Source organism: Lissotriton helveticus, chromosome 12 (genome assembly GCF_964261635.1).
Source record: "Lissotriton helveticus chromosome 12, aLisHel1.1, whole genome shotgun sequence".
NCBI classification, from domain to species: Eukaryota; Metazoa; Chordata; class Amphibia; order Caudata; family Salamandridae; genus Lissotriton; species Lissotriton helveticus.
The window spans coordinates 804,189,758-804,725,876 of record NC_136073.1 but is presented as its reverse complement, the minus strand read 5'-3'; the positions used below and the strand labels follow the sequence as shown (position 1 = coordinate 804,725,876).

Below are 536,119 nucleotides of genomic sequence, written 5' to 3'. Positions count from 1 at the left end.
ATGTCGTGCACATCAAGCTATGAATAACTTGATGCACTCCCTTCTCTTGGAACAGTCATTGCCGCAGTTTGTTGCTCCTTGAGATCTGCAGACCTCTGTCTTCCTTGGGTTTCTGAGATCCAATGAGCATCTGTAGTTTGTCGGGCTCGCTCAGTAGACACTCTGCTGGGAGCAGCTGTTGCACTCTATAAAACCCCATCATGCAATGGCAGCTGCAGGGCATCGGGACTCTCATCCTCCCATGACTCAGCAAAAAATAAATTTACAAAACTTTAGAAAGGTGATAAGAACCTGGCTGTATCTAACGTGGTTATTTCTGCTGTTAGTGTAGCGCCTCTCTGAGTTTTTCTATAGCGCCAAATGTCGTCGCATGTAACTCACAAATATAGGTCATACAACCAGGCATGGCACGTGCTCTTGCCTCAGAGGCATCTCTCTTCCACACTGATCTGGCTATCTTATATAGATTCACATGCTTGAAAGATTCCCTGCGGTTTACATTTACTGCTCCCGGTGGGGCGTTAGGAACTCTGCACCTAGATAAGATTACTGGTTCATGCCCTGCTTGTTAGTCAAGTTGTGCCGACACAGTCTTTTTTAGAACATCACAGTCTTTGTCCTTTCCAGCTAAAAATATGCCCTGTCCTGGACTATGGGGCAGTGGTGTAGCAAGGGGGGCCCCGGGCGGCATGAATTTTGAGGGCTGTGGCCTCCCCCCCACTCTTACCTGCAGCAAACGCATGGAAAGCCAGCACACCCCCCTGCTCTTACATGCGGCTGCTGCGGGGCAGCAAACACATGGACCGCCAGCACACACCCCTGCAGCTGCCACGGGGCAGCAAACGCATGGACCACCAGCACACACCCCTGCTCTTACATGCAGCTGCCGCGGGGCAGCAAACGCATGGACCGCAGGCACACACCCCTGCAGCTGCCACGGGGCAGCAAACGCATGGACCGCCAGCACACCCCCCTGCTCTTACATGCGGCTGCTGCGGGGCAGCAAACACATGGACCGCCAGCACCCCCCGCTCTTAAATGCGGCTGCCACGGGGCAGCAAACGCATGGACCACCAGCACACACCCCTGCTCTTACATGCGGCTGCTGCGGGGCAGCAAACACATGGACCGCCAGCACCCCCCGCTCTTAAATGCGGCTGCCACGGGGCAGCAAACGCATGGACCACCAGCACACACCCCTGCTCTTACATGCGGCTGCTGCGGGGCAGCAAACACATGGACCGCCAGCACCCCCCGCTCTTAAATGCGGCTGCCACGGGGCAGCAAACGCATGGATCGCCAGCACACCCCCCTGCTCTTACATGCGGCTGCTGCGGGGCAGCAAACACATGGACCGCCAGCACCCCCCGCTCTTAAATGCGGCTGCCACGGGGCAGCAAACGCATGGACCACCAGCACACACCCCTGCTCTTACATGCAGCTGCCGCGGGGCAGCAAACGCATGGACCGCAGGCACACACCCCTGCAGCTGCCACGGGGCAGCAAACGCATGGACCGCCAGCACACCCCCCTGCTCTTACATGCGGCTGCTGCGGGGCAGCAAACACATGGACCGCCAGCACCCCCCGCTCTTAAATGCGGCTGCCAAGGGGCAGCAACCGCATGGACCACCAGCACACACCCCTGCTCTTACATGCAGCTGCCGCGGGGCAGCAAACGCATGGACCGCAGGCACACACCCCTGCAGCTGCCACGGGGCAGCAAACGCATGGACAGCCAGCACACACCCCTGCTCTTAGATGCGGCTGCCGCGGGGCGGCAAACGCATGGACCGCCAGCACACACCCCTGCAGCTGCCACGGGGCAGCAAACGCATGGACCGCCAGCACACCCCCCTGCTCTTACATGCGGCTGCTGCGGGGCAGCAAACACATAGCCCGCCAGCACCCCCTGCTCTTAAATGCGGCTGCCACGGGGCAGAAAACGCATGGACCGCCAGCACACACCCCTGCTCTTACATACGGCTGCCGCGGGGCAGCAAACACATGGACCGCCAGCACCCCCCTGCTCTTACATGCGGCTGCTGCGGGGCAGCAAACACATAGACCGCCAGCACCCCCCTGCTCTTAAATGCGGCTGCCACGGGGCAGAAAACGCATGGACCGCCAGCACACACCCCTGCTCTTACATACGGCTGCGGCGGGGCGGCAAACGCATGGACCACCAGCACACACCCCTGCTCTTACATGCAGCTGCCGCGGGGCAGCAAACGCATGGACCGCAGGCACACACCCCTGCAGCTGCCACGGGGCAGCAAACGCATGGACAGCCAGCACACACCCCTGCTCTTAGATGCGGCTGCCGCGGGGCGGCAAACGCATGGACCGCCAGCACACACCCCTGCAGCTGCCACGGGGCAGCAAACGCATGGACCGCCAGCACACCCCCCTGCTCTTACATGCGGCTGCTGCGGGGCAGCAAACACATAGCCCGCCAGCACCCCCTGCTCTTAAATGCGGCTGCCACGGGGCAGAAAACGCATGGACCGCCAGCACACACCCCTGCTCTTACATACGGCTGCCGCGGGGCAGCAAACACATGGACCGCCAGCACCCCCCTGCTCTTACATGCGGCTGCTGCGGGGCAGCAAACACATAGACCGCCAGCACCCCCCGCTCTTAAATGCGGCTGCCACGGGGCAGCAAACGCATGGACCACCAGCACACACCCCTGCTCCTACATGCAGCTGCCGCGGGGCGGCAAACGCATGGACCGCAGGCACACACCCCTGCAGCTGCCACGGGGCAGCAAACGCATGGACCGCCAGCACACCCCCCTGCTCTTACATGCGGCTGCTGCGGGGCAGCAAACACATAGCCCGCCAGCACCCCCTGCTCTTAAATGCGGCTGCCACGGGGCAGAAAATGCATGGACCGCCAGCACACACCCCTGCTCTTACATACGGCTGCCGCGGGGCGGCAAACGCATGGACCGCCAGCACACCCCCCTGCTCTTACATGCGGCTGCTGCGGGGCAGCAAACACATGGACCGCCAGCACCCCCCGCTCTTAAATGCGGCTGCCACGGGGCAGCAAACGCATGGACCACCAGCACACACCCCTGCTCTTACATGCAGCTGCCGCGGGGCGGCAAACGCATGGACCGCAGGCACACACCCCTGCAGCTGCCACGGGGCGGCAAACGCATGGACCGCAGGCACACACCCCTGCAGCTGCCACGGGGCAGCAAACGCATGGACCGCCAGCACACCCCCCTGCTCTTACATGCGGCTGCTGCGGGGCAGCAAACACATGGACTGCCAGCACCCCCCGCTCTTAAATGCGGCTGCCACGGGGCAGCAAACGCATGGACCACCAGCACACACCCCTGCTCTTACATGCAGCTGCCGCGGGGCAGCAAACGCATGGACCGCAGGCACACACCCCTGCAGCTGCCACGGGGCAGCAAACGCATGGACCGCCAGCACACCCCCCTGCTCTTACATGCGGCTGCTGTGGGGCAGCAAACACATGGACCCCCAGCACACACCCCTGCTCTTAAATGCGGCTGCCACGGGGCAGCAAACGCATGGACCGCCAGCACACACCCCTGCTCTTAGATGCGGCTGCCGCGGGGCGGCAAACGCATGGACCGCCAGCACACACCCCTGCAGCTGCCACGGGGCAGCAAACGCATGGACTGCCAGCACACCCCCCTGCTCTTACATGCGGCTGCTGCGGGGCAGCAAACACATAGCCCGCCAGCACCCCCCTGCTCTTAAATGCGGCTGCCACGGGGCAGAAAACGCATGGACCGCCAGCACACACCCCTGCTCTTACATACGGCTGCCACGGGGCAGCAAACACATGGACCGCCAGCACCCCCCTGCTCTTACATGCGGCTGCTGCGGGGCAGCAAACACATAGACCACCAGCACCCCCCTGCTCTTAAATGCGGCTGCCACGGGGCAGAAAACGCATGGACCGCCAGCACACACCCCTGCTCTTACATACGGCTGCGGCGGGGCGGCAAACGCATGGATCGCCAGCACACCCCCCTGCTCTTACATGCGGCTGCTGCGGGGCAGCAAACACATGGACCGCCAGCACCCCCGCTCTTAAATGCGGCTGCCACGGGGCAGCAAACGCATGGACCACCAGCACACACCCCTGCTCCTACATGCAGCTGCCGCGGGGCGGCAAACGCATGGACCGCAGGCACACACCACTGCAGCTGCCACGGGGCAGCAAACGCATGGACCGCCAGCACACCCCCCTGCTCTTACATGCGGCTGCTGCGGGGCAGCAAACACATAGCCCGCCAGCACCCCCCTGCTCTTAAATGCGGCTGCCACGGGGCAGAAAACGCATGGACCGCCAGCACACACCCCTGCTCTTACATACGGCTGCCGCGGGGCGGCAAACGCATGGATCGCCAGCACACCCCCCTGCTCTTACATGCGGCTGCTGCGGGGCAGCAAACACATGGACCGCCAGCACCCCCCGCTCTTAAATGCGGCTGCCACGGGGCAGCAAACGCATGGACCACCAGCACACACCCCTGCTCTTACATGCAGCTGCCGCGGGGCGGCAAACGCATGGACCGCAGGCACACACCCCTGCAGCTGCCACGGGCAGCAAAGGCATGGACCGCCAGCACACCCCCCTGCTCTTACATGCGGCTGCTGCGGGGCAGCAAACACATGGACCCCCAGCACACACCCCTGCTCTTAAATGCGGCTGCCACGGGGCAGCAAACGCATGGACCGCCAGCACACACCCCTGCTCTTAGATGCGGCTGCCGCGGGGCGGCAAACGCATGGACCGCCAGCACACACCCCTGCAGCTGCCACGGGGCAGCAAACGCATGGAATTGCCAGCACACCCCCCTGCTCTTACATGCGGCTGCTGCAGGCCAGCAAACACATGGACCGCCAGCACACACCCCTGCTCTTACATGCGGTTGCTGCGGGGCAGCAAACACATGGACCGCCAGCACACCCCCCTGCTCTTACATGCGGCTGCTGTGGGGCAGCAAACACATGGACCCCCAGCACACACCCCTGCTCTTAAATGCGGCTGGCATGGGGCAGCAAACGCATGGACCGCCAGCACACACCCCTGCTCTTACATGCGGCTGCCGCGGGGCGGCAAACGCATGGACCGCCAGCACACACCCCTGCAGCTGCCACGGGGCAGCAAACGCATCGACTGCCAGCACACACCCCTGCTCTTACATGCGGCTGCTGCGGGCCAGCAAACACATGGACTGCCAGCACACACCCCTGCTCTTACATGCGGTTGCTGCGGGGCAGCAAACACATGGACCGCCAGCACACCCCCCTGCTCTTACATGCGGCTGCCGCTGGGCTGCAAACGCATTGACTGCCAGCACACCCCCCTGCTCTTAAATGCGGCTGCCGCAGGCGGCAAATGCATGGACCGCCAGCACCCCCCTTGCTCTTACATGCGGCTGCCGCAGGGCGGCAAATGCAGGGACTGCCAGCACCCCCTGCTCTTACCTGCGGCTGCCGCGGGGCAGCAAACGCATGGACCGCCAGCACACACCCCCCCCCTGCTCTTAAGTGCGGCTGTCGCAGGGCGGCAAACGCAGGGACCGCCACGGCCGGCCAAAGGTCTAGCTACGCCACTGCTCTGGTGGTGCTGGTCTCCTGATGGGTTAGGTACCATACAGGCAGTGCTTAATTTGAGCCTGTGCTTTCCGGTGGTGAGCATCAGCACTTAATTGGTTTCCGGTGCTCGGCACCGGCACCTAATTGTCAACACCACACTTAGGGCAATCTGCCACAAGGTGGTGCTACTCATGTAATTTAGAGATGAGCAGTATAACAGTTGTTTAGGAAAAGAATATACATTACAAAATTGCTAATACCTACCTCCTCAGCCAGTCCTTTAGCTTTGGGGACCTGGAATAACTGAACTGTTGCATTTACATGCGAGAGAGATGGTAAGTAGTTGTTTTGGCAGCGATGACGAGGGCGATGGGTGGTGCAAGCTGCAGTGGCCCTGGCACTTAATATTTTACAAATTAAGCACTGCATACAGGTACATCAACCTTCCTTTGCCTCACTAGGCCACAGAATCGAAGCATTCCCCGTGATAGTACTGTCTGCACTGGGTTACCATAATAAAAGTAGAGACAAAGAAAGGGCGCAAGGAATGAACAGCTAAGGCTGTGGGAGGAACCTATCACGAGGATGCGTCACCCACCCCTGAGCATCCGCCGGCAGAGAGCAGGGAGTGAGTGTCAGCATTCCAGAGCGGATGTCTCACCTCCTCATCAGCAAGCTCCCAGAGAGATAACCCCAAGGCGCTCAGCATCTAATTAGAGCCTGAAACTGTCACAAGACGAAGCAGTGTGGTACAGGATGGGACAGGCTCATCCAGGAAGCCATAGAACGGCGCAGAGATGCACATTGTGCCAAGGAGGCCTGGGGGTGCTGAGGCACCCTGGTAGCCTAGGGTGGAGCTGCCTTGCTCAAGACAGGCCAGCAAGGCACAGGGACACATAGGATGACATAGGAAGGAGAGTACTATACACAAAAGGGTTAAAGAGGAGTGTTTAAATGCCTAGTTGTGCATCATTCCCAAAATATCAACTCAAAACACAAAAAGATGTACAAGGTCTGGGGAACCAATCATATTAGATCATTTTGAAGTGGGCTATCTCTGTAGCCGATGCAGAATCTTTTGTTAAGGTCGAGAACACGCACCCACCCTTAGGTGGTACACTTCATAGCATAGCATCAAAGGATTCCTCCTCACACCATACACCACATTTTCTGGTATGGACTATAACTGGTGGGTAGAATGTGCACTTGGAGTGTTTTTTCTAATGTCCTGGGTGAGCTATGTTTGGATGCCTGCAAAGTGTTGAGTAGGGGGAATAAATCTAAGTCTTGGTGACACAGCTGGACTAGGAACCGAAACCAGCCCTGGCAAACAGCTCGTCCGGCCTCCCGGGTTTTGCTAGTGGGAAGCACCACTCCCGTCTCACCGCTGTCGCTTTTGTTTCAGGGGGTTGTTATTGCAGCTATGCTGCAAAACCAGCCACTGGTAACAAAACCGGCCACTAAAGGTCCAAAACCAGCCCCCACTCTGGCGGCCCACCAGGGAAACGCCCTGTGCCTGCTACGGCCAGTCCGGCCCTGCTTGGTGAACTGGACAAATAGCTTTATTATGTATCCCAAGTTTTAGATCAAAACTAAGAGAGGAGTGAAACTTCAACGCGATCATGGTGAGAGGTCAACATGTTTCTGCCTAATACGTGACCCTACATGGAGGTTCTGGGCATTCTTCAGGACCAATTACTTTAATAGTTACTCTGCGAGGAAGTGTGTATAAAATACATAAGAAGAAGTACAAACAGTGACCCGCAGTGATTGTGGTAATTGTCCACTATGGTCACCCACAATAGTCGGGTGTCAGGCCCCAACTCTAACCTCCTCTGAGAAACCGAATGAGGGCAGCTGCAGCCCGCTCTTATTTCTTTGCAGTGCGTCAAGCCGAAGGGACCTTCGTTTTGAATAGGAAGGAGAGAGTCATAGTGGCCCTTAATAGTATGGCCCTAGGTGACCCAAAAATACCCACTTTGGAAGGGTGGGGGAGGTGCAGTCTTGTCCAGAGTGCTGTAGTGTGGCTTAGTGTGTACATTGGCATTGCAACGTACTTAAGAATAGAATACTCTTGCAAAGGTGGCCCAGACTGACTCAGCATGGCGCAGAGCGACTCCATGATGTCCCACATTTATTTATTGATAAAGTTTTATATAGCGTGAAGATGATCCCGAGAGATATCAGAGCGCTTCACAGTTGTGGGGAAAGGAAGGTAACAGTTGCAGTACATGTGTCAAATAGGAAGACAGACAAAATCACATATCAAAATAGAATTCACAGGACAAGAACGGTTACACGTACACGGGATCAGCAGAATAATAAGAACATAACTGGTACATATCGATATGTAATAGCATCCAGCGCAAGGGCTTAAATGTGTAAGTCCAATGCATTAGAGCAGACGATCCAACAGCCTATTGAGGTAAGAACTTGTTCATAAGGAATCTTTTTACTTCCAATTTGAAGGCATCCTTGGAGGAGATGCTATGAATTTCCGGTGGGAGGGAGTTCCAGATCTTTGGAGCTAAGACGAAGAAGGCTCGGTGTCATGTTCTCTTTTTGCGAAAGATCTGAGGCTTCAGGAGGAGATAGCACTCCTAGAGGGTCTAGCCCCTCCAGATAGTTCCAGTTTTTGCGCTAGATAACTTGGGGTTTTGAAATGACTGGGTAGTCGAAGATCTGTCAGTCCATGCCTTGTTTGCACACATCATTCAGTACACAGATTGACACGTGGTCACATAGCATTGCACAGATGGCTCCAGCATGGCTGAAAGTGGTGGCCAAGGTCTTACACAGGGGAGGATATAGACGTAGGATGATGAGGAATGGCACACGGCGGCGATGACCGCACGTTATTCTGAAGGTATTGATTACAAATCAGTTATATCCCAGGAAGCAGCAGAGTGACCCTCCCATCAGCCACCGAACATATAAAATACGCCTGTTTGGCTAACATCCTGCAACCGCAAGGACAGCCGCTAACGAACAGGTACAGGGAGGGACCGCATTTCGCAACCTGTTGGCAGTGCTTAATTTGTAAAAAAAAAAAAAATGTACCAAGGCTCTTGTCAGGAGGCCACCACAGGTTGCAACATGCAGTGCCCTGCCATGCTGCCAATGACAGTAACAACACAACTACTAACCATCACACTCCTACAAGTGGGACAGTTCGGACTATTTCATACCTCCAAAGCCATAAGAGCAGCATTTAATACTCTGTTTATATGTATATTGAATTAATAATTAACTGTTGTTGTGGTAATCTCTAAATTAGCCAGACAGCGCCACCCAGTGGCAGAATGTCAAGCCCCGGTGTTGAAAATTAAGTGCCAGTGCCAAGCACCGGAAACCACCAGCTCAAATTAAGCACTGTTGGACTCATAATAACCCATGAACATTTTCTTCAGGTTCCATGCAACATGCTATTGCTGCAGCGCCCTGTGAAGGCTCTAAGGCGACAAAACTACTCAAATAAAAATGTAATGAGAATACGAATAATAGAGGCTGCGGCAGTGGAAGTTCCACTCACACAGAACTAGTAATCTGACTGATGCCCGATGGAGCTACCTGTTTAGCTATTGGGGTGATGGGCTGTGGATTCCCTCCTCGGACGTCACCTACCCAGTCAGTCCTGTAACTCGATGTAACTCATGTAAAGCGCTCTGATACCTCCAGGTCTAGTAGCACTGTATAAAACTTTTCAAAATAAAATAAAAACAAGTGCAGACCAAGCTTCCTCCACACAGACATGCACTCCACAGGAAGCTGTATAGTAAATGTTCTGACTGTCTGAGCATTTACAGGTAAAATGATCGTGCAAGCTTCCCTTACACACCAAAGGCGTACAGAACACAGGCACCAGCAAAGGGGCTCTATACACAGAACTCGCCCTGCAAGGACACTTGGAATGAAAAATAAAATAAATCCCCAAAAAGGTACAGCATGGGCTGAAGCTTGGCAAAAGTTGTTTCCAACCCACATGACAGGTAAAACTGCAGCAAAAACCTCCTCACATTCATACAACTGCTTCCGCAAATACAGCAGGAACGGGAACTTCCCTGAATGAATGGCTTTTGTACAGAAAAGCCATGTGCGACGTAAGCTTTCTCACAAACACAACAAGCATTTTTAAATTCAATTGGTCTGGCTTTAACCCCTTGCGTGCTCCCGTCGGCCAACGCACTACCTTGCTAGTGCTGACGTCGGCCAATGGCCGACGCAGCCCGCCCATTTTGCGGAAGTGCCGCACTGCCGCGAAATCGTGGCCGCGGCAAAGGGGTTAAGAGAAAGGGAGAGGGAGAGTGTATGTGTGTTTCCTGAATGCATGGTCCAATGACAGAGTGGACGCATGACAATCCATTCAATGCACACTCCCAGCAGTCAATAAAGTTGCACACTCACTCACAAGCCAGAGACACTGGCTTTGCCAATTCATCATTATATGATGCATATACCCCCTGACAGCTTCCTGAAATCTGTTCAACATTTTGCTTTCTACAAAAGTAAATCCAGGATGTGACAAATGCAGCAAAGCCCTTCTGGATGAGTCAGCCAACTTTGTTTAAATGCTTGGATAAATACCATTGTTAAGCTTGTGGCCAAAATGATGTTTACATTGCTTTCACTTAGCAAAAATCACTGATCTACTAACCATGGTGGCCCCATAATATTGACAACTGTAATAAACATGATATGGAAAATAAACTGTCCCCAAGCGGTTAAATTCTAGATCCCTGCCTCTTTAATGTTCCACCCAGTAGAGGGGAACATGAAAGTACTGGGTGTCGGTTTAGCAAGGAGAACGTGCATCTTAAAAGTGAACACTCAGCTCAATTTATATATGTTTTAGGCTACAGACCTAACGGCATCAGTGATGGTTGTCGTTGTCATTGTATTTATGGTTGAACTGGCGGCAGCACTTTGACACGTAGTCAGGCAATTTAGTGAACGTCAGTGGGTGGTTGCTAAGTTACAAAGTCTACAGCATGAGTAACGCGACTTCAAGACCAATCTCCAAACATCAAAAGAGCGATGGATGACAACAAAATGGCGATATGCTGGGACGCTGGTCATGTTGGAGTGTAACTGTTATTAAGGGATTCTACTACAACAGAATCGAATGTGTGCTGCCATCTTGGATTGGGAAATGTTAGGAAGGCAACAGCACAATATATCCTGCTGATGAAAAATGACTCTGTGTAGAACTAAGAAGCCCCCCCATTGCCATGAGGCAGAGTGGGTCTCCATAAGAAGCACTATACCAACATTAGTACAACCCAAAGTCTCATAAATGCAGTACTTCTGTTAGCCATATTGGGGGTCCAAGTATCTCCAAAAACAGAATATGTGACACCGTCGGGCCAGACTCACCATTGAAATCTGACAAAAACAGTAAAGAACATATTACACTATAAAAATAAAAAAACATTGATTTGGGTAAAGGTATGCATGTATATGCTACAAATGTAATATGCAATGAATGTACTATGAAGAATTAATATAGGGGCAGATGTACCATCACCATCATTTGCAATTCCCAAATAGCGATTTTTTAGAAATCGCTATTTGAGAATTTCAATTTGGGATGTATGTAGAAAATCGCTATTTTTTAGCGATTTCTTAAAATTCCTTAATTGCGATTAGCAAATTGCTAATCGCAATTAAGGAATAATTTCCCATTCATTTCTATGGGCCAGGAGGCCCATAGTAAGGAATGGGAATTTATTCTCAATTTGCGATTCGCAATTTGCTAATCGCAAATTGAGAATAATTTCAAGGGTGCAAGGGTGTCTTAAGGACACCCTGCTGCACCCCTGAAATTTGCATGTGTGCGCACATGAGCGCCAAATGGCACCTTTACAAATGCCAAAAAGTACATTTGTTAAAGAAATCGCAAATTACCACCAACTACAAGTTGGTGGTAATTTGCGATTTCTTAATGTGGATTTGCAAAAAAAATGCTTGATGCGTAGCATTTAAGGAATCACAAAATTGTGATTCCTTATTTTGCGATTTTGCTCATACATACCAAAACACCGTTTGCGATTCGCAAACGCTGGAATTCTAGTGCTTTGCAATCCAAGGCATAAGAATACATCCAAGCAGCCATTAGCATAAGGCAGTGAGTAGTACTCCTCTTGGGCTGAGCCAAAGCCCACTCTATGTAATTGTAATTGTAAATTGCATTTATATAGTGCTTACTACCCCTGATGAGGTGTCTAAATGCTTTTTCGGCAAGTAGCACACTACTCCAGAACCCAAAGAAGTTTAGTGGTGAATTAGTATAGGGAAATATAGGAATAATTTGAGCGATGGGCATGTGAGTTTGTTATTCAGATTGAAAAAGTATAGTGGAGGGATAGAAGAGGGTAGGGTTTGCATTTCTATAGCACTCGCTACCCCTGATGAGGTGTTGAATAACTTTTCGGCAAGTGTCAAAGTATTTGTATGAATAGGTTGCCAAATAGCAGGAGCTGTCTGTATCCAAACTTTAAAAAAGGGACAATAGAGGCATCTGTACCGAAAGGTTGATGTCACACACAGAACCGTATACAGCTGTTAGCCACTGTGCAATGCTATAGTAGAGAGGTGGGCGTCCTTTGAACTATATATGAAAATTGGTCCTTATATTTGCCCTAACTTACCATTAAACTTCCTGTCTACCAAAATGTATGTTACCACTTAAGATCTAGCCTTTTCATTTTCTTTAAGGGACACTGTATATTTTTATTGTTACATATTTGTGTAAGCTCAGTTACTCTTTATGGAGTTGTGATTTTATAGCTTGTATCCTACTGTTCCTGACATTTTTTTTAAGTAATCATCAATTACTGTGTTGGGAGCACTGAACGATACATACACAAGACAGGTAAGGTAGAGAGTGAACTAAAGCAGTCCTTGTACAGATCTGGCCCTAAATGGCAAAGGTTTGGATCAGCAAATTGTTTGCAACATCCATTGTACAGGTCTGTGTGTAATATAATGGGCCAAGGTTTTAATCAGCAAAAGTGCTCGGACATCCATTTATAGATCTGTGAGTAAACAAAAGGGCAGGGGTTTGAATCAGCAAGTGAGCTAAGGCATCCTTTTGTACAGATATGTGTGTGAACTAAGAATCAAAGGTTTGAGTAAGCAAATGAGCTAAGGCATATGATAATCAAAGCAAGGCCTGGGGGGCTTGTGGTCTCCTGGCCTTCACATGCGCCCCCTGATGAACAGCAGCACTCAGCTGCTGTTTACTTGACAAAGCACTAACATTCAGAAAGATGGTAAATAAACGGGCAAATATTCATTTACAGGCCAACTGAAGTAAAAAAAAAAAAACCAAAGATGTCCTGCACTACTTAAGGAACACCTTCATTTTTAAAGGACTCTTGCAACAAAGGTGTAAAAGCATGATATAGTCTCTTCAAAATCCCCAAAAGTGTATTTCATTAGCACACAGAAGCGTATTGCTTTAGTGCAGCAAAATATTTCAGTGCATTGAGAAGTATCTTTTTTATTAAGTGATAGTTTTCAAAAATGAATGTAGAAGCATTCATGCCTCCTCCAACCCTGACAACAATGCCAATAGTGAACCAAGAGGCAAGTCAGTTGTCGCATGGACCCCTCTGGTGGCCTGGGTTGTTATTATACATGGGTAAAATCATAGTTTATTACATCAAACACAAGAAAATGTTTTTTTACAGTGCACATCTTGAACTTGTGTATTTCAAGATGCTCTTATATGTGATAAAAGAAGGAGGGAAAATGAAATAAAACAATTGCCTATGATTACACACTTTGGTCAGGTGGGGAAGCCAGGTTTGGTCCTAGGTTTGATTCTAGGTTTTCTGGTTTGACATTGTTATTGAATGGAAATGAAAAAGAATTGCACAAAGTTGCTTCCTTTGTACACTTGACTTTCCCAAGCTAGCAATAGCAAGCTGAGAAGGCCTACCCCGTGGTGGAGTAAAGCACTAGTGATTCAGATACAGTATAACACTTTAGTGTAAAACCTATAACTTTTCCAGAGACTTGGGGCTTCATTTAGAGGGTGCATCATGTACATACTTCACTTCCCCTACACCCACCGTGCATAAAGCCCTTTCAACACCCCACTCCCACACTGCTGGCATCAGTGTAGCCCTTGGCACACCACAGGCCTTCTTTTTGGTCTTTTTGGTATGTTTGCGAGTACCCATGATCTTAGGCATCTATTGTATAGATCTGTGTGTAAACTAAAAGTCAAAGATTGTAATCAGGTAATGGGCCAGGATATCCACTGTACAGATCTGATTGTAAACTAAAGGTCAGACGTCAGTGGTGACTGGTATGGAACGGGGTTGGCGGGGGGGAGGCAGTTGAAACCAAAAAAATATATATATTTTTTTCTCAAAACAAATTTTATTTGGTATTTCCTGTAACACGTGGGCGTGAGCCCTACATATATCTGTTAGAAAGCTTTATTTAACAGAGACACCGTCATTTCACATTTCATGCAAAGCCTGCAAACATGTAGGAAAATCAACAACGAAAAATAAAAAAATTTAAACCACTTACCTCTTCCGCTGTCTCTCCACCGTCGTCTCTCTGCTTCTGTTCCTCACTCCGGCTCCCTCAAGCCAATCACGAAGCTGCTGTCACCATGACAGCAGAGTGGTGATTGGACTGAGCACCGTGGTTCGGTGCTCAGTCGGGGACTATGAGCACGTGCATGTTCCCCACCAGGCTGTGTATTCTAGCACGGTAGGGAACATGCAAAGTGCGCATGACTGTTTGGCCAGCTAAAGACGGCGGCCACTGTCATGCGCATTTAGATTGTGCCCACCACTCCCTCCCCCACCCCCAGTCAGAGGTTTGTATCACAGTAGGCCTACTTATCCTTCCATCCTGAAATTGATTTATGAGTACTACTAAGGTGGTTAATAGGGAACTTTAATTATAATTTCCTAGAGACAACACAAATCATAAAGTGTGCTTTATAAGGGTAGCTGTTATTATGACATGAGCAGCTGCATTGCACGCTGCATAAGTCCTACAGGGCAAGAAGCGGAAGTAGCTCTGTTAGCTTCCTTCACACATGGAACAGCGGCAGCACAAGCAGAATCTCTGCAAGCTTCCCTCAGGTACAGAGAAGAGGTAGAGCACAGGCATCATTGATGTACGCTTCCCTTACACAGGCAGACCAGGTAAACTATGTGCAGCAGCAGAGGAGACTTTACTTACACTGTAGTGTAGTTCCTATTATCCCAATAGGCTCTGCGCATTGGAATAATACCTTCAATAGTATAGGCCTAGACCAGACGTTAACTAGGTCTTCCATTGTCGATATTAGACTTAAAGTTTTGGGTTTGCCAGCTAGCTCAGAGTTCACTAGAAACTTTCCCGAATAGGCAAGGAGGAGTTGAACCTCCCTGGATAGACAAGAAGGGATTTAGTTTCTGACAACCATAGAACATGACAACTTTGCTCTCCCCTAATCAAGAGTGTATCTCTAGAGTCGTGTGAAAACAAAAGACAACTTATTTTACTCAGTCAGTACGTGCATTCTTAGTTTCACCAGATTGTAGAGAAAAGGAAGAGACTGGCGTGTTCAATAAAAGATGTTATTTATTGATCAGTCTCTTTTCTCGTACAAGAGAAATGAATCGATATTATCGCAATACTTATGGTTAAGTAAAGTGCATACAATAAAAGCAGAAGTATAAAATAATACTGTAAAACATTTATATGGTTTCTAAGCCATATGGTGGTTTAAAATGGATAAAATAGATACATACATATAAACATTTGACTAATCGTACTCAACTGGTGCTTCTAACTAAGCCTACCCCAGTGTACCTGACCTAAGCCTAATACGTGGGCGGGAATAGAAAGTTAGCAGTTTAAGTTAAGTTTGTTTTGCCAAGTGACTGACTCAAGAATTCTCTGCAAGGGGTTATTCAGTTCTGTACCTTGAATCTAGGATGGTTGAGGGATGGTATCTCTCGTCTTTGGTCTCGATATTCCAGGCTGCCTGCAAGGGCTGCTTGGAAGCGCCGGAGCTGGATTTCTCGGCAGGAGAAAGCAGCGTCTCGTTCTCAGCGCGTCAGGAAGGCGGGGCTGCGCCAGCGGGGTCCGCTCTGTGTTGGGCTTCGGCAAGTCTGGCTGCTCCGATCTCGTCACCACCGCGTGTGTTTGCTTAAGGCAATATCGGTGAGATTGACGTAAGGATGGACATAGATACGTCAATAAGGATGTCATACGCACATTCTTTTACTGAAGTTCTCGGTGAAATCAAAACAATGGCCGCAGGGATTTTCCCAGGTTGTCATAGGTTTGATTTGTTTTGAGAACTCCGTATGCCTTATCAGGGGCTGGAGGAATATTGCTTGCCTAATTAGATGGCAAGCGTTATGACCTAATCAGATAACGCGTTCCTGTGCCGTGGTGTGGCTTAATCAGATAACGGTTTCTGCATCATGGGATGGCTGCTAGTTAACTTGTTAACCAGAACAGGGTCAGGAATAGGGGGATCGATACAGAACCTATAGGAATACATCACACCCACTCCACGCTAACTATGGCCATATTTACGAATCTAGGCATAGTAAAACATACTGTAGAGTATCTTGTATACCTTACCACCCCAAAATACATATAATGCATTTCGAAATTATGTAATATAACAAAAACAGTCACATGTATTATATGCACTCAAGCTGTAGAATAATGCTAAAGTAATCACGCATATGTATACATTATTACTAATTTGTATATGAGAATTACACATGAAATGGCTCTTAATACAGAAAAAAAAGTTCGAGACCACTTCATCACAGAATAAAAATAATTATGAACATACCAGCGGGCAGCTAATGTCTATAAAGTTTCTAAAAAATAGAAATTTAGTTCTCTAAGAATAGTTCTTACTTTAAGCAGAAGATAAGTGTCCCGAAAAAATCGTAAAAATAGTTTGGGGCTGCTGAAAAAAATTGCTGTCCGTGAACTGGAGGGGAAATTGTTCATGCTATTTTGTTATTAAAGTTGAAGGCCAAATTCACTAGCTTGCTCAAAAGTCGTTATTTCTGCTCTCGTGAGAACATCATATCATTGAGACTGTCGAAAAAGCTGTCAACAGCTTCCTGTGAAAGTTCCACTAACTCGGGAAAGGATGTAACCATGCATTCGTGTGCATGATTGTCTCCATTGACGTTTTGATTAGTATTGCTGACAGAAGGTCGTACCTGATCAATGCTGCTTTCATCTTGAACTTCACTACCCCTCAATCGTAGTGGTGAAGTTTCCACGAATGCCGTCATCAGGATTGGCAGCCGTTGAGGGCAGCACAATGCATGAGTCGTTACCGGACCCAACAATGTTTCTGCATCCATTGGCGCATCTGATTGTAGCGTCAGACAGGTGTCCAACATGCATTCTTCTCCGCACAGCAAGCACCTTAATACAGGTAAAACACATCGATGCCACATCGGTTGAAATGAAAGAAACCAAGTCATGTTTAGGTCTCTAAGCCGGGAAAGTCCCAGGATTTTTGATATCCGGTCCCGGTATCCAATGGCTTGGATTGTTTCTTCCCTTGTCGCAGGTGTTTTGTCTGTGACATGGTTTGCCATAACGAAATATAAGGACCAAGAATAGGATTCCTGCAATTAGTCCCAAAATGAGGGGAAGTCCGCCAAAAATCGAATGGACGAAGTCTGGAAAAATACCCAGTATGGCTTTGAATGGTGTTAATGCCATCGAAAATACTGTCTTAAATACATTTGAGACTCCACTGGTATCAGAAATATTTAAGATTTCATTCAGGATTTCTGCGAAATGTATGGGGGAATTAGTTGATAGCAATGAGTGAATCTCTGCAGTCGTCCTTGCGACTAGGAGATCATATGTTTCTTTTGATGACGTGAGCCTGGTCGGCGTCTGAAGAAGCACTGTTTTCATTCTGCTTAAAGTATCAATTCGAATAGAAGTAATTTTCAAGTTAGGCCATGCCCTTGCCTCTCTGTCTGGAAAGGAGCTGGGGAACAATAAGCGTCCACAGCACATGACCTTCGCAGTCGTAGTTATGAGATAAGGAATCCCGGGCAGAAGACTACAACATCTGCGATCCACAATTAGAATGTAACTCCCGTTATAGAGTCTTTTAAAGAATGGTTCTATCTCTGTTGCAGGTGCGCCTAGCTGGTGACATGAAAGGTTATTTGAGTTCCCTTCACAGGCTCCATGCAAACTAATTCCATTACACAGAAGTGTACCGCTTAGTGACATCGCACAATTATTGCCACTAAGGAACACTTTCTGTCCTTTATTACTGACACATGCATGTGAAGAGGGCAAGTTCCATGTTGTCTTAATGTACCCTTTTCCCAATTTTTCGTACATGCCAGCCTGTATATATTTTTGGCAGTATTGAAACCTGAAGGTAGATATTGGAATATTAATTATCCCATGTATTATCCATTCACTGACAGGTCGTTCTGACATTGTCACTGGTAATCTCTCGAGTTTCTCAATGCTCAGGATTGTATAATCAGCACCCTTCTGTGCCATACTGATTTGTTTATCAGTAAGGTTAAAGATATTGAATAGGGACGTTGTGTTTATTAAACGCCAAGGCACATAGCCTGAACGCAGATTTTGTAACGTCCAGCCAAGCTGTACAATAGAACGCAATTGAGACTGACCGTGTTGTAATAACAGTAAGTCTTGCGATATTATGTCGATTGCTGAAGACACAATGCTGTCCAATGAAAAGATTCTGGAGGACAGAGTCATTAACCCACTGTCCACTACAGAAAGTGATTTTTCCAAATTAATACGGTCAATTTCCCGTATACTTTCTGCTGTCTCAATTTGAGTTACCTTCCAGGCCTCGTTATAAGCTGCATATACAGAGGCTGCTATGAAGCGTTTCTGACGCTGTTTGCGCGGTCCCATAATGAAATCACGCAAGTCAGCACCATCAGTAAGTAAAGTTAGGTGTTGCTTAATTTCTGTCAGTGTGGAAGTTTGTAGCCATTGGAGGCAGAGTTTGCCCACACTGTAGGTGGTAATGATCCCTGGGTGTTGTCTTTGGGAATATCTAGGGTCTGGCCTGGTCAATGTGAACCCCTGTATTTTGTTCAGGAATCTGTCTTGACAGTTATTAGTATCTGTGGGCCAGATCAACCATTGTTTCCAATCAGGATGTGTTCTGTTTTGGTTTAATACATAGTTTACGTCTATCTCTTCATCTGTAGAGCTATTGCTGTTCATAGTTGGCTTTGGAATAGACGGTTTATTTAAGTCTTTGATTTTGGCTAGGCCAAGACAGGTAGTTTGTTGAACAGTGTCATTCAAAAATATAATTTGTTCTGGGATCATGCAGGCTCTAAACAATGATTCTATACCTTGTACTTGCCATTCTTTTGTACCCCAAACACTTTTTACTTCAACATTTTTGTCCCAATAATCAAAACCAAATGTATTCATTTGTTCAAAAAACGAGTCCGAATATATCAATTTCGTGTTTGTAAGCATGGTTTTTGTTCCTGTCTTATTTGACAATTTGAAATAAAATGTTTCAGCATTACTTGTGTTGAACCCTGAAAAATATGATTATTTGTCATAAAAGGTTCTTGAGCTTCCTTTTGGAGGGGTTGCACAATGATTATAATTTAAAACATTTCTAGGTTGTGTCGATTTATGTAGAAAATGGTTACCATAGTGGTTGTAACAGTACATGCTATCATAATTAGACGAACCCTGCAAATAATCATGTTTGGTAAATTTAGCAGACATCACTAGGTCAGACATCATATCATTTATACTTTCAAAGTCCCAATCATCAGAAAATGAGCTTGGTTTTACAAAGTCACTCAACGAGATCTTGATTTGGTGTGGATATTTCAGGATTTCAACCGGACCATAAATTTCATAGTCAGTGTTGTCCCATGCTACCCCACCCGGTATAGGATTGGCTGTGAAGTTGACTGAAGAAAGTTCTCTTTTCTCGACGTGTGAAGACGTGTGTGGCTTGAGGATCAAGTTGATTTTCTGGCTTGCTGTGTCCATTTTAGCATATTCTCCCTCAATGAAGCGTCCCAAGCATAGTACCATGATGAGCCAAAGTATGAGGATAAATGCACCAAAGGCCACCCAAAATTCAATCCATGGAGAAATCAGATAGGTTTCTTTCAGTTGTTTCAAAAGTTCCTTAGCTTTATCTTTAAAGGTTTTTGTTGATGGCTGTGTTTTTGATTCACTGAGGTCTTCAGAGGAATCATTGAAGTTTATGAAGTAGCCGGATGCCGTTCTGTCAATTGTTCCAATTGCTTCAGGATTTCTGTTTCTTGCAGCTTCAGCATATTCATTTGTTACTTCATTGTAGGTTGGTGTGTCTCTACTAAATGTTTTTATTTGGGTTTTTAGAGGTCTAAGTTCCAATGCATTGTTGCATAGTCCTTGTTGTTGTTCTGTAGGCGTTTCAAATGTGATTAGCCTCTTAGTTAGGACCTCTGTATTTGTAGCAAACCTTGGTGTTCTACTACTTATCGGGAGTCCACTTGGCCTACTGTTTGTTATCGGCCACATGATTGTGGTTTTACCAGGTCGATGGATACAACTCGGTTCTCCTTTTTACCAGCAAGCGGCGGTAGTACAACTGATCTTGTCCCGTTGATAGACAAGACAGGAACTGCTTTTCTGTAAGAAGGCCCAAATTCCTTCTTTACCGCGATCTTTTCTCTGACTAGATCCCCGACTTTTGGAATCCAGACAGGTCTTGCTGGGACAGGTGGTGTTTCTTCAGTGCTTGTTGGCTGCTGTTTCAACTTTATGTTGCTCAGGTCTTTTCTTGTTTCGTTTAAGTCCTGTAAAATAGCCAAACGATCTTTGATATCAAAGCTTTTTTCTTTCACCACTGAAGTCTGACTGTCAAGATCTAAGACCATCATCCTAGTCCCAAACAACAATTCGTACGGACTGAATCCCTTCAGAGAATTTCTTGGCAGGTTGTTTAGACTACGTTGGACACTTATTAGATGTTTGACCCACCCAGCTCCCGAACCTAATACCTTCGCTGTTATAGATTGCTTTATGTCACGGTTTTTTCTTTCTACAATTCCGTTACCCTCGGGATGAAATGGACAAGAATACCGCAATGCAATGCCCATGCTGGTCATGGCCTCCTTATAAGCTCTAGAGCTAAAAGCAGGACCCTGGTCAGAATGCAGCATGCCAATTGCGTATGTGCCGATAAAGACTCGCAAATCTTTTATAACAGTTCTGGCGTCAGCCGATCGCTGGGGCCACATCCATATGAATCTCGTGCATGAATCCACTGCAACCAAGATATATTTATAGTTACCATCCCTTTGTAAGGGACCACAGTGGTCCAGGTAAACACAGGCTAATGGTTTATCCGAGATTAGAAGGGGCGTCTGCGCTGGTCGTCTCACTGTTGATACTTTCATTTTTTGACATATTTCACATTCTAGAACATAGTTCCGTGTTTGTCTTCTCATTTGTGGCCACCAGTATCTCTGTTTTAATAACGATACTGTGGCTGAGACGCCAGCATGTACAGAGGCAAGCCCTTCGTGTGCCGCTATGATTAGTCCTAACCTATGTTCCATGTTTGGAATTGCCCTATCCCCCACTCCAGGGATTCGAGCAAACGGAACATTGTTTGCATCAGTTATGTATGAGTACTTCACTGGAAAGCCTTTCGGGAGTGTTTCTATCGAATCTTTTTCTGTAGCGCTGACAGCTTGTAATATATCGCTGTCTATTTTTGTTTTTGACCGTGTGATGGCAGCTACGGAAGCCGTTTGCACAGCTGCCTTCGCGGCCTCATCAGCCAATGAATTCCCTGCAACGTGAACGCCATCACGTTGATGACTCAGTGTATGTATCACGTGAGTCTTTGGTAGTTCTTTCTGTAAAAGAACTACTTGTTCCCAGAGCATTTTATGCTTTATTGTGCATCCTTTTGCATCCTTAAAACCATTCTGAAGCCAGATCTGCAAGTATTCATTGTAAGACTGAACGCAATAATACGAATCGCACACTATGAGTGTGGGGAATTCTCGATCGGTATTTTCAAGCGCCATCTTGAATGCCAGTAGTTCAGCTCGCTGAGCTGTACAATCTCCTAGAGATTGTGTTTTAGTGATCGCTGGTTTAAATTTCCCTTCGTGCCAGCGACCTTTAACAATCGCGCACGCAGCACTGTAAGCTTGTTTACCCCCCACTGCGGGTTGTGCTGATCCGTCTGTATATATTATACAGCCGTAATGTTCTAGAGGCAGAATTTCGGTCGGCGGAGGACATTCGAATTCGTATTGGAGAAATTCTTGTGTTTTTAAGTTGGGATCAAATTCATATACCACGTCTGTTGCAGCAAGAGAATTAGCCCACTGTATCCACCTTGGATGTAGTGCTTTAGCATTCGGAATGCTTGCCTTTGTTACCGCCTCTAGGGCTGGTATCGGTGTCACGATTATTATTCGTTTACCTTGTGCCAGGGCTCGTTCTTTTGCTATAGCTGTCTGTGTTGCAGTGAGAATTTTTTTCGTTGGGCTAAATTTCATTTCAGCTTTAGTGTATAAGTGTGATTTGAATGCAATTGGTACCTTTTCTCCCTCATTAGAGGTCAGGTATGTGAATCCGCATCTTCCTGGGATGACTCGAATCACAAGATTGCGTGTGTTATCACGTGTTTCTAATTTTGTTTTAATTAACATGTCTGTTTGTAAGGATCTCAGAATTTCTGTGTGTATTTGAGTCCAATTGGTTCTTTTAAAATCCGGTTTTATTAGATCATAAAGGGGTTTGACCCTTTTTGCGTAATTTGCAATGTATGTTCTTCCGAAATTTAGGAAGCCTAGAATTGACTGTAGGTTTTTTAGTGTTCTATGTGCTTGGAGTACGGCACATTTCTCTAGGAAATTGTCAGCCAGGCTTTTGCCTTCACTTGATAATTCATATCCTAAGAACAGGACTGTTAGATGGGCAATTCTAGATTTTTTAAAGTTGAATTTGTAACCCTCTGCTGCGAACCCAAGTATTATGGTGTTCACTCTCTTCAAGTGAGTATCCAAGTCATCATCTGTTAGGTATATGTCGTCGACATAAGATAATGCTTCGTCATCAAAGGTTTGTAGTAACTCTGTTACCCTCGCTGAGAATAATCCTGGGCTGTTCTTGTACCCCTGGGGTAACCGACAGAATTGTTTTTGAGCGCCATTTATTGAGAACGCAGACAAGTATCTGCTCTCTGGTGCTATATTCTGACAAAAGAATCCATTAGAGATGTCTAATGTTGTTTTGTATTTTTTGCGCACTATGTTATTCATTAGCGCTGCACTATGCGAGTTTTGCACTGCAAAAGTTTTGCAACATGAGTTAAGGTGTCTGTAATCCAAAACTAGACAATATGAGTTGTCTGGTTTGGAGACAGGAAACAAAGGGTTGTTCATTTGTGAGGTGCAAGTTTCAATCACCCCCTGGTATTCAAGTTGATCTAGGATGCGTGGAGAAGCGTGGCTCAGTGGTTAGAGGCGGCAGACCCGGAAGCTGAGATCGACTGTGGACCAGGGTTCGATTCCCCGCCTCGGCGGGTCTCGGGCTCAAAATTCCACGGACTCAACAATTCTCGCTCTGGTGCCTACTCAACTCACGGGGTCACACTCTGCGACTCTGGGCAATAGCTTGCTTAATCTCCACTACGGCCCCTCGCGGCGGGATGCCTGGCTTTCACCTTGTGGACACCCTGCTGGGGTTTCTCACAGGGGAATACCAGGACGGGTTCCCTAAGCAAGCGCCGGGACGCTCACGGGCAGCTGTGCGCTTTACAAATCCAGCAAATTTAGGATCTCTTTTACCTGTTTTTTAGCTTCTTGCTTAATTGGGTACTGTCTCTGTGCAGTAGGTTGTGATTTTAACTGGATTTTGTGAGGAGGAGAGTCCTCATCCCATCCTACATGATTTTTATATAAAGCAGGAGCTTGAGCTACTGCCCATTTTCTAGCAAGTGTGTATTTTTTATGAATTGGAATATTATTTGAGAAGGCAGGCATAATTATTTCTTCGCCATGTGGGCACTCACTGACAAACTCTGGTGGCCAGTCTTTTTCAGCTAGAAGGATGTCATAGCCCTTGGAGAGATTATCCCAAAATAGGCCCCTTATTTTTCTAGTCTTATCCCCTTCTATACGTAAAGTTATTTCATATATTTTGTGAGGTTTGCTAACTCTGGTGTCTGCAGTTTCCACTTGAAGGTATTCATTCGTGTCCACTGTCTCCAGATGAATCATAAGGACTTTGCGAGCTATGCTCACTTCTGCTGCGCTGTCTAGCATTGTCTGAGCCCATTCTCCGTTTTTCAGTTGTGTCCTCAGTATTCTCGGCATTGTTGATTACTTTAATACTGGCTACCTTCTTTTTTGGAAATTGTAATTTCTTATTTAGATGAGCAGGTTCCTTGTCTTTGGACTTGACGTGCTCTTCCCTGTGTTCTGATCGTCCTCTTCTTTCCGATTTCTGCGAGGAAGTCTGAAAAGATTGAGAGGGACGTGTATCAATTTCTTGATATCTATCAGGCTTCTTTATATTATCCCTATTTCTAAGATTGTATTTTTTCCCAGAGGGCTCACTTTGGGGAGACCTGCGTCCTTGGTTCGGAGATCTTTCTCTCCGCCGAGGAGACCTTCCTCTGGACTGGAATTTCTTTTCTTTAGGATTGGATTGTTTGTTTCCAACCCAGCTCTTTTTTTGTGTTGTTAAATTATTTAAAAAAAATACCTTTTCAGGACTTTCAATCAGTTGTGGTTTTACTGGTATTCCACCTAAACTATCTCTACCTAGTTCCTCATAGGATTTTTCTATAATTCTGGCAATTTCAGCTGGTTGGTCTGCTATATCTGTCTCTTTTAACCTTTGGCGGATCGCCACGTTTGCTGCTTCTCCCTTTATGTTGGCTAATAGTATTGCCGAGACCTGCTTGAAGTCTTTTAGTAATTTCATACTGAGAGTTAAAGCGGGTTCTGGACCGTATTCATCTTGAATTTGTTTTAGCACATCTGGTATTACCGAGATGGATGGAACACCATGCGTTTTTGTGTAAATGGAAGCAAAGACTGTACCCCAAGTGTCACAGTCCTCCACGTGTGGTGCGATTCCCATTGGAAGACAGATAGTCAGAATCCTGTGTTTTTCTAACGGGGTGGTGTCTGGAAACACCGCCTCTATTTGGGTGATTTTTTGTGCTAACCAGAATGGTATTTGTTCCCGTTTAGCTGGTACTTTACCTAGGCAGGACTGTATGTTCTGTGGTGTAATTTTATTTGTGTTCCCCTGATGAGGGGTCAGCTGCGGAATTTTAATTGCTGGTTGGATTGTTGAAGTCCGCATTACATATTGGACTAATTGTCTATGTACTTTTATTAATTGTTTTAGTTGTATTAAAAGATCTGCTGCAGACATTCCTTCGATGTCTGGATGTGGTGTGTATCCGGCTAGGACCGGCCACGTTGCTCCTGGTCTACCTAATGGACCGAGCCTGGTGATGTGATTATTATGTTTTAGGGCGCCATTAAACAAGAGCAGGTGCTCTTGGAATTTAAGTGGTACTTCCACCGCCTCGAAAGGAGTGTACTCATTAGGAGGTTCCTCTGTTTTGTAATAGTGGAAGTGCTTTGTTACAGCGTTTGCTGCTGGAAAGTGTATCCATGAATAGAACACCTCTGTCTGCCGATATTCGTGTGCCTCTATTACGAATATGACTGTGCCACCTCTAGGTGTCAGTCCATTTTCTATAAGTTTTAAAGTTACAGATTTTCTTATGTTGACCGGGATGAGTATTATATCCGGGTCTGCTTCTTGCATAGTATTATCAGCTGCTACGAGTTCAGCTGCTATTCTAACTGTCTCTCTTTCTTCTTCACTGTCTACCATTTTACCGACAGGAAGGTTTTACCGTTTGTTTGCAGATCAGGTTTCCTATGGAAACAAAGATTAGATGCACAATATTTTGGAACAGTGTATCCTTCAACGTTGATTGAACCAAGAACCATACATAGGAGTTTCCTCCTGCGAGGTTTGGCGGATATTACCTTTCACCCACTCCAGACGTCTTTGGAGTATTATGGGAAAAAAAGGGGTCTGAGTGAAAAAGCACGACTGAGTTACTCTAATGTCTTGCGTTAGTTTTATCGCCTTTCCAAACGTTTGGGCGCCATGTAGTGTAGTTCCTATTATCCCAATAGGCTCTGCGCATTGGAATAATACCTTCAATAGTATAGGCCTAGACCAGACGTTAACTAGGTCTTCTATTGTCGATATTAGACTTAAAGTTTTGGGTTTGCCAGCTAGCTCAGAGTTCACTAGAAACTTTCTCGAATAGGCAAGGAGGAGTTGAACCTCCCTGGATAGACAAGAAGGGATTTAGTTTCTGACAACCATAGAACATGACAACTTTGCTCTCCCCTAATCAAGAGTGTATCTCTAGAGTCGTGTGAAAACAAAAGACAACTTATTTTACTCAGTCAGTACGTGCATTCTTAGTTTCACCAGATTGTAGAGAAAAGGAAGAGACGGGCGTGTTCAATAAAAGATGTTATTTATTGATCAGTCTCTTTTCTCGTACAAGAGAAATGAATCGATATTATCGCAATACTTATGGTTAAGTAAAGTGCATACAATAAAAGCAGAAGTATAAAATAATACTGTAAAAACATTTATATGGTTTCTAAGCCATATGGTGGTTTAAAATGGATAAAATAGATACATACATATAAACATTTGACTAATCGTACTCAACTGGTGCTTCTAACTACGCCTACCCCAGTGTACCTGACCTAAGCCTAATACGTGGGCGGGAATAGAAAGTTAGCAGTTTAAGTTAAGTTTGTTTTGCCAAGTGACTGACTCAAGAATTCTCTGCAAGGGGTTATTCAGTTCTGTACCTTGAATCTAGGATGGTTGAGGGATGGTATCTCTCGTCTTTGGTCTCGATATTCCAGGCTGCCTGCAAGGGCTGCTTGGAAGCGCCGGAGCTGGATTTCTCGGCAGGAGAAAGCAGCGTCTCGTTCTCAGCGCGTCAGGAAGGTGGGGCTGCGCCAGCGGGGTCCGCTCTGTGTTGGGCTTCGGCAAGTCTGGCTGCTCCGATCTCGTCACCACCGCGTGTGTTTGCTTAAGGCAATATCGGTAATATTTATACCTGTAAGGTGCCGAGATTGACGTAAGGATGGACATAGATACGTCAATAAGGATGTCATACGAACTGGTCGTTAGCACATTCTTTTACTGAAGTTCTCGGTGAAATCAAAACAATGGCCGCAGGGATTTTCCCAGGTTGTCATAGGTTTGATTTGTTTTGAGAACTCCGTATGCCTTATCAGGGGCTGGAGGAATATTGCTTGCCTAATTAGATGGCAAGCGTTATGACCTAATCAGATAACGCGTTCCTGTGCCGTGGTGTGGCTTAATCAGATAACGGTTTCTGCATCATGGGATGGCTGCTAGTTAACTTGTTAACTAGAACAGGGTCAGGAATAGGGGGATCGATACAGAACCTATAGGAATACATCACAACACAAATGGTACAGCACACACAGGAGCAGATACAACACTGACAACAGCAGACACAGAAAAAGTGCATCGCAAAGACCAGTTGTGCAGGCTCCCTCACAGAAGAGATGCAGCGACAACAAACACACTGGCAGTATACGAATATTAATGCCGCTAACAAAGCCAGTGCAAAGGTGGAGACCAGCCCCTCTTTTTGTTGTTCTACAAAGCCTTGTTGGGCCTATTGTTCAGGGTCTTCCAACATTCTTGTATTTCTCTGATGATGTAAGTTGTCCCATACAGGGTCAGACTGGCCGTAGCAGGCATCAAGCATTTTCCCGGGAGGCTGGAAGGATGGGGGCCGGGTTTGCAGCGGTGCAGCAATATCGGCCCGCAGTAACAAAAGCAGCAGTGCTTTACACTTGCACCGCCCCCACCCTGGGGTGGGGGGGGGTCGGGGTTCTGGTCTTACAAAATTGCCAGGGCTGCTTTGGGTTCCCAGTCTTACTTCCTTGTGAAGCTGCGGGGTTGCACATCTTACGAGCCCACACTGACACCCCCAGCTGCTCAGCTTCCTGGCCTCTGTTCTCACGCTGACAAATCCCTTACCCAGCAGTGGCTCCATACGGACCACGGCGAGATGTATTACTCCTGCCAGAGAGGGTTCGGATGGGGTCCGCAGCCAATGAAGCTTAACACCCCCAAGCTTCACAGAATGGAGAGATCTCCACCCCACAGGGGCTCGAGAGGTTGCAGGGGGCCAAGCGAACTGAACAGACAGAGAGAGAGAGAAAGAGAGAGAGGGAGGGCAGAGGGAGCAAGCAAAAGAAAGAGAAAGAGAGAGTGAGAGATAGAGATAGAGGAGATAAGGAAGGAAAGAGGGAGACAGCACAGGAGAGCCAAAGAAGCAGGCAGATATGAGAGAAAGGGGATGAAGAGGAAAGAGAATGTGAGAGGAAGGGAGGAGGGAAAGAGGGAGACGGAAGAGAGTGGGGCCGAGAGAGAAAGACAGAAACACAGAAAGGCTAAGAAAGAAACAGAAGGAGAGGGAGAGAGAGAGAAGGATATAGGGAGAACAAGGAGGAAAAAGAGAGATGGAGAGAGATGAAGAGAAAGAGAAAAAATAGAGTGTGTGTGTGGGTGTCTGTCTGTCTTATAAAATACGGGTAGTGAGACAAATTTGCCCGCCAGTCTCAATGTCAGCCTTCGAGGCTACATAGAACTGGCCGGAGGGTAAGGACCCAAGGCCCACACAATCTGTAAACATTACTGCATCTAAGGACCACCAAACCCTTCCCGTGAGCCCATCTACATTAGGATTAAGGTCGTAAACCCTCTCCAATCTGCCACTTTCTCTCCAAGGGAACCACTAGTATCATCCCGTCTACTCATATCTCTGCAAATTTGAACAATCCGCTCCACCCTACATCCCCTTTTCTTCCTGAGAAGGATGCCAACCCTCTCCAGTCTGTGCTTCTGACCACCAGGTCATCTGTGTGTCCTTTACCCAGTGAATGAATGAATGAATGAATTACTTTTTATGTAGCGCAAACAAATACCCAAAGGCGTCAAGGCGCTGAAAACAGTCCCACTATCTGATAGGAGCAGGGAGTCTTCACAGATCAATTTTTACAAGGCAAAAAGCCAGGTCTTCAAGGCCTTTCAAGAGGGAATATATGATTATATATCTGAGATAAATGGAGGAAGAGTATTCCAAAGCTTAGCCGCTGCAACTGAAAACTCCCTTCCTCCCCATCGTGACCTCTTGGATCTGTGAACAACAAGCCGGTGTTTGGTAGCCGCTCGCAGTTGTTTAGTGGGGGCATATTGTTGAAAGATTTGCCTAATTCCCTCAGGTCCTGAATTATGTAATGCCCTGTGCACAATGCACAGTGCACAGTGCTTTAAACAGAAGTCTTCCTTCTGCTGGGAGCCAGTGTAATTTCTTCATGGCAGCCGATATTGAGTGATATTTAGGAATATCTATCAATCTTACTGTCGCATTCTGTACCAGTTGTAATTTGTTTTGGAAGCTTTATTTATATCTAAGTAAAGGGCATTACAATAATCCATCTTGGATAGTATCAATGCTACTGCAGCTTTTTTCCGTGTGGCAAATGAAAGGCACGGAAATATCTTTCTAAGAGTTCTTATGACCCACAAGCAAGATCACAATCTTATTAACCTGAAGATTAAAGGATAAATTGATGTCAACTATGACACCAAGATTCCTTGCTGAGTCAACTGGGCAGGGACATGATCTCAGCATTTCAGGCCACCAAGAATGTGTCCATGGAGGGGAACAACCTTTACAACGCAACTTTTACAACGCACTACCATTACAACGAAACTTTTACAATGTAACATCCATTACAACGCATGCATTTACAACGCCACCATTACAACGCATGACACTACAACGCACACCACTACAACGCATGTCATTATAACACAGTCATTACAACGCATACCATTACAACGCATAGCATTACAACACATAGTACCCTTACACTATCCAACACTTACCCTACTGTTCCACCCCCTGGAGTTAGAATAGTCATTTTAACCCCTTAACTATCCAACACTTACCCTACTGTTGCACCCCCTGGAGTTAGAATAGTAATTTTTACCCCTACACTATCCAATACTTACCTTATTTGCAATGTAATGTTATGCATTGTAATGGTATGCGTTGTAAAGTTAGTATGCGATGTAATGGAATGCGTTGTAATGGATGTTGCGTTGTAAAAAATGTGTTGTAAAGGTAGGCGTTGTAAAAGTATGCGTTGTAACGTCATGCATCCGTCCATGGGGGGTGCTGATTTCCAAACATGAGGACCTCCGTTTTGTCCCCGTTTAATTGAAGATAATTGTTTTCCATCCATAACGCCACTGGTTTCATGCAATTATTAAAATTGGCAGCCGAGGCCTCTATGTCTTTGGTAATAGACACAATCAATTGTGTGTCATCTGCATAAGATATTACCTCCAATCCAAAGGATCCGAACAGTTTAGCCAATGGGGAGACATATATATTAAAGAGGGTAGGGCTCAAAGAGGACCGCTGCGGAACTCCACAAGCATTAAGGATGGGATCTGAATAAAATTGGTCCATCTTGACTTTTTGTGTTATGTTAGTAAAGAAAGAAGCTAGCAACTTCAGAGCAGAGTCTGTTACCCACAATTCCTGAGGCCGGCCAATCAGCTTATTTAGAGAGATGTCCCAAATGCTGCAGACAAATCCAATAAAATAAGCAACACTGTTTTCCCGCAACTACCAAGGTGTGAATATTCTTTACTGCAGTTATTAAAGCAGTTTCCGTCCCATGGAAGCTTCTAAATCCATACCGAGAGGGGTCCAGCAGCTTCCGTTGCTCCAGATACATACTGATTTGTGCATTCAGATGTTTCTCCAAGATCTTAGCTGGAACCAGAAGTAAGGAACTCGGGCGATATTTTTTAAATTCTGTAGAATCAAAAGTTGTCTTTTTAGGTTTCGCGTATTATCATTCGCTTGCGAATGTAATAGGCGAAAATTCAAGGGCTTGATCGACTAGTGAAACCACTGGCGTTTCTTCCCAGTGCATGTGAGGTCACGTGACCACAAAAGCGGGTCACGTGACCACACAAGCACGAGCATCTCCCTAATCCGCCTGCCCCCACCAGGCTTGCATTCCCGCCCCCCCCCACCAGGCTCTCCCGCCGCCATCCGGCTTCCCTCCGGCCATTTGCCGCACTCCTTGTTTTCCCTTCTTTTTTTCCAGAGTTTTATACAGCGCGAGCTTGACCCGAATCGGGTATCTGAGCGCTTTACATAGCCCCACTTGCATTACACAAGGACACAATATTTACTAAGCTAACTGTAGAAAAGTGAATGTTTTCTCTCAAACGTCCAATTTGCCAAAATACTGAAGCGCCTGCTTTGCATACCGAGCTATATAAATGAGTGATGTGCACATACACATAGTGCATGCGCTCTGTGGGTTACCATGGCCTCAGCGGGTAGGTAGTGAGCGGTAACAGCGCCAAGACACCTTTGTAGGAATCCCGTGCTTTAAAAAATTCATAACATAACATAAACACCAACCGCTTGTTATGTTTGATTTTTATTGAGCCGCAAGTCAAGGGCGACAACTAGTTCCATTTGCAACCGACCCATTTGGACGGACCTTACACATTGTTTAAGGTTGTTTACCCGAACTCACTGCGAAGACAGGTCGACCCTCTTTCTCTCGCGTTATAGCTCCTACTTTGAGAATCTGAGCGCTTCCGAACAGATTACACCAAAATGTCAGATGGGATTCTGTGTTCGCTGTATCATGGCTGACGAGGAGGCGCTGCTCTCTATGTCCAGTCCAATGGGTGCCCGTCTGTGCTTACAGGAGCTACACCCAGGTTCGCGGGAATTATGCGACAAGGACCAGGCAATTTATGTGGCACGGTTGACTGCATTATGCGGCAAGAAAAGGCAACATAAAAGACGTAATGATGACAATATTACTTCATTATTTTGTCATGTCTGTATGTGCTAACACCAGTTATGCAAGGTTTCACCACATTAGTACCAGTTTAACACCGGCATGCAGCAAAAAGCAACTGTAAAGCCAGTCAACCTTTGCCAAGGGCCACGTTTTAGTAATTTTTAATCCGTTTGAGCCAGATTTGTGTTGATGTTGTTGTAAAAACCAGAAGATTATGCAGAAGATGATAAAGTATGTGGCAATTACAGTAAATCTATAATTATGCGGAAAAATCTGCGCCCACAGAACAGAATAATTCCAGTGCCCCTGTCTGCATTCCCCTTGAATGCCGTCGCACGGACAGGCACAGGTGACGTCCAGCTGCAGGGGCAGTATTTCGTTTCTTTTCTGGCACTTGACATTTTTGTCGCATAGTGAGGGGAGGCCTGCGATGAAGTAACTGTGACAGAGTCGCACAAAGCTGGGATTAGGCCAGGTCTCCGTGCTTCGACCCCCCTCCCCCTGTTTCTGGATCCTCCCCCATTGCGAAAATCAATGTTGTTATGTTCCTTGGAACATTATTAACAATCGCTAGCAGTGCTTGATTTAGGCAGAACGTTTTTAGAATTATGATCATATGGGTAACTATTTTATCGAACTCGAAAGTACGGAAGCCACGGGCAACACTGGCGGGATTCAAGCAGGCGACCTGTAGACCACGCGCATCTCTGAGCAGCCAGCGCTGAACCCGCTGAGCACACTTCCCGCCTTCATTCAATTATTACTTATCGATATAAGTAATTCGCTAGACTGAGATAAAATGCATATAGTTGTATTTAGAGTAATATTTAAGATGGGAAAGTCATATATAAACAGAGAAATAAAGCGATGGGAAATAAGTCTAGCCTCCAGGCTCTGTCCTTTGCCCCTCTGGGGCGCTCACCATAACCCCCAAGGCAGTTGCCTTAGATGTCTGAATGGAGATTCACAGAGCGCAAGCGGCAAACCCAGGTGACCAGGCCTACCAAACAATGCATATTTCCCTGTACATTTAAATTAAGTGAAGTGTGGGCTTCAGATGGCGAGAGCGCCATCTCGAAGACGAATGATCACAAAATGTTTCACGATATTAAACACATATTTTGGGACCGTCCTATCCAATTCGGACAGCAGGATTGTCAGTGGTTTGGACATTTTGAAAATGGCCAGGCGTTCCTCTGTCGGACCTGGAGACTTCGCTAGGGCGAATATTGTGTTTGCAGCGCCCCTTTCCTGCTCAGAGAGACAAATATCTGGTACGAACAATTCCACTAAGGGCCCACATAGCGCCCACCAAAAAGAGATCTATGTGTCATGTTTTTCAGCGCTTTAAGACTGGGTGTTTTTGTTGTTCAACTAAATGGTAGTCATTTTAGTGACATCAGACGGACTAAAAGCGAAGGCGGGCTGACGCACCAATTGCTCTAAAAATACTTGCATTCTACACTTCAAGACAAGTCAAACTTTATTCATGTTTTTTTTTTTCAGTTTGAAAGCTTTATTAAAGAAAAACAAGTATTACAAGAAGGTGACATCAGCAAAATAGGAGAAAAGGAGTATATGATGGGATAAATTTAAACAGAAGCAGCCAATATCACAATAAAAACAAAGCATTTTGAGTTATGTGGGGGGGAGGGGGGAGGGGAGGGGGGGAGGGAGAGGAAACATGTTATTATCATTGAGGATGGATAAAGAAAAACGATAAAAATACAATGGATATCAATAAAAAAGTACAGTAGAAAACATCATATTTAGCAATTACTGGAATGAAGAACAAGTAATATTGGAAACCAATATAAAGCTAAATCACAATAGTAAAAGTGAAAATATCATAAAAAACATCATAAAAACCATAGGCAAGAGTATATGCGTTCAGGGGGGTTTGAAATTATCCGAAGAAAGTGGAGAGTAAGTCTTTTTGGCAGAATGATCTAAGTATAGAGTAAGAGGTAGCCAGTAAAGTTCAACATTGCGGGAGGGTTTGCAAGAGGAAGCAAAGGCAACATCAAGTCTGTGTGATTGACATACAAAATTCCACCAGCAATTTAGGGACAATTTGTTCAAGGATTTCCAATTAGAGACAATATGCTGTAATGCAAGAGCGAGCATAAGATCAAAAAGACCGTGGGAATGTGTTGGGAGATCTAAATCTTCTGAAAGGCTACCAAGAAATACAAAGGAGGCAGAAAAGTGAATAGAAATGTTGAAAATACGAGAAAGGCGAGAGAATATCTGAGACCAAAAAATACGAGTTGAAGGACAGAAAAAGAAGAGGTGTAAAAGATCTGCAGAAGGGGCATTACAGGTCCAACAATTAGATGCAGCAGTAGATTGAAAGCGAGAAATAGAAAGAGGAGAAAGGTATAGTCTGTGGTAAAAGAAAAAGAGGGATTGAGTAAGAGAGGCAGTACGGGAAACCTTCAAGGATCTGGCCCAGACTTTGTCCCAGAGAGAAGTCGACCATGAAGAGTGTAAGTCTGTTTCCCAGGACAATTCCAATTTCGATTTGGGACGATCTGGATTGGGGGCTGAGAAGTACCGGTAAATGAGGGAAGCTTTAGGAATAGTAGAAAGGACGGCGAGTAAAGATGAAGATGAAGCTGCGAGTCCGTCAGAAGGAAGAGAATAATATCGATCCAGAATAGTTTCCATGAGGATAAGGAATTTCTTTGCAAAAGTAGGAGGGCAGTGGAATTGAGAGCGAAGTTTAGGAAAGGAGCAAGGGGATGAACCATCAAAAAGATGATATACCCAAATGATACCTTTTGCTCTCCATGAGGGCCAAGCAATAGGTCTGTTATTTATTAATATAAGTGAGTTGTACCATATAGGCGATAGAAGGAAGGATTCCTGTGTCATCGAGGCAGGGGAGACTAAAGGTCGGAGAAGAGAGGAAGTATGTTTGAATAGAAGAGGGTTAAGGCATGGGGCTTTGGAAGTAAAGTGAATTACTTCTTGTAAAGAATATGGAAGCAATAACTCCTGTTCCACAGAAAGCCAGAGGGGAGAAAAAGGGGAGGGTTCCTGAGATAACCAGCGGGAGGCCTGTCGAAGTGAGAAGGATGTATGGTAAAGGCGAAAGTCTGGAAAGTTGGTTCCACCATTAAGTTTAGATTTACGTAGGTGTAAAAGAGATATGCGGGCTTTTTTCTGTTTCCAAAGAAATTTGGACAACACAGAGTCAATGCGACGGAAATAAGAGAATGGGATGCGAATGGGAAGCATGGATAATAAGTAGATTAAAATGGGGGCAATCATCATCCTGATGGAGTCAAGACGGCCCCACCAGGAGAGAAATAGTGGGTTCCATGAAGTGAGTAAGGAGTCAATTCTGGATATAACTGCATTCATATTGAGTTAAACAGAGGAAGAAATAGAGGTAGAGAAAAGAACACCCAGATATTTAATTTTTGTAGAATTCCAAGCAAAGCCAGTGGCTGTGAAGAAGTGGGGAAGGCAAAATTTAGTTAAGGGAAGGATCTCTGTTTTGTCAGAATTTATTTTGTAACCCGAGACCAAAGAAAAGTTCTCAAATTCATTTAATAAAGAAGGGACAGAGGTGGTCGGATCTGAAATAAATAAAAGAATATCATCTGCATATGCAGACAGTTTAAGATGTTGTGTACCATATGGGAAACCCGAGATGGATGGATTATTACGTATGGAAGTAAGGAAGGGTTCAAGTGCCAAAATAAATAAAAGAGGTGATAAAGGACAGCCCTGACGGACTCCACGTTGGAGTATGAATGGGGGAGTGAGTTGACCATTAACAAGAACAGAGGCTTTGGGCATAGAATAAATCAAGGAAACAAAAGATATAAATTTAGGATTAAAGCCATGCCATTTTAGGGAAGCCATGAGAAAGGACCAGTCAACCCGATCAAAGGCTTTCTCAGCGTCTACTGAAATGGCCGCAAGGGGGATTGATAGGGAAGGGGCTTTACTTAAGACATTAAGGAAGAGCCTAGAGTTATCCGATGTTAAGCGGCCCTTAACGAAGCCACATTGTTCTTTCCCTATGAGATGTGGGAGGAGTGGGTCAAGGCGAAGCGCTAGTAATTTTGCAAAAATGTTATAGTCCACATTGACTAGGGATATAGGTCGATAGTTTTTACAGAACTTAGGGTCTCTACCATCTTTAGGGATAAGGCATATGGTAGCGTCCTGGAATGAACCTTGGGCTGATCCAGTAGAACAAAAAGACTGAAAGAGAGATAGAAGTTTAGGTAAGAGGAGGTCTGAAAAGTGTAAATAAAATTCAACTGGAAAGCCGTCGGGTCCTGGAGTCTTGCCTTTAGTAAGGGAGGATAGGGCAGAAGAAAGCTCCGAAAGAGTGAGATCAGAATCGACCTTTGAAAAATTAAGGTGAGAGGTATCTGGTTGAGGTAAATTATCAAAATAAGATTGAATTAGTTCTGGAGTGGGAGGATTTTCCGGAGTGTATAAAGTCTTATAAAAGGAATGAAATTGGTCTAAAATTTCCGCGTCGGTATGAAGAAGAGTATTAGAGGGAGAATAAATTGAGTCAATGTTAGTTCGTTCTTTACGGGACTTTAAATAGTTGGCTAATAATTTGCCTGATTTATTGCGACCTCCGTAGTAACGGGCACTGCTCCGAAGGAGAAAAGAGGAAGCAGAGTCTGTAGTGAGCTTATTAAAAGCAATCTTAGCCTTAAGTAATTCAGGAGACATAATCTTAGTAGAAGAAGTATAGAATTGATGTTCCAGAGATTTAATATGTGCAAGGGTAATGTTACGTTTTTGAAGGATTTTTTTCTTTTTTCTAGAGACAAAATCAATAATGAAACCTCGGGCCGTGGCCTTGAAAGAGTCCCAAAGAACATGAGGGGGGGTATCAGGAGTATAGTTGAGATGAAAAAATTCAGAGGCAAAAGAACGAAAAGAGGAAGAAAAAAGAGGATCAGTAAGAAGAGAAGGGTTAAAACGCCAGCGAGAAGATTTAGGAGTAGGAGGAAGGAGATCAAAAACAGTAACAATAGGGGCATGATCAGAAATAACTATAGGTTCAATTGAGGAGGAAATAAGGTGTTGAGAGAGAGATGAAGAGAGAAAAATGTAGTCCAAACGAGAGAAAGAGGCATGAGGAGGAGAGAAAAAGGAGAAATCCATAACATCTGGGTGTGTGAGTCTCCATGAGTCCACAAGATGAGTTTGAGTGATAGTGTCAAGGAATTGTTTATGTGGTTTGTGAGGGGAAAAACGAACTGAGGATCTACGGTCTAAAAATGGGTCAACGATCTGATTACAGTCTCCACCTAATAGGAAAGAGTCATGTTTATATTGGATACATTTTGCTGTAATGGAGGGCCAAAAAGAGGAGTCAAAACATGTAGGGCCATAAACATTGAATACGGTAATTGGGATATTGTTAATTCGTAGTTTAGCTAAAACCCATCGCCCCTCATCATCCTTTTCTTCTAGAATTACTTTACATTGAAGGCGTTTATGAATCAAAATGGCTACCCCATTCTTTTTGTGAGAAGCGGGAGAAAATAAAACAGTTCCAACCCATAATCGCTTCAGTTTCAAAGATTCAATATCTGAGAGATGAGTTTCTTGAATAAGAACAATATCAGGGTTGTATGAGGAGAGGTGGGAGAGTACTCTTTGCCTTTTGATAGGGTGATTAAATCCTTTCACATTCCATGAAACAACTTTGAAAGTGAAAACTTAGTAAACTGATCAAAAGCGAAATATGCAAAAACATACTGTATATATAGTAATTCGAACTGTAAAGAGATAATAACCATAAAGTTCGTCAAAAAGGTAGAAGGAAGAGCAGGTAGAGAATGAAGGAGAAAAGAAAAAAGGGAGAGGGAAAGGGGAAGGAACAGGGAAAGATGATCAGCAGGGAAGGAAGAAGGAAGAAAAGAGAGAAAGCATAGGAGACAGTACAAATCCAAAAGGATGACTGTATTGAACATACCTGGAAGGGGAAATGTACACAAAGGGAAGGTGGGGAGGTGGTGATGCGTTACAAGACGGACGGACCAGGATCAGGAGCAGGACCACATCGAAACCGCACAAAAGGAACATGGGATGGGACAAAATGGTGAAAGGAGTATCCGAAACATATCCGTCTGGGGAAAAAAGGAAAAATTGTCAACATATAGAACATGTGACATAAAGGTATAGGTTCAAAGGTGAGAAAAAGAAAGGAGAGATATATAGAGGACGCAAGAGAAAGATATCAAAGAAAAGCTATGCAAAGTGAGAATGTGGGAAATGGAGAGAAGAAAAATGGAGAAGTACATGAAGTCAAAGACAAACTAGTAGAAGAACAATCATAAAAACAGTAAAAGTTCTATTTCAGCCACTGTTTGAAGCAGAAGAGGAGGCATCCATCCCGTCTTCACTCTGAAGAAGAAGAAAGTTTCTTAATTCTCCAGGTTCCTGAAATGACCAAGTCTTGTTCCGATAGGTAACTCTGAAAGTACAAGGGTGAAACAAGCCATATCTTGCTCCCAAGGAGCGCAGAGAAGGACGCATAGCTAGAAATTCTTTACGTCTGGATGCAGTGGCGTTAGAAAGATCCTGAGATAAATACACTCGTTGACCTTGCCAATTGACTTGTTTCTTATTCCTCGCAGCTGAGAGAATCAAGAGGAGATCCGTGTATTTCAAAAAGAGGATGATAACTCCACGAGGTTTTGAGGAAGAATCCGTTCTGGCACCTAGTCTATGAGCTCTTTGAATACTAATGGAGGTAGAAGGTGGGAGGTCCAGAAGTTTTGGCAGGAAAGTGGTGAAGAAAGACACCGGATTGTCCCCCTCAAGATTTTCCGGCAAATTGTAAATACGGAGGTTGTTCCTCCTATTTCGATTTTCCAAATCTTCTGTGTGTTTTTGAAGTGAGAGGACAGTTTTTTCTAAGGTGTCTATACGTTGGGTGTTGGACTGAATGTCAGGGAATTGCTGTTCAACAGTAGAAAGTCGGGCATCCATGTTTTCCCACTTATCCTTTAAAAGCTGCATGTCTGTACTTGTTTTTTCAATAAATGGACGCAGTGCTCGCAGCTCCTCCAGAATTTGATCAGTAGGAGAAGTTGAAGGATTGTCTTCTGGTGTAGGAGAATGTTGCTTGAGGCGTTTGCCCGCTGGAGCAGGTGGGGAAGATTTACTGGTATTGGTATGAGCCAAAGATGATTTGTGAGAGGTCATTTTTGTAGTAGAATTGGCTTTATGTGTACCAGATGAAGAAGAAGCCCCCGATGTGCTCACCGATGGTATAAAGACAAATTGCGGTTTACGTAAGCTGACCATAGAAATGAGTGATCATACCGTTAAATAAGCTCAATTCCCAGAGAGGCAACCAAAGGTGTGCTGGAATGTTCCGGAAATATCTCCGAAGAAAGGGTGAAGCACCAAGGTGACTTATGTGAAAGAGCTTCCGGGAAATAGAGCGAAATATTCAGTGAGCACAAAAGAGAGGGTGACTAAAATGGTAGCATGCGGAAGGGGATCCTGAAAGAGCTGAGGCGCAGGAAATATGAACAGAAAGTTCTCAGAGAAAAATTGTCAGTATAGCGCCATGAGGGAGGACATGTAGGAGAAAAAGTATTGTAGAACTTTGACCATGTCAGCTCATGAAAAAGCAGTCGTCAGGGGTGAAGCATCGTGAAAAGTGCGTATTTGCCGTGTGCTCCAAGGTAGAATACGAGGAGAGAAAAACGCAGCAAAAGAGTCTTTTAAATAATAGATACTGCTCACCCCTGAGATGGAAACAGCGTCGCGAAGGTCGTTGGTGTCTGGTGACACTTCGTGTGGCGGTAAAGCCTGACAGCTGAGGCTCCGAGACTCGGGAGAGTCTCAAAATGGCGGCTCCGTGAGGGGCTGGGAGAACATCGCAGAGAAGAGCGAAAACGGCACCAGAAGCGTTGGAAAGCCGCTCCGCTGACTCCGCTAACGTTCCGCAAGAGAAATCCAGCGACTGGGTTCAGGAGCAGTCCCGGTTACATCGGGAAATCACGCCGTGAGGAATCGATGCGGCGGAGCTCCGTACCTAGCCGGCCATCTTGCGCGGCATCCAAGCCACGCCCCCCTTTATTCATGTTTTGACACCGTCTTTCGAACAAAACTCATCCAAAGTCACATAACAGAACACAGAATGTCGGAAACCCGTCATAAAATATAAACGCCGGGAAATAAATCATGTGTTTGGTCTGTTAGGGCCCCTGCCATTGCTGCACAGAGCTGAGAAATGGGCCCGTTTGTCATGTTTCTAAAGATTCTGCTGACGTTGCTGCTTTAAGAAGAGGGGTGTCCAGTTTTGAGGGTGGCCCCAGTTACCTAGCTAAAAGCCAGGGAACTGGAAGCTGCGTTTAATGGGAGGTTCGAGTCTGTGGCACGCTAGGGCAGAGGGGACTTTGCGGTGGCAAGAGGGTAGTGCTGAGCACGAAGGCTTGATGTTGAAGAAGACGAGGAAGAGCTGGTCGTGGAAGGCACGGCTTGCTTCAGGCCGCTATACTCCCGGGCCTCAGATGCCCCCCACTCCAGGGTTCACACTGAGGCAGGAGCATGCCAGGCAGGCAGCGGGGCATGTGCCCACATTCAGAGTGAGCTCTTCGAATACCCGCACAAGAACGGTCTCGGTAGCTCACAACATCTGGGGTAGTGGTAGCAGTGCCACCTGAGCACAGTGCCTACAGGTCTATTACTTCAGGTTCAGTGCCAACTAGCACCTTGGCCTCTCTGCCGAGAAGAGAACAAAAAGTGATGGGTAAAATGTCAGCATCGCTGTGTGCACGTTTTCACTGTTAAAGAAAGTGGAATCACTCGTGGATTCCTGTAATACTGTTTGGTGGATGTCTATTGTCCTGACGAAGGCCAAATGACTCGGAGTGGCATTATTGCAGCCGCAACATGTAGACTGCACCCACGGACTTGGAGGCCATTGTGATTCTCAGATGTTCATCCTTGGGCGACAACTATAAAAACCCACCGACCTGGTTACACCCTAGATCATTGTACCCCCTTTTTTGTCCATTAAACAATATCAAAGAACTCCCAGTCCAACCGAAATCGAGGCTCGGCCTTTCGGGATTCTGCACAGGACCGGAGGCAGGATGGGGTTTAACATTCGGGCCATACCATGCAATAACGCAACGCTGTACCCCCAGTTACTGCGGGCCATACCATCCATGCAATAACGCAAGGCCGAGTAACTCCAGTCACTGCGGGCCATCCATGCAATAACGCAAGGCCGAGTAACTTCAGTCACTGCGGGCCATACCATGCAATGACGCAAAGCTGTACCTCCAGTCACTGCGGGCCATACCATCCATGCAATAACGCAAGGCCGAGTAACTTCAGTCACTGCGGGCCATACCATGCAATAACGCAAAGCTGTACCTCCAGTCACTGCGGGCCATACCATCCATGCAATAACGCAAGGCCGAGTAACTTCAGTCACTACGGGCCATACCATGCAATAACGCAACACTGTACCCCCAGTCACTGCGGGCCATACCATGCAATAACGCAACGCTGTACCTCCAGTCACTGCGGGCCATACCATGCAATAACGCAATGCTGTACCCCCAGTCACTGCGGACCATACCATCCATGCAATAAAGCAAGGCCGAGTAACTCCAGTCACTGCGGGCCATGCCAATAACGCAAGGCCGATTAAGTACAGTCACGGCGGGCCATACCATGATGCAATAACGCAAGGCTGCACCTTCAGTCACTGCAGCCACCCGCGTGCCAATAACACTCACGTGTCTTCACAATTCACCAAGCCCTTGCGTTATTGGCGTGCGCTTGGCCCGCAGTGACTGAACTTACTCGCCCTTGCGTTATTTTATATTTATATATTGTTATTGACAATGCCAATAACGATATATAAATAAAAAATGTCATTTACAAAACCAATTGCTCCAACTTTCCAAATGCGAAACCTATTGGCAACGCCAGTGCTTGTTTTAATAGAGGCTTGATGACTGCTCTTTTCCAGTCTCGCGGATAACATCCAGAAGTGATGGCCAAGTTGAGCGTCGCTGTAAAATGAGGGACAATCATTTCCCTACCTAACCTCATTACCTTTGGGGAGCAGGGTTCCAACGGGGAACCTGATCTAATCCCTTCTAAAAGCTGGTCGGTCTGTTCGTTAGAAAGAGGGAGAAAGGCAGATAGAGATAGAGTTCCCTTTCCATTTTAGAAGAACTGAGAAATGGAAAATTAATATTATAATCAAAGTTAAGAAGCTTGGAATTAAGATTCCCCAGGGAGGAATACATTTTAACAATCTTAGAATGGAAATAGTTAGCTATTCCATCTCAAAAGACCTGTGAGCTCTCGTGCTGAATGGACATAGGAGGATTTGATAGTGAGCTAGTTAGACTATAAAGGTATCTAGGAGATTTAAAGGATGATGTCATCTGAGTAAAAAATTACGATTTTTCTGATTTAATATCTAGTTTATATTCCAACAGCCTGGCTGTATACGTTATTTTCTCCAATGGGTCCTAATGTTTACGCCAAATGCGTTCTTGGCGGCGACAGGATTGCTTAAGTAACTTTTCTGAAAACCAGGGGGATGTAGGCTTTTTCCTTCCTATGTACACTTCCTTAAGAGGAGAAAGAGAGTCAACTGCTGCCCCAATCCAGTTTGAGTATTCTATGGCTGCCAGGTTAGGGTCACTATATTCTGTCCACAGGTGTTCCTTAAGGGCTTGAGGGAAGGCTTTGTCGTTGATGTTTTTAAAGATCCTTTTAAGCCTCTTACTATTGCCCCTTATTGCAACCTCTTTAGTTACCAGGATTACCAAGGCAAAATGTATTGCGTGATGGTCTAACCAGGAAAGTGGGAGGGGTTTCCCTACCCTAATACGAAGATCATTGATAAAAATGCAGTCACGGATATGTCCTGCGTCATGAGTGGCAACATCCACTAATTGCGTGTAACCACAACTCAACCTTGTTACTTTAAAGTGGATACGGGCTGTGAGACCCATTCACTTTGTACATTTCTGGCTCATGAAGCCCCCTAGCCCCTCCAGTGCACAGCTTCCTGTGTATAAGGGCGCTCAGTCCAAACCACTACCCACTGTTTGTAGAAAGGCAGTGACTGGTATTTCAATGTCGGTGTCACAATACCGCGTCCTCGCCCATAGCCCTATGTAAGAGGCCTCTGGACGCAAGTTATGCAAGCAGCATAGAGGATTTACAGAGTTGGTCCTGAAGACAGGCAGCAAACAGCCATCATGACTTGTAACTAACTGTAGGCAGCCGTACAGACCCTGCATATGCTCTGTGTCTTTGGAGAAGACACAAGGCGTCGAGCTCAGACACAAAAGGTGTGCAAGTTATACCACTAGTGGCCCCTCCACCCACTATGAAAGGTTCAATATACGCCCGCCCCTTCCTGCACGTAGATAGCCCAGGGCCAGTCTCCAGGGCAGTGCAGGGAGGACCAGGGCCGTCTTAACAGCATTATTTGCCCTCGGGCAAAGCAATGCACTGGGCCCTGCCTACACAACCACTCACTGGAATAAAAAGGTTGAACTGAAAATTAGCGGTAATTTCTGGTCTGCATGGGGACCCTATGCTTGTGGGGCCCCCGGGCAACTGCCCAGCGTGCCCATGCATTAAGAGGGCACTGGGGAGGACGGATTTTTAAGTTCTGATTCTACTGAACAAGGTTAGGAGCTGGGTGTCCAGCAAGGAGAGCAGGCCTTGGTTCATTTTACCCGCTACGAAGGGCCTGTGAAAAGCTAGCTTTCTGTTTGCCAGAGTGTGGAGAGCCGACGGCGTTGCAGCACGTGCAATGTAATTCATTTTATTTATTTATATAGTTACTTATCTCCCTTCGGCCATATGCCAGATTTTACTACCCTCCAACCTGCCTCTTCCCCGCCCTGCCCCACCGCCCCGCACCACTCCCTCCACAGGCTGCTACTGGGTACCCGAACGAACGCTGGAGCTATATGCCCTTTACACAGGTGTGGCTTTCCTTCATATGCGGTACACACAAAATTAAATCACCTCAACACTTTTCCCAATCAGATGTTACTTTTAGCCAGCTTGATTCTGTTCATCTCATCCCCATACGGAAAATGAAATGCTGTGCGTATCCCTCTAGCAGAGAACTATCTCACTTACATCCTATGCATAGAGCTCTGAAGCACGCCCATTAATCACATCCATCAATCAATCAAGTAGTATTTGTAAAGCGCTACTTATCACCCTAGGGGGTATACAGGCACTGTGCTCTGGGTCTCAGTCGAAAAGCCAGGTCTTGAGTTCCTTCCTGAAGAGGTAGATGAAGGGTCAGGTGCGCAGGTGTAGAGATAGGGTGTTCCATGCTTTGGCCGCGAGGTGAGAGAACGAGCATCCTCCGGTACGGCTGTGGCGGAAGCGTGTCGTCAGTGCGAGGGCGAGTTGTGCGGAGTGCAGGTTTCTGGTGAGTCGGTGGAAAGTCAGGCAGTGGCTCATGTAGTGTGGTCTGATGTTGCGGAGGGCTTTGCATTAGTGGGTCAGGAGCTTGAACTGGCATCGCTTGTGGATGAGGTGCCTATGGAGGTCTTTGAGGTGTTGGGTGATGTGTGTTCTCTTGGGCAGGTTGAGGATCAGTCTGGCTGCTGCGTTCTGTATTGTCTGGAGTCTTTGAATGAGTTCCGAGTTTGTGCCTGCGTAGAGTGCGTTGCCGTAGTCAAGTCCACAGGTGATGAAGGCTTGTGTCACCGTTTTCCTGGTGCTAGTGGGGAGTAATCTGAAGATTTTTGCGTTATGCGTTACCTTGGTGTAATAGAGAGGGGTGAATGTCCCAGAAGTTGCCTGTCCTTGGTAGATGGGAAGAATCAGGGTGCTCAGATGTCCTTAGGAATGGGACACCCCTTACCCATTAGAACATAGGGGCAGATGTATCAAGCCTTTTGCGACTCGCAAAGGCCGAAATTCGCAGAATTTCGGCCTTTGCGAATCGCAAAAGGTCTATTTGCATGTTTTGGCATGCATCAAAAATTCGCAAAATAAGAAATAGCAAAAATTTGCGATTCCTTATTTTGCCATAGCATTTAAGGAATCGCAATTTTGCGATTCCTTAAATGCTATGTATGTAGCATTTTTTAAATAGCGATTTTTGTTTAAGAATTAGCAAATTACCACCAACTTGTAGTTGATGGTAATTTGCGAAGTCTTTAAAAAATGCACAATTAGGCATTTTTGATGGTGGCATGTGACGCACACACATGCCCATAGGGCATGTATGTGCGCCATATGCACACACATGTACATTTCAGGGGTGCAGCAGGGTGTCTTTGAGACACCCCTGCACCCTTGAAATAATTCTCAGATTGCGATTCGCAAATTGCGAATTCGCAATTTGAGAATTACTTCACAATCATTCCTATGGGCCTCCTGGCCCATAGGAATGCATGGGAAATTATTCCTTATTTGCGAATTCGCAAAATGCGAATTCGCAAATAAGGAAGATTAAGGAATCGGAAAAAAATAGCGATTTTTTTCATACATTCCATTTTGCGATTTCTAAATAGCGATTCCTTAAAAATTGCCTTTTAGGAATCGCAAAATGGAATCTTGATACATCTGCCCCTATGTCCATAGAGTCGAAGGTCATTCTAAAATGCTTTGGGATTAGACAATGTAGACCAGCTTTCATTGCTTTGCAATTCTTAGTTAATGTACATATTATATGGAGGATAACAATGTTTTTAAAACACGTAATTAATCTCGGGAAAAGGATGGTAATTCAAGTCTAAGGGTCACATGGTAGCAAAAGGTACTGTTGTAGCACTGATGAATTTAAGCACTTTATGACCCCAGTTTTTTATTGCAATTTCTTTTAACATTTTATCTAATTTTTAATGATGTTTTACTCAGTGTATAATTAATGGAATAAGCTATGCATAATTATGACTTTCTTTGTTTGTTTTCAACTATACATATGTTTTTACACGTGCCTTTATGATTGTAGGAAATAGCAATCAAATAAAGCTGTACTTCACTTGAGTACCTGTATCATATGTTCTTTTTTTAGTTCAGATTCTTTCATGAATTCAGTAGTCTTGGGTTTGAGCAGAGTAATTTTTATTGTTATATAGTTGTGCGAGCTTCCAAGAACTGAGCCCAAATGTGTAGCCAACAGCCAACATGTGTTTCGCCCCTCCACAGTGTGCAGGCCTGGGGCTTTTTCAAGGCATTGGTTCGGCAATGCAACGGAGACATTCAAAAAGAAGTCTACAAGGACTCACAACCATCTGTATAGAAGTCACGGTAATAGATGTGGTCGGCGGCCAAAGTAGCGAGGCGCTACCTGTCTGCGTGTGTAATCTGAGAACTACCAGTTACCCCCAAAACGTTAAACCAATGCGTTTAAAGCTTAGTTATTGAGAATGTAATCTGTGACCTGTCTTTTACAAAATCAATCTGCAGCTGTTTTTTTGTTGTTGTTTTTGTATTACAGTTTTTATATAGCACAAACTTGACCCAAAGGTATTAGAGCGCTTTACATGAGGACCAGTTACATTACACAAGGACGCCCTCATTTTTTGGTGGGCATGGGGAGATTAGGTGATTTGGCCAGAATCACAGGCTGTTGAACCGGCTGTTGAACCGACGCCGAGACTCCAACCTGTTTCCCCAGCTCCAAAGTCGGGAGCTCTGGCCGTTAAGCCATATCCTCTCCTCAACCCTTTGAGCTCTCTTAGGGCCAAATGTAGGTCGACCAATACCGGTTGGTAACGGCCGCAATTACCGAATTTCGTCCGTTACCGATGGTAAATACCGAATTTTACCGATTCGGTATTTACTAATCGGTAATTGCTATGTAGGAAAAAAAATCGGTACAAATACCGAATCGGTAAGATTCGCTAATTACCGATTTGGTAATTACCGAATCAGTATTTGCCATTGATTCCTATGGGCCTTGAAGCCCATAGGAATCAATAGCAAATACAGATTCGGTAATTACCGAATCGGTAAAAATACCGAATTTCCAAGGGGGACAGGGTGTCACTTTGGCACCCTGTTGCACCCCTGTTTCTGGCTTGTGTGCCATGTGACACACATACATGCCCTTAGGGCATGTATGTGTACCACATGGCACCGGTGTACATGCACATATGTGCATGTACACAGAAATTCGTAATTTACCACCCAATAGTTTTGGGTGGTAAATAACGAATTTCTAAGGGCCTGTGGCACTGTAAACTGTGCCACCTACATATTGAATTACAGAATCGGTAAACTTACTGATTTGGTATTTTACCGAATCTGTAAATTTACCGATTCGGTAAATATACCGATTCTGTCATTTTCTAGCCCCCTACATTACAAAACCCAAATACCGGTCGGTAACGGCCGAAACCGGCCGTTACCGACCGGTATTTGGTCTCCTACATCTGGCCCTCGGTATTTTACCAAATCGGTAATTTAAGGATTCGGTAAAATACCGAATTCTTAACATACCGATTCGGTAAATTACCGAATCCAGGATGTAGAGAGCACTCAAGTTGGTGCATTCCTCAGTTAAGGATTCGTTATTTACCACCAACTACAAGTTGGTGGTAAATAATGAAAACCTTTGAAAAAGCATTTTTTTTTGCTTTTCCAACAGTGCGATGTGGCAGACATACATGCCCTTAGGGCATGTATGTGTGCCACATGTGCACCCATACACAATTGAGGGGTGCAACAGGGTGTCAAAGTGACACCCTGCCACCCTTCAATGTTTCCCCCTTTTACCGATTTGGTAATTGGCATTCATTCCTATGGGCCTCCAGGCCCATAGGAATGAATGGCAATTACCGAATCGGTATTTACAGATTCGGTAATTACCGAAACTTACCGATTTGGTAATTTTCAAAGAAAAATTACCTACATACCATTTACCTATTCCTAAATACCGAATCGGTATGATTCGGTATTTAAGAGTAGGTAAATTGAGATTTCTCAGCACTGCTGCAATACATTTAATGGGGGAGAACCGGCACTTCTCAGCACTGCTGCAATACATTTAATGGGGGAGAACCGGCACTTCTCAGCACTGCTGCAATACATTTCATGGGAGAGAAGTGGCACTTCTCAGCACTGCTGCAATACATTTAATGGGGGAGAACCGGCACTTCTCAGCAGTACTGTAATACATTTAATGGGAGAGAACCGGCACTTCTCAGCGCTGATGCAATACATTTAATGGGGGAGAACCGGCACTTCTCAGCACTGCTGCAATACATGTAATGGGAGAGTACTAGCACTTCTCAGCACTGCTGCAATTCATTTAATGGGAGAGAACCGGCACTTCTCAGCACTGCTGCAATACATGTAATGGGAGAGTACTAGCACTTCTCAGCACTGCTGCAATTCATTTAATGGGAGAGAACCGGCACTTCTCAGCGCTGATGCAATACATTTAATGGGGGAGAACCGGCACTTCTCAGCACTGCTGCAATACATGTAATGGGAGAGTACTAGCACTTCTCAGCACTGCTGCAATTCATTTAATGGGAGAGTATACCTACATCTGGCCCTTATGCTGAACAGCAGTTTATTTTCAATGGGCCCGGAGTATGTGCAGTGACTTGGTCCAGGACGCCCAGAGGCCTACCAACCAGGAGGTGTAACCCGCCTGCCCCATGCCAGGCCCCAGAGGCCATGATGGGGTCAGCCGCGGTCCGGCGCTGCCAGGCCCTCTCTGAGGCTGCTCCAATGAACCAGGCCGGCTCCAGGACGGGGGGGATCCGTGGGCCGGGCCGGCCGGGCTGCAATGGAAGTTGCTGGCTCACACGGGCCCCCCGCCATGAAATGTCCTCGCGTTAATGAAGTGCCGGCCCCCCGCCGAGAGGTAATGAAAAGTGCTCGAGTGCGGCCTGCTCTGGGCTAGCGGCTCGCAGGCTCCGGTGGGCTTCGGCTCTAGATACCTCTTTCATTCCCCTTTTAATGACTCGCCGGCGCGAGTAGCTTGATTTTAGCAGGGAGGAGAGATGGAGATGGAGGGGGAGGGAGTGGGGGGGGGGGGGGGGCTCAAAGGAAGCCGTGCTCGGCGATCAGCGCCAAAGCCGTGTAATTTGTTATTACATCGGTCGGATCCGAGCGAGCGATCGATCGATTCTGGGCAGCGAGATGGAAGGGGGGGAGGGGCCGGGAAGAAGATGCAGCTGGGGATGGAGAGAGTGGTACCCAGCCCGGGAGGGGGGTGGGGGATGCTCTGACGTTGATGTGATGGGTACAGTGCTGACAGCATCTCTTGTTCTCGCTAATCACAGGGTAGGTGACACTCCAGGGCATGTTTAATGAAAACAAGCCCTGATATAATGAGCCGTTTACTGATCGCTGACGGGGAACACTGTGTGCCCCGCGGAGGGCTGGAGAGGCGGGGGAGGGGCACGGGGGGACGTGTGCAGGATCAGAGACAGACGGACAGACGGACAGAGGCGCTGGAGCAGGGGGACACTAAACTCAGACATATACAGAGAGGAGGCGGGGCACTGAAGATCAGAGACAGACAGACGGACAGAGAGGTGCTGGAGCAGGTGAACACTGGACTCAGAGAGAGAGGGGGCGGGGCACTGAAGATCAGAGACAGACAGACGGACGGACAGAGAGGTGCTGGAGCAGGGGAACACTGGACTCAGAGAGAGAGGGGGCGGGGCTCTGAAGATCAGAGACAGACAGACGGACGGACAGAGAGGTGCTGGAGCAGGTGAACACTAGACTCAGACATATAGAGAGGGGGCGGGGCTCTGAAGATCAGAAACAGACGGACGGACAGAGAGGGGCTGGAGCAGGTGAACACTAGACTCAGACATATAGAGAGGGGGCGGGGCTCTGAAGATCAGAAACAGACGGACGGACAGAGAGAGGCGGGAGCAGGTGAACACTAGACTCAGACATGTAGAGAGAGGGGGCGGGGCACTGAAGAGCAGAGACGGACAGACGGACAGAGAGGCGCTGGAGCAGGAGAACACTAGATTCAGACATGTAGAGAGAGGGGCGGGGCTCTGAAGATCAGAGACAGACGGACGGACAGAGAGGGGCGGGAGCAGGTGAACACTAGACTCAGACATGTAGAGAGAGGGGGCGGGGCACTGAAGAGCAGAGACGGACAGACGGACAGAGAGGCGCTGGAGCAGGTGAACACTAGACTCAGACATATAGAGAGAGGGGGCGGGGCACTGAAGATCAGAGACAGACAGACGGACGGACAGAGAGGCGCTGAAACAGGTGAACACTAGACTCAGACATATAGAGAGAGGGGGCGGGGCTCTGAAGATCAGAGACAGACGGACGGACAGAGAGGGGCGGGAGCAGGTGAACACTAGACTCAGACATATAGAGAGAGGGGGCGGGGCACTGAAGATCAGAGACAGACAGACGGACGGACAGAGAGGCGCTGAAACAGGTGAACACTAGACTCAGACATATAGAGAGAGGGGGCGGGGCACTGGAGATCAGAGACGGACAGACTGACAGACGGACAGAGAGGGGCTGGAGCAGGTGAACACTAGACTCAGACATATAGAGAGGGGGCGGGGCACTGAAGATCAGAGACAGACAGACGGACGGACAGAGAGGCGCTGGAGCAGGTGAACACTAGACTCAGACATGTAGAGAGAGGGGGCGGGGCACTGAAGATCAGAGACAGACAGACGGACGGACAGACAGGTGCTGGAGCAGGTGAACACTAGACTCAGACATGTAGAGAGAGGGGGCGGGGCACTGAAGATCAGAGACAGACGGACGGACAGAGAGGGGCGGGAGCAGGAGAACACTGGACTCAGAGAGAGAGGGGGCGGGGCACTGAAGATCAGAGACAGACAGACGGACAGAGAGGCGCTGGAGCAGGTGAACACTAGACTCAGACATATAGGGAGAGGGGGCGGGGCACTGAAGATCAGAGACAGACAGACGGACAGAGAGGCGCTGGAGCAGGTGAACACTAGACTCAGACATATAGAGAGAGGGGGCGGGGCACTGAAGATCAGAGACAGACGGACAGAGAGGGGCGGGAGCAGGAGAACACTGGACTCAGAGAGAGAGAGGGGCGGGGCTCTGAAGATCAGAGACGGACAGACGGACAGAGAGGCGCTGGAGCAGGTGAACACAGGGCTCAGACATATGGAGAGAGGAGGGTGGGGCACTGTGGGCGCGACATGCTCAGCCTGGCACGTGTGCCTCAGGGCCCTCCTCCTTGTGATGAGAGGGAGTGTCAATGGTTGCCTCAGACTTGTGCTCTTCAGTTTTAAGCCCCGAAGTGCCTACGGCCGAGTGTCAATCAATAAATGTAAATGTAAATGTACATGGATTTGTATAGCGCAAATCACCACTGGTTTCTGAGCGCTTGCTTAGGGAACCCGTCCTGGTATTCCCCTGTGAGATATCCCGGCAGGGTATCCGCAAGGTGAAAGCCAGGCATCCCGCCGCGAGGGGCAGTTGTGGAGATTAAGCAATCTATTGCCCAGAGTCGCAGAGTGTGAACCCATGAATCGATTAGGCACCGGAGCGAGAATTGTCGAGTCCATGGACATTTTAGGACTCAAGACCCCGCCGAGCCGGGAATTGAACCCTGGTCCCGGGCTGACCTCTGCTTCCAGGTCTGCCTCCTCTAACCAGTGAGCCACACTTCTCCACTCCAATAACACCTCATGGGGTGGGATCAGCCGTCTCATTGACCCATCCTACTCTGTGACGAGTGAGGGACTGCTGCCTCCCCTCATTGGCTGAAGGAAGGTAGCAGTCCCATCCCTCCTGGGACCTACGAGGCTACCCTCTCGGAGAACTGCAGTGAAGGTAATTATGCTGCATAATGCGGCACATTTTGTAATAGTATTACTTCATTATTTCATTATTTTTAAACTCAGTACCACTGTCTGGGCATTGGTTGCACCTCATCAGTACCAGTTTAACACCCTAATATAGCAATAAGCAACAGAAAGGTGACCAGTCAACCTTTGCAGAGGGCCTTCCACTGCGCGGCAGCATGTGCCACTGTATTTTTAGTAACTTTTCAACCGTTTAGGCTAGAAACTATTATTTTTGTTCATTAAAAGCTGCAGATTATGCGACAGATAATGGATTATGTGGCAAACCTATAATTATGCGAACATTGCCGAGGCCACACATTCGCATAATTCCAGTGAGCCTGACTAAAACTGTTACTTTCAGTGGCTTTGATCATTCTAAAATGGTATATTTTAACTGACATTTTTACCTAACTGTAACATTCCTTTAATCTTCGATATTTCATTGACTATAAGATATAAGTAGGTACAAGTGCCTGGAGAGACAAATAGAGGGAAACATAGACGGGCGGCTGAGCTGGTGCATATATGTATAGAAGACGCAGAGACATATACACACAGAGAAATGTACAAATGGCTAACAAAGGACTAACATACTTGGAGAGAGACAGACAGACATACACAGCAAGGCAGAGAGCAGGTAAATATATAAAGTAAGTATAGAGACACACGGACACATGAATACTAAAGGAACTCACACAGAGACATACAGACGTATATGAGGGAAGCAGTAGTATAGATGTATATGTACTGAAGATAGAGACTTATAGATAGATACATAACTCACAAGCAGAGACCAGTAGAGACACAGACAGATGGTCACACAGCGAGGTAATGGAGAATGTACATCTACACATATTCATATTGATGTATAGAGACAGGTGCACACATGACTTAGAGTTACAAAGATAAGCAGAGGGATACACTGAAAGACAGTACAACTGCTACACATATAATAAACATACAGAAAAGGCCGGAGTGTAAAATTCCGCTCCACTAGCAGAGTTTGCTGACTTTTTCCCACTCGGCGTAGCAGAGTTTTTTCTCGATCACACTCGGCAACGTTACGTTGGCGAGCGTAAGTGAGGAAAATCTTACTGAAGACCACGTCCAGGTGAGATTTCTCAACATGGTCGGCTGCAGGTGGTCACTACCGCTCGCGTTGAGAAATCTTCCGTTCGCGTTGAGGAAGCTGCCACTTGAGTAGAACATGGTGCCATTCGCACTGATTTTCTAGCGCGGAACAAACATTCAGCACCTAAAATCAGTGCGAATGGGGTGACCTAACACACTATGCCACTTGCGGAACTTCACGTAGCGTGGCAGAGTTTTTGGTCACTTCCTCCAGGCCTAATACAGACACAGGAGGGTACATAACCAACAGACAGGGGCTTGCAAAGGGATGGGCTGTAAGGATGTGTTGGAGATTGCCAAATATAAAGACAAAACACCTCTCTTCTCACAGGTGTCTTTCCCTCAACTCTGAAAACTGGTAAAGCCCACACCCTCCTCAATAGCTTTCTTTTCCTTAGGAAAATTCTTGGGAGGACAATGTCAAGCCTGCATCAAGAGGCAGTCACAGCAATGCCCTGTTCCAACCTTACATCGGTCTACCTTATTTCTCTCCAGTGACAACAAACATAGACTTAGGGATAAACGGAAATAGAGGGGCTGATGCGCATATACTGCAGAGACCGAGAAAGGAGCATCGGACGTAGAGAGAATGAAAAACAGGTAAATACACAGAGTTATTTAAACAAATGGGGGATGGGTCGATAAATCAATAGATGAAAGGGGTTGAGAAGGACAAGTGATGGATGGATAGAAGGCGGGATTGATGGTGAATTGATATTGCAGAGACATACATCAGATGATTATAGACTTATTGAGACCCAGAGAGCGATGGGTAGATATAGATTTAGAGAGAGAATGCGCATGATATAAGAAGTCAGGCGGACACAGACTGTTTTCAGCAGCCCTAATCCAATGTGGATTCAATAGCCAGAATTGAGGATTTCCATAACAGCGCTGAATGAAGGCACATGAGTCGCACTGACGGTGATTACAAGAAAACCGACTCCCGAAGGGTGTGGGCTTCTCCTTTTACAGACACCTTTGGCCCCTGCTGTTCCTGAACTTCTCCAGGTGTCCAATACCTTCCATGCATGTAACCCCCTCGCAGTCCCTTCCTCTCTCATGCCTACATTCAGGAAACTGTGTAAAAGTGGACGATTTTACCTTTATCGCAGGACAAAATGGAGTCTTCCCAGTCCAATCCATCATCGTTCTTTAGCTCACTTCGCCACCTCAGTTCAGACAAAGCTAAATGCAAATCAGTCTTGATCCTGTGCCTCATGGGAACAGTCCAGCCCGAACTGCCAAGCCATGTCTTCCCTGGACTGTAAACAAGCATCCTGGGACCTGTTTCGGGCTAACAGCCATCATCAGCCAGGCTAGCTTGAATCCAATGGCAAAGTGGGCAAGGGACCTATGTCTGGGCATATCCTGCCAACTTAGGGAAAACAAAGCAAACACAAGGAGATGATGGACGGAACGCTGAAACTTTTCAGACACTCACCCCCAGTCACAGATCTGGGTTGAATCCATCATCCTTCTTTAGCTCACTTCACCACCCCAGTTCAGACACAGCCATATGCAAATCAGTCTTGACCCTGTGCCTCATGGGAACAGTTCAGCCTGAACTGCCAAGCCATGTCTTCCCTGGTCTGGAAACAAACATCCTGGGACCGTTTTCGGGCTAAAAGCCCTCATCAGCCAGGCTAGTTTGAATCCCATGGCAAAGTGAGCAAGGGACCCACGTCTGGGCATACCCTGCCAACTTAGGGCGAACAAAGCAAACACAAGGAGATGATGGACAGAACGCTGAAACTTTTCAGACACTCACCCCCAGTCACAGATCTAGGTTGAATCCATCATTGTTCTTTAGCTCACTTCGCCACCCCAGTTCAGGCACAGCTATATGCAAATCAGTCTTGACCCTGTGCCTCATGGGAACAGTTCAGCCCGAGCTGCCAAGCCATGTCTTCCCTGGACCGGAAACAAGTATCCTGGGACCGGTTTATCCACCAGGGAGAGGTGACTTAATTATGCTTGCCTGGCTCTAGTTTGGGGCAAATACCCTCACTTGAGATCGTATGCCCAAAGTAAGTGACAGTGACCTCTCGGAACCTTCAGTTGTTCGGCTCCAAAGTAAGACCACTGTCCTTCAATCGTTTTAATACTTCTCTCAAAATACTATTGTGATCTTCATTATTCTATAATGTTAAACAGAAAAAAACAGAACTTTGGACACACGCTCCAAAACCACCTTCACACTCTAAGAACATGTGGCTGCTGATGCAAGTCCAAAGGGCATCCTAACAAACCTGTATGCCCCAGTGCTGTGACGGAAGACGGCAGATGTTGTGAGTCCTCACCAAAACAAAATATATTGAAAGGCCAAAAGATAAATCCATAATTCTGAATAACTTGGTCTCCCTCAACATTATTAATGTTTTGGAAATACTTACTGGTGGTTGACAGTCTACAAAAGTCAACACACACCCTAATACATTTGCCTACATCGGGTATCGAGCGGGTATCGACTCTCAGACCCTCGGCGTACGCTGAGGGTCTGAGAGTCGATACCCTATCACAGGTTCGGCACCTTGGACTTTATGTTTCATGCACTGATCTCAAGCACTTGGGCTGGGATTACATTCCGGGGAACCTCGACGTTTGGAATACGAATAGAGGCTGGCCCAATTTCGAAAGTGGTGCTTAATCTCTCCACGTGAGATACAAGACTATTCCAGGATCTACAGGCGGATATACGTTACCCTTACTTTTGAGAACGCACGTCTGGCCTATACAGATTACCATGCGGAACCGTATCGCACTTTGAATCCTTTTTTTCTTCGGAGTTTCAAGTTTATTACTTATCGCCCTGACGAAGTTCCAAAAGGCAAAGAGTGGAACGAAACGCGTTGGCTGTGCCTATGATGTTTGAAAGAATTTCAAAATAAAGAAGAATTTATACAAAAAAATAATTCCTGATACTGACTTTTCTTAGAGTGCACCTTCTATTCTGTCTCGATATTCTCATTAATCACGCATCCTACGGCAGCGGATGTCAGAAGTGTTTGCACCATTGTTAACTAGGAACTAAATGAATCGTTGTGCATGACCTGGTTTGCTGCTCTGGTCCTTCTGTCTAACATGCAAAGAGTGCATGACTCTTTGATCGACCCTAAACGGCTGGCCAAACATCATGAGCACTTACAACTTACCCACCACTCCTCCCCCTGCAGTGATCTGGCATCACGGAGCCCAGCTTCGCCCGCTTATAACAATGCCCACTGCAGTAGAAAAAATAAAATGATAATACTGCTGCGTTATTATAATTTTATAGTTCCTTCTTGAACTGCTCGGAGAGCAGTGGGGCGATGCTGCCGCCGATTCCAACAGTACATTAATACAGGTACCAAAATGCCCTTTCAGTCTCCACACTGATATCTGATAAACATCTCTTGGTTCACCCTACACATTCACAACAGCTAGTTAATCCTAGCTTTCATAGATGTTTCTCTCCTCAGTGCCCAAATTATTTAACAGTACTCCTTATATCTTGGCAGGAGAGAATGTACCCAACCAATGGCAATGAGCTAGGGCTCGAAACAAGTTTCTATTGCTTTAATGGAAGACGAGAGCTTCAGAGAAGAACAAAGGGGGTTGAGACATGATTGTCACTGCCATATGTAGAACAATGAATAGAAGGATGCTACCTCTGAACCTAAATAGAATCCCTGAACATGAAGAATTCTTGCATCCTTTGAGTTCAAATGACGTAGGATAGTAAAAGCAGCAATAGTGATTTTGCTCTCATATAAGAAGCTGGCTCGTATATGATGTCCACTGGATTCAAGCAAGCCGGGCTGAAGACGGCTGTAATGCCAGAAACCGGTCCTCGGAAGCTTGTTTCCGGTCCAGGGAAGGCATGGCTTGGCAGTTCGGGCTGGACTGTTCCCATGAGGCACAGGGTCAGACTGATAGTGGAGAAGCGTGGCTCAGTGGTTAGAGGCGGCAGACCTGGCAGCTGAGATCGGCCGTGGACCAGGGTTCGATTCCCCGCCTCGGCGGGTCTCGGGCTCAAAAATTCCACGGACTCGATAATTCTCGTTCCGGTGCCTACTCGACTCACGGGGTCACACTCTGCGACTCTGGGCAATAGCTTGCTTAATCTCCACTACGGCCCCTCGCGGCGGGATGCCTGGCTTTCACCTTGTGGACACCCTGCCGGGGTATCTCACAGGGGAATACCAGGACGGGTTCCCTAAGCAAGCGCTTAGATACCGTGTCGGTGATTTGCGCTATATAAATTCATGTACAAAAATACATGTACATTTGCATATTGCCATGTCTGAACTGGGGTGGCAGAGTGGGCTAAAGAACGGTGATGGATTAAACCCAGATCTTTTGACTGGGTGTGAGTGTTTGATTGGTTCAGATGCTCCGTCCATCACCACCCCCCTTTGTACCGCTTTTGGCCGCCATAAGTGTGGCAGGGTATGCTCAGACGTGAGTCCCTTGCTCACTTTGCCACTGGATTCAAGGAAGCCGGGCTGAAGAAGGCTGGAATGCCAGAAACCGGTCCTCGGAAGCTTGTTTCCGGTCCAGGGAAGGCATGGCTTGGCAGTTTGGGCTGGACTGTTCCCATGAGGCACAGGGTCAGACTGATTTGCATATAGCCATGTCTGAACTGGGGTGGCAGAGTGGGCTAAAGAACGGTGATGGATTAAACCCAGATCTTTTGACTGGGTGTGAGTGTTTGATTGGTTCAGATGCTCCGTCCATCACCACCCCCTTTTGTACCACTTATGTAAGTGGGCACCCTACACCAGTCCAGACAAGCCTTATGGTGATTTAAGAGGTCTTAGACAACCTCAGAACGCTCTCTAAGAGGTAGCTGTGGAGAGTAGCCTTCAGGCTTAGTCGAGAAGGAGTGTAAAGCAGCTTGTTTTACCAGAATGAAATCTTACATGTATAGATTAAGTGAAAAAAAACCACACAAGGTATTTATAAAAATATGTATTTATTATATAATACTCTCTAATACATACAAATATCTCCTACCTAGAGATATGAACAATGCACCCAATACTTTCCAAAGAAATCAAGTAAATAGCACGAAATACACAGAGGAACCCCGGGGGGGGGGACCAAACCATATACTAAGAAAGTGGTATAAGAAACACGACTCGGGTCAAGAAAATGTCAAAAGTATGTAGAAGTGCTGTGTACCCAAGGAACCACCCATGGCGAGTGACTAGGAACCCCATGGAAAGCGTGTGCAGTGTGGAAACACGACCGCGTGCTCCGTACAAGTCTACATGTAAGTCGCGGTTGGAATTTTAAAGATTTAGGACCCTTCCCAGTGGACCCTGAAGAAACCCTGTGGAAGACCGAAGGTTGGAGGGCAACCCCGCCCGTGGATACCCTAGTACCCCCATTACTTACACCAGGGAAGCCCGTGCATTGGTGTGATGTGGTGTTGGAAACCGCCGTCGAACCCAGAGGAGGATTTCAGGAACGTGCTGCTCCTGAAGAAGGAGAAAGTGTCCAGTGCAATCCGAAGGTGGATTCTAGTTGAGACGTTCCGGAAAGCAGAGGGGACATAGTCTATGTCACTCTGGATTGACCAGGAGATCTGCAAGATGAATGCCCACCAATGTCGGGAGTTGCAGAAGAGTTGGCGATGACCTTGACTCTGCAGCTGTGAGGACCCGGCGATGCTGAGGAAGACCAAAAGTCATGCATGAGCTGTTCCACATCTGATGTCGAGTACTGAGGGGTCGGTGTCTGGCGGGAGCACCAACAAGCCTTGGCAAATGCAACCAATGCAAAAGTAAAAGAAGGTGCAATGTGGGGATCAGCAAGGTCCAGGGGACTCACCACAAGCAGGGGAGTCAGGCCAGGCCTCGTGCAATCAGGGGAACACAAAAGAAGCAGATATGACCCTCAACAGGACCCACAGGCCGGAGGCACTGAAGTCGCAAGAGGACCTCGAGCAGCTCACCAAAAGATGCAGGCGACGGTGCAAACGATGCGATGTGGAGAAAGACTTTGGTCACTGGAAGTTCTTGAGGTTAGGGCTACTTGGAGCCCAAAGATCTTGGTGGAAGGAAACCAACAAGCCTTTGCAACTGCAAGCCGATACAGTGCACAGGGGTTCGCTTCCTGTGGCTTTCACGAGGGATACTGGCCTCAAACTTGGTGAGAGGGCAGGGCAGGCCTTGAGAGCTGTGGAGAACTATGACCTGTGTTGCAGAACTTTTTGGAGTCCGGAAGAACTCAGGCTCAGCAGACCGGTCTCCTTAGTTGTGGTGCCTGAAAGTGCAAGGATGTGACTCCTTCACTTCAAGGGAGATTCCTTCAGGTGTCTTTTATTCCCACAGGCCTTGGAAGGTTCCTGTATGGTGCACAGGCACAGACGATGTGGCAGACTGGAAGGGAGATGAAGTCGAGCCCAAACGAAGTCCAGAGTGCCCAGACGGTAGAAGTAGAAGTAGTGTCTGACTTGAATCTTGTCCCACGAAGAATCTAGGGATCAACACCCAGGTAAGCCCTTTAGTACCCTAAGGAAAGGGTTGGGATGAATTAGGGGGCCCTTCCAGGAGAGGGTCTGGACAAGAGGGAGGTTACTCCCATGTCCTTTGTCCAGTTTAACACCAGAGCGGGAGCCAACAGCTCCCAGAGCTGGTTTGAACTGGACTATGCACAGGGACACCAAATGTGCCCCTCAAGCAGACTTAGTGGCGCTGGCAAGCGCACCCACCCGGTCCCAATACACTAAATCCTGTCTCGGAGGTGGTCACACCTCCGTGACAGGATGCCTATTGTTCTGCCTTCCCCTGCTCGAGCTTGGCTCAGCAGCAGGAGGGAAGAATCATGTCTCTGGTCAGCAGCAAACATTTTGTTCTGTCCTGGTCTAGAAGGCTGGCACCGGGAAGACTGAGAGCTAAATTGGGGCTCTTACAGTGCATGAAATCATACCCCCACACCGTTTACGGTGTGGGGGTATGATTCCAACATGTTTGATACCAAAGATGATAGGATTCATTTCAGCCAATTTCGAAATGGTCTTCGGGTAATTATGTGGTGCCCCTCTATATAGTATATAGCTGTTTCACTTACAACCCGGGAGAATGGGCTCCGAGGGCTGTAGGGGTGTCCTACTCATGCAGGGGGCACCCTCACACTTAGGAAACCTATATCTTCAGTAAGTGGTGCTAGCATTTTGAATGGTCTCCCATGGGTAGCATAATGCCTGCTTCAGCCCATGGGCTCTGGGGCACCTAAGCCCTGGGTACCTTAGTACCATATACTAGGGACTGATAAGGGTACCGCAGTATCCAATCTGGGATGTACCTAAGTACTAACCACAACAATTTAAGGGAGAAAGCAGACAGACTGGGGTCCTGATCAGCAGGATCCCAGTCAGACTTGTCAAAAAAAAACAGCTTAGCACCAGGCAAAAAGTGGTGGTAACCATGCAGAAGGATCCTACACCTCATATGCCAAGATGTTCTACAATCGGTGGTCACCGTTGCTGATATGCATTTTAGTCTCAAAATGCCATACAAAAATCAAAGATGAAAATTAGAGCTGATGATTACCTCATCCTGTTTTCCCAGAAGGGTGTACCAGTAGTAGGCTACTACTAACAGGAAACAGCAATAGCAACGCATGCCTTTACAACGTGGTCATTACAACGACCGCGATGTTAAACGTGAACCATTACATCTCAAGTCCTTTCAACGACTTGCTGTAGGGGGCGGAAGGTGTTCGATTAAGAAACCAACACCTTTCCTGCTATTGCACAAACTGGAGTAGGAATGGTAAATTATACTATTCCTAAGTCCAGCACGCCCCCTACAGCAAGTTGTTGAAATGACTTGCGAAGTAATAGTAACGACGCGGTCGTTGTAACGACCGCCTTGTAAAGGGATGCGATGTAACGCATGCATAGTAAACGTATATATTCCTAATAACATCCACAGTGTCACTACCCTAATTAAAGTACTCCCACCAGGTTGCAACTACCACAGCGCTTGATGCACACCAACCCTTCAACCAAGGTCGTGCTAACATGCAACGCCATGTGACATCAATCCAGGGAATCTAAAAAATAGCAATTTCGTTCAGCACCACTTTTCTTCTGCACTTATACGATGAATAACTTCATCCACAACCAGGACGTCCGTGCAACGACTGCCGCTACCAAATAACCGTGCGTGAGATAAATGCAGGAAGTACAAGTACAACGCTTTGTGACACCAGGCGTTCCAATAATGAGTTCCCACACCACGTCGTCCTGCTTCAAAGAATCAGGGGACTCCACATGGGGTCTTGAGCAAAGCGCGGCGCGCGGTAGGTGAGCGGTGCTTCCTACTTTACTATCCTTTTTTCCCACAATTCGCCACTGTTAACAAGATGAGTAAAGAACAGTTCAGGCAGTCCTTTGAGGATATCGACCAATTTCTAGTGTTGTCGAGAGACTTCCAAAAGGGGTTGATGACGTTCACGCCGTCCGCCTTCGCCGTCACACAGGCTACCCCTCAACAGTGTTGAGTACTTCCTCCAACAAAACTTGTGCAGACTTGAGTGTTGCTATAAGTAGGGGGCCAGAAAGGTAAAAGCGTGACAGCAGCCACCATTGTTACCCCCAGAATACTTGCATCTGTGCACCTCAAATATCATAGTAGACGACATCCGAAAATGTTCTTCTAATTTGATTAATTTTGTGATATTATTCTTAAATCAACCCAATTGTTGAAATGATATACATCAAATGATTGTTTGTTTATAGTTGTTTATTGAGAGACATTTAGACAGTGGAGCACATGTGTTCACTTTCACTATGTTTTTAACTTTTGCCATGAAACAGTACAGCCAGGCTGCATCCTAGATTTTTAGACAATTTGTATTAATAAAAGTATTTTTAACATCATTTTCATGTGATCACTTAGCCTTTTTCCAGCACCATGTTGCAATTATTCACATAATGCACATTAACACAATAATTGCAGAGGGATTTGTTATTTACAACTATAGTAGTGTACAGGCACACACATAACAAAAAAGACAGACCAAAACAGATTACGACCAAGTAACTTTTTCTATTTTTCTATTTTTTTTTGTATTGCTATTTTAATTCAGGCTGCATTAATGAATCCTCATTCTTGCAGACAGACACTTCCTGTTCAATGTCTTTTCCAGAGGAAGTTGATGAATCAGTGATTTCTAAACCTACCCATCTAAGACCTTCATATTCTCGCTACAACAAGCAGGTCAGAATTCAGTGAATTTATTATACACGGTGCTGTGCAGAGCTCTAGGAAGAAATGCTAATAGAGCTAAACAGAACACAATTCATAAAGAAATATTGACGTGTGTGGCATGCTCTTTTTTGCAGCATCAGTGGAATCCTGCTACTGGTCACACCGCAGGGCACTCTTACTTAGAAAGTTATTTCAAAATCTGCACAGAAGGGTTGGGAAGCAGGGCTGGAGTTGGTGGCAAAACAGAGCACAAATAATTCATTCACTGATGGTGCTAATATATTATAATGTATGCACATGAATATTTACTACATGTGCCCAACCGCCACAGGGGCGTTTCAGATAATGAATGCCTCTGCCTTACTTGCTGTTCTAATATCCAGAAGATGTTCTTGGCAACGCGAATCGCTAAGAATGCGCCCGTGTGCTAGGACACTGCGATCGCAATGATCATGATGAAACTCAGAAGAGTTTATACTCAAATCTTGCAATATTTGCTATTACACAAAAAAAAGCCAATTTCAAAAGTGGTCAAGAGCGATAAAAATTCTGAAAAATAAAAAATGTATATCCTTTATACATCGCCCTTTTAGTCGTGAGCCAGGCTCCTATTTTTTCTGTGACCCCATGCTCTATTTAACGCCTTAACCATGGCGGTTTTTTCGCCGCGGTGCGGGCGTTCTAAAGAGCGGGCAGGGCTGCCTCGGCCGTTGGACGTGCGCAGCACCAGCGAGGTAGCGCTTGCGACGTCCAACGGCCGACGGCAGCACGCAACGGGTTAATGACTATCTGTATTCAAAGAAAATTTGTTGTGCCTCTTCTAATTTTGGTCATTGTTTCCGCATATGTTTTTATCAGATGTTAGTGGTACATTCATACTTATAATTGAAGTAAAACTGTGCTAAGGGCAAGTAGCCAGAGGTGGAATCCTCTCTATGTGGTATCCGTTCTAGCGTAGGAAAAATACATCCTCGTCGCCAATGGAATAGGAGAATGGTCACAAGGAAGAGTTTAATCCAACAGGTTTATTTAAGATCCAAGCAAACACCTCAGCCTTCACTCTTGCCTACTCTCCAAGCCGCGTGTAACTTGTCTCGCATTCAAACCACAACATTCCAGCACCATGGAGATGAGGAGCATTGGAGATAAATTCCAATGCTACCACATTCCACTCATAGAAACCATGACTGAGGCAAATATGAATAGCTCTATGCAATACACCGGATAGAGAGGATATCACACCAGAGCCTTGAATATATTTTCCATTGTAGTGTTGGTCAGTTATGCTGGAGGTAGACAGCATAGGACATTCAGTACCAGTGGCGGCTCCTCCGCTAAGGCGGAAGAGGGTTGCCCCATTGCCTTTATGCAGCAAAAGAAAGGAAAAACTAAATGATAATAACGTAATGTTATCATTTTAATTTGTCCTCCTGCTGCGGCAGCTGGTGTGAGGGGGCGGGCGAGGCTGAAGAGCAGGGGAGGAGGGCACAACCCTCCCAAGTGCACAATGACTGTTTGGTCTGCCCTCTCGGGCCACTCAAAACTGTCATGCGCACTTCCTCTGTTCTCCATACAGGCTGCCTTACAACCTTTATAGAGAACATGCCCACCCCTCCAGCCCCTAGCTAAGTACTGTGTCACAGTGCTCAGACCAATCACAACACTACATTGCAGTGTTCCTCAAAGAAGGAAGAGGAAGCAGGAGAGGAGCATGGCAGCTGGCCAGTCGGCCGGCCAGAAGGTGTTTTTTTGTTTGTTTGTTTTTATGCGGTGGGATGTAGCAGCCGCGACTGTTCAGTACTGAGCTGTAGCTTCACACACTACAAACATGGCATTTGTAGAGTTGGGTTAAGGAGCTCCGATGTTTGGAAAAGCCCAACCAGCTTAACATTGCTAACCCTCGCTGTTGTACAGGGTTTACATTTTATCTTGCTTATGCAGTTCAATGACTTAAATGGCTGACACAAAAACACTGCTCTGGAAAGTATTTGCCTGACGTTTTCTCAATACACGGGATGGGTTAACTTACAAAAGATCCAATAGTCACTGGCAAGACAGAATAAAATGGCTGACCATCAGCCTGAGAAAACAAGTGCATGAGGTCCTCAGCATTTACCATTGTTATTTACTATTATCCCATGCTCTTTAAATTATAAAGATTTTCAACATTTATTGGATTAAGACCATAGAAGATGGATCAGAATGGGCCAGTTCCACATTTGTTTGGAATTCGAACTGTCCCTTGAAGGGTTAAAGAGCAAAGGGTTAGGTTCATCTCAAGGTCACCCTGTAATGAGTTCCTGTGACCTGAAGAATACCCTTTGTGCTTCCAAGATTCACCATGGGCCGACACATGTTGTTCCATAAACGATTACCACAAAAGATGTCGGGAACCTAATGTAGCTCCATATAAGTAGGCCTCGTATACTATTAATCTTCCACAGATGTGACATCTGCAGGGGATGTGCACCATGCTAGGGAAACTGGTCTCTCATGGTGTTCCGCCACACCCAGAGAAGGAATAAACGGAAGTATGCAGGGGACCTATGCTATGCTGCTGCCGCCCTAAGGGTGATGCGGCCATCTGCATAAACCCACTGTCACCCTTCTTGCTTCAGCCGCAAGAAACCTAAGATCATGGAAAAAAAATGTGAATTCAACAATCTCAGAAGAATGAAAGGATGAGTTAGCCGTGATTGAATGCAAACATGTGACCTGCAGATCACAGAAAATGCGAGGAGGGGGCATTTTACTCTCTGATCCATCTTGCAGGCAGGCCTACCTCCCTCAGCAGACCAAATCACTTCAAAGCTGTTGATTTGATCAATTTAAAATGAGAAGAAAATAGAAGACTTTTTAGATGTTTCCTGAACTGTACCAGCAGGGACACACACATTGCTCTTGGGATTTCTAACAGTTTTTGTTCCCCGGCACAGACCCTGCATTGACACAGAAAGTTCCAATGTTTTGGTTTAAATGTCCCAGGATGTCCTCTTCAGACACTACCTCTCTCCAAACACAGACCCCCATTGCATACAGATGATGTACTTCAGAGCCCTCCATACTTTATAAATATGAAAATAGCAAGATTTTACTAACATCTGACTTGAAAAAGTTTATGAAACATCGCTTTTCAGCTGCTTCCCTTTTAAGCAAACACTCCTTCATCCATTTAGAGCTTTTTGTTACTATAAGTTTGAGAATTATTGGGCTGTCCAAGTCATTCATCACCAGGCGTATACAACTGGGTGATACCCACCAAGGACTGTAAATCCAAGGCCCAACCCTCGCCAGAGGTACCTCCCCATTTACCGTCCTGAGAGCGCTTCCCCACAAGCAACAGAGGCACCCAGTCTGAGATGGGAACCATGGAACCTTTAGGAACGTCAACCCGGGACAACCGAAAGCGCTGTCATGCGTACCAATGGCAGATTGTGCGCTGTATTAATGGTAACAACTACTAAGACAACAAGGAGGTGTAATAATGCAGTGGTGTAAATAGTAAATAGAGAATCAGCTGCAGAAACCATAGCCTTTTATGGTTACTGCTTCCTTATGCCTACTTTTGAGGACTGGATGATTCGGCGACGCCACAGCCCACTAAGTACCGACAGCAGCTCCCGGTCCTCCAGCCTATGAAGGGGTTTCCTCTGTGGCCAGTCTAGCCCAGTGCTTAATTTGAGCCTGTGGTTTTCGGTTCTCGGCACCCGCACTTAATTGTCAACATTGGCACTTATGACAGTCTGTCACAAGGTGGCGCCATCTGTTTAATTTAAAGATGAGTTTGTTTATCAATGAAACGTACATTAAAATGACTTCTACTGCTGTCAAAGTCATTCTCATAGCTTTGGGGACCTGGAATAGTCTGAACTGTCATACCTATAGGAGTGTGATGGTTTCCAGTTGTGTTGGTAATGTTATTGGCAGTTGCAATGGGTGGACAAGCTGTAGTGGCCTCCTGAAGAGGGCTCTGGCACTTATTGTTTTGAGAAATTAAGCACTGGCACCCTTGGCCCCTGAGGATCATGCAATGTCACCTCTGAATGCGCCCGGTGCTCTCTACAAACAACAGCATCTGGAGACAGATGCCTCTAAAGCATTCCAACTAGGGTGACCAACCGTCCGAAAACGTCACGGACCGTCCGTAATTTGGATCGGACGTCCATTGTCCGTGATGATCTCTTATACGGACGCCTTTTGTCCGTCATTTTGGGCATTACAGGGAGCAGCACTGTTCCCCTGCAAGAAGCCTAAGCTCACTGATGGGGCGCCTCATACTCTTTCTCCGAGCACAAGTAGCCCCACCCCGCCCATTGTCACTCTGTCTGCGGTTGATTGTCACATACAGAATGACAATGGTCCAGTCCGAGCTGTTAAAGCCTGTGGTGAGCCTCCCCCTGCCTCGGTCTAGGGCAGGGTATTCTGTTTTAATAGTACATAAAGAACAGTGCTGCCCCTCACCAGATAGAAGAAATGTACAGAATACAGCTCATGGAAAGAAGCCAGCGAAAGAAGTTAAAAAGAAGGGGTTTTAGTTCTTTCACAGTCTCTTCATTTTGGAACTGAAGCATTTTCAATGTTATATACAACAAAGCCATAGTTGCTTCTATTTTATTTTATGCAACTAACAACCATTGACAAAGGCAATAGTTCTGGCTTGTTGTAGGTGTAATCTATTATATATCTGGATGCAATAACAGAAGTAGCAGAATACAAGTCTAGCGGCACACTATGCTAAGCGCATACTTTTAGGTTATGTGTTTTAAGCTACACCCTTAATTACATCGGTCACGCCCTTTGGAGAGACCCCCAAGTTTTTTCAACCCACTAAATCCCTGGAAACAACACCATGTCACAGTCACCTCATGTCCTGGCACTGTGCAACATGCATGACTCTCATCACTTCCAAGTTTTCAGATTGCCTATGTGCAGGGGCATAGTGAACCCTACCCCACTCCACCCTTTGCTGTAGGAACTACAGATGGGGTGAACTTCCTGATGGGCCACTTCTGTCTGCAACTCTGTAGACAAAGGCTCAGCTCATATTAATGTGAAAGGCGGGTGAGTATGTGAAGGAATGGGTGAATGGCTAGATGAATTATTGAAAGGATGAGTGAAAGGGTAAATAGATGGATAATGAGAGAAAGGATGGATGAGAGAACGGGTAAATGGATGTATGGGGGAATGGTGGATGGATGGGTAAAAGGGTGGATGGATGAGTGAAAGGATGGATGGATGAGTGAAAGGGTGGATGGTGGGTGAGTAAATGGGTGGGTGAATGAGTGGAATGATGGATGGATTGATGGATAAGTGAAAGGGTGAATGGATGGACAAATGAGTGAAAGGGTGGATGAAAGGATGGATGAGTGAGTGAAAGGGAAGGTAGATGGGCAAAAGGATGGATGGATGGATGGATGGATGTGTGAAAGGGTGGATGGATGGATGAGAGAAAGGATGATGAGTGATAGGGTCAATGGATGGATTCATGAGTGTATGAGTGGATGGATACGTGGGTGGATGGTTGGGTGAAGGGATGGCTAAGTGAAAGGGGGATGGAGAGAGAAAGGGAGGATGGATGGATGAGTGAAGTATGGATGGATGAATGACAGGATGGTTGGACAAATGGGTGTATGGATGAGTGAAAAGAAGGATGTAAGGATGGATGAGTGAAATAATGTATAGATGAGTGAAAGGGGGTGAAGAGCTGGAAGAAAGGATGGATGGATGAGTGAAATGGTGAATGGATGGACGAATGAGTTACTGGGTGAATGGATGGATGGATGAGCAAGTGAAAGGATAAATGGTTGGATTGATAAGTGAATGGATAGATGGGTGGAAGTGTGGATGGATGAGTGAAAGGATGGATGGATGATGGATTGATGAGTGAAAGGGTGGATGGAATGATGGATGAGTGAAATGATGGATGGAAGGATAGATGATGGATAGGCTTGGAAATGGTTGAATAGGTTTGGATATGGATGGCCACATAGATGGAAGGACAGAATGAATGGTGAAAGACAGAATGATGGATGAAAGAATGAATGAATGCCACACCCCTGGATGACTCAACCCGCCACTCCAAACTGACACATGACGTCATGCAGCAAGCGCGGAACTCGGGCTTGAAATGCTCCTTCTGCCTGCCAAAGAGCAGAAACTAAATCCTTGTATGGCGCCGTAACTTACGCTTTGTCCTGAATTTTGACCTTCTGTCCTGAATTTTGACCCTGAATTTTGACCCTTTGTCCTGATTTCTTACACTCACCATCCTGAATTTGCACCCATGCCAGTTGGTCACCCTAGTCTGAAGTTTCTGTATAGTTCACTGAATGCTGCCTGCGGCCATCTTGTATCATTCTCTGTTTGAGAGTGCAGGATGGCCCCTCTGCGCCTCCGTAGCCCTGCCGCTTCGACTGAACACTGCATTCCGTTTCCAGGCTGCTTCGGGGACGTCCTTTTCCCAGGCCATCCCCAGCTGGAGTTCACTCCTAATTAACTTTGCGGTTTGCTCCAAAAAAGCCACAAGCCTGGGGACAGTTTAAGGGGCCAAGAACAAGGAAAGAGGCATGGGACAAAACACGGCAGCTGCGTCTCCCCGAGGCAGGGCCCCAGCGCGTCAGAGCAGACAAGAAATCTCAAAGTCTGGAGAGTTTATGACCCTCTAGCACAGGGAGGTAGAATCAGCCGCCCCCCCCCCCCCCCCCAAGCCCCATTTATTCTTTTACCGTAAAGCAGTTAAGAGCCGGGCAGCGTCTTAAGGCCTCATCTGAGACGTGTGGGGGACGGGCTCAAAAATGCAATTTAGCGTCGGAAATCATTCCTGTTTTAAATGTTTCCTTCAGTTGTGTTAGTCCACGTAAGTATGTCTGCACTAATGAACGGAACAAGCATCATAATTCCCACCAATAGGCTTCTAAGCGCTGAGGCTTAAGACAAGATGGCGTCACCGCTCTGATCGCAGAACGACAAACCACTTTCAACCCAGGCCACAGGGTAACTCAACAACACCCTTTAAAGCAAGTACTCTATAATAGTGGGCCTAATACCCTTCTGGCAATACACGTCTACGCCTCGTGAGAATTATGAAGCGCAATATAAATGTATTTACAATTCAATGTAAAACAGTCAAGTCCTAATAAACGAAGTGGGGGGGACGCTGACGTCACGACAGGAAGTGACGTCACGAAAGGTGGCTTGCACCATCAGACTCATTGCCTCCCCTCGCTCACCCCTTAGATGCGATTGCATCAGAGAAGTCAGCGCGTGAGCAGCGTTCTGAATAAGCTCCGATCTCGCCCCAGAGAGGCCAAAGAGTGAATGCGTGGCTCCATTTGCTCCAGTGATCGAGCTCCTGGTAAAATAAGTGGGGGAACGCCGTCCACCCGCGTGGTACCCCGACTCGAGCCCTGAAAACAGTGCATGTTTAAGATCGCTCCGGAGAATACATTAAGCGTATTCTCACAATGTCATAACACATTATTTCGGAGAAGAGATTAGTCCAGCTGTCAAGCTGAGAAATGGCAGATATGTTTCATTGTTTTACTTTTGAAGTGTACACATCCTGTACCTAACCACTAGGAGAAAACTTGTCCCTGGCGAAATTTAAATTATGCCAGCCCAATTCACGTAATTTCAAGAATTTAGTGTTACGCTTGATACATAAAATTCCACAAAATTATAACATTACGCAACGTCGTTTAATGAATAACATGCCGTTCGCAGCAAAAGTTTACCACAAGAGCTCAGGAATAACGCAAGTAGCCAGAACACAATCAGCTCTTGCTCGCACCACTTGTATTTTCTGTGCTAGTTTTTTAATCGCAAAACGCGTCTTCATGTCAATAATTGACACATCGATGCATTGGGTGCTAAAATATAGAGCTAAATGACGGATTCGCATTTTGTGTAGCTATGTGTAATTTTGCTTAATTTTCCCAAAATTTCCTGCCAATTTGCAAAAGCAAATTACACAGATTTTGCACACCCCTACTCAAAAATCAATGCAAGAAATAACTTGTCTGTGAGCAAAGGGGGCACCACAGTTTTACCAGTGCATACACACACTCTCTCAGAGTGGGCATGGTTTATGATCATCAGTGGACCTTATTTGGTAATTTACTAAAAAGGTCTTTGAAGACAGGACCAGTGAACAGAGAAAAACTTTGCATCTTTCAGTTATGTGTTTATTTACTTTATTTTCCAGAGTTTTATATAGCGCCAACTTGACCCAAATCGGGTATCAGAGCACTTTACATAGCACCAGTTGCATTACATGAGGACACATTCATTTTTTAAGGTGCGGGGAGATTAAGTGACTTGCCCAAAATCACAGGATGTTCAGCGTCATTGCCGAGACTCGAACCCAGTTCCCCAGATTCTAGGTCAATTGCCCTAGCCGTTTAGGCCAACTCCTCTCCCAAGTGGTTCAGTGGTTAATCCATAGACTTTATTTGTGACCTTTTAACAAGCTTGCACAGGTAAGAATGAGTGATGCCCTCAGCTACTGGTGAGGTGTGTTTTGTCTTGTCCATACATGCAGGATTGTTTGTACGTATGTGCATACGTTTCGCTGGTAGAAGAGGCCTTCTACTCTTTAAACCTCCTAAACCATTGTAATGCGTTATAAAAGTTGCCAAAGCTATCAAAAAGTTGCCAGAGTTATAATGGTTGTAGCTTGAATATATCCCGGCGATAGGACCTCAAGGCCAAAGCAGCCAGAGTCTAAGATAGTCAGTCATGAATGAGAAGCCTTCTTTTCTGTATTCTTTTGCAGCTGGGAATTTATATTCAGCATATTGTTATGTACCATCTACTATTGTGGCAGGCTTGAAAACATTGTCTCGCTCACCAAATTTGGAAAAAGCATGTTTATCCCAAAACCAAATCATCACAAAGCGCTTTGTTCAGTTCTCCAAGGTCCAGGAATGGCATTAGCGGCTATGCTGAACACGGACACCAATGGTTAGCCCCACTTGGTGAACGGTGTGAAGTCACTACACATGGAATTGCCTTTAATGATCTGAACGTAAGTCTTAGCTTTGGGTGTCCATTGTTTTCTCTCCTATTCCAATTCGGCGTTTCGGTGAAAGGGGCATCAAAGTTTGAGTGCCCATGTCCAAAAGACCAGCTCTGAGAGAGACCGAGAGAGGGTTCAAAAGAGAGAGCCCCGGTGTTGTGTGAATATAGAACGTCTATTGTCTTCGCAGTCAACAATCACAACCATCCCTTCGCCACCAATGATAAAAGCGACTTTATGACTTTGGTGCTAATATTATTACCAGAACACTGATCACAATAATACATGGTCAGTTCTCTTAGTCCGATTCATGGCCCGTCATGGAAAGATATTCCCTATCCTTCTACCGCTTCTAGAGGTGCACACATCACCAATTTCACTTGGGTTCTAGAGCAACAGGTTGATCGTATTTTGAAACGCTGTCAGCGCCATTATTTTGACGTGGTCAATGAAGTTGCTCGTCGTCAAGAATCAGAAATTTATTCTGAAACGTCTGATATGGACACGACTTGAGCTAGGAAGGAAGCATCCGCAGAACACAAGTCAGGAAGCACCCGTAGAAGACAAGTCAATATGTCTTGAATTTCTCACTGCGGTCAGATGCGGCATCTGTAATGCGCTGCCTCCGGGCTGAACCTGTAATGCGCTGCCTCCGTGGTTAAGTCCTGCGCTCCGGAGAACTTGATTTACGTCAGCACCCACAAAGTGATTAAGTTTGGTACGCACCAGAGCATACCATCAGGTAGGGTTAGAAAACCTGAAAGACAGGTTCTGAACCTGTTTCTACAGCTCTAGCAGCATTCCCTGATGGTGGGGCTCTGGCCAAAGGCAGAGGTGTAAATGAACTCTCTTTCTGAGAAGGTGTGCCACCAAGGAAAGTGCAAGCATGGGAGGGATTGAGATAACCCTTAACTAATACTGTTTGTCATCCAAAATGAACCTGTGGCATTTATTGGCTGTGCTTCACATATGTGGAGATAACTAGAATGAGGTCACGTGGGTCTGTGGAAATTGGGAAGGCGTTCTCGATGGCGCAATAAATGCTAGTTCATGTTTCTATTGTTTTGAATACCTATGATCGGATATATTTTGAGAATTCTGAGACTCAAAATTGGCCTCCAACCCTTCAATGTCTTCTTCCAGGCAAAGTATCTGAAAAACACCACTTGTTTCTTCTGCTTTCAGGGATCTTTTTTAATGTTCTATTCTCTATCAGCTGCTTTAACTCATGCTGGAAAATGTTTGAATGGAAAGCTGATTGTCTGGTGATCAAAATGTAACTAGGTTGACAAATTGTTGACAAATTTTCAGCTTTTTCATCTCTCAGTACTCCCCGTGCTCGCCCGCTTTCCCTTTTTATTCGTCCCCGGCCCGCTGTTTCTCTGTAATTAGGAGTGCTTGTCCTGAAGAAGGCCACAGACAGGAGGTATGATTGTGCATAACGTCTCTGCAAAAACCTAGACCTTTTGAGTTGATTGCTCCTATAAGTCTCCTTTGAAAGGCTATACTTGGCCTGGCAGCTGTATTACTCCTTTCCAGGTCAACAGGGCCCAGGGTAAAGCTGCAGAGAGATTTCTAAATCAAAATCCATAGAGGGGAGGAAGGAAGGGTTTAGGACCAACCTTTCTGAGAATGCTTCAAATTTCTTTGTACGATAAGGATTTTTTTCCCACACGTCAGTGATCTTTTCATCAATTGCACTATACTTGATTGTATTAATGACCACTGCCAGCCATGCTGTAGTAATATTCCTATTTTATTCTTGTGCATGCACAGAATAATATCTGCTCAGTGGATGAATCATCCGATCGAGGGGGCTCTCAGTAGTTACCAATTTTCTCGCTCGCGAGCAGGAAGGAAGCTCTGTGGGGCGCATTTAGCTCCATCACGCGAGTCCCTCCGCCATTTCTTGCCCCTGTGCTTCCTGCTTGCACGAACACCCCGCAAGTGTCAGCGGTGTGCCTCAGAAGATCCGCAGGCTGTGACGACACTACGCTCAGGATGGCTCTGTAGGACATTCGAAGCATCTGAGATTACACCTACCGCCACCCAAAAGCTATTTATATTGAAGTCATCTTTGGGACCCAATTATTTTCCTGAACTCTGTATGCAGGTGGCATCCAGCGCTGAGTCATGAAGTTCGGCGCCTTAGAAGATTTCCAGGCTAACTACTGACTATGTAAATTACAGCAATTCATGCATTCCAACTAAGAGGCAGCCCAATGAATCTTGTGTGCATGTCTTGAGAATCTGGCATGGATCCAAACCTTGTGGAATGCAACTGGACACAGCTGAGTCAGGCCCAACTTGGAGATTTAGAGGCCTACCTCGATACACCCGCCACTGGCAGACGACACGCGTCCTGAGGAGTCTCCTCCCCTAACCTGTCACACTCAGTTTTTCACTCACTTGCTGCTATGTGCAACTGACTGCAGCTGAGGTTCCAAACCGCAGACGCTGAAACATAGCGCTCTACCCAGACTACCTGCTGACAGACTTTTACTGCAGATTGGTGAAGCAGGGTGGAAGCTAAGTAAAACAAGCATTGGCAAAGCGAGATCTATTTGCTTCGTAATTGTTTTCTGTTTTACATGTTGCACATCATTGCGAGCTGCTGTGCCACATGCCTTAAAGTAAAAAAAAAAAACTACAAAGCACTATGACGTGGGCAGTGGCGGCTCATCCGCTAAGGTGGAGGAGCATCACCCCACTGCTCACGCATCAGTGTAAAAAAAAAATCATAATAACAGAAGTTATTTCTGTTAGCATTTTTTTTTCGTCTAGGTTGGGCAGGGCTCTGCTCCCGTGACCGTGACGTCCGGGAGGAGGACTAGTTGCTTCACACTCCAAAGTGCTCATGAATGCTTGGACGGCCCTCTCGGGCTGCCCCAAGCAGTCATGCGCACTTTGAATGTTCCTCACCAGGCTGCATTATACAGCCTGGTGAGAAACATGCAAACCCTCCCAGGGCCCATCTGAGCACCGAGCTACAGCGCTCCGACCAATCGCAACGCTGCATTGCAGTGTTGTGATTGGTCAGGGAAGGGATCCTTGTTCCGGAGAGATGAGAGACGACACAACGGAAAAGAGGCGGCTGTGGACTTGGCGAGAATGTAATACGTTTTTTTATTTTGTAATGCCCCCCCCCCCACGTGACCCCCCTCCCTTCTTACCCCGCCACTCCACTTTCCTTCCCTGCCACCCACTACTGGACGTGGGCAACATAGAGTTCAGAGGAGGGTGGGGAACAAATAATGGACAGTAACGGGAGGGTGAGCAAACAGCGGGAGGGCGGAGGGCGGAGGGCGGAGGTGAAGAAACAACGGAGCGCGAGAGCAGGGCGGGGTGGGGAACAAACAGTGGACAGTGGGAGGACAGCAGGGGTGAGGAACAAACAATGGGCAGCAAGAGCGATGGGGAAGAAAGTATGACAGCGTGAGGAGGGGGAAAGCAACGTGAGGGAGAGAGAAGTAACAGCGGGAGGAGTGGGGGGTAAAACAGACTGCAGACACATGCACTCTATAAGAGTGCATGTAAAAAAAAGTAAAAAAAGAGTTGCTGTGGAAGCCTGCAACCAGTGGAAGGACACTGGAGTTAGACAGGAAGCAGTACATCTGAATCCATCTGAATCTAGATTCAGGGGGAAACTTAAAACCTATCTCTTTATCTGCTAGACTTGCACTGCTATTGGCCGCCTGATTCTGTCGCTTCCACTTGTCACAGCGCGGGGACATGCCGGTGCGCGTAACCAGGCGCTCTATAAATCTCCCTATTATTATTATTATTATTGCATGGTCCATACTCCACGGCAGGGACACATACAAAGCCCAAGGAGGAAGCCGAGGAGGAGGCGCTGACCAATAAGAAGCAAGGAAATGAGAGTGTTTACAAGAGATCGCAAGCAGTGCGCTGTGCAGGCAAAACCTAAAAAAAGCAGTAAATTTCACCTGTCAGAACTGGTGTTTATTCAATGCTTCAAACCAGCCCGATGAGTCTAAATTGACTGTTGGCATGCCTGAGACCACACCTTAAAATGTCACCCTTAAGGTGCTGCACAAGGCAGATCTTATGCAGAATGCTGACAACACATGCAGTTCAATTGTGGACACCCTATCTCTCTAATATAGGTATGCAAATAACAGTGAGGGGAAAAGAAATGAAGATAGGCGGAAAATCTCTAATCAAAACATATAAATGTAATATGATTAAATGAATACATTAAAATGTAATTTTAACAATACACTTGGGTTTTTATATTTGTTTCATATTTGTTTTTATGGGTGAGAATCAGACAGAATAAATGTAACACTGAAACTGATCCAGGCACCCCACCCCACTCAGGTAATATAAATGTTATGGCGGTGAAGTCTGTCAAATGGATTGTCATCGCCTTAGAGGTAATTGCGTCTACCCATATTGTTTAACTCAAGAGAAACACGCCCCTGATTCTTGCTTCACATATAGATATCCTCTGGGAAGTCAAAAGAAGATGCAAAACATGTTTTTGAAAATGGAGGATCCTGAATGAGCCGGAAAACAAGACCCTCGTTGGCGATGCCATCCAAAACTGTTCATTAAAGCAGCTAGACTGACTTTTATGCAACAACTGTCTCTAATCCAAAACATCCAGCATGGAACCTTTTTATTACTGTTAACAATCTTATCCATCAGGAGACCAAAAAGAGTCTTTTTGCCCTTCTCAGTTCCTCTGCAACAATCTTGGCAGCTTCTTCAAAGAAAACATAGAAAATGCTTATCTTGTGTCGTGTAGTTCCGACTAATCCGTAGAATCTGCGCATTGTTTGGACAACATAAACTAAGGGGTTGGTGTCTAGACTGGTTCCAGACACCCCGCAGGATATGTTGGCCTATAGATCAGCTAGCTCACAGTGCCACTGCAATCCCCCCTAACTTACCAGGGAGCAAACAGTTTCTGGCAACCACTGAACATGACAACCCTGATCACCCAGGGATCATGGAAACAGTGCAGAATCTTTCGCTCAGTCATTCGTGCTTACTTTCTCTCGGCGAAGTATACAGAATACACAGTGGGAGATTTTCAATAATATTTATTGAACCAACGTTATTCTTGCATAAAATACTTGAGCTGCAACGATTAGGAGACAGAGGCAAATAAAGGAGATTTCAAGCACCAAAAGAGTGAACAGTAGATACATTTCTACCGTGGTGCTGAAGCAATGAATATATGCAGCATATATGCAATATGGTAATCTAACATACTCCTACGATGCAGACCCTAGTCTGAGTAAACCTAGAGTGTGTATGGATATACAGCCAAGAATCCCCCCTAGGGACGATCCAACCCCATTAGCTGTTGGAAGAGAGTGTAGGACCCCGTCTTGGCCTCAAGTTGGACACCCCTCATGGAATGAGACTGGTGCGTGGTGATTTCTCAGCAGGCGGGTGCCTTCGGTGTCAGCAGAAGTGCCTCCTCTAGCTATCGATCGGGATGCCTGTTTATAAAAAAAAGAAGCCTTTGTGATATGCTAGATTAGTGATGTTATGGATATGTAGATAGCGATGTCGCCCCGTGGATGAAGATAGGCCTACTTTTAAGCCTAGTGTGTAGAGAGGCCTAGTACATGATGTTCAGGGCATCGTGACAATGTTGTGTGAAGCTGGATGTGTAAACAAAGTAGTTTCAGAGAAACACATCCAACATTGTTGTGCATGCAACCGTGTGAAAAAGTTCACAGCTGACATGCTATTTCCTAGGACAATGTAAGGAATAAGCTGCCTCGCTACATGGGCCTTACTCGGGAATATAGCTCTTGATTTCCCTGTGCTCAATTCAGTTGAACCTCAGACTCTTGCCCACAGAGATGTTCTCTCTACCAAAGTTACTACTTTCAAGGACTTTTCTCAGTTACCTGAATCTAAAGTCACAGCTAGTTAGATGACATCTACATTTGGCTCCTCTCTAGACCCTTTCACCCCTCATGTACGCAGCTGGCTTCTTGCAAGACTGCATGCATCCTCACCAACGTCTGCAGTCTCTCGTTCCCGAGGCTATGATTACACCCCTTCTCAAGAAACCAGCTACAGATCCATCCCTTCCAACCAGATATGCGGCAATATCTGTGCTGCCCCTCCAAGCAAAGATCTTCAAAAGAGCAGCTAGCATCCAACTCTTTATATGACTAGAACACGACTCTTTCCTCGATCATACGCAGTCTGGTTCCATACCACTCAATCTGCCCTGCTTGCCATAAATGATCATTTAGGAACATTTTAGAGTGGTGTGGCTCTGCGGCCTCGCTCCTTCTAGAGCTCTCTGAAGTCTTTGACACAATTTCCCACCCAATACTTCTCTCTAGGCTGCCATTTGCAAGCAATCTTGGAATGTTCCTTGCTGACAAAACTCAAGTCCTGACATGTCCACCCTTTCCATAGCCTCTATTTTCTATCTGTTGTGCTGCACCTCAGGAGCCAATCCTCAGGTCTACATTGTTGCCTATGACACACAAATTGTTCTGTCCATAATTGAATATCATGAAGCCACACGTCCAATTATCAGCAATGTATGTCAAATTGTCATGGGAAGCATCACTCACGTCTAATTCCGAATACTCCTTATGTCACACACACACACACAGACACGCAGCATCCGCCAATCTGTCATTGACGCGACATTTGAGGAGGTGGAGACAAGAATTTCATTGATGGTCACACTGTAAACCCTTCCATTTATAAATGGTCAGGGATCGCTTCAAAAGGTGTTAAAAAGCCAGCAGATGGGAGGAGGAGCTACGCGGGCATCCAGGATGGTCGCGTGAGCACAGAGCTCCCCGGACCTGTGCCACCTCTCACATTTATCCTGGCAACATCCTGATCTCGTCAACGGGCTTTTGTTCGCATATCCTCGCTGATCATCGAACACTTTGAAATTTCGAAATCGGCCTTCGGGGTCCACTTTTACGCTGTTTCTACATTCTGAGGCCCACCCCGAGGCAGACCGGGGGTTCGGTTTTGGAACAGGCCGGGGACCAGTTGATCAACAACGGCTGCAAGGGTCCCCGCCGGGTTGACCCCTCCTGACTTTCAGTTTCGATTCCCCGGCTCCACTGGTAGGGGTGCTGCCTCTCACTGTCTTCGACTGGCCCGTTGCTCTCTCTCCTGTGTGGGGTTCCCTGGCTGCCTGCTCACGGCTTGATCTACATTTGTTCGCAAAGTCTGGACTTGGTCTTATTGATTGTTTGGACGCTTGCTCCCGGCCATTTTCACCAGGTCGCAGGGACCCCTCCGGGGTCCCTTTTCCAAGATGGCTACCGGACAGCCTCTCGAAAAGCGGAAGACTAAGGCGCCTCTACGTGGCGGCCAACATCAGACCAACACCATGGACCACTATGCACATGCCAAGGGTTCGCCCGGCGCTGTGAGCCGTGTTTCAGACACTTCTATGACCCTCTTTCCGGAGACTTCGGACCCGTCATTGAAAGACATTATGGGAGCCATTGCCGCCATGCAGGCCTCTATGGGGCAACAATATGAGGCCTTGGCGACTAAGATCAACACAGTGGCCATCGATATCACGCTGATTAGAGCGGATCTTTCGAAAACCAACGAGAGAGTGGAATCGTTGGGCTTGAAGACCTCCAGTTTGGTCACTGATGTCTCGGACGCCCAAGCGGATATTGGTAATCTTCGTTCCTCACATGACCAAATGGCTCGCCGTCTTGAGGACTATGAAAATAGGGCCCACCGCAACAATGTACGCCTTATTGGTGTTCCGGAGGATTCCGAGACTGAAGGGGTTGATCTCCTGGTTGAAGACTTGATTTCCAACCATCTGGCTCCTGCGGGACTTAGTAAATTCTTTGCGGTGGAAAGGGCTCATCGTGTTCCCGGCGGGAAGGCTAAGCTGGGTGCACTTCCGAGACCCATCATCGCCAGGCTGTTCCACTTTCGAGATCGGGACGCTGTGCTGCAGGCTTCGCGAGACAAAGGACCGGTGAAATTTGAGAATGCCTCTATTTCTTTTTATCCTGACTATTCGGCACTTGTTCAGAAGCAGAGACATGGATTTCAGGGGGTCAAGAGGCGACTGCGAGACTTGGGTTTGAAATATTCCTTATTGTTCCCGACCAGGCTGAGGATTGAGTATCGGGAACGTACATTCTTTTTTGACCGCCCTGATCATGTCAGTGACTGGCTTGATACACTCCCTGAGGGACAGGATCGCTCCGGACACCCTGGCGGCGCCGACGGGGGTGTGGCCGAGTGAGGACTTCGCCGGTGGATCCCGACATCTGGACTTTTGTCTGCTGTATCAGCTGAGTTTGTCCTTGGGACTTCTTAGACCTTGATCTGCCCGGGGGTCGCGGGGGATAAACGGGGACTCTTCCTCCTCCTGGGGTCTTAGCGTAGTCTAGTTTAGTTATGGGGCGACAGGCACACTGCAAGTTGGGGTGGCTTTTTAGTCTTACGCAGGGGTGCAGAGTGGGGGGAGTACCATGGGTGAGTTTGGGGGTGGGGGGGGGTGTTTGTGTGTTTTTGTTTCTTCACGAGGCATCGTATTGATTGTGGTGTTCTATGTGGGTCCTGCTCCTTTCATGCATTGGGGATGGGGGGCGGTGAGTTGAGACTTTTATCCTGGAACGTCAATGGCTTGGGAGACAGGATTAAGCGGGGTATTGTTTTGAGATACCTTAGGCAACATTCCCCCGATATTGTCCTCTTGCAGGAGACCCATTTAATAGGAAACGCTTGTCAGGCTCTCAATCGACGTGGTTACCGCCTAGTGGCCCACGCGGGGTTTACTTCTGGGTCTAGGGGGGCTGGCATCCTTCTTCGGTCCTCCCTCCCTTTTGCAGTTGATGAGGTCAAGCTTGATGACAGGGGGCGCTACGCTGTGCTCACTGGTAGATGGGAGGGGAAGACCTTGTCCGTACTTTCGGTTTATGTTCCCCCGGGCCTGCAGACCTTAACCGTCGCTGACTTGTGTGGTGTCCTTTTGGGTTTACCTGAAGGGCTTCTGATCCTGGGTGTGGACTTTAATTCTGTTGTCTCTGGCGCTTCTGACCGACATCCACCCAGAGACCTGCCTAGGGCGCACAGGTGGCTGAGCGACTTGTTAGAGACTTTTGGGCTTGTTGATGCTTGGAGGCTGCTACACCCTACACAGTTGCAATACACTTTCCACTCTGGGGCCCATGGCAGTTTGTCCAGACTGGACTACTTTTTATTGCCCGCAATTCAGTCTACCTCTATCAGGGAAATTCGTCTGCTCCCTAGGGGAATCTCGGACCATTCCCCATTATGGCTCCGTTACGAGGTTGGTGTGGGAGTCGAGGGTAGAGTGGCTCCGATTAACCCTTGGTACTTTCATAATCCCCTGACCCGTTCCAGCCTTGTTAAAGCCATTGAGAACTATTTTGACGAAAACGTGGGGTCTGTCTCCTCGTCTGTTTCGTTGTGGGAAGCGTTTAAAACTGTGATACGTGGGCAGTCCTTATCCCTGATTGCCGCTGCGAAAAAGACTGCTATTGTGGAGGTTGTGCGGGTGGAATCTGAGATTGTTGCTTTGGAGGATGATCTCAGTCTTGGTGTATCTAGCGCAAAGCTGCACTCCCTTGCTCTGAAACAGGCGGACTACAAGGCTCTTGTTACGGATGCAGCGAAAGTGATGTACAGGGAGCAGCAGGGACGATTGTATGACGTGGGTGACAAAGCGGGCAAGTTGTTGGCGTGGTTGGATAAGAAGGAGAGAGTGAATCGAGTGGTCCCAGTGGTTGAGAGGCTTGATGGTGAGTGTGTCACAGACCCCGTTGAGATCGTTCAGTGCTTCGCGGATCACTTTGAGACTGTGTACACCTCAGTCTGTGATCGAGACGAGGAAGACTCTCGTTTACTGTTGCGGGACATTGCTCTGCCTCGCCTTTCTGACTCAGATAGGGATCTCTTAGACGCCTCGCTGACGGTGGATGAAATCGCAGTGGCGATCCGATCACTCCGCTCGGGTAAGGCGATGGGCCCCAATGGTTTGCCTATTGAGTTATATAAGCTGCGGCCCGACAAAATGGCGCCCCATTTACGGAACATGTTTCTCGAGGCCCTGGAGTCGGGCTCCCTCCCCTTGGACCAGCGACTTGCCACCATTTTTGTTATTCCTAAAGAGGGTAAGCCTCGAGACCGCTGTACCTCCTACAGGCCTATCTCTTTGCTCAACGCCGAACCCAAGATATTGGCAAAAACTCTGGCTAATCGATTGGTCACTGTGATCGGAGACCTTATCCATCCGGATCAGTCCGGTTTTATCCCGCACCGCAACACTGCTTTAAACCTGCGCAGACTCCACAGGGTTCTCGCGGGAGTTGGGACGCTTACGAAACCGGTCATTTTAGCCTCTCTCGACGCTACCATGGCCTTCGACACGATCGAATGGCCCTACCTGTGGGCGGCCCTCTCGAAATTCGGGTTTGGGCCAGGCTTTATAGCCTGGGTGAAGCTTCTTTATGAGAATTCCCTAGCCCAGGTAGTGGTTAACGGACGAGTTTCTTGCGTCTTTGAGCTTGGACGGGGTACCCGGCAGGGCTGTCCGTTGTCTCCATTGCTCTTTGCTCTCGCTCTTGAACCGCTGGAGGAATGGCTCCGTTGGGAACCGTCCATGCGGGGCATTCGATGGTCCCCCGACTTCGAGGATCGAGTCTCCCTGTATGCAGACGATATCCTCCTATATCTTACCTCGCCGCGGAAATCCCTCAACGTGTTTTTTGATGTGCTTGCTTCCTTCGGCAAGAACTCCGGTCTCGTTATCAATTGGGCTAAATCCTACGTCTACGCTTTGGCAGGAGATCTTCCTCCGTTGCCGCGTAGATTTCCAATTCAGGTGGCGAAGACCGGTTTTAAGTACTTGGGGATTTATATTTTCCTGGATCCCGTTACGCGCTATGAACTTAATCTGTTGCCCCCCCTTCAGCGGCTTAAACTTGATGTGGCTCGCTGGCGTAAGTTGCCACTGTCGCCCCTCGGCAGAGCGGCGCTCTTTAAAATGATGTCTTTGCCCCGTTTCTTATACGCGCTACAGAACTCCTTCGACCCGATTGCTTCCAGCTACTTTCGTGCAGTGGAAAATCTGCAGAGGCAACTTATCTGGGACGGGCGCGCCCGTATCGCCCTATCCAAGCTCACACGTCCATGGTATGACGGCGGCATAGCCCTCCTAGACATCAGACGTTATTACTGGGCGTCCCAACTCAGCGCAATTAACCACGCGACTTACGCTCCGGGCCCGGCTCCGGCGTTTTCCATGGATAGGCTTATCCTTCCGGGAGGGTCCTTTAGTAGAGCACTGTACTCCGGTGGTCACCGCGGAGCGCTGACCGGTCCCACTAAGATTGCTGTGAGAGTGTGGCGTGATGCGACTGCGGCCCTGGGCTGGACTGGTAGATTCACTCGGGCCACTCCCCTGTATGACTCGGAATGCTTGGGTTCTCTGTGGCAGACGAAGGGCTTTGACAAATGGGATATGATTGGTATTAGTAAAGTGGGTGACTTGTGGTCGAAGGGGACGGTCAAGTCCTTCGATGCGCTGCGTCTGGAGTATGACCTGGGTGGAACTGAATTTTTTCGATACGCTCAGGTCCGCCATGCTTTGTTGTCGGTGTTCCCAGTGGGCACTGATATCCCTGAGTCCTCCCCTTTGGAAGACCGCATTCTGGATGGACATGTACCCGACAGTACGATCTCCTTAATTTACAAAAAGCTTATTAATAACAGAGCGGATTTACTGATTCGCCTTAGAGACGCATGGTGCTCTGACGGCCTGGAATTAGACGACGAGGACTGGCAATCGGCTTTGTCCTCGCCCAAAGAGGTCGCTATTCCTGCCCGTTTGCGGTTTGTCCAATTGAAGATACTGCACAGAGTGTATGTCACTGGGCCTTGTTTGGTTCGGATGGGGTTTTCCGTGGATGGGTTATGCAAGCGTGGCTGTGGTATGACTGGCACCTTTCTCCACATATTGTGGGAATGCCCGGAGATGGTACGATTCTGGGCCCGAGTGCATGATGTCATGAGGAGTGTTACGGGTGTGTCTCTGCTGCCCGAAGCCAGGCGTTGTCTGCTTAATGTTTGGGAGCCTAATGATTACAATTCTGCACAAATTACGTGGGCGGCCCTTGGTAACATGGTCGCTAAAAGGGACATTGCCCAGCTTTGGGGTTCACATAGGCCACCTACCCTGTCCACATGGAAAGAAAACATGGATTGGTGCATGTTTCGAGAGAAGACTGTGTACCTTTCCCGGGGATGTCCCAAGAAATGGGGTCGTATCTGGTCCCAATGGAACGCATATCGGGGTAATATATGTACTCCCCCTCACGATTTGTCTACCGATGTGTCTTTATCCCCCTAATTGGCGTTCACTTGTTATCACCGATGCATTTGTTGCTTGTCTCCTCGCCTGCCCCTACCCCTCTCTTAACCGACTGTCATATGTTGATTTTGTTTTGAGCACCGCCCACATGGATCCATGATGATGCACTGTATATTTTCTGCCTTGTGAAGTTTTGTTGTTATTGTATGTTTGTTACTTTTCAATAAAAAAAAATAAAAAAAAAAAGCCAGCAGATAAGACGAGGCAGTGGGCGCCCTCAGCTCCATTGTACTATTGGGAAGAATGCAGGATTATTGTATGACATTTAAAGATTTTAGATGGTAAACCCACCTTGGTAAGATATTGAGTTTAGAAGAGCGGTACCTTTAGCACTTCAAAGACACGCAACCAGCGCCAGCCTAAGAATCTTCGCCACTGTGATCATTGGACGTGAAGAAGTTAATTCCATACTACCTGAAAGAAAGAAGTTAATCATTCAACTAAGTAGGTTATCAAAGTGCACAAAAGTATAAATGTACAAATGTAAGCCAAGCAAGATTTATAAGCAAATAGTGAAGCGTGCTTGAGAAGAATGCATGCAGAATCTTGAATTGCAAAAAAACAGCTATATGGTGAAAATGCAAGCGGGTGCAAGGTCAAGACATTATTAAGGATAGATTCCCAAGAGCGATATAAGGACAGTATTAATGACTTAAAGTAATGCCACCTTATTGAGATAACGGGGAAAGAAGGAAAAAAACAACGAAGTTTGGAGCGTGACTATAAATTGTTATTTGTTAATTGAGTCAGAAAATAAGTATTCATCACTGTTTTTTTCATAGGTGCAACCCAAGAGTGCCCACTATCACCAGATGTAGCTGGTCTACCAAGACTGGGAAAGAAAGAAGATTACTATTGTGTGAAGAAACAGTTTTGAGCCCTCTCTCATCATCCTGTTCCCCTTTCCCCTTATGTGCAGAACCTGTAGGAATAGAATACGCCAAGAGTGAGGTGGCACTGATGTATCTCAGTGGATGAATCAGAACTGTCTGACATTGCACAGAGAGAAAACTGAATTTCTTTATTCAGCAAACAGTCACTGGTTGGGTCGACCTCTTAGTGGTCAGAGGATGTCAAGGATTTCCCAGGCTATCCTCCAGTTCTGCCAAGAAGATGCGTATTCTGTTTGATGGCTGCTTTCATTTTCTTTGCATATTCAATGGATCTCGGCGACCTGTTTTCTTACCTGCTTCACTTTTTAAAAGTCTTCCCTCTCCTTCTACTTTCCTCCTGTCAGACAGTAGTCCAGGCTCTTACCTCCTCCAAAGCTGATTAGAAGAACCCTGTATATTTGAGAATTCCACAATATCTCACTCAGAGTCTACAGGTGGACCAAAATGGTTTCAGCTCAAGTGTTTCCATGCATGTGTTGGGCACAACTTATGTGAAGAATCTTTACTGGCCTTCAGTGGTTAATTTGTAAAAAAAAAAAAAAAAATAAGAGCCGGGGCTCTCGTCAGGAGGCAACTTGCACCAGCCCATTTCTCCTGTTAGTGCCACCTAAAAAAGAGCCATGAAAGTGGGGAGAGGATGTGGCGTAATTGGCCAGAGGTGCTGACTTCGGAGCTGGGGAACCTAGTTCGAGTCTGGTGTCGGCTCAACATCCTGTGGTGAATCTGGGCAAATTACATAATCTCCCCGTAAATGAATTTGGCCTTAACTGGTGCTCATGATAAGCGCCGGTGTTGATGATTAGGTGCCGGTGCAGAGCACCGCAAACCACCGGCTCAAATTAAGCACTGCTGGCCTTCAGTATGGAAAATGATCACTTTCTAAGTCTAATGTTTCACTCATAAGGCATTTATCGATTGGGCCCAGTCTACCATTGGGAGAAAGTTAACACACCATGGATCTTCGTGCCTGTAATGCTCCACTACACAGTATCCCCTAGTCGTAACATTAATCAATGAAAACTAGGAGATATGTCCTTCTCTTTTCTATCAAATAAATTGTGGAACTCTAGTCTCGTTTTTGGGAAATTGAAAACCACATTTTTTTTTCAAACGCTCCTCAAAACTTGGCTATTACAAAGCCCCTATCTTGAGTTTCTCTCCCTTTTTATTGGCTAAGAATAGCTAGCATAAAAAGGGTCAGGATGCTGTATGGGTAATAGTCATGCTCAATAAATCTACTTTCATTCATTAATGTATTACCTGATACCCTTTCGGGTGAGTAGTCACGCTTTACAAGCCACTCGATTGATTGACTGATTGAACTGTCCATATCTTATTTTTTGACCTGTGATGCTTTTGAGACCTATGTTTTGACATCTACTAACCCCCGCCTATCCAACCTCTAAGGCATCCCAAACTACTGTCTTGAACATTCTGTTTTTTAATCCTAAATCACGAAAATTCAGAGACACCATTCTATACTCCACCTCATGCTCCACTTCCTGTCCCAAACATGACTCCCTAAGTCATGTCATTTTGAGGCTCTTGCCTGTAGGCAGTTTTTGTTGTCTAAAGACCTGCTGTGTACAATACAAAAACTTGCAGGGGTTTTCGGACAGCGCTTTGCTTATTATTGTCTGGCTTTCTTCTGAAGCTCATTTGCTTTCTCCTTATTCAATATATTTGCTTCCTCTTCCTGTGGTTGTCCCTCCCATTGAGTATAGCGTCTTTAGCATCCTTCTTATTGGATGTTTTTAGGTTTCGTCCTGGCGTTGCAACTGCATAGCAGTTGCTCCGCCCAGGCGAAATCTAATCTTATCTCTATACTGGGGACTTGACACCGCCCCTTTTTCCATTGGCTAGCTCCATAAATGGAGGCTAGCCATTGGAAGAGATTGGCCGTCAATCACGTTTTCCAGAGAAAACGCGATTCGGGGGCGTTTCTGGGTCTTTTTTTAAGCCCCGCCCCTTGTTGCCGTGTGTCCCGGGCCGCGCTGTGATTGGCTGCAGGCCCGGGACACCCCAGTGACGTCATTTCCCGGGCCGCGCTGTGATTGGCTGCCGGCCCGGGACACCCCGTGACGTCAGCCAATCACAGCACGGCCCGGGACCTGACTTGTTCGAAGTGCCTTTAGCTGGAGTGGTTTGCGAGATTCAATGCACCCGCCCGATAGACGACTCCTCACGAATCTCGCCTAAGCACCCAAAAATGGCCTACTTAATCAATGGAATACAAGGTTTGTGCATAATGTGGGATATTTAGCTCCTCGTTCTCACCTGTGGTACAGGCTGTACAAAAAAACTCCTCCTCCCTCGCTGACTCCTGTTTCCATCCCAGGTTCGGCCCCATTCGTCTCTTCGTTGCCTTGGGTGGCCCAAATTCTTGCCCTAATAACACCTCGCTCTTCTCAACAGTTGACCACTTCATATTTCGTTATATAGCGCAAACTCGAACCGAATATATGCGAGTTTTATATAGCGCGAGCTCGGCCCGAAGGTTCCGGAGCGCTTTACATTAGTACCAGTGGCATTACAGACGGACACATTCGTTTTTTTAGGCACCGGGAGATTAAGTGATTTGCCCAAATTCACAGGATGCTTGACCCTTTCGCCAAGACTCGAACTTGGTTCCTCAGCTTTAAGGTCTGCCGCTCTGGCCTTTACGCCAGACCCTCTACTTACCGTTGCCCTGAATATTGCCCCCTTCCTCTTGGTTCTTCCTGGAGTCAGGATGTGGTGTTACAGCCGACAGTTGGGCGCTGCTGGGGTGGGCGCTTGTTGCAGGCCCCGCTCGGCGGCTCTGCTTTAAAAAAACGCCCGGGGGTGGCGTGCGAGTATGGGGGCAGCTTCGATGGTGATCTTTGCATGGGGGCACAGGCACCGTGCCTCCCTGGGGACCCCTATAACGATCACTGCTCTGCACCCCGGGATTGTCATGTAGCTACTACATATCTTTATACCGTGTTAAGTTGGCATAGGCTCATTAGAGGTTTAAACGCCATTTTTCCTTTTTGCAACTTCTGCACACGACACTTAATTGTTGATTTAGCTTTCACCCTAGTAGTTCGTTGTGGTTTACATGAGAATAATATGTTATTACTCTGATATCAGCTTTGCTTAATAAACTATGTCTGTACAGAGAGTGCTGAAGTTTCAGGAACAACACGATACAGATTTGTTATGAGGTCTGATCTTCACGGCTTCATAGGCATAACATAAGTGCAGCTTCTGCCAACTTTGGGCTTGAGGCTGGTTTTATATTGCTTTGCGAGAGGCACAATAAACACACTTGATGCGGTTCACATGAAGAGAGAGCTGGTGTATGCTGATGTGATTCCTTCATGCTAGGACACTAAGGTATGGGCCCGCCCTAATACAACCCAAAGAGACCTTCTTAGCTAATAATATAATATGTGTGTTAGGGAGGGTGAGATATAAGTGTTGTTAACTCTTATTCATTTACAGCATGTTATCATGCTGTCACCGTTCGCTGTTTATGTACTAGTAACTATGCTGGTAACTTTGCTATTGATAATATGTTCACTTGTATTATCTAAGATACTGCGCCTGAGAAGACGGCATTAGTAAATAAACATTTCAAATGCACATGTGTTCTTCTTTACTCCATGTTCTGGTTTGTAATGATAGTATAACGAAAGAGTGTTCATGAGTTCCACGTATCCTGAGGTACTGTAAGTTCATGTTCTGGTTTGTCTAAACATTGGGAGTTTGTTATGACCAATGAGACACTGTAGCTAGCTCGGTAAGGGGTTTGTTGGGTACTTAGGTGAGTTTTGGGTCACCCTAATTCTCCGAGGTTCCAATCCTCTGTGCACAGTTCTGTGTGAGAACAGAAACCCTGCGACATGGCGCCCAACGTTTTCGGTGGTGTTATATCATGACACTCGAGTAGTATATTGTTCAAACCTTAACCCCTTCACATCCGTTTCCGGAAAACGGGGTGTCGGTGAAACCTACCTATTTTATGGTAATAGGTCTTTTTCAAGCTTGATTCTATCTAAAACGGTTTCTTTGAATTACTACCCAGTTGTGCTACAAAGTATTCTTTGTTTTTCCGTAAATTCCAGTGTTATCATGGCGGCGGCGGTGGCAATTGCGCAACATAGTCGAGTAGCGGTGCGCACACATCTACAGACGTACCAAGTCCCGGTGGATGGGATGGCTGTGATTTTAGTGGTGTGTGCTGATCCGGCGTTCCCTTTTGAATTGTTTTACTCTTGGGTTACGTTTCCGGCTGTGGACGCAACTTCTGGTTTGTTCCACTCCTACACGGCCTCCCCTGTACCGGCTGAGTATACACCGTACAGGGCACTGGAAATACCTATTGATCATTGGCAGCATCGAGTTTGGTTTGATGGCGCCCTCCCCCACTCTTTATCCGCTGCGAGGTTAGGTCCACTCTCAATTCCAGGTACAAACTGGCCTGCGTTGGGTGGTTTTACCCCGCACCCGAATCACGGGGCTTGTACCCTTGCAGAAATTCACAGGCTACATGTAGTCTCAATTACCGTGATTCGTGCATTGGTTCAATACATAGGTCGTCATCTCCCGGGTGGTCCCCCGGGGGGTCCGGCCGTTCAAACGGAACGTGGTGGTTTACGGCTCAATCCAGTTATGGTAAATTCGGTTTTTGGTCAACGCCCTGATAATAAAGATGATTTTCCTTTTTGGCTGGCCGAAAAATTTGACCAACTGGAAGCCGTGTTTCCCAATTCTACTCCTGCTGATAAACATAGAATGTTGACGATTACTTTACCTAAGGATATCACTCCCGAGCTCGTTGACTGTGAAAGTTGGGGTAAGACTTTTGCGGCTGTTTATGCGAGGTGTTTCGGCACCCCATCTATGGCTGTACTGCCTACGATCATAAAACGTGTTCAGGATGATCACGGTCCAGAGGCAGCGGTTGAATTGGGTATGCGCCTGTGTGGTTCTTTTGAGATTGTAAGTGATCTCATACTCTCCAACATCAAGGGAGATGCTGTGAACTTCCAGGTTTTTAATGCACTGGCAGCGTTACCCGATGCCGAAAAGCCCCGCCAGTTGGCGAAGATTGTGGTGGCCGCTTATAAAACTATCGGTCGCACAAGTAAGGGTTTGAAGTACTTCGCGGTTAAGGAGAAGAAACAACCACAAGTGCTATCTGCTGCGGCAGATGTACAACCAAAGTCCAAAAAACAGAATTGGCCTCAGAAACAGGGAAAGCAACAGCAGCAAACTCAGGAATCATATCCTGCGTCACAGGTCCCTGCGCCGGCTGAGAAAGTTTATGACTTGCGCGATCGCGCGATGATTAAATCACCTGATCGATTTCAGGTTTCTGATCAACGCTCTCCTCGTTCCTTTCAGGACTCATCGGCCCCGAAGACCGGTGGAGGAGGAGGCGGACGGGGACGTGGTGGCCAACAAGGACGTGGCCAGCCCCGCCAGACAGAAGGCGCATGGAAGCAGGAAGATTCTACGCCAAAGAGACCGCAGTTTGCGAAAAAGAAAGTCGCGGCCTTAACAGCGCATCGATATGCCACAGATAGTGAGAACGCGGCTTCGGAATCTGACGTGGGCTCTGACCTTGCTGGACAGCGCGGCGGAGATAACCATAGTCAGAGAGGCGCTGCGTCCACTACTGAGGGTGACAGCGACTGATGTGTACGTTGTAATAGAAACAGCGGATACGAGACTTGCTCCCCCTGAAAGACTTTATGAAATTGTCCTGTTAATTGAAGGTGACATACAACGTACCGTTAAAGGTGTATTTTGGGAAAATCTGTCTTCTACGTATGATATTTTGCTTTCGGAGGCTGACTGGCCCCCACCTTTTGTGCTCGCAGCGCCGCGAGGGGAGGAGGTAATCCTCCCCAGTTTCGCGAACACTGTCTCGAAAGAGCATGCGCAACATTTTGCAGAAGAGTGGGCTCGGGCTCTCGCGCCGGCTCGGTACCGTAACCAATGTGGTTGGGATAAATTGTCGCCTTGCCACGAAATTCCGTTGCGGTCTCAGCCACAGCCTCAAGCTCAATATCCCATTCGGTGTGAAGCAAAATCTTCCGTCGCGGAAATCCTTGAACAATTGGAATATCAGGGAGTTATTGAAACGTGTGTGTCACCGATGAATAATCCCCTTTTTACTGTGAACAAACCTGACGGATCATATGGTTTGGTTTTGGATTACCGGCATTTAAACTCGCATTGCCGTAACTGTGCAGTACAGAATACTCACGGCTCTGCCCTAGTGGATAGTCTCGTGCGAAAGCGTTTCAAGACAACGCTTGACATATCCAACGGTTTTTATGCCCACAGATTGGACAGCTTTAGCTCCCAATGGACCAGTTTTACGAGCGCTGGAGTCCAAAAACAATTCCGGCGTCTTCCGATGGGCTATAAGAATAGTCCTGGTATATTTACCGCTCGCATTGTCTCTATTCTGGAGGCACTCGACCCAGATGCTTGTTCGTATGTGGATGATATATATCTCACAGACGACGATATTTGGGAGCATCTGTGTCGTGTAAATTCTGTTATTTGTAACTTCGCTGACATGGGTTACAAATTTAACTTTGCAAAATCGCACATTGCTGAACACACAGTGTTGTTTTTGGGCTATGAGCTCAACAATGAAGGTAGAGGTTTAGCTCCTCACTTCTTAGAGAAGTGCGCACAGTTGCGCGCTCCGACAACACTGAAAAAATTACAGTCCTTGCTGGGTTTCTTAAATTTCGGGAGAACATACATTCCGGAATATGCCCAGCGTATCAAGCCATTGTATGCTTTGATACAACCAACTTTTTCGAAATCATGCTGGCTGCCTGAGCATTCAGCCATTTTGCAATCCTTGCAGGCTGATTTGCTCGCTTCTAAGTTCTTACTGACTCGTGATAACCATACCAACCTGGTGATAAGAATAATACCAGGGACAGTGGGTTTCACGTACCTCACTTTTAATGAAGGAGACACAGTACCTATTGCTTACAAGTCACACTTGTACACTTCGGCTGAGATGCGGTTTCCCACTGTGGAAAAGGTTTTAACAGCTGTACAGATGGCTATTCTTAAGGAACGGGCTCTGTCACAAGGGAAACGCATGTTGGTTGTAACACCCTGTCCTCACTTGGAGGCAGTCACGAAAGCCAGTGTACCAAATTCAAAAGCTTTGCACCCTCGGTGGATTCAGTGGGCTGCGTCCTTGACGTCCACGGATGTCACGTTTATTTTTGACGCCTCGTTGCGGTCGCAGGAGTACTTGCAGTATGAGTTTGTTCACCCTGCTCCTCTAGCTATGCGACCTTTGGAGGACTTCCATTGCATCATTTACACTGATGGTTCGGCGCAGGTTGCGCATGGCTCTAAACATGCCTACGTTTCCGCTTGCGCCATTGTGGTCGGTGCTATGTTGTACGATGAGTTCATATCCAGGGAGGTGCACACATTGCCGCTTGGAGATTGCACCGCACAATTGGCAGAGCTTCGTGCTCTTTTACTAGCATTGGAGTACGCGGATCCTAGTGTTACTACTCTTATTGTGAGTGATTCTTTTTACTGTGTCCAGTCTTACAATGAAAACTTGTTCCTTTGGATTCAGAATGACTTTCGTGATTCCAAGGGTAGCACAATAAAACATAAATTGATCTGGGTTCGAGTGGCGGAACTTAAGGATAAGTTACCGCTCGTTTATGTAATTCATACTCTTGGCCATCAGCGTCTTGGGGTTCACGCTGTCGGTAACTCGCTTGTAGATGAAGCGGCGAAATCAGCAGTATCTACATACTTAGTTGCAGCAGTTACTAGGTCCAAAACTAAGATTGATAGCGACATCTTAGCAGCGGTTGCTGCCTGTGAGAAGGGAGGTAAACATCCTTCGGGATTCCCTTCGAAGTACAAATACCACTTAAGTCCCGATAAGGTTCCTTTTGTGACAATTCCAGAAGTTGGTGAACGTCTGATTCCCAACTCGGATCGCAGGGCTCACTTAATTACAGCGGCGCATGAAGGTGTGGCGTCTGCGCATGCGGGCGTCTCGGCCACTGTAACTCAATTACAACAACGTTTCTGGTGGCGGGGACTGTACAAACAGATGCGTGATTATGTCCTTCTTTGTGACATATGCCAGCAGATTAAACCTTCAACTGCTACGCGTCCGCCACAGACACAGTTGTACATTTCTAATAAACCACTGGGTTGTGTTTATTTAGATCACTGCGGTCCTTTTTCCTCTGATACTGCGTATAAGTACATCTTAGTAGCAGTTGACTCATGCACACGCTTTGTGTGGGTATGGCCCCATCGCAGCGCTGATTCACGGACTGTCATTAGAGATTTGCGTGTCTTTATAGGGATTTTTAGGTCTCGTGACCTATCAATGCGCATGCGCATTGAGAGAAGCGAGACTATAGGGCTTTAAACAAAGTTTAACTAACTGCGGCGATTTGGTGCTGTGCCCGTGGCTTTTAGGTCAATGCGCAAGCGCGTTGACCTAAAATGCGCGTGCACATCACCAAATCGCCATCTGTTCCCAAAGCCACACTCCTCCCACACCTTTGAAGTGAAGCTTAGCTTCACTTCAAAGGCCCCGGCTGCTTCACACCCTCATGCCGCTCTCCCCGCTCCGCCCCCTCCCCTGCCCGCCGTGTGCATTTCTCCTCCCCCCCCCTCCCCACAGCAATGCCCTCCGTCTTGTTTCCTTTCTTGTTTTTCTTTCAGGTGAGATATCTTTTCCATCATTTGCGATAATACAGTTCTCATATGCATTTTTTAATTATTAGCAGCATATACACAGGCGCCCCTTCGGCGCTTTTGCTCTCAACCCTACTATCCTGTCAGCCGCATCTCTATAAGTTACTCGAAGCATGGCCTGACATGTGCACAGCTTATTCCGGCACCACCATCCTGCCAGACGCTTCTGCTTTGTTCGCCCACCGCATGGCCCTATTTGTGCACATTTTACTTTCGTGCATACCCTTACCCGCAGCCTCTCCTTCCCCACTTCTGCCTTTTCGGGTCTCGCGCTCACCGCAGACCCCTTCACATGGCTCACACCCACCTTTTTTTCAGGTTACCATGCCATTCCCCACCTATCCCCCAGTCATTTCCGGGTAGGACGCGTGCACCCAGTGGACTCTCGGCCTTGGCCCGCTTATTCTGCCAGCCGCTTCTGCTTTGGTCGCCCACCGCATGGCCCCATTTGTGCACATTCACTTTCGTGCACACCCTTACCCGCAGCCTCTCCTTCCCGACTTCTGCCTTTTCGGGTCTCACACTCACCGCAGACCCCTTCACATGGCTCACACCCACATTTTTTTCAGGTTACCTCACTCACCCTCAACCCCTCACCCTCACTCACCCTCAACCCCTCACCCTCACTCACCCTCAACCCCTCACCCTCAACCCCTCACCCACCCTCACCCACCCTCAACCCCTCACCCTCACTCACCCTCAACCCCTCACCCTCACTCACCCTCACCCCTCACCCTCACTCACCCTCACTCACCCTCACTCACCCTCAACCCCTCACCCTCACTCACCCTCACCCTCACTCACCCTCACTCACCCTCAACCCCTCACCCTCACTCACCCTCAACCCCTCACCCTCACTCACCCTCAACCCCTCACCCTCCCTCAACCCCTCACCCTCACTCACCCTCAACCCCTCACCCTCACTCACCCTCACTCACCCTCACTCACCCTCAACCCCTCACCCTCACTCACCCTCAACCCCTCACCCTCACTCACCCTCAACCCCTCACCCACCCTCAACCCCTCACCCTCACTCACCCTCACTCACCCTCACCCTCACTCACCCTCACCCTCACTCACCCTCACTCACCCTCACTCACCCTCACCCCCCCTCACCCCCTCACCCTCACTCACCCTCACTCACCCTCAACCCCTCACCCTCACTCACCCTCAACCCCTCACCCTCACTCACCCTCACTCACCCTCACCCTCACTCACCCTCACCCTCACTCACCCTCAACCCCTCACCCTCACTCACCCTCACTCACCCTCAACCCCTCACCCTCACCCTCACTCACCCTCAACCCTCACCCTCACTCACCCTCAACCCCTCACTCACCCTCACTCACCCTCACTCACCCTCAACCCCTCACCCTCACTCACCCTCAACCCCTCACCCCTCACCCTCACCCCCTCACCCTCACTCACCCTCACTCACCCTCACTCACCCTCACTCACCCTCACCCACCCTCACTCACCCTCACTCACCCTCAACCCCTCACCCTCACTCACCCTCACTCACCCTCACTCACCCTCAACCCCTCACCCTCACCCACCCTCAACCCCTCACCCTCAACCCCTCACTCACCCTCACTCTCACTCACCCTCACTCACCCTCAACCCCTCACCCTCAACCCCTCACTCACCCTCACTCTCACTCACCCTCACTCACCCTCAACCCCTCACTCTCACTCACCCTCACTCACCATCAACCCCTCACCCTCACTCTCACTCACCCTCACTCACCCTCAACCCCTCACCCTCACTCACCCTCAACCCCTCAACCCCTCACTCACCCTCACTCTCACTCACCCTCACTCACCCTCAACCCCTCACCCTCACTCACCCTCAACCCCTCACCCTCACTCACCCTCACTCACCCTCACTCACCCTCACCCTCACTCACCCTCAACCCCTCCCCCTCACCCACCCTCAACCCCTCACCCTCAACCCCTCACCCTCAACCCCTCACCCTCACTCACCCTCACTCACCCTCACCCTCACTCACCCTCAACTCCTCACCCTCACTCACCCTCACTCACCCTCAACCCCTCACTCACCCTCACCCACCCTCACTCACACTCACCCTCACCCTCACTCACCCTCAACCTCACTCACCCTCAACCCCTCACCCTCACTCACCCTCAACCCCTCACCCTCACTCACCCTCAACCCCTCACCCTCACTCACCCTCAAACCCTCAACCCCTCACCCTCCCTCACCCTCAACCCCTCACCCTCACTCACCCTCAACCACCCACAGCCTCCCACCCTCACTCACCCTCAACCCCTCACCCTCACTCACCCTCAACCCCTCACCCTCACTCACCCTCACTCACCCTCAACCCCTCACCCTCACCCTCACTCACCCTCAACCCCTCACCCACCCTCAACCCCTCACCCTCACTCACCCTCAACCCCTCACCCTCACTCACCCTCAACCCCTCACCCTCACTCACCCTCAACCCCCTCACCCTCACCACCCTCAACCCCTCAACCCCTCACCCTCACTCACTCACCCTCACTCACCCTCACTCACCCTCACTCACACCACCTCACCCACCCTCACTCACCCTCAACCCCTCACCCTCACTCACCCTCACCCCCTCACCCTCACCCTCACACCCTCACCCTCACTCACCCTCAACCCCTCACCCTCACTCACCCTCAACCCCTCACCCTCAACCCCTCACCCTCAACCCCTCACTCACCCTCACTCACCCTCACCCCTCACCCTCAACCCCTCACTCACCCTCACTCACCCTCAACCCCTCACCCTCACTCACCCTCAACCCCTCACTCACCCTCACTCACCCTCACTCACCCTCAACCCCTCACCCTCACTCACCCTCAACCCCTCACCCCCTCACCCTCACCCTCACTCACCCTCACTCACCCTCACTCACCCTCACTCACCCTCACTCACCCTCACTCACCCTCACTCACCCTCACCCACCCTCACTCACCCTCACCCTCACTCACCCTCACCCTCACTCACCCTCAACCCCTCACCCTCACTCACCCTCACTCACCCTCAACCCCTCACCCTCACCCACCCTCAACCCCTCACCCTCAACCCCTCACTCACCCTCACTCTCACTCACCCTCACTCACCCTCAACCCCTCACCCTCAACCCCTCACTCACCCTCACTCTCACTCACCCTCACTCACCCTCAACCCCTCACTCTCACTCACCCTCACTCACCATCAACCCCTCACCCTCACTCTCACTCACCCTCACTCACCCTCAACCCCTCACCCTCACTCACCCTCAACCCCTCAACCCCTCACTCACCCTCACTCTCACTCACCCTCACTCACCCTCAACCCCTCACCCTCACTCACCCTCAACCCCTCACCCTCACTCACCCTCACTCACCCTCAACCCCTCACCCTCACTCACCCTCACCCTCACTCACCCTCAACCCCTCCCCCTCACCCACCCTCAACCCCTCACCCTCAACCCCTCACCCTCAACCCCTCACCCACCCTCACTCACCCTCACTCACCCTCAACTCCTCACCCTCACTCACCCTCACCCTCACTCACCCTCAACCCCTCACTCACCCTCACTCACCCTCACTCACCCTCAAACCCTCACTCACCCTCACTCACCCTCACCCTCACTCACCCTCACCCTCACTCACCCTCAAACCCTCACCCTCAACCCCTCACCCTCACCCACCCTCAACCCCTCACCCTCAACCCCTCACCCTCACTCACCCTCACCCTCACTCACCCTCAACCCCTCACCCTCACTCACCCTCAACCCCTCACCCTCACCCTCACAACACATATTGTGTTACAATAGGTGTCACATTTGCGAAAGATAAAACTATTGGCATTGTAAATAACAAAGCTATTAATTTCGCTATTTTCAAAACAAGCACATAAATAAAAAATTTGTCCTTTACAATACCAATAGCTCAAACTTTCCTAATGCGAGACCTATTGCATTGCTGTGCTTCTCTCCCCTGCTGCACTCTCCTGCTCTCTAGAGATGTGGCCTAACGACCAGAGCTGCCATCTAAGTGACGTAAATACAAAACATGTTGCATTCCAAATGCTATAGGTGTCACATTCGCGAAAGTTATAACTATTGGCATTGTAAATGACAAAGCCATCAATTTAGCAATTTTAAAAGCCAACAAATAAATAAAATATGTAATTTACAAGACCAATAACTCCAACTTTTCTAATGCGAGACCTATTGCATTTCCAATGCTTGTTGCCTGTGGTACCTTCCATTCGGATCAGGGTCCGGCTTTCGCCTCTAAGGCGTATAAGGATGCCATGACTTCGTTGGGGGTCCAAGTCAAGTTTTCGTCTCCCTACAGACCTGAGGGTAACAGTGTAGTGGAACGAATGAACCATGATTTAAAGCAATCATTGACAGCTCGAGTTATAGGCACTGGCAGAAACTGGCTGACCCACCTCAATGGCGTGCAGCGTGCGCTTAATAATCTCCCTAGAAGGTCTCTGGGTGGGCGGACCCCATGCGAAATGCTCTTTGGCATCAAGATGTACGTCCCTGACCTTGACGGTCTAGACTGTGTGGTTCGCGCCACTTCCTTTGACGCAGATGAACATTGCAATGTTTTACAGAATCTACAAAAGACCAGAGACAGTCTTGCAAAGGAACATTTGCCCTCCACATCGGATGATGCGTTGCAGATCCCGGTAGTCGGCTGGCTACCCCAAGTTGGAGAACTGGTTCGCGAGAAGATCGATAACAAGAAAGAATTTGGTCCTTCCTATCGAGCTCCGGTTCCAGTCCTTGGAGTGAAGGGCACCAGAACAGTCATTTTACCACCACTTCCTGGTCGTAAGGAAAACAGGTTTATTTCAATTGACAATGTCAAGATACACAGAGTGGCCGATTCTTCTTAGCATGACACCGGCTGTTTCATGTCCTTCCATTGTGAGAAATTCAGTTATGCCCACTGCTTCTAATATTGAGCCTGATGTGGCCCTCGAGTTACCTGCTGTTTCCAGTCCTTTGTTAAATACTTTACCCGGAACTAACAATGATGAGATAGACTATACCTACCCCACTGATTTGTCCATGCCTGACCTGCAAGCACGTTTGGCAACAGAATCCAGATTTTCATTTGACTCTGTTTCCCTTGCCTCGAAGAAACCCTCTCGTATTGCAGTTTATGCCAGCTTGTTTAAAAAACATTTTTTGATTCCCCCTTGGACATACATTTGGCTGGTCCTTTTTTCAGTTTACCTCTTTATGTCAATTGGTTTTGTGTTTTATTTTTTTCGACTCATCAATGGACACTATGTCGAGGAAAGAACGTGCATTACACATCTAAATGGAACTTTGGCCCCACTTTCCTCGTCTCATTCTACACACAGATTGAAAAGAGACTTGACTTTGGTTAACATCACAGCATGGCCAGTCCTTGATGGAATTGTGTGGGATGCGGTTCGATTTCAAATTCATGGCCCAACGGAAGTCGTTAAAGTTCCTAATGTACTTAGAGTGAATATGGGGGATGTAGTGAAACAAAACATTCGTTCTGATGACTGGGATGTTAATACAGTAGAAAGTTTGTTTTCTGATTTGCAATACTATGCGGCCTTTGATGCTGAGGATTTATATTTAGAATCTGCTAATTATGGAGATTTATTTTGCTACCAACATTATGGCAACCACTTCTTACACAAAACATCATCCCGAAGGGATACTGTTAATTTTACACAGTGGGAACATTGCCCAGCGCCTGCTCTAGGCAGTTCAGGAACTTTTCTGAAAAAGTATACTTATTTCACTGACTTTAACCAGTCCAATCCCGAGTCCTTTTATTTTAAATTTATAAAAATGCCAATGTCCAAGGTTAGACTTACCGATACTAAATTGTTGTATTCGAAGACCTTCCTTGATCAATTAGTTATTGGAGGCTACGATGTATGGAAGGAAACAATAGACCTTAAATCAGTCTGGGGTTCAAGAGCCTGGCAGGTACAAGGCATAGAGGCTTTGCACCATGCATGTCTCATCCCGAATCATATGTTGTTTTTAAACGAAACCATTTCCCAGACCACATGCTTTGGATTGGCTACTTCTAAAAAATTAAACACCCCTACTGTCCCGGATTTGGAGGAATATGATGGTTGGAGTAATTTTACTCAGTTGTCCATTAGAGAATTACAGGCCCTACTCCTTAATTCTTCCTTTAACATTTCCAGTTTGGATCCAAAAGGTTGGCTGCTTTGGCACCGTGGTGCTGATTCTTGTCAGCATCGATTTTTAGGTTTATCTGACGGGTTTAAATCTGTTAGGTCTGATCCCCGTTTTGACTTAGTCCACACTGTCACAACTTATTCTGTAGGCAAATTGTGTCAAACTTGGCTGAAACATTCTACTTTACCTGCAGTTAAAAGTCACCTTTCTAAACTGAATGCAGACGTGGATTTAAATGATTTCATTAAAGGTCCGGCTAGTGGCAGGTCAAAAAGGTGGATATATGCAGTTTACAATGAAATTTGGAAAACATCACAGATTGAGGCTGCTACACGCCTTAGGGCCATTGATCAGGCGAATTTGGAAAAAGTGCTTGCAGTTGTTGACAATAGTATTAACGTGCTTTCCTCCCGTATTTACACTTTAGATAATATTGTGTCCTCCGTTGTGGATATTGTGCATGATGAAGTGTCAGTAGTGTACCATGGTCAAAATCAGTTACGGTCAATCATGCAATTTGCATGGACCCTTCAGACTCTGAAAAATAATAAGGTTCCCTGGACGTACATGAACGTTTCTTCACTCTTTGCCCCGTTTAATTTGACTGACAAACAACGCTTGCTTTCAATGCGTGATGCTACCTTTAGTATGTTACATATTGAAAGGTTAGAATCTTTGCCTTTTTCCGTGGCAGAGGCCACTGCTGCAACGTGGCTTATCCACGGTTTAATAACGCTGCCTTTTGCTTTATATAAATTTTCAAATTGTATGAAATATGTACCAATTGGTCGTTATGAACCCTTGGGTAGTGGTTTCCTTCATGAAGTCTGGTCCCTTCCATACACATACAGGTGTTTCAAAGATGGTCAAGAAGTTTATCTAAATGGGGAGGAGTGTACTGAGACACCAGATCATTCATTGATGTGTAGACACATACAATTACACGGTTCATGCAACCAACACCGACCGAATTTGGCTTGTGTTTTGCAAGGCACACCGGTTCCTGCTATCATCCCCACATTTACCTTATTAGGTAATGGTAGTTATTTACTTTTAAATAATGAAGAGTGTTGCGGGTTAATAAAGGGTGTACCTTATATTGTAACAGTAAGTGAACGTGTTATTTGCTGTAGGAATGTTCTGTATCCACCCACACATGAACATAGGGAGTCCTCCATCTGGCCACAGATACCAACCTTGAGAGCAGAATTCAGCGGCATGGCAAGAATAAGGGCTCTTTTGTCCCAGAAGGAGGTGGCCTTGAGTTCGGCTCGTGAAACTTTCGTTCTTCACGTAGCGAACACCCGTACGGAGGTTCAGGCCCTTTTAAATACTGATTTGCCTTTACATTTCGGCGAGATGATTCGTACTATCTTTAACGCGTCCTCCACAAAGGGCCTGGCACATTTTTTTTAAAACTGTTAGCAGTGGTCTTGTGACTTCCTTTGAAACAATTTTTGGAGTCATCCCTGCTTTCTTTCATTCTATTTTTTCATCTTTGTTTGGTGGATTCCCAGTTTTACTTGCATTAGCAGCGGGCGCTCTAGTGGTTTTCTGTATCTTTAAATATGGATGTCCTTCCTGTACAAGGCACCGCCCGGCAGCTGCTGACGCTGTTCCGCAATCGCATGCTTGAATATTATGGCACGCTGCCGTTAGCGATTTTGAGCACGGCATATGGATTATCTTTTCGATTCTCCTACTTCACCTGTGTCCAGCCTGTATTTCACTGCCTGGCCTGTGATTTCGATTGGGCCATTGATTTGTGTCTCTGCGGACCGGTTTCTCCTGACGTCGACTTTAATCAGCTGATGAGTCCTATCATTACTCACGAGTTGGTTTGTCCTGGCGAGAGGATTATGGCCTTAGCAGTTATGCATGGACTAATTGGTCCCTGGAATGTACTGGCGGCAGCACAGGATTTCTTGGAACTGAGCTTTCTTGAAAACTCACCGAGCTGTCCTCTGATGGTGATAGAGGATCCGGTGCTGGGAGAACACGTATGTTCTTTTCCTCTTTTAAATTGGATGGCTGAACTGTTTTCGGATGAAGACGGTGATTTCCTGTTGGAAGCTGTTGCTGCTTATTTTGCATACACAGTTATGTCCTAGACACTTCCGTGTATTGACATGCTGAAGTGCTAGCATGTCATTGACACTTATTGACTTATCTGTCGCAGTTTTTTTATTCCCTTGCCTATTGGCTTGAGCCACTATTGTTTTTTTTTGTTTGGCTATTTTTTAGCATTAAATTTTATTACACATTTTGCAATTTTTTAATGTTTAGTTTGAGAACCATGCTCATATAATGTTGCACTCTGCTCTCATGTGATGGCACTTCTGTTATCTTATTTAGTCCGTTCCCGGATCATGGGGGGGTGTCATGTAGCTACTACATATCTTTATACCGTGTTAAGTTGGCATAGGCTCATTAGAGGTTTAAACGCCATTTTTCCTTTTTGCAACTTCTGCACACGACACTTAATTATTGATTTAGCTTTCACCCTAGTAGTTCGTTGTGGTTTACATGAGAATAATATGTTATTACTCTGATATCAGCTTTGCTTAATAAACTATGTCTGTACAGAGAGTGCTGAAGTTTCAGGAACAACACGATACAGATTTGTTATGAGGTCTGATCTTCACGGCTTCATAGACATAACATAAGTGCAGCTTCTGCCAACTTTGGGCTTGAGGCTGGTTTTATATTGCTTTGCGAGAGGCACAATAATCACACTTGATGCGGTTCACATGAAGAGAGAGCTGGTGTATGCTGATGTGATTCCTTCATGCTAGGACACTAAGGTATGGGCCCGCCCTAATACAACCCAAAGAGACCTTCTTAGCTAATAATATAATATGTGTGTTAGGGAGGGTGAGATATAAGTGTTGTTAACTCTTATTCATTTACAGCATGTTATCATGCTGTCACCGTTCGCTGTTTATGTACTAGTAACTATGCTGGTAACTTTGCTATTGATAATATGTTCACTTGTATTATCTAAGATACTGCGCCTGAGAAGACGGCATTAGTAAATAAACATTTCAAATGCACATGTGTTCTTCTTTACTCCATGTTCTGGTTTGTAATGATAGTATAACGAAAGAGTGTTCATGAGTTCCACGTATCCTGAGGTACTGTAAGTTCATGTTCTGGTTTGTCTAAACATTGGGAGTTTGTTATGACCAATGAGACACTGTAGCTAGCTCGGTAAGGGGTTTGTTGGGTACTTAGGTGAGTTTTGGGTCACCCTAATTCTCCGAGGTTCCAATCCTCTGTGCACAGTTCTGTGTGAGAACAGAAACCCTGCGACAGGATCATGCAGCCCCGAGTGGTGCACGGAATCGTGCACGGGATGTGACGGGCAGGTGCAGTCAATCCCACGTCGGTTGGATCCACCCGAGTCCGCTGGGTCATCTGCAGGTCTTTAACTTTACCCTTCGTTTCCCCCCAGGGCTCCGAGGAGCAAGGAAGAGCCAGGGAGCATACAGGCAGAAGAGCACCGTGTCCGCCAGAAGCTCCCGGTAAGTGCGGGCGTCTTAGCAGCTTCAGGGGCATTTTGTTTTCAGAGCCCACGAGGCTCTTCCAAAGCGGGGGCATTTCTTTCAAGTCCCCCATGAGGGACTCCCACGACCGGATGCATTCGTCTTCAGAGCCACGGAGGCTCGTGGGGGCATATTTGTGCTAGAGCCCATCTCTCTCTCGATCTATCTTCCCTATCCTTCTCTCTTTCCATTGATCCTCTCTCTCACACTATACTAAACTGTCTCTTTTTCTCTCTCCCTGTCTCCTTATCTCTCTCCTCTCTCTACCAATCTCGTCTTTCTTATTTCTTCTCTTTGTGTAGCTTAGTCTGAATTTTTTTTAAATAGCTCTCTTCTGTCTTTCACTGTTGCTCCTCGGTTTCTCTCTCGCATGCAGCTGCAACCTTCCGTTAGGCCTCGTGATCTTACTGGTCACCCCCACAGTCCTATATAGGGTGACCACCTCACTCCAGGTCATAACGGAAACTACATCCCGTTTTCCGTGTGCCTCTGTTGCCTGCTGCTTGTGCTCCAGTTTTGCGTCTGCCTCTGTTTATGTTTATGTTTATGTTTATGATATTTATAGAGTGCGTACAATTACCCATGGGCGTCTCGGCGCTAAAAATGCATTGTTGTCTCACCCTGATCGAGAAAGAAAGAGGTGTGGCTTACTGATTGAATAACCACGTTTTCAGTTTTTTTCTGAACTGAAGCAGGGAAGGGCATGTTTTTATGTGATTTGGAAGGGTATTCCAAAGTCTAGGGGCCGCAATTGAGAAGCGGCGATCACCCCAGGAAGCTGTTCGACTACGTTGAACCACTAGTTACCTGTGCTCCTGTTTTGCGTCTGCCTCTGTTGCCTGTGCTCCTGTTTTGCGTCTGCCTCTGTTGCCTGTGCTCCTGTTTTGCGTCTGCCTCTGTTGCCTGTGCTCCTGTTTTGCGTCTGCCTCTGTTGCCTGCTGCTTGTGCTCCGGTTTTGCGCCTGCCTCTGTTGCCTGCTGCTTGTGCTCCGGTTTTGCGCCTGCCTCTGTTGCCTGCTGCTTGTGCTCCGGTTTTGCGCCTGCCTCTGTTGCCTGCTGCTTGTGCTCCGGTTTTGCGCCTGCCTCTGTTGCCTGCTGCTTGTGCTCCGGTTTTGCGCCTGCCTCTGTTGCCTGCTGCTTGTGCTCCGGTTTTGCGCCTGCCTCTGTTGCCTGCTGCTTGTGCTCCGGTTTTGCGCCTGCCTCTGTTGCCTGCTGCTTGTGCTCCGGTTTTGCGCCTGCCTCTGTTGCCTGCTGCTTGTGCTCCGGTTTTGCGCCTGCCTCTGTTGCCTGCTGCTTGTGCTCCGGTTTTGCGCCTGCCTCTGTTGCCCGCTGCTTGTGCTCCGGTTTTGCGTCTGCCTCTGTTGCCCGCTGCTTGTGCTCCGGTTTTGCGTCTGCCTCTGTTGCCTGCTGCTTGTGCTCCGGTTTTGCGTCTGCCTCTGTTGCCTGCTGCTTGTGCTCCGGTTTTGCGTCTGCCTCGGTTGCCTGCTGTGAGAGATGCACTATTTACCATTGTGAAGCCTTTAGTGGTTAATGCAATCGCTGCAGATATCTGTGTATGCAACCATATAGCTACAGAGTTTATTTCTGGTTGGTGCAGGGGGAATAGTTACTTGTGTGTTTTTAGTGGTACGAGGTCCCAGCCTGTGATAGAAAGAACCTTGAATATGTATGTCATTAAGTTAAGCATTACACACACTATAAGATAGGCTGCCACAAAGTGCACAAAAAGATTTATGTTTAAGATAAAAAGTGTTTCCAAAATATAGATAGGAGTAATGTGAAGACTGTACCTAGTGGAATTTTTTTTCTAACTGTCCATTAAAAGCACACTCTTCACAGCTCATCAGGTCACCTTTCAATACCTCCCCAAAAAATAGTTTTCAAGTGACTCCATCAATTAAAGCCAGTACTGGCTTTCAAGCATCCTTTACATTGGCAGACTTGTGCTTGCTCTCCTGCCCTGCTATTGGCATTGTAAATGACAATGCCATTTATTTGTGTTTAAAAAAAAAAACATAAATAAAAATAATGTCCTGAGCAATGCCACTAGCTCTAACTTTTGCAAAGGCGAAACCGTTGCATTGTAAATGCTTGTTTCTTTAGTGCTCCATGTGAGTGCATTTATTTTCTTGCTTACTCCCCCCGCTCTGCCTCATCCTCTCATCCCTGCCCCTATGTACCCCAGTTGCTGTCCCCACTTGTCCATTGCCTCTCCATGACCAAGCAAGTCAACGCCGTCTCTCCCGACATGAGAAAAACCGTCACCCAGGCCCTCATCACCAGCAGACTCGACTACGGGAACGCCCTCTACTCAGTAACAACAACCAAGCTCCTGAGACGACTACAACGAATCCAGAACGCCTCGACACGACTGATCCTCGACGTCCCCGACGCAGCCACATCACACCCCACCTGAGAGGCCTACACTGGCTCACGGTCAACAAGAGAATCACCTTCAAACTCATCACCCACGCACACAAAGTGCTACACAACACCGGACCAACATACCTCAACAACCGACTCAGCTTCCACACCCCCACCCGCAACCTCCGCTCTGCCACCCTCGCCCTCGCCACAGTTCCTCGTATCCGGAAAACCACTGACGGCGGCAGATCCTTCTCCTACCTCGCCTCCAAGACCTGGAACGCTCTCCCTACCAGCCTACGACAGACCCAAGACCTGCTGGCCTTCAGAAGACTCCTCAAGACCTGGCTCTTTGAACAGTAACAGCCCCCCCCCTCCCAGCGCCTTGAGACCCTCACGGGTATGTAGCGCGCTTTAGAAATTGATTGATTGATTGATTGATTGATTGATTGCCTCCCTCATTCCACACAACTTTTTTTTAAAAACCTACCCAGCTACTTATTTTCTACCTGTCCTTCGTAAATCACCACAACCCTACAGAATTCAGTTGCTTAACCATCCCTCGTTGCTGCTCAACACTGCTGTAACAGCCACCAGGCCCCCGCGGTGACGACGTGCTCCGGAATAGCGCCTAATGCACGTTGTCTTTTGGCTCACACAATAACTCTGTGTGTGCATGCGTCATTGTTGCAGCGCAACGCGCTGAGGCCTAGTGCCCAAACAAGGGGCCCTATTACAACCATGTTTTTTTTCTTCATTATTTTTCCTTCTTCTTGACACTTGGCTGCTCTAGTTGCTAGTGGACTGATGATTTCTCCAGAAATGCCCATTTTTTCAAATTTAGCGCTCTAAGATTGCAGTTCGCTTTCTTGTAACAGTCGGTAAATGAAATACAAAATGGCCGGCACAGTAGCATGACGCATATGCGCACCTACGAGGGGACGCACGTACGCAAATACATCTTCCTGGAGCTTCAGTGGCGTCATGACTCATAAGTGCACAAACGTCCACGTCATCACACAGGAGACTTATATTTCAGCTTTTTTTCAGTCAATGCTGGCCAGCATTCACAAAAATGGTTTGTTTTCGTTTCGATGCTCCTCGGCATCAGACAAAGCACTGGCAAAGCCAAACAGCCAGCTAACACCTTTCAAAGTGGAGACCTAATGGGCAATGCTCATTAATGGTTTGCGTGATGGTCCTTGTTTTAACTCCATCAGAATAAAACATTGAAAATCCTAGTTAAAATCAGCGTGTTTTCCCCATGCCTTTTGTTGTATCCTATGTCGCCCTGCCTCGGGCTGTGGAATGTGGAATCTGGAATCATGCATTGCATGCAGTTGGTTCCAGATCCCGACCATTCCGACTAGGCGGTTGCTGAGGCAGGAGGTTGTGTACTTCCTTCAAACTTTAATAAATCCTGCTGTTCCTTACTCACCTGGTCTCCGGAGTCCAATCCATCTACAATATTTTGGTGACGATCCTGCGAACCCCTTCTTCCGCTGTCAGCCCTCTGTCATCGCGTCTTCTCCACGACAGACGCTGAACTCGAGACTGCATTTAAAAGCTTCTTCAGCGACTCCGCGGCTCATCCCCGAACTCCACTACTGCTGTCCGGATGGTGCCGTGAGTCCGCACTCTTTTCTTTTTATTTTATTTAAAAGAAATAAATTAACCCAGTCATCGGCCCGTAACTGCCTTTCACGAGCACTTGTTGCTAGGCACCACGAGACATCGCGCGCACTCCTACGCGCGCTGCTGCTCCCTGTTCACGCGCGCATCTGTGTGTCCTCATCACGTCACTACGTCTTCAACCAGCACGCACGGCGGCCATTTTCTACAATTTTCAATTTTGCCAACCACGACGAATACTTCTTATGCCAACCACGACGCAATTCTCGTTTCAGGACCATTTCTACTGCTTTTCCCACTGTGGAAGTTAAAAGATACGACGCAAGCTACTTTGACTATCAGCCATTGTTTATTTCTAGGAAGTTTAAAAAACATTTAGTGTAAAAAAAATAAAAAAAAATGTTTTTTTTGTTTTTGTTTTTTTTTTATTTTATTATTTCCCTCTCCTTCCTATTTTCAAGCTTGCCACAAAATTGTACTTTTACAAGGAAATATTACATTATAATCTGTTTATTTACATACATTGACCTGCCAACTTATCCTGCCTCAGCCTAATTCCGCATTTATTATTTTACAATTACTTATTACTATGGCCACGACAGCAAATTCCACCATTGCACCACCTCCCCCATTCCTGGCCAAGGGAGATACACCTATCTTAGAGTGGGAAGAATGGATAGGTGTTTTTGAAAATTACCTGGAAGCTATTGATGGCCTTAGATTTCCCTTATCGCGGAAGAAAGCAATCTTACTAAACTCTCTAGGGAAAGGAGGTCAACATGCTTTCAAGTTTCTACCTGAATTACGTGGTGCAGATGGTGAGCTGGTTGATAATCCGTATATCGAAGCGAAAATGAGACTTGAGAAGTATTTCGGCAAAAAGGTCAATATCGTCATGCAGAGACATAAGTTCTACACTATGCCTCAAAAAGACAAAGAATCTGTTGACCAAATGGTTACACGACTGAGGGAACTTTCATTGAAGTGTGATTTTGGCACCATGACCGATCAGATGATCAGGGATCAATTAATTGTCCAATGCAAGAACAAAAGGATGCAACAAAAACTTTGGGCTGCGAAAAATCCAAGCTTAATGGAGGCCATAGCAATTGCAAAAGTGATGGAAGAATCCGACAAATGCATGGAAGAAATGCACAGTTTAGAGGTGAAGAAGGACGATTCCATCTACGTCGTGAACAAAGTGGACAAGAGTTCTACTTCCACGGAAGTCAAGTCTAAAAACTTAATTTCAAGTGATGTTAAACCCAAACTGTCGAACTTTAAACAGAGAAACAGAAATAGTGTTTCGTTTGGGAAAAGTAAATTTATGGGTTGTTTTCGCTGCGGCAGCATGGCTCACGCAGCTGATTTTGCAGGTTGTTTCGCTAGGGACAAAACCTGTATGAAATGTGGTAAGAAGGGCCATATTAGCAAGGCCTGCAGGTCACCTTCGATCAATAAGGTTGCCTTCGTTGATGATGACTATGTTCCTAATGAAATGTCCTTATGCATTGAAGGTTGTGATGATGTGGGAACATGCCTGTGCGTTGGTCTTCAGAGACCAAAAGCTCTTTTTCTTGTAAATGGAATTGCCATAACGTTACTTGTTGATCCAGGATCAATGTACTCTATATTTCCCATGTCTTTATTTAAGAAACACTGGCCCGATTTGACACTTCATGTAAGTGACATCATTCCGAAAGGGTACAGTGGACAAATGATCAACATAATGGGTGTTATGGATGCTTCATTTGAATTTAAAGGCAGATGCTCTTCTGGTAAAGTATACATTTCAGATGACGGTCCAGCAATTTTAGGCTGGATACAACAGTATGATTTACACATTATTTTAGACCCACGGTCAGAGGAAAGTGTTTTGGTCATTGATAAATTTCACAGTATTAATGTCATCCTAAATAAGTTTGCCGACGTTTTTCGTACAGATTTAGGCAAATTGGATGGTTACATGCATGTAATAAAACTTAAGAAAGATGCTTCTCCTGTAAGACACGCTCTCAGGAGAATTCCTATTGCCATTCGTAAAGAAGTGAAGGATATGTTAGATGACATGCAAAAGCAGGATATTATAGAGCCTGTAGAAGTTTCAGAGTGGCTTTCGCCTGTTGTTATCATAAAGAAAAAGGATGGAAAACTGCGCTTTTGTGTGGACCTTAGGTCCCTCAACCAGAATATCGTAGTAGATAAGTTCCCGCTCCCTAACATCTCTGAGATGGTACTTTTAATGGACAAGGCGAAATTCTTTAGCAAGCTAGATCTCCGCTCAGCATACCACCAAGTAGTTCTACATCCTAAGTCCAGAGAACTTACTGCTTTTGTCACTGTTGAGGGAATTTTCCAATTTAAAAGATTACCTTTTGGGCTGGCCTCTGCGGCCAGCGTGTTTCAGCGCATGATGCATTCCTTGTTTGGAAGCTTAAAACAAGTTCATTATTTTCAAGATGATGTTTTGATAACAGGCATTAGTGAATCTGAACACAATGATAATTTAGCCAAAGTGTTACATATATTTTCGGATACTGGCCTCACCCTTAGAAAAGATAAGTGCCAATTCATGTTAACAGAAGTAGATTATCTAGGATATACTATATCACATTCAGGTGTCAAACCCAAAGAAGACTTATTAAAAGCCATCAGGTGTGCTCCTATTCCCTCAAACAAGGAACAATTGAAATCATTTCTGGGGCTAGTGGAGTATTATTCCAAGTTTGTACATAATTTTTCTCACAAAACTGAGGCATTGAGACAACTTCTCAAGAAAGGTGTGCAATTTGACTGGGGTCCACGACAATCTGATTCGTTTGAAACTATCAAACTTGAGATTATCAATGCAGGTATTCTCTCCACATTTGAACCGGGCAGAGATACCTTCGTGACTGTTGATGCCAGTGCATATGGCATTGGTGCTATTCTGTCCCAGAAGAAAAGTGACACAGAGAAAACGGTAGCTTTCGCTTCACGCACCCGTACGGGTTCGGAACGCAACTATGCGGTCATAGAACGTGAGGCGTTAGCTGCTGTTTGGGGCGTGTCGCACTTTCGCACATACATATGGGGCACGCACTTTTCACTAAGAACAGATCACAAGCCTCTCCTCAAAATACTTTCACCTGGGGGTGCCAGTAAAGGTTCCCCTCGCCTCATGAGATTTGCGGCAAAGTTACAAGAGTATGATTTTTCATTACAACACATTTCTGGTTGGAAGAATGTTCAAGCCGATTGCTTGTCTCGCCTGTTGATTGTGAAGAATGCTATGATTTTGATGATGAGACTGTGTGCTTAGTTGCTGGTTTTGATGATGCTTGTTCAAATTGTTTTAATTCCATCTCTAGAGAGGAGTGGCATCGGGCTGTTTTAGCTGATTCAGATTTTGCAGAGCTGATTATTGCCATTCGCCTGGGGTGGAAACGTGAAGGTGACGTTAAACCTTCTTTACGTAGTTTTGTGAAGGTACAGGAAGAACTCAGTGTGGGTAGTTCTGATGATTTTATCTTGCGAGGTGAACGGTTTGTACCTCCCAATCCCCTTAAGAAGAGATTATTTACTCTGGCCCATGAAGGTCACCTTGGTCAGAGCATGACTAGTAAACGTCTCAAAACTAACTTCTGGTGGCCAGGTCTAGATGATGATGTAAGACGATGGGTTGAGGACTGCTTAGTGTGCAAAGAGAGTGAAAAGAGATTAAAAGTACATTCACGTCCCTTAGGGTCGATTTCCAGCTGTGGAGATCTACCTTGGAGCAAAGTTTGCTTGGACTTTATTGGTCCCATGGACTACTTGTCTGCTGATTGTCGTTTTGCGACTGTTTTAGTGGATGTGTGTTCACGATGGTTGTGTATTGAATTCATGAAAAACATAACCACTGAAAATGTGATTGGGTATCTTAAGTCTGTTTTTATGAAAGAAAGTTTTCCTTGTATATTGTTGACAGACAACGGTACACAATTGACCTCTTCCTCCATGCAGACGTTCCTATCCAACCACGGCATTAGGCACATGCATACCTCTTTATACAATCCACAGGGGAACGGCATTGTGGAGCGCATGAACAGACTAATCAAAGGCGTCATTCAACTGGCTATACAAAGTCAACGTAATGTCCGTAATGCTGTGGAGGAGGCTGTTTGGTCCTATAATACCACTGTTCATAGTGTTACTAATAGAGTTCCCTTTGAAAGCATGCGAGGTAGAGTCCCCAAGACTAAGATGGTCCCTCAGTGGTTATTAGAGCTTAAGCCTCAAAGAATTGAAAGTCCTAGTACCAACTCCATGAATGACGGATGTAACTTCAAAGGGAAGGTTGGTAGAGTCGATGTCGGTGACTACGTCAAAATAAAGTTGGGTAGGAAAGAGTCCGGGGTGAACAAGTTTTCAGATCCTCTTAAAGTCAAGGAGGTGCATAAGTGGCATGTTGTTCTCGAGAATGGCCAGAATTGGAACTTCAAAAGGATTGCTTTGTTTGCAAAAGGGAATAGTGATGTTACTAAAGATGTATCTAGTTGTAAGGTTGCCGATGCTAAGCCTGATCCTGAGAGTGCTTCTTGTCCCAATAGTTCCGGAACCACTAGCAATCCCAAAATCATCCCTGGTAGGCTTGGGCGAGTAAATGAGCGAGTAAATGTGCCTGTACAAGAAGATTCTCGTTCCTTAAGACAGCGTAGTACTCCCAAGAAATACGATGACTTTGTGATTTATTAATCATATCTCATATTTCTCTTTGCTTATCTTGATTGTTCTTCTTAATTGATTTTACGCACGTTATCCTAGAAGTACAATAATTTTGTAATGTATTAATTACACTTCTTTCCTGTCATTGTTTGCTTTTCTTAAATTGGTTATATGCACACATTATCAGTATGCTTTTGTTCTACAATGTGCTCCTGTTTTCAGTTATGAAGTTTTATTTACTCTTCCCTCACCTTCTTACCTTGTGATCACATGATCTGTCTTTGTTCAATAAGAAAAGAAGATATGTTGTATCCTATGTCGCCCTGCCTCGGGCTGTGGAATGTGGAATCTGGAATCATGCATTGCATGCAGTTGGTTCCAGATCCCGACCATTCCGACTAGGCGGTTGCTGAGGCAGGAGGTTGTGTACTTCCTTCAAACTTCAATAAATCCTGCTGTTCCTTACTCACCTGGTCTCCGGAGTCCAATCCATCTACAATACCTTTATTTATAGCTTTCTTTTTTTTTTTTTTTTTTACTTTTCTCAGTGTTGATGTCCATTTTGTAACCTAATCTCGAAAAGAGACATTTTTGCCTGACACTTCTTTTATAAAATATCTCGATGACAAGCTACATACATGGGATGTCACAACACCTCCTTGCGATTTCTGGTTTGAGAAATCACCGGATGTCAGACCTTCCTGGCACACCACTTACCGAGCCATGTACAGGCTTGGAGAGTTTACTCACACACACTCCATCCCCCACAGGCCCTCGGGGCAAAATATTGCTCAATTTGTGTACAACAGGAAGAGGCTGCGTAGAGAGCAGCGGAAAGAAATTACCAATTTTCCCATGCAAGGAATTTCTTAACGAACTCTTGTGGAACTGCCAAGAATATTTGTAAAAAAATGTGAAACTCTTTCTGTTTTGCAGTCACCTCACATGACTGCTTTATTTATCGACTGCAGCCAAAATGGGTGATGATGCAAAGAATTCGAAGTCTCTGTTTCTTTTTCCATTTCGCTCAAGGTTTTGTTTGTGTTTGGTGAACCTGGCAGTGAAGCTAGAGTAAGAGGAGGGCCTTCTTTTACAGTACAGAACAGGAATCGTACTATTAGGAATGTACTGGATTCCAGAGATAGTACAGAGAATCTTTCTGCCCATGAACTGTAGGGTCCAAGAAGTGTATTTGGCCATCAGCTGTTATTGCTTTTGTTATTGGTTCCCATGGTTGGTTTTGTAGTAGGATGTATGACGGTATGACGTGGGCTATTACCACGCGTACCGTTACAACGCGTGTTTTACAACGCAAGTTGTTACCACGACTTGCGCTGTAGGGTGCGGATTTAGGAATAGTTTAATTTACTATTCCAACACCAGTACCCGTGGATAGTAGGGAAGGTGTTGGAATAGTAAATTAACTATTCCTTGTCCTTGAGCGCCCTCAAGCGCAAGTCGTGGTTACGACTTGCGTTGTAAGAGACGCGTCCTAATGGTAGCGCGGGGTAACACCCGCGTCGTAAAGGATGTTCCCCTTTGTAGTATTATCTGCATTAGTCCTCTCTCCGTGATAACACCTAAAATATCTCTGACATTACGACTTCCTACCTCTTCATTCCCCTGTCTGACGTAGGGGGTGGTGGTTACCAGTTACTGGCAGAGAAAGGGAGTGGAGGGGCAGGTATGACAAAATAAAAATAAAAACACTTATCTCCGCGTCGTGTCTCCTCAGTTGTCTCTCCTGTGTCGTTCCTCCTCCTCTCTCCGCCGGAACCAGGAAGCACACAGGCTCCCTCCACTGGGCCAATCACAACCCTGAAATGCAGCTTTGTGATTGGTCTGAGCACTGTGGTGCGGCGCTCAGACGGGCAATGGGAGGGGGGACATGTTCCCCACCAGGCTGTGTAATGTAGCCTGGTGGGGAACATGCAAATTGCGCAGGACTTCATCGCTGACCCGAGAGTGCCGGTCAAGCGGTCCTGCACACTATGGAGTGCAGCAACCACTCCTCCTTCAGGACATCACAGGAGTCCCAGCCCTGCACAACCTGGCCCGAAAAAAAAAGATAGTAACAGAAATAACTTCTGTTATTATCTTTTTTTTTTAAACTGCACCACGAGCAGTGATGCGACGCTCCTCCGCCTTAGTGGAGGAGCCGCCACTGGTGGTTAGCCTGTCTTCAGTATTGCAGAACCGCCATTGGCCCCATTGTTGAGATTTCATGACACCATATGAAGGACGGCTTGAGATGCTGATGGACCATATATATCACAAATGCTGCTTCAGTAGAGAACAACCTATGATGTCATTCACTTGGAAAGTCACTGAAAAAGTCACCAAGAGGGATCCAACAAGACATAAGGCTCTTATACCTGTCTCTTTTAGTACAGCAAAGACACCGCATTATGGGATACTTATGGACATATGGGGTACCAGTCAACATTTGTGACCTGTATTATGAGTTAGGCAGACGTGCTTGGGTTCTTATCCTTTTACGGACTGGATGCTGGCGGACCAGCCATCTTGTTTAGGATTGTTGAAGTGCCACCATTTTGGGTAGTACCGCTATGATAAAGTAACGTGTCAACCTTGGAGATTTGTCATGAGAGTGCAAAGTAGTGTACCATGATGTGCTGGAAATGTACCCTACTTCGGTGTACATTTTCAATACCAACCACAGTGAAAGCAATTTCCCCACATTGGCGGCTGGGCACATGCTGAGCTTTGGCTGAGCGGAGGTTAAAAGAACGTGGGGTTGCTCCTAGGGAAATACCCACATCACATTTGGCAGTGAAAAGTTGTTGCAGGTGCACAGGCTCACCAGCCGCAGTCACAGCCGTGTTGGCAGCTCAGCTGCATTTACAGTGAGGACGTCTCGGCACTCCTTGGCCGCTTTGGATTGGTGTCTGTTAACCTTCAGGGTCCTCGTGGATTCCATGGGCCGGCCATGGCGGTCTCGTTGCTGGCGGATGTCCAGGCAGCATTCCTTGCAGCACAGCAGTGCCATGCTGAGTTGCAGGTTTGGTCCCAGGCCTACAATACTGGGCTGCAGGCGGCCATGTGGGCAGCAGGCAGGGTTATGCAGATCTTGCGGAGGTCATGTTCTTCGCACATCTGATGTTGAGCTCCAGTGTATTATCTTTGTCCCACGAAACTGGCCACTATCCCAATGCCAAGTACATTGAAAGTTGATGTGAATGTTTGAATGGCGGCCTACCAAGTGTGTGTCAACTTTGGAGTCTCTACCCTACCCCGAGAAGTGTTAATGTGTATTTGTGGGCTGGGCCGCTCTTGCAGTAAGAATATGTGTTGTGACTCTCTACTGGCACAGTGCCAGTGCTGTACCCCTCTCCCTGTGCCACTGGAACCAAGCTATGCCTGGCTGATGACCACTTATAAGGGCAAAATTGATCTTGGGTGATTGTTTTCTGGTTCAGGGAAGACCTGACCTGGCAGTTTGGGCTGTATTTGTATTATTGGAGCAGGGTCAGGACTGATTTTGTATATTTTTGGCTCCAAACTGAGGTGGCATGGTGGGCGGACTGGGATGTAGCTGTGGGTAATTACCAATTGCTGAGATTAATTTGAACATACAACCTATCACTTTTTAGTATACTTTCAGTTTGACGCACTAAGTGTGATGGGTATGCCATGACGCAGGTCCTGTGCCCACTGTGCCAATGCAACCAAACTATTCTGACTGATGAACCCACATAAGGGTGAAACTGATCTTTGGTTGCTTGCATTCTGGTTCAGGGAGGACCTGGCCTGGCAATTCTTACAGGACTGTTCCAGCTGGACTCGGGTCAACACTGATTTGCATATGGCTGGGTTCAAACTGAAGTGACACGGTGAGCAAAATTACAATGGACTGGGATGCGGCCCTGAGTAATTAATTACCAGTGGCTGAGATTAATTCAATCAAATCATCCATCACATTTTTGTATAGTTCATTGTGAACACACTATGCAGCATGAACAAGCATTCATCTGTAAGGTTCCAAGCAGTACCCCGGGAGCCTTTTATCTCGTTGCTCAGTGGCGTTTGGATTTCAATAAGAGAGGGATGTGAAAGCACATATGAGAAATATATGAGTGTAGAAAACCTCGTTTTTTAAAGACATGGGTCATCCAAAAAAAACAGAATAAATGCTCCTAGTATTGCAGCTTAAATCAACGAAATCCATTCTAGCTCCGATAAAATTGAACAGCAGGGCCAGGCGCATAATAAGGGAGGTCGTGCGCCGTGATAACGCCCCACCTGTTCGGCCCAGGCCGAACGAGAGGCTCAAGCTTTCAGCCATTTACAGGTTGAAAACAGAAAAGGCCTCTGAGGTTTAATGAATACATCCATTTTCAGCTCTCTGTTGCCCTGCTCTCAGATGCACTGGTAGAGGCAGGCGTTTGATATGGAGACGGTAAAAGCCTGTGGCACATCAAACATGGCCGCCGAAGTTAGATCTCTGCAGGTAGGACTTCAAGCCCTGGTAGCTTTAAAAAGCCGGTTGTAGCTTCTTGCCTCTGATGACTTTCCCTCATCTGCATATATTAGGGAGAACAGCGCGACTGGCTTACTGGAAGGGTCCGCCTGTATCCATTTGTGTAGGGAGGGAGATGGCGGAGGGGGGGTATCCAGTACAGGATAACAGCGGGGGACCGCCTTTATATAGTATAGAATCAAGTAAAGAACTTAAATGTAAAGCAGGGATTCTAACTTCCGTACATAAAAGTGAGTGAAGCTTATCAGCATGCTACCTGCTGAAAAGCACTTCGACACCTCCTCAGGGGTAGTAAGTGCTATATAAATGCAAACCCTTCCCTCTTCTATCCCTCCACTATCCTTTTTCGTTGCAAATAACAAACTCACATGTCCACCGCTCAAATTAATTTCATATCTGCCTATACTAATTCATCACTAATCCTGTTTGGTTGCAGAGTAGCGTGCTACTCGCCGAGAAATCGCTTTGACACCTCGTCAGGGGTAGTAAGTGTTATATAAATGCAATTACAATTACAATGAGGGCTGTAACACAGGCTGTGAAGCATGTACAGCACCAGCCCAACATGATGGAGCCTTCTAAACGCAACTCCAACACGCCCTACTCAATATGAGCCCTAGGCTCTGCCAAGGCACCTCTTCCCCGTGCATGGCCTGTTGTCTAGTTGCTGGGCCATTCAGCTAATGTGGCTCTTCTGTGGTAGAATGGATCAGAGAATCAACATGACACACTCCGCTGTTGGGTTCTAGGCACCTACATCAACCTATCTCACTAAGATATGGTGGCCTTGGTGCTCACAACACTGTTCACTTGCCCAGTTGGTTCTAGGTGCCTACACGGACTACTCCTGGGCACTTCAACGCAACTCACACTGCCTTTTGAGCTGGGACACCTACCCCAGTATAGATAGATCCATGTTCTATTAGGTACTGAATGTGCATTTCAATGAGACCACGCTGGTGTGGGTTTCAAGCACCTGCTTCGACATAACTTATTCTGTTCCTAGGCCAAGGGCAACAAACTGCACAATCTTGAGGCACATTTAGCAACACGGTCTACGTTGAGCTGCAGCGCCAGCGCAACACGGCATACGTCACTATTGTTACTGGGGCGCCAATACGATATAGTGGATGGGGCACCAAGAACATAGAACTCACAACCCATCAAAGCTCACAAATTCACTTAACAGGACAAAATGTATAATCGCCCTACTGGAAGCACATCACCACAAACTTGTCTCTTCCGCCAGAGCGGACTTCCTCATACCTCCCTTCCTTCCATTTCTGGTCTCTGGTCCCTTGCCCCAACTCTCCTGAGTTCGTTCCTTGCCCCCCTCCAACCATGGGTCTTGCCCCCGGTCCCATCAAGGCCTGGCTACGTTCAAGGTCGGCTTTAGAGCTAATGGCGCCAGGTATGACAACCTTTTTTGGCACACACCCTCCCCATGACCTCCTCCTTGGATTCCCTCACTACCACCCTGGAAAAGTGCCTCTCATCTCTCCATAGCCCCTCTCTCAAATACATGTAATTTGTTGAACCTTTTGCGTGCTCGTGACGGAACCGTTACGTCACGAGCCTCGGGTGGGCTGTGCTGGTGACCGAACGGTTCCGTCACGGCCCGCTCGCCACGTCTGCACGGCGCGAGTTCCACACCTGTGCTGAGCGTTCTAAAGAGCGGGCGGGGCCGTGACGGAACCGTTCCGTCACAAGCACAGCTCACCCGAGGGCTGTGACGGAGCGGTTCCATCATGAGTACGGGAGCGCCGCGCGGCCCCGCCTCCCCCATAGCGCTGCGGCAGAATAGCCGCCGCAGCTAAGGGATTAAAAGCGCTGGTAAAGACTGGCCTTACTGATCACCTCATCTATCCACATATAATACAGATCTGTTCTTTGCAGCAGGCACATTAACCCTCTGCGCTACTTTATGACGAGTTGGAGCTGCCACTAGATAAAACTCTGATGTCTCTCTCTAGCAGGAACATCAATCACAAGAGTTATCATGACATTTGTATTGCTGCCTGAAAACTGAACGCACAAGGAACTCTGGAGCAGGGACCTTTAAATGGTATGTTATTGCTACACTAAACGCCCCACCCCCCTGAGGTTAGTGTCCAACTCCAGGTCAGCGCCCAGTGCGGCTGCACCGGTCGCACCGCCCTAGGAGCTAGCCCCGTCTAGGCTGCCTTGAGGCCAGCGCTCTACTGAACAATGGGCTTTCTGCCCCTGGACCAGACGTGTCCGCCTGCCTGCCTTTGTGTTCCCTGCCTCCGCCCCTCCCTGCTGACATCTCCGAATCTAACCTCTCTAGTCTGATAAATAATTGTGCCAGGCAGCAGAGGGGGTGGACTCGGGTACCACAGCTAGACCCACCTCCCAGGCTGCCGCCCCCCCTCGCCCGCCTGCATTAGTTTGACTTGGATTATAAACAGGGAGGGGGCAGGGATCTTGCCTCCCAGGATGGGGCTTTGAGGGACACGGAGGCGATGATGGATGGAGAACGGGAGTGAGGTGTGATGGGGTGCAGAAAGGGCTGAGTGGGGGTGGTGAGAACTGATGGAAGGGGCGGAAGTGTAGATGGGCTAATTCATCAGGGCAATTTCCGGGAAATAGCCCAAAAGCTCCTACAATATACGGTATGGTTTTAAATACCCCATGCGTGTATGCGGGTAATACCTGCCGAACTTGCAGTGCTGATACTTTGTATTAAAGGGGCGGGGCCTGGATGGGGCGGAGGAAGCACTGGATGATGGACAGCAGCAGAGAACGGAGATGAAGAAATCCAAAGTGAGGGGGGGGGCGGACAAGGGTGACTGGCGGGGGGGCATGGGTGCAGGTAGAGACAGAGGTAGGTACGAGCAGGAGCGGTCGGTGGGATGCTGCCTCGGAGTGGTCCAGGGTGTGGGGACGCGCCATTGGGTGCCCGCGCTGGTTGAAAGATACGGGGACGGAGACTTCGAGTACTGAGAGGTGAGATCGGAGGACCAGGGCTGGGAGGGGCGGCGATGGGCGGGCCGGGGGAGCGGCCCAGGGCGGCCATTGGCTCCGCGCTCCGGAGGCGGGGCCGGGGGAGGGGAGGGGGCTGAATTACGAGCCTTGGCATGCAGCAGTTTGTTTTTCTCCCCCTTTGAGCCAACACTATTCCGTCCAGTCTATGCTGCCCCCCTATCGGATTATTGAGCAGAGGCAGGGGCCCCCGCGATCCGACACCCCCTGCTGGCGCGGCTCCTACCCCAGGGATTGGGAGCGGGATTCGGGGTACCAGGTAAGGGGCTCTCCTTCTTCTGTTCTCCGTGGCTGCGAAGTACCACGGTCTGCTGTTCCCTTTAATCCCCGGGCGGGACCTGGTCTGTGGCCACGAACTGCAAGGCGCCCCGTTAACTTTTTTTGACGTCCCCCTGGGGCGGGGGCCTCTAAGGTGGTTAATGGCCCGGTATGTGTGTTGCTGAGGCTTTGTTTTGCACGCACAGGGTTCGCACCCGGAGTTTTGTGGTGACATTGGCTGACCAGGGACGAGTAACTGGTTCGGTCAGTTGTCCGGTCAGCAGGGGTGGGTGTGTCTGTAATTTGACCTGGGGTGCAGCAGGTTCGGGGTGCGCCCCGTCCTCGTCGTACCGTGCCGCGGAGAGGTCGGGGTGCTGTTTGTATTGTGTGATTTAACTTTAGGCTTCACTCCTTTTGCAGAAAAGCTTCTGGCAACTTATCTGTCTGGGGTCGAGTGTGTGGGTTACGTGCCTGGCGCATAAGCGCCTCACAGGGCCAGCGGATCACTGCACTGCGCGCATTACTGATCGTGTGATAATATAGCGCTACGATGCTGTCTTTTAGACTTCGCAGCGCTGAGGGTGCCTGAGCTCTGCACAGGCGCGGGGATCCCGAGGGCTCCATGCAGGGTCGGACGTGGCTTGGGGTGGGGGCCCGGACACCCAGGGGCTGCAGGGCAGCGGTCCGCAGGGCTCCAGGCCCCCGTGGTGCCCCCCCTCAAGGCTCGGCGGGGCAGGGCACCCCGGGCTCCAGTCTTGCGGGGCTCTCTGTGGAACTGCGTAGTTGCTGCGCCAGACTCCGCAGCCAGGGTCTGCACAGCATTGGTCTGGGCTGTCTGTGCACCGCTGGGCGCAGCTGGCTGGCTGCATGCTGCCCCGGGCTGCCAGTAGCCCTCTGGGTTCGCAGAGGCGGCAAGGTTGGACTCCCGGGCCTCCTGCAGGGGGCGCACATGGAGCCAGGGGGTACCCTGCAGGGGTCTGTGCCCAGAGCCAGGGGTTCGCGGCTGGAGAGTTTCTGACTCAAAGACTCCTGCAGGGGGCTCAGGTCCTGCGCAGGACTCTGCTGACTCTACAAGGGGCTCTGGGGCCTCCCCGGACTGTCCTCCCCCCGACCTGTCCGGACCCTGGATGCTTCCCAGACTCCCGACTTCAGAGAGGGGGGGCGGCCTCCAGAGGGTTCCATATCCAAGACAAAAATAGACCGAGGCGAGTTGTGCTGTCGAGTCTGTGCAGACACTGCAGGGCTGAGAGATTTCATTGCCCCGGTGGGGAAAGATTGTGCAGGAGAAAGTGTCAAGCCCTCCATTGTGCGCCTCGGTGGATCGAATAGAGGTGTCTGGGCCAGAGCTTTGAAATTGTCAGACCCCCCCCCGCCCCCCCCCCTTACTGTGCATCAGTAGGGCACACAGAGGTGTCTGGACCAGGGCTTTGGAATTTTCAGACCCCCCCTACTGTGCATCAATGGGGCATACATTTTTTGTGTCCTCCATTTATTGACGCTTTTGTAACCTGCACACACGTCACTTTTCCTCCTGTAATGCACCGTTTGCTACCTCTTGTATTTTGTTGGCTCACGATTGTCACTTTTGCCTCATGTAATGTAACGTTTGCTTTTGTAATTTGTTCACTTGTAATGTTCTCTTGTATCAGTTCTGTTCCTATTGTGAAGCGCTCTGACGCCTTCGGGTAAAGTCCGCGCTATATAAAAATGCATAAATAAATAAGTAAATAAGAATCTGAGCCAGCGCTTTGTAATACGCAGACCTCACTTACTGTGCATCTTTGGGGCACTTAGAAAACAGGTCTTTGGAATTGTCCGACCCCCACTCACTGTGCATCTTTGGGGCACACAGAGGTGTCTGCGCCAGGGCTTTGGAATAGTCAGACCCCGGCCCATTACTGTGCATCGGTGGACCGTACAGAGCTGGTCGAGGGAGGCATTTGAAGGTGTCAGCCCTCCCCTTCTGTGCATCGGTGGCACACGTAGAATTGTCCGCTGTCGGTCTTTGGAAGCGACAGACTCCCACATACCGTTCACCAGCCAGCCGAGCACACTAAGATGTCTGAATCAGAGCTTCCAAAGGCACGGGCTCTTTCAGACACACTCACTGGGGGTCTCTATGACCCCCAAGGGGCCGGCCGTGCTCACTGGCTCCAGAGTCCAAGAGAGGCTTCTTAGTCCAAATAAAGGCCTAAGAAGCCCTCACGCGGACTTCCACAGCTACCCCCGCCCTCAAGGGGCATAGCTTCAAAGGTAGGGGGGGGCAGACCCCCCTAATAAATGTATTCTGTTGTAAATAGTTGGATCCAGGTTCTATCAGTCGGTATGGTGACATGTCTGTCGGATTTCACTGTTTTTGCATGCACACCTGTAAGCCCCTCCCATGTCCTGCTTATCATATAATGTATGTTATCAAGATATGTCAGCGCAATTGATGGGAAATCTGAAGCCCCCCCCCCCACATCTTGCTGACCAAGCTCCGCCCCCACCACCCTCACGCAGCCACACCTTCTTGCACACATCCTGCAGCTTGCCTTCATCCCAAGCTTATCTTTGCTCCCCCCTTCCAGCCAGATCGTGACCCCCGGCTCCTTATACACAGACTTCTGCTTTTCAACTCAAATTTCAGCAGGCACTCCTTTCATCAGCAGACTGTCGTAACTCCTGCGTGCAGACGGTGCCGCTCGCTTCCTGCTGAGGGCTCCCGCCACTTCCTCTCACCACTGTTTGCATGTATACCTACTCTGTTCCTCTCGCCCCGCCCCCTTCCTTTGATATCGAATGTAGTGCCTCGTGACAGCTTATGTCCTTGTCCAGCCACCCCCCCCCATACCTGCAGTGGTTCCTTCCACCTGCAGACTGAACACACTCACTCAGCTCTCCTCTGACTGCTACTTGCATTCACTCCAACGCCTCCCTCTCAGGCCACGCCCCCTTCCTTTATTATAGCCAGTAACTCCTCACCATTCACACCCAGACCGGCCCCCTCTGGCACGTTATGCCCCATTCCACAGTCACTGCTCACTCCCTGACTGCCCACTCCTATAACACACAGAGGACCCCTCACACTCCGCTGTCCCCTGTCCATCCTTCCGCCTACAGCCGGCCGCCTCTTGAGGCCTCCTCACAACCCTTATCCCTCACACCATCACCACTCAGAGTATTACACCTCAAGCCCTTCAGAGGCTGTATACACTCTGACTTTCCATCAATTGTCCCCGGCCTTGGCCTTCATAGTAGAAAGCAGTTCATCCCCTCAATCTAAGTCGAAGGAGATATTGCAAACATGGCGTCTCCACGCCACTCCGGAGAAACCTCTAGTGGAGACACCAAGTAAGGAAATAACTGCTCAGCAATCCTCGACCTGCTAAGGCCAGTAAAATATGATAAAAGGGATGCTAAGACAATTTAAAAATTAGGTACAACAGCTGCAGCAGCTCAGGTCAGGCCCCAGTGCACACACATACCCCACCGCAGGGATTCCACATTGGTGGGTATCTGAGACTTCACAACTGCTCCCAACATACAATCCAATCAATAACTGGGCAATGCTTTCACCAAATTCTTCACATGGCACATACCACAATTGGAGAAGAGATCCGGCCATACACACACCAAACACATACTCTATACTATTGGTGCCTAACCTGATGGTACTCTCCCAAAGAAAACAGACTCCGGGCTCCTCGATGCCTGGGCGCAAAGGCACCTGGACTCGACAGGGCTACAAGACCAAACTAATAGAAACACAGCTCTAGGCCAATGAATGTTAACATAGCATGAACTATTGAATTGCTATAGTGAACCTCCAAGCAAATCTCCTCTCCTTGGAGAAATGTAGGGAGCAGTGGGACTCTTCCTTGTCCTCTCAGCGGCTTATTACACAGCGGAACTCGCAGACTGAGTAGGAATTAGGCTGGACTGTCCCTCTTTACCTCTCAGCAGCCCATGTCACGATGGACCTCGTGGACAGCTTAAGCATTAGAAAAAACTGTCCAGATTCAGCTTGAAATGGATCCGCACCTCTCTATTGAAATCCAGTTGGTCCCAATCAGATCGGTGGATTCTTCAATGCCTGCCATGGAGCAGTGAAATGGTCCGGAAGTGGCGTTATTTCTGGGAAGGGCCCCCGGGGGCTCGGAGGTCCCGGTAACAGAAGTGACATCACTTCTGGGGCAGTACAACTGTCACTTTTTGCTTGAGACCCAAGGTATCCCACTGTACTACTCCAAGGACAGCAGCTGAGCGGTCCTCTCTCTCATTCATGCTGTGTAATGCATGAGTGCAGCCTCTGCAGATTGTACCACAATAGCACCAACAGCACTTTCAAGCACCACCCCATGGCATTCAAAACCACTTCCAGTCGAAAAGTGAGTTAAAAAGCCATTTAAGCATCACCACAAGCTGGAGCGCCTACTCTACTGGAGAGCTTCCTCTGCAGGAATGGAGCCAAGGCGGACATGTTACTTTTGAAAGGAGTTGAGCTTTGAATGGCCTTTGAACTGTAGAAGGCTTCCTTCCAGAAGGCAAGGCGCGTTGAAGCTTCTTTTCCATCATTTTCACCACAGGTCAAATCTGCAGTCGGATATGTCAGCCTGTACCAACTCTTACTGTAATCGCTCATCCTTCTCCTTGAAACCAAGCACTGAGCAGAGCAGAGATCTGGTGAATGCTTAGCTGGGGTACTGAAATATTGCTTCCAGAGAAACTCAGTGGCCAGGTGAGAAGGTGACCGGATAAGAGGGACAAAATGTGCCTGAATGTATTAAAATGTGAATTACCAGAAGCTAGGATTGAAAGTGACCACTAGATTCAGGGGTCAAGATAAAAGGCCTCTGCGCTGTACACAAAACTACCTCGAACAAGGACTGAGGCCTTGCAGAAATGGGAGGCCAACTGGGATCAGGAAGACGGTGCTCCACAACCATCCACACGATGCGCTGTAGGTGGAAAAAGAACTGGGGGGTGGTCAGTGGCCATCAAGGGCGCCCCATCTCTGGATTACCCTGATTCCAATCCCATGGGCAGGACCTACTTATTAGAAGCTTTTTGTGAAATACAAGGAAATGGACTCGTCCACTTTGGCTTTCGACTGAACATCATGAAGTCTTATGAGGCCAGGGCGAGATGGGAGAACTCTGGCTAGGGGTTGTCGCCTCAAATGGAATGGACTTGGGATGTCCCCAGAGCCTCTATCTGATTAACCCATCTCAAATAGTCAACAGGTGAAAAGCAGCACTCTAGAAATCGTCCTACCCCCATCTCGATTCTCCATACACAGATTGAGATATTGTGGCCCTTTGTACAGTGACTTCCAACCTCTTTCCCACTCAGATTGTGAGCTTTCCTTTCTTCCATGCAGAGACATTGAGGTGTTGGCACAAACACTGCCCCTGCATTTCCTTCATGGAGACTGCCACCTCAGGCTTTCCCATCTCTCTCCTGTCACTCAGCCTAACCTTTGTGATTACTTCCAAACAGACTGTCACCGTCCCGTCTTTCCACCCTTTGGCCCAACCGTGTACCGTCGCCTGGTAGCTCAATCCGTCCACAGACTGCCCCGTCTGCTCATCTCACCCAGACTACCACCACTTACTACACCAGTGCAGACCAGCAGCTCTTCTCATGTCACAGGCTGACTGCAGACCCCATCCGTACACCGTCACCTCTCCACTGTCACCATTCGCTCACCACACACCACTCACTGTCACCACCTACCCCGAAGACATTCACCTATGGTCAGGGCCACTGGAATTAAGTGATTGTGCAGCCGGGATGTTTTTAGCATAATTATGGATTTGCCACATAATTCATCTCCTGCATAATCTGCAGATTTAAACAAAAAAATTGTTGATTCTAGCTCAAACGGTTCAAAAGTTACTAAAAATGCAGACGCGTGTTGACGGGCAATGGAAGGCCCTTTGCAAAGCTTGGCTGGTCACCTTTCTATTGCTTATTGCTAAATTGGGGTGCTAAACTGGTACTAAAGCGGTGCAACCAATGTCCAAACAGTGTAAAAGTGACTAAACAATGAAACAATACTATAGCAAAATGTGCTGCATCACACCACATAATTTGCCTTTTCTTGCCACATATTTTACTCAACCCTGCTGCATAGGGGGGCCCTCGCCTGTAGCTTAATTCCAGGGGCCCTGCCTATGGTGCTTCACCGTCTACCATTTACTGTTACTCCTTCCATATAGGCTGCTACCTCTGTTGTCACGCACAGACATCACCATTCACGCTTCCAACCAGAGTGTCACGCATGCGTCACACACGTACCACCGGCTGTTGAGCCTTTCACACACAGCTGTCACCTGTGGTCATCACACCCAGTCTAACCACTTCCAGGAAGTCTCCCATCTTCACTGCTTCTTTTATGGTTATAGCCTTGTTATAATCACTTTTTAAATCGCCCCGATGTGGAGCTTTGATAGGGCGGTGTGAGGAGCACACAGTGTCTGCGGGGCTGAGCTAGGACAGCTGAGAGGCAGCAACAGAGGAAAGGGGTGTCGGTAAAACATACAGAGGGGTTGATTGGTGGAAAGGTGAGGGGAAGGGGGAGACATCCTGGGGGAAAGTAAAGAGGAACTAGAAAGACAGAGAACACGCACCGACTGGCAAAAGAGACATGTTGAAAACTGAAAAGAGGCGGCAGGTAGGAAGCAGGATGACGAGTAGGGAGGGAAGAGGGCTGGAGACGAAATGGAGAGAAACGATGCCGAAGAGGGGAGAAAGGAAACCGAGAGAGAGAAGGGCAGGTGAAGGAAAGAAGAGAGATTTGATAAAACAGGTGTTAGAAGTCAGTCCGGGGCTCGGCTGAGGAGTGAGAAGACGCCTCAGTATTTCGGAAAAGGTGGAAGACTGCAAAAGGGGTGCACCGAGGAAGAGAGGGGAAGGGGCAGTGGCGGGAGGGCTCTGCCTGATCAGCCATTGTTCTCCGAGGAGAGACTAAGTGTTGAGGAGAGAGAGAGCGCCAGAGGAGTGGGAGAGGGAGAGAGAGCCGAAAGAATGAGAAAGATATGGAGAGAGAGAGGGAGAGAGAGCGCAGGAGGAGTGAGAGAGCGCTGCCTCTGCACCCTCGCAGAGATCACCCGCAGAAGCACAAGCACACATTATGCAATGTGCTCCTCGGAGCGCTGACTCCCCGGCCCCCGTACCTGCAGGGCACGGGCTGGCGAGCTTTGGTTTGATGCCCCCCTCCACCCAAAGGTGGGCTCAATACACGCCCCCCGCCCGGCTGGCGTGTTTAGGGTGGCACATCCTGCTGAATCACAATTCAGCGCATGTTGTGGCGACAGCGTCACAAAGAAAGAGACCCTTCAAGGAATCCAAAGGCCGGGAATGACGGGGCGAAGGGGAAAGTGCTTTGGTGCCCCGGGTTCAAACTCCCCACGGAGTGCGTGATTCGCACGGGTGGCGCTAATGATCGGGGGGTGCTCTTGCATTACAGAGCCTTAGGCCCCCACTAGCGGCTACATGGGGGCTCTGCTCCCGGCTCAGTGTCTAGCTCACAGCATTGATTTTGGAGTAAATATGTGTCTCTTAATGTCACGTCACTCTCCGTGTCACGTGCACTGACACTTCCACTCGTGCTCTGGGGTGGGCTGTGAGGATCGAGCAGCACGAAAGGATGGTGTAGGCTGGTGATTGAGACTGTCTAACACTCCCCGCATTAGTAGGGGTTGGTGTTAGGGTTCGAGGGTAATGACGTTGGGGTTCTTAGCTTAGGCAACATTTGTGGGGGACGATTTATGGGTTCAGGGAGCATCGATGGGATTTCTGCTATTTGTATAAAGGTGTTGCCATTAAAGTGTATTCTTCAGTCTGGGGTGATTGTATTGTATTGTATTGTAATTCCATTTATATAGCACTTGTTACCTCTGATTGGGTGTTGATGCACTTTTTTGGCGAGTAGCACGCTACTCTAGAACCCATAAAGGATTAGTGGTGAATTAGTCTAGTGAAATATGAAAGTAATTTGAGTGGTGGATATCAGTCAGTCAGTCAGTGCCCAGCGGTTCGAAGACACTGATGTGCGTTGCGATGAAGCAAGTTAATAAGGGGTTTTTACAGTAAGCATTCATGGCTTGTGCTTTAGGGCCACTGGAATTATGTGGCAGGGGAGCATCAAAGTAAGCAGCAGGGTAGACTAAATTATGCAGCTATAAAAGGCAAATTATGCGACATAATGCGTTTTTGATAGCATCACTTCATTATTTTATCTTTTTTTGCACATGGTATATCTATCTGGGCAGAGATTTCACTCTATTAGTACCAGTTTAACTAGCACATACATACACGAGCAACTGAAAGATGGCTAGTTAACCTCTTTAAAGGGCCTTCAACTGCACATGAACGTATGTCGCAATATTTTTGGTAACTTTTTTTTATCCATTTGAGCTAGAAACAATTTTTTTTGTTAAAATCTGCAGATTTTGTGGCAAATTTTGTGGCAAATTGGTAAATATGTGGAAATAAATCCCTGACTGCTGAATCACATAATTTCCACAGCCCTGGATAAATGTTGGTCCGCATGATAACCAGCATTGAGCTCAACGCTGGAGAGGGTACCACTTAGCGTTCACCGGAGTTGATATTTGGTTTCATGTGTTGCTACTGCGTTGGCGCCATGAGTTGGAGGGAATCTTTGGTTTTGCTTCAATGTCTGTTGGTGTTGACTTCAGACTTTGGGTCTCCATTCAATGGCTCTGATATTATACTTTGAGCTTCACTTTTGGCCTTTCGCTCCAGGGCGGAAGACACTTTCTCTGAGTGCTTGGTGGGCATTCATAGTTTTTGTTGCTGATATAAAGGGTAGCGGTCTGCATCAAAACACATTGAAGTCAGGAGGTGATCGAAACGTGTTGATGATAGAATTTACATTCAACATTAGAGGGCTCATATCCTGCAGGGTTTCCACACAATTTTGTAAGTGTTAATGTAGGTGCTTACTCACTACTTTGGGGGGCACTGGCGTTCATGGAGGATACCATGCATTCACTGGTATGGCTGTTGACCAGGGGTGTGCTCCATATTGGGGGGCACTGACTTTAGTATTAATGCTTTAAAGGTGTTGTCCTCCACCCTGGTATACTGGGACCGGTATACTGATATGTGATCTGCATGTACAAGCTTTGTTGTTAGGCAGGGCATAGTTTTGAGTGAGTTTATTGGTAGGGTTTGTAGTATTCATAATGTATTCTGTATTTGTGTACAAAAGATGAGAGTCAGGTGAAAAACACAGTCGTATCCAAATGCTTTTGTTGAAGTATGCAGTAAGTCGGTTTTTGCTTGAATTTTCTTTTATTTATTTTCTTAAGTCTCAAAAACAGACAGACACATGCGGCCAACACGTTTCGCCCAACACATGGGCTTCTTCAGGGCAGTGAGATTCTACTAGCAATAGTTGTATATTAGATGAATTCTCTATTTGCACAGAGTTTTAAGTTGTATGTTCCACACTAATTGCGACACCTTGCATACATCTAAACACAATAGATGTCACCCCTGTGTACCTATGGCTTCTCTAAACTTTCTGTTTTTAGATTTGCAAATAGGTTTATCCCCAAGCAGTAGATTTGCACTAAATTTGAGGCTCCCTTAGTGTAGTCAACTACGATCTGGCTTAACACACATTGTGCAATTCAGTCTGGAGGGGTTGGAGGGGGAAGTTAAGTGTTGGATAGGGGCCAAAAGCGATGCTTTCCCATTTTTAGCTGGCTTTGTATATTTTTCATGCCAATTGCAGCCAAAACCAGTGAATGACTTTACATCAATCCCAACATGAATGTAAAACTTTACTCAAAGTGTAGTGTTGTTGCTGTGGTGTTAATCCGTTCAGTAGTTTGAGAGATTAATGTTTCAAAAAAGTGCCATTTAGGCTTCAAAAGGTGAACCATTTTGTATATTTTGTGCGTTGAAAAGCTATTTGTCGATTTGCTTATAACTTTGGCAGTGTTTGACATATGTGCATGAAATTTGGCTGGGGGCACCTTGGTGTTTCTATTGGTATTTTCTAGTGTGTACAGATCCTTAAACGGGTGGCAAACAAGTACTCATTTACTAACACGTTTTGGCACTGTGTGATGAAATTGCACACATTTGGTGAGAAGCTTGAAAGATAATTTTTCTATTGGTATGCAGTGTATTGTGCCAATCCATGGGGATGGGGGCAAAGTTAAAAGGGCGGCTTCAATAAAATGATCATTTGCTTATGACTTTGATGTGTAAGGAATTTTCATCAAATGTGGCAGGCGGGTAACTAGTTACACCCAGTACGTGTATTTCAGGTTTCGCAAAGATCTAATAATGGCGGGCAAAGTTAAAAGGAGTGTGTCAAACTTTTTCTAATTTACTAATCAATTTGGCACCATTTGATCTATCAACATGGAGTCTGGCAGAGACCTAGCACATTTATCTTAAGATTGGTATTTGAAGTTTGTTCAGATCCACCGGGGGATCCAGTTAAACAGGGAGGCGGGCAAAAAAAGTGCCAATTTGCTGATGAAATTGGCACAGTGTTACAAATCTGCACAGAATTTGGCAAGCGCTTGTAAGGATTGCTTTTTTATTGGTATATTAAGTTTATTGCCAATCAGGCGGTTAGAAAGGGACACCCAGTGCAGGTATATCAGTTTTTGTATAGATCCCGTATGTGAGGGCATCAAAACATTGTTTATATACTTCACCATCTGAATTTGGCTATGATTTGGCATGTTTTACCTACTCTTGGTTTCTCAATTTCATGCAGGTCCACTGGGCAGGTTTCAAAATGAGGTGGGGGAGGGGTGAAAGAACTGTTCATTTTCTAATAAATTTAGCACTGTTTGATCAATCTAAATACAATTTGGGAAATGTTTATACGGTTTAGCCTTCTATCGGTTGTATCACATTTTGAGAAGATCTGTCAAAGAGGGGCAAAGATAAATGTGGCAGTGAAGGTTTCATTCCCTTTTATAGCATTAGCGCTGTTTGTTAAATCGCAAATAAATGTAACCGCTAGTATTGAAGCGCAGAGCAAGGCCAGATAAGTCCGGTGACCAACAGTCGCTATGCGCAGCCAAAGCGAGATAGGCACAGGCCTGGTCAAAGGCTGTGCACAATGGGCACATGGTGGGTGAATGCGGTACATACAAAAACATACATGAAATTCACTGACCAGAAAACACAGTTAAAGTTTAGTTATGGTTCATCAAACACAAAACCATCAAAGCCCTGAATGTTGCCCATTATGCTGTGCAACACACAATAACACGTGCCCTGCAATGCTCAGCCGGCCTTGGTCGATGGCAGGTTAAAAAGTCAGCCCACTATGAACCAAAACATGGTGGTTGATGTGCCAAGCACACCATAATTGGTGAATTTCAGGACTTTTATTAGTTTTGTTTGTTGAAACACATATTATTCAGCCTTTATTAAACGCTTAGATACCCCAAGGCATACCAGCTCTAGCGGCCGAACAGGAGGAGGACTGAGAAGATTATAGGGTGGGATGTTAAAATAACCATGTTTTACGAAAGGGGAGATGGCGAGGTTCCGCGTGAAGGTGTGGGGGCAGGGAGTTCCAGAGTCTAGCTACATTGTAAGAGAAGGATCTTCCTCCACTTCTTACCATCTTAATTTTGGGAATGACTGAGAGGTGAAGATTAGCTGAGCGAAGGCATCTCCTGGGACGGTAATGGAGATATTGATTACTGGGCTCTTCCCTGTAGGGTCTTGTGGGCTATACACCGAGGTTTCAATTTTACTCTTTCCAGGATTGACAAGCAGTGTACGGTCTTCAGGGCCAGCTTAGCTGACTGAGTTTTAGGAATCCTGAGCAACCGCCGCACAGCGCAGTTCCGCGGGACTTGGAGTTTCCTTATCGTTGCTTTAGGTGCTCCTAGGTAAAGAGAATTGCCAAAGTCCAAACGAGAGAGGACCAAAGCCTGTACCAGGATTCTCCTAGCCCCGATAGGAAGGAGAGGAAGAACTTTCCGAAGCAGTCTGAGAGTGCCGAAGCAGGCTCCTGCCAGTTTCACTGCTTGGTGGTCACATTTAAAGGATTTGTCCAGCCAGACGCCCGGGCTTTTGATCTTAGTGTTAGGGATTGGGGCAGGGCCAAGTCAAATTGGCCATGTCTGTTTAAGATCCATGCTAGTAACGTTGCCCAAGTGCATTAGTTCAGTTTTTCCTGCATTGAGCCAGAGACAGGAGTGTTCCATCCAGGGAGCCACTTTCTAGAGAGGGGAGGTTCCGAGGACCGTTGAGGGCAATTACCAACTGAATTTCGTCAGCATACGTGACTAATTTAATCCCATGAGGCAAAATATTATCAGCAGTGGTCTCATGTACACATTGAATAATGTGGGGCTCAGAGACGAGCCCTGGGGGACTCCACAGCTGAGCGATAGGCTCCTAGAAGTGGACTCCCCTGGGAAGACCTGGAATGTTCTACCATCTAAGACTGGAGCCAGGTAATAACACCACCTGAAACACCTACCCTCCTGAGTCTGTGTAGGAGAATGTAAAAATTGACAGTGTCAAATGCCGAACTTAGGTCAAGGAGGATAATAGCCACTGCTCCTACCTGATCAACGATTTTATATAGGGGCTGAAACGCGGTATAGCTGCTATGTAACCTAATGGAATAAAAGAAAGTTTAAGCACTTACTCCGTGGTCCGTGCTCCATTTTTCAGCAAAAGAATCCCCAGCGGCGGGTGGAGCTTACCGCATTATTAGATATGCTTAAATGACTGGGAGGTGGGTGTATTAGTCAAGTTTACTAAAGGGCTAATTTAGAGTTAGGTGGAAAGGGTACTTTGTTGTAAGGGTGACGGAGTACCCTCTTCCCTAAACTGAAGTTCCGCCCGCCTCATTTAGAATCGGGTGATCCTTCCTTCTGTTGGCGACAGAGACTACTCGGTCTCCCCCTCCAACAAAGTACCAGCTATCAGAGGTTTTCCCATCTGTCCCCCCAGCCCTTTTTAGAGTGGACAGACAAACCTGACAGTAACGGACAGTGAAAACTGCAAAATGACCACCACACCATGGGACAAATGATTGTATTTTATTTATTTTTTTAATAAAGAAATGTTGAAAGTTTGATGGACGGTTCCATCATGTTGACGGAGCCGACCGTCAAACTTTTAATGCAACGTTACATCGGTTCCTGGAAATGCAAGAGATGTCAGCTTTGGCAGCAAAGGTACACATGCCTTGGTGGGAGTAAAGTACTCCACCATGGCGACGGTACATACTATGCCAGCCAAAGTCTAAATCAGGTCCTAAGTTTTCCACATCTAAGTTGTGGGGTTTTATATATATGTATGTATATGTGTATATATGTATGTATATGTGTATATGTGTGTGTATATATATATATATATATATATATATATAACCATATGGCTCCCTTTTCTCTCCCGATAGGCGCTGCTCTTATGGCCGCGTTACTCCTGTGGTTGAGCCCAACCACTTCAATATCCAAAACAACGATTCCTCTTACCGAGGAAACTTGGAGTCGCAAAAACAGATCGCTGAACACGCCAGGGTATTCTTATTCTTTTATTCTTTTATTCTTAATGCCAGGGGCATTTCAAAGCAAAACAAAGAACCAACGCGTTTCGACAGCCTCCGCTGTCTTGGTCACGGTTAGTTTGTGAGAAGTATGTTCACAACTCATAACACTCAATAAAGTTTTCCACATACAGTTCCTCCCCCACACGGGGTGTATCCCAAACTTGAATGGTCAATATAGGACACTCCCACTTTGTCACGAGGATTCTGGGTGACGTAGTTTAGGAAGTTTATATATCGTCAACATAATAATGGATTGCCTTTCTTCCAACATTTTACAAAGACATTTTGCCCTGCTTTTGGGTCATCAGCGGGACGTTACCCACATTGTTTTTATGTCAATTCATGTTTTCACATCAGTGCACTCCCGCCCTCCAGTGGGCTAAAATAAAGAAGTAAACAAAACATAAATACAATATATATATATATATATATATATATATATATATATATATATATATATATATATATATATATATATATATATATATTCAAAAGTACCTGGTGTAGTTTCTTAGAGAAAATACCAGAGTCGAAGCCCAGTTTCCTTATTCAGTGCTCAGGTTTATTTAGCGAAAATAAACAGCCCCAACGCGTTTCGAGGTAATCCTACCTCTTGATCACGGGATCAAGAGGTAGGATTACCTCGAAACGCGTTGGGGCTGTTTATTTTCGCTAAATAAACCTGAGCACTGAATAAGGAAACTGGGCTTCGACTCTGGTATTTTCTCTAAGAAACTACACCAGGTACTTTTGAATTTCTATGGTTTGGCGACCCGGTCGAACGCCCGCCGTGCAAGCGGCAGAAGCACGCCACTTTTCAAGGAATATATATATATATATATATATATATAATTTTTTTTCCAGGGGTGAGGGGTTTGCAATAAACCATCTGTGAAATGGAAACCTGAGTGCTTGCCGTTTTTGACTCAACCGAGTCGATTGTGTTGGAATATATATATATATATTATATATATTAATGTGACCAAGGCCTCCTGTAGGCCGAAACGTTATGCTGTCTGTTGCAGGATTAAAAATTACTCACAGAGAAATCTGGGTCTCCTGTTTCTTGGCGGTATTGCGGCTGGAGTTGAGTCCGTTTTGCTGTTCGTGGAAACCTGTGTTTATATATATATATATATATATATCTATATATATATATATATATATCTATATATATATATATAAACATTCAATCAAAATGCCCTGAAGCATCGGGATGGCACGCGACAGCGCTCTGCCATGCGGCTATCCAATGCAGCTTGCCTTCCTGCTTCATTTTCAAATCATTGCTGCCAACGCGTTTCAGGGTATTCACCCCTTCTTCCTGGGCTTAAAAAAGACATCTGAAGCTCGCAGTATCTATTTCCGGTTTCTTTTTATTAGTATTGTAGCCCCTAGTGGGCGTGTGCTCAGTGTGATATTTCATTAGCTGCACGATGGGACATGAAGTCCTACTGCGAGTATTACTGCACCTTTAAGTAAGGTCAAATGTTCATTTTAAATTAAAAATCAAATTATTTCCTATATATATATTTTTTTTAAATAATTGGGCGGGACATAATGTTACTGAACAGCAACCGAGAAAGGACAAGAAGGCGATGATTAGGTTGAGAGCCTTTTTCAGGGAGTTAATATTTGAATCCAGGTACCAAATTTAGGGGAGTTAGCTTTATGATTTGTGTTCCTCTTTTGAATACCCTTTGCTTTGGTTCACAGACACTGGCCTATAAAGTTTGTGTAGTGTCGAAGTTCCTTGGCAATAACGTGGGGATCCATGCAGCAGGTTCAATAGCTTTGACTTGGTTGGCGCTTGGGTTTTGAAGGCTTCGAATTTGTGCCATGTTGAGGTTTACGGGCAAGGACATGAGGGATTGCACCCCCTCCCCCCCCCCCCCCCCCCGCGGAGAGCTTGCGTCTTTGAGAGTAGGATTCACAGACCAATGAGGACTATGCAAACAGCAGCTGTTGTTGGCAACTTTTTTTTTCATAGTAATGAAAAATGGTGGAAGCCTGTGCCATTTGTCCAGGTTGGCAGGGCGTGTTATTAACATTAGAAAGGCTGTCACCGGCAGGCTATAGATGTCACAAGAGAGGGAGCGGTGTCCGTCTTTCACTAAACCGTGACGCCGTGGCCTAGCAACCCTTTGTGACAAAGAGTGGCGACGACGCAATGCTGTAGTATTCAGTATCACAGGTACTTTAGGTACCTATGCAAACTCGCAGAATAAAGGATGCTTCAGAACAATGACTATTATGTACTTTAAAATGGGATGTGCTGTGTTTTAATGTAATATTGGCCACAATCAATTTGCATTCATCTGAAAATTGCAACAATTTCTATTTTTCCTCCAAAAAAAGTCACTGCATTGTTATCTCATGTACAATTAAACATCATTATATGCAGAACCTCAGGCCTTGCCTCAAAACTCAGTTAAAAAAAAAGTGTGACATTTATTTCGTGAAACGTGAATAAGTCTTCAAAAGAAACATGCAGTAGTTCCACAGAGTTGTTATGTTGTCGGTCATTTTTCAGGTCTTGCTTACAATCCACTCTTAGCTATCTGTTTGTGAAAAGACCTATTATTTGCCATACCAAATACATACGATGGGCTTAGAGATAGGCCTTTGTGTATCATTAGTTGGCTTTCCACTCAATCTTGATGGCTTCTTATTTGATGGTTTTGCTCCTTCTTGTTTACCACTCTCCTGCAGCATAGCTTCGTTACCTCCTTTTCATTGGATGACTTGTATCCTGCCACGGGTCGCACCAGGGAACTACTTTTTAGGTCGAGCCTGGGCAGTGCATGCGCTGCTCTGAAGGGCATGCTGTATTTGAGTATGGAGGTGAAGCCCCGCTCACTCTCTGACCATATTTTTCATTGGCTTGTGCCATTGTCCTTCCTAAATGTTGGTTTCTGATTCGTTAATAGGCTTGTTAGTCCCTCTTTATTAACGCCTTGTCTTCATTTGAAACCTCCCATGAGGACTGGCACTTTTACTTCGTTTGCTACATGGTAGGTCTTATTTAGTCCGTCAGCACTATTTTCTTTAATAAGTTTCACCTACTGCAGGCACGACATGCTTTCCTGCAACATTCAGCGTGCCATGCATGCGTTCACTTTCCAAGCAGCCCAGGTCACTGGAAGCCGCTTCTTTGAAGTGAAATAGATCTCGCATTTACAAGAGTTTGAGAAATAGGTACTGTAAATTACAATGCCTTTTATTTATGTGTGGTTTTTAAAACATATACATAAAACCCTCGCAAATGCAAGACCTATTGCATTGCAAATGCTTGTTTCTTTTTGTATTAACACTCCATGGAGTGCATGTGTATGTCTTGCTCTCTCTAATGTGTTGCTCCGCCCCCCCACAGACATCCACGAGCTATCCATGATCCTCCTCACTCTTCTCCCACTATCTCCGTAAAAACACAGCATCAAGTATATTTTTTCTGGAGTTAGACATAAAAGCAGACTTTTTGGGGGAGTTTAGTTGTATCTCCTACAGTCCACATGTTGCAAGTGAGCCCAGGCACACAAATGCATCATCAATGGCGGGGTGCTGCACTCACCTCAGCTGATGATGTCCCTTCTCCCAGATTCCCATAAAACTGCTTCCCGGGCCGCCGCAAAGTTATGTGGAAAGTAAATTAGCTCTCAGTAAGCATTTTCCTCGAATTTCTGAGAATTCCTTATTCACAGCCTCACACAGCTGTCATGTTGATTTAATTTACTGCAACTTTTAAATTTCATTCCTAGACGGAAGGCTACCATTATGCATTATTCCTTTAATGCCAACTCCACGCAGCCACTTAAAAGTCATACACGATAAAGAAAACTTTGGAAAATACATCATGCCATGTATTTATATTGAAAATATTGAATCCATTGTTCTGTATTTTTTTCTCTTTTTAGTTTCAGTTGCAAACAATGCTGGCAAAGATAGTAGCGTGACACTCGCATTATAAAGGCAAGCCCAGTGACTTTATCAATGTATTTTGTATATAGTACTGCAAAGGCCTTCACTTAAGCAGCCTCGTGGTACTTCACATAAAAACTTCATGAGACTCATATTAACTGTAACTACTCCATAAACAACAAACGTGTAGCGACACACAACAAACTGCATTCGCTGAAAATATACAAAAGGCCCACCATACGTCAAAACTCGTGCATGCGTTGTAACGTATGCGTGTGCATACATAAGTTGGCCATCCTTTCAAACTAGCTGCTGTGTGCTGAAATTTGTTACTACACATGTTGTCACACATGCTTATTAATGTGGATGCATGCTGCTGATTTAGGCTTTTATTATTTAGAATGCTAAAATAAAAAAGCATTGGTAAATCCCAATACATCAGCGCACGGATGTTAAAGGTGATATCTGCTGGATAGGCCAATAATGCGAGCACATACGTTTCAGATAATCAACATAAAAGAAGGAGCTGCAGGGCCGGCTCCTCCACGTGAACTGATTGTAAACACGTGTGTTGAACGTGCTGCACATGCTAAACCGTTTTCAAATGTAAATTCTATTCTATGGCTTGTATCCCTTCAAAGACGATTTGTACATGTGGTCTCTGTTTCACATTTACTATGAAGTTTAAAAAAACCTATGTGATGGTATGGCTGCATTTACATTCCAAGACATAACTTATTAGATACATGCATAGACGCCAGTAATGTGAAACTGAACGAGAGCTTTGATCTGCCACATTAAATGAAAGCTCAGAGCATCAACTACCCGGGGTATGGTCGGGGTGACGTGGAATATGGAGGAAAGTGCATCTGATAGAACACGAGGGGCTGAGGGTGCAGCGGAGTGGAAGCTCAGACCTTTAATATATTAAATAGAATACATTCTTTGCTTTTTTTGTGGAGGGGGAGTTTTAAATAGCGAGAACTCGAACCCAAGGTATCAGAGCGCTTTACATGAGCACCAGTTGTATTACAGACACATTCATTTTATTAGGCACAGGGGGATTAAGTGATTTGCCCAGAATCACAGGATATTGAGCGTCCCTGCACAGACTCGGACCTTGTTCCCCAGCTTCGAGGTCGACCGCTCTAGCCGTTAGGCCACATCAGGGTTGGACTGGGATTCAATATCGGCCCGAGCTCGCTAAAAAATGCACGGATTTGTTTACACTAGTGACTGAATACAAGTGAGGCCACTCTGCTCAGGCCCCCTGCGGCACTAGGTATCCATCGCTAGGTATGCGTACATTAATGGGCGGGCCCTGTGAGAGAAAGAAAGTGACACCTCTGCCTGTTGCTAAACGTGAGGCAATGAGCGCCCATCTGCCCCCAGAAAGGCCACTCAGACACCCACTGGGCCGCTGGCTGTATACAAACAACTGCGACACCGCCCAAATCTCCCCCCCAGACTGCTCCAAAAAGCAGCCCACAGATGGAACTCGGCACCGGCCCCTCGGGCATTGCCCGAGTGCCCGCGTTACCAATCCGACGCTGGGCCACATCCTCTGCAGCTCGTATTATACACCTTCCTAGCACACGCATACACCTTGAGCTAAAGCAAGCTTGTTACAGATCGCCCTATAATCCTACTTGCATATAGCATCCGCTTATTTAATAAACTTCACATTTTGAGATTTTCAGACGTTTCTCTTCGGAAGAGCACAATCTTTTTCGAAGTACGTCATTCCTTGGTGGCCTGTTTCTCTTCCATTACCTGCGCCAGAGGTAGACGCCAGCGTCTGCAAGCGTGCCACAGCTGGAAGCCGTGCCACCTTCTTGCCCTGAGAACAGCTGGGGAGGCCGCCGCGCCCAGTGCCCCGGGGGCACGGCTCAGCGTCAATGGTCGGCAGCGAGGCCCGCCCCTGCTCACGCGAGCAGAGCCGCAGGCCCAGGCGCGCGGCAGAGCAACAGGAAACGCCTTTCCTTCCGGACTAGACTAACACGAGCTGCCCGGAGGCGGGGGCCTGCACTGTGTCCCCTGCTGCCATGCCTCGGGGTGTAGTGTCGCACAAGAAGGACTGCAGTCTGCAGCCAGCCTCCCCCAAACTCCTGCTCGCCCTGACCCCACTAGGGTCGCATCAACCTTCAAGCAAGCGCCTCGAAATCCAAGCAGCCTCGAGGCTGTGGAGGCCAAACCCCCGCTGCACGGGGCCTGGTAATGCTGCCCCAGGCTTGGCACGCGCCGAACTTCACGAACCTCCCACCTCGCGCCGGGCATTCATTCCTCGGTGACCTCATATCCGGCCCCCCTGAGGGTTTTCACTTATCCACATCCTCAGAGGCTGCGGTCATAAACCCAATATCCACTGGAACATAAACTTTTGGAAAGTTACCCCCGGGCGGCCGCTGTGATTTAAACTGAAGCCTTGGTTTGTTCCAGATACAGGGGGTGCCAAAGTGGGATTTAAGTAGTCTAGCAGCATGGGCTTTGCGGGCCTGCAGTTCTACGAGAGCTGCTGCTTACCTGTCCACCTAAGTGACATCAGAGGTCCTTAGAGGCAGCATGCAGCCCGGAAGCTTTTCTTGGACCTGTTCATGTTTTCTGGCCTCTATAATATTACAGATCTAGTGGGCAGGAAAGCCCATAAACACAATCTTTTTCTTGGACATGTCGTGCTTGCTAACCGCCATGGCATCACTGGGTCCTAAGGCGGAGGAAGCAACCCGTCATCGGGAGCCTTCTCTCCGGCATGTCGTGCTTGCCAGCTTCCATGCATCTCTGGTTCCTAAAGGTGGAGAAAGCAAAAAAATATAAAAATAAATAAATAAGATTTCTCTCAGGCCCCACATGCTTGTCAGCTTCCATGCATCTCTGGCTCCTAAAGGCGGAGGAAGCAATCCGTCATCAGGAGCCTTCTCCGGCATGTTGTGCTTGCCAGCTTCCATGCATCTCTGGTTCCTAAAGGCGGAGGACACAATCTTTCATCAGGAGCCTTCTCTCCGGCATGTTGTGCTTGCAAGTTTCCATGCATCTCTGGTTCTTAAAGGCGGAGGAAGCAATCCGTCATGTGGAGCCTACTCTCCGGCATGTCATGCTTGCCAGCTTCCATGCATCTCTGGTTCCTAAAGGCGGAGGAAGCAATCCGTCATCTGGAGCCTTCTCTGCGGCATGTCATGCTTGCCAGCTTCCATACATCTCTGGTTCCTAAAGGCGGAGGACACAATCTTTCATCAGGAGCCTTCTCCGGCATGTTGTGCTTGCCAGCTTCCATGCATCTCTGGTTCCTAAAGCGGAGGACACAATCTTTCATCAGGAGCCTTCTCTCCGGCATGTTGTGCTTGCAAGTTTCCATGCATCTCTGGTTCTTAAAGGCGGAGGAAGCAATCCGTCATGTGGAGCCTTCTCTCCGGCATGTCATGCTTGCCAGCTTCCATGCATCTCTGGTTCCTAAAGGCGGAGGAAGCAATCCGTCATCTGGAGCCTTCTCTGCGGCATGTCATGCTTGCCAGCTTCCATACATCTCTGGTTCCTAAAGGCGGAGGACACAATCTTTCATCAGGAGCCTTCTCTCCGGCATGTTGTGCTTGTAAGCTTCCATGCATCTCTGGTTCTTAAAGGCGGAGGAAGCAATCCGTCATCCGGAGCCTTCTCCGGCATATTGTGCTTGCCAGCTTCCATGCATCTCTGGTTCCTAAAGGCGGAGGAAGCAATCCGTCATCCGGAGCCTTCTCCGGCATATTGTGCTTGCCAGCTTCCATGCATCTCTGGTTCCTAAAGGCGGAGGAAGCAATCCGTCATCAGGAGCCTTCTCTCCGACATGTTGTGCTTGCCAGCTTCCATGCATCTCTGGTTCCTAAAGGCGGAGGAAGCAATCCGTCATCAGGAGCCTTCTCTCCGACATGTTGTGCTTGCCAGCTTCCATGCATCTCTGGTTCCTAAAGGCGGAGGAAGCAATCCGTCATCAGGAGCCTTCTCCGGCATGTTGTGCTTGCCAGCTTCCATGCATCTCTGGTTCCTAAAGGCGGAGGAAGCAATCCGTCATCAGGAGCATCTCTCAGGCATGCTGTGCTTGGCAGCCTCCATTCTCTCAGGCATGTACGTAGTGGCAGGGTCGGATCGGTAACGCGGGCACTCGCGAAATGGCCGAAGGGCTGATAGCCGAGTTCTAGCAGCGGGCTGCTTTTTTGGGCAGCCTGGAGGCTGTGTGTGCTGTTAGGATGCTGCCAGCGGCCCAGTGGGTGCCTGAGTGGTCTTTAGAGGCAGATGGGTGGAGGTATCACTCCCTTTCTCTCGCTGGGCCGGCCCATTAATGTATGCTGATTGAGCGGGGGCAGGGGGCCTGAGCAGAAGTGGTCTCACTTGCATTCATATGTGGCTCAGCAGTGTGAACTAATCTGTGCCTTTTTTTAATCTAAGTGAAGTTAATAAAACATGCCCCCACCCCATTTCTTTTCATAAAACTTAGCTGAAGCAGTGTTTTGAGGAAAGGCAATACGCAAATGTGGGCCACTTTATTTTGGTGTGCCCAGGCCGATTTTTGATCCCATTCTAACCCTGTGTGGTGGCGTACATGCCAGCTTCTGTGGCATAACAAGACACTTCCGTTATGCAAGCAGTGTACATGAACACCTAAATGGTATTGCATGTTCTTTGAGAGGTTGAAGCAGTCTGTCAGGTGGAGACTTATTCTGGCATGCAGTCTTCATGCCAGCTTCCACGTATGACCTATTCTAAGAGACAGTTGCATCCGTCTATCAGCTGAAGACTTCTCTCCATCATGCAATCTACATACCATCATCCGTGGTTTTGCAGGTTCTTAGAGAGATGGTAGAAGTATGTTAAGTGGGGCCTTCTCTCAGGCACACTGTGCACATTACATGCAGCTTCCATGAATAACCTATTCTAAGAGACCGTGAGATCAGTCTATCAGCTGAAGACTTCCCTCCATCATGCAATCTACATACCATCATCCATGGTATCACAGGTTCTTAGAGCGATGGTAGAAGTAAGTTAAGTGGGGCCTTCTCTCAGGCACACTGTGCACATTACATGCAGCTTCCATGAATAACCTATTCTAAGAGACCGTGAGATCAGTCTATCAGCTGAAGACTTCCCTCCATCATGCAATCTACATACCATCATCCATGGTATCACAGGTTCTTAGAGCGATGGTAGAAGTAAGTTAAGTGGGGCCTTCTCTCAGGCACACTGTGCACATTACATGCAGCTTCCATGAATAACCTATTCTAAGAGACTGTGAGATCAGTCTATCAGCTGAAGACTTCCCTCCATCATGCAATCTACATACCATCATCCATGGTATCACAGGTTCTTAGAGCGATGGTAGAAGTAAGTTAAGTGGGGCCTTCTCTCAGGCATGCAGTGTATATTGAGGCCTACGTGGTATCACCGGTTCTTAGATACTGTGGAATCAGTCCAGACAGGTTGAGACTTCGCGTGCGCGCAGGCCCACATGAAATCACAGGCACTCTTGCCAGAAAGTTGGTCTGGTTTTTAATGTTCTTCTGCAGAACCCCTTCTCCTAGTTTCTTTCTCTGTTTCCCTCATTATCCGGGCTGATACACCGCACTTACATGCCAATAGGGGCTGGCGAGAGCTATTCATTTACATTACGTATTGTTATGTTTTCCTGAAAACATCTGCTCTCACAGATTGCCAAATATTGCTAAAGCAGAAGGAAAGTGCTCACAAGCAGATGACTTCAACAACATTGGCCGGAGTATATTCTATATGTAAATGACACGCCTGAGAATTGAGCGCTCTGCGAAGAGGGAAAATCTCATCCTAACCTTATCCCTTCACTGGTTACATCACACTGGTCCCTCCCCAGGCGCCTGTTTAATAGCCAGACAGTGGACACTGGCCGTGAGGAGGGTAACGCCTCTGTGCGCATGCGTGGAGACAGTACACGTGTAATACTGTGTATACCGGACGGACGCACCCGAACTACAATGGTAAACTGCAGTGTGTGACAGGCAGGTCTAGGGTCACAGATGATTAGTTAAGGTGATGCAGAACATTTTGTGGTTAAATTCAAGGGCAGGTGTTTTAAATTTGTAATCATAGTGTTACTTTAACCTTAATATAGGGCAACATGCATTCTCTTTTCAGTTTGCCATTCAAAAAAGTAAACGTTTGAAAGGCCCTAGACTATTTTCCCTACATATAAAAAAATGACACAAATTTGCTGTTACAATGTTGCATTAGTTTCTGGTATTCTTCTCAGATACACAATGTTTTTTGCAACAACAATGAGAGTCCAATCAATGGGGACAATCTATGAAAACAGCAGGAAAGTACCGGAGCCTCCACAGTGAATGTACTTTTCCCTCCTTTTATTTTCACAAACATATCTATGGTGGAGGATTTTCTCAGCAGAAATAGGACCCCCTGTGCAAATGCACCACTTTCCTTTATCTCTTTTTAAAAAATGTTATTTTATTTTTCCACTAAGAAAATATGTTTTCCCATGGAGAAAGCCCCTTGCCTGCACATATGTGAGACAGTACCGATATGAGCGAGTACAGAGATCCTGATGATGGCCCCGGGAAATTATGTAACGGACCGAAACAATGACCGACTTCACTGATTGGACAACTGATATGAACTCTTACAGTATCATCTATTATTGCAAAACCTATAGTTGTCCAACAGTATAATTTTTATTTTTGTTTAACGGTTGTGTATGTAAATGAGATGTGTGTCTCTGATAGGCAATGTCAGTTGCTAGTCCTTTCTTGAGTTTCAAAAATCAATACATATGTGAGTTGATATTTTTGCCACAAACTTTCTTTAGCACATCAATATTTTTATTGACCTGTGCTTAGTGATTGTTATGAAGTAACTGGTTTGGTAAGAGTCTCCAGTAGCAGTGTTTTTCTTCTTGCACTCCACGTGTTTACAGGTTTACTTTCTTCCCGTTCCGTATTTATTCTTTCCACACCAATGTTGTGTGCCAGTACAAATATCATTGGCATCTGCATAGCACACAGTGGCTGAGGTTTTCAGTAGCCTGGAGTCTGATGTAGTTTGTGAAGTTAGTTGTGCCATCAGTCCTGTGAATTCAAAAAGAACAATTGATGGACAGAATGCAGAACAATGTCACACATTCACCCCAATACAGAGATCTGGGCCTAAATCCATCGTTTTTTTTTGTTCCCCATGCCATTCCAGTTTGAACCCAGCCATATGCAAATCAGTCTTGACCCTGCTCCCTATGGGAACAGTCCAGCCCGAACTGCCAAGCCAGGTCCTCCCTGGACAGGAAACAAGCATCCTAGGACTGTGAATTGTCATGCTCCATTGTAAGGGTAGCATCTCAGCTTCAATTTGCTGTGGGTAAACTTTGTCCGTGTTTGATCTGCGATACAGGAAGTTTGCACCGAATCAGTTCGAGATTTCATAGGTTAGTGGAATGCCCGGCAGAAGAATATGTATATGGGAATGTGTTATAGTGAGTGCTTTTACGTACCGTATTTGTTCATTAATGGAATATTTAGGCAGCAATGGGTGTATGTTAGTTTTGTCTAAATGTGCCCTTTGGTATGATGATGCTTTGTGAGTTCTGGGGGCGAGATATGTTGTGAACACAGTGTTAGCCAACTGGAATTATGCAGCAGGAGTGGGGCCAAATTATGCGGCATGTTTGATTCCAACTTTGTAGAGGGCCTTCCACTGCGCAGCAACACGCGACGCTGCATTTATAGTAATGTTTGACACTTTTGAGCTAGGAAGCATTAAAAAAAAAAATCTGCTGATTATGTGGCAAATGGATTATGTGGCAAATGTGGCACATCTATAATTATGCAAAAATTGACACAGCCGCACAATCGCATAATTCCAGTGGCCCTGACTATATGGTACGGGCATCTGTGATGTACTGGATGCAAATCCTAGTTCTGGCCAAGCCCTATTGCAGCACCGTCCCCTCACGACGAAGGCTCCTATCTTACCCACAAGACACCAGTTCTCCAGTCCTTGTACAATAGCAGACACTTAGTAAGCAATTAAATTTAAATTTAGATCCACAGCCAGCATCAACTCCCACAAGTGTTAAGAGAAATAATTAAGGAAGGAAGAAAAAAACCTTGCCAACCGCAAGGCCGCAACGTGTCTCAGCAGAGCCGGCGTCAGATGCCAGCGGTGGTTGTTTGCTCACCGCAAATTAATGCAGTTCTTTGTCTTGAAGAAAATGGGAGATTCTTTTGTTGAACAGGAGTGTGGGCGTAAGCGATGGCATGTTTAGCTATTCGTCCTTATGGGATAGGGGCTACATTATTAATTAAGAGTATCCCAGTACCCTGCTGCGTTGAGGCGAGGCTGTTACCATACTGCATTTTCCTGAGATTTCAGAGGGAACCTGAGATTTAACAAAAGAAACTGTATTTATGGACCCCCACCACACTGTTTTTATCGTTGATTACCGCTTGGCTGGCACTTAACATGCCATTCTTCCGGTAGCCCCAATGTTTCTGAGGGTTCCAACATGGACCAGAGTCTAATAAATTTTGCAAAGATGTGTGATCACTTGGGCAAGTATGTCAATCTTAATGAGTTGTGAGTTTTTGGTGGGCGAGACCAGAGGGCTGTACCAATTTACCTACATATGTCTTGGTACCGACAGACGAGCAAATGTATATGCGGCTGATGGTATTAAGTACAGTTGAATGCCTTAATAGAGCATTGGTTTCATATTCATGATATATGGGGACCTAGGTCAACATCGCCACATTTCCGATGCTCTTAGGATCTCATTACAAGTGCTGAATTACAAGTGTCACGTTCAGTACTCATACCCCACCTCCCAAATTACCAATACTGGAGGCATTGGTAATTCCAGGAGAGGTGGAATTCATATGTGTAACCAGATCATATCTGTATTAACGTGCCAGTACTTCATTTGTAAAAAAAATAAGTGCCAGGGTCCTCGTCAGGAGGCCACTGCAGCTTGCACCAGAGTCGCTTGGGTGTGAGTTATTAGTAATTTTTAATGTATATTGAACTAATAATTACCTGTTGTCCAGCTCATCTCTAAATTAGCCACACAGCGCCACCATGTGGCACATTGTCATTAACACTGGTGTTGACAATTAAGTGCCGGTGCTGAGCACCTGAAACCACCGGCTCAAATTTAGCCCTGAGAATACAACATGCGATTTTCCCTGAAATGTTTCAACCCCTACACAAGTTTCAAAGTTACAAAAATGTCAGGGTGAAACGCAACAGATCTCAGGGTGTCAAAAGGGAACGTAACAGACCATCCAGATTGGATCTGTAACTTCGATCAGCTACTGACCCGTCATAATAACCAGGACACTGGGAATAAGCTCCTTTTCTTGATAATAAAAGAATAGTGCTCTCTTTTACTCCACAATTGTCCTGGATTTACATTGGGGTTTAGGGTGACGAGAGTTCACATGGCCTTGGTGGGGTCGGGTGTGGGAGACGGGCAGCTGACAATCCCTCGCCCTATTTCATCCAAAACTCCGCTATCCTGACCTTTGAGGGGATTGTCTCCTGGAGGGCGGGATTCAGTGTGTGTAGCAGCAGCCGCCAACGCAGGATCCATCCCATTCACTCTGAATCCTAGCAAGCCACTCTGAGTTCATAATTTTTGTGAAGCTCTATTAGTAATTATTTGAGATTTAAAAAAAAATATAGGAAAGTAAAGCGGGTATATAGTCTTGCACTACGTCATTACAACCTAACTCCTCGTCGCAATCAGTTTTATAATACCAAGCGCTGAAAACTTCTATGTACAGCTCATACAAACAAGCATTGATGAAGCCAGTGGGATTCACCTATGTGAGATCTATTGGCGTTGTCAATTTTTGGGGGGCTAAAAGTGTAGAAAAAAAGTGTTATGACTTGGTTCAATGCAAGCCCTGCCATGGTGGCTTTTTTTCGCTGTACAGCATGGCTAAAAGAAACATTGACAAAGCCAATAGTTCTTGCATAGCCAACTCCTAGTGGCTTTGCCAAGGCTTGTTTTCCCTGGCCAGATGGGCGGGAAGCAGCAAAGCAGGAAGGGGGAGGGACAAGCAAGAATACTGGAGGGGGCAAAGTGGGTTGGGGAGCAAAAACGTGATGGCAGCAAGCACAAACAAGGGGGCAGTGCATGCAACAAGGGAGGCGTGGGGATTAAAGTACAAGGAACGTGGGAGGAGGGCTGCAGGGCAAGCAGCTATGGGACAACAGGGCGACAACAACAGGGAAAGAAACAACAGGGCAAGCAATAACAATACAGAGCCAGAGGGAAGTAGGGGTGAGATGGCCTACACTCTGATGGACTGCTACAACAAAAATACAAAAATAAAAATACCTCAAAGTGCTCGAGCAGTAAAAGGATACTAGGCGCCAAAAGGAATAAGTACTTGGGCCATGCTCCAGTGGAGGGACAAACACATGAAGAAGTGAAGCTGGCACGGGCTGACCAACAAGAAGCAAGGAAATGAGTGACAATGAAACCAACCAGTGCTAAGCAATGGGAAGGCTCCAAGCCCCCTGTAAGCTAACAGACGTGTTACAAGTGGCAATGTCTCAGGTGGGACCCTAAAACATCATTGACAGAGGAATATGATTGTAAAGGGCTTGTAAATATGAGTCCCTTTTTACTAACCTGAGTGCTGCGCAATATATCCTACTATGTTTCCAACTCTGTAGCATGCAACCAGTACGCAGAGCACTCCAGCACATCGTCAGAGGTGGTAAGGACTAAAGAAATACACATACCATGCCATGCCTTAAAGGGCTGGATATGTTGGCCATTGTTATTATTGATGAGTTTTATCTTAAGCCCTTACATCCCCCTTTGCCATCAATTTTCCTCAGTGCGTGAGAGCTTGACAGTAATTTTTACAACCAGTGTTGTCATTTGATCACCACCCCACTCTCATGTTCAGTGGAGACTGACAAAGTTTTTGTTTGTTATCCTTAACTCTGCCACCACCCATGGAGTTTGTCCAAAGCTAAGGCCTATCACATAAATCTACAGTGCATTGGCCCCATGATGCCTAGTCTGCACTACATAAAACTTTGCACATAAATGTAGGGCACGCCAGCTTCCAGGCTCTTCCTGTATGTGTTTGCTGCAGTTTGCAGCTCTCTGATCCCAGGGCTCACACGGTTGGACCTTGTGATGTCTGATCCTTGAGCACTGGACAAACGGATCTATTGTACCGCACAAAGGGCCTCTGTTTACCCCGGGAACACCACCACCAACTCCTCTCGAGGAGGCTTGGGTTCAACCGGTAGCTGCCCCGCGCTTTTTAGGAGGCGGTGTATTCCGGTTAGTAAATGCGCAACCATGTTAATTTGTGTCAGCTATTCGTTCTACTGCAAGACTTGGCCAAACCCGACCCTAGCTGTAGAGCATGGCACAAAAAGAGACCTATTTCCTAGAATCCCAACTTGAACCGCGCAATGCCATTCAATGACAAAAGTGTGGTTGTCTGTTATTTGAACTTTCTAGTGCAAGATGGTGTGGGGATAGTTTGTGAACATTCCAGCACAGTGACGCCGACACACCGAACTCGCCTGCAGCGGGGCTGTCCATTATAGATCCATAAGGGCCTTATCCACGGCAGATTTTCAAGATAACCTCTGTCGATGTAAGTTTCTTTTCCGTGCCTTATTTGTAAAAGAGTGCCGGTGCCCAAAGCTCAGCTCCACATAGGGTGACTTATTAATATTTAAAAGGAAGGCTTTCTCCTGTCAAAAAGGGTTTTTACCAAGTCAATCTGTAGTCACGCTCCAGTGGTAGGCCTGAAGCAATGTTTGCACTGCCACTAGCGTGGATGGCACAGCAGGTGCTGGAGTCCGCTAGCGACATTTACCTTTCAAGCCCTTGGGTACATTTTGTACCAGGTACTAGTTAGGACTATGCCAATCTAACCATGTTTAAAGCAGGACCACAGGCATTTTTCTGTTGGTTAGTTGTGTAAAGTGAACAGAGTACTAACGCCAGCAAAAATATAAGGTCAAGCAAAAGTGACAAATCTGGGGTCGCCACACAGAAAAAGGCTTACTTCCAACACAATCTGGTAAAGGTTTTCTTCTAGTGTACTTGGGGCTGGACTGGCTGCAGCGGGCATTGGGCGTTTTCCCGGTGTGCTGGAAGGGTGCGGGCTCGTTTTGCAGCAGAGCTGCAAAATCATCCCCCTGTAACAAAAGCAATAGTGGTGCAGCAGTGCTTGGCACTAACACCCCCTCCACCCCTCCCCACCGGGGCCAGTCGAGCGGAATTGCCAGTGCTGGTTTTGGTTCTCAGTCTGGTCGTGAGTGTACAGATGGATGATTGGGTTTGTTTGCTATAAGTAAATACAGGATTTGTAAAGCGTGGCAAATCACCCATGAGGGCTTCAAGGTGCTGCTTTGTGGGCACGGGGAGATTAAGTTATTTGCCGAGAATTACATGATGCTGAGCCGACGCCGAGTCTCGAACCTGACTCCCCCAGATCTAAAATCGGCAGCTCTGGGCGTTACGCCACACCCTATCTGTGCACCGGCCCATATTCTCCACAGAAGGTCTGCGGCAGCCTGTCGTCTAAGCTCGTAGTCTTGTCTCTGCCCCCTTCAGTTCCACCACCAACCCCACGCCCAGGGCCGGACTGGCCATAGCGGACACTGGGCAATCCCCCGGTGCGCCGCACGGGTGGGGGCCGGTTTTGGTCTCCTGGGGGCCGTTTTTCTTACAGGGCCATCTTTACAGCATAGCTGCAAAATCGGCCCTCTCCCAAAATCGGTCAAAAACCGGCCCCGGCAAAGAGCTCGGCGGCACCTCCAACCCCCCCAAGAGGGGAGGAGGACAGGCCGAGCACTTTGCCAGGGCCGGTTGTGGTTCCCAGTCCGGCCCTGCCCACGCCTCGAAGCTGCAAGCCGTACCGCCCGGATGAGAAAGCGCGGGAGAGCTGGGGAGTCCGCCAGCTGGAGCGGACGTGACTTTAAACCAATGAAATGCAACATCCAAGAGATCAGGGTATAAATTTACCACTTGCTGTATAATTACAGTGCAGGCAGATTTGCTTTTAAAGTTTACGAGGCGAGCAATATAAAATAAATGATTATCAGCAATGCAGCTGTAAACTAGATAAATACATGCTTTGGGGACGGTGACCTTTTCTGGACTACTTCCATAAAACATGCCCAAAGCACCGAGTTGGGGATGCGTTCCAAGCATGCTCTTTTAACACCCGCTCCTGGAGAAAAAAAAGACAATTTCAAATTATTCAGAAGTAAACCTACCCATTTGTTCATTTGAGGACCAGCTTAAGCCCTTTTTGTGATCTTTGGCAGATGTGTTCCCTTCAATCCAAGCTTGAACCCCAAAGTCTTTCGATCATAAAAGCGAGGATGTCCATCCCTTGAACTTTCTGGCCGCAGGCGGTGTGAGGATGGAGTGCAAACTCTCCATCCCAGCGGTGCGGCGACATCGAATTTACCTGCAGCTAAGTTGTCCAGCATTGGTTCAGAAGGGCGCTATGCTGACAGATATTTCAAGGTATCCACTATATATATGATTGTCCTTTAGATTTGTTTCATAGGAATGTGTTTAACATGGATATCATTAAATTCTGGCTTTGATCCACTTCTCCCAGTTTTATCTTGGACGCCGACCACCTTCAGTTTCCCGCTTGCGCCACCGCCCTATCATTTCTCTTTACGTGGCCTAGAAACAACCCTAGGCTGTCAATGTGATGACCTCAAACTCTCTTTGTCAGTTCCATCTTGTGGACTAACTTTGTATATACTTTTTCCAGACCCTTTCAGATACTGTGGCCTCATTCCAAATTTCTGCCACTCGAAATAGTTATGAATATAATTATTTTTATTACTGTAATTGCTATTGTTGATACTATTAGCTGCAGTGATGGATGCTGGTATTCACAACTTTAATTCCTCAGGCAGTGCTGAGAAACTAAAATGCTGATCCAGTGCTCCTTGGCAGGTGGTGGTCCAAAGTTCTCCCTGATGGCAGGTGAAGATCTAACCTACCTGTGATCAGAAGCATTTTAACAGGCCAAGGCTTGGAGTCTGCGCTTGGCATACACAATCACTCCATACTGGTCAGGATTCCAAATCTCAGGAAGGTGCAATAAATGGGCCAAGATCAAAAGGAGAATCAGAGCAAATGCTATTTGTTTCTGGCATGTTAACGAATCAGGCGTAGCCTCCCGCCTCTCTTCTGAATACGTGTAGGCCTAGTACCGCGACACTTCCAAAAAAACTGTTGCCAAATCCGCCCGCTACACAAAGCCTCCCCCCTCTGGCGGCTGCTGCATGGAGAGAGCTTCTAGCTGGAAAACAAATCGAAGAGGCCATTGAAAGCCGGTGATTGACACAAACACAGGGTAAAAGAGCAGCAGGCGCGCAAGCGCCGGGCGCGAGCCGTAATAATGGTGATACCGAGGATAATAATGATAATACAAGAAACATAAAAACAGGGGTTTCTGCCATGAACAATGGCAGCCTTTTTTCCCCGGCCCGTCTGATGCCTCTGGTTTGCCCAGCAGGGTCTCTGAGAGTGGAGCCAGTTTCCATTAAGCGTATTCCGAGACACGCTGGAAGAGAGCTGAGAGGTCTTCTGATGGCCAGGACTGTGAAGATGCATTTTAAGCAGCCAGAATTCAATAAGGGAACACTTTTTATCCCATTGAACCCAAAGCAGAGCCGTGACGTCGGGTGCGGCAGCGATCTCCTTCGGGCTGAGCGGTCCTCAGGAGACAATAAGGGAATACCGTGGTGTGGTGGGAGCCAGGGACCTCTTTTTATGGATGGGTCAACAGACATAGCTGCCCACCAGGGAATTCCCATGAGGTAATGCACACAATTTTCTTATAGACACCTATATCGTATTTATAGGCGGAGACTCCGTGCTTCCCTGGATCTTTGCACAAGCCTGTAGATGGGACTTTTCTCTTATCCTGTGGATTCAAGATCGACCCGGCTGCATTTTTGAATTGCAGTGTTCTGAAGGTGCATGGTCTGATGAATTTTGTAGAGACATCCAATACTGAGGCATGTAACAGGATCAAACTTGCCGTAGAGAGTCCACCAAACTGGGTAGGGTACAGTTAGTTCCATGTGGCAACAGAAAATTGGGACGACTTTGATCCATTCGTACTGGCAGTAAATAGAAAATAAAAGGAGAGAGCAAAACATCAAGGCTAACCTATGACATTTAATTATCTAAATCAAGCAATGTTTAACAAGGCATGAAATCCTTTCATAATCATAGATGATTCTTTTATTTTAGTTTTTTATTTGATGTTCTGCAAATTGGCATGCATCATACTTGGTTATACTGAAGATCTGTAGAAATCTTTAGTCCTGAAGAAGGCTGAGGCAACCACCATATCGAGCGAAATGCATTGATTGTATTTTAATCCTCAATCAGCCAAATTCAAATGAAGTATTGCTTCGCGATTGTATCGTGATAATATTGGTGATGTACAGTTTTGCTAAAAGACTTCTTGGTGTGTTTTTTTTTGGTTCTTCCACCAATGTTTTGTTATTTGAAATGTTTTTGTATGTCCATATTTTTTAATGTCTTGTTTTTTTAAAAATAAATGTATATGTTGAGTAAATGTGAGAAATCGATTTTTTGCACAATTTTGTTGAATGTGTGTATGTTGTGTTTTAAGTATTTAGACATAGCGTTTGGGGGCTATTGTGTTTTGGGATGCTAATTGTTATTGCTGTGACTCAGCAATTTATTCTTCAGAGCTGAATAACCTCCCTTTTAGAACATAAGAGTCTGTTTAATATAGTGACATTTACCCACCATTTCAGAGATTGAAGGCACTATGTAAAAAAGCAAAAACAATCGGGTTACAAGAGAGTTATCATTATAACATTGTTATTGATCAATTTATCCCGGAAATGTCGGATTGTTGGATTCAAAGATACTTTGTGGATTAAAAATCTCTGCCACTGATGTTGCTGCTAGGAAGCAAGTGGCAACAGTAAATGTGCATAGAATGTTTTTGGATTTTGGCAAAATGTCATTACTGCAGTCAGAAAGATTTCAAGACCTAAAGACGTGTCACTTGGATAGCAGGACTAAAATCCCTGAGTCTTACTAAGTGTGACTAATGTTTTTTTGCCACACCAGGCCGCCGTTCTCTGATCATATCCGGGGACAGAGTAGTAAGTGTTGTCTGCTAATTTAACGCCTACTGAGAAACACTAGTGCGTCTCCTGGCTTAAGGTAGCCAATGGGCAGCCAGTAAGAGACTGTAAGGGTGCCTGTGACATTTTCAGGTATGAAAATGATCATTTTCACTTTTTTTTTGTCTCTATAGGTACATTTACATCTGTGAACTGTAGTAAGTCTCTTGGAGAGGTCAACAGTAAACATAATGCTGCTTTCTACTGAAATCGCATTGGAATTCATTACTAGAGTAGTCGTGGTTTTGTAGTGAAAACCTATCAACAAAACTACTGTAGGGAGAGTAAGGGATGTTGTTTCACCAAATTACGCTGGAAGTATGCGGCAGGGGAGGGTCACATTTGGCCGCAGGGTTGAGTAAATTGTACTGCAAGAAAAGGCAAATTATGCGGCATACTTTATGACAGTATTACTTTATTATTTTGTCATTTTTACACTCGTTAACACTGTCTGAGCATTCACTGCACCTCAGTAGTACCAGTTTAACACACAAGTACTGCAATAAGCTACAGAAAGGTGACCAGTCAGCCTTTGCCTTGGAGCTTTCAGTGCATGGCAGCACGTGTCGCTACATTTTTACTAACCTTTGAACCCTTAGAACTAGAAACAAAAATGTCTTTTGTTAAAATCTGCAGATTTTGCGACAGATGAGGGATTATGGGGCATATGTAGGTAATCTCCATTTTGCGATTCTGAAATAGCAATTTTTAAGGAATCGCTATTTGAGAATCGCAAAATGGAATGTAGGTAATAATTCGCAATTTTTTTGCAATTACCTAATATTCCTTAATTGCGATTAGCAAATTGCGAATCACAATTAAGGAATGAGTGTCCCATTCATTCCTATGGGCCAAGAGGCCCATAGGAATGAAGGGGGATACATTCTCAAATTGCGATTTTCTATGAGAAAATTGCAATTTGAGAATCGCAATTCCAAGGGTGCCAGGGTGTCCAAAGGACACCTGTTGCACCCCTGGAATGTGCCTGTAAGTACATGTGGCGCACAGACATGCCCTAAGGGCATGTCTGTGCGCCACATGGCACTTTGAATTTTTTTTAAAAATGCATTTTTAAAGGAAATCGCAAAATACCATCTACTTGGAGTAGGTGGTATTTTGCGATTCCTTAAGCCTGAATCGCATTTTTTAATTGACTCCTTCATAGCATTTAAGGAATCGCAAAATTGCGATTCCTTAAATGTTTGAGCAAAATAAGGAATCGCAATTTTTGAGATTCCTTATTTTGCTAATATGCACCTACATATCAAAACGCCGTTTGTGATTCGCAAACGCTGAAATTAGCAGAATTTCGGCATTTGCGAATCGCAAACGGCTACCTACATATGCCCCTTAGTGGCATATGTGGCCAATCTACAGTTATGCGACACTCACCCCGGCCGCACAATTGCATAATTCAAGAGACCCTGAATATAATGGCCTCGCATCTATCTGGAATTTTTAAAACTATTCAAACTCCTTAAGAAGGGGTCAGCAAAGAGCATAAGAACAGAATTCTAGGATGAAGGAATATTGCGGATTAAGTAGATTGCTCTTTTCTCCTGGACCTCTTTGGACTCAGCTGCCACCCCTGCAGGCCTGCCAGAAGAGGAACAGGCTGGGCCGCTTTGGCCCAGTCCAGCCTTTGACGCGAGAGTCCGCCAGGAACATTCCGGCGCGCACGGACCACGTGTCTGGAGCCTATAAGCGGCTCAGATTAGTGGAGTTATCGGCCTCCTGGGGTGAGCAGTGTCTGAAGGGAGAGAGCATTTCTAAGAAAACAAGTTCCATTTTTGGAACTTATTCTTGAGCTCCGCGCTAGGATATTTTGCAGATTTTTGTTATTTCTCCCTCCCCGCTTCTCTCGGTGTGGTCTGTCCTGCTTTACGCAGGCCCATCGCGCCTCCAAAATGGCGCACGCCCAATGCAAGCGAGCCTCCTGACAGTGCTGGCCAAGAAGTGCTTTCAGACCTGTTCTTTCTCAGAGTGCAGGGGGATCTCTTTGGCATTCAACAGCAGTTTGTTTTGTAATGGGAACCTTTGTATAGACGCGAGGATAAACAACATTTGCCTTTTTTTGCTGCAGTTTTATATAGCATGAACTTGACCCGTAGGTATCGGAGCGCTTTACATAGCACCAGTTGCATTGAAGACAGACACATTCATTTTTGTTAGGCCCAGGGAGATTAAGTGATTTGCCCAGAATCACAGGATGTTGAGCGTCCCTGCCGAGACCCAAATCTGGTTTCTCCGCTTCGAGGTTGGCAGCTCCAGCCATTAGGCTACATCCTCTTCGCACTGGTTTAAGATTTCCCAGTCTTTTCCAGTCTTAATCCACAAAGGAAAATAAAATTAATGTTCCATTAAAACCAAGTTGGTCTTGTGTTCCCCGCCTCAGACAATGAGGAAATCCTAAATTGTGTGTTTCTGAGGTTAAATAATTAAACTGTCAGAAATAGACTAGCACGTGGGTTTTTAATGCTAAAATAGCACATGGCTGGAACCGATGAAGGTGGCCTGGACCAGCCTGGTTGGTTACGCTACTAGTAATGACGTGCCTTCCCATTTTCAAAATTTCTTTAAGGGTGTGGGATCTGATTATAGTCTGACATAAGTACTGTGTCCGAAATACTGATTAGGAAAACATTGAGGTTGAAGCTGTCAAAGGCTCTTCTAGGATATGCCTCTTAAATGAGCACTACTTGTGACCCAATAGTTGACCCTTCACCTTCTCCCCGGTTTATGTCCACAGGGCCACCCCCCACCCCTCTTATTGCCCCACAAATACATGCGCATAGGTAGATACATGCATACTGTCCTCAACACTGGTTTTGTCAATTTAGGACAATATTTCACTGCCTACAACATGGAGAAACGTGGCCTAATCGTTAGAGCAGTCGACCTCGAAGCTAGTGACCCGGGTTTGAGTCTCGGCAGGGACGCACAACATCCTGTGATTCTGGGCAAATCACTTAATCTCCCCGTGTCTAACAAAATGAATGTGTCCGTCCGTAATGCAACCAGTGCTCATACAAAGCGCTCTAATTCCTTCGGGTTGAGTTTGCGCTATATGAAACTAAAAAAATAAAAATTCTTATTACTATATACAGCATGGTACCAGGTTACCCAAATCACTGTTGAATGTGACACAGTCTTGTTGAAATCTGCTCTACAATATATAAAATACTACTTTTGTCAACCCTGGACAAGATCTCGCTACCTACAACATACAGAGTTATTTTTTAACTGACCTGGTGACAAGCTGAATGAATTCCAAAAGTGTCTCAACAGGCTCTTATTTTGTATATTTATTTATTTGAGAAGTTTTATATAGTGCAAAGTGACCCTTGCAGGTATCAGGGCACTTTGGGGATAGGATGTAGCCTAACGGTTAGGGCGGTCGACTTTAAATCTGGGGAACCAGGTACGAATCTCTGCAACGACGATCAACATCCTGTGATTCTGGGCAAATCACTTAATCTCCCCGTGCCTAACAAAAATGAATGTGTCCTCATGTAACGCAACGGGTGCTCATGCAAAGCGCTCTGATACCTGATTTCGGGTCAAGTTTGCACTATATAAAACTTCGAAAAACAAACAAATAAAAAACTTTACAAGTGAACAAATGCAAAACAAACAAATAAAAAACTTTACAAGTGAACAAATGCAAAACATAAAAAAACAATAAACCTAGTCTATAGACAATAAGTCAAGGGAACATCATAGAGAGTGTGCTGACAAACTCAGCGAGACAGTATCGTAAAACCAGAACGATATACCCTAAAGCAGCATCACAGATGGGGGGATGGCACCTTAAATGTTGCTATGACGTATATCAGTATATAGACAAAGGCATGCCAAGTGGGCATTAATATAAGTGAGGTAGTCTGGAGCTGAACAGGATCAGGCAGCCTCCTACATCATCTTTAATATTAATTCTGTTGACGCCATCAAAGCGATCGCTGCCTGCAACGTACAGAATCGTTCTTGAACCAGCAGGCAACAGATCCCGACAGAAGTGGTGGCGCTTGGCGGGAGATGCTCGTTCCTTCCCCTGGGCTCGAGAGTGCCACCTCAGGCGGTAACATGACATCTGTCGCATGCCTTGCGCAGGAGCCCTCGCATTAAGCGGAGGCGCTCCCGCATCACTTTCAGGGAGGTAATTGTATAATATGTCTCCCTCGCTCCTTGCATGTATAATGGGGTGAGGAGCAGATGGCGCAGGGTTCTGTAAAGTAGAGCGACTGTAAAAATCAGCCGCATATGGCATGTGTTGGTAATGTCTCCCTGGTACAATTCCCCCCTCTGGGAGGTGGGGCTCTTCGTTGTACTCCATCTAAGAACATATTACGCATATTTTATCAAAAGTATTCCTCCTATAAGATATACATTAATATTAATGACCGGAAAACAGTATATAATGTGTGTGTGTGTGTATATATATATATATATAATATACAAAGGACTATCAAAATTGCAACAATTACATTCCAATCTCCGCTCACGGGCTTTAGGGACGAGTGTTTAAGTTGTCTCGATTTCATGGTACAAAGTACACGGCATCTCATCTCTAGCAGTTTTGCATTCACAGATGGTCGACAATGTTTAATTCATGAATGGAGAAAATGATAGCAAATAAGAAGCGAACGGCGCGTGTTCTGCTGATGATGGCCAAGGATGGTGCGAGAGTCCTCCTCGTCTCCAATCCTTATCCACAGCTCAGGCGCATCACTGCGGCTCAAGTTTTGGATATTATTTTGCTTTACCAGCAGAACAGATTGGAAGATTTTAGATTTGGCCCAGTCATGTGCTAATTCTGTTTTTCGTAGAGCGCTTTTGTTGGCGGGCCTCCATAATATTCTTACCAGTAGTAGCGGCTGCTATCAATACAAAGTGGTGGGGTAGCGCGGGGGGTAAAAAATAATATAAAAAGATTTACCTGCTGTTGCCGGCTGACTTTGTGCACCTCCACTCCCAGAAGTCCATGGGCCAGCACAGGCTTCCAGACTCCCCACCCAATCCAGACGCTGCTTTCATGCTATTACCCAGCATGAGAGCAGCACCAGGATTGGTCTGAGCGGCCTAGTTATGCGCTCACTAATGGACTGAGAGCCTGTGCCTAATCTAAACCCGGCTGTGCAACACTGCTGGGTAGGAGAAATATAAGTGTGCATGTCGGTTTGGCCATCCTAAGGCAGCTGGCCAAACTGACATGCGTACTTACAGTACCCACTACCATTTCCCCATCCAGTACCCTTCCACTGTCAATCGAGGATTGCCTGGCCCTGCCCCAGACTCAGATCAGCTCCCCCAGTAAAAAATAAAATGATAATAACACTGATTTATTTTATTTTACATCTGCTGGCGCAGTGGGGTGACGCTCCTCCGCAATTACGGACGAGCTGCCGCTGGTCCTTACGCAGATCTACGAACTCCACCCCATCTTCGCAAGAGTGGCTCAGAGCCCCAATATTTTTTACCCCAAGGAGTTTCCCCGGGGTACCCTGCAACGTTATATTTTGTGTGAATCTTGTGGCAGCTGCCGTATAGACGGAATCTTCTATCAGTGCCCTGGAGAGTATAAACTGTGCATCATGGGCCTGGACCCGCAAAGAAAGAATATCTACTGCCATTTACCCTACACCAGAGGGGTAGCATTACATTTGTCTCTGTCACCCGTCCTCCTAAGACTGGCTCATAGACTGCACCCGCATGTTCTAGTATTCCTAAGCTGTTGGTTGGGTCTATAGGCCCCAAGCCAAGTTTACCCGATATGGGTCTTCTAGTTCCTTGTCCAAGATCAGCCATAGAGGGAAGGTTTGTTTCTGTATCTCCTTTTATCTTGACCACAACAGATAGGGCAGATTTTGTGTCTGTGCCCTAGTGCACAAAGTAGGGAGAGGATACAGATTCAATGTCCATTCTCCTGGGCTTGGCCTTCATAGAGGACCGACGTCTAGCCTGTATCTTTTGCTCTAAAAGCCCTTCTTGCAGTTTCGCCTCCGGCGCCTTCCTAGGCGTTGCTACCTGGTCTTCCAGTAGATTTCCTTTAATGGGGGAAGGAGGGCCCTTTCTGTTACGTATGGGATGGTACCAAAACTCCTATTTTTAAAATAAATGAGCTATCCTCTGGGTCTTTGCATCATAATCCAAGGGTGCCCATGGAATGTTGGTCATCTTTCAATAAATGCACTGGTGGCTGCCAAGATGGTTGAAGGTAGGCGATGCCAGGAGGGCGGACTGGCCGTAGCGGGCACCCGGCATTTCCCTGGTGGACCGGAGTGGGTAGGGACCAGTTTTGTGCCAGTGGGGGCTGCTTTTGTCAGTGGGGGCCGGTTTTGCAGTAGTGCTGTAATATCGCCCCCCCCCACCCTCACCCCAGGCCCGGTCACGCAGCAACCTGCCAGAGCTGGTTGCTGTTCCCAGTCCGGCCCTGGATGCCAGAAAGGCAAAGTGGCTAGGAGAGGAAAGCCTTGAAGGAGGGTTGCTTGGAGTATTCCAACAGAAACGTCTTGAAAAATTGGGAACAGTCTTTAAGTAAAAGCCTGGTACGCTAAAATGTAGCTACTTGCTAAGTGGAACTTTGATTAAGTACAAAGCGTAGAGAATGGTTAAATAAATGGACAAACAATATGCCACAAGACCAGTGGTAAAAGGTTCCAGAGCTTTGGGCCCAGGGGTGGAAGGTCCCTGATCAGACCGGCCTTTGTAACAAGGGGCACAGTTAAGGCCCTTATCCTTCACATTAAGCTGATATTCTGTACTGTCATCATCAAAGGGTAATATAAAAAAAGGGATTTACATTAAAGGTGTGCAAGAGTCCTGATGAGACATGTGAAAGCGGGAGTCACATTGCACCAGAGTCACAGAATATCTTCACTGGTGTGCTAGGGTTTAAATGTTTTATTTTAAAAGGAAACTAGAATCTCCACACTGAGGGTCACAACATTAGCCTTCATAGGGACACCCGTGGCCCAGCGTTTCGCGTCACGAAAGCGATACAGCTGCAGCATTTCATGAAAAGTGGGCGCTCGGGTGACGTGGTCCCATTCTGCGCAGAGCAGCAACAAAGTTACTTTCTTGAATAGGCAGGGTTTAGGTACAGTGCTTAATTTGAGCCAGTGGTTTCCGGTGTTCTGCACAGGCACTTAATTGTCAGCACCAGCTCTAGTGACAGTCCACCACATGGTGGTTCTGTCCGTCCAATGTTTAGATGATCATAACCTTGTTTAATAAGTCAATATTATTAAAAAAATATATCTGCTGCTCATGCCATTATTATCTCTTAGGGTGACCTGAAATAGTCTGAATTGTCACACTTGTAGAAGTGTGATCACTGGTAATTGTGTTTGCACTGTCATTGGCAGTGCTGAACAGGGCAATGAGTGGTGCGGGCTGCAGTGGCCTCCTGTCCAGGGCCCTGGCACGTAAGCTCTGGAAGGGCAGAATCACCAATGCCATGACATTTCGCGCTTAGGGCTTGCCAGACGTACACCATTTCACACTGCTTAACGGTCTGCAAATATCTCAGCGTTTTTATACTAAGGTGGCTCCCGGCCGACCGCAGTTCCATAGGAAGTGCACGGATTGGTGCATGCGTGTTGCTTATGAAGTGGACTGCATGCTTGGCTGGATTTTCTAGGACCACAGTGAATGGGGAGGGTTCTTCTAGGCAAGGAAGCCCATAGGCCCTTCTCCCGCTGAATCATCCATCGGGAACCCAGAGAGGCCTCCGGAAGGTGCCCTTGGCGTATGCTTGCAGGCACCGCAAACATCTCCTCCATGAAGAGAATGCAGTCGGAATTAAATACACCGTGCACATACATGCCAACATTTTAAGACAGACGTGGGAGATTTAAAATAAAAAATCGGGAGAATGAAAATTCCCCATTGACTTATATTGTAAAAAAAAAAAAAAAAAGAAGAAATTTCAGGCTGGAGACGTAAAATAAAGCCATTTTTGGCTTGGAAAATCGGTAGTCTCCTTCCTGAATCGGGTCTATTGGCATGTATGCATGCATTCGGAAACAGTGAACCAAGCAGTGCGCACAAGAAGAATTTAGTGAAGCAGAAATCTAAAAATGGCCGCAAAACTCAACCAGTGTTCTACAGAATAAATAACGCGGTCGGAGTCATTTGGACAACACTGCACTTAAGCAAATCGTAAAAACACAGTCAGAGGTGTCTCTGCTTAGACGACAAGATTTTATTTCGTCCGCGCAATCACCGAGGTGGTAATAAGCCCAGGCCCGGCGTGGGGGACAAAGGGTAAATCATGAGAAGGACACGTGCGCCTTGGCCGGCTTGCGCGCGGGGGGGTGTCTGATTGTTGCCGTCGCGCGCCTCGGAGTAGGTGGTCCTCGTGCGTCCTCGCCGGGACGGGGAACGCCGTGAGCCAATCACAGTGTGCGCTCTTGGCACGCGGGCCCCGCGCCTCGCGCCCGGGGAGAAAGCGCGGGATTAAAAGCCTTCATTAAGTGCGCAGGAAGAAAAGCCATCGCGCCAGCGGGCGCCGGCCTTCGAGGGCCGCGCTGATGATGGAGCAGGGCCTCCGAGGATAATGGCGGGATGATGGGGCCGCAGCTGGGGACGGGATGTCATTATCGCAGCCGTGAGCCCGGGCCTCGCCGCTGAGCCCGGGATATGCGCGCGCGCGTATCTCGGCGCGCGCGGCACCGCAGCCCGGCCCTGCTGATGCTGCAACCTTCAAACCCAGGACGTTCTTTGGGATGGAAGAAATACACCTCGTGCGTCCACAAAAGAACGGCGTCCTGCTCCGTGAAACGAACGCAGACTCACCGCAAGGAATTAGGGATTGAGAAATCGGGACGACTAGCCAGTCCCCCAATTCTCTCACTCAAGGGCAGCTGTGAAGAAAGGTTAAAAGATGTCTGTTCATGGACCTGTTCACATACAATGTGAGGACAGTGTGCAGCGCTGGCAGAGGAGGCCACTGCACACTGTTGGAAAGGCCGTGGCTGATGGACCAGGGATCATGTTAAGGGAGAGGATGTGGCCTTATGGCTAGAGCGGTCAACCTTGAAGCTGGTGGAACCGGGTTCGAGTCTCGGCAGGGACACTCAACTTCCTGTGATTCTGGGCAAATCACTTAACCCGTTTAGAGCGTCGAACGTTCAGCGCCCAGTGCTGAACGTTCGAATAACGGGTGGGGCCGCGTCGGCCAACGGACGTGCGCATCACTACCAAGGTAGTGCACGCGACGACCGTTGGCCGACGGCAGCGCTTAAGGGGTTAATATCTCCCCGTGCCTAACAAAAATAAATGTGTCCATCTGTAACGCAACTGGTGCTCATGTCATGGAAAGCGCTCTGATACCGGATATCTTCAGGTCGAGTTTGTGCAATATAAAACTCTTTTTTTAAAAAGTCTCTCCCAAGACCCTGACTCGGAAGAGCATGGCTGGGTGCTGGCACTGGCGGTCCAGGGGTTATCTCTCACCCAGGCCCTTAGAAGCAGGGTCTGTGAGATGGTCCAGTGGGTGACTTTCCTCATCTTGGATCAGTAGTGCAGGGAAGTTGGAGGCGGCCGTAGCCATGGACGGTGTCCATCAGTCACAGGGGAGGCCCAACGAAAGACAGACCCTGTGGAAGGGGGTAGGGCTGGTGTTGCAGGATCATTGACAGGTCTAAGACCCTTACCTCCGGACAGTGTGGAAGAACAGAGTGGTGGCCAAGTGGGTGTCCTTTCTCACTTTTTATTAGGAAGCCAGATGTACTGTGTTCTGTTCCCTTCATCTCCGGACTGAAAGGTTACGATTCCATTGTGATTCTGTTTTTTATGAACTAGTCTTGTTCCTTTCGGCCTGTTGATCTCTGATTATTGCTCACAGTCAGGCCTGATAGCGGTTATTTTCGGCTAGTGAAAATACATATATCTGGCAGCGGGGTCCAGGAAACGGCCATCACATTGAGGGAGCTATCAATGCCGCCTCAGGGAGTTAATGTTTGCTTTCAAAACCCCACCAGTCATGGCTAAAAGTCCAGAGCATTATTCTCCTGATGGACCTGAAGGGGGAAGAGTTGGTCTCTGCGTTTGGTACAGTGCTTAATTTGGGCCGGTGGTTTCTGTTGCCCATCAACACCAGCACTTTTCATGAGCACCAGTTAAGGACACATTCATTTGTGGTAGGCACAGGGAGAATAAGTGATTTAAAGACTCAAACCTGGTTCCCCAGCTTTAAAGTCGGCGGCTCTGGCCATTACTCCACACCCTCTCCCCAAATTCATGGTTAGTAGTTGGTTCTAGTTTAAGCGGCACTAACTGGAGAAATGGGACAGTGCAAGCTGCCTCCCGACGAGCGCCCCGGCACTTATTTTTCCCCAAATTAGCCACTGGTGGGGTGGATATAAACTGCAGTGGTCTTGGTGACCCGTGGCTACCGATGGCACATTCTCTTTGACCTCCTCTATGTGCTCTTGTCATCGCTCCAATTTTACATTTTCCGATGATAATGTCTTGCCATTTTTTTTCGGGGTTGGGCATTAGTGGTCCATATTATGTGGTACAATCTGTTACTCTAATTCTACTGTGTTTGACATTAGCAGAGCTGGAGAGGGTACATCTGGGTCGAACTTTTTGAAGGCGCAGAACTGTTCTCCAGCTAGCTGGTGTTGGAGTTTTGTATTAAGAAACATGCCCCTTTATAGTGCTTTACTACAATTTGTATGACACAACGTGTATTTGTAAATAGGGGCGTAACACGCCCCCCCCCCCCCCCCCTGCGGGGAGGTCCCAAAGCTCCAGGGGGCCCCCTCAGCACAGCATTCTGGCTTCAGAGCTCCTGACTGAGTCTGGATGGGGCCCCTCCACGTACTTTGCAGGGAGGCCCCCTCAAGGTTTGTTACGCCAGTGTTTGTAAAGTGCATGTTCATCCATGGGCATCTTGGCGCTGAATAACAAATGTTTACTGTTATCCAACTTAATGGTACTCATTTTATCGACCTCAGAAGGATGAAAGGCTGAATGGACTTGTCGGGATTTGAACCTGTGACCATGAGGTCGGTCACAGGCGCCCCTACAGTGGACACATCAGTCCACTAAGCCACCAGACCTGGCAGACCCATGATCCGCTGGCAGAAAGTGGGAGCAATACTGGATTCGTTTGCCGGCTTTGTGTAGTCTCGTGCAATTTCAAGTTTCTGATCTTTTAATCAAAGGTGATGGGTCCTGTCCTTCACAATATGATTACTATGGTAAAAGGGAGCCACATATCTTATCAGAAAGATCTAATCCTTCATTTCTATGTAGGGGAGGAGGCTATATTGCGGCCTGTTCTGCATCTACTCTGTGGTGGATGTGAAAAGCATGGTACTGCATAGAAATTAGAATATACATGGGCGGTGTATACAAGAAGGAGAAATCTGGCTGTGTCGAACCAGAGTGCACACCGTAACATGGAAGCCTTTTACGTCCGCTGTGGGTATAAACATTGTATGAGGCCTGCATTGTATCATTGGATTTAAGGAATGCTTCCAATGTATATTTTGTTCCTGGGCGACCTTTTCAAGTGGCGCGGTTAGCTGGGTGTTGGCTGTAGGTAGGCCCTCATCGGGGTTGTTGTAAATGTGGTGCGGAGAACTGGTAGATACACACACAAGGTGTTTCAGAAAATTGTAATAATTAATGTACATGTGAATATCTAACCAATTTTTTCCAGTGGCCTGTGTGAATTACAACGCATCTACCACAGCTTCAGCACTTCTACCTACTGCAAACACAAAGGTGCAGAGTAGTCTGTTAGCCCTAAATAGAGATATGTGTAGTACACTTGTAAAGCGCACAGCTGCCCCAGCAACGGGGCGTCCCGGCGCTGTATAACTCTGGGGAACCCGTCCTGGCTTTCCCTGTGGGATGGTCCCTTGCTGGGAGTCCCCAAGGTGGAGCCAGGCATCCCCGGAATTGGTGGGGCCGTTGTGGAGATTAGGCAAGCTAATGCCCAGAGTTGCCGAGTGGAACCCCTGATTAGAGTAAGCACCGAAGCGAGAATTATCGAGTCCGCTGACCAAGGTCCACAACCCTGCCGCGTCGGGAATTGAACCCTGGTCCCGGGCTGACTTCTGCTCTCAGGCCTGCTGCCTCTAACCAGTGAGCCACACTACTCCACCAATGCGCATGTCTGTCCAGGAGGTTACAGCACATGGAGTGTTGGCTGCAGATATAAAGATGCACATGAGGATGTAGAAATGTGCATCTTAGAACAGGCTAACAGGAGCGGCCCGGGGAAAATAGGCAGACAGGGGTAGGGACGGGGGACGACAGAGACAAACCGAAAAAGAATAAAACAAAATTACTTGCTTCCCATGCTGCCCTCCAGCATCGCGTCGCCCTCTTGTTGTCCTCTTCCCTGCAGACAGGCAGAGGCTCTCAGCCTGCCCTGCGGCCAATCCTGAAGCTGCACTCATGCGAGAGCAGTTTCAGGATTGGCCTGAGCACCGATTGGGAGTCTGTGTCTGCTCTCTCTCTGATAAGGGCGGGCGCGCTCTGCCGCCATAATGGAGGAGCCGCCACTGCAGGCTAGATAAATGTATGTGTGTTGTACTTTTGTTTTGTACAAAGCTTTACATCTCAACATCTGAATGTTTTTGTTGTGCAAAGGAGCCTGCAAACTGTATGCAGCATACTGTACAAAAACCTCTACGTGTGTTCAGTACAAATGCAGATGCCAGGAGCGGTAGACTTTAAGGCCGGGGAACCAGGTTTGAGTCTTTGCGAAAGGCTCAAAACATCCTGTGATTCTGGGCAAATCACTTAATCTCCCTGTGCCTAACAAAATGAATGTGTCCGTCTGTAATGCAACTGGTGCTCATGTAAAGCGCTCTGATACCTTTGGGTTGAGTTTGCACTATATAAAACAGCCCTTATAGGACTTGCACATAATCATGGGTTGTACACCCTGACCCTTCCATGAGTATGCGGGAAGCTCCCAATGGGCTCCTCCAGTTTGGAAGAAAAAAAAGAAAACTGATTTTCTTGGAGATCCGGGAATCCTCGAATCCCAGAGAGGCCTGGAGACCTAGCACTGGTATGTAGAAGCACAGTAGGTAATCTTGCACTGGATTTGCGCATCTTGTTTTGGATCCATTGCTCCAGATATTTTTTTTTATATATATATAGGGAACCACTATTGTGCAGGCCATGCACAGGGGCTTGGTTGTCAGAGGATGGTTTGGCGCAGCCAGGCCCCATACTCAACCCCTGCTGCGCCCTGCCTTTGGCTATGTGCATCTGGGGATGAGCGCAGAAGGTGAATTGGGCACAGGGACTTTCCAGAGACCTGGGATTGTGGTCAACCCCCTTATGTGCACAGCCTTCAACAGTGCCCAGCGTGGGCTGGCCACCCGTGGTGGCTGGGGCACAGTGAAATCTTAGCTATAGGATATGATAAAAAAAAAGTGGTGTGGTGTGAAGCACAGCTGCTTTTGTTACTGGGGCCAGATATTGCAGACTGCCGCAAAACCGTCCCTAGTAACAAAACTGGCCCCCACCGCTACAAAACTGGCCTCCACCCTTCCAGCCTCCCGGGGAAATGCCCGAAGCCCGCTACGGCCAGTCCAGCCCTACTCTCCTCCCAAATCATACATCACACCATTAGAAAGAAGTGTGAGGACTCAGGGGCCACCGTAAATGCTGCCAAGCTGCAGGGTGCTGTGGCGGCAGCCTGGCCGAGGCGAGGCTTCACTAGGAGAGCAGAGCACCCTCACACTACTGCCCATCCGAGAGGAGATGGCTGCTGGCCGCGGCGGCGGGGTCAGAATCTTTATTCCCCGACAGTGACTCACAGACCTCGCTGATGAAAATTACCGCCCACACACTTAATCACTGTCACTGCCCGTTCTCTGCCACTCTCGCCTCGCTCGCCGGCTACAAATTAGAAATTATTTACGAGGAAATAGGCCAATTGATTAATCAATACTGTCCCTCGGGCTCCGGTGGACAGCGCATAGCCGATAACTTCCGGGAGTGGGCAGGAGGAAGGTTCAGTCACGCACAAGGGGAGAAGAAGGCTTGTGTATTCGGAGGCCTCGGCCTGCTAACCAGTGGCGGCACACCTGTGGACATGAAGCCGGGCAGAGTGCTTAATTTGTGCTGCAGAGACTACAAACGTACGCTAGGCCTGAACCAGAGGCTGCAGGATATGTTCAGGATGCACAGTGCCAGCCAGGACTGGCGACACTGTCCTAGATGAACCCATGGGACACTATGAAGGGCAGACTTGGGCCACCCGATGCGACACTGCAGTGGTGCATGTATAGGTAGTTTTAAGGAGATTTAAACATTTCCCACTCAGCTCTCAAGCTGTAAGAGCGGAGCTCATGAAAGAAGACAGAATCATACCTTTTCCCTAACTGGTGGGAAGTTCATAGTACAAAAAAAACTGCTAGTCTTTTTGGGGTTTATTTTGGGGGCTTCCTCTATTAGCGGCTTAGTTTTAAAATACGTTTAACGCACATTGCTGCTTTGAGTAGTGCATAGAACGTTCTACAGACCAGCGCCTGTGTTACTGTCTTTTGAGCCAAGGCCAATGAGGTGGGGGTGATGTCATTTCCATTATCAGCCATTGGCTTGTACCCTTAAACTGAATCTCACGACGGAGCTCAGCTTAATCTTGGAAATGCCTGCTGAGGAGCTAACCAACTTGAATAAACACAGTGTTTCAGTGGACTACCTTGGTGAATGTATGATTTATTCAGCATTCCATCCATCATTTGTTTGCATAGCACTTTTCACTGTAAGTGGGATGGGTATGCACAGACGTGGGTCCCTTGCTCACTGTGCCACTGGATTCAAGCTAGCCTAGCTGATGAAGGGTAATACCCAGAAATCGGTCCCAGGATGCTTGTTTCCGGTCCAGGGAGGACCTGGCTTGGCAGTTCGGTCTGAACTGTTCCCATGAGGCACAGGGTCAAGACTGATTTGCATATGGCTGGGTCTAAACTGGGGTGACAAGGTGGGCAAATGAAAAATGGATTTAACCCAGATCTCGTGACTGGGGGTGAATGTATGATTTATTCAGCATTCCGTCCATCATTTGTTTGCGTAGTAACTTGTAATGCTGGTACTAGCCTTAATATCAGAATTCATACTCTTAGATTAAGTAAAAGGGGGTACAAAGGAAACGTTCTCATACCTGCCGAGGAATGTGAGTTTAGAACTGCAGGAATTAGTAGATTTTTTTCATTTTGTGACGAAACCTGATCTGCCAGGTAAACCGTCATAAGACTGAGTTCTTGTGTGCAGGCATTCCCCATGGTTTGCTCTCTACGTCCATTAGACGTTTAGAGGCAACCTTGTTGTGACGCTTCGGATTTAAAGGTTGGATGTGTTTTTATGTGTCCAACTTGAGCAGTTACATTGCCATGGCCTTGAGATAAGTTCTGTGGAAGAGAACGGGCAGAGATACTGAATTATTCTGCTGGAAGTCAGAGACTAACCTGTGGGTGAAGTAGGTGAGAGACACTAAATTCCTAACGCCAGGCCACTAACCTTGGAAGAAATCCATGAAGCCATCAACACTAAAATTATTGTAATAATTAGGAATACATTGGATAATGACAAAAAGAACTGCCATGTATCCTATTGCCATGTGACTCCTACCAAATGGCATTCAGAATAGGAAAAGCCAGCATTGGCAAAACCAATAGGTCTGGCTTTAAAATGTCAATGCATGTAAACACAGGCATTAACAAATGCTTTTTACGTTCTGTTGCATGTAGAAATGCAGCATATTACATTAGGGCTTGCCCTGTTGGCCATGCAAATGGCACTGGGAAAGTAACGAAAACGAATTGGTTTCTGTTTGGAAGGTATGTAGGAGATAAAGAATTTAATGTGACACTGTGATGATAGAGTGTGTTTTTCAGATGCAAGATAGTCCCTCGTGGATTTTAATGGAAGCACTTTCTGGAAGGTGGAATGATACACAAGATAGCACGCGGCGAGAGAGTCGTACATCTCTGAGTGGAGCCAAAATACATTTATTTCTAAATGATAAGGATTGGTAACAGTAGGACTGGCGGTCAGCTGCTCTATCAAGCCAAACCTCAGGGGTGGGAATGGTTCAGTGACTTGGGGGGGATACAAAAAGGACCAGGCTGCTTGTGGGACTGGCTTCCCACTACACTGATCATGCTCCAAGACTCATTAAAGATTCTGGACCCCTTCAGTGTTTTCATTTTGTGACCTAAGAGTAATGGAGCACCAAGTGCCCCATCTTCAGGACTCCCGGGTTTCTAGTAGAGGGTCACGATCTATAGACCCAGCTCGTATTCGTGAATCGTGCTTGTAAGACTGGTTCATGTGAATGAAGTGTCTTGTGAATCAGTGTTGTGAAGAACTATGTGTGTCAGGGGATCTGGAGGAAGTACATCCAGGACAACACTGGCTGTTAGACCGTGTTGCATCAGACCGCCTCGCCCACAGGGGATTTCTGCCTTACTCTAACCTGAGTCTGAATAGGCAGTACCTGGTGTTCTTCTGTGCTGCCAACAGATTCACCCTGAGGGAATACAATGGTGAAAATGTTTGAAAGGACGTTATGTTTCAGCTCTTGTTCCTAGAACAGACAGGACCATCCGCTCTAAGTGTCTTCTGGTGTGTTTTTGTCTCCTTCCAAGTGGGAACATGAACCAAGTTTCCGGAGAAGCGTGCTACTCACCTAAAAGCGCTTCAACACCTCATCAGGGGTAGCAGACGCTATATAAATGCAAATCTTTTCCCTCTGCAATCCCTCAACCATCCTTCTCAATCCGAATAACAGACTAACATATCCACGGTTTAAATTGATTTCATATTTCACTATACTAATTCACCACTAATCCTTTATGGATTCCGGAGTAGCATGCTACTCGGCGAAAAAGCACTTTGACGCCTCGTCAGGGGTAATAAGCAATATATAAATGCAATTACAATTACAATGGTAAAATGTCTAACTCTTCTAGGCTGAAACACAATCCTCTGTTTGAGAGGCCGCGGTAAGGAAAAACCCAGGTGCAGCACTAGGTGTATGGTGGTAAGAATAGCCCGGTGGGGCAGCTTGCCAAATTCCATCCCTTTCACAACTTAAGTGGCATAGATAACAATAAAGCCCAAGGGAAGGCTTTGGGAACCTTGCAGGGGATGGCTGCTGACCCCAACCAGTCTGCATCACTAGCTGGTGGTATACTGGACTTTAATACAATGGAACCCCCTACATGAATCTTTAAGTCATTGTTTATAAAGTATTCTGAGTAGTAGCAGCATGATTTTAAACAAATGTATCTTTAAATAGGACTCAAGGTTATTTTTCCAAGATGTCAGATGAATGCCCACTGAAGATTAACAAGAACAGAGGTCTTAAAAGGGGCAAAACGATATAAAAGGCAAGTAAAACATGTATTAGACGACTCTTTCCTAGTTTCTTATAGTTTGGAGGCATATTTTAAGTTTTTATCCTCTCCAGCTTTAAACAAACAGTAGCACAACCAATAGGGTTAATATGCCAACGCATGCAAAGACTGGCATGGAAAAATTTGAATCTGTGCATTTGTTAGCAACGAGAAAAGCCAACAGAGGGAGAGACAGGGAAATGATAAAATAGTCCCTCCTGCATTGCTATACATGCACTCATTAGACGGTACAAGGATACATCCAAACAGCCAATAGCATTTGGTGGGAGGGATATTCTCCTGAGAGGTGAGCTAAGGTGTGATTGACAAAGGCTTATGCCAATATGTGAAAGGGGTTGGTCAAACAAAAAAGCCAGTGGTGGACCGAAAGTACACTGTATGTGTCCTGGAAACAGTAGATCTGTTTAGACTGGTGCATTGTCAACCCCAGATGTACAAAGATACACGTGCAGTGATTCCACTGGAACAAAGGAGTTGTGGGTTTTGATTGGCAGGCCAGATTATGGTATTTTCTATGTTGCTTAGCTGCATAAAGCATGCACAACTCGGATACAAGCAACCAAGGCCTGTTTTATTTTAACTGAATATGAAAAATGTCATACTGCTTTAAAAGGTTTTGCTGTGAAGTGATAATTGCACATGAAAATGAATAGGAACTGTGTATTGAATCCAATTAAGAGACTCACAATGAAGTGACTGAAAGATCACATTATTGTGTATTGTTTATTACTGATTGCGGTGATGCTCTTGGGAATCCTGTTACAGCGGAGTTGAGTTTAAGGTGAAGACGCTATGGCCAACGTTTACCAGGAAACTTGATAACTTTGGGATGGCTCTTGGTATTTGCTGAGTGAATTCCCTGATTCTCTGGACTATCACCTTGGCAGCTGGTATTTGACTATGAGGAGACAAGTCGACTCCTGTCTACTGATCTGGTTGGTTTCTGGAGGACACCTAGAAGGGGCGAGGACTATTGTAACTTCAAAGGATATACCTTTCTCTCACTATCTGAGAATGTATCTCCCCTAGAATGCTGTCCATTAGAAGAGATGCATAGCTTTTATCAGAGAGGAGAAAAAAGATGCATCCTTTCTGCACCACATACTGTAGTGTGGGCCTGTGTGGATGACCCAGGTAGTCTGACTTTTGCATTGACAAAAGAAATGGTCCTTTTTCAGCAATTAAGCTTACTTTATTGGCCAATACCTCTCCTCGTAGGGTTGCCTTAGAGATCAAGTCGTTGAGGCCAGCCACGGAGCCTCTCGACCTCGCAGGCGCCCAGGTGTGGCAAGAGTGTGGTAGTAGGCTGACCCGACAACCTATGGTCTTTGCTACTCACACTGATGCATTTGTATCAGAAGGCTACACATACAGTGGTAAGAATGCACATTGACCAGGTCTCACTCCGCATAGGATGCAAACTGGCCTCTTGTGCAGGTTTCTAAAGACCGCGTGCAGACTTTGGAGACCAGATGTGGTGCATAAGGCTGCCACTCCCTCCAAGGGAGTGGCAGCAGGGCCACATCCATGCCTCATGTTCAGTACATGCACTTTGTATAAATTTGCATGCACTGAATCTGAATGTAAACAACGAATAAAGAAAGTGGTGATGCTGAGCATCTCAAAACCAAGGGGATGATGGACGGAGTGTTGAACATTGCAAGCTCTCACCCCAGTCCACTGATCTGGGTTTAATCCATCATCATCCTTTAGCTCACTCCGCCACACCAGTTCAGACATGGCTATATGCAAATCAGTATGACCCTGTGCCTCATGGGAACAGTCCAGCCCGAACTGCCAAGCCATGTCTTCCCTGGACCAGAAACAAGCATCCTGGAACCGGTTTCGGGCTCACAGCCCTCATCAGCCAGGCTATCTTGAATCCAGTGGCAAAGTGAGCAAGGGACCCACGTCTCGGCATGCCCTGCCAACTTGGGGCGAACAAAGCAAAACCAAAGGGGATGATGGACGGAGTGTTGAACATTGCAAGCACTCACCCCCAGTCAACCGATCTGGGTTTAATCCATCATCGTTCTTTAGCTCACTCCGCCACCCCAGTTCAGACATGCCTATATGCTGAGCATCTGCCATTGATGCGGCCATCTTGAAGCACACTGCATAATGTGGCCAATTTAGCAGGCTCCAAATTAGGTGAGGCCTCTAAAGTTGTCAGCACTGTGGGGATTGTAAACTGCTTGGGTCCAAGTATCCAGCAGAGCCAGACTTTTCTAATGCCAACATAGCGAGCATTTGTGCTGGGCTTCCAGGGCCATAGAATTGACCATTTTGAATGGGATTTAAATCTAGCACAAGGCATGGAACAGGGTATTTTTGTAGTTGACGGGGACTTGAAAGTAGTAGTTCTCCAGCACACAGAAGTAAATGCAACTGTACTCTCTCCCTCCTTGACCTAGAGTATTGACAGGCCAGAGAGGCGTCCCTCCTGGCACAAAGGGCCCTGTTTGATCCAGGCAAAGCCGAGCAGATTTCTTTCCTTCTGTGACCTTCAGTTTGCCTAAGAAGAACTCTTGCTGCCAGCATTCAAGGCTTCGCTGGTTGAAAAAAGCCCAGTGCTCAATCTGCCACATAAACTTCCCTACAGAGGTACATCAGACAAAGCTACTGTCAGCCTTTGCTGGAGAATGTCTCCCCACACACAGAGCGGCTCTCCAGCTGTTCTCTATGGCTATCTTCCTCCTTCTCTTGTCAGGGACGTCAACCGATACTGAGGAGATAAAGAACCCTAGGGAACTAATGATGGGAAATCACGTATCCTTAAAAGAATCTAACTCGCGATAGTGCCATTGAAACATAATGAAATAAATGACCACGCTGAAATACAGCACTAGATCGGAGGAAAAAATATCTGTTGTTATAAAACGTTCAAAAAAGGAAATCCTTAAAACCACTGCACTAAATTGATATCCAATTTTTTTTCTGTGAAATACTGTGAAAATAGACACATCAACAAGATAATGGGGATGGAAATCTGATTCCTCTATTTACACTTCCCATCCTCTCGTACGTAAAAATGCAGCCATTTGTCTAAAAAAATTGCATAAATATTATAACGTGTGTGTGTGTATATGTATATATATATGTATATATATATATATATATATATATATATATATATATATATATATCTCCCAGGAAACAAAACAGGGTCCTGCTGAGATCCTTTCTCCCAAGCCAGGTGGCGCAAAAATATCGGCGGACCACAAAAGCCGATTCAATATTCAATTGCAAGGTTGCTTCAAAGCAAAGAGTTGCGCACTCAGGATTCCGTATTACCAGATGGTTTTTATTGTTTACAGTTTCACACGCTACGCGTTTCGACACTAAGTGTCTTGATCACACGTGAATTATCCCGGAAGTGATGACAGATATAAGCATACAAAAAGTAAAGTAAACATAGAGGAGGTAACAAAGTAAATTCACCATAGTGGTGCGTAAACATGGGTGCCATTTTGTAGTGGTGTACTACTAAGACAGGAAACCAAACACTTCTCCCCCAAAGCCGATTAATTCAAAGGCCATGGAATATTCACACGGTTATATACATAATTGTACATATGTCCATCTTCCTAAGTAGGAAACGAATTCTGTGAGAGTTTGTATATGCATCATAGGCATTGGTGCCTTATTAATACTACATGTAGATATACATAAAAATCATACCTGCAGTATATCAGTGGAATCACTTTCATTCGGTCTAGTGCCCAAATTTAACCACACACCTGTACAACCTGGCCCTCAGTAAGTTCATTCTTCTCCTCGTATTCTAAACATATGCTGTAGCCAGCCATTTTGTCCCAGGATTAGAGTGCACATCTACTAATTCATATCTTGCATACAAGTGAAAGTGTCTTTCATTCCAGTGAAGAAATATTGAGGTCTAGGGACCGTGAAGTGAAGGTGACGGAACCAACTTCTCGCCTCAATTCTATCCTACAAAAACAAATAAACATACAATTAAAATCTCTTCATAAAATCTTGCTTGTAAAAGAGGTTACAATGTAAAGTTTCATAACACATGAGAGCATATTCTATACTGGGCCAAACTCTGTCATAATTACCACCTTTAGTCATCATACAGGTGTGTACTAAGTTCCTCATCGAGGTTGTGTCCCCCGGGGAACTTTGTCTCGAGTTCCATGATCCATTTTGACTCCTTCTTTCTCAGGGCCAGCTCACGATTCCCACCCCTTTTTCCCATGTTAACTTGTTCCACCACAAAGTAACGTAACAAGGAATTGTTGGATTTATGGAACTTTTGAAAGTGTCGTGCAATGGGGTATTTGACATCTTCATGAGTGATAGCTCTGAGATGTTCTTGCACCCGTTTCTTAGCCAGACAAGTGGTGCTCCCTACATACCAAAGTTTGCATGGACACTCGAGAACGTACACTACAAAATTAGTGTTACAGGTCAAGAACTGTTTAATGACCCTAGGTTCCTTTCTCCCAGGTACATCAACAGTCTTGACCATGGTGCTAGCCCCACAGGCTTTGCAATGGCCACATGGGTAAAAGCCCTTGAGGCCTTGCACCTGAGTTCTCTTTTCTGTGATATCAGCTTTAACCAGAATATCCCGTAGATTTCTCCCTCTTCTATATGTAATTTGGGGTCTATCATCTAGAAGAGGACCAACACTATTATCTACTTTCAAAATATTCCAGTTATCAACCAATATTTTCTGTACCTTTTTAGATTTACTGTTAAAGGTAGTTATGACACGGGTCTTGTTGTTGCTGTCATCACTCTTGTCTCTGGGTTTTAGGGTTTCTGTTCTATTTACCAGGGCGATTTTTTGAACCGCTTTTTCTAGGACCTCTTCTGGATAGCCCCTATTCCAGAATCTATCCAGCATGGTCTCTTGTTCCTTTGCAAAGCCCTCATCGCTGCTGCAGTTTCTCCTCGCCCTCAGAAGCTCACCGTAGGGAATATTCCATTTAAGGGTTATATGGGTGAGCACTGAGGGCGTGAAGTAAACTGTTGCCAGCCGTGTCTTTTCTGTGGAGTCTGGAGATGAGTTTACCTTCGATCACACTGATTTCTGTGTCAAGAAACTCAACTGTCTTAGAGCTGATGTTATATGTCAACTTGATATTGTATTCATTGATGTTGAGTTTCTCTATAAATCGAACTGCCTCTTCCTCTGTCCCTATCCAAATAAGAAAAAGATCATCAATATATCTGATCCATGTGGTTACCTTTGTCAAATCTTCGGAAAAGTTGGGGTTGCTACCTATTTCCTCCTCCCACTTACCCAGGAAGAGGTTCGCAAAACTAGGAGCAAAAGCCGAACCCATAGCCACTCCACGTATCTGCTTATACATGACACCATCAAACATAAAGATATTGTTACGTAAGCATATCTTCATCATTTCGATGAGCATGCAGGTATGTTCCATAAAGCAGCTGTCTCGGTTCTTAAGATAGTGGAGACTGGCTTCCATGCCCTGCACATGATCAATGATCGTGTACAGGGCACTGACATCCATGGTGATCAGAAAGGACCCCTCCAAGCACACTAAGTTGGTGACCCTAGTCAGAAAATCGGTGGTATCCCTGATGTGCGAGGGTAACCTACATACGTATTCTCTTAAAAAGTGATCAACATACTGTGATAGACATTCATTGACACTGCCTATCGATGATATAATGGGCCTACCTGGAGGGACCCTAGCATCTTTGTGTACTTTAGGCAGCAGGTAAAAAATGGGTAACTTCGGATAATCTTTTTTGAGAAAGCAAAACTCTTGCCAGGACAAAAGACCCTCATTTTGCCAATCCTGTAATTTTTCCCAGGTTTCTAGTATGCTATCATTATAGTTCATCATAGTACATTTAGAGTAGAAATTAGAGGTATTGAGCTGTCTTAGAGCTTCAGTCACATATAGATCTTTGCCCCACAGAACAATATTACCACCCTTATCCGATGGTCTGAGTATAATGTTATTATCTTCTGCAAGTTCGGTTAGAAATTTTCTTTGCTCACCCGAGAGGTTTCTGTTTGTTGTACACCATAGTTCTTTACTGTGTTTTAATCTCGCAAGCTCTTTAGTGACAACCTCATGAAATGTATCTATGGTGTCGTGGGGCATGATGGGACAGAACACAGATTTAGGTTTGAAGGGAGTGCAAGCTGCCCTATCAGTTCTCATTTCCTCATTATTGATATCCCCTTCTATGTTCAGGTTGATGGGAAATGTTTCTGAATTTGAATTTGAATTTTAAAAGTTCTCATTATTGTACATATCAAAGAGTTCCTCTACATCATCGGCAATATCATTATTTCTTGCTTGCTTAAAGAAATGCCATTTTTTCAATTTGATCTTTCTAATAAATTTGAAAATATCCACCCTGGTATTTGCATAGTTGAAACATTCAGTAGGGCAGAAGCTAAGGCCAAAGCAAAGAGTTTCTTTCTCTTTAAAAGTTAGAGTACGTGACGATAAGTTTATAACAGTTTTGTTTACCGTTTCTGCATCCATGGTTATTTTCTGTTTTTGTAACCCTTTCCTTTGTTTCCCACGGGTTTGTTGCTCTTTTCTTCTCCTCTGCTGGAGCTTGAGTCGTCTCTTTGCTGATCTCCCCTGCCTTTTCCTCTGCCCCTTGGTCTGCCCCGTGTTGATATATATATATATATATATATATGTATGTATGTATGTATGTATATATATATATTTTATAAAAATGTATATACAGCCACTTGAATTAAATCTTCCCGACTTTCCATATATATGTTAAAAACTATATGTATGTACGGGCCACCAGTTTGTCTAGATAGAGTATCCCAAAGCACCCTTGTTTTAGTTTGTGTTTATGTACAGAAAAGAATGTCATGTGGTTTCCTTTGTGTTTGCTTGCTATTTCACCCTGTGAGGGAATGATACGCTCTACCTGGTAGGATGTTGTCCCTCAGGTGATTGCGACAGGATATTGCTGCGACGAGCCCTATGTATTTGCTACTGCACCATGTGCATAGGTGTGCTAGGGTAGCTATATGGAGTGGCTGGTCGATAACTTTTGCTACCCCGCTTTTCCCCACACCTGAACACCGCTCTCAATAATATCTTCAGACCACAACTTGTTGTTTGGGTAGAGATATCATATCTCTGGCAATATTTATTATGTAAAACATTGAACTAAAATTGTAAAAGTACACATCACTCCTATTTAGAAGGTTGGAACAGAATTATTTTTCCACATACACAGTCCACTAGACATCAACTCACCTAGCACCCCAGTACTTTAGTACTGCAGCAACACAAAAAGTTTTTGAATTCATGGTTTGCCCTTCAACCCAGTCGTCTAGTACCTCGGACCTTTCCAGGCCATCGAAGTGCCTCGCCAAGAGCAGAAAAGGTCCAATCGCTTTTATGAGAGTCCTCGTCCTTGTGTAGAAGGCCTGCTCACCCTAGAGCAACTCCACTTGGGGTACCCCCAACATCTGGTAAAGAGCTAGTCTGGGCAACTGGGCCATGTCTTGGTAACCAGGCGCATATCATATTCTCCAACTACTGCATCCTCCAACCACCTCACCTGGCCACCTTCTTTTAGTGCAAATGTACATGCGTGAATGGTGGGTAAAGGCCCGCTAACGCAACCTACACCACGCACCCTGGCCCTGGCGGCCCGTCAAGCTGTCCGCTCTCCTCATTCTGGAGAAGAGATTTGGGAATGTTTCAGGTGTTCCTAGGGTAGAGTATTGCTGTGTAGTACTCTTGTTGTCATAGGGTTTGGGGAATGTTAGTATACATAGTCTTGTGACCTGAGTGTGGTTGACATAGAGTGTTTAATTTTACAGTGTGTAGCAGAGAGAGAAGAGTGAGTGAGTGAGTGAGTGAGGGTTAGGCACTGGTCTGGGTGAAGGAATGGCCAAAAATACCATACTGTTTTACCCTTTAATGTACAAAAATATTTACTTCTAATAGTCAAAATGTGGGCAGTTTATAGTACAATACAAAAAAAATGAAAACTGCAATTTATTTTATTTATAGAGTTTTATGTAGCGCAAACTTGACCAAAAGGCATCAGAGCGTGTCACAGTTTCAATACAGTGGTAATTATGTGGTTTACATTTTTTTTTTTATAAAAGTTTTATTTATTTTTTGTTATTCGTACAAGAGTGAAAGAGAAAGCAAGAAGACAAGAAGGAACAAAAGAAGGAGAAGAACCACAGAACAGGCGACATACCGCCACATTTCCCCACACAGGGGGTGCCAACAATCTTGCCATAGAGCCTCCAGACAGATACTATACATTGCCGCCCCCATCCCTAGGCATCTCCGATAGCTGGCTCCGATGCAGTGAGTGCGGCAAGTCCGTAGTGATTGTCCTGTAAGCACGAGAGGCATCTCCAATCCAAAGCCTATCTCAGGTAGGAGTGCCACTCAGGTCTCCTCTATATTGAAGGTATGCCGCAACAAGAAAAAACAACAACCCCCCCCAACCCCCCCCAATCCCCCCCCCCCCCCCACACCCTGGTGGTGGCGGCCATCATTCACACAGCGCAACTCTCACACGGAATGGTTAAACTTGAAATAGGTGTAACGCACGAAGTGCTGGGGGACAAACTGCAGAAGGCAGACCTCGGGACAAGAATCTCACCAAGGGTCCCCAGGTAAACATAAAGTTCTTGAAGTTCCCCAGGAAAATATCAGACAGTCTCTCCATACTTAAGAGTCGCCACAATCGCTCGTGCCACAACGAAAAGGCCGGTGCAGATGGTTGTTTCCAGGCGGCTGCCAATGTCAGTTTGGCCGCTCCCAGACACAGCCACACCATGCGCTTATCAGCCCTAGTCTGATGCTCCAATTGGGGATCTCTAAGCCCCAGCAGGACATAATCCATTGAATCCGGGATCGGATAGCCCAGTATATCTTTAATATGGGACAGGATCTCGGACCAAAAGGGACGAATGACGGGACAGTCCCACCATATGTGGCGAAAGTCCCCCAACATACCACAGCCCCGCCAACATCTATCTGAGGTAGCCGGAAAGATCCGATGCAGCTTAGAGGGGTATAAGTACCAGTCAAACATTAATTTGAAGTGAGCTTCTCGGAGATCCGTGGAGTGGTTATGTGTCGTCACATCCCGCCAGAGGGTCTTCCATTCTCCATCAGAAATGTCCCTACCTAAGGTAGCCTCCCAGTGGGCCATATAACGAGGACGGGGGGAAACCGCCGTTTCGAGTAACATTCCATATAAGAAGGAAATTGCCCCCTTCATCGTAGATGTGCGGAGAAGAAAAGTTTCAAATTTCGTCAGTGGTCTAGTTGCGGCGTCCCCGACCGCCGTCGACGTTGCCCAGTGTAAGAGCTGGAGGTGACGGAAGCGTTCAGTGGGTGGCACCCCATAATCTCGCATACAGTTATGAAAGGTAAGAGGCGCCTTCCCATGAAACAGGTGGGTAAGAGCTCGGCAACCGCCCTCCCTCCAAACCTCAAAGGGTCCGCCGGACAACGCCGGGGGGAAAGCCGGGTTAAAATGAATAGGGGTAAAGGGGGAAGGGAAGGTGGTCCATCTATCGTCCCCTCTAAGGGTATCCCATACCTTCAACACCGTGCTGGTAGGAGTGCTGATGTACGCATTCCTGGGACGGTCGGCCTTTGGTTTCCAGGCCAGATCCCAAATGGACCTGCCGGCCACACAACGATCCATATGGAGCCAATGCTTCTCCGAAAGCTGTTGTGACCACTCAACTAGGACTCTCAACTGCGCCGCTTTGTAGTACAAGTTCATATCCGGGAACCCCACACCCCCTTCCGCACGTGGACGGCGAAGCACCGCGTACGAGAGTCGTGCCCTACCTCCCTGCCATACAAATTTCAACATCAGAGTCTTTAGCCGACGAAAATAGTCCAATTCCACTGGAATGGGGAGCGCCTGGAAGAGGTACAGAAGCTTCGGGAGGAGGACCATCTTGAGGGCATGAATCCTACCCAGCCAGGAAATGAATTTCGGTTTCCACCTCTCAAGTTCAGTGCGGATCACAGTCAACATGGGCAAAAAGTTAGCTGAGAATAAGGCGCCCAAAGTGGGCGTCAGGCGCACTCCCAGATACAACAGCGAGGAGGACGACCATGGTAAGGGGGTAAGTGCCTGTAATCGACGCACCCCTTCAGGCGGGAGAGTCAAGTTCAGAATATACGATTTGGAAAGGTTGACTTTGAAACCGGCCACCTTTTCAAAGTCAGAGAGCACCGTATGAACATAGGGTAGCGACACTTCCGGGTCCTGAAGTGAGAGCAGCACGTCGTCCGCAAATAGTGATATCTTGTGCTGTTCCCCGGCGAAGGGGATGCCCAGGATACGTTCGTGTTCCCTGATCGCAAGCGCCAAGGGTTCAATACTGAGAGCGAAGAGGAGTGGGGAGAGAGGGCATCCCTGACATGTTCCACGCGAGTGATGGAATCGCCCAGATCGGTGGCCATTAACCAACACTCTCGACATAGGGTTGCTATAATTAGCCTCAAGCATTTGCAGAAAGCGGGATGAAAACCCAAATGCCGCCAGGGTACGATGTAAGAAGCCCCAGTCGACGCGGTCAAAGGCTTTCTCCGCGTCGAGGCCTATTAAAACTGCAGGGATACGAAACCTAGTAGCCTTTTCAATCAGGTGGACCACACGTCTCAAGTTGTCATGAGTTTGCCGTCCTTTGATAAAGCCGGACTGGTCCGGCTGTACCAAAGCCGGCATCAAGTCCTGCAACCTCCCAGCGAGTATAGAAGAATACAGTTTAGCGTCCAGATTGAGGAGCGCTATCGGCCGGTAAGAGGCGCAATCCGCAAGATCCTTTCCCGGTTTGGGAAGAACCGTGATCAACGCTTCGGCCATAGAGTCAGACGTTTTGCCCTCCGACGCCATGGCATTAAAGAGGGAGACCAGGTAATCACAAAGTTCCGACGCAAACGTCTTATAAAACAGGGCAGTGTAACCGTCTGGGCCCGGGGACTTGTGCAGCTTCAGCGCTTTAATGGCGGCCAGGACCTCTTCCCTAGTGATTGGGGAGCCCAACAAGTCGTTCCATTCCGGGGAAACCTGCGGTATCGGGAGGTCATTCAGGAACGTAGATTGAGCTTCCGGGTCAAGGGCATCACTGGCATAAAGATCAGCGTAAAAGCGGCCAAACAGATCCGCCTTGGCAGCATCTCCATGTTGTATAGAGCCCGCGTGGTCCCGGATACCCCCAATGTAGTCCCTCTCGCATTTATCGTGGAGTTGCCGTGCCAAGTGCCTCCCAACCTTGTTCCCCTGGGAGTAGGAGACGCGGCGTAGGCGGAGGAGAGTGAACTCAGCCCTGTTATTATAGTGGGCCCTCAATTTCCCCCTCACTGCCGTCAACGGTCGGAGAGTCACCCTGGATGGATTGGCTTTGTGTGCTTGTTCCAAGAGGGCCAGCTCCGCCTCCAGTGCCTCCCTCTCCGCCCTCCGCAGTTTGTTGAGGTTGGCGTTAAGGGCGAGGCAGGTGCCCCTCAAGGAGGCCTTGCAAGCGTCCCAGGTTACATATACCGAGGTGTCAGAGGGCGGATTAAGCGCCATGAAGTCCCCAATAGCCTTCCGCAGCGCTTTACAAGACACCTCGTCCCTGGTAAGTGCCGCCGGGAAGTACCACTTCCGCCAACCGTCCCCGCCAACATGCCATTGTAGGCCAAGAACCACCAAGCTATGATCGGATAAAGAGATGGAGAAGATATCAGAGAAGCGGGCATCCCCCCTAAGCGCCTGGCTAACAAAGATATGATCTATACGGGAGTAAGACTGGTGTACAGATGAAAAGAACGTATAATCCCTAGATTGCGGGTGTAGGAAGCGCCAGCCGTCCACCAGGCCCAAGGTCTCTACTTGTCTCCTTGATTCAGCCAAGAACACCCCCGAATCCGCCCGACGCGCACCTGAGCTGTCCATGCCCTTGTCCCAAACCATGTTAAAATCCCCCAAGATGAACAAACGCCCCTCCACAAATCCCCCCACTCTGTCCAACAGCTCCTGCAAAAAACCATTTTGACCAGCATTAGGGGCATACACAACCACAAAAGTACATTGTCGACCATACAAGGATCCCTTCACCATGAGCCATCGGCCCTCCTTATCCCCACTCACCCCCAGAGGCTGAAAGTGAAGGGACGCTCTGAACATTAGGGCCACTCCTCTATGTTTAGTGGATGCAGACGCTCTATAAATGAGGGGAAACTGTCGGTGCCTAAGCCTATGTTCATCTTTCCTGGCCAGATGGGTCTCCTGGAGGGCCACTACATCCAGATGGTGATCCGACAGGTACTTCCAGAGTTTTAGACGTTTTTGCGGGGAGTTGAGACCCTTCACATTCCAGGTGCCTACACTAACTGGCATAACTATGGAGGGATTCTTTGCTCTGAAAGCCAGGCAACAAGGACCCCGCCCCCACCTCGACCAGTGTCACCCCAGCACCACACACATCCAGGCTAGGCCCAACTCCAATCGTTCCCCGCCAGTCCTCCCCCATCCCCTCCACCTCACTGGAGCAGCATGATCGGATCTCCCACATTTAGGCACACCAGGCGACCCGTCATCCAACCTACACAGATGATGAGCCACAAGACATCCCACTACCAGCAACCAGGCCCGCATCCAGCCCCGGGAGACAGCATCCCACCCATCCAAGGACACCAGAATGCCCCACCTCAAACAGTCAGTAACGATGAGGGAATACCCAAGTACACACGCGGCAGAAAATGCCCCAGGGAGAGGCCCCCCGCGATAAACATCAGTGGAAGACACCGGAAGTGCAGACCACACCACGCATACACAACTATCAGACGCCACCACCACCCCAACCCCCCCCCTCCCCAACCCCAACAGCCCCCCCTCAGCCCTCACCCTTCGGAGCCCCCCTCCCCCAACCCCCCGTAGCAAACAGAACAACAATAGAAAAAAACAAAAGGCACTGAACCTGAACAATGTCTCCATCAGTTCCAGAAGATGACAGAGTCCCTCCGGATTGGAGTAGGGAGAGGGTACTAGCTCGAGAACCCCCAGGGCCATGGTCCGGGGTGTCTTCTCCAAAAGTACAAACGCACCCCCAAGACCTTAAGGCCAGATCCCCTCCGGCGCCGATCCGCTACAGGTCATGGTCACGCTGCCCCCGAGCTTTGTTGAGAATCAGTCAGCGTGGCGGAGGCCACCGAAGCCACCGCATCTCCACGCTCCAATAAGCTAGTAGCACTGTCTGGTCGCCGCCGATTCGGCGATGCTCCTACTCTGTGCCAGGAGGACGACCGACGCCGCCTCCGCGAGGAAGGGTCGTTGGCCTCTTGCGTGGAAGGGACGTCATCCAGATCCAACAATTCCTTAGCTGCCTGGAGAGAGCGGATTTGTACCAGTCGATTCTGCCATCGGAATATGATGCGGAAGGGGTGCCCCCATGAGTACGAGATGTTGTGGTCCCGAAGATAGGTAGTCACTGGGCGGAAGTCCCTCCGTTTCTGCAACGTCGATGCCGCAAGATCTTGGTAAAGCTGTGGGCTGTGGCCCCTGAATTGCAAGGAGGAGATGGCTCTCGCTTTCCGCAGGATGCGTTCCTTCACCTGGAAGTCGTGCACACACACTAGGATGTCCGGAGGCGGCCCCCCTCCTCTCCTGGGTAACCCCACTCTATGGACCCTGTCCATTTTAATTTCCAGCACATCGTCTTCGGCCAAAATTTGTAGGAACAGGGCCTGCACGTAGCCGCGTAGATCCCCAGCTTCACCGTCCCAAGGGACCGCACGAATCCGGATATTGTTCCTCCTGGACCGGTTTTCCAAATCCTCCGTGTGGGCCTGCAGATCCAGATTCTGCTCAGTGAGGCGGATGATATCTTGCTGAAGTTGGTGCACATCGTTTGAAACAGTCAGATCATGATCTTCCAGCGTCGCCACTCGTTCGCCAATCCCGTCCACATCTCGCCGCACCTCACGGAGGTCCGACGCCAATTGGACTTGGAGGTCCGAGATCTCCTCCTTGATGGCGGCGAACAACTCAGTCATAAATGCCTTGGTGGCAGGCGCCTCGTCGTCAGAATGCCGAGACGACCCACTCGCTCCAGGAGAGGCCGGCTGTTGTGAAGATTTAGAGGTGCCATCCTTCCCATCCTTCCCCAGCTTCCCCTTGCGCAGCGCAGCGGACATCTTCAGGTCTCCTAGGCAGGCGTGGGGCCAAAGCAAAGCCCCTCACCCCGGGAATCAGAGGCTGGCACCACTATGGGATCTCTGGGGCAGCACGGGGCCCGTTCAGCCCGTCCGCTCTCGCTCGGGCGCGATGCAGGTAGCAGCCACCCCTTCAAAATGGCGCCGAAGCAGCCTCCCTCCAGACGGCGCCTCGTGAGCAGCAAGGGAAGAGCCCACGGGCCCCGCAGGTCAGGAATGTGCAGCGCCACCCACTGCCACCGCGAAGTCAAGGCAAGTGGCCCGGCGTCGTCCGTCGCCAATCAGTGCACCCCAGTGGCTTGGTGCTGACCCCCCCGCAGCCAGCCTCCACCTGGCCCACTCTCGACGTGCAGTTCCCAGGGTCAATCAGTACCTCCCCCAGGCCCCACTATGCAGGGCGAGACCAGCCGCTCCGAGCAGGGAAGGCAGTAGATGTGCAGTCGTCAGTCGCCACGTGGCTACACCCCCACCGCACCAGCGGCACCGCGTCAGTCCACAGAGGAGGCCCGGGGCATGCACCACTTTAGTCACAGTCACTAGATCGCTATTGCAGCAGGCCAACACGTCCCCCTGTCGGGCCCCGTCAGCAGGCCGGGCTCCACTCTGCTCTTCTCTCGTCCAGGGTGGGGGGTCACTCCCCAGGGCGCGGCCTCCCAGAACCCTCGCAGTGCTCAGTCCGCGCCGCTCTGCAGGCGCTCCTCCGACCTCCCGGCTGGGCACAGTGGCGCAGTTGCGCCGCCCCTCACTGAGGACTCCGGGCCTCTCCGCTTCACGGGTCTCCACTCATCGGCACCCCCTGGGCTCACCGGAGATCGCGGCCGCCCTTTACTGCCTCCGGCAACACACCGCAGCTCCGGAGGCCGCTGCAAGATCACACAGGGCGGGGCGGGGCTCAGAAAGATTCTCCTCCTCCGCGGTAGGCTCCGCGACACGCCGGGTCGGCCTCCGCTAATCCAGGCCGGGGATCCACAGGCCGCAGATCTCCGCCGGATCTGCAGCCACTCTGGGTGCCCCTTCTCCTCACCGACGGCACCGTGCTCTTCCGCGGTGTATCGGCGACCCCCGCCACCGACTAGGGGCCAAGCTGGACACTGGGTGCCGTGCTATTAGTAGCTTTGCGGGATCGGCGCCGGAGAGGTAGGAGAAAGCGTCCTACTCCGACGCCATCTTGGCCACGCCCCCCTGTGGTTTACATATTACATATTGGGGTAGCAAGATGACAGTACGTATCCTAAACATATGAAGGTATTAGGAACAGTAGCTGATACATTTTTGAGGTAGAAACAGCTTCTAGATACACATATTGTTTTAACAGCGCATCGCAGTGGTACATATTAGAACCTCAATCTTATTCCAAGACGAAAGACTGTTTCCAAGTATCGCAATGGTCCGGGGACGCACGCATACTATGATACCAAGTAAAAAGCTATTGCGTAACAATATCAGGCCTACGTAAGGCCTCAACCGTCCTGGCTATACAACACAAGCTGGAAGTCTTCCGAAGCATCTGTGCTTAATTTGTGCTGGGGTTGACTCCGCCCACTATTTTTGAAGGCCTTCATCTTGGTTTATTTTGTTGTCAGACTTTGACCCAGAGCAAGACAGGGAAAGGTAGAAATGGGAAAAAGAAGGAAGGAAGCGGGAATTCAAGACGAGGCCGCCTCAGTATTGGCACCCCTTCATTCTGCATGGTTGGGGAGCAAATTATGCCCTGCAAAGCATGCTTGCCTATTTACTTGGTTGTTTTGAAAATGTGAATGTTGAAGCATTGCACAAAGGTTGTTAATAAAAAATAAAAAATCATATGGGAGACACAGTGTTGTCACGTGATGGAATTGAGTGTAATGTGTACCGATCTGTTCAGATGACAATCAAGATATGTTCAGGAAATGTCAAAAGTCCCTCAAGGTCCCACCCAGTGAAGTCACCTAGTCCCGCCTCCCTGACAATCACCATTGACGGACATTCTAGAATGTTCTTTGTTTGATGTCAGCTGAGGTCTTGACGTGTATTGTCCTCAATGAACTGGCCAATCCGGGGGGAAATACTAGTGAGAAGTTTCGAAATTTCCCTGAACTGCTTCTTATAAATCTAAATAAGCGAATGTGACTTCCAATTTGCATGCATATAAATATATTTGTCTCTGCGGGCTTTGCTCAAATTAAATTAGACTCTGATTACGAAATAGACCGGGTTTCTGATTCTGCTTGCTCGACAATGGACTATGCATGTTTAAGCATCGACAATAGGTCAGACCGGGTAACACGGATCTGTGTTCCTTTTCCAATATGTTTTTATTATCTCGTGGGTGGTGGGAGGTTCTGAGGCAAAGACGCGCACAATGGATGCCGCCCCGACCTCTCGTAGTTTTCCCGCCGCCTCGAAGGCCCATGGGCAGGGAGTCGAGCCGCTGATTGGCAGTAGCCGCGGAAAGACATTTCTCTAATCAGGCAAATTGGCCCAGTACGGCGCTGGTTATTGTATCACTTTGAGAGCCCTCCATCGCTCGGCAAAATTGCAGGGAAAAGTGCTGTGATGAATATGTATTTCCAGAACGCCCTCGGGCAGGGATTTAGAACAGAGTTTATCTCAGCGGGCGCGGAATGTACCATTCTGAAGGCTCCATTGGTCAAGCAGGCGCGGAATGTACCATTCGGAAGGCTCCATTGGTCAATCGCTGGCCCCAATCTTTCTGTTCAAAATCTTACAACCCTTTCTAAATTGAATCCTAAGAACATAACTTGCTGAAAGGCTACACGAGAAAAGGGAGAGATTAAATATCGGCCCCAATGTTTTTATTTTTTTCCAGCTTTTTCCCCCCTAAAACTAAATAAACATTTGTCCGTGAATGCAAAATGGCTTTAACATCTCAAAGGTGGCTCAAAATAGACCGAGTGTAACAAAGCCTCAGGGGGTTGCACCCTGAAGTATGTGAAGCATGCAACAGGTATGCTTCAGGAGTTGTCACATGTATGTGGAGTATGTGACCGGTATGCCCAGATGTGAGTCCCGTGCACGCTGTGCCTCTGGAATCAAGCTGTACCTGGCTGATGAGCCCTGAAAAGGGTGAAACCACTCCTGGGTTGCTTGTGTTCTGGTTCAAGGAGGTCTAGGTCTGGCACTTTGTGCCTGACTGTTCCCATGGCAGTGGGGTCAAGACTGATTTGCATATGGCTGACTCCAAACTCAGGTGGTGTAGTGTTCCGGGTATTCCCAGACATGTGTCCCGTGCAGTCTCTCTGTGCCACTGGAACCAAGCTGTACCCGGCTGATGGGCACTAATAGGAATGAAACCAGGCCTGCGTTGCCTATGCTCCGGTCCAGGGAGGACCTGGCTCAGCAGTTCGGAGTTGTCTGTTCCCACTGGAGATGGGTCAAGACTGATTTGCATATGGCTAGGTCAAAACTGAGGTGGCATGGTGGGCGAAAAACGATGTATTGGGGTACGGTCCCAAGTGTTTGCGATCAGCTGAGATTAATTCAAGCTTTCCATCCGTCACCTTGTTTTTGTTGTCCCAATGCCTCCGGGGATGGCATCAGTTCAGGCTTGCGATACCTGGTTTGCTGTTTGATAAGTCCCTTTCTCTCCAGGTCTCACATTCTCACTACCCCTTTTCAGTGAACAGCAGACCTTTACTCAACTGCTCTGTTTTTGTGCCACTTTTAGACCTTGTCATATTTTTTTGTTCCATCCGACAGGCATTGGCTTAGCACCCAGGTGTGTTCCAGATGGCCCTGGTGCTCCATAAACCCTTTCACCCACTGATGGAAGGTTGGGCACCTATGTATGCCCAAACTGGGATAAGTGTGATGATAGTTGTTCACATGCCCTATAAAAGAAGTGTAGCTCTGTGCAAATCTCACACTGGACCAGTGCTTGAAATGGAAAAATAGAGGTGCAGGTACTCTGTACCAGAGTACCTGCTTGTTTCTGAGAAGTGCCGGTACTCTCCAATTAAAAGTATTACAATTCTCTTGAAAAGTGCTGGTATTCTCCCCCTGAAAATAAAAAAGTGCAGGTACTCGGTACCGGCCCATTTAAAGCACTGCGTTGGGCGGTCCCTTGGGCCATGACAAAGGGGACCATAAAGATCATTAGTAGCACTTAACCTGATTGGTGGTCATTGCAGGCACCGTCTCCGGGTGGGTAACTTCTTTCTCAAAGAGCGAGTATCTCATGGTCGCCATGGGTTCCTTGTGTTTCACATCTGGGACCTACCGTTTCAGTGACCACAGGAGTCACCGGGGCCACTGTTACTGTTGAATCCATGTATGGCTGCTGTGGGATATTATTTGGGATCTCATTTGAAACCATAGTATCAGTATGCTTCTATGCTAACGATGCACATATTTGTCTCTTTCTAGGTTACCTTGGGGACGTACCAAAAGAAACTCAATGACCGCATCGTGTCAAATCCGAAGAATGACTGAGGCATTTCAGAGCCACCAGAGAGTGGGCCAAGGTACGGTTGAGCTCCACAAAATTTTGATACTTAGTTGGTGTGCCCAAGCTCACAGCCTTTGAGTACTTTCAGATCAGAACCTCAACATGGAATGTCACATGTATGCAGCGGTTTTTATTAATCATGCATAATAAATGTATGTTTATTCTTACATGTAGACCTTGGTTAAAACTGGGCCCTGTTTTGTCCAGGAGTTCCAAAGGATGAACAGTTTTTTCAACTATATATGATGCAACCACTGGCATTTGTCTGGCCTTGCCTATGTAGAGCTTTCTGACTGGTGGGATGTTGGAGTTAATGCAGTATGCAGATGCATGTGAGTGTCTCACTGTCTCTGTGCACTTTTCGACCACACTGTGCTATGGTTGTATGTACCTCACACTGGCCACTGTGGTAATCCAGCCTTGAAAATCACTTTCAATTTTAGAGTGGAAACCTATAATCTATAGAGTTCACTTGATCAATCAGAATTGTCTGAGGTCAATAGCAGTGACATAAGTTAATATACATGCATTTCTTCTCTCTACTTTTCCTTAAAGGTTATCCCTGTTGTAACCTATGTAAACGTGTAAATGGTTTGTTTACAGTTCGGTAACAGGATGCTCTGAGGTCAGGGGCAATATTACTTTGATTTCCACGCCATTTTACCCAGCATATTTCACAAATGGTCAATTGAATGCCTGATCCTAGGAGGATTGAAGAAATGTAGCTCTGGGAGTCTTTTAATGAGCCTTTAAAAAGTTAGTTCTCTTATGGTATGTGGAAGTCTGGGGAAACTACCCATTTTGTGGCATAAATATGGATGTTTATAACATAAGGACTTTTAAAACAAGGAACATGCCCGTTTACAGACCTCCATTGATAACAAAGATTGGCAAACTGTAGAATTCAAGCTTGCATTTTGAGCACCAACTAAAATATTGGAAAATAAACTAAAAAAAAGGTTCAGGAAAAAGAAAAGACATGCTGCAGGTGGGCATCAGAGTTTGAGATTATACGGTCCAAGAGCCTGTTGTTGTGTGACGCGTAGGCTTTGAATCACAAAATAATTTTGTATATTTGTCCCTTAGAGCAGTATCAGCATTGGAGACGTAGTTTCAGTACTCCAACAGTGTAGAGAAAAGTTGGTCGAATAAACTCCAGAGATGAACAGATTCAAATCTAATGAATGCGCCTGATCAGTTAAAGTGCTTTCTAAACAAAATATCATATTTATTAGCAGTACACTAGTAGAATAGCCCACACGAATTTGCTGTGCTTGACGCCTCTGTTTTACAGTAATAGCACTCGCGTTCCGTATAGTTGTTGTCGATCAAAGATCCCGATTTAATCACATTTCATGATTCCCATGTCAGATTAATTTGTATTCAATGCAATGAAATGAGATTAATTTACATAGAAAGTGGTTATCCTGAAAACGTGACCTGGAACTACCCCTCCCGAATCTACTCCAGTGGCCCGCCCCCCAATGCACACCCATTATACTTGACAACCTTGTCTTAAAAATATCAGCAACTCTGATGATGGACCAAATGCATAGTGGCCACAGAACGTATATTACAAAATTAGATTGCGCATGAATTTCTAAATTGGAGTATACCATTTATCCGCTAACCAGGTGTGCTAGCTCTGAACAGAAACATCTGCACAAGCGACAATGTAAATTGATGAAGCGGTCCATTCATGAACTATGTCTGACGTGTGGTGTGGGGACTGGTCCATTTCCAGTCTGTATCATGAGTGTGAGGGTGCCTGGCTGGGAGTAAGAGGGAGGCATCTGTGGTATGTTAATCTTAAAAACTTAAATAGTGCACTTTTTAATGTAAATTAAACAACTAATGTACCAAATGAATTTGTTAGAAACAATATGAAACTAGTTCAAGTTTCTTTCCCTTTAGAATTTAAACAGCGGCACTTACTTTTAGCAATATAGTCTATGATCTATCCTGGAGTGTAAGGAAGAGGCTCGATGGGGCTATAGTGGGTAGAGGTCAGTGGGATTGTACTAGGTGGGTGGGTCAGTGAGATTGTACTGGGTAGGCTTCTTCCCCCTACTGTTCTAAAATGAAGTAGTATTGGACATCCTATAACATCTCGATGCGCACTTAGGACTTTATTCAAGACACTTTGCAAAATATCTAAAATGTCTATTCCTAATTGTAGGACTGGTGTGCAATATACTCCGGGCCATTGGAATGATGCGATTGTGCAACCGCTGAGATTTTCGCTCAATTATTGATTTGCCACATAATCTATCAGCTGCTGCATGGTCTAAAGATTTTAACAAAAAAAATGTTTCTCGTTCAAACGGTTCAAAAGTTATTAAAAATGCAGCTAAATGTATAACCTCGTGCTTGAAGACCCTTTACATAACTGGACTGGTCACCTTTCTGTTGCTTATTGCTATATTTGGGGGTTAAACTGGTCCTTAAGAGGTGCAACCAATGCCCAGAGAGTGTTACCAAGTTTAAAAATGACAAAATAATGAAGTAATACTATTACAAAACGTGACGCATTATGCCGCATAATTTGGCCTTTCTTGCTGCATTATTTACTCAAACCTGGCTCATAATTTGGCCCTAGCTTTAGACCTTCATCAGTGATTGGTCCTTCCTGTTTTCACAAGCCAGCTTTGTGATCTGAGGGCAGTGTTCTGCTGCTGGATTGGTTATTTTGATTCTCGTATTGAACAGGGGGATCCAGGCCAGGACAGGCCGTTGCGGACACCGGGCAATCCCCCGGTGCGCCGCATGGGTGGGGGCCGTTTTTGTTACAGTGCCTTCTGCAAAATTGGCCCTGTAACAAAATAGGCCGAAATCCGGCCCTGGCAAAGGTTTTGGTTTTGGTTCCCAGTCCAGCCCTGTGGGGATCAGATGCCAATGTGGCAATGTGTCACCAATCCAACATGGCACCCGGTCACCGCTTCGTGCCACGGGGCGGAAGTCAGACCCGCACACCTCTTTCTTCTCTCTTTAAACCCTGGAAGCAGCCTGGGCCCCGAGTAACGCTGGCCTAATGGACGCAGCAGAATTCCTGGACGTCCTGCCATTGTTAGCGGCTTCCCTTCCCGCCCCTAGCCCCGGTGCAGGGGGGTCTACAGTGCACATATGGAAACGAGTGTGTGCCCTGCACCGCGGTAACCGGGCACTTCCTTATCGGCATCCACAGCGCACCGAGGGCGCTGTCCCAGGCCTCTAAGCGCCTTAAGCTCACTCCAAGCGGATAAGCACAGCCAGAATTCCTGGAAGTCCTGCTCGCAGCTCCGGCTAACCCCTCTGAGGGCCGTGAGTTTATAATGCATGCTGTTCATTTTCCAAAAAAGCTGCATCGTCCTGGTGCAAGGTCAACTGCGCTTGTACATAAATGCATTTTATGTTAATTAAGAATGTGAAAAAGTGAGAGAGGACGGGGGATGAACACAGGCGCAAAGAAAATACTAAACACAAGTGCCAGAAAGTTGCTCACTGCAGAGAGGTTTCCAGTCATGGGCAAAGCTTTTCAGGGGGGCCCTGATCGAGCCAGCTCTGTTCAGCAGACTCTTGCCCTGATGACCTTGAATAATTCTTAAACATATTGCTTTAAATACTGTTTTCCTTTAATTTACTTTTCATGTGGTTGATGTGTGAGATTATATGACAACCATTGTGTAAAGAAATGTTTGGTTAATGTGTCATGCCCTATTCATAAGAGTGTTTTTCAGACCAAAACAGGGCCTGACATATGAGAAATGGGAGGGTGTAACAGAGATTATTTGCAGTGACATTAGTGAGCTGCTGCTGTGTTACAAAATTTGAAACACACCTCACTCTTCCTGAATATTAGATGTAAAGACATTTAGAATTTGCACCATTGTGCCTCTGCACTGTCAGTGACCTGGCCAAAGAGGGCATGAAAGAGCTGAAATTGGATCATACATTCAAAGCTGTTCTGAACAGGGGTCCTCAAAATACATTAGGACAGGGTCCCCGAAAATCTCTATGGTGCCCCTGGTTCACTGTAAGTGCAGGAGTAGCCACACTTTACAATGTAGAGTAGTGACTAAAGGTTCAGGCACTGGGGCTGCAGGGCTCTTGAATGCATGTGCTGGAGAGTTGATAATGCAGAAGAGTTAAGCTTCGGACACAGGATGTTGAGACACCTGATTCTTTTCTCACTTAGGTCACCTGTGCAGCCTCTGAAGGAGACTGAGCACTGCAGGCACAGGGGAGGCACTGGCGCAGGTGCTGCAGGATTATTGCTGCAGGCGCGGGTGTCTGCTGCAGTCACACAATAGATCCTGCTCTGAGTCAGGAAGTTTAGTGAATGCAGACGCATGATTCTGTTCTCACTTAGGTCACCAATGCAGGCCTTATGGAGAGTGAGTACTGCAGGCACAGAGGCGGCACTGGTGCAGGCGCTGCAGGAATATTGCTGCAGGTGTAGATCAGATCCTGCTGTGAGTCAGGAAGATTACTGGTGCATGAAAATATAGAGGCGGACAGTATTTAAAAAAAAACTCATCACCTACCTAGTAGGTGACATGCTTCATCATAGGTTTCCACCCTGGTCGCCGAATGCTTCCAGGTCGCCGAATGCTGCGATGCCTGATTACTGCGGAGCGGTTTTTGTGGGGAATGTTATTGTGATTGCGTCTGTGTCATTTACGGAACTGGAGAGAAGGCGGTAGGTTCGGATGAGGCACTTTGATGAAGGTTTGACTACAGGGCCCACCCCCTCACAGTTTCCCAAGGAGCAACAGGCTACCTCGAATTAAGACAGGATACAAGGAGTACTGTCCTCACTAACAGCACCGTTCTGTAAGTATTCACTGCATAACACCCCGCACTTGCATGGTATAGTACACATGCAAGTTGAACATATATGGTCCTGAAGAAAGCCAACCTGACCCTGAGAGGCAAACTAGATGGCTGAAACATGTCAACCGCACCGAGGTTGAATAGGAGCAATTCAATATCCCACATGTATCCATCACACTTTAAATTTTAATCGAGAATCCTGAAAATAAAATCATAACTTGTGAATAGGAGCCTCGAGCTAATTTTATCTTCCACCTTACGCCAACACAATCACAGTAACACTTCCCCTTCAAAACCAGCTCTGTTGTTATCAGTCTTCGCAGCACACCCTGGAATCATTTGGCGACCAGGGTGGAACCCTATTGTGAAGCATGTCACCTGCTAGGTACGCGAGTGAGGGTTTTTAAAAAACACTGTTTTTCCAAATCAATGATCATTGGAACATCATCCAGAATAAAGGTTATCGTAAAACGAAACAAAATATAGGAAGACTCGTTCTATTGTTATAAATATTTAGTGGTTGGGAAGGCGATCAAATCTATACTTCTCCCTCTTGCTTTGTTTCGTAGAGGTGGCACATCAATGTCTGGTGTACATAGAAAGCAGAGGGGGAGGGGGAGGGAGTTAAACGGGATCCCAAAAGTTGTATTTGCATTCAGATGCATAAGGATTTGAAAAAAGAGTGCATATCGGAATTCAGGCTTTCTCCTACAAGCAGAAACTGCTAGGCAGTCATACCAAACTTCAGTACTACGTGCTATCTTTTAGCCCCTTTAGGCCAGAGGTTTGGAGTCGGGTAAGGACCCTGGTGGCAGATCAGCTCAGCCCCTTGACTCTGCACAATAGCTCACTTAATGTCCCCGACGGCCCCCAGCACCGTGAAACCTTTAACCCCTTGACCGCGGCGCAAAGTCCGCTGCGGTGCTGGCTAAATAATGAGTGGGTGGGGTTCGGACGGCCCCGGTCGTCCTCCGCACACGCCCACTGTGACATCGAACGGCCAGGGGCCGTCCGACACATGCAAGGGGTTAAGGGGGTGATATGTTTGTGCTTTCCAAATAGGAATTATTATTATTATTATATTATTATAGTAAAGGTGGCCAGTTAAGTGGAAGCAGACATGGCAGTGCGACTGGTGCAGCTGCACTGGGCTCTGACCGGTGAAGGGGTGCGCTGACCTCATGGGAGGGCACTGTGTTTAGCAATAACTTATGATTGGAGAGATGAGGGGCACTTGTGCCTGGTGGTAGTGAGAGAATCCAAGAAAGACGTCATAGGATGTGGAGGCGCAAAAATGATTGCCTCACTGGGCGCCACCAGTGCTAAAGCCGGCCCTGGAAGCTGATGTGTTGATGTATCACTGTCCCCTGTTTTTAATCTTTGCATCTTAATAAGCACAGGGCAACAGGTCATGGTTTTCAGCTATGGATTAAGCCTTATGCAGACTGCAGCATGTGTGTTTCGTAATATTCACAGTGTATACATACAAGACCCATGACCTCAAGAAGCGTTGTATGTTAGCAAGCATCAGTATACGGCCTGAGCATACGGAGAAACAATTCTCTTTTTGACAGCAGATGGGAAGGGGAATAATTTACTCCTCTCATTGGTTTGCGCCAGCTTCCTTTGTTGCGTGGTGTGTTTCCACTGATCACATGTGACCTTACAAAATTGTTTTTTCTGGACATAGTCCACTACTGGCTCTATAAGAGCTTATGAAGCATAATATGTCACTAGCAATATTCTGTCGTCTCTCTCTCAACCCATTATTGGTGCACCAGCAAAAGGGTTTCACATTGGAGGGCGATGGTTGCGTTACATTGGCTATGTCTGTCTGATCCAATTCACAGCTCGGCTCTGGTGGGGGTGGGTTCTGATAAAATTGCTTTGTTTAGTCCATCTAACACCATTCGCAGCACTAGCACCGGGGAGAAGCGAGAGGTGTAATAACATTGTCGGGCTGATGAACTGCATTGGCTCAATCTATCCGATTGAGTTTGCGGCTCTGCTTTGGCCGGGCCTCGAGTGGACCACTGTGATGATATTGGTTGGCTTAATTTTTCTGACCCAGTGCATTGCGCTGCTGTTGAAAACCTCATATCCGCTTTCTGAAGGCATTGCATGGCTCGGTGTATCTGACGGCAGTCCCAGGACCATATACGGCGGGCACAATGGGCCGTCTAGGATGGAAGTAAATTGGCTTGGTCCATCTGTTTAATTTCACTTCACTGCAGTGACGGGGAGTCCATGGTAGTGCTGTCACTGTATGTTGATAACGCATTGGCCCAGTTGGCCGGCTGCCTCGAGCGGACATTCTGTGATGGTAGTCTGTCGACTCAGTTTTTAAAGTTTATTGCTGAGATTGTTGCTGAATTGATTTTGGGCCCTTGCTGCTCGCTCTGTAATATCCAGTAATAAAACGAAATTCCCTGGCAGGACAACATACACACACCTCCCAAGAGCTCTAAAAAATGTAGAACTTAACCCACAGATGGGGCAGGGCACATTGAGGGACTACCTTTGGTAAACAACTGGAGGGGACTCACAGATGTAAATAACTTGCAGAGAAACTCTGATACAGGCCCTGACAGATCTAGTAAATAGACAAAGACCCATACCACAATCACAATCCGATGCTGGCCCGCCCGTACGACTAACTCAAATACAGACCTGCAAGACCCTCAAATCACCCGCCCGCCCATGCAGGTAAGAGCGGTGGGGCCGGGTAAGGGGAGGGTTTCGACTGACAATGAGGGAAATGTAATTATTTATCACATTTTTCCTCGTCTTCGTCCATCGAAATCCCCAACACCCCTCCCCTACTCAGCCCCATCCCACCACTCTTACCTGCACGGGCCGCGGCTGCCACAAATGGCTGGTTACATATACGGATGGGATTTACAAAAGGGCACAAACCCCATTATGAAACGCACAAGCTGATGCAAGCTCTGTCTGGATTCATAAATGACCGAGCTCACAAGAGCAAATAAGAACTCAGGCCATGCTTGAACTCAAAATACAACTCTCTGATGCGAGTTCTGTTGGGACATGTACCGAAGGGTCTACAAAACTCAGGCATGCCCTGACCGCACTCAGACAGACATAGGCATCAACAAGGCTAGCTCCTAGAAGCAGGCCGTAACATCCGCAACAGAAGTTGCAGACATATGCAGGCCTGAAAGAATTTACGGACAGAAGCAGGCACTGACCAAATGTGCGCAGGCCCAGACAAACGTCACAGGCAGAAACAGGCCCAGCAAACACAGACAGATGCTGGTCAGCCCGAAATGCTAAGCCGGGTCCTCTCTGAATCGGAACACAAGCAAACCAAGACCAGTAGAGCAAGGTTCCAGTGGCAAAGTAAGAATGGGACCGATGTCTGGGCATACTGTTGGGCTTATGACATCACCATGAAAAAGACAAAAAAGTGATGGATGGAATGCTTAACCTAACATGGTTCTCAGACAGAAGCAGGCCAAGCAAACAAGTTACCTGCCTTTGCTAGCGCCCTGCTAGTGGATACGATCTCTGACCACAGATTTCTCACCAGGTGAATATCCGCATATGTCCGATTGGATCCAGAAACTCAAAAAGCAGCGCTCCTGCGTGCTGGTAGGTGGCAGTGTGTGGTGCAGCGCCGACATTATTTCGCTCCAGAAGTGACAAACGGAGCTGCATAAAAGCAACACATATGCACTCTGATGTCAGTTTCGTTCATACGCCTATCCGCACCCTTAGACACAGAACACAACAGCAGATGAAACAACCAGTGTGCAGATTCCTAAATTGGGATCTTTTTAGATGGAAAATAAGACAATTCCACATAACAAAGGAGGTGGGAGGGCAGTGAGGAATCTGTGAGGTACTAAAGGTAACTAATTTGTTCTTCTGATGGATACTTTTAACCACTGATTCCTCACCTTGTGAATAGATACCAAAGCTGTACCTTCCAAGGTAGTGGGTTAGTGGAATGACTCAGATTGAAAAATCCTATTGGACTGAATAGGCGAAATGCCCTTCCCATTGGATCTAGCTGTCACGGCAAGAGTGTTTTGTGACATTGTAAACTGAAGCCCACGTAGCAGTCTCACAGATGTCATAGACAGGTGCTCCGACTGCTACCATAGTGGTATCAATCAGCCTTCGCTTTGGTGTAATGAGCCTTAAGGCCTTTTGGAGGTTGATTCTTAGCCAGTGCATAGCAGATCTAAATACAGAGAACTATCCATCGGGAAATGGTCTGCTTCTGCATCACGGTGCTCTTCTTTCCACCAGAGAAACCCACAAAGAACTGATCAACCACGCAATGTTCTTTGGCACAATCAATATAAAAGTTTCGAGGGATGAAGTGGCACCAGGAGTGTCGGAAGAGAAATGGTTTGTCTGACATGAAAAGCATCCCCACTTTTGGTAGGAATGCTGCACGAGACACAGGCACCCGTTTGTCTGGAAAAAAGGTGGTACAAGGAGGCTGGTTCAAGAGGGTCTGATGCTCACTCACGCGGCGTGCCAATGTTATCACAAGCAGAAAGGCAGTTTTCAAGTTGAGGAGGCACAAAGGACAACTGTGCATTGGTTCAAAAGGGGTACACATGAGGAAAGTACGGAGTAAATTTACGTCCCACTGTGGCATCACAAAGGGCTTTCATAGAAACATATCTTGCAAACCTTTAACACCTTAGCCGCGGTAGGATTTACCGCGGTGCGCTGAGTTTTTTATAACCCCGTGTTACATGACGAGCTCAGCTCGTCATGAGTGTACGAGAGGTGTACCTCATGACGAGCTGAGCTCGTCATGAGCGTCGAACGGGTTAAGAAAACTCAATTGGTGGCGCTGATATGCGGCCATGTTGGTCACTTCCAGAGCGGAACGACAACAGCTTGGAACTGTACAGCCACACCTATCGGCAGACAGGCACACTGATTTAAAGTTTCTGCATCCAGTCTGGTGCCTGGGGATGCTCACGAGATAGGGAATTTGGGGATAGAAGTATCCATCAGAAAAGAACCGTAGACCTCCTGTGTATATCCTGGAAGAAATCAGACTGGAGCCGACCCTGAAAAAATGTACACACACAATCAGGCCCAGATAAAATTTGCAGACAGCTGCAGGTTCTGACAGGATTCATTGACAGGGGCAGGTCTGGAAAGATTTTACACACACATCAGGAGACACATAAAACCAGCTGACAGCTGCAGGACGTGACAGGATTCACAGACAGAAACAGCCCTCAGAGGGTACACAGATCCAGGCAGAATTTACAGACAGACCTGGCCTGTGCCAGAAAGGCAGGCACAGGAGAGGAACTGAACGGACGAGACAAGTGGCCCTCTTAGAAGGAGATTACATATTCACTGAGAAGGACTAAAAATAGATGTTAAGTCCAACTTGACACCGAAGCACACCCTGAAGATTAGGGTGGGATGAGGGACCCAGCACAGCTTGCGCCTTCCTTCTTCGCTCAGTGAAGTCTTGCAGATTTCATGCTCACCATACCGTGGCCATGTCAGAGTCCTGCGGGCGTTGTGTCTTAGCAAAGTTGTAAATAAGCTGTCACGGTCATGACACGGCGGGAGCCTCTCTCTCTCGCCTCTTGGCTCCCTCTCACTCTCTCTCTCTCTCTCTCTCTATATATATATATATCTCCCTCTCTCCCTCTCTCTCCTCCTCTGAGATCTCCAAGTGAAATATCTCATTCCACATGAAGGCAGGTTTGCCTTGTGCTACACCTCAGTAAATTTCAAAAAAAGGGAAGCACATATTCTATTCTTGGCACGTCTAGAGCGCATGGCTACCCAGCGGGCCTCCCCGCACCGTAGGCATAGTTCTCGGGTGGGACCCCGCTCTTCCATGGTTAGTCCTATACAGGGTCAGATTGGTAAGGCGGGCACTGGGCGATGGGCCGGTATCCAAGATCCAGCTGTGGCCCGCTTTTTTTGGCCAGCGTGGTGGCCGATATGGGCTGTGTCTGTGCTGTTCAGATGCCACCAGCGGCCCAGTGGGGTCTGAGCGGCCTTTCCAGAGGCAGATGGGCGTCCATCACCTCCCTTTCACCAATGGGGCGAAGGTGTCATTCCCACTCTCTCTCTCTCTCCCTCTCTCTCTCACTGGGCCGGCCCATTAATGTTCGCAGATTGAGCAGGGGCAGGAGGCCTGAGCAGAAGTGGCCTCACTTATATTCAGGTGTGGTTCACTAGTGTGAACTAATCCGTTCACAAGAGTCCTGGCAACATTTGCATTTTTTTTTTATCTCAGTGAAGTTAAGAAAACATACCTCTTTATCCCCTTCGCTGCGGCCGTCGGCCAATGGGTGTTCTATTGCGCTGTGGGCGCAATAGAACGACCGCAGCGTTGTGGATTTTGCGCCGTGCTAAACAGGTTATAAAAACCCCCTCCTTGTTTTATAACACTTAAAACATTCAAGCAGTGTTTTGAAAAACGAAGTAACCTGCATGTGGGGGCCCCTTTTTTTACGGTGCCTGTGCCAATTTTTTATCCCAATCCAACCCTAGTCTTAGAGTACTTCAATGTGTTCAGGAGCCTAACAAAACACTGACGCGTGCCCTGCTTCAGTACCTCCCTTAGGGTTGGGATGGGCCACAGTTATCAAAGCAGAGCCAGGAAAGCAGGACTCGGGTACAATGTCACGGCTGCGAGAACGTGTGAGGAGCTGCGGTTCAGGAGATGCGTTGTCCGTGCTGAGTGGACTACTCCGTAATAAAGTCGCGGGGCGTTACAGCTGTGGACTGGGGTGCTTTGGGAGAGCAGTGTGTCGTTCTCAATACCATATCACATTTAGTATTTTCTTGTCATAATTCTAACGCTATTAAAATAATGTAACATTTATACCAGCGCTATATAAAACTCCTAAATAAATAATTAAATTGGGCCATAGGGCATTGGAAGGACTAAAACACAAAAGGGAAGAAAAAATACATCAACATTGCCTACCTCCAGGGGAGGTCTGGCCTGTCATGTAGATCTGATTGTGTGGTTGTAAGCAGTAGGGACAACAGTAGGAATGGTGGGCCCTAAATGTCACTTTCTCTAACCTTTCCGATTCATCTCAAAAACTCTAATAGATGCTAAAAACCTACCGAAAGAACCTTCAAAAAAAAAAATGATTTCAATGCCTATCTGCGCTGTTGGGGTTCGCTTACGTCCCTAAGGGTACCATGGAAACTAATCCCAATGTCCAAGCTTCAGACCGAAACAAGAACAGCTTTTCAAGAGTGTTCAGCTGAATGGTGGAATAATTGCCATAATGGTGTCCTGAACCAAGATGAATTGCGGTGATTAACCTGCGCGCTTTACACTAGTGCAGCTGGAAGTGAACTATAATGTTAGATTATCGAAGTCTGATAAATAAGGGCAGGAGGTGGCCAATGGTCATTACACCGAGCGGGGGTATTATATTTTCTGAAAAGACAGAATTGAAACAATCTGTTCTTAGACTCCCTCGTGTACGAGAGAAAAGAAAATGAACGGCTGCACGTGCAGCTCATTTACTGTTAGCGTCTGCACCCCAGTAACCAGTGCTTAATTTGAGCCAGTGGTTTCCGGTGCCCGGCACAGGCACTTAATTGTCAACACTGCACTTATGACACACTGTCACATGGTGGCGTTGGTCTTCTGGTTTAGAGATGAGTAGAACAGCGGTTGTTTATGAATACAATATACAGCGAAGATTACTAATACCTGCCTCCCCAGCCATTCCTTCAGCTTTCGGGACCTGGAATAATCTGAACTGTTACACTTACAGGCTAGAGAGATGGTTAGTAGTTGTTATGGTACCGTCTTTAGCAGTGACGAAAGTGGGGTGCAACCTGCAGTGGCCTCCTGGTCAGGGCCCTGGTACTTATTATTTTACAAATTAAGCACTGCCAGTAACCAGTACCTAGCAGTAGTTCATAGTCAGCAGAGCGCACTATAGGAACACTACACCATTTGCTTATCTACACAGTTCTGCATAGCTTTAGACTTCAGTTTTAAGACGAACTCTTAAAGTGACAGCAACAAATTTGCAGAGACCCCGAGAGTTCATTGCTGCCAGCGCAGTCACCTGCCTACGTCCTGACCTTTACAAATCCTGCATGAGGCGGGAGCAGATCTCAGGTGTAATGTGTGAACATGCGCTCAGATACCAGTTCTAACGAGGCCCGGCCTTGTGTCCTGTGAACTTGGTTGATTCTTCTGTTATTTATCTCTGATATTTTGTACAGCGCCAAAATGCTATTAAGCAGGGGTCCCCAACCTTTTCTGTACCGAGAGCTACCTATGTTCAAGGAAATGCATTGAGAGATAGTAATATTATTAGTGTTGTATTATTTCCATTTTTAATAGATATAATAACTAAACCAAGCAAAAGCTTTCTAATGTAATAAGCTGGGCTGCAGACAGATGAGCTACTGGTTGTAGACCACGCCATAAAGCTTTGCAACGCTATGAATCGTGGTATTTATTTAATGCCGGTGTACGCTGCATAGATGTTTTGAAGCATAATTTTTCTTATAGACTCATGCAGAGAATATCTCTGCCATCTCATGGCTTAATGGAACATCTGGCAAAAGAGGATGTCCAAGTACACACCAATTATTCAAGTTTCGCAAACGTTACTCAGTTTAGTCTTTTTAGTGTGCAGCCCAGATCGTGATCTGCCCTGTTACCACGTGTAGACATTCAACCAAATCTGGAGTGGAATCTCACTCCAGTGCCGGACGCACAGCTGAATCAGTGACTTCTGACAAAACATTCCACACATTTATCCACGTTTAGTACTGGTTTATTCCTTGTTTTCCAACTTCTTTATACATTTTGCTGATATCAGTTCATCATGTCACGTGAGGGACCAAGCATATTTTTAACATCTAATACATCAGATATGCCTATCCAGGCCTTTTTCTGAAGCAAGAATATATACGCAAATCATCCTTAGTAATAACAGTTCTTCCCAATGCATTTCGGCATTTTTTTTGCCCTTCGTCAGGGGTTTCACTAAAAATATAACAACATCGACATTTAGGTTGTGTTGCTTGCAAATATTGTGTTTTGATAACAAAAGAAATGAGAGGGACCCCTTTAACCAACCAGGGGATTAGGGTGCTTCTAGTAGGTAAAAAGAAGAAATCCCTTGGTGGAAAAATTAATTTGGGAGCTAGGTTTTTGTTTCTATTACCAACAGAAAATTAAGCCCATGTGTTAGAACATATACACAACTAAAATAAAACCATAACAAATGTTATATTTTATATACAGAAATTACTGGAGTTTTATTACAACACAAAGTAACACAAGTAAAAATAGACATGGACCTGTCTATACCATAAAACGGATTCATATAAAAAAAAAATCACATACATTTAATGAAAACCTATTTCATCTTATGGACAATACTATTCCAAAATAGTAATGCAAAATTGCTCCTGCTATAAAGGGAAACAATATGGCCCAGACTCCAGATTCCAATGTACAATTTACAGAGAGACAAAGACAGACAGTATCATTAGTCATTCAAAAACACATCAGTTTTTACAAATTCTTTCGGCTCATCCTAGATCCCTTCTAATATTTTTATCTCTGTAGCAGAACCTGTCCACGCAGATTATGTTAAAAAGTTGCGTCGATGCGTTTCGATGGTTCTATTCAATACTCCATCTTTATCAAGGCCCAAAATATGTCTCTCCCATTGATGGCACTGGCTGGTTGCCGTTACGACCTTCCCCTTCCGCCGGGTCCGGGTGGTGATCCGCTTGCATATTGTCAGACCCCCCTCTTCTTTTGATAGGATTTGTACCCTGGTCATAGCTACCAAGTGCGGCACTGCCCTGCCAAGTTTCTACGGTCCATGTGTGATCTGCTGCTCCAGATTTTTTTCTTTGCTATCTGCTTGTTGTGAAACTACAAATCTCAAAACAAAATCAAACAAGATGTTGACCCGGAAGCTGAGAATGCCAAGCGACGAGCTTCACGAGGCGCGCCCTTAGGACACGTCCCCTCCGGGCCCCGCCCCCAGTGGTAGCAGGGGGGCGGCTGGGCGGCCAATGGCGGACAGCCGCCTCCCCCCCCTTTACATTTGTCGATCACCTCCGGGTCGCGGGTGACGCACATCCGGTGTTTGCGGGGGGCGGAGACCTCGGGCCATTGTAAGGTCAAGATCCCCTGACCGAGGTCTCTGTTCCCGTCGCCACTACTGGACTGTGTGGGCCCCGCTGCTGACCCTTGGACTTCAGGCCAAAGCTTCCTTTAAACTCCCGCGTCTCCCGTTGGATTGTCGAGGGAGAGCGGCACCGGAGAGGGGGTTTTGTTGGAGGACTTCGGTTATCGAGGGAGTGCAGCGGCCAGCTGGTTTCGGTGTCGGGTGCGGAGCGTGGAGAGAAGGGTGCCGTGCATGTGGCCAGGTAAGGAGTCGGGTGCCTCGGGGGGCCTCGCGGGCAGCCGTGGTTCACGGGAGGGGGGGTGTGCTCGCTAATTTGGTTCCCTGCTCCTCTCGCGGGGTTGCGGCTGCACGTGGGGTTTCACTCGGGGTGCGGGCTCCTGCCGGGCGGTGTGGGCGGTTGCTCGGGGGAGACCGGGTACAGGGTGCGCGGGCGTTGAGGCTCCAGGCGCGCAGGTCGCTCATCGGCGTGGCTGGTAGGGTCGAGGATAGTCAGGGAACGCCAGCAGCGCAGACTTCGAGCGCAGACTATATAGGTGAGATGGCCCCCAAGAAAGGAGGGCATAAGAGGAAAGACTCTGACCCGGAGCTGGCGCAAATAGTGAAATGATTGTTGCGCAAACTGAGCAAGGACACCCCGGACAGTGAGACGGGGAGCGAAGACGAGCAGCCCGAGCCGGTAGTAGAGAGGCCACGCAGGGAAGGGGTTGCGCCTAGAGCGGCATTCCCCCCGCTAAGGAAGAAGGGAAGAATCGTACCTAAGAATAAAAGGGCAGAGAAGGGCAAGAAGCGTAGCCAGACGCATATATTGGAGGAGCAGGACGTGGGATCAGTAGGTCCCGTCCACAGCTCCCCCCCTATTGTTCCCGAGGTAGTGGTGGCCCCCGCCCCAATAACAGGGGTACCACAGTCCATTGTTCCTCCCGACCCGGTAGGGGCACTGTTGTCTGAAATCAGGGAGACATTACATACACTAGCCCCGGGTGGGGGCACTCCGGTCCCGCCCCCGCCGCAGCCGGTGGCCACAGGGGCAGGAGTGCAAGACCCCGTAGAAAATCTGCTGGCATCAGTGGCTACCCTGGTAGGGCAATTGTCGTCCTCAAATAAGGGGGGAGAACGAGTGAGTGCAGGGGCGATAGCGCCATGGGCCCCACAGCAGGCAGTAGATCAGGGGGCGCTGCAGACCATCCAGAAGCAGCTCGCGCAGGTGGCAGAATTGCGCAAGGCGACTCCAAGTGGAGCGAGTGGATCCTTATCCCAGGCAGCCACGCAGGCAGCTGGACCCTTAGGAGGTAAGCTAGGTACCGAGGTTGGGGGGGCCAGCGAAGTTGGGGGATTTCTGGGAGGAATCCAGGGGAATGTGAAACTACAAATCTCAAAACAAAATCAAACAAGATGTTGACCCGGAAGCTGAGAATAACAAAATGGGCCTCTTGGCAGGCGCGCTCCTTCCTTGAAAGCGAGGACCCGGTAGACCCTCTTCCAGGATCCTTTTCTTGACGTGCCACGCCGCTCTTCCATCCTCCAAGTGACAAACGCACCTGCCTGCACAGGAACCCTCTCTTCAGCCCAGGCAGGAAGCGCTGACAGGAGCCCAGGGCGCGCGCGGACCTCCCCGCCACCGCGAGGCTCGCGCGTGAGTGATGTTCATTACCAGCCCATCTCGCGCCGGCCCCCGGGGGCCTCGCGAGAGCGCGAGCCGCGCCTGACAGCTCCGCGCGCCTCTTCAGAGGAAGGTCGTTTGCTTCAGATGAGTTTGTCATGGCAGTTTATGTTTCCTATCGGAAGGAACGCTTTCCCTCTTCTTGTTATTAATATGTTTTTTTTTCTTCTCCCGCTCGTCTAGTCTTTGTTCTGCGCCTGTGTGTGTGGCGGTACCGAGTTTATGGAAAGCGAAAAAATGGCGGCTGGGGGGCTTTAAAGCGCTATACTAAAATCCTACACCACCTTGATGTTTTGCAAAATGTCCCATAAATGAATAACATACACCCAATGTTTGCAGGGGAGGCGGAAATATTCATGCAAATAAATGCTGCCACTTGGGATGTGGTACAAAAGGGGGTGGTGATGGACGGAGCATCTGAACCAATCAAACACTCACACCCAGTCAAAAGATCTGGGTTTGATCCTTTTGTACCACTTTGGCCGCCATAAGTGTGGCAGGGTATGCTCAGACGTGAGTCCCTTGTTCACTTTGCCACTGGATTCAAGCAAGCCGGGCTGAAGACGGCTGTAATGCCAGAAACCGGTCCTCGGAAGCTTGTTTCCGGTCCAGGGAAGGCATGGATTGGCAGTTCGGGCTGGACTGTTCCCATGAGGCACAGGGTCAGACTGATTTGCATATAGCCATGTCTGAACTGGGGTGGCAGAGTGGGCTAAAGAACGGTGATGGATCAAACCCAGATCTTTTGACTGGGTGTGAGTGTTTGATTGGTTCAGATGCTCCGTCCATCACCACTCCCTTTTGTACCGCTTTGGCCGCCATAAGTGTGGCAGGGTATGCTCAGACGTGAGTCCCTTGCTCACTTTGCCTCTGGATTCAAGCAAGTCGGGCTGAAGACTGCTGTAATGCCAGAAACCGGTCCTCGAAAGCTTGTTTCTGGTCCAGGGAAGGCTTGGCTTGGCAGTTCGGGCTGGACTGTTCCCATGAGGCACAGGGTCAGACTGATTTGCATATAGCCATGTCTGAACCCGGGTGGCAGAGTGGGCTAAAGAACGGTGATGGATCAAACCCAGATCTTTTGACTGGGTGTGAGTGTTTGATTGGTTCAGATGCTCCGTCCATCACCACCCCCTTTTGTACCGCTTTTAGCCGCCATAAGTGTGGCAGGGTATGCTCAGACGTTAGTCCCTTGCTCACTTTGCCACTGGATTCAAGCAAGCCGGGCTGAAGACGGCTGTAATACCAGAAACCGGTCCTCGAAACTTGTTTCCGGTCCAGGGAATGCATGGCTTGGCAGTTCGGGCTGGACTGTTCCCATGAGGCACAGGGTCAGACTGATTTGCATATGGCCATGTCTGAACTTGGGTGGCAGAGTGGGCTAAAGAATGGTGATGGATTAAACCCAGATCTGTTGACTGGGTGTGAGTGTTTGATTGGTTCAGATGCTCCGTCCATCACCACCCCCTTTTGTACCGCCACTTGGGATGTGTCTGTCCTACCTTCTCCCAGGTATGTGTACAAGACAAGTCCAGTTGAGGCCTGCAACTGGGCCTTTATCGGGGACACTCAGCCCTTGTGCAGTGTCGCTGCACACAATGCAAGAGCACACCACCCCTCCCCTGGTGGGTGTCTTTGGTGATGGTGTTTAACCACTGAGAATGGGTTTGTAAATATGAAGCTGTTTTAACTTGGTCCCCCCCCCAAATGTATGCTTCAGTGCTGACACGGTACTGCACAAAGTCAAGAGGAACCAAAGTTCCACCCAAACAGCAATGAACAGGAAGAGAGGAAAGTCAGGTTTGGTGAGGTCAGCATTTTTTCGCAGCAATTTTAGTTCCCAACGCAAAGATTAACAGAGGGCAAGGTTCAACTGCAAACAATGTTTTGCAAACTGTATTGGGGATTTGGGGCAAACATTTTATTACACCTTTTTGAAACAGAGACAGTCCGCGGTTTCAAAAGGAAACTCTATGGTAAATAAAAAAATGTTTCGGAATGCTCAGCAAGAGTGGCTTCATCAGGGCAATGTGCTCCGGCTTTTAAACCCCGCTCATCACCACAGCATTGCTTCAGTGCGGACGCAGCCCCTTCTACGGCATTTCCTGAAAAGGACGCCATAATGCCCATTGCTATTAAGCTACCTTCCCCAGACTATGGACATTGATATTAAGTTAAAAGACACAGCAGTTTTTTTAGTTAAGTGTCCCTAAAAGAATGCCTCTCCTCCGAAAGCAAGTCTAACTACAAAGTAAAAAATTGAAAAACTAGGACCGGTGAGGTTGCTCAAGTAACTACTGTCAGTCTTTTAGGAAGGCACTGAATAATCATGAAGAGGGGAGAAAACTGAAAGTGGCTTATATGTGAGTAATCATGCTGGTAATAGTTCGAGACTGCTACATTAGTCGTCTGTCACTTAAACACTGCATAGGGCTGGCCTTTGGGCAGGTCCAGTTATAGGCTATGATTCTAAAATAGAACTATAAACAACTGTCCAACAAAAGGTGCCAAGGAGGTTGAGGCATGCCAATACTAAATTACGTGTATGAATGGTTCATGCGCTCGAAGTACATCATGGTACCAACGTTCGGTTCAAGTGTATAAAACAGTCCTGCATTTACCGGGTCAGACAACTAAAAATACCACAGTGGCCTCTAAGTCATAGAGCCAATCCGATAACTGTTGCTTTGAACGCCTGCTGGTCCATCTCAGAGTTAAATTAGTCCACATCTCTATACTTAAGGCTACCAGTTTTATGCTTTTTGATTTTGGACATTTGCATTTATTTGACTCCATTTCTATTTTATACATATCTTATTGAGATGTATAACTTTTTACGTAGAGTTCTGTGAAAAAAATGGAGTAGCAACTAATATATTTCCACATTTATTCACCGATTAAAAACGAGCACTCAACGTGGACGCCAGTAACGTTTTACTGCTAATACACCGTTTTTAACGTAACATCTGAAAAGATTGCCAACAACATTGTAGTAGAAACATAGGGGAACGTTGCGATATTGCATTTCCTATTTTTCTTTGACACTCCCTGGGCTTTCACTCTAACCAATTATTGGCCTGGCTAACACTATTGGTGACATTGAGAGCACGCAACAGAACAATTATTTAAAGATTTATTTCCAGGTTTAAAATAAAAAGATAGGTAACCTGATTAATTTCTGTGTTTAAACAAATCTAGATAAAGGAAGGCTTGGAGCCTTATCGCTGTATTGTGAAGTTTTCAAAAAGCTGGTTTTCCATGTCCAATTAGTAGGCCACGGCACCTTTTACCAAATTAGTCGGTCAATTTTGGAACTGAACATTATTGCCCTACCGATCCTGAAAAAAGTAAAATGTGGCTTTTATTTATAAATCGTCATCATAATCTTTATTTCAGCTAAAAGCCATAAAAGAACTAATAAACATACATACAGAATAAAAACAGATAACATTTAAGTTGGGCAATTGGCATCGAAGTGCGGATGATGACAATTATAAATGGCCTGTGTGGGAGACACATAAAATCCTACACACATTAACTTTATCCAAATACCTTTTATTGCAAAGCAGTGCTTGTTTAAATTATTTATATCAAACTTTGTATGTGCATACATCCAAAAGTACATATATAGATTACTATATATACACATACATACATACAAAGTTGGATTCAGACGTGTGTGTATGGGTGCGCCATTGCTGTGAAAATAAATTTGGCCCAATAACGTGTTATTTAGAACAACTATAATAATAAACAAACATTTACATATTTATTACTAGAGTCCAAAGGTCAAAGTCAAATTTGACTTTATTACTACAGAACAGCTTAGATGATATGAGAAAAGCACTTTTTAGTGCCTCACAGCTTGCGTGTAACAATTGCTTTACACCTGAAAACAGCTCTCCTAACAGTCATGAGGTCTAGAACTACTGTACAACTTTAACCCCTTTCATCCTGGTTTCTTTTAAAAATCCCTTTTGTTAAAACAAGTTCACTTGACAAATATCAAGGCATGAACCATATATGTTGAGGGAGTGGAGGGGCACTGCGACTCACTCAAGACATCGCCTCCCATACCTCATGGCCTCTCCCCACTCTAAACAAAAGCATTAAATAGCATACCACACCGTGCACATCTGCACATATACTATACATATATGACAAGTGTGTGCGCCAATGTGCTAACAAGTTAAGAGGGAGAGCCAAGTGAAGGGATGTGGCCATGGCCGAGCCGTGAAAATATTCCAGAAGTAAATTAAACAAAAAATATGTAGAAACATGGTAACATGTCTTCAAAATTTGTGTTTTTTTTTTTTATATAGCGCGAACTAGACCTGCGACATTGGGTATCAGAGCGCTTTACGTGAGCACCAGTTTCGTTACAGATGGACACATTCATTTTTGTTAGGCACGGGGAGATTAAGTGATTTGCACAGATTCACAGGATGCTGAGCGTCGTTGCTGAGACTCGAACCTGGCTTCGAAGTCGACCGCTCTAGCCATAAGGCTACATCCTCTCCCCAATTTTAACATGTGAAAGTGTTTCACCTCAGTACATCTGGTTATATTCCGGCATTGAGAAGCAGTTATTAAAAGTAAAAGTTTTTTTTAATCAACTGAGAAATGTTGCGGCCCATGGACTGATGACAATGCTAATAGTGAACTAAGAAGCAAGTAAGTTGTCATGTGTACCCTTTATGTTGCCTAGACTCATACTATAGATGGAGAAACCATATAGTATATTAAATCAAGCCCAAAAGGTGTATGTACAGCGCACATCCCGAACTCAACGAGTTTCGAGGTACTCTCCTATGTGATGATGAAAAAGGATGCTGGGTGAAAGAAATTATTTGCCTAGGATCATACGATTTGGTCGGGATTGATCCACGGTTTTGCAGTTTCACACTGTGCAATTCAGCCACTAGGTTAATATTCCTTCCTCAAATCAAGGGTTAAAGGGTGGTCTTTTCTTGTCAGGTTAGAACATGGGTCAGTGGAAGAATCCACATTTTCTTGGACAGTTTTACATAGTGTGAACCTTGCTCAAGAACAAAAAAGCACTTTACAACAGAAACAGACTACCTAACACAGTTTTTTAAAAACATGTAACCAAGAGATTTGCCCACTTATGAGCATGGTGCCCTATGTTCCAGTATTGGCAGCTCTAGCCACTGGGTACATCCACTTCTGTGGACATTCAGCTCATGTCGGGCATTGAGTTTCTACGAAGAACTCAAGGTGGGTTTATATATACGCCGCTGTGCAACACGGCTCCAGAATACTGCCAAAGTCAATAGCTCTTGTAGACCTACTTTCTTTGTGATTGCTTGTTTATCGCCATCCTCTAAACCATCCTTTTGATTGGGCCTGTAGTCTTCCACTGCTCATATTAAGGAACTGCCTTTTTAGGTCTCGCCTGTCGATGCGCATGCGCATCGAGCAAGCGAGACTATAGGGGCTCATCCAGACTTTATCTAACTTGCAAGGAATCGTGGCGATTCCTTGCAGTGCCCGTGACTTTTAAGCTCAATGCGCATGTGCATTGAGCTTAAAAGCGCGTGCACATGCCCCCAGCCGCCTGCCTTGCCTACTCTCTCTCACAGCCTCCCCCAGCTCCGCCCCCTCACTACTTGATTGCACGGCCGCTAGGCCGTGCCTCCCCTACTCTCCTCCCCCCTCCTCCTCTCCTCCCCTGCCTGCCTGCCGCTAGGCCGTGCCTCCCCTACTCTCCTCCCCCCTCCTCCTCCTACTGCCGTGTCGCACCTCTCCCCTCTCCGCCCCCTCCCCTGCCAGCCGTGTTACGGTGAAAGGCTTTTTTTTTTACTTAGCAAAGAGAAAGAATTCATGCACTGGGATTTTTGGGGGCGCACTTGTACAACTACCTGAAAAGCGAGCAGTGAAAACACGTTAACTCCGCGTGCTTTTGGAGCAGTATGAAAACTTAACTCGAAATACATTCTAAATGCCAGCAGTAGCCTTGCAACCCTAACCCCTCCCGCAAACATAGAGCTAGCAAGGAATCTACAATGGCAGAGTAAAAAGGGCCCAACCCGACCCGACTCAGCCGCTAGAAATAATAAAGAGCGAACATGAGATACATTGTGGAGCTGTAATACTGCAAGGACGTGAATGACCGCACGTAAACCCGGCGGCCATTTTGAATCTACAGCTACGTCAATTTCCTAGGGAAGCCGCCCGCAAGCCCCTCCCCTGCCCCAGTCACAAGCCCTGCACGCCTACTCCTCGTGTATCGGTTGCTGTTGTCGGCGATCTTCATGAGCCTTTCAGCCAATCGCACAGCAGTTCACGCCTGCTTCTCGTGAGCCAGCAGGGCCTTTTTGGCTTCCCATTGGCTGCGATACTCACACCGTCTCCCAGTGCACGGACCTAGTCGTCTCTCATTGGTTGTCTTCACTCTCACTGCTGTAGCATTTACGAATCACGCATGCCCCTCGTGCACAGTTTACCAGCTCCCCGACTTCACCATGTATTGTAAACAGCAAAACTTGGCACAGACTGTACGTCCTTTGACTCCAAAAAATATTAATACGCAACCCAGCCTGTTAAAACTGGTTTGTTGAAATAAATGTGTTGATGATACTTAAGAGGCAACTCTGTTTTCGACCCATTTCTTAAGGTATTTTCCAGGACATACATAAACTACTCACCCAAATAAAATGTCAAGCTGTGTTTACATGGGAAGCTTTTTATTTTGCTCTAGGCTAACTTCAAAGTGTCAGCGTTTATAGGAAAGAGGAATGCAGTATACTTGCTCCAAAGAGCCTGCTTGTGCCTTTAAAAAAAAAAAAAAAACCTCACTCACCCTCAACCCCTCACCCTCACTCACCCTCACTCACCCTCACCCACCCTCAACCCCTCACCCTCAACCCCTCACCCTCAACCCCTCACCCTCACCCTCACTCACTCACCCTCACTCACCCTCACTCACTCACCCTCACTCACCCTCACTCACCCTCACTCACCCTCACTCACCCTCACTCACCCTCACTCACCCTCACTCACCCTCACTCACCCTCACTCACACTCCCTCACCCTCACTCACCCTCACTCACCCTCACTCACCCTCACTCACCCTCACTCACCCTCACTCACCCTCACTCACCCTCACTCACCCTCACTCACCCTCAACCCCTCACCCTCACACAGTGCAATAGGTCTCGGAGCATTTGAGTTAGAGCTTTTAGAAATGTTTATGGCTTTTTTTTTTTTAATTCTTTAGCATTGGCTACAGGAAACAAAAATGCTTAAGATTTACAAAAAAACCCATAAACAATTCTAAAAGCACTAACTCTAATGCTGCGAGACCTATTGCATTTCCAATGCTTGTTCTTTTGTTTAGCATTCCATAAGGGTGCATGTGTTTTCCAGCTCTCGCTCTCGTGTCCTGCTTCCCCCATCAAGCACCTGTCCCCGCACTCTGTGTTGCTCCTTACCGCTCCCAGCTTGTTTGGAAAAGCAGAGTAACAGGTATATTTTTGTCTTGCAGTCTACATGTTGCACGAAAGCACAGACCCAGGAACACAAATGTTGTTATGAGGGCCTCTTAGGCCTAACATTCAGGTTGACTGCTGTACTCCGCTCGAGTGTGAGGTAGTTGTACTTAGTAAGACTGAAAAAGAGATGTTTCTTCTCCTGGGGCCCATACATCTGCTCCCTGGGCTACTGCAGAGGATCAAATGGCTGTTGCATTTGTTTAATTTCTGAGTCTTGTCAAAGTAAAATGGGGTTTGGGAACCATTTTCATTAAAATTTGGACCCTTTGGTATTCTTTTTAATTCTATTCAGTTACCTAAGTGAAATAAAAATCAGATATAAACTTTGCCGCTTATAAATATTGAATTAAATTTACAGTCTTAAGATACCTTATTTTTTTTTATTTTACAACCATGCTTCATAAACATTCTTGGCAAAGCCAGTAGTCTGCAACTCGTGTCATACAATAGAGACCTACTGTCTTTGCAATGGTTGTTTTAATTGTATGCACCAGTGGTCTCTGGGGGAGCAATCGCCGCAAAAACTTCAATCTCCGAGAAAGAAAGAGCTAGCTACCTCTGGAATTAAGCCCAGAAATCGGATGTGAAAATTGTTCTCACCCAGCCTCTTGTTTTGGTTATTTCATTCAACTCCGTTTATTAGGAGAAATGCAAGGCCTTCAGAGACAGGATTCATTAATTACACTTCATTTCTTTATGATTTGAAAGGTGTACTTCTACGTAAATTGGCAGAAATAACATTTCTTTTCTAAATAGTGCACAGAAATCACACAAACTGAGGGCTTTCAAAATTTTGGAAGAATGATGACACTGTTACACAATGTATTGTTAACCAAGTTAACTAATTATTTCCCCACCCATAGCAAATAAAGTCTGTTATCAAAAATGTAACAAAAGGGATACTTTTTTGATCTGTTGCGATTAACTTTTGTTTCTCAGGCAAAGTATCAAAATTCTTTCCCTTTGCATAATCTGAAGACTTGAAGGAACATACTGAAGTTATTTTCAATTAAGTGTGCATGGCTCTCATAAAAGAAACCCAACAGGAGGTTCATATCGCCTCGGGCTATCTCTTGTTTAAATTCCCTTCACATCCCCCTTACTTACGTACTATCCTGATTCTTATGACGGTGGAAGAAACTAGATCAGCTGTCATTTATAAAGGACGCTAATGTATATGATGCTGAGCTCAGTGACTGGAGAGGGACTATGGGATAAAACATCCTAATGGAAAATCATTTAGCAGTGTGAGCTTACAATGCCCCAATTCAAATCACTGTGGTGTTCTGACTTACAGAAGAAATTCTCCACCAATTACTGTTGTTAGAAATTGGGTTTCTGGTCAGCAGAGTCCAAGCAGGAACCACAATCCTAGTCAGAGTAAGTCAGAACCACACTGTAAATTAACATGTGTTCACCTTCTGGTAGCTTGGCGCAGAGCAGTCAGGCTTAATTTAAGAGGCAATGTGTAAAGTATTTGTGGAACACATGAAACAGTGAAAACACCACAAAAGGACTCCACACAAGTTTAGAAAAATAGAGAATAATTTAGTAAACAGGACCAAAATGACAAAAAAACAATCAGTAGTAGCCAAGATATGAATTTTTAAAGATGAAATGCAAAAATATCGCTTAGAAACAGTCAGCACCTAGAGAGTTAATTGGTCGCGCTGGACCTGGGCAAAGTCAAAAGTTTAGGCCAACCGCGATGGACCGCGGGGGCTGGATACAGCACCCATGCAGGGCCTGCTGAGCAAAAGTGCCTTGATACTGGTAGTAAACAAGTAGATGTGTCGGTGGTCTCCACACAGTTGGGGAGGTGCACTGGCTATCTCCATGCAACGGCAGTGATGCTTTGGGTCCATGAGCAATGCTCCATTTCCGAAGAGTGGCGGTTCTGAATGTAATGCGCCAGGTTTCGCCACGTTGTAGACGAGATGCGTCAATCTTCTCCATGCAGTGGTGGCAATGCAATGTTTCCAATGTGGCAGTCCCGAAGGCGATGTGGCAGTCCCAAGGGTGATGCGTCGACTTGGTTCCCGCAACAGCGGGGATGTGTCGGTTCCGATCGGTGCAGCAAGGCCGATGCGTCGGTTCTGGTGGATGCAGAACTTGATACTCCCTTCCAAGGGCCCAGGACTGGATTGGCATCACTTGGCAGAGCAGGACTCACAGCAGACAGAGCCCAGGTGCTGTTTGCAGGTTGAAGGGAAGAGTATTTCATATCCATGAGACTTCAGAAACAGGAGAAAAGCCAACATACCCTTGGAGATGCTTTGGATCTGGGATGTAGAGATGCAGGTCCAGTCCTTCTCACTCTAGCTTATTTACTGTATTCTTCCACGAGTGCTCGCTTTCTGAAAATAGGTCTTTAAATCTGTTTCTTAACTTGCCACATTTGCTGTGCCTTCAAATACAGGGGTCAAACGTGAAGCTCTGTCTTCTGAGGGAGCTTGGTGTTTACTTTTATTTTCTGACTTCAAAGTGAGAAGATTTATGTGACAATCTTGCTGTGACAGCAAAACTTTGTTCTACCACACAACATTTAAATGTCTGTAAATGAACAGTGCAGATATTTCAGAATATATCAGAATTAGGAGAGCACAAATGAAGACTTTTTTTGTAATTCTGAAGTGTGGTGGAGACTAATATTTTAATACGATCAAAACAAATCAGTACACTAGGTGATGGCATTTCTACACATCGCTTATGCATTGTATACGTCTATCATTAAGACTGTAAATCTCTGCAAATGTCTTTTCAGTTGAAAATGTGTTGTCTGCAACTGCAGTGTGCTGCCACACCATGCCACCCCACTCTACGACATGTCATTCCACTCTATCACACACCTTTCTACTCTACGACACACCACTCCACTCTACTTATGTCACTCCACTCTACGCTCCTCCACTCTAGAACACTATACCACATGCCACTCTACTATCCGATTCGGCACTCCACGTCACAGCCCTCTACTCTGAACCTATAATTTACGCCCTTCCACTCTACATCTACATCCCTCCACTCTACCACATGTCACTCCACTCTGACACGCCACTTCACTATACTCTACGACATGCCCCTCCACTCTACAATACTCCACTCACTCTATGACCCAACGCTCTGCGACATTATGGTCTGCTACACTCCACTCTATGCAACCCCCTCTACATCACTCCATGCCACTTTACTCCACTCTGCGACATACTACTACTCCCTACTCCACTAAGCCAATCCACTCTGCGACACTCCACTCTACCACATGCCCCTTTACTCTACACCGCTCCACTCTTACACTCTACAACACACCACTCTACGACATGTCACTCCACTTTGCTCCTCACTGCACCACTCCACTTAGTGACACAACCCTCTGTGACACTCCGCTCTATGACACTCCAATCCTCGACACGCCACTCTGCAACACTCCACTCTGTGCCCATCCACTCTGGCACACTCTATGACACACCATTCTACGGCACGCTACTCCATGCTACACCACTCCAGTCTGACACAACCCTCTACTCTACACTCCTCCATGACACTCTAGTCTACGCCACTCTACAACACTCTACTCTGATACTTTACTCCACTCCACAACACGTTACTCCACTGTATGCCACTCTATGACACTCAATTCTACGTCAGTCAACTCTGCAACACTCTACTCCACTCTATGCCTCTCCACTCTACAACACTCTACACCACTCTCCGCAACTCCCTCTATGCCACTCCACACCACTTTACTCCACTCGACTCAATGACACACTGCTCCACTCCTCTTCACCACTCTACGCCATTCCACTCTGCGCCACGCAGTGACACTCCACTCGATGACATGCACTCTGTCACTTCACTCTTCGTTAATCTACTCTACTCTGTGTAACTTCCTGTACTCCACTCTACAAACTCTACTCCACTCTACGCCCCTCCACTCTACTCCACTCTACTGTACGCCACTCCACTCCACCCCTCCACTGTACTACCTCCATGATACTCCATGACATTCCTCTCCGTGACACTCTATGCCGATCCACGACACCCCACTCTACTCCGACATCCTACACCACTCTATGCCACTCCACCCTGTGACACTCTACTGCATTTTATATCACGCCACCCCACAACAATCTACTACACTATGCCACAACACTACTCCACTGTAGGCAACTACCTCTATGCCACTCCACGCTACTTTAGTCAACTCTGGGCCACTTCACACTACTTTACGACACTCACATCCACCATACGCCACTCCACTCTATGATACTCTATGCCACTCTACTTCAGTCTACGCCCCTCTACTCAACTCTAGTGCTTCTACTCACTCCATGACACTCTACTCTGCTCCACTGTATGCCACTCAACAACACTCCACTCTCCTCTACAGCACTTACTGTTAGCCATGTCAAACAGCACAGCTGCAAAACCGGCCCCAGTAACAATACATGCCCCTCTGCTTCAAAACCGACCTCCACCCCTCCAGCCTCCCGGGGAAAAGCCCGATGCGGCCAGTCCGGCCCTGAGTATTATATTGCGCTGGAACACATTCGAGGAAGCACAAATTGGAATTTCATGACGCTTTAAAACTTAGTTGATATATTGCACTTCAAAAAAATCAAGAATAAATTACATGAAAATTAAACCTTAAAGCCTAACTTATACCAAGTGGGTCCTCTGCTTGTTTGGGGTGAACGCCAGCAGTGAGGTCTAAAGCGGTGTGCCTGGTTGATGGAGCCAGTTTACATGTGTGAGAAATTGTGAGCTATGACATGCTGGGGTCTTCCATTGTTCAGTGCTCTCCTGTCCTACTGCTCCTGCTCTCTGTCTGCACTGCAGTGGGGGTCCGGGTTGTTCTGTTCTTGGGCGCTGAAGCGTTGTCACTGGAAATAGGAGGATGTATGACGTTACAACGCATGCTTTTACATCGCATGCTTTTACAACGCAGTTTTTACAACGCATACTTTTACAACGCATAATGCTTTTAGGCGCTGGATAGTGAATAGTTTAATTTACTATTCCAACTCCAGTCCCCGTGGATAGTAGGGAAGGTTATTGGATAGTAAATTAACCTATTCCCTATCCTAGAGCGCCCCCCAGAGCAATGCGTTGTAATAGTTTGCGTTGTAAAAGTTGCGTTGTAAAGGTATGTCGTTGTAAAAGTTTCGTTGTAAAGGCTATATACCGAAATAGGAAACCCAACAAGTTAACACAGAGAGCCGAGCCACGAAACTGGCTTGACTCTAAGAGGCCATGCAGGGGCCAAGCCATGGACATGCTTGGCTTCTAAATTGTGCAACAAACATGTGCAAAAAATGAGTATTTTCAAAATTAGAAAGAGCGTATTTCTTCAACATGCGAATTTGGTCCACATTGCTACATCAGATTATATCACTGAATTGAGAGGCATTTTTTTTAAGTGATGATTTTTAAACATGAATGTAGAAACGTTTATTCCACCACCGCCCTGACAACTATGCCATTAGTGAACTAAGAAGCAAATTGGTTGTCACGCGCACCCTATATGTGTCCTTAATTCTTATTATTCCTAGATCAACGTGATAGTCTAATAAATCAAACAAAATAAAGATTTTTCTACGGCGCACATCCCAAACTCACAAATTACAAGGTGCGTTCATTTGTGATAATGACGAAAAAGGTGGCACAGTGAAATGAAATATTGGTCAAGGATCACACAGTTTGGTCGGAAGTCACGTCAAAGCTCAGCTCCATTTGAGCACAAGGGTTCACACCTCGAGCTAAGCCAGGCATCTGGCTAAAGCTCGACTCCAGCCTTCAGTGGCTTGTCCACCTCGAGTTGTCACTACCAAAGTTCTCAGTCTGTCAACCTCATACTCAAGAACTTCTGGCTCAGCCGCATTCACTTAAGTTTGTCAGTGAGTTTGTGATTCTAGAGAAATAAGTTGTTATACAGTCTTGGATAATCCCAGAGACGCGTTATAACATCTGGAGGTGAGCGAGTCACTGACCGCTTAAGGCAGATGTCTGGCTGTGCACAACTCGAGGTTCTCTTGGACCTTTGAATCAAAAAGCTACCCATTTGCCTCAGGGCCTGATTTAGATTTCGGCAGCCGGGTTACTTCATCACAACGTTGATGGACATCTCGTTCGCCAAAATATAAATCCCATAGGATATTATGGGATCTATATTTCAGCAGACGGGATATCGGTCACCGTCGTGACGGAGTAACCCGTCCGCCGAAATCTAAATCCGGCTCTTAATGTGGCATCTGCCGGGCACTTTCACCTGGGAGGAGTGGGAAGGGATTTTTAGATTGGCTGATCGTATGGAAATAGACACTTTGGACTGGTGTAAAGGTGTTCGGAAAGGGACGCCATGCTAGTGATTTTTCAAGCTGGATTACGTTCGTCTGAGCACTTTCGCAGCACTTACATGTCTTTACAAACAGCCAGTCCATGTCGAACATCTGACCGACGCCGCACCACAATCAAATAAAGTTAAATACGAGCTCTTTTTGGTTGACTTCAGCTGAGCTCTTCACCTCAATGGTTACTCAGTGAAGACATGTGACCAGGGGATCTCTAAGGCCCACTGATTTGCTAATTCGTCTAATTGCCTTCACTGAGGAGTTGGGCCTCTCCTGAAGTAATTCTTTTAAGTTCAGGAAGCCATGAATGTTTGCAACATAAAAACTGTCTGCCCTGCCTTAATTTGAGAAGGACTTCCTGAGTCTGCTTGATTCAAGGTGTGGCAGTTGCATTTGATTTAGCTCAAGAAAAGAATCCCAATGGTCCGTCCTTTGGAGATATATTGTGGAAGGGAGGAGATGTGCACTTAGTAGTTGAATTGCACAGTGTGTTATCGAGGGACGGGAGTTTGATTCTGTCTTCTCCTCCAGACCAAACTGAGTGACCTTAGGCTATTAGGTTAATTCTCAGAGGCTTGTTTTCCTTGGCAATCACATTTGATAATACTTCAATCCAAGATGTTCGCTTTACAAAACTTCGGCTGCTACCGGACGGGGGTGGTGATGGAAAAAAAGAAGAAAAAAAACACCCAAGAATGGCCGGCAGCCGCCTCTCCTCTGTCCTCTTTCTTCTTCCTGTTGGCCCCGACAGCAGGAAGCACCCGGGCTTCCTGGCTCCCCTGAGCCAATCGCAATGCTGCAATGCATGTTGTGATTGGTCTGAGCGCCGTGGTTCGGTCCTCAGACTGGGAATGGGAGGCTGTCCCTTACAGGCCGGTGGGGAACAAGCAAAGTGCGCATGACTGCTCGCCAGTCCGCACTGTGAGTTCTTGGGCCTTTCTAACTTCCTATTTTGAAACTAACACTTTACACGGCACTTGATGTAGTGATGTAATCGGATATAGTAAAGTGAAAAGAATCCATGTGTTAAAGAGACTCGCTTTTTAAATTTTCAAGTCCTTAGCATATTTTTACGGAATATTTCCCTAGCTGCTAAGATTCCCAGGTCCATGGGTGATTAGGTGCCTCGGTCCGAGTTTCTTCTTTGCTTTCTGGGACTATGGGAAACTCGGCGGGTCTCACTTTATCGCACGATTTCACTCCGGCTTACGCTCAGGCCGATGTTGCTTTGTTTCATAAGGAAAATACTGTTCATATATTCATGCTTCAGTTTTCCAAATGGGTCAGTTGCTGGAAAGTGAAAAGAGTTTTGTGTAAAATCCCTGTATTTTTCTTTCAGTCTGGAAACTCACAGTTCACCTTTCACTTATTATGATTTAGGGAATTGTTAGCTCTAAAATAACTTTCTAAATGATTTCATATATTTGTTGCTTTGAGCTTATATTTAAAAGGAAAACGTTTCAGGGTTTTGCAGATTTGTGCCTTGAGACATAAAAGTACTACTATTCCAGTAAAATATTGGCGAAGTGGCCACCCTAGGGACAAGTCGTTGTGTCTACGTATAACTCCTCTCTCCTTTTATACCTTCTCTGAGAAATGGTACTCAAAAATACAGTTTATTTCTTGTATTCCAGCAGTTTGCTACTGTGAAGTGCTGCTACTCAGTAGAGCTTATTCATATATTTGTGGTCTTCAGACACGCGCATGAAGTTGCAAAGGTAGCAGTCGTGTTTTCTCAGATTTGTAATGTGGCTAATTCGGGTGCATTTGAATTGAACCGAAGGGTTCCTCGACTTCACTCGCAGTGCAGAGCCGGGGAAAGTCCGCGCGGGGCAGGGATAGAGAGGGAGGGAGGGCGCGGCGCGCGGCGGGGGCGCGCACGTGACTCTGCACATTCACTTCTCTCACGCAGATCGCGGAAATGGAAATGGAAATGGAACCGGAGCGGAGAAACGAAACTAGGAGTGCAGAGCGAGCGAGTACTTAACAGGGGCGGGCCGGAGCCGGGAGCATTGGAGACCCGGGAGCAGCGGCGAGCACAGCACGGAGCAAAGCACGAACCAAAGGGAGTCACTCCGACCGCACCGGGAGCCGCGAACCTGCCCATCGGGGTATCCCACGCTCGGGGCGGCGGCCCCTGCAGCTCAGCAGCAAAGAACCCTCACTCGGAGGCCGGCTCCATCCAGGCAGCAGAGAGCCCTCACCCCGAGGAGGTCGGCACTACAGCCAAGGTACCTTCACCCTCCAGCAGCAGAGAACTATCACCCTCCAGCACTGCAGCCAAGGTACCTTCACCCTCCAGCGCTGCAGCCAAGGTACCTCCACCCTGAGGAGGTCAGCACTGCCGCCAAGGTACCTTCACCCTCCAGTGCTGCAGCAGACTACCTTCACCCTGAGGAGGTCTGTACCTTCACCCTGAGGAGGTCAGCACTACAGCCAAGGTACCTTCACCCTCCAGTGCTGCAGCAGACTACATTCACCCTGAGGAGGAAAGCACCTTCACCCTGAGGAGGTCTGTACCTTCACCCTGAGGAGGTAAGCACCTTCACCCTGAGGAGGTCTGTACCTTCACCCTGAGGAGGTCTGTACCTTCACCCTGAGGAGGTCTGTACCTTCACCCTGAGGAGGTCCAGCTCAGCAGAGTACCCTCACTCGAAGCCCTTCTTCATCCAAGCAGCAGACTATACCCTGAAGGCGGTCCCAGCACTGCAGCCAGAGTACCTTCACCTGCAGCCCGAAGGAGAATCCCTTCCACGTGAGGTCATCCCTAGCCGTACCTTCACCCTGACGGACGATCCAGCTTTGCAGCCTGAACACCTTGACTCTGAAGCATCTCCGGCTCCGCTGCCAGAAGAGAAGGCCTTCACCGGCACCGTAGCAGCAGCCTCGGCGGTGCACAACTCCCTGGCAGAGACGAGGGATGGCCGCCGCGGCAGACGGCTACGAGGCAAACCTGGGCATGATTGCCTGTTTCCGCCCCCGTTTGAAACAGTTGATTGTGGTGGGGCCTGTCCTAGATTATTTGTACTTTTTGGGTAAGGAAGAAAAGGACCTCATAAAGACCACAGAACAGAATATAAGTAATATTGAGGCGGCAGACCTACTGCTCAAGACAATCGAGAAAGTGCCAGAGCCACAGAGCTGGTTCCCAGCGTTTGTGACTGCTTTGAGGAGATCAAAGTGCACCAGGGCCCTCCAGTACGTGGGTGATAGTAGCCTCCCGTCTCCTTCATTGGAGGCACAGAACGACGCCTTGGAGAACCTTCTGACCCTCGTGTGCCCCGAAATCATAGACAAGGTGACAATGGAACAAGTTGAAGGCTGCCTCCAGGAGGGCCTCTGCAACCAAGACGACTATGAACAAATACGGGCAAAAAATACACAACATGGGGCGAGGGAATGTGCAAGGGAACTGCTTAGCAGAATAGTGCTGAAGCGTAACTGGTTTTCTCAATTTTTGGAGATTTTACGTAATACTGGCCTGGGCGACCTTGCTGAGGAGCTATCTGGATACACGGATGATGCTGAGGAAGGGAACGGAAAAAAGCACACCAACAATTTGAAGATAGAACCTACTGAAACGAAAACTGATGGCAACACATCGTTGCTGGGATCTTTAGAAGGCTCTGGGGTACTTTCAGAAGGTGACGCCAGTTTGGTAGCAGCAAGTGAAAGCACTCTGAGTGGAAGTCTTGAACAAAACGAGGATCTTCAAAGCGACTCGGATCAAGAGGAAGGAGCAGATAACAAGAGTTGTGCCTCGCCTGAACCCACCATCACCCTCCGCAGTTATCAAATGGAGGTTGCTCGGCCTGCCTTGCAAGGGGAGAATGTTATCATTTGTCTTCCTACAGGTAGTGGAAAAACCAGAGTGGCCGTGTACATAACCAAAGAGCATCTGGGCAAAAGAAAAGGGACTCACATTCCTGGAAAAGTGATTGTACTTGTAAATAAGGTACCTCTGGTGGAACAGCATTACCGCAAAGAGTTCTATCCATACCTGAAGAAGTGGTACAGTGTTATTAAATTAAGTGGTGACTCGCAACTCAAGATCTCATTTCCTGAAGTTGTTCGAAAACATGACATAATTATATGCACAGCACAGATCCTTGAGAATTCGTTAAGCAAGGCAGGCACGGGTGAAGATGGTGTCGAGTTGTCTGACTTCTCCTTAATTATCATTGATGAATGTCACCACACCCAGAAGGAAGGGGTCTACAATAACATCATGATACGATACATCAAACATAAGATGAAAAATAAGAAACTAAGCAAAGAAAACTGTGCACCAGCGCCCCTTCCTCAAATCCTGGGTCTCACAGCTTCACCAGGAGTTGGAGGTGCAAACTCAGTGCAGAGAGCTCAACAACATATTCTGAAAATCTGTGCAAACCTCGATGCCAACAGGATTATGACTGTGCAAGAGCATTCGGACCAACTGAAAGCTCAAGTAAAGGAACCTTATAAAAAGGTTGAGATTCCAGACGAAACTCGAGAAAATCCGTTTCGAGATAAAATCATTGCAATGATGACGAAGATCCAGCAATATTCCGGCCTCGCTCCAACGTCAGAGTTTGGAACTCAATCCTACGAGCAGTGGGCAGTGCAAAAGGAGAAGACCGCGGCCAAAGAGAAGAACCGCAAAGAGCGGGTCTGTGCTGAACACTTGAAGAAATACAATGATGCCCTCCTAATTAATGATAACATACGAATGGTTGATGCTTACAACCATCTCAAAAAATTTTATGACGAAGAGAAGAAAAAGAAAATGGAGCTGTGTGAGGAAGATGATGCCTCGGTTGAAAACATAGATGAAACGGATACATTTCTAATTGAATTATTTGGTGGGAGCGAGAAAGAGCTGGTGACTGTAGCTGCAAAACCTGAATACGAAAATGAAAAGCTCACAAAATTGAGGCGAATAATTATGGAGGAATTTACAAAGAATGAAGAAGCCAGGGGGATTATCTTCACGAAGACTCGGCAGAGTACTTTCGCCTTGTTACAATGGATCACTGAAAATAAAAAGTTTGGAGAAGTAGGAGTGAAGGCAGACTACATTATTGGAGCAGGAAGCACTAGCGAATTTAAACCCATGACTCAAAATGAGCAAAAAGAAGTAATCCACAAATTCAGCGTTGGCAAAGTAAATCTCCTGGTTGCTACTAACGTGGCTGAAGAAGGTCTGGATATTAAAGAGTGTAATATTGTTATCCGCTATGAAACTGTGACCAACGAAATCGCCATGGTGCAGGCCCGGGGTCGAGCCCGAGCTGATGACAGCATCTATGTTCTGGTGGCCTCCAGTAGATCTGGTGTTCAAGACCGGGAATACGTCAATGAATATCGTGAAAAAATGATGTACACAGCCATTCAAAATGTTCAAAAAATGTCCCCAGAAGAGTACAAACGCAAGATCCAAGAGTTTCAGGTGCAATCAGTCATGGAAAAAAAAATGAAGACTAAGAAAAAGAACTGCAAAAAATACCAAGAAAATCCTTCGCTGGTGTCTTTTCATTGCAGAAAGTGTAATGTATTGGTGTGTACGGGACAAGAAATCCAGGTGATTGAAAACATGCATCATGTTATCACCAATCCGGAGTTCAAAAATAAGTACGTTAAACGAGAGAATAAAACACTGCAAGAAAAGTTGGCTGACTATCAAACAAATGGCGAAATCATCTGTAAAGAATGTTCACAGCAGTGGGGAACCATGATGGTCCACCACGGCCTGGATCTGCCTTGTCTAAAAATTGGAAACTGTGTGGTAGACTTTAAGGATAATAAAAACTCCAGACAAATTTATAAAAAGTGGGGTGAGCTGCAAATCAAGTTTCCACAATTTGACATTGGAGAAATGGACTTTGATGATGACGATGATTAATTTTTAAAGACTATAAAAGGAAGGCCTTACCTATGACCATTATACATGTAACAATTTGATATCCAGTGTCTAAATTGCAAAATTAGGGCAAGGAATCATTCCTAATGTATCTGATCAAGAGGGTTGTAAGGTAAAGTATTTAATTTCAGGGATCCATTTAATGTTTAATAGGGTACAGCAGGAGCATATATATTTAGTTCAGGGTTGTGTCCTTCAGAGCACTCTAATAATAGAGAAGGAAAATGTATTAATTTCCATATTTGATCAGCTAATAAAAAGTATTACTTATGTTTTCAGTCATTTTGTGTTCGTATACAGAAGGTGAGAGAATGTCAAGCTGTGAGTGACTGTAAATGTATTTATTGCACGCATTTGCCTCTAAAGGAGTGTAATAAATGTCAGTTTTTAGTGGAGAAGAGGTAGAAGAATATTATACAAAATTTTTAAGTATCGCCATTTATAGTCTTTTCTATCCCTCGCCGGATTTCTTTGACACTCCTCACCTACTCACTTAAACTATCAAAATGATTTTGGTTAATATCATTTAACTGTTACCTGCTTTGAAGCCTAATACACTTGTCTCTTTGTTGGGTGTCCTTACTAGCCACAAAAAACTTGCTGGCCTTCTAAAGCATATTGCACACACTTTCTCAATGAACTACTTCATAATTGTAATCTATTCTCATAACAGTATTTTACATATGTATTTTGTGGAGGAGGGTGTGTGACATGCAAAATAGACATTGTATTGTGGCAGCATCATGTTTATTTAAATGCTAAAAATGTTTACTGTGATGTGGTAATGACTACAGGGCCATTCAACCACATAATATTTACATCTTTGCTTTGTAAAGTGTTACCTGTCTCAGCTTTGTGATTTCTTAGCACAGGAAATACATATGGCTTCTATTGTCACTGCCCCTTCTCCCAGTGAATTCATTATTTCCTTCACAGGTAGTTATCACTGCCCCCACTACTGGTGATCATTATCTCCCCCCGCCCCAACAACCACCACTGGATGTTCATCATTTTCCTTCTGCACCGTTGTCACTGCAAATTCCTTTTCTTTCCAACCCTTCATTTTGGCCATCTTTGTCTCCCCCCCCCCCCCCGTAGTAACCAGTGCCTTCCACCAATATCAGCAGTCCTCTCACTGTGAGCCCTATTGCCTCGACTGCTGCAGGTACTAATTGGCCAACCCACTGCGGGCATCAGTACCACACCTGGTGGCCAACGCAAGCCTCACTGTGATCCTTGTTGCCCTAGACCAGGCCTCTCTAATGAGTAGCTCTCCAGCTCCCTGTAAGTAGCTCTCCTGTGTGCAGTCCAGCCTACTAAATTGGAAGCTTTTGCTTGAGTGAATTAATATACGTATGCCAAAATTGAGGGTATTTACTCGAGACACATGTTTATTTTCAGAGCTCATAAGCCAATATTTGGAGAAAAATGGCTGAATTCCCAAAATATATATAAAGCTGATATTTGAGCTATACATCATGTGGCATTGGAGATATTTTTTTAAATGGTAATAATACCTTGGTACCAGAGGCTTTTCAGCTATGGTTGTTGTGCATTGCCCATCTAGAGACATTCCATATTGACAAAGCCTTTTTAACATTAGTTTGGGCAACGACACCTGATACACTGAAGTGGTCACTTCTTGTAATCTCGCATATAGCAGCCACTGATGTAATCTTGTCTAGTACGGTCACTATTATAACTCTAGTAATATTAGTAGCTCTTGATGAGTTTCTTTGAACATAAGTAGCTCTTATTACAGAAAAGCTTGACGACCCCTGCCCTACACCATGTGATCATTACTGTCAAAAAAACAGCAGTCTTTGCTTGCCAAGCCTCACAGTGACCATCACTGGCCCTTCTCCCGCAGCGGTCATTAGAGCCCTTCCCCACTCGGATCATCACTGCCCATAGAACTGCATTTGTTACGTCTGCGGCCACTGGATGTTTATCAATGTCAGTGGGATTCTGGAAAAAAGAATTCCCAAATTAATAAAGCTCCTTGAACAATTAAGTGATCTTTGCCTTTAACCAGGCTGGTCAGTAGGCCAGGTCAAGTCGCTGACATCCTATCCGTCTTCTATATGTTCCCCAAACTAATGTTTCTCCCTCATCATCTTGATGCCTGGTGATATTTTGTCTGGCTTCTTCAGTGCGTCTAAAACTTGGGCCCTGGGCAGTGGTCCTCACAATACGACTAATCATTCAAAACGTGTTTATTCAAGCTCAGACACTGTATCCAATTTGGGACGTGAGATTTTTGTTTTAGTGTACATGCCCTAAGAAACCATTGACTCTGGTCACCTCAAAGAAATTTGCTGTCTCTTTCCTCCCCAAAAACATTTACTGTGTCCCACTGTGTCTGGGTCCCCCTCTGATTTTCTCCTATGGTCTCTCGCATGGTCAGATGACATCTGACATCCACACTCGTTGTTTACGTGTAAAGTATGAATAAAAGAAACTGAGATTTGGAAGCATGTGTGCATGAAAGTGGGTTTGGGGCCAAGAGTGGCCGAGGCCACACATGCTCTGAGCACCAATATAACTTTGCGCATGCTTTGCAAAACGTTCTGATTTTTCATCCTATAAGGAGGACCAGATGGGTGCAGTAGTACTGTGTGGCAGTTTGTTGATTACTTTTATCTTGTCGTCTCACTCCTGCCACTGCCACCCTTACTTATAGGCCCTCTCACCACTTCCTGCCATTCCTTCTTGTACGTTAAAGCTGCAGAATTCCAGTTTTCCCTCTATTAAAGGTGAACTCCAGCAGTTTTCAAAACCCAAAATGAACATCAGGTTCTTAAAAATCCTCAATTTCCGTTAGTAAGCTCTGCATTTCACCCTAATCCTTTATTAGTGTTGGCAGGCGAGGGAGGCTGCTTGATTCCACTGGACCTAAGATGCCTTGGGACCGGTGTATATTCTCCTGAGACTGCGGGAACCACATTGATCCCCTACCTGAGCAGCGAGGAGAACTCAACCCCAATTTGTTTATCTACCCACCTAATTTTACCTGCTGTAATCTGACCTTTCTATGTAACAATTGGCTTATAAGTAGCCAATAGGTGATACATGTGGCACTGTAGAGCATAAACAGTAGGCTAAGTGTCTCCTTGGGGCCACATCTGGACACTTTCAATTAAACTAAAGCCACATTTGCAACCGCACTCAGCATCAACAGTGCCAGAGTTGGGACCAAACGCAGCTCTGGCAAATTTTGTCAGGTAATCCTTCATACGGCACATAGCGAGCAGGCGTAGCGAGCGAGTGTGACCACTGCAAGGGGAGACTTGGGTGGGTTCTCGCCCCAAGAAACGTTTGGGGGGGGGGGAATTGAATATCGTACTTTTGCAATGCATTTTCTATTAAAGAACCTTTCCAGTCTTTGAACAGATGGATTGAGATTGGAGACATTGCTCAATGAATGAATAGTTAGATGGTTGAGGAGTGAGAAGATGAATTACTTCAAGAATGGATGACAATGATTAACGATATTTAGCTACATAGATCAAAAGGTCATAAAGCACTGACCAGGGCCATGTGCTTTGGTTTTCATTGTAGATTCTGCATTATAATATTTGTATTCATTTTTTTTTATTGGAGAAGTTTTATATAGCACGAACATAACCTGTCAGGGTATCAGAGCGCTGTACAAACAACAGACCAAGTCATACATATAAACAACAGACACAGTCATACATATAGAGTAAAAAAGCAATCCGGAATAAGCAAGCAACAGAACAAATGCAATGTAACAATCGATTGGGTAGAGTCAGGGCCAAGAGGTGTCTGCATGAAAAAAGTCCAGCTGAGTTCATCAGGTTTTTTTATTGAAGTAATTTGTCCATCTTGAGCCTTTTCACTTCTTTTTTGAATATCACCTCCCCCAAACGCTACCACCACCAATCTATGTTAAACATGCATCGACCACATATCTTCAACATACTGTGGTGATTAAAAGTCTAAAAAAAAAACACAGCATTACGTTTTGATGTAACATGGGAGAGAGAAAGAGATAACCATGTAGTTGTTGAACTACACAATGTGCAACCAGGAACACCTGTATTCAACTTAACCACATTGTGTGATACTAGGCCATTCATTTTTCTCACAGTGACTCCTTTCCCCTCCTCATCACATGAGAGCACCTTTAAATATATCAGTTTATTGTGTGCACTGATCAAAAATAAGACAATAATGTTACCCTATCTGTAGGAATTCCCTTGGCCACGCATAGTGGGAGAAACAACAACTGACTTTACTCTTGATGCACTGAGAGCAACAAAACCTGCCCCACCAGCAGAAAACCCGCCCCCCAACTTCAAAGCCTAACATTAAAATGCTGCTCCTGGGCCAGTCTGGGCGTGGGTATCAAACGGCATATTTGATGATGAACACTACCAGGACCATGCACTCCTGCAGACGGCCTAGAAATAGAAGTAGGACTGCCTTAAACAGACATGGCTTCCAAGGAAGAACGCAACAAGATGAGAACCAGTGCGGGCGACGCTACAGAAAAAAATAACCACGCAAGCGAGGAACCTTAAGATTGAGGAGCCTATAATGACACAGACTAGAAGGGGAAACGCTGGGAAAAGGAGTCCCAGAAACTCAGAACACTCGATCAGGTCACACCATGAGAGTGAAGTAGGTGGGGCCAACCACGCGGAAATAAGCAATGAACTTCCACTGGCAAACCTATAACAACTTTTTTTTTTTAGAGCACATTTAAAGAAACTGAAAAGGTTCCACAAACAACACTGGCCTTACAGATGCTAAGTCAGTGGCAAATCAGAAGTCAGGCCTTCTCAGGCTACCCTCCCAGAATATGAAATGGCACCCCCACAAATATCAGAACTGGTCCAATCCTCCTGCAATTCAGCAGTCTGAAGACTCGCCTCTTCAAGAGACGCTCTGCCTCCCTACATGTAGTAAGAACTTATCTAGCTACCTCCTCTCTATAAGTTTACTGTGAATTGTACCCAAGGACCTTGCCCGTTCTTGAGCACTCCATTGCTTACTAGGTAGAACTCTACAAACCTGCTGCTATAGAATCCGCAAATGCAGAGAAGCTCAGCGATAAACACAGCAGCACGAATTCATGCTCATAGTCACTATGAGCTTTGGAGAGGGTAATAGGTCGTTCAGCTGAAATCCACAAACAACAATGGATGGAATGCTTGAATAAATCACAGCCACAGAGAGTTACTCTGTGTCCCACACTAATCCAGTCTTGCTTTATTTACTGCTCATTTTACAGTGGGACCAACCATGGCCAAGTCATGCTTGGTCATGCGCCAGAGGAAGTGATAGAACACAACTTGTTAGGTGTGGTCCCACTCGTGAGGATTTTCATTTGATACCTGCAAAATCCATAAAAGTGACATACAACACTGCCATGATTCTGGGCAAATAGCAAGTAATAATACCCGAAATTCCATTGCAGTGAACCCACTTGAATCAACCAGAACCCCAACACAGATTTAGCAAGATGCCCCTCGCCCTACTCCATGGACCAATGCCGGATGAAAGACTTTTTTGGTAAATTCATTTCTTCAGAAGGACACTTTGCAGCTAAGAACATCTAAGTGGGCCAGTCTTGGGTAAATGTGCGCTTCAAAAAAACCTTGCACTGTATTTTAATAATACATATTACCTAAAAAGGCCAAAGTAATAGCTTCACCTCTTGTTGGATGTGTTTTTGGCTTAGCAAGAGATGCCGGTTTGAAGTCTGATAGCAACCTTGTGTGGAAAAAGTACACGGCTAGCCTCTCTTTGTTCGAATACAGAAGAAAATGTCACCAGAATCGCATACGAAGCAAAAACCTGTTTACTTTTCCTTAACTCCTTAGTTCTGACTAGGTATTACCTCAAAGCCTACTTAAAATGGATGTCTGGAAAGATTGCGGAATGGGGTCTTAGAGAGATTAGAGAAAACGCGGGTAAAGGGACTGCCTGGTTTAAATGGAAATCTGATATTACATTTCGAGGGAAATAAAAATGAGTATGCAAAACCACCTTATGTCTGTGGGATAATCTATAAGACTGCTCTATCATTACCCTCTTAGCAGATATGAAAGCAGACCAATTCCTAATTTCCAAGAACAATTGAATATATGGGAGAGAAGACATCAATATAGTCGCCGCCGCATTCAATTTCCTCTCAGATACAACATAATAAGAGTAGATGGAAAGCTTTATACAGATCACTCTTCAAAAATATTATCTCAGCTATAACACCTGACAAATTCAAATGGAGGAAATAATATTGCAGACCTAAACTTGCAAGATGGATAAGATATGGTAAAAGAGTCACCTCTAAACATCTCAGTGGGACATGTCTTTTTTGGATGCACCAAATGTAGATTTTTATTTCCAATTAAAGGGTGTCACCTTGAAGAAGCCTTTTTGTTTCTTTTAATATCTAAATACACTCAGAAGGCACATTAAAGAGTCCAAACTGCAGAACTTCATATACCAGACTGCCAAGTTCACCTGTTTCACGTTGGAATAGTTAATATTGCCTTGGAATTTCTACAGGAGATCCTGTCTGCATACCAACCCACAGGGGTTGGTGTGATATTTGAAGAGGTTTGTGGAACCACAATTGCCAGAACCAAATGGAGATATCTGAATCTGCTTTGTGTATGTTTTTATGTAGAGACTGAGTCACAAAAGTATTGGGTGAACTACAGAAGAAATAAACATAGTGTTGTCTCGCACCATCCTACAGAGACCCGGGATCTGGGAACCTTGAGATAAGTCTGGGAATGCTTTGGTTTCTGAAGCTTCAAACAGTCCGGTTTCTGTAATTTCTCAAGTCTCGGTCATGGATTTAAGCATTTCTGTGGATAGGCCATGGTGCATCTTTTCCAAATAGGCCTGCTTTGAGTGCCTGCTTTCATGTTTGCCTGCTTGGGAGATGGACACAGACATGGCTTCCATCAGCGTCTCTTGCCACAGTCACAGAGCCTCTCTTGCCTATGGACGTGTCTTGGTTCCCTCTGCTTTATGTTCTAATGCTTGGCTGCTGGGAGACATGGCTTCATGTGAATCAATACCCATTTCCTTTGACTCAAGGTGAGGAAAGCCTTTAAAGTAATTTCTAAGCTCCATCATGTTTATATAGCTGATGACTGTTTACTGCCCGCCAGAACCTCTTCTCAACCTTGTATCGATACATCTTTCATTTGTACACATTTCTTTTAAACGGCACGTGCTTAAAGACATTCTGTCGCAACGTCCAGCTTCCTAGAGAATTGTGCATTCTCTGCATGATGCTAATCTTGTCTTCCTAGTCTGCTAATGCTCAGAGGCCATAGTACAGTGACCCCTTTTACCGGTACAGAAGGTAGGCAGATCTAAAACTGCACAAACGTATTGGCTTAGGTGGCCTAGATGTAGTGGCGTAGCGTGGGCGAAGGGGCACAGGGGCAGTTGCCCGGGCGCAACTTTCTTAAGATGCACAAAAGTTAGAAGAAATAAAATTTATACTGCTATTTTTTTTTCTTTTCTAATTTTGCGCCAGAAAGTGCCAATGGTCCACGGGTTAGGGGGCACAATACTTACCTTGCCCCAGGTGCTGGCAAACCGCGCTACGCCGCTGCCTAGATGAGCAGCCATTCAGAATGTATTCAGTTTCTTGGTCCCTTCCTGCCCACATGACAAGCTTGGATTGCCTCAGTGGTGAAATGGAGTCTCCAGTGTACAATGGGCTTTTCTGGCAGGGTGGCACTACCAGATGTAGCAGCTTGAAAAGGCCAGTGTGTGGGCTGGTATTTTTATTCCTTTAGTGGCCCAGAGACCAAAGAGACCCACCACAGATGTCTGTGACCGAGTGCTGGCATGAGCATGGCGATGGTTCCTCAAATACGAGGCCGGATTTGGATGACAGCTACTGCCAACAGTTGATAGCATGACACATATAACTTGAAGCAAAGCATTGCAGCATAAGATACCCTACCTAAAATAAGAAGCTGAAGTTAAGCACAACACAATAATCCCAAAACTAACTGGAGAGGCTCTTTATAAGGAATTTTATGAGCACAGAAAAGGCAGGTTTGGGTGCAAAAAAAAGATTTTCAATTAAATTCCATTCCGCGACTAGGTGGCAGCGATACCCACAAATTGACAATGGGGAAAAAACTGTCTGGTAGAATATGTTTGCCACGGTGTGAGGGCCTTTACCTAGAGACAATGTTTAGGCTGCAAGACTGTCCCGCCTTAAATGGGTCACGTATATTGGTATATACATTGCTATGATTTTGTTTTCTTTAGATTATTGAAGTGGCTGTATTTTGGATTTTCTTACATTAGACTATTTATACCTGAAGACTAAAGTGATAGGCAGTAATTGAGACAGTCCTTGAGACAGATTCAACTACTACATTTTCGTCTGGTTCTGGAATCAATTGCAGAATATTTATAGATAACATAGAACTGAAAATTGCATGTGAACATTTAGTTTTTACTGGAATGTTCTCGTTGCTTAGTGAAATTGATGGTGGGTTTTTTTCCAACCAACTTGCAAGTTTTAAATTGGACACTCCAGTTTAGTAAATAAAAGGCAATTATTACAATTGAGCAAACAGCCAATGTAACTTTTTTTATGTTACCCTTAGGAATGGAAACCGAGTTGAGATATGAAACAGAAAACATCATTACCCCTTTATAAGAAATAAAAGCCCTGATTTAGCATTGAGCGGTCAGTGTAGTTTCCAGTGGGATGGCCTAGGACATTTTCTTCACCATCTTGACGGCCTTCCGCCTGCCAAATCTAGAGATTACCACCGGCCCAGCAGTTGTCTATGTACATTGAAGAAAACAGTTGTCACAGCAGTTCATTTCAGCGTATTAAGAGTTTGGTGGACCACTGCAATCTGTGACTCAGGTTATTTGAGGTATTCAATCAATGGAATACTTCAGCGGCCGCCGGCATGGCTTGCGTAGAGGGAGGGAGTGCAGGGGTCGCAGGTGGTGTCGCTGGCGGGGGTGAAATAAAGAAAATATAAAAACTTACCTTGAGGCTGGTCCCGCGTTGCTGCTCCTGCTTTCCTGTCTCCGACTACAGGAAAAGGAAACAGGCAGCCAGGCTCCCACCCCTAAGCCAATTACAACGCTGCACTGCAGTGTTGTGATTGGTCTGAGCGCTGTGACGAGGCGCTCAGCCAGGGGCTGTGGGTGTGGGCATGTTCTTGCATGCATGGAGAACAGGGAAGTGCGCATGACTAGTTTGGGTGGCCCGAGAGGACCGACCAAACAGTCCTTGCGCACTTAGGAGTGGGCAAACCACTCATTTCCTGCCCTGCTGCATGAGCAGAACAACCCCACTCGCCAGCCAAGCAGCAGGACATGTCAGGAAGAATAAAATGATAATAACTTAGTTATTATCTTTTTATGTTTCTCTTCTTCACTCTGCTGAAAAGCAGTAGGGCGACGCTCCTCCGCCATAGCAGAGGAGCCGCCCCTGGAATACTTAGAAGGTTGAGGTGCACCTTCACGTCAGGAGTCTGCTGATTTAGCTCTTCCTTAATCTTGAAGGGTCCTGGTGGGATCTGTCAAGCCAGAAGTTGGGTTAATTGGAATTCTTTATTGAATCACATTGGAAATAACAAGTTCTTTAACCATCCTTCTGAACTGAAGTTGTTCTCAGTGGCTCTGATCTTTGCTGGTAGGGAAGTTCACAGTTTTCTAAAATAATAGTTAATGGAGTGCCAACAATGTTTTTCTTTCTGTAAGTAGGATTTATTAAGTACCTGGGTTGTGAGTATTTTTGGTGGTTTGTGTGTTTTTTCCTGCATGAATTAATTTTGTGCTTTTGGCACTTAAATCTCTTTACTGTGACGCACTGTAGGCTGAAAGAGGGGCTTCTTGCAATTGGGAGCCAGTGTGGAACCTTTTGAAAGGGGGTGATATGAGTTTGTATATTTATATTTGGAACTGGTTTTCCTGCACCGTTTTATATTCTTTTTACCCTTCTGATAGTTGAGAGTGGAATGCTGTGGGTTAGTCTATTAATATAATAATGTTTCGAGATAAGTGATGTTGCTTCTTCCTTTTGAGGAGATCCAAGACGTGGAAAGATGCATCGTAGTGGTTTCCTTGTGTACAAAGTGGATGGACGCAGCCTGTCCACACGAGTGGTCATGGAAAGTGTTGAGTCAAAGAAGATTCCAAGATTTCTCATATCTTTAGATATTTGTGGCATTGATCAAGTGGCCAGAAAGATAGACAATGATCATTCGTCCATTCGCGGCAGGTTAGTCTTAGGAGCATTACGCTTCAGGAGATTTTACGTCGCCGATTGATCTATGGTTATGAGGTAGGTGGTAGGTTTTAATGTTCTGATGTCCTTAGGGTTTCCAAGAGTATTCTCTCTCTTTTTCATAGCTGCAGCAGAAGAGTTTGACTCCGTAGATAAGATTTTCTTTTAGTTTTGTCGATAGTTTGAAAAATAGAAGTTGAGTCTTGTGAAACTCTTGTTTTATGCAATAAGGATTTGGAGAAAAAGGGTGTGTTAATCAGGTAGAATATTCTGTGTATTTGCCAGGTTGGTTGGTGCGCTGTTTGTCACTGTAATTAATATAATACAGTTAATTTTGAAATGATATGTGCTTGGCAGGCAGCTAATGTCTGTAAGTGACATTTTAATCTTGAAAATCTCTCAGAGATTCTTCAGACTTGCAGATCTGCAATGAAGACGACTCGCCGCTACTTGGTTTCTCTATCAAGCAGAGTAATTCCCTCTAGATCTTGGAAATTAATTCTTTGTGTCTAGTTGTCAAAGGCCCAAGTTATTTAAAAAAAAGTGTGTGTGTGTGTATATGGGGTGAATAAGAATGGACACTAACATTGAAGAAAGTGACGTTGCCTTAACCCTATCACACCTCTCACTTTAGTGGGTTTATTTGGGTTTTTTGTTGTCTGCTCTAGTCTTTCTGTTCACTCACTACGATAGGAATATGGTTCTTTTGCTCAAATATGTTTTTGATATTTCTGTCCTTTATGTGATAGGTTTTGGCATTGACACCCAGCAAATGTGTTGTAAATAAAGTGCAGGCAGGCTCTCACTGCTGAGATCTGCTAGTGACCTGCAGGTCACGGATTTAAATTCCAGCATGGGCGGCTCAGCATGTTATCCGTTAAGGGTCAATAGCATTGGAGGACGTTAATTGCAGCCGCAATTGTCCTATGTAAACCAGTGTTGAAAAAAAGTGTTCTATAGAAATAAATTCTGTTATAAATAATTGTAGTTTTTACTCAGATAGGAATGTAATGCTTTTGTTAACGGCTGGTATTTTGGTCACGCTCATGGAAAGCCAGAGCGCATCCCTCGACCCAGTGAGGAGACATTCTCATTTCTTGATGCCTGAGTGAAAGGTGATTGGTTAAGAGCTCCAAGTCATCTCCTCGCGTGCTTTTTTAAGATATTAAAGTAGATGCAGCTTGTTAGGGATTAGGGATTGTTAAAAAACCTTCCTAATTGAAACGGTAACCGATTGCACATGCAGCTTACACAAGCAGGAGCTGGGGTGCTGGAGCACAAGGTGACAGGCACACTGCTTGACCAACAATAAACAGGAGTGTTTAGCTTACACAATCAAGAGCTGAGGTGCTGGAGAACAAAGCGACAGAACCACTGCTGGACCAACAAGAAACAAGAATGTTTCCCATTGTCGCTTGCCGTTGGCTAAAGGGTATGTCACTCGTTGTCTGAAGGACAAGGTCCACTCGTGTCCATTCCACGCTTGCATTGACAGCAATCAATGTACTGAGTGAATCAAAGCCATCTTCTTTCTATAAGTGTCAAAGAAAAATAGCAATAACAAAGGCAGCTTTGTGTTCGTAAGTGAAGTGTCAGAAATGAGATGAGACTAATGTACTGGAAAGAAGTAAAAGGGATCCCAGACAGGTATAAGGGCGTGAAAATGTTATAAGAATTGCAACAGCCCTTACAGACACACACCCTGATATTGCCCACCACCCTCTTGAAGGAGATTTGTAACATTTCCTCACATTTTGACATCATAAGGGATACCAACAAACAGAAAGCATGCTCCTATGATGTAATGGCAATGTCCCTGAAGTGACTGTCAGGCAGAAGTAAAGTGAGGCCAACTTCCTCCTTATGGCTATGATGTGCTACATAAATGATACATAAAGAGTAGCCACTCACTCGACAACCCATGCCGCTCCAAGGGTACGGAGAGAGCTATGTAAATACCAGCGCCATATAATACTGCTTAGCACAGTAATATTTTTTTATTTTATTTTACAAAGTTTTATATAGAGCGAACAAGGGATTTCAGAGCCCTTTACAAAATGATGAAGGTAGAGTACTACTCCAATGGAATGTATATGTTTAAGCAGTACCATGTTTATTTTTTTCCTCTTTTCATTTTTGTGACATATGCGTGCAATAAAAACAAAAAAAGCACTTACACAGCTTGGCAAAATTGACGTGTTGGTTTTGCCAGTGCTTGTTTAAATTTGCAACCCACCCAGGCCAGTCGAAACAGTCCCATACAGGCAGCAACACATGAATTATGCTTTGTTAAATAACCATCTTTAGCCTCTTTTTAAAGTAAACATAGAGAAAATAGACCATTTGCACTTTCAAACAGCGGCATATTACAACCCCAGGGAAGGGATAAGAGATGGCGGGGCGAACAGGATGACTATTGTCGTTGCCGAATGAGGAGAAAGGAATCACTCCAGCAGGTCCTTCTGTGCCAGATACACGAAGAACTAAAATTAAAAATTGAATAAAATTGTAGAAAAGCTGGGGCATCAGATGTTTAAGGAGTAGGTTTGCTCTGCCAGAGCACCACTTAGAGGCCCTGGCAGCAGTAATGGCAGCGTTATTATGTGAAGCCTGGAATTTACATGCAGGTGTGCTGAAAAGACTCAGTGCCTGACTGATAATAAGGGGATATCAGTTTAAAATTGAGACGTGGGAGCAGCGGGCGCCAAAATGGTTTCTTTTCCATCTGGAGAGAGGCAAATTTGTCTCTTTTTTAGAACAAAAATTGAGGAAATTGATGTGCATCAGACAAGATAGTCCTGAATTGCTTCTATAAAGATTTGATATATTTTTTTTTTTAAATGCTTCGTCTATTTTTGCACAGTGATTCTTTTTAAAAACTTCAAAAATGCTCAAGAGTGAAAGAAAATAAGGGGAGAAGATGTAGCCTAATGGCTAGGGCGGTCGATCTGAAATCTGGGGAACTGGGTTCGAGTCTCAACAATGACGCTCAACATCCTGTGATTCTGGGCAAATCACTTAATCTCCCTGTGCCTAACAAAAATTAATTTGCCCTTGTGTAACACAGCTGGTGCTCATGTAAAGCGCTCTGATACCTTCGGGTCAAGTTTGCGCTTTATAAAGCTACAAAAAATAAATAAAGGTGTGCCGTTTCTTGAAAAAGATTAGGGTAGGAGCTGCTGTACCACCATAGGGTCCTTACTGTTAGGGTGCAGGGGAGTGAACGGAGAGGCTGCTGCACAACAACAGAGTGCACGTCTGATCTTCTGTGAAGGACTGATCCACCCTAAAATGACCCTTGCCACTATATATATATATATATATATATATATATATATATGCACAAGTCCTCTACCTCCGTTTCACCGGGACCTTTTTACTGCGGTGCAAGCCAGGGGCGGAGGTCGCCCTGTAATCAATTTCTCTCACCAAACACAGCGGCCGCTGTGTCGATGCACTCCGAGCCAGCTCCTCTCAGACAAATTAACAACGAGATAGCGTGAATATTCAGACGTGGTTTATTCCTTCATTTTAGGTCCAGCATGGAAACATAGAACAAAAAACCCAACGCGTTTCGGCGATTTAGTCTCGCCTTGCTCACGGGTAACTGGTAAACAAAAATTGAAGCTTTTAAATAAAGTTGTAAAGTGCACATGTGATAGGTGAAATAAAATAGACAAAGGACTGGTGGCTTGTGAACGTGGCGGCCATCTTAGGCTAGTCTTTGCACTATTGGTAGTAAGGGTGAATAGGTAAACGTTCTCATTACATAAGAGTATGTGATATATATATACAATCAGGTTGTTAATAATTCCACCCCCAATTCACCATATAATTTTCAAAGTCAAGTGACTTGCAGCAAAGACTCCATAGTTATGGCATGTTCGAATCCTACCAATTATGGTACATATCTGACATATCATGTCTGAATATTATTGTCATATTCAATCATCATGGGCGGTCCATATAACTACATGGCGTCTAGTAGCCCTGTTTGGTTGACACATTTGGACCACGTGGCCCCCACATTTCATTGCATATCAACATTTAAAATTTAAACTTAATTTTTATCACATGCAAGTTTGTAATTCGTCAAGTGACTAGTCCATATATCCAATTGTCATGATGGCTATTTTTGGGCCCCACATATCGTATTCCATACATATCGATACAAAGAATTTCTCTAATTCTCTCTTCAGGTGGCATATCTTCTTAACCTGTATAGTAGCAGGAAAAATAAGAAAAGAAACATGGCCTGTCAGGTATGGTTGTTATATACATGCGACAAATTCGCGATTAGCCACTACCATAGCATCTAACACCCCATCCTCTGCCTCGCTAATACTAGTGTGATTAAAACCAAAAAACAGTAATTTCTCGCAGGAAAAAGGCATCAAAGTAATTGCTCCAGTTCAATCATTTCAACATATCCAAAAACAGCATTTTCAAAACAGCATTACAGAATTCCCAAAACAGATCCAGCATATCTTTGGCTTAATGAGTCTCATTGGGAATTTAAGTGTAAGGATTCAGACTTTATAGAATAAGATTATTATGTAAATATGTCTAGAGAAATTTGGTGGTGTCTTATTACTCTCCCAGATGCCAAGCCATTTCTTCCTCGGAGTTAAGGCCTCTCGGAATCAGGGTATCGAGATTTATAATGTACCTGTTCTCTAGCTGCCGTAGTTTCCGAATCTTGTCCCCCCCTCTTTTCATTTGTGGTAGCTTGTCCACCACAAAGAATTTAAGGAGATTGCGGTTCCCTCCGTGTAGTTCCTCGAAATGTCGAGCTACAGGTGAATTTTGTTCCTTGTTTTGTATTGCCCTCATATGTTGCAAGACTCATCTTCGCAGGGAACATGGTGCTCCCCACATATTTCTTAGGGCAGGGACATGTTAGTACATATACACAATACTCCGATAGGCATGTCAGGTGTTTTTCTATTGTTTTGTCTTTCTCTTCTACCGGGAAGTGTACCTTCTTAACATTTGTGCTAAACTTGCACGCTTTACACTTCATACAGGTGAAGAAACCTTGAATTTTAGAAGTTGGTGACCTGACCATGCTGACCTCATTTCGGCTTACCTTACTCCTCAATGTTTCTGCTCTACGGTAGGTAGTGCTTGGCCTCTCTTTAAGAATATCATCGAGGGTGGGTTCTGTTCTCAGTACTTTCCAATGTTTTTGTAGACTTTTCTGTACCCTCCATGACTTGGAATGGAAGGTAGAGATAAATCTTATAGTCTCCTTATTTTCTTCTACACTTTTCTCTTTAGGAGTGAGTAGGGATTGATGACTGATCTTACTTACTTTCTCAAATGCGCAATCAACGACGCTTTGTTTGTAACCTCTCTCCATAAAGCGCGCTTTCATGCACTCACTCTCTTTTGCAAAATCTGAATCCATACTACAATTCCTCCGAGCCCGGAGGAATTCTCCAAACGGGATACTTTCAATCAATGTTTTGGGGTGGCTACTTTCTGCGTGGAGCAGAGTATTCCCAGCAGTTTCCTTGCGGAATAGTTTCATGGAAAGTTTCCCTGCTGAGGCCTCTACAGAGAGATCAAGGAAGACTGCCTTCGAATCACTAATCTTGCCTTCCAGGTTTAAGTTGAGGTCATTCCTATTGAGTTCCCTAATGAAGAGTTCTGCCACGTTGCTTGGACCTTCCCAGATGATAAATAAATCATCTATGTATCGCAACCATATTTTCACATGGCTGCGATACAACATGTTGGTTCTGGCCACCTGCTGCTCCCAGCTCGCCATGAATAGATTGGCAAAGCTGGGAGCAAAACAGGTTCCCATCGCGGTCCCTTGGCGTTGGCGATAGTACACATCATTGAACACAAAATAATTGTGTTCCAGGCAGAACTGCATCATTGTGATGATCATTTCAGTGTGTTCGAGATAAGAGATGGATCTTCTTCTCTGAACTTTTGAACTGGAGCAATTACTTTGATGCCTTTTTCCTGCGAGAAATTACTGTTTTTTGGTTTTAATCACACTAGTATTAGCGAGGCAGAGGATGGGGTGTTAGATGCTATGGTAGTGGCTAATCGCGAATTTGTCGCATGTATATAACAACCATACCTGACAGGCCATGTTTCTTTTCTTATTTTTCCTGCTACTATACAGGTTAAGAAGATATGCCACCTGAAGAGAGAATTAGAGAAATTCTTTGTATCGATATGTATGGAATACGATATGTGGGGCCCAAAAATAGCCATCATGACAATTGGATATATGGACTAGTCACTTGACGAATTACAAACTTGCATGTGATAAAAATTAAGTTTAAATTTTAAATGTTGATATGCAATGAAATGTGGGGGCCACGTGGTCCAAATGTGTCAACCAAACAGGGCTACTAGACGCCATGTAGTTATATGGACCGCCCATGATGATTGAATATGACAATAATATTCAGACAGGATATGTCAGATATGTACCATAATTGGTAGGATTCGAACATGCCATAACTATGGAGTCTTTGCTGCAAGTCACTTGACTTTGAAAATTATATGGTGAATTGGGGGTGGAATTATTAACAACCTGATTGTATATATATATCACATACTCTTATGTAATGAGAACGTTTACCTATTCACCCTTACTACCAATAGTGCAAAGACTAGCCTAAGATGGCCGCCACGTTCACAAGCCACCAGTCCTTTGTCTATTTTATTTCACCTATCACATGTGCACTTTACAACTTTATTTAAAAGCTTCAATTTTTGTTTACCAGTTACCCGTGAGCAAGGCGAGACTAAATCGCCGAAACGCGTTGGGTTTTTTGTTCTATGTTTCCATGCTGGACCTAAAATGAAGGAATAAACCACGTCTGAATATTCACGCTATCTCGTTGTTAATTTGTCTGAGAGGAGCTGGCTCGGAGTGCATCGACACAGCGGCCGCTGTGTTTGGTGAGAGAAATATATATGTATATATATATATATATATATATATATATATATATATATATATATATATATATATATATATATATATATATATATATATATATATATATATTTATTTTATTTTTTTTTGCTACTATTTCCTTTGCTCAAAGAAAATCAGCACTTGCTGGGGCGTTTAAAGAACTCTATTTCTCGTAAATTGCGCAGATTAGAGTCTCGCTATATCATAGACCTGCAAACCAAATTCCCGAAGGATTAAATAGTGGGGAGAAACTGGCTTCACATTTAGGCTCATGATCTGTCAATTCATGTATTTTGTCTGGCTGATACACAGCATGATGAGATGAAGTTTTTGTAATTAGTTTCCTAATTCTGTATAAATATTATTGGTGTCTCCCATAATAGTGCATTAACTAAATGTTGAAAATCAGGGACCCTAGCCGATCCACTGCAAGATCATAGTACACCCCGGTGTCATATTTTTGTTCAGGCCGATACACGGCTGCGAGTAGGAATGTAATATGCTCGGATATGAATTTTGGGCAAATCTATAATAATTGTATTAATTCTGTGTGATTTTTATAAACAGATGTAACACTGTGGTTAAATATAATGTAAATTAAATTAATTGAGTCACATTATATAAAGTGTATGTACATAAGACATTACAAAATGGGGCTCATGTTGGCGCAATTGTGCTTGTCCCTTTTCGATTGTTATGCACAAATGGAATGGTTTTTATACATGGTCTCTTCTGGTGTGTCAGTAACACCAAAGATGGCAGATTGCCGAAACGCGTTTGTTGCTGGATAAATAAAGTTCTTCAAACGCCCCAGCGAGTGCTGATTTTCTTTGAGCAAAGGAAATAGGAGCGAAAATAAATTGCGGAATCCACGGCCGCACACACGCACCCACCCGAGAGTGCTTCATATGGAGGTGGAGTTCAAGCGATAATAAATATAACTATATCTATCTATATATATATATATTCACTGAAAAAACCATAGGTTATACACCATATATAGTTAGGAATTAGCATTTAAAAAACCTTATTTTACTCACACAAAACCATTGAAATTCCATATATAGTTAGTTGCACTAACTATATATCGCGCACCCGCAATCCACTGCTGATCATGTCACATATTACATCATTCATGACATGGTCAGTGACATCACTGATGACATCACTGATGACATCTCAAATGACATCACTGATGAGATCACTGATGACATCATCCAGTGACTGTGTGTTTCTGTAAAGTTTAAATATGTTTTACATATTGAAGAATGAGTAGATGTATAAGTGTCTGGACGAAGGATTTAGTAGGTGCATGACTGAATGTATGAGTGAGTGATTAAATGTGTCTCACTGAGTGCATGGGTTAGTGACTAAACTGTCTTAATTTGTGCATCATTATGTCTGTTGTTCTGTAAACTGCTGCATGTGTTGATCAGTAGCTATATGATTAACTATATGGGTTATTGATTGATTGTCCAAGTATTTGTATAGGAGACTGAGTGTGTGTGTGGCTGGCTGGGAGGTGTGTGACTCTGTGCAGATCAATGTGTACTTGTATCAATGATTGTATAAGAAAGTAAGTATGTGTTAGTATATGTTTGAAAATGTAAGGTGCTCTATGTTTAACTGTATAGACAAGAAAATGGAAGTGTGATTGATTCTTTACAGGACTGACTAGGTGTGTGAGTAACTCCGTGGATGAGTGGCAGAGTGTAAGTGTCTGTATAGGTGTATGAGTGCATATGATAGTGTTGTAAAGATGAGTGATTGTATGTATGAATGATTGTATGGGTGAATGAGTGAATGTGTGTGTAGACGTAGGAATCAGTGAGTACGTATGTAGTAACTAGTATTGGTGTGTCAATGGTTTCAAAAATTATACTCTGTATTTAACACTGGGTGAAACAGAGGTTATATTAAAACGTGAGGAGATGCATTGTATTGTCACATGAATGATATCATCAGTGATGTGGTCATTGATGTCAAATGAGATATCATCAGTGATCTCATCAGTGATGTCATTTGAGATGTCATCAGTGATGTCATCAGTGATGTCACTGACCATGTCATGAATGATGTAATATGTGACATGATCAGCAGTGGATTGCGGGTGCGCGATATATAGTTAGTGCAACTAACTATATATGGAATTTCAATGGTTTTGTGTGAGTAAAATAAGGTTTTTTAAATGCTAATTCCTAACTATATATGGTGTATAACCTATGGTTTTTTCAGTGAATTTTCAAGGTTTTGTAAATGCTAATTCCTAACTATATATGGTCTATAACCTATGGTTTTTTCAGTGAATTTCAATGGTTTTTTAATAGCAAATATCATAAGCTGTCGAATGTCAAGTACGTGGTAAGTAAAAACATTTTCGTGTTTATGCACACTGATCTGCTTTGAATGCTGCCCCCCACCCCTCATTTCTATTAGGAGTACTCTCTCTTTGCAGATAGTGAAGGGTAGTTAACGCAGCCCTTTGCCCCCTTTGTAATCCGTCGTGCCTGCTTCTCTCTCCATTTGATTGATTGTTCTCTTTGGTTCATTCTCTATTTACAAACAAGCACAGAGTCGCAATACTCTGTTTAGTCTTTGCAGATAGCGAAAAATCATGTAAAAAAACAAAAGGAATCGAGCAAAATCAGTAGGCCACTAATGGGATCTCTTTTTGACCTCGCTAAAATAGAAACATTAGGAACAACCTGTTGAAAATAGCAATGCGTATGTACATAAGCGGCGTTCATTTGTGTTCACAGTACCCCTTGTTGATTGTTTGAATCGAGCATTGAATTGTTCGAAGTTAATTCTCTTAAGGATCATCTCTGCCTGCAAACGAGGAAGAATAGGAATATTCTCTCTCCCTTTGCAGATAGTGAAGGGTAGGTAACGCAAGCCTTTAACACGTCGTACCTATTTCATTCCTCATTGATTGATTGATTGTCCGAACATTGACTGTTTGGGAATTAGTTCTTTTTGGAGGTATTCCCTGTTTGCAAATAAACGTAGGAAAATCTTTGCAAGTAGTGAAAGGGTACGTAATGCGGACCTTTCTCCCCCGTTGTAATCTGTCATGCCTATCTACTCCCCACTGATTGATGCACCTGTTTCACCCGGACCATTTACTAGAGATACGTCATCTGGCCCGACCAGAGAGCACCCCTAGTGAAAAGGACATATGCAATAATAACGAAGTGATCACTGTATCCTGTTAACAGAAACTTTAGCATGAAACAACCTGGAAAGAAAAGAATAGGAAAACGAAAATCAGTAGGCCACTGATGAACATGAACTTTTATTAAACAACGAACAAAGAAACGATAACATAACATAATGATAAAACCTATTAATGTCCTAGAAACAAGAAAACGTTAAAATATGCCAGTGGTGAGAGACCAGAAAAACAGTAAGAGAAACCAAATCACCCCTCGCTGTCCCACCGCCTGCCACGCCAAAAAAATCGATAGACTAGGGAAAATGCAAGTCAGTAGAACATCCGCCCCCACTCTGGAAACTTCCAAGGTGGGGCAGGGTTCCGGCTACGCCCAGCCGGGAGCAGCCCATATAAGGCAGGTCCTGCTGCCACGCCTCGGCCAGGAGATCCTAACGTAGGGTGTAGCCGGAGGAGAGGCCGAGGCCAGCGGGACCCGGCCAGGGGATTGCCTTTACAACGCTGAACAGTTGCAGGGGGGGGGGAATGTCTCCTCGACCCTCCCCTCTCTCTCCCAGTCCGGCCGCGGTGGCCCTTGAGAGTTGCAGGTAGTCCCGCCACATGCTCTTCCGGTCCGGCCACCAACGGTCGGGGGGCCGAGGCCGACGGGATCCGGCTGCAGCCGATAAACCAAGAAACCCGTTCATGGGGCCAGAGCCAGGGGCGTCCGGCCGACATCTACCGGAAGCCCGGCCCGAAGACGGACGGGACACTTCTTCTTTCTTGAATAATGGCTGCGACAACACTGGGGGGGGATGTCTTGCACATGCCTCCGACCCCCCCCCTCGTCCTCATCGCCTGGTCCGGCCATAACAAATCTCAAGCGAGATGCCGTGGGGTGCACTGGGAGGGAGAGACGGTGCGAACAGGCCTCTCCCGCCTCCCCAGGTGGAGGCTTCCCAGCTGCACCCTCAGCGCTCCAGGCGCCCGGAAAAGGGTTCTTCCACTGTGGCCATGCTGCAACGTCTCGCCCGGCAGGGTGGAGCCCGTCCGCTCATGTGACCCCGCGATCGCCGGTAGCTGCCGAACTCTCAAAATGGTGGTCGACCTGGCAAGAGCGGGCCCAGCATAAAGAAATGGCCCGGTCACTGGTTGACTCCACCACCGTAGTCCTCCACGACCTTGAAGATTCTAGAGGAGCCGCGGGAGTCTCCGACCCCCGATGGGGAATGACTGCCATGATCGCCCGTAGAGTGACGAAACTGTATCCGCGGGACGTCGGCGCTCCCATGCTGGCGCCAGCCTCACTTTGAATTACTAGAATCCTGCAGACCTCACTTCCGGTGAAAGCACAGTGTGACCCGGTAGGAAAAATTATTGCACCCCCTCCCCTTTTTGACTGATAGTTCAAACCACCGATCCTTTCCTTTGCCCTTTTAACGGAACTTTGGACTGCCTCCCCCTCTTTTACATTTTCTAGAGAAAACAAAACATTAACCACTACATTAGCATAGCAGTTGACACCAGAACTGTTTTCAAATTGAAAACCAACAACATCTTCAACAGAATCCTTTTTGTTTCTGCTGTGACCCTGCTACAGCACAGGCATTGTCCCCAGCAGTAATTCTGCAATGCCGGTAAGAATAGCTGTGGTGCCTACTGGACTCACTCACCCCCGCGGCGCCCCACGCCGTTATTTGCTGGGCGGCAACTTACTAGACATCACCTTCGTGCCATCTAGATTTCAGCGCGTTCTGCTGCCTTGGAACTATTCGCCCAACAGACCGCTACTGACAAGAATATTTCATTATTGGTGCTGTCAATTTCAATAAATCTATTGGATAATTCAAAAGAAATTGCCACGGTCTCTTCGTTGTTTAAATGTTTTTACTGTTTTTGTTTTGTTGTATATATTTATATGTTATTAAAGTTTTATATTCCTACTACTTTGTTGGAGTGCTATATATTTTTAATGTGACACATAATTGTAAAAACTTTCATGTACAAAGAGTCATTCCTGGAATCTTCCGCTTCAGGCTCGGTCCCCTCCCCAATCACAATACAGGATGGTTTTCAGATAGTAGGAATGTAAATGTAAATGTGTTTCGATTTATATAGCGCACTAATCACCCAGGGGTCTCAAGGCGCTTGCTTAGGGAACCCGTCCTGGTATTCCCCTGTGAGATACCCTGGCAGGATATTCACAAGGTGAAAGCCAGGCATCCCGCCGCGAGGGGCCATAGTGGAGATTAAGCAAGCTATTGCCCAGAGTCGCAGAGTGTGACCCCGTGAGTCAAGTAGGCACCGGAGCGAGAATTGTCGAGTCCTTGGAATTTTTGTGTCCGAGACCCGGGAATCGAACCCTGGTCCACGGCTGATCTCAGCTTCCGGGTCTGCCGCCTCTAACCACTGAGCCACGCTTCTCACACACGCGTGTGGTGTGACGGATCTCATCGGGTGTGGGCCTTGATCTACTATAACTCCTTTGAAGAGGGGTGATTCTTTACAGCTGGGGCCATAAACTACATCTGCAGGGCTAGCTGATAGCCTGGACAATCGGACACAGAGGAAGAGGAGTGTCAGAGGGTGCGGTAGTGAATAGGGCGAAAGGGAGGTGTCGGGCGGGCACAGAGTGTGATTCTCAGGGAAGAGCAGCGCAGATGGGGGGAGGTTTATTGCCCATGCATAAGACAGAGAGCGGTGGTGACCAGTGCCTGGGGAAGATGCTTGCGTGGGTGAGGAGCCATGCTACGAATCGACAGCGTGCAGAGAGTGGGTCTGGTCAAGACATCTAAAATGGCTGCCGTGCACGACAAAAGTGTGGCATTTCAAAAAAGGCAAGATGGCGCAGACAATGTTTTTCAACACTTCCTCATTTCCTTCGAATCGAACGTTAACAGACGTTGGGGCATATTACCAAAGTTAAGCGATATTTATCGCTAACGATGCTTACCAACGAATTTTTTACCACTAAGCATCGTCAGAAATTATCGAAGATAAACCTTGCTATTATCAAGGTTTATCGCAAATGCGATAATAAATGGCCGCAATGCATGAATATCGCTAAAAACTCAGCGATATTCATGCATTACCGAGCTAATGCTCTTAGCCATGTTATCCACCTCCCATTGGATAACATGGCTAAGAACTGCTCAGGGCAGGTGTTACTTTTTGGAGATATTCGCGCTTAGCGCGAATATCTCCAAAAGTTGGTAATAGGAGATAGATATCTTGCATGTTGTAATGCAAGTTATTGTGGTATATGGAACTCATACCATAATCTCTCAGGAAAGCAGAAACTGATCCTTTTGGGACCGCCTAAAAAGGCCTAGGGGGTGAGGAGTACTCTACTTTGCCCCCTTTTCACGTTCCGAACTATTTTATTTTACTCTCTTCTGTAATTACACAAAATAGCAGCGATAAGATGCATCGGAGACACACAGTGAGAGAAAGGAGGCCGGAGATGAAGAAGAGATGTCAAATACACATTGGAGATAATATAGTGGCAGAAGGGAAGTAAATATGAGTAAACTTACCATGTAACATAAAAATGTTGCACTCTATACTATAAGTCTCATTTTATACTACAATCACTTCGCTACAACCTCATAAATTAAAAATAAAAATGAATAATGTCTCAAACAATTTTTGATTTCTAAATATAAATTTATTCTTCAGAATTTTCTAAATTTGAAAGAACTAGTAACATGTCCTCATCAGCAATGTCCTCATGAAAAGTCTCCAATGATGATTCTTGTAACTCTATGGTCTCCAAACACTCGATAAATTCGCCATCAAGAGATTGATCAAAAAAATCATTCAAGTCATCTCCTCCTTGTGACAATATTTCATTATTGGTGCTGTCAATTTCAATCAATGTAGTGGAATCATTCAAGTCATCTCCTCGTGACAATATTTCATTATTGGTGCTCTCAATTTCAATCAATGTAGTGGAATCATTCAAGTCATCTCCTCCTTGTGACAATATTTCATTATTGGTGCTGTCCATTTCAATCAATCTAATGGAATCATACAAGTCATCTCCTCCTTGTGACAATATTTCATTATTGGTGCTCTCAATTTCAATCAATGTAGTGGAATCATTCAAGTCATCTCCTTGTGACAATATTTCATTCTTGGTGCTGTCCATTTCAATCAATCTAATGGAATCATACAAGTCATGTCCTCCTTGTGACAATATTTCATTATTGGTGCTCTCAATTTCAATCAATGTAGTGGACAATTCAAAAGAAATTGCCACGGTCTCTTCATTGTGAGCCATTTTATTTTGAAATTGCTTGCTGTAAATTGCAGAAAAAAATAATCACTTTCATTTATCGTTTTTAGTAATACATAATATAAAACTAACTTTATCAAGTATTTAGTATAACAGAAGGACTGCAAATAAATAACAGAAAACATTTTTCAAATTATCTTCAAGTGTACAACATAGTTCCCCTTACAAATTAACAACTCACCTTTTTAAAAGTAGGAGAAGTGTTAGTACTGTGTAAATCAAACCCCAGAAATTCACCACCAAAAAATTCCTCACAAATGTACCTCAGACAGTAGTATCACAAAATGGCTGTGGTTTCCTCTCATTTGAAATATATACATAACCAATTAACTTTCATCACACACAAATACAAAACCAAAGTAACATTTTAATTGGTTCTAAATTTCAACACTTTCAAATGTGTTTTCCCCATGCAATTTTCCATAGGACATTTACATACGTCTACAGCCTGAATGGTTGAACGGAATTACACCAAACTTGGCAAAATGGTACATCAAACCTAAGAGGTCAGGAAGGATCTACTATGCCCCCTTATGGTCATTTCCCCCTTCGCTTTGGCCTCCTCTTGTCTCTCAATCCTACCGAGAGACAAGATGGCGGCCGCTACGGACTGTTTGGAATGTTGACAGACGCCGGAGAACCAATCAGCTTCGCAAAGCTCCGTAACGCGAAAAGTACGCGAAGCGGAGCGCTGTTACAGATATATATCTTTTTTTGAACGTTAATTTCTCAAAATCCACTGGAGCACATATATTGAGACCTAGCAAAGGCACATCGGGCTACCAGTCCCTAATATTTTGCCAAGTTTCGTGCAAATCCATTCAGCCGTTCGATTATTATTATTATTTTTTTTTTTGCCCCGCGGGGCCCTTTTAAAACCTCCACATCAAACGTAGGGGGTCAGCGAGGATCTACTATTCCCCCTTATGGTCATTTGCCCCTTCGCTTTGGCCTCCTCTTGTCTCTCGATCCTACCGAGAGACAAGATGGCGGCCGCTACGGACTGTTTGGAATGTTGACAGACGCCGGAGAACCAATCAGCTTCGCTTCACAAAGCTCCGTTGCGCGAAAAGTACGCGTCCTGGAGCGCTGCCCGGTCCGCTGTTACAGATATATATCTTTTTTTAAACGTTAATTTCTCAAAATCCACTGTAGCACATATATTGAGACCTACAAAAGGCACATCGGGCTACCAGTCCCTACAATTTTGCCAAGTTTCGTGCAAATCCATTCACCCGTTCGGGCTAAAAGTGAGGCCAACCGCCCTATGGAAAACTCAATGTTAAAAACACGTTTTGGGACCCCCCTTTTTTCTCAGCCCCCCCTTGACGAACCCCCCCCAAATTTTCAAGGGCTGCTCAGAAACAAAATGTGCCATTTTCCTGAAAATTTCAGCCAATTCCGTCCACAAACGCCAAAGTTATTAGACATAGAATTTTCAAAAAACCCATAGAGAAAAAATCCTAACTATATATACCTACTGGCGACCGCCAGTAGGTAATATCTATCTATATATTTATATATATATATGTATTTATATATACATTATACATTACACATAATATTTACCTTTAATACTTCCCATAATACTTTCATTTAATTGTATTTTTTTTTACTATGAGTATGCCTTTACCTTTTATGAATTTATAACGAAATTCTTGGTAAAGGCATACTAATTTAAAAAAAAAAAATCACTGTAAAAACAGGAGTTGTAAAGACGTTGCTGTTCAGCCTTCGTTGTAAAGGCATCTCGTTGTTCAGCCTTCGTTGTAAAGGCATCTCGCTGTTCAGCCTTCGTTGTAAAGGCATCTCGCTGTTCAGCCTTCGTTGTAAAGGCATCTCGTTGTTCAGCCTTCGTTGTAAAGGCATCTCGCTGTTCAGCCTTCGTTGTAAAGGCATCTCGTTGTTGAGCCTTCGTTGTAAATGGGGTTTCCCTCTTGAGAGTGTTAGATGGCTGCTCCACATGAACAAAACATATCAATGTATTTGGGTCTGAGGTTTATATTAATCTGTCACAGTTGTGAAGCCTCTAAAGCCAGTAAACTTCAGGTGTTGTGACTTACAACTTTAATGGCACTCAATTTTTTGGCTGAGGCGGCCTTACTCAATTCCAACTCCATATTTCCAGGCAATAACAGAAGTCAGCAGTCAGCCTCTCCCTCACAAGACCAGTTAAAACTGTGTAAATTGAGAATTGGCGCAAGCCACTCCTTCAGGGCGGTTTATTATGATTATATTGCGTGTTGATCTGCTGATAATTGTGTACATGTCATGAGAGCGGGGAGGAGATAAAGTATCGATTAAGATCACAAGACTATATGAGTAAAACACCTCTTCCTTCTCAAGTCAGGTTCACCCAGGCTGAAAAGAGCAAAAGAGAGGGCTTTTTATCAGTATCTGGGTGGAAGACAACTATTTTGCCATAAAGGTCCGAAATACCCTGTGGAAACTGACCCTTTAGCAATGTGTCAAGGTTTAGATCACATATAACACACACCTCTCACAATGTCTGGGTCCACTGCGCTGTTAAATATAGATGTATTTGCTGAACTGGGTTAATTTACAGCCATGTGTCTAATTTGTTTCTGCAGGGCCAGATGTGTGTCTTATCCTCATGCTATCCATGTGAGATAGATGCACATACAGTGCTTCTAAAAAGGAATCGGACTCATGATTAGTGGGTGAGCTGAAAACCTGAGATTTAGTCCTTCAGGACCACTGATTTGGAGAATTACCCTCTATAATCTACAGATGTTGGGACCAGTCTAATCTATAGATGTTGGAACCTCTGTACAAAAAGCATATTGAGCGGGCTCAGTTGCTACATCCTTTTCTGGAGAAGAGACGCGATGCATTATAAATGCCGTAGGAACTCTGTATTCATGAGCGACCCTACAACGGCTACCAGCAACTGGTGCCCTAGACGAACAGCGCCATTTTTATACTTTAAAAAAAAAATTGTTCCCTCAATTTGGAACCCTACGTAATTTAGCATTGAGTTTTGAGCCCTGTTGAAATTGCTGTGCAAGGCAGCCACCCAGTTCGCCTAAATAGAAACTGCCCTACTGACAGTGAACCTCTTCAGGCTTTTAAAAGAGTCAGAAGAGCGACAGATTCATCTTATTTCATTTGCGAAACTCGTGACTATTAAAGACTAACTGCCAGATTCATCAAAGACCCGTTTTGCGAGTCTTTAATAGCGATTCATAAGGAATCGCTATTAAGGACTTGCAAAACGGGATTCATGTAGGAATTGCTAAATAAATTACGATTCCTACACATTCCTTATTTGCGATTAGCAATTTGCTAATCGCAAATAAGGATGAGATTTCAAGGGTGCAGGGGTGTCCAAAGGACACCCTGTAGCACCCCTGAAATGTGAATTTACACTGATGTTGTGCACACACATGTCCAAAGGACATGTGTGTGTGTAACATGCAACTTAGAAAAATGCATTAAAATGCATTTTTCGAAGTTTTCGCTATTTACCACGAGGTTTGACTTCGTGGTAAATAGCGGTCCTAAATTGGGAATTCGCTATTTTTAAATGTTTCATGAATAGCATTTAAGGAATCTCTAATAGAGATTCCTTAAATGCTAATCCTCGCATATTTGCAAATTCTTTATTAGCGATTTTTGCATTTGGGATTATGAATCCCAAATGCAAAAATTGCACTCGCAAAGGGCCAGATTCTCAGAATCTGGCCCTTTTGCGAGCGCATTTCGCTTGATGAATCTGGCTGTTAGGCCCAGATGCATCAAGCTAGAATCCGCTCGCAAAGGGCCAGATTCTCAGAATCTGCCCCTTTTTGACCGGTATTTTTGCATTTGGAATGCATCATCCCAAATGCAAAAATCGCAAATTAAGAAATCGCAAAATTGCGATTACTTGCATTTAAGGAATCTCAAATTGAGATTCCTTAAATGCAAGGCATTAAAGTTTAAAAAATAGCGATTTCGCTAATAGGGCTCGCAAATTACCATGAAGTTGAACTTCATGGTAATTTGCAAAAACTTTGAAAAATGCACTAAAGAGCACTTTTCAAAGTTTCATGTTGCGCGCACACATGCCCTAAGGGCATGTGTGTGCGCAACATATGTGCACGGATCAATTTCAGGGGTGCAACAGGGTGTCCTTTGGACACCCCTGCGCCCTTGAAATCGCATTCTCAATTTGCGATTCGCTGATTGCGATTCGCAAATTGAGAATGTCTTCCCATTCATTCCTATGGGCCTCTAAGCCCATAGGAATGAATGGGGAGGTATTCCTTAATTGTGACTCGCAATTTGCGAGTCGCCATTAAGGAATTTTAAGAAATCGCTATTTTTTGTGTGATTTCTTCATGCATTGCATGTTGCTATTCCTTAATAGCGAATCGTTATTTTTCGCCTGCCTACTTCCCCGCTCCTGAAAGAAAAATAAAGTTCCTAAAAGACCTAAAGGAAAAAAGACACAAGGAAAGACAAGTAAATAAAAAATTAAGATAAAATAAAAATGTCACTTCCTTTTCCTTCGCATCAGCAATGTATTACTTATATTTCAAAAACCCCACTCAGGACACAAAAGGTTTTGTACAGCTCAGACCAGCCTCCAAACCTAAACTTCCAGAGTATCATTATATGTTATAGGCCTGGGCGGAGTTCCAAGTGACCAAAAGGCTGCAGAGTGCGTTAGGTCGTGCCGTTTGCACTGATTTTTAGCGCCGGGTGTTTGTCCCGCGCAGTAAAATCAACCTCTACGGTATCATGTGCCGCGCAAGTGGGCGCTGCTTCTTTCTACCGCTCGAGTACATGTTCTACTCGTGCTGCTGCCTCAACGCGAACTGAAGGTTTCCCAACGCGAGCGGTAGCAACCATGCGCGACCACCCGCGTTGAGAAGTCTCTCCGGGAGGTGCTCTGTAGTAAGATTTCCCTCGCTCGCCATCTTAACATTGGCGAGCATGAGCGTGCTACGCGGAGCGGAAAAAACACTGCAAGGGGGCGGAATTTTACACCCAGGCCTAGTATGTCACTCATTTCAACCTCTTGGACTCATTCGAACATGCAAGCAGCCGGTGACAAAAGCCAAGAGACTAGAAATGTATCCTCACAGAGCTATCCTACCGGGGAGAAACGAAGAATGGAGCTTTCTCGGCTTTGCACAAATATGTCTAATGCCAAATTGATTGACGTTTCTCGCAAGAATCTTCTCTTGTACTGAAATCTTGCTCATCCTGTTGTTGGTTCCTTTCAGCCGCGGCCGGTAGTAGGTGTAACTGCAGGGCGGTGACGTGGGGAGGGGGAGGAGCAGGGTGGGGGGTAGTAATGTATGGATTACGGACTTTAACAGGTAAGTAAGCCTAAATAAATAAAACGAATTTCATTGTGTGCACTGCATCACCAAATGCGATACAGTGCGCGCGACAAAATTTGTTTTATTTATTTATGTGTTTACTTACCTGTTAAAGTCCGTAATCCATACATTACTACCCCCCACCCTGCCCCTCCCCCTCCCCACGTCACCGCCCTGCAGTTACACCTACTACCGGCCGTGGCTGGTTCCTTTGTGTTTTTATGAGCTACTGTGTTCTATTAGTCTTGTGATACAAGTTTACCTCTTGAGAACTAATGGAGGCAAGACATAACTAGAATAAAATTCACAACTTTAAAATGTTTCCCTTGGGCATAGGGCATTAACACTGCCATAGTGCCCGAGACTCAGCCGGGCCAAAATGGCGGACAGTGCGTCTCGAGAGAGAGCCACGAGCCCTTCCCTCTCCGACTTCTCTGAGCTGTGAAGGAGGCCTCGGCTCGGCAGCGAGGTGCCCTCTATTTATACCAGCAGGAAACGCTTTCTGAAACGGTGCTAAAATATTCATAACTTCTTACTGCCCCGGCAAAACGTTCGATTTCTCAGAGGGGAAGACTCTTTACGCAGCTGTGCTGAATGTATGTTTCCCTCACAACTCGGCCGACAAGCACAACACATTGAAATGGAGCCCTGTGTCAATTCCATGGTTCTGCTGTGTGCCCAGAGAGGAAGATATTGGGGTTTATAGGGTGTAATTAATGCTCCCTGTTTTCCTTTTTTACGGATTTTTACAGATAAATACAGACCGAAAACTATTTGTTTTGTGTCTGCATTTATTTTTAAAAGTGGATAAATAGAGAAAATTGTGCTGCTTTTAAGTGACTCTGTGCTGTCTTCCACGAGTTATAGCCCAATAGCTGAGCAGATGGACAGCATGGGGAATTTAAAAAATAGGATGAGATGTCTTTAATAATGGCATTTGGGGTATAATGCTAGTATTTACCAGTGGATGTATTGTTATGTAATATTTGGCAGCTTAAATAGCTAAAACACGACAGACATCAAAGTATGAGTGTGCGTTCTATCAGTTAAATAAATATGGAAATGTACAGTTTTACAGCTTCATTTGTATGCAAAACACAAAATAAATATGGATAAATACAGATAAAATGGCTCAAAAATAAATATGGATGATACAGACGGAAATGTAAAAAAAAAAAAAAATACCATAAAACCGCGAGCCATAGGTGTAATGTTCGGACTGCTGACATCCAGCCGCCCGATAGGTTGCCTGTCGGACCTACATCCCACAGGGAAGAGGTTAATGGTTTCTCCTGTCAGGAAACCTGTGTCCTTTGAGGGTTGCAACTGCCACCCCTGGCTTGTCCCTTGCTTCCGGGGGCATTGCTCTTGCGAACCCTGACCTCAGAGGTCACAGAAGCAGCACCAATCACAAGGGAGTTGGACTCTCAGAGTAGAATTTTTCTTTTTTTTTTAAATGTACATTTGCTTAATTTCTTTCTCGTTTTTATAAAAAAAAATATATTTTAAAAAAACCCATAAAAGAATAAGAAGGTGTAGCTGAATGTGGGACAGAAAACAGTTGAAATGTGTTACAGTGTCAATTTGTCATCCAGCAAATAGGCCCTTCACGGCCTTGCAAACCCCAAACTCCACTAAATTAAACTGTGTATAATATGTTTCTCCTGCAGACTGGGGATTTTGATGTTTTCTCCACTCCTCTCTAGCAGAAAAGGTAGGGATTAGAAGGCCGTGTATCTTCAGTAGGCTGGAACCTAGCGGCTGCCCTTGTGGGCCTGTGAGCTGTGCTGCCAAAAGTTTAAGAATGCATCATTTTTCACCCTGCATACTGTTCCATCATTGGAGACATTCCCAGTTAGTGCTTTCTTTTGATTTTCCTTTTACTCTAATGCTCAATTATGTTGCCTCCTTTAGCTCTACTCAACTGCCAAGCATTCACGTTGCTTATTTGTGATGTTTTCGTATTTTCAGTCTGCTCAGGTGTGAGGATTGAATGCCTTCTATGCGAGGTCATTGACATTCAGTGGCAATGAAAAATCAAATTGTGCAGTGTGACAAGAAAAGGCAAATTAGACATAAAGTGTGCAGTATGTGGTAGGGTTATTACTCAGTTTTTTCAAATTTAATATAGGTTAAGCAATATTTTATTGCAATTGCAATTACATAGCGCTTTGTTTACCTGACGAGGAGTCGAAGCACATTAGTGGATGGATAGTGTGCTACACAGTGAGGGGAGTACTTGGTTGAAACAGTGGTCAATTGCCGTGCGCCTTACGTGAGAAGTGTTTTTCTGTTCCATGGCTGTGTGACCAGAGCGGGGTTCTCTCTCAGTGGTGTGTGGAATTCAGTGTTCAAGGTGTGGTGATGTCACTTCCTGTGACGTCACGGTGTCAGAGGCCTCATGATGTCACTTCCGCTACCACGGGCTTTTTAAATGAATCGACGTCCATGGCTGCCGATGCTTGGATTTGCCATTTTGCCCCAATATATGAAATGGACGCAGTGCAATCTCTGTAATCAAGTAAACTTCTCCGTCTCGTGTGCTGCCAGAATGGATTCACTTTAAAAATAAATGCTATTTGATGATATAATGTTATGCTAATGTAAGCATTTCTCCATAGAAACACTCTTGATTGTGGGTTTTGTCTTAGCAGTGGTAACTGATTGTGGGGAGCCTTTCTCAAGTACCGCTCTGACAACCAGACCGCAGATACTTATGAAATGTGTGCAAAGATAAACATGCATTCATTTCTGATACTAATCATGCCAACCTGGCTGGGGAATGACCAGGATGATGGTAGAAAATGGTGTGTGGGGCATCCTGGTAAACCTATGGCGATCACCCACTGCCTAGCTCATGGCTGCTGTCACGCAGCTTTATTTTAACAAGCATTTACAATGCAATGGGTCTCGCAGTTACACAAGTTAAAGCTATTCGCATTGTAAAGGACAATGCCTTTTATTTATGTTTTTAGAACGAAAACAAATATAAAAGGCATTGTTATTTGCAATGTGAATAGCTCAAACTTGCGTAAATGCGATCTAAAAAAAAGTAGAATCTGTCCCCAGGAGGAACGTCGGACTATTCTGTCTCCTGCCTTCCCATTAGTTTTATTGTAGGACAATCTTGTCTCCACAACTGGAATTTGCATCTCAACAAAGAGGAAAATAATTTGTTTAACGTGATGAGGGCCAGTGAAGGTAAGGCAGACAGAAGCACCAAGGAACCCGATCGATCTGCCTTTGTGTGCTCCTAAAAGTCACGCCCTAATTACATAAGACACACCCCTTTGAAAGACACCCCTCCCCTCCACAGTTTTTTCATCCCTCTTAAAGCCCTAGGTAGAGGACAAACGAAGGTAGTTTGTTTTTGGAAGACGAGGATGCTCCATTTACAGACTCCCTACCCTGGGTTATTTGCCCACAGGTTTTCAGGAGGTAAAAACCTGACAAGAATCGTGCTGGCATACATACATACATAATTACAACACGGACTGATAAGTTGTACTGTTAGCAAGGTGACCGCCAAGTTATTACACATTGACCACGAATGGTAAAGTTTGGAAATGGACCATGACTCTGGCTAATGAGCCCATCTGCAGATTCTGAACTTCAGTCAGCGAGGGTCACTTTGGCCAGCTGACCGAAACCTGATGAACTCCGCGCCAGTTTTGCTGGGTGAAACGATGCCTTCCAGGAAGACTTTTGGTCATGAGTTGTTGTGATGGTAGGATGGACCATGTGGCCAAACCCCAGATCTGAGAGACCCACACAAGTGGGCCTTTGTTCACAGCTCACCACGCACTGACGCATGTAGTGGAGTCCATGACCCGAGACAAGAAATGCTGATTCATCTTTGAATTTTGTGCTGGAATAAATAGTCTTTTTTTTTTTAAGAGACCGGCCCCGGTTAATGAACAGTCCATTATTACTATTATCAAGGGGACCAAACAGAAGCTAGCCCCATTGAGGATGGTGCACAATCAAGGCCACGCAGAAAGATTCAGGTGTGTTGAAGAGAATGGCATGCTGAACCTCCTGAGAAGTGTGGACAAACATTGTCCTAGTTCAAAGATGGCTTATAATCATGTGACCATCTCACATGATGTTGCTGAACATCTGATTCTGAACAGTCATGTGCGGCTGCTCTAAGGCAAACAACAAATGCTCTCTTCTTCGTCCATCCTTCTCCCGCTCCACCTCCTCTCTGCTTTCTATCTTTCCCTCTCTTTTAGTACATACAACTTAATGATGATTTTAACGCTTTGTCATATTCCCTGGCTCAGGCTAACTCTGTACCTCCATTTGCTGCTGGTTCTCAGGATCTCTATTACTGTTTTTTAAGTTTTGTCGTCACTCCTCTATATTGCCATCTCTTTTTTGCAGCTGTTGTCATCTGTCTTTCTATCCTCATTCTTACTTGCTGTCCCTCTTTCCTTCAAGCCTTTAATCTTTTCTTTCTCTGTCATTTTCTATTGAGGCCCCTCGCCATCTTGCTTTTATGTCATTATCGTTTCTTGGTCTGTTCTGTCCTTCTTACGTCATTCTTAATTTTTCCATCAGACTCGATTCTTTGCCTTTCTCGCTGCACGTGGGTCAATTCTACCTTCACCTCTCCAGTGCTTAATTTGTGTGGGTGTCTGCAGGTCCTGGGCCCGGCACTAATTTTTGAGAGCAAGACTTATTTTTCAATATCAGACATTGACCAAAGCAAGAGAGAAAAAAACAGGAAAAGGGAGATGGAAAGCAGAGGATAAAGGTGAAAAAAACAGTGGTAAAGTGAGACTGCAGGGATGAAAGAATGAAATGAAGATGGAGGAAGTGAAGGGAGGGAGAGAGAAAAAGGCATGAGGCGGAGACTAGGCAGACGTTGTATTTGGCAACCCCAGCATTCAATAGCAGGAGGATTCAAAGAAAGACTATGGACCCCCTGCGCTTTTATATTATACATTTAGGGCCATATGTAGGTAATCTACATTTACCGATTCTAAAATACTGAATTTTACAGATTCGGTATTGCAGAATTGGTAAATGGTATGTAGGAAACAATTCGGTATATATTACCGAATTGGTACGATTTGGTATTTAAGAAACGGTATTTACCGATTCGGTAATTCCCATTCATTCCTATGGGCCTGGAGGCCCATAGGAATGAATGGGAAGCCATTCACTATTACCGATTCAGTAAATACCGAATCGGTAATAGAGGGCACATATTCAAGGGTGGCAGGGTGTCACATTGACACCCTGTTGCACCCCTGAATCGTGCATGTCTGCCACATGGCACTTTTTAAAAAAACACGAAATTGCTTTTTTAAAGGTTTTCGATATTTACCACCGACTTGTAGTTTGTGGTAAATAACGAATCCTGAATGCAAGAAGGCACTCACTTGAGTGCCTCCTACATAGCTTTTTGGATTCGGTAATTACCGATTCCTTAAAATAAGGAATCTGTATTTTACCGATTCCTTAAGGAATCGGTAATTACCGAATCCTTAAACCTGCCTCCTACATCTCAAACCCTAAATACCGGTCGGTAACGGCCGAAATTCGGTAATTTCGGCCGTTACCGACCGGTATTGGGCTACCTACATCTTGCCCTTAGTTATTTATTTATGTATTAATTCATACACAAATTATTAACTACTGCTCCTATTTGCCTCTTTCCTTTCATTACTGTCTGATCTCTGACTCACGGTCTGTTCAGTTCTCGCCTGTTGTCAGTCTTTTCTCTCATCACAATCTTTGCCTGTTTCGTTCGTCTCTATATCTTTCTATACTTGTCTGTCCTTTTATCCCCATCATAGTTCTTTCCGCGGTCTCGGTCTCTCCTTATATCGCCACCACCACCTTTTCCCTGGGGAGGGCCAATTGTGCTTTAGGAAGGGGATTTATTCACCCTTTGTCCTCATTTCGGTTCTGCCCGCTTTATAAAAATCGCACCCTTTATGGAAGGACGCCGCGCCCGTCTCTAAATCTTGGTCAGTCTCAGGTGTGCTTCCAATTGACTTCTGCTATGGGAGAGGCACCACTTTCTGGAACTTAGGTGGTTAAATCTAAGCAGAGATGGCCCTTCTCCAGAGATGTTCCTTTGAGAAAAATATTCCCAAATACACCAGAAAATGTATCCTGGGAGAGCAGGACTTCAATTCTGCTTCAGTTCTTTTGTCAGAAATAGTCTTTAATAGCCCGTGGCCCAGCCCTTTCGTGGCAAGCGCAAGCCATGTGGATACCTAATAGTCCCACGCCTGAGTACGCACGCGGCGTTTTCTCGGATGCGTATTATTTAAAGAAATACTGCCACTTTAAGTAGGAGGAGGATCTCACCACTATTGATGCTTAAGGCAACAGTGTATTGAAAACTTTGTGATGCATTGACCGCCTTTGTAGGTTGGTAGTTAACGAAGACCTTTTAATTTTACTAGAGACACTATACCTTCATGTTTGTGCTTTCAGCATGCCTTCTTCATTCTTGATGTGTTATGTGTCATTAAGATTTTTCTTCCACACATTCCTACATGCAGCATGAAGCTGAGGGTGAGCCCAATTCAGCCATTGGCTAACTTCACTGTGAGTGCCGTAGATTAGATTTTTCACACGGTGCACAACAACAAAAGAGTTCCCTTAAGTGCCCGGGACTACAATAGAAATGGGTATGTTTTTGAGACCAATAAATGTTTGCTTTTAGCCCTTTTCTTTTAAGATTGAAGGCCCAGCAGCTCCCCAACAATAACATTTTCCAAAAACATGACAAAACAAAAAGAGCATTGAGCAAAGCAAAAAAAAAAACAAGGCCTACGCTAGAACTTTTGGCTTTGCCAATGCCTGTTTATAGTGCTGGTGCATGCACTGCAGTCATGGATGTAAGGTTTTCAAAGAAGAATGTTCTACTGGCGGTTTAGAAGTCTGAATATCAATGAAGGGGTAGTTAAATCTGGCAAGCATTGGCGAGAGGATGTGGCCTAATGGCTAGATCGGTCGGCCTCGAAGCTGGGGAACCGGGTTTGAGTCTCGGCAGGGATGCACAACATCTTGTGATTCTGAGCAAATCACGTAATCCCCCTGTGCCTAACAAAAATTAATTTGTCCATCTGCAACGCAACTGGTGCTCATTTAAAGCGCTCTGATACCTTCGGGTCAAGTTTGCACTATATAAAACTCCCCCCTGCCTGCTGCCGCGGAAGAAGCAAACAAAAACGATTGCTTTCTGTATACAACGCAACTGTCAGAAAAACAATTTAATGTATGATGATTCAGACTACTTTTGAGAGGCAAAATAGACCCTGGTGCACTGGAAAGCAAGCATGCTATAGAAAGTGGAATGATACACAAATCATCCAAAAGCTTGAGGTGAGAGGGACTCCACTGGGTGGAGCCAAATCCATCTCTTGTTAAAGCATTAGTAATGGTAGGTAAGACGGACAACTGCGCTGCCAGGCCTAGCTATACATTCCAGGTCAAATACCTTTACCACTCAAATGTGTAAAGTTTATGCAAAATTTAGAAACAGGCTGTTGGTTTATTGGCAAGGATCTTTTTCTTGGTAAAAAGATGACACGAAAAACTAGATTTCCAGACAAAAAATTATCATTCCGCTTTTGACCTCTGTTTACAGAAAAGGAAAATAGTTTATTCAGGTTATAAAGTAAGAAACAACTCTTGGCCAGTTCTTGAAGTATCTAAAAGTTCCTAGTCATCTGCAGAACAGCTTTGTACCAATTCGCATGGGCGGCTCCTCCGCAATGCGTAGGCGCGTCACCCCGCTGGCTCACAGCCAGCACCTGAAAAATAAAGCAATTTAATTTCATTGCGTTTAAGGCCGGCGTCTCAGCTGGCCAAACACACATGTGCACTTAGGTTTCTCCAATCCAGCTGCATTGAACAATAAGGCTGAAGTTGAGAATAAGGTCAAGAAATACAAGATGAAGTGTTTGTGTAGTTGACATTACTTTGGGTACGCTGTTTATTTGAATAGTTTCCTATAGGTCGAAACATATTGCCATGCGACAACTTCAAGCACTTACAGACATGGTAAGATGTACGTAATAAAAGGGGCTGAGGAGAAGCAAATGCAAGGTTGTGGCCTACTTGTGATAGTCAAGTGTGTTGACGGCAATGGGAAGCCTTTAATTCGGTTATAAGGGGTCAGGCTGTATCATTAAGGAACAATAAGAAAAGGAGAAGGCCGATAAGATGGAGCTGATATCCTTAACCGTAAATGTCAAAAACGAGATTGCTTTAGGGCAATATTTGTAACTTTAACAAGAAGAATAACAGGCCTTAGCAATCAATGTGTGGCATAACCACGTCTTGGCTCCCGACAGAGGTTGTGCGAGATGGGAAATAAAGCAGGGAAATTGCTAAGATGTCTTGGGATTAAGAAGCAGTGTAAAGACCAGGTGCTTGAATTGATAGATCTTGGAAGAAATAAAATCCAATTAAATATTTTTATGGCGGAATCCTTTATTCATACCATCGCTATCAATACAAGGTACGGAAATGGCTGACAGTGACAGAAATACAGGTATTTCTGAAGGACCTCAAAATGCCCACACAGCCAGTGAAGATGGTGAAGGCCTTGAAACTGACCAAAAAGCAATGAAATAACTGAAGGGATTGGAGTCTTCAAGGTGTGTAAGGCACCTGGACCAAATGGCTTCTTTAAGATGAAGTTGCTAAGCTATATATATTACCTTCAAACCACCCTCCAATGGTCCTCTTCCTTCTCTTTTGTTGATGATATCATATCGAATCCCAAGGCATCTTTGACCCCTCCCAGTCTGGGTTTAGACCCAATCACTCTACAGAGACTACCCTCATTGAGGTTACGGACCATATTAAAATGGCTCTGGATAATAACAAAGCAGTGCTGCTGGTCCTATTGTATCTGACAGCAGCCTTCAACACGGTCTCTCATCAGAAATTGATTTTCCAACTGAGAGAGGCCGGTCTGCAGGGACAGGCACTTAATTGGCTCGTCATCTTTTTAGACCAGCGTACCCAGACTATCAATCTGGGTCCCTACCGTTCCCAAACCTTGAAGCTGGCCAAGGGGGTGCCCCAGGGCTCTTGCTTGAGCCCTACCTTGTTTAATATCTATGTGGCCCCCTGGTCTAGATTAGAAGGGAGTACGGCTTTACTCCGTTTTCCTACGCTGATGATACACAACTACTTCTGTCCTTTGATAAGGACACAGAGTTAATTGATCAGCACTTTGCAAAGGGTATGCTAGCCATATCAGCATGGATGATGGAACATTTTCTCCAGCTGAACGCAGCCAAGACCGAAATCCTGCTGTTTGGCGTGGTTCAAGCTTCGTGGTCTCCAAGTGGTGGCCTGCTGTGTTAGGCTCCGCCCCTTCTCCTACTGTGGCGAAAAATCTAGGGGTCCGTTTGGATGTTACGCTTTCAATGAGGAGTCAAATCATGACTACTGCAGGGACTTGCTACCATACTCTGAGGCTATTACGCAGAGTGTTAAAGTAGTTGCCTCTGTCTGTTCGTAGAACATTGATTCAGGCTTTGATCATTGGACGCCTGGACTACTGTAATGCTCTACTAGCATCTGCTGATGAATCCCTTCTCAGCAGGTTACAGATTGTACAGAATGTTGCAGCACGCTTAGCTCTCAAAAAGCTGCCTCACCTCATCGGGCCACTGTTAAAACTACTCCGCTGGCTCCCTATCCGTCAGAGAATTAAATTCAAGCTCTGCTGTCTAGCCCATAAAGCGCTTTATGGTATGAGGCCTAGCTACCTGGCGGACAAGTTGAAAGTCTACTGCCCAAACCGTTTACTTGGATCTGAAGGTAAAGGGCTGCTAGTGGTCCCCCGTTTCAGGAAAATATGAACAGGCAGCAAAACGGTCGCCTACCTTGCCCCGAAATACTGGAACACCTGGCAGGAGGATTCGCGCAAATGCCTCGGTTTTCTTCGCTTCAGAAAACTCCTGAAGACGGAATTATTCTGGTTCTGATCTTTGTATCTCCGGTACTCTCTTTACGATATCGCGGAGATACCCCTACGGGGGTGGTTACAGCGCTTTATAAATCCCTTACATACATACATACATACTTTAAGTGGACTGAACGTCAGTCATTTTGCATTTTATTGCCCGCATGTCTGAAAATCTGGTTAGAGCTTGGAGAAAAGAAGGGTTTTTTGTAGTGAATTTGTCCAAGCACGCTGCTTCATAAAGATTGACAAGGGTTTGTATATTCTTATTCTTTCGTTGAAGAAGCTAAGGCAACTGATGGCGGATGAGCTAAAGGACCTGGGAGAAGTGTCGGGTATGTAAAGCTGAAGCAAATCTCACTTCAGTTTTTGTGTATTCTGTAGCTTTGGTAGAATCCTTCTGGTAATGCCAAATCCAGACTGGGGTTTAATGCCATCACATCAATCCCATGTCCTAGGATGATGAGTATGAATTTAGTTACCTTTCTTAGTCCGCATAAACAAAACAAGATATTACTTGTGACCTGGCTTATGCATTAAGAAGATCCCAGTAAATCCTGTAGAAAAACGGGGTGGGGGGTGAGAAGCTAAATTAGGGTAACCCTCAGCCTCCCTTGAATGTTGTAATCAGTACACAAAAGAGTGAAAGCCTCACACTGATGAACTCCTAACATTTTAAGAGCTCATATTAACCAATCTCATTATATATCAACGTAGAAATGGATCTGCACCCAAGTGAATCGGTGCGACCCTTGCATCACATGGATATATTTGTAGAATCCTCACCCAATAGTACCACCAGTGGCATTCTTCATCATCGGATCCTCACCCACTGCATCTAGTGTGAGTTGGTGGGCACAACGTGGTTTGTAAGTGGAACGCCTACAAAAACCTAAGTGCACGTTAAAAAAGCCTTCAGGATCCTAATTCCTGTTTATTAATAAGTCCTTTAACTGAGATAAAAACAGCGGGATGTACTATGAGCCCACTCCCTCACACTGGGGATTCGATGATGAAGTATTTTTCACTGTGAGGATCTTACTAATATATCCATGTGATGCAAGGGTCGCACCGATTCACCTGGGAGCAGATCCCTTTACACTTTGGTCTATATTGAGACCAGCTAATTTGAAATCTTAAAATGTTAGGGGTGCATCACCAGTAAATCATGAACAGAGCATCTCAACCAAGGTTTATTAAGCTGTCCGAGTTTGCCGGCATCTCCATGTTGTTTGTGGTGAGTCAAATGTAGCGCATCCGGTTGCCGAAATCAACATAACAAATGTATAGGGCAAAAAATTGCTTTAAGAACCATCCACTTTTATGCAATTTGAGTTCCTTCTGCTTGGTTTTCATAGAAAATCCCTAATCTCCAATAATGTACAGTAAGAGGAGAATACAGATACTAAAAAGCGACAGGGAGGCGATGGAGGCTCTCTCCTGTTAAACAAGAAGTGGCTGGAGGGAAAAAAAATAACCTATCTTGACTGTGCTACTATGGCCGGACACAAACAGAAACAAGTTCAGGGTAAGGTCTTTGGCTCTTGCCACCTTTTTAGGTCTCGCGACCTATCGATGCGCGCATGCGCATCGAGCAGAGCGAGAATTCAAGCGGCGAAAACATCATGAAGCCACCAGCTTTTTGCTGGCGTTTTCATGGCCTTTTCATGCAGTTCATGTGAACCACGTGTTCAAACATGAACGCGCATCAGCCTCCCTCCATTTGCCCCACAGCACATCAAAGGGCTTCGCCCAGCGTGCGCTCTGCGGCTTCTACTCCCCTAATTAGTCATTTTTGCCGCTCCCCTGCCCGCCGTCTCGCATTTCTCCTCCCCCTCCCCTTCTCTGCCTTCCTTTCCCGGCGCACGCATTTTTTTTTTTACCAAGAGCACACTTTTAGCTCATTGGCAACATTTTTCCCTCAGTTTAACTACCCGATTTGGCCCTCGCACTTTCCACGCACCCAGCAGGAGTGGGGCTCTGTTTCCAATCTTTCCCAGGGACGTCGTATTTGCCATTATTCCCAATCCGTGTGGGTATGAACGCCTCTTTCTCCTGCTTACTTTTTATGTGTGCAGCACCAGTTTCCCGTCAGATGTCATGCTGTTTCACCGTCGCGCGCGTGGGGTCCCCTGGCAGCCGGAAGCTGCAGGCAAAGCCACGCTCCGCTTTAGCGCTTCAGCCCACTCTGCCCCGGCTGCCCCTACTCGCACGGCTTGTCGGACTGCTGGGAAAAGTTTCTGAAGTACAATGTGTACTCTAAATCTAATAAGAATCAATTGTGTTTAGGCTATGCCCAAAAAATCGACACTGCACCCGTGCACAAATATGAATTCAAGAACAAGCATTGGCATAGCCAATAGGTCTCGCTTGTGGGACCTTATAAGTATTTTGTTTTGCAGCACAATATCCTTGTAACTAAATACTTATAAGGTCCTACAAGCGAGACCTATTGGCTATGCCAATGCTTGTTTTTTTCCTCTCTGTGGTAAGCATAGATGACCCATGGTATCTAAGAAAGTAGGCAGATCTAACAATATCTACAAGATGTCCTCGTCCACAAGACTCCTGTGATTAACCAAATATCATAGAGTGGCTTGTACTGTACAAGGGTCAGAAAACTAATGTGTATGTTTTCTAACAAACTGTTGTGCCCTAAGGGGCCGATTACGAGTCAGACTTGTGGTGGAGGCGGTCTCTCAATCGCACAATTACGATTTGGGCATTCGGGCCACTATTGCGCACCGCAGCTGGCAGAGAACCACTTTTCCCTGGCGGTGTTGGTGCAGAGTAGAGGCATCAATATGCTTAGCGGGACCGCCGCAGTCCTGCCAAGCATGTTAGGCGTTTCCTCTCCGCCAGGGTTTTCCTGGCAATTCCTCCTCCATGAAAACCCTGTCAGAGTGGAAACAAAGGGGGCCCTACTAAGCCCCATTTGCCTCTGCACCTTGTGGATGCACACAGTCTATGCCGTGCAAGAACAGTTATTTGGTGTTCCCATTGCGGTCCTCATTTTTTGGGGCACTGCCATAGGAACACCAAAAACTAGCCCGCCAGGCAGGAGGAAATCTGGCTGGTGGTCTGACCACAGCACTGGCAGTGTAGTGTCGGGGTGGGCGCGGCGCTGCACTGCCCCGGGAGACCGCGTGCACACAATAATAACTGAGCTCTAAACTTCTGGATTAGGCTTTTTTTTATTATTGAGTGTTGCGAATTTGTTTTTTTGAGGAAAGAAGGACATGACCACCTTCGGCAGATGTACAGTCGCTGAATAAAACATTACCCATTTATATACCATCACCTTTGAATGCGTCAAACTTGTGAATGTTAAAACTAATCTAAGGAAAAACATAGAATTCGTACAAGGCTTTTTAAAGAAATATAATCACTTAAAAATAGAAATAGGTGCATTAGGGATTAAATGATGTAAATCTCAACTTCCCTGTGACAAACACCTTTATTAAAAGAGTGTTACTATTTCTCACAACTCAATTTATGCATCAAAGTGACGCAATTACTCCTTAGGTGTTTATGATAGCAAAAATAGATATCAAAGGCTATTTAAAGTAGTCTAAATGGATATTGAATGAAAGCTAGCCTTTTATAGCCTAACACTTCACTCTCCGTCTTCCTCCACAAATTCTGCTACAATCCGACTGGTTCTTTGACTGTAACACCTGAAATGTGGAACAGTTAACTGCAGGGTTTTCAAAATACAAAAAAAATGCCAAGGCCTGCTAAATAGCGGCAATGATCTTTCCATCACTACGACTTGCACCTATCCATTGACCATATAACCGCAAAATATGACCCTGCAGCCACCTCCTGCCAGGTCTGCCCACGATTGGTCAATCTGTGCGTTGAAATAAAGTGATCTGGTCTCTGAGTCACAACTTTTAGCTTCAAAATGGTCACCGTAGTCTCCTCACAAACCGAACACCAAACTACTCTCTGGGTCAAATGTTTGTTGATTATGGAAATACTTAGTGACTTCTGAGGCAACTAAGGAGTTGGTTGGATAAAAACAGCAAATACCACTGATGGTCGCCTCAGATGTAATTAGTTATCAGATCCTTTGGTGCTCATATCCAGTAGCTCTACCATCACTGCGGTTATCTGGACTCCTCCGACAGAGGCCACCCCTATCTTATGCTTCTCTTCGGGCCTAGACTTTATTTTTTTTGTTCAAATAGCATTAAACATAGCTTTGAATCTGTGCCAGAGGTACCTTCTCTTCCCGTGGACTCTACAGTGTGCATTTAGTCTGAACTTTACAGTCTGCATTCAGTGGTACCTCCTCCATTGATTTAAATCTATCTTAGAGCTCTTAAGTTTCCCAGTTCCATGTGTGAAGAGCTCCTCTACTCTAGGTTTTTTGCTTTGCAATCTGGGACTGATTTGTACATCTATTTGTCTCAAAGTCTGGAATTTCTATCCTAGGATGTGAAGGAGACAATTGAACTGGATAAGATACTCACCCATGGACCTATAAAAGTTGACAGCTTTGATATTTTAGGATAATGTTTGAATCCCCTGATTGGAATCTGTGTCCAAAGTTTTGCCAAGAATTTACCTGTATCTGCGGTATTATCTGTTTTTCTGAATTTGACCCTATCTCAAATGTATCTTCTGACTACCAGGATTTTAATGCGTCTAGTTTATACATCGACTCCCCGTATTTTTAAGTTTGTACCTACGGTCTCATCTAAAGTTTTGATGGGTTCTCTGAATCCAGATCTCCCTGTCTAGATTTTAGCAGTGCATTGAGTATCATCATGACTCCCTAAACTTTAGACTGTGTTCAGGTCCTACTCACTAGATAGAGCGAACAGGTCTGTACGGTACACAGCCTCGCTCCCTGGATATTACTCTGTGTCAATGGTATTGTGACGTTTCTCGGATTTAAATATTTGGCCAGGTTAGATGCTTTCTAGATCAGAGGTATATTCTTACCCGTGGAGGTTGATACATATTCAGGCGACCATCTAACATGCTGGATTTTAATCAGACCCCGAATATCGTCGGACTCAGTGGAGTTTAATTGTATTAGAGCTGTATTATGCTGAGGAAGAGTCACTTGTAAGTCAGAAAACCTTGACACGTGACTAAATATGGACCAATCTCTGCAATGTATTTGAAGGATCTGTGATAACTACTTCTGCCAAATAGACAATACGAACGTGGCTGGGTTAGAGTCTGCGCATTACCATCAAAATGACAAGTCCATCAGATAATTCCATAGGTTTCTCAAAGGAAAAAGGGGAAATTGCCACCCTCGTTTCCAAATATTCCTGTGGACAATAGTTCACAGGAAAATAATACAAACATAAGTCTTAATCCTGAGCAAACAAATGTCACTGGTAACAGAAAAAGTTCATAAGACAATATTTGTCCAAATCCAAATCCAATGTTGCTTAGGCCTTGAGAGTTCCATGAAATTGACATAAGAAAGATCACTGATTACTGCCCCATAGAATGCATGTCTAAGTGACTCAGCCCAGTGAACCAACACTGCTAACAACCAATGGGATTCAATGGGATTTGACCGAGCTGTAGAGATTCAGCCTCTTGCATCCTGGTTTTGTTGAAATTCCTTGGTGTAAAACAAAGGCAAATAAAAAAACGCCTTGGCATAAACTATATATGCAAGCGCACACGGTGTAAAACATCAGGAGGCAGCATCACGCCCACTACGAGATTTGCCACTCGTGAGTGATGGCCACTCCTACACCCAACAAGGGTAATAAATGGCATATTATACTCTACACATCTGATATATATGTATACAATTACATTATTGTGACACTGTACCTGAAGTGCTAGTACTGTTATAGTAATGGGGCATGGCTCTTCTGCATGCAGAAAGTAAATAGCTGTGCCAGAGGTGTGGCCTAACGATTAGAGCTGTGCCCACGATGCTGGGGAACCTTACCGGTTAGAGCGGTCGCCCTCGATGCTGGGGAACCTTAACGGTTAGAGCGGTCGACCTCGATGCTGGGGAACCTTAACGGTTAGATCGGTCGACCTCGAAGCTGGGGAACCTTTACAGTTAGAGCGGTCGACCTCGAAGCTGGGGAACCTTAACGGTTAGAGCGATCACCCTCGAAGCCTGGGAACCGGGTTCGAGTCTCTGCATGGATGCTCAACATCCTGCAATTCTGGGCAAATCACGTAATCTCTCCGTACCTAACAAAATGAATGTGTCCGTCTGTAACGCAACTGGTGCTCATGTATTGCGCTCTGATACCTTCAGGTCGAGTTCGCGCTAAACTCTTAAAAAAAATATATATATATATGTTGGAGGCCCCGCAGCTTTGCTGCTAACACTTTAAGTGGATCCACTTGGTTAGCACATGGGGGACGTGAGGTGAAGGAGCGCTGGGCTCTGGGGGGCGTTGATAAGCTGCCACGTTGTGAGCAGTTCTTAGCCTTGGCGGCTTAAAGAACCCTCCGCTCACAGATGGGAAGTTACTACTCTGCGGGGCCATCATCTGTTAGTGATCCCAGCTCTTGGGGGATATCCAGGTCTGATTCCCCTGACTGAGGTCTGGCTGGGGGCGGAGACTTGGCGATGGAGAGGGGGGTTTGCAGGAAGAGAAGCCTTGCGGTGGGGAGTCCAAGGCTTGTTGGGAAAGAAGTGCTTGTGGTGGGGTGAGGGGCAGGAAGAGGTGGGTTATGGGGAAAGGACCCCTGCTGTGGGGAGTAGGGAAAATGTGCAGAAAGGACAGGCTGATTTTTCTTTTAACTTTAAAGAAGGGGCTTGCATTACTTTTTTCAACTAATTGCTTTTGTGTTAAAATAAATGGCATGGATTGTTTATTATGCATGAAAAGTGGTGGTTGTAAGTTTTTGTTTCTTCCCTGGGACTTGGCCCGTTCAGAGGTACAAAGGCTGCTCCCGTTTTCTAATACAAAACCCACACTACACTCTTTTAACATGTGGTTTGTGAATTTAATGGTAATGTAATATGCATATTTTGCAGTTTTTGTGCTTTGCAAAGTATAAAAAGCACTTTTAAAAAATATAATATAATTTACCCATGTTCTAAACCATGGGTACTCGCAAATATTTGCCATGGGGCCTCAAAGTATGGTCTGTGGTGTGTCCGCGGGCCGCACTGATGCCAGTAGGGTGGCATTTAGGGGTCTGAGTGGGTCAGGGATTGTGTAAGGAGGTCTAAAACATTTTAAATAAACAGGCAAGCAAATTTTTGCAGGCTAATAAATGCTTGCCTGTATATTAAAAACAAATCTGAATATTAGTTTTCAGCAACTTAATAGTAGCTTGTGCTGCTGTTCACCACTGGGGGGTGGGAGGGGATTCGGCGGCCTCAAGTGACTGCCCCCAGGCCATACTTGACATGTCACTGTTCTAAACTAACAGGAAACCGCTAGAAGACAGCTCCCTACCCATTCAAAAGGAAGAACCATGGGGCGCCCTCTGTTGGATTGTTTTAGACCTGCAGATCCGGATTGTACTCGCTTTACCATCCTTCAAAAAGCATTGGCAAAGCCAATACGTTTTGCCTGTGTGAGACTTATTGGCTTTGTTGGAGTAGAGTGGAATTGTGCGCCGCTGAGTGGCATGTAGTGGAGTGACATTGTGTGGTGTACAGTGGCATTGTTTGGATTGGAGAGATTGTGTGGTGTTGAATGGCATTGTGTGACAAAAAAGTGTCACTGTGTGGAGTTGCATTGTGTGTCATGGAGTGGCATGGTGTGGCGTGGTATTGTGTGGCAAGGATTGGAATGCTACTGTGAGGCGTGGAGAGCAGTGGAGCGACATTGTGTGCTTGGGAGTGAAATTGTGTGGAGCGGAGTGACATTGAGTGGAATGGGATTGAGTGTCATGGAGTGGCATTGAGTGTCACGGAGTGGGATTGTGTGGCGGGGAGTTGTATTCTGTGGTTTGGATTGGAGAGTCTCTGTAAGGCATGGGGAGCAGTAGAGTGATGTACAGATTGGAGTGAAATTGTGTGGAGTGGAATGACATTGAGTGGAAAGGCATTGCGCGGAGTGGCACTGTGTGGTGCGAAGTAGCATGCCGCAAAAGCCACCCTCACTTTTGCTAACATCAGTCTGTTCTTCGCTGTAGGATTCCGTTCTGTTCTACACTCCTCCTGTTCACTGTGACATGCCGTCAGTGGTGGTTAACACAGATCAAGAGTGGTGAGGCGGGTGGAGGGGGTGCAGAGAGGGTGACAGGGTATGTGCGCCGGGGAAGCACGCAAATTGGTTTAATAATTATTATTTTTTTTAAGACTTACCTGGTGCTGCTGGTTGCCTTGCACTCCTCTGCTTCCAGTTCCTGGTCCCAGCAGTCCCTGGGACAGCATCACGGACTCCCCATCCAATCCCCGCGCTGGTCTCAAGCATGTAAGCAGCTTGGGGGTTGGCTTGAGTGGGCTGGATTAACACTCGCTCAGGCACAGGAAATCTGTGCTGTTTCTCCAACCCGGCTGTGCAAAACAGCTGGGTTGGAGAAACCTAAGTGTGAACGTCAGTTTGGCCACCCTAAGACAGCCCGACAAACTGACATGTGCACCTACCACGCTTCCTCCCCCCCTCCCATGGCCCGGCCCCACCCCCCTCAGCACAGACGAGCTCAGCCAGCAGCTGAGAAATCAAACAATAATAAAATATCATTTTATTTTTCGGCTGCTGGCTCTGAGCCAGTGGGGCGACGCTCCTACGCCTTTACGGATGAGCCGCTGCTGCTTCCAGTGCTTCCTTTCCACGGAGTCTTTCCTTCCGCGTTGAAACGTTTTTGTGCCATACAGGCATCTTCCTCTCTCTCCTCCACTACCAACGCAATCCCCTGTAGCCTTTCCTCAAGAGTTTTCAACCTAGAGTCAAGGACCCGTCGGTAGTTGCTGATGTTTTTAGAGGCCCTCAGACTCCTCTCTTTCATTTGTTCAAAGCAAGAGCTAGAACACTGAATTCAATGTGCTTCTTTTATTTTGTTTTGCAGTGGCATGGAAGTGCCACTAGAGGTTACATTTTGTATTAAAGGGTGGATGCATTCTTGGCCTATCTAAATGAAGTGTCTAGCTCCTCAGCCAGTCTGATATCTTGTTGCAGAAAACAGGGTCATGTACAGTGTCGGCTCCTCAGCTATGGTCGAGGAACGCCACCTCCCCTGCCGGCCGCCTCAAAACGGCAGCAAAGAAAAATAAAACGATAATAAACACGTTTTATCATTGTTTTACTTTTGTTTTCCTGCCGATTCTTTGGGGCGGGGGATGACAGGCTGCAGGAGGAGTGTTCTGCACTATTGTCAGTGCGCATGACGGTTTGGCCGGCTGTCTCAGGCCGGCCAAACCGTCTGCGCACTGAAGCTGTCTCCATCCCGAGCTGCATTGCCGGGTTGCAGAGAGCAGGCACAGTCTCTCAGTCTCACTGGTAGCACTATTTCAGAGTGCTCAGCGAATCCTGATGCCGGGCTCATGACATGAGAGCAGCGTCAGGATTGGCCGCAGTGGAGTCTGGGAGCCTGTCCCTGTGGAGGAGAGGAGGGTGAGGATGAGTGAGGCAGCGGGGAGTTGGCATGGCTGGGGTTCTTAATTTCATGCAGTCTTTCTTCTCATGCCTGTGTGACCTTGTGGTAACCTGGAAATGAAAACTCTCCTCTTTAAAAAAAATATTCACTGCCATTCTGGAGTGAAGGGGGCTGGCAGATTTTCGCCTTCTTGAATTCTGAATCCAAAAACGCAGTCGAAGAAAGCCTGCTTTCCATAATTTTGTTGTTCTGCTTCTGAAACCCCCTGACATGTTTACTAGTGCCATGAAGCCTTCGGGTGAACGTAGCGCTGTACAAATACATTTTAAAAGCTTGTATTTGTACTTTCAGTACAGTCCATGCTGCAGTTCCATGCTTGTCTGACATCTGAATCTTGGATAACCAGTCGCGGACTGTCTTACAGACCTCACAGCAGCTCTTCGAGGTGATCCTCATGAGAAGTAGTCCTTGGAGGTCTTTGGTGATAACATCAAACCGTTGAAGGCTTTTAATGAGTCATGTCACTGCATAGGAATACGTTTCAGGAGCATCACATGGGACTATGGGATGCCGGCAAGCAAGGTCCTGACACTGTTAAGGTGAGGCAGGAGTGGTGATTGGATGGCACTACTGAAGCTGATTCCTAGGAGGAAATGCTTCACTATGCATGGTTTATGCCAGGGGGCTTGGTTAGGATGAGCTGAATATAGAGCAAAGGCAGAAGCTAAGGGACCTGCTGTTGTCAATGAGTTGTGTTAAGTTACAACAGCCACTCCTCCTGCCAGCAGTCACAAAAAAAACAACGATAATAAACTTGTGTTTATTATTGGGGGTTTTTTCTCCGTAGGTTTGTGTCTAGGGGGCGGGGCCATGGGGATGACAGGCAGAGGGGAAGTGGTAGATGCACTGTTGTCAGTGCGCATGACAGTTTGGCCGGCTGTCTCAGGATGGCCAAACTGTCATGCGTACTGAAGCTGTCTCCAACCCGAGTGACGTTGCAGGGTTGGAGACAGCAGGCACAGGCTCCCAGTCTACCTCGGAGTGCAAATTCAGAGTGCTCCAGCCAATCCTGACACGGCTCTCAGCATGAGAGCAGTATCATGATTGGCCACAGGTGACTCTGGGAGCCTGTGCGTGCAGTGCATGGAGCCAGAGAGGAGCGTCTGAGGGGCAGGTAAGTTCTTTTTTGGGGGTTTTGGTGGTCCGCCGTCCCCTGTTTTCTCACTTCCCTCACCTCACCACTTTGTAAGGACACCGGCCGCTACTGTTAAGTTACTTGTATTCATGGAGTCCAGCCACTCTTGGGCTCAGAGTTTCTCAATGGCATTTTTCAACGAACAAATGCTTCGTTTTCATTGAGTTGTGTCTCGTAAATCTTGGTTTGGGAGGTGGCAACGCATGTCTTTATTCTATTGTTGTCTCTCTGCTGTAGGTTACCCTTTGGAAGAGCTGGTAACAAACGAGTATTGTGTATGCTGATTTTTTGTTCTTCAATAAGATTCCAGCGACTCCTTGTATAAGGTGAAGATCATTCATAAATGGAAGGCGTTTTGTAGTGCGGTGAAGGTTACACGGATAGCCAGAGACCTGGAGGTCTCCGTTACAAAAATTTGGGAGTTGCTTGTAGGCATAAATTGAAGCATTGTAGAATAGCACTGTTGTCGTGTTTTCATTGTACTTGGGTACGCAGCAGTTTATTTTCATCCATGGTGTCGAAGGACACAGAAATCAAGCAGGGCGAGAAGATAGGAGTCATCACGTCCGTGACCTTGAGACCACCATGCCACCATTCCTTACTAAGTGCAGAAAAACGCCAGCGGCTATACCAATGATTTCCATCTGTATATATGTATTCCTTCTCGGCATGTCTCCAGTCGCGGCTGGCACAGGTAAGTGTGGTGGGGCGGGTGGGGGTCTGGTAAGTTGACATACGACGGGATACGTAAAATTAAATAAATACAAACATAAAACCATTTAGCTTGCGCTCGCCACGTTGCCAAATTTGGCGATGCAGAGAGCGCAAGGTAAGTGGTTTTGGTTTTTATTTATTTAATTTTACTTATCCCGTTGTATGTCAACTTACCCGACCCCCCTGCCCCGCCCCCACCACCTCCCTGCCCCATCACTTTTACCTGTGCCGACCGCCACTGCATGTCTCTAGTTGCCACTATAGTTGGGCTAAAGGTGATACACAAAAGCAGAAATAACCTGCATTCTGTTATCGCGGGGAGTCGGTGGCCCACACAGCGTGCAGACAGAGCGCGTGGGGCTAAGCCCCAACACTGGAGATTGCTGAAAGTTTTTTTTTATCAGGTTATGTTCCAAGTGGGACTTAAAGCTGCTCCTGTTATTGGGATTTTAATCAGTCCGATCATTGGTGAAGGCCCCTCCGGTTTCTTAGACTAAAAAGCTCCTAGGAGGAGCGAAGAACAGCTGGAATATTTAAAGCTTGGCGCCATTTTGCATGTTGCACTGTACAAAGATAAATATAAAATGTTTCAACTGAATACTTCATAACTGAGTGGTCTCAGTAGTAGTCGAATGTTTGTGTTTTTGTTAACTCCAGCTCCCCTTTCTCCCCTGGTGGCGTCGTAACCAGTGGCGGCTTCTCCGCTAAGGCGGCGGATCGTCACCCCACTGCTTCTGAGAATTGCAACAAAGGAAAAATAAAATGATAATAGCAATGTTATTAGCATTTTATTTTTCTCTTCCGTGCCAGGGTGGGTGGGGCGGGGCAGGGCTCTAGTCACAGAGCAGGAGAAGGAGTGATATATGCACCTTAAGTGTGCTTGACGGTTTGGCCGCCCGTCTTGGGCCGGCCAAACAGTCATGCGCACTTAGCATGTTCTCCACCGTGCTGTAATGCACAGCCAGGGTGGATATCATACACAGGCTCACAGTCCCCATCTAAGCGCCGAACCAGTGCGCTTAGACCAATCACAACACTGTTGTTATGGTGACAGCAGCGTTGTCATTGGCTTAGGGGAGCCTGGGTGCTTCCTGCTTCCGGGAGTGAGTAAGAGCATAGGTAAGTGATTTTTATTTTTCATGCCCTCCGCCCCGCTACCGCCACTGCTCCTAACTCTTTTGCGCTCACCACTGTCTCTCTGTCTTACAGCCTGGAGGAAATGACAATCAGCCCCACCCATCCATCTGCAGACAACTTTGCCGACCTGAAGACATCTCCTTCCACTTGCCTCTACGCTCCAGCTTCCTGCCTGGACATCGACCCACCGTCTGCCGGAAGGCTTGGAAACCACCCTGTAATGTAACTGAAAGGCCACTCTCCACCACTCCTGAGCCCCTCATCTGCCTAAAAACCCCTGCACTATCTGCCTGGAGACCCCTCACCATATGCCTGGTTACTCTCTAGCCACTTATTTTTATACACCCCAACCCTGCACCCCGCTACAAGCCTGGTGACATCTGCCCTACGCGTGGAGGTGCAGAAGATCTCCCATTGGCTGCCTGGTAACCAATCTGCAATCTCTGTGGAATACTAAACTCTACCTCTCTGGAAACTCTACCAGCTGCCTGGATGCCTTCCTGCTGCCTGGGTGGAGACACTGCTGGTGCTTTCATGGAGACCAACTAGCTACCGACTAAACATCACTCCCTAGCTGCCTAGTTAGCCGACTACCTGTCTCGAGGCTGGCGGAGTACCTGTGTGGATAGCCGGCTGCTTCCTGCCTGAAGCTTCTCTCATCACATCCAGGCTCACAACCCCGGTGTAAGACAGAGGTAAGAAAAAGACATCCTCTCATGACTCTCTTTTTGTCGTGTAGCTTTAAGTACTGAAAAAGGGGGGAGGGATCCCAGGACATGATTGGTTCATTGGCTGGCTGTGTGCGTAGCCCAGCACTGGAACTGCCATTCGACTACAGCTCAGGTGTGGAGGAGATTGGCAGAGCTGTGGGTTGGTCCAGGTAATGGAAATACAAAACTGCTCTAGTTGACGGCTCATATTCACTGGCTCACCCATCATGGCATTATTTTGTAGTTATTTTGATACAAAAATTCTAGAATAGTGCATGAGTCCTAAAGAAAATTAAATCTATACATCTGCTTCCATTATTCCATATTATTTACAAACAGTTCATGGTTTGCCTTGGATGGAGTTGCAGAAGGACCACTTTAACATTGTCTATTCAATTTCCCACAATCAAATTGCTTGCGTAAGACAACACAATCCCCACTCAGTAAATGTAAATGTGTTGGATTTGTAAAGCGCACGGCTGCCCGTAAGCGTCCCGGCGCTGGAGACCGCTGGGGAACCCGTCCTGGCTTTCCCTGTGAGATGGTCCCTTCTGGGTATCTCCAAGGTGAAACCAGGCATCCCCGGCATCTGTGGGGGGCCGTTGTAGAGATGAGGCAAGCTTAATGCCCAGAGTTGCCGAGTGCGATCCCTGGTTAGAGTAGGCACCGAGGCGAGAATTGTCGAGTCCGCTGACGCTGGTCCACGACCCTGCTGCGTCGGGAATTGAACCCTGGTCCCGGGCCGTTCTCTGCTTCCGGGTCTGCCGCCTCTAACCAGTGAGCCACACCACTCCAGTGAAAAACAAACCTACATGCAAGGGCGTAGCTTGGCCAGTAAGATAGGGGGGGGGGGGGGCGGTTGAGGGGGTCCGCTTCAGATTTTCCAACCATCACTCTGGGCTATACTGTTTAAATACATTTTACAACAAGAAGGGTGGATGAGAGGTGCCTAATGGGCAGTGGAAAGGGAGAGGAATGCTGTCTGGTAGGAGTACTAATAGAGACAACACAATGTTTTGTAAAATAACCAATATGTTTGAGGACTAATGCATAAATGGTTAGCGCAATGTCTGGATACATTGCCTCCTATAAGTAAAGAAAATATAATTCCACTTGGGTTCTGTAAAGTACTCTGCATCATGTACAGTATTTTTGGGATTGTGTAAAACACGTAGAAAATTAATATGTTTTGAAAACACACTGCAGCCTGTTAACCATTTAACAGCAGGCCATACACCTAGATGTTGGTAAACCGTTCAGCACTTGACGCCTGCCCCATTTTCCCAATTCTACAAAGGTCTGTTCTTCCCAAACTCGGTTGCCATTTCCCATTTGGGTTTGTTGACCCCATCTTGTCAAAACTATACTCTCCCAATGCTTGCATATTGTTTACAGGAAGTGTCTGACCCAGCCCTTCACAGTGTGTGCAGACGTTTTAATAACTATTGATCCGTTTGAGCTTTAGTCCATTTTCTGTTTCTTGCAACTTCATTTTTTTTTTGGTCTTCGCAAATGATAAAACAGCTCCCAAAACAGTTAAAATATCTATTAAAATTATGAAGTTTAAGGTTGTCACATGTCCTTGCGAAGGAGTGAAGTTGTCGCAATAGCAGACGTGGTGTAGGTACAACTGTTTTAGTCCTTTCCGTTGAAATGGTGTTTATTTATGGGACGCTCCGTTTAGGTGCTGGAGGGTTAATCCTAAGTAATCCAACATGTGTAAATCAACCAGCCCGGCAGCTGGCTGCCTAAAGCACAAAGACTTCCTTCAGAGCCCGGGCAGGTGATGCCCACACTCACTCTCTGCAGGAATGCACGGGCTAATCTCTGCTAATTCATTTAGAAAACAGTTGGTTCTATTAATGCTGTAAAATGACCTCTGATGCCAGGATAGTGAGGAGGCTACGTTCTGCCTCCCTTTCACTTGCCCATACTCCCCGCATCCACCGAAGCAGAAGTGGAGGACGCTCCTTCTCCCACATCGCAGCAAAGACCCGGAAAAGCCTCCCCCACGCACCTCCGGACCACCACCTCACTTCCGGAATTCCGAATGGCCCTCAAGACCTGGCTGTTCGACTGATCCCTCAGATTGCCTGCCAGTGTAGTGGTGAGCTGCAACCAGTCTCCAAACTTTCCCCAACTGCATAAATACTTTGATCCACCCAGAAACAGGTACTCCTTGTTTTGGCCAAGCAGATGTAGAAGCAGTTTGCTGCTTGAGACCCACATCCCATTCAAGGTGAATTGAAGATTTCAGTGACCAATCAAAGTATTGTTTGGAAATGTGCGCGAATGCTGCAAAGGCTTAAGTCCCTTGATTGGTCCTAAGGAATCGTAAGACCCATAAACAGCAAAAGAAATAAATTACCTGTTTTTAATCAAAAAACTACTATTAGTCCTAATAGTCCTAACAAAATGGCTTTTATATCCACGTTTGTCATATGGTACAAATCTGACCAGAGGGTGAAAAACGAAATAGGACTATAAAAAACACTTTCTGCAGTTGCGCAGTTACTATTGTTAAAAGTGGGTCATGATCAGTGATACTAAAGTTATGCATTATCCGGCCGCGGTGTTTTCGCATAATTGTAGATTTGTCACATTTGCCATATAATCCATCTGCTGCTGCATAATCTGCAGATGGTTGAAAAATTATTAAAAATGCAGCAACACATGTTGCTGCACAGAGGAAGGCCCTTTAAAAAGGTTGCATTGGTCACCTTTCTGTTGCTTATTGCTATATTTGGGTGTTAAACTGGCACTAATGAGGTGCAGCCAATGCCTACCTAGACAGTGTCAACAAGTGTAAAGAATACAAGAAATAACTTTATATGGCTCATTTAGATTGTGCTTTTTTACGTCCCGTCCTACTGCATAAGCACCGTGATTCTTTTATAAAGAGGGTTTGATCTATGTGTAAAGTTTACAATCACTTGATGTTTGCACTGCTGTTCTTTATTATATCAAGCGAGCCCATGCTGCTAACCGTTGGTTCACCTCTGAGCTTAAGGAGAAGAAACTGGCCGCACGTAGAGCAGAGCGTGCATGGAGAAGAGACTATTGTCCTGTCAAAAAAATCACTTATCTCTCTGTGCTCAAAGCATATAAGCAAGGCATCCTCGACGCCAAAACCCTGTTTTATTCTAACAGGATACTGGCTGCAGAATCCCAAACTAAAGAGATCTTTGCTACGGTACACGAGCTTGCCTCATCTAATAGAGTCACGGCCTCGATCCCCCCTTCCCAATCGCTCTGCGACTCACTCAACGATTTTTTCGTTGACAAGGTCGCAAAGATCAAGGCCAACATCCCCCTCCCTTCCCCTACCTTCACTAATCCCTCCCCACCTGCTGCCACTTCCAAACTTACTTCCATTCCCCCCCTCACCGAGGTCACGCTTCTTCCCCTGCTTCACAAGATAAAGTCAGGCTCCCCCCTAGACTTTGCCCCGGCTCATATTTTGAGAGAAATTTTCCTAAACTGTCTTACCCCTCCCCTCACTCTCCTGAATGATTCACTCAGCAATGGTGTGGTCCCCACCGCCCACAAATTCGCGGCTGTTAATCCCATCCTTAAAAAGCCCGGTGCCGACCCTTCATCCCCCTCTAATTACCGCCCTATCTCCCTTCTGCCCTACTTGGGCAAGGTTCTAGAAACCCATGTTACCAGCACCCTGAGCACCTACGTGGAAGCTAATCACTGCCTCTCCCCTCGGCAGGCGGGTTTTCGCCCCCTCCATTCTACGGAGAAGGTGGTGACCTCAGTGATGGACTGCCTACGCGAGGGCATTGATACCAACCTTCCGCAGGCCCTCATTCTTTTAGACCTGTCCGCCGCTTTTGACACGGTGGACCACTCCATCCTCCTTACCCGTGTCAGGGCGGCGGGCATAGAGGGCCTGGCCCTCGCCTGGCTTGAGTCCTTCCTGAGTGATAGGGCTCAGGCGGTCCATCTAGCTGGTTTCACTGCTGCCCCTCGTGGGGTCGTATGTGGAGTCCCCCAAGGTTCCTCACTTTCTCCCCTTTTGTTTAATTTATACATCTACCCCCTTATTTTTTTGTTACAGCAGCTGGAGGTCACGGTGTTTAACTACGCCGATGACCTCCAGCTTATCTTTAACCTCTCCCATTCTTCCTCCTCATCCCTGAACGTCCAATCTGTCATGTTGTTCATTCAGGATTGGATGAACTGCAACCACCTCAAACTCAATCCGGACAAAACGGAACTAGTCCTGACCGGAGGTGGTTGCAGTCCCTGGTCATCTTCCCACTGGCCTCCCTCACTTGGTGTCCCTCCGATCCCGGTCCCTAAGGTCAAAACCCTTGGTATTTTTCTGAATTCCTCACTTTCTGTTCACTACCAGGTCAACTCAGTTGTTTCTTCCAGTTTTTTTTCCCTTAGAACCATTAGGAAGATCTCTCGCTTCTTCTCTCTACCCGCTCTAAAGATTATAGTGATGGCTATGGTGCTTTCGCGCCTTGATTACGGCAACATCATCTACAACGGCGCCCCAGCCTATGCCATTCGCCGTCTGCAGCTAGTGCAGAACCAGGCTGCCCGCCTGATTCATGGCCTGCCTAAATTCCATCGCGTCACTCCTTTATTGCAGGCTCTGCACTGGCTGCCGGTGAAAGAACGAGCCTTGTTTAAGCTTGGCTGTACCACCTTTCAGGCCAGAATGGGCACCGCTCCGGAGTTCATCTGCTCCGCCATCATGCCCTACACGCCGGGCAGAGAGCTTCGTTCCTCTCATCAGGCCTTGTTAACTATCCCTCGTTTCAGAAAGAAAAAGGCAGGCGGAACAAAATTCGCAGTTCTCGCTCCTGCGTTCTGGAACTCCCTCCCGACGGAACTCCGTGGGACACCCTCCTACACTGAGTTCCGGAAAGGTCTAAAAACCTTGCTCTTTTCTCGAGCTTATAACGCTTAGTCTTCCCTCTGCTCTTGTTGGCCTTCCTATTATTCAAAAGCGCCATGAAACCGCGTGGTAAAAGTGCGCTATAGAAATATTTTTAAATTCAAAATTCAAATTCAAATTGCTGCTCTAAAATTGAAAAGAACCTATGCACTTTAATGACAATTTTTTTAATGATGCTTTTTAAGTGTTATTTATATTTTTAAAGATGTAAATGTTTTTATTCTTTGCTTTTAGGGTCAGACTATGATCGAATAAAGATGACTTTGACCTTGACAAAAATAATGAAGTAATGCTATCATAAATTGTGCCCCATTTCACGGCATAATTTGCATTTTTTGCCCCCCATAATTCACATAACACTGCCACAGAATTAGTCTCTTCCCTGTGGCATAATTCCAGTGGCCCTGGTCTTGATGCTTATCCCACCCTCCACAGTAATCAATACAATATTACATTCTGCATTTCAGCATATATGGTTTATGCTAGGGTGGAAGTGCTTTTATGGTACAGTGAGGCGAGATCACACTGGAGAGGCCTCGTCACTATTAGCAAAGTTATTTTTTCTGTACGAAGTATTTCTAACATTCTGTCTGGGAGGCAGTATTGCATTTTTGTCTCATGTCAGTGTTGTTCTACTGAGATAATGATATAGCATTTGCAGTGATGCAATAACTGTGTTAATGTGCATTTATTAAACCACACTTACTTTCACTCAGATGCTGTCAAGTTGTCTGCGTTATATATATTTAGAGAGAGTGAAGGAGTCTGAGATAGAGGATTCATAAGGTAACCGTATAATATGGTCAATTACTGCCCTTAAGTGGATCTGATGAAATGTTAAGCCGCAAGAGTGAACACAGAGTGGTTTGTAAATGTCACAAAAACCAATGTAGGGCCATATTACATGTAACCAGTTGTGTAGTTTTTCCAAATAAATGTTTATTTTAAATGCCGCTGAAGGAAGCACCGGGTCGGTGGGATCAAATGTTTAACTTTACGGTTTGTGAAAAAACATTGTTCATGAACTATAGAAAAATGGCAAGGCACTATGAATTTGTGATTCTGTGGCTGCAAGATTTACCACATAATTATGGATTTACTACAACCATAATTTACAACCGATTACACAATGGCGTTGTTTGTGGCTCAAACAGATGAAAATAATACTTCTTGATAACGTGCTGAATAATTTCCCCCTTTGCCGCATAATTCAGATAACCTTACGGAATAACCGTGGTAGTTGAAAATCCTCGTCGCCATTGTGGTAATTTAAATGCAGGGTAGCCAGTAGTACGGTGAAACACAATAAGATTTATTCTCGAGGTATTAGTCTCAGGTTACAGGTAGAAGGTGGTAAGAAGGTTTCTGGAAAGCCCCACCGGGAGCAGCATCCTTGCTGCTGAGCCCACGCACTCAAACTGCATTCACTCAACCAGGCACTCATCAGCATTCTAATTACATCACAGTCACTCTGGCTGAGCAGCAGGGGACATAGCACTAAGGGGAGAATGCATGGCATAGAAATGAAGACACCACAATAACATAAAGGCCCTGATAATGGTACAGCTCTGCAGAGTGGCTTCTGGGCTGTTGTTTTGATGATGAATTACTTTCGTGCCTTTCGAATCTGCACAAAACTTTCCACAAAAAGTTCGTCTACTTTGGGTTCTTAATGTCCAGTTTTGTGCTGGTCCATAAAGCGGGTCACAAAATAGTGTTGGTGGGGGTATTGTCAAGCTAGGCCAAAAAAGGTACTTTCTAATTTTAATTGCCTTAGAACTCTCTGCTCTCCGATACATACAATAATACTAGTGGGAAAATAGAAATGTACTTAAGTACCTGCTTTGGTTTGGTATCAATCTGCTCAGATTTCGAGAGACCCACAGTTAACCCAAACAAATGTTTTTAGTGGATATGAAAGGTGTAAATTCTAGAGATATCTGGACCGTTAATTTGCTGAATTCTGTGAATCCAGTATCCCAATCTGGGAAAAAAATTAAAGGGTACATAAGTGTTCAGGGTGAGCATGCCCAAAGCTCAGTGCACATTGCACACACAGACCACCTCACTCCACAGTCATTACAGCAGGGGTCTCTAGCCTTTTTCTGTAATTAGATCTGCTTTTGTTCAATAAGAATCACCCTGAGCTACTAGTAATAGGGCTGTACCTGTGACCACATCACACAGGATTACCTTAGTGGTTTCCCTATGTAAGATTACCAGCAGTGATCACCTCAGTGCATCAGGATGGTTGCCCGAAGTAATGCAAAAAAGGCTTTGTCAATTTGGAATCCTTTACATGGTTAATACATAACAGCCAAAGCTGCAATGCCCCCGCCATCAAGGTAATACTATTAGTAATACAGCTGCCCATCACCGCATGATTTATCGCTCAAATATCAAAATACATTTTGGCAATTCAACAATTTTTCTCCAAACATCAGCTTGTGAGTTCTGAAAATCCACGTATTTTCATCTCAAGTGCACACATTTTATTCTCGGTATACATATTATTACTTCAACCAAGCAGAAGTTTCAAATCTAGCGCCATGGGATGTATACAGTAGAGATGCCTATAGATATCTGGAGAGCTACCCGTAGCTCACGAGCTCCTCGTTGGAGGAGTCTGCGTTACAGAAACGACCTTGAGTTCTGAAGTTGTCGCCTATAAATATTTTTTAGGTGTGCTTCACTAACTATTACTTTAGGAACAGCAAGACAGCAGTGCCCAGAATGCATTCCCAGGACTGAAAATGGTCTGTAATGACCTGCACAGGCTTTCTGGCATCAGACATCCCTGCTTTGCTAGGTTTTCAAAATAGGCTGTGTGTAGTGCCACATTAAGGGTATCATTCTATGTTTGGGCCTACTTATACCCATGGCAATCTTTTGTGTACATAAAATATGAAGATATATAAATTCTGCAACAATGCACTGTATCCACTGAACGCGGGCTTCACGCCAATCTGCCAGCACCTCCCTGCAGTTATCACTCCATATTTTTTAAACGTGTTACACTGATTTCTTTTACCTGTTATAAATCTGCCACGTAATCCTATGTTTTTGCCATCATTCGCCGCTTGAGTTAATTGTTAATGCGTCTTTTCGTGTGAGAAATAGAAATAAGGATCACGTCAAAACGATCCGCGCCATCCGCCTCATTGTCGCCTATTTCGCAACAGCACGTAGACTGCCACACACGTCACAAGCACGCCACGTACGCGCTAGAGCAACTTAAATGTGGCCAATCACCAGAGGTGTAGCTTGTTCTGTAAGATTAGGGGGAGTGGGGGTATGAGCGTCAGATTTTCCACCACTCAGGCTGGCATATAATGTCAAAATACCTTGTACGACAAACGAGGCGCAGGAGAGGGGCTTAAGTGGTAGCGGAAAGGGAGAGAATTGTGGATTGGTAGGAGAACTAAGTGAGATAAAATACAATAATTTGTAAAATAACCAATATTTTTTAGGACTTTCAGAACACAGAGGAGAGAGTGCGTGTGCGTTTTTGTCAATATGTGTACTCAAATATCCGAGGTGAAATCCGACAGACACATCACCATAGCCGATTGAAAGCACATGTACCCAACTATTCATCAGAAAATACATTTATTAGGGCATTGTAACACCCCAGAGCTACACCCCTGCCAATCAGGGGATTGAATGGACTGGGCATGGGGCCAACGCACCGCTGGTGTACCGCTGTGAAGAGGTGGGGAGGGTTGCTTTTATTGATATGTTTGAGAATATAATTACATTTTGTTGATGGTTTGTTGCCTTTTGACGCCGAATCAATGTTCTTTTATGGGAACATGTTGTTTGTTAGGCAGGTATAGTTGTTTTGGGTTTCTAGCGAGTAGAGCTTTGGAAATACGACGAGCAGGGCAGGACTGGCCATAGCGGGCATCAGGCATTTCCCCCAGTGGGTCGGAGGGGTAAGGAACGGTTTTGTGCCCGTGGGGGCCGGTTTCTTACTGGGTCCCGGTTTTGCCGCCGTTCTGCACTATCGGCCCCCTGTAACAAAAGTGGGAGCGGTGCTTTTTACTAGCACACCCAAGCACCCCACCCACCCACGTGTATACGCTATCTGATGCGGGGCTGGTTGCTGTTCCCAGACCGGCCCTCACGATGATACAGCGGTCAAATGTTTGTCGGCGCTTGTCTACGCTTGTCAGTCTACTGGCTCTTGCATGAGGCCGAGGGCAGATGTTTAAGAGGATGATGATGGTGTGAGATGCAGGTTTGCGAGTTCTATGTGACGTGTATCACCAAGCTCCTCTTTTCCCCTTCAACAGAGAACAGCATGTGTTTGTCAGCTGCAACTGGGAGCTCTGATGGAGAAAACAGCCCCTCTTTTATAATGTTAGTAGGGTGCCTCCTTGACCCAACCCCAGAAATGTCAATTCACCAAAATGCCTGGGGTAGCAAAAGTGACATCACACTCCACTGAAACTTTCCTTTCACTCACACATGCATGTTTGCACATACGAGCACGTTCACATACTTGCTCTCACATAACACACTCTAACTCGCAAGCACACACAATATACATTTAAATACATGTTTTACTAACCTCAGCTGCCAGGGAGAGTCTGTATCCTATTCTTTACTACACTAATAGTGAATAATAAACTATTGTTCACTATTAGTGTAATAAAGAAATTGACAGAAAGCCAGGAAAGTGGAGCCGAACTGACGTCCACAAGGAGGAGCTGCGGTTGAGTTCCCGGCACTGATTTTGCCACCTCTGAGGTCAGGGGTCTCAAGGGGAAAGCCAGGAGTCGCTGCTGCAACCCCTGGCAACTCCTAAATGACATCCATGCTCCACCCGATGCTATGGAAAGCCCAATTCCTGGAGCAACTCGCTTCATAGCTGCACCTAGGGCTGGCTCTAGGGCAGTGCGACCAGTGCCACCACACCGGGTCCTGACTTCAAGAAGTGCTGAGTTTGCAAGTTTATTTTGATTTTAACAGCACCTGCTGCCACGTTCCTTGACTCCAGCAATTTCCAAGTAATAAAATGAATGTCAAGATTACTCTGGTGATTACTGTTCTTCCTAGAGAGAGATGGGAGTTTTGTCTAGTTGAGGTTTTGCCTGATCATAAAATAGTACAGAGGGTTAATATGCCTGCTGCAAAGGACGTGTACCATGCAGACCACAAAGTGCATATAATGTAAGTTGGTCAGTGGGTTACTGCTTTTCTAAGAGACATCTTTTGTTACTTGCAGTTTTTAAGCTAAAATCCTAATGTAGAACAGTGAATTATTAACTCTCATCAAAGATCTGCATGCACAATGGAAAGCATAGATTACAGTTTAGATTAATGTTGCAAAAAGGGTTCATTTGGGTAGAAATTGATTCTTGTTATTAAAGAGAACCCCCAACTATGGTGTTCCATTTTCAGTTCTGAGTTTGTGCTTCTCCAGCCCAAGCACTCTTAAAATATACTGCCTACCAGCATGAATGCCATGTGATTCCTTCACCTTGTAGTTCTCTGGCTCATGTACCATTTCCTATACGCTGATTTACACAAGTATGTTTGATTGTCTCTGTGTAATGTGTGTGTGATGCAAAGTGGCCTGACACCCTACACTGGTATGAATGGCACTATATCATGAATTAAATGCATCTGAAAGAGCATGGTTATGGACACTTGAGGGGCACTGTTAAAAGGTGGTGGTGAGGGAATCCGTGGTTGAGGTGGTGATCACCCCCACTACGGATGGGGGGTTGCACCTGGCGCCACCAGCGCTAAAGCCAGCCCTGGGTGCTCAGGCATGTGTGGTGCTGTGTCTCCTGTGCTCAGACGTTGAGGTCTGAGACTGTCGATCACACGCACCATGGCCAGTAAGAAAGAGCCCTCTGCAGTGACAAAATCTGCTGCAAGGAGGAAACTAAGCCATCAGCTTTACAGCCCTGGAGAAAGGCTGGGAATGCCCTCGGCCTGCACTCCCAACTCAGTGTTTGGGTGCAAGGCTGGCAGGGCCGGACTGGCCGTACTGGACCCCCGGCGTTTCCTCAGTGGGCCGGAAGGGTGGGGGACAGTTTTGGACCTCTGGGGGCCGGTTTTGTTACTGGGGGCCGGTTTTGTTTCTGGGGGCCGGTTTTGCAGCAGTGCTGCAATAGCGGCTACCTGAAACAAAAGCAGCAGCAAGAGTGGGGCTTCCCACTCGCACATCCCTCCCCACCCCTGAGGGCCGGTCGAGCTGATTGCCAGGGCTGGTTTCTGTTCCCATTCCGGGCCGTGATGGCAGGCACTGACATTGGTAACCACAGTAGCTCCTAGGTGTGTGAGCCGGGTGCAGGTGTTCGGCTGGCACATCCTGTAAATAGTGTGGGGCTGGTGGGGGCTCGTTCAGGCCTCCTTTTGTACATACCGCTAATGGTAGGGAGTAGGTCTGGCTTTAAAAACAAGAAGCACCTTTAGTGCGAGCTGGGTCCACCATTTCGGACTTCACACATAGTGGACCATGCTAGACTGCTGCAGGGCTGGGACGGGACCAGTCGACACACACACACTCCTGTTGGGGTACAGGGGTGGGAAAGACCTTATGTACCTCAAAGTCACCTAGCTGTGTGAAGCGGGATCAGAATGTGATCACGGGTCGTGTTGAGCTGCAGACCTACAGATCTTACTAACTCTCTTAAACACCTGGTTTTGTTGGCTGTTTGGAGGGCAGGCTGTGCTCGCAGTGGGTAGTTTGGGACTGGGCCTTACTCTACCCACCCACATGGTTTTAGGGGCTGATGCAGAGCCCACAAACACCTGATGCTAGGGGCTTGGATTTATGTCCTACAGAAATTATGTCGCTTATTCCTAGAGTATGCTTTGCACAATTTCACTTCCTAAACAAGAAAACCCCACAGAATTGGGCAGCTTTTAAGGTGGTACAGCTAGGATAACTCCCTCTCTCACAGACACATGTCTCATGTGCAAACATGTGAATAATTCAAATGATTTCTTAGGATCTTGGAGCCATGCACAAGCCCTCATTGGAATATTATAATGGTTATTACTTTATTTTGTTTTGTTTATAATGATGATGTCAGCTCCTTCTGTTTCCTTCACTCTATCAGTCTAGCCTGCAAAGGCCTCAGGAGACACAAACAATAAACCTGGACCCACAAGCATCAATTTGGAATAGAAGACATTCTGTAAAAAGCAGATTTTTTTCTCGTCTTAATATATTGCCCAATTATTTCTGCCAAGAACTTTGCAAACACAACTTCATAAAGTCTTAGTTCATATTCAACGTGAGGAAAGGCTGCTTCCGGTAAAGGGGAGATGGACTGAGTTAAAGTGATAAAACAAGGAAGGACTTCTCTCCAGGATAGTGTAGGAAGAAGTGCAACTTTAGGCAAGATCAGGCGTCAAAGTAATATGGCTCCCAAAGAGGAAAAGTCCCTGGAGTCGCGTATTGTTGGGTAGGTCAACTGGGGCGGTTGCCCCGGGCGCAAAATTCTTAGGTGGCGCAAAACTTTAAGAGAAAGTATTGCGCCCCCTAGCCCATGGACCGTTAGCACTGCCTGAGCTAACGGTCCAAGGGTAAGGGGCGCAAAAATTTCTTTTAAAATGCCCCGGGCGGTGGCAACCCATGCTACGCCGCTGCCTGGGACAGACCGCGAGACGCTTCGACATAGCCTGAGATTTTTTGCGACTGAATGAAGGAGTGCGGCCCAGAATTGGTTCAGAGACTGCTCGAGGTATAGAGAGATCACAAGATGGCGGTGGTGGTCTCGAAGACCGTAAGAGGCTCCTCTGCTGTGTAAGACATGGCACAATGTAGTGTGAGATGACATGTAATGGGGACTCTGCGCAAAAGGTTGAATTCATAACTCATGGAGAGACTGTTCCCCAAAGACTACACCATGCAAACTGAGATGACTGCACAGGGAGAGACTGCTTCTTTGAGCAGACTGAGACATGGTGTGTAGCATGAGGAGACTGAAGTTGCAAAAAAAAAGAGCGCTCCCTTCGACAAGCTCACAGATAGTACAGTACAGAGTGAAACCACACCGTAGAGGCCACTCCCTGGGTCAGTCTAAGAGACAAGCTCTACGGGGAGTGACATCAGAGACTTCGCTGCCCAGGGCTCTATAAGAGATCATACACTACTGATCATAGCACCCCTCCAGCCACAAGCACTCTTGGAGAGGATGTGGCCTAACGGCTAGAGTGGTCTACCTTGACGCTGGGGAACCAGGTTCGATTCTCAGCAGGGACGCTCAACATCCTGTGATTCTGGGCAAGCCACTTAATCTCCCCGTGCCTAACAAAATGAATGTGTCCGTCTGTAACGTAAGTGGTGCTCGTGTAAAGTGCTCTGATACCTTCGGGTTGGTGTTTGCGCTATATTAAACTCCCACCCCCCAAAAAAACACTTTGCATTCTAAGTGGGTTTGAAGCTGTTTCCATGCCAGAAGATAGCAGTGTACGAACAACATTTTGAGAATGATCTCATTATATGTAAATAACTACTGTGTTGTAATCCGGGCTATAAGTGGGCCTGGTCCTGCCGGTGCTCAGCCCGGGCAGTTCTAAAAAGCAGCAGCTGAGACAGGTCCCTATCGGGCTCTCCGTTTTTGCCCTCACCCTCAGGGTGAAAAAATATAAATCTTAACTCTGCAGCAATACCGCCCTTCCCTGCCTTTGATGTAACTTCAAAGAGACCTGTTATAGTTCTTTCACAGACTTTGCATTTCAAAACTGAAGCATGTTCAATATGCTATACTACGAAGACATGGTTGTCGCTTATTTATGTTCTGCAACTAACAAGTACTGGCTTGTTGTAAGTGTAATATTACTTGCTGTGTAATATTTCTGTGTTGCCGTACTCGGTTGACATGGTGGCGGTGTCGGGATAAGCTGTGGAGGCAGAACACTGAGCATGGTGAATACTGGCCAGACAGAGAAGCGTTGTGAACTAAATAGGAGCTTTTGAGAGAGAAGCCGCCTGCACAGAAACCCATTGTGGTCCGGAATTATCACCACAGATTTTAAAGGATTTTACACAGAAGAATTAGCCTTGAGGAAGTCGCGGGACAACAATACGTGTTGGCTATTGGTAGCTGTTGTGAAGGCCTACGTGAATAAATACCAAAGAAGAAAGAGATAATCATATTTGTGTCTCACTTTGTTATACACTGTTAACTGGTTATTTTAGCTAAACTGGGAAACCCTATCCATAATAGACGTGTGCTGGGGAGTGAATTCTATTTCCTGTTAGCTGAGGCTTTTTTCTGTGGAGGTTGGTGGTTCTCCACACCTTACAGCACCGTCATAGTAACTTGAGAGATTGAGACTTGTTGTGTGATTCTTCCTAGTGGCGCCATATCACCTATACATAATACCACTTTTTCTGAGGTTTTAGTATTTCTGTATGTAATGACAGAAGTAGCAAAGTACCATTCGGGCGGCACACTAAGCTAAGCATAGATTTTCAGCTTACTGGGCTTTTAAGCCATGCCCTTAATTACATTGGTCACGCCCCTCTGAAAGACCCCCCAGTTTTTTGTCCCACTTAAATTCCTGATTGTACTTTGGTTAAAGTGGCACTCCCAATGTCACTCATGAGGCACTGAACATAAAAAACATGGAAATGTCGCACACAAGGGCTGCTGTGGTTTGCAAAGAGGGCGACACAATGAACGTCTGTGGAAGCGTGCTGCTTTTTACAAGGGTTTACTTTATTGAAAAAAGCGTGCCGCCCGCACACTGGGGTGAGTTGATGGATATGTGTATGGGGAACTTGCGAAATCCTTGGCTGACTCCCGGCACAGGCTATGGCCGTCTTGCAGAACTCCCAAGTTTACCTGTTCCAGGGTCTAATGAAGTCCAGGTTTTTTCCTTTGCCTTCTGGCTTTGTGGCCACGTTGATCCAGTTAGAACAACAGGGCTACAAATTCCGAATGGACTGAGCCACACACGCATGGAACTGGGAAACTCCGCCTTGCGATCCCACAGCTTCAATTTACCCATTAAGAGGTCTGTTCCCTGCATGAATTACTTTACTTTACTTTATAGTGGAGGAGTGTGGCTCACTGATAAGAGCGACAGACCCTGATGCAGAGGTCTGGCCTGGGACCAGGGTTCAATTCCCGTCGCGGAGGGTCTTGAGCTCAAATGTCCGAGGACCAGATAATTCTCGGCACGGTGCCTACTCTAATCATGGGGTCCCACGCTGCAACTCTGGGCAATAGCTTGCTTAGTCTCCACACCGGCCCTAATCGCTAAGGATGCCTGGCTTCACCAGGGGGGTGCCCAGGAGTTGGGTGCCTCACAGGAACAGGCCAGGACGGGTTCCTCAGCGGTTTATTCAGCGCGGGGACACACTGGTAAGTGTAACCATGCGCTTTATAAGCTTCAGAATTACAATTATTATTACCCCCCAAAACATAGTACTGTGTGGCTTAGCATTATTTACAGTGGTGTAACATAGGCCCCCCACAGTGCAGGGGGAGAGGCCAACTTCACGAGCCCCCTCAGGACAGTATCCTGGCCAGAGAGCTCCTGACTGAGTCTGGAGGGCGGGCCCTCCATGTAGTTTGCAGGGGGCCCCCTCAAGTTTCGTTACCATAGTGATTATTTACCATAAGAACTACATTTGTCTACATTAGGGACTTTATGCAGTGTCCTTTTAGAGTGGCCTTGCCAGAGGTAAAACGGCACTTATGGAAGAGCGTGGACGTTAACTATAAAATAGGTCTCTAGCACTTCCGCGAGATTCATATCCTGCTCGACATCTGCCCCTAGCCTCCTCCCACAGAGCTCATGTACCCCTGCAGAGCAGGTACGGTAGAGTGCTCGAGATCTGTTTTGAGAAGGAGAACTAATCCCATAACGACGATGCTATCTAGGTGATCCGATGTTATCCTGTACTGTATCCTGTACCGAATGCAATCTCAATTTAAGGAATCTCAATTTAGTGATTCCTTAAATTGCGTTTTTTGCATTTGGGATGATGCATCCCAAATGCAAAAATACCGGCCGCAAAGGGGCATATTCTGAGAATCTGCCCCTTTGCGACCAGATTTTCCTTTCATGCATCTGGGCCATAGTCTAATAAGGGAGAAGTGGTTCTAGAGCCGCAGACGTGGTCTAGTAAGGGGAAAGTGGTTCTAGAGCCGCAGACGTGGTCTAGTAAGGGAGAAGTGGTTCTAGAGCCGCAGATGTGGTCTAGTAAGGGAGAAGTTGTTCTAGAGCCACAGACGTGGTCTAGTAAGGGAGAAGTGGTCCTAGAGCCACAGAAGTGGTTCTAGAGCCACAGACGTGGTCTAGTAAGGAAGAAGTGGTTCTAGAGCTGCAGACGTGGTCTAGTAAGGGAGATTAGTGTGGTGAGGAAGATGTGTCTGGCACCATATAAACGTGTGTTATTTTTAAGAGCTATGGCCTAGAGGATGGGGCTGTACTCCAGTACTAGAAGTAGTATCTCTTACTCAACATGTATTCTCGAGGACATTTCGCCATGTAGCGGAGATGAAGTCTAGTGCCGCGTGTGAGGCCTAGAGGTAAAGATGTGCTCCTGTACGGGAGATGTGGACTAAAGGCCTGTGCAGGAGACGTAAGGTGGCTTCGAGTAGGATAGCTGGTCAGATACAAAAATTACGGACACGTAGCTAAGGACTGGAACCAGGAGAAAGATGGTCTACTTCCACCTTCCTTTGTGTGACTCGAGTCAAATGCTCTATCCACCTGGTCCATGGTGTGTTAACATTGGAAGTTCTCAGAAATGGCAGACAGGAGGGTTATAGCCTCTTCAAACCTGAAGATTGCATTTTGAAGCTTGAGGCACAGTGTGTCCTGGACTCTATACCCGCAGGTGCCTCGGCCACCAGGGTCAGAGTGCCCTGCACACACCGCTCACAGTTCCCTGACATTTTCAACAAGATTGTCCCTGCGAGGGAAGCTGTGTGTCAGCATGGTCACATGAGGGTGAATGGGACGCATTCTACTGTCAGTTGTTGCTCAATTGTGTATATAAGACTCCCTCACCCTCGTTTGTCCTCCCCTTTTTGTGTGTCTCACACCTCCAAATGCATGTACATTATAGATAATGCACTCTCTTAAAAGAACTCACTTCATCAGTATGTAACCTAGAACAATGGAACTACATTTGTGCCAAAAGAACTATTGATGGATGCAGAACAATGTCATATATTCACCCCAGTACAGAGATATGGGCCTAAATCCATCGTTTTTTTGCTCACCTTGCCATTCCAGTTTGGACCCAGCCATATGCAAATCAGTCTTGACCCTGCGCCCAATGAGAACAGTCCAGCCCGAACTGCGCCTCTGTGTGCCCCACAGAAGGAGATGCTTAGAACAGGCTAGGGTGAGACATAATGGGACATGGATTTAGGCCAAAACATAGTAGATGACACTTGGACCTGTCGCTGCCAGCGAATCGTAGACTCCGACTAGTGCATTAAAATTTTTTATATTGGGTGTACCCCACTCTGTTGTGTATGCAGAGCCGGCGACTCGCAACTGACACGCGTTGTCAAAGATATAACACACCAGAGGTGGGTTTTTTCCATCTAGCATGTGAGTGCCGAGTAATAACTCGATACTTGGGAAAAGTCTTTGTTAAGCTAAATAACACGATGGGAGAGAACCTGGACCCAGCGCCTATGCTAGCACTGCTGAGGTGATTACTGAATATCCCCAAAAACCGTAGGAAGTTTATGGCACTAGCATTGGTGCTGGCGAAGCTGCAAGAAACCATGTGCTGAAGCATTATATATATATATTTGTTGATATATATAGCGCAGCTTATCACCAGTGAGGATATCCAGGCGCTGTCCATGGGCATGGGTAGATTAAGCGATTTGCCCAGAATCACAGGATGTTGAGAAAACGCTGAGATTCGAACCTGGATACCCAGTGCCCGAGTCGGCTGCTCTGGCCGCTGCGCCACATCCTCTCCTCAGCCTCCTCTCATCCTCCCGTGCTGGGGCATTGGCAGAAGGCCTAAAAGTGAAGCCTGGGCGAAGGACCTGTGTAACAGTCAGATATTAAATGAGCTATTACCGCGGCAGTCCAGGCCCAGAGACATTGGGCACCCTAAGGCAATGCTCAGTGGCAGGTGCCGCTGAATCGAGCACCGACAGTGATGGCTGACATCATAGACCTGACGGCACAGGGAAGGTCGGCCTGCCTGTGTACTCCCCGGCAGTTATGCGGGTGGATAATTTCAGGATATAATGAAGTGTGATGGACTGCTGATAGACTATCTTGTTCGGGATGACAACCAAGCGCATGTAATGTAACCATTTGAATTTTACCTTGAGGGGTATTCCTGTTTTTTCATCTACCACATGTCATTTTTCTTGCACCACATGTAACCCAAAATAAATAAATAAATAATCTATGCCGTACAGAATGTGCACTACATTTCTGCCTGCAGTTTTCGTTGTGGAAAACGTGCTGTGTGCTTTTAGTTTTCTTGTAAAATGGCAGCCCTGCAGTGGTGCACTGCACACCCGTTAAGGAATCCACATAACTCACAGCTTGTGTGCAGTTCGTGTGTCCTGTTAAATGTGGGCACCACGTCGGCGAGCTTGCAGGCCCTATTGACAGGGCCACTGGAATTATGCGGCATGAGAGGACCTGATTATGCCGCGTGGTGACTAAATGATGCCAGCCCAGGAATGACGTAGCAAATATCCTCTGTAGTATGTGGTTCGACTAAAAGACGATGTTGTTAAAAGCTGCATCATCTTGTTTGTACATACACAGCATTTAGTCCTTTGAATGCATTTTAGCCTGTATGGTTTTAGGGAGTATAACAATGTTCACTTTTACTTATGATGCCAGGATTAAGACAAAACTGCATTTTAGTCCGTATGGTTTTAATGAGTATAATTGTTCTTTATGACTTAAAAAAAAATCTTTGTATCTGTTGTGAATACATTATGAAGACATTTCATTAATCAGACAATAAACTCTAATAATAATAATGACTAAATTATGAGTCCAGAAAAGGCTAATTATGCGGCTTAATGCGGCACATTTTGTGATTTTTTTTTACTTCATATTTTTTTGTAATTTTTAGACATGGCACATTGCATGGGCAACATTAAACCTCATTAGTACCAGTTTAACAACCAAATACAGCAATAAACAATGGAAAGATGGCCAGTCAATTTTTTGCGAAGGGCCTTCCACTGCGCAGGGACATATGTTGCCTTGTATTAGTAACTTTTGAGCCATTTGAGCTAGGAAAATATTTTTGGGTGAAAACTGCATTAGACAGCCACCCTTCTCCCTGCTGCTGTCACTCAGCAGTGGCACCGCCCCCGTCCTGATGCTCGGCTCGGGACAGGGGAGAAAACAAGTAAAATGTGATGAATTACCATTTTATTTTTCATCTCTGGGGCTTTGTGGGGGATTTTAAGTGGGGCGACCCTCTTCCGCTCAAACGGAGGAGCCACCCCTGCCGAGAGGAGTGAATAATAATGTTCCACTCTCTTTGTATATGAATGTGAAACTCTAATTTATGTTCTCTAACCACAGGCCCATCCTTCCACCTGTAGGTGTTGTCAAGAGGCTCTCAGCTTCCGCCTGGAATCGATGGCCTATTGTCTCCTTCAGTGTTTACTCCAGTAATAACCATATTCCAGTTACGCAGTAGTCGCCGGCACGTGCTTCCTGGCAGTATGTCTTGAAGTACTCCTGATACTCTGATTGCGCACTCCTGCCGCAGACCTCCTCCCTCCATTTCCTACAATATTTCCTGAGTGAAGAAAGCCCCATGCTAATTATAAGAGTGCGTTTTTTCTGTGCGCCGCCCGCCCCCGCCGCGTGCAGCGCGCAACGCGCCTTCCTTCCCTCCAGGACACCCACCGCTGATTACATTTCTGCGTTTCTTCATTAGAAAATAAGGAGCTGATATTACCTCCCGGGGAGATAAATGAGTGCTAATGGGGAAAAAAAATTGCTTTTTGTAATGCAGGCGACAACACAAACACAGGCATAAAGTAACTCCAGCGCTCCTGGCTCCTGATTACTTTGAAGGAACACGACTCACTTGTAGGTTGTGTTTTTTTGTTCATGTAAATGTTATTTTTGAGCTGCACTGGCCAGGATTGTGCTTGTATTGGGCTGAACGATCTTAAAGGCCATATTCTGGAAGGTGTATTAGTATTACCCAGGGCTGGTGGTCAGAGGCAGCTGCGGCGGTACAGAAGTGATCGGGAGGATGTTGGGGGGGGGGGGGTGTATGGCGGGTGGAAAGAAAAATTACTTACCTGCCGGCCACCACTTCTACTGACTCCCGGCAGCACACAGACTTTCAGACTCCCCTAAGCCAATCACAACGCTGCTGTCATGCTGGTAACAGTATTCCCAGCATGACAGCAGCATTGTAATTGGTCTGAGCGGCCTGGTTTACCACTCAGACAGTGCCTGGGAGCCTTTGGATTGTTCTTCACCCGGCTGTGCAGCACAGCCAGTTGGAGAAATTCGAAGTGCAGATGGCCGCCCTAAGACGGCCGGCCAAACCGTCATGCGCACTTATGGTGCCCACCACTCCTCCCCCCTGCTCATCCCGTCCCGACAGCCCAGCCCCGCCCTAGACTGGATCATATCGCAAAGGAAGGAAGACGCTCTCCTTAAGTTATATACGGACTCAGTACTGAAAAATAGAATGGTAATAACATAATTTTATTTTGCCTTTCTGCACTGCTCAGAGAGCAGGGGGCGATGCTCCTCCGCCTTAGCATAGGAGCTGCCGCTGCTGGCGGTACAGTCGGCCGGCGTGGGGTCCTTAACTCCATGTTTCAGACCGACTGGATTAGCCTAGAGGTCAATGTTTCACTATATAGGACGTGTTTGTTTCGCGAGCGTTCATACAGGCCCTCTGACGCTGTTGTATGGATATTACTGCCCCGGGTGCATTCAATTCAACGTCCACCATATACTTTTCAGTGAGGTCCACCTCCTCCCAAAACGCCAGCATTTGTATTGTCCCTTTGTGTGTTATACATTGGTATGTATTGGGCCATGTATAAATGATGGATTCATTCTGGTTTGCCTTGAGCACCCACCAGCCCTCAGCATGAATCCATTTGTTTTTTAGTTCCAATATTAATGTTTTGGGCAGAAGTGTCAATGTTCAAGATGGAGAAAGCTGGTTCTGTGTCCTTCTTACCACTGGCTCACCATTAATTGCTTGACCAACGAAATATTTAATATGGAGACAGTGTTAATAACACATTTAGTTTTTATTTAATCATCTGTATATTGGTAAAAAGTGGCGATGGTCAAGGTGGAGGATAGCTTTGTGCCCTCTCCTGTAGAGTCTATCAATAGCCGACCAAACAGAATCTTTAAGATAAGGACCTTGTTATATTATATTTTATTTCTCACTGCAAATTCACCCAGGTTTCCTGGTATTGTCTAAGAAACCTAACAGGTTAAATATAAGAGAAATCAAAAATACTAAGAACAGCGGCCAGAAGTGTATTGCAGAAAACTATAGAACTAGCACAGAGGTGATAACAAGAAGGTCTTAAGTTTCTTACAGAATGATGGAATGGAGCCTTGAAGGAGAGAGATTGTAGATTGAAAGGGAGACTATTTATTCCTGTGCTGTGACAACCGACAACGTTCTGTCCCACAGTATTAATCACAGTGTTTGTCTTGGGAATTTACGGTAGAAATTTGTCACAGGAGCCTAGATCTTGAATAAGGGCGTAGCGATGGAACTGTGCTGTCAGAAAACAGTCAAGAGGAGTGAATTATGCGATGAGCAATGACCATGGCTTTCAAATTGATTCTCTTCCTGATCTGTCGTCTATGTAAACTGTCAGGGGGATGTGATCCCGGCTCCTCATTTCAGTCAGTAGACCAGCGTGGGCACTTTTTTGGCCACTTGAAGGAGTTAATTCAGTTTGTCCCGTAAGAATTACCGTAGCCATGACCACTCTGAATGAATGCCATAATAACTGCAACGACGACCCGAATCAAATTACTAGGCCTGGGCGGTGAACTCGCTCCATTCGTCGATTTTGCAGAGTTTTCCGCACAGTTCCGAAATGCGGAACAGAGGGTTTTTTCCTCACTCACGCTCACCAATGTTAAGTTGGGTAGCGCCGGCGAAGAAAATCCAACGCTAGCGAGATGTCTCAATGCGTGCAGTCCCAGATGGTTATAACTGCTCACGTTGGAAAATCATCCGCTTGCGTTGAGGAACCTGCCTCTCGAGTAGAAAATGCACTTGAATGGCAGAAAGAAGCATCTCCCTCTTGCGCTGCGCATGGTGCCGTTCATGCTGATTTTCCAGTGCAGTACAAACATCTCGGAGCTAACAATCATCGTGAACGGCACAGCCTAACGCACTCTGCCGCTTAAGCAACTCTGCGTAGCGCGGTGGAATTTTGGGTCATTTCGCGGAGTTCCGCGTACTCCACCCCAGGCAACAAATTGCAGTAGAATATGCTGATTTGTTGCCCTGCAAGCCTCTTCTTGTATTTGTCCCTCCACTTTAGAATAGCGTCTTTACATTCCTTTTGTTCCGCTTACTGGTATCCTTATCCTGCCACTGTTCACAATCGGGGAACAACTTTTTTATCTTTTCGTACAGCACTGCATCGGAGTGCATGTGTTTTTTAGCTGATCTCCCTTCATTATGCTTCCCCTTCAAGGATCCACCCTTGTGCTGTGTTGCTCATCACCCAGTTTGTTTGTAAAAACACAACACCAGAGATATTTTTGCTGGGTATAGCTGTAGAGCAGACTTTATCGTCTTTTTTTTTTGTTCTAACTCATTCATTCCAAATACTGCATGAAAGCACAAGCTTTGGCACACAGAGGATTGTAGTATGTTGGAGGAAGGGCTATCTGCTGCACTCACTCAACAAGTGTCTTAGAAAGAAGACATACTTGGCATAACACTTCTCCTAGAGCTCCATTAATCTGCTGCCTTGGCTACTACATGTGGCCAAATGGCTTATTCCTGCATAAAATAAACTAGACTTCGGCAAGCATTTCTCTTTACATTGTGACACTTGTTTGTTTTAAATTTTATACCGAGTTTCCAAAGTGGAAGCATTTGAAAAATAAAGCATGTCACTTATAAAGTTTTAAAACATTGAACTTAGTGTACACTTTCGAGATACTATAAGATATGTTTGCAATTGTCCCAGTTTTTAAAAATGTTTTCCTTTTTTTTTTCTTTCAGCAGTACTTTACAAACATTGGCAAAGCCAACAGCTTAATGTCCACTCTTCAGGGGCGAAAACTATTGGCTTTACCAGTGCTTGTTTTAAAAAAAATATTTTATTTGAAGCCCCATTATTTAGAGTGGAGTGTCAATGTTCTCCCTGTAGGCTGCCAACTAAAAGCATGCCAATGAGCATCTATAAGATGGGGCCAGTTGATCAAACGTTCCGAAGCCTTGGATTTAATGTATACATTTGAACAATCTGAATTGTGTGTCCTAAAGAAAGCAGTCCCACTTCTCGGCTGGCTGAATCACGCTATCCTTTGACTTTGTAATCAGATAATGACATTTTATTTAAGTGACATATTATGGTAAAGTTCAGACAATATTTAAACACCTCTGTGATCATGAAAATATGATTGTACCGCTGGATTTTTAAAGATCTTTTGTTTTGTCTCCCCTAAATTCCAAAAACTGTACTTCTTTCCTTTGGATCAGGGTCTGTGTGTATTTTAGCCAATACAATCACAATGTCAACAAAAGATCTGGGATAAAAGATCAGTCATAAATCTTTAGAATTGTTTCTCATCCACTAGATGATCAATTTCTTGAAATGTTTGCAGTTGTGTATGTTTCTTAGCAGAGGGAACTATCTGTAGGAAGGCTTCTCATAGTAAATGACAATCAAAATTGTCCACGCATGCTGTCGGTATTAGTCTATGTAAGGTGTTATCGTTTATTAAGCCTCACAAATTTAATATAAATTATTGAGTGCAATATTATGATAAAATGAAGTTCTGTCCAATGGACTGACCATCTCCCCATCACCACAAGCCATCGACATTACAGCTTGTTTTGAAATCTCCCAATACGCTGACTGCCTCTGTTGCCCGCCAAAGATTGGTTTTAAAAAAAGCGTATTATGCAAGACACAGTAACCGTTAGTCTTCGGCACAATAAGTGCATTAATGGTTTTGAGGGATGCGGGCTTTGTCCATAAAGCTCCACCCTCTTCCATTTCTAAGATTGGTTGTTGGAACAAGAACAACATTCTGTGTTTAAGTAAACGTTGGAAGACCACTTGTAAAAGGGCCATGTTGTGAATAGATCTTTGTAGTGCGTTTGTAAGGCGTCTCTGTTCTTCATACCATCCATTCGCTAGCCCCCTTTTGTGGGGTTGGGGCGGGGAGGCACGAGGAGACCGGTCTTCCATCACATTTGCAACAGCTGAATAAGAATTGGGCATAATGTTTACATAATTTTGTTTGGAAGGCGGGCTTCTACGCAGAAGGATCAGCCATTGTTTGATTATGTGTTAATGGGAGATTTTAATTTCTGAGCTCAGAGGCATGATGGGAGGGGAGCGTGTCAGGCCGGAAGTCCCCGTAGAACTATATTTTTTGAAATTTTAATTACAACATGTGAATTTACATCTTGGCTGATTCTTTGTTTCTCAAATTATGCACTGCGCTCAGGCACTCTAGCCTGGATCTAATTATCGATACGCAAAAACAACTGAATAAATGGATCAGGCAGTCTGGTATACAAGCGTGGCATTAATAGGCATGCCAAAGAGATTTACAATCAGGAAGTATAAGAAAACGTAGAGTATGACATAGGAGCAGCGCAAAGTAAGCCGTCACATAATGCAAATTTGCCCCCACGCTGATTGGCAAACACAATCGCATAAAACGTAACAACGAGTGATGTACAAAGAAGCCATTGTAGGAAACCCTACGTTAATTTACAAATGGGGCTGTATGTAGACACACAGGGCAGTGTAATGCACCAATTATTCATTTACATTAAAAAATGATTTCAACATGTGATTTAATGAAATCTGAAATATAGTTTGCAAACAGCATTTTGGGTATGAATTTCGACATTGAATATGTAACGCGTCATAGGGCAGGATTTACTGATCTGATTTACATACATGCATTTTAAAACCATGTATAGGGTGATATACAAACATAGCATTGTAAGCCTCCTCGAATTCGACTTGAATATAAGGCAGCGGATCAGGAAACAGGATTTACAAACGTGGTAGTCTAAGACACTGCACAGAGTCATTTATTAACACTGCAGAGTAAGACGTTCATTTCGCCTGTGTGACTTGTCAAAGATTTGCTGTGTGTTGACAAACGCTCATAACAAACTATTGGGTCAAACAGTGATGACGTAAGCTGCAATACTCCTTAGTGCCTTACTTGTGCCTCTCATAGAAGCAAATCTAGAGGTTGCAGAAATACAGACCAAAGCTGTACTTCGATCGTGTACCTAAGGAAAGATGATCACACGACAACTAAACGCAGATAGAGGACAGAGTTTGCCGATAGACCCACAAATTCACACAGGAGTACTGTGCTGGACCTAGAAAGCAGTGTTGGGCAGAATTGCAAGTGGTCAGTCTTCCTTGCTCATGCCAGGATCAAACCTTGATTGTATCATCTTGTTTATCTATTTTTGAGTTTTATATAGCGCAAACTCGACCCAACGGTATCAGGGCATACAAGAGCACCAGTTGCGTTACAGACGGAGACATCCATTTTGTTATGCATGGGGAGATTAAGTGATTTCCCCAGAATCACAGGATGTCGGGCGTCCCTGCCGAGACTCGATCCCGGTTCCCCAGCTTTGAGGTTGACCGCTCCAACCGTTAATGTTCCCCAACTTCGAGGTGGACCACTCTGGCTGTTAGGGTAATGTCTTGCCCAACTAAACCTGCGGATCCATTTTTGGAAGCTACAGATAATACTAGTTTAGTAGAGGTTACATTCAATCAATCAATCATGCCATTTGTATAGCGCACTACTCACCCGGGAGGGTCTCAAGGCGCTTGGGGGGAGCGGTATGCTACTGCTCGAAAAGCCAGGTCTTGAGTTGTTTCCTGAAGGCGAGATGGTCCTGGGTCAGCCGAAGGACTATTCCCTTTGAGGGAGAGGGAAGCAGTTGAGATAGAGGTGACCATGACTGTCTGCAACGTAAAGTGCAACAATTGAATATATGCTGTAATGGTCTCTTCGGTTATACAAGGACATTCTCCTGTCCAGCGTTGCTCCCTTCAGTTGTATCCAGATATTTGCATGAACCTGTGCCTAGTGCACTAATGCGCGAGTCTGTGACTACCTTGAGTTGAAAATTGGCCATCGTGTATCGGAGGGTGCATACGGTGATGATCTAAGGGAATTAGCCAAGGTTGACACTTAGGTTAAAATAAAAAAAGCTGTGGTTGGCTTTCTCTTTCTGAGCCCCGAGATGGGGAAGACTTAAATCTATGGTTTCAGTGGAAAAACCAACCACGCAAAATCAGCCAGAAAAGAACTAAATCTGCTCACAAAACGGAGCCGCGAATTTGTCAGTCTGCAAATCAATAGATATCACGATTGCCTTATGAAGCTAGGCATCTTCGAGGTTATTTCGTGCTCACACTTCCTGTTGGAACACTTCAGGATGGACGCCGCTTGAAGGGGCGCCAGATCACTCATTAGAATGTGTTCTTCCGCCGCGGCTTTTAGAGCAGTTCTATGACGTGTCATGAGGGAGACCATCTTGGGAGCGCGGGAGATTTGTTTTTATTGATTTGTGGTTTCTCAGGGTAGCTGTGTGATAGAATTCCAATATCCACATTGACACTAAGCTGTTTTTTGCGCCCCTTGAGCACTTAAAGGAATCCTGTTACTAACCACTTCCTTGTAGGCGTGGCCTTTCTCAGAAGGGTTCATTTGCTTCTCAAGCCTGAAAAATAAGAGTTACAAGTCGTCTTTTGCGAAGGGTGGTGTTTTACCTCTCTGTGCCGCAAGTGTGCAGTGGACAATGTTTTGCCCAGAACCACCTGTCTGAGCACACCAGTGGCGGCTCCTCCTCAAAGGCGGAGGAGCGTCGCCCCACTGCTGTGCAGCAGGAAACGTAAAACGTTAATAACTTGTGTTATTATCATTTTGAGTTTCCTTCTGCTACCGCAGCTTTCTGGGCGGGGTGGGCTGCTCCAAGGACAGAGAAGCAGGGGAGGAGTTGTTTGCCATCTCCTAAGTGAGCAATGACTGTTTGGTCGGCCCTCTCAGGGCTCCCAAAACAGTCATCAGTCATGCGCACTTCCAATAGATCCATGCAGGCTGCTTTACAGCCTGCATGGAGAACATGCCCAGGATCCATTTCCTGGCTGAGCGCCAATCCACGGCGCTCAGACCAGTCACAACACTGCATTGCAGCATTGTGATTGGCTATCAGGAACCTGGGAGCCGGGTGCTTCCTGTATCCTGCTGCAGGATGGAGCAGGAAGAAGAGGACAGAGGAGAGGCAGCAGCCGGCCATCACAGGTAAGTGGGTTTTTTTGTAAAGTTTTTTTCGCCCCATCCCTCTGCCCGTTGCCCCCGCCTCACCACCCAAGTCTGGTAGCAGCCACTACCAGAGCACACAGAGCTTACAGAATCTGTTGATTATCTTAGACTGGCGTGTTCGAAGTGACAATACTCTAGAGATTGATTTGTGTGACGAGTTCAAAATACTATGCACCGGAAGGGAGAGGAAACGAACAGGAAGCTCTCGTTGTGGGATCATAATCCATCATTTCTGGGGTTCTGCCATTAAGATCTCTTGCTCGTCCTAAATGGAACATTCCTACTTCTTACTCCATCGCAGGGCACGCCCGACTCTGGAATCTGCCCATGGCCCAACCAATCAGACTGCCATGTTTGGAAGATACGCATAGCTTTCGGATGTCCTTACTTTGAGTGGGTGACCCAACTTCTCACTTACACTTCAAGTCAGAAAAGACCTTGTTCCTGTTCTTTAATTGAAAGCTCAAGGTGGGTTAGTGTGTGGCCACCTCATGACCTCCCGTGACCATTTGATAGCTGACTCGCTTAGAGAACGAGAGTGCCTTTTGTCCAGTGAGTCCTGAAACCCTGTTACCTTGGAGTCCTCCAGGGCCCATGAGCCCTCATGCAGTTAGCACATGTGTGCAGAAGCACCGGCCAACAGGATCTCACAAGCGAGGCTGGTCCTGCTCTGTCTTCCAGGGTCCAGCCATGGATGTGACTTAGGGGTCGCAGCTGCGACCCCTGGCTTGCCCCTTGCTACCCCTGGCACTGCATTTGCAACCCCTGGCTTGCACCTTGCTACCCTTAGCACTGCTTTTGTGACCTCTGGCTTGCCCCTTGCTACCCCTGGCACTGCATTTGCAACCCCTGGCTTGCCCCTTGCTACCCCTGGCATTGCATTTGCAACCCCTGGCTTGCCCCTTGCTACCCCTGGCACAGCTTTTGTGACCCCTGGCTTGTCCCTTGCAACCCCTGCACTGATTTCGCGACCCCTGGCATCAGAGGTGGTAAAATTGACTTTGCGCTACATAAAACTCTGCAAAAAAAAAAAAAAGCAGTGATTAACCATCTCTCTCGCCTGCAAGTGCTACAGTTCAGATTATTCCAGGTCCCCACAACTATAGAAATGGCTGGGGAGGCAAGGATTAGTATTTTCTTAAATGTATTTTGTATTCATAATCAAGAGCTTTTCTGCTCATCTCTAAATTAGATGAGCTGCTCCACCATGTGCCAGAATGTCATAAGTGTGGTGATGATAATTAAGTGCTGGTGCTAAGCACTGGAAACCAATTAAGTGCTGGTGCCACTGCCAGCCCCGTACACCACCGGCTCAAATTAAGCACTGCTGCTACGATAAGTATTTCACCTGCACACAATGAGATGGAGTAGTAGTTTCTGTCCAGTTCACCATCCTTCCTCTAGCAGTTTGGTCTGAAGGTTAATGGGGTGTGTGTTTTAAGCTGTGTGAGGGAAGTGGAGTGTTGTGCTTGGTGTTGGAAAGGGTGCCACAAACTTGTTGTGGTGGACTTGTGGCTTCCCTCAAACACTGTGTGGAGTAGAGCTTTGTATGAGGTATAGAGTTGTGGTTATATGTACTTATTTGCTGAACGCAAATCATGGTTTCCCTATGATTGTGCTTGGTCAGTAAGTGGGGGTTTGTAGTCTGATCTAAAAGGCACTGTCCAACCCAGTAAAACACACAGACAGGCACTACATGCACGAGGGCAGTGCTTCATTTGAGCCGGTGCTCAGCACTAGTACTTAATCATCAACACCGGTGCTTGAGCACCAGTTAAGGACACATTCATTTTTGGTGGGCACTGGGAGATTAAGTGATTCGCTCAGAATCACAGGATGTTGAGCCAACGCCGAGGCTTGAACCTGGCTTCCCAGCTCTGATGTCTGCAGCTTTGGCCATTACGCTACACCGCCTCCCCATTTGTAGGGTTTGTTGGTTCTGTGTTAGCCAGGACCAACAGGGGAAATGGGTCGGTCAAAGCTGACTCCCGATGAGAACCACAGCACTTTTTTTTTTTTTATCAAACACTGCATGAGAGCTGTTGGGTCCACCCAGGAGCAGTACAAGTGTCAGTGGGACACCTAGGAGGGGTAATGGAGACACCCAAGAAACTCACACATAGGTCTATGGGGATAACCCAGAAGTAGTAATGATGGGGGAAAAGCAAGTGTTGCGTGTTACTAAAGGCGGGCGAAACACTGAAGGCTCGCGCCAACCTCCAGCCTGATGCCCAGCTCAGCTTGAGTCCTTTTGGAACCTCGAGCTCCAAACGAGCCGAGCCTTAGTGTGTTTTCAGCCTCCCATCCTCTTACGTCAGTCACCATTTTCTAAAAGTCTTGTTTTATGTAATAATATATTTATTAAACCCTGCATACATATGTATCTCCTCTATAAATTAAAAATAAAGTATTCATCTCTGATGTAAAAGGGAAGAAAGAATGAGATACCCAGCCAGTAACTGAATTGCACAACCAGGAAACCTGGGATCAATTTGCGACTTCCCTCGATTGTGTGATCTTAGATCTTATTTCACCTGGCCTCCTTTTCCTTTACCATCACATTTGAGAGCACCTTGAAATACATCATTCCAGAGTGAGCACTGAACATAAACTTCTAGCAGAGGGTTTTAATAGAGTTAAACAATGTTTCATCTAAAATACCAGTCCGGGCCACATCTTGGGTGCACATGACCACAGACGTGTCTCTTGTTTCACACACAGCGTTGTAATTACAGCAGTAGGGGGAGGGTCATGAATAATTCAAAATTCATGTTTAAGAATCATCACTTCTGATAAACGTCACTCCATGCAGTGCAGAAGCCAATGCTCTGAAGTGAAACTCTTACATGTGTTAGAGGAATACTCTTTTTTGAAGTTGGGTGAGCCTTCACACGCTTGTTTCCCGACTTACATGCCAGATGTGTTGGTGAGGGAAGTTATGGCTCCTAGGAACTAGTCGGAGCCTCCCCTCTGGCTCGGCTCTCCTGTTAATTTGCAGGCTTCCTCTCCCATATATGTAGTCAGTGCTTAATTTGTAAATAAATAAGTGCCAGGGCCCTCATCAGGAGGCCACTGCAGCTTCTACCACACACTGCCCCTGCCATGCTGCCAATTATAGTAACAACACAACTACTAACCATCACACGCCTACAAGTCTGACAATTCGGACTATTCCAGGCCCCAAAGCCAAAAGAATGGCTTGGGTGCAGGTAATAGACATTTCAATGCATATTAAATTAATAATTAACTCGTGTTGTTGTCATTTCTAAATTAGTCAGACAGCGCCATCTGGTGGCAGACTGTCACAAGCGTCGTTGTTGACAATTAAGTACTGGTGCCGAGCACCAGAAACCACAGGCTCAAATTAAGAACTGAGTAGCATGGATTTAGTTTACGCCCATGACCATGGCGATGAGATCCACAGTAAGGAGGCCATGTAGCTGTGATAGATGAAGGACTGCAAGGTGGGGGTCACATGTTTAAATGGCGTACAGCACGAGCCTGGGACCTGCAACTAATGTTTGACAGGATGTTGAGGCATACCTAGATATCATTCCGTTGCTCCGCCTCGTTCCATCTTCACGTGATGCTTATAGGGATACGGCAGCTTGAATCATATGCTCCTCTGAAGTCAATAAATGAAGCAAATATTTTCCACTTTTCCCCATTGCATTGTTGCTGATCATAATTGGAGATGTGTAGTGTCTCTGGGTTTCTGTTTGAGTTGGAAACATAGCTCCTTCATAAAATGTTGCATGCATTTAGGAAGTTTTGTGTACTGTGGTTCATAAGGTTGCAGAAACTTTGCTTGTATTAATGTTTAGACACTTTGCTTGCATTTTAAAGAAGAGGATCCCCACCTTAACAGGTAGGAGTATCTGGGAAGGTTCTATGTTGTATCATAATTATATTTATAAAGTTTTATTTAACCTTTGTACTAATGCCTTGGTGTGAGCAGGTTCGGAGCTTCTTGTACTGTCTGAGCCATGAGATTGCTCTGAATTAAGTTGTTTTATTGTCCTCTTTCATTCCCCGGTGTAATCAGATTTTCTTGTGTTCTGCTAGTCTTTAACGATTTCCTCCAGGAGAATCAATTTTCCCAGCCCTTGCTCCTCACCCTCTGTGGCATTTTCAGTCAGTTTCTTGTATCGGTGACTCAAGAGGCCAGCTACCTAGTTTGGTCTTGGGTCTGTCTTGTTGGTTGTATGACAGAACAATGCATGCCTTAACAACGCAGTGACAACTACAACCGCGTCTTTACCACGCATGCCTTTACCATGCATGCCTGTACAACGAATTTCGTTGTAAAGGTGTGAATGGTAAAGGCATGAGTGGTAAAGATTAGACCCCAGATCCCTCACCCTGAGCTCTAAAACTCTGCACCCAGTCCTGCAAACCACCCTGCCCCAGCCCTAAAAACTACACGACCCCCCACCATGAGCCCTAAATCCACTGGCGTAACGAAACTTGAGGGGGCCCCTGCAAGACATCTGGAGGGGCCTCCTCCGGACACAATCGGGAGAGCTCCGACCAGAGTTCTTAGCTATGGGGGCCCCTTGGAGCTTGGGGGGCCCCCCGCATGGCAGGGGCTGCAGGGGCCTGTGTTACGCCACTGCCTAAAAACCTGGCCCCAATAACTACCCCAATCCCAGCCCACCCCGCCCTGAGCGCTAATACCGACCCCCAGCCCTAAAACCTGGAGCCTAGCCCAAAAAAAACCCCAGCCCCACGCCCTAAAACCGGCCCCACCCTAAAAACTGCACCTTCACCCCACACCCTGAACCCTAAAACCCATCCCCAGCCCTAAAAACTGCCCCTTCCCTGAAATCTTAATAAAACTTCTCCCCAAGCCGCTATTCCTTCGAGTGTCGTCCACAGGAAGTCTCCAAACCCCCCCACGCCCTCTCGCCGCAATGCTAGACCGCCAACTGCCTTTACCATGCATATACATGGTTAAGTCATATGCGTGGTACCGATTGTGCTGTAACGGCAAGCGCGGTTTAGCCCGCGTGAAAAACACCATTTTCCACCTTGTTTCAAGCTCACACCCCCGGTCCGGCATGGGTTTGCTCCTGAAAGCACTATTGGACTCTTTACTGGCACAGCATACATTTTTTTCCCTTTTTGTTAATTAACATTTCCAGAGCGTGTTGAAATATTCTGAACATATTATTGGCTTGCAGGCTCCTTAAGTTTCTTATTTGGCCTGCCTCTCAACCTCCGCTTTTTCAATCTTTTCAGACCCATATATCGAGTCATACGTTCTCTTTTGCGTTTTCCCACAGTTGTATCTCTAATGATTGGGGTCCCAACCTGAAGGATTTTGTGTACATCTCCGACTGCTTGGTTTGTGTGGCTTGGGGTCTGTCTGTACGTTTTGTTAAAGAAGGTAAGGTGAAGTATTTTATTTGTCTCTATGAAAGAGAAACCCAAACCTTTATTTTTCCTTCCTCACAGAAAGACTGTGGGCGGAAGATTTGATTCTTTTTTTTGGGAGTGTCTGCTTTTTTTTATTTTTTTGGGGCTTTGTTCCTGTACAGAACTATTTGGCAGCCGCCGAAGAGCGGTAATTGCTATTTGATAATTAAAACATTAATCTCAGAGGGAGCTAAATCTGCACTGCCGTAGTCACTTCTGCTGATATCCTGATTTGAGTTAAATCGTCTGAAGGAATCGCCCTTCACACCCCATTAATAATTTGCAGACATAGATTTTTGCATCGATTCGGTAACCTCTGCCGCCGCAATGTTGCTGGAGTGAATGTAGTGTTGCAGTAGAGTGTCAGTAGGTTGTATGCCTTGGGAATATATGCATTAGAATGAGGTCTGTGCGTGAGCCTGTTTCCTCCGCATTTAACATCCCGCCATCCATCCATCGAAGATGTGGACCGTCACGAGAGCGATTGATTGCCTTTGGCACATAGGTTGGACCGGAGAGTGGAAATGAAATGCTCTGTTTCTCCATCCTTCCTTGTGGTACTTTGGGGCGATGGAATTTCTCACCGGAATATCCATCAGCCCTTCATTAAATTTTGGATTTGTCATCCTCTATTTTTTCAAAGCGTTTTCAGTCCCAGAAAATAAGTTCTACGAGGAATGCTTACAAATTGCCTACATTTTGATCCATGCCGGATTTTCATGATAACTACATTTATCTCAATGGGATATGCTAAAAATCTGCCATGGATTCGGCCCTCCAGGAATGACACTGGAGAACCCTGGCCAAACCATTTGCATTTGGTCTGGGGAGCATCCAGACCCACAGTTTTCCACTCACTGTGTCACTCTAGACAGAAGTCCTCCTTGGGCAAATCAGGATGGACCGTGCTCCTCTTGGAAACCGCTTGGCCTGAACTGCCGGGCGAGGCGATCTCCAGAAGAAACTCAAGACTGGTTTTGGACTTGTAGAGCTCGTCAACGATGTTTAGCTTGGCTCTTGTGGCAACCCACGTCTGGGCATACTTTGAACCACTTAGGGCATTACATCAAAGGCGCACAAGTTGAAGGGAGGCATGCGTGCATTCCTACCCATCATTTGTCACTCACTGAGCCACTCTAGAAAGAGGCCCACTTTATGCAAATCACTAATGACCACGCTCCTCATGGAAAGAACCTATCCTGGAAAGTCCAAGAAAATACCCTGTTCATCTAAAATTATAGTTTTGTGCCTTGTAAACATTTTTTTTTCTTTAATGTGGCTTCCTTTTTTTTTTTAACTGGGAAGTAAGTCAGCGAAATAGCAAAGTTCCTCAGGAGTGGCACACGCTTATGTTCAGTACTCGATCCCTACATAGCGTGTAGAGAGTATGCCTCCCAATAATGTGTCCGGAAGCTTTTAACACAACATATGGTACTCTTTTTAGGAGGAGCTAGCTGCAGCAATCTTTACCAGTCCAAAAATTCAGCTTGGCACTCCACATTGGGATATGAAGCGGGCATCGGCATTTGCGTTTCCGCAGGAGGATGGAAGGGTGGGGGCTGGTTCTGCAATATCGGCCTCCAGTAACAAATGCAGCCAGCAAGCATTTCCAGCCTCCGGGGCCCAAGCAGTGCTTCCCCAGGTGCTGGCCTGTTATAATTGCCAGGGCTGCTTTGATTTCCCAGTCCGTCCCTGCTGGGCATCGCCAAATCACAGCTCTCTGCCCTTTCTTGGGTGCCACTTGTTTTACGGGAGCCCACCAGAATATTGTTGCCAAAACAAAAAGTACCATTTTCTTCTAAAATGTGCAGTGGAAGACAAGCCGGACAAACTCTCACAGACAAGGGAAAAGGTATGTAAACAAACATCCAACAGTGGAGAAAGGGGTCATCATTGCCAGTGGCGTGTGCCCACAATAATGAACAGGTCCCTGCTCTTGGCATCCAGACGAGGGTTTCATCCTAACCACTGTTCATGCATCTTTAATGAATGCTCAATTAGGCCTGGGCGCAGGCGCGAAATCAGCGCCGCGCAGGCGCGGCGGCGGGGCCGTGACGGAACCGTTCCGTCACCAGCACAGCCCACCCGAGGCTCGTGACGGAACGGTTCCGTCACAAGCATGGGAGGGGTTAATTCCTTTTTAATTTTATTTTAAATCGTTCCGTCATACAGTGTGGCATCCACTTTGATGTTATACCGTATCAAGAAAAAAGCATTGGCAAAACCAAATGGTAAATGGAGACCTATTGGCTTTGCCAAAGCCGGTTTAATAACTCCCCCTTCTGTGCAAAGTAACTGTGTATGCTACACCGAGGGCTTGACAGCTCTCTTAACTGGCACAACTTCCTCTTCTTCGCATAATATTTACCAGCGACGTCTCTGTCCTCTTGTCTGATGCTTCCATATTTATTACTCTGCTGAAAGAAAACAAACTTATCTCCAAATTGATGTTTATGCAGAAAAACACACACCCACGCATAAGTTTGTGATTTTTTTTCTTCTGTTGCCTGATGCTCCAGGCGAAAGCTGATTTTCCGACTGCAGACAGACTCCAATTTACAGGAGCCAGAAATGGCTGCTGAGTGCGCCCCCGGGAGCCGCCATTAGCGCGGCCTGAAGTGCTGCGTAATTGCCGTGCGTCGCGTTTGCGTCAGCCTCGGAGCGCGAGCGTGGGGCGGCAAGACGCTGGGAGGTGGCTCGAGGCAGGGACTGGAGGCCATGATGGGTCTGGGAGACTCAGTGGGGAGAACAACCCCCGGCTGTGCAGCCACAGCACGCACTCCATGGCAGGGCTTTCAGTGGGTTGAAGAAAATGGGCAGGAGAGGAAAGGACGTGGACTAAGTAGTTATAGGCGTGGTTTTAACCAGTGCTTGAAATGGAAAAATAGAAGTGCAGGTGCTCTGTATCAGAGTACTTGCTGGTTTCTGAGCAGTACCGGTACACTCCATTTAACCCCTTCGCCGCGGCACGAATTCCGCCGCGCTGCGGGGGGGGCTTGGGGGCGGGCGCGGCGCTTCGGTGCTCATGGCAGCACCACGCCGTCATGAGTCATGGGCGCCGTGTGCTTATGACGGCGTGGTGCTGTAATGTCTCCGCCCGCTCATTATTTCACCCGCGTAGGCGGGTAATCAGTGCTGCGTGGGCGGAGCGGCAGAGGCATGACGGCACCACGCCGTCATGAGCACACAGCTACCGAGACTCATGACGATGTGGTGCCGTCATGAGCACGCAAGGGGTTAAAAGTATTACGTTTCTCTTGAGAAGTGCCGGTACACTCTCTATCAAAATTTGAAAAGTGCCAGTACTTGGTGCCGGGCCTATTTAAAGCACTAGGTTTAACCACATAAGCTACATGTGTGATTCAAATAGGGTGCCACACGACCGGAATTTTGTTGTCTCTCTGAGCGGTCTGTTATTGCATCCAGATATATTAGCACAGCAAGAGACGTACACCTAAAACCAGCCAGGACTATTGGCTTTGCCAATGGCTGTCTGTGTCTGCGCAGGAGCGCAGGATTCGGTAAAACGTGAAATATAAACAGGAACTAAATCACTAACATGGATTACCTGAAAAAGTACTATATTAACCCCTTCACTGCGGTGGCAATTCCGCCGCAGCGCTAAGGGGGAGGGGGGGCCGCGCAGCGCTCACATGCTTGTGACGGAACCGCTCCGTCACGAGCCTCGGGTGGGCTGCGCTTGTGACGGAGCGGCTCCGTCACGACCCCGCCCGCTCAATAGAACACGCAGCGAAGGCGCGCCGAGCGGGCCATGACGGAACCGCTCCGTCACCAGCACAGCCCACCCGAGGCTCGTGACGGAGCGGTTCCGTCACGAGCATGGGAGGGGTTAATTGTTCAGAAATAGCCTGTGTTTTTCCAAGTAAAGTTAAGGGCATGAATATAGGGCCCAATAGGGACCCCCTTTAAAGTCCCTTCTAAAATTCTGCCTGGTCTGGGACCCATAGGAACAGGTTCGCCTAAAGCCCTGCTCCATGGTGTTGGTGAACAAAGATGCCCGCCATGTCTGTGGTGCTAATACCGTAAAAGAAGCAATCCCACAAGCCCCTCTGTCATGGGGCTGGCCTGGGTTTTGTAAAATCACATGCTTTGGCAAACTTGTCAGTTGCATCATGTGCAGTGGATCACATGCAGCACATATTTCTGGAAATAAACATTGCCAGCAGTACATTGATTTTGCTTCAATCATGAGTTAAGCTCAATTATTAGTAACATTGACACATCTTTGGAACTAGAACCAAGAGCGGGGAGTAAACACTGCAAATATTCTGATAGGAGTACCATGAGGGTCCATCCTGAGCTTTGCCATTGGTGTACAGAGGAAGGCAGCCCAACACAAGGATGGACGCCAGCTGAATACACCAGAGTGGAGCGGGTTCCAAGATGTGGGGACGGTCACTTTAGGAGCTTAAACATCGGCTTTAAAATCTGAAATTGGGAACAATTTGGCAGGCGAAGTTGACCATTTAGAAACACTAAGGTGGATTTATTTAGAGATTTCAGATAAAAGATCTGGAAAATGACCATGTTTGCACCTGGATGGTTGCACTGGACTATCGTCCATAACATATGCCGTTTGGAGGTAGGCCCTATCGTCTTCTAAGCATATCGCAATCTGTATTCAGTGGCGACTGGCAGGGAATGGGGGTGGGGGGGGGCAGACAAAATATATATTAACCCGTTTACTGCGGCCGTTATTTCGGCGCAGTGCGGGCGTTCTGAAGAGTGTGCGGGGCTGCGTCGACCGTTGAACGTTCGCAGCACCAGCCAGGTAGTGCTCCGAACGTTCATCTGCCGATGGCAGCATCAATGGGGTTAATTTAAAAAGTGCCTTCTCACGCCTGCCTCTGTCTCCCCCCCCCCCCGCCGTTGCTACGCCGACGAGTCCCGGAAGCACACAGGCTCCCCAAAGCCAAACACTACACTGTAATGCAGCATTGTGATTGGTCTGAGTGTCGTGGTTCGTCGCTGAGACGGGGACAGGGAGCCTGTGCATGTTCCCCACCCCGTTGTGCATTACAGCCTGGCGGGGAACATGCAAGTGAGCATGACCACTCCTCCCCCTGTGGCACCAGCCCTGCCTGAACCCAGCCCCATAGTTCTTAAAAGTAAAATGATATTAACAACGTTTATTATCATTTTAACTTTTTCCTTCTCTGAGAGCAGTGGGATTATCCTCGCCCGACCTTAGCAGGCGAGCCACCCCTGTCTGTTTTATTACCTTTGCTTTTCTCCTCTGGACATAAAAGAACACTGGTGGAAAATATATTGTAAAAAATAATAAGAGAACGGCTGGAGCTTTGGGACGGGGTCTTCGTTGGCTGCCTACACAATATGCAGCTCTGTGCTAACCAGGATAAAGGCATTTTACTGACCACTGTGGACTCATGTACAACTGAATACATTTAACCCCTTCGCTGCGGGGATTATTCACCTGCTGTGCTGGGGGGAGGGGGGCGCGCACAGCGCCCGCATGCTCATGACGAGCTAAGCTCGTCATGAGGCACGGCGCTCCTGTGCTCATGACGAGCTGAGCTCGTCACAGGTGCATTGGCTCCCGTGGAACGTTCAGCACAGGAGGGGAATTATCCCCGCGTGTGAGCGTTCCACGGCTCATGACGAGCTGAGCTCGTCATGAGCACCGGAGCGCCGTGGCTCATGACGAGCTCAGCTCGTCATGAGCATGGGAGGGGTTAACCAATGGATACTCATAATTTTCTTCCAACACAGTGGCCATTTCTGTGTTGATAATATTGCAAGTTCGCTTGTCACACTATATTCCTGTTTTGAGTTTGCTTTGTATTGCACACATAATGTGTAAAATGTTTAGATCAGAAAAGTTAAGCACTGCTTAATGAAGCAGACAAGGAATATTCAATGTCCTACAATAACAAAATGATCTTTTGTGTGCCTACTGGAACATAACTATACCAGTGCACAGCTAAACAACGCGGTCAGTACACTGAGACCCAAGCAAAATCCTCCTGGTCCACCTGAAGCCCTCTTGGGAGGCTATAAGAAAATGGACTCGCCCATATGGTAGCGGATGGAAAGGGTTACCCATACATTCTTTTACCTAAGAGCTTCTGAACTACAAAACAATCTTGATGAGAAAGAACAATCCAAAGGGGCTGAATCCCAAACTCTAAAATAAAATAACATAACGTGTATTTGTAAAGCGCACGTTCACCCAAGGATATCTTGGCGCTCAATAACAGATGCTTATTGTTACCCAACTCAATGGTACTCATTTTATCGACCTCAAAAGGATGACAGGCTGAGTGGACCCACCAGGAGTAAAACCTGTGACCGTAAGGTTGAACACAGGCCTCTACGTTAGAAGTATTATTAGTCCTCTAAGCCACCAGACCCGATCACTCTGGCACTTTTCTGACACAGGGAACCTGGCCTAGGCTTCCATGGGCTAAATCCAAGACTTTTAGCGTGGAGTAGCTATTCCTCTACAGACCCAGTGGTCATGGCTCAATGAGTGTTTTATATGTGCTTGCTTGGAAGTTCCATGACATCGAACACTGCTCTTTACTGTGGCATCACCAAACGGAGCAAACGAAAATGGAGTTATGGGGCCTAGCTGTCCTACGAGAAGTGCCGGTGGCCCAAAGAATGGGAGAACCTGTCTTTATATGCAGGGGCGGCTGGCTGGTTCATATATTGGTGGGCCAGACAAATGGTAATGGGTGGGTGCGTGCAGCCAAGGTGAATGTCTTTTGTTTAATCCAGCCGTTACAACCCTCCCTGGTCAAAGCCTAGCTGGCTGAGGTGGGAACATTGATTTTCCTCGCAATTCGATCTGGGCGTGGAGGTGGAACCTTCATACACTAACTGAGCTGTTTATGCCAACTGGCTAGAGTGAGTGGTAAGCTGCAACATTCATCCTACTGTTGCCCGCTTGTCTAGGGCGACACTTGCCCAGAAACTTTAATGTGGGATGATTCACTGGGCAGGGATGCAAGTACCCGACATGCCTTGCCAACTGGTTGATGGACATCTAGAGGTGGGTGGGTTGGTTGGCTGGGGATGAGAGGTTGCAGCTACAATACCCAGTCTCTAATGTCAAACAGGCAATAGGGTGAACGATTTCACAATGTCACACAAAAGGTGACGGGAAGAACGCTTGCATTAAGTCTTACCACTGGCAATCGCTTGGGCTAGCGTTCCAACCCATTTGGTTTTTTTTCCCGCACATCTTGCCACCTCAGTTTGGGTCTGCCAACTGCAAATCATTCTCGACCCTACTGCTCCTCGCAACTGTCCACCCGAACCAGAACAGAAGCATCCCAAGACTGGTTTTTGCCCTGATTAAGGCTCATCAGTTGGGTATAGCTTGGTACTGGCCTAGCAATTTGGGTTGGACTGTTCCTATTGGTGCAAGGTTGAGACAGATTTGCATATGGCTGGGTCCAGACATATTGCAAGCAGGGCCGACCCTGGGCAAGGGCGAACTGGGCGCAGGCCCGGGGCGCCAATATTCCGAGGGGCTCAGCAGGGAGCCACTGGCGTAGCGAAACTTGAGGGGGCCCCCCTGCAAGGTACGGTAAGGTACCCCCTCAGGATTAAATCGGGCGCTCTTGGGACAGAGTTCTATGCTGAGGGGCCCCCCTGGAGGTTAGGGCCCCCCCTCACCGCAGGGGCTGCGGAGGTCCTGTGTTACGTCACTGCAGGGAGCTGCCCGACTTAATATCATGCATACAGCAGCTCGTCCACCCCACTTGGTCTCAATTGGGTCCCGTTAAAACCTTTATAATCAGCCCTTAATGTACCTCAACATTATTGTTAGCACCCCATCAACCCCCTGCCCTCCACCCATCTTCATCCCACCTACTGCTGTCACACCACAAGGACACCCCCAAATGTTCTTTCCACCTAGGGCGCCACCTAGGGCGCTGTCCCAGTTAATCGGATTTAGGGCGGGCCCTGATTGCAAGCATTGCCCCATCTCCTGTCGTGTATTCCCTGTGTCGCAATGCCCACCTTTCGTGGGCAGCTGGCGGGTGAGCGGAGGGGTAGCTGCCACCACCCTGCCAATGGCAACTGGGCAAGAAGATGAAGCCAGGGACAGTTAAGCAGCCCGGGGTGGGTGTCTGGTTATAAGCTTCAACACCTACTCATGGTGGCTGTGCACATGCTCTTTCTTGAGGGGGGTGGCACTCCTAGCAATGCCCGCTCCCCCTGCGCTGTGGTATGAGCCGGTAATCCATCAGATTCCAATTACGCGCCTGCGCCTCGTGCTCCCGAGCCCAAATTACCGCCGCATTGTGCGCGGCGCAGCCGTTCATCACGGCCCAATGAAGTCTTTGTGACTGGTGACAGGTGTGGCGGCGGGGGCTGGGGGCGCCCACGGGGGCCAACAATGGGCTTGATATCAAATTCGAGCCCCGCCACTGGAAAACCCGGCAGCTGTCGCCTTCCTTGGATAAACATTTCTTTTATCGCGTGCCCAAATCTTGGAGGTCTCCCAGGGCCTGCTCGTTCCACGGGGTGCCCCTCAAACATGCCCACCTCCTCAAAGAATAACAACCAAGACATTTTGAATCATAAAGTGACCCAATTCCCGGTTCTGTTTGGGGCACTCTGAAGAATATAGCTTAGCACTTGGTCGAGGTCCCACTAGCTGGTCAAGTGTTTGTTGAATTTTTGGTTTTTGTTTAATTATCATACCTCTTTGAAACTTTGGTGGTGGATAACCTGATTTGTGTGCCTCTCCCGCTTCATGCGACAGATGATGGTGACAGCTGCAAGCTTGTCAGCCCCGGCATCTTGAGAACTTCTGGAGAGGTGGACACCTACCTAACTGGTGATAAGCGTCATCGAGTGGTGTAGTCTTTGGACCTTTGTGAAACATTCAAAAGTCGGCTTGGGTCTCAGAAGACCATGGCGGGAAGTCTAAAGCAGCAAGCTGTCGGATTGAAGGGATCTGGGGCCTGTTTGGGCAAATGGATTGAGTGTGGCCAACCTCAGACCACTTGTTGTCACATAGAGGACTCTGTGACCTTGGAGAAGGTCATCCACGGGTGGTCCTCCCTTGATAGGCAGCAAGGATGTGGTAGCTCTAGCCAGGCTTTCAGACTGGATCTGAGATGCCACCTTTTTTGGATGAGTAGTATATATGGTCATGATGGGGTCTTAGCCTGGAATTTCCCACTGTAAGCAGGAAGGCCATTTTCAGATGGAGCTGGTACAGGGGTAGGATTCTTAGAGTCCGGAGTTATTTATAAGAATGCATTCTTAATGTTTACTTGCGGTTGAACCGTAAGCCCCTTATGAACCCAATTGGTTGTAGCTCTTTGAATAAGACCAGATGAACGTGAAGGGTGAGGTCTGTCAGGCTGTCGTCTTTCATTAGAGAAAGCTCTTATTCCCCCGTAACCAATATCTGACTTCCTTCTGGTAATTGCCGCTTTGTGACGTTGCCCTTATCGAATGCCAGTTTGAGGTAGATGTGGGTGTCGTGGTGGTGGAGGTAGCGACTGATGCAGTGAGGGTCCAGAATGGATTCAGACTTTCAGACTGCGTTCGTGGTTGTTGATGATCACAGTGAGAAGGCCAACGTTGAGGGGCTCCGCTGCTGAAAAACGTGGCTCTGGAAAAGTTGAATTCAAGGATGAGCTTCTGGAAATGGTTGCCATGGAATGAAGAGGTCCAGGATAGGGCGGTTGTACCAGTTCTGCGCAGCCTTCGAGTCGTCATCTGTAGATTTGCTGGTTTATCACGCAAAGAGCATCAATTATATCTTGAAAACAAGGTGCTGTTCATGCTTGTTGCTAGGTTAATTAGTCTTTAATTGTTCTCCATATATTGTAATTTCATAAAAATCGTAGCTGTAGATGACAATGTAGGTTTTTTTCTTGTATGACAATGTTTTGCTTCCTCTCGTCCAGTCGACCTGGATTTTCCTCAGGACTTTCAAGGGTCCTTCCTTTCATAGTTTGATTCGTTTGAGACCAGAGAAGCAGTCTGGCCAGGGTGTTGTTGTTGTCTCACTCAAGGCACAAAGCATGTGTAGTCCTACAAAGTTCTTTCATCTTTGTTTCCAAGCTCAGCTGAGAGTTTGGAGCTCAGTGAATGACCCAGAATGGCCAATCTGTGGCAAAGCATAGTTTTGCAGCGTAAATCTTTTCTGGATTAACATGCTGTGCGTTATTCCGCCATCTAGTGGTTGGGTCTGGAATCTGGAGTTCTGCTTGATGTTCAGTCACACTGTGTCAGTGCCATGTTGTGGTCAGAAGCTGTCCTAGAAAACGCATAGCAGATTGTTGGTCTCTTGGGAGAAACAAGGCTTCGGGCTACACAAAATCTGTGACCTGGCTTGAAGTCTGCAGACTTGTGTGATGCACCTTAACTATGTGCATTAATAGCAGTTCAGAGTTCCTATATATGTGTGACATTTTGGAATAAAGGTATGACCACCCATGAAATCCAGGTTGACCACCTCCAGACCAACGACTCCACCGTGCTAATTTATATTGCCTTCAACTAGTCTTGCTCTGTGCAGCTTACAAGTCATGATGGGGAAACATGAGACCCCCCTTCGCCCCTGTAGCAGCAGAAACATACATATCCCAGCCTCATGAGACAAGGACCAATAGTAGTTATCAGACTGCACTTTCTGCCCTATTCCATCGCAAAGCCACTTGATCCAAATATTTGCGGAGGCTCTTGTGGGAGTTAAAGTCCTGGCTCTTTCCAGACATAATGAATGTGGCCTAACGACTAGAGCAGTCAGACTCGAAGCTGGGGAACCGGGTTTGAGTCTCGGCAGAGACGCTCAACACCCTGTGATTCTGGGCAACTCACTTGATCTCCCCGTTCCTAACAAAATGAATGTGTCTGTAACCAGTGCTTAAAATTGAAAAATAGAAGTGCATGTACTCTGTACCAGAGTTCCTGCTTGTTTCTGAGAAGTGCCGGCATTCTCTAATTGAAAGTATTACGTTTTTCTTGAGAAGTGCAGGTACTCTCCCTCTGAAAATAAAAAAGTGCAGGTACTCAGTACCGGACAGTACCGGCCCATTTAAAGCACTGCCTGTAACACAGCTTGTGCTCATGTAAAGCTTCCTGATACCTTTGGGTGGAGTTCCTGCAATATTTAAAAAATAAAAAATAACTCCAAAAAAGAAAACTTCAATGATTTGTGTGTGATCTTTACCAAATCGTAGATTTCCCTGCGAAGCGAGATTCTCTTGTAGCCCCAGAAGCCATTTTTCACACAGTAGTGTATCCAGGCTGCGAGGCAGTGGTTAATTTGTTATAAAAAAAAAGTGTCGGGGCTCTCCTCAGGAGGCAGCGTGCATCAATCAGCCCATTTCTCCAATGAGCCCGCCGAGAACAGAACTCCTGTGCCTACCAAAAATGAATGCGTCCGTGCTCCAATACCTTTATTTGGAGTTCATGCGATGAGCGCCAGTGTTCATGATTAACAGGCAAATGCATGAAGGTAGGATTTTGTGAGTCCTTAATTGCGATAATTAAGGAATCGCAATTAAGGACTCGCAAAAGCCTATGCATGTAAGAATCTGTGTAAAAATAGCGATTACTAAATATTCCTTATTTGCGACTCTTGCGAGTCGCAAATAAGGAATGGCTTCCTATTCATTCCTATGGGCCTACAGGCCCGTAGGAATAAATGGGAAATTGCATGTGTAATTTGGGAGTACCAATAGGTCCTCGCAAATTGCGCATGCAATTTCAGGGTGCAAGGGTGTCAAAAGGAAACCCTGTTGCACCCCCTGAAATTGATCTGTGTGCATATGTTGCACACACACATGCCCTAAGGGCATGCGTGCACAACATAAAAGTTTGAGAAATGCACAAAAGTGCATTATTCAAAGTTTTTGCAAATTACCATGAAGTTCAACTAATTTGCGCCCCCCTATTAGCGAAATGGCAAATTTTTTTACTTTAATGCATTGCATTTAAGGAATTTCAATTTGCGATTCCTTTAAATGCAATCGCAATTTAAGTAACCGTAATTTAGAGATTACTTAAATTGCGAATTTTGCATTTGGGATGATGAGAATCTGCCAGTTTGCGACTGTTTTTTCTTTTAAAGCATGTGCCTGTATGTGCCGGTGCTAAGCACCGGCTCAAATTAAGCACTAGGCCCTCATCATGTCAGCGTACACCAGCGGTTCCAGAAGGTCCTAGCACGTCTGCAGACTTGACTGAGTGTCTCTTCCCCTCACCACACAGCTCTGTCAGTCCTCACGCACACACACACAAGCGCCACAGCGCCGTGCCCAGCATCTCAAGCTGTCGACCTTTGAAAGCGGCAGCGATGGCTCGATACGCCCGCAGGCCCCAGGAGAGGCATCAGTATGCCAGGCGTCACTCCATGACTGATCGACAAGGCCCCGGTGCCCCTGGCTCGGGGCTTTGCGACAGCTGCACGCGCCTTTGACAACTGAAAGAGGCAAAACAAGATAGCAGTGTTCGCTTCCGGCTAAAGGCTGTGTGTGGATCTCGGTTTGCAGTCCCAGAACCGCCCCACCTGTCAGGGGCGGCTGGGTCCACTTCCGGTCAGCGCCCAGAAGGCTAGCACCCTGTTCTGGTGCTTTGATTTGGGTGCAGCTCCTTCACGCAGTGTGCTATGCCAAGGTCCTGAACTGGGGTGGCGTCGTGATCAAAATAACAATGGATTAAACCTAGATCTGTGACTGGGGGTGAATGTTTTGCCAATGTGCAACATTCCGTCCATCTCCTTGTGTGTTTTGCTGTTTGCCCTATGTAGGAAGGGTATGCCCAGACGTGGGTCCCATGCTCACTACACCACTGGAGTCAAGCTATCCTGGCTGATGATGGCTGATAGCCAGAAACCGGTCCTAGGATGCTTGATTCCGGTCCAGGGAAGACATGGCTGGGCAGTTCGGCTGGACTGTTCCCATGAGGCACAGGGTCAAGACTGATTTGCATATGGCCACGTCTGAACTGGGGTGGCGTGATGAGCAAAATAATGACGGATTAAACCCAGATCTGTGACTGGGGGTGAATGTTTTGCCAATGTCCAACATTCCGTCCATCACCTTGTGCGTTTTGCTGTACACCCAGGTCATGTCACCACATACCTCACCAGGTTCCCAACAAGCCACCTGGTAGGAGGTAGTTCATAGGATGGACCCCCCCCCCCCCAAATCCAAAAGCCTTATTTGTTGTTAATGCCTTTGTTTGAGCCTTTTCTACCTCTGGGTGTTCCCATAGACTCTTATACTGATGGTGTCTGTCGTTTTCCTTGTTTAGAGTGCCACCATGCGATACTATAGGCACTTGTGCGCTATATAAACGTAAAATAGCATAACATGTACACAAAACGTGTATTGGGCAGGAATGTCAACCAGTGCTTTAATAAAATAAACTTGAATGTCTTTAATTCACTCTTGGCCCATTTGTGCTTAACCCAGGACAATATTCCGCATGCACAGTCTCCAAGCAGCAGATGTAGCGTATATGCCTCATAGGCAGGGCCACTGGAATTATACGGCAGGGTTGATTAAATTATGCGGCAAAAATGGCGAATTATGTGCAAAGCAGCACATTTTGTTATAGTATTGCTTCATTATTTTGTCATTTTTACATACTCCAACACAGTTCGGGCAAAGTGTTTCTCTTATTAGCACCGGTTTAATACCCGAATACGGCAATAAGCAACTGAGAGATAGCCAGTCGACCTTTGTGAAGGGCCTTCCACTGCACGTGAACTCGCGTCACTGCGTTTTTAGTAACTTTAAACCCTGTTTGATCCAGAAAAATTTTTTTGTTAAAATCTGCAGATTATGCACCAGATGATGGATTATGTTGCAAATGCGGCAAATGCATAATTATGCGGAACACGCCCCAGCCGCAGATTTGCGTAATTCCAGTGGGCGTGCTCATAGGTAAGTGTAAGGGTTTCACAATTTCAGTATCCGTGCCCACTGGCATGATGCCAAACCACTGCAGATGGACCTCAAACCTCTGTGCCCTGCAACTTAAAATACATTAAAAGTGCATCCATCACTCAGCGCTGCAGCACTGCCTCTCGGAATTATTGATTACCTGCACATAGTTTGACATTATTAGATGCCTGATAGGTTAAGTCACAAAAGTTACAAAACCGTGAAGAACACTCTGGCAGCAGAAATTCAGACATGGTTATTGCTGCCCCTGAAGAGAGCCTGGAAACAAAGAATAAATCACATGCTTTGGCAGAGCGCCCCAGAGCTCACTTCTGCTCGTATTTGAACTTTCCTCTTGTTGGACAGGAGCCCAGGAACAAAAAAAACAGAATACAGATGGAGCCAGGGAGGCTGGGGAACTGTTTTATAGAGAGGCCTTGGGGGAGCAACGTTGACTTACAGCTGCATGGGGGCACCCTCCGGCAGTGAGGCTGCAAGAAGGGTGGGGGGTGCAGGGTTTAGACTGACACCCCCTACAGAACAGCCCTCGTGATGGAACGAATTGTCTAGGGCATCTGCAAACCTGCATGATTATGATGGTCAATAAGTGCTAATTATTTAAATCAAAAATATGTATTTTCAGACTGGTACATTCTTCTGACATGGTGGTAGAAATTCAGTCTGAAGCGATCACTTACTGTGCCACTGTGGGCTTAAGGTCGAAGGAGGCGGGACTCCTGCTGCCTTTAAATGGGGCTGGTTCCAGAATGCAATAGCTCATTTTTTACCTGCTCCTCCAGACCTAACCACTAGATGGCGGAACAATGCACAGTTTGTGAACAGGGAATAGCCAGAAGCTGTAAAACTATTGTTACAGGTAAATAACTTGTTCACTCCAGTTGACCAACAAAAGTCTCCCCTTCTTGAACTTCAGTGTTAGAACATCCCAGATCCTATTATCTTATCCAGGCTGTACCATAAAAACTGTTTGGGGTGTCCAACATATGCACTGATTTGACATCAAATTCAAAACTGTGTTGCATGGATAGTTTGATGGCTCGAACCTTGTGACCTTAATATACCAGATATGGCCTGCCTTCACTGGCTTCAGGTCAGGGCCGGGTCAACTTCAGAGTCCATAAGATCTCTCAAGAGGCAAGGGAGTCTGCTTGCTTCATCCCTTTGCCTTTGGCCAAGGGTTCGAATATTTGCTTCAAACAATCAATCAGTAGATTTGTAGAGCACTACTTGTCACCCGTGAGTGTATCCAGGCGCTGGCAGAGTGTGTGTTCCCTTCCCATTGTGAGAGGCGTGCCTAGGGGCAGTGGTGTAGCGTGGGGGGAGATCCACAGGGGCGTTTGTCCCAGGGTCAAAATTCTTGGGGGGGGCGCAATATTTTTAAGGAAAGTGTGGCGTCCTCTAACCAACCCGTAGATCATTAGCCCTTCCTGAGCTAACGTCCACGGGTTAGGGGGTGCAATACTTTCTTTAAAATGTTGTCCTGGGCGATGGCAACCCACGCTTCACAGCTGCCTAGGGGGCATCTTGCCCAGGTGCTGCAAGAGGCTTTGGAAGGTCCCTCCTGACCCGGCACAGAAAGAAGTGGCTTTGTCTGGGATTTAGTTTTTGGGGTGCTGCACTGAACTGCATAAGGTAGGGTGGAGGATGTGACTAAACTACAGCTGATGTTATGTTTATGAAACTAGAGGGCAGTTGTACGACAGATTTTTGCATGCACAAATTGGTTTTAGACCCATTTGCACATGCAACAAACCTGTGGGCCATGTAGTAACCCTATTTTGCGAGTCGCAAATAAGTTGAGACTCGCAAAATAGTGTTTAGCAACTCGCTATTAGGAAGGGGCGTTCCTTTCCTAATAGCGACCACAAAAGCTATGTAAGAATTTTTGGGACCGCAATAGCGGTCACAAAACACTTGCAGTTTACCACCCTTCTCAGAAGGGTGGTAAAGCACTCCCAAATGGGAAGGGGTCCCCAGGGGACCCCTTTCCCTTTGGGAATGCATGCACAAACATTTTTTAAGGGCAGGCAGTGGACCACTGCTTGAAAATAAAGTTAAATTATTATTATTTTTTTTAATTCAGCCCGTTTTCCTTTAACGAAAAGGGGCTGCATTTTTTTTTAAACTGCTTTATTTAAAAGCAGTCCCTGACATGGAGGTCTGCTGACCTCAACTGGCCACCAGCCCTGGGAGTGCTAAACATTCCCAATGGGGCCGCAAATTGTGACAGCCTCAATAATATTAATGAGGCATGCAATTTGTGACCCCATTGGGAAACTCAAAGTGTCCCAGACACTGTTGTACATTGACTTTTGCGACTGGCAAATTTTGACTCGCAGTTTGTCGCAATTTGCAAGTCGCAAAAGTCAATGGTCGTACATCTGGCCCTAGATTTGCGGTCGGTGGTCCCTGCACCTCGAAGCAGTGGTTGGTATGCACGTGCTGGAGCGCCACGCAGACTTAAGCCGGCAGAACCATGTGTTCATGGCAGCGCAGGAGGGGGTTCTGCACAAAGATCCACAGTGTGCCGGAATCTATGGATCACTGGACACGTGAACAGCAAAGACTCCACGCACAGCAGGGGCTGGTGCACGGCGATCCAAGGTGTGCTATTACATCGGTCGGAGGCTGTTAGTGTAGCAGTGAGTCCACGCACAGCAAGGGGGGCAGTGATTCCACCTTGCACAGCAGTGGCTGGCGAGTGGTGATAAAGGCTGGCTTTCAGCATCACTGCCTGGCAGGGCTTTAAGTGGGATGAAAAAACTGAGAGGTCTCTCAAAGGGGCGTGGTCAGTGTAATTAGGGGCGTGGCTTTAACAAACACGCTAAAAATCTGTGCTTAGGACAGTGTGTCGCAGAGGTAGTGTGTCGCCTGACTTGTAGTTTGCTGTTTCTGTCATTGCATCCAGATATGTGAGACAACAAGTCACATCATACCTACAACAAGTCAGGACTATTCCCTTCCCCCACAACGCTCACCTGGCATGACGTCATGCCGTAACTTCTCCACTAGTGAGCAGTGTGGGCAGCGCACATCAATGTGCCTGCTGTCTCGAAACGGCTCTATCGGGCTGTTTCGCGCCCTGACACTTTTTTTCCGAACTGCAGTGATAGCAGTCCGGAAAAATAAAACTAACCTCCTGTGCCAGGGCTCAAAACAGAGCCCGATAGAGACCTCTTTCGAGGCCCCCTTTAAAAAACTGCTGGTACTCAGACCCGGTGAGACCCGGCCCACTTAAAGCCCTGCTGCCTGGAGTTGTGTATATTTATTGAAGGGTTCTCAGAGTGTGTTCTTGTGCTCTGAGCAGAGCCTTCGCGGTCCCTCCTCCTCTTCCTCCTCTCTTGGCGCAGTTTCCTGATTTTCCGCGCTCTGTAACTCTACCCAAACTCCAGCTGCTTTTGGTAGGAGGTGGGAGTGGGGCCCGCAAGGGGGGGTGGGGGTGTACGGGGTAAGGTTATGATCGACACCAGTTCTTGGATGGGGGCCCGTTTTATTAATAGTCGCTTCTCGGCACGCTGGCGCGCGGAGGGGCCTGTACAGCAGTGCGCATGCGCAGATCCATGCGGGTGATGGAGGGGATTAAATGGGGCATCGAGGGATTTAAGATTTGCGGACGTAAAAATGAGCAGTGACGCGTTCTAAGTGAGAGTCCTGAAGGCTCCGGCACGGTTCCGTCTGGTGCCTTTAACAAGAAGGATGTGACTGACTCTGCCCAGCCCCTGAGGTGAGAAAACCAGAAAATTCAAAAGAGGGGGGCCTATTCAGGGGGTTGGCTCGACTCTAACACCCAACCCGCGGACGAGCCGAGCCACCAACATCTTCAGCCTTGTAAGTGATGCAGCGAACGACTTATGAAAAAAATGATAAAACTCCTACAAATTCGAAAGAAGTTATTACTTGAACGTTTGCATTTCACTTTGGTGCCTGTACTGACATCTGTTAAAAGTAAAAATGAACATTTTGCCACCTTCATGGCTGTGATGGCACTGACATGAGTGAACCATACATGTCAGTCGTGGCCTCGTATGTATGGTCAGTATTACTGCATGTGGAGCAGTGATATTGTTGATTGCAACGTACACACTGTGAGATTTGTATATAATGCTCTTCCTGAACTAACGGCCACATGCATCAATGTTCCCGTTTGCGAATTCTTAATTGCAGAAATTAAGGAATCGCAATTAAGAAGTCGCAAATGGCTATGCATCAAGAAATCGCAATTTTTTTTGCTATTTCTTAATTTTCCTTAATTGTGATTCACAATTTGCGAATCGCGAATCGCAATTAAGGAATCCCTTTCCATTGATTCCTATGGGCCTAGAGGCCCATAGGAATGAATGTGAAGGCATTCTCATTTTTCGATTCGCAATTAAGGAATCGCAAAATGAGAATGCAATTTCAAGGGTGCGGGGGGGTCCAAAGGACCCCCCCCCTGCACCCCTGAAATGCTACCTTTAAGTACATTTTTCACACACACATCCTCGAAGGGCATGTGTGTGTGTAAAATGAAACTTTCAAAAATGTACTGCTGTGCACTTTTGAAAGTTTTCGCAAATTACCATGAAGGTTAACTTCATGGTAATTTACCACTACCTATTTGCGATTTCGCAATTTAAAAAAAATCATGCATTGCATTTAAGAAATCGCAAAATTGCGATTTCTTAAATGCAATCGCAATTTAGGAAATCGCAAATAAATTGTGATTTCTTAAATTGCGAAAAAAGCTAAATCCTTAATGCATCCCAAAAAGGTATTTGCATTCGCAAACGGCCGAATTTTGCGATTCGCACCGTTTGCGAATGCAAAAACCCTTGATGCATGTGCCCCTAAATTCTTCCAAGGAGATCTCAAATTTGTTCCGCACCCAGATAAGGCATAATGAAGTACAGGGTTTTACACAGGATCACACAATTTGCTCAAATGTGGAAGCCAGGATTTGCCCACAGGTTTCCTCCTCCTCTCTCTATTTTGCCATTGAAAAACAGTGAATCGTGAATCGTGTTTAGTTAGTCCCTGGCCTAATTTAGCTTGCTGTATATTAACAAGCAGAACATCTTAATTGAATCTGCCACTATAGAAATGCAAAGTGACTTTTCTGGGACAAGCACAAAGGTAGTGTAAGCGAAGGTAAAAGACTATTCTCATGATAGCGCTGTTGCTTCTCCAATCCTTAATAAACAGTAAGCCAGCATTTGGAAAGCCAACTGGTGTCGCCGTTGGGGCTTGTTGGCTTTGCCAATGCTTTTTAGCAGGGCTGTTTAGCATCCCCACTGATGTGCAGCTTAGCTATAGAAGAATAATTTTAACAAATGCCTACTAAGTGGTGCTTGCTTCAATGGTGCAAAATGACGCGAGTGCTTTGCTTTTTCTTTATATTTCCCAATATAACTTGGATTGATAAATATAAAGAAAAAAAGTTTTTTTTGGGAGTTTTTATTATTAAGTGGAAGCAGCAGCAGTTCCTCCGCTAAGGCGGAAGAGCGTTTCCCCACTTCTATCCGAGCAGTTTAGAAAGGAAAAAGAAAATGATAATAACAGCATTATTATGAATTTATTTTTCACATGGGCTACGGGGCCAGGTTTGGACGGGACGGGGCTGGGGTCACAGGGAGGAGGAGTGGGTGGCGCACCATAAGTGCGCATGTCAGTCTAGCCGGCCGTCTTGGGCTGGACAAACAGTCATGCGCACTTAGGATTTTTCCACCCGGCTGTGTTGCACAGCCGTGTGGAGAACAGTCCCAAAGCTCCCAGGCACTGTCAGCGGCCAAACAGGCTGCTCAGACCAATCACAACGCTGTTGTCATGCTAGTGAGAGCAGCGCTGTGATTGGCTTAGGGGAGCCTGTGTGCTGCCGGGAGACAGGAAGAGAAGAGGACGGAGGGAAATCTGCGCCGTAATCAGATATATTTTTCTTTTTGTTTTCCTCCCCCAACCCCACCCCATCCCGTAGCAGCCGCCACTGGGTGGAACCAATACAGGGTGTAAAAGCAACAAGGGGAGTCGAGGTGGGGAGCAATAGTAACACTGAGGCACAGGCAGGGAGGCAACACGTGCGGGCTTGGGTGGGGTGAAGCAACACAGTGGACGTAGGGAGGGACAGAGAAAAGCCAACCGGCGAGAGAGGGAGCAGCATGGAGCTGCGGGAGAAGCAACCGTGTGATAAGGCAATGAGGTTGTTCCCTAAAAGTGAGCAGTAAAAAACACAAATAAATTGGCAATGCTCAGGGCTGGACTGGGAACCCAAAGCAGCCTTGGTAGTTTTCTTGGACCAGCCCCTGGGGAAGCACTGCCTGGCCCCGGGAGACTGGAAAGGCTTGCTAGCTGCTTCTGTTACTGGGGCGAATATTGCAGCACAAGCCCCCAATATCCGCCCCGGCCCCCACTTCTGCAAAACCAACCCCCACCCTTCCAGCCTCCGGGGACAAGCCCTGGCAAAGCTCCATTGAAGGGAGAGACAGAAGATGCACAAGGCAAGCCATCCAATAAGAAGCAGGCAGATGAGAGTGACAGCAAAGCTAACCAATGATAAGCAAAGGACGAGCTACAAGTCCATCCAAGTGCTTGATAAGCCCACGTTATGTCTTTTGCGCCCAGACAGCTGAGCTGCGGTAGGCTGGACCTAAAAAGGAGCATGCCAGCACCTTAATGGAGGCAATGACACTGATTACAACTCACAGGGGGTCATGAACTCCCACTGAGGCTGCTCTCCTGTGGGTTGTCAGTAACACACTGTGAATTGCTCGGCTCTGTTATTGCTCCACTGCCCCCAGGGAACAAGAGCCAGCCTAAGGCATTTGACAAGAGCCGGGCTCCATCCTTTCTCTACCTAAAAACCTCTGTCAGCCACAGTGCCGTTGATTGACAGGTGTGCCTGGCATGCGACTGACTTTTCCCCAACCCTTTTCCTGCTCTTTGAGGCAAGTACCACTAACTTGTCCATAAAAGTCCAAAGTGCATCCTGTCCAGAAACAGACATCCGAAATAGTAGCTCGCTTTTTCTGGGTGAATGAGTGGTTTGCTGCCAGTTTTGCCATTTCATAGCACTGTTAATGAAGTGAGAAGTTTGGGCGGACGGTGGCCGGGGGGCACCATGCCAGAACTCCTCTTGTGACCTTCAGGTGTGGCGCAGAGGTCAGCAGAGTCCATGGCCGCTCCCAGGGGCTCCGGCCAAACCCCAGAGAGAGGGAATATGCAGCTAATCCACTCAATGACAACAAAACAAAAGCGTGCCAACAGAGCCCACGCACATGTGGCGGGTGATGGAAAGCGGCAGGTGCCCGCGGAACAGGGGGGCTGTAACCCGATGTCCCCCATTTGCTTCGGTATCGTACGTCAGCTTATGGGACATTAAATCTTTTCAGAAGAAGATGCCAAGACGTGACGGGGCAGGTGCTCCCGGGGCTGCGGGGGGCACAGGGGGGCTTATCCAGGTATAGGAACATGGCCTCTTCTCACGCAGGGGAAGGAGGACTATTTTGATAAACGATTAATAATAATGGGTGAAACAGTGGTGAAAAAAAAAAGTGAATTATAATTAAGGCTCCCAGTTTTCCGTTTTTACTGGTTTTTACAGATTAATACAGACAGAAAACAATATTTCGTGTCTGTATTTATTTTTAAAAGCAGAAAAATATAGAAAATTGTGCTTCTTGTGATTGACTCGCCACGCTGTCTTTTGTGAATTCCAGGCCAACGGCAGAGCAGGCAGACAGCATGGGGAGTTAAAAAACAGGATGAGATTAGCTTAAATACAAGCATATGTTAAAGTATATATGAAGCATTTACCTGTGGGTGTAATGCCTTATTATATTTGGGTGCTTTATTTGCTAAAACACCACAGACCTCAAAGTCAGAGTGCATGTTCATCAGTTAAATAAATGTGGAAATGTGCCATTTTATGACTCCATTTAATCTCAAAACCAAAAAGAAATATGGATAAATACCAATAAGATGGCCAAAAAATAAATATGGGTAAATGCAGATGGAAATGTTTAAAAAATAAATACCATAAATCCAAGAGACCTAATTATAATAACTGCAACAACAAAAGAAAGTACGCTGTTCCCCAAGGTAGGGTAGAAAAGGTGTAACCAAGCAAAGCAAAAGAAAAGGGGAAACACCAACGAAGGTAGGCGAATCCCCCTTTCGGAACTAAAACCCTCACACACCCAGCAAACTAGGTGTCATGCTTCATCATTTGGGTTCTGCTCCTCGTCAGACTGGCGCTGCAATGTTTGACGGGCTCCCAAACATGGGGCTCTTTACCGGAGATCTTCTGTTCCTGCCAGTAGGTGCATGTGGGTATGAGGGCTTTAGGGAAAGTGTAGACAAGTATAAGTGTAGGGATTAAAAAGGGTTAATAAATCCACCGCGAAATATTTATTAATTAATTCCCCCTACCTTCGTTGGTGTCTCCCCTTTACTTTTGCTTTGCTTGGTTACACCTTTTCTACTCTACCTTGGGAACAGCTAACTTTCTTTTGTTGTTGCAGTACTGGGGCGCGCACGCTGGACCCCGTTAAATATTGCCCTTTGGGATCCCTCCCTTTGTTGACTACCTAATTATAATACAAACTTTTAATCCCTGTGTAAAAATAAAAATAATAATTTTCTTATTACAGTTGAGTTGTGACTTCATAATGCTTGCTGCCAGAGTCAGCGGGCGTGGTGAAAAGCCTTTTTATATCATCCTAACTTCTGATAAACAATTAAAGGGAAGATTAGCTTTTCAAACTTTTCTTCTACATTTTTCATTCTAAAAGGTTAGTCCACGGTTGTGTTGTTTGTTGCCATGCCGGGGACCAGTGCGTGCTTCCAGTGCATTCTAAAACCCTGTAGTATCTTTTATCTGACTTAAATTCAGCTTCTTGCAAATTGGTATTTGTAAGACATTACAGGCTACCCATGTTGGCGTGTTTGTTTTCACAGTGCAGGTTCCACATTTAGTGCAAGTTTTCTGCAAACAGATGATCTTTTCGATTAGAAGTTCAAATTGAGCAAGGATTAAATGAGGGGTTGCTGGGCAACGTGGTTCTGTGATTATATATTATAATTAAGGCTCACACCTTTCTTTTTTTCTGATTTTCCAAATAAATAATGACAAAAACAACTATTACTCTATATTTTATTTTGAATGTAGATAAAAATGTAAAGTCTGGGGTCTTTGTTTTTTTGGAGTGGTTCTCAATGCTGTCAGTCATTAAAGATGGGCCAATAGCTGTGCAGGTGGACAGGCGGGAGAGTTTACAAAAAACTATGGTTTCTTAATGAAGCTGGGACTGTGCATGTGTATGTACTACAATGCATGTAGTTTCACATGATCGCATTGATGTATCATACTTGGATTCTTAGAACATTCTTAGAACATTGCAACCATCTGGGATTCATATATGATCGTACATTACTTTAAAAAAATGAGCAGAAATAATCTAGTTACTTCTTCATGTTTGACAAAACCCAAAGTAAATTTGGATAAACTCTGAATTCTCATAATAATAGCATAAAACCTGGAGACATAATTATAAGGAATAAAGTAGCCCCTATGGTACATTAAAAGGACATTGCAATTCACCGCACATTACCTTATAAAAAAGCTCACTTTTCGGCTTCATTCTTGTACATTATCACAAAACTGCTCCTTGACTTGAATTTTTCTTAAACCAATCAGTGAGGTACTTTGTTCTGCATAGCTTGGTTTTTAACTACCTAGGAAGGTCTTTTAGAAAATTGTTACCATCTCCCAACAGTGACAAGGGCTTAAAAGTTATTTTCACTGTGGCAGGCTTAGCTGTCCTTTGTAGAAAACCAGATTACATATTAAAATGCTAATACCAATAACACATGGAAGGGAACAGCTAGAACAATAATTGAACCACTATTTTTAGTACTTATTAAAAATCCAATTCAATGGTGAAGTTGTATTGTTGTTAAATATAAAGGAAAAGTAACTTTGAGAAAATAACTCTTTATCTGCCTCCCAACAGCAAAAAACTGTCTGTCCTGAATAGGTATAGTTGGCTTCTCTGAGCTCAACCTAATATTCAGGGTGGGGGCTGAAGGCCTCCTTTTGACAGCACAGGATCAAGACCTGCTTGACTGGTCTATGAGCCACATGTAACTCTTTGGGGGACACTTGAACGGGAGAGAACAGGAAGTCAAGACAATTTTTGTGAATCCTCTGCCTTGTTGCTGTAGGACCTGGCGTTTTTCTTACCAGACTTCTGTCCTTGGCTTTGCTGTGGCTACAGTGCTTGCTTCAAACTGGATTTTAGTGTTACATGTGAGTGGACAGCAGGATTACCGTAGTAGACCCCCCGCCCCCCCACACACACACAGACATAGCTAGCCCTCAGAGACCAAGTTTAGTGTACCCGAAAACATTCGCCATCTTGAAAATGCCCAATTACATGGCATTTTGAGCTTGTTTGCAGTAAGGGAAACAGTAACTACTGCAAAAGTAGGTAGTGCTGGCCTTGGAAATGTTACCCATTGGTAAAGGAGGGGCAAGAGTCACCATCACCTACTAACTGGTGCCAGGCATAAATGTGGTACCCAGAGGCCCCCACTTCAGAGCACTTTCTGGATCTGCAGAAGATCAGAAGAGGACTGGAATTGCGGTCTGTCACTAGAGAGGAGCCCGGAAGGACTAGACATGCCCCCTCCTGTACCTAGGACAAAGATGTAGGCTGAGTTCCAGATGACTGACCTCCTGTGAGCTAAAGGGAGACAACAAGCTACAAGAGGCCTTCTCCTGGAAGTAGCCAGATGGCGAATGAATCGGGACTGAACCCTGCTTTTGGCCTCTGCCTGACACCCTGCAAGTCTCTACATGCCTCCCCAGAGAGCCTAGTGGCCTAAGAAGTGTGCACCTGTTGTTGGCTGGTTGGGACTTGGGACTTAAGACTTAAGTCAGAAGACAAAATCTTAGACCAGGACGAACCTGGTTGGTGTATCAGACCTGCGTGCAATCGCGGTCGGCCTTAAATTGATCCTTGGTCCTGGTCTGTTGTGAACATTGACTATTTTTGGCATTTTGTGCATTGTGCTACTAATTTCTACTTTAAAATTCGTATATCCAGTTCCTTTTTTGGATTTTTGTTATTGTGGTGAAATTTTGTTAATTACATTTTACTCTATCTTTCTTATTCTGTTTGGGATTTTTATTCTTTTACATTTCGACTTTATTTTGGATTTGGTACTGCAAAAATACTTAACACATTGCCAGAAGTTTTCTGTCTGCTCTGTGACAACGCTACCAGACGGTTGAGCTCAGGTTAATTTAGTGACATTAATCACCCTGACGAGTTGTGATTACTCCCTGAGGTGGGCAGTCGCCCACTCCAAATAATAATCAAACTTCTTACAATTTTTATTAGGATTTCTGATATGCGGCATCATCAAAGCAAGCAGGGTGCGTACTTTCACACATCCGACTATTGTGGCTGCAGTAAGTAAAAACAATTAGTGTTGGTGAACGGATTAAAAAGAAACCTAATTTAAACAAAGCATTTTTCTGCACACTTCAGCTGGGGCTGTTGTAATACATGTGCCACCGGCCGTGACTCATTAATTGAATTTCAAAAGTTAAATTGTGTAATGCATTTCCGAGCAAAAAATCCCACAAAACACGGTGTGGTTTCAAGCAACAAAAAAATCACAACGCCTGACTTAATTTGAAGATACCGGTGCCAAATGGGTTAATGCGAATAGGGATGTAAAACATTTCCCCATCATACGGAATCTGGAACAACAAGACCACAGACCCTCCTTTAGCTCAGTAGCCACAGGGCTATTTTGAGTGCATGCATCTGAGTGACACACTTTCAATAAAAGCCTGTCTTGGTATAAATTGCATTTCATCATGCTCTCTTATTCCTCTCTTATTCCTCTCTCATTTCACATCAAGATATCATTTTTTTCAGATTGTTTCATCATGCATTTTCCACCTCACCTGTTTTTTTTAGCTTGTGGTTTCATGTCACATTACAGCCCTGATGAATGCAAAGAAAAAAATACTCTGCTCCGGTAGTTAACGGCTGTTGCCTTTGTGTGTGATGACCCTCTCCCAGAGGTGTGGCAGGACCACTCGAATATATGCCCTGTAGTTCCTTATATAGCTATGGATTCTAGAAGAAATAATATTCTTTAAAGCAAATCACCGCTTCCCACTCCCAGCAATGACCCCCTAACTGAAACCACATTTTTATGCCTGCTGTTCTGCAATCTAGTTAAGGTTGAGTAACAATACCCGCAAGAAATATAATTAAGTATGACACTGTCACTAAGGCGAGAAGGGGAGAACTGCAGAGGCCTGGAAGTGTGATGAAAAATGTCAGACTTGGGTTGGGGGGGGGGGACTAATGCTTAAGCATCCAACAAACGTTTCACACATTTGCTGACTGTGTTGACATGCATGAATAATTTTGAAAAGTATGTACTTATCTTGAGCTCGTTTAATAAAAGACCCCCTCCCCCCAAAAAAAAAAATTGTCAGACTTGCTCTGTTCACTGTCCACCATGAGTTGAGCTTTTGGTTAGTAGCACATACGGCCCATCGCCCTGTTAGTAAACAGATTATTTGGCTCTGACCAATGAGCAGTGATGGTAAGGCATAGGAAATGTAAAGTAGTCTAGCTTCAAGGGGGGTTGTGTTGTTATTCCCCCCCTAATAAATGTATTTTCTGATGAATAGTTGGGCACAGGTGCTTTCAGTGTAGTATGGTGATTTGTCGGTCAGGTTTCACCTGGGATTTTTGCATATACACACTGACAAAAACACACAATCTCTCTCTATCGTCTCTGTTTTGAAAGCCCTAAAAAATGTTTATTTTACAAAATATTGTTTCTGTCATTTAGTAGTCCTATTAATCTGTATTCCTCTCCATTACCACTGCCTCTTAAGCCCTCCCATGCGCCCTGCTTGTCATATAATGTATTTTAACATTATATGCCAGTGTGATGGTTGGGAAATCTGATACTCACACCCCCCAATGTTACTGAGCAAGCCACGCCCCTTTTAGTAGTAGGACAAGTGATTCAGGGTCTATGGTGTGAACAGGTGGACCCTGTCACAAATTTGAGAAGCATCCATTTGCATAAAATAGGGTCAGAGGGCTATCTTTCTGAGCAAGCCACGCCCCTTTGAGTAGTAGGACAAGTGATTCAGGGTCTATGGTGTGAACAGGTGGACCCTGTCACAAATTTGAGAAGCATCCATTTGCATAAAATAGGGTCAGAGGGCCATGCTTACACCGATGTGTACCCCAGAATGATGTGTGTGGGGGGGGGGGGTGCATTGTAAATTAAGTTAAAACTTCTGCCCCGGGCCCTGCTTTGGTAGTACCAATGCAATGGTTGCCCCACTGGGGTACCACAAACTTGTGATGATTTCAAATAGCTCAGCAGAGCCATGTTTATCCAGAGATGGAGTGACATTTGCAGAAGGCGAATCAATTAACAAGTGTAAGGTCAGAGGGCTTGTGACACCACTTGGCTACAGACCAACACTGATTCGTCTTGACATCGATATTGACACCCAATCAACAGCAAACTAACATGCAAGTTTATTTTTAAACTGATGCATTCGTATTTTAGCTCTGAATCCACATGTCAAACCAAGAGGGACACAGACACCAACATTGAAGTGCCTAGGTAAAGATAGATATTAATCAATCACACCCTCGCAAAGATCTACAACCCAGTTTAACTACAATCTGTTAAATTTTATGACAGATTAAAAAGGAGCCAAAATATCCAGTCAACCACATGACCAGCTATTGTGGCTGATTCGTACAATTCACTAGCTATAATTCAGTAAGAACATCTCACCTTCACAAGCACAATATCAATCAATCAATCAATATCCTTTTTAAGATTTTGCTACAAAACATATCCTACAATCAATATTATACTTGCATGTAAATTACTGTTGACATGTTTCGACCATATTGATTGCTAATGTCGTCCTTAATCTGGGTTTCTCGGACTGCCGGATCACAGGTGTACAAGTGGCAAAGAAGGTAGATATCCCCCAGCACATTTCTCATGTTTTTTGTTTGTGCTCCTAGTAGAGGAAGGATTGAAAATGGGGTCTCAAAACAAGAGTTCCCCAGGCTCCAAACGAATTACTAGTTAGTCCTATCAAATGTTATATATTAAATTGCACTGCTAATCTCATTTGCAGGATGCAGCCTTGCAAGTCAAGACCTATGCACTTCTAAATGTGTTCCATGAAACGACTAAATGAAATGTATAGGGTGTGTGTTTCACTTGCACATGATGTGTCTGACTAAACAAGTTAATTTAGCATGTATCAGTTGACAGTCGCCAGACTCTCTGATTCACATGGCTTCTTGCCAATGCGGTGAGTGTCCACACAGGCTTGAGTAGGTGCGAAAATTAATGTAGAGTAGACTATAGCATTACAGGAGCAAAAGGGGGGGTCTAAATAGTGCCCACTATTTAATAAGACCTATATTGCATGCCTCCCCAAGGTAAACTATGCGTATATACTCATAGAAGCTCTTAAATAATGTGCCTTGTGGCAACGTATGTCCCCGATGAGTCCCCAAAGCACTTCAGTGGTTGACCAAGTGGCTGTTCCATTTGTTGTACATCAGAGGTTGAGTGTGGGATTACACTGCAGCCTGTTTGGGAGGAGTTTTGGTGAGAATCGTCCAGACCTATCGCTGTAAACTTCTAGTTGCACTTTCATCGACTCTACCTGGTGAACTCAGTCCACCCACAATGGTGGGCCCACAGCCTTTGTCCTTCCTTTAGCTTTAATTGTAGTTCCATTTATATATAGCATTTACAAGGCATCGAAGCTCTTTTTTCGGCAAGTAGCACGCTACTGCGGAACCCAAAAAGGATTAGTGGTGAATTAGTATAGGGATTTATTAAATGAATTTGAGAGTTGGACAGGTTAGTCTATTATTTGAATTGAAAAAGGATAATGGAGGGATAGAAGAGGGAAGGGTTTGCATTTATATAGTGCTTGCTACCCCTGATGAGGTGTCGAAGAGCTTTTCGACGGGTAGCTCAATAAGCCTTCTATATTCCCAATGGGCAGTAAATTGAGTACCAAATACAAGAGGGGTACCAGGCAGTTCCTAAGTAAATTGAGCGCCATGAGTGGGTAATAGTAACTTGTATTATTTAAAGCGATTGGAAATAGCAGAAGTGTGGTATGAATCACAATATAAGAAAATAAAATAACTCCAGCCAGAATACATCTTAAAGTGGCTGTTCATAACCTGCAGTCCGAAAATGTTCTAAAAATAATATATTATCAGATTAGTAAAGTATTTTCACGTTAAAAGCAAAAATAAAAAAATATAGAAACACTCTGTAAATGTGATGGAATTTGAAATCGGAGGATAAAAACCTAGTTGATATCCGTAGCTTGATTTACGGGTTCAGCACAAGTACGGCAAACATAACCTTGTATGAACAATTGATAACCTCAGTTGAAGCACTGATCTGCACAACAAAAGGAGAGCATGCAGTAAGAATAAAAAACACAAAGTCACATGATAGCTCTAGCATATTGCTTCGTCTTTTAGAAATAAAATCACATTTTGAAAAGCTCCAACCATTCCCCTAAAATTTCGAATTTTGTAGATTTTTTTTCTCCGTGGATTAGAGAAATTGTGTCATTTTATTTATCGTCTGTGTACTTGCTTGCGTTTGCAGTTTTGCAGTGTATGTTTTTTAGAGAGTGGTACTGCGTTTGATCAGTGGCATAGCTGTCCATGACTTGCCATCCTTGTAGCTTCTTAGTACTATAAGGCGTAGCAGGCGAAACTTCATAGCGCTGTACATTTCAGGATTTAATTTAATTTGTAGATTTATATAGCACAGCATATCACCCATGAGGGTATCCAGGCGCTGTCTATGGGCACGGGGGAAAATAAGTGATTTGCCCAAAATTACTGGATGTTGAGCCGCCGCAGAGGCGCAAGCCCGGATCCCCGGTTTCCGAGTCAGCAGCTCTGGCCACTGTGCCACACCCTTTCACAGAACTTGTAGCGTGAACTTGACAGACTATGGAATTTGCTTCTCAGCCCTTAGCGTGAAACCATGGTGGGCCCTGCTCAAACGTGCTTTATAATGTAAAACCACACTGACTCATAGCGTTGTAATACTTCATAAGATGGACTCTGCTGCGTAGCGCTGTAACATAATACGCGCTAGAATCTGCATACTAATGCTATAACATGAACCTCAGACGTACATGATTCACCGCACCGTAATTTGAAAGCGAGTGTCCTGTTGCAAGGGCCTATAACTTGTGAGCCAGCTTAATTCTCTAACATGAAACTAGGAGATGCTTTACAGCGCTGTAAATTAGGGAGGGTGACCTGGCGTCCTCGATTTGCTGGGATAGTCCCTTTTTTGACCACCTGTCCTGGAAGATTTTACTACATTCGCCATTTGTCCAGTCATTGGAGCTGGGCGATTTGACACACTTTTATCTGTTCTAGTGCAGGATTAGGCTCCAGCATTTTAATAAATTAGATAATTAGCACTTATGATATTAAGTGTAAACATATTTAATTTTTTCCCTTGAGTGTCTGTGTTTTCTGTATTGGTGAAAGCTGTCTTTTAAGTCATTCTAGGCATCTCAGTCAATGTGAAATTGTAGTCCTACTTCTATTTTTGTGAAATGTCCATGTTTTTAGTTTTTAGAATCTGGTCACCCTATCGAAAGTTTGTGTTCTGCTTCGTAATGCTGCAATATGAATCTCAATCGTTTGGTGAGGCTCTAGGCTCATGGTGGCTCTGGGCAGCAAGTGTAGGAAGGGGCCCCCGGAAGAGGGGGTCCGGGCGGGGCGGCGCTCGGAGGCCAGTGAAGAGGGGGTTCAGGGTGTTCGCCAAATCCCTGCCAGGGGCCGTCACGCAAATATGTATCCATCCTCAGAGGATTATTATATTAAGGATATATATTGGCGTGGTGGCCCCTGGGGTTTGGTGGCCCTGTGCAGGTGCACAGCTTGCACATGCCTAAAGCCGCCCCTGAGTGTACCTACGCTGTAGTGCTCTGATATGAACCACTTTGTGCAAACTTTCCATGAGCTTTATAGCGGGAACATAAGGAGCCCTAATGCAAATGTTCAATATTGATTGATCTGGGGTGTAAGTGCGTCAATTGCCTTGTTGAACTAACCCTTTCTATGCTTCGCTCCTCCAGGGTCACATGGTGCATAAGAAGAGGATGCTGGCGTCCTAGTTCCCGCCACTCCGCTTTCCCGGGCGTCAGCCGGGCACGAGGATGCTGCGCCTCCTGCTGGCAGCGGTGCTTCTCTGCGGCCGATGCCTTCTCTCTGCAGCGATTGTCTTCCCGAAGGACTTGACCCCCATCAACACTGCAGATGCGCCGGGTAAGGCTCCCCCGCGACGCCATCTTTAAATGGCTTTAGTCCAAGTTTTAAAATGTTTATAATTATGGCTCGCTGTGTTCCGTTTTTACTGATTTTTACATATAAATATAGACCGTGGTTTAAATGGACTGGTTTCTGTCCGGTACAGGTACTGAGTACCGTCACTTTTTTATTTTGAGAGGGAGAGTACCTGCACTTCTCAAGAAAAACATATTTTTTTTAATTGGAGAGTACCAGTACTTCTCAGAAAAAAGCAGGTACTCTGGTATAGACTACCTGCACTTCTAATTTTCCATTTCAAGCACTGAATTTAGACAAAGGAAATTAGCTGTATTTTGAGTGAATCTACATGCTTTCAGTCATAACTCACAGGCCTATATTTGGGAAAATTAACAGCATATAGATAGTTAGAAAACAATGAGATAACTTAAATAGCGACATATTGGCAGGCGTCATTGTCGATGTTTTCAGAAATTTTATAAAATATGGCTACGTCTATTGCTAAAACCCAACAGGCACCAAGTAATTGCGTATATTGCTAGATTAAGAACACGTTGAGGTCTACTAGGTGCAAAGTCATGTTTTTTACTCCACACTAAATGTATATATGAAAAAGTACTTCTGAGTAAACTGATCATGAAAAAAGAGATGGATGGGAGCATTTATAGAACACCTTATAAGACGGGAGTAGAGGTGTGGCACAGCGGCAAGGGCGGCTGACTCCGGAACACGGGGGCTCGCGGTTCGATCGCCGGCGGCAGGTCAGCCCAGCACCATGTGACTCTGGGCAATAGCTCGCTTAATCTTCCCGACGGCCCCCTGTGCCTTGACACCCTCGGGTGATTGTTCGTACTTTACAAACACTGATGTTATTATTTATTTATTTATTATAATGACTCGCCTCTTTGCACCCGGCTGCTTTATTGATCCGAGAGGGAGATGAATCTGTCCAGCAACTTTACCATTTGTAATCAATTAAAGAAAAGAGATTTAATTGTTTAGCAGAATCAGAGATAGCCTGCTTCATGCTGATCAGCCTCTGGCAAAGTGTTCCAATAGCCTGAACTTATGTCCAGTGAGGTAGCGTTGGTGGGGGGGGGGGGGCCCACATGGGCGGTTTCCCCGGGTGGAAAATTCTTAGCAGCCCGGGCCTGTGCAGGTAAGAACGGGGGGCAGGGCCGGACTGGCCGTAGCGGGCACCGGGCAATCCCCTGGTGCGCCGCACGGGTGGGGGCCGGTTTTGGGGGCCTGGGGGGCGTTTTTGTTACAGGGCCGTTTTTGCAGCATAGCTGCAAAATCGTCCCTGTAACAAAATCGGCAGAAAACCGGCCCTGGCAAAGAGCTCAGCGGCAACCCCCACGGCGGGTGGGGGTGCGGCCGAGCACTTTGCCAGGGCCGGTTTTGGTTCCCAGTCCGGCCCTGGCGGGGGGGCCTGGGTTGGGGGGATTTCGACAGACGAAAACAAGGGGAAATTAATTCTTTATTTAATTTTCCCTTGTGGTCGTCTGTCGAATCCCCTCCACCCAATCCCGCCCAACCGCTCTTAACCTGCACGGGCCAGAGCAGATTCTTAAGTGTGCGAAATAAAAAAAATAAAAAAAGTCATGCGGCCCCTAACCCGTGGACCGTTAGCACCTCCTGAGCTAACTGTCCACAGGTTCGGGGGCGCAATACTTTCTTTTAAAATGTTGCCCCAGCAGGGGCAACCCTCTCTACGCCGCTGCTTCTGTCCGAGTACCCCTTCTCTGTCTTGGGGCTCTAATGGAGATCAGGTCTTTTCTGGCAGAACGGTGCGGTTTGTTACCTGAGAGTGTGAACTTTGGTAGTGATATGACCAGGGCTGTTCCACATAAGGTTTTCTGTGCCAGGCATGGTATTTTAAAATGGATGCAGGCCTTCACTTTAAGCCACTGTGAGATGTTCCCAGACTTAGGGAGACCTACCAACAATTCAACACATTCCAAGCCAGCTGCAGTTAACATATGAGGTTTGTAAGTGAGGCCTAAATAGAGGGAATATGCATACTCCAGCCTTCTGTTGATCAAGGCATTAAGCACAGTCTACTGGGACTGAGGTGGGAGGAAATATCTTCCACAACTTCTCCCATTTGAGTTTTTGTATTGTGTTCTTAATCTCAATTCATTCATACTAATCAAAAGTTACTCAAAAAAGTTAATATGTGGTTATACACAAAGAAACTTCTCTCCAAAAGTTTAAAGGCTCCCTTCCAAATGAGGATTATATTGCTGTATTCAGGTGTTAAAGTGGTGCTAATGAGGTGAAACTTTTGACAAGATAAAGTTAATATGTGTTAAAATGAAAAATAAAGACATTGTTTGGGCATAAAACGTGCTGATAATTTTCCTCTTCTAGCCAAATAATTTAGTCAACCATGCCACATAGTTTGGATATCCACGGGCACATCAATCCTGTGGCCGGGAGTAGTGGTGCTGGCACGAACCTCTCCCAACCATGGTTATGAGCAGGACCACTGGAATTATGCGATTGTGTGGAAGTGGCATTTTTCGCATAATCATGGGATTTGCGGCATTTGCCACATAATCCATCATCTGCTGCATAATCTGCAGATTTAAACAAAAAAAATAGTTTCAAGCTCAAATGGCCCAAAAAGTTACGAAAATCGCAGCAACACATGTTGCCATGCAGTCGAAGGTACTTTGCAACTGTTGACTTCTCAACTTTCTATTGCTTATCGCTATGTTTGAGTGTTAAACCGAGGTGCAACCTATGCTCAAACTGTGTTAACAAGTGTAGAAATGACAAAACGATGAAGTAATACTATCAGATAATATGCCGCATTACGTAGCATAACTTGTGTTTTCTTGCCGCATAATGTAGTCAACCCTGCTGCACAATTTGTCTCCCTCCTGCCACATAATTCCAGTGACCCTGGTAATGAGGACACAGACGGCTGGGTGGGGTATCTCAATTTTTAGTGCAGGGGCATTTAACTGTATCACCTTCCCACAGCATCTATTCAGATGTCCCAATCACCATGGGGCCTTCACTTAACATGTCGCAGGGTATGACCTGTGAGGTGTTCCTACATATGTTACATGCACAGAGGCAGTGTGTAGATGAAATGTTGTCCACCGCATGGTCACCATTATGACCGCACAAAATGGAGGTTGCACTAACGACTGCTTTCTTCTTTTTTATGCAAGTGCGATCAGCTAGGTCTGTTGACTTACTGGACCATGCATCCACTCCAGGGATCTATGTTTGACCTTATGTTAACAGGTTAACATCCTGGTAGTTGATAAAATGTGCACCATTGTCTTGAGTAACAATACAAATCTGTTATTCCACTCCAGAATGCCTCCTACTTGAGTGTGCACAAACACACACTCTGTTGTGCTTGTGCCTTAATCCCTGATGCCGTGTAGTTCGACTGGAAGGTTTGTGGATAGTCACCCTTCCAGGCCAGAACTCATCTAGAGGAGTAAGAACTAAAAAAAAAAAAACATTTGGCTGCTTGCAGATGTCAGTTTTTCCAAGTAACTACATCAACCCCAGGTCCAGATATCTGCACTATCCCATTGTGACTCCACATCAGTTTGGCCTTCAGCTGACCAATTGCCTTTTCCAGTGAGGAGGCGGTACCCGCAGTGGATTGGCTCGTATCATGACGTCTGAAAGTGACACAACTTGTGATTGGCTCTGGCTCTTTTCGTCAATGTCCTCGCAACTTGACAAGCATTGTCCCTCTGGAGTCAATTCTTTCTATTTGTATGGTTCTTGGAAGGGGGATGGCTCGTAAGCGGGACAGACCTTTGCCCTGCACAAGGATTTTGGACAATATTGATCCGTGTTTCTCCTGTCACCTCTGCCGTGACTAAGTTTAGTGAAGTCAATGGCCACCAAGAGGGTCATTCATAAAACAGAGTATACTTAGTCCAGATATTTTTCCATATTTTGATACATGGCGCATTGAATTGAATCCTAAGAGTTAAACACAATAAAGTGTTTAAAAGTGTTAAAACAAATTTAAAAATCAATAGAATTGGTTAAACAACCAATCATGGGTAACAAAAATAAATTTAAAAAATGAATGAAAAACCGGTGTACAGAAACAGAGATTGCATTCGCTTTATGTATATTTCAGAATAACGTTAGTTAGTAGGGGTACTAAGAAAAGCAATCAGACGCACGTCCTGTGTGTAGTTTGTCCATGTTGTTACAATAATCCCATGTGAGACAAATGTATGTCAATTCAGCTCTCAAAAATCAATCCAAAGAGCATATCCATGGCCTGTAGAATCCATTCTAATGGGAAGTAAATTACAAAAGAGTAGGGGAACTGTTGACGTTTTGGACTCTATAGTGTTAAGTCTGTGAGACCATCCTCAGGACTAATTGCTTTTGTGAAATCTGTGAAACCTCCTTCCCCATGGCGGAAAGAAATGGACCAAATTTGATTAATTAACGCTGGATAAATATGCCAAACAGTGGCAGAGTCCCAACTTGTATTTTGGCCAGGCATCGGCTCTAATATGGTGTGGAAGAAATGGCACGAATACCCAGCCGTAAAGCAAACACGCCAGCTCTCCTTCAAAGTTGGAGTAGGGACTATGTCTAGGACACTTGGGCAGACCTACTGGACTACCCATTAAAAACAGTGGCGGCTGCCCCCGTAGTAAAGTGGTGGGGGGCTTGCGGTTAGGTTTTAAAAATAAAATAAAAAGACTGAAGACAAAGCTGGGTTGGAGAAACCTAAGTGTGCATGTCTGTTCCGCCGGCCTAAGACAGCCGGTCAAACTGACATGTGCACTTATAAGTGCCTACCACTCCTCCCTACTGCTGATGTGACGCTCGTCAACATGGCCCTGCCCTACCCCCGGCCCAGCTGGCAATAAGATAAGAAAAATAAAATGATAATAAAATGGTTATATTATTTTATTTTTCAGCGGGGTGATGATACTCCGCTGGTTAAAAGAGAGGGACTGCTCCGATATGGAGTTCGATCCTCTTAACTCCGCCTCACAGGCTTCCAAATGGCAGCAGTGCGAAGCGTGCCAAGTACATCTAGGTAATATGGAGGGGAACCCGCCTCTTGTTCTGGGATGCTCTGGTCCTAAGAGAGGAAGCCACCCAGACAGCCCAGGCATACCCAAGTATGTAACATGCAATCATAAGCACACTATGGTTGTGCAAGTCTCCTACAACACACACTTTCACACAATGGTAAATTAAGGAGTACGGTTGTGGTGAAGGCTTCACCAGGGACCCACCCCTTCAGTGAGCGAGTATCAGCGCTGCTAATCCTCCCCCCGCCCACTGCAAGTGAGCATCACTTGTGGCTCCGCCTCATGACAGTGACGTGGGCTGTGGCCACGCCCTTGACGAGGGTGGATGCGAGACCCTCACCGTCCTCTCTACTATGAGAAATGCACACCTTAATCCGTTCGCTGGTTCTGTCAGCCAACGGCTGTCGCGAGCACTACCTGGCTAGTGCTGCGCACATCCGTTGGCCGACGCAGCCCGCCCACTCTTTAAAACTGCTGCGGTAAAGGGGTTAAGAACAGTGCACTATGTTAGGCCAGAACTTCAGATTCTAGTTAAAGCAGGAGTGCAGAACCTTAAAAGAGGGTTGTATGACACAATCACGCTTTCTGTTCTCATGCGTTCCTTAACCACGCATTCCATTTACTCAACAAGTGGTTACAACAACTTGCCTTAGGGGGGCGCTGGACTTTGGAATTGTATAATTTTCTATTCCAACTCCAGTCCCTGCTACAGTTGGGAAACGTTAAAGTCCAACGCGGCTTTCCCTAACACATGACGTTGTAATGACTTGCGTTGTAAATGGAATGCATGGCTCAGACGCATTCATTGTTCTGCCCGCTTTGCAGAGGCAACGCGTTGTTCAGCAGTCGTGGTATTTGCTGTTTCCCTTTAAAGAGATGCACTAGATACCTGTATATGTTAATATTGTTAATTTTCTACCTGAGAAGATGTTGCCCTTCAGGTGTACCTTTAATTTTATCTTTTCGATTATGTGCAGCGAGGGGAGTTTTTTGCATTCTTCCGCGTGCATCTTTTCACTCTGTAACCTGCAGCCCATCTAACTAGCGTTGACATACTATGTCCAAGTCTTCAAAAAATGGCAAAAATTATGAAAGATATCCCACAATGCAGTGGTGAGCTGCGCCCACCCCGCCATCGGCCCACGCGTCACTAGTAGGTAGGCCTCTCCACCGTATCAGCCTCTCCACCTTAATTAATAAAGTGATTAATTCCAACAATCTGTGATTAATTAACTGTCCCCTAATGTAAAAATGATGAAGTAATTCTCTCAAGCCAAATCAATCACTTTTTTTTAATTTCCATTAATTACGGCCATTTGACTCGAATTATATCAATAGGATGGAAGTCTCCGGCTTTAAATTGATTTCTTTTCATGGACCAGATTCAATCATCTCTAAATTATAAAATGCATATTTCATTTAGTCCCCCACTTGCTGCGGAGTCTGAACATTCACTGGCCGACACCCTACCCGTATACTTTATTTTCTCTGCAGTTTCATAATCTTAAAGAGAAAAAATTGTCTTCCGTTTCAATTTCTGACGAGCTGACATACCAAGCCTCTCCAGTCCTATCAGCCAGTCTTCCTTTAAATCGCTAATCCTCAGAGATGTCCCCCCCCCTCCTTCCTGAAGGAGCCTGTCCTGGTCTTGTGAAAAGCAGCATAAATGTCAAGGTCCAGTTTGTAGACAGCTCTTAATACCAAGGTCTAAGCTCTTCCCAGATGCAGCAGACTTGAGACTTAATGAAGTTATGTGATTGGCTGAGGTACAACCAATGCAGAGAGGCGAGACTTTGACCTGGTGTCTCCTAGTTCCACAGTGGGAAAGGTCATTGGTAGATTATATGTTTGACTAGAAGACATTATGACGGCTTAGCAACATCACCATGACTCGAACACACCTCTTATCGTAGTCCATTCGACTACTGCTCCGCTACTCATCGACACCTAGATGATAAGACATGGTCAACATTAGACTACATCCCCACCCCTAGATAGACCACAGATCTCCAATGAGATGACGTAACCAGGAGAGGTCAGATGTGCGCTTCTGTGTGCTGCCCCCACTAGACCTCATTTTGCACCTGCTTCGGATATACCTGTGGCGCCCCAGGTAACGCACAGGGTCGCGATTTTGAACATCCTCCTGGTGGCACTTCCATGTGCTTTGGCACATTTGAGAAATGTTAATAGGGCTCAGAGTGAGGTCCAGTGGTCCTAACTGATATATATGAATTATGTAATTTTATAGAGCGCTCTGCATCGAATTTTTGATCAGTAATGAGTGCTGATAAATAAGCATTAGCAGGTGGGATCCAGATGTCAAGTACTAAAATGCAGCACATTATGAATTTATAAGCAGCACGGAAACAGAATATTTATGGATATGAATTCATTTATTTTTGTTTTGTTTATAGCACCTTATGTATTTACGTAGGGCACTATCATGCGCTTTGGTTCTAAGTCACTGGTCCTAGCATAACATACTTCCAGTGAAGAGTGAGAACCATAGCAAATGTCTGGAAGACCTACATGGTGACACTGGAATAATGACCGACTCATGCCGGTGCCGCGAGCTCTGAACATGATGAATCTCACTGCTTACATTGGGCACTGAGCTGTTCAGAGTAGCCGGAGCACAATACTAGACTGAGGGCCTGACTTTTGTTCGACGGACGGAATAGCATTCGTCGAGATGAGGGGTCATCAGGTCCCCCATCCCGATGGTACTCAATCTATTAGATTTAGAGATGACTGCTGGCCCATGAGTCATCCCTGTAACTTCTAAGGAACCACATGACAGCAGTTCATTTCAAGGTACAAAAAGTTGCCAGACGTCGGGTTTTGACGGCTGTCCACCAAACTTTTAAAATCCCAAAGCTGGAGTTTATTTCTGTAAAAGAAAAAACTAATGACCATCACACAATGGGAGGTTTCTCCCAGGGTTTGGTGGATATTATTGTCTTTTCCATCCCTGGTTGTCAGGTTTTTCCTGGTGGTAACGGACAGAAAAACAGAGCTAGAGAAAATGTTGGAGTAAGCGTTCAATCAATGGAGCCAACATGGGCTCTGCTGATGGAAAGTTATCGGTCTGCCCATCTCTAAATGAGTGGAGAGGATACTCAAGTTTCATTTGTGAACGTGTACCCTGGCTGCCAAATTCTCAATTGGGCTATAAGTATATTTCACCGCTTCTGATAAATATCTGAATAGGGCAGTGCTTAATTTGAGCCAGTGGTTACCAGTGCTCGACACTGGCACTTGATGTGAACACTAGCACTCATAGCCATATCCCTCATGGTGGCACTGTTTGTCTAAATTAAAGATGAGCAAAACAGTTTTTTATTAATTCAATACACTTAAAAAATGGCTAATACCTGCCGCCAACGTTATTGTTATAGCTTTCGGTGCCAGGAAAAGTTGGAATTTTCACTGTCATTCGTCATTGGGAGCGTCAGCAGGGGCAAATTGTGGTACAAGCTGCAGTGACCTCCTGACTAGTGGCCCCAACACTTATGTTTTTACAAATTAAGCACTGGAATAGGGACAGTCATTTTACTCAGTCCTGCACCCCAGTTAGCACCTATGTAAGAGCTTATCAGGTTCCCAAAGCAAGACGTGATCAGTTCAACCAAAATCTGTCCCTTTTACATTTTTGCTACCCAAATATCACCCTATAACATTCCTGCCTTACTTAGTTACATTTTTTCCTGTGTAAATCTAGGCACCTTGTATTGTGTCAACAAATGTAGCATACATATTTCAATAAGATTACAAGCTTTTGAAGTTTGAGCAGTAATGTCTTCAGATAATAACACTGTCTTGGTCCATGGGAAGGCCTCAGTGCCACAGCTCTGCTCAGTTTGCACAAGCGGCGGACACCGCACCCATATTTGGGAACCGGGACTTATTTTTCATCAGTCTTTGACCCAGAGAAAGAGAGAGGGAAGTGCATATCATGAAGAAAAAAAGGCGGGAAAGATGAACAAGCATTTACAATGCAATAGATCTCGCATTAGTTAAATGCAGAGTTATTGGCTTTGCAAATGGAAAAGAAATGCTGGGTCCGCCCGCCTTTGTTTTTATATTTATTGACTTTTGTAGGAATGGCAACACGTCGCGTTTTTAGATGCTTAGAGCTAAAGCGCAACATGCCACCATTGCCACAAAAGTCATTAAATAGAAAAAAAAGTTGTGCGTGCCGTGCTGGAAAATAAATATATAAATAAAATGTTACCTTGCACGGTAATGCAACAGAAACCTGAAAAGTGTGGTTCAGGCAGTGCGTAGCTGTTGTGCCTGCAACAGCAGCCACGCCAAAGAAGTCATAAACAAAAGAGTGCTCACAAAAGTGTAAATGAAACATACTGAGTAACAACACATGTAATAGGGGCAGTCCTTATGGGAGGTTACAAGAGTAGAAAATGAGGGCCTAAGGAGGGCCTAGTAAGCAAAGTAACCAAACACAATGAAGCATTTGCAGAGGACAGTCAAAAGAGCCAATTGAAAACATGGGCGGGCAATGGGTGGAGCTTCAAGGCCATATCCTAACACAGCATGTCTCAAAGAGACAGCGCTGCTTAGGTGTGGCCTAAAATCCGGGATCAATGAAGAAAGCAGGGTTGCAAACAACCTGTAAGAGAGAGAAATACAGACAGGAAGTGCCAGGTGATGGAAACAGTAGACAGCCTTGGTAGTCACTAACCATGTCACTCTGCAGTGGGTTTCTAATAAAAATCTTTGGGCTCTTGCACTTTTTAACAAATTAAGTACTGGTGGAAGTTGTAGTGGCAGGACAAGCTCTTTCCAGCTAGCTGGTAACCATGTGTAAAGTTTCGCTGGTTGCTGAGAGTTCACAGATATGCCAATAGTCTCTGCTTAATTTAATTATTTGGAGATTTGACTCAAATATATTCATGTTGGATAGGTGTCAGGCACTACTATTTGTTTATATATCTATATCTAGTTGTCTTTTTTATTTAAATACTTATTGAGTTAACGAGTCCTATCTTCTAATAATGCTACCAATGGATACTGGTGGTTTAATAAAAAAATATTGGGCCATATGGCAAGTGCTTTGTTTAAATATCACGCAAAGTCAGAAATAGTTTTCAGGGGTGGTTTTTAATCTAATTTGCTGGGGTGATGTCACACCTCTGAAACCTTCTGCTTGCTGCTCCACTCTTAATTATTTCCAAATTTGGTGAATAGCATTTGGCTGAAAAATAAAACCTTTTACGGGATCTTAAACCCGTTTTTCCGCTTACAAATCCCCCTAAGACATCCTGGCTTTCTGGAGGCCAAAACAAAGTTGAATGGAACTTCACAAATGCTGTATCCGGTAAAATGGAGTAGTGAAATGTCATTTAGCTGTTTCCCAAGGTCTAGTAAAAGGAAACCTTTCATTTATCTCTTATCTGGGGGAAGAGGGGGAGAATGGAAATTAAACCACAAGGGGGCAGCGGTACTTCGGGTTACTGTTAAAAAGGGTGCCTGCCCTATTTCCAGCTGATGTTTAAAAGCCTGTATAACCCATTCTCTACTTAATGAATCTGCATCATGTTTCCCACAATGCATTTCACCAACTATGCAAATATGTTGACACTGTTTATGAGGGACAAACTGTGAGGTAGGAGATTCGAAACGCAGTACACAATTAGAATTACAAAAGTACTGTAATTACTGAAAATATATACCTGAAGGGAGTGTTAATTGCTATGTATCAAAGTTCGCAGAATTCACCTCTTAAAAAATCTCAAAGCAAACCTAATAGCCCACCCCCGTGAGTCCACTGCACCAGTGCAGGGCAAGCTGCTGACATCTGTAAAATTAACCAAAAAATGCATGTGGAGTCAAATAATGTTGCATTATTAAGTAGTTAGCAAATTAACGCCTACGAGACTTTGTAACCTTAGCAACACTCTAAGTTAGTATTTTCTTAAATACATTTATTTCAACCACCTGCACAAATGCGTTTACTGATGGCCCAGGTGCAGGCAGGAAAAACGCTTGGTGAAGCAAATGTTGTAAAAAAACAGACTTGTAAATAAAATAAAATGTTCCATTAATGTCCCACTTCGGGTTTGAAATATATACATATATATATATATATATATATATATATATATATATATATATATATATATATATATATATATATATTCCTTGGATTCTCCACACTACTCCTCACTCGGCGAAGTCACGGCACAGCAGACAGGTAAGGTTTACAATTTTTTTTCTTTTTTATTCACACACCATGTGCAAATATGCGTGCATAGATATGGACACATACACACACACACACACACTGGATTCTCTGAATTAAGGGAAAAGTCCGCAATATATAACATATTTTTTTCTTATCTTTTTTTCCTGTTTGCCCTTTTATGTCGGAATGCACAATGGTAAATAAAATAGCAAAAAAACATGTTTTAGTGTGTATCAACTAGGAAGTTATATGGGAAGGTGCAGCAGATACATTATTTATTATATCTATGTAATTATACGTAAGTTTGATTCGTTTTTTATAATTCTTTTACCAAAAAGGCATTTGTTTTCAAAGCAGAAAGTATGGGCTGGATATATAGGTATCTTCTTGTGACGTCGCTGTCCTTGAAGAGGAGGGGTCTGTGGTTGTGGACGCGCGCCCCCTGTGCTCTATGGACTGGGCATTAATCAGTCTGCCCCCTCCCTCCCTTGCAGGTACTCTCTCCTATCCCTGGTTCCGGGGACTGGTGACCGACAATGAGACGGCACAACTCGGCCTGGACTTCCAGAGGATGCTGAAGCTGAACCACACACTCTTCATCGCAGCCAGGTGAGTGAGGGTCACGGCGAGTAAGTGGCAAACAAGGGCCACTGTGAGTTAAGTCCACAGTGAATGAATTAAATGTGGTGTGAGGAGCTTCTAAGGACCATATGAGCAGCGCTTAATTTCAGCCGGTGGTTTCTGGTGCTCAGCACCGGCACTTAATTATCAACACCGGTACTTATGACAGTCTGCCACTTGGTGGCGCTGTCTGTCTTATTTAGAGATAAACACCACGACAGATGTTGATTAATTCAACATAGTACATTAAAATGAGTCCTGCTTGCCACCCAAACTGTTCTTATAGTTTGCTGGCCTCGAACAGTCAGAATTGTCACACTTGTAGTTGTGTGATGGTTAGTAGTTGTGTAGTACTGTCATTGGCAGTGCTGGCAGGGGCAATGGGTGGTGCAAGCTGCAGTGGCCTCCTGACAAGGGCCCTGTTACTTCCTTTTTTTGTCTCACAAATTAAGCACTGCATATCAGAGTGGAGGATGGTGAACGAAAGACCCCTGAGGGTCGTTTTAAAGTGTTGACCATGGAGAGTGAGGGTTGTTTAGGGGAGAGGTGTGGCGCCAGGGCGACTGACGCTGGACGCTGGGGCTCACGGTTAAATCCCCAGCTCCGGCGGCAGGGGTCTGCCCAGCACCATGCGACTCTGGGCAATAGCTCGCTTAATCTTCCCAACGGCCCCTAGCGCCTTGAGACCCCTTCGGGGGTGATTTGTGCTCTATACAAGTACTGGATTTATTTATTTTATTGTCTGAAAGTGCACATCCTGGTGAGTGAGGGACCAGCCGCCGCTTTCTGAGAGTTAGTGAAACGATGAGTGAGGTACCAGTAGCGCTCACCTGAGAGCAAATCAGTGAATGCAGGAAATTGTAATGAAGGCGCACCGTGAGTGAGGCATCGCACTAGTGAGGCAGTGGGGGTCACCGTGACTGACCGACCGAGTGAGGGCCATGGTGGACAAGGTTTGTGGGGCTCCGAAGGACACTGTGAGTGGGAAGAACAGTGATTTTTGATATTCATAGCAAGTAAGGGGCAGAGAAAGTGAAAATGAAGGTGAACGTGACCCATCTTGGATGAGGGTCATTTGTGAGGACCTGTGAACGAGGACCATGAAGGGCCAGAGGGAGTGAGTGCGCCATCTCTCACTGAGAGCCCCAGTGAGTGAAGCCCCCCCCCCAGTGAGTGATGGCCAGTGTGAGTCAGGGCTAGGCAAGGCAGGCTTGCGATGAAGGGTAGCCACAGGAAGTGAGGGGCACAGTGAGTGTGGCCTCCTTGGCTCACTGTCTCAGTGAGTGGAGAGTGCTCTGAGGAAGGGTCATGGTGAGGGATGGCCATAGAGGGTGAGAGCATCGGTGGGTGAATGGCTCGATGAAGGTCTTATATGGTGTATAAGGGGAGTGGTGAGTGGGGTTCCCAGGCCGTGAGCCCGCAGTGAGTAGGGACCATTGTGGGCAGGGCTGAAGAAGAGATGCCTGCGGTGCGTAGAGTGGGGTAGAGACAAATGGAATGGGGTGCACAGCTCATTTGAGTGAGGGTCAAGGGGAGAGCTGTGGGGCAAGGTGGCTAGTGAGATGGAGGAGGGAGAAGTCAGGTCAGTGCAGCTTCTGGTTTGTGCACACTTGACTCCTCGGTGCGCAGCTCTTTACACCGCACAATCCTGACCCCTCTCAGTGCAGCATTTGATGCCACATAATCCTGACCCCTCTCAGTGCACCTGTTGATGCCACATAATCCTGACCCCTCTCAGTGCACCTTTTAATGCCACATAATCCTGACCCCTCTCAGTGCACCTTTTGATGCCAAATAATCCTGACCCCTCTCAGTGCACCTATTGATGCCACATAATTCTGACCCCTCTCAGTGCAGCTTTTGATGCCACATAATCCTGACCCCTCTCAATGCACCTTTTGATGCCACATAATCCTGACCCCTCTCAGTGCAGCATTTAATGCCACATAATCCTGACCCCTCTCAGTGCACCTTTGGATGCCACATAATCCGGACCCCTCTCAGTGCACCTTTTAATGCCACATAATCCTGACCCCTCTCAGTGCACCTTTTGATGCCGCATAATCCTGACCCCTCTCAGTGCACCTTTTAATGCCACATAATCCTGACCCCTCTCAGTGCATCTTTTGATGCCACATAATCCTGACCCCTCTCAGTGCACCTTTTGATGCCACATAATCCTGACCCTTCACACTGCACCTTTTAATGCCCCATAATCCTGACCCCTCTCAGTGCACCTTTGGATGCCACATATTCCTGACCCCTCTCAGTGCACCTTTTGATGCCACATAATCCTGACCCCTTCTCAGTGCACCTTTTGATGCCACATAATCCTGACCCCTCACACTGCACCTTTTAATGCCACATAATCCTGACCCCTCTCAGTGCACCTTTGGATGCCACATATTCCTGACCCCTCTCAGTGCACCTTTTGATGCCACATAATCCTGACCCCTCTCAGTGCACCTTTTGATGCCACATAATCCTGACCTCTCTCAGTGCACCTTTTGATGCCACATAATCCTGACCCCTCTCAGTGCACCTTTTGATGCCACATAATCCTGACCCCTCTCAATGCACCTTTTGATGCCACATAATCCTGACCCCTCTCAGTGCAGCATTTGATGCCACATAATCCTGCCCCCTCTCAGTGCACCTTTTAATGCCACATAATCCCGACCCCTCTCAGTGCACCTTTTGATGCCACATAATCCTGACCCCTCACAGTGCACCTTTTGATGCCACATAATCCTGACCCCTCTCAGTGCACCTTTTGATGCCACATAATCCTGACCCCTCTCAGTGCACCTTTTGATGCCACATAATCCTGACCCCTCTCAGTGCACCTTTTGATGCCACATAATCCTGACCTGACACCTCACAGTGCATCTTCTAACGTCACCCACCCAGTTCGGATTGTGTCATAGTCTGTACCGACAAGCCACCTGCTTTTCTCTAGAAGCACGTTTTTTCCTCCCATATTAACAATAATCATGTACCAGCGAAACGACCCCTCCTCCCGACAAGACGTGTCGGAGAATTGGCCACCATCCTCTGTTTTGTTTTAGAAAAAGAAAAGGCAAAAGTTTGGGTTAACTGTGCCTTTAACACTCCGGGGCCCCGGCGCCACTGCACTGGCTGCACCACAGCAGCTACGCCCCTGCCGGCCCCCTCAGGTGGCAGCAGCAACCGGACGCCCATTGCGCATGCGCGGCACGTCCCCGCCCAGGGGCTCCGTGTCGCGCGCCGCGCACCTGACATGAAATGGCGCCTCCGATAGCGCGCGCCGCCCGCTTTGTAGCCGCGATAATGGCGCCAACCGCGGCAGATAGCGCGTGACGAGCCGCTGACAGCTCTTGTAATTGTGCTGACGGGCCGCGTATCAGATGTGGTCCCGGGCGCGAGATACCAGCGCGTGCTGCGCGCGAGAGATAAGGAGGGCGGACTGCCAGCGCGAGCCACCTCAGAGGGGGGAGCACTGGCCGAGCACTGCTGCGAGCGTGGACGCGCCCGAGGGGCTGGGGAGGGGACCTACCTATGAGCAATTGCACCAGGAGCACCAGTCTGAGTGACTGGACATAAATACTTTTATTTGATTTGTTAAAATCGTAAAAAAGAGTACCAGTCTGAGTGACTGAAAAGTGATGCATGCAGTCCTTGAAAGAATATGGGACACATTCTAGTCCATCATTTTGTTGCTCATTGAACCACTACAGGATACCAACTACATGCAACTCGGCCTTGGCCGCTCCCCAAAGGATGCAGTCCAACAGAGTACAAGCAGCCATGGACATGTTTCGGCCTTGGTGAGCTTCATCAGGGTGGTGCACTGTTAGTCCTATGGCATAGTGAGCGCAGGGCCCACGTGTGACCATACTCGCTGCATTTGGGGCATCTTGGTGATAAAAATAAAAGGGTGCTGGGGAAGTAATCTCTGAGACTGATAAATCACTCAGGGCCTCCATTGTTGCAATTGGGGCAGGAATAAGCCTATTTTACATATGTGACGCCATAGACAAGCTAAAAAAGATAGAATGGAATGCGCACAGAGTAACTACCAGTATTTCAGAATAGCGCCTGCATTTCTTTCTTCACTTTTTTTGCTACATCAGTTATGGAGTTTCACTGAATTCGATCCTGGAGGGAGCACATATTTGTGCAGCCGCGACACCGCAAGATCAGTCGCAGCACTGCGGGAACAGATAGACATGAGTGAGTTTTCACATAGCTCACTGGGTCCAGTCCTTGAGGGGGCTGCTGGTGCAGTAATGACACCTGTGAATCGCCGCAAAGAGTCACCGTTCAGTCCATGTAAGCCTAAGTATCTGGGCTGCAGTGACACCTGTGGCCATAGTGTGTAGCTGAGCACACAGTGTGGTACAGCAGTGCCACCCAGAGTCCAATAACAGTATTGCATCCGTAAATTATCAGAGTGTGGCATAATCTGCAGCCCTCCGATGACGAGGCACTTGATCTGCAGTGACACAAAGTAGCAGCATGACTCAGGTTTAGGATAGGGGTGGGCGGAATTTGCGTAATCGCGTTACATGCAGAAATTCCGCGAACGCACGGGATTGCTTGTTCTCAATGCTTTTTTACTGTTCGCAATCGCTGTTTGCGTGCTCGGGGGGGGGGGAATATCTCGCGAACACGTATTTTGAAAACACGAACAAGGAAACCATTTCACTAACTCGCGGAATGCAGAATTTTGGGCAATTTCGTGTTCTCCGCTGGACTGCGAAATTACCCAAATTCCGCAAGCGGAGCGGAATTTATCGCCCAGGCCTAGTTTAGGACCCTGAGGGGGCAGCAGACGGTTGTCCTTGAGGAACCAATCAGAGTATAGCTGTACTGGAGGGCATGAAGGGAGCAGACGGACACTAGTGCAGTAGTGACACCCAGTGGCCATTCAGAGAATGATTCAAACACAACCTTCATAGATGATCTGCGGTGTTCGAGAAATAAAATGGAGCTACAGAAACAAAATCCACAGTAATGTCTGTAATCCGATTGGATAGCTGTTTTCGAATAATGCCTGTTGATCTTAAACAGGAGAACAATTGATTTAGGTGGTTCGATATTGATGTCAATCTAATTCAAAATGGACTTGAGGGGTGGTCACTTTTCCAATCTATTTCCAAGCACATCTTAATCAGCAGATCTGGCATTCTGATCTGCACTTCTCCGCCGACCTATTTGAACAAGCCTTGGCAAAGCCAATAGGTTTGGCTTGCATTTTGATTCCTAGCTAAACATTGGTTAAAATAACAGTCTGATACAGTCCAAAAATCAAATCCGAAAAAAACCTGCCTTTGTGTGCAGTGCATCTGTGAGATCAGTAATTTAACATGTGGTGCTTCGATGTAATTCTCATATGTACAATAGTTTCTCTTACATTTCAAAGCAAGTAGTCCATAGGAGGCGGAAGGATACTGCAAACTACCATTCGATTCAGATGAAAGGAAACATACTCATCTGGGCGAGCTAGCTAGAGCCTACTATGTATATATTTAATGAATTTGTAACAGTAGGTCATGTGGAAAGCTGAACTGTAATCCCAGACCTAAAAATGCACTCCCTCTGCTGGTCTTTTCTCTGTATCTATGATTTCCGATGTTGAAGATGCATTCTTCAGTTTAGAACTTTTCATTTGCATGCTTCTCAAAAAGGGGGATTGATAGAAAGCATTGCAGCCTTGCTTCTGTTTCTATACCTCTTATTGGAACACAGGTGTCCAAGGTAGATGTACAAGGAATGGATCCATAACAGAATTTCATGATATCCATTTTTATGTGATATTATTTCCTTTTAGATGAGGGTCATCGAAGTAGTGATTGCAATTATGAAGGTTTAGGATAGTAACCAATTCTGTAAATGAGTTTCATTTAGAGTCCTTCTTTGTATATTTATCTTGGATGTATTTCCTGAAAATTGCAAGGCACCAGCGTTGGACACCCATGATTTTGGTTCATTCCACGTGCATTGATTTTATGTGGATATTCTCAAGCTATAATCTGATGTGGTCTGCTGGGCCTGCATTGGACACCCCTGCTTTGAAGGATAATACTCTTCAGTCTAGTCTTTCTTCTGTTTCATTTCAGGAAGATGACATCCACCATAATGGCCTAATTCTGCTTGCTCGTCTGCCTATAAGGGGGGGGGGGGATACCCTCGCATTAAGTTTTTCTGCCTTTTCTTGAATGCCTTTTGATATGGGAAGTAGGCTGGTCCCTATGCTGGCTTTCCTGGGCCTACCTCATTTATGTTCTATTGTTCACCAGGGCTTGTTGATATCTTGAAAGCGTACAATATACATTTATTAACGATCAGCTCCCAGACAAGTGAAATACGACTGTAAATCAACAAACACAACCTTAAAGACTTGTATATAATACTAAACAGCACATCTTTTTAAAAGATATTAAAATAACCACGGTTGGCTGTAGGATTATTTATTAAAGGGTTTAGCAGAGAGACAATACAGCCATTCGTTATTGGCTTTGGTACTGTGAGCACTCATTATAGGCTTTCTAAATGAGCCAATGTGAGCTTGTTTACGGCGAGATGCTGTGACCACTCGTTGGTGAGTTCACGAGAGACATTGCGGTAGTGCTTGAAAGAGTTGGACTGAGACATTGTCACCATTCGTTAATGAGTTCACGAGGGAGACGATGTGATCAGTCACTGAGGTTATGAGGGAGACCCCATGATGGAGGCGATATCATTCATTAATTGGTTCACGAGGGAGATAATGTAGTCCGTCAATAATGAGGGAAACAGTATGATAACGATCACATTGACTCCCTAAAAAAACAATGAATTAACTAGTGAGTTCACAAGGGAGACATCACTGTAGTTTGTTCATGGGTTTGAGGGGAACATTGGGATCATGTGTTAATGGGAGTGAGATGTTATTGTTTAAATGGGAGAGGTGTGGCGCAGCGGCCAGAGTGGCTGACTCTGGAGCGTGGGGCTCGCGGTTTGATCCCTGGTCCTAGCGGTAGCTCAGCATCATGTGACTCTGGGCAATAGCTCACTTAATCACCCCCACAGCCACCAGCGACTTGAAACACTTAAGGGGTGATTTGTTCACACTTTACAAATAGGAATTATAATTATTTAATGGATTTATGATTGAGTCAGTAGATTTGTTTTGAGTTTGTGAGGGAGACAATGTGATCATTGGGTAATGGAGGAGTCATGGTGAGCATTTTGCGTCTCCTGACACATGTCAAGCTCGTCCACCTCAGGAAAGGCTGTGGGGATGGGACAGTGTGAGTCACGCTCCAGCCTAGCCCGCCTTTCCTCGCGATTCCTCCGTGTGGAAGGGATTACAGTGCATGGTCTTTGTTACATCGCCTTCTGTCTTCTATTTCAGGGACCATGTATATGCTTTCGACCTACGGAGAGTCAAGGACACGATGGCACCTGACCGGGTAAGGATACAAAGTGGTCTCAGAGCCACTACCACATAAGTACATTTCCCAAATCATGTCACTGCATTTCGCCCGTACACCATCTTTCTGGTCAGGATTTACATTCACAAAGCTAAATATTCTAGTACACGATCTGATTGGTTCAGTCGAAGCAAACCAAGACTACATCTCTCAGAATGATTTGTTAAATGAAGTTCTACAACTTGAAACGTGGTATTCTGTGGCGATAAACTGAATTTGTAAAGCTTAACTTTGGCTTTGTCCAACATGGCTTTGGCAGTTCTCACCAAAGGCCAATTTCTAATCTATGATTGGAAGTTGGACTTCTCAAGTGTTTGTGTGAGGGAAGCTCGCACTGCTGCTGCTTGTGTTTTTCCTGTGTGAGGGAAGCTTGCGCTGCCGCTGCTTGTGTTTTTTCTTTATGATGGAAGCTTGCACTTCTGATTGTGGTTATCCTGTGTGAGGGAAGCTTGCGCTGCCGCTGCTTGTGTTTTTCTTTATGAATGAAGCTTGCACTTCTGATTGTGGTTATCCTGAGTGAGGGAAGCTTGCACTGCTACTGCTTGTGTTTTTCCTGTGTGAGGGAAGCTCGCACTGCTGCTGCTTGTATTTTTCCTGTGTGAGGGAAGCTTGCGCTGCCGCTGCTTGTGGTTTTTCTGTATGATGGAAGCTTGCACTTCTGATTGTGGTTATCCTGTGTGAGGGAAGCTTGCACTGCTGCTGCTTGTGTTTTTCCTGTGTGAGGGAAGCTCGCACTGCTGCTGCTTGTGTTTTTCCTGTGTGAGGGAAGCTTGCGCTGCCGCTGCTTGTGTTTTTTATTTATGATGGAAGCTTGCACTTCTGATTGTGGTTATCCTGTGTGAGGGAAGCTTGCGCTGCCGCTGCTTGTGTATTTCTTTATGAATGAAGCTTGCACTTCTGATTGTGGTTATCCTGAGTGAGGGAAGCTTGCACTGCTACTGCTTGTGTTTTTCCTGTGTGAGGGAAGCTCGCACTGCTGCTGCTTGTATTTTTCCTGTGTGAGGGAAGCTTGTGCTGCCGCTGCTTGTGGTTTTTCTGTATGATGGAAGCTTGCACTTCTGATTGTGTTTATCCTGTGTGAGGGAAGCTTGCACTGCTGCTGCTTGTGTTTTTCCTGTGTGAGGGAAGCTCGCACTGCTGCTGCTTGTGTTTTTCCTGTGTGAGGGAAGCTTGCGCTGCCGCTGCTCTGTTTTTCCTGTGTGAGGGACGTTTGCACTGCTGCTGATTGTGTTTATCTTGTGTGAGGGAAGCTTGCACTGCTGTTGCTTGTGCTTTTCCTGTGTCAGGGAAGTTTACACTGCTGCTGCTTATGTTTTTCCTGTGTGAGGGATGTTTGCACTGCTGCGGATTGTGTTTATCCTGTGTGAGGGAAGCTTGCACTGCTGCTGCTTGTGCTTTTCCTGTGTGAGGGAAGTTTGTTCTGCTGCTGCTTGTGCTTTTCCTGCGTGAGGGAAGCTTGTACTGCTGCTGCTTATGTTTTTCCTGTGTGAGGGATGTTTACACTGCTGTGGATTGTGTTTATCCTGTGTGAGGGAAGCTTGCACTGCTGCTGCTTGTGCTTTTCCTGTGTGAGTGAAGCTTGAACTTTTGCGTTCTGTTTAGTGAGCTCCTTCTGCAACAAGATTGTACTGCTTTTGCAAACACGCTTATTTCGTACATGAAAGAAGCTTCAACTGGTAGTGTCTATCCTCTGCCTGTCTTAATTGTACAATCTAGGAAGGAAGCTTCTGTATTTCTTTAAATGTCATGTGTGAGAGACGTTTACTTTGCTCTGCTTGTATTTTGTCTGCCTTGTGTGTGAAGGAAGCTTGCATTGCTGCCACTGCTCCTGATGTGAATGTAACTTTGGAATGATATAACAATGTTAATTTGTATACTCATTGTTACACTGTTGTTTAGAAGCTACGTGTAGGCCACCTTGAAAGTAGACAAAATAACATTCCAAGATCGACGCCCAGTAGTGTTGACTTTGCCAATTCTTGAACCACAATTCTAAATGCCAATACCGCCCTCAAACAAGCATTGGCATGGCACAATCCCTTGCTTGTTCTCAGTGCCCCTGTTTCCTCCTTGGAAGCCACCAGCGCTCCGGCGTCTTCTCTTTTGCCCCATAGGCCACTATCCATTTCTCGATAGCGTCCCAGATTGCCACGGCTTCTGGCACCGTAGTGATTGTTTCGCAAACCAGTGACCTCACCTTTTTTGCTTCCTGTAGCACCTGACGTGGAAGAGCCAGGACATGGGGAACTGCGCGGTACGAGGGAAGCTTCAGGTAAGGCACTTCCACAGCTCTTGTGAGCTATTTTCTCTCTGTGAACCACGTGACCACCCCTGGTGACCTGTGTTGTCCCCCCCACAGGATGAATGTTACAACTACATCAAAGTGCTGGTGCTGAAGAGTGACCGATCGCTCCTGGCCTGTGGGACCAACTCCTTCAACCCCATGTGCCGCAGTTACAAGGTACGGTAGGGTGTTCTAGCAGCGCTACAACAGCGCACATTTGGACAGGGGGGCCTCTTGCAGTGGTTTAAGGCGTGCATTGAACAGGCAAGCAGCTGTAGCTCTCACAGTGCTACAAGAGCACTCACTGAGCATGTGTTGTCCCCTCCCAGCGCTATAATAGTGCATATTGGCCAGACTGAGTGCTCTCGCAGCACTCCAAGAACCTTTACGCAACAGGCGCTGTGCTCGCGCAGCGCTATAAAAGCACATATTACCCAGACTGGGGGCTCTCGCAGTGCTTTAAGAACACTTGACTCAACAGGTGGCGTGCTTTTACAGCGCTATAAGAGTCTATATTGCCCAGATAGGATGCTCTGGCAGTGCTGCAAGAGCTCTCACTACTAAGGTGAATGTTGGACAGATTGTGTGCGCGTTGAGTGGACCGGGATGCTCGCAGTGCTAGAAGTACGCACATTGCACTCGGTAGGCGTTCTTGCAACCCAGTAGGTGAGCTCATGGAATGGCAAAGTGTTCTCACACAGTTTCAAGAATGCCCATTGAGTGGGTGGGGTTGTCTCACAGCGCTACAAACTCTACGGGTATGCTCTTGCAGCACTTCTACAGCAGACTGGTACCCTACCGGTGCTGTACGAGTGTGCGCCGCACAGACGAGGCGCTCTTGCATATTCAGCTTCATGAGTAACCAGTCTGTGTGGGGAGCAGAGGGTCAGAATCTCTCAGAGAGGATTGCCCTGGTCATGGGGGGGTCTCTTTCAGGTTTGTCCACAGTAGATGGGTCTGCCAGGGGTTGTATGATATTACAACGCGGGCTTTTACCCCACATGCCATTACGACGCTGTTTTTACAACGCAAGTCGTTACAACGACTTGCGCTGGATAGTGGAATAGTTTCATTTTCTATTCCAACTCCAGCCCACGTTACAGTAGGGAAGGTGTTGGAATAGAAAATTAAACTGTTCCTTTGCCAACAGCACCCTCCAGCGCAAGTCGTTGAAACGACTTGCGTTGTAAAAGCAGCGTGGTAATGCCCGCGTTGTGATGGCTGCTCACCCTGGCAGGCCTCATCTGATGGAACACTGATGGCCTAGATGGGCTGGAAGTCCTTGTCTTTAAGAACATTGATGAGCCCAGAGGAACATGGGCTGCACACAGTGTGCTTTGCTGCAGGCGCATGGGCTGACTGGACGAGTCTGGAGTCTCCATCGCCAGGAACACAAGAAGACGGGATGAGCCTGGAGTCTTAATCTTTGGAAGCGCTTGCAGATTGGTTGAGGCTGGAGTAGGTCTCTGGAGGAGCACAAGAAACTGGCCAGAGTCCTAATCTTTAGGAACATTGGCAGACATGGATGAGTCTGGAATCGTAATCTTTTGAAATTCAAAATAAAACACACTACTAAGTCGAAAATGCTTTTATTGCAAAATAAGCCGATACGCAAGCAAAACAATGCACAGCAGTCGTTCAAACGAACAGACTTCCGCCCAAAATCCAGTTGGAGCATATAATGCTAAAATCCATACATTTGGAGCACATAAACATAGTGTACGTTTTTTCTTCTTAATGCAAGTCAATGGAAACATAAGCATGTGATTGTAACTGTTAGTTCAACGAAACGACCTAATGAGCAGATAGCACAATCTCTCACGCGAGACAATGTAAAAAGTCTTTGAAAACTAGATACAGAAATATAAATAAGCGCGGACTCTGCTACTTTCGACAATCTGTGCTTCACGATGCCAACCCTGTGAGGCTATGTTAATCGCAAGGTGCAGAAAGAGAGCAATTGTACAATGCTGAATAAAATAACTTTATTGGCAGAGCAGGCTTTAGGGCAGTGCGACTGGTGTGGCCGCACCGCGCCACCAGCCCTAAAGCTGGCCCTGTTTGTTGGCTTTAGAGATACATGAAACTTTGCAGACATATTAAAATTAATGTGTTCGAAGGTTAATATAAAAATGATATTCTGATTTAGACATGAAACATACCATGTTATTTGCGTTTGTAAAGGACTGAAAACCTGTAGTACTCAAGCGCTGTAATGTAGGCACTATTTAGTCTGGCCATTGCTTACAGAAAAGACTTTTGGACCCATCTCGTTAATTTCCCTACAGATAAGCTCTACAAGCCAGTCCAACATGTCTGTGCTCATGGAGATAACAATGAGGACATCATGTGCACCCAGTCTGGTCATGTTCCTACAGATAACTCCATGTGTCTCCAATCTGTCCGTGCTATCAAAAGGTTCCATTCACATCTAATCTGTCCATGTTCCTAAACAAAAGGACCGCATGCACGTCCAATCTGCCTATGTTCCTAAACAAAAGGACCCCATGCACATCCAATCTGTCCATGTTCCTAAACAAAAGGACCCCATGCACATCCAATCTGTCCATGTTCCTAAACAAAAGGACCCCATGCACATCCAATCTGTCCATGTTCCTAAACAAAAGGACCCCATGCACATCCAATCTGTCCATGTTCCTAAACAAAAGGACCCCATGCATATCCAATCTGTCCATGTTCCTAAACAAAAGGACCCCATGCACATCCAATCTGTCCATGCTCCTAAACCAAAGGACCCCATGCACATCCAATCTGTCCATGTTCCTAAACCAAAGGACCCCATGCACATCCAATCTGTCCATGTTCCTAAACAAAAGGACCCCATGCACATCCAATCTGTCCATGTCCCTAAACAAACGGACCTCATGCATATCCACTCTACTCATGTTCCTAAACAAAAGGACTTTGAAAGAACAACGGTCCTAAGCAATTTAGAAGAACAGGTGAGGAATAGCATATAGACCACAATAGGCTACTATATAATTCCAATGTCCAGCCGGACATGGATTTTTATTGTTTGAATATTCAAAAGATAAAGTCAAGGATATCAGAACAACATCAGTTGTAGTAGGGCACAGTCCTGTACCATACTGTGAGGGGAAATAAAAGTTTGTTTGGGTACTCGAGGGCCAATGCTCCTGGCAATCAACCGGAGTACCGACAGCACACCGCTGCGAACCACCGCAGAAAGCACATTGTTGCAACTGCCCGCCAGACCAGCGGCTCTTAACCTCGACCGCCTCTACAATGAGAGAAAACACTGGAGACATTCTCCTGTGCCCGCACTGCCCTGACCGCCACTGAGTGCGTGGTGCCATACGGAACTCTAGAGCACTACTCTGCTCTTATGCAAGCGTTCTCTACTACGAGGAGCATTGGCCCTCGAGTACCCAAACGAACTGCATTGACTCATCCTCGAGGCATTAATTGTATACACCAGACAAATGTTATGTTTTAGTCCTGATGATGATCCCGTACAATCTTGAGAAAGGGAACGAAACATCGACTTTCTCAAGTGGTTTCACAATTGACCATTGTGTATACATTGTTGTGATTTCCACTTTGGCTATACTTGCGGAAACATCTGATATACTGATTTACAAGTGGCCATTTCGCTCAGTCTTTGCCTGTAACTTCCCATTTGTTGTCTGTCCTTTCACTTTTATTTCCCCTCACAGTATGGTACAGGACTGTGCCCTACTACAACTGATGTTGTTCTGATATCCTTGACTTTATCTTTTGAATATTCAAACAATAAAAATCCATGTCCGGTTGGACATTGGAATTATATAGTAGCCTATTGTGGTCTATATGCTATTCCTCACCTATTCTTCTAAATTGCTTAGGACCGTTGTTCTTTCAAAGTATAATTGATACCCGTGGTCCTCAGCCATTATTTTGGGTCCCCTTGTTTACATGTAAAGTGCCTAAACAAAAGGACTCCATGCACATCCAACCTGTGCATGTAAAATAAAGGCTCCAATGCACATCCAGTCTGTCCTTGCTCCTAAAGAAAAGGACCCCATGCACATCCAGTCTGTCCATGCGCTTAAAGAAAAGTACCCCATACCTATCCAGTCTGGCAATGTTCCTAAACAAAAGGACCACATGCATATCTAATCTGTCCATGCTCCTAAAGAAAAGTACCCCATACCTATCCAGTCTGGCAATGTTCCTAAACAAAATGACCACATGCATATCTAATCTGTCCATGCTCCTAAAGAAAAGGACCCCATGCACATCCACTCAAATCATGTTCCTAATAATTATGACCCCAGACTCATCTCATATGCCCACGTTCGCAAGAAAGTGAAATAATTTTCGGTGCTTTAATGCCAGTGATTTATTAAGAACTTGCTGATGTTCATGCATGCCTTAAGGTTAAAGTTTCTCTTGGAATGTGGGTTCTATATTTCTCAAAGATTCCCATAGTGTTGGCATGTTTGTGTGATAAAAGTTGGGTACCTTTCCGCCTTCTTGCACAGAGTAGCAGCGGGCCTCCACCCGCTTTGTAAATCTAGCCTTCTTTACCTGCAGCTCAGCTCTCCTGTCTCATTATTCACAGAAAATTTAGAATATGGAGTGGAAAAAGGAATTTTGAAGAATATTGTGTTTAGTTTTTAAAAGATTACAGTTGTAATAATTGTCAATTCTGCTTCGATTACCCCCCAAAACAGATCGACAGCCTGCAGCAGGAAGACGAGGAAATAAACGGACAAGCGCGGTGCCCTTTCGACGCCAAGCAGCACAACGTGGCACTGTTTGCTGGTAATAACAAACACATAACGTATCGTTACTCCTGTCCAAAGGAAAGCTCCCTGAAAAAAAAATAAGGTGGCACCGTGCCTTAGTACAGGTGCAGTGGCGTCTTAACGCATGGGCACGCTGGGCAGTTGCCCGGGGGCCCCACAAGCATACGGGGCCGGAATGAGAACCCAAACCGGCCCTGGCAAAGTGCTCGGCCAGCCCCCTGGGGGTGCGACCGAGCTCTTTGCCGGGGCCGGTTTTTGGCCGATTTTGTTACAGGGCCGATTTTGCAGCTATCCTAGGGCCCAAAAACGGCCCCCGCCCTTGCGGCGCACCGGGGGATTGCCCGGTGCCCGCAACGGCCAGTCCGGGCCTGCGAGCATAGGGCCCCCATACAGACCATAATTTAACACTGATTTTCCGTTAAACATTTTTATTCCTGTGAGTGGTTGTGTAGGCAGGGCCCAGTGCACTGCTTTGCCCGGGGGCCTATAATGCTGTGAAGATGGCCCTGCTGGGAAGTATGGCCTATAACTTGAGGATCACAGAGATACCTATATTTTTGCATCCGTACCACTGGAGGTGGAGTTACCAGGTGTTGTGAGTGGGATCCTTTGGGTCCCACTGGGAATTGGAAATGACCAGGAATCTGTAATTCGGTTCCTAATTTTTCTAGGTATTTCTCCTTCCTCCCCATCCCCTAGCTACCACTTGGTAGTTAACCCTTTCAGAAGGTGGGGTTCATGTGAATGCAGTGGAACTACAGTGTTCCTGCAGTTCTCATAATTCTGATGGGGCCCTATGGGAACTGGAAGGGCCCTCCTAATGGGGCCCTTTGAGCTGCATACATGTGAGACTGACTATCATCTAATCCTGATCCATGTCTGTATGAAAGTCATGTTTATCAATGATGACCTGTACAGAAATTATGTACACTGTAGTAAATTCTGCCCACCTTTGACCCAATGTATGACTTCTTTATTAAAAAAATAATAATAATTTATAAACATATTTTTCAGATGGACTTACCATGCAGTCTGTTTTCTCAAATGTGAGTAATCCAGGCTTAGTGCTTGCAGTTCTGGGCATCTGCACTCCTTTTTGGTAACCAGGACTTATATTTCATTGTCCTGCTTTGACCCAGAGCGAGAAGGAGGCAGGCAGGAAAGGGAGAAAGGAGGAGGAAGCGAAAGATAGAAAAATGAACAACCAGCATGGATGAAAAAGAACCTGCAACAGTGAGATAACGAGACAGGGAGTGTAGGGTGGGAGAAGGAAGGTATGTGCTGGAATCAAGACTATGCAGCTTTGGCATTTGGCAACCCGTGCATTCTGCAGCGCTGGCGGAGAGCTGCTGCGAAAACGTTTTGCCCATTACCTGCCTCGCTTACTTCCCTCTAATGGATTCTAAGATGAGTTCTTAAACGGGACGCGCTATTTGAACCTGTCAGCTATGATGGCCGTATCCCACTTTGTGTACATTGCGCCTTTCACATGAGAGTAAGGCTTCGTTTTTGCTGTCCATCCATGACACTTTTTTCAACTTAGCCCCCTCAAACCTCAAAAAAGCAATTGGGCTCAGAAGGTTGTATACCATACCCAAGGTCACTAGAATTATGGGATTGTGCGGCTGCTGCGGTTTTCACATAGGTATAGATTTGCCGCATTCGCCACATAATCCATCACCTGCGGCATAATCTGCAGATTTTAACAAAACAATTGTTTCTAGCTCTAATGGTTCAAAAGTTACTAAAAATGCAGCTGCAAATGCAGCTGCACGTGTTGCTGCGCAGTAGAAGGTCCATTGCAAAGGTTGACTGGTCACCTTTCTGTTGCTTATCGATATATTAGGGTGTTAAACTGGTACTAATGAGGTGCAACCAATGCTCAGACAGTGTAAAAATATCAAAATAATTAATACTATCACAAAATGTGCTGCTTTACGCCGCATAATTTGTCTTTTCTGTCTACATAATTTACTCACCCGTGCCACATAATTTGACCTTCCCCTGCCTCTTAATTTCACTGGCCCTGGCTATACCTGTGTACCTTGTGGGTCGCTTTACCGGCTCTACCCCTGTCTCTCCTCATACATAGTGTAAAATTCTTTCTAAGGCCTCTGGAGATGCATTAATGGGAGCAGGACCCACTGATAGGATTCCCCAAGTATAGAAAATAACATTCCAAGATGCTTGGCATCACTATTGCATTTACCAATGCTTGCCACAGAAATGTACAAGATCTGACAAAGCCAATACCACAAGTGAACGAGGATGTGGAAATCAAGACCTTTTTGCTGTGCCAGTGCTTGTTAACTTAATGATTTCAACTTGAACACACTTTTGTCACATGATACCTACTGCTTTCTTACGCCGGTCAGTGCATGTCTTACAGAGAGCCCCTTATTTGGCTTTGGGTTGGTCATGGCCTGATTTGGCAAGAGACCTGTTCTGCTGCCTTCCGGAGTCCACACCATTCCCCTCACTCATGGCTGACCTTCAGCCTTTCCTTCACTAGCTCCTGGTAGACCTACCAACTTCGTATTCTCCTGTAGGAAACTGGGGCTGATAAGAGCGCCGTGACTGTACCCCTCAACAATCACCCCCCCCCAAATTCTGCATCCTCATAGTAGCCAATGGCTCACAGATGTCGGCTGCATGAGCTGGACTGCACTCACACATTGGGCTGGACATCGCGATAAAGTCGAAAGTAGCTCAGTGTGCTAAGTCCTCGCTGATGACATCTATGTACCCCATGCCTGCAGTCCCAAACTGGTGTGGCTTAGTGAGCAAAAGAACAATGGATTCAACCCAGATCTTTTGACTGGGGGTGTGTGGTTGAAGGGTTTCAGTGCTCCAACCATCATCTTGTTGTACTTGCCTGCAGGTTAGCATGTCCTTGGAGCCAATCATCTGTTCTTGCTAGGAATGGACGTCATTTTTTCGTGCCAATGGTTTGTTCTTTGTTACCCCTGGCACTGCTCTTGCTACCACTGGTCCTAGGTGGCATGAAGGCAGAGACATAAACAGAAAGGAACAGGTTTCTGAGTTCAACCATTTACCTCGCCCCCAGCCTCTCGGCTGCAAATAGGAAGCTATTGGTGTGACAATCAACTCTGTGACGTCGTTTCCAGTTAAAATGTGTGTGATGTCACTTCTGTTTCCCCTGGCATTTTTGCAACTTGACGTCCATAGTCCTGCGGAGGTGGGAAAAATGAACAGTCAGTACTTTGGCTGATTGTGCCACACTAACAGACAATGAATGTTTATCTCCCCTTGCCCATCGGCCACCAGCCGCACAAAGCTGCACTGCATCCCTAAAGCTCTCCTTAAATAAAAGCTGCTGAACCTTCAGAATTCCCGCCCTTATTGATGGTTGGAAGACCTATCTCGAAAGAGAGGCTGGGCCACGCCTTCCTCAGAGTACCAACCTGCCTGGCCCCAGGCATTACTAAACCAAAATGAATAGGTTTCTGTAGCCTTGTTCAAAATGGGAAGCATTCAGTGGTTAATTTGAGCTGGTGGTTTCGGGTGCTCAGCACCTGCACTTAATTGTCAACATCAGCTCTTATGACATCCTGCCACATGGTGGCACTATTTATGTACTTTGGAGCTGAGCACAATAACAGTTGTTTATTAGTTCATGTACATAAAAACTACAAATACATGGCACAAAACCCGTTCTTATAGCTTTGGGGGCCTGGAATAGTTTGAATTGTCTCACTTGTAGGAGTGTGATGGTTAATAGTTGTGTTGGTACTGTCGGGGACAATGGGTGGTGCAAGCTATTGTGGTCTCCTGATGAGGGCCTTGGCACTTAGTCTTTTACAAATTAAGCACTTGAAGCATTGCCGCAGAGTAGCTACCCCGCCGTTGTGACCCTGGTTCAATTTAAATGTGAGTTTGTGACATGCACAGGGTGATTCAGCGTGAGGGACCCCGCAGGACGCAGGGCCGTGGCTTTTACTTTATAAATCCAGGCGCAGATTTGGACACTGGAGCAGCAGTGTTCTGTCCTACACCCACGTGAATTAATCTGTGTGCTCCTTTGTTTTCCCTTCTGAAGTGCCCACTAACACCTGGGCACAGAAGGATGCCAGATGCGGAGATGTCGAAGCGAGGTTGAGCATGTCTGGAAAAGAGTAGAAGAGCAGAAAAAATAACTTTGTACAGACAGCAAACCAGCTCGGTTGGAGCTATCCATGCTGGCCTTTATGTAGGTGGCGTAACGCAAGCCCCTGCAGCACCCTGAGCCCGGAGGCTAAACCTTCCAGGGAACTCCCAAACCGTCAGAGAGCCACGCAGCCCAAAGCCAATGAATATCTGTGAGATATGGGGGACTAAAGGGTCCTTTATAACATTTTGCTGGGTGGGCCCATCGTTTCGCGTTACGCACTGCTTTCTGTGTAACTGCGTGCGTTACATTTGAATACTCTTGAATGGTTTCTTTCTAGAGGCATTGCTTGCCTAGAGAGAGAGTTCATGATTGGTTGGTGTTACCTTAAAGGCCAGTGTGACAAGCCGATCAAGAGCCGCAGGCTAGGCATGCGTCAATATTTGACCAACTGAAACGACCCGCTGCTCGTTTTAGACACACCAACTTGTAAGGACATTAGCGTTCGTTGCAGCGTTGTCTACTCCTGGTTTGCTCTTTGGTGTACTTGACACCACCCTCGCTATCCCAGGGCAATAAGTAAACAGGACACCAAAAGCCATCTTCACTTTCTGTAGTTGACACTCACTGCCACAACTCTTCCCTTTGCCGGCAATAGAAACCGTGGGGGTTGTTGATAGGCTATGGTTGGGACAAGGTGTCAATCCAGTGATGTCACAGGGAGCATGATGTCACTTCCGTTATTCTAGGCATTTTGGTGGATTGATATCAAGGCCGCTTGTTGCTAGAATTCCTAAATTCTCTTTAGCCCTAAACCCCCACTGCCCTCAGACGATATTTTACTTGATCGACCTAAATGTAGATGCTCGGATAAACATAACGTATTAGAACATTGGAATGCTGAGAGCTCCATTGAAGACAAATAAGTGGCTTATAATGGCCGGTATAAGCCGGAGCTCCAACATTCCAATCTTTGTCTTTCTGTTTCTCCCTTTTTAATTTAGAACATTCTACCTTTCAGTGGGTGGAATGTTCGAACAGCCTTATAGCACTTCTGCCTTGGGCTATACCTGTTGTTAAATGCCCTGATCCTCATTATAGGCCTCGCCTGCGGCTCAGGGCTGAATCTCTGGTTCTGTACCTTTAAGAACCGGTATAGCCCAGCAAACTATAAGGCTATAATAAGTCACTGTCATCATGCTCACGGCTTCAAAGATGCTCACACCAAATATACTGTACGCCCAACACCTTTTGATACCTTCACTGAATGTTTTTTTGCACTCTTGGCTACTATCCTATGACCCAAGGAATCCCTTCCACCCACCGTCTCATGAGCCCTCTTACCCCATGCGTGCCACTGACTTCTCTCTGTGCCTTTTTTGTCTGCAGATGGAAACCTCTACTCCGCCACTGTGGCTGATTTCCAAGCCAGCGATGCTGTGATTTACCGCAGTTTGGGAGAAAAAAGCCCGGTGTTGAGGACTGTCAAGTATGACTCCAAATGGTTACGAGGTGAGTGATTGGCAGGTGCAAGAGGGGAGGTCGAGACAGGGAAGAAAGAGTAAAAAGGGGCAGCCGTGGTTGAGAAGAGTATGCTATGGAAACTGATGTATGTATGGCAGGGAAGTCCAATCGAAAGTGAGTGATAGTGGAGGAAGTCTGCAGTGGAAGAGTGCTGTAAAGGGGCGGTGCTTCAAGTTCTTGAGCCTTACATAGCCAGCAGGTGTGGCCAAACACTCCAGGATCTTGTTTCAGGGCAGCCCAACCTTGGTTTCCACTTGTCATGTAACCCACAGTCTGCTTGAAAATACACACTTTTTTCTGTGTCCTTTGTGCATTTTGTAGTCTCCTTGTCTTGCATGGCAGCCCAGCCTTGGTTTAAACTTATGTCATGTAACCCACAGTCTACTTGTAAATACCACTGGAAAATGGTGCAGGTAAGAACACTTACCTTGCACTCACCGCATCGCTGACTCAGCGATGCGGCAAGCGCAAGGTAAGTGATTTCCCGTTTTTTAATTTTATTTTCCCTTGTCGTCTGTTGACCTCCCTACCCCCCATCTCACCGCTCGTACCTGCACCAGCCGTCACTGGTAAGTACACACTTTATCTGTGTCCTTTGTGATTTTTGTAGTCTCCGTTTGTTTCCAGTATTTTCTTTCCGTCTGAGGCACTTTGTTTTTTTCAGAATTAATCGGTGCTTGTGTTGTGGTCTGCAGGTATTCCAGAATTTACCTCTGTTCTCTGCTTGACAATATGTCTGTTTCCACATTAACTCATGTCATATATGATTTAGGGCTTTATTATGAGTCCGGTGGTCCACGGATGCTAGACTTGCGGGGGCGCACTGATGGCCTTCTTCCGACTGCCCCATTATGACCTCTGATCATCGCAACCATCAGACATCTGTGCGGCGGTATTGAGGCAGCAATATGTTTGACCGGGCCACTGCGGCTCGCCAAGCATATTGCAAGTTTCCTCAATGCCTTACTTTCAATGACGGTGCGACTGCCATGAAAAGTGTGGTGGTGAGGAAACAAAGTATCAAAGTAACAAAGTAAGCCCTAGTGTCTCCCGCCATGTGTGCCTGAACACCAGTACCTGCACGGCATGGACTGGAGCAATCCATGCCGTGCGGGTACTGTCTTTGATGTTCCCATTGCAGTGCAGGCACTCCCCTGGGAACGCCAAAGAACCGCCCACCAGACAGGAGAAAACTCCTGATCTAGCAGGCAGTTCCAACATTGGTTTGGGGGTGCGAGAGCCAGGGTCGGACTGGGAACCCAAACCGGCCCTGGCAAAGTGCTCGGCCGCCTCCCTCCCCCCAGGGGTGGGACGATTGGGGGTGCGACCGCGCTCTTTACCAGGGCTGGTTTTCGGCCGATTTTGTTACAGGGTCGTTTTTGCAGTAACAAAAACGGCCCCCTGGGGCCCAAAACCGGCCCCCACCCATGCGGCCGACCGTGGGATATCCCGGTGCCCGCAACGGCCAGTCCGGCCTGGCGAGAGCCAGGCGGTCCCTCTCCCACACCGACAAACTCTTAATAAGGCCCTTAGTCTGCATGAGTTTTTTTAATCATCTTGATCCTCGTACCCGGGATCTGTGGGTTTCCGTAAACTCACCTCCACTATCCATCTGGTGCCTGCTATATATTTAATGTTTCACTCATGCCTTCACCCGTCTCTCACAAAGCGAGTGTCCATAATGGACCTGTTCTGCAAGTGTCGCGGTCTGCCAGTATTGCAGACTTTACCACCGTTCGCTTTTTTTTAACGATTTAGGTGGTTCCAGGATCCCTTCTGCCCACTCTGTCTACAGTGCTTGTGTCACTTTCCTAAATTCTCTTGCATTATTCTGTGCCTGTTCCACAACTCAACTTCACCTTCTGTTGTGTCCCCACAGAGCCCCACTTTCTTCATGCTGTCGAGTTTGGGAACCACGTGTATTTCTTCTTCCGGGAAATCTCCATGGAGTACACCACCCTGGGAAAGGTAGGACATGAGATCTTTTGCTAGAGACCTCCAGCGGCAGTGTGCTGATTCTAGCACCAGATCCCTTCAAACAGCAGTTATGCGCATACGGGGCGCATCACCAATGCAAAAAAAGCAACCCATTTAGACATTGGTACCCAAAATATCAATTTTAATATTTTCCACTTGGAGCACTGCATTGCAGCACTCCAATTTGCTTCTGGGCAGATTTATAGACTCCTGCAAGTCTAATTCCAGTTTTCTATTCCCCACGCGTACTGATGCTCGCTTTTTTCAGATTTTCCAAGTATATCTTTACTTTAGCTCTTTTCAAGCAATAAAATGTTTTGATTATTTATGAAATTACGTAATTTCAGTTCTGGCTAGGGCATGTTGAGCAATTCAAACATTGAGCAGCAATGCAGCCTTAACCCTACCATTTTCCCTGCTCTTCGTCTTTCTTTCTTTCTTTTCCTTCCTTCTTTCTTTCCTTTCCTTTCCTTCCTTCTTTCTTTCTTCCTTTCTCTTTCTTTCTCTCCTTCTTTCTTTCTCTCTTTCCTTGTTTTTCTATCTCTTTCTTTCTTTCTCTCCTTTTTTTCTCTCTTTCCTTGTTTTTCTATCTTTCTTTCCTTCTTTCTCTTTCCTTCTTTCTTTTCTTCTTTCTTTTCATCCTCTCTTCCTATGCATCCCATTCTCTCTCCACCTAACGCAATCCACCTTTCCTTCTTCTCCATTGCTCTAATCTTGCAGGTCATTTTCTCCCGCGTGGCGCGAGTCTGTAAGAATGACATGGGAGGCTCGCCCAGGGTGCTGGAGAAGTACTGGACGTCTTTCCAAAAGGCTCGCCTCAACTGCTCCGTGCCGGGAGACTCCTTCTTCTATTTCGATGTCTTGCAGTCGGTCACAGACATCCTACAGGTCAACGGCCGACCAGCTGTCATTGGGGTCTTCGGTACACAAGCCAACAGGTACTTCCTTGGTATAAAATGTCTTGCAAGCCCACAGACCATCACAAATCATATTTGGAAGCTTCCATATTGCATGTTAATGGGTTGATTAGACCATAATCCCAGAGCCCTGCATCACAGCATTTTGACTTTTCTCAGCCTCAGAGTAGTTCTGCTGACTCCGGATTTGGGCACTTTTCCATGTCCTGGTTTGAGGTCATCAGATGGCATCGAGGTGGATAGAGCGGCCTATGATTGTCACACCACCTAACTTCATGGTTTGATGTCATCAGTTGGGTCTCCGATGGTTGGTCAGATATGTACCACTTTCTCTTCTCATGGAGATCTTCAGAGCGTGTCTCTGTGATTGGTTGTCCTAGGAGTATAGAACTCTGTAGTGCCCCAGTTTGAGGGCTTCAAATGAGCCTCGGTGGCAGTTCCGGATTACCAAATAGGCAAAGAAGGCACCAGCCTATGGTCCTCACTCCTTTTACGGGCCCGCGACAATGGATCAAAATAATATTGATTTGATCTTGAAAGAAAATTACCATCAAGCTGTGCTAAATATTATTTCCAAAAGATAGAAAAAAATTAATCAACTCAAACAAAAACTTTACATTAAAGACTCTATAGAGAAAATACTGTATTAATGTAATGTATTCATTTAAAACTTAAAGTACATAACTCAGAGACATCAGATTCACCTAACAGTTTGTCTCTTAAAAGCTCATCTTCTGGCAGCTGTCAGGTTGTAAAATAAATCCGATGCATTGGGTATAAGGGAATAATTTGCGGGAGGGGGCCAGAAATCTCGACTGCCTAGTGGCCTCCACAGGGTTTAATTCAGTACTGCTCTGTGGGTAAAGTGTCGATGAGTTAGTTGGCTAGGTCTGCTGGTCTTTGCTTTGGGGCTCCAGGTACCATCCCATTAGTGAGTAGTTTGGCTGATAATTACAGGCCCTTCATATTTTATTGTTTCATGTCAGCAGAGAATCCACCAGCCCTGGGCCCTGGTTGAATGGCCCGGGATGTTGGACCTTCCCATTCCAGTGTTGGGTTTCTCCAGTTGACTCCTCAGTGGTTTGGTTAGCTACAGGTCCTGGTGTTTTCAAAGCTGTAGATTTTCAGATGCCCTCGCAATTGATTTGTTCACACTGGACTTTCCCCCCCAGCGCAGTGGGAGGTCTACAGGCATCTCGGCTAGTTTGTAAGCCCAGAATTGTGGGACTTTGTTATGTTTGTTCTTGATACTCCAATGGTTTTTAGTCTGTTGGTTGGCCTAAGCTTGTAGACCACCTGAGTCTGGTTATGCACCAATCTCTTTATACCCAATTTACATCTCTCATTAACCTAATTAGCTGCAGTCCTACGTCCCCTGGTGCCTCTGTCGATGTTTGACCCTGGATCATGGAACCTTCGCGGATGGTGCTGCGAGGCCTTGAGACTGTTTGTAACTTAGTTGTTTCAGGTCTTTACGTTCATCCTTTAGTCACCTCAGGGAAACCTGAAAGTTCCACCAAACACTTCCAAACAAAGGCAAGATGGTCTGGTGACTTGTGAGAAAATTTGTGTCACTGAGATGAGGCAAGCCTAAATCCTGGTAAAGACCTTGTCTGCCCTAGGAAGTAGAAGCCCCTGACATTGCCCTAGAACATTGATTTAAAGATGGTTCTGCCACACCCTGGGGGTGTGGGAGAGGAGGAGGTACAGTGACCCAGGGTATCTAACTACATTACTAGAAGGTCCTGACTGGATGTGATGATCTGGGGACCCGCTTACAGCATCTCGGTGATTTCACTGTTCCACAGCAGGAGCTGGATACAGAGAACCAGGAAGTTCCGCAGGCAGTAACACAGGGATGGTTCTATACTACAGCAAATAGCTGGGTACAGGGACCTAATGGATTCCTTCCACCTGATCACAACAATGAATCCTGGACATACCAGGATGCAGTGGCCCACTGAGATCTAGGGCCAGATGTATCAATATACCCTTTTGCGAATCTCAAATAGCTATTTTTTAAGGAATCGCTATTTGAGAATTGCAAAATGGTATGTATGTAGAAATTCGCTATTTTTTAGCGATTTCTTAAAATTCCTTAATTGCGATTAGCAAATTGCTAATCGCAATTAAGGAATAATTTCCCATTCATTTCTATGAGCCAGGAGGCCCATAGGAAGGAATGGGAAATTATTCGCAATTTGCAATTCGCAATTTGCTAATCGCAAATCGAGAATAATTTCAAGGGTGCAAGGGTGTCTTAAGGACACCCTGCTGCACCCCTGAAATTGACATGTGTGCGTATATGGTGTACATACATGCCCTAAGGGCATGTAAGAGCGTCACATGCCACCTTTACAAATTGCAAAAAATGCATTTGTAAAAGAATTTGCAAATTACCACCAACTACAAGTTGGTGGTAATTTGCGATTTCTTTGTGTGAATTCGCAAAACTTTCTTGTTTCTTACATACCATTTAAGGAATCTTTTTTTGCGATTCCTTAAATGGTAGCGCAAAAGTAAGGAATCGCAAATTTTGCGATTCCTTAATTTTGCGATGCGATTTTTTCATACATCGCATTTCCCGTTTTTTTGTCGCAAACGCTGCTATTTTGCGATTTGCAGCGTTTGCGACAAAAAAAACGCTTCATACATCTGCCCCCTAGTGCTCTAGTACAGCGGTGCGTCCTGCTCTGAAGATGGAGGCTGAGCATATGGGGGGTGGGGGGTTGGGGGGTTGTCATTCTAGCACTGGTGCATACACAGCGCCAAAAAAGCGTTTCAATGCCACATCAGGGGTTGTAAGCTCTATATAAACACATTCACAATTACAAGAGCAAGGATTTGGACACAGTCGTTCAAGACCCTTGCACATGGAAACACCGATGACTTTTGCACAACAGTGAGGGGGTGAACATAATCACAGCGCCTGGATACCCTCACGGGTCACAAGTAGCACTCTAAAAATCTACTGATTGATTGATTGACTTTGGTTCCTTGTACACGAAGACACTATTCGCTCAGGTTCCTTGTACATGAGGACAGGATGTGGAGCACTAATGCACTACCAGACCAGTTTAGCGGAATCGTTGTGTTGAACAAGTCCTTGATCTCCACGCATTGCAGGAAAAACATGAAAAAGACCATCTTAAATTCGAATTTCGGGGCATGGGCCTGTGGCATTGTGTGTCCTAGACTCGCATCCTGAGACTGGCACAAACATTAGATGCAAGGGTACATAACTGGTCCCAGGTCACATGCTCACTGCCTCTTTTATTGTCAGGGTCATCTGACTAGTGATGCCTGTGGTGGATGAGTGTGGAGTTAGGGTGCGTACAGCCACCAAGGAGGGGATGAGCTGTGACGTGTCCATCAGGACACTACACTGGCGACCAGGTGAATTTCACAGGATGTAGACATTTGTACACGACAAACAGATTTAAAGGGAGATAACATGCATTCCCCATTAGCTGATCTAAAAATTCTTCCCTCCCCTAGCCCTCTCGCACACCGTCAAAAACTGGGACACATAAAAAATTCAACACCAGGCCAACTTGTATATTGAAATCTGTTTGTCATCCGAAATTCCCAGCTGCTGAATACTGCAACGCGCCTGTCAGTTCGTTCTTTTTGCAAACCGCAGAAGGAACAGCATGCCAACTGCAATGCAAGTGTGTGCAACAGGGAGTCTGCATGTTCCGCGGCGTACATTAGAGACCATTTCCATTCCTGGCTGCTGAGAACCGCAGTCAGAGCTTCACCAACAGCCACCAAACCTCTGGGTAGCCACGCGCTCTAGAAACCCCAATACAATGGAATAGTGTGGGGGAATATGAGTGCCAAGGGGACATGTCACACCTTCAGAGCACGCTTTAATCACATGAAGTGCAGTGCCGGATAAAACCCTGTGGAGGCCCATAGGTAGTCGAAATTTCGGAGGCCCCCTCGCAAATTATCTCCTAATACCCAACGCACCAGATTTTTTTTACGGCTGCCAGAAGATGAGCTTTTAAAAGATAAACTGCTATGTGAATCTGATGTCTCTGGTTTATGTACTTTACGTTGTTAATGGGTACATTACATTAATACAGTATTTTCTCTGTAGAGTATTTAATGTAAAAATGTTGTTTTTATGAGTTGATTCTTCTTTTCTATCTTTTGGAAACAATTTAAGAAAACTTGATTGTAATTTTCTTTCAAGATCAAATCAATATTATTTCTATCCATTGTTGAGGGCCCCTAAAAGGAGTGGGGCCCATAGGTTGGTGCCTACTTTGCCTATTTGGCAATCCTAGACCGATTAAGTGATGTCACACCACTAGGGCCCTTGGAATTGACTCCCGCACTGGTAACTGATGGTGTCACCACTGATGGTCACAAGAGGGTACCAGAATGTAATGAAGGAACTCGAAAAATGGCCGTTATCGATGGAAGGCAGGGAGTGCTCGAATGGCAAAACATAATTTTGCCTGGTGCTTTGAAAATCTTTGCACCTACCTTTAATGAATCAACAGCTTTTGTTTACTTTTTTTTCTGAAAAAACTTTGCTGAAAAGCCATCAGTGGGCAGAGGAATAGTGATTTGCCGGTTAATAAAAGTAAAGGTATCTTTATTCAGTAGTCAAATGGACAAATCATGCGACGCTGCGTCGTTTTCGGCATAATTATGTTTTTTTCTGCCCTTCCAATGTAATCCTCACCATCTGCATAATTTGTAGATTTACTAAAGAAACTTTTTTTGTGCAAACGGATCTAAATTTACCCCAAAAAATACTTTCACGCAGGTTGCCGCACAGAGGCTGGCCCTTTGTAGGGTGACCAGGCGTCCCTGTTTTGCCAGGAAGGTCCCTGTTTTTAACCAGCTGTCCCAGCAAATTTCAAGAAATTTAGCGCATGTCCCCGTTTTTGGAGAGGGTCGACTGAAAACGGTGGGAGGTGTTTTTTATGTTTTACAAAGCAGGGATACTTAGCAGTTGTTTCAAGAAAGCAATTTAATTAACAGGCAAGTTACTGGGCTGTTTCATGTTTGTTCTTACTGCCTGTTCTGTAATCCAGTTGAGTCTGGTCAGCTTTCTGATGCTGTATTTAGGTGTTAAACTGGTATTACTTAAGTGATACCTTTCCCGTGCTGTATTAACAAGTGTAAACATGGCAAACTAGTAAAGAAATACTGCTTCCAACTGTACTGCGTTATGCCGCACAATTTGCCCTTTCGTGCCGAATAACGGCCCTCCCGAGCCGCATAATTCCCGAGGCCTTGCTCAAAGGTTTGCAAAGCAATTAGGGACTGTACCTCGAGTTGCTACTCCCAAGGTCCAGCCGCCGTTCATAAAGCCCCCTCCCCCATCCCCGGGGCACCCTCCCTTAAAGAGATCGCAGTAAATAAAACCGAACACCTCGTCGAGCTGTGTTTAAGATTTTATTTGTCGGACTTGACTTGAAAATTCAGGAGGCAGCCCCAGTTTATGATTTTTTTCAAGCCCCCGCGGGTCGTTTCCCGCCACCATCTAAAAAAATCTCTGGAACAGCAAAGGAACAGGCATTAATGACAAACAATTGCCGAGAAATACGACTTTGGGAGGGAAAACAAGCGTTCGAGCGCTCGTTAATATATTAGGAAATCAGACGTGAAGCGCCGGGCCCTGCAGGGCCATAAAATGGAAGCGGCGAGAAAGCGCGGGAGATTTACTGCCCCGCTCCGGGGCGGGAGGCGAAACGCAAGAAGGAAAACGGCGATAAATTAAGAGCCGTGTGAGGAGCAGGTTGGAGGCGAGCCGGGGCCGTTTAGTGCATGGGCGGCCACCGGCCCTGGCTCTGCTTCCTGGGATCTGTCTGGGCAGGAGGCGGTAGGACGTGAGATTGGACAGACAGGACCACTGGAGGTTCAGTGCTTAATTTGAGCCGGTGCTTTCCAGTGCTCAGCATCGCACTTACTTGGTTTCTGGTGCTCGGCACCAGCACCTAATTGTCTACTCTATACTTAGAGCAGTCTACCATATGGTGGCGCTGCTCATCTAATTTAGAGATGAGCAGAACAACGGTTGTTTAGGAATACAATATACATTGAAAAATGGCTAACACCTACCTCCCCAGCCATTCCTTTAGCTTGGGGACCTGGAATAATATGAACTGTCACGTTTAGATGCGAGAGAGATGGTTAGTGGTTATTTTGGCAGCGATGACCAGGGCGATGGGTGGTGCAAGCTGCAGTGGCCGCCTGGTCAGAGCCCTGGCACTTAATATCTTACAAATTAAGCACTGGAGGTAGTTATGCGGCAATGCAGGCGTGCCAAATGGATTGAAAATAAATCACACAGGCAAGTGGCACTTACAATTATGCAATTCCGTGGTCGCACCATTTTCTTCATAATCATCGTAAATCCATCATTATGAGGAAAATGGTGCGACTTCGGAATTGCCTAATTGTAAGTTCCACTTGCCCGTGGGATTTATTTTCAACCCATTTGGTCCGCCGGCATTGCCGCATAACTACCTCCAGTGGTCCTGACTACAGAACAGACTGTCTGTACAATCTCTCGTCCTGCCTCCACACTTGCCGCATGTTACCTTTGCTATCTAGCTGCACATTTCAACAAAAGAAATTCTAGTTAATCGAATCGAAAGGTAATTAAGAAGAATGTGCCATATATGGGGCTGCGCCATGGCACCCCCTTTGAAAGGGTTAACTGGTCACTGTTCAGTTGGTGATTACTGTGTTTAGATGTTGAACTGCTAGTACTGATGAGGTGCAGGTTTTGCCCAGTCAGTCTGTGGTACAGTGAAAAACGTGAAATAATGCAGCCACAAATTTGCTGCGTTATGCCTCATAATTTTCTTTTTCTTACCACATAGTTTGGTCAACCCAGCCGCATAATTTGGCTCTCCCCAGGCGCTATAATTACACTTCACCCTGCAAGAGCCCGAGTTATGTAGTGTCAGTCCTGATTAAGACAAACCTCAGAAATATTGCTTCATAGTTTGCTGTTCTTACCAGTTTGTTCTTCCTAGAACCCAGACTTTGTGTCAGTCCTGAACTTTATCTGGTTGTGTTTGAGGCTACCAGCTCGCACTGCTCTCCTCAGACTGGGAAGGGGGTTTCTCCATGTTGGGCAGCTTCTGTTTCTGGACACCATCCCTCACTGGGATGGTATTGAATTGAATTGAAAGAATCTTTATTCGATTATACATCATAATCATAAAAGATGAAAACATGGAAAACCACATAAATACATTAAAAACATTAAAACATGCAATCCACTCTATTTACCTCAGAACACATATTCTAAAAACGATTATCAAGCAGTTAAAAACAGAGCACCCTAAAACGAAAAAAATACAATCTATAAACATTTTGATCAGAAAACAGCAGATAGGATTATTAGGAATTCATAATTTTGTTCCAGGATAAAGCACATTTTAAATAAGAGGAAACAGCCAACATCAAAGCGTAGTCTGTAATAGCTGTAGATGTAAAAAGGCTGGCTAAAACCCCCTGATTTTTAGAAGTGGTGTTGGATACCTTTTCTGCATAAAATCATAAAATCTACAGAATGAAACCAAGTGTATCAAGGTTTGTGGGTGAACACCCATTGCAGGGGCATACCAGGTATTCATGCCTTGCACGTCTCTTCTCCCACAGCATCACTGGGTCGGGGGTCTGTGCCTTCTACATGGAGGACATCGAGAGAGTGTTCAACAGCAAGTTTAAGGAGCAAAAGACAACGGAATCCGCCTGGACCCCTATCCCAGAGGACAAAGTCCCCAAACCCAGGTAAGGCCCACACAGCGTTACCCTTACCCTTTGACTCATAAAATAAAGAATGGTGAAGAGGAAGGTGTCTCCACCAAAGATTTGTGTGTGTTTTGTATATTGATTACTTGTTCCGCGAATTTAATCTGGGCACTGACAACCCATAGCGACAAAAAAGCTGACCATAATGCAGTCCATTTGGGGAACATCCTTTACAACGCAACTTTCGCTCCGCACTACCATTACGACGCAGCTATTACAACGCAAGTCGTTACAACGACTTGCGCTGGAGGGCGCTGTAGGATAGGGAATAGTTTAATTTTCTATCCAACACCTTCCCTACTATCCACGGGGACTGGAGTTGGAATAGAAAATGAAACTATTCCACTATCCAGCACCCCCCAACGCAAGTCGTTGTAATGACTTGCGTTGTAAAAACTGCGTTGTAATGGCATGCGTAGTAAAAGCATGCATTGTGATGTCATACATCCGTCCATTTTGGCAAATCTCTTCAATTTGACATCTCCTAATGGGAATGATATCAAGGAGGAATCTAGCTCAGTCTGTGGGGCAGATCTCTGATCCCCTCACTCTTTAGCCATACATTTAACCTCTTCCTGATCCGTAAGAGGCGCGGGAGATCTGATTAATAACACAAAAGATGAACTTCCAGCTCAATAAAGGGACCAGCAGAGATTATCAGAGCTGCCAGCATAACACACTTTATAAATTGTGCCTCAGTCTCTCACCGCTCCTCATCGATCACACCACTAAGTGCTGCATTCAATTATACTTTGATAAAGTACCTTGGTCGCCATCGCTTATGACATGGAGACACTTCCCACATAGGCTCGAGGCTCAGTCAACACCATAAAGCACACATCCTCCTGGTGTAGTGTGCTACCTGCGTGGCCAAGCGCTTCAGCGCCCATATACTGGTGGGAGGCGCTATACAAATACCATAAGGCAGAGTTACGTAGCTGATGGCTTTAAAAGAGTCCACGCAAAAGAGGCTTTTTTAAGAGAGTAAAATTCTCTGTGAGTTTCCGCATCCTTCAGGGTTCCGCGAGAGTGTTCCGAATGGTTGAACTTTGGTTTAACAGGTTATGATCCCCATTTCTTTCCACCAGTCCAAACCAAGAGAATGAATGGTAAATTTGCTTCCTTGATTATTGTATTAGGGACCATATTTGCCAGGGCATTGGGCCTCTTTCCTATAACATTCTTTTTGTGATGAATATTTGCATAATCTTGAGCACAGCATCCACTGTCCACCGTTCCAGGCTTGGGGGCAGTCCCTCGAGACACAGTTGTGATATGTGACCTCATGTTTGTAAAGATTACAAATCCTGGTATAAACTTTACACAAAACTTGTTTAATAAAGGGTCTACGAAGCGTTCTAGATCTTTCCCTAATAGGATCCTCCGAAGGCGGATCACCAGATATTAGCTCTGGTACCTCCTTAGCCTTTAGTGTCTAGCTAGCGCTATATCAAACTCAAAATAATAATAATACAGGCCCATACGAGTGGTGACCAGAACCCACCCCATAATTATTATTAAAGATATAGAGACCGGACATGAAGACTTTCACTCTTTATTAGCGGGCTGAAAATATTATCCGGTCATCAAGCATTATTATCAAATAACAATATTAGAATACATCCGAATCTTATCATTCCATGACAAATTTATCCTTTTGCTACAACCTTTGTTTCTTTACTGTTCACCACCAGTCATTTCAAACTCTGTACTCCTCAAACTCGATCAAATAGGGCTGCAGGAGGTTTACTAGGACAGTAGTGCTGCCTACTAAATATGAAGTAGAAGTATGACCCTATGCCGGTCTTCTGTAGTGCTCAGACCCCTTACCTAACACGAAGTCAAGAAGAGATGCAAATATGTTAAATAGTAGCGAAGCCAATAAAGCCACCTCCCCCTCCCCTTCCTCCTGTGAACTCCTCTGCCTCGACATCACCAGCGAGGGCAAACAAGTCTGTGCTTTACATCTCATCTATCACCCGCCTGGTGACAACCTCATATTCACCCAACAACTCATGGACATGATTACTTCCAATGCCGGTCGACAGACCACCCAAGTCTACCTGGGTGACTTCAATCTCCACTGGAACGATCAGAAAGACACAGTGGTGAATAGTCTCAAAACTTTCCTTAACGCGCTTGACCTCACCCAAATATGCGATAGACCAACACACGACAAAGGCTCGATACTCTATCTCATCATCGCCAAAGAGAACTCTACCCAACTGGAGGCGATCCAACCCTGTGACTGGTCAGATCACCATATTATCACCTTCTTTATCAACGAAAAAGTTAAACCTAACCCGGCTCAACCAACCAAATCCAAAACCTGGAAAAGGGACATGAAGAATCTTAACCCCTCTACCCTGCCTCCCCACATCGGCAATCTCCTCCTTCCCCCTTCAGGTGCCTCGGATGTTCAATCACTGACCGACCACTACCTTATCTCTATGAATACAATAGTTCAATGAAGTCGCCCCATTGCAACTGAAGAGAGTCTCCACCAAAATTTCCAACCCTTGGTATGACGACAGACTCAATGACGATAGGCGTACTATGCGAATGGCAGAGCGCACCTGGAGATCTGACCCCTCATCACTGCATCTCAAAAGGCTTAAGAACAAGAGAAATGCCTACTTCAGGAAAATAAAGCGCACAAAGTCGGACTTCTTTAGCCGCCAGTTGGACCTAGCAAAAAACAGGCCAAGAAAGCTGTTCGAACTAATCAAGACTCAAACAAAGACACAACCCTTACAATCAAACAGCACAACAAGCGACACCCCACACTGTGAAGCCTTCTCTGCTTTCTTTAAGCTAAAGACTGACAACATAAGAAATTATCTCATCATGGATGTAAGCCGATTCCCCAACCACACCAGGATGTCTAACACTCAACCTAAAAACAATGCATCTTGGTTGTACTTCGATACTTATTCGGAAGAAGCAATACACAAACTGCTCTGCACCTTGAAGCCCTCTAATCACCTCACTGACCCCCTACCTGCTAATGCTGTAAAAGACTTCATCCCCTTGCTCCTCCCTCTCTGGACCAAAATCATCAACAGCTCCCTTCAACAAGGTCTCATTCCAGACTCCCTCAAGGTGGGGCAAGTCACGCCTATACTCAAGAAACCTACAGCTGATCCGTCTGACCTAAACAATTACCGTCCCATCACTAATATCCCCACCCTGGCCAAACTGCTGGAGAAATGTGTCCAACTCCAACTAACTAAACACATTGATCAATTTGACCTCCTCAACCCTCATCAATCAGGCTTCCGAGCGAAACATAGCACGGAAACAGCTATGACACACATCATTGATGACGCCCTCCAAATCCTTGATCGCAATGAGTCTTGCCTCCTCATCCTTCTTGACCTCTCTTCAGCATTTGACACGGTCAAACATGAGAACTTGCTGGAGCTGCTAAGCACTAGAATGGGTCTATCGGGAACTGTTCTCAAATGGTTTTCGTCCTTTCTTCATAACCGGTCTCAGAAGTTCAAGATCAACAATGTGCTATCTACACCTGTGCCTGCAGATCTAGGTGTTCCACAAGGATCCTCCCTCTCCCGCACACTGTTCAACCTCGTCATGGAACCGCTCGCCACCTTGCTCCAAGCGTCCAATGTCCAATTCCATATGTACGCCGACGACACACAACTTTACCTAAAGCTACAATCCCCGGAAGATATCAAACATCTGAATTCCACACTTATTAACACTCAATCTTGGCTGGCCGATAATCACCTCAAACTAAATGCTCTGAAAACTGAGTTCCTACTCATCTCACCTCCGGCAAAAATTTCCACCACCCAAACCTGGCTCAATAACCTAACAGCACTCAATGTCCAACCTACCATCGTGGATTTGGCGAAATCCCTAGGCATCACACTCGACGCCAAGCTCAACATGCAGCAGCACGTTAGCAAAGCCACAAAAGGAGCTAACTTCCAAATCAACACACTGAGGAAAATTAAACCCTTCCTCCCTGCCGAAGACTTCCAAACTGCTGTACAAGCTTTAGTCATCCCTCGAATAGACTACGGAATTGTGGCCCTCAGCGGACTCCCGCTATCCACAACGGCACCCCTAAGAGCCTCCCTGAACGCTGCCGCGAGACTCATTACTGGCTCAAGAAAACACTCGCATATATCCCCAGACTTAAAGTCTCTAAAATGGCTGCCTTTTGAAGCCAGAATACAGCTAAAAATTGCAGTTATGACACACGCGGCCGTGCACCACAATGCACCCAACTACCTCTCTCAAAAGTTGTCTATATCAGGAGGTTCGAGATCCAATAGAAGTACAAAAAATCTACTCCTGAAACCTCGTAGATTCCGGAAAGAGAAAACATACAAGCGCTCCTTCTCAGGAATGGCACCCAGGATCTGGAATGCGCTCCCTCCTGAAACCAGGCTTATCTCCTCCACTGCACTCTTCAAGAAAGAGGTGAAAACCATCCTTCTGGCCAAGATCTCCTGAACTTTATAGGTACTGTATCAGAGACTCTGCATCGCTTTGTATCACTGTTCACCTTGTCCATTGGCACTATACTTCTACTTGATGGTGACACTACTACGCTACCCTCTTACTACCGACCAATATATGATACACTTTGGTTCCCTGAATCACCCTCCCGATGCCCCACTCAGTGTTCTCTCTAGCCTAAGAATTTGGTATAAGCCATCCACACATCCAAGGTTTACCAGAACACTTCTGTAGTGAGTTTAATGACCTGTGCCGTCTTGTATTACTTGTCTACCTGATTGTATATTGATATGTTTTCTGTACGTTATTATCCTACTATGTTAGTGTCTATTATACTGCTCCCATTATCCCTGTTCTTTCCTGCTGCCCCTACCCCTGTCTCTGTGAAGCGCTCTGATATCTGTAAGGATCTTGTTCGCGCTATACAAAACTTTGAATGAATAAATAAATAAATAAAACGAAGCACTCTTTTATTCCACGGTACAAAGCACCTGTTTTGCTGTCTTGTCCACCACCATACATGAAGCTAGAGATCTCGCCAGGGGAGTGGGCGAGTAGTGAGTAGGTAATGCATGTGGGTAGGTCTGGGTTTCACCATCAGCAGAACATCAAGTACCTAAGACACTGCATAAATTGGCTGACTCTCTGTCCTTCTGTCCTCTCCCTCAGACCTGGCTGCTGTGCAGGGGTTGGTGCAGCCGCTACGTACAAATCCTCTGCAGAGTTCCCGGACGAGACCCTGGCATTCATCAAATCCTTCCCTCTCATGGATGAGGCTGTACCCTCAATCACCGAGAAACCCTGGTTCACCAAAACAACCAGCCGGTAAGTAAACAGGATCATGAGAAACCGAGACCGCCGGTGAAAGATGGTGGAGTGGAAGGAACGGTGATCAAATCTAGTGGGGATTGATCAACCGTGGAGGGGAAGAGCTTGAGAAGCGTGCAAGGCTCGTCAGAAAGGGTTAGGAGTAAGTCATGGATGGGTCGTAAGGGAGGTTGAATAATTCATCAGCATGGTATTAAATTAGGGTTGGGGTTGGTAAGGAAGTTGTGGCAAATGTTAGAATCCTTCGCACAGGCCTTTTGACCAGAATTAACTTTACCACCTATTTCTGAGAGATCTTTGAACCACATTTCTCCCCAATTTCTTTAAATCCTTTTAACCAGTTCTGATTTTGGACCCAGCGGTCCACTTTTTCAAAGATTTCCCTTTTAACCATTCTGATGCTGTCTGGTATTATTTCTGTGATGGTGTACAACAGGATTCCAGTATTTACATCAAAAAGTGTTTGTGTGCATTAAAGAACAGAGACCAGAATGAACTAAATAAAAACTTACTGGTTCAAGTCAGTATCTCAGATCTGTGCTTTATACCACTCAGTGTTTTGCTGTAGGGTACGGGTTGGGGATTTAAAAAGGTGGAAGGGATATGGGAGAGTCACACATGTGATTGCTTGCGGAGGGCTCACTGCACTTGGCAAGTGGGTGTATGCTTGTGGCTCTTCAGCCTTCTTTTTGGGCTTGATGTGCAATGCCTCTTGCAACAATATACTGCAAACTTATTGGATTCTGTAGCCGAAGGGGTTTTGGTTCAGTCCCCTTTTGCCATTGGCTTCTTCGGCTTCGGCCCAGGAAACATCATCCATTGGCTTTAGACATTGTCAATCACATCTTGCTTCAGCTAACAGGAGTATTTTAGTTTTACCTTCCTGTTAGCAGTTTTGGGGATATTCCTTCATTTATATTTAAATGCATGAGCGACTGTGTTCATCTAAGAAGAATACTTTTTTATAATACATAATTTTTTATGGCACCCATCTGCATGCAGCAGCGGCTCCTCCCCTATGGCGGAGAAGCGCCGGCCCCCCGCCAGCTGCCTCAAAATACCAGGAAAATAAAAATAAAACGGTAATAAACACGTTTTATTATCGTGCTATTTTTTCTTTCCTGCAGAGTCTTTGGGGGTGGGGCCATGGGAGACAGCAGCCGTAGGAGGAGTGGTAGTGCACTGTGATTGGATGTCTCAGGCCGACCAAACCGTCATGCGCTCTGAAGCTGTCTCCAACCCCAGCTGTATTGCTGGGTTGGAAAGAGCAGACACAGGCTCCCAGTCTCATTGGGAGCTCAAATTCAGATCACTCAGGCCAATCCTGATGCTGCTCTCATGTCATGAAAGCAACATCAGGATTGGCCGCAGTGGAGTCTCGGAGCCTGTGCCTGGAGGAGAGGAGCAGAAGAGCGCGAAGCAGCCAGCTGCGGGTAAATTTTTTATATTCTTTTTTTAATTTTGTCGTCCCCCAACATCTCCCCCTGCCACTCTTCCACCACGCCAACCACTATTGTCTGCATGTACAAATGAATATTGGTTTTGAGATGTTTTGCACTGCAGAAGGCTTATGTTATCACTGTTCTAGTGCTTTACTGTGAACATCAGGCCTGTTGGGTTTTCAGTGCTTTTATGGGATAGTCACATTGTCACCTGGCCCTATTCGTTCTAGGTTTAAGCTGACCCGGATTGCAGTGGATACGACCGCTGGCCCCTATAGAAACTACACGGTGCTGTTCCTCGGATCAGAGGACGGGAAGGTGCTAAAAGTGCTTTCTGGTACAACGGAGAATTCAACCGTAGAAACACTGCTGCTGGAGGAGATCGGTGTCTACAACCCTGCAAAGTGAGTTTAGGCGCGACCTGCATCCACGTGGTCAACGGAATCCATTATATTTCACCTATCGCAGGAGAAAGCACATCTGTTCTATGTATATATTTTCCACTCACTGATATAGGTTTTATACTAACGTTTCCTCACCCATTCAAAAGAAAGAAAGAATAACAGTCACGCATTATACTAGTTTCTGATAGAGCACAGGTACTCACAGGCATTTTCTCAGGAGCCAAATGTATGGTCTGTGAGGTGACTGATGGCCACATTGTTTTTGGCAGGGTTTTTGGGTTTAAAGTATTCTTAGGAGGGAACTGTTAGTCGTGAAGCACACTTTCCGAGTTTCATTCCATACGACTACCTTCTAAATTACACTGCTAACGGTTGTAAGAGGTTAGATCGAGGCTTTATGCTGCGATACGTATTGTGGCTCCCCAAGAACATAGGGGCTGTAAGCCTGCCATTGTTTAACACTGGTTGGCTTCCTGTCACTCTCACTCTCATTTTCCTGCTTATGTATGTCCCAACATGTCATTCTTGTGTTTGTCCCTCCCATGGAGCACTGCCTCTTTACCGTCTCCTTGAATTGATTGCAGATATGCTTGCACTGCTTGCTTTTCAAGCATAACTTTTTTCTTTTGTGTTAAGCACTCCATGATAGTCATGTGTTTTTCGAGCTGTTTGCTACGTGTACTTCTCTCCCCCAGCACTCCATGTTGCTCTGTGTTCTAACCCGTTCCCCGCGTGCTTCTCCCCATTGTTTCCCTCACCTCCCATGTTGGAACCCCCTACCCGCGCCCTTCTTCTTTCCCATTGTTTCTTTCTCCGACCCCCCATGTTGCTTACTTGCCCACCCCACCCTCTTCCGTCTTGCTTCCACATCCCCTGTTGATTAGACGTCCACACACCCCTGTGGTACTTTTGTGTCCCATGTTGCTTCTGCCCACTCGCCCTGCTGCTTTCGTCCCTGTTGCTTCTGCTTCTGCTTTTAAAAAAGAAAAAAAGTTTTTGCATGTTTTATTTTCTTGTTAGTTACGGATCCAACTCTGATCGATAACTACATTTGAAAATGTGTGCCAGTGTCCGTTTGTAGGTGCGCGCCTTTAAGCTTTACAGCCTACATCAAATTTCTGAAACCCTCCCGATTGCCAGCAACCTGGCGAGTAAGCAGAAGTTGAGTATTTTGTAACCAAGGGGGGCACATCAAAAGGCCTTGCACACCAGTGCAGTAGGATACTCCATGGACTTGCTAACTTTACTGGGAAGATTGACATCTGTCCATGGACTCTGTGAAATTGTTTCTTTGATCCACATCTCCCACTGAGAAGATTCCATTAATTTCCCTCCCTGTTGCTTGGGACAGTTCATGGATCCCCTACCTCTTCTGGGGTCTGCTGCAAGGATTCATTCCCTCTATTGGGGATTGTTCATGAATCCTGCTTCTATTTAGGCCTGTGCCATGGGGCCGGTCCACTGACACAGTTTCTGCTGGGAGATTTACCAAGGATACACCGTTTCTGCTGGGCACTGTTCCCTCGATCCACCACTTCGGCAGGGAGCTATTGTGTGATTCAACAAATTCTTCCTGAAGCATTTGATGGATTCATCAACGCTGCTAGGTGATGCTCCATGGATTAAATATATCCAGCTTGAATAATGCAGTTTCAGGTTCAAATGCTACTCACTGGATGGACAGGTGGATTGACTCAATAAAGCAGGGGTTCCAGTGTATTTACCTTTAGCCGGCTCTCCCACAATGAGATTAAATTATGATAATTGACCAGAGTTGCTTCTGGTCTGTGTGCCCCAACACATTTCTGTCTTATCTCTCCGTGGAACTATCTCTGTCCCCCAGTGTCACTGAGAGCAACGTGTTGGGTTCTGTCTCTTGACACTTCTGCTCAAGTGATTTGATTGGTTGCTTTATGTTCTTTGCAGGTGCAGTGTCAAGAGAGAGGACCGCAGAATCTTGGGTCTCCAATTGGACAAGGACCGGCAGGCGCTCTACGTGGCCTTTACCAGCTGTGTCATCCGTGTGCCCCTGAGCCGTTGTGAGACTTTTGGCAGCTGCAAGAAGTGAGTTTAGACCTCCTCCTGACATGCCTGGGAATCAAAGTCACAATGGACATGTTGAAAGCCCTATTCAACCCTTTATTCTGATCTTCTTACTATTTGAAGCTTTCTGCATGTGGCTGGAGGGACAGATGTGCTTCATACTGTAATAGACGTTAGGTTGTGCAGTCTTTGTACAGCTCCTTGATCGCCAATTACTTTGCCTTTTAGCATAATTGCTGGCATAAGAGTTGACAATGGGAAGATGTGTGTGCTGGCATCTGTTCTGGGCACGAGCTGTCTTATAATGTGGTATTTAGCAAGGCCAATTGGAGGTTCTCCTAAGTGAGGTGTCTTTATTGCCTCCTTCTGAACCTAAGTTGTGGTCTAGTGAATTAACTTGGTGTCTCCTTATGTGCGTATGTTTGTGTGATTATCTTTACTGGTGCAAGTCATCGTTTTGTCAACGAGGAGCGTTGAGCTGACCAAACCTGATATGATATGGTCAGAAGAGATTTGCCTGATGGTCGTGTGTTGGGATCTTTTTTAATGGTCTGGTGGAATAGTGTCTTGATCTGCAGGTTTGAAATGGGTAGGTTTGTTGAGGAGTATCTTTATGTTGTAGTAGAGTGTTATGAGGTTTGTTGGGTGGCTTTGTTTGCAACATGTCTTAACCTGGTTGTTGGTGTCCTGCTCAGACCTATTGAACCCTATGTGATGTAGTGTGGAGTCGGTGGTGTGGTGTTTGAGGTATCCGGTCTGTAGGAGTGTTAAAGCGTGTTGGTGTATAGTGTCTTGTTGAGGATGAGAGGTGTGATGTAGCACTGGATGAGGCCTGGTGAGGAAAGAGTGGATGGGGAGAAGACAGGAAGAATGGAGGGAAGGAGGGAAGGAGAAAGGAGAGTATGGAGAACAAGGAAAAAGAGAGGAGTATGGAAGCCAGAAGAGGAAACGGGGAGGACCAGAGAGGACTGAGCAGAAGGGATGGGATTTAGGGATAGTGTGGGGATGGAGAAGAGGAGAGCAGAGTGTGAGAGGCGGCGTCAAGAGATGGCCGAGGAAAGGAGATGGATGTAGAAGGGAGAGACGATAAAGAAACAGAGGAAGAAAGGTCAACTAGGAGAGCAAGAAAGAAGGGAAGGGATTAGGGAACAGACGCAATAACAAACCTGAAGCAGTGAGATAGTGGTATAGTGTAAGAGTGAATAACTCTTCCTGGACTGATGTATGTTGGAGACTGTACATTATGTCAAACATAGATAGTGTAGCTGCGCCACGACACGGGCTGGTATTGAGTGTTGGTAGCCAGGCGGTTTATTGTCTGATTTTTGGCACTTAGCATCGTGCCTTTGCGCCGCAGTTGGTCCTCTAGTGTGTGCTTCTGGTGATTTCTTCCGAGTAGTGTTGACGGGTGAGTTAATTGACTGTGCCCCTGGGTTCTGGTCCAGTGCGGAGCTGTTTGTCGTAGCGCATGTTGGTTCCTTGGAACTAGGATTTAAATTTGATTACATGTTTGAATCTGGGTGACAATATTCTGGTCAGTTTTCATATTTCTTGGCAACATTCTGCCTCTTTTCACTCTGGTTTTTCCCCCGTTGCTTCCAGGAACTGCTTGGGATCACGAGACCCTTACTGCGTCTGGCTGAAGACGGGCTTGTGCGCCACCTACGGAGTGGACATCAGGTGAGAGGGCTACTATGTCATCTATATAACTCACATGACTATTCCATGTATCTCATGTGAATCATTTGTACCTTCTAAATGGGCCAAAACCCACTATATGACTCCTCTAAATGTAACCGAAGTGCATCTTCTGTGCACCGCCACCTGCATAGGCAATGAATCCCATCCTATATTGTCGATATAGTCTGGTGCGTATTCCTCATACATCATCTACGTAGCTCTTCATTTATCAATATTACCATATGTGTTTAGTCTATATTCTGCCAAGTGTATTGTCTATGTACCTACAGAGTGTTTCTATATCCCATCAATATGCATATAGAAATATACAGCTTGCATCATGTAAATAAGTTCATGTATAAACTACTATACGCTGCCCGTAGACGCAACGCCTTCATGTGTTGTCTCAACAGTCTCCATATATATCATCTATATACTCTTTCTTATGTTGCTTCTTCTTATCTTCTGTATACATCTCCTGTATACTTTGTCATTTGTTGCTTGTTATCTGTATACACCTTCATGTATGCACTGCATGTACACTCATAAATACATTCTGCATTTATAAACCTACAGTTTGGCATCTGTGTACCTCCGTTCATGTTGACCTATACCCCTATGTGTAAAAACATGGATATAGACACTTACGTGTATGTGTGCATATATCTATACTAATATAATAAAGAGAGAGACCAAACCTTTGAGGCGGGTAATCTCAGGAACCACAGCACCAATCACAACACCCAGTACAGCATTGGAAAGGACAGTTGCAGCAGATGGACATAGGCTATACAGCTGCCCACCATATACATTAGAAACGTAAAAGAACCTTACCGGCAAAGTAGTCCCTTGTGGGCGTGGACGTTCTGCTCAGGGCGTTGTGCTGGGGGCGTGTGCATACAGCGATGGGCGCGGCATTCCGACATTAAAACGGCATTCCGAAAAACAAAGCCTTCACACTACTTCCTTGTGGGCGTGTGCGTTCTGCCGGGGGCGTGGCCATACAGCGATGGGCAAGGCATTCGCGGAAAATGGGCCGTAAATCCTGGATGCTTTATGGAGCCACCACACACCATAACAGATTGCTACGGTGCTCAGGCGGGGGCTGAGGTGAGTCAGCGTACCAGCGGTGCTCAGGCTGGGGCTGAGGAGAATCGGCATACCAGCGGTGCTCAGGCGGGGGCTGAGGAGAGTCGGCGTACCACCGGGGATAACAAAAAAAAAACAGGCTGCTCTTTCACACATGCGCAGCGTCACGTGCACGCTCTCACGCACTGAACTCTCAAGAGGCTGAGGAGAGTCAGCGTAACAGCGGGGATACCCAGACAATGAAACGGGCGCGGCTTTCAGAACCGCGGAATTCACTCGGTGCCACATAAATTAGGATTTACTATTACAAACATTGCACACATTACATGTCATCCCCGGACAATGTCGGGACGGGCTGGTAGTGTATAGTATATATATATATATGTATATATATATATATATATATATATATATATATATATATATGTATGTGTATATGTATATATTCCATGTAAAAACAATGATTAAATAATGTTGTAGTTAGATATGGTAATGAGATCTTAGATTTTTTTTTTTTTAAGTAGAAATAATATGATAAAACAATGGTTATCGTGACATTCTACTAAGGTGTTAAAATGAGATAGGAACTAATGTGTACTAAGCCAAAACCCACTGAAATTCACCATCGATAGTTAATTGAACTAGCTTGCACTCCTTTCGTGCACGGCTTATGACCTCGTATATTACATCACTCATATATGGAGCACCCCTGCCGTGCACGGCTTATGACCTCATATATTACATCACTCATTTGTGGTGCGTTGATTTGATTAGTGTTGGGAGTGCTAGTGTTGTACTGACACTGGGAGTGGCCATAAAAGGTGTCCTGTGGACCTACTGGTTCTGATTCGCTGATATCCAGGGAATGTTGGCTCTATTTAGACATATGGAAGGTTAGGCTGACAGGCGGGAGTGCTTGTGGTCTGCCGACATGCCGGTGGGAACTCTGCTCTCAAGCAGAGAGTGCTCTGCTGACAGCATGGCCAGGGAAGGGACCTCAGAAACTCAACACTACTCAAAATGCAAAAAACAAGAATAACCAGGTTATCCACAGATGCAAAAAACAGAAAAACAAAAAAATCAATCCTAGCGCGTGCTGGTAAAGGCTTTCCTTAAATGTGCTGAGGCTAGGGTTCATTCAGCCCTCTGAGGAAGGGGCGGGATGTAAAGACACGCGTCAGCACATAAGTGGCAGCTGTAAGCGGCAGAAGGAGGTTATTGCCGCGCAGTGACGTCCCCGATAGCTCATCTCTGGAACTGCGCACAAGCAGATTTTACGAAGTAGCCTTTTTTCCTGTGAAACTTAATTTGTACTCAGTAAGCGGTGTACTTGAGAAAAGCTGGCAAATGAAACAATTGACTCGACCATCCCCTACTGTATCGATTTAAAAAAAAAATTAATTAATTTTTGTAATCAATAAAGGACACGTGGCACTTTTTGGCGCAATTAAACGGAGACGGTCCCTGAATTAGTTCCTCTTGCATTTGGGCCACGGTTCACCCTTCCTTAAACAATACCACTCCCTGTTTTCTTCTAGGCCCTCTCCTCAAGTAGGTCACTTTCGATGTTCATCTTTGGTAGCACGTAAGCTGCGTTTTGACAGTCTTCTCAACAATGTAAATGTATGTATCAAACAACAATCAGGGGCACTCTTAACTTCCTCTGTTAGTTCTACTTCCTGTATTAAGTCTCTCTAGTACTTCCTGTATTATATGTGTATAGTACCTCCTGTATTAAGTCCCTACAGTACTTCCTGTATTAAGTCTCTCTAGTACTTCCTGTATTATGTGTGTATAGTACCTCCTGTATTAAGTCCCTACAGTACTTCCTGTATTAAGTCTATATAGTACTTCCAATATTAAGTCTCTAAAGCGCAAGAGGGTACAGTCCTGCTCTCCATTGAAAAATGTCACTTTCTACATTAGTTTCTGCAGCACAGAAGTTACCCTAAGGCCTTGTATTCAATTCTGTCCCTTCCTCTGTTCACCATCCAAAGATGCGGTAGCTTATATTTCATGTTCTTGTCATCTAAGGTACTGTAAGGCCCTCTCCCAAACAATATTCTCAATAGCACTAATAGCACAGTTGAGCTATCCCTACAATGCAGTCCAATCATATAGGCCACAGAGCACTTGGATGTATTTTGGACTTTTTTTTAAACCCTTATTTATATTTCAAGGTAGGTAAAATCTGGCAAAGCGGACTTAAGCAAATATCTCGGAATCGACATATTTTTCCCAACCGCAATATGATCAGTACACCAGGACACACGCAGTGACTTCTGTTCAACATTTCTCATTATTGTACGGGCCTCCACATTTACTAGTACAGCGCTACAAAGGCGTGTCCACGCCAGGGCCCACTAACTGAAGACAGTAGTAGTCTGGCCAAGAATGAAGGCATGATCTGACAGATGGTCTTCTGTAAGGCCAGTTTTGTGGTTTACTGTTTTTGTTGCAAAATAATGTTTCCACATAAACCAGCATGTTGTATGGGGCACACTGTGCTTTATAAGTAAACATAAACACACATGGATCTCACAACCTTCCAATGGCTCTGTGGGTGGACCTGCCTAGAGCAGGAGATGCATCTCTTCTGGAGTTGTGTTACATGGCGTGCGGTTTGGAAATAGCTACTCCACATATGTGGGAGGGATTTGGCTAGAACTACTGACGTTGGAACCTGGAGGCCCAACCTTAAATCCTAACCTTGGCACTTGACTCAACAGCATGTGTATCTTGGAAAATCACTTTTGCTCCCTGTACCTAAACCTTTAAAATGTAACCTGTGAAATGTATTTGTGTATTCCCCACTTGATGTACTAGATTTTGTAAATCGTCTTCTTACACGCAACATTTTGTAGAGTGCTCCGTTAGTTACTAGCTAGGTTTGCGCTATATAAAAACTAGCACATACATGTGCACAGCCAAGCCTCCGTAGCATTTTTCAAAAATCTTTTTCTGCTCACTTCTAGGCACACCGGTAAATGTTAGTCTAAAAATTAAGCCGCTTTACATTGCCAGGCCTCCTTTTTAATTGACTGGGTCCCCACAGCTTTCTGCAAAGTTCCACCATTCTTTTCTTCTGGTAAGCTAGGAGTATCCATCCACAATGTCAATGTCAACCTGATTTTTTTAAGTTTCGCAAAAAACCTGAAAACATTCCTATTTCAGTAATCCTCAGTCTGGCCGCTCTCCCCTCCACCCGTCCTCAGCGCTACGAGGCCTTCGGGTAGAAATGCGGTTTATAAAACTCCATTTCATTTCATTATAAATGCAGAACGCTGGTTGTGCGCCCAACATTAGTCGAAAACAGCCAGCATCAACACGTTAGCTTGGTTTAATCTCACTACAAAGGATGAACAAGAAATATTCTTTTTCCAAAGATTCCTGGCAGGGCAGTGTGTCATCTGTTTCATATCCTCTCGAGGATCGCTTTCAGCCATTCCAGGTTCTACAACCAACCGCAGCGGACTTCTATTTTAACTTTTCTTGTTATAATCATAGGCCTCCAAGTCTCACCACAGTTAGCATCTTCCTGCTAGCCATCCTAGTGACCTGGGTAATTTGACAGCCATGAGCCACTTTGATGTTCATCACCAGGTTAATTAATAATTATATACATACATAGCAATGCAATCATTATATAAAAGCCATTTTGTGTCGTAAAGCCACAACACTTCAGAATAAGAAATAATAAAATACTTTAATTGCACAGGATGAGTTTTTGTCCCCAACCAAAGGCACAACGGAAAGAAAAGAAACCCGTCCTACCGAAACCACCCACCTACGGCAAGTAGTACGGGTGGGGAACAAATTCACCAAATAGAGAGTCTCAACGGTATAAATCAGAACTGCAGGTAGATGTCTGCACAAAACACCAAGAGGCCAGTAATTGGAGGCTGCGGCACTAGATAAATACCCCACAACCTATCTTAAACCTAGCTCGCGAGGCTATGACAACCATGCATTTGTCTACCCTCACAGGCAAAGTTACTCACAACTTGAGAGTGCAATAACTGGTGGATAAGGACAGAAATATGCTCTTCTGAAGTTCTGCTGCATCTGTTGTAAGCAGGAAGAGCTTCTCTAAAGTATCCCACTATTTTAAAATATTAATGCAGTGATAATAAAAGTCTCTATTGTCCTTCAGCTGGATAAGATTACTGGATTGTTTTAATTTTTTTCAAACCCACTGGAATGCCTTGCTTTCCACTCAACGGGGGGTGCTTGCAGGCTAAAGTTTATTGAGCACCAGAACGACTGTTGTTTACTATGTGGTTCTCACCAGACCTGTGAAACACATATTCTTCTGCTCTCTTCCAACAGTAGTATATTTTTTTATCCTATTGGTGTCAAACGCGGCAGTTTTTAAATCATTTCAATGTTTGCTTAAGTCCACCCCATGGTCCCATTAATAGTGGTACCGTCTTGTGGAGCAAAAACACACTCACTCAGTAAAAGGAGGAGAGAAGAGACCAAGCCTCAGACCATCTGCATGTCAAGTGTGGAAATGGCACGCGTTTGTAGGTTTGAGATTCATCTTTGCAACAGAATGAGCTGCCTTGGTGGCTCCCGTCGTCACTGTGTAGGAAAGCGGTTTATTGGATGAGTCAAGAGTACTTCCTTGTAGGGAAATTAAGGGACTCGATGGGTCACTTGATCAATATGTGCTGACCAATGTTCCTGCTGTGTTGGTCTCTCAGTCATTCCCTCCTGAACAGGCTGGCTGGTTGGGTGGCCCCATTGGCAACCGCTGAGAAATTGGTCATTATCTGAGAAGAGAAGGGTGATGGTTTGCTCAGCTGTTAGCTTCTGAGAAATATGAACATTTGAGGAATTGATCAGTCATTGTCTGCTGAGAAATGGGCTGATTGAGTGGTTTTCTTGGTCATTATCTACTGAGAAGTGAGCTGATCGGTGCGTTGCGCGGTCGTCTGCTGAGAAATCTGCTGACTGTCATCGGAGAACAACTGAAAGGCTGGCTGGGTTGCTAGGCCTTTATCTGCTGTGAAACCTGAATATTGATGGGTCGCTGAGCCATTATGTGCTGAGAAATGGGCTTGCTTGACGGCTTTGTGGGACTTTCTCCACACTGAAATCCATACATAGGATTATCTGTTTCTGCAGGCACAGAATGTTTCGGTATCCTAAAATGCCACAAGCTTACAGGAGATTGGTGCGGGGAATGACTCTTCTTCTTTTCCCTCGCGGCGGTCCTCTATTCCTTGCTTGTCTTTGAAAATGATTTAATTACACTTTCGCATGGAGTTGCTGCCTGTGGCTAAAGCTATTCGCCCATGACATCTTGTTTTTCCTTCCTGTCTACTTGCAGGACCCCGTTCGAGCAGGATGTGCAGCACGCTACGCAACTTGGAGGGTGTCAAGGTGAGTGCACAGAACAATGAAACTTGCTCACTGCTTCTACAAGCATCACGTCCGGCATGCCTGCCACCCACCCCATGACACTGCAAGAGACTTTAATCTGTGTGAGGAAGGATGCCAGGCTGAGCCCTCTCACTTCACCCTGACCATCACAGTAGAGCTTGGGGTTACCAATATAACCCCTCTACCTAGCATGCTAGCCCCCCTCACAGTGTATGTCCTCACCATAGCAAACGGATTGGCAGACTGACACCTCACAGTGTGGGCTCCTGACCTTGGGGAAGGTGTTACAAGAGTAGTCACTCACTAGGGCCACACAAGCAAAAGTTTTAGCAGGTTGCTTTTCACGCTGGTGGGACGAAGCGATTCATGTTCCTTCACAGCGAGAGCTCCTCACCCTGCAGATAGTGTTACAAGGTTTATCCCTCATAATAGGGGCTCTTCTCCGCAGGAGTAGGTTAGCAGGCTACTTCCTTACCTTGGGGCATCCTTTCCCCAGGGATAGGTGGAAAGGTAGTTTAGGATTCCTGGAGGAAGAGTTACTGTGCTGTACCTTCCCCTTGGTCTTGGTGGTCCAGACGCTGTAGGTACAATGTGATGGCACACCCTCACATGTTCTCTGGGGCTGTGAGAGGTTATCCGGCTAAACTCTTACCTATGTGGGCTTTTGTCCTTGCAGAAGGATACAAGGTAGAACACTCACACTGGTGCCTCCTCTACTGGGGAAGCGTTATCTGCTAGGACCACACTTAGAGACTCCTTTTCTAGGAAAGCATCACCAATAGACATATTTGAGGCTAAACATTACTTTCTCAGAGCCACGTTTGCGGCCCCTTCTGCAGAAGTATTACAGTAATGGCCCTCACATTAGGGGCTCTTCTTCAGAGGAAGATTTACCTGCTACACCCTCGCTAAGGAAGCTCCTCTTATAGGGAAGTATCACCAGCCGCGGCCCGTGCAGGTAAGAGCGGTGGGTTGATGGGGCCAAGTGAGGGAGGATTTCAACGGACGATGACCAGGGCAAATTAAATAAATAATTAATTTCCCCTCGTCATCGTCCATTGAAATCCCCCTCCGCCCCCCTCACGGCCCCACTGCTCTTACCTGCACGGCCAGCGGCTGAGTATCACCAAAATGTACAAGACCCCTTGAAGGCTCTTCATCTGGGGAAGCATTACAAGGTAGGGCTCACATTGAGGGATGGTAAGCATTTTCAGGCTAGATAAACGCTCCTGTCATGGCGGGAAGGAGTATTAAACCTGAGCTTCATCCTAGGAGAGGTGAAGGCACAGCTTACAAGACATGGGGATCATCTTCTGGGACAAAATGAGATGGGACATTTGGTCGACTACATATTTGACTTTCGGTTCTGGACAGAAAAATTGAGATACTGGAGGCAAGATCCTCAGACTTGGGTGCTTCAGTCATGGTGGTAGAGGGGTTACTCAGACACTCTCACACCAAAGTGTTCTCTTCTTGGGTGACGGGAAACAGTTTCCAAGCCAGGCCGCCACACTGTAGTGTAAGCCTAGTCTCGCCTTGTGAAGGTTTATACTAGTTGTATGACCGAACAACGCAGGGAAGTACTCTGCATGGCTTTACCACGCATTTTTCACCCCCTCATTTTTAAGCACGCATATGCGTTTACAATGTATGCCTTTACCAAGCATTGTTTAGATACATTGTTTATATATATATATGTAAATATATACATTTGTGAGGGGGAGACCCCCACACTCCTTAACTTATCTTAAATGCGTGATACAGGCATACGTTGTAAAAGCAGATGCATTCTAAATCATACGCGGTAAAAAATGTGTGGTAAAGGTACAACGTGGTAAAAACCTCGTTGTAAAGGCTATTTCCCAATTATACTGCCAGGCCCCATAGCACATCTTGGTCAGACTCCTGGAGTCAAAAAGGAAGGGTTATCATACAGGACCTCCTAGTGAAGGTTTTGAAATGGGCAGAAGGTTGGCACAGAGTGGGCCCCAGGTCAGGCTGTCCTGCCTCGGAAAGACCTATCGGGCTGGCGAGGAGTCAGCCTATTGTTTGAAGCTCCAGGCACTATGGCTTGAATGTACCTTTTCAAAACTGGATATTTTGAAATTTCTTGACAACAACATTATTTTGGATTACACATGTTTTGGTGCCAAAAATAAATCATTAACATTAATAAGGCTTCAGTCGGTTTAAAAAAAGTTACAATGCGGAAAAACAAAGGTGGGCTGCGTTGATGAAACACGTGACTGATGCCTCAGTCTTTAGAGACATTGATGGTTCATGATGCATGTATGGTCTGGTGTCGATGAGCCCCTGTTGCCTCTCCATTCCTGTTCAGCCTTCTCTCTTATTGAGACTTGCATATTCCTTTTTCCGTCCGGTTCTCCCTTTTTGGCTTCCGTTGCAGACTTTTTTTTTTCTGTTATTGTGCTGTCTTTCCTGCTCCTGACTTTTATTTGATTTATTTTGTATTTCTCTAGACGTTGTGACTGCCACAGGAAATCACAACACTGCTGCTGATTCCGCCTATGGTCAGTGATCATTTTAGTTCTTTCACATTTTCTTCCCATCTTCCCTTCTAATTCATAATCCACAACATTCCTTTCCATATTCCAAGCTGCTTTAATTCCTAAAATATATATTTTTATCACTACACTTGCTTTCAGCTTTATGTATGTATATAGGAATGTTTGCATAGTGCATAGTAATTACTGATTGGGTACTTTCCCCTGAGGCGAAAAGCCGGGGGCGCTCTTCTTTTCTTTTGCTATTACTTGTGTTGTGCATTCTGTAATTAGTCAGGATCGAATTTTAAATATTGTACATATTTTACCAGGTGCGTTTTTAAACTCCTGAGAATTACGCTCGTTGCAGGAGAGACTTACTTCTCTTCCGTGGCTCCTGACAGAAGCCTCATTCTACCGGCGCAGCCGATTGCAAGCGCTGACGCCGGTAGACGAGGAAGTACGCCGCCATCTTGGGAAGGCAGGTAGGGAGGGTAGCGGTACAGCTTCGCGACCACTCCCACCCTCCTGTTATGTGTAAAAGCAATTACATCTCCCGGCCGCGCAGCGGACGGGCGCAGCGGGCGCGACGATGGCGCGCCGAAGGCGCGCCTAAGGCAAGCCCGTCTGCGCCCGTCCGCGCCTGTCCCGGGCCTAGGGCCAGTCCCCCTGCCCTGGATGTGAGAGAGACCGGCATTAGTTGGACCAGAGATCAGCTGATATTAGTAGGTGAGGGCTCATGTTCTCTATCTGACCGCTGCTCCCCTATTGAGTTAGATGGCCGTCCTTTTCAATGCTCCCATTGCTCCCTTCTGATTCCCCCTTGGCGTGAACGTACTCTCCCTCTCCCCACCGCTTTGGCTTCTTGCCCGTTAAAACTAGCATTGATCAATTGTCGCTCCCTGCCCCGGCATGCCAATGAAATTTGGTCGACCCTCACTACTTACTGTTGGGATATATTATTCCTTACGGAATCATGGACCAAAGATACCTCTAATCCAGACATTTTTCTAGCTACCCCCTCAGACTATCGCTATCTAGGCGCCAACCGGGAGGGAAAGACAGGAGGTGGTCTGGCCATCCTGTTTAAAACCCACCTGAATATCATCATAAAGAAAATCACCAATATTGGTCTGATAGAAGCCATTTATTTTTCTGTTGCGGATTCTGCCGCAGTTTTTCTTACCGGCATTCTGGTTTACAACCCCCCTAAAGCCTCTCCCTCAGCCCTGTTACAACTGGTACATGTCATCACGGACCTTTCCCTTAAGCACCCTCACTTTATAGTTCTGGGTGACTTTAATCTCCACGTTGATGACCCCACCTGTACCCAAGCCATCCGTCTTCTCGACTCTCTTCAGAGCCTGAGTCTGACGCAACTCATTCATGGTCCGACGCATGTAGCCGGCCACACGCTAGACCTTATTTTTTCCAACCTCCCAGGGACTAGTACGCACCCTTCTCTTCCCCTTACATGGTCTGATCACTTCTTGCTTGCGTTTGACATTCCCATCCCGCAGGCTCCCATCCCGGTGAAACCAGGGCCAGGCCAGAGAAGAAAATGGCATAAGGTCACCTGTACTTCCCTAGAGCCAATATTCAGTTGCCCTCTTGAGTTAAGCTTAGGAAATATTGATACCTGTGTTACTAAGTTTAACACTACTCTATTGGCGGCGATCGATGAAATTGCCCCTTGTATAACGATGTCATCTGCTAGAGCTCGCCCTTCTGCTCCCTGGTTTTCAGATGCCTTACGTAAAGAAAAAAGCCATTGTAAAAAACTCGAACGTAAATGGAGACTTACGTACGACCCTGAGGCAAAAACTATCTATAGAATGGCCCTTAGGAATTTCACTAAATCAAGAAAATTAGCCATGAAAGAGTTTTTCACCTCACAAATTAAAGACGCAGACAATTCGGCTAAAACACTGTTTAATATTGTCAAGGACTTTGTCAAACCCCCTGCTATGACACCTATTAATCCTGCTAGTCAGTCTCTTTGTAACGGACTATCAGACTTCTTTCAAGAAAAAATCGATAAAATTGCTGCCTCTTTTCCTCTAGCTGGTAATCTGGACCTCTCCCTTATCCCGGTTTCAATGAACCAGGACATTGTTCCTACTTTAGCTGTTTTCAAGGACCTCACTCCTAATCTTGCACATAAACTACTATTACAGTGCAAATCAGGTTCCCCTTTGGACCCGGTCCCCCCAAAAATCATGAGTGAGTTGGCCACTTTACTGTTAGACCCTCTTATTTCCATTTGGAACGCCTCTTTACAACTAGGCCAGTTCCCTTTAGTCTGGAAGGAAGCTCTGCTGGTACCCATTTTGAAGAAGGCTGATGCCGATCCTACACAATTTAGTAATTATCGGCCTATCTCTCTGCTTCCCAAACCTGCTAAGGTTTTGGAAAAGGCAGTCCAACTTCAACTAGCGGAATACCTGGAGACTTACTCTCTTTTGCATGATTCTCAGTCCGGTTTCCGTGCGGGTTTCAGTACGGAGACCGCACTGCTTGAAGTGTCAGAAACTGTGCGAGAGTGTGTGGACAAGGGCGAGGAGGCCATGCTGGTCCTCCTCGACCTGTCCGCCGCTTTCGATACGGTGTCCCATAAAATCCTCCTGGACCGTATGAAGCAGATTGGAGTGAGTGGCGTTGCCTTAACATGGCTGGGTTCCTTCCTCCAAGGGCGATCGCAGAGGGTTCTTCTTAGACCTTTTGAATCAGAATGCAAACCTCTGGTCCGCGGAGTCCCACAGGGCTCAGCGTTAAGCCCCCTGTTCTTTAATGTGTACCTTGCCCCGTTGGCTAAGGTAATAGAGGCTTGCGGAGTCAGAGTGATTTCGTATGCTGATGATACTCAGCTTATATTCTCTTTCAGCGATCACTCTGACTCCAGCCTCTCCAGTTTTCGCCACTGTCTTGGCGAAATTTGCTCCTGGATGTCCACTAACCATCTGCAATTAAACACCGATAAAACGGAGGTTTTGTTCTTTAATCAAAAAATGACCATTCCACCTTCTCTATGGTGGCCTACGATTCTCAACCCTCCGCCAACCCCGGTTCACTCTGCCCGTAACCTGGGGTTCATATTCGATGATACTCTATCCTGCAGCCCCCAAATCAATAAGGTCACGTCGATTTGCTATGGCAAATTAAAAATGATGAGGAAGATTTTCCCTTTTTTACCCATGGATGCACGTAGAACTGTCACCCAGGCCTTAATTACCTCCCACCTGGATTACGCGAACAGTCTTTATGCAGGGGCTCCTCTGTACCAAATTGAACGTCTCCAGGTGGTGCAGAACGCGGCTGCAAGATTGATTGGTAACATTCCCTATAGACATTCGATCTCGGCTTTTCGCAAAGAGCTTCATTGGTTGCCCATAGCTAACCGAATTAAGTTCAAAACGCTCATTTTTGCCTTTCGAGCGTTGAATGGAACTGGCCCAGACTACTTAAGAAAAAGACTGAGGTTGTCTTACTCGGTCAGGGATCTCCGCTCTAACAATCTGCGCCTAATGTATGTGCCTAGATTCCGTCGTACAAGAATGGGCGGCAGAGCTTTTGCCGTCCTTGCAGCCAAATACTGGAACAGTCTTCCTATTGATCTTAGATTTGCCCCATCTGAAGTGATTTTCCGTAGACGCCTGAAGACTTGGCTTTTTGTATCTGTGTAGTCTACTTTCTCTCTTTTCTGCCAATCAGTTTTTAGCGCCGGGACACCCCCATTGGGGGTAGCCGTGCGCTCTACAAAATTCATAAATAAATGCCTTGCTCAAGAGCAACAGAATGCTGAACATGGCTAAAGTCAAAATTTGAGGTACTCCATCGAGACATGAGCCAAAGGGGTACTACTTGCAATAGCTCACAAGGAAGCAATATTTTTGTGGGTTGTGTTGCTTATTGTTTTGAAGTGTTCTACTAAATAAATTTCTATAGTACCTTCCCAACATGTCTATGGTTCGGTACTGCTTTTGGAACCAGGGCGAAATTCTGAATTCCCGTTGACTGGTGAAAGTAATCTGTTGAAACTTTGTTTGACTGTGGTTCGCATTATTTGCAGCATGGTTCTGGCAGGTTAGTTTATCATTTGGTGGTAGATTCTACTCAAGTAGTATGTTTGATCAAGTGTCTGGGTGAAGCATTATGTGATTCCGCTTGTGTGTCGAAGGACATTGCCAGTTTATTTAGAATGCTCGGTTGTATGGATTCCATTGCTCAGCTTCAGGTGGTTATAAAGTTTCAAGACATATTTGCAACATCTGTGGATTGTATTTAGTGTTTTCTGTAGAAGTGAGATTTAAGAGCCTGTCTGAATTGAAGCATAGTTAAGAGAGTTCTGATGTTGGTGATGTGAAGTTGGTGATGTTGTTTCAGATACTGGTAGCATACCGGTTTCTCTCTTTTTAGTGTACTTTGTTCCCATTTAGGCTAAGGCATAGCTTCTAGTTGGTTATGTGTTTTAGCCAGGTAAGCAGGGTTACTTGTCTAGTTGATTTGTATGTCTTGCAGTTGGTCTTAAGGCCTGTATCGACCAAGAAGTGTTAATAGAGTGAGAACACAGACAAGGCCGAGACTGTTGCGTGTATAGCTTTATAGAAAAGAAGGTATGTGGAGCACTTAGCTTAAAAGTAGCGCTCTCTACCCCAACAGAATTGCCAGATGGAATGGTGTAGAGTAGGGGGCATCAACTGTTGGACATGGGGAACCTTATTTGGAGGAAGCAGCCAGGCTGGACTGGCTTGAGGTGCTATCTGCAGCATGTGGACAAAGTGGAAGGACTTGGGTCCTTACCCAGAAGAAACACTCAGGCTGGATGTGCTTATCTGAAGGAAGTGAGCAGTTTGGAAGGGTCAAGGTCCTTAACTATAGGAAAGGAGCAGAATGGATGAACCCAGGTCCTTATCTACAGGACCTGCACACGCTGGTGGGCTTTTAACCTTTTCTGAAAGATATGGACCAGCTGGATGGTCTTGATTCCTTTCCTGTAGGAAATAGATAATTTGATTGGCTTGAGTATTGATCTTGCGGAAGCACGCAGACTTGTGGGCTTGTGTCCTATGGTGCAGCAAGAAGGCAGACTGTATTTTCGTGGAACTGTAGTCACTATCTACATAGCAATTTATATTTTAAAATAGCTTACAGACACTTACTGAAGTTACGACGAGGCTCTGTATTGTGGCGCTTGCATGGTAGCTCCCTAGCATTCCAAATAATCTTTTTCCTGCAATCTCACCGCCTTTCCACTTTTCTTATTTTCCACTTTTTAGATCCCCTTTTCAATCTTGGCTTTGCCTTCCCGTGCTTCCTACATGTCTTCCTTCCGCTTGTCTCAACCTGTGTGTAACTGAGCCTTGCACAAGCGAATATCTGCATGTCTGTAACCCTCTCCGTCTACGCGAGTCTGAAGCTGGGAGGCATAGGACCTTGCGTTTCGGTGTTCCCTGCCTGCCCAAGCATCCGTAGTGTCTGAGCTCCTGCATGAACCCGCTTTTCCCTGAACCCTTTGTCCTAGCAAGACATGTTGCTTAGCTGAGCTGTGAATATGGTAAATCCCGATTGCTGCTCTTAAGACAGACTGCTGGTCTGCGGCAATTGTAGTAACATATAAGCCTAAGACCAAGCCTGCATTTAATGTTTATGTACTTAGGGGGTCATTTAGGGTTGGTGGACATGCTATTGGCCCAACACTTTGGCTTGTGTGCCATATTTCAAGATGACCTACTAGTCCATGTTTTCCTTTACTACAAAGTGACAGCTGGTCCACCATGTCATGACACCATGAGTTAGTCTTTTGCACTACCCAATGTGGAGTTTTCTTCTTGAAAAAAAATGTCTCAGAAGTCTTCAGCATTTTCTCCAAATGTGTGGGAGATATTTCACCATACTATAGTAGTTCCGGATATGGGAAAGAAGGCAATTTGTTCCAAGAATTTGTGACTGGCAGGAGAGACTTGCATGTCTCATCATCCAATGAGTGTGTCTATAATGCTTCCTAGCATACCCCATTATCCAATGATATGCATGGGTACTTGGTGAGTCACCCCTTTGGGGATTTCAGATTGGTGGAAGAGCCATATGTGCACACAGCTGTCCAAGAGGTGTGAATTCAACAAATTCTAATACCCGACCCACCGGTAGCAGAGGGCTGGCGATGTTTTTTTTTTCTTTGCTATTTTTTTGCTTCCACTGATTTTGATTGAAGCATAAACAAATTTTTAGTCGCCTTGTCTACTGAAGTGTACCCAGTGTTTCTGATCGAATACCAATAATTATATTATTGTTTGTTCGAGAGTAAATCCACATCAGGAGCAAGTACTGCAAGGCACGTCTCCAGGAATCATTCACTCAGCCATGTGCTGCGAAATGGGTCCAGAAAACTCAGTGACTGTACATGTGCAGCACAAGAAATGAGCAAGGAAAAACCTCATTCACTTACCAGCGGGGGCTCTCGCTGCCTGATAGGGCCATTCTGCTGGGGCCGAGATCTGCTTTTGTCGATGAGGCGGCTGGAAGATCACACCACAGGGCTGTGTGATGTGCACAGCTGGATGTAGAGTGCCTGTTATGGCGGCCCTTCCTACCCACGCTGCTCCAGAATCTCCACCATCACGTCGACTTGTCCTAGATTCATCTCTGTTCTTGTATTTGGAAGTCTAGTAACTCACTGTTTTAGGGACGTTTAGGGATATGCGGCCACCCTGTTAGGGCTGCTAACATTGACCCAGAGGAACCAGTCTCGAATCCTTGTTGCATTTCAATATCCTGCAAATCTGGGCAAATAGCTTAATCTCCATGTGCCCTCTGGACAGGTTCGCTGTATGTAAAACCACAAACAATATGTCTTATGGGCAGTATGTACCGGGACAACACAACTGCTGTAAGCAGTAGGACTGGATTAATTGGAATCTTGTGTATGAGTGCAGAGTAACTAGTCCTGTCCTCTCTCACTTATTCTTGGGGAGGGGTAAAGCATCAGTCATTCTCTAATGTTTACCTTATTTCTTCTGCTTTGAGAGATTGTTTTATGTGCAGACAGACAAATGACCAGCAATAAATCACTAGAGATTTGTTGCTTACCATATATTTGTAAAGCGCGAGTATATCACTCATTAAAGGTGTCAAGGCGCTGGGGGGCAGTCAGGGAGATTAAGTGAGCTATAGTCATATAATGCTGAGCTGCCGCCGGGGATCGAACCGTGAGCCCCGGGGTATAGAGTCACCTGCTCTACCCATTGCGCCATACCTGGTGTGGGCATCTTACCCAATTTCCCTATGACCTGTGTATGAATCTACTGCAAATCCTGCATTGTGTGCGCAGTTTTCATTGTTCACACTCTGCAAAAACTACTTACAATTATGCCAGCATCTAACAGAACGCATTAGACTGTCTCAAATCCAACAGACTATTTTGCTTGCACTCAACCTGCTTTGTTGCTGTGCCGTACAGTTGTTATTCTGCTCCCAACAACAACTACCAATCAGAAGAACATATACTTATAATTTTCTTTACTCCAAAATATTTTAACAAGACCTCCTGACTCAGTCATGTCCACAACACAGCTCAGAACAATGTAGTTAAAGAGATGCTTTGCCACCTGTAGGAGCATCCACCCCTCCTCACATTAATGTCTCAGAAAAGTTAAAAATAAAATACATTAACCCCGCCACACATGCACACCATTAAAATGATTCCATAAAAGCAGCTAGCAATGTTGTTAAACAAACTATCAAATCATTATGGGCAGTGAACAACCCTTTACGTAAAGAGAACACAGAAGGCCACATCCATACACATGCTACACGCCAAAAACCCTGGCTGGATCGGAAACACTTTTTTTCCCCTTTAAGCAATGCAACCATTTCTAAACACCACACTAGATTGACTCATCTTCACTAATCAACCGCATTGATCTCGCAAAAATTTGACAGAAATTGGAGTCTGTGTGAACTTGCACACTCTCTAGCTGTCTGAGCCGAATATCAATAGAGCTAAACTGCAAACTAAAATATCACCCATCGCAACCCCTACTATCGCGAGTCTAAATATTTCATTGGCAAAGTCAGTAAAATATCTAGGTTTCACTTTTGAAGCTGGTCGCTTACTAAATAGCCAGGCGAGTATGGCGATAAGGAATTGTTAGCATCTGTAGTTTCTACGACATCCTTTAATGCCTCTAATAGCCCAGAACACAGAACCTTAGTTATAGGGGCAGTGCTCAATTCCAAAATTGACTACTGCAGTGCCATATGGCAGGCCTTCAATCGTACTAAATTGATTTAGGAAAGGCAGCAGGAATAAGAGGGATGTAGCTAAAAAAAGATTCTCTAAAGCCAGGTGAAATCTCATTAAGAAAAGGATAATGTTCAGAATTAATTGCCTTATGTATAAATGTATCCTTAATATAGTACCACTGTAATAAAAAATTTGTGAGGGGTGCACAATATGTATAAATTCACATTCTGAATCAAAAGTAAAAAAAAAAGCTTAAATGTATAGTCTGTGGTTTATTTAATGACGGCTCCTTTGACAGTGTATTTAAGCCACACAGCTTAACTGTTCATTAAATCATATGTGTCAATGAAACTTAGTGTTAAACACGTTTCGCGTTTCCATCAGTTGCTTCTTCAGGTCCTTCTCGTGTTTTATAATACAGTCTATGTATTGCTACAATACTATCCAAATTATAGATGTATAATTACTCCGTTTGTTTAATGCCATTGTTGTAGTTTGACTCGGTAATGTTTTTCTTTACCTATCCAAAAGAAATAGTGTTCTTCCAATCCACACTATGATCCTGACCCTGGAATTATGAACTATCCACCAGAGAGAGCACTAAGGGGTGGAAGCAACTTCTTATTGATTGTACCTCGACCTAACTCAAACCTTAAGGGTGGGAAGGACATTTTTTGTTCATATGCCTTCTTCTGGACTCATTTTCCCCCTCCTTAGTTTTTACAGTGCTCATCATTCGAATATTTTTTTGTAGTCCTTAAGACCCATACCAAGAGACTTTTGGATAGTGAACTTGTAATAAAATATAATTAGTTAATCAGTGAATTGGAGAACCTTGTCTGCAGTAGTAAGAATTTCAGACCAGGAAAGGCACCTGAACTCCAAAAGCACTATCATTATTTACAAATAGTAGAAATTCACTATGCACTGCTTATTACATACCTTTGTACCAATGAATTATGCTTTTAGGTCAAGCATGCGTCAGCACATGTCCTTTCACATGCAAGGCTCTTGTAGTCAATAATAGGCTTGGAACCCGCCCATAGCTTAGCATTTGTTGGCATCATTCTGGTGATATTTCTGAGCTATGATGGGGTCAAAGCTGGCTACATCATAGCTCTTTTAAAAAAAACGTATTTAATTTATTCCCAGCTCCTTCATGTTTCTTCCTATCCCGTCACGGAATCTTCTGCCCCTCCCACCGGCCCCCATCTCTGTAATCTTGATCTAAAAAGCACTATGAAGCGAGCAGCACTGGCCACTGTAGAGCGCCTTTTAAAATCATCCCATTATCCACTCCGAAACACCCACTACCACCAGTAAGCTACCCCCCACCTGATATCCCAAAGCCAATAGCTCGCCCAAGGACGAGACTTATTCTATTGGCGTTGCCAATGCTTGTTGACTGTGGTACCAGCCTGTAGCCTACTACAGCAGAGGCAATTTGCATACTTTAATATAAGAGAGCCATACCAAAGTGGTGTTGTTGCCATCAGTGACAATTCTTAAATGCATGCTGATTTCGTTGAGCTGTATTAATCTTTTTTAGCATTGTACCAACGTCTTTTGTTCACCAGAGTTGCTGGTATAGTTGCTGCTCCCATCCTATGGTTTGAGAAAAAGGGGTAGGCAAACACGAAGTAGTAAATTCCAAGAGAAGCGAAGCTGTTTTTCGACTTATGAGACTAACACCAACAGAAAGTAGTGGGAGGGCAGAGACCAGTGATGGAGACAGTAGCTGGTTCCTTGGAGGGAAAGTGGTCTGAATTTGTGGCAAACTCAAAAAGCTTGGATTTGGGAAGGTTATCAGATATATGGATGTGCGAGGTTTGTTATTATTGGGCAAACCCTCACACGATCCCTTAGCCACTACTTGTGAAATCACATATATTAAGTCAACTGTTGCATCAACATGTTAGTCAAAGAAATATCAATACAATAGACACATTGTGGCTTTGTTTTAATAGAAAATTTCTGAATCTTCTATCATTAGTTCAGTTCTGTACTGTATTTGCGTGTATTTGTGTAAGTGTCTATATATGTTTGAGTGTAGACAATATATGCGTATCTGTCTATATATATATATTTATGGTGTTGTGATCAGCAATTTCCTCTCACTGTGCATGCACAGTGTATACACAGAATAAATACATAGTTTACAACAGCAATACAAGTTTCACCCCCCACTGACCATCCAATATTCCCCACAAGTGCCCTATATTGGTTTCCCACAGCGTTAGCGGCAGGGGAGTTTCCAGACCCTCTGGAGAGTCTCCCGACTCACAGAATGGGGGCAAGAGGTAAGTTGTCAAAACCCCTGAGGTCCATATACCATGGTTATTCTTTTTCTAAATCTGGCTTGTACTTTCTGGTAAAAGAAGAATGGTCACCTGCTTTTTATTACTTTCGGTCACTGCTAACATCAGTGACCAATATGCGTCAGTACTGCGTTAAGTGATGGAGGAAACTTCCATGCCACGCTCACTTCGTTGGTCTCCAAACCCTCCATTGAACTCTTTATTCTCATCATGCTTTCGTTGTCTATTCCCTGATCATCTGTTTGTTGCTGGTAACATAGGTGAGGCTCCACCCACTCGCGCCTCTGCTCCCGCCATCACCAGCACGGCGCCATTCCCAAGGGTCACAGGTCATTCCCAGACAGGCGCCGCCCACGACGACCTCCCTGCCTTTGGGAATCCGCTGTCTACCTTGCGGATAGCTGTGAAAACTCAGGGTAAGCGGGTTTATATTGACCACCGCCCCGGCTGTCTGTGTCATTAATACTTAGACCATGCTTCGTAGATGCTTCTGCTGCCTGTCCTGTTACCCTTTCTTCTGTGGCAAGTCCTGGTCTCCTGCCTTCCGTTTCTAGCACCCATAGGTCTCCTGCTGCAAAATCTAACACCCGTAATGGCTGCAACGTCAGTCGGAAGCAACCTTATGCCTATGTGTCTCTAATCAGGAGAACATTTCTCCATTTTCTACTAATATTAAGACTTAAGGGTATTGTAGGCTTGAGTATCGGAGAGGTAGATGGTAGTCCACTAAGACAACATGAGCGTGCCGCAGTGCCCAAATAGTGCTCCGTAATAGGGTAGTATATCTGTTCCTGGAGGTTACAAAGATGACATGTGACTTGTACCTATAGTACATAGTTCACAGAAGTAAGTTAATGTGGATGTCTTTATATTGCATAGAACTGCAATTAACCGCTGAGTGACCGGAGGTAAAATCAGCATGAGGTTTCTTACTGGACAAAGGTAACATGGCTGCCCCCTGATGGCAGCGTGATAAAGTATAGACCAAGGGTGAAATGAAACGAGTGCCATGAGAGCACCCAGTTTAGCTTCATACTATGGCACCTAGGGATAAGATAACAAGACTGGTTTACAATCCCCAACAGATTCAGTATGTGACTGTCTCATGGTGCCCAGAAATTAGAGAGCATGGCTGTTCCTCCAGGGCACAGAGAGGACCTGGAAGTCCCATTTGTCTGGAGATGAGATATTATGGACTGTCCCTAGTGCCCAAGAAAAAGATGATAGTACCCAGTGTTACAATAACATTGTTATCTCGCTAGTGTTAAAACTATGAAATAACATGGCTGGCCTTGAAGTACATGTAGGCTGAATGACATAGCTACTTGTATTGTGTTCAAGTAGTTACCCATAGGTCATAAAACATACCTGTACACATATAGTATACATGGATGACAATAGATAATACAAAATGGCCATCCATATAGAGCCTGCATGGTTGGCCGTAGAGACCATCACATGGTTCTACACATAGTCTATGTAGATGGCCATTTATAATATTGCATGACTTTATACGTAGTCTACATGGATGGCCACAATAATTTGATATGGCTTTCAACATAGAGCCTAGATGTTTGGCCACAGATAACATAGCGTGGCCCTTACAGTCTCCATGGTTGGCCATACATTACATAGTGTGGTCCTTACAGCCACCATGGTTGGCCATAGATAACATAATACATAGATGGCCAAAGATACAGTAACATGGCTGTCCACCAAGAGTCTACATGGATGGCCACCGATAGCATAGCGTGGCCGTTACAGTCTCCATGGTTGGCCATACATAACATAGTGTGGTCCTTATAGCTTCCATGGTTGGCCATAGATAACATAATACATAGATGGCCAAAGATACAGTAACATGGCTGTCCACCAAGAGTCTACATGGATGGCCACAGATAGCATAGTGTGGTCCTTACAGTCTCCATGGTTGGCTATAGATAACATAGTGTGGCCCTCTACATTCTCCATGGTTGGCCATAAATAATGTAATACATAGATAGCCAAAGATACAACAACATGGCTCTCCACCAAAAGTCTACATGGATGGCCGCAGATAACATAATGTGGCTTTCCACGTAGGTGGCCATAGTTAACACGGCTGTTGGCATAGCGTCCTCTTAGTTGGCCATAGTTCACATGGCTGCCAGGGTAGTGCCCACATAGTTCTATTGCTTTAAATAACTTGGATATCAGCTTAGTGTTGAAACAAAAAATAATGTGGCTGACCACATAGTGACCAAAGATAAGATATCTTGACTCTCCCTAGAGAGTAAAAATATAACCTGGCTGTCCGCATAGTGCATTGCGATATTCTGCTCGTGTTGTGCTTGCTTTGTCGATCTCCGTGTACTCGTGCATGTTCTCATACAACATTGTCTTGTGTGTGCGTCCTGTCCACATCAGTGAATCCGTATTTTATTAATGTATATTTATGTATCTCATGTGTCACTCATGTCATAACGCTGTATTTCTGTTTCATTCACATTTTTCACCTTTTCCGTGCAGCAGGATCGGCTTTGAAGACATATTCTTCGCTGTAGACGGTGAAAATGTCTATGGCGCAAACCCAATCTCACGCATAGATAGTTCCCCTAGCCCACCTAGAGGATATTGCACAGTCAGCCGTGCAAATATCCTGTATCATCATTGTCACACAATCAATGTTCTGCCTATTTTGAAATATCTCTTTGTATTTTTAAGAACACAGAATATATTGTCGTACCCATTACAATGGTTTGAAGTTGCAATATGTTTACATTTTGTTCATGTTCCGCTTAGACTTTCTAGGGTACTGCTGGAACCTCTTTCGATCCAGCATTTCATGTATATTTGACATGCCAGACGATACGTTAAAGTCTAAATCGAATGTATACTCCACATATGTGTATATATTTATGTATGTATATATAATTGTCTGTCTGTGTGTATAGCCACATGGAGAGGTTCCATACCAGACTTTCAGAATTTCCAATGATATATATGTATATAAATGGTGTGGCGCAAAAAGGACGCATATCCCAGCCATAGCTTGTTACTTTAACCCCTTCCATGCTCATGACGAGCTCAGCTCGTCATGCAGTACACTGCTCGTGTGCTCATGACAAGTTGAGCTCGTCATGAACAATGGATTTACATATTATTCAGCACAGCAGAATAATCTCCCTAGCAGCCAAGGTGTTAAAGATGTGGCATAATTCCTGTGAAATATGTATAATATAAGAGAGGCCTAGTTTCAGCCTGATTCTCTTCCCTCCAGTGGATTAGTCTCTGAGCATGACACTACATGTAGATGATGGTGCCACTTAACCACTCTGCTCTGCTGTAAGACTTCTCTTTGTATTAATAGCATCCTCTTTATAATAACTATACAGGACCTGAGTAGTCTAATAGCTTATTTTTTGAACAATGTGTCTTTTTTCCTTTTTTTTAAGCAAATCATATTTTAAACAAAGGCCAAAGTTCTGAAATTGGCAATGAAACATTTTGCAATTCTGTGGCTGCCAAGATTTCACTTACTAATTTCACTAAAGTTTGGAATAAAACAAATTTTCCACACTGAACGCACCAAAATGAGCATGTAATATAAAAATACATAATGAATAACCCTTGTGATATGTTCCCAAATTCCATCGATGGGTTCAAGTGACATTTACAGACTACTCAGTCATTGGCCTCACAATTCATCATGTCACTCAAACCCCTTGATGGCAATAGAGTTCCAAATTGCACAACTACCCATTGTGTATCCTCTGTGTGTAAGGAGTGCAGATGGGAATCATTTATCTAGTAGTAAGAATATCCGTGGGCCCTATGCAGCCATGGAACAACGGAGTGCAGATGGGAATCATTTATCTAGTAGTTAGAATATCCGTGGGCCCTATGCAGCCATGGAACAACGGAGTGCAGATGGGAATCATTTATCTAGTAGTAAGAATATCCGTGGGCCCTATGCAGCCATGGAACAACGGAGTGCAGATGGGAATCATTTATCTAGTAGTTAGAATATCCGTGGGCCCTATGCAGCCATGGAACAACGGAGTGCAGATGGGAATCATTTATCTAGTAGTAAGAATATCCGTGGGCCCTATGCAGCCATGGAACAACGGAGTGCAGATGGGAATCATTTATCTAGTAGTTAGAATATCCGTGGGCCCTATGCAGCCATGGAACAACGGAGTGCAGATGGGAATCATTTATCTAGTAGTTAGAATATCCGTGGGCCCTATGCAGCCATGGAACAACGGAGTGCAGATGGGAATCATTTATCTAGTAGTTAGAATATCCGTGGGCCCTATGCAGCCATGGAACAACGGAGTGCAGATGGGAATCATTTATCTAGTAGTTAGAATATCCGTGGGCCCTATGCAGCCATGGATCAACTCTAGAAACCCCTAGCCTGTATGACCTCCCGTAAGTCAGATCTTGTCTTTATTTGTATATATAGACAATACAATAACATGGCGGACTCTAAAGTAAAGTCTACAATTATAACAGAGCATAAAGTTTCTTCTGTGTGTATCACTTAGCAAACCATGCATTAACTTGTGTCTCAACTCAGACCTTTGTTTCTGTGTTTTCAACAGGAAACACAACATTTTAAATACAAATTACAGATTAACCACTGAAGTGAGTTTGTAAAAGTGTAATGTAGCATTAAGATGTACTACTAATATGCTCGCACACTGAAGCTAGCAAGGTATTTCTATACAAACTCCTTCGATGAGGAGCCATCCTGATTTGCTATTGTGGTCAAAGAACAAGACGGCCAGTGAGAGAGGACCTACAATGAATATCTGCCTGATTTCGATCAGTGGGCTTTGTCATAAGATGTTAGCATCACCTGAGTAACCAATTACCAAAGAGGAGTTATTTGATGTCCTTGCAGGTTATCCTTCAGGCCCATAAGGGCCATTGTTGCTTAGCTGGCCAATAATGGATAGTGCTGCTTGCGAGCCGGTCTCCACCTTGCAGTGCAGAGGTGTGGAAAGTACTGTACAGTTACTGCATTAGAAGCATACTGCAGACATTAGGACTTGAATCCTTTCCTTTGTAAGATTTTTTTTGCAGGGTTTGCTGCATCGCATGACAGAGACTGGACTGAATATCTGTGTTTATAGCATATGTTCTTGTAGGTCACATAGGATATGTTTCATCGAGTGCGGAACATTGTCTGAGGGAGCAAAGGACAATTATTTGTGTCCCTGTGATCCAGAGCACATATTTAGGTGCTGTGCTTTCTTAAGATTGTCCTGTAAACCCAGTGTTTTGGTGTTTGGTGCACTTTTGACCAAAACTATACCCAACCCTATAGCTAAAAATGGTCCATAGATTGCCTGGGTAGTGAAAAACTTGTATTGATGATGCCTAGCATTCCTTGTTTTGTCACCAGGACTTGCTGCACTGCTTCCCATGATTATTCTTAATATAACATGTTGTTGCTTTTCTGAGTTAATTCAGATGCTCCAGAAAATCCTGCTGGAAAGGTTACCTCCTGTTACTGCATGATGGGAACCCTCAGTGAGGTTAATATATCTATACACTTGGCTAGTAAGCTTGCTTGCTTTAGAGCATAATTACTAGGATATTAGAATTGTAAATAAAAACGGAAATCCTAGTAGTACTACTCAGCCAGCAAAACTTTGCTAACCATCAATAGACTGACCATTCCTAACTGTACATTAAAGTGCCATGCACTGCAGACAACTTTACGTATGGATCCAGCATGGGCCTTATTCAAACATGATGTCCGCCGTGAAGTTCAACCCAATAAAGACAGAGTTCATGCATTAACAAAGGAACATTTGGGTCTTTTATCTGGGAGTGACCCAACAATATGATATTAAATAGTGTCTCATCTAGTCTTGCATCCTCCATTGATTCCCTGAGCTTCATCATTGACCCTTCCTAGCCACCGAGACCCTCTCATTGCTAAGTAAAAGAGAGCAACTGGGATGCAGAACTTCTAGCTACAAGGCAACTTCAGAATTGCTGCCTCAGTAAAGCCACAGGAAACCAAATCTATTAACTGCGAGGAAGCAACAGGAACTCCGAATTGCTACATTCTAGAAAACCACAGGAACCACTAATGGCTAGCTCAAAGAAAGCCCCAGGAAACCAGAACTGTCAGCCGCAAGGAAGCTGCCTGAGGAAGCCGCAGGGAGTTATGATTGAGAGCGACCCGAAACGTTACAAAATAAAGAACCGCTGGTACAAAGAAACTTCAGGAGCCAGTGTTAAGTTCTTAGGGCTCCTATTGGTGCCTCCACGGGTCACTTTTCCATACATATAGACGCTCAGCGGCACACCTGGCAAGCTTCATGTTTGATAGAAACCTAAAGGAAATGCAGCTTCATGGAATTCGAATTAAAATATTTGCGATACTTTTCTCGCTGCGGTCCCCTGGCAGCCAAGCAAGAACAACAAGTCATTCTACCCACAAATAGATTCCAAAAAGTGTTATTTTTTATGTTTTCTCGAGTTAAAACGAAGAACCTGAGACCAGCAGCTGTATTAAAAAGTGTTAAAAATGGGTAGATTGTGCCCACAGCCCCATGGCCTATCCCTGCATTATTTGTGTCCCTACACTCAGGTACATGTGGTTAAATATTGGAGTCCTTTGGTCCAATTAGCTGGCTTCACATGCAACGAGGCCATCCAACTGGGAAGCAATACATTTCTTGGGGTGCATAAAATCGATTAGAGTATAGTATTGCAATGTTTCCACATGATTCTGTAGTTAGAACAGTTTCTGCCCCCAAATAATATGACCTCGCACCAGTATTTATTACAGCTTGCCTTGAAATTGCATCCCACGCTGCTTCTGTTTTAGTAGCTATCCAACTCTATACCTTTTACAAGACTTCTGCATACTGGAATGCCTACTTTTGGAGACTTAACTTTCTCCCTAAAATGTTCCTGCATGAAAGAAGCAGTAATGAAAATTGATCTTTCCATAATTCTAATTATGGTATCAGCACCACAATTTTCCAAAATGCCCTTAGCCTGACATTCAGAAGGAGCCTGTCCTCGCCTATGGAGTTTTTAGATTGTGCAGAATATGAAAATGTATAGCTTTAGTATATCTCCCCCATATCGCTGGTGTAAATATACATATATTTATAATTTAGGGCTACCTCAACCAGAGTTTCAACAAGACTGCAGTGTCTGTTTAAGCAATCAGGGGGGATCTCAACCTTAATGTATGTGTCGCCACTACTGGGAGGCCACCTTTCCCCCTGTAAATATCATATCTAAGTGTGTTCGATCTAAAATATTATCTTTTGTAACATTTTATTTCCCAAAAAAAAAAAAAATAATTTCCCAAAAACTTTCCTGAGTGTCCATTAAGTTGATTCATATAGTGTACAGAATTCGTAAAGGATGCTTTTGTGGGCTTCCTTACGAACCTGGGGACATATATATTTCTAACACTGAATGCACACTAACCTGCGATTTTGCATAATCTACTAACTATTCCACCATGGATGTTACTGTACCCTTTATATCATGTGAAAAGGTGCAAAGGAACTGAAAAAATGATGAAATCAGAGTTTGTTTTTCAAGCTACTCGGCCATTCTGTCTCCCTGCTCCAGTCACTTGACTCCCCTTGTTGCTGACAGACCTAACATACACTATGTGACCTAATCTTACCTTACGTGCTCTACGTCACCTGTGGTTTTTCTAAGCAGTACCGTACACCCTCCCTCTTTACACTGAAAGAAGAGAGTGTCTCTGTGCCCACGACTCTCCGAAACCTGCAACCTGATTGAAGCAAAGAGAAGAGTGGACACCACACTAGCCTACCCCTGGATGTATCTCTTGCACAATGCAACTACATACTTGTACTCAGCCGGGACTATCTAAGTTTTGTACTTCAACCGTACCTCAATGCTCTAATAGTCTTTTCAATAATAAAGTTGGCATCCTCGAGTACTTTCTTTCTTCCCTATATCCTTTGTTATTTGTGTTGTCTCCCTTTTGGCAACTTATTCTTCCACATTTTCCTTCTTCGTTGCGTTTATTATGCTACTCAAGTTCCAAATGCGATTGTCTTCTATACTTCTTTTTTGAACAATTATATGGCCTGTTTGGGTTTTGAATATTGAGACTGCTTTTCTGATGCAGTGGAAACTTTTATCTTTTCTAAATAACCTACTCCCACTGTGGTGACCTGCACTGCCTTCCTCTTATCAAAATCGTGACCTTCTGTACTACCCATGCTCTCCATGAACCTGCTTTCAAATTGACCTCAAATTCCTTCCACCCATTCACTGAATCTGGAGTAACTCCTGTTTTGGGTCTTCTACTATTGATTAGTGTGATCAGCTTACTTTCTGTTGTGGAGTGAGGTGTCAATCTGAACACTTCTACTTTGTCTTACTTCTTCTCTCCAGTCATTCTTTGCTGCTTCTTGTCAAACTCTGTTCAACGTTATTGTACTGTTCCCATTAGCGTTAGGATGGTGTAATACTATCTGTTTTGTATTTCTTTTGAGGTTAGTTGAACTCCAATATCAATTAGAATTGTCTTGGGAAGTCATTCACTTCCAAATAGTTCACCAAGGAACTTAATAACCATTTTACTTTCAATATTATTGACTGTCAAAGTGTCTGGCCTGCTCTAATGCATATCCAGTGAGACAATTAGGACATTCCCCCTCCCCTCTCACTTTCTCCCTCTCTTCCCCTCTAAAGGTGTTAATATGTCAAATGCAATATTCTCCCAAGGATTATCCGGTAGGCTTTTTTCCTCCATTCATTGCAGGCTAGCAGAATACCCCTTATCACCTAGGCAGCGTTTTCGCTATTTCTATATGTAGTTGTATTGTATTGTAATCGCATTTATATAGTGCTTACTACCCCTGACGAGGCGTTGAAGCGCTTTTTTGGTGAGTAGCACGCTACTCCAAAACCTATAAAGGATTAGTGTTGAATTAGTATAGTGAAATATGAAAGTAATTTGAGTGGTGGATATGTTAGTCAGTTTTTTGGATTGAGAAGGGTAGCAGAAAGGACATAGGTTTAAGGTTTAAAAAGCATTACTCAAATGCTTGCTTACCTTCACTGCAACATGAGCCTAGCTGTTTTCTTGATGGACCAGATGCCTCATACATGCTCCCATCAATGTCAACAGCCATGGTAAAAAGAGGAGCATGAACTGGTCGGGTCTGTGAAACCAGCCTGTACTGGAGACCAGGCCTAAGTTGGTTCAGTCTCATGAGGGCATTGGACCCCATTGGAGAGTCAGGGTTGTCTTCTTTTTTTTCTTAATGATAGCCACTATTAGTTTTAATATATTCTTTACTTTGTTTGGCTAACCCCTATGTGCCCCTCATGTGCAAAGGTTATTAATTTGTCTCTGGCAACTTGCGGGGGAATCCTCCTTGTCCTCCAAAATATCTTTCTAATAATTCTTTTCCCATCAGCCAGAAGTTTTTCCCCTTATCGTAGCACTTGTTCAAATGTTTCCATTTCTTTAATTCTTTTTAACACTTCTTGCTGTATTGTGTCCTTTTTTATGTCTTTTCTCCTTCCTTAACTCACACCTTCAGTTACTGCACACACACAACTCTATCTTCATCATCTTCCTCTACCACCCTTCTTTTGTCGTCTTCATGATTGACTATCCGTGACAAACTATCTGCAGCTTGGTTCTGTCCACCAGAAATGTAGTCTGTTTTCATATTCACTCTCGTGTAGCCCAGTTTCCTATCTGCGTGTGTGACTTGACACTTCATCTATCCTTTTTAGGTCTCGCCTGTCGATGCGCATGCGCATCGAGCTTGCGAGCCTATTGCGGCTTAAACAACCTTTAACTAACAAGCAAGGAATCGTGGCGATTCCTTGCAGTGCCCGTGACTTTTAAGCTCAATGCGCATGTGCATTGAGCTTAAAAGCGCGTGCACATCAGTTCCCTCAGCCACAATCGCCGTCTGTTCCCTCAGCCGCATTCCTCCGACACCTTTTGAAGTGAAGCTTAGCTTCACTTCAAAGGCCCCGGCTTCTTCACACCCACATGCCGCTCTCCCCGCTCCGCCCCCTCCCCTGCCCGCCGTGTGCATTTCTCCTCCACCCCCTCCCCACAGCAATGCCCTCCGTCTTGTTTTTTTTATTTTAACTTTCAGCGCAAGGATCCCGCTTGTTCTTTATTTATTAAACACACGCTTCGCTCTTTCTCTTCTGCTTCTTCCACTCGCAATCTGCTTTTTATATTTTTTCCTTCTTTCCTCGCCCACTCTTTCCATTTTACTTCAGCTTTTTCCATTTTTTTTGCCCCTCTGACTCACACCCGATCTCCCGCCTTCTTTTCCGTCTTATTATAGCCTCTATGTGCTCTCACCTCAAACAATTCTACCCTTCACTACGACACTCCCGCCATTTCACCCCTTCTTTACTCATTCACACTCAATTTCCCGTCTTTTCCCCTTTCCTCTCATTTCTTTTTTTCCTCACACTTCGTCCTATCTATATTTACCCATCTACAGCCCTACTCTTCTCCATCTTCTTGCTCACGTTGCCCCAACAAACTTTTCTTCCTTCGCACTCGGTTTTCCTGCCCATGTCTTACACGCTCCCCCAGAGTCTCTTCTCGTCGCTGGCAGCCTCACCTTCTTTCTTCACCCTTCCTTCTCGCTCACGTTAGCCCTACAAACTTTTCTTCACACGCACTCGGTTTTCCTGCCCATGTCTTACACGCTGCCCCCAGAGTCTCTCCTCGTCGCTGGCAGCCTCACCTTCTTTCTTCACCCCTACACAATATTGCTTGTACATACAGTGAACATGACACACTGACTTTCCTTGGCGCACTCATGCCGATGTTGTCAGGACATTGCAGGTGGGGTCAAGTTAATGTTTAAAAAGCATTACTTTGGGCCGCTTCCGTGTACTGCATGAGCAGTCCCTGTAACTTCTGCAGGCCAGCTGCTGCTGAGACGCTGACACTCTCCCGCTTTCTGCTTGGCGCCACCAGCCCTTCCTCCCCTCCTCCCCCCCTCCTTCCAGGGACGACCACCGTCTCACACCCCATCCCCATATGCTCCTTCCCTCCCACTCGCTGGCTCCCCCTCCACCCCCCCCCCCCACCAGGCTCTCAATGCTTGTTTTAAACCAAGGCAGCGGGGGCTCTTCAGCGTGTCCGACTCAACATTTATCCAGTGACTCAACAAAACAACATTTAATCAAGAAAACTGCACTCAAATCATCGTAGGTTCCCAGCTTGACAAAATGTGTGATCGTTGTCAAATGACTTTGCTTCACCGTGCATCGGTTTACTCGAGAGTCGAATCCGAGACCTCTTGTGGACACTACGTTTAGAATGTGTGCAATATAATAAATAACACCCACCAGGCTCTCAATGCTTGTTTTAAACCAAGGCAGCGGGGGCTCTTCACCGTCTCCTTTGCCTAAAACTCACATGGTCGCTCTTGGATTTATTTTTATTGGCCATTAACTCTGTGGTTTGCGCACTCTGTCAATTTTTTACAAACAATGTTTTATATTCTCCCACTGGGCAAAGTAACATTTGCTGTGGGCTTAAAAATATCAGCATTCGTTAATCACTCGTGCATGGCTTACTTTTTTTGGTATCACTTGTTCTCTCTCTCTCTCTCTCTCTCTCCCTCCCATAACTCTCTCTCTCTCTCTCTCTCTCTCCCATAACTCTCTCTCTCTCTCTCCCTTCTCTCTCTTTCTCTCTCTCTCTCTCTCTCTCCCTCCCTTAACTCTCTCTCTCTCTTTCGCTTCCCTTCATTTACTCGCACACGCAACGCCACTCGCACACGCAACGCCACTCGCACACGCAACGCCACTCGCACACGCAACGCCACTCGCACACGCAATGCCACTCGCACACGCAACGCCACTCGCACATGCAACGCCACTCGCACACGCAACGCCACTCGCACACGCAACGCCACTCGCACACGCAACACCACTCGCACACGCAACGCCACTCGCCCACGCAATGCCACTCGCCCACGCAATGCCACTCGCCCACGCAATGCCACTCGCCCACGCAACGCCACTCGCCCACGCAACGCCACTCGCCCACGCAACGCCACTCGCCCACGCAACGCCACTCGCCCACGCAACGCCACTCGCCCACGCAACGCCACTCGCCCACGCAACGCCACTCATCCACGCAACGCCACTCATCCATGCAACGCCACTCATCCATTTGCAAAACGGAAAATGTTAAACTCTTCTATTGCGAGACCTATTGCATTTTCAATGCTTGTTTAATAAGCGCCCCTTTTAGTGGCTTGGGATCTGTCCTTATCATGAATTTGTTTCTGCTCAAAGCTCTTCAGTCTCCTTTTTACCCAATACACTGCCAGAGCCTTTTCTTCTGAAACCAAATAGTACATTGCTGAATCCTTGCTGGTTGTTGATATTATGTTATGCTTATTTCTTCTTTCCTTCTCGTTGTATTAATACTGCAGCCACCCCCTGTGATAGATCTTGAATAAAATGTCCCTTAAGTGATCTACATCATAGCACCTGAGTGGCTAATTAAAGGGTGCTTCCTTCCTTAACAGCCTTAAAGTGCTCCAGAGAATTTCTGGCCTTCATCCCACTATCATCTGATGGTAGACGGCACTTACCATCTGCAACCTCCCATAACTGGATATCGCTTGTGTTTCCCTATGTCCCACCTCTAGGCCCTGTTGGAGTTCCCATACTGTGGTGTATTATCCTGATCCATATCTTGAGAACTTCCTTGTCCCATCATTTTATTGCAGAAATCTGTTTTGTGCACACTGTAATTTGGGTACAGATTGCTATATCAGGAAAGTAGAGAAACCACAATTTTTAATGTTTTCATATTTTGCACAACTTAAATATTGTATTCACGTATAGGGGATGTCCCGAGTCTAGCAGTCCTTCCATACAGGTTGGTACTGAGGCAGTTGTCACTAGGCAGGCTTGTGCAGAAACTCAGAAATGTGCCAACTTGACAAGGGCGGGCAACCTCCTGTCGCACTGAAAAAGTCTGGAGAACAATGACGGAAATAATATAATTTATGTACTACAAACACTACAGTAGGAGATTAATGAAGGACATGGTTACTTCCTGAAGGAAAGCATGGTGACGACAGAAACACTTAAATATCCGAAAGACTTGAACCGTTCACATGAGATCACCATCATGGGGCTATGAAGTCATGAGGTGAGGTTGAAGGGGTGGGAGACTCAGAACAAATGCACAAAATTAATTTGTTCCGTAGTTCAGCTGCAACCATGAAGACGTCATCAGTGGACCATGTGAAATCTTTGTTTGCTAACAGAAACCTGAATTATGAGTAGTTGGGGAAAACCCACTGATCAGTCAAAGTCTTATCTGTGATGGCAGGAACACGTGTGTGGTGGACATGCTTATCAGTGACCATAAAAATCATAGGATTCACCTTAAACACATGTAGCTCAGGTCCTTTCATTCCTTTATGATGGTTTGTTTTCTTGGTTGTTGTATTTGATTGCCTGAATGTTGATCATTTTTTTCTCTGTACATTTTTGCAGGTGTTAGACAGGAATCTGGGCTCAAAGAATCCACGAAGAGTGTCCACTTCACCTTCCTCATCGGCTGCGTCTTTGTGGCTTTTGTCCTGGGTGCCCTCCTGTCCGGCCTCTTTGTCTCCTGCTATTGCAACCACGTTTTTCAGAAGAACACCATCAAAGACCCCGAGTCCAGCATCCAGCGCCCACTGTCCCTGCGCAGTCTGGCCAAAATGAACGGTCTCCTGGATGGCCAGTCAAAGGAGGGCATGGTGGACACTTCCTCGCCCAAGCTTTACACCACACTGCTCCCAAGTGATAAGGAGCAGTCCAACGGTGGCACCAAAGAAGGGGGAAAGCCGCATCCGGAGTTGTCCGGCCTGCCTACTCCTGAGTCCACGCCTGAGCTGCCAATGAAAAATATGAAGGCAATCCGCAACCAATGGGAGAGGAACCAGAATTGCAACAACGCCAAGGAGAGCCAGGTGAAGAGCCCCATGTTCCACAGCCCAGTGTCCAGTTCCCCAGCATTTCAGTTCTCCAACCCAATGGTCCTTTCAAGTAGCATCCATGGGTGCGAGTCTTCTTTGACCAGTTACTTGGATGAGAAGAAGATCTCAAACTCCGAACGCGTACTGGTCCGACACTCTCAACTGTATCACCCCATGGGGGTTGAGGTGACAACCCTCGACGAACTTTTAAAGCACCTTCACGACAACAGCAGCTCTCCGAGGAAAATGATGGGCAGTGTGCAAATGACCCCCCAGGCTTTGAGCCCCCACTCTTCCATGTCTTTTGCCAACCGAGTCCAGCCAAACATCCCAGACACTGAAAGCGCCCCCTATTACAGTGCTTCAACATTGCCACGGGATAGCTTACCCAGAAGGCTTGACATCCCACCCGATGTATCCCCACAGGCCTGCATGGAAATGCAGTCCCGGAATCCCTCTCAGAGACACTCCCTATCCTCCGCTCAGAAACTCATAAACGTTGGTCATGGGGGAGCGATGCTTTCAAGGCAACACAGTCTGAGCCAAGGTGGAAGGCAGCACCCATCGGCCATGCTGCTACAGCGCATGCACTCGACGGGCACGCCGATTCCCATGGAGCATCATAGCGTCTACCTTTCCAGGCAGCATAGCTATCCGGAACAAGTACCCCTGCCACGGAACGGGGTCAAGAGAACAGCTTCCCTGAAGCCAGATGTTTCTCCAAAGCCAATGTTCTTGCCATCCTCACCTGTGAAGACTGGGAACCAGTTCCATTATTAGACAACTTGATTTAAGGATTCCGGTGGAGAAGAAATCGTCATGTGCATCACTTGCCTTGAATATCCATCAAAGTGCTCCGCCTATTGCGGATCAAAGAACTCCCCTTACAGGTTTCTACAGCCAATGGGGAGATTATATTTGGTCAAAGGTATTTCCTTCCATGGAATATCGAATGTGTCAACGGGAAACGATCTCCTTTTAAACAATCCTGGTGCTATGCTTTTTTGAGCACATCAGCTTTTCTTCAGAAAGGCAACACTGTTGGGGCGATGTTATAAACAGAAGCATGTGCCATGGCTAATTGACCATAAAAGAAGAGACTTGGATTGCACAGAGCAGAGTGGAAGAACCTCCAAAGTCTACTTTCCGTTGGCCATCGACCTACAATATCAACACTTTGGATGATGCAAGGAGGAGGAAGATCCCTCAAGCTTTCAGGTCATCGCTGTATCTCTTCTGACACCAGCACCGTTCTGGATAATCTTGAGTTCATCATTCAGCTGAAATGAGCTTTTAATTGAAAGAGAACGGCCATGTTGGACATATCGACGATGATGGAATGTCCTGTGCTATTGTTCGTTGATTTGTTGCATTGTCTTCATGCCCTGCAGCGGATTATCTGTGGAAGCCCATTCTCAGCTTGTTGTGTTTGGATGATGTCAACAAAGAAGAGCAGATCAAAATGGCTGTGGGGCTAAGAAATTCTGCAGCATGTGATAAATCTCCCTGCTGGACCGGCCCTGAACAGGAAATCAGTATTAAACGTCAACTTTGCAGAAACTAGTGAAAGAATGTAAAAGTTATAGAGACACCCTGAGCCTTGTGGATTCTATAAATACACCATGTATATATGTGTATATGCATATGTATGTGTATATATACACATCTTTTGCAGTGTAACTCCATATAAAAGGAGGGGATATATCCTACTGTGTAGGGCGAAAAAACTCAGCAATCTAAACAGTACTGAAAATGTGTACATTTTAATAGCAGGAAATGATATATGTTGCTACCGGACTGAAAGTCTTTATAGCCCAAACAAATCAAATTAAGAAGGTCAGATTTTTGAAAAGAGGACAGCCTAGCCCAGCGGCGTGAAGTTTACTTTCCATGTCCTACAGCGGTCCACCATATTGGGACCATTGCAGTGGTGACCTGGTTTCATGTGTGGAAAATAAGTGACGGACAGTCAGTGCACAGACCGACACAGCCACAGGAGTGAGGCATGTGGCAAGGCCCGGATACATCAGAGATATGTTGTCCATTCCTCACCGAAGAAAACCAAATACACTTAATACATACTCGTCCATACCCAAGCATAGACCACCAAACAAAACTGACCAGATATTTAGTTCACCACATATGGGGTTGTCCACACCATGCCAACCATTTAACCAATGCATAGGTGAGTTAAATAAGAAGTTACCCAAATAGTCACTGAATGATCTGTTTGTCTCTGAGGCATACATGTAATCGGGCATTGGGGTGGCCCGCTCCTCAGCCAAACCAAATTGTCCAGCCCATGCTGCCATTCAGCCATTCACTAGACATGTGGCCGCCTTTGCAAACCCCCTAGCAGATACCAGGTCCTCCAGGTGCACATCAGCAGATACAGAATAATTCAATCCTTCTGTTGAGTGGTCCCCTAGGGAAGCACTAGTGTAGCTATACGGTTCACATAGACACTCGCCAAAATCCTGAGACAGCCGTGCAGCTTTACCACAATCTGAGGTACCAGGACACATCGAACCAGCGCACTGGTACCTACCCAGCAAGATATGATATCAACTAGTAGGAGATGTGGGCCATTCAGACATAAACCCAATGAAGTTTGGAGTCACCTGGACACCAACAAAGTCAACGTGGACACCAACTCCTCCCCAAGTAGATATTTGGCCTCCCTGATCCCCACTAGACAATAGACAACCAAGACACCTACACAGATATTTGGTAAGACACAGAGCGAGACACGGACTCAGCAGACACACAACACATGGAGAATTTGACCTACTTGGGACACATCAAACTAAGTAAGTCACCCAGACACACATACACAACTACCCATGTTAGTATTATCCCAACACCTACCCGGCCAAACACAGGGCTACTTGGACTTAACGCTACAGCTGACTGTGATTGTAACAGTGATACATTCAACTAATGTTTGGTCAACAGAATTTCAAACTAAATTAACCAAACCACTAGTTTGTGTATGTGTGTGCCTTATTTACCCGTGGGTGTCGCAGTGTGACAAACCTGCTTGTTGGCTTCTGTCAAACTTGATCTTGTTTTAAGGTATGCCATTGGACTGAGAGCTATTGAAATATATGATTCAGCACTGTCGAACTGCCTCATTTTCTATAATTATGGCAACATTGGGATCAGGGATTGGGAGTTGGTGAACGCAATTGTAGTTCTCTTTGGTGTGGGAAAGGTCCTGCGCCTGCCAATGTCACATTTCAGAGTGGTGTGACTGAAAATGAAAAGTTATAGATGTATTTTTGTATTTTTTCCACACAGACATGCAATACCCAGTACACCTAGTGTGCCAATCTACGCGAAAGACCTCACCCAAATCAATTGTACTCCCAAATCATCACAATGGAGAAATACTGCAGCAATTATAATCCATGGCAAAACACTGTGTGAAAGGTCACATCAGATGTATTGTATCTAGTGTACTCCAAAGGATGACACTGTGGCCACGCCCACAGTACTCTAAAGCACTACACCGGGGACAAGGACACATTGCTAATTCTCTACCCAATTAATGAGGATGGTTCCTCACTGGCAGTACTGTGGCAAGGTACTGAACTGTACCCTCAAATTAATATACTAATATCTGACTGTGAGAATCCTTTCCAAAAACACCAGGAGCCCTATTATAGATAGTGCACAATTTTCCTGTTTGTGCCACGGCACACCTTTAAGCAGGTGTACCGGGTGCAAACAGGAAAAGTGCGCCATTACATGTAGAATGCGCTGCCCTCAGGATAGCCGCAGATTTGCGCTGCCTCTAGGGCTGCCCATTCAAGAGAAATACGGAGCATCTGTTTAAAAGATGCTCTGTGTTTCTCTGTACAGGCGTCAAGTTGCCTGCACTTTAAATAGGGATTTGAGATTCCCTTGCAGACGGGTGCATGAGTGACTGCACCCGCCATGTTTCGTCGAGGTCAAGCAGAAATGGCTCGGAGAAACGCCCCATCATTTTCAGACTGGGGGGCGTGTTTTTCTTTCTCTCCTCTTCCCATTGGCTGGAATGTAAACAACTGGCGTGTTTTGACTTGTTGTTGTTTACATTCCAGCCAATGGGAAGAGGAGAGAAAGAAGCGAAAAAAACACGCCCCTCAATCCAAAAAGGACGGGGCTTAAATTGACAAACAAACCTCTTCTCCAATGGCTGGCCGAAGTTTAGGAAGCCAGCCAATGGAGAAGAGGGGCAAGTTTCAGCCCCATACTAAGAGACATAAAATCTCGCCAGCGAGACTGCGCAAGCGCAGCCTACGCTAGCCGAGACCTAAAAAGGGACACACTACACATTAGATGATTTCCAAGACAAGGGCCTACACCTTGAAGCACCCCACTCGGGGAACATGATCTACAGTAAATACGTATACAATGTAACCTCACATTAGGAAATGTGGCATACTGGAAAAATATAACCTTAATGGACAGCCCTGGTAAAAGGGCATTAATGCTTGTACCCCAAAGCTCAGTAATGGGGAATGGTCTATACTGGAGAATCTGTGACCATGGTCTACTTAGATCGGATGAGGGTGAGAGAGTAAAGACAGAGATTTTGTTATACATATATAAATATATATAAATTCTGAAACTAAGTGCAATGCCTGTGGATGACTCAGGAGATGGTGCTTGCAAACTAGTAAGCTTGAAAGCTATGAGTGATACATTTTCGGATGGTTCCTGCTTCGTGTCATAAATAATCTTTCTGTGGCTGAAGCCCGAGTGCGGCATTCCCTAACAAGCATTTTTTTAATGTTGGAGATACTTGGAGAGGTACTTGAATTTACAAACGAGGAGTTCCTCTGGTCATATTGTTATTGGAGAATCCTATAGTGCCGTCTGGCACTCTGAACATTATTGTGCGACTGCAAGCCGCGGTGTGCAAGCGTGGTTGGGAGAGTGCGTAGATGTAATGTGACTTCTATGAGAAGAATTTACTGTCTTCTGAAAGTCTGAAAAGTGCACCAAGCTTGTTGCAGGAATGGGTGGTTGAGTCATGAAGAAGAGGGGGATGGGTAGAGCCGCCCTGTCCTCCACATTTCTACTTGACTTGATCTCAAGTGCTCCCGCAAATGGACTGTGGACATGGAGTCCAGGGTCACCCAGTGTTATTGGCTGCCTGATATCTCTAAAGGGGACAAGTCTTGGGTATAGCACCAAGAACTGGAAACAAGTTGAGTCTGGTATAGGGGGAGGCAGAAACCAAGGATAGAGCTCGGTTAATATGACAAGCAACAGAGTAAAAGCATTAAGAGCTTTCCATTCAGGGTATTGGATCCTTGGAGTGAAGATCCACATTTCCATTGGTGAATTTGAGTGCAGAGATCACCAGGTGGGTCCTGCAGTAAGGCAGTCAGATCCCTTGTTAGGTTACACGCGGTGCAGTGTCCTGAAAGGGTCAGGCTTTATTTGTTCCGGCTCTTGCCCGGGATAATTGTTGATTGTCATGGTGGCAGAAATTCAGATGTTTATCGCACTTCCTAATGAAAGTGATGAGAGATTTGACCAATGCAGGTTGTTGATGTGTTCTAAAGTTGGACATCACCTGTGTGTTGTTTTGAGAATCCTTGGATGTCAGTTTCAAACCTGGATTTTGACATGGGAAGCTTATTAGGTCGGTTGATATGATAGAAAATTTCTTTTGCAGTAAGACATAATTCTAGTGTGCGCCTGATGCGCAGTGGAGAGAGCTGTAAAGGAGAATTTGTTGGTTACTGGAAGCCAGTTTAGCACCAGGAGTCCGAGTGTGATAAGATGAGTCTGGTGGCTCAGTGGACTAATGCGTCCACTGAAGGGACCTGTGTTCAACCTCATGGTCACAGGTTCAAATCCCGGCGGGTCCACTCAGCCTTTCATCCATGTGAGATCAATAAAATGAGTACCATTGAGTTGGGTAACAATAAACATCTGTTATTCAGCGCCAAGATGCCTACGGGTGAAAGTGTGCTTTACAAATACATATGTTGTGTTATGATTTCATGTTTGCAGTTGCCGGAACCGCCTAGCAGACAATTAATCAATCTGCTGGAGAAAAAAAACAAGAAAGACACCATTGGCAGAGTCAAGCTGTGACAGCCCAAGTACATGGTCACATGTCACTGCTAAAGGAATCCCACGCGAAAGAGGAACCACCTCAACAGTCCGTGCTAGTAAAACACAGATATGATTTCCTGGTTTATCTGTGGGGCTAGTAATGGCCTAAATCCACGGTGCCAGAGATTTCTGACATTGCTGGCAGGATAGGTGCCATACCTAATTTTGGTGGTCGTAATAAAGAAGTTAGGCTTGGGGCCAGCCCAACATTTCAGGATTTCTATTTTTACACCCTATGAGTTTAAGGCGGTTAGGTCCATCCAGTTTTCACTGCCCAAAAGGCAGGAAATATTCATTACCTTCACTAGTTTCAGGATGATGTGGGTGGTTGTGTTGGTGTAGTTGCGGCATGTGCAGACTTGATAAGCTTTGGGGAGGGGCTGTGGTTGGCATTAAGTAGGAGAGTTGCTATTTCAGCCCTGAGACACATCAGATACAATGTGCAAAGGAAATGAAATGCAGAAGGGAAATTATCTGTTTTGCCCTGAGAGAAAAGAGAAAAATAAATTTCAAGCCCATTGACGGAGTTCCCATTAGACTCAGTCTGTGAAGTAGCTTGAAATTGTTTCAAGGACGTCTAGCGCTTGAGAAGAATTAGAGCTAAAACCCTCTTCCCATTCTACTTCAGGTGATCACAAGTGGCAACAAGTGAAGACTGTCACCCATAGCAAGGGCAAAAGCCAACTCTGGCCTCTGAATGGTGCCTAGATTTCTCCTCGTAATATCAGAAGTGGATAAGTGGCAACTCGTTTGAGTGGAGAGAATGCATCGGAGGTGTTTGGGTGCTTCTAGGTGTGGTCATTAGGCAGCCAAATATCGTAGTGTGGTTGTGTTGGCGTATGAGGTGGAGTTTTATCCGAAGAAATTTTCTTGAATAATATTGGAAGTGAATTCCAGGTCTGTTGTGACTAGGCGATATCCACTGGGACCAGTATCAAGGAGGGCCTATGGCAGTAGATAGGCATGCGGATTGGAAGCTCTCTGGTTTTCCTCACTCATGCTCCCTGCATTCTTAGGTGTTCCTAGCAGACGATTCCACCCGATAGATCAATAACAATCCCCCCAAATCTATTCCAAAGACGTATCCGTAGCTTTGAGAGTTGCAGGGTCTTCAGTGAACTTGTATGCAGTTCCAGGTCTCAACAAAGGCTTGAACTTCTGGGTGCTGCGTTAAGCTGTGAAAAGCCTCAGCGTGCCAGTGGTCGAAGCAAAGAATCACAATTATTAGACGAGATGTCAGATATTCTGTAGCAGAATCCTGGCGGGATAGTATGTTGAGGGAGAGTCTTTGGACAAGATGGCTACCCCCTGGGATTTCTTTAAAGCGCGGTTCTTGAGAGTAATCCTGTAGTCTGAAGTGATCTTTGTCTAAAACGGGGCCATCTTGGAGCCTTGTCGTCATGATGATAAGTCCATATTGTAGTCGATTCATTTGTGAATGTAACCGTGAGTCTTACTTCTTAGTCTTGCATTAATTATTGAGTATGCATTTGAGAGAGTGATTGGCAGTCAACAGCAGAGAGGAAGTAGGCGGGACCAATGTCTGCACAGGAGGATGAGCGGCTGCTAAAGTGGGGGGGGAGACGCGGAGAGTTGGATATCATGTTGGAGAAGGAGTGACCCGTTGAAATTCCAAGATGGTAACTGGGATTCAAACTTACCTCTGTAGAGCCGCGGTGGTGGCATGCGTTAGAAGAGGTGGTTCTAAGAGCTCTAAGGTGTTTTCACAGGATGTGGTTCAAAGGTTGCCGGGCATTATTAAAAATCCCCATGGATCAATAAAATAGAAGAGAGATGAGGTGACTAGAAGGTCGGACGCTAAAGCAGCGGAATGAAGGCGAAAGAGGATTACCATTGAACTCACAGTGCAGAGTAGTCAAGCGTCGACTGAAAATTTTTCACGTTGGTTTCAAGAGGAAGTTGTGAATGTGGATGGAGAAGATTGGGGACTGATTGGAGGCAAGCAGGATAATATGTATGCGAGGAGTGACCTGTGGATAAGGATGGAGATGGGCGTATAAAGTGAGAGGGAGCAATGAATCGTGATCAGGACGGAGAGTAGAGAAAGGATTGAGAGTAGAGAACTGTGCGTCTAAGAACTAAAGGGCTACGGTAATACCAAGTGGGGTGTGAGGGGTGCGGAGGAAAAGTAGTGGAAGGTAAGTGTCCTGAAGGTATAGAGTAACGAATTGAAGGCCTCTATAGATGATATTCTTGATAATGCTCTGCTGGTAGGCATAGGAATGTTTGTAGCATGGAGGGAGGAGCAGGAAGGTAAATGGGTGACCCTGGGGTGAGAAAGGTGGGAGGAATTGACAAAGGCGGAAGTGGTTGAAAAATGGGGTGCACTAAAGAACCAGTCTGTAATTTCTGGTCTCATACAGGCACAGAAAGCTCAACTTCCGGATGTATGACACCTCTGGGTCATGACTAGGACCTACCCGCCAAATTGCAACCAAGCCAAAAGAAGTGGGACGTAGCTAGCACATTCTGCGGTCTCTTGAGCAAGTACGTTCCAGGGTTGGCGGTTCAGATGGGTACATCCTCCCGGAGACCTATCACCTCATGAAAATCCTCCAGGTGCCAGACTGCATCCGGAAACCCCTTCCCCAGCAATAGCCCTTCAGTGTCGCGGTTAGTGTCATGCAGCTACAGCCATAACTCCACCCTCTGGAAGGGACAACATCGGTGTATAGTAGGCACCATTTGGGGCACTGGTATCGGTTCCTATATTACCACAATTTATTAATGTGGGTCCAGAGCTCTTTTCAATGTTTCACCAACAGAATTCCTCATTTTTGACGGACTAGCTCAAGGTTCTTCTGAGACGTCAGGATTTAAGACCCCTTTGAGATGCCATCAGAAAATGTCCCTGTCGGACCCACCTGACATTAGAGTGTGGCATCTAGGCTGTGACCATTATTGCATAGCCTGCAACATGTATTTATGTATTATAGCCAAAGGCCAGCAAGAAGGGGGAGGCCAAGCAATGTTTGACCATGGCAAGGAGACATATCCTGAAGCAGTGGTCTTCATGCAAGTCGCTTGAGAAGGCAGAATCTATCAGAAGGTCTTCGAACAAAACATAGACATAGGGAAGGACACGACTATCTCTTACGAACACAAACAGTTCTGCTCTAAGGATCATTCAGAGTCCAATATGCGGTTCCACAATGCCTGGCTCATTCTCTTCTTCTAGGCTGATTCTAACATTTTAAAAAAAACAAGGAATTTCTGACTTCAACGGCTGAACTTCCACCAGTTGCAGCTCATAGGCTTGCTATATTTATTCAAGCTGCCTCCCAAGTACTGGCCCACTTGCGCCACTTGGCCATTCCATGCCTTATGTTCCAACATCTTATGACCCAGCGCCCCACATACTCTAGCCTTGGTGCCATCCAAGAAGCCAAAGTCAGTGCCTTCCAAGGCATTGTCCTCTATTCGCTAAACTTCAACTGTGATGCCAAATCAGTTGCCACTCTCCGAGTAACTCACGGAACTGCACTCTGGCAGCTGAATTAATCTGAATGATGAAAGAAAATGTGAAAGCGGAGTTTGATGAACCTGTGGCGTAACGTCATCTTAGACCCAACATATTTGCCCAGATGGAAGAATTTAGGTCCAGCGTACAACGCCTGAAAACAATTATGGACATAAAGAAGAATATGATGCCATCTAATAACATCCTTTCCTCTCACAATACAAAAACTGACCTACATCTTGACTTACAAAATGTGTGTGGTTGGGATGTCTGTCCTGGATGGGATATCCCCTATCACTCTAATCCTTCTTCAGATGAAGTCTCTTCCTTTACTACAGTGGCATAAAGAACAATGGAAGCGTTGAAGTTAACTTTGCTCTTTACAGAGCAATATTTACCATTTTGATGTATGCTCGCAGCCCCCCTTTGAACTCTGAGACCCTTATCTACCTTTTATTATGGCCCTATTAGAGCCAGTCCTGGTTGCTTGGTGAAAAGCATCCATTACACTGACCTACTTCATCTCCAGAGTTCTTGTTGTCACCCCCTTTACTGGAAAGCATAGTCGTTTAACCCCCTCTGGTGCAATGCAATCCAAGCACCTTTCCACAACTTTCCCAGATAGTCTAAAAGATTGGACCATAAAGTACGAAAATCTTTGTTTCTGGCTGCCTTGTCCTACACACAACAAATGCCACGAGCCTTCCAAACTGCTACGTCAACTCACAGCAGACTCTACCAGTCTCTTGGAACACATAAAGTCCTTTCCAGTCTGTTAAGTGATGGTTTTGTTGCTTCCTACAAATCCTTAGCTTCTCACTTAGATTCTGAAGGGACAATAAGTCTACACACGAGCATGGATGCCGCCCGGTGCTGTCCACATTTGATGCATATAGTGCTTAATTTGAACTTGTGCTTTCAGGGGGTCAGAAACGTAATCATCAACACCAGCGCTATTCATGACCACCAGTTAAGAACACATTCGTTTATGGTAGGCACAGGAGATTAAGTGATTTGCTCAGACTCAAGATTTTGAGGTGACGCCGAGACTCGAACCTGGTTCCCCAGCTCCGAAGTCGGCAGCTCTGGCCATTAAGCCACATCCTCTCCCCACTTTCATGGTTAGTAGTTGGTTCTGTGTTAGGCAGCACTATCAGGAGAAAAGGGCTGGTGCAAGCCGCCTCAGGCGGGAGCCCCGGCACATTTCTTTTTACAAATTAACCACTGGGTGCATTTCACAGGTGCCTTCGCAGATGTCAATCTACACCTATGGACATGCTCTTCAAAGCTGAGTGCCTATTCAACAAGAAGAGTGACTCTTCTCCAGAACACTTTAAAAATAGTAGAGCTATGGCTCACTTACTGGGCTTAGCCTCCCCAGCAAGGCATCCACCAAAAATACCAGATTGTTTTATATTATTCAAGGGTACAACAGCCCTTCCTACATCAATATAGCGTGTTGGCGCCTTCGGGTATTTACGCTAAAAAGTTAGTCATTCATCAATCCCTGTGGTTGATCCACAACAGAAGTACTGCTCTTTTCAGGGAATGAGTTGCACTAGGGAACATCGTCAACAGCGTCAGAGACAGTCTCTGCCAGCTTCCATAGGCTTTGCTGCTTCAAAACCTCTCGACTACCCCTTTTAAGCTACCTCCTTTCACTGGGGTGGCGGTTCTTCTGTTTTTCCATTATTTGGGAGATGACCACGACGGATCACTGGGTCATCCAGCTAATCCATAAGGGACAATTCCTACCCCTCCTGGCCTATCCCTTCAGGCTGCCAAATTTCCACCAGGAGTTGCGCTGCAGCTCACGCCTCTGTTTTGCAGGTTTATGCTCTTGCTCTGCTGAACATGGGGGCCATTGAGGTGGTACCTCTAGACGAAAGAGTCACAGGATTCAACTTATTTCTGGGTTCCAAAAAATGCTGGTGGTCCGAGACCCATTATCAGTCTCTGCCTTTTGAACATGTACATTCGGCAAGACAAGTTCAAAATGTTATCCTTGAGTCAAGTCCTGCGGCCCGCAATGCAGGAGATTGATTGGCTGATTTCCATGGACCTCCAAGTCATACTTTCAATCGTCTACACCCACAGACGTTACCTCAGTGTCACTGTGGGACCCAGCGCCATCACTTCGGCCTGCGACCGACTGGCCTGGTGACCACACCAGGTTTCTTCATCAAGCAGTTGTGGTGACTTCACTGTAGATGTCAAGAGACTAAGTATTCCCATATGTGGATGACCGACTGGTGAAAGCAAGTGTCTCCCGTGCTTGTCAAGGAACATCTTCAGTGCTCCACAGTTTGGGCTTTCACCTCAAGCCCAGAAATCTCATATTACCCCCATGCAGAGTCTTTCCTACAGGCGGTGATGGGCACAACTTGTGTGAAGAAGGCCTGGGTAGAGTTCACTACGCGGAACTCCACGAAGTGACCAAATAACTCTGCCGCACTACGCGGAGTTCCGCAAGTGGCGGAGTGCGTTTGGTCATGCCATTCGAGTTGATTTTCAGCACGAGTGTTTGTCCCATGCTATAAAATCAGTGCAAACAGCACCATGTGCAACACAAGAGGGCGCTACTTCTTTTCTTGCTACTCGAGTAGATTTTCTACCGGAGCAGCAGCTTTTTAAACGCGAACGGAAGGTTTCTCTATGCGAGCGGTCACGACCATCTGCGACCGCCCATGTTGAGAAATCTCGCCAGGAGGTGGATTGTCTGCACTCGCCAATTTGACGTTGGCGAGTGAGAAAAAATCTCTGCATCGCGGAGCGGAGTTTTTCAGAACTCTGCGTGGTTCGTGGAGTGCTGAGTGCGGAAAACTCTGAAAACGGAGCAGAGTTCATCACCCAGGCCTAGTGTGACAGCGTTTTCCTCTTCCTTACAAGATTGTGGATATTCTGAAGATGATTCTCACATTTCTGACCCAAACATGGATCCTCATTCAGCACGTGCTAAGCCTGCGGGTTCCAGTGGCTTTGTGCGTCCTCCTCGTAACGCACACCAGGTAGCTGATATAAGGCGTGTCTCCAACATCAGGAGGCCTCTCAGTTTGAAGGCAGATCTTCGAGTCCGGCCTCACACATCTGCACTGGTGGATGTCTCCAACCTTCAACCCTCTGTGGATGCAGGCTATGTGGTCATTGAGGCCTCCTCACTTGGATGGAGCACCTGCTGGCTGACAAGATGGCGAAGGACTTTTTGTTTGTGTTGGAGAAGCGATCAACATATGAGTGCTGAAGCTGCAGAAGGTCCAACTTGACCTCTTAGTTCTGATGTGGCTGGTACTGGAGGTGCCCTCATCTAAAAATTATAAATCCAGCCGGAACACCGCAGTTCCGGTGCATTTCACTCTAATAATCAGGAATTTTCACCAGATAATTCCTTGTCAGGAGACCCTGTGATCCGTTCTGTTTATGAGTTTGGAAATTATTGAATTCAATGTACTTATTCAAAATACTTAAATAATTGCGTTTGCTTTTCCTCCTACTATTCTGAAACGTGTTTTTCTTTTACTATTTTTAAGTTTGCTTTACAAACAAGCACCGGAAAAGCAATTAGCTTGGTGCTGGCTTCATGAAGGCGAGAACTACAGACTTAGCCAGTGCTTGTTTTACAAAAGTAAATGTCTGTGGACTTATTTGCGCGCATGAGGAACGTTGCAGCAGTGTTCAACCAATTTCTGGATTATTCCAACGGTAAAAGCAGGTAATTTCTGAAATGTATCTTGTTGCACGGACGTAACGGCTTTGTCCTACTTGTGATAAAGTGTCACACATTAAATAACTGAAATGTCACACATAGGCCGACTGCAAACATGGAAATCTCACACCGAAGCAAAATGACAACCTGCCGGCCATGCGTAAAGGAGCGCGCGCTCCCGGCGCGTGGAGGCTTCCAGGCTTCGAGGAGGCGTGCAAGGACTCGCGCTACGGCGCGCGGCGACGTTCAGGCCTCGCGCTACGGCGCGCGGCGACGCTAACGACGCTGCCTGGGATCATCACGGCTAATGAACCCGCTCATTTGTGAGATTAATGGAGTAATGCGGCATGTAGCGCCGACGTGCTCGGACTCCTGAGCGAGGCGCGTCCCTGCTGCTGCGTTACGCCGAGTTTGGGATGCGCCATCGTGTCATTGAGATGTCTTCGAGTGAGAAGTGCTCGGGGCAGTGGCAGACACAGTAGAGAAACAAATAGAATTGTATTTTATTTTTTCTATTGTACGGAAGTTGGCAGGCCCTGTTTACAAGGAAGTTTATAATTATCCTAATAAGCCTATTTGTGGTATCAACCCTCACCTGTAATAGGAAAATGGCATCACTCCTCTACTGTAATAATTTATTACAGCTGAGAAGCCACTTCACAAAAGCCGCCTCTAAAACCTAACTGTAGATAGAAGCTTCCTGGGCAGGATTTTAATTACAACTGTCCATTAAACAATTAGAGGGCATGTAGAGTTTGAATCCCCTTTCTTTTTTATGGCTCTAAAACTAAATCCTCAGCTGATAAGGAGACATTTATGGCGGCGAGGATGTTTACTGCACCACTGGAGGACACTGCTCTGGAAGGAGTCTGTCTGCATGCTAGGACACATTCAAAACCTGAAAGAGAGTTTTGATGGAGACCAGTTGAGGCTGCATTTTGATCTGTTAATGTTTGCAATGCTGCACGAGCATTTAATATACATAATTGCATCCATTATTTTTGTTGGTAATTTGAGGAACTAACCTAAGATGTAATATTGTTTTGGTGACAGTGCAACCAAGCATTATATAAGGCTCAAATAATGCTTTACCGTATGTTAACAGACATCACATCAGCTCAAAATCCCATCTAGCCAGGGCTTTAAGTAGGATGAAAAAACTGGAGGGTCTCCCAAAGCGGCGATGTCCGATATAACTAAGAGTCTGGCTTAAAAACACCCAAGCTAAAAAAAAAATCTGTGCTTAGCATAGTGTCCCGCCCGACTGGTATTGTGCTGCTTCTGTCATTGCATCCAGATATATAATACAAGTAACATTACACCTACAACAAGCCAGCACCATTGGTTTTGCCAATGGTTGTCAGTTGCATAAGATAAATAAGCAACAACTATGGCGTTCTTGTATATAACATTGAAAATGCTTCAATTCTGTAATGATGAGCCTGAAAGAACTATAACGAGTCTCTGTGAATGTATATCAAAGGCAGTGAAGGGTGGCACTGCTGCAGAGTTAAGACTTGTGTTTCACTCTGAGGTGTGGGTAAAAATGGAGAGCCTGATAGGGACCCGTCTCAGCACCTGCTTTTAAGAGCTGCCAGTGCTGAGCAGTGTCAGGACCCGGCCCACTTAAATCCCTGTAGATTGCATTACAAAGGAATACAGCCGTAGGCCTTGTGTTTCTTCGTGGCCTCTGAACTACTTTGCTGACGAGCAGCACCGCTATATTGGTGATCAATTAAAATATTACACACCATATCATGGTGACACCGCAGTGCTTAACATGTAAAAAAGAAGTGCCAGGTCCTTGTCAGGGTAGTGAAGCTGAGCAGTCCACGGATTACACAGGGAGGTGGTCCAGGCTTCTCCAACGAGTAGCTCGTGATCTACTGGTAGCTCTCCAGCTCCCTGTAAGTAGCTCTCCTGTGTTCAGCCGGACTACGAAATTAGAAGCTATTGATTGACTGAATTGATATATGTTTACCAAAATTGAAAAGTGTGTATTAGAGATGAAAATGTGTGTAATTTTAGAACTGATAAGCTGATATTTGAATTTCCAAAATATATTTAAAGCTGATATTTGAGTGATAAATCATGCGGCGTTGAGGGGGCTTATTACAAATTTTATTACCGTAGTGCCAGGACCATTTAACTATGGATGTTATGCATTTCCCACGTAAAGGCATTCCAAATTGGCAAAGCCTTTTTTTCTGCTTGATGCACTGAGGTGATCACTGCGGGTAATTTTACATAGGGTAGTCAGTAACTTAATCGTGTCTGATGTGATCACAATGGCAACACTATGATATTAGCTCGGTATGTTTTCTATTGATCATAAGTAGCTCGTATTACAGAAAATGTTGAAGACTCCTGGGTTAGACGCTATACACTAAACAGACTAGGAAAGGTGCTTTAATTTTTTAACACAACATAATACTGTACATGAACGTCAGCTGCTGTTCCTATAGTGAAGAATTTAGTCAGTAGTAGAGGAAATGGGCTTGTGGCCCTCGAGAGGGGACCCCCGAGGAGAACTGTTCATGCGATTCCCCTTCGCACCTCATCTGCCTGACCCCTTTTTCTTAGAGTCTGGCAATTTCAGGTTGAATGGAGTAACTAGTTCCCCTCCACAGTTGCGAAGTTATTCAAGTTTTTGGTAATTTTTGTGATTCACAGGTCAGCCCTGCTCTTCTCTGAGGTTAGCCAGAGAATTGTCACACATGGCGCTATGCTGCTCTTGCACAGCCCACCAGGTGGCACCCTCTGCCCAGCTTAGCCAATGTTACTGTGGTGCGCGCATGCGCATACCTACTCAGCTGAGCAGCTATGTTCCGGTAGCGCTGCTCCTTATCCAATGGACCTTGGTTCAATCAATCCTACTGAGGCATTGAGTGGTGTCCACACCAATGACAGCTGAATGTGGTCAAAGTTTTACTAGCTCTGCACACTTTTAGACGACACCTTCTTTTACTGGGATAACCGGCCAGGGATGATGTTAATCTTCAGGACTGCCACATGAGCACAAGCCCTACATGATGAGCACACACTGCATGGACACCTGGGTTACCCAATTCTCACCCTTCAACGTGAGAGGTGCTGAACCTCCTTTATTTGCAGTGTTAGACCTAGTTCGCCACCACCTAAGCTCCTTCACTGTCGCACTCTTCTAGACAGCATCTTCGCTATTCAAGGGCACCCTCATTGTCCTAATAAGCAGGCACTTAGCTCCATCCTTCATGGCAAGTCCCAAGCCAACTTTTCTTGGCACCGTGCAGAACTCCTGAGGTTTCATGTCCTGAACGTGACTGGAGAGTTGGTGGTGGATACCCCAAACCGGAAGCACAAAAGAGTTTTCCAGTTGTCACTGGTGTGTGATCCCGTATCCTCGTAGAGAAATTTTCGTAAATTGGCTGGAAGTTTCGGGCAGTTCCAGCTTTTCGCTCATTCCTCTTAGACTGGTCCTGCAATGGCCTTTGTCTTCAGGCGTCAGCAGGAAGACGGGATGGAGTAGGTAGTCACCTGAGGGCAATGTGGAGTGAGCTGGAAGAGCACTGCAATTCACATTGCTGTCTGTGGGGGTCTCTCCATCCTCCTCCTTGGGTACCACTAGGAGTCAGGAGAACAATATTGATTCTTGTGCAGCCACATCAATGTGTAAGAGACGCACTTCATGCACAACCTCTACACACTCAAGTACAACGTACCCCCATCATCTAAGTCCCACATGGAATTCAATGAGGTTCTTAGGTACAGAGGATAGACAAATTATTGAAATAGACGAAGCATGCCAGTTGACCAATCCCTTTGGTAGAAAACCGGTAAAAAGGCCTGTCCTGCCACGTTAATTGTGTTCCTGGCATCACTGTCATTCCACAGCAGCCTGCTGAGTTGACGACAGTGGTGCACAGCTGGAAGGCGGATGCTCATCTTGTGCCCCTCCGGACCACAGAGTCCATGATATTAGAAGCCCGTATCGTTCGTGTATATTTATCATGCATGCTGCGGCGGAAGTCAAAAACCCTATAGAACTTGTGATGATGAACTCGAGGCAGAGGTGCACGCTCTCCAGAGCCATGCAGTGGACCTATTCTGTCCCAACACCACTCTATGGCAGATAACCAATTAATATTCAACTTTCCCATAAATCACACAAAATAACCAAGGCTAAGTAATCTCCTGATGCTGGAAATTCAGTGCCTCCAGAAGAAGGGGGCATCTGTCATATAGCATGTGGACATTTTGGTGATGTCAATGCCTTTGAAAGATTCTTTATAGTAGAACATTTGAATATTGAGAGCTCCATTAAAGACAATGGATTAGCTCCAGGTTTATAGCTGGTAGAAGCCCAGAGCTCCAAAATTCCAATGTTTATCTTAATATTCCTCCCTTTTTAGGGCGAGCTGACGTTAGCATTCATGCGAAGCATGAATGCTGTCAGCTCGCCAACTAATGCTATCCGTATTTGGGAGAGTGGACACCAAAGTGTCACGAGCTTTCCCAGTGTCGGATTTCACCTCGGGAGCGCGCCTGATTGCTGCGCATGCGCGGTAAAAAGCCCTGGCTCTCACAGACACAGGCAGCCCCCACCCCTCTGCATGCACGCACACACACACAAGCGCACACACACACACACACATACACACTGCCGCCCCCCAACCCCACCCCCACCCCCACCCCCACCCCCCCCCCCTGCACCCCCTGCATACACACAGACACGCAAGCACGGAGCCCCACTCACCCGGACTTCTACTCGTCCCGGGCTGCTCACTCCGACGTAAACGGGCACAGGGACACAGGCACTCCGCTCCTTGGCTTCCCGGGCGGACGCCGGCTGCACTCAGGGCTCTCCTCTCTATGCACCGGAGCCATGCGCCAGCCACTGCAGCCTGCCTCCTGGGAAGCTCCGGTCGCGTGTCCGGCCCCGCCCCCGTCCCAACAAAGGTTGCCTGGCTTCCTGTTGAAGCCGGGCTGCGGCGGTGAGTTTGCTTGTTCTTTTCTGTGCTCACATTCGCTTCCAGGCATGTCCAGGGACAAGGCGAAATACCTTGGTCGTTTGAAAAAGAAAAAATTATCTTGTACAAACATGTCCCTTGAGCAGCAAGTCAAGGCAAGCACAGTAGCTAAGAGAACGAGAGAAACGAAAGACGCGAAAATGCCGGGCATTTGTGTGGCACAAATTGTTTTACTGCTGGCAGATTTCCCACAGAAATCATGGTTACAGTTACAGTTCTAGCCGTCGGTGCGTTCCTTTCTCCCCTCTGTGCAGAGGGTACCGCATGGCTGCCTGTTTATTTACTCATCCTCGTACCTTCTACCTGCCGGCCGTGGAGGAGGTGAACATCAGGCTGCGCGAGCTCTACCCGGACAGCGAGGAGCTCTTTGATATCGTGCTAATGATGAACAATCACGCCCAGGTCGGGGTGAGACTCATAAACTCCATCAATCACTACGGTAAGTAAAATAAATAGTCTTTTGTGGCTACTCTTAGCTGCCACGGCGATGCGATATATTGCACTTTGCCCCCGTTGGCGCGGCCGTTTTTTTCTCTTTGGATAAACCTTCCTACGGCGGGAATGTTTATTTGCCTGTGTCAGCGCGAGAGCCCACATTTCTTCAGCTTTCAGCAAACTTTTGAAGCCAAGTTCACCCCAGAGCGCGTGGGCTTAACTTGTCAGGGGGGCCTCGCATTCTAATCAAGGCTCCTGAAGGTGTTATTCCCCCCTCCCCCGGCCGCACACAGCAGGATTATGTACAGTGTGCCAGGCCTGTGAGGAGAGATCAAACACCTCGCTTGCCACTCTGACGGGCACGGGGTTGCAGGATTGACTGCACAAACATTTACAGTAGGGAGGGGAAGCTGTCTGGGGTTACCTGAAGGAGGGCCTGGTGGATTCCAGGGTGATGTGCAGACCTGAAGGGGGGGTTGGGGGAGCTGCTGGGTAGTCTTGCATCTGCACACAGAAGACTTCACTCACCCTATGGCTATGTTTAATACACGCTCCTTACCTCGCTGTTTTACTTGCAGCCCACACAAGTGCCTTGTGAAATACCATGTGGAAAGACGCCTAGTTTTTACAATATTTGTAGGAGGTTTTTCATTTTTCGCAAATGGATAACTTTCAATCAAATATAACGTGTCGTCTGTCTCACTGACGATACAATAACAACCCACTGACACCCATTATACCCAAGTAAACATAAAATAATAATTCCTCTTTCACCCTAGAACATTTGTCACAGGGCCCTTTCTTTCACGACTGTGAGGTCTTGTGACATCTAAGAGAGACGCAACGACACATTAAAGCCAGCATTTCCACACGTTCCCCCAACTGCTTCATATGCAAAAGTACTTCCCTGGAATTTCTTATATCTTTATGCTTCTTGAAGCCCCCCGCCTTATGTCAGGAAGGAAAGATGAAAGTAGTCAGAGACTACAGCGAGGTCTCTTCTTGGTACCATAGACTGACCCTCCGCCTTTAGTGACTTTAGACCTTTTGGTTAATTAAGGGTTACTCTTATTATCAGATGCAGGAAATCACACATTTAAACAGTCGAAGTGTTGGTACATGAGTTATGTAAAGGGGGGGTTGCAATCGGTTGCATGTTTTGCAAGCTAAACTGAGAATGTGACAAGAGCTTGAGCAATGAACAACGCCCTCTAGCTGTATGCTGTGAATGAAAAATTGAACTACAAAAAAGTGTGTTTGTATGTGTGAGTGTGTGTGTGTGTGTGTGTGTGTGTGTGAGAGAGAGTGAGAGTGAGAGTGAGAGTGAGAGGAGAGAGAGAGAGAGAGAGAGAGAGAGAGAGGGAGAGTGTGTGTGTTACCAAGTCTTGCGGACTGAACAACACTAAAGAAAATGTCATATATGCTAATTAACTTGCTATTGTTGTTGTCACCTAGTAATCACCATATATATCCCGGGGGTGGATGGGGGGGAAGTATGTAGGGGGGGGGGGGGGGGGATTATGTAGGGGGCGGGGCAGCCGCTCACATTTCCACACCTCAGTTTAAGTGGCCATCTCACCTACTCGAAAAGAGGCTTTCTGGCGCTGCAAGCAACCAATTTTTGAGATTAGCTGCATCTGTAGTTACACAAAAGATGTTAATATTTCACTTCTGTTCTTGTCTTTTCTACTCTCCACACCTCACCCTTTTTTCTCTCTCACCTTCCTCTCTCCCAACTTCACCCTCCTTTCTCTCCACTACAACTTGCTGCCCCACCCACGTCACCCTTCCACCGACTCAATTACAATAACTTTTATTCAAGTATTAATTATTTAAAAAATTAAAAGCCATTGTTATTTGTAATATCAATACATCTAAGTCACAAAAATACAACACATATTGCATTACAAATGCTATAGGTGTCACATTTGCAAAAGTTATAACTATTGGCATTGTCATACACAATGCCAATAACTCAAACTTTAATGCTGCGAGACCTATTGCATTGTAAATGCTTGTTAATTTAGGACATTCTACCTGTAGTGGGTGGACGGTTCTTATAGTCTTATAGCCCTATAGCCCCTCTGCCTCAGGCTTTACTGGCTGTTAAAGGCCTTCACCCTTGTTACAGGCCCTTGCCTGCGGCTCAGGCCTATCATTCGGGTTCAGGGTCTTTAACAACCGGTGTAGCCCTTGGCTGTGGGCTATGAGGCTATAGTAGAATCTATCTTGGCCACCATCAGTATTTGAAGCCTTGGAAACTATGCAAGCACAGTGGTGAGCCGGAATAACAATCAGTGTCTGAATCAGAGAAAAATAAGAATATATATTATTTCTGAGCACAAGTTCTATACAGTTCATCCTTCTTTTACTACCTGCCATTTCTAAAGTCTTTTACAAGTGACTTAAAGAAGACAAAACAAAATAAACCTTCATGGGATCTTAACTAACCAGGTTGAAACAAAAAAACTACTTTTTGTCATTTCCAACTGTCAGCACTGTTGAAAAAATATTTTCCTCTGGCTGCCACGGAATCTTGGTTCTTTACAGGGCACTCAAGCCTTAAAACCAGGTTGTGATTTTTTTATTGGGACAGCGATTAATGTGCTCTACATTAAAGTGATGTACGGGTGATTTAGATAGGAAGCATAGGGGAAACTTGCCAACAACATTGTACTGATAAAAGCGATTTACACAATGACTGAAAAACACAAGGGGTGTTGTAGCTGTGAAGTCAGGCTCATTCATAAAAGAGCTTTAATCAGGGTCTCTGGGGAATTATTCCTCGGTAAGACTTAAAATATTACCTGATCGCCGCAAACAAAGATATTTTTGAAATCCTTATAAGTGGTGATTTTGGGAGATCTAGCAATCGGTAAAGATAAATGCATTTTTTCCTTTAATTATCCTCCATGACATCACAAAGAACTTATAAATAGTTGAGAATGTTTTTAATTATTTTTTATTGATTTTTCTTTCAAACCCATAGAAAGAAAAACAAAAGCAATTATGAGACTAAACCTAGTCAGTTACAATGGTATCTTATGAGTTATATGAAAAGACAGTTCCTAAATCAATAAGCTCAGAAGCAATATACGACCACTCCAGATGAAATTCCATTGATCAGACTCAGACCTTATTGGAAATGGAAGAAGTGTATGTCAGCGGTGCGAGCATCGGCTTCGCCATATTACGGAGAAATACACTCGGATGTATGACATCACAACGCATGCTTTCACAACGCATGCCATTACGACGCAACTTTTACAACGCATACCATTACAACGCATAGTGCTTTGGGGCGCTGGATAGTGAATAGTTTAATTTACTATTGCAACTCCAGTCCCTGTGGATAGTAGGGAAAGTGTTGGATAGTAAATTAAACCTATTCCCTATCCTAGAGCCCCCCCCAGCGCAATGCGTTGTAATGGTTTGCGTTGTAAAAGTTGCATCGTACTGGCACTGCGTAGTAAAAGTTGCGTTGTAAAGGTTGTCTCCCTTTGTACCAGGACAAGCATTTCCACCCATCACCACCCACACTCCCACAGGCTGACATATATACCTGGTGGAAATTTCCATTACTTCTGAATAATCTCAAATAATTTTGGTAATTTTGCATTACGTTTGTTATGAGAAATTCACAAAATGACTCTTTTATGCCACAAAGCTTAATTACACACTGTTCGCAGCAACAGCGCCGCACACAAGAACAACATGAAGGATCAGAATGCAAGCGGATGGTGTCTACAGCGTGTGCTTTTTTTTTTTTAGAATGAAATGAGTCCTTGAAGCCAAAATAGATACACTGACACATTTCATTTTATAACATGGCACCAAATGCCTTATTTGCATTTGAATAATTAAGCATAATTTTCCTGCAATTTCGGATAATTGTGGAAAAACAAATTATGCAAATGTGCCCACATCCCTAAAATAAAATAGGCTATATCTTTTAAAAAGTCTCAGAGGGGGTGAGAGAATCCATCAAACATGGTGGGCCAGGGGTGGGGTACTAAATCATGGCTGGATGTTCAGTGGGAGTGTGTGGGGTACCCCCCAGCCCTCAACTTTTGGTCTAAGGCTGCTTAACCACTTTTAAACAATTATTTTAAAGTTCATTTTTGTAATGGTGACATTATCCCAAGGGATGCTTGCACGTCTATCATACGACATTCGAAGAGAAGAAGAATGTTCATGCTCAGCCCTAAAACTCCCTTGCTCCCTCTAATACTGCCGATCCATAAACCCTAAAAATGTCATACTGCCCTTAAACACTACCCATTCATGGACCCTACCACCTGTTATATCTAAAAAATAAAAAAATAAAAAAACTCTGTACTATCCATTTTTTACAATTCTTCACTAAACCATAAAAAAAAGTACAACATTTAAAACCGTGAGCCAATACAGTGCATTAAATATTTTTTAAATGTTACAATTTAATCATGGTTAATATTGATGAATAACTTTCTTTTTTATGTCAATCTACTTCAAATATTACATTAAGAATGCTATTATAAAATTAAACACAAAATATAAACAATATATATATATGAAAATGTGTATACATATGTTCACCCTAAAATTCGCAGACATACATATATACATATTTATAAAGCGATGACTTCAAATATTTACATATTAACTTGTCAGTGAAATAATATCTTCCGATATCAATTACATTATGTAATGACTGGAGGCTTTCAGCTTGCACTTTAACTTTACAGTACCCCTTATGGGCCCATATTACTGATAGGGCAGGTTGTCCTTGTTTGTGCTACAGCGTACTTTAAATAGGTGTGCAAGGCACACACAGGGACAGTGTGACCTATTACAATGAATGTGCTGCCCTCAGGGCTGAAATACGGAGTACCTGCTTACAAGCCGCTCCATGTTTCACAGTGCAGGCGGCATGCCACGTGCACTGTAAAGATGGGAGAGGAGCTGTGAGTGACTGTACCTGCCTACCGGGGGATGTCTGAGGACTCCATGGGCCCTTTCTCCAGAGGCTGGCTTAACCTCATCGATGCTGGTGACGGAACCACTCCGCCACCAGCCACGGACGCGCTGTGCTGGTGACGGAGTGGTGCCGTCACGGCCCGGCTGCCGCGCCTCCGCGGCGCGTTCTATTGAGCGGGCAGGGCCGTGACTGAACCACTCTGTCACAAGCACAGCGCGCCCGAGGCTCGTGACGGAGTGGTTCTGTCACAAGCATGGCGGCGCCCCGCGGCCCCCCTAGCGCTGTGGCAGAATTACCGCCGCAGCCAAGGGGTTAAGGAGGTGCATTGATAGTGCACAACCTCTTTGTGGCGCATTGCCAGTGGGCCTCCGAAGGCCCTCTGCACTGGTGTCCATAATACAGCACTGACGCAGAGGCAAAGTGATTCCATCATTTGCATGATACCACAACCCCATGCAAATGAGTCAACACCTTCTGAAGATAGCACTGGCGCTACATGTGCAGCAGCGCTTTTAGTATTACTGAAGGTTGTGCACCTGCATCTAGGGCCCCTTCTGTAACACCAGAGGGCCCCAGGGGCACATAAGCTTGTTGCGCCCCCACCACACTATCCACACTATGTAATACAGCCCCTTGTACCTACTTGCTCGTATGGTTTTTGGTTGGAATGTCTACCACAATCGAGAGGACCCTTAACATCTTCCATCTGTCTGTGATTGGTTGTTATCTGGATTTGTATAGCTTCCCTTCTGGTATTGTGGCATTTTCCACAGTCCGGTGACTTTCCAACAGTTCAGAGGTTACCATCATAGATCAGAGTCTGTTTAGCTGGTGATGATGTTGCGGGCATTGTCTTAGAGTCCTATCTCGGTTGGCATCCAGTAGCTTATTCAAAGATACAAATGGGGGTGGGGTCGCACACTACTCACACACCGGCGGTGTCGCCCCTAAGGACTCTGGTCATTGTAGTAAAGTGTTCGCGATGCATCATCTTTCGATCTTCTGCTATCTTCGCTGTCTTCGCCATCCCTGGACACGTGTTTCGGGGTATTACCCCACATCAGCAGGGATAGGCCGTGTACTGGGGTTGCCGATGGCTGCCAATATCTGCCAGGTATAGTACCACTCAGGCGCGGGATCCCAGGCTCGTCAGCGCACTGCTCACGGGAGCTTTAAAGTTACAAATGGGGGTGGGGTCGCACACTACTCACACACCGGCGGTGTCGCCCCTAAGGACTCTGGTCATTGTAGTAAAGTGTTCGCGATGCATCATCTTTCGATCTTCTGCTATCTTCGCTGTCTTCGCCATCCCTGGACACGTGTTTCGGGGTATTACCCCTCATCAGCAGGGATAGGCCGTGTACTGGGGTTGCCGATGGCTGCCAATATCTGCCAGGTATAGTACCACTCAGGCGCGTAGGTGCTGGATCCCAGGCTCGTCAGCGCACTGCTCACGGGAGCTTTAAAGTTACAAATGGGGGTGGGGTCGCACACTACTCACACACCGGCGGTGTCGCCCCTAAGGACTCTGGTCATTGTAGTAAAGTGTTCGCGATGCATCATCTTTCGATCTTCTGCCATCTTCGCTGTCTTCGCCATCCCTGGACACGTGTTTCGGGGTATTACCCCTCATCAGCAGGGATAGGCCGTGTACTGGGGTTGCCGATGGCTGCCAATATCTGCCAGGTATAGTACCACTCAGGCGCGTAGGTGCTGGATCCCAGGCTCGTCAGCGCACTGCTCACGGGAGCTTTAAAGTTACAAATGGGGGTGGGGTCGCACACTACTCACACATCGGCGGTGTCGCCCCTAAGGACTCTGGTCATTGTAGTAAAGTGTTCGCGATGCATCATCTTTCGATCTTCTGCTATCTTCGCTGTCTTCGCCATCCCTGAACACGTGTTTCGGGGTATTACCCCTCATCAGCAGGGATAGGCCGTGTACTGGGGTTGCCGATGGCTGCCAATATCTGCCAGGTATAGTACCACTCAGGCGCGTAGGTGCTGGATCCCAGGCTCGTCAGCGCACTGCTCACGGGAGCTTTAAAGTTACAAATGGGGGTGGGGTCGCACACTACTCACACACCGGCGGTGTCGCCCCTAAGGACTCTGGTCATTGTAGTAAAGTGTTCGCGATGCATCATCTTTCGATCTTCTGCTATCTTCGCTGTCTTCGCCATCCCTGGACACGTGTTTCGGGGTATTACCCCTCATCAGCAGGGATAGGCCGTGTACTGGGGTTGCCGATGGCTGCCAATATCTGCCAGGTATAGTACCACTCAGGCGCGTAGGTGCTGGATCCCAGGCTCGTCAGCGCACTGCTCACGGGAGCTTTAAAGTTACAAATGGGGGTGGGGTCGCACACTACTCACACACCGGCGGTGTCGCCCCTAAGGACTCTGGTCATTGTAGTAAAGTGTTCGCGATGCATCATCTTTCGATCTTCTGCTATCTTCGCTGTCTTCGCCATCCCTGGACACATGTTTCGGGGTATTACCCCTCATCAGCAGGGATAGGCCGTGTACTGGGGTTGCCGATGGCTGCCAATATCTGCCAGGTATAGTACCACTCAGGCGCGTAGGTGCTGGATCCCAGGCTCGTCAGCGCACTGCTCACGGGAGCTTTAAAGTTACAAATGGGGGTGGGGTCGCACACTACTCACACACCGGCGGTGTCGCCCCTAAGGACTCTGGTCATTGTAGTAAAGTGTTCGCGATGCATCATCTTTCGATCTTCTGCTATCTTCGCTGTCTTCGCCATCCCTGGACACGTGTTTCGGGGTATTACCCCTCATCAGCAGGGATAGGCCGTGTACTGGGGTTGCCGATGGCTGCCAATATCTGCCAGGTATAGTACCACTCAGGCGCGTAGGTGCTGGATCCCAGGCTCGTCAGCGCACTGCTCACGGGAGCTTTAAAGTTACAAATGGGGACGGGGTCGCACACTACTCACACACCGGTGGTGTCGCCCCTAAGGACTCTGGTCATTGTAGTAAAGTGTTCGCGATGCATCATCTTTCGATCTTCTGCTATCTTCGCTGTCTTCGCCATCCCTGGACACGTGTTTCGGGGTATTACCCCTCATCAGCAGGGATAGGCCGTGTACTGGGGTTGCCGATGGCTGCCAATATCTGCCAGGTATAGTACCACTCAGGCGCGTAGGTGCTGGATCCCAGGCTCGTCAGCACACTGCTCACGGGAGCTTTAAAGTTACAAATGTGGGTGGGGTCGCACACTACTCACACACCGGCGGTGTCGCCCCTAAGGACTCTGGTCATTGTAGTAAAGTGTTCGCGATGCATCATCTTTCGATCTTCTGCTATCTTCGCTGTCTTCGCCATCCCTGGACACGTGTTTCGGGGTATTACCCCTCATCAGCAGGGATAGGCCGTGTACTGGGGTTGCCGATGGCTGCCAATATCTGCCAGGTATAGTACCACTCAGGCGCGTAGGTGCTGGATCCCAGGCTCGTTAGCGCACTGCTCACGGGAGCTTTAAAGTTACAAATGGGGACGGGGTCGCACACTACTCACACACCGGCGGTGTCGCCCATAAGGACTCTGGTCATTGTAGTAAAGTGTTCGCGATGCATCATCTTTCGATCTTCTGCTATCTTCGCTGTCTTCGCCATCCCTGGACACGTGTTTCGGGGTATTACCCCTCATCAGCAGGGATAGGCCGTGTACTGGGGTTGCCGATGGCTGCCAATATCTGCCAGGTATAGTACCACTCAGGCGCGTAGGTGCTGGATCCCAGGCTCGTCAGCGCACTGCTCACGGGAGCTTTAAAGTTACAAATGGGGGTGGGGTCGCACACTACTCACACACCGGCGGTGTCGCCCCTAAGGACTCTGGTCATTGTAGTAAAGTGTTCGCGATGCATCATCTTTCGATCCTCTGCTATCTTCGCTGTCTTCGCCATCCCTGGACACGTGTTTCGGGGTATTACCCCTCATCAGCAGGGATAGGCCGTGTACTGGGGTTGCCGATGGCTGCCAATATCTGCCAGGTATAGTACCACTCAGGCGCGTAGGTGCTGGATCCCAGGCTCGTCAGCGCATTGCTCACGGGAGCTTTAAAGTTACAAATGGGGGTGGGGTCGCACACTACTCACACACCGGCGGTGTCGCCCCTAAGGACTCTGGTCATTGTAGTAAAGTGTTCGCGATGCATCATCTTTCGATTTTCTGCTATCTTCGCTGTCTTCGCCATCCGTGGACACATGTTTCGGGGTATTACCCCTCATCAGCAGGGATAGGCCGTGTACTGGGGTTGCCGATGGCTGCCAATATCTGCCAGGTATAGTACCACTCAGGCGCGTAGGTGCTGGATCCCAGGCTCGTCAGCGCACTGCTCACGGGAGCTTTAAAGTTACAAATGGGGGTGGGGTCGCACACTACTCACACACCGGCGGTGTCGCCCCTAAGGACTCTGGTCATTGTAGTAAAGTGTTCGCGATGCATCATCTTTCGATCTTCTGCTATCTTCGCTGTCTTCGCCATCCCTCATCAGCAGGGATAGGCCGTGTACTGGGGCCATCGGCAACCCCAGTACACGGCCTATCCCTGCTGATGAGGGGTAATACCCCGAAACACGTGTCCAGGGATGGCGAAGACAGCGAAGATAGCAGAAGATCGAAAGATGATGCATCGAGAACACTTTACTACATTGACCAGAGTCCTTAGGGGCGACACCGCCGGTGTGTGAGTAGTGTGCGACCCCACCCCCATTTGTAGCTTATTCAAAGAGTTGAAAGTCTTTACATTTTGGTGTTGAGGGGATATGCAGTGACTTTGACATAAGTAATCAGACTGCGGATTCTGCGATGTGTAGAGCTGCGTTACCTTGGCGCCGGGTTCTTGCTCTGTACCATTTCAATGCTAAAATTAAAAAAACTCAAATTAAAAATAAAATATATAAAAAATAAATTAAAAAAAGAACAATGATCGACTACTCGTGAAGCAAACACAATGATCTGAATTGGCACTTGGCGCTTATAACAAACTAGTAGAGATGGTACCGCTGCTATTTATATGGAAAGTTACATTAAGACTATATTGACTCAAACCTATGACTAATCTGTTTTTATAAAGATGTCTACAACAGGCACATTAACCCACTGAGCTATCGTGAGCTGCAGAACGAGGTGCTGGTTGTGTTTCTGTGCCAATGCCGTCTTGAATCCCACCTCCCCATCCTCCCATCGAGCTCTGACATGTGTTTATTGAGTTTTCACACCTTTTCTGCATCCACAGCGCTAATTTCTAAATCTGTCCCGGCAGAACCTGCTGGCGCGAGGCCTGATGTCTTTTCATCATAAGAGGATGCATCAGAACACGCAAGCGTTTCTGTATTTGTCATAGTGCGGCAGCAGTGATCGCAGCGGACCGGATGGCTCTCAGGACAAGGACCGTGCACGTGCTTGTAGGCCTTGGACCTGATCTGACCAAAACCCGTGGTCTCCAGTCTGGCACGGACGGGCCAGACTGGGCGACTCTTGTGTCCCCGTGCCACGCGCCTCTTGGTTTATATAAGGAAAAATTTTGCTAGGCATTGATTCAACAGTACATCACTAATATATTTCTCTGAAGTGAAAATGATTTAGAACAGGCAAACCACCATATTATAACAAAAAATGGCTATTTACTCATGTATGTATCAAAACATTTAATTTTATTGTTTTGTATATAACTTATATTTTAACTTTTTAAATCTTTATATTTCATTTACAGTAATGTAGTTGTACATCTATAATATATGGTAGACGTTAAGATGATGGAGGCAGTGCGGCAGGTGTCAACTACGCGCGTTTCGGCATGCGTGCCTTCATCAGGTAGCCGTCTATTGCACATACAAAACTAACTTGATGCTTGTATTCGGAATTCATTGGAGTGTTTCACAATCTTGATATATTTAGTTATTCAGCTCAAAACCAGGTTTCAATTAGCGGATATAATGCTCGATTGCTTGTAAAAAACGATAATGATTTCTTTTCAGCATAAATCTAAATTTTTTCCCCCCTTCCTGGTATATATTTGCGCGCTACATGGCGTTAACGATAATGCAGCAAAACAATGGTTTGGGGCTTTTCATGCGGAAGGAGAGTGACCCTGTTCGACGGCGAGTGATTATGCACCTCTCTTCCCTTCGCGCCAAATTTCCAAGCGTGAATTGGTTACCGGTATCATGGTCAAGGACCGTGCAGGTGCTTGTAGGCCTTGGACCTGATCTGACCAAAACCCGTGGTCTCCCGTTCTGGGCCAGACTGAGCGGCTCTCAGGTCCCCGTGCCACGCGCCTCCTGGTTATGCATGGGTAACTCACCCATGCGGGTGTAAATTGCTGTAGTGTGATTACGCAAAATTACAGCAAAATTCCATTAGATTACGTAAGGAGCATTACCCACTATTTAGGGCTATTTTCTTAGCACGGAAGGCATCCTTGCATCCAGAATGGACCCAAGTTTACATAAATAGTGCTAAATGCAACAGAACATTAACTGCAGCTCTCGTTCGTTACGCTTTTTGTTCCTGTGCTCCTGCAGTAGGATTTTTTGCCAAATTACACGAGAATGGGGGTAATTGTGTAACATTCAGTACTTTAGCGTCAAAAGGGTAACTACCGAAATTACTCCGGTATAATTAAAATCTCACCCAGGCCTACTCAAGAGCTAACCGATGCAGGGGTTCGTGTGAAAATGAAAACTGCAAAAACACAAGACTGACAAAACATGGACTCAAAAATAGAGTAAAAAACTGCCCTGCAAAAAATATGGGCTGCAAAACAGGGTTTAAAAACACAGACTGAAAAAACATAGACTGAAAAAATAGATTTAAAAAAAACAGACTGCAAAAATATAGGGCTAGATTTGCCAATCTTTTTTCTGCTCACAAAAGGCCCGATTCGCATAATTTTCTGATGTACCAAACCCTATTTGCGATTCAGTAATCAATTACCGGATCGTATATAGGGTTTGCGATTCAGTGTTAGGAAGGGGCGTGTTTAGGACTTGCATTCCTAATACCAAATCGTAGTGGTATGCAAGAATGTTTTGCAACCAGGAATGCTGTAGCAAAACATTTGTAGATACCACCAACTTCAAGTTGGTGCTAACCCATTCACAAACGGGAAAAGGTCTCCACGGAACCCCTTCCCCTTTGCTAATGTGGGCACCAACATTTTTTAAGAGCAGGCAGTGGTCCCACTGACCACTGCCTACACTCAAAAAATGAAAATGTAGCTTTTCATTTTTATTTTTGAAATGCATCCCGTTTTCCTTTAAGGAAAGTGGCTGCATTACAAAAAAATATATTACTTTATTTAAAAAGTAATCACAGACATGGTGGTCTGCTGACCCAAACAGGCCACCATTCCTATGATTGTAGCCAATCACAATAGTTCGAAAATTGCGACCTGCCTTGTAAATATTGTTGAGGCAGGTCCATTTGCGACCCACTGCGAATCACTAACAGTGTCAAACACACTGTTGTACATCGCAGTATGCGATTTCCTAATAGTACATCAGTAAAATTCACTATTGGCATATCACAAACATGCGTTTTCGTACATTTGGCCCATAGACTGCAAAAAACCATACTGAAAAACATAAGACTCGAAAATAGACTTACAAATACAGACTGAACAAACATAAACGGATTTCAGAATTCCCTCAGATTGGCAGCCAGATGAGTGCTGGGCTCACTCCTTCACTGTCATTGGGCGCTTGGTTCAAAGTGGGAGGCATTTACTTTTTTTATGGCTACTGTTGAAAATTAGTACGTTTCGGTGAACATTATCTGCGCCATCTTGCCTCTCCCCCTGATGCCACACTTTTGTCGTGCGCGCCCGCCATTTTGTTAGATGCCCCGATCAGAACGAACCCTTTTGCATGCCGCTGGCCCCTGACATAGCCTTTCGCCTTCACTAAGCCTGCACGCTGACCACCCCCTGCTTGCACCTGCCTTGAGTCATAAACCCCTCTTCGGCGCTGCTCTGCCCCAGGCCCTCATCCTGTTCCCAGCGCGACACCTCCCTGCTTCCCTTTCATGATCTCCGGCCCTTAGATGCAAACCCCCTTTTTTCCCCGTGTGCCCGTTTTGTCTTCCCCGTTCCCAGGCCGACACCCAGCTCTGCCGATACCATCCCTTGCCCCTCCCCGTACAATAGAAAGCTTCCCCCATCAAAGGATCCCCGGGTTGATCAAAGCCCCCACTCCATGAGATCCGATCAAACCCCCACATTCCGTGAATCGGCGGAATATCCAGCTGCGTGATACTCATCACCTGTTGTGACTAGGGTGGGGACTTCGACTGTAAATGTGTGTGGGAACGGGCTCAAAGGGAGTTCCGGGAATGTCTTTTTCATACATCAAAGCTTTAACATGAATGTGTAATGTACAATAAAGTCATAAACGTGTGTATAAGAGGCCAGGCCTCAGGGATGCAGTTAGAGCACCTCAGAACGATACCTTCTGTCCGTTTCGTTGTGTTCTCCTCCGGAGAGAATAAAAACCTTGTTTCCTGCCTTCCAGTCTCCAGCGCCTGCCTCTTCAATAGTTTAACTTCTTTGTGGGTTCAAGAGGCGACACCGCCGGGCAATACTTAGGGATCTTATATTCTGGTTGGTAGTGCCCCCCATTTAGTTTCTACAATTGGCGTCCCAAGCGTGGGGCCCATCAGCGACCCATGGATCCAGTGGGAGAGGTCCTGACGACAAAGTGAACGACTGCAACGATCGGGAACGCGTCTGTCCGATAGACCCTCGTCTGACAGCCGATCATCCGAACTTCACTGGTTCCGAACAGACCTCTCTCGAGTGATCTACGGTCCTGACTGGGAACCATCAGGAGTGCCGCGAGGATAACGAAGAAGAGAGGACGATCGGGCGCTGGATTCGGAAGACAGGAAACTGTCCATGCGGTCCGGGTAAGGTCGTGTAACCACGACAAGTCGCGAAATAATTGCTTGATTGCTTGTTTGTTTAAAAAATACTAGTATTGCTCTTTTTATTTATTTGGAGATTCACTGTCTGCAAACGGAGAAACAACGGGCTCTCTCTTTGCAAACAGTGGAGGATAGGTAGGGCAGCAGCCGTGCTTATTTTTTCTCCCCCACTCAATAATCACTTGAAACTGAACTGTTGTTCGCAAACTATTGTTTCCTGGAGATTCCCTGTCTGCAAACAGGGAAGAGACCACCCTTTTTGCAGATAGTGAAAAGGGTAGGTAACGCAGATCTTTGCGGACCTACTCATTCTCCCCATTGTTATTTATTGGTCTTTTTATTATTTTTGATCCATGAGGTATTCACTGCCTGCAAACAACGTTGAATAGAAATATTCTGTCCGGTCTTTGCACCTAGTGATAAGATAGGCAGTGCTGACTTTTTAGTCCCTCGTTACGAGCCGTCATGTCTGTCTTCTCCCCACTGATTAATAGCCTGTTTAGCCCGGACCGTGTATTAGAGGTGGACCATATAGCTCCACTAGAAGGCACCCCTAATAAGGACATGTTCATAAACTATGGATTAGTCACCATAGCCTATAATAAATTGTGGCACAGGTATACCGAAGATAGTCAAAACAAACAGTGGCCACTTGCAGGATCCTTTGACCTTGATAAAATAGAAACGTTAGAAATAGCCCTTCGAAATAATAAAACAACGCCGATTATGCTCGACAGTCTCGGTATGTGGCGCAGAGAGGCTATGCAACGACAGAGAAAAGACGAGGACAAACCAAGTAGAGAAATATACCGACAGGACAACCCCAGGACACCGCTACCCACAACTTATCCCCCGACACTATGCAAAAGACGACCAGACTTAGGGCAAAACCAATGCGCTTTTTGTAGGTATGTCGGACACTGGAAAGCCCAATGCCCGACTCTACTGAGCGTGAGTAAAGGCAAAGGGCCGACAAGAACGACAGACCGGCAGTACGAGAAAAAGCGCGAGACAAAGAAGAACCCGACTTACATAGACAGACCAGACAGAACCACCACGTTTGATTATGCCCGATGGCACAGATTTCGCCAGGACAATTTCAGCGGCATGCTCAAGTTCTCCTAGGTCGGGCAACGTCAAGACGGGAACCCAGCCTCGTTTCAAATTCACAGACGGAAAGAGATAATTATGACCAATAACTGTTTTATATTCGTCTTGGGTCTTTGTATGTCGTACTTGTACTGTCCCCCGTCTGAGTTTATGTGTATGTAATGTACAAATCTGCGTCATCCCTCTACACGTGTTTCCGTGTTACTCAACCTCTGTTAGCAGAAACTTAGCATAAAAGCAACCTGAAAAGAAAGAAATGGTAAAACAAAATCCGTAGACCATTAATGAACTTGAACTTTTAATTTAGCACAACAAACAAGGAATAATAACGGTAAACTGTAGAAAATGAAAGTCAAACAGAACATTCGCCCCCCCCATCCTGGAACCTTCCAAAGTAGGGCAGGGTTACGGCTACGCCCAACCAACGGCAACCCATATAAGGCGGGCCCGGCCGCCAACTCTTGGTCAGGAAATCTTAACGTATGGGGGAGCCGGAGGAGAGGCAGGAGCCAGCAGCCTGGGCAGTTGTAGGTAGTTCCGCCACATGTCTCCTCGGCCAGCCGCAACGGGCCTGGATAGACTTAAGCAGTCCCGCCACATGTCCAGAGAAGAACGAGGCACCTCTTCCTTTTCTCTTCCGTCACAGCCGCAGCAGCCCTGGACGGCGGGATGTCCTGCACGTACCTCCACAACAATTTGTCCAAGTTGGGCTGGGAGGGAGAGGCGACGCGGACGAGCCTCTCCCACCTCCACCGATAGGAGGTTTCCCAGCCCCCGGCCCGACGCCGAACACCCCCAGTCAGGCGATGGTGCCAATACTTCCACAGCACCGAACACACCATGGTGGCACCCCAGTACTTGCGCAGCACCGAACGTACAATGGTGGCCATACTCCCACAGCACCGAGCACAGGTCTTGGGGAACACCGGATGTGGAGAAACCTTCATGCGGGGCGATGAAAAGGAGCGGCCTGGAGTGCACCGGGAGAAGGAGACGATGCGAACCAGTCTCCCTCGCCCCCCAGGTGGGGGCATCACAGCTGCACCCCAGCCGAACGTCCCGCTTTCACAAAACAGAGACCTCTTCCTTCCACTCCGAAGGATCTCTCCCACTCTTGCAAACTCGACGAGAGTGGCCCCTGTAGGGCCTCAAAATGGCGTCTGGGTCCGCTGGAAGGCGGGCCCCGGCCACTAGAGTAACTTTGACCAGCAATATTACTCGAACATTTGCCCCTTGGAGCACGAGCCCCCATCTCCGACAGCATCTCCGCAGCCTTAAAGATCCTACAAGGGTCCCCGGCGGAACCTTCGGCCTTTGCAGGCTTCCGGTAAGGGACGGCTGCCTTGATCGCCAACGAAACAAACATGACATTGCCACTCCTTCTGTTAGCATGAATTCTAAAACTGCCGAAAAGGACTCTGGTCCAAACTGCCAGTAATGGGAAACATTTCCCCCCTGATGCTGCTTCCGGACTGAGCCGGCCCCGCCCAAAATGGCGCTGGTATCAATCGGAACTTACGAACACCTCGTGGTGTTCCTTCGCACTAATATAAACTTGATGTTCTAAGATTTTATATGATCCTTTGTACACTTGGCTAGAAAAGACAAGGAGAACTCACTCGACGAACAGTACGAAAGGATCCCCGTTACAAATGTTGATTACAAATGTACAATGTATTATATTTTTATAACTGATGTAAACCTCATTTACGACGCTCACGTACGGTATGCATATAGGAAATCTGATTACCACTATTATGATTATGCTTCTAAATTATGAAAATAAATGCCCCCGAACCCCCAGCCAATTAATAGACGTTTTAGTCTCTTACAAATGAATGAGTAAAACTTTCCGATGTTTTTTTGCTGCAAACGACACCCCCCACTGTACGCACTTTAGCCATTACCACGACCGGCCAAATACGACCGCACCCTCATAATCCTCATGCTGAAATGATTTTGCAAAATAAAGTTTTTGAAACTATGGACGGGTATTGCATGCTTTATTTTAAAAATATGGGGTCGGTGGGAAAGTTCTTTTCTGTGCACCCTACTCTGCTCTCTCTTTAAGGTTAAAAGAAGATGGTTGCCCAGCCCTGGGGGACGGATCGGATCGACAACACGACACTCCGCCTTCAAAGTACGCGACTGACCCATGAACTCTCGCGTAGGGGAAGACCTTGACTTCCAAGGATGGGTAAAACGAACGGTGTAAATGAAGGAATGTAAAGGGAGGGTGAAATGAAATAATGTAAATGTTATAAAGTACAACGTTCCAAAGTACCAGGGAACGGAGCTGACCCAAGAACCGAAGAACCTTAGAACGCCACAGCGTTGAAAGAGGTTTAAGGATCCCGATAGTGAGATACATCCTTTGACTAGATACCTCGCACTAGGCACCTCTGGTTTCCTTTTTACGTTTCCCCGCCCACGACCTATATGGACACACTACCCCCCCCCGACTCCAGAAACCATATCCCCGGGGACCCTGCCCCGAGGAGGAAAGACGAGTAAGAGGTAAGTAAAGGACTTATGAATCCATGTATTTGAATGTGCGCGAACGCTGTCTCCCCCACCCCCTTTTTTCCTCCCTCTGCAGGTTACATCAGAAATTACAGCCGAGGTGTGGCGAAGATCCGAAGCCTTGCCATGTCTAATACACGAAGCGGACTAGCGCCGCAAGGTGGTGTCTAAGCACGCCTGCAAACTACTCACGTATCGAACAAACCCGAAAAATTAGCACAACCTGATAAAAAGTGATCACCCTTAAACCAGACTGGACGAATGAACCCATGTCACGTATGATGCGAAACTATGAGGGAATGTGTGTGTGTGACTGAGGCGTCGACCCAACTGGTCGAAGGACCGAGAATGCGAGAAGTGCGACAACGTGGTACCTCCTTTCTTCTTTCCTTTTTCTCAAAGCACGTCCCCTCTACCCTGTCTAATGCTCAAACTGCATGATTACAAGATCCTAACGCAGACCCGTGAATGCCCTTTACTGCGTAATGCACTAAATAGCCTTTCTTGAATACACTGCCACCCTCTCTGTTGCACGTGTACTATTTAGCCTGCCGTTACGCTCTCTCTCTCTCTCTCTCTCTCTCTCTCTCTCTCTCTCTCTCTCTCTCTCTCCCTCTATTTTTTTACTCCCACTCTTCCGAGTGATTAGCCCCGAAATTGGCAGACTGCCACCCCTAGCACACCACCTAATTGGCTTCAAATACCGTCAGTATTTGCACAAAAACTTGTCTTTAATACAATCACCCTGAGACCGCGTCATTACCTCTCCTTTTCCGCTAGAAGCCAATGAACCGAGGTTGGGCCGTAAGGGAAAGGACAGGTAAGGCGACAGAGGTTCCCTAATCTGGCCCGAAATAAGGGAACTACAGGTCAACGGCTCCTATGGTATAAAACAAGGACCTCAGAATACGCAACCCTCCCCTCCCCGAAATGTCGCAATACCCACAACCGGAAAAATGATCACCCCTGTTACCTCCCCTGTATCAGCCGCCCAAAAACTGGAATTATGAAACTACCCCTCATTTCCGGTTGTGAGAGATGGGTCGATTTATGCCCTTACCACAAGTTTCCTATGTCCCTGGTTGTTTCCCATAAAACCCCTGTCCTTCCTAATTAAGTAATCGGGCTGTAAAAGGTTACGTAGGATCCAGAATGATGTTTTACAAGGTTAACAGACTAGTCCAAGGTAAAGAAATCATCAAAATGAACCCCGTAGTAGTTGAAAAGCAGGATGCATCAATAGAAAGGAAATGTTTAGCCATGTTCGTCTCCCGGCAAAATACCTGCGTAGTAAATAATTGTAAAGGAAAGTCATAGTAAATCCAACAAGCCCGTCTCCGGTCATTCATATGCCAGTTGTGAACACCAATATAACGGGCATTTTCATTCTTTGCCTGGAGCTGGGAGAGAAATAGACTTTTTGATTATCTTCATCTGCAAATTCTCTAAAGACTGTCTTTTCGAACTTGTTTAAGGGTACTGCTGTTGGAGGAGAGAAGGACCGGATGTGGGAGCACGAGGCCTGACTGCAGACTGAGGAACACCTGCGACATTAGCCAAGGCGAGACCACGACAGAAAAGAGCTGCAGGACGAGGCACTGTTTTCGACAACATGAGAAGAAAGGGTCGACCTGATGCCCCTGCTCGATGTCCAGTGTCTGTCGACAAGTCCCCGCTCTCTGAATTCGGTCACACGCTCGCCTATTGGAAGTCTCTCGTTCCCCTAGTTTGTTCCTAATTTGGCCTTGCTCCATCCCCCTTTTCCTCTGACCTACCCTATGGACTGTTTTGTACGCTCTTCTTCCATCTGAACTTTCTGACAAACACCTCAAAGGACACAGGGCGAAAAGGACCTTTTCGACCAGAAACGCGAGGAAAGGGTCGTGCCCTGCAACACAGAACTTAGAACAGAGCTGGACTTGTAGCTCCACCGCCGGTGCTCAACAGCGCCAACGAAAGGCAACAAAGAATGATGAGAACTCGTTAAACTTCGAACATTTGACGTCCCCAATCGCCGTTTCTGCTAGACCTCATTTCTCTCCCAGCCGCCCTTGTATTGATCATGCTCCAATCCGAACCTGATATATATGTAATCACCTGCCAGTATGAAAGATACTTGCTGCTCACGCTACAGAATCGTTTTTGTATTGCATTTCTATGACTTTCCTGCTAGACAAATTGATCAAAGTTTATCAAATAGGCTCACCTCCTAAAAACTAGAAATGTTAAAATGTATTGTTTACGACTCTTTTCATCTAGGGTTCCTACCGTTTTCTTTCTCATGCCCACCACAATAGAACCGAATAGAAAATGAACCAGCAAGATGTCTTGAATATGTTAAAGGGAGGACTGTTGAAAATTAGTACGTTTCGGTGAACATTATCTGCGCCATCTTGCCTCTCCCCCTGATGCCACACTTTTGTCGTGCGCGCCCGCCATTTTGTTAGATGCCCCGATCAGAACGAACCCTTTTGCATGCCGCTGGCCCCTGACATAGCCTTTCGCCTTCACTAAGCCTGCACGCTGACCACCCCCTGCTTGCACCTGCCTTGAGTCATAAACCCCTCTTCGGCGCTGCTCTGCCCCAGGCCCTCATCCTGTTCCCAGCGCGACACCTCCCTGCTTCCCTTTCATGATCTCCGGCCCTTAGATGCAAACCCCCTTTTTTCCCCGTGTGCCCGTTTTGTCTTCCCCGTTCCCAGGCCGACACCCAGCTCTGCCGATACCATCCCTTGCCCCTCCCCGTACAATAGAAAGCTTCCCCCATCAAAGGATCCCCGGGTTGATCAAAGCCCCCACTCCATGAGATCCGATCAAACCCCCACATTCCGTGAATCGGCGGAATATCCAGCTGCGTGATACTCATCACCTGTTGTGACTAGGGTGGGGACTTCGACTGTAAATGTGTGTGGGAACGGGCTCAAAGGGAGTTCCGGGAATGTCTTTTTCATACATCAAAGCTTTAACATGAATGTGTAATGTACAATAAAGTCATAAACGTGTGTATAAGAGGCCAGGCCTCAGGGATGCAGTTAGAGCACCTCAGAACGATACCTTCTGTCCGTTTCGTTGTGTTCTCCTCCGGAGAGAATAAAAACCTTGTTTCCTGCCTTCCAGTCTCCAGCGCCTGCCTCTTCAATAGTTTAACTTCTTTGTGGGTTCAAGAGGCGACACCGCCGGGCAATACTTAGGGATCTTATATTCTGGTTGGTAGTGCCCCCCATTTAGTTTCTACACTACTCGGAATGTAAGGGACCTCAATGTGTAGTAAGAATTTGTGCTTCAATTACACCCTGCCCCAGTTACCATACGGTGCCCATTTCCTATGCAATAGTCGCGGAACATTTACTTATTGAGGCAACCACATTCCGTGTTGCAACCACCAAAACAATCTGCAGTCAGATTGGCAACAGGTTTGAGGAACTCTGGAAAGCTCCGCTGTGGTGAACAGGATAAAGTTCAACCTCAAATTGTCCTTGCGGGAGATCACCTCTTGGTACATCCCATTTCACATACACGCACTCATGGTAAATGCGTAAAATAAAGGCCAACCTCTAACATCATACACATTACCATGGCGATAGAAGCTTTAATTCATAATTTAAAGCGTATTTATGCAAATTATACTTCACAAATTAGTCAAATCTGCAAAAATGTTTCTAGTCAGTAATGAAAATCAAACGTCTACTGAAAGCAAGTCAACTACACATGGAGTAATCATTGCTCTGTTCGATTCTGTGAAATGTATTGTTATATTTACAGTATTAGATTTTGGCAATGCTGTCCTTGAGGGAATCCGCCCTTCTGTCGTCAATATTATGCCTAACTCCTATTTTACAGCCAACAATTCAATCACTTTATTCCAGACCTGAAGGAACTCCTCTGGCTCCCAATTCAGGCAAGAATACAATTCAAAATCTATTGTCTAATGTACACCACTACATCTTGGTATCATACGCGACCTGGTAACAACCATTTCGGGAAGATTGAAAGATCTTTACATTTAGGACACTCTTCAGTTGTAAATTCCAAAATTGATATCCCCTCTAACACACTACCCTACGTCATTTCACCCATGCATGGGTACCACTTTCATCATTTGTACAGTGGCGGCTGATCAGTTTTTAAAAGTAGTGGGGCGATCAGGTGGGCACACCAGAATGCCCTTAAGCACAACCCCAATGCTCTCAATCGTGGTCTGTTATAATTATTGTTTATAACTGGCCACAATTAAGAGCCCTGGAGTTGAGGCTGAAGGCAGACCGAGTTTCTCACATTACCTGGTGTGTGAAAATAAATAAAAAATTACAATAAATTAATAGTAAAAGGAAACGCACTTACAGTATCCAGCCCTCTCCGGTCCTGTAGTTTGGCAGCAAGAGGACTCTGAGCCAAATCCCCTAACCAATCCAGACTCTCCCCTCATGCTGTTACCCAGCATGGAAGCAGCGCCAGGATTGGCTGGTGAGGGCTGGGTCAGTGCTCCTACAGGCACTGGAGGCCTGGGTCTGCTCTCCACCCAGCTGTCTAAGACAGCTCAGGTGGAGAGGTTTAAAGTGCACGCCAGGCTGGCCGTCGCAAGACAGCCGGCCAAAGTGGCATGCGCACTTTAAACTTTAGGTGTTCCCCTACTGCCAGTCGCAGTGCTGGCCCCACCCCAACACTTTGCTCGGGCTGGCCAGCTATACTGTAAATATAAAATAGGTTAAAAAATGTGTTCCTGTTTTATTTTTCCTGTTTGCAGTGCTGGCAGCAGGAAGGGCAACGCTCCTGCACCCTAGTGGATGCACTGCCACTGCTTTGGTCTATCCACATATAGCAGCTCTATTTAATTATTGGTACTTGTGAAGTGCACCAACACCTTTCAAGTGTAGCAGCTCTATAGAAATCTGAAATAAATCTAATTTGCAATAGTAGTGCTCTTCATGTGATGATCCTATGACCACCATCATCGGTCTTTTCCCGGTATAGGGGAACAGAGATAGACTCAAGAAAGGCTGAATTGTTTACAAGCATTTGCTCAACAGTCACGGAAAGTGACACATGTCTTGTTTCCACCCCAAGCCCCCCTCAGTACTGTAAATCATTGGTTCAGTGAGGTGAAATAGCATGCTTTATAAAACTAAGCGAGGGAAAAACTGTTGCAAACACAACAAGATGATGGATGGAGTGCTGAAACTTTTCAACTACTCACCCCCAGTCAAGAGATCTGGGTTTAATCCAACATTCTTTTGCTCACTTTGGCACCCCAGTTTGGACCCAGCCATATGCAAATCAGTCTTGACCCTGCTCCTCATGAGAACAGTCTAGCCCAAACTGCCAGGCCAGGTCCTACCTGGACCTGAAACCAGCATCTTGGGACCGGTTTCGGGTTATCACCTCATCAGCCAGTCTAGATTGAATCCAGTGGCACAGCGAGCAAGGGACTCACGTCTGGGCACACCCTGGCCACTTAGGTCAAACATAGGAAACACAACAAGATGATGGCCGGAGTGATGAATCTTTTCAACCACTCTTGCCCAGTCAAGAGATCTGGGTTTTGCTCTCCGTGTCAGCCCAGTTTGGACCAAGCCCAATGAAAATCAGATCGGTCTTGACCCTGCTCCCCATGGTATACCCCGAAACCGGTCCCAGGATGCTTGGTCCTGTCCAGGTAGGACATGTCTTGGCAGTTCGAGCTGGACTGTTCCCATGGGGAGCAGGGTCAAGACTGATTTGCATATGGCTGCGTCCAAACTGGGGTGACGTGGCGAGCAAAACAGCGATGGATTAAACCCAGATCTGTGACCGGGGGAGAGTGTTTGAAAGTTTCAACATTCCGTCAACCGTATTATTTTGTGATGTTGGTGGGAAAAACCGTTGCAACTATATAGAGATTAACACACGTATTAATTATTTACAATGGTATTAATCGGTTGTTACAATTAGTAGTAAATGCCCATTCTGAATACAGAGCTAATGCAACTGGGATTAACATTACTTTTCATAGGATATTGACATAGGGTCCTCACTGTTTTAATAATGGCTGCACCACCACCACAAAATTCTTTAATTGCTGCACCTGCAAAACACAGTGTACATGAATGCCTAATCCCAGGTTTCAGAGTAACAACTGTCCTTTACAAGATAAAGGAGTTTGTATCAGGATACCAACTATCCTTTACAGCAGGGGTCTTTAAACCACCCCCCTAGCAGGGGCCTTAATTATACCGGGGGGCACCAGGCTGTGGTCAAACGAAGCATCATGCTGATAGCAGTGCTTTGTTTTAAGCTGAAAACAAATGATCAACATTGCAAATTAAATAGAATAATTCTGAAACATTCTGGGGGTGGTCCCCAATTATTATTTTCTTTTATACTGGGGGGCCGCAGCATAAAAAAGTTTGAAGACCACTGCTTAACAGGATGAAGAGGTCATTGTTAGGATACCAACTGTCCATTATACAATAAAGGGAACCGGGTATAGGTAGCTGTTGCATTCTTCTTAGGGACAAATATGACCTGAAGATATCAACTTTGCAACCCGATCTTTCATTCCTGGAATGTGTTGTACTCCCCGAGTTAGGTCTGGCTTGTGACTGTGCAAAGAATATATATATTTTCTCTGCACTTAAAGCCAGCTGAACTGACATTTTTTGCTTTGGTTGCAGTAAAGAAGATGGTGAGCTGAGCTCTATTAATTCCCCAGCATGGAACTGCACGGTGGTGTGACACGTGTACACCGCTCTAGGGACAGCGGCGCCCGGTTTAAGGAGGTCAGATAGACATAGAAGAAATACTGTACTTTCCTCGCCAGGTTGGAGACGCTAGACATAGAAGAAATACTCTACTTACCTCGCCAGGTTGGAGACGCTAAGGGGGCTGCCCTCTTTCACGTGGCAACCCGCGTGAAAGAGCAGGGGCCTGGATGATACACCGTACCCAATTATTTATTGCTGCATGAATTCTTTACCCTCGAGATGTCAAACAGATTTTCATAGTCTCATTAAATGTATCATCTGCTCCATAATTTGTTTTCGCTAAAAAAATAACATTAGCTTCTTAGCTCATCTAGTTGAAAGGCTTCACAGACATTTGATGGAAAATTAAACAGCAGTTCCAGGAAATCAGAAAAAGAAGTTATATGCCTGCTTTTCACCTTTTAATTGCTGCATTCAAACGTTAAAGAGGTGTTAATATTTCTCAAGCTTCCTGAGCTTTCCACATCAGAAATTGGTGTCAGTTTATGAGTGACTGATCAAGGTGTCAATATACCTGGAAGGAATGAGTGTGCTTTTGAGAAGTTAGTGTTGTTTCCACACTCATCAGCCACCAAACCACACTTACTGTCTATTACATGTACTCTATTTCATCTATATAGTATAATAGCCAGAGCCTGGAATTATGCGATTCTGCGGCCACTGCTTTTTTCGCATACTTAAGGGGCTGTTGCATTTGCAGAATAAACCATCATCTGCTGCATAGTCTGGAGTTTTTAACAAAAATAATGTTGTTGCTCAAACGATCAAAAGTTACGAAAACGTGGAGATATGTTTGCTCATATTGGAAGAACCTTTGCAAACGTTAACTGGTCATCTTTCAGTAGCTTGCTTATGCATTTGGTTGGTAAACTGGTGATAATGAGGTGAAACACTTGCCCAGACAGTATTTCCATGTATAAAAAATACAACATAATGAAGTAATACTATAAAAGAAATGTGCCACATCATGCCGCATAATTTGGCTTTTCTTGCCGCATTTATACAACCTTGCCGCATAATTCCAGTGGCCCTGATCATAACATAAGGAGTGCCATTCTATTGTCAGTTGATAGTCTTATTTGCTCTAACTTTTAAAATGGAATATGGAAAATAAAAGGTAACATTTCATTTAATACTACTATGCTTACAGGATGCTTGAACTGTGAGTAGCTCTCAACACTACTGCCCTCTTTAGATCTACTGGCAATAGTAGTGCTATATCCACTGGCTATACTCTGTTCACCACATGATGCAATAGTAGGAATAGTACCACCACACACTGCAATACGTACTACTAGCACGAGTAGTACTACTGCCAAAACACCAAGTAATTCTAGTATTAATCCTGTTCCGTCTACTCAAGAAACTAATTTTAGTATCACTCCTGCTGGTGGTACCATTGCTCAACCCATAGTTCTGCACCAAATATTATTATTATTTTTATTTTTTTATTTTTTATTTTAAGAGTTTTCTATAGCGCTGGCTAGACCCAGGAGGTATCAGAGCGCTTTATATGGAAAGATAATATGAGGCAAGATAATATGAGGCAAACAAGGCATACAGGCAGTACCATTAGTACTACTAGTAGCACAGTCCCAGCCTAGCAAAACGCCTAGTATTCTGTTTATCTAGTAAAGAAGTTCCTATTATTGTCACTACTACTGTTGCTACCACTACTCCACTAATACTATTGTTACTATTATTAGTAGTACTATAATCCCCAGCAGTAGTATTACTGCAACTGTTCTATAATACATATGTCAACAGCTATGAGGAGTACTGTTAGTACTACTACTGCTACCCTAGTAGCACTACTTATCATGCTAGTACTAATGCTGCTCCTTCTACTTTGGAAACTTCTGTTAGTATCAATACTGCTGCTGGTACCACATCTCTACCAATGCTTCCACGCGACACTAAATATTACTGCAAACACCAGTCCTACTATGTTTCCAAGTAGTAATATTAGTGCTAAAGTACTGTAAGACCTACATCAACAACCATTAGGAGGGCTGATAGTACTATGTCTGCTACACTATTAGCACTGCGTATTATTCAAGTACTCGTGTTGTTTCTTCTACTTACTAAACTGCTATTATTACCACTACTGCGGCTGGTATCGCAGCTCCACTAACAGTTCTGCCCCAATTATTCTTGCTTTTCCTTGTACTACTGTATTTTAGTATTAGTACTACAGTACTTTAAAACATACATAAACAACTAATAGTAGTGCAGTTAGTTCTACTTATGATACACTATTCTAAACTACACCAAGTAATGCTTTCCATTCTCGTATTAATATTGTTTCTTCCACTAAAGAAACTGCTGCTGGCACCACGAGCCCACTAATAGTTCCACCCGAGAGCTATTGCTTTTACTAATACCAGCGTCATCGTCGTACCTTCCGCCCCCCCACCCCCAGAAGCATAAACAAAAGAAAACAATAATAAACTTGGGTATATTATTGTTTTATTTTGTTTCCCAGCCAAGTTTTGGGGGCGGGGCTAGGGGGATGACGGGCACCAACGGGGAGTAGTGGGCATTGCTATCAGTGCGCATGACTGTTTGGCTGGCCATCTTAGGCCGCCAAACCGTCATGCGCACTGAAGCTGTCTCCAACCCAGCAACGCTGGGTTGGAGACAGCAAAGCACAGGCTCCCAGTCTCCCTGGGAGCAGAAGTCATCAGCGCTCAGCCAATCCTGAAGCTGCTCTCATGCATCGGACCAGCTTCATGATTGGCCGCAGTGGAGTCTGGGAGCCTGAGCCTGCAGTGGAGCCACGAGAGGAGCAGAAGACCAGCGATGCGGCGGGCTGCAGGTGGCCGGTAAGTTCTTCCCCCCCTTTTTTCGTTGTCATCTCTTTTCCCTACCCACCACCACACCACTCTCCTCTTACACCGGCCACTACAGACTAATACCACTATACGCTCCAGTAGTACTATCAATACTCCGGAACCACAACACATATATCAACAACTAATAGTAGTACTAGCCTGATGCATTAGTAGCACTACTTGTTATTCTAGTACTAATACTGTTTCTTCTGTTAAAAAAAAACTTCTGTTAGCTTCACTATTACTGCTGGTACAATTTCTCCACTAATAGTTCCACACTTAAGTAATATTGCTACGACTCGTAGAATTACTTGATATATAAGCCTTTTTGTGGAACACACTTAAATAAGGCGTGTACCCGATGAATGAGAATGAATTCATTTAATATACACATTATGACTACTTTCGAAAAATAAACAACTATTGCGAAACATACATTGTTTGCATATTTACAGCTGAGTTGGGTTAAAATGTCCTTTCAAACTTTTTGGTATGGTTTCAATTCCAGAAAACTAAAGTAACTATTTATGCCATAATTATGTACAAACAAGCATTAGTAATGCCTATTAGTCTGGCTTAGGTGGCCTGTCTCTTGCCTTGCTTTTTTTGTAATTTGTTATTAGTCTTTATTACAGATAGAGTTGCAAAGATAGACAGATGTATAGATAGAGAGAATTGCAAAGCTAGAGAGGGTCGAAAAGTTAAATGTGCATATAGGGTTGCGAAGATAGGGTGGGTTGAAAAGATAGATGCATACAAAGGGTTGCATAGATAAAGATCATTCTGCAGGTAGATTGAGGGATGCATAGGTAGGTAGGACAGGAACTGGGAATGAATCACCGGCCTTCAACTAGTAATATAGGTAAATATCCACGTAAGAACAACATCAAAAGCACTGAGAGTAAACTAGAAAGACATAAAAGCAGGACATACAGGAGATTTGAAATCAACCTACATTTATTTACACATATAACTGTAGCCCTTAATTAAAACACATGCCAACGTGTCATACATCAAGGCATTTATAAATGCCCTTCATTGTGTGTAGAATAAAAAGATAAACCTTCATATGGAACAGTTTCAAATTGACACAATCTGGTATGCTATGAAATAGCAGTAGTCAAATAAACAAAGGTTACCCCAAAAGGAATTTACAACAGTTTAAGCAGCAGTGAGTAACTGATTGGACTAGAATGTGCCCTGTGCTCACATCAAAAACAACATGTAGAGTTGATAGAAAGCATGAGCGGTCGACCTCGATGCTGGGGAACCAGGTTCAAATCTCAGCAGGGACGCTCAACATCCTGTGATTCTGGGCAAATCACTTAATCTGCCCCAGCCTAACAAAATGAATGTGTGTGTCCCTCTGTAACGCAACTGGTGCTCATGTAAAGCGCTCTGATACCTCCGGGTCGAGCTTGCGCTATATAACCCCCCCCACCCCCCACCAAAAAAAACAACACAGAACGAAAAGGCAATTCTGAAGGAAACTACTTTGTGTCTGACTGTGCTCCTTGAAAATGGGCAGAATGCTGTCACACACAATGAAGTTAGCCAACAGCTGAAATGTGCTTGCCCACTACCCTTACTGTATGCTTTGGTGGGTGGAATTAAAATGTGAGTGACAGAATAACAAGTGGATGAAGAGAGATGCCTGAAAGCTCTTCTAAGTAAGGATATTATACACATAATTTTAGTAAAATCAAAAGATCTTGGCTACCACTAGCCCTACAACTATTGGAAGGGAAGGTCCGTACCAAATGAAATAATAACATGCAGACCCCTTACGGCGTCACCACAATGGACGCCAGTCTGCAGCAAAACACCCACGTGGTTCTACTGGAAGGAGGATTTAATTTTTCCATGCACTCCGAATAGCCACACACAGGAACTAAATACTGGATTGGCTCCAAAAGAGTTCTATTTTTAAATACAGCTCTTATAATTATGTACTTTTTTCCAACAGTGAAGGTGATTCATTTTATTTTACATCATGATGAGCTCAAGGCAGCTGTTTTCTTAACAGCAGGCTTGTGATTCTGAATGTCAAGACAATCTGTTCCATAAAGAGTGATGTCTCTTTTATTCCTAGTCAATCTTACAGTGTGTCCCATCCAGACAATTGATAATTATTTAACTGAGATAAATGTGCCGCTTGGCTGATTCGTATTAGTACCTTGGAAAGTCATGCTCCCTGCAAACCCACTCTGAACTCCACACTTCCCTCTAGTGGGAGGATTAGTATAGAACAGAGGTGGTACAGTTAGAACGACAAAAGATTGTCCCCACAGGAACATTTGTATTTTAACAAGAATCACTTTGTATATGTTTTGTACAATTTAACGTATTCTGAGAGACACAGAAAGATTGCTAAATTCGATATTTTACAGAATATGAAGAGGTATGTTTCGTTTAAGGTGTGGCGCAGCAGCCAGAGCAGCTGACTCCGGAGCACAGGGCTCACCGTTCGATCCCTGGCAGCAGCTCAGTTCAGCATCATGTGACTCTGGGCAATAGCTTGCTTAATCTCCCCGGCGGCCCCCAGCGCCTGGATACCTTTAAGGGTGATAAATCACGCTTTACAAATGTGGAATTACAAATCTGGAATCATTTAAAGATGATGCCAGTAATAGTTTTTAAATGTTATTGAATCTAGTATCAGCTGAATAGTTTCCTTTCTTCAATTACACACCAGTATTTCATAAAGCCTTGAAATCAATTTTACTATCAGGGTGTTAGTATGTGGAAACGTAAACATGAATGGGCTCCCATAGGCCTGCCATTTGCTGCCAGTCTTTCTGCTTTGCCAATTCTTGTTTTGTTACATCATGGTTGTTGCAAATCTTGATTGTTGGGTGAGCTGACGATCCTTCATCAATATAAAAAAAAGCATTGTTTCATTGTTTGAGAGCAAAAATATGCTTGTGGTCTCAAAAAGCACACATTGCCATAGCAGTCCCTGGAACTTAAGGGAACTACCCTGTGTGTGGATGTGCCTTGTGAAAGGGCAGAATGCTGCCATTCACAGAGAAGTTATCCATTAACTGAAGTGGGCTGACCATGCTGTAAGCAGTAGTGGGCGGACCAAAAATGTGGCTGAGATAACAATGGATGAAAAGCCCTCCATGAAGTATAATGCACAGATCATTTTTGTAAATGTAAAAGGTCTTGGCTAACGTCTGACCTCAAAAATTGGTACAGAAATTGGTACATAAATTGCTCTTATTTGTATAGTATGCCACAGAAAAGGTATTTCCAACTTGCATAGTTGAACCAACCTTGCTACATAATTTGATTTGTCCACGGGCTATAATCCCCTATGCCCTCTTCATATCCCGCCACATGGTTAACATCGGTGTGAGGTCCATCCTGTGTCCATTCTTTATTGTAAGGCATTAACAACTCTCGAGGCAGTGATTGGTCATGATAGCGCCACCTGACAGTTTCTTGGCTTCTTAGCACTTATAGCTTGACTGCGATTCTGCTTTTGCATGGGGTGACATTCCATACCCTTTAGCCTTTACGTTGCAGAGAGACATCATATACCTCTTTTGGCTCCACAATGGTCTAATATTTGCAGCTGAGTAGTTAGGAAAACAGCATGAAATGGAGCCTATGAGAATACACAATACTTTACACCCATTCGTTCAACAGCCTTCAAGACCCTGAGAACAGGGGCTAAAAGATTAGTGCCAGGGATAGCAATAGGAGAGACGAGAGTAGTAGCTATCCATTCTTATCCTTAATCAGTAACCATGAATAGCGACCAGTGAGAGGACCCAGAAATGCAAGGGTTATAAGTGGGCATTAAATGAAAACACGTATAGCTCACATTTTGCTGTTCATTGTATTGTATTGTTATTGCATTTATATAGTGCTTACTATCCCTAATAAGGCATTGAAGCACTTTATGCATGGCATCCCCTGCTCCAAGACCCAAGTGTAGGGAGGTGGAATCTGACTACATGGTTGCCCCCACTTATTTCCTGGTGTTTTGATGGTTTTTGACTTAGGCTGGGGCCCTGAATAGCAGGATCCCAGCCAACTATCTGCTTTCCTCTCTAAATTGATTCCATGTACTATAGGTACACTCCAGTTTGGTTACTGGGGTACCCTTGTGAGTCCCTAGTATATGGTACTAAGGGCATAGGTACCCCAGAGGCCTACCAGGGGCTGCAGCATGTATTATGCCACCCTGGGAAGCCTTCCAAAATGATACCACAGTATTGCTACTGCAGCCTGGGTAAGGTGGTGCATGCACCCCTTACTGAGATATAGGCTACCTATATCTACCTCAAATATCTGCACATAGAGACCTATCAGTCACCCCTATGGCAGGCCTTAACCCAGAAGGCAGGGTGCTTGGTTTCGTGTGAGAGGGTGCCCATGCATGAGCAGGGCCCCACTGCAGCCTTCGGAACCTATTCTCTGGGGCTATTCTGTGATGCAGCCTGACCATATACTCTTAAGTGCATTATATCCTCACGGTAAATGCTATCTTTGGGATGGCTGCAAGGAAACATGTCCTGTTTGGTGTCATACACTTTGGAATCCTACCCCCCCCCCAGCCAGTTCTGGCAGTGGGGGTAGAATCCCACCCTTCTAGAAGGAGAGACATGTACACACCGGTCTACCCGGTAACAGTTTAAAAGAGCCCTGGCATCACAAAATGAATGCTGCAGCCACAGACACGAGTCTGGCCTCCTGCTGCTGACCGAAACTCCGCAGGGGAGGCCTGGACAATAGGTTTCCTGTCACAGGGAGGTGTAACCACTTCCCAGACAGGCTTTAGTGTATTGGGGCTGGGTGGATGCACTCCGAGAGTGCTTTGAAGTCTGCACTGGGGGCACATTTGGTGTCCCTGTGCAAAGTCCAGTTCAAACCGGTTGCAGGGGCTACCAGCCTGTGCTCTGGTACAAAACTAGACAAAGGAAATGGGTGTAGCCACCCCTCTTTCCAAACCCTCCCATAGGTGGGTCCCCAGAGTAAGTCCAACCCCTTTCTTAGGTATAAGTAAGGAACCCCTGGCTACAGGACTTTGGAGATCCCTGGATGAAACTCTGCAACTTAATCCTGTAACTTCGACGCTCTACTCAAGACGATAGGACTGAAGAAATCTCCCTTGGGGTCAAGGAGTGACTCCCCTGCTTGGCAGGCACCAACAAAGCATTTGCCGGTCTGCATCTCCGAAACTCCTGACGGACTCTGAAGTATCTGCAGCCCAAGAAGAGGATTCCAAACTTCTCAGAGGCTGACCAACCTTCTCAGAGGCCAACCCGAGTCCTCAGCAAAGCTGAGACCCGCAGCCCTTGTGAGTGACGTGGAACCGGAACTCCTGTACACAGTGCACATTTGCAAGTGCATTGACGTCTCAACGTCTCTTGAAGTTGTGCTTTGATTTACTTGTAGCCCAAGCCCCGAGCATCATCTGCACCGAAGATTGTGGGCCTACACTCCACGAATGTTCCGTAAGCCCGCTTCCTGCATTTCTTGTTGAGGCTCCTTCGAGATCCCTGGTCCTTCGACTGGTGGGTCCCTGTGAAGGCAACTCTGATTTTCCTTGGGCTTCTCTGGTTGCTCCAGACGTACCCTGACTCCCCACCGCATGGTGAGTCCCTCGGACCTTGCTGGTCCACACTGAAGCATCTTTCTCCTTTCTGCGTGGGTTGCTGTTGCCAAGGCTTGTTGGATCAATCTGGGCACTGACACCGCACCACTCAACATCTTTCATGGGACAGCTCGATTCCAGAACCTGGTCGTCGTTGACACCCCTTGGTCCTCGTGGCTGAAGAGTCAAGCTTCACCTTCTTCACCTGAAATCACCTGACATCGGTAGGCATTCATCTATCATGCCCCCTGGTCACTGGCTAGTGACCCAGACTCTGTCCCCTCTGCTTTCAGGTTTTTCTCATCTTCGATCCAGGCTTAGATCAGCCCGGACACTTTCCTCTTCGACGGCAGCAGCGCTTTGAAGCAGATTGCCATTGAAATCAACGACGATTCCCGACACCAAAAGACACCTATGCACTCGACTTCCCTGGGTGAGGTAACTCGAGTACTCCAGTGCTCCTGTGGGTGTTGGCCCTATAACCCCTTAAGTCTAAAGGAGTTTGCTCAAAGTCCCCCTGTAAGTGTCCCTTTTCTTTAAATTTCCAACCGCGACTATTCCCATTGAAGTTAATGGCGATTCGCTGCTGTGTTCAGACATTGCACGCGTCCCCTGTGGGTCCCCTGTGTCACTACTTTGGGTGGTTCCTTGTGGCCCTAGCACTTCTACAGGCTCTAGGCCTTGTGACTAGCAAAGTCGTGGTGCTTCATTGATATATGGTTTGGTACGCCCCTAGGGCTCAACATATATTGTGCTGATTTGCTGTGTGCTATTAATTTTTCTGTATGTACTTTTGCCTCTAGCCTCATAAAGAGACTAGTTGGGTGTGTTTAGAATAAATACATATATTTTATATATATACCTGGTGTGGTTCTCCTTTCATTCATGAGATTATAGACTGGTTAAACAAGCTGCTTTACATTCCTTCAAGACTTAGCCTGAAGGCTGCTCTCCGTAGCTACCACTTCAATAAAGGTTGTCTTTAACCTATCATCAATAAGGGTCGTTTGGACTGGTGCAAAGTGCCTACTAGAATAGTGGACAGCATATGCCAGCCCAACTTCTCACACAAAGCTAGTGGTTAATTCACTGATTATTCAATTAATCTTGTGCTATTAAGGAAACCTTCCCATGTGTTTACTCCAGTGTCTTAAGTGTTAGATTACATTAGTAGGAGTTAGGTGTGATATTTAGTTGGGGGAGGTATGTGAGTTTGTGCAGATGGTAGGTGGTATTAGCAGGTAAGCCACAGACCGTAATGGGCAGTTTCTGATATATGCGAAACAATAAACTACGGAAAACATGCATGTGACCTAGAGTACGCTGAGGAAGCATGCAGACAGTGGCATAGCTATGCCTTATGCGCGTTTGCCGCCAGCTGAAGAGCGGGGGGGCAGTGCTGGCCATTCCGGCCTTTGCCACCCCGTGGGGGGGAGGTACACCGCCGCCCCTAAAACTCATGCTGCCTGGGTGGACCCCGCCAGCCTCTAGCCCACCCCTCGCTATGCCACTGCATGCAGAGGATGGAAAGGAAGGAGAGGATGGAACTTTCAAAAGAAAGAAGAGGCAATAGTTGAAACTTTTATGTCCTGGTCAATTTTCATGCAGGATTGTAGGGATATAGCGATAGCATGAAATCGGAGGATGCAAAACCTTCGAACGGAATGAGATTACGTGCATGTGAGGTAGTCCTATTTTAGGTACGTTTTGAGAAGCACTAGAAACAGGGGAAGTGTCTGTCTGCTGCTAGGCTACCGCTAGACCACCACAGCTAATTAGCTCAGGGCTTCCAAGTGCTTTTCTGCCTTTTAATTGCTACCTTACATATGTTGACTATGCACGATGCAGGAGTCATTATACATTCAACAGTAAGTGCTGCTATGTAGACAAAATAAAAAGCTTCCTTATGCACTGTGAAAATATTTTCTTTGTAATTAAAAGTGTTTAAAGTGGTTATATATATATTTCATTGGTATTTAAATTGGGTAAAAGATGTTGTTTTATTGGGTTTAAACCACAGGGAAACTCATATTGAATGTATACACTATAATTTATAATGTCTGATCTTCCATTGTACCTCTTAAACTGAGGGAGATTTCAATGAATGCATTGGTTTAAGGCCAACAAAAAGTCTTTGGTGAACAACAACACAAGGCCCAGATTCCCACAGGAAGTGTATACAGTTGCCAGCTCCCACGTCTAGGACTGGAAAACTTTTTTGAATTTCTCTTTAATCTAATGCATGCATGGACGTCATTTAGGGATCGCCAGGGTCGCAACTGCGACCCCTGGCCTCAGAGGTAGTAAAATCAATGCCAGGAATACAGGGGTAGCTCACCCTTTTGAGCGTCAGGCTCCACCTTTGTTTTGTTCATTTTTTTATTACACTAATAGTAAATAATAATTATTGATGTGATAAAAAACGGAGCACCAGAAGCAAGAAGAAGACCTTTAGTGGCAGATGTTGTAAGTATAAAAACATTTTTAATTGTAGTGTGAGTGCCTGTGTGTGCAAGAGAGCGTGTCTGTATGTGTGTGAGTGAGTGAAAGTCAGTAGCAGGCAGTGAGTGAGAGTCAGTGACAGGCAGTGAGTGAGAATAAGCGAGATTGAGTGTCAGTGAGTTTGACTGAGTCAGAATGAGTGACAAGAGTGAGTGCACGTGAGTCAGAAAGTATGAGTGACTGAGAGTTACGGTGAATGTGAGTCATTGTGAATGAAGGAGAGAGAATGAGCGAGTGTGATTGTTTGAAAATAAGTGAGCGTGCGTGAAAATGAAGATGCAAGTGAGTATGAGTAAGTATGATTGAGTCAGAGAAGAATGAGTGAGGGTGAGTTAGAGCGAGCGTAAGATAGTGAGTGAGAATATTTATTTATTTATTTATTTATTTATAGAGTTTTGTATAGCGCGGACAAGACCCGTGGGTATCAGAGCGCTTGACATATAAGGTAGATTACAGACATTATAATAGCAATTGTAACAACAAACATATATGAGGTAGAAGGCGATAGGCTATAGGGGTGATTATATATAAGTATTCTTCAGCCTATGCAATTAGTATTAGGAGGTGAATAGGTTTAGCTTGAGTCATAGGCATATGGCCAAGCTCGGTGAGGTAGGGTTATATAGCATAACAGTGCAATAACACGTGCAATTAGCATTAAGAATTGAATAAGGCTGACATGTATCCAGGATCACAGAAATAAAACAAAGTGAGGTAGAGGTTATATAGTTTTGTCTGTGAGTTACAGTTATCAGATCACATAGCTGTGAGGTAGTAGTAAAGGGTATAGCCGAGGTTTAAACATGGAATCAGTCATTTGTCAGATATTGATCTTCAAGACATTCTAGACGGGGCCATCCTTCTTTGGCGTAAATGTTCATATCAGTGATCAGTAAGCTTCTCTATGTAAGGTATTTACTCATCATGTGGCTCTTCAGTTCACGTTTGAATACTACAGTATTTTGAATCTTCCTGATGTTAGGAGGTAGTGAATTCCAGACTCTAGGGGCGGCTCCTGAGAACGCTCGGTCATAGGTCTTTTTCTTACAGAAAAAGGCTGGCATCAATAGCAGCTCTTTAGCGCTTCTAGTTAGTCTGTTACCTCCCGATAGCTTAATTTTCTTGGCAAGGTATCTCGGCGTGTTGTAGTGAACTACTTTGTGGGTAATACAAGCCATCTTCATTTGAATTCTGGCCTCATAAGGTAGCCAGTTTAGTGCTTTCAGGTGGGGAGATATGTGATCGAATTTCTTCGATCCCGTGATGAGTCTTGCCGCTGCATTGAGACAGGCTTTTAGTGGTACTGTGGATGTTTTCGGTAGACCCGCTAACGTGGTGCAACCGTATTCGATCCTCGAGATAACTAGGGATTGTATAGCCAGTTTTAGATCCTCCTCTGAGATGAACGGTTTCAGTTTTCTTAAATAGTTCAGGTGGAAACAGGCGCTCTTGGCCATTGAGTTAATGTGGTCTTTCATGTCGAGGTTCTCATCTAACGTAATTCCTAGTGATTTAGCGGAATTAACTAGGGTCGGGGTGCAGTTCAGCGCAGTCACCAGTTTCGTCCATTCCTTTACCTCGGGTTGGTTCCTTGTCGGTGAAATTAGCAGGAATTCTGTTTTATGGGCATTTAGTTTCAGATGGTTCGTGGTTAACCATTGCAGAGCTCTCTTTAGTGTCTTGTTCATTAGGACAATGTCATCAAGGGAGGCGATCTTTATGTATATTTGCGTGCCATCTGCATACATGTGATAGGATATCTGTGGTTTTCGAAGAATCTCCGTGAGAGGTTCAACATACAGGTTAAATAGATCTGGGGATAACGTTGAGCCTTGTGGGACCCCGATAGCGTTAGGGCGTGGGGGAGAGATTGCTTGGTTGACCAGGAAACGTTGAGTCCTATTCTGTAGGAAAGAATTAAACCATTTCAGCACATTTCCAGACAAACCCATCCTGTCTTGTAGCCTGGTCATTAGCATTTCATGATTTACCGTGTCAAATGCTGATGACAGGTCTAGGAGAATCAGTAGGCATGCTTGATTTCTGTCTAGAGCTTGTAGGGCGTCATCCACAATATGCAGGATCGCAGTTTCAGTACTATGCCCAGCTCTGAATCCAGATTGGCAATCATCTAGTAATGAGAACTTAGCGATGTGTTGACTCAGTTGGCCCTGTACGCATTTCTCAATAAGTTTGGCCAGTAAAGGTATGTTGGTCACTGGTCGATAGTTATTCGGGTCTGTTGCATCCGCTGTCGGTTTTTTAATGATGGGCACAACCTGACCTGTTTTTAGGCAGTCAGGGAGGGTCCCTTGTGCAAGTGAAGCATTTATTATCTCGGTCCAGATCGGAACTAGAGTGTGGCTGATTTCTCTTACGCACTTTGCCGGTAGAGGGTCTTGATAGTGGTTGTTCGGTCTGAGTTCCGCTAGCGTTTTGGCGATCTTTTCCTGGTCATATAATTCAAATGTGTCCCAATTTGCCTTATTTTTTGTTTGGGGACTCTCTGTTGACGTGTTGGCCTCATTTATAGGTGAGGTAAGGGTCGTGAGGTTAATCGCGGCACTTGTGAGCTCAGCTTCAAGCAATTTGGTTTTCTCCGTGAAAAATGTGGAGAATTCCTCACAACTTATGGGAGTTTTTGAATTCTCGTGAACTGTTTTGGCTAGTTTATTCGACTGTTGTTTTAGAATCTCAAAGAGTTTTCGTGGTCTGTTTATGGCATTGTCCAGTTCAGCTCTTATAAATTCTTTTTTGGATTTGATTATCTTCTTGTTATATTGGTTTCTGGTTTTTCTGAGGGCTTTCAGCTCGGGAGAGGAGGGATGTTGCCTCCATTTCCTTTCGGCCATTCTCAGTTTGCGCCTGTCTTCGTTCAGTGACTCACTAAACCAAGGATTTTTTTGGCTTCTCTGAAACTCTTTTCAGTGTCTGTGGCATGGTGTCATTGACGATGTTTCCTATTGAGGTTATGTAGTGCTCCGTCAACTCAATGACATTCTGTCTGTTGTTAGGTGGCTTCAGGACTTTCTCACATCTTTCAACCAATAGTTCAATATTGGCCTCTTTTGTATCTCGGATCAGTTTTTTGAACTTGCGGGGTTGTATGGTCCTGCCCTTTTTCAATATAGGTATCGCGAAAGTTATGGCGTGATGGTCGGACCAATCACACGGGTCTATAGCGAGGATTGATGCCTCTTTATTCCTTGAAATAATCCAGTCTAAGGTCGCTCCTTGTGTGAATAAATGAGTGCACGTGACAATGAATGATGGCGTGTGAGTAAGAATGAGTGTGAGTGAATGTAAGTGAGTGTGAGGCAGAATGTGGTGTTATGCTTGCTGGTCTGCCATTGGCCCTGCTTACTGTAAGTAACTCTTGGCTTATACTGCCGCTGGCATACTGGAAACTATCGTCAGAATGATGGGCACACATGGAAAAATGCTGGCACTGGTACACTTAAGGAAATTGTTGGCATCAGAGCCTCCCATGATAAAATGCTGGCGCTAGCTCATTTGAGATAGTTTTTGGCATAAGAGAGGAAAACCATGACATATGGGAAAAGGGTAACCATGGCAAAATACTGGCCCTCACCTATTGGAGGTCATTTGAAATAAGGATAGACCAATGTCTATCATGACATTAACTGCACAATTCTGATACAGGGATATTGTGGGTATTTGTTTGCATAAGGGGGCATCCCTGGCATATGTGGGGCACCCATAACAAAATGCGGGTCCGCCACAATGGAGGTGATTTTTGACATAACGTCACATCCATGGCACATTCAAAACAATGAGGTGAGCTCCTCGTGTACGACTGGCTTTATTAGCATTGCACACCCTGGCAGGCCTGTGGCTTTTTAGCAAATGTATGTGGAAATTGTGCTTTTTGATACAATATTTGCCCCCATTATTTAAAAAATGTTCATGATAGGAAACCCCACTCCGAGCCCACCTGCAAGAGGTCTGGCTCACTACGAATCAGGGTAGTATATTCCACCACTTTCAAAGAGCATACCAGCACCCTGATATAAGTGGTTTCTAAAATGGCACTTTGTCTGTATTGTGTTACACTAATCATGCAGTTCTGGCAGAACGTCAGCCTTGTCAATAATTCCGATGTCTTAAGGGTTAAGGTCATGTGACACCACCTCCTGGGGACATTTAGGATCAACGGTCATATGATGTCACTTCCTGTGATATCATCAAAGTCAAAGAGTGTGATGTCACTTCCGCTATCCCTGCCTTTTTGATGAGTGGACGTCCATGAAGACATGTATAATTTTACCTAGTGTGCAATTATTTATGTAATGTTTTACGTTAGTGTAATTGGACTTTTTAGCTTTTATTTTCCTTTTCGTCATGAGAACGTTTTCATACTATGGAAAACTCCCCCCTTACACTCTTACCAATTTCGGGGAGTGTCCCTTTCCCTTTCCAGACCTGGGGCAGCTGCGCGCTTTATAAAACCCATTAACATAACATAACATTTACTCATGACCTTGGTAAATGAAAGTTTCAAACATTTTCCAGGGTTGGAATAAACCAACAAAAAGATTGTGAATACTCCCAAACTTGGAAGTTTGTGGATGTGCACAAACTGGCCAGGCATCCTCACCAGGGAATGCCTGGATTTATCCCACATAATTTTACACCATACGGGAGTAATATAACATAGAATTAAATACCTTCACAAGTTCATGTTTTGTGAATACAAAATCTGACTTTCTACAAATAAATGGGGCCATTTCTACTTTTACTAATTCAAATTGTGATAAGCTGGAGTCTTAAAAGTTATTGAAGACTAAGGGGCATATTTACGGTGCCTGGCACATATCTGCAAATCAGCAGAGATGCGCCAGGAAAGATACGGCACGCAAGTTTATCCTTGCGCCACCCATGATGCGCCGCATTTACAATGCGGCGCACCAAGACGCAGGAATAAACAGATGCGTGTCGCATCTTAGGCGTAAAGTTGGCGCAGTGCTGAAGTTGTGTTGCGAGCGGCACGCAACTCCAGCACTGTTCCAACTTGCCCTATTTCTAACGTGGTGCGTCAAGCCTTACGCCTGCTTCAAGCAGGCGCAGGGTTTTGACGCATCAGCGTTGGGAAAGTAACTCACTTTTCACAGGCGTTCCTGCGAGGGAACGCCCCCCCCTGTGTGGACACGCCCACATGAAACCTGACGCAGGTTTCATGTGGCGCAGGGCCTTACACCGTGACGCATCTCCATAGATGCGTCACGTTGTAAATGCCTCGCAGGGATGCGCCACGTTTACGCCACCTTGCGTGATGCAACAGCGGCGTAAACGTGGCGCAAGGGGCTTGTAAATATGCCCCAATATGTTTGGAGGAAGGGGTCAGTCTTCCGTTGCTAGATACATTTTTTTGTTAAAATGTGCAGATTTTGCAGCTGATGATAGGTGGATGGCAAATGCAGCAAACCCATAATTATGTGTAAAACGCTGTTTGCTGCAGAATCATATATTTCCTGTGGCCCTGGGTATGGCTGAGGGAGGCCAACGTTAAGTGTCAAATTTGGCAACGTGTTGAATAATGTGGATTACAGCCAGGGCTGCACACTACGCGTATTTGTGTACTAGCAAGAGGGGTTTGGAAATCATTTCTTATTTAAACAACAGCTACAGGGGTGAATTTAAAGCAGGAGTGAAGTGGTCTGAGCCTTTTAAATTATAGATGAGGCGATTGGCAACGTTTTGTGGTGTTATGTAAGTTGCCTTAAGATTTGGCTGTGGGACGAGTAGACTCCATTGCAGTACTCAATAAGTGATAAGTCCACTCATATGCCAAGGGTCTTGAATGTGAAGTAGCAGGAATGTTCTTCGGAGACGACAGAAGTGGAAAACACATTTTTGTTATGACTCAAGCTGAAAGGCAACGGATACATATGGTTCTAAGACAGGGGCATAGCTTCTGTTGGTGCAGCAGGTGCAATGGCAACAGGGCCCACAGCGCCGAGGGGCCCACTGGAGCTTGATTATTGTTGTATTTTATAATTCAAATAGCAGCCAGGGGACCAATGTCCTTCCTTGCATACCCATTACACACTGGGTACCCTACTGGTCGAAGATCCCATCTGCTCTGCCGTGAATTACAGGGATAGAAGGAGTGTGCAAAGAGCAAAGCTATATTGTGAGAGTTTCAGGTTTATCAGGAAAATAGGGAAAATCTCAGATTTGTTTTCATTCAAGCAGATCCTATTGTTATCTATTTTTTTTTAACATGTTGGAGGAAACCATGCGTATTTCTTCTGTGTCATGGTTCTTTCTGGATACTAATGTGTTTTTGAGCATTGTTTGCTAACATATCATGGCTTTTGAGGGACGCTGCCAAGCGTGACGTGTAGCAGTGTAGCAAGAGTGACATGGGCCATAATGCAGGAAATAAATGTGGGAAACATCCATGCCTCTTCGTTGGGTAATGAAAACAGTCCTATTTGGGGGTTCATTGAGCCCTGAAGACCCCTGTGCCTTACCGCCACTGCTGCACTGATGAGAGCTACGTCATTGACGTGTAAGTGATAAAGCTGGAAGGCGAGAGATGATCCTTGAGGCCCCCCGCAGGCCATTGGACCAGTTTTAGAGGGGAAATGGTTGACTTTGACCTCATGGGAGTAGTTTGAAAGGAGAGAGCTGAACCATTTTAGTACAGCGACTCTCAGCACACATGTCCACTTTCATCAGGAAGAAGGATGCTGTGGCCCACTGTGTCATGGGCAGAAGGGTCTGGGAGCAGGTAGGAACAGCCAGAGGATGTAGAAGGACTTCTCTAATGTTAGTTGAGGTAGTAACGGTGCCTCTATAGGCGTAAGGCCTGAATAGATGTCGCAGAGCAGGTTGTTGGGTTCCAGACAGGTGGAGAGCTGAGTTGAGACTTCAACGTTGAAGATTGTGGCGCTAGAAGAGAAGTGGGGGATCAGTTAAAGTTTACCACGTTGTCTGGGGGTCAATGATGGTGTACTTGTGGATCATGGTTCCTGCCAAAATATGAGCTGTTGTGGAGCCCGGTGAAGGTGGATTTGTTGGTGTTCATATTGGAGGGATCTGAAGGGCAATACATCTTTCTTTGATTATTGTTGATCTTAAAAATCTTGTTCCTGTTTTCAGTTTCAGGGGCAAAAGAATCTCAAAAGAAACCAGGATGCGTAAAATGATTACAGTTTCCAAATGTGTGGGAGGGAGGTTGACATAACAACATCAGAGAGATTTTGAGACTGGTGTACTTGGGGGGGTTAGGAAAAGGGGTTGAACTCATTTCTTGTTTAACCCGGAAGAGTTCTTTTAAGTTGTAGGCTTCAGAGACACAAGGCTAGAAATAGTATTTTTTCCACCGAAAGTATCTGCTTTACGCCTCTCTCATGGATACACGTGGTTTTATCAGCTGAGAGGGAAGACTTTACCATCTTCTTTCCAGAGAGCTACTTTTTTGTTTTAAGGTCCAAGATCTACATATATTTATGTACATGTAAGTTGTAATTACATGTTAACATGGATTTGCGGATCGAGTCTGAGGACCCAACCAGGGGTTACCTGAAGTGCTCTTGACTCAGCGTTGGCGATGTCGTTCACATTGCTTCCATCTTGGGTCTTCCCATACACCTTTCATTTCCCACCCTTTAACGACTAGATCAGAGGAAAGGTGTTCTCTTTTAAAAACTGACATAAAAATACTCACAATAAAAATATTGCAGGGCACACTTCCTAAAACTAGAACCTTAGTAGGGAGTAAGAACAGTCCCAACAAAATAGTTCAGCAGCAACATATACCCTGTAATATCCACCCTACCTCCATCTCCTCTGTTGCCAGATTTGATCCTGTCAGCGGCACCATTCTTCTACTCCATTTTTATTGCTTTCCCAAAAATATGTTTTCTAATATTTGTGTTCATTTATGTATAAACAACACAGACAAGACTATACCACCAGCATTTTCACTAGTTGCCTCAAAACAAGGCCAATACCACAACACCTTTGTGTCGCAGGGTGTACCTCATTGGCGATACAGCAAATCAATATGGGACATTCCATATCTCCTGCAACATTGCAGCTTGCGGCACCTTAGTGAGAAACCTGACAGTGTGAAAGATAAAGTCCGACCAATAACCATAACAAAGCATAGCTGCAGTGAACAGACATCAATACAAAGACGGATCACTGTACTACATTCAACACTGCACTGACGGAATCAGAAGCGTCACGATAAGGGCTATAAGGCGTGGAAGAGGTGAAGCATATTTATTAAGCAAAATCATTGTTTCCTCTTTAAATAGTTAATTTCATTCCCCCTGAGAAGTATGCAAATTATTGAACGAAAAATCTAGACACTATAGTGAAAAAACAACGTATTGTTCAAGTGACCCTAGTGCTATAAATAATTAAAGAAAACAAAGAGAATCATATAGGGGAAGACGTCAGTGACACAACTTAAACTTGGGACAGAAATATTCCTTCAACAAAGTCCTAGCAATAATCTCTCTTCAGTGTTATCAGGGGCGGCCCTAGGCATGTGCAAGCTGTGCACCTGCACAGGGCCACCAAACCCCAGGGGCCACCACACCAATATATATCCTTAATGTAATAATCCTCTGAGGATGGATACATATTTGCGTGGCGGCCCCTGGCAGGGATTTGGCGCCTCCGGCTCTGTTCCACTTCCAAACACCCTGACCCCCCCCCCCTCTTCACTGGCCTCCGCGCTCTGCCCCGCCCAGGCCCCCTCTTCCGGGGCCCCCTACCTACGCTCCCTGCCCAGGGCCGCCATGAGCCTAGAGCCGCCCCTGGTGTTATTCACTACTCTTTTATACTCTGTACTCAACGTTTCAACCCATCAAGGCAGACATCGGTCTTCATCAGGAGTAGGTAAATAACATAGAGCATTTGAATGTTTCAGAAGTTGGAGAGACAAGTGTGGCTAGACGATTTAATCAAAAAGCACTGTTTAAAGTCGTCATTTTGGAGGCAATCAAAATCACCTATCTTGTTGGCACAGCGCCTCCCGCTTTGAATGTGGGATCCAGTCTCATTTAGATTTGTATGCCATTTCTCTAATTACACGTCTCACATTGTCATTGATGTCAAAGTCTCTGAGAGATTACATCCTGTGATATCATTAAATATGTTAATTAGTTTTCGCGCCTAAGAATTTTCAAAGCTTGAGTGCTCTGCTGCATATTGTAGGGAAAAAAAACACATTTGACAATAAATAGGGATAATAATAGGGCGTTTTTTAAATGCCCTGCTTTCCAGTAAGAAAAATGATTTGTGTCTCTGTCCATCTGTGGTGGTACTGCCTCCTGCTATTATCTGCATGATATATAATTTCTAAATATGACAAAAAAGGAATATTTCTCCCAGTACAGGGGTGAGAAAAAAAGCAGTGACAGATCCAAGTGCTGCCCTGTTGAATCCCCTCCTCCCAGCATCCCCCTGTGCGGCGCGAGGTGGCTCGTTCGTCTTCCGGGGCTGTCTCAATAATTTCGCAGGGCGCGAGGCGACGCTGTCACCGACGTGGCCTACGTGGGCCCGCGCCGGCGGCGTCTCCTCTCGCGCTGTAATTAATGACAACACTTTGCTGTCCTCTTCCGGCTTTTCCTGAGCTGGGACCAGGAGATGAATACGATCTGTCACATGCGACTTAATAGCCCTTCAAACCCACAAACGGAATAAAAAAAATCCATTTCACGCAGGGAGCAGCTCTCTGCCTCTGCTACACTGCTGCAACATGGTGCTCATGAGGGCGAGTTGAAACCGCCAAAACTGGTGAAAAAGTCCCAAAGATGGTTAGCCCTTTGAGAGATAAAGCAACACTGAAATTACTTCATATTTCACCATATTAATTCACCACTAATCCTTTGTAGGCTTCCTGAATAGCGTGCATCAACAAGCGCTATATAAATACAAACCTTTGTCCTCCTCTATCCTTCTGCTCTCATTCCAATTCCAAGTAACGGACTAACCTATCCACCACTTAAAACGTACTTGCATGTTTCACTATACTAATTCAACACTAATCCTCTATGGGTCCCGGAGTAGCGTGCTACTCGCCGAAAAAGTGCTTTGACGCCTAGTCAGGGGTAGTAAGCGCTATATAAATGCAATTACAATACAAAACAATATACAAGATGAAAACACATTAAAGGGTTTTTACAGTAACCTATATTGTTCCTAAATTATGTTGAAAGCAAAAATGAACGCCCCACTGGACAAAGTAACCAAGTCAGCTGTTGTAATGTAATTCATTTTCCAAACTATTATACTAATGCAAATACCAAAGATATAACATTATTATTCCTGTTACCCCCTTGGTACCTTCCTTTTATTGCGCCCCCTCCCGCCCATGTCTCTATTGGAATGCCCAAGAGTGCACCGTGGAATGTTCAGGCTGCACTCTGTCGTTGTGAAGTGGACTTCAAGGTGTCAGATCACATAAAATCAGCTTTCCTCTATATCCGTGAACTGATTTTATTTCAACATTGGCCTTTTTACACTTTGAGGACACTCCGTCAAATTTTTCCAATTCTTAAATTTCCACAAAAGGCTCAAGCAAAAACATCTATGATTTCCTCAAAAGTTTAGTACGTAAATGGTCTGTATCATAGGATTCTTATTTAAACCTTGCGACAACTCCAGAGAGTTCACTACTCAACTACCAGATTACTTTTAACATCTAAGGAAAGGCCATGCCTTGAAGGCTCTCCACTAGTTACCAGTTGCAAGAAGATCTTAATGGAAGCCGTCATGTATCCCTGACATGACACTGCACAGTAAAGTTCCGGAATTCCAAAGGGTGAAAATCAACAAATAATCCGAACCTAGGAAAGTACGCTCAAAACTAATGTCCCGATTAACTGTTGAACTTGCAAATAGAAAATTGATGGTGGCACTACGTTCTCTGTGCAGACTGCAAAAACATGATATTCCCTCGCAACAAAAATGACAGCCACTGACAATAATCTGGAATTTAGAAGAATGGTTTGGAGCTCGCAATTGCGAACCTGACAGTCATATATTTCGTGACACATCAACTTCTGCAAAACAGAACACACAAGAGTAAAGCCTGCTCTGCCCACAACAATTAGAGGTTCTGGCCAACTTGTCAAGATCTTATGCAAGGGCACAATCAACCCTTCCTTACGACAGATTGTCTTCTCACCAAGCCCCTTTATAATTAAATGTAGAATAAAAGTACTTTCAAGCACACAAATACTCAACTGTTTACTAATATCACTTGCTCAAGATTGAATGAAAACCAACAAAATGTCACCCTCTAAATTGCATAATCCCTGCTCAAAACAAAAAAGGACTTTGATTTATGAACATCAAATATCGACAATCCTGGAGGAGCTTCGAGGGCGACCAAAATGGCCGCCTGAGTAAAGGGCTCCCGAGACCCCCGCCGCCCCGGGACATATCCTGTATCCAATCCTGCCCTACGACCATCGGAATCGCCGTCGGAATGTAAGTGGCGCCGGATCCAGCAAACCGCGTCTTTTTCTGCCCGCCAGAAGCGGAGAAATGGTGCTTTGCGTGCTCTGTCCTGTAGGCCCAAAAGCCGGGGCCTCTGTTGATGACTATGTCCGAGCCACAGTTCAACAACAACGGGGCCCGCGCCGGAAGGTCCCGAGCGGGCCCCGTGGCAGCCCCGATTTCGCCTTTTGGCGCTTGCATGACTGTGTCCCCCTCACCCCCCTCCTCCCTGCTGGGCCCGCAGAGCTGTATGGTTCCACAAATAGAAGCAGACAACCACACATTTTGGGTGCTTTGGGGTTTCTGACCCGGCGGGAACACAGTGGAGAACTGCTGGTAGCTGCCATATGATTGTGGGCCAATTGACTCGCCCTGCCACAAGTGCTGCATTTCATAATCAATGCCAAGATCCTCTGGTGACAAGCTTACTGGCAACCGGGGGGCCCCACTGTGATCAAGGTGGACTGCATGCTTGGTTTGTAACACAATAGACTGGGGCTACATTATAGTTGTGGCCGGTCCTGAGAAGGTGGAGAATACCCTACATTGATATTAGCGGGTACCAAGTGCAGTGCATCCAGGAAGAGAGTTCGCTTTTACTGAGCCTCACAGATCGCGGCGATATACCTGAGCTCAATGGATGGTGGGACTGAGTAGGTCACTGGCCCCCCCTCCCCCGGAGACTGGGTGTGAGCTGTAGTTGAAAGACAAATTTGAATAGCCCGGATAAGTTATTAAGTGACTGGCGTGGCTGCGCATAGTAGCTGACGCATTATCGTGAGAGCACTGCTGCGACTTCTCTCCACTCCTCATATCCGCGTCATGGCGACTAAAACTAAAACCGTAAGGGTGCAGTCCAGGGCAACCAGGGGAGCCAGATGTACCCAAACTAATAAGTTGGATCGCTATAAGCAACCCAGAGGGTCGCCAACTGGCTTCGGGAAGTTGGAGGATAGCCATGTTGGGGACTCGGCTTCTGCAGCGGAGGCCACGCTACAAGATGTAATGGCGGCGATAGATAGGGTGCAAACCTCCCTCGGCGAAAAGATGGAAACCCTAGATCACAAACTTGATACGGTGACTATAGAAGTTAATTTGCTTCGGGCGGACCTCACAAAGACCAGTGAGAAAGTTAAATCGCTAGACATCAAAACTTCCAGTCTTACCGATGATGTAACTCTTCTGCAGCAGGACATTCGTGAACTCAAAACTTCCAGTGAGGCTGCTAATCGTAAGTTGGATGAATATGAGGGGAGGGTCCGAAGAAATAACGTGCGTATTATTGGAGTGCCTGAAAGGGCGGAGGGACAAGCTGCGGACCTATTCATCGAAGACATCATTCTCAATCACTTGAAGCCCAAGGGCCTGGGAAAGTTTTTCACGATTGAAAGAGCGAATAGGATACCAGGGGGGAGACCGCGACCTGGTGCGCCTCCCCGACCTATGATTGCAAGGGTACTCAATTTTAGGGATAGAGACACTATCCTGCAAGCCTCCAGGACTGGAGGCCCACTCCAGTATGAAAACTCAACCCTGAGTGTCTATCCGGACTTTAGCAGGCGGTGCAGAAACAAAGGCAGACCTTCATGCGCGTCAAGCGGAAGCTCTGCGAAAAAAGGAATCAAATCTGCAATGCTGTTTCCTGCCAAGTTGAGAGTTGAATATGCGGGCGGGGCAATGTTCTTTGACAATCCCGAAATTGCCTCGGACTGGTTGGAGACCATCTCATCTCAGACTGGTCAGCGGCAGATGAATGAAGACAATGAGGATGGTGCGCAAGAGCAAGAATAAGAACTAGCGACATTGCTCATGTGTCGGACTGCGTTGAGAGAAGGGGACAATATATACAGATTACACTGATGAGGCAGCTAAATTCACTTTTTGTCATGGTCTTATGGAAGATATGGGGAAGGGCAGGAAATAGGGAGTCGCACTCCTCCTCAGGGTTACCTTTCGGTAGTTTAGTTCCTTGACTGTGGGGCGACAGGCACACTGCAAGTTGGGGGCGGAAGGACACCGTAAGCAGGGGTGCGGGGAGGGGGGTGGTGTACGGGGTCTGTTTGGAGGTAGTAATGTACGCAATTTTTTCGTATTATTGTTTGTAAGTATCGTATTTCAAGGCTTTTTTCAGAATTGTGACGTGTTTTTTTGTGCAGGAACTGGAGGGGAGACTGATCCACTACATGTTTTATGATGGGGGGTAGGGGGCTGACTGTCTTAAGTTGGAATGTCAATGGGTTGGGTGACAAAATCAAACGCAGTGTGCTTCTTCAGTTCCTTAAGCGTCAGGCCCCGGATGTTGTACTGCTACAGGAAACACACTTAGTGGGGAACTCTTGTAGAGCAATGCACAGAATGGGATACCGTCTGGTGGCGCATGCGGGATTCACATCAGGATCCAGGGGGGGTGGGGATTTTGCTCAGGAAGGCACTCCCTATAGTGATTGACTCTGTTATTGAAGATGCTAGAGGCAGATATGTAGGGGTGTCGGGTCGATGGGAAGGGCATACCCTCTCCTTGCTATCAGTGTACGTCCCCCCAGGTATGCAGGCTACCACATTTGTGGATCTGGGTAAACTACTATTGGAACTCCCGAGAGGCATTCTGATTATGGGAGGTGATTTTAATGCTGTGGTCTCTGGTACTATGGATAGACATCCCCCTAGAGACACGGGGCGGGCGCAAAGATGGCTTCCTGAGCTCATAGATGCAATGGGTCTCATTGAGTGTTGGAGATTGCTTCATCCGGACCAACGACAGTTCACCTTTCACTCTGGTGCACATGGTAGTCTATCACGTATTGATCACTGCTTGGTTCCTGCGGCCCAGGCATATCACATCGCAGAGGCTACACACCTAGCGAGAGGTATATCGGATCATTCGCCGCTTTGGATCAGATTTGAGGTGTCCTCCGGGTCGAGCGGTAGCATAGCCCCCATTAATCCCTGGTACCTACGCAATCCTAAAATCCGTAAAGAGTTGCTGAAGGCATTGGACCATTATTTTCGGGAAAATGAGGGATCAGTGTCATCCCCTATTTCGCTGTGGGAGGCCTTTAAGGTGGTCATGAGAGACCAGGCTCTGTCATTGATTGCAGGGGCCAAGAGGGATCGTAACGTAGAACTTGTGACAATAGAATCTGATATAATCAATCAATCAATCAATCAATCAATCATAATACTTGTATAGTGCGCTACTCACCCGGGAGGGTCTCAAGGCGCTTGGGGGAAGGGGACCGCTACTGCTCGAACAGCAAGGTCTTGAGTTGTCTCCTGAAGCCGAGATGGTCCTGGATCAGCCGAAGGTGGATGGGGAGGGAGTTCCATGTCTTGGCCGCCAGGTAGGAGAAGGATCTGCCTCCGGCGGTGGCTCTTCGGATGCGTGGTACGGCGGCGAGGGCGAGGCTAGTAGATCGTAGCTGGCAGGTGGGCGTGTAGAAGGTCAGGCGGTCGTTGAGGTACTTGGGGCCCAGGTCGTGGAGAGACTTGTGTGCGTGGGTGAGGAGTCTGAACGTGATCCTCTTGTTGACGGGGAGCCAGTGCAGGTCCCTCAGGTGGCCGGAGATGTGGCTGCGTCGGGGGATGTCAAGGATGAGTCGGGCGGAGGCGTTCTGGATGCGTTGGAGTCTTTTCTGTAGCTTGGCTGTGGTTCCGGCGTAGAGGGTGTTTCCGTAGTCCAGTCGGCTGGTGACGAGTGCCTGGGTGACCGTCTTCCTGGTTTCGGTCGGGATCCATCGGAAGATCTTGCGGAGCATGCATAGGGTATGAAAGCATGATGAGGAGACGGCGTTGACTTGTCTGGCCATCGAGAGGGAGGAGTCCAGGATGAAGCCCAGGTTGCGTGTGTGGTCTGTTGGCTTGGGAGTGGTGCCCAGGGCGGGGGGCCACCAGGAGTCGTCCCAGGCAGAGGGCGATGGTCCCAGGATGAGGACTTCCGTCTTGTCTGAGTTCAGTTTCAGGCGGCTGTTCTTCATCCAGTCGGCGACGTCTTTCATCCCTTCGTGTAGGCTGGTTCTGGCGGTGTCGGGGTCTCTGGTGAGGGAGAGGATCAGCTGGGTGTCGTCGGCGTAGGAGATGATGTTGAGGTTGTGTTGGCGTGCGATGGCTGCAAGAGGTCTCATGTAGACGTTGAAGAGGGTGGGGCTGAGTGATGATCCTTGTGGTACGCCGCAGATGACTTCGGTGGCCTCGGATCGAAACGGGGGGAGGCGGACTCTCTTTGTTCTTCCGGCGAGTCCGTATTGAGGCAGATCTGGAGCGGGAGGTGACTTGTACTAAACTCCATGACCTCAATCTTAAGCAGTTCGAATATAAAGCGCTGGTCACTGAAAATGCCAAGGCGCTGAGCAGGGAGCAGCAGGGTCGGTTATATGATGTCGGAGATAAAGCCGGGAAACTTATTGCATGGCTAGATAAGAAAGACAGGGCCAGTCGAGTCGTTCCGGAATTAGAGGTAGCTGAGGGAACGCTGGTAACGAATCCCCAAGGAGTTGTAGATACTTTTGCAGAATACTTTCGTTTAGTGTATACCTCAGTTGCTAGGCAGCCAGAAGAGGACTCTCACTTATTGTTGCGAGATATCCGCCTTCCGGGCTTGACTAAGGAAGACCGTGAATTTATGGACGGCGCTCCTTGAATTCTGGTAAGGCTTTGGTCCCAATGGGCTTCCGATTGAACTGTATAAACTTAGGCCCGATAGGATCGCCCCTTATCTTCGAGGTATGTTTGTGGAGGCACGGGAAAAGGGAGTGCTGCCTTATGATCAGAGGGTGGCATCTATTGTAACTATTCATAAGGAGGGGAAATCGAAGACCAAATGTGCTTCTTATAGGCCTATTTCCTTGCTGAATGCGGAGCCTAAGATTCTTGCTAAGCTTTTTTCCAACAGGCTTGTCAAGGTTATTAGCGGTCTGGTACATCCTGACCAATCGGGTTTTATTACCCACAGAAACACGGCTTTAAATCTTCGCAGATTGCATGGAGTTTTGGCCAGAGCCCATACCCTAAGGGAACAGGCTGTAGTTGCGTCGCTCGACGCAACTATGGCTTTCGACACATTAGAATGGCCGTATATGTGGGCAGTCTTGACTAAGTTTGGATTTGGACCGGAGTTTATTGGGTGGGTGCGTCTGTTGTATACTGATCCTCTCGCTCAGTTAGTTGTGAACAACCGTGTCTCGGCAACGTTTTGTTTGGGGCGGGGCACCCGGCAGTGGGGTCCGCTCTCTCCTCTTTTATTTTCATTGGCACTTGAACCATTGGCGGCCTGGATCCGCTGGGAGCCGTCTATTTGAGGTATTCGATGGTCACCTCAGGTTGAAGATAGGATCTCTTTGTATGCGGATGACATTCTGCTGTATTTAACTTCACCCAGAAAATCTTTGAATGTAGTCTGTGATGTTTTGGCCTCATACAGTAGGAATTCAGGACTTACCATAAATTGGGGGAAATCCTATCTGTTTGTGCTTAGCGGCGATGCCCCGATTCCTCCACGAAACTGCCCAATTCAAGTCGCTGCTGAAGGGTTTACATATCTTGGAATCTTTATTTCATTGGATCCCGTAGTCCGATACGAGAGAAACCTCCTCCCCCCTCTGGTTAGATTGAAAACTGATGCGAATAACTGGAGAAAGCTTCCTCTCTTCTTACTTGGGAGGGCGGCCCTTTTGAAAATGATGTCCCTGCCCCGTTTCCTCTACGCCCTTCAGAACACGTCAGACTTGGTACCTACCAGTTATTTCCGAGAGGTGGAGGGGATACAGCGTAGTTTATTGTGGGAGAGTAGGCCTCGTATTGCTCTGGCCAAGTTCACTTTACCCTGGTATGATGGTGGTATCGCCCTCCCTGACATTAGAAGGTATTATTGGGCTTCTCAATTTGCAGCTATAAATCAAGGTACTTATGGACCGGGCCCGAACCCGGGTTACGCTATGGGCAGATGGCTGCTCCCGGGTGGAAATTACAGTAGGGCTTTATATGCCAAATCGGCGGAGAAAAATTTGACGGGACCTGCGAATATGGCATGATGCCACTAGTTCTTTGGGATGGAAAGGCCGCCTAACGCTGGCTACTCCACTGTTTGACTCGGATAGACTCGGGAAGCTCTGGAATACGAAGGGTTTTGATAAGTGGGACATGATAGGGATCACTACAATTGGAGATATTTGGACCAAGAACAGGATTAAGACGTTTGCCGAATTGCAAACTGAGTTCGAATTGAATGGAGCGGAGTATTTCCGCTATGCACAAGTACGACATGCGCTACGGGCGGCAGTATCGACAGGGGAGGAACTGCACGAGTCCTCACGGTTAGAAGATAGGATACTGGATGGGCATTTACCGGATACAACTATCTCCCTCATCTATAAAAAATTGGTCAATCACAGAGCGGATCTCCTTGCAGAGTTGAGGGGTAAATGGATGGGAGATGGTATTGAACTTGACGATGAGGACTGGCAAACAGCCATCTCGTCCCCAAGGGAGGTAGCGATTCCGGCACGTTTGAGATTGGTACAGTTGAAGATTTTACACAGAGTGTATGTCACAGGTCCACGCTTGGTCCGGATGGGGCTTTCAGATGATGATCTGTGCAGGCGAGGATGTGGGCAGGTGGGCACGTTCCTTCATATCATCTGGGAATGCCGCTATATGGTAGATTACTGGAGTGCGATACATGAGGTCATGCGAGAGGTGTTGGAGGTGTCAATCTCATCAGAGGTGAGGAGATGTATCCTTAATATCTGGGGACCCACAGATCTAAACACAGCGCAGACCAAATGGGCCACACTGGGGGCAATGATAGCAAAAAGGAATATAGCACAGAAATGGGGCTCCGGCAGATCGCCTACGCTTGAGAAATGGAAAGAGAGCATGGACTGGTGTATGTTTCGTAAAAAGACCGTGTACTTGGCCAGGGGCTGACCCCGTAAGTGGGTGACTGTTTGGGGGTTGTGGAATCGATACAGGGGTGAAATCTGTATACCACCAATTGACCCTCTTCTGGATATACTCACTTCCCAGTGACCAATGCCTGTTACAGTGTCTATTCTCCCCCCCTCTCTTTCTTTCCCTTCTTATCCCCCCCAAGTATATATGATCTGTTGTAACGATATGTGGAATGTCTGACCTCTGTTCTATGCACTTTTTTGAAAGCCTTGTGTTAATAAAAAGAAATATAAAAAAAATATCGACAATCCTCTTTTCAACCCCTATTGTAAATTGCATGTTCTTATTCGAATCCTGCACAAAGCTGTGTGCATTCCGCTGTACTTTTTTATATATGTACTTGTGCGGCGTGCCCATGGTGCGACCCATATGCCATAATCCATTTGCATAAAATGATAATCCCTCACCTGCAACCTAGTAGTCATCGAAGCTTGTCCTACCCTATCTATTCACTCTGCCGACCAGTCACACAAAAACCTGGACCCCTGCTAACATTTCCATCTGTCTCCCTAGTGGGAGCTTCTTCTACCCTAACTAGTCACCCCACCAGTCGTTTGTCTGGAGCACCAATCCCACACTCCCCTATCTGTGACCTCCAAATACCTCTGATTCCACCATAAGGGAGAGGACGTGGCCTAATGGCTAGAGCAGTTGACCTAGAAGTTCATAGTCATAAATGTTACAAGCATATAATAATATCATGTATAAATACGTATTCAAAAATTATTGAGGATAAAACGATTGGCTTGATTCAAAAGTGCTAACGTGTTAAAAACAAATTTTAAATACTCAATTTCAGGGTGCTCAACAGTGCAATCACAATATTCCTATGATACAAAAAAAGATCATATTAATTTAAAGTGCAAAGTGCTAAATTGAGATACATACATACATGTATATTCTATCTTTTTTATCCCAGATACTACAAGAGTACAGAGAAAGATCACATTAAAAATAAAGTGCAGAGTGCTATCTAAGGATAAGCACATACATATTATGTTTCGAACACACTCCAATATTTCTCATACTTTCTTACTGCTCCAGATCTTATTGCATATTTCTTTTCCTGCTCTTGTATTTTAGACAATTTACAGACCCCACCTGCGGATAATAATTGAACCACACCACCAGCATGCTTCACTGGAGAATGCATGCAACTTTGAGTATTTATAGCTGTGGCTGTTCCGTTATTTGCTAAATGCTGCCCCATGAGGAAGGAGCCTGCGGCTCCGAAACGTGTCAGGGATTTGTTCAAAAACAGCCGTAATGTGCATCTATCTGGAATAAAGGTTTTGAAAACATTACCTTTCCACGGAGTGGCGTCCTTGAAACAGAGGCAGTCTTGGGTAATATATATATATATATATATATATATATATATATATATATATATATATATATATATATATATATATATATATATATATATATATATATATATATGTGTTATTCTTGCAAGCCCACTGCCTAGTGCCCAAATACCAAACCTGTCTGGTCTTGCTTCCTCCCTATCCAACTTTCTTACACCATCCTGTACTTCCTGTCTATTTATCTGACTCTTAAAGAATATATTTTATTCCTCTGTTGGCACTGTTTTTCCTATCTTTCTCTTCCTTCTTTCTTCCTTTTCTCTCTTTCATACTTTCGGTCACCGTCTGATGGTGATATGTCCTAGTCCCCAAAATTGAATGGTCATGCCTAAAATCCTACATACATAAGTACAAATTAAGCATTGGACAGGTCAAGAGGCTGCTGGTCTACCTCACACAGAAGCTAATATGGAACTGACACCCCTTGTAGACCCTGCTACTAGGCTTTAATAGTTATAAAAATATATTTTTTATTTGCATTTTGTTTTATACAGTTATCGCAGTTGTGGAAATTGGATATTATTTCAGAATAACACCCGTTATAATGTAATCAGCATTTAAAAAACAATTTTGTAAACATAAAATAACTTTGATTCCCTCCTTTATTAGTATTATGTATTTTATGATGGCTGTTGGTGACTGGCCAAGCAGCAACTCACTTAAATAAAATAAGGGAAAAAAATAAGTTCTAGTGGTTTCTGTCGACAATTCTCCTAGAGCTTTGCCTGATGGTTTCTAGACTTATCAGTATGCAGTTGTTCCTGTTGCCTCTGTCCCAAATGTGAGTTTTCAGATTAATCACTTCCCCTTGCTGTCAGGTCAATACATTTTCTTCTGCTTGCTTTGTTATGTTAAATTTGCTTTGAAATCTTTTGCCTTACCTCCCTGCACATACTCATGCTCTGGTGATTCAGACAAATATAGTAAGTCCCCTGGATTACTGCAACTTTGTTTTTGGGGTCACCGACATGTATCTGAGATCGCCTTCACCACATTCAAAATGTGGCAGCCCACCTTGCATTTCAGTGCATTTCAGTGCATTTCAGTCTTCTCTTCCCTGAAAACTCTGAATAGTCTGCAACTTTCTAAAATCATCATTTTTAAGGCCATATGTGTGTTTTTTTCTGGCTTTTTCGTCATTTTGGACCCAGTTATTTGAAGCCCAAGTTCCAGCACTATTGTCCTGGTGGGAACCTTAGGTTCTAGGAAGCACATCTCCCTGTAGTTTCTAGGGATTGCTGGCCCAAGCTGGTGCCTAGGGTTTTTTAGTGATTGCGGCTAAAATCTGGATCTCTCTTCTGGTCTAGCTTAGTTCTGTAGAAGGTAAATGAAAAACACAACAGTGCCCATGATGAGAAAACAAAAATAAAATGCTTGTGCAGATGACCTTCTGACCAATGCTCCTCCTTTCAACACTAACAATATCTGTGCAGGTCACTTTTTACTCCTGTCCACACTGGAAGAATGCACAATAGCTTAGTTTCTACTTTGAGACACTCCCATCAATCAACTGCTATATCTTCGGAAAGCTTTGAGAACTGGGCTTTTCTCTAGTTTATGGAACATTTTGTTCCCTTGGTTCTCAGATGATCTTCAGTCTTAGTACTTGGACAACTCTGATATCTGATTTCATCTTCTATATCCCATCGTTGATCCAAGGCATCTTTCGTTTGCATTTAGAGTGTACGGATATTTATAGATAAACGTGTCTGTTGAAGGCTTTGGCGTAATAACTGTGCAGTAGGTTGATTTCTGTTATTTTGTCGAGCTGTGCGATTGCTGCGAAATGTAGGCAATCAATTGTCTTCTCAGTATTTATAGAAGAGAAAGAGAGTTCTAAAAAAATTTTTTTTGCTGAGGGAGAGAATGTAGGTCGAGCCAGATGGTCTTGTCACCTTGGATGCTAAGATGTGGATGGTTTAGCGGAACCTCTTGGTTGGCATTAACCCTGGCGTCTGCGTAAAAGGTTTGTTGTATACCTGTGGTCTGTAGATCAGCAGAGGTGAACAACCGATGGTCGGTGTGGCTGAGCACTGGGCAAGCAGAGATTTCTTACTTTTCAAGATGTTGGCTTGACTGTTGCTTTTTTTATTGATTCTTTGAAGACGGTGACGGCCTTTTTCCTTCCTCTGTTCGTTTCACGTAAGGAGTTGACATCCAGAGGACATTGCTTTCTGTAAAACATTGAAGCATTGTCTCAAAGCTTTTACAGTAATTAAGTCAGCCTGTTTCGAATCTGATATCAGACAGAAGATGTTTAATCAATTATTTTTCTTTGAACGAGCATTGATCAGCAATCAGCTTGGATATGGGCATATTAAGAGGAGGGGTAAAAGGAATATGAGCTGCTGTTTGAGGGTGAAGACCAACCATTCAAGGTCTAGCGTCCTGCATTTTGCCGATGTCTCCCAAAATCATAGCGCCTGTCTCGATGGGGCACTGCGGCCCATTGCCCCACATTCAAGCTCCCCGCCACGCCTCCCTTTCCTGACCACCTCACAGCACAAGCAGGAGAGGAATGGAGCTGCCAGGTGGGACACCTTGGTCTCCTCTGCATGGTGCCCAGCTCTGAATCTTACCCACCTTTACGATCTGTAAAAGAGGTGCCTGTCGGCAGCTGCGATGGAGAAGCCGCTGCCAAGGAAAGTCTTGCAATGAATTTTCACCTACAGAGGTACAAATCAAGCACCCCTGTATTAAATAGCCCTCAATGTGCAAATGACAATGATGCTTGGGGCCTGTACTTGGAATATGCCTTTGGTATTTATCTTGTCCAATAAGTCTACTTTAACCCGTTGGCTGCTAAACTACCTCGCTGGTGCTGCCGTCGGCCAATGGCCGACGCGACCGTGCCCGTTTTTTAAAACGGCAGCACTGCCGCAAAAAAGCAGAAGCAGCCAACGGGTTAAGGTGCTTGCATATTGTCCAATCAGAGGACAGAGGGTGAGTGTGATTTGTCAAAGAAGGACCCCGCGACTGCAGATCACTGCTACCTGCCCCAAATGCTATAAATATGAGCAATATTGCACTTTGGTGTGAATATACCATGTGACTAGGCACTGTCCACTCTCCCACACATATTGTCCAGTTTAGATTTTTTTTAAACCAGACATTTACAAGCAGCTTTTATACTAACTTTAAATACACCCAATCTTGCTAGAAGAGTAGCAGTGGAAAAAGTTTGAAAATGGATTGCCCAAGAGCACACAATTTGGTCAAATTGGGAGGATGGGATTACAAAAAACATGTCTCCTGGTTGGCCAATTTCCAATTAGCCCACTGACCTAAAAGTGGGATTGTTTGAAACCATGGGATGGCAGTCATTCTGAAGGCAAGGCCAAGGGTCTATCTTTCCCAGGGATCTATCTCTGAGTTGTGGGCTCTGCCCAGATTTAGAAATCTGTATTTATTTCCAGCATACGTAGTTGAAGAGGTATACTCAAGGCCACGGGTATTATGTGGCAGGGGAGAACCCCCTTATGCAGCAGGACCAAATTATGCATCAAGAAAACGCTAATTATGTGGCATAGTAATTTTATAGTATCACGTCAGTATTTTATAATTTTAAATATGATCATTCTGACTGGGCAGTGGTTTTACATCATTACATCATACCAGTTTAACAACTAAATACAGAAATAAGCACCTGAAAGATGGCCAGTTAAAATTTACGAATGGCCTTCCACTGTGTCCGATCATGTGTCACAACGTTTAAGTAACTTTTGATCCGTTTGAGGCATAAACAATTTTTTTTAATCTGCAGTTTATGTAGCAGATGGTGGATTATGTGGCAAACGTGGCAAATCCGTACTTGTGCAAAAAATCTGCGGCTGCAGAATCGCATAATTCCAATGGCCCTGTGTATAGCCTAGATTAGATGTCAAGCCTCTGCCTTTCATATCTAAAACAGATGTAGAGGGCCACATATAGTGGTGATGTCTGTCCCCTGCCAGTGTAATGCGCACCTTGTCAAATGTGTTTTTTTTATAGTGTTGAGCATGTTTCAAAGCTCTGCCAGCATTTTCATGCAATGAGAGAAATATATAAAATCCATTTTCTATGCATCCTGTGGCAGTAGTCTTTTACTGGACTGTATACATGGTGGCTACTCGTATGTACCTTTTTTCCCAGGACTTTAGACTATTTTATTCCATTTGTATAAAAGAGTTCTTCATTTTGTAAACTTGTCTCTCAAAAGTGACAATAACGAGCAGTCCAGGCTTATTCCAAGAAGCATTAAAAGGACTGGGACTAAAATGCAACGCCATGTGAACAGTAATCGCACGTGATAGCGTGATAGGCTCAATATCTGTCTGAGTGTTATGTTTTCACAGGTAGGGTTGCCACGCTTTCCAGAGAAAAATACCAGCCATCTGTTCACGTTTTAAGATTCAGCACAGAGCTAGATAAGTTTCTTATGAAGAACTTTACCTGAAATTGTCTGTATTCATTTTCAGTAAGGCCTTTCCGTCTTTGTTTACTTTCATTATCGGTAAGAGATCTTTAAGGCTGCTTCGGAACACATTTTAAATTGTTTTCTTCTCATATTTACTGTTTAAAGTATTAACTGACAATGGAAAAAATACCGGCTTCATGGGATTTTCCTAATTATTTTGTACTAGCCGAGACATTAAAATACTGGCCATGCTGGTATAAAATCAGTCAGCTAGTAAACCTTTTCACAGGACCAGCTTTAGAGGAGGGCGTTGTAGAATGAAACACGGCACAGCTATCATTGGTGCAGCAGGTACAGTGGCACCGGGGTTCAGGACCCTAAGGGGGGCATTCAATCCTGCTAGTTGCTGTATTTTACTACCCCAGTGGCAGTCAAAGGGGTCATTTTCCTTGTTTGCACCAGGGCACATGGTGTCCTTGCTACGCTTCTGCAATGAAACCACCCAAAATGTGTGGTGCAACTCATTGCCCTTTGCTCTCCAGCAGAGGAAGTCTGCTGTCTCCCTGCGCTCAAAGCATCTCCACAGCACAAAGGGCCAGATGTAGGTCGGACGGTAACGGCCGAAAATCGGTATTTTCGGCCGTTACCGATCGGTATTTCAGAAATGGTATGTAGGGCCCTTAATTTTACAGAATCGGTAAATTTACCGATCGGTAAATTTACCGAATCTGTAAAATACCGAATCGGTATTTTTACCGATTCGGTAAATTTGAGATGTAGGTGGGACTCTTCTGAGTCCCACAAGCCTTACAAAATCGGTATTTTACCATCAAATCCAATTTGATGGTAAAATACCGATTCCGGTGTGCATGCACATGTGTGCATGCACACCTCTGCCATATGACAGGCAGACCTGCCCTTGGGGCATGTATGCCTGCCACATGGCACCCGAGCCTGTTTTGGGGGGGGCAGAGGGTGTCAAAGTGACACCCCCTGCACCCTTGTGAAATGAAGCCCATAGGAATGAATGGGCATTACCGATTCGGTATTTACCGAATCGGTAAATACCGAATTTCTCCGATTCGGTATTCCAGCACATCTGGAATACCTACATACCCACCCCTCAGATTTACCGATTCTTAATTACCGAATCGGTAAAATTCGGTAATTAAGAATCGGTAAATCAATCCTACCTACATCTGGCCCAAAGTGTTGTGCAAAGTTCTAATGGAAAGTTGGCCAACCTATGTTCTTCTGCTGCTCTGGATTTCACATCCTGTGCACGCTGGAGATAGGTGAGCCAAGGGTTAGGTTTGCCTCTTAGGGCCCCCGCCAAGTCCTGAACATGTTTGCTACGTAAATCATATATCACGTAAAATATGATAAAATCTCTTCAGAATAAAAAAAAAAGTGTATTTCTTTAACATGTGGCAGTTCAGGCATTATTACGTCGCAGCGCTGCAATGAGAAGTACTTATTATATATTTTTAAACATGAACCATTAGTAATCCAAGAGACACGACAGTTGTCACGTAAACCCTTTCCGTGGCCCAGATTAATATTGTGCAACATTATAGTCTATTAAATTAAACACAATAGGTTTCTTTACACCTGGTATTCTGAACTTGCATTTTTGAAAGTTGTTCATGCTCGAAGAGGAAAAAGTGGCTTTGGTGAAATAAAATATTTGCCTAAGATCACACAATTTAATCGGAGAAGCCCCGATTTATCCAGGTTTTCTGGTTTTCCTTTGTACAAATCACCCACTAAATGGATATCTCTCTTTCCTTTTAAGGTTAACCCTTTGTTTTTACCTCTTAGGGCATTTTTCGGCAGCTCGACTCTTTACCTGAGGGCTGTTTACATGACACTAGGTCACACTCATTTTATTATAGCACCAGTGAGATGAATTGATTTGCTCAGAATCACAGGATGCTGAACCACGCCGAGCCTCGAACCTGCTTCCCCAGTTCCAAAGTTGGCAGCTCTGGCTGGAATGCCACATCCTAAGTAAAGGGAGGCCGAAGCCATATGAGAGCTCGGCTCCTTGAGGGCTCGAGTTTCCAACAGGACGTCGAGCCGAGCCAGAGCCACGTTTCAGGCTCGTGCCTGGCCTCAGCTTTCAGAGGCTCGCGCACGTCTAGTGCACGCAAAGGACGCTGTACGTGCCTGGCCTCGCGCCCACCCGCGTGCTCCGGGCTCTGCGCAACGCGCCGCCATACTTAGGGAAACAAGTCCCTGCGGCAGTGAGGCGTGTAACGCATCAGAAAATAAGAAATCATCCGGCGCATTCATCTTTCTGACAGTAACAAAAAGGTTACTGGATGGAATCAGCTCTCGAGCCGGTAAATATTATTCAATCCATAATGTGTACATGCGTCTTGCAATCCATCACCCCAGCCGTCAAAGTGGATAAAACAGAGGCCCGACGGCTCAAGCGGTAATCACCGGGAGAGCTCCCCACCGCTGCCCAGATGTAATACCAGCTAACAGTAAGTGTTCATGTAGCGCACACTACAAACTGGGTGGCCTCTTGGAGCTGAATAACTGGTGATATGGTTGCCTTAATGGATGTTCCTTGCTTTATCAGCCTTGAACGGATGAAATGCGGAGTCGCTTCACACCTGACCTGCATCTATTTAGATCTCCCCAGCAAATGGTTTATCCTTGCTGTGCAATTTAACTACATTTCTCAATTGTGCCCCGAAGTCTCGGGTGGATCTATGCAGCAAGATCATTAACCCACTGAGGCAATGTATTGAATTTCCAACCTGTGGCGTCAAGTATGTCAACTCTTTGAAATAATTGACTGAAATCCAGACCAGAGGCTTGGAGGCTACACATGGAACTCGACAGCAGGTGCATTAGCCCACTGAAATATGTTTTTCACAAATATAACCTGGGACATGCAGGTCGCACGCAATTCTAAGTAGCCAGTGCATTAAAAACAACTGAACTGTACTGAAATGCAAACCTTACATACGATTGCACACCTTGTTATGATGCCCTATAGACTGTTTGGTGTCTCAGACAGGGCTACCAGTTGCACACACAGCTTATCCATGGACACACACCCTCCCACCCCTTTTCTTACTAATATTGACAAGCCACAATGATTATATGAGGATTTTTAAAGAACTTCAACAGATGCTCATGGCAGTTAAAGTCCTTTAGACATGCGTATTTCACTGAATTTGGTCTAGGCATATCTAAAACCTTCACGAGATGCCATAAAACAGCGATTCCCCATTTTATTCTCCATTTTATTCTATCTTTGGGATATGAAAACACGTTTGTTCCTCAATATCATTATAGGACAGAAAAAGTTTATAGGAGGAAGCTCAATTTGATTACGGCTAAATTATTTTCCTGAAAATTATTTGCAAAGAGCTGCTATATAATACAGACGTGTCAGCATGTTAGAAAAGTAAGGTTTCATCTTCCTGTCCTTTTTGTTATCACATATCAAGTGAAGATAGAGAGTCACAAGTGTTGGGCTTTGTGGAACTGCAGAATTGTCAGCTGAAGACTGACACGTTTGTCTGGTCCTTGTTCTTAAATATAGAAAACGAAACTTTCTAGAACAGTCTGATAGCAGAAGGATGGGGAAAAGTATAGAAATTCCGAGAATTCAGGAAAGCAGTTGGCGGGTGAACGAGATACTCAGAACTTGTCCTGCAGATCTATTCACTGCTACCAGAGAGTGTTGGGCTCTTTTTCTTCCGCTAAAGCCACCGGTGAGGTGGCTCCATAACAGCATTAAAGTAACATACACACAATACATCTAAATGTAAACTTAGATATCTAATGATAAAAAAAAAGAAGCGCTTGGTAGGGTCCTCACGTATAGCAATTGCTGGGAAAACAAGCATTGAAAATGCAATAGGTCTCGCAATAGAAGAGTTTGACATTTTTCGTTTTGCATATGGATGAGTGGCGTTGCGTGGATGAGTGGCGTTGCGTGGATGAGTGGCGTTGCGTGGGTGAGTGGCGTTGCGTGGGTGAGTGGCGTTGCGTGGGTGAGTGGCGTTGCGTGGGTGAGTGGCGTTGCGTGGGTGAGTGGCGTTGCGTGGGTGAGTGGCGTTGCGTGTGTGAGTGGCGTTGCGTGTGTGAGTGGCGTTGCGTGTGTGAGTGGCGTTGCGTGTGTGAGTGGCGTTGCGTGGGTGTGTGGCGTTGCGTGGGTGAGTGGCGTTGCGTGGGTGAGTGGCGTTGCGTGGGTGAGTGGCGTTGCGTGGGTGAGTGGCGTTGCGTGGGTGAGTGGCGTTGCGTGGGTGAGTGGCGTTGCGTGTGTGAGTGGCGTTGCGTGTGTGAGTGGCGTTGCGTGTGTGAGTGGCGTTGCATGTGTGAGTGGCGTTGCATGTGTGAGTGGCGTTGCATGTGTGAGTGGCGTTGCGTGTGTGAGTGGCGTTGCGTGTGTGTGTGGCGTTGCGTGTGTGTGTGGCGTTGCGTGTGTGTGTGGCGTTGCGTGTGTGTGTGGCGTTGCGTGTGTGTGTGGCGTTGCGTGTGTGTGTGGCGTTGCGTGTGTGAGTGGCGTTGCGTGGCTGAGTGGCGTTGCGTGGCTGAGTGGCGTTGCGTGGCTGAGTGGCGTTGCGTGGCTGAGTGGCGTTGCGTGGCTGAGTGGCGTTGCGTGGCTGAGTGGCGTTGCGTGGCTGAGTGGCGTTGCGTGGCTGAGTGGCGTTGCGTGGCTGAGTGGCGTTGCGTGGCTGAGTGGCGTTGCGTGGGTGAGTGGCGTTGCGTGGTTGAGTGGCGTTGCGTGTGTGAGTGGCGTTGCATGTGTGAGTGGCGTTGCATGTGTGAGTGGCGTTGCGTGTGTGTGTGTGGCGTTGCGTGTGTGTGTGGCGTTGCGTGGGTGAGTGGCGTTGCGTGGCTGAGTGGCGTTGCGTGGGTGAGTGGCGTTGCGTGGGTGAGTGGCGTTGCGTGGGTGAGTGGCGTTGCGTGGGTGAGTGGCGTTGCGTGGGTGAGTGGCGTTGCGTGGGTGAGTGGCGTTGCGTGGGTGAGTGGCGTTGCGTGGTTGAGTGGCGTTGCGTGTGTGAGTGGCGTTGCATGTGTGAGTGGCGTTGCATGTGTGAGTGGCGTTGCATGTGTGAGTGGCGTTGCATGTGTGAGTGGCGTTGCATGTGTGAGTGGCGTTGCGTGTGTGAGTGGCGTTGCGTGTGTGAGTGGCGTTGCGTGTGTGTGTGGCGTTGCGTGTGTGTGTGGCGTTGCGTGTGTGTGTGGCGTTGCGTGTGTGTGTGGCGTTGCGTGTGTGAGTGGCGTTGCGTGTGTGAGTGGCGTTGCGTGTGTGAGTGGCGTTGCGTGTGTGAGTGGCGTTGCGTGGCTGAGTGGCGTTGCGTGGCGTGGCTGAGTGGCGTTGCGTGGCTGAGTGGCGTTGCGTGGCTGAGTGGCGTTGCGTGGCTGAGTGGCGTTGCGTGGGTGAGTGGCGTTGCGTGGGTGAGTGGCGTTGCGTGGTTGAGTGGCGTTGCGTGGTTGAGTGGCGTTGCGTGTGTGAGTGGCGTTGCGTGGTTGAGTGGCGTTGCATGTGTGAGTGGCGTTGCATGTGTGAGTGGCGTTGCATGTGTGAGTGGCGTTGCATGTGTGTGTGGCGTTGCATGTGTGTGTGGCGTTGCGTGTGTGTGTGGCGTTGCGTGAGTGGCGTTGCGTGTGTGAGTGGCGTTGCGTGTGTGAGTGGCGTTGCGTGTGTGAGTGGCGTTGCGTGGGTGAGTGGCGTTGCGTGGGTGAGTGGTGTTGCGTGGGTGAGTGGCGTTGCGTGGGTGAGTGGCGTTGCGTGGGTGAGTGGCGTTGCGTGGGTGAGTGGCGTTGCATGGGTGAGTGGCGTTGCGTGGGTGAGTGAATGGTTAGCTGTTGCTTATGCGACGTATAGCACTTAATACTAAAGTAGGCAGACCTTCTTAGCCTTTGTGAGAATAATAGCAAAATAAAAATAAAAACCAGATCAAGTCAAGGACGCAAACGGCACCATGCTATTGTTTATTTACTCAGATGATTTGCATAAAAATGTAACTTGTGAGCACGTTTCTCTAACTCTCCAATAATCCCATTACAACACTTTGTACAAATGAGATTGGGACTCATCCTTCCGAAGTCGAGAAAAATGTGCAACGCTGTGTTGAAGTTAATTTTTTTAATTAACAAAATGCAAATAATGTGGAGAGATTTCAAGTGATTCAGGAATGGGCGCCCTTGTAAAGAGAAAGTACGGCCGGCCTGGGCAGTGATAGGGGAGGAGGGAGGAGAAATGCGAGTCACGGCAGCAGCAGCCTTTGATGTGCCTGCCGGCCGGCCGTGAATAATTAGGGGGTGAGAAATGCGCTCGGAGGGCTGCCTTTGATGTGGTAATGCGAGGCAGGCAGGCAGGCGGCTGGTGGCATTGTGCACGCGCTTTTTAGGGCTTGCGCAAGCGCAATGACCTAAAAAGCACATGCACTTGAAGGAATCGCCAGTGGAATCGCCAGTGGATAAACACTGGATAAGCCCCTATAGAGCTTCGCCAGCTATGCGCTGAAGCGCATCAGCAGGCGAGCCCTAAAAATAGTGTGCTATTTTGAAGGATTGTTGGAATACTTAGTGCCATTTAAATTTGTTTAATACTTTGTTATTTATTTATTATTGCACGATTTATTATATTTTATTTAACAATTTCTCATAGAACCTGGGTGGATGGTTTGCTGAAACCTAGGATTTCAGGGAAATTTGGTTGCGAACTAGTACCTTACGGCACGTACGCTGCCTCTGATATTTTCACTGCAAGTGTAAATATGAGTCCACACTGAACTTAAAATGCCACTGTGCAACAATCCAGCTTATGACTGATAGACTTATAACTGAAGCCCGAGGGGGGATGCAGAGGCTCTCTCAATTAGAGCGTACATGGTTTCCCCAAACCACCACATAGACTCAATAAACACAAATGAACTGGGTGAAGGTCAAACAAATAAGTCAATGGAATCTGTAAGAATTATTTTCCTTCAAAGAATATATTCGTCATTTTTTATCAGTCACACAAACCCGTTTGTGTCGTTGATGAAGAATAAAAACCATATTCTTAAAGGAAAATAATTCTTACAGATTCCATTGAGCTGTTTGTTTGACCTCAAACCCAGTCCTTTTGGGTTTATGTCTGACATTATTTTGTGCTCCTAAAATATATGAGATCTGGATTTAGGATTCTTTTCCTATCCCACAGGTCACCCCACAGATAAGATGTTTAGAGAGGAGGTGAGGTCTTCTAGATCCTTCTCTCGCTGCAGCTGGAAATTAATTTTCTTTGCCGGGAGCACTTCAGCGCCCTCCTAGCATGCACTGACGTCTCGGGTGCACTAGAAAGATCACCTCAAGTCGAGGAAAGTAATATCTAGTATTGCCTTGTAAGTGAAAGGCCTCTGGCTAAATTTTTCTTCTCCAGTACCTGGCTGAGATGTGGGAAGCCTCTGAGATGCCCCAGTGGAATGCGCCCATGGAAGCTTATTGGAGCCTCATGCGATCAGTTCATACATGTAGATTTATGTGCGTTTCTCCTGCATGTGACAAGCCATGCTCACACAAGTTTTTGCATACAATCAGCACAAGGTTAATTAAACCCATAATAAAGAATTTTCTTTGATGTGCAAGAACCTGATTTTTTTTAAAAGGACATATATTTATTGTTCAAAAACTTTTTCAACCGATGGTAGACACGCTACCATTCCTATAACTTAAGGAGAAGTGGGTTACTTCAATGGGAAGTGCATAAGAAAGGTGCTTGAGTGTGAGGTGAGTGAGAATAAGGAAAGGAAACAAATCCAAAAGGAATCAGAAAACAAACATTACTAAAATTGTTTCAAATATGACTGATAACAAAAATCAGTCTGTTTAGGCCTGTTTAACAGTACATTAATATACAGTTTGTGAGTTCAATATGATTTACAAACACAAAAGAGAATTATCATCTGTAACAAGGGCAGGAAAGGGGACACGTGGTCCAGGCCTGTTGGGGATATGTGTCGACGTTTCGACCCAACTTGGGGGTATAGAGGGTAACTGTAGCCTCAGCCTGCAGGTCTTCATCAGGACAAGGGGTAAGGGAGAAGCGACCTATTCAAGGTGTGAGCGGACTTGGCTCCCGGGATGGCCACCCGCATACCCGTTGGGGTTTCGTAGTGGCCCAAAAGCAAATTATTCTTTATGAATCTATGTGAAAAGTAGGGGAAGTAATCGCCATCCGCACTTACGTTGCAGTTTAAGACCAGAGTTAAGGGGAATCTTGCTCCAGTAGCGAGCCTTACTCAAGAAGCGAATCAATCAGCAACTATTCTTTCAGCAACCACGGAGCGCAGTCCTCACCTGACACCGTTGTGCCGAGTGAGGACTGCTCTCTGGTTGCTGAAAGAATAGTTGCTGATTGATTCGCTTTATTTTAATTTTGGGTTTCATTAACCTTGTGCTGATTGTATGCATGCACTAAGTAATTCTATAAGTGATTATTCTTTCAGAAAGTTTTTGTGTGAAAAGAAAGGTCCAGGGCCAATTGTTCTCTGTACTATTCGAAACCCAGGTCCAAGGACTTTGATTGGGTTACCCCATTTTCTATAATGGCCACACAAGGTTTTGGGCTTTCTCTAGTCTATGCAAAGTCTGCGAGCATACAATAGTTATAATATGCATAAAAGAGCAGAGAGGATTTACTGACTGTGCTAGACTGACGCAACATAAAAAGATGATGGACGGAATGTTGAACATTGTCACACATTCACCCCCAGTCCCAGGGTCAAGACTGATATGCATATGGCCATGTCTGAACTGGGGTGGCGTGGTGAGCAAAATAACGATGGATTAAACCCAGATCTGTGACTGGGGGTGAATGTTTTGCCAATGTGCAACATTCGGTCCATCACCTTGTGTGTTTTGCTGTTTGCCCTATGTGGGAAGGGTATGCCCAGACGTGGGTCCCATGCTCACTACGCCGCTGGAGTCAAGCTATCCTGGCTGATGATGGCTGATAGCCAGAAACAGGTCCTAGGAAGCTTGATTCCGGTTCAGGGAAGACATGGCTTGGCAGTTCGGGCTGTACTTTTCCCATGAGGCACAGGGTCAAGACTGATTTGCATATGGCCATATCTTAACTGGGGTGGCGTCGTGAGCAAAATAACGATGGATTAAACCCAGATCTGTGACTGGGGGTGAATATTTTGCCTATGTGCAACAGTCCGTCCATCACCTTGTGTGTTTAGCTGTGCTAGACTGACACCACTGTGCTCGCTACACCTTGTGTGACGGTGTCTATTCTCATAAATGCCACGCCATGCAGTTCTTATGCATGAGGACAGGGTACAGACAGGTATACAAAATCCTGTACCTTTCGTAGCATGCACCTTACAAGCTAAACCACACCACACACCCTTCCAGTCATGCAAACTGAACAATGTCCAGTAACCGAAAGCAAATCTGAACACTGCACAACCTCAGCAGGGGTACGATGTGCTATGGAAATATTATAATCGACCATTTAGACGGAGCTGTGGCATCACATGGGGTTGGAAAGTGCTATACAAATAGCAATATTATTCAGTACTATGCTATTCGATTGCGCCTAGAATGATTGCTATGAGATAGGTGCGTTGGTTTGTGCACCAGATTAACTGTGGGGAGTTGAGTGTACTGGAGTGATCGAGCAGGGCTTACTGTGCTGCATTGGTTTGGCTCTGCTGAAATGACTACCCTGGGCTGACTATGCTAAATCGACTACTGAGGTAACTGAACTGCCTGTGCCAGGCTGAGCTAGATTGACTAAACTCGAAGAGCCGCATTGCGAAGACTGCACCGTATGAACTACGCTAGACAGCACCAAAGCGACTGCTCCGTATTGATAATAGCATACTGACTCTGAGGGGCTGACTGTACTGCTCTGAAGTGTGTTGCGCCCAATTGTTATGGACCAAATTCACAGCAGTGGCTGACAATGCCAGACTGACCTTGTCGGACTGTTTCTTTTACAGCGCACAGATTCACACCAAAGAGCATCTTGACATTAAGGTAAAATGTATGTATGCATATCGTATTTCTATAGCACAAACCTAGCCAAAAGGCAGCAGAGCGCTGTACGGGGTCTAAGACAAGAATAACGTCAACGAGTGATAGGAGAGGTGCTTGGGTTGTGGACAATTAATGCACTGTGATGTCATGTTCTTCAACTATATCCAAAATTGGAACAGCATTCGTGGATTCATGATGGATATAGGGATATTCTTCCAGATCCTGGGGAAAAGGCGTGGCTTGTTCTCTCTTTTTAACACTTTTTAGTCTGCAGTCCTGGTTGTTGGTGTGCTGAGAACCATCAGAGATATCAAGCTTGTCTGCAAGATAAGATGGGGTGCTGTCGTAGATGACCACAACGGGGATGGTTTCCTCAGGTCTGTGTAGACGGTAAAGTTGAATGCATTAGTAGCAGGGCCAGGGGGCGAACAGAACCCTGGTTATTGATGTATTTTACTACACAGCCAGCAGTCAGAAGGACCATTTTCCTTGCTTGAACTAGGGCCCATCACACACTTGTGGGGCCCATAAACATTTGAATGGATGTGGCTGGGATCGGATCCCACCAACTGTGGCTAAGAGGAGGAGCGTATAGCTTATTGCTGTTGTATTTAATCGTAACCTTTTTTTATGTCAGTGTTCCGTTTAAGCCAGCTACCACCCACCCACACGATTGCAACCAGACGCTTCTTGAACTTTCTGGCAGCTGACATCCTGTCCTGGCCCCCAAAGAGCATCATGTGATCTTAGGAGTAAAACTGGAAGACGAATTAAAAGGCGCGTAATGCCAGGAGCCAAATAACGATAAAAAAGAACCAGGGAATGAAGAAACTGGAGGAACTCTGCAGGTTCAAGGATTTTCTGCATTATAGGCTAAACAGAATTTTGCCCCCTGGAGCACTCCCCATAGACTGGAAAACAAGCTGTTTTGGAGCCTTTTGCTGTAATTCAGACCTTACGTTAGCCTGTGGAATTGTTGACCCTGCTCAGAATTTCCATATTCCAATCACTGCTTCCTTCAGAAGCCGAATAAAGAGCTGTGATCAAAGGGGTCAAACACAGCTGACAAATCTAACAAGCATTGGCAGAGCCAGTATCTCTTGCCTGCTGTTGGATTTGCCAATGTTAGTCTGTAAAGTATTGTATAAAAACAGTAAAAGAAAAAATTTCAAAATACTGGAGGAAAATCAAACATTTCTTATGGTATCTCAAAATTGTACATTGAATTCAATGTTCATTCTTTATAAATGGCATGGTTTATTTTTCAAATACTTTTCACCCATGAAACTGTGAACAGAATTAAACAAGCATTTACAATGCAATGGTTTTGCCTTTGTTAAAGTTAGAGCTATTGGCATTGCTCTTGACATTATTTTTATTTATGTGTTTTTTTAAAACATAAATAAATGGCATTGTCATTTACAATGCAACTAGCTTTATCTCTCGCAAATGACACACACAAACACCCACAGAGAGCCCCCCACACACACAGAGCCCCCCCACACACACACACAGAGCCCCCCACACACACACCCACACAGAGCCCCCCACACACACAGCCACACAAAGCCCCCCCACACACACACCCACACGGAGCCCTCCACACACACCCACACAGAGCCCCCCCACACACTGCGACCCCCCCACACACTGCAAGCCCTACACACTGCGACCCCCACTCTGCACTCTGAATCTGCACTCTGCATCTGCACTCTGAATCTGCACTCTACACTCTGAATCTGCACTCTGAATCTGCACTCTACACTCTGAATCTGCACTCTGAATCTGCACTCTACACTCTGAATCTGCACTCTGCACTCTGAATCTGCACTCTGCACTCTGAATCTGCACTCTGCACTCTGAATCTGCACTCTGCACTCTGAATCTCCACTCTGCACTCTGAATCTGCACTCTGCATCTGCACTCTGCACTCTGAATCTGCACTCTGAATCTGCACTCTGAATCTGCACTCTACACTCTGAATCTGCACTCTGCACTCTGAATCTGCACTCTGAATCTCCACTCTGCACTCTGAATCTGCACTCTGCACTCTGAATCTGCACTCTGCATCTGCACTCTGAATCTGCACTCTACACTCTGAATCTGCACTCTGCACTCTGAATCTGCACTCTGAATCTGCACTCTGCACTCTCAATCTGCACTCTGCACTCTGAATCTGCACTCTGCACTCTGAATCTGCATCTGCACTCTGCATCTGCACTCTGCATCTGCACTCTGCATCTGCACTCTGCATCTGCACTCTGCATCTGCACTCTGCACTCTGCACTCTGAATCTGCACTCTGAATCTGCACTCTGAATCTGCACTCTGAATCTGCACTCTGAATCTGCACTCTGAACTCTCAATCTGCACTCTCAATCTGCACTCTGAATCTGCACTCTGAACTCTCAATCTGCACTCTCAATCTGCACTCTCAATCTGCACTCTGCACTCTCAATCTGCACTCTGCACTCTCAATCTGCACTCTCAATCTGCACTCTCAATCTGCACTCTCAATCTGCACTCTGAATCTGCACTCTGAATCTGCACTCTGAATCTGCACTCTGCACTCTCAATCTGCACTCTGAATCTGCACTCTGCACTCTCAATCTGCACTCTCAATCTGCACTCTCAATCTGCACTCTGCACTCTCAATCTGCACTCTGCACTCTCAATCTGCACTCTGCACTCTTAATCTGCACTCTGCACTCTCAATCTGCACTCTCAATCTGCCCTCTGCACTCTCAATCTGCACTCTGCACTCTCAATCTGCACTCTCAATCTGCACTCTCAATCTGCACTCTCAGTCTGCACTCTCAATCTGCACTCTCAGTCTGCACTCTCTGTCTGCACTCTCAGTCTGCACTATCAGTCTGCACTATCAGTCTGCACTATCAGTCTGCACTATCAGTCTGCACTCGCACTCTGCACTCGCACTCTGAATCTGCACTCTGACTCTGAATCTGCACTCTGACTCTGAATCTGCACGCCTTAAAATCCACTCTCGGTTCCTTTGTTTGCCTGATGTTCGTTACGAAATTTTATTAAAAGGTGAGCAGGAAGTTTCAAAGTGCGACAGCATAAACATTTTTTTCAACTATCAGCTTACGATTCCTACCTTATTTGGAAGTTTATCTACTTGAAATATTCCCTTTGTTCTGTAGTAAGCAGACCTTTTTATTCCTCGTGTTAATACGCATGCAATGTTTGTCAATGCCCAGCGGGTCAGGCAGTGTTCAGTAGCACAATATTGCTGCCTCGTGGCCTTTCGCTGCCGCGGGAAGTGCACAATTAGGCGATGCTGTGATCCCGGGTGCACTTTTCTGGTCGGAAAGTGGAAAGTTAGTGGTTTCACAGTGGGGGTCGGTGCCCTATAATAGGTAACACATGGGAAGCTCTAAATAAATAACTTCATCTAATGAGGCTGTCATTAAATTAAAAAAAGTAGCATGCTCGCCGCTGGGACATTTATCACCGCACAAATTAGTCTGTTTTCGCCTCATTAAAATAACGAGAAAACAGCGTGAATTCGGTATACTTTACTCCCATGAAATAAAACACATCCAGCAAAGGACCTAACTCTAAAACGGATATTCACATATATGTACATCATTTCAGTCCTTTTTAATGTCCACAACGCTAAAACGTATAAAATAAACAAGCTTATAGTAACAATGAAAATGCTGCATCGGAAGGCGGGTGCCGGCTCAATGCCGGGACAGATTCGGGGGCGTTCCCGGCTTTTGGCTGACGTCGCGTGACGTCGGCAAAAGCCAAAGAATCTCGGGAACGCCCCAGAATCTGGTCCGGCATTGACGGACAGGCCCCTCGTCCAATGGCTAGCCTCCATTTATGGAGCTAGCCAATCGGAGGAGGGGGTGTATCCCGACCCACACACACAACTCAAGAGGTTTTTTTGGCACATGCGCAAAGCGCATGGCCAGTCAAAACCTAAAAAGAATAAGGAAGTGATTCACTATAAAGGGAAATGCTTGCCAAGGTTTCATTTCAGCCATTTTGTCCTCTGGAGGAGTAGCACAGAGAGCACATTTATGGGCCACCAGGAGAAATCAAACAAGAAAAGGGGGTGACTGTGGGCACTTGTATTTCCAGCATACATACCCCTGGGGATCTATTTAACAATAAAGGTATACAGTTCCTAGAAAATATCGAAGGAGAGGATTGGTCGGTGTGGGTTAATGTCCCAAGAAGGGGAGAGTGGGTCTCCCACTTGTGGGACTAGGGCCCTCACTCACCCAGCTGGGTGTCCTGCTTCATCATAGGGCATGCTTCTCGGCCGGCGGGAGCTGCAATGCCTTACAGGCACCCTCTGAGGGCCTCTATGTCGGAGATCTTTTAGTCCCAATGCCGTTTGGTGCAGTGCGGTGTAGGGCCTTGTGGTGTAGATGAGTGTAAAAGGTGTGGGTGCAAAGTTAAGGTGTAAATATTAAAATGGGATGTGCACATCCAAGATAGTCACTTTTATCCCCTTTCTTTTTTTGTTTCATGTATGACATACAGCCTTGAAAAAGCCCGAACGGGGCGAAACGCGCGTCGGCTGTGGATCATTATCATTTGAAAAATAAAAGCTTGAATTTTCTACACCTTATGGTTTTTGAAAGTTGCTTCTGACAGAGGACATGGACTAACAAGCAAACGCTATAATAGCGAAGGGGATAAAAGTGACTTATCTTGGATGTGCACTGGTGTTTTATTTGTTTTGAGGTGACCTACGGCCTGGATTGCGGTTTGGGCAGGTGGTGCCAGTTGATGCCCTAGGTGGATGTGCATCCAACGCCAAAGCTGCACTCTATATTGTTGATTGTGTGTGAAATTGAATTGAAGTTGAAACTGAATGTGACTAATGAGAACTAATGTTGATGTGCGGGTCATAAAAGCAAATCCGCCATTCTTTGTACCTCAAAATAAATTTTAATCAGCAAGTCCACTAATCTCAGTTAAAAACGGAGGTGGCACTCTACTGATGTTATGTTCAGTAGTGGCTAAGTATTAAGGTCAACATGTTTCTTGGCTAGGTTGTTGCAGGATCAAATGGCAATTCTTCAGGACCAAAACTGAATAAAAACTATCTACACAGTCGTTGTTTTCCTTAGTTTGTATCCGGGCTACACCAAGCTCACGGATAACCTACAAGTGAGGTACTTGATTCATAGACCGGCACGAGTTGGGCGGATCACCAGCAACCTCTAATGCTGGTAGAAGGGACGTTAGAGTATGCCTAGCATCAGTTAGCCGATCCACCTACCCTCTCTCCACCAGTTCTCCAGGAGAAATGTCTTACTAAGCACAGCTTCTGCCTCAGATACCAAATGAGTGAGGCCAGCAGATGGCATTTCCCCCAGTGCTGTAAAAACCTTTGTGTCCCAAAGCTTGTGCTTTTATACAATATCTGAAATGCACAAGATAAACCAGAAACAACCTTTACAGTCTGCTCTGTAGCCATTCCCCAGGAAAATATCCCTGTTGCTGTGTTTTTACAGACAACCTGTGAGGGGTGCAAAGCAACACAGCAAGGGTGGGTGAGGTATTTAACGAGCGAAGAAGCACATGAGAGAGCACCTGAAAACACATGCACTTTCATGGAGTACTGAATGAAAAAGAAAAAAGTAGGTCACTAACGGTGAGAAGTGGAAGGATAGAAGTCAGCCAATCAAAAGGATTATAAAGAGGCTATATTCCAACAGAAGGACAAACACAAGAGTAAGAAGGGAAGCCATCAACGAATAAGCGAGCAAACGAGAGTGACTATAAAGCCAGCCAATGGTAAACAAAAGGCAGGCCTACTGTATGTAAGTCCTTAGTAGGTTTTCACTACCAGACTGCTTGGGCTATCTGGTAGTAAAATGAGGGTGAGCAGTGCTTTAAATGGGCCGGTACTCACCGGTACTGAGTACCGGCACTTCTTAGAATTATCGTTCTGAGTACCGGCACTTCTCCACTGCCCTGGAGAGTACCCGTACTCATGAAAAGGCCGGCTCAGTGGCTGTGCTGGTGAGCAGGAGATGAAGGTGTCTCTGGCAGCCAAGACGCCACTTCTGTCTCTCCGATCTGAGCCCCTGCGGAGCTATTCCGCAGGGCTCATTTGAATAATGTCAGGTGCTCACCCTCACGCTGTGAGGTGTTTGATGGAGCAGGGTCCATTCAGGCCCTGTGCTGTCAATCACGTTGCAAAAACAAAGGTTGTGATTGTGCTTCTTTAAGTATAAATAAGCATAATGCATCAAGTTGTTCCTGTCCTTATGTTTAGGGTGCCAGTGGGTATTCCTTGCCTAAATTCGACCCACAGTTCGGGTATTACTTACTTGGTTTCCATTCACAGTTATTGTGCATTGGAGACAGTGATTCACATTTTACATTTTCTATTTTTTGTTTCCTTTCAATTCTTTGTCACATTACACGTTCTTTTATTCTATGTAACTGACACCCCACCCCGGCATTGCGACGTCTTCTATTTTAGGTGAAGCGGAGTTCACTTGATTAACTTGATTAACTTCTGGGTTGCACCGGGTTCTCATTCACTTGGATACTGATCTGTGCCACGAGCACATTAAGTTCGGTATCATAATTAAGCAGGAACGCTTGCTTTCTTTCTTACGGGGCACATTCTTTTGCCAGACACATGTTATTTTTCTACAGTCACCCTTGGGGCTGCTGAGCCACTCGAATTATGAACGTCATTTCACGTGGTCAGGAACTTGAAAGTATAATTGTGCTGTTAAGGCACCATTGTTTAACGGTAACTAGATGTTACTGGAGCAGTACATTTTTGTACTCTGTTTTTTTGAACAGCGGAGTGCTGCGAGAGTGCGATTTTCCTCCTGGGAGAATGTTCTCTTTACACTGACAATCACATTCCCACTATCCTGTGCATTTGTGCATACACAGGAATCATGGCAGTCCCCTTGCAGTGGCAATCAGGATACGGCCAGTCCGGCCCTGGTGGCAATTAACAAAGCCATGGTAGGTGAAGAGTGTTACATGGCTTTTATCATGCGCGAGTCTTTTGTGTGTTTGCTTAGGTTTGTGTGTTTGCCTGCATTTGTATGCCTGTTTTTGTTAGAGAAAAGTGAAAGAGAGCGAGAATCAAGACACTCTCAGGAGGTATTTTAAAGAAAATGTGTGGCACTTTGTTTGTACATGTCTGGTAGGTGACAAAAATTCATAAATAACGTAAAAGTGAGGGTTGTGGGTTGATGGGTGAGTGAATGAGTGAGTGGGTGGATGAGTGAGTGGATGAATGGATGAGTGAGTAAGGGTGGATGTATAGATGGATAGGTAGATGAATAGATAGATACATGAGTGAAAGCATGCATGGGTGAAAGAGGGTGGATGATTGGATGAAATGGTGGACAAGTGAAAGATTGGATGGATGAATGAAGGGTAGGGAGGATGGATGAAAGGGTGGGTGATGGGTGAGTGAAAGGAGGGATTGAGTGAAAGGGCGGATGGAATAAAGGAGTGAAAGGGTTGATTGCTGGATGAGGGAAAAGGTGGGTAAAGAGATGGATGAGTGAATGGATGAATGGATAGATTTGGAGGTGGATGGATGGATAGGTTTAGATATGAAGGGTGAATAGATGGAATGGTGAAATACTGAATGATTGATGAAAGACTGATTAGACAATAGAATGTAAAGGTTAAATGGTGGACATCAGCAGGTAAATGGTAGGGTGAAAGGATGAATGGATAGAATGATGGAAGAGACAAGAGATATCTTCTAGGGAGGGTCATGATGAGTTGTTTCACTTGCTTGGTGCCATAAGCGCTTTGGTGTGACGTGGGGGTATTTTCAGTCTCTTCCTACTCACATGCTAAAATATATATAGTATTGTGCCAAACAGCAATTAACAGTATGACATTAAGAAGGTGCAACTATTGAAAAAAAAATGAAATGTTAACATATTATCGCATTTCTTTTTCATTTTGTGTAATGAGTTAAACTGCTTTGTTTATATAAACACATTTCTCATGTGTTTTGGTATGTGCTGCAACTAATATAGAAGTTAAGTTTCATCATGTCTTGCCCTTAGCTCCGCCCCTAGCCCCACCCCTAGCCCCGCCCCCTCATTACACCTATAGCTCATTTTAAAGAGTACCTGCACTTATTGTTTTTCATTTAAAGCACTGAGGGTGAGCACTCTAAACCCATGATAAGTTGAAACCCAACTTGATGTATGTCCAGGACACCAGATTACCTCAGAATACCTCACTGAGAACCATAGGGCTGAGAGAGAAGGAGTGCTGGATGGACTGAGAGCAGCCTCACTCTGGGACAGGGTAAGCGTGGACCCATGCCTCGGCCGGCTACGACTGGTGCCTTGCTATAGGTGGGTGAAAGTGAGGCTCATCCTCGGTTGGTTGGAATTGGAACAGTACGCTGGCCGACTGGGAGTGGTGCCACGACACGTAGGGGCTTGCGCCCAGGTGAGGAGGGAGCGGAATGGTACCTCGTCAGGTGTGGTTTGGGTCTGTGCCTTGGAGTGGAGTTAGACGTGCCCTACCAGAGTTGGCTGGGTGATGTTCATATCATGATTGGCTGAGAGTGGGCCGCACCACTGCAAGCTAAAAGAGGGAGTGGGCCGCACCACTGCAAGCTAAAAGAGGGAGTGGGCCGCACCACTGCAAGCTAAAAGAGGGAGTGGGCCGCACCACTGCAAGCTAAAAGAGGGAGTGGGCCGCACCACTGCAAGCTAAAAGAGGGAGTGGGCCGCACCACTGCAAGCTAAAAGGGGGAGAGGGCCGCACCACTGCAAGCTAAAAGGGGGGATTGTACCATGGCAGGTTGGAAGGGCTGAAGTAAAAAGTACTGGTAAGGGGGTCTTACATTTAGTGCAGTATCTTTCAGGCTAGTAGGAGCCCTGGTACTCCTAGATAAATTATGAAAAGGTTTAGGGTGATCCATACGAAATGAAACAAAAGTGTTAGTTGTATAGGGGAATGGATGGAGTGGTGGTCCTAGTAGTAGTAATTGTGGTAGACTTGTAGTGTAAGGGTGATGGGATATTCAAATGGACATGGAGACGGCCCGGGGTAGAGACAGAAAAGCTATCCTAGTGGGCGGGTCAGCAACGTAAGGTATGCCTTAGGAGAGACGGAAGGGGGAAGGGGTACCCTCTACAAGCGTCTGCGGTTTGGTTCCGATTTTGTGAACTTGTCGAGGAAAAATAGCTCAAAATGCAGGGTAATTTACACGCAGACATTCTTCCGCTGCGCTCTAGTTTTTTAGGTCTCGTCCTTTACCATTCCGAAGGAATGGGAAATGGCGAGAATTCAAGTGCTCGAACTGATTGTCAAACCACCGCATTTTTTCGTGGCGTTTTCTTCGAGTGCACGTGGCCACAGGCACGCGCTTTTGGCCCATACACTTTCATGGCCATCTGTTCCTCAATGTCCCTCCCACCCTTCGTTTGATCTTGCCGCGAGTTCAGGCTAATGGCCCTCCCCCAGCACAGAGCGCGCATCGCGGCCGCACAGCACATCAAAGGGCTTCTCCCAGCGTGTGCTGTGCGGCTTCTCCTCCCCTAATTATGTGGCCGGCCGTACTTGTGTTTCCCGGCCGCTTCCCGGCCGCTCTTGTATTTAATTAGCAGCAGCAGCATTTCTCCTGCGCCAGGCCACATCAAAGGCTCTGTGCCACTTTCACCCACACAGCAACACTTACAGACACGCTACGCCACTCACACCCACGCAAGCCCACTATCATCCACGCAACACCACACTCACCCACGCAACGCCACTCACCCAAGCAACACCACTCACACACGCAACGCAACTCATCCACGCAACCCCACTCATCCACGCAACGCCACTCACCCACGCAACGCCACTCACCCACGCAACGCCACTCATCCACGCAACGCCACTCACCCACGCAACGCCACTCACACACGCAACGCCACTCACACACGCAACGCCACTCACACACGCAACGCCACTCACACACGCAACGCCACTCACACATGCAACGCCACTCACACACGCAACGCCACTCACACACGCAACGCCACTCACACACGCAACGCCACTCCCACACGCAACGCCACTCACACACGCAACGCCACTCACACACGCAACGCCACTCACACACGCAACGCCACTCACACACGCAACGCAACTCACACACGCAACCCCACTCACCCACGCAACCCCATTCATCCACGCAACCCCACTCATCCACGCAATCCCACTCACACACGCAACCCCACTCACACACGCAACGCCACTCACACACGCAACGCCACTCACACACGCAACGCCACTCACACACGCAACGCCACTCACGTTGCCACTCACACGTGCAACGCCACTCACACGTGCAACGCCACTCACACGTGCAACGCCACTCACACGTGCAACGCCACTCACATGTGCAATGCCACTCACACACGCAGCGCCACTCACACACGCAATGCCACTCACACATGCAACACCACTCACACACGCAACGCAACTCATCCACGCAACCCCACTCATCCACGCAACCCCACTCATCCACGCAATGCCACTCATCCACGCAACGCCACTCACCCACGCAACGCCACTCACCCACGCAACGCCACTCACCCACGCAACGCCACTCATCCACGCAACGCCACTCACCCACGCAACGCCACTCACACACGCAACGCCACTCACCCACGCAACGCCACTCACACACGCAACGCCACTCACACACGCAACGCCACTCACCCAAGCAACACCACTCACACACGCAACGCAACTCATCCACGCAACCCCACTCATCCACGCAACCCCACTCATCCACGCAATGCCACTCATCCACGCAACGCCACTCACCCACGCAACGCCACTCACCCACACAACGCCACTCACCCACGCAACGCCACTCATCCACGCAACGCCACTCACCCACGCAACGCCACTCACACACGCAACGCCACTCACACACGCAACGCCACTCACACACGCAACGCCACTCACACATGCAACGCCACTCACACACGCAACGCCACTCACACACGCAACGCCACTCACACACGCAATGCCACTCACACACGCAACGCCACTCACACACGCAACGCCACTCACACACGCAACGCCACTCACACACGCAACGCAACTCACACACGCAACCCCACTCACCCACGCAACCCCACTCATCCACGCAACCCCACTCATCCACGCAATCCCACTCACACACGCAACCCCACTCACACACGCAACGCCACTCACACACGCAACGCCACTCACACACGCAACGCCACTCACGTTGCCACTCACACGTGCAACGCCACTCACACGTGCAACGCCACTCACACGTGCAACGCCACTCACACGTGCAACGCCACTCACATGTGCAATGCCACTCACACACGCAGCGCCACTCACACACGCAATGCCACTCACACATGCAACGCCACTCACACACGCAATGCCACTCACACACGCAACGCCACTCACACACGCAACGCCACTCACACACGCAACGCCACTCACACACGCAATGCCACTCACTTACGCAACGCCACTCACTTACGCAACGCCACTCACTTACGCAACGCCACTCACTTACGCAACGCCACTCACTTACGCAACGCCACTCACACGCGCAACGCCACTCACATGCGCAACGCCACTCACATGCGCAATGCCACTCACACGCGCAACGCCACTCACACACGCAACGCCACTCACACACGCAACGCCACTCACACACGCAACGCCACTCACACACGCAACGCCACTCACACACGCAACGCCACTCGCACACGCAACGCCACTCGCACACGCAACGCCACTCACACCCACGCAAGCCCACTATCATCCACGCAACGCCACTCACACACGCAACGCAACTCACACACGCAACCCCACTCATCCACGCAACCCCACTCATCCACGCAACCCCACTCATCCACGCAACCCCACTCATCCACGCAACCCCACTCATCCACGCAACCCCACTCACACACGCAACGCCACTCACACACGCAACGCCACTCACACACGCAACGCCACTCACACACGCAACGCCACTCACACGCGCAACGCCACTCACACACGCAACGCCACTCACACACGCAACGCCACTCACACGCGCAACGCCACTCACACGTGCAACGCCACGGGTGCAGATTGTGGGTGCAGATTGTGGGTGCAGATTGTGGGTACAGATTGTGGGTGCAGATTCAGAGTGCAGATTCAGAGTGCAGATTCAGAGTGCAGATTCAGAGTGCAGATTCAGGGAAAACTCAGCACCACCACCATTGCAATGCAATAGGTCTCGTTTTAACGCAAATTTAAGCTATAGGCCTTGTAAATGACAAAGCCTTTTATTTATGTTCCAAAAACCAGAACGCAAAAATAAAGGGCATTATCATTTACAATGATAATAGTTCAGACTCGCGTTTTTGCGAGATATTGCATTTCCAATGCTTGTTTTCATAAAAGTAACTTCCATAGTTAAGAGTCTGTCTCTAACGCAACTGGTGCTCATGTAAAGCGCTCTGATACCCGATGTCTCGGGTCGAGTTTGCGCTATATAAAACTAAAAAAAAAAAAAAAAAAAAAAAAAAAAAAGGAAAACTGCATTTACTAAATAGAGAACAGTCGAAGTCGAAACCATGCTTATGGAAAAATACATTCATTTTAAAGGTTTTGGAAATCCTATACATTTTAAACAAGTAACAACACTATTTTAGAAGGAAAAAAAACTGTTATCTTGAGCTCGTGCGCCGAGACACCATGCCTTTCTTCGCGAACCAAGTCTGCTTTCATTAAACGGAGAGAGGTTGCCACCTAGTGGCCAATTTTGATGTTAGGCTTCACTATTATAACTGCAGATCGGACCCAAAAATAGTTATTAGTGGCCAACGTTTTGGCTTTGTCAATGCTTGTTTGCTTGGTCAATGCTTGTTTTGCTTTGTAATGTTTTTTCTTAAACTTTATTTTCGGTAAGCTACTGGGGCCCCGCCAATATTTAAAAAAAGCCATAGATAATAGCAAAATGTTTTGGGCACACAAAGCCCACTTTACCCTAAAAGTCCCTGTTACGTAAGGGAACTACTTTGTGTGCGCATGTGCTCTTTGTGAAAGAGCTGAATGCAGTCTCTCACTGTGAAGTCAATCAGTGACTGAAGTTGGCTGACCCTTTCCCCACGCTGTGTGTCGTAGTGGGCAGAAGAAAATACAAATGACACAAAAAGAGACCAATGGATGAATAGTACTTAGAGATATTACTGGAAAGTAGGCAGAATGAAAATCAAAACATCATGTTATGGGTTCAGCCTCTTGACAAATCTGTTCAAAAAGATCATAAATCAGAATTGGCATATTTTGTCCACATGTAAACAATGGATCACTGAAAGAATATCGACTACCACAATATCGAGTACCCAAAATATCGAGGTGAAAATATCTACTACAAAAATATCGAGTTTGTATGTACAAACAGGTAAGTACAAAAATATCGACTACAAAATATCGTTTACAAAAATATCGTTGTAAAAAATATCGACTTTACTAAAAACAATGTTTAATTACATTAATATAAAAAATTAATTACTAAAATATAATTAACAATACTTAAAATAACTTTTAATAATTAAATATTTAATGAAAGTAAAAAAAATATATATTTTTAATCATATTTCTTAAAACATATATATATATAGTAACAACATTTAATTAAATAATAGGCAATATTGTATATGTACCCCAAAAACCCAAAACTGACCCTGAACCCTAAAAATACCCCTTTACCCAAAAACTAAAAACTGACCCTGAACCCTAAAAATAACCCTTTACCCAAAAACTGAAAACTGACCCTGAACCCTAAAAATACCCCTTTACCCAAAAACTGAAAACTGACCCTGAACCCTAAAAATACCCCTTGACCCAAAAACTGAAAACTGACCCTGACCCCTAAAAATACCCCTTTACCCAAAAACTGAAAACTGACCCTGAACCCTAAAAATACCCCTTTACCCAAAAACTGAAAACTGACCCTGAACCCTAAAAATACCCCTTTACCCAAAAACTAAAAACTGACCCTGAACCCTAAAAATACCCCTTTACCCAAAAACTGAAAACTGACCCTGAACCCTAAAAATACCCCTTTACCCAAAAACTAAAAACTGACCCTGAACCCTAAAAATACCCCTTTACCCAAAAACTGAAAACTGACCCTGAACCCTAAAAATACCCCTTTACCCAAAAAACTGAAAACTGACCCTGAACCCTAAAAATACCCCTTTACCCAAAAACTAAAAACTGACCCTGAACCCTAAAAATACCCCTTTCATTTAACATAATTAGCAATTAATCAATTAAATAAAATTAATTACCAATTACATTTTAATTAATTAACAAACATTTTTTAATTAACAATTAATTAAATATTACTACCAATTATTAAATTAACATATTTAATTAATTATAATTAAATTACTTCCCACCCTATTCCCCTATAAACCCACAACCCGCTAGAGAAAATACATTATTTTAATTGACATAATTAGCAATTAATCAATTAAATAAAATTAATTACCAATTAAATTTTAAATAATTAACATATATTATTTAATTACCAATTAATTAATTATTACTACCAATTAATAAATTTACATATTTAATTAATTATAATTAAATTACTTCCCACCCTATTCCCCTATAAACCCACAACCCGCTAGAGAAAATAAATTATTTTAATTGACATAATTAGCAATTAATCAATTAAATAAAATTAATTACCAATTAAATTTTAAATAATTAACATATATTATTTAATTACCAATTAATTAATTATTACTACCAATTAATAAATTTACATATTTAATTAATTATAATTAAATTACTTCCCACCCTATTCCCCTATAAACCCACAACCCGCTAGAGAATATAAATTATTTTAATTGACATAATTAGCAATTAATCAATTAAATAAAATTAATTACCAATTAAATTTTTAATAATTAACATATATTATTTAATTACCAATTAATTAATTATTACTACCAATTAATAAATTTACATATTTAATTAATTATAATTAAATTACTTCCCACCCTATTCCCCTATAAACCCACAACCCGCTACAGAATTAAATTACACAATAATTAAAAAAATAATTAATTAAAAAAAATAATAAAATAAATTGACACTTTTCACACATATTATAACATAAACACACTATAAATAATTAAATATTATTTAAAAAACTATATTTTTTACTATCTAGATTATATACTTGGATATTTTCACTGTCTATATTATTTACAGTCGATATTACTTCACTTACCTTAAAAACGATATTTTGGCTGTCGATATTCTGTCTAGTCGATATTTTCTCCAAACGATATTTAAAACTCGATATTCTGTCCAGACGATATTTTGGAGTCGATATTATGTCTGTGCACCGTAAACAATCTGTACAAAGTGGTGCTAGAACAAGTGTAGCAGATGGCCCACACCAATTAAGCAAAAGAGTGGTGAGGGTGTATTATGTGTCTGGTGGTGGATTTTGGAGCACACTGTCCCAAATATATTACTAAAGCATGGTGTGGTACTGCACTGTCCTTTATAGACAGCACATTTTACATTGGCATGGCCACTAAATTTGCACAGACGTGTAGTTTTACTGATAAAACAGCACAGCACCTAATTGGATTTCAGTTAATAAATACCACTTTCGAATTACCAAGTAAAGTATCTTGATTTGTTTTGATCCTATGAAAATGTTTATTTCCACCTCACTGCAGAATTGCAAAAAAGTGCTTTGTTTGTGCTTTTTTTTTACCTGCTGATGTATTCTGGAATATCTGTGCAATCCATTTACAGTTATTTATTTTTTGTTGTGAGAAAAAAATAACACCCTACAGCCTTCCCTTTCACACTCCCTACTGTACTTCAGCAAGATTGTCACAGAGTCCAGTTTAAAAAAAATCCTCTCACTTTGTGAACTGATTGAAAGTAAACACCAATCTCTATCTTAAAGGAATAAGCAGCAATTCGTCAGAAGGCATAGCCTGACATTTGACTTCTGTCCTTGAACGCACAGCAAACATGACAGGATAAAGACAACATTTAAAGGCGTATTTATTTCTCATTCACCTTCTGAACCCCAGCATGGATATTTCAGGGGGTGCAGCAGCACCTCTGTACTCCCACTTCTAGTTCCTATGTCTGTACCGCGTACAATCTTTTCACTGAAGAAAAGGAGGAATATCAGAGACCAACTGGTGAGAGCCTATACCAGATCAGGGCTACCTCAAACACCCAAAGAACAACCTGAGAACTGTGGAATCCGGATCCCATTCAAAGACACCATAGATATGGAGAATGTTCATCCAATGCCCAAACTTTAGAAGACACCATCTTTCAACACTTGGGCAAAGGAACCATGCACAAGACATTTTCTACCTGAAGAACTCAGAATGTCATTTATGGCATACTTTACCCCTGCAACAAACTATACATTGGCAAAACCAATCAAGAAATCAGAAAGAGGATTAGCCAACACAAATCACGTATTCGAGGTAAAGTCAACAAGGAACTACTGGTTAAACATAACTGTGATTATTTGCAAAGCGAGACAGAGATAAAGTGGACACTTCTGGATATTATACAGCCTGACCAGAGAGTATAGGACACAGTCAGGAGTCTCCTTAAGAAAGAAGCATTTATGATCAGGAAATTCAACACAATAAACTCTGGACTTAATGAAATGTCTGAAATCCTAAACACATAAGCACGTCTGAGCCTGCCCTGATTTTGTAAGCGATGACTGTAGCATCCATTTCTTCAAACCAGAGGGAATTACCTCTCAGAACCGACCTTTACAGCACACAAATGAAGCACCTTTCTTAAAAATACAATACTACACTGGTAGCACATAACAGCACATGCTATTTACATCTCTACAGCCATTACACCATTTTTAAAATTAAACTACATATCCCAGAATCCTTCATCAGCCTTGTTTACCCGAACACAAACAGACCTGCATGTTCTCAGCAGATTTTCCTTAAGATGTGTTACTCCAAATACACCTTTAAACTGTGAAGTTGAATGTTTCTCTGTCTGTACATAACATTTCAACATCTAGAAAAAACAACAAACTACATTTCCCAGGTACCCCATTATGTTGCACAGGACACCCCTAATTACTGAGCAGGAAATGCCCAGTGCTGACCTGAGTACACCACCATGCTACAAGCAGGTCCGCTTTCTGGGTTGCCTTACTCAATGACATCCCCGCCCGTATTCCTTCTGATTTTTCCCTTCCCCGACTCCAGGACGCCTAAAAGTTTCACCAGAATGTGCTCAACACTGTAGGAGGATGGATATCTGACTATGGTTACCCCCAACTTTTTTCCTAGTGTTTAGCTGGTTTTCAACTTAGATGGACTGGGATCCTGCTAATCAGGGCCCCAGGCTATCTGCTCTCACTGTAAAATGGACTCCATGTACTTTAGGTACATCTCCAATGGGATGTTGGATCACCTTGTGAACCCCTGTATAGTGTACCATAGGTACCCATGGCATAGGTGCGTGCATCCAAGGCCTACCAGGGGCTGCAGCATGAATTATGCTACCCCTGGCTGGCCATCCAAATTGACACAACTGGCTGATCACTCAGCTGGGGCAAGGTCATGTAATCACCCCTTGCTTAGGTATAATATTCCTATACCTACCATTATATATAGACACATATATACCTATAAGTCACTCCTAAGGCAGGCCTTAACAATCCTCTAGGCAGAGTGCTTGGTTTTATGTGAGATGGTGCTCTAGCATGAGCTGAGCCTGTCTGCAGCTTTCGAACCATGTCCTTATAGCTGTTCTATGATATAGCCATACTATATACTCTTAAGTGCATTATAATCCTCGCGGTTGAATGCTAACTTTGGTTTGGCTTTATCAAAACATGTCGTGTAAGGTGTCATACGCTTTGGAATACTACCCCCTCGCCAGTTCTGGCGACGGGGGTAGCATTTCACCCTTCTAGAGGGAGAAGACATGTTGTTCCTGTTAATCCCGGTTAAAGTTAACCAGAGCCTCAGCATCACAAAATGGATGCTGCTGCCACAGACACAAGTCTGACCTCCTGCTGCTGGGAGTCCTTCCAGCGAGGGAGGCTTGGACAATAGGTTTCCTGTCTTGGGAGGTGCTAGCACCACCCCAGACAGGCCATAGTGTATTGGGGCAGGGAGCGCTGAATGAAATGAGACACTGCCTGGGGCACACAAGGTGTCCCATGCATAGCCCGGTTCAAACCAGTTGCTGGGGCACTCCAGCTCTGGCGCGAAACTGGACAAAGGGAAAGGGGTGTAACCACCCCCTTCCCTGGTCCCACCCATAGGAGGGATCTAGCAGGTAATCCAGCCCCTCAGATTAGTATATAGGTAGGAGCTGAGTCAAG

The 536,119-nt window shown here is 46.0% G+C and overlaps 2 protein-coding genes across 5 annotated transcripts; both read left to right on the top strand.

The window, feature by feature from the left end:
- The first annotated feature begins 118,823 nt into the window (after positions 1-118,823).
- Positions 118,824-432,535, top strand: SEMA6C (semaphorin 6C). 4 transcript variants are annotated; one of them, XM_078670649.1, is made up of 20 exons: positions 118,827-118,983; positions 188,600-188,697; positions 277,636-278,258; positions 342,238-342,427; positions 354,178-354,292; positions 361,683-361,740; positions 363,977-364,033; positions 364,121-364,222; positions 368,743-368,833; positions 374,315-374,437; positions 376,329-376,417; positions 377,147-377,364; positions 384,982-385,113; positions 390,295-390,450; positions 392,126-392,299; positions 394,226-394,363; positions 395,945-396,022; positions 402,447-402,499; positions 404,980-405,030; positions 429,085-432,535. In XM_078670649.1, the coding sequence occupies exons 4-20, from the start codon at positions 342,319-342,321 to the stop codon at positions 430,329-430,331; spliced, it is 2,991 nt and encodes a 996-aa protein (XP_078526775.1). In that variant the 5' UTR covers positions 118,827-118,983; positions 188,600-188,697; positions 277,636-278,258; positions 342,238-342,318; the 3' UTR covers positions 430,332-432,535. The 4 variants fall into 4 exon arrangements, with proteins under 4 accessions (XP_078526776.1, XP_078526775.1, XP_078526773.1 ...); XM_078670650.1 differs by lacking the exon at positions 404,980-405,030 and having other exon boundaries at positions 118,824-118,983; XM_078670647.1 differs by lacking the exons at positions 118,827-118,983; positions 188,600-188,697 and adding an exon at positions 415,824-415,979 and having other exon boundaries at positions 278,123-278,258; positions 429,085-430,479.
- On the top strand, positions 221,092-225,344 carry IFIH1 (interferon induced with helicase C domain 1). Its single transcript, XM_078670733.1, has one exon. The coding sequence runs from the start codon at positions 222,092-222,094 to the stop codon at positions 225,053-225,055; it is 2,964 nt and encodes a 987-aa protein (XP_078526859.1). The 5' UTR covers positions 221,092-222,091; the 3' UTR covers positions 225,056-225,344.
- Positions 432,536-536,119: the final 103,584 nt, after the last annotated feature.

Excerpts from the sequence above, each read along its gene's own strand:
- IFIH1 (XM_078670733.1), top strand. The coding sequence starts at position 222,092 with ATGGCCGCCGCGGCAGACGGCTACGAGGCAAACCTGGGCATGATTGCC.
- SEMA6C (XM_078670647.1), top strand. The coding sequence starts at position 342,319 with ATGCTGCGCCTCCTGCTGGCAGCGGTGCTTCTCTGCGGCCGATGCCTT. Across the intron at positions 364,223-368,742 it reads CCATGTGCCGCAGTTACAAG|ATCGACAGCCTGCAGCAGGA; the intron begins GTACGGTAGGGT and ends CCCCCAAAACAG. Across the intron at positions 385,114-390,294 it reads GACAAAGTCCCCAAACCCAG|ACCTGGCTGCTGTGCAGGGG; the intron begins GTAAGGCCCACA and ends CCTCTCCCTCAG.